The sequence below is a fragment of the Letharia lupina genome (genome assembly GCF_014066315.1).
Source record: "Letharia lupina isolate WasteWater1 chromosome Unknown contig_24, whole genome shotgun sequence".
In the NCBI taxonomy this organism is placed as follows: domain Eukaryota; kingdom Fungi; phylum Ascomycota; class Lecanoromycetes; order Lecanorales; family Parmeliaceae; genus Letharia; species Letharia lupina.
In genome coordinates, this window is record NW_023502993.1 from 59,549 (window position 1) to 475,032 (window position 415,484).

Sequence of the window (415,484 nt, forward strand, 5' to 3'; positions counted from 1 at the left end):
AATTATAAAATTTAATTTTATAATAATTTAAAGATATAGAATCTAAATATTACTTATTAAAGTTCGCTTATTAAATTTACTCGATAGTTTTAAATAAAAAAAATTAATATATATTATTTAAATTTAATAAAACTTTTTTATTTTCTATTATATTACTCGTATTATTTAGAAGTAAGCTATCTCGCTTAATAGCGCCGAGAGAGTAAATTAATTAAACTACTTAGTTCTCCGCGAAAATTATAGTTTGACTGGTTAACTCTCCCGGCGCTATTAAGCGAGGTAGCTCACTTCTGAATAGTACGAGTATGAGATGCCTTAGGGGTACTCATAGGGCTACTAGCGTAGGCTTGGCACCGCACATATCTGTCCTGCAGGCACATAGAATAATCAACAACTTTACACCACACACATATATGAGTCAAACCATAATGATTCCTTAACAATTGGTAGCAACACCTTAAGATTTGTTAAGGAATCATTATGGTTTGACTCATATATGTGTGTGGTGTAAAGTTGTTGCATATATGAGTCAAACCATAATGATTCCTTAACAATTGTCAACGCTCCAAGCCAGCCCTCACATACACTCGTTGGTCATCGAGTACCATTTGACCAAAACCCCACGTCCAAATCGATCCTTTCGATAGGCCTATCGATATCATCATGCCTCATCCTACCCCAAGAGAACAGCAGCAGGAACAGCCAGCCAGCCAATCAGACAATACCCCACTCGCCTCGCTTCAGAAACAAATGACACAAATGATGGAAATGATGAGATCCATGTGTATAAGACTGGAAGCATTGGAAGCTCGATCTAGGCCTACTCAGCCAGCCGCTCAGTCAGCACTACCTACCCTATCAGCTCAGCAATCCACTCAGCAAGTCACTCAGCTAGCCACGCAGTCTGATACTCTACAAGAGGAGGAGCAAGAGGAGGAACTGCAGCAGGCAAATGCGGAGAACACTGCGGAGAAAGCAAGCGACAACAAGGCCACCATCAGCAAGAACACGGCTCAGTTCTCCACAATCCCACGTCATATGCTCTCCACGGTTCCACGTCAAATCGCCACTCAGCAGGCGGAGAACGACACTACAATTTGGCCTGCTATCTCTGCAAGCCTGGGCAATATCACATTGTGGTATATCACTGCAATGACGACACAAGAGGAGGATCTACTGCGACGATCACAGCCAATTGGGCCTCTGCAGGAGGACATCGGACGATGCATATTTGGACGAATTGAAACCGTCTGATGTCTTGCTCTGATAGCTATTTCGAAAGGTTTCACTGCGGCAGGAGAACTCGTGGGATTCACACCACTAACTGGCCTGGTGTCTCCATTCCTTTCCAGCATTTCGAAAACTCACACATGCATGCATACTTTTTGCCATGAGGACAGGGCATTTCTCTGGTTTTTGTGGGCAATTGTCATGAGATGCCTCAGGGATACTCATAGGGCCACTAGCGTAGGCTTGGCACCGCACATATCTGCCCTGCAGGCACATAGAATAATCAACAACTTTTACATCACATACATATATGAGTCAAACCATAATGATTCCTTAATATATTAATTAGGTTTTTTTTAAATTATAGAGTATAGATTAGATATTCTATTAATCTATAAAAATTAAAAATTAATCTTATTATTATTTAGAAAAAAAGAATTTAAAGATCGCTTATTAAAGTTTACTTATTAAATTTACTCGATAGCTTTATTTTAAAAAAATAGATTATAAAATTAATTTATAGACTTAAACTTATTAGTATATACGAGTAAAGGCCTATGAATTAAATTCATAACCATTTTTTTTGATCAGGGCTGTCGAGTAAATTTTAATAAGCGATCTTTAATAAGCGATATCTAAATTTCTTATCTCTAAATATCTATAAGACTAAATTTAGTAATTCTTTTTTTATCTAAAAGTCTATATTACGTTCTATAATTTAAATAAAGAATTTTAAAAATTTAATAGAAAATAAAAAAGTTATTTTAAAATTAAATAATATATATCTAATTAGAGCTATTCGACTGTCGAGCGAACTTTAATAAGCGATATTTAAATTTCTTACGCTTTAATACTTATAAGATTAAACTTAGAAATTCTTTTTTTATCTAAAAGCCTATATTTTATTCTATAATTTAAAAAAGAAATCTTAAAAATTTAATAGAAAATAAAAAAGTTATTCTATATGTTAATAACGTATATCTATTTTTTTAATAAGAAAGCTCGAGAGAGCTAGCGAGCTAACTTAGTCGGTCTAATTAAAGAGCGTAGCGAACTTAAATTTATAATTAACTATATATATAAATTTAAGATTTTATAGCTTAGCTCTATCTTATTTTATTATATATACTAATTACGAGTAAATAAATTAACGTTCGTAATTATTAAAATCTCTTTCTCTACTTTTAATTCTTTAATAATAATATTATTTTCTAATTAAACTTTCTAATTTTTCTTTTAAATTATAAAGCGTAACTTACGTATTTTAATAATTCTAAAACTTTAAAATTTAATCTTATAATTATTTAAAGATAAGAATTTAAAATATTATTTATTAAATTTCTCGATGATCGTAGTCTTAATTAAAAGAATAGATATATATTCTTTAATTTTAGAATAACTTTTTTTTCTATTAAAGTTTCTTAACTATTCTACTAAATTATAAAGAGTAATTTATACTTCTTAATAGTAAAAAGAATATAAAAATTAATCTTATTATTCTTTAAAGATAAAGAATTTAAATATCGCTTATTAAAGTTCGCTTATTAAATTTATTTAATAGCTTCTATTAATAAAATAGATATATATTATTTAAATTTCATATAATCTTTATTAATCTCTATTAAAATTTTATAGTTATTTTTTTTTAAATTATAGAGTTTAATTTATACTATTTAATTTTAAAATTAAGACGAGATAAGAATTTCGAGAAAGCTCGTTTTCTCGCTTCGAAATCTCATCGAAGTTCTCTTATTTTATTATATAGCGTACTCTCTAATTAAGAAATAACTATATTAGAAATTTTTAATTTTAATTTTATTTAAATTAACTAATTAAGTTAATTAAATATATTTATTTATTTATTTATAAAGATAAATATAAGATAGAAAATAAAATAATAAATATAAAATAATAAGACTACTAGCTAAATAAATAAATAAAGTTTAAAGCTATTTATAAAGATAGCGATATACGTAAAGAAAGTATAGATTTTTACTTTAATACGAGTAATTATCTAGAATTTCCTCTATAAGAAAATTACTTACGAAGTAATCTATAATTATTCTTTATAGTTTAAATAAATACGTATATAAATAATTAAATAATTAAATAATAGATTTATTATAATTAAGAAATATAAGTAATTAAGAAGAGAAGAAAAGAAATTTAATAGAGAATTTTTTTATAGAAGATTTTTATATAGATAATTTATTAGAGAAAATAATAATATAATATACTATCAAATCTTTATAATAAGCTTCTAAAAATATTTAAAAATAATTAATAAGAATTAAATAATAATAAATCGATAAAGATATAGATAGAAAAAATCTATTTAATATTAGAAAAAAATCTCTTTTTATAATAAGAGGAATAAGAATAAGAAGTAAAAAATAGAAGGAAGATTGTCTATCTCAGGCTCTTTCAATATGGCAGTCTCGGCTATATTGCTATATGTGTGCTCCGCCCCACTAGCCCCCATTCGAGCTGTGGCGATTTGTATCTCGGCGCTAACCTGTGAGTGGCGGAAATCCCATGCACGCAGCCGCTGTCGTTCAACTCCGCCCGCTTGTGAGGTTTGCTCTCTGATACATACTTTACTTGTTTGTTATCCAGCAGTGCTCGCTAATCCACAGGCTCCGAAAGACTGTTTCATGAGATTCCTAGGCATCTAAGCCTCACTATGTTCTGTAATTGGGCCTTCGTTCATAGCAGCTGCGCCACCCTAATTCAGCCTTGTCTGACATTTTTGCTTGCAATAAATTTCGCGGACCTGGCCCAGCTGGGGAACTCTTTTCATTAGGCATGACTCCAATACCTAATGGTCTTTCGATTGGGGATTACCAGGAACGCTTGAGTCGCTACAAGGACGCTGAAAATGAGAAGAATGCGATGATCAGTGTAAGCTGCCATAAAACCCTGGTTTTCTTTGTTCAGCTTACCAAGTGTGATGGTAGGAGCTCATCGAAAATCTGGACGAAGCTCGATCAGAATACAGACAAACGACTTTAGATCTGGAGAGTGAGCGTGTTGGGCGCCGCAGACTACAAGATCGTGTAGCGGAGCTTGAGACCTTGACGGTAACTTTTTCTCAATACAAAATCAACTTATGCTGACGAATAATCAAGCGTTCGCAGAATGGTCGAGGTTTTGTGGTGGTGTTGATTGATGCCGATGCTGATGATTACATCGTGGGCTGCCTCTTCCTATGTCTCACACGATAATGCTTCAGAGAGAGCCTGGCTAACAGCTTGATTCGATCCAGTTCCAGCAGAGGTTTTTGAACAGGAACGAGGCAGGTGGTAGGGATGCCGCGGATGAGTTGCAAGCCAGAGTCAAGGATTACTTGAGAACAATTCAAATTGATGTTGAGAACACTGACATCGTCGTTCGAGCGTATGCAGATGTTAAGAGTCTGCACGGAGCCTGCATTAAGAACGGTAAGATGAAGAGCGGTGCCAGTCTAAGCCTGTTTGTCCATGGCTTCAACCAGCGCCAAGGTTTGTTTGACTTTGTCGACGTTGGTCCTGGAAAGGAAAGCGCTGATAACAAGCTTCGAGGTATGTGCGCACCAGAAGAATTAGGTGTACGCTGAGCTGATGAAATTTCACAGAGTGTCTCGATTTCTTTATTGGTAATTGGCAATGCAAGCACATCATATTTGGCGCTTGCCACGACTCTGGTTATGCTCCGTACCTCGGCAGGTTTGCGGCCGAAGTTTCCGTCCGTGATCGCATCACCTTGTTGCAAGGTGTTGCTGTCCATCCAAGAATCGCTGCGTTGGGCTTCCGGAGAATTCTCAAGCTTGACCAGGTCTTCAATCCATACATGCTATCCACCGTTCCAGTTTCATCCTCTAAGTCGTCGCCGCCAGCGCGAGCAACTTCGTCGACCTTGCCGACTCGGCCTCTAAAAGCAGCAACGGGTTTCTCCAACGCTGCTGCACTGTCCCACAGGCTTGGGCCTGTCATACGCAACGAAAATAGAAAGCGTATTGACAAGATGTTGGATGTCGACATCACTTCTCCATACCTAGGCATTGTTCGCCAGACAAAGTTGTGTCCATGGTTTTACCTGCGTGGCAGGTGTGAAGGGTGCGATGGAAACCATCGCGTTCCTCCTCTCAATGCTAGAGAGAGTGACTACCTGTGGTATCATGCTCGCTATGGACTTTGCCACAAGATTCGTAAAGGCAAGGACTGCGATGATCCGAGGTGCGTCTACGGACATGAGGAAGGTAATCGGATTGGCTCTGGAAAGGTTTCAGGCTAGTGAAGGCTTCTGCTTCTCGAAGGGTTTACTCGGGCTCTCAATTTTTCAAACAGTTGCCTTGAAGCGGTCCAGAGTGAGGCTATAAACACAGTCTGCGGTTGGTTCAAATGTTAACCGTTCAACTGGTTACTGGATTGGTTCAACTTAGAGTTCAGACTAAACTAACTTATCAAAAATGATAAATCCTGCAGCGATTATTAGAGTAACATAGACCTCTAATAGCTCATAGACGGTTTATGAAAATTGATATTCGATCTGCAAGCATTATTATCCAATTTTCACTATTCTCTTTAATTGATATTCTAATAATAGTATTAGTTTTAGATGTAGATTCCGTCCATCTATAATTGTAATCTATCGATAGTACTAGTACTGCCTTAATACGGTGTGAGCATTTGCAGGCACGCCCGTAAGGTACCTGATGCGCATGCATGGCATGAAAGCGGTCATCCGATCTACGATGATAGGTGTCATATAACTTCCGATCAATACTCTAGCAGCGCGGATTGTCCGCAGATGTAAAGAGCCTTTGGCTACCTTAGTTATTGGGTGTCCGGAACACCGAAAGAGTTGTATTCATCCTTCTTCATACTTGAATGACGGCTCATCTATTTCTCTCGGGGGCTCCCCTTGGTATCATAGCTAACTTATGCATTAACATCTTGACTGGACCATATCGCGAAGAAGACTATTTCTGTATCGTTCACTAGCTGGCCCACCAACGAAAGCCTCCCAACAGCGCTATAGAAAGCAGTTCAGTGGCCCTCTGGTGCCAAGCGGCACATCCACAATCCAGCTCTTAGCGTCATGGACATGAGTCCCTACACACTTGTCGAAGGTGCAAAACGATATGAGAAGGATGATGAGATATGTAGGTCCTACGCTCTACCACAGACGACGCCGACGACAAAGGAGCGGCTAGCTGGACCAGATGGTCTAGCTCGCAACAATGCTCAAAGAAGGTCTCCACCACAGGCCAGACTTTGATCATGATTCCCACGGCGGTTCTGTCTTGATATGAGCCGTCTTCTACACTCTTCATGATTCTCCCATTGAATACTCTTCGAGCCACACGAGAACTTGAAGACGAAGTATCTCGACGCTCGGCAAAAGCTCGAATCAAACAGCTCAAGAGGTGGTTTATATCCAGGAACACTATCGTACCGCAACAACTCCAGATATCCTGGTATTCCACGATGAGCGCTAACTCACGTTTTTGGTAAAATCTGGGTGTCATTGTCGCTAGAGGAGGGGTCGGTCATCGGAGCAGTAATGTTGTAAAATGCTTGTGTTACGGTTTCGGTCCTTAGACGGAGTACCAGTAGATATATGTCTGGGTCATACTATTCTATTACTTACCACCTCTGCCGCTCACACCTCACATCAATAACATTCCGTGCCCATTCCAAGGTTCTGATCAGATCAACACCACTCCTCACGCATCCATAATCTTGATCCGCATGTACTCCACGGCTTTTATTCCAGAAACTCCCAGGCACCACGTATCCCCAACATCCTCCCAGTATTCTGCAGCGTTCTCCGACATCTTCTGGGATACTGGCCAGAATGGGCTGAACGTGACAGGTTCCTTAGCCGAGATCAAGATGTCCCGTGTGAACGATGGCGCTTCTTCGGGGTACTTCTCCGGGTCTTGGTCGTAGAAAGTCACTTGGACCTTGAGCTTTGGGTTACGGACGACGACGCAATCGTGGAAGATTTGCGGAGGACTGTCTGTGCCATAGCCGAGGTAGTCGGATTCCAAGGCCAGTCGTACGCGAGGGAGAATTCCACTCATCTTTTGTTCTGTTGGCGAGTAATGAGGAAAATGATTGTAAGCTGCTTTGCGGATGGGTGGTTTTTGGGGAATCAGATCAATCTAATCTCTGACCGCCTAGCAGGGCTCAGATGAACGTTTCTAAAGGAGGAGACACAGAGCGTGTCGTCAATCATGAGACATGGTCCACATTTATAGGAATGATTTCTCCACTTTTCCAGGGAACGCGACAAATCCACGAAGATTTCAAGTAAATTGAGGAATGTCACGGATCGCTTCTTCTAAATGGAGCCCCGATGTCGAAGATGACTGGTTCTGAGCGTGACTTTATTTTCGCTCTCATAGGTTATCGGGAAACGTCTCCTCGGGTCATATGTCAGGCAAGCCGTGCGTGCGGGAGGTCCGCCGCCCGTGCTCCTTGCCTTCGGCGTCCCCAATAGCTGAACCTCTTCCAATTTTGATCTGTTCCTCGTTTGGAGAGCTTTTACCCAAGCTTGCACATCACCAATACAAACACTGATCATCGCGGAATAGCAATTTCTCAATGGAGAAGGATGTAAACTGTTGCTTGGCTCTAGCGACACCTATCTAGCCTCGTATGTAAAAATAAACGAATCCGTATCGTCTCACTTGCTTTGCACCGCTTGCTACTCCCAGACAACTCCCACCCTGTCATAATGTTGACTATTGTCGGTAACTCAACACTCGCTACCACTAGTACTCATTCGGCCTAGTCATTGGTATATGAAGGCCTTCTCTGTACATAGGATTCTTCTTCCTTAGACATCATTAAGACTACCATATCTAGTGATAAGTCTCATTATAGCAGTAACTGCATACCCAGGTATTACCAACAACTATCATCCATCCCTTGGCAATGTCGTAATGTTGAAAGCCACCCATCTCTCCACCCAGTGCTAATGTTGAATAGAACCAGCTGGTCTGGGAGTTTAGTCCCTATCCCAGATACAGTATCCGACCTTCCTCATCCATTTTTCCCCCCAATAGGCAACATTTTCCCCGGTGTCGTCAGACACAGGGGTCTTGACAAGCCAGCCTTTAGTCGGCAGCTCCATGCCTGGAGTATCCGACCAGGCTGTGCGTGGCTTCCAGGACGCATCAAGATCGCTGGCAACAAAACCGTATCGGTTCGAGCACTTTTCGAAGGGCACAAAGAACTCAGCAAGACGATAACGGGGCTCGCAGTGTTTGTCTATCAGTGCCTGGTATCCCACCTGCCGGTCGTCGTAGATTCGTCGAAGTAGGCCTAAACTCTGGCTCGTGAACCAGACCATGTGGTTGTCGAACTCATCAACCACCTCTTCGTGATCTCTATGTCGATCTCGGCCATGGTTCCTGTCTCCCCCACGCCCATACCAGGATTCATAGGCTTGATCGTAGCGCAAAGTCTTGTATTTGTGGAAGTAGGCATTCCTAGCGGAACCTCGGAGTCAGCATGCCCTGTTCACGGCACAATAATGAGCAATTCAACCAGGTTGGCGACCACAGTAAGGCAAGAGAATCCTTTCTGCTCTCAATATATGCCTGACAACCCAGATGTTGTGTAAATAAAACAACCTTTTGCGTTGAAAGCCACATACCTCACAAGATCATACATGAACTGCGTGATGATAGCCAGCTCGCCTACCTCCCATGGGTTGACGTACTCCTTGAGGAAGATGACCTGGTCCTCGCGGAAGGCTCGTCGTCTGCTGGACTCTGGTATTGGGTTGGAACGGCGCGGGTGCAAACGTGTGTCAAAGTATCTATCGGGTCTTAGGTAGAATAGGGCACAAAAGACCTCATAACGTAGGAGAGCGCGCTTTATTCGGTACATTTCTCGGTCACTCAGAGGAAGAGCGATTTCTTGGGGTGCAGCTTCAGTAGTCGACAGGCCAGGAACTACCCACTCGGTGTCGTCTGGTACGTCAGACCATTCCGTCTGCTGGAGTAAGGGGTGTTCGTTGGGCCACTGCATCACGTCGTAGTAACTGAGTCCCCCTCGTGATGCTACCACCGTTTTGTAGTCGGTGAAGTTTTCCACGCAATTCTTCGGGATCACTTCAGTGAAGACATCGATGGCGCTGAACGTGCGAGCGAGCTTTTTTATTATCTCAAAAGGATTCTTCTAATGAGAGTTCCGAGTCAGCGTGCTCTATTTGTAACACAAATGTGAGTTGTGAAACAAGTTTAGGAAGAACTGTGATAGAAAAATGCCGCTCTGTTATCACTAAATCGAGCGGTAGTACATGATTAAACGAGCCTATTGATGGAGGAAACCCTTCCGTGCCCTGAGCCGTGTTTGGGCTCAGGATGAAGCCTTGGAGTTTAAGGGGATGGTTCCGAAAGTACATACTTTGAGCCGCTCCGTCAACGGCCTCGGCCCCATGCCTAGCCAAGTCTCCATGAGCGCCTTAATCGACTCCAAATTGCTGATCTGCGAGTCATTGATTCCAATGAGGGCAACGGTCAGATACCGGAGCTCTTGAGGCAATCTTCTCAGCATCACCTTGACGATGCCTTGAGAATGTCGTTCGAAAGCACACTTCGCTGTCTTACACGAAGCAACAAAAGAGAACAGCGTAGGGAAGTCTGGACAACTCAGCATCAGCTCGTCGAGAATATCCACGTTTTTCATGATTGCGACGAGGATGCTGTATGGCATAGTAATTTCGAGGTCCTTCTTAATAGCCCTTGGCTGGAGTGCTTTCGAACCGATGGCAGCCACATCTGACCATTGTACATGGATATCAGGACCAGATGTAGGCAATGCTGAAGACATTGCGTTGCGTCGCGTGACACTCTTCTCCTGCGACGTGACAACAGTCGAATTGTAGATTTCAGGTGATGTAGAAGTAGATGGCTGCGATGCTGAGGTGGTAGCGGCGGACGAGCCCACAGCTTTGACATCAGTGTCATGCTCATCTCTGAGGTTTGGCTTGTCATTCTCGGTAGCTGGAGATGTTGTGGGCTTCACATCCAACGAAGCGATTTTTGGAGGTAACGGCTCTCTTGAGCCAAAGGCGCATTCAATAATGGTGCAGCGTTCACACATGGTTGATGTGGTTCGGTGTCGTCGGTAACACAGACATAGAATGTATAGTTCACACGCTCTGAGGACGACGGAAGGCAATGGATAGTGAAGATATAGGTGAAGGAAAGTTGGGTGTCACCAAGTCGTGGATGACCTGAGGAGGGTGTTCAAGGCTCTTGGATCATGGAAGATAGAACTCCAAGAGTTTTTAAATAACACATCCAGCTCATCATTCACCAAGTCGAGTCTCATTCCTGTTCAACCAAGGAGAGAGCAAAAGCTAGCTGTGTTGAAGATCTTCAGCCACTAGTCGCCACAGTGGGACTGGGGGTTAGTGGGTCACATGACATGCCCCTGTTTCATGGCCCTGTCGGTACCCCTGCAAGGGGTAGGAGATAGGTATCTAGTACGAGCTGTATAGCCATCTATTTTATATCAGTACGAGTAAAGGCCTATGAATTAAATTCATAAACATTTTTTGATTAGGGCTGTCGAGTAAATTTGGTAAGCGATCTTTGATGAGCGATATTTGAATTCCTTGCCTTTAAATATCTATAAGACTTAATTTAGTAATTCTTTTTTTATCTAAAAGCCCACATTACGTTATATAATTTAAAAGAAAAATCTCAAAATTTTAATAGAAAACAAAAAAGTTATCCTAAAATCAAATAATGTGCACCTGTTTTTTGATCAGGGCTGTCGAGCGAACTTTGGTAAGCGATATTTGAATTCCTTGCGCTTTGATGATTATAAGACCAAATTCCATAATTTTTTCATTATTGAAAAGCATAAATTGCGGGCTATAATTTAAAAAAATAATCTAAAAATTTTAATAGAAAATAGTAAAGTTATTAAAGGGTTAATTAAAAGTAGAGTAAGAGATTTTGATGGTTGCGAACGCTAATTTATTTACTCGCGATGACTCAGCCGGTCTAATTAAAGAGCATAGCGAACCCGAATTTATAATTAGCTATATATACAAATTTAAGATTTTATAGCTTAGCTCTATCTTATTCTTTTATATATATTAATATACTAATATTAATATATATAAAAGAATAAGATAGAGCTAAGCTATAAAATCTTAGTATATTAATATATATAAAAGAATAAGATAGGGCTAAGCTATAAAACCTTGAATTTGTATATATAGTTAATTATTAATTTATTAGATCTACGCTTTTTAGTTAGATATCGCGGGTAAATAAATTAACATTCGTAATTATTAAAAAAATAAGTATATATTATTAATATATAGAAAAACTTTTTTATTTTCTATTAACTTTTTAAGATTTTAAATTTTAAATTTTAGAGCGCAGTCTACGCTTTCCGAATTTTCAAGAATTTTGAAATTTAATCTTATAATTATTAAAGCGTAAGGAATTCAAATATCGCTTATTAGAGTTCGCTCGACAGCCGAATAGCCCTAATTAAAAAAAAAATAGATATACATTATTTAATTTTAGAATAACTTTTTTATTTTCTATTAAAATTTTAATTTTTTTTATTTAAACTATAGAGTATAATGTGAGCTTTCAAATAAAAAAAAGTATTATTAAATTTAGTCTTATAGATATTTAAAGATAAGGAATTTAGATATCGCTTACTAAAGATCACTCACCAAAATTTACTCGACAGCCTCGATTTAAAAAAAAAAATTATAAATTTAATTTATAGATCTTTACTCGTATAATAGAATAAGATAGAGTTAAACTTAAAAATCTAAAATTTATATATATAGTTAATTATAAATTTAAGGTTACTATACTCTTTAATTAGATCGATTAATTTATCGTAAGTAAATAAATTAGCGTTTATAATTATTTAAAAAAATAGATATACGTTATTAATATATAGAATAACTTTTTTATTTTCTATTAAATTTTTAAGTTTTTTTTTTTAAATTATAGAACGAAATATAAGCTTTTAGATAGAAAATAATTTCTAGATTTAGTCTTATAATTATTAAAGCGTAAGGAATTTAAATATCGCTTATTAAAGTTCGCTCGATAGTCTTAATTAAAAGAAATAATTATGAATTTAATTTATAGACCTTTACTCGTCTATTAATAACTCTTTATTCGATTTCATCTCTTTTAAAGTTATTATATACTTTTTATTTCTATTATTAATTAATATCTTTCTATTATAATCTATAGTTCTTACTTAATATTAATACTTATATATATCTTATTATATATCTATTCGATTATATATCTATCTTATTCTTATTTACTTATATATATAATAAGTTTAAATCTATAAATTAAATTTATAAAAAGTAATTAATTTTTAAATCTAATTTCGAGATTGAATTCGACTCTCGAAGAGTAAAAATACTTTAATTTAAGATTTACTTAGAAGTATAGAATCGAATTTTTTAAATTTTAAATTATTAGAAAGTATAAGTAAAGGCTCATAAATTAAATTTATAAAGTTGAATTTTTCTAAGTTAAATTAAATTTTAGCCCTAGCTCTAAGTTAAATCGAACTCTAATCGCTTACTATACGTTTTTAATCTATATATAAATATATATATATAAAGAGAAGCGCGTTAAGGCTTAATTAGAAAGATATATTAAGTATAAAGAATTAATTTATAATAATTATCTATAAAAAATAGAGAAAGACTATATTCTTATAATAAGAAGTATTAAAATATTAAAAAGAAATAGAGATAATATATTAATTAGTAATATAAATCTTATATTATCTTCTATCGTAGTAAAATCTTTCGAATAATAAAATAGCTATTAGAATAAGATATTAAATAATTTTAATTTATTTAAATATATATTATTTAATATTTCTTTTATAAAGATCTAATTAATTATAATTATTATAGTAAATTCTTTTATTATAATATAATTATAGTAATATATTATATTAATATAATAAAAATAATAGATTAAATTATAGTAGTATTTTTCGCTTATTAAGTAATAATTTAATATAGAATTATAAAGAGTATATAATATAGAATCTTAAAGAGCTAAGCTATATTCTTAATGATAATAGCTTTATTATCGCTTAATTTCTTTATAATATTCTTTATAATATTCTTCGTAATATTCTCTATATTTATCTATTATAATTTCTTCTCTTACTTCTTAATATAGTAGAGATAATAAATTAAATTATAATAATATTCTTTATTTATTAAATAATAATTTAATATAGAATTATAAAAAGTATATAATGTAAGATTTTAAAGAGCTAAGCCGTATTCTTAGTATTAGAAATCTTATTATTACTTAATTTCTTTATAATATTCTTTATATTCGCTTATTATATTAACTTCTCTTATATTAACTAAGTAAATTAATATAAGATTATAAAGAGTAGATCTATTATATTACTACTATTAATAATTATCTCTACTTTATATTTATCTATTATAATTTCTTCTCTTACTTCTTCTTTTATAAAATATTAGATTAAATAATTAGCTAAATAGTTAACTAAGTAAATAATTAAGTAATTAATTAATAATTTAACTAAGTAAATTATTAAGCTAATAAAGTAAATAGTATTAACTAAGCGATTAAGAAATATAATTAAAATAGAATAATAAAGAGTAAATTAAGAAGAAAGATATATTTTAGAAGATAATATTATTAGATTAAAAAGTATTATCGCTAGTTTAAGAGAAGTATATAGAGAAAAAATAATAGCTATAAATTCGTTTAAGCTCTTTTTAAAGGTTTTCTAACGCGTTTATAAGTAGTAATAGATAGCTATTAAACTCGCTTACGGTCTTAATTACTAATAGTAACGAATTTGCCGAGAGATAGTTTAAGAATATTAGTAGAGACTCTAAGATACGAGTAAAAGAAGTATATATATCTAAAGCGTTTAGTAATATTTCCGCGAGAGATATTAAGAACGATTATATTTATATTAATAAATTAATAGAATAGTAAAAAAAGAATAGTTATATAAATAAACGAAAAGATTATTAAGATTATTTAATCTCGAACGCGTTTAATATAACTACTATAATTATTATATTTAAATATTTATTTAATTTATTAATAGTAGATTAAACTTTATAATTTTTATAGCGTTAGAAAGCGTAAAGCGAGCTTTATAATTTAAAGAATTATAAAGTAACTATATATATTATAAGCTAAGTACTTTAAAGTATAAAACTTCTATATATAAATTTTTAATAAGAGAGATATAAGAGAGCTATTAGACTAACTTAGTCGATTTAATTAAAAAGCGTATAGAATTTAAATTAATAATTAATTATATATATAAACTCAAGGTTTTCAAGCTTAGCTCTATCTTATTCTATTATATATATTAATTAAATAATTTTTATAATTAATTAAAGTAATAGTAAAATTTTAATAGAAAAAAGAGAAGTTATATTAATAATAGATTTTTAAAGAGTTAATTAATTCTAAATTAATTTAGATTTAAACAATAAGAAGATAATTTTATTATCTATTATAGTATTTCTATAATAATAATTATTATTATAATTTATAGAATTTTTATTATTTTTATAACTTTTACGATTTTATAATTATTAGAGTTTTAGAATTTTAGAATTTTTTAGCGAGGGAAATTAATAGATTTAAATCGAGAATAGTATAGAATAGTTTCGAATTTTATTAAAATTATTACTACTCGACTATTTAAGCTTATATTAAAGAGTATTTTAAATAGAGTAAATAAGTTTTTAATAAGTAATATTAAAATTTCTTATCTTTAAATATTTATAAGACTAAATTTAATAATTCTTTTTTTATTTAAAAGCTTAAACTACGCTTTATAATTAATAGAAATAATAGAAAAATTTTAATAGAAAAAAGAGAAGTTATATTAGTAATAAGTTTCTTAGAGAGTTAATTAACTTTAAACTAATTTAGATTTAATTAATAAGTTAATTTTAATATCTATTATAGTTTATTTATATTAATTATTATTATTTTTATTTTTATAATTTTTATAATTTTTATTAATTTTACGATTTTTACGATTTTTTAGAGAGAAAGATTTATGAATTTAAACCGAGGACGAAGAGAAATAGTTTCGAAGTTTATTAAAATTATTACTACTCGACTATCTAAGATTATATTAAAGAGTATTTTTAAAAGAGTATATAAGTTTTTAATAAGCGATATTAAAACTCTTTATCTTAAAATATTTATAAAATTAAATTTAATAATTTATTTCTTATCTAAAAACTCATATTATATTCTAAAATTTAAAAAAAAAATCTTAAAATTTTAATAGAAAATAAAAAATTTGTTCTAAAATTAAATAATATATATCTATTTTTTAATTAAGGCTATCGAGCGAACTTTAATAAGCGAACTTTAAATAGACGATACTTAAATTCCTTATTCTTAGATATCTATAAGATTGAATTTAATAATTTATTCTTTATCTAAAAGCCTATATTACGTTCTATTTTTTAAAATAAAAATTTTAAAATTTTATAGAAAATAAAAAAGTTATTCTAAAATTAAATAATATACATCTATTTTTTAATTAAGGCTGTCGAGTGAACTTTAATAAGCGAACTTTAATAAGTAATATTTAAGATTCTTATCATTTAATAATTATAAGATTAAATTTTTTAATTTTTAATTTATTAAAAAGCGTAATCTTCGCTTTATAATTTAAAAAAAAAATTTAAAACTTTAATAGAAATTAGTAAAGTTATTAAAGGATTAAAAATAGAGTAAGAGATTTTAATAGTTACGAACGCTAATTTATTTATTCGCGATAACTTAGCTAATCTAACTAAAAAGCGTAGATCTAATAAATTTATAATTAATTATATATATAAATTTAAGATTTTTAAGCTTAGTTTTATCTTATTCTATTATATATACTAATAATTATTAAAATATAATTCTTATCTAATAAGATCTTTAATACTTACTTCTAATTTAAGAATATTAAATTTATTATCTCTAAAAATATTATTAAGTTTATTAATTAAACTATTAAATTAATCTATTAAATTTAAATACTATTTATCTTATTTTATATTATTATTTTAGATATTATTATAGAAATATTATAATTAATATATAATAAGATTTAGAAACTCGAGAATATAGTAAAGAAACTTAATTAAGATATACGTTATACTCTTAAGTCTCGATCTTAATTCTATTATTATCGTTATCGTTAATATAACTTAATCTTATTCTTTTTAAACTAAGAGAATAAAGAATAGATAAAAATATTATATTTATATAAAGAAGATAATAAGCTCTTTTTTAAACTTTATAAATATTATCGTATAATTAATATTAAGTATTTTAAGTAAATCTTCTTTAAAATCTTTAAGTCGAAGTATATTATTAAATTAGTTTATAGTTATACTACTTAAAATATAAGTATTAAATTTAGAAATAAAAATAAGAATATTTAAAAGTCTATCGATCTTAATTAGCTACTTCGTTAATTCGAGATATATAAATAAATTATTTATTATTATATTTAATCGTCGATAGTACTTTAATTATAGTAGACTCTATTAAATTATTATATTCGTTTATTAGATATATTAATCTATTACTTCTTCGAGTTTATTCTTTAATATTATTATTTCTTTATATTCGCGTATATTATTAATAATTAAAATAATTCTATCGTATAGATTATAAATAATTAAAACTATCTTAATTAATTAGTTTAAAAAAATAAGTTCTTTAAGATTATTAAATATAATATTAAATTCTTTATTAAGCTCTTCTCTTTAGAAGATAATTTTATTTATAATATCTTTAATATAAATTATTATATCCGCGAGTAATATAAATTTAATTATATTTACTTTATATATTAATATAGTTACTCTATCTTTATATACTCGAGAATTTATATTTTATAATTATCTAATAACGTAAATCTCGCGTTATTAGAAACTCGAGTTATTAAATTATAGATATAATTATAAAACTTTCTTTATCTTATTTTAATATTAATATTATTATTATTAATAATAGAAGAGTTTCTTTATATATTATATAATTAATTTAATCTAGATTTATTATAATATAATAGAGCTTATTAATATTAAATAAGTAAGAGATATAATAAAAAAACTATTTAAACTTAATCTATATTAAAGCGCTATTAATAATAATTCGAAAGAGTATAAAAATCGAATATCGAGACTTTTTTATAGTTTATCGTAATATAAATTATTTTTTAACTCTTACTAAATTTAATATTCTAACGATAGATCTTTTAAAATAATTATAATATATCTAATTAATTAAAATAGATATCGACGCGAAGCTCTAATTTATTTAGTTATTATTAAATTTAATTTCGAAGTATAATAGCGATTAGAGAAGTATTTATAATCTCTTATATCTCTATAACTAGTTAGTTTATAACGATATACTATAAAACTAAGATACTTTAAAATATATTATATTAATAAAATCGCGAGATTATACTTATTAAATAAGATTTAAAAGATATATATTAATATATATTAATAGTAGTTTTAAATCGATAACTATTAAATTTCTAATATAACGATTTCTATTAAATAAAACGCTTTCTATTATTCGATTTATATATATTATTATTCTTATTTAATCTATTCGCTAAAGAGATTAATTAGATTATAATTAGAATTCTATATTAAACTATTATATTCTACTATTATAAGTAAAGACCTATGAATTAAATTTATGAAATTGAATTTTTCATTTTTCTAAGTTAAATGAAGTTGGATTTTTTTAAGTTAAATGAAATTTTAGCCTTAGCCCTAAGTTAAATCGAACTCTAATCGCTTATTATACGTTTTTTAATCTACTTTTATTATTATAACATTAATAAAGAAGATAAAAGCTCTAATTTTAAATTAAATTAAACTTTACTTACTTTCTATATAATAAATAACTTACTTCTATTACTATAAATCGCTAATTAATTATATTCTTATCTAAAAAAGTAATATCTACTTAATAATCTTATTCTTAATATATCTTATTAATTAAGTAAATTATCTTCTTAATAGATCGCTTAAAGCTATAATTAATAAGTCGATTTTATTAATAACTCGACTTAAGGTTATATATAATTAACTATAAATAAAGATCTTAAGATATAAATATAGATTAATCTACTATAATAATTAGCTCTAAAATTTATTAATTATTATACTAAAGACTAATTAAATTAAGAATTAAATATATTAAAAGAGAGTATATAAATTATTTAAATTAGACGAAGCTAGAGAGATATATAGTATATAATATTATTTATCGTTATATTCGCCTTTAAGAATATAATAATTAAGTATTTTAAATTTAATATACTTAATTTATAAATATATCTTATTATATAAACTTATACGCTACTTTAAATTTCTTAATAATATTATTATATAATTCTATTTTAATTTTAAATAATAGAGTAAAAGCGAGATTAATTTAAAGATATTTATTATTTTAGTAGATAAAAAAAAGCTATCTTTCTTATTAATAACTTAATCTCTACTATTATAAACGATTTTAGTCTTAAAAAACTTATTAAAAACTTAATTATTAAATTAAATAATATTCTTATTAAGAATATAAAGAATTACTTTAAATATATAGAAATTAGTTATTCGATATAAATTAAGATTATTATAAATAGTATTAATTAGCTAAATAATAAAGTCGTCTAATAATTACTTAATAAATTAATCGATAGCTTCTTATTTTTTAAAGCTTATTAAGATATTATTATCTATATCTAATAGTTTTTAAGCGAATTTCTTTATATTAGTTTAATTTTAATTAATTAAATTAAGATTTTAAAGCTTTATATTTTTTATTAGTTTAAAAATTTAAATATAATTTTAAAGATAGAATACTCTTAATATAGTTTAAGCGATATAATTTAATTTAGTATTCTTAATAATTAAAAGAATTTAATAAAAGTTATTATAAAAGTATATAACTATATTATTAAAAGAAGTAAGATTCTTTTAAATATTTTAGAGTATATAATTAATAATTTTAATATCGTAGCGATTTTATATAAAGATCTTATTTTAGAAAATAAGCTTAATCGCCTTTAAAAATTAAGTTAAATTAGACTTTATTAATATATTATAATTAGATTAAGTAATAATATTAAGAGAGATCTTAAAATAAGAATAAGTAATAATATTATTTTAAAGAAGAATAGAGATAATATTAGATAAAGCTATAGTAATAACTATTTTAGAGTTATTTTATACTTTTTATAATATAATATTCTAAAGTATAATTTTATCGATATCTTTATAGTTATTAAGAAAGAAAAGTTAGCTATTAAAATAAGAGATCGCGTTTTAAATAGCGTTAGCTATAATAATTTAATTATTATTAAAACTTATTTATATTTAATTCTAGATACTAATTCGATAACTATATACTTCGCGTAGAAGTCGATTTTATTTATTAATATAATATTATTTATAGTCTCGCTAAATTATAAATAGACTAAAGTTAATAATAAAATTAATATTCTTTATAAAGCTAATATTTTTTTTTAAGTAAATTTAAATTAAATAAAGATAGAAGTCTTCGACGACGATTTATTTATATTATATATTATTTAATAGAGAAAGAGTATAATACTAAGTCTAAAGAATTTAAATAAAATTATTAAATAATTTAAATAAAGAATAATAAGTATTAGTTAAGAAATATACGTAAAATATAAATAAAAAATTTAATTATTTATAAATAAAAAAAGAATAAATATATCTAGCGCGAAAAGTTTTAATAGCTAAAAAAAGAATATTATATTAAAAAAAGTCGCGATATTTTAAAATTATCGTTAATACGATAATCTTTTTATTTTATAATTTAAAGTACTTTAATTTATTAAAGAAATTATTAAGAAAAAATATATCTAGCGCGAAAAGTTTTAATATATAAAAAAAGAAATACTATATTAAAAAAAGTTATAATATTTTAATACTATTATTAGCGCGATAAGCTATTTATATTATACTTAAAATATTTCTACTTAATAAAGAAAAAATTATTTATATATCTTAATTTATAATTATTCTATAGATTTAGAGAGTTATTAGACTTATATTATAATAGAACTATTATAAAGAGACTTTATAAATAATATTCTTCTTTCTAGATTATTACTTTATTTAATATTTAATCTTATTTAGCGTTATTATAAAATAAGTCTCTTATTATATAAATATTATAATAGAAAAAAAGAATATTATTATTTATTATATATAAGTCTTCGAAAAATATAGAGTTTAATATATTTAGAAGAAGATATTATAGATAGAAGAGCTTTCTAGCGTTTAGATTAATATAATATATTCTTATAATAATATCTCTACGCCTCTAATATAGACTTTATTTAAATATATCTTACTTATTCTTTTTCTAGATATATTATATCGATAAATTAATATAAAAGAAATCTTCTACTTATTTTCTCTATTAATATTATTAATTTAGCTAAAAGAAGATTATTAGCTTAATTTAATATTTATATTCTATATTAACTATATAGAATAGATTATTATTATTATTAAATATTACGCTTTATTAATTTAGAAGATAAATAGATAATTATTTAATAGAAGAATTATAATTATATAATTTAAAGCTAAAAATCCTTTAATAGACTTTCGTAGAGTCTACTTATTATATATTTTAATACTCTTAAATCTTATTTATCTAGTTTAGCTCTATATCGTCTTAATCTATACTACTCTTATACTCTATTTAAAAACTAGTTTAATTACTACTCTTATAAATATATTTAAAAATATATTTATAAATTTTAATATTAATATAGATCTCTATATTAATATAAGCTTTATATTTAATTAATAAATAAAGACTATAGAATATTATCTAGTAATTCTACTTAGATTTATTATTTAATATCTTAATAAATCTATATTAACGATATATAAAATATTTAAAATCTAATTTAAAGACGATATAGTCGCTAAAGTTCTTTAGAAACTATTTATTATATATATTCTTATCTAAGTCTTAATAAGATAAGATAATATCTATTTTATTAATAATATATTAATTATAATTTTTATAAAGTATATATCTAATAATAATTATATAGAGATTAAGAAATAGACTTTAATTAGAGATCTTAATATTAATAGCGATATCGATTTTAGCGACGCTAAAGAATCGATCTTTAGAGTATAAAATAATAAGAATATAAATATATAGTAAACCTTATTTTTGAAATTTAATAGTGTAGATATAGATCGAGTTTCGATCTATTATTTATAAAGTTAATTAGAATTAAAGCTAATTAATATTTTAATTAATTATACTTTACTCTTATAAAGATAAAAAAAAAATTAAATAATATTATAGAGCTAATTAATAGAAATTATAATATATAATAAACTAAATCGTATTAGAAGTATCTTTAAGAGTTATAATCTATATTAATCGCTTAACTAATATATCGCCTAAAAAGCTATCTTATTAAATGAAATAGAGGAGAATTACTATACTATAATAAGAGGTAAGAAGAATAAAAGTATATCTAGTATTTTTCTCTTTAGAATATTATTTATAAAGGTCTTTAGCTTTAATCTAAATATTCTAATAATTAGATTAAATTAATTAATAGCGTATTTACTAAATAAAAGATTTTTAATAATCTTAATCTATTTTAGATTATAGATAAAAGTTATAAAGAGATTTAACTAATCGAACTTAGTAAATAGAATAATAATATTTTAATAAAGTTATTTTATAAATTATAGATCTTCTTGATAGAAGAAAGAGAGAATAATATATTATTTATTAGCTTAATTATCTATAATAACTTTATTAATATAAATATTAACGACTACTTAATAGATATTAACTCGAATAATTTTTTAATTTATTTTTAGTTAATAAAGTTTATTACTTTTAATAGTTATATAGATATTATAGATAAAATACTATAGTAATCTATCGTAATAAAAAAGATAGTTAAATTTATTAAGATAATTCTATATTATATATTTATAAGAAGTTAGCGATTAATAGAATAGAAGAAATAGATAAAATAGATCTATAATATAAAATAAGCGTTACTTATTTAGAATTATCTTATTTAATAGTTTCTCTAATTTATAGAATAACTTTATTATTTCTACTTCGCTAAATAAAAAGACTTTTATTTAATATAATATCTATATTAGATATATTATTATATTATAACTATTTATCGAATAAAAAGATAAGAGAATAGTATAGAGATATATAGATTAAATACTAATAGAAAATATTAAATCTCTTATTACTTTAAGTCTCTATTAATATATTTCTAATCTTAAATATATTTAATAGATTATTAATATTACTCTCTTAAATAATAGCGATCTTATTTAAAATAGAACGATTATAGATATATAGATTATAGTATTATAGATTCTTATAGAGTAGCTTATAATCTTATATATTTAAATTAATCTTTAATCTTTTAAATATCGATTTAAGAGCGTTAATATAGAAATTAATACTTTTAAGATTTATAGCTATTTTATAATAAAGTATCTAATTAATATAATTATAATAGTTATATTTAATAAAGTTAATATAGAAAACGCGATTAAAAGAAAGTTATATCGTATTATAGACTAATTTTAGATATTATTTATAATATAAATTTAGCTAAATATCGATTTTTCGCTCTTTAAAGATACTAGAATAAATATATAAGTAGTAATTACTTTCTAGATTTTATATATATATAAAGCGATTAAATAATTAATAATAATCTATTATAAGATTATAGAGATTATATTATTATACTAAACGCTATAGTAATAAAATTCTTTACTATTATTAATAAGATTTAAAATCTTTAATATTAAAGAGTAAAGGATTTAATTAATAGTATACTCGCTGAGATTAATTAAATCGTTTATACTCGTTTTAACGCCTTTATAATCTTATTTCATATTATCTATCTTATCTATTTTAGATATATTAACTTTAGTCTTTTCGCTATCGTAGTATTACTCGATTATCTTATCTTTTTATAACGTCGTATTATAGCAATTATAAATCTAATCTATAGAACTTAAATTATACTATATAGACTTTATAATATATAAATAACGCGTAATATAGCTAGCGAGCCTTATTAAAGACTAAATAAAATCTATATAAAGACTAAAAGATAGACTAAAAAACGTAGATTATCGAAGAAATTATTATTAAAGAAATCTAATAATAGATCTTATAATAGAGAGTCTTCAATAGTATCTTCCTTTTATTTAAGAGCTTCTTCTTAATAATATTTAAGATTTAATATATATTAAGAGGCTTTAAAATAGAGTAATAAAGAATAAATAGAGAAGAAAGATATATTTTAAAAGGTAATATCGCTAAATTAAAAGATATTATCGCTAGCTTAAGAGGAGTATATAGAAAAGAACGTATTTATTTAAACTCTTTTAAAGAGCTTTCTAGCGCGTTTATAGCTAGTAATAAATAATTATTAAGCTCGCTTATAATCTCGATTATTAATAATAGCGAATTTATTAAGAGATAATTTAGAGATATTAGTAGAGGCTCTAAGAGGCGAATAAAAGAAGTATATATATTTAAAGTATTTAGTAACATTTCCGCGAGGGGTATTAAGAACGATTATATTTATATTAATAAAATTAATAGAATTAATAGAATAATAAAAGAAGAATAATTATATAAATAGATAAAAGGATTATTATCTAATCTTAAACGCGTTTTATATAATTATATTTAAATATTACTTCGCTTTATTAATAGTAGATTAAATTTTATAATTTTTATAGCGTTAGAAAGCGTAAAGCGAGTTTTATAATTGAAGAAATTATAAAGTAACTATATATATCATAAGCTAAGTACTTTAAAGTATAAAATTTTTATATATAAATTTTTAATAAGAGAGCTTAAAAGGGCTAGCGGGCTAATTTAGTCGATTTAATTAAAGAGCGTAATAACTCTAAATTAATAATTAGCTATATATATAAATTTAAGATTTTCTAGCTTAGCTCTATCTTATTCTTTTATATATATTAATAATAATCTTTTTATTATTCTAGCTCTAGAAATCGACGATATAATCTATAACTAGATATATATTAATATATATCTTACGATAAATTATATAATAGATATTCTAGAAATTAAACTCGATAGTAACTTAATATAAACTAGACTTTCTTTAGATAAGCTTAATTAGATAAGAAATATAGTAAATAATCTATTAAAAAAAGTAATAATTCTATATCGAGAACTCGAGTTAGTAATAGTTTTTTTATTTTTTATTATTAAGATTATAATCTTAAAGAAAGTTTTTTTAAAACGTCTTTCTAATACTATTTAAAAATCTATAGTTATTATATAAATAATATCTAATATAGAAATAAATTTCTATAATAATAATTCTTTCTAAAAAATTAGAATAATCTAAAATTACTTTATATCGTTATTAATTATTAAATATAATATATTAAGTAAACTCGATATAGATAATTATATATTAAAGTATCTAGATCTATTATTAATTATTTAGAATATTTTAATCTATAGATAATCGCTTAAGATTCTTATAAGAATATTTAATTTAAAGAAGTAAAGATTATAAATTATATAGTATAAAAGTAATTAAATAAACTCTAGTAATCTTATTTAATTCTTTACTACGATAATAATACTTATATTTATAATCTTTAAAAGTCTTTTCTTTATAAATTAGCTATAATATTATTATAGAAAATAGCTATACTTATAGCTATATATAATTTTTATTTAATTTTTATATAAATATTTATTAAGATTAATTAATTAGCTAATAATCTCTTATACTTTTAATATTAAAAAATTATTAATAGATATTTATAGTTAAGATAGCTAGTTATCTCTTTATCTTATTTAAATATAATTTATCGAAATTATAATATAGTTAAATCTCTCTATTTAAAATCGTTATTCGTTTTCTCTAATAAAGTTTAGCGAATAAGGTTTAAAAGACTTATTTAATATTAATTAAATTCTATAATACTTACTATACGTTATATAACTATTATTTTTTCTTTTTAACTATTATAAACTTATTTATTAATTAAATTATAGCGCTAAATACTAGATAGCTTAAAATTAAAACGATTAAGATATATTTTATCGACGTTTAATTTATATAGATAAATTTAAAAATTAAAAATTTAAAGTTTTTTATAGCCCGTAGCTAAAATAAATAATAGTCGATATTTATTAATTATAAGATAAGATATATATAAGAAAAAGATATCTATATATTAAAAATAGACTTCTTAAAAAATTAATCAATTTACTAAAAAGAGAGTTATTATATATATTATCTTTTATCTAATATTTATAATCTTTTCTAAAATAGATAAGTTTATTTATTTAATATATAATCGATAAGATAAAGAATTTAATAACTAGTTCTTTACTCGTTAATCGATAAAATAAAATAATAACTATCTCGAGTTAACTCTTTTAACTCTAAAAACGAATTTATTTAAATAAGATATTATACTTATTATAGTTGCTATTAATAACGAAGTATATATAATAAAAAAATTAATAAAGCTTTTTTAAAAGTAGTTAACGTTATTTATATCGTCGCTTCTTAAAATAATAAATTAATTTACTAGAGATCTAATTATTCTTATTCTTTATTAAGTTTTAAGATTAATTAATAAGAAAGATTATTTTTTAGATTATTTCTTTTAATATAGAATTGCTAAGTTTATATAAGAGATTAGTCTTAATAATAAAAAGATTTAAATACTAGAAAATTTTTAAATTAACTTCTATTATCTATATATTATAATATATTTAATTAGAATATTTACTATATCTCGATAATATTAATATCTTTTATCTTATTAACTTTAATAATAACGAGTCTCGCTATAAACGTTCTTAATAAAAACGTTATTTAAGTAATTTAAAAGTTTTCTTACGCTAGAATATAAGAAATATATTTATTTAAATCTCTATTTAAACTTATTTAAGCTTATTATTCTTAACGTAAAATAATTTAACTATTATCTGTACTCTATATAGATTTATAAATAAGATAATTAATCGCTATAATAAGATTAAAAGTTAGTAGATTATATAATATATTTCTATTTTATAGCTTTACTAATATCTTTATAAGAAGTAGAAGATAGATATTTAATATAAACTATATAGTTATCTATAATATATCTATTAATAACTCTTTATTTAATTTTATCTCTTTTAAAACTATTATATATTTTTTATTCTATTTATCTATATCTATATATAGCTAGCTATTATTTAATTTTAAATCTATATTATAGATATAGAAGTTTTCTTACGCTGGGGTATAAGATATATATCTGTTTAGGCCTCTATTTAGGCCTATTTAGGCTTACTATCCCCGGCGTAAGACGGCCTAATCACTATCTATACTCTATGTGGGCCCCTATGCGTGCATTGATGCGTGTTTTTCATGAATGAGACAACTAAGAAGCTTTCTGGCGACCTTTGATCACGTGGTTTTAATACGATTAAGCTCTCTACTACCGCTCACCGATGGAGATAACGATTGTGGCATATTGCATCAGATGATTCTCAGATAGGAGAGTACCTATAGACGGGACTTATTTCCTATCTGTCCCATGACAAGGATTTCTACATCCTAGACGCTTGCCTGGCGCTCGGCCATGGTCGGGTGGTTGACTCTTACCAGGTGGCTAAAAGTCGCGCCCCTGCCTGGAAGTGGTACAAAAGAGTGTGAAAATTTGAGTTTTTGAAGCTGCAAGGACTTGGTCAATCAATGGTTAAGACAAACGTGAATAACTATGAAAGACTTCGTTCGCTATGGCTATACACAGCGACCAGCGACATCTAAGAACAAATAGAATCCATACGCTGCGCACATCTCACGACTCTGCAAGATGACGTGGGAGCATCAAGAGCTCACGAATTAACGTGAAGCGGAGCGGGGGAATAAGCACTTCTGACAGCCTCGGCCGGAGATCAAACGTGCTCAAATGAAAGCCGAAGGTCACCGCCGAGGATGGCCAGCAGCTATGTCTAGCGATCCTTAAAAAGCACCGGACTTCAGCTGAGGCAGCTTACCCAGCCCTTCCGCAAGCACATCTTACCCTCTTGACACCGAAACCTCAGATACGCCTGCTAAACCAGCCGCGTCCGGATCGAATTCATAGCGTTGTTTGATCCCGAACACAAGCTTGGCAGTGTATGTAAGAGGATAGGGCGAAAGTCATGCATAGAGGGGTATTTAGGCGGCGAGAAATTCTTAATAGTCCGTCCGGTGCATACCGGGCGCAGCAACAACTTAAGTTGAAAATATCTCTAGCCACACAATCAAGTTCGGACGAACAATTCCCCTTCAATACATGGCTTCGCATCATTTCCTACCATCTCCAAAATTTATGAGGGGATTAATAGGATCGAATGAGCGTCCTGTTATCTGGTCAATGGGACACAGAATTGCAGGAAAGTTCCCTGAAAAGATGTCGAAGATCTCCAGCGAGAAACAGTATAGCGCAATTGCGAATGGAAATGATAAAGACTGCAGCACTTAGCAATAGTCCGGGATTCATAGACCAATGAAGAGCAGGAGCTCAAGTCCGATGACCCAGAAAGTGCAATATTGAACATTTGAATATGGAACCCTTAGAAAAGCTCCTTCTGCAGTGCCCCGACAAAGAGAAAACGTTGCGCTAAGAGCCCAATCGAGATGTGATGAAATGTAGGGAGCGATGGCTTTGGGGGTGGACGACGTTCGGGAACCAGTCCCATGAATGTGGCAAAGGATAGATTACGATCGTGTCAAGGAAAGCAGATGTGCGAGTAAATAACGTCTCGGGTGTGAACTTTGCACCATAAGCCAAAGTCCGGTTCGAGCTTCAGATCCAAAACTTTCGCCGACATGTTCGTTAGCATTATCGTCTGGTCATTCCGCACTTGACTGCACCTTCCCCAACAGTTTCGGTCGGATTATTATCGGCTGCTACTGCGTTCGTGCGTGGTTTAGCAAGAGGCTCTCTAGTCCTGACTTGATAAGAGTGAAAGGATTGGAGAGGTCTACATCAGTCAGCATCAATACATTGAGGATGTTGTCGTTGTTCAAAATAGCAGTGGGTATGCTCCATGACATAGTAATTTTAGGCCCCGTCTTGTAGATGGAGGTGTAGTGGTAGTATGGTCCGTGGCAATTGAGGGTGTCACTTTCTGCAACCTCATGGGCGCCGAGTCACAATTCTCGGAGAATGCGAAGCCATGTTACTGCGTCACTGAAAGGGTGACATCAGGTTCCCTCCTGTGGAACAAACGGTATTAGGTGGTATTTTGCAAGACAGGCCTCAAGATAGCAAAACGGTTCGAGAGCCCAAGGAGTGGCCATGCTAGAAGAGGCACCTACTAGTGAAAAATTAGCACTGCCTGAATCGTTTGATGCAGGATGAAGCACGCCGGTGCTCGATTTGCGTACAACCGGAGCAGAAGAAGGCGGGGTCTGATTTGAGAGTTTCTCACGTACTAGGAGATTGTATACTGACCATTATGTAAAGTCTGATGACAGTCTCTATTGCTATTGGAGATTGACGATAGCGATTATGCAGATGTTCATGTTATATATAAAGTACGAATCTTTTCCGAGCAAAGTATACCGAAAGCAAGAGACGTCCCGTCTCTACGCTATTGTACAATTTCAATTCCAGGTCTGCACAGGACATGTTTGAACCTATACACCGAGGCAAAAGGCAACAGCGCGGAAAAATCATGTTTGGCATGGCGAGTTGCAGCAGCCAGCTAAAGTCAAAGTCCGCAGTGGTCTACATCTTCTAAATAATGCAAGATAGCGTGGGACTTTCTGAAGCCAATGCACCGAGATGAAGCGGGGCGCTAAGAACGTTTTGCAGCTTCGATCGAAAATTGAGTATGTCCAAATAGATGCAAACCTCGACCGCGGAGAATGACCAGCGGCGGTATCTAGAGACCTGCCAAACGCATCAATGAGTCAACATGGGAAGTTTACTGGGATCTTCTGTATGCATCTTATCATTTCGCCACCAACCATCTGTTGAGATGGGGCTTCATTGACAAATCTAAGGATTTAGCGCTGTGAAAGAAACTGGTTGCAAAAGTACGGTCCCCAGATGTTATTTGGGTCAGCAAAGGCGCTTCTGGTCAGTTTTTGAATCTGAACTCGATTACCATTAGTATTCCCCAATATCACTGCCGAAATCGGAGCATACCTCGGCGTCAAATTAAGCGCGGAAAGCGCGCCTTGGCGGGAAGAAGGCTTTCCCCCCCCCCCCACACCGGCAGCGAGTATCAAAAAGTTTCAGAGCGACCAAGACCCGCTGATCCGTGTTATCAGTCGGTTGTACGGCTTGGGACATTATTTTGGGCTTTGCTCAGTCCTCACCAAGTCTGCACTGCTACCATGTCTGCCTCCCTCCCCGGAAACCGTGACCTTCCCGCCTCCCAGTACAACCTCAATACCTACTGGGGCCGAGTACAGCAATCCGCCGAAATAGCGGATCCCAGGTGAGATCTTGCTCGGGACCGCCTCACCAGACTTTTGGTGTGGTAGGTATACCGTAATGGCCTCCAGACCTTCGACAGAGAGGCTAATGGTGGGAGCCCCACAGAACCCTCTTCGTCTCCTCTTCCGGTCTTGAGAATGCAAAAAAACTCGTCTCCTCGTACAAGCAGGGCCAGGCAAACTCGATGACCCCAGAGATATGGAGGGCCAAGAAGATAGTCGACTCTACGCTGCACCCTGGTAGGACGCTACTGTTGCACAACCGTCTTCAACGGCTGACAGCTTAGACACCGGACAGCCCGTCTTCCTCCCCTTCCGCATGTCCTGCTTCGTCATCTCCAACCTGATAGTGACTGCTGGTATGCTCACGCCTGGCCTCCAAGTACAGCTACCCTCAGTCCATCTCCAGAACCTCGCTGACCGATCACAGACAACAGGCACGCTCCTTTGGCAAATAACCAACCAATCTCTCAACGTTGGCATCAACAGCGCCAATGCCAATAAGTCCACTCCCCTCTCGACATCTACAATAGCAAAGTCGTACTTTTTCGCCGTCTCCGCTTCTTGCTCCGTAGCTCTTGGCCTCAACGCAATCGTGCCCCGCCTCAAACGCCTATCACCTACGGCGAAGACCACTCTGACTCGACTAGTGCCCTTTGCGGCTGTCGCTTCAGCTGGCGCCCTTAATGTGTTCCTGATGCGAGGGGAGGAAATCCGCCAAGGGATTGATGTTTTCCCTACCTTGAGCGAGGAAGAGAAAGCGCAGAAAGAGAAGGATGGCTCACAAGTGCGAAGTCTTGGCAAAAGCAAGAAAGCTGCTACACTGGCGGTTGGAGAGACAGCTCTGAGCAGAGTGCTCAACTCCACGCCCATCATGGTGCTGCCGCCTTTGATCTTGGTACGGTTACAGCAGACAGAATGGCTGAAGCGGAGACCGAAGATGACGCTGCCTGTGAATCTAGGTATGCGGCACTGTCTACCGATCAAAACCCTATGACTAATACAGAAACAGGCCTGATCCTCACAACTTCCATCTTTGCCCTCCCTCTCGCTTTGGCCGCTTTCCCCCAAAGACAGGCAGTTTCGGCGAAGTCTCTGGAAGAGCAGTTCTGGGGAAAAGGTGGCAAAGATGGGAAAGTGGAATTCAATCGAGGAATATAGACGGACTTTTCGCCGTCGATGCCATGTACATAGACGCAGGTTGAGCAGATTTACATACAATTTTGGGTGAGATTTCCATTCATACGCCATTTTTGTGATTGAATAACCACTGGAGCCGAGCCAGTCCAGTCAGTCATTCATAAAATTTGAAACGCTTCTGCTGCTCCAGTGCCCTGACCATTTTCCTTCTCGGCGTTTCCAGGCCCCCTCTTTGAGCCGTCTCAAAGGCTCTGTCCTTCCCGTTCCGCAACCTCAAGCTCCGCCTTAGCTTCCGCGTCATCACTCTTCCCACTCGCGTGGTCACACCAAGCCCTTGACAAGATACCCCACGTCCGTCTCATTAGGACTCCACTGGCGTTTCCCTCCACCTCTTTCTCTCCAGCCGTCGCCCCCACTGTTGTCTCAGGTCAGGATCGACCGTCTTCAATAGCAGTGAAGACGCCGCCTGTGAAGATGGCTAGCTCGGTGAAGACGCGTACCTTGGTGAAGAGTGGCAGCTCCGCAAACATGATGAGGAGTTGTAGCTGTGATTCTTTCGGTTGGGGTGGCCTGTGCGAGCTTGGCAAGGGCGAGAGCGGCCAGCGTGAAGGAGTCGGAGAGCTTCATGATAAGGGTAGCTGGTATTCTGGCGATTTGTCCGCGGAAGAAACCAACGGCGTGGACGCGAAGGACCGGTTTGGGAAAAGGATTCGCATGCTCTTGAGCTTGTTGGAAATGGCGAGCGGGGTCTTTGAATGGTTCAGTGCCTAGGGTGTGTACTGATTGAAATCATCTTCTTGGAAAAAGTGCGCTCTCTATCTCAACGACGGTCCCTATCCTTCACATCTTACTAGGAGATGTTTTTGCAATCCATCCTCTGTTGGCTTCGAAGGGGCAGGTGCTCCGCCAAGCTCGAGGTTTACTCCAAGGAAAGCCTAGATCGCTGACAGCAGCGGAGAAACTATCCTCTTTTGTTTGGCTTCCTTTTTCATGTCAAGCCAAGCAATGCCATGCACGCGCAGGAACCAAGATCAAATTGTCATCTCCTACACGGTTCTGGGGAGTGGCGATTTGCTCAAGCTTGCCATACGATGGAGCAAAGATTTGGCGAGAACGAGGTTGAACGAACGAGGTTCTAGGGAGGAAAACAAGTTGCTGTCATCTGCGGACTCAAGGATTTGTGGAGAGGATGGACAACTTTGGTGATACCTCTAACACTGTCTCTGCACCTATGATCAGCATTTACGTCGCGGCGCAACCGGACTTATCACAAGCCCCAGGATTGAATACTTTGCACCCATATTGACTTCGATGCATGCCAGTTCTGCGGCGACATCCCGATTGACAGAGTTAGTGTTATTGTCAAATACAAAGGACCACCGGTTTAAAAGTGGTGATTGACGTTATTACTTGATTTTCTCTAATTCTTATTCCAAAGGTATTCTTCCCAAAGCTGCCAAGATACAGGACCAGAAGCTGATTAGAGAGTCATTCAAGGCTTTCAGGAAGCTTCAGTCTCCTTCCGTTTCATCGCAGCGGCTCCTTTCAATGCTCTATGCGGTCGATTCGGAGTATTACTGAGGATGAATCGCGAAAGTGTGAGCTGTCGAGATGAATCCTTCAAGATGTCGAGAATGTCGTGCAGTCCTTCCGCCTCATTGATACGGGAGATGTTGTTGGATAATCTATCCCAGAAATAGTGGCCCATGTGAATTCTACAGAGGCTTGTCATCTGGGTAAGCCTCCCAGTATAGGAGTCGTGACAGAGATTTGATTACTTGTGTTTGGGAGACATGGCGGGAATGTGGCTTTTCGTCGACCTGTTGGTCCGTCCCTCCGGCACTCTTTCCTCAGTAGTCCTCTTCTCACCTCCATATACCAGAAAAGTGTCGGTTTCAGTATTCTCCGATCTGTACAGGAGATCTCTTTGTCTATCTTATTAGACCAACCGCTCGGAACAGTGTTGTTAGCGACATCGTTTGGACCACCAGATTCAGGGAGAAGAATGAGAGGTGTGACCTTCAGATCCTCGCAAGTGCCAAGGACAAAAAGAATGTTACGAAGATTCGATGGCCCATCAATGTGGAGAACTTGATGAGCAATCTCGTAGAAGAGATAAAATTCCTGCCCACATTTCATCAGAAACTCTGAACTTCCGCTGCTCCCATCGCTCGCAAGGATTGGGACAGGAAGATGTATGCCGTGTTCTCGTCCTGACACCGTTTCTTTGAGGTCTTCTAGCTCTTGTACGTCTTGTAATCAGCGGTGAGGAACTCGCCAAAACCATAGAGGAAGGTATGTAATGTTGCTGATTGTACTGCAGAGCAAATGGTTCGAGGGACCTGGTGTGTAGCTCGTACTGCAGGACGCTTTCCAAGTAATACATTCTGTCACATAGAGGATTTCCTACGCCAAAGGTATCCAGAAGTAGAACTTTCCAAAATCAGAGATGAGATAGCGCCGAGGAGTAGTAGTTGCGTCCGAGACCAGAATTGGTAATGTTGGTGGGTCTAGAGTGTACCCGCAGAATACGTGCCACTGATGCTCTCGAGTGGATGTAGATCATTCGACCAACTCTTAGGTACATGATTCATTTTAACTCATCGGTAGCGAAATCTGTACCCGCTCTATTGTGGTCAGTGTGATCTAATCAAGCTAAATCAAAAGCAGTACTCACAGCTTCTGCAACTCCGTAGGATTTTCGCTCGTCGTCTTGAGAGGTCGACTGCTCCTAGGCCGCCGCACTATGCTCGGAGGATACTACTCGACTCGATGAACTCGAGCTCCCATCCGGCGCAGACGGAGTATCCTTAGTCCCTAGTTTTGGACTGAATATGCCCGAAGACCCACTGGGAATCCCGGGCATGAGACAACCTGGAAGTCGCATCAACGTAGGCGTCATTGTAGAGATGTTTAGTCTTGGGAGTCATATCAGAATGATCGAGGTCGCTAAGGGCTTGCGGCTTTGACAGATCAGATCATGCACGCACGAAGTAAGGGCCATGCTTCCTCCAAATTAATGGCTACTTACCAGTGACATGGCGCTAAAAGTCTCGCGAAATGGCAACAGCTCGTCGAGTGCGCGTCGGATAGCTTTTGGCGGCAAGGGTTCCTCGCGGCTTGAATTTTGTGGTACCTGAAAAATTGGTAGAAATGCAATACCAAGTAGGCTTGGAACCCAAAGAAGCTGAATACCGGCGGCCGTGTCCACCCATGAGAGACAAGACTAGCTTTTCGTGTAGTACAGTGCAACGAGTCACCAAGAACACTTTGTTGGTTCGAGCGTGGGAGGTAGAAGGTAGATCTCACAACGACACCGGCATCTTAGCCCGGGAATTAGGTGGAATGTGTCATTTTGAAGAGGATTTGTTCTTTTGGGTGAAGTGAGAGGGAGATGACTCTGTTCCCAATGGTTCATGATGGCACAATGGCACCAATTACGGCAAAACAAGATGGGGTCATAGCTGTGTCAAAGATGGAAGGCCGAGGGTGCAAATACTTCAGAGTGAAAGGTGCAGTACTGGATGTGTGCCCCGAAGTTGTTGATGTTCATTCATTACCTATTCTTTAGCGATGTGGCCTTTTTTTCCTTCGAAACGAGCTTCCCCTTCTTTCTGAACGCCAGGCTTTTAAAGCGCCTATGTGGCTTCGAATCATTTTCCGGCGCGCTTAGACCCGAGCAGCAGCCCTTTCTACAACCAATGCGAACCGGTAACAGTAACAACTCGAAGCTGCGGGAAGAACGCGGAAGCCTTCGCAACACAGGAACAAGGGCGTTAGAAGATGTGTTGGATATTCCAGCCTCGATCAAGTATTAGGGTCGTCGTGCTTAGCGAACCTGCATCTGCTGTGAGTATCTCAAAGGTTAAGGGAAATGTTGGAGTGGAAAACATTGAGAAACGGAGTATGTAGACAATGTTACTCGAGAACTTCCCGTTTGGACTTTGAGTGGGAGCATTTCCATTATGGCTCGCTTCTTCGCAGCTTAGATAAAGCATTCAAGCCAGAAGACATTTGAACGGGATATTCGAAAACTTGATGGAGTCACGCCGTGCAGCTTTCTTTCAGTGTAGTACTTTCCAACTATCAAAAAGCCATGCTTCCAAGTCTATCGCCTTTTGGCATGCTTTCCCTTGACTACTGTTTTATCGCTCGGTAGCATTAGCAGTCCTCGGGTCCATAGGTCGTGAAGAAATCAATAGCCCAATCCATGTTACGAGCTAGGATAATGAGCGAAGTAAACGTGACGTTTGACACAATTCGTAGCAAAGGGAAGGTAAGACGAGAAACGCTCAACCAAGTTTTATTCCTCTCTTGTATTGTGAGACTCGGCCGCGTAAATGATACTAGATCCACCCTCGAGTTGTGAAACGCCATTGATTTCTTATATGATGTATGGCTTGGGGCTCCTGTCACAGAGAACCCGTGTGTTCTCCGGCTCCTTGCTTCTCTGCATGAGTCACTGCAATAAGTTGGGCCATCGGTTCTCCCAAGTCTAAGTTCTTGGGACGGATCCTTTAAGACCCGAAGGATGCTGTCCATGCCCATCGCTGCGCTCACGCGATGAATATCATTAGATGTCGCATCTCCGAGAATAAAACTCTCCGCCAGACTGGAAGATGAACTTCGATTTACCATCGGCGGAACAAACAGATTAAAGGATAGGTGTTGGAGGCGCTAGCCTGTGCTTTTTCCACGGCATTGCATTGCAAGCATCAGGATTCGACGCCCGCATCCAGCCGCGAGGTATCTCATCATCCGCGATTCTGTATGACTCTCTGCCCGGTAACCACTCGAGAAGCGTAAGCTTCAGCTCTACTGACGCATCTTTTAAGACCGCGAGAACGTCAGGCAAGCCTTCTGTCCCATCGATACGATAGATTGCGTCGGAGGGAGGCTTGCAAAGATAATTAGTGGAGCGTAAGCTGGGTTGGGACTCGAATAGACATGCGGGTGTTCCGTCGAGGTAGCTTTCCGAATAGAGGAGTGTGGTTGGGCAAATGCTGATTCCGTACCCACGGCACCATTTGTAGTCGACAATTTTGGGGTTGACTCGGTTGGTCCACCCTTGGGGTACATCGTTATCAGGGACTCTGTTCGAGCCTCCGTAGTCTGGGAGGAGCTCCAAGTTCTCCAGATTAAGCCCCTGTAGGGCGTTCATAGAAGTGAAGTTCGGAACTCGAAGGATGTCCTGCAGCATCCTTGGCTCATTGATGCGGAGTATGTCAAAAGACGCTTGGTCGTAGATATAGTAGTGCATCCCACACTGGAAGAGTTGGTTGATAAGCAAGGCCAAGGGAAGATCCTCCGAATGTTAGGATTGGCAGAGGAAGTCTCAAGCCGTACTCCTGAGCTGGTACATTCTGACGAAGATCTCTAAGACCTTTGAGGTCGTCGTACCAACCCGCGGGAATCTCGTCGTACGAAAGTTTGAGATGATAGATCTAGACGCTTTGGGCAACGTTTCAGCTCAACTTCTGACCAGTGTGAGTTGTTCGACGCGCTCCTTCAATGTGTCCAAAATATGCTGCAGTACGTTTGGTCGTTCGATCTTGGAGACAGCATCCCAAAGATAGAACCAACAAGAAGTGGAACCCTCGACCAAGTAAAGGGCTGGGCGATCGTGGCCACCTTCACGAAAAAGTAGCAGTGATGGTACAGAGGTTTCAGGGCGACAAAAAAGCTCCTTCTCGCAGACGCCCCGGTTGACATGAATAAACCAACCGGGAGGAACTTCTTCGTCAGGCACCATGTTTGGGCCTCCATATCCCGGAAGCAGATCGCATTTCGCGAACCTGAGACCCTTCCATCGTCGACCGCCTGACGTACGTAGGATTTGACTCAGCTCAGTGAATTCTTCAACTGGATGCATAATGGCGGAGACGTCGAGGAAGATATAGTATCGGTCACCACACCTCATGAGATACTTTGTACCGCCATATCGCCCATCGTTGACAAGGATCGGAATAGAAAGTGTAGACCGTACTCATGGCCATCAACTAGCTCCTTGATATCTTTGAGCTTCTTCGTATCCTGCGACCTGCCTTTTGTAATTTACCGAAACCAGAGTTGGAGACGTGTAATCTGATGCTGAGAGTACCAGCAAGACAATAGTTCGAGGACTCTGGTTCGGAGCCCGAACGAATGCTTGTTAATACACTGCAAGTTTCCCGGCAAGTTGTGAGACTGGGTCACATACAAAAACTCACTCGAGGCTGGAGTCCAGAGATAAAACCTTCCGAAGATCGAGAACAAGTAGCGACCAGCCTGCCCATCCTCTCTAGAAGCTAGTATCGGTAGCACAAACGGTGGTAGACTATAGTCATCGGTAGCCAGAGCACGGTTGACTGGCTCAAGGTCGTTGGGGTCATTGGCCCAACCTTCGGGCACAAGAGCCGGGAGAATTTTGCGATAATCGAATTCGTGCCCGTCCTAGAGTCATTAGCAAGGTCAGTTAGAAGATGACTATTTCTTAAACCCACCACATCAGCGTGTGAGATAATGGAATCATCCTCCTCAGAGCTTGAAACATCCAAATACGGTGGACCATCTTCGGCAGACGATGCTCGACTTGGATTGCTCGAGCTCTCGGTCTATTCTGCTGATTTCTCACAAGCAGGTAGATATTCAGTGGAAGTCGGTGCCCGGCCCTCCGCAGACCCAACAATGGAAGTCGAAGGAACCGATATGGGACAAAGGGCGACTTGATGGTGAACAGATAGCTATTCGATCTCGGAAACCAACTTTAGGGGACTCGGGCCGTATTCGACGTACCTACTTGCCGACCTCGTTTCTCAGCTAGCTAGTGCATCATCTCATACATTCAGAAGGCAACTCACCGGCGCCACGATTCTTCGAACCTAGCGAGATACCAACAGCGAGGTAAGTTTGCGGACAAGATTGGAGATATGGACGGCTCACGAACCGAAAGAAGAAGATGTGCCGGATAGGTGTGCTTGTGCTTGTGCTTGTGTTCGAAACAAGCTGCCGTAAACCTGTAAAAGCTCCCGGTCTACCACGTAAGGCGCGATGATATCCAGCGAAACTCGATACCAGCCCGGTAAGAGATAAGACGATCGTGTGGTAGAGTTGGTAGTGGATCTACCAACAAAAACACTAGGCCAAGTCCACTGCCACCGTCTTCATCCTCACGCTGCATGAAGCGTATGTGGGAAGAAAGCCAAGGATGGAGGTGAATGTGAAAACTACGACATAATGGAGTGGAACGATTTAGTACGCGAATGAGGCATGGTTGTATCATTTGCGGTATGTGTTGCTGGGCGTGAAGGTGCTCGAGAAGTGAAATGATGGAGGCTTTTGTGTTGCCAAAGTGTCATAGAAAGTGAAGGTTCGGTCTCCCACATGACTCATGATTGGCTACGTGCACCAATCACGGCAAGACTATGTGGGCGCTGATGTTGTTGACTTTGATGCGATAGATATGAGGAGTTATGGCAATGGAGGGCACAGTGGTTGGAATTCTCTACAAACACCCTCTATCCTTCCGAGCTTGGCGTTTTACCAAGTCTTATACTCGACAAAGGAATGTACAACATGTGAACAAAGTCCGTCACTTCTTCGTCTTGAAACGAATAATGCACATTTTGATCCCTCAGTTGCGCAAGCAAGACCCAAATACCTTGCTGCCTACGCCATGTTCATGCATGTCGTTACTATCCTGCGCCACCTCATGCAGGCTTTCCATTATGCAGAAAATGCAGCTTGCCCTTTTTGGATAGAAGACGCTTCGTGAGGCAATCCGTCAAGGATCAGTCCTCGCCGCTCTGATAGTACTCAAGATCAATCTCTTCCCTCGCCCTTTCCCGCTGTAACCTAATCCGCGCAGCCTCTGTGCCATCATCCGTAATGGTCTCCTTAAACCAGGGGTGCTTGAGAGCCTGCTTCGCAGTGAGACGCTGCTTTGGGTCATACACGAAGATACGGCGAAGCAGGTCGAGGAATTGCTTGTTGAACGCTGTGTTTGCGGGGATGACCTCCTATAGCTTATTTAGCTGCTACCCTCGGCAAGGCGCGAAGAATTACATACGGGAAGTGTCTTCATCGCCCTGACATACTTTTTCGAAGCCTTCGGAGTCTCCGAGTTTGGGTAGTCAAGTTTCAAACCTCGGGTGAAAAACCTGGGATTGATCAGCATATTTCGTGAATAGAGTAGACACATTACTCACGCTGCAGCTTGGTTGCGATTATTGTTTCGACCAGTGCCCTGGACTTGCCGAACCAGCTTAGGCTCAATCCTGCCGCCGCATACGCTCTCCATCATTGCAAGATGCTCAAGATTATCATGCGTTTGGAAGAGAGCATCACCGGTGAAGAATTCGACGAGGATGCAGCCAATACTCCAAATATCGCACGGATAGCTCCACCCTAGGTTAAGTATGATCTCCGGTGCTCGATAGTGCCTTGTTGAAACGACGGTGGAGTGGTATTCGTCATCAAACGTTGCAGATCCAAAGTCAATGAGTCTGATCTCGGTGTCAAGTAGGACTCGCCGCTGGCGTGCAACGCGCTGTACTGTAGTAGACGAAGAAGGGATGTTGCGGTTATAGGTGAAGGTTTGATATGAGTTGCCGACGAGGAGAATGTTTTCCGGCTTTAGATCGGTGTGTATTAGATTAAGGTCATGCAAGACTGGAGCACAATGTCAGTTGAAACCCAATCAAGGTAGGATAGAGGACATACAAGCAACGCTGGTGAAGAGCTGTCGAGCAAAACTCTGAATCTGACTGCTTGGAAAAGGCACAAAGAGGTTGCCCTTAAGAAAGTCGAAGACGCTCTGGCCCAGAAGATCGGTGACTATGCAGATGTGGTTACGGAAGTCGAAACAGTCCCGTAGATGTATGCATTTATTCCGATTCTGTCGGTCATTGTGGGACAAAGTCTGTAGCACCCGTAGCTCAATACGCGAGGCATCCCGGTATTTCTGCACGGATCGAATGATCTTGATTGCGCACTTCGACCTTGTCCGTCTGTCAAAAGCTTCTACAACTTTGCCGAAGGTGCCCTGGCCCAGAAGTCTGTTCACTTGATCTGCAAACAGTCAGCACTCAGTCCGTCTAATGACAGTCCGCTCTTCGAGAGGCACTCACATCTGTCACCTATGGGCATATCCTCTGTCACTATGTAATGGCCATCATCATCGTCGATCTTCTCGTGAGTAGTCACAGTCTTCTCCAAAAGTCAGCGTCCTGATTCTGGCCTGTATGGTAAATGCCTTACATCTTTGATCGATGGCACATGGACATCTCGAGCCTTGATGGGAGGCTTCGGTGGCGGCACATAGGCACTATATGCGTCTCCTACTACCTCAATCTCCTTCCTCTTTTTCTCATCAGCAATCTGTTGCCGCGTTACGCGTTTCCTCTTCTGCCCCACTACACTGTCCTCGGCATACGCTCCACTGGTCCCATGACTCGAATGTGACCCCAATGATGTAGGTGCTGTAGTCTGTAGCGATGTGGTTCGGTCCGTTGAGATCGTGTTGGACCCACTGTTCCCATTCGAATATGTACGGGCATGGGAAAATGCTTGCTGATCCCTTGCAGCATCGTAGGCGGTTGTGGGACCGGTCCGCCTCTTCTTGTTGGCATGCTCTGCACCTCTCACTGTTGCTTGTGGCTGTTGCTGCTGGGGAACTCGCTCATTCTCTTTCCGTGATGGAGGTTGTGGTGAGTCGTCATCAATGACAATGATCTCTTTAGGTGGTCCGTTCTTGTAAAATTCATGCCAATCTGGACGCCTCTCTCTGTTCCTCGATCCCTGCAACGCTGATGTAGACTGTGAAGTTGTCATATTGCTGGACTGAGGGGGTTGTCTTGAAGCCGAGGTATTGGAGGGCCGTGGAACGGATCCGGGTGTATTGTTGGGAAAGCTGTAAGAAGGAGCTAATCGCGACGAGGATCCGTTCGGCAATGAGTTGTTAGCTGCGTAAGAAGCCGAGTTGGTGCTGTAAGCTGAATGATGACCGAAGTGAGGGCTATGAGGAGGGAGAGTTGCAGTCATTGTAGAAGGCAAAGACATCGCTCATCGTAGGTGAGAAGATCTGATCGAGTGGCCCGATAGTGCTGTTCGGTGTCGGGCGGCAAGAAATGGTGCTGACACCTGGGCTAGAGAGGCTTTGAATCGAAGGCTATGGATTCTCCATGACCGACTCGAGTGTTGAGAGAATCTGGGTGATGTGTTCTCTGCTCTTGGGAATGAGGTGGCCGTGGAAAATGAGCACTTTTAGTGGGTGTTTCGGTCGCGCGTTGGGGGGGAAAGGCGGAGTCTTGGTCAGGCGTTGGATTCCCGAGCCTCTTGGGAGGCAGCAATGGGTGAATGCGAGGGTGTAAAGTAGGACTAGATGTTGGGCAAGATAAATATCAACCTGGATCACAGCTGAGAGCCTGGTAAAGGCAGCGGAATGCTGTGTCGTGGACGTTGAAGATTTGGGGACAGTGCTTGAGAGGTGGTGAGAGGATTTGGAGATGAGAAAGTGCACTAAGCCTATTCGAGAGCTAGAGCAAAACTCGGGAGGAAGAAATGACGACGGTGGTTGTTAGGAAGACTACGGATTCTGTAACTCGCCGAGAAGCGCAACCTCGACTTTTTCTTTTTTTCTTTCTTCATAAGAAGAAATTGTCTTGGGAAAGTCTCTACTATTTACCAGAGCGCTTGAATTATATAGCAGAGCGGGAATTAAATCTCTCCCTTTGACTCCTGGCAATAACAAGTACCTACCTTAATGGCGGATAGAGTGATAGAGTGAAGCTACCTAATCTCAATGACGCGACTACAGCCAATGGCGAATCACGTGAATCTCTCACACAGCACAGCCTCTAGCATACTACGTGCTCTCTGTTCCCAGTGATACATCAATGGATAATAGAAGAATAAAGCAGGGTAGGAAATTTGCACTCGATAAGGCAACAAGAATTCATGGGACCACAGTGGGTACACCACTGCTCCTGCCAAATGCTACTAGAGCGCCAGGATATCGTACGAGAGATGTCAGTCATCATCGTCCCGACTACCGCATCTCAATTCTTGCCCTTTCCCCAAAGTGGAGCTACCGTTTCTACCGCCCTCTCGACTACCGCCTTCACCCTCTCCCGGAGCACATTACTCGCACACTCCACCTCCAGCGTCTCCAACCAGACCTTCACCACTTGCTTGTCCACTTTGATTTGAACGCCAGGCACGGGAATCCCAATACTATGCAACCTCTCGATTTCTTCTGCTTCCTGGTCCTCCGCATCATCTTCATCTGCTTCTTCCTCGGGCTCGTTCTTGATGCCGTCGCCGTCAAGCGCAGGCTTCGGCGGCTTAGGGAGGGTTTTCGGTTTGGCTAGAGGAGTGACTAAGGGACCAAATTGGGCTTCAAGGAACATGCAGAGACGTGAGAATCGCTCTTCCGGTGTGACGTTCGAGTGAAGGTTGCGTTCACCCTGATGGTGGTGGTGTTGATGACTTTTCGAAGATTCTGAGAGACATCAGCAATCTTGCATAAACGCTGTCAGGCCAAGACCTACGCTTGACCGCAGCCGGACTGCTTTCCGCTGTGAATAGTACAGCCAGCACTGCATCGGCAATCCCATCATTGAGCATGTTGCCCTCCCATTCGACCTCTACCTGCCCGTTGTTCTGGTACCGAACAATCACACAGCCCATGACCAGGTACGCAACCGCATGCGGAGAGTATTCAATCTCTTCGTCTGCTATTTCTTCTTCATGGGACACACCGTTGCCGTTGACCTGAGTAGCCCCATTTGACGACGGCTTCTTCTGCGGCTTGATCTCCTCTATGGCACCGAAAGTTCCTTCCAAAGCCCACTTGATCAAGTCGATCCCAGCTGCGCTTAGCGTGATCTTCTGCTTGCACATGATCGTGGTCGTGTTCAATCCGGCATACTCCCTGAGATCTTCAGGCGCCATCAGGGACATCTTGAAATCGTTCTGTACAAGGACACCGGTAATGAGCCTTTCCTCCTCGGGGTCCGAGGATTTGGGCGGAGGAAGCTGAGCAAGTTGTCCAACCACTCTGGCAGTCTTGTCAACTTTGAATGGAATGCGAAGTTCTTCGGTGTTGGCAGGGCTGAAGATTTTGGTTTTGGTTGCTTTGTCGTTGTTGAGCGAAAGAAGCTTGGACTTGAGACGCATCATGTTGTGTTTCTCTCCATGAACGAGTATCTGCAAGGGTCGTCAATACAGTTTATCGATATCGGGTAGATCATGCATACCACAACAGGAGCTGCAACCTCCTCGATAAAACTCTGATTCTCTTGACCATCCACATGAGCTGCAAAGCTGAACTCTTGCACGCTACATCTCCTTGGTATCATTGGCTTTTCGGCCTCACCATTGGCGCCCGGACCTCTTCTCCCCACAGGTGCTGCGCTTCGATTGGTCATGATGGCTGGTATGCTATCCGGCTCATGCGACATCTGTTTTGCCATTGTTCCTTCTACGCTGTATCCAGTGATCACGACCCCATTCCTATCGCTGGGCGCCCATCGTTCAAGAAGCTCTCTGCTGATGCCGCTTTGTAGCATACCCGGACTCGCCAGTACTACACAGCCCCCAACATCATCAAATCGTTCGAGGTTCTTCAAACTGCGAACAAAACGGAAATCCCAAGGTCCACCTCTATCAGTATCACCAGCTTGTTCTGCTTCTGCCATTCTCTCGCGGAAAAGACGCTTGATGTTGTCATTCATGGCGGAAACGTACGTTTGATACACTACCATACATTTCCTGGCAAGATTGGAGGCATAGTAGATAGGTATGCGCTGAAACTCGGCGTGTCGTGACCAGTAGTCGTCCAGAATTAGCAAAAGCTCCTGAGCTCGTCCCAGGGCAAAGACAGGCATCAAGACTCTTCCTCCTCGATTGAGTATACCCGTCACACTTTTCATTAATGCAGTTTCTCGCTCTGCCCGCGGTATGTGTGTAGCAATGCCATATGTGCTTTCTGTGATGAGTACATCGATCTTGATGCCCCTTGGGACTTCCGCGGAAACCAAATGGCGGTCATCTTCTCGCGAATAGTCTCCTGTAAAAAGGATCTTGAGACCAGCTATCTCGATCAAGAACATGGCAGCTCCTAGAACATGGCCGGCAGGATATGGCGTAAACCGAATGGAGGAAACGGTGTGCGTTGTATTGAAGTCCACGGCCTCGATCTGGGAGAAAGTTGAAAGATGATCGGCTTCAGTGTAGAGGGCCGTTCGTTGTTCGGAGGAGGAAGAGAGACTCCTGCAAAGGAGTCAGCTAGGCGATTGCTCCAGAAAGACTCGTGGACGTACTGTACTCGTACACTGTCTTGTATCAGCCACTTGTAAATCGCTTTTGTAGGATGCGTCATGAAGACGCGTCCTCTGAAGTTGGTTTTGGCAAGGACGTAGGGCAACGCCGAGGCATGGTCAAGATGGAAGCTGAAACGCGAGGGTCAGCATCATTATCATTTTGAGGCGTATGTTTAAGATCCAGAAATGGACAGCAACTTTTCAGGCCAGAAGTGCACGGCATAGCAAAGAGCGACTGGTGGGGCATCACTGGCGAGCAGAGGCGGCGGATTGGAGCATGGCCGAGGTGAACGACATTCAATTGATGTTCTGCATACATACTCGTGCTTTGACACTTTTGACGAACAAGTGGCCTGCGCAAAGGGTACGGACTACTATCCGACTCTACGAGCTGGTCATGCCAGCACCAGTAAAGCAAAGGATGCCGCCGGTGTTCCCAAGTCCTGAACACCTCCCCCCAAAATACCCCAATGCCCGTATATTATAAGATAAATCGCTACCGAGAGGAAATAGAGCACTTACTGGCTAACGAGCAGTATGTCGATGGTGCTAAGGTCGAATTCGTCGAAGTAGGGTAAAGCTGCAAGACCTTCTCGGGCAGGGTGTTGTCCAGCGTCGAGCTGTGAGATAGTCTGGTCAGTACAATACGTATAGCGTAGAGAGTAAGACTGCCATAAGCCGTACCATGATGGTCTTGCCCTTGTACTGTATGATATGGCATGATCTGCCCACTTCGTTCCCACCTCCTAGGCAAAGGAACATGAGCTCATCCGCTGGGTCGATAGGTTCTTCGATCACCTCCGCCATTGCTCCAAGCTTCCTCTTGGCAGCCATGCTGAAATGTGATGAAGGAATGCGTCCTTGCTAATGATCGAAATGGCCGCCTGCTGTCTTTGGACACCCGATCATACTGGGAAAGCAGCGGTAGCAGTTGTAGAGATGGCCCTTGTAGCATAGAAAAGAAGCTTGAATGCGCGGATGACGGTAGTGTTGCTCACGGCGATGGATGCAAGTAAGGAACAAGTCAAGCTTGAAGCGAGCTATTTTTGCTTGTGCCAAGACTGGGCACGTGATGACGAAAATTGCGGAGCCGCATTCCTAGCTTCAACAGTGGCATGGTTCTTTCATGGACAATCTATCACTCCATCCTCACAACAACCTTCGTTGCAGCGCTTCAAGTCACGTAAGACTCTTGCGCCTACCACACTCTTTTGGCTCTGGCTAAGTACGCAGATGCGAGGAAACTAGGAGAAAGCTGCGGCAGAGCGCAGAGCAAAGCTCGCGCAGGTGGCCTTGCCCCTCTAGGCGGTCTTGAAGGAGGCCTTGACAATCGAGAGCAGCGCCGAGGGTGCCTTTCCATCATGACGCACCAACAGCAACAGCAGCAGCAGCAATACCCTCCGCGCGTGTTCTCCCCTCCAGGACGGACGGACTCACCTCAGCATGCCCCCCCTTATCCCTTCCCCGCGAACAAACGCCAGCGACTCTCTCCAAATCCTCAGTCGCCATACAATTCGCCAGGTATACAGAACATCGCTCTGCCGAATCAAGTCTTTAGCAGTCCATACTACGGTACTCAGCAAAACGGTGGTCCACCAAATCACACCTACAACACAAATCACAGTTACGGCAACCAGCAAAGTCCCTCATACCCTAGCCAGCAAGGCCCCGCCTACGGCCCGAGTAACACATACGGTTCGGGAAGCCCCTACACGCCGAATAATAACTACAATTCCATGAACCACCCACCCTCTCAGCATTATGCGCCTCCTCCCCATTCTGCCGCCCCCTCGCAGCCCCCACCCACGGGAACAATGGGACCTCCCTCGCGGCCTGCTGCTGACAAGCCTACGGACATCAACGAGCTAGGAGACGTTTTGGCGGGATCTGGTGTCGATCTTAGGGAGGAGGAAGCTGCGTTATTGGCGTACGGTCGGCCAGGCCAACAAAGACAGGATACAGTTTATGGTGGGAGCTCATTCAATTCGTTCGGAGCAAGCTATTCAACATCCGCCGACAACTTCTATTCGTCAAATGTTCCCGGCGATCGAAATAGCTTCTATGGAGCTGGCACCTTCAATCAGCCTGCAGAGCCATATATGTCCGCTGAGGAGATCGCAGCTGCAGATCGAAAGAAGGTCATACGGCGCAAAGCTGAGATCAAATCCTACCACCTTAATGATCCGTTCCTCTGGGGTGGTTCTCTATCAAGACGACTCTTAATACAGGCTCAAACTGTGCAAGTGCAGGTCCCACGGAATGGCCTGTTAAACAATGTCACCGGGCAGATTGTTCCTCATCAGCTTCTTGTCCATGGTCCGGACAAGAATGAGAACCTAAGGATAGTAAAGGGGGAACCTTTGCTAAATACGGAGGGTCCCTACGTTGAGATACTGTCTTTACTTTCCTTGGCTGCAGAGGAGCGAATGCGTGGACTTGTGGAAGACGCTGCAAACCTGGCAAAGGGCAGGAGAATCGGGTCGCATGCCGTAGTTCCGGTTGAGTTGGCTGATTTGGCAACTGGCGAGGGAGCCACTGAGACAGCGAACGGATTGCCAACCCCTAGCAACAGCGCTGTCTCGCCAAAGAGCAATCCGCTCAAGCGTACGACCTATTTGTCCTATTTGCGCAAACTCATACTTACTGCTCAATAGGCTCCTACGCCGAAGTCAATAGACCTTTAACTCCTTCTGCCAGCGAGCCAGCCACGCCTACCACCATCCAATTTGCCAACCCTGTTGTGCACGCTCTTCAAAAGATTACCAAAGACGAGCGAGCTCAAGAAGAGGAACGACTCGCGAAGCGCCGACGTCGCGCAGCTAAAGCTGATAGCAATGGAACAGGTTCTGCTACTGCTGGACTCATCGGCGACGTAGCTCCTGATGTAGATACAAGGAGGGGGAGTAAGAACAAGGAAGCGGCGGCGAAGAAGGTAAACGAGGCGGCGCAGCATGCTGCCACCACCAAGACAATGAACATGGCTTTAGGTTTTGGCAGTAGGGCGACGCCGTCATGGATGAAAAGAGGCACCGATACAACACCTAGCAATCCATATCTACCGAACAAACCCAAGGCAGGTCCTCAGGGCTCCAAAATTGGAGCTTCAGGCGGGAACGGTGCTGGTCTTGGTTTACCGAAAAGTAGGGTATTCGGACAATTCAGGGAAGATAAGGATACTGGTTCTGGCATTCAACTCAGGGACGTTGTGTCTGTTCTTGAGCATGATGGCAAAGAGAAGAAAGCCCTTCAGCGAGCCTACAGCAGGCTCGGAGCAGCGGCTAGGAGATGATGCATCGTGTTTCAATTCTCACAAAAGACACTTTGGCATCTGGTATTACCACTTAGCGAGGCGCTGGAGGCGTTTGGAAATTTTACGTGTCCGCAGGGTGCCGTCTATGGTGTTCATCCAATATCAAGGCATCCATTGAATCATACGCTGTATTACTAGTCATTTTGCATGGTTCTCAGAAGACACAGAACAAGCAGGTAGCCAAATCGAGTTGACGACCTCTTTGAAGGCGACAACAGTCTTACACTTACCGAGGCTCTCTCATTCGATACTCCGCAATGCGTTTGATGCATCAAGCCTAGAATAATCATACCACCGTTATTCCACTTCTAGATCAAAAAGCAGCCAGGTGGCCATACAATGCAACAAATAGCGCTTTACATACAATATTATAAATACGCCCAAGCTGACCCGGACAGAAATCCATGTCGACCTCACCTCCGCTCGCCTCGTCAAAGATGACAAATTGCGCTCCCATCCAATCGTTCCGATGCCCATGCACTGGAATGTGGTACAAGATTCGCCCCTATATACCCCGGAACAAGCTCCCGCCCGGCACCACTTTGAGCCGCAGACACCTAAAGTTTTTACATAAAACAACTTCATGATCGACGACGACAACGGGAAGTCCCTGAGAGGCCCCAAATTGACGTGCGTTGGGTCTGCATGCCTGTAGATCCTGGGCCAAAGGGGGCATGCCTTGTGGTCTATCATTCTGATTGAACGCTTTGTGCCTCATGACTCTCATCATCAACCCTGCCATCAAGCTCCTGCGTTTGTACATATAAAGTGACTGACAGACTCTTCCAAATATTGCAATTGTCAGATCCTATACTGTGATCTTTACAATTCCCTGTCCTACCCTCAAGACTCGGAGTTCTTCGTATGAATGGATGAACACTCATTGGTCGTGTTTGATGGCGGGTCTTTGCTTGTGCTGAACGATGCAGACCGAGCACGCGTGCTTGGCAAGACAATTCAAAGCGTCAACGACTACTTCGACTCTCCCCTTGGAACGATCAGCAATGATACTATACCCGATCTTGGACTCGACCTTGGTTTTGACTTCACACAAAATCAGCCTTTCGAAGTGTACGATCCAGGTGACACGCCATATCAACCACGGCCATGTCGAGCAGAAATCGTGCAAATGGAAGAGGCCTGCGCCTCGGGTGATATGGCTGCTGTCCAGGCTGTGTTCCGTTCGGAATGGGTTGAAAAACCGGCGGACGATCGAATAGACAAAGATCAATTCGCAAGTTCTTTCAAGGTCGCTATAAAAAACGATCATCTGGCTGCCGCGTCCTTCCTCATAAGTGTTGGGGTAATGATGGATTTGGCTCATTTCAAGTGCGCTCTGGAGCTGAAAGCGTATCCATTCCTACAACTCTTCCTGGAGCATGGATTTGATATCAACGAGCAGCTGAGCTGGAGTGAACCTGGGCCGCTGACGTAAGGTCCCTCTGAACCTACCATGGAGACGAAATTGACTAGTTGGGTTTTCTAGGGCAGCATTCCACGATATAGAGCTTACCAAGTGGTGTCTGGCCCGTGGGGCCGATCCAAATGCCGAATGCATGCTGGACAAGACCCCGCTTTCCATCGCCGTTGCCGAGGCCTCATTTCCTATCATCCAGTTACTCTTCGATCATGGTGGCTCAGCCAACCACGGGCAACTGCTGCACTATGCTGCGCGGCGGGTTCTACCTGATCGGCTTAGGGTGCTAGATTTCGTCTTGGAGGAAGTCAACTTGCACAAGGGACCTTCCATCAATGACATCATGTATCAGGATCGGCCGTACTGTTATGGTTTACAAGAATGTATTGGCATAGGGACCCCTCTGCATGAGGCGGCGTCGTGGGGGAAGCTTGACATGGTTGAGGCGCTGGTAGCAAGGGGAGCAGATCCCTGCATTTTAAATTCTAAAGGGGATCTCGCCATCGAGCTAGCGCGATGGTATGGTCACAGGGAAGTGGTTGAATATCTGCTGCCACTGTCGCGTTCTTCCCTAAACTTCGTATTTCAAGCGGGAAGTACTGTTGGACGAGCATGAAGGTGTGGTCAAAGGGGTTAGTTTCGACATTCTTCCCCGACGATTGTTGGAAATTAGGCAGTTGTCGCACTTGAATTCAACGCAGAAGAACATTCAGGAATCAAACTGTGCATCCCCCAGATTTGTAAAGCACTGCTACTGGAACCTGGTGAAGGCAGTTGAAGGTTCTCCGGGCGAATTTGTGTATGTATATTGGAGCACGACCATGTTCATGCTTTCTTCCTCATGTTCTTCGCTTAAGTCATGAGTCAGTCACACATAGCTCTATCGGTCAAATTTTCTTTCGCTGTCGAGTACCTGTCCTTGTAACAGGTCATGAGCCTTATCACTCATGGACCGGATCAGCCATTAGTTAATTATATCATCGCCTCCCTACGACTTATCAAGCATCGAAGATATTTTCGCCCCAGCACGGCGATACGAGCCCACGGCGCTCGACGACCTCCTCCAGATGATTTTCGATAGCTCGAAACCCTCTACAATCAAGACGTCTTGTATTTAATTCGAGCTTCTGAAGCTCAATAACTACCACACCTGGGCACGTGCTCACGAGCGCTTCTTCCGGGGGCAGAAGCCTCTGCAGTCTCGAGTCAGGAAGCGTATTTCGACCAAGGGAGCCTTCAAGAGGATGAAAAGAGACTAACAAACTTGCTGATGGCCGACCAATCAACTGCAACACCGCTTGCCAGTCATGCGAAGGAGTCATACTAGACTCATACGACGGACAAGACGACGTGGAAAGAGACTTGAGATACGCCAAAATGTGACCGAGTTTCCCTAGTTCCTATGTTACAGCGATTTTACGACTATCTCAAAGGCGCCGACGAGTATATTCATGGGATACGTGTCGAGTTGACATAACTACGAGACGACATACAAGACGTTGCCGTCGCAGCTGAGCCGCTGGATGAATGTACGGCAGCTGTGATGAAGAGCGCGAGCCAGGGCGAGGAGTAAAACATGGCCAGTCAACTTGGAGCCGATCAGACGTGCTAACGAAAACCCGGACAATGATGCGCCGTCGGAGTACCGAGCAAGACTCCCACCGCCAGACATCTGCACGACGGTAAGGCTTACGCAAGCCAGAGTGCATTAAGATGAATGCTTCTCACGACCGAGGTGAGCTGCTGCCTGATGCTGTTATGTTAATAGGCCTCTTCCCAAAATCCTCTGGGATTTGTCCCTCAGGTATCGCAAGTTCTCAGCAGCACTACGATTTATCTACCACTTTACGTGTCTCGAATAGCAATCACGCTCGTATGAGTAATCGGTATGCTTACCTCACGACAGATAGGATGATACTTGTCGAGAATGGGGATATAATTTCAAGAAGTACAAGAATCATAGACCATAATGCTATTCTAGTGCTGATGTTAATCGTATAGTATAGCGGTTTCCTATAACGCTATAAATGGCATTGGCCGAATCGGTTAAAGCACTCACTCCTTAAGTTTTCGATGCGGACTGAGCCGAGGCCAAGTCTTCTTCCCATAAATTGGTGTGGCTTCAAGTGACCGTTTCTGACGTACTGGCGAGTAGCCATCAGAAGGAAGGGACGCAGAAAAGATACTGTTGAAGATTCCTCGTTTCCCTAACGGCATGTTCTTCTCCATCCAACCTGCATTGATTCCATTTAGTCTGATACAAGATCCTATACTTAGTCCGTCAGGATGACAATCTTCGCAGCCGCAGTGCTGTCATCCATCTCCGTGTGCGCCTGAACGATCTCATCAAGCTTGAACGTCTTGATAGGAATCTGCATACTACCATCCTTGATCGCGCGTGCCACCGTATTTATGGGCCCGGCGCTGAAAGGATCCGCAAAGCTCGCAAAAGTCGTCAAAAACACGCCACTTGGAATGAGGAAATTCGGATCGAGCTCGGGAAGCACCCATTTATCCCCTAAGATACCGCACGAGCACACGATACCGTTCTTCTTCGTGGCCTTCAGCGAGTCCGCCAGCGTCGCCACGCCCACGAGCTCGAGCACCTTGTCGAATCCCTCGGGGAACCGCTTCCGCGCCTCTTCTGCGATGGTTCCGCTGTCGATAAGGACGTCATCCGCGCCACTCCGACGAAGCAGATCTGCTCTGCTCTCATTACGAGTGGTCGAGACGACAAAAGCGCCATGGTGCTTCGCAATGGCCGCGGCGGCCATGCCCACAGACGACGATCCCCCTCTCACCAGCAACTTCTCCCCTTTCTTCAACAGCAACGACGAGAACAGTGCTCCCCATGCTGTATGCACCATTTCCGGCACCGCGCCCAAGATGTCCCAGCCGATCCCATCCGCATCCACCACCTGAACCTGCTTCGCAGACACACATGTGTATTCCGCATAGCCGCCATCGAAATTTCGCCCCATTCCCCCAACAATGGTGGCGACAATTTCACCTTCCTTGAACTCTCCTCCTGGCGCAGCGGCGACGATACCAGTGGCTTCAATGCCAAGAACGCGGGGGAAGGATACCCCGGGGGAGGCACCTTTGCGGGTGAACATTTCGGATCGGTTGAGGCCGAATGCTTTGATGCGGATTAGGACCCAGCCTTTATCGGGGGTGGGGATGGGACGGTCCTCGAGGATGAGGGCACTAGGTCCACCGGGCTTGTGGACGACCGCCGCGTGCATTGTCTTGGGGGTGGTGTGCGTCATGGTGAGTGGCGGATGGAAAGGTGGAGGTGTTGAAAAACGTCGGAGAGATTGAGAGAAGCGGTTTGGCTTGATGCCTGAGTCGTGGAAGTATTTTGAGAAAACGGTTGCCTCGGAAGAGTATGTACAGACTTGAGGATCTGGGATAGTAGGTTGAACATGGATAGGGTTCAGCTTCGATGGGAAAGCTTACAGAGCACGAAGCGAAGGATCGTTATGCCTGCATCATGACGTGCATCGTACATGCGAAGTAAGTGGGTGCTGCGACCAATCAATGTACAGACTTATATGCCATCAATGTTCGAGCGGCCCCTTTTAAATTCTTCGACCTACATCACTGCTTGTCCATCAATCAGGGCGCCTGTCAGATGTCATGAGCTGAAGGCGTTGTTTTGCAATTTGGAGGTGCGGTGATGAAAGGACCGCAACTTTGCATCGGCGTGAGGGCTGAAGCATCCTGTCCTTCGCATGAGCGGATCAACGATGTATCTGACGATCTGTCACATCTTGATGTCAGGATTGAGCTTTGACGTACAGTTCATGACCCTAGGCTTACCACGTGGTTCAACTTGAAGGCTGGTGTACGGGAGAAACCAATGATTGCTAGACTGAGATCGAAGGCGGTGGCGCTGCTAACGGAGCTGTAGTTGAAGAAAGCGATGGGTTTCCCTGCTGTTGGCATGCAATAGGTGGTTCCACAGGTACTTTCCGTCTTCGAGATAAAGACGATCGGCTGTTATTCCCTATTCTATAGTATGGGGGTGTAGTTAATGATACTGTATTATCGGGGTGTTAAAAGATTTGCTGCAGCACCTGTGTTCTACCCCTTATGGTGGCAATCAGGTGGCAAATGGGGGTATAAGTAGCCTACTCAGCACTCTCATAGCTACCTAATCAATCAATCCTTCATACATTTCCAACATTTTTGAAGCATGTGGGGTAGCTTCAACCCAGGTGCTGCAGCAAATCTCAACACACCCCCATGATGCAGCACCATTGACCACACCCCCATGCTGCAGAATGGCTCTCTAATAACTAGTTGTGACACGAGCACAGACCCGATCTTCCCTTTACGTGTGACACGAGCACGACTTGAGACCTGGTAACTGATATCGAAAGAGTTAAATATCGACTTGCTCAATGAAGAGGTCGGAATTATAGTTGAATTAATTGCCATTGTAGCAGGCTCACTAATGATTTTGATACTAAATACTCTAGCTACTTGAGCTCTGGTATAATTAGTAAAGCTCTAGCCACTTCTTAGGCACTGGCTAAAACAAAGACTAGTAAAGCTTTGGCCACTGCTTAGGCACGGGTATGACTGGTTTATAGTTAAATAACCTCTGCGTGCTCTGATCTCTTACTTGGGTACTAGCCGTAGTAGAATCTATAATGAAATAGTGGTAATCTCTGCGTGCTCTGACCTCTTGCTTGGGTAGTAGTCGTAGTAGAAAATAGTGGAATAGTATTGGAATAGTGGTAATACTGGTAACAGTGAAGAATAGTGATAATAGTGGTAAAGTCGTCGGAGTTGCCACAACTAAGCTGGACTTAATACTTGAAGATTGAATCAATAATTAACAACTGCGTAGTAGCAGCGCGAGGGCCTCATAACCTGTTGGAAAATGTGTATGAAGGATTGATTGATTAGGTAGCTATGAGAGTGCTGAGTGGGCTACTTATACCCCTATTTGCCACCATATAAGGTAGCTTCAACACAGGTGCTGCAGCAAATCTCAACATCTTCCAACTTAGTATACCTCTTCATCAAATCTATGCATTCCAACAATCTACCACCGGTGCGCAATTCTGCTTCTATGTAAGAATGCGGCCGCGAGACAATCATCAAGTTGACCGGGAGACAGCTCTGTAGCTCGTGAAGTTTTGCGAGAAATTCTTGAAGATCTTCATGCAGTAATTCATCAAGGCCGTCCACGACTATGAATATTCTTTCGAATGAAGATCCGCTATGTCGTAGCAATGCGAACACATGCTCAATGGCTGTGCGTGTCGAGGGGTCGTGGCGATCATCAGAAATCTCTCTGAGATTAGCAAGAGAAGGTTTCTGTTGGACAAGCTGTCTTAGTAGACTGAACACCAGATATACTGATGACTGTCTAGACTGTTCATTAAGATTGCAGTAAACATAGGCGACAGCGAAAGCCTCATCAGCAAATTGTTCTTGCAGATGGTCTATTGTGATAGATGTCAATACAGTCTTGCCTAGGATGGGTCAGCTTGAATTCACCAGTGGGCATCCAACAGCTAGCCCTATAAAGCTTGGGAACTAAATACCGAAACCTGGCCCACCACTTAGAAATAGTGTGTCACCAGTCCGACTCTTCCATGTATTCATTTCTGAAGACTTCAAGAGCCAGGCTCCAGTCCCAACTAACAGTTTACTGAAATTATTGTCTTGGTATTCCGCGAAATTTGGTTCTTGCCAACACCAATGAGGCTGATGTGCCGCAAATTCTTGTAGAAGGGAGTATGGCTCCTCCATTGGCTTCTGATCCCCGCACTGCATTAGATGTCTACTCCAATACTTCGAGGCATATGCCTGTGGGTTCTGAGCGCGCCCTTCGTGACGGACTTCCTCAACAAGGCTTTGCGTGTCATCTGTGAGAAGTCTCAGAGACCCAATGGCCGCGGTCTTGTGATTTCTTGGACTTGCAAAATCCATACGAACTTCCTCGAGATACTCTTTGACTGAGAGATGGGCAAACCTAAAGACATTGAGTTCTTCGTCGTGAGTGACGAGATTGGCGGTCAGATCCAGGACCTGTGCTTTTGTCGAGCATTTTCGTCTCGAGCTTGCAGTGACTGCCGCCATCAAGACGTCGATTTCCAGAGATTCCTGACAGCAGAGTAACCACTGTACAATGTTCTCAACTAGGATCTTGGAATTTTCCGCCAATGTTTCGATATTTCTGGAGTAGATATCTCCATAGACTCCGATTAGTGTTGGTGGCAGATGCCCTAGGCGGTCCTCCACATCGTCTTTAGATTTGAGGGTACACAAATATTGCAGCTGCAATTCTACCCATAGGAACCTTTTTGTATACATACTATTAGCGTGATTCTCGTGTTGGTCTAAAAGATTCATAAGACGCCAGGCTGGCAATCTGTTGAGAAGCATGAACGATGCAAGAGCATTTGCTTCGGCAGTCGGGTCTGGAACCTTCGTGAACTTACATGCCTTGAGCCCCTTCGCGAAGCGTCCGCTTGATCTGGTCCTTGAAAGAGTCGGAGACATCTACTGTTGACAAAAGTTTCTTCGGCTTCTCAACGATCGCATCATGTACCATCTTGTTGATATACATCTCAATATCACCTTGATTTTTCGAAGCCTTGATGCTCACATGGGGATATCCGCTGAAGAAATTGGAGAAGTCATGATCATTCCGACTCGACACGAAGATCTTAATTAGCGTCGAGCATTGTTGGAGAATCTCTTCAAGGCCTTTCAGGATCTCTCCTCTCTCGTCTCCGTCGCATTCATCCACAGCATCGAGGAGGATGTAAGTTACCGAACGCTCGCTGGCGATCTCTTTTATCAATCGAACCGCTTCTCCCAGTGGATTGTCGCTTTGTTCATCCCTTTTTCCGTACCAACGGAGAATGGGTTCTGGTAGTTCCGACTCCGAGACTATGAGTTGCCGTATTAGACTACGGAATATCGTTTCAGGCTTCGATTCCAAAGGTCTTTGTTCAACCATGCCACAGTAGGAGTATGTTGGCATAGTTCCTGAGAGGTGTCCATGGCTTTCCTTCATGTCGTGGGCCAAAATGGATCTGACGAGGTCTTAGCTCTTGCAAAAATGACTAGAGCAAAAATTGACATACACGAGCCGGCTTTTTCCCGAGCCTGGTATACCATGCAACCACATCATCTGTGATGAACTGGAGTCCAGCCAGTCATAAAGCTCCGGACTGCGTAGAAGCCATTCACCGGTGCCTTTCAATACTTTCTTGTAGATCTGTGAGTGATGGCTTTGGTGGCGTGTACTAGAAACCCAATCGAGTATCTTATCACGTTGCAAGTCTTTGAGGATGCCGTTGCTTGTTGTACTCACAGTCTGAACGTGAGAGAAGGGCCGTTTCAGGTCTTGTAAAGCTTCAAGCAGCTTGCTTTGGATTGCGTGTGAGTCATCTGCAACTTTGAGTCTCAAGTCTTGTAAAGTTTCAAGTAGAATCGCTTGGGTTGCGTTGCAGTCTCCTGCAAGAGTGATTTTCTGGTCTTCCAAGGCTTCGAGTAGCTTGCTTTGCTTTGCATCTAAGCCCTCTGCAAGGCTGAACTTCACTTCTTGTAAAGATTCCAGTAGCTTGGTTTGCTTCGCATCTGAGTCTTTTAAGTGGCTGGTTTTCAGGGCTTTAAAAGCATGAAACAACCTGCTTTGATTCGTATCTGAAGCTTGTACTTGATCGATCAGGATTGCTGCTAGAATTTGAACGGCGTAGCGCTCAATTTCATGTTGTTGACTTGATATCTCGTGGACCTTCTTTGAGTAGTGGTCACTCGACTTGAAGACGGAGCCGAATGCGCGCTCTGGGCCATGTTAGCAGTGTAATATTAGTAGGCTTTTCTCAAGTCTTTGAGACAATATGAAATTGAGCTGTTGCCTTACCACTGCTCCTCTTACAGTAGAAACGGTATGCCTTTGCAAGAAAGGAAAGAACCGTAACATATAGGCGCACAAGATCTGCTTTCAAAAGATGCACAGCCTCAGCTTTTTGCCCAAGGTAAAGACTTTCTTGAATCTTGCTCCACGCGAGAACACGAGCGACCGTTTCCACACCTTCCAAGATGACGGCGTGTTGCTCGGCATGGTTGAGCGAGGTCTGTAAGATAAAGCGCACAGCTGCCCACGGAAGAGCAGCATGACCAGGATCAAATTGCACAGCCGTGTCTCCAACCTCAACAAACTTCTTAATCCACTTTGCGACTTTTGCAAAGATATCACTAAGTACGACGCGTTCGCCCTTAGGACCTTTGAAGGTAGTTCTTTGATTACGATAGGTATCGCGCTGAGTCTCTATGCTGTGCAGCAATTCGTCCAGCTTGATCGGTGCGATGCCCTTGATTGAGTCTTTGTCTTTTGCGGCGAGTCCGGGATCTGTCAGTGCTTCAGCCCACAGATCGCTACCATTCTGATTCTGATTAGCCATAGCGTCGGAATCGCTCTTCTCTTAGATTGCAGTTAGGAGCAGATGCTAAGCGCCGACTCGCTGAACTCTGAGACAGTCGCTCTACTGTGGACGTTGGATCTGATGATGGCAAGTGACGATCTTCTTCCTTCGTGGCAAGGTGGGGGAGCGGAAAAAGTCCACGTGTAAAGTAGGCACGGAGATAAGGCAAGTCCGTCCAGTACAAGTAAAGTATGGGGGTGGGTGTCTACAACATATTCTATTCTACGCTGCTGTCCCTGTGGTCTTCCTTTCCAATGATCTAGTAGCAGCAATAACATAGAGACTCTACCAAAGTATTATTGTTCTACCAGCCATGACTTGATCTTGCCAAACAAGAGTGACAGTGCGGAGATACCGAAAATTGAAAGGCTACCACACCTCAGGGAAACGCTGCCGCTGGTGCCACAACCGTACCAGCCTAGATGGCTGCATGCAACAATGGAACGTTTGCATTGCTACCTTCTAATTTTTGCAAGTGAAATGAGGCCGAAGATATTCACAGAGAAAATTGTTGGTGATGCTCAGGACGTGACAATGGCATTGACCGAGTGGCAAGACAGTTCTTGGGGGTCCCGGCGATTCGGTTACAGTATCCTAGCTTCAAATTCGAGAAACGCAGTACCTAAGCAAAAGAGCAAATGGCGAATGCGCAAAGCTTAAGGCAAGGTGCTGAGCACAAGGTGCACACCATAAAATCTCGCAGACGGGCCAAAAGCATGCGGTCCAGAGGTCAAATGGACATTTCTCACGTGTGCTGCAGCTTTTCCACTTCTCCGGTCGGATGTCTTCTACGATATGAATGTTGCAGTCAGCTCTGTGAACAATAAGTACAGGCAGGATGCTCTGGGAACCCATTGGGTTCAAAGTAGGAAACTCGCGAATCCTGGGGTATGCGGGCGTCTACGTCCAAATGTCAGCCGAGGGCCTCGTCTGCGTAGTGGTGTCGCTGGATCAATAACCTGAAGCGAGATGTTGTAGTCACCCCTATCGCTGAAGGTGCGTACGACCAGAAGGCGGGCTTTTGTTTCAAGATTTGAAAAGTTAAGACTCAGAATGGGACAAACAACCAGAAATATTGGTGCGGAGCCGCTCGCGAATCGCATCTCTCTTGCCACAATACGGCGGACGAGGGCTGACACTACGACAAAACCAAAACCAATTTTTTTCTTGAGAAAATATTTGAAGAGATTTCGTAGAGAAATATTTTAGGGGATTCTTTATGGGGTATCTAAGGGATTTAAGAGATTATTCGAGAGTATACTTTCGAAGGTATTCGAGAAGAGTAGTTTAGAGAGTACTTAATATACGGAGGTCGGCATTAAAAGTCCTGGACAGCGCTAAAATACTTGGCACTCTTGGCATTCTTGGCATTTTCTATATAGTTACATTTATTTAACGATAATACTTTATATAATTACGTATATACTTATTAGTTCGCTCGACGAAGTCGTATAATTATATATTATCTCTCTTATAATCTTTTCTATACTCGTTATTATTTTTAAAACGTATTACCTTCGTAATATATCTCGATATTCGCTTTATTTACTTTTAAATTCTCTTTTAAATAAGCTTATAATTTTAATAATATAATTATTATCTTTCGACTTTCTTATAAGTTCTTAATATATTTTTTTAAGTAGTATAATATTTTATTTATAATTAATAAGACTTAGTAAGTATTTAAATTTAAGTCTTATTATTATAATTAATATTTTAAGTATTAAATATATTAATAAAAAATAATTAAGATAGAGAATAATAAGAAGATTTCTATTTATTATATTATATAAATAAGACTTATATATTAAAAGTCTTTATACTCTTTCTCTATTTCTTTATACTATAATTAATACTTTAATATTATTACTATTATATATTCTATTAATATCGCTATTATATATATACTTTATATATTTATACTTCGTATATATATACTACGTCGCTATTATATAGAGTATTAATACTTATTAAAATAAAGAATAATAATATTACTTATGAAATTTGAAATTATATTAAGTACTTAGCTCTATCTAAACTCTTATCTTAGTATATCTAGAACTTTTAATATCGATCTTCGTACTAGTAGAGAGTTACTCGAGGAATCACTCGAGAAAATATTTAAAGTGCGAAAAAAGAATTCGCGGGAAGTTCCGCGGAAAGTCCCGTAAATTTTTAAATTTTTTTTTTTTTTTTTTTGCGAAGAACTTCGTAAAATATCCGTTATAAGCACCCGGAAGAGTACTCAGAAGAGTACCCGAGAGAGTACCCCCGGAGAGTACCTCGGAGAATATTTCGAAGAGTACCCCGGAGAGTAGCCCCTAAAGAATATCTCAAAAAGTATCTCTCGAAGAATTGAGAATATTCTAAAAAGAATATTTTGAAGAGAGTTACTAGAAATCGCGAAGAAAGAAATAAAAAGAGAATTCTTTTTTGATTTTATTATAGTATCAGCCGTCGTCCGCCGTAGAAAGATTTAGCAATATGATTTAAAAGAATAATTTAAAACGAAAAGGGTAATAATTTAATAGGCTAATCATATAGAGTAGTTATTAGCCTCGTCGATTACTTATAAATTAAATTACTATTTTATATTATAAAATAATAATTTAATTATAAAGTTATCTTATACGACGTTAGCGTAACTACTTATTTAGATATATAAAATTAAGAGAATATTACGAAGATAGTTAGTAGTAGTAGTAATATAATAGCTCTACTCTCTACGATCTTATATTAATTTACTTAATTAGCTACTTAGCTAGTAACTTAATCTAATATTTTATAAGAGAAGAAATAATATACTATAAAGAGAATTACGAAGATAGTTAGTAGTAGTAGTAATATAATAGATCTATTCTTTACGATCTTATATTAATTTATTTAATTAGCTACTTAGTTAGTTACTTAATCTAATATTCTATAAGAGAAGAAATAATATATTATAAAGAGAATTATAGAGATAATTAGCAGTAGTAATAATATAATAAACTCTCTCTTTACGATCTTATATTAATTTACTTAATTAGCTACTTAGCTAGTTACTTAGCTAATTACTTAATAAGAAAAGAAGTAATATAGTATAGAGAATTTTATAAAGATAGTTAGTAGTAGTAGTAATATAATAAATCTACTCTTTATAATCTTATATTAATTTACTTAGTTATTTACTTAATTAGTTACTTAGCTAGAGTACTTAGTTAAATAAGAGAAGAAATTATCGTAATAAATAAATGCGGAGAATATTACGAAGAAATTAAGCGATAATAAGACTATTATTATTAAGAATACGACTTAGCTCTTCAAGATCTTACGTTATATACTCTTTACGATTCTATATTAAATTATTATATAGTAAGCGAAGAACGATATTATAATTTAATCTACTATCTTCGCGTATTTAGATAATATTATATTATAGTATATTACTATAATAAGTATATAAGAGAAGAATCTACTACGTCGATTATAGTTAATTAAATCTCTATAGATAAGAGTTATCTATCGAACGATATATATTTAAACGAATTAAGATTATTCGATATCTTATCTCGATAACTATTTTAGTTATTTAGATTATCGTAGATATAGAAATATTCTAGTTATTTTAACTACTTAAGCTATCGCAGTCGTAAGAATATCTTAATAATTTTAGCTATTAAAGCTATCGTAGCTATAAGAATATCTTAGCTATCGTAGCTATAAAGAAGTCTTAACTATTTTATCTATTTAGACTATCGCAGCTATAAAGATTTCTTAGCTATTTTACCTAGTTAGACTATTATAGCTATAAAGATATCTTAGTTATTTCAGCTATTTAAGCTATCGCAGCTATAGAGATATCTCAGCTATTTTAGCTAGTTAGACTATCGTAACTATAAAGATATCTTAGTTATTTTAGCTATTTAGACTATCGCAGCCAGAGGGATTTTCAGCCAGTCCAGCTAATTAGGCTATCGTAGCTATGAAAATATTTTAGCTATTTCAACTATTTAAGCTATCGTAGCTATAGGGATATTTTAGCTATTTCAGCTATTTAGACTATCGCAGCTATAGAGATATCTTAGTTACTTTAGCTACCTATTATTACTAGAAAACGTAGTTTACTAGAAAATGCAGTTTTTTAAGTCCGATAAATCCGACGTAATATTAAAATATCTACTTCTTATTAAAATTCTATAATAACTAAATATAATAATAATATATATCTTACGATCTATATAGATATATAGCTACTTTTATAAGTTAAATTTATTATAGTAAATAGGCCTAGCTACTGCGAAGTAAATATTAGTATTAAATATAATATTTACTCGCTAATAGCTAAGCGAGCTTTTTTATTTCTAGCTAATCTATTACTCTCTATTTAAGATCGCTTAGTCTTAAACTCGAATAATAGATAGTAATATATATTAATTACGATATCTATGAGTATAAAGCTTCTATAATTACTATGAAGTTATTATTACTAGTTAAGAAGTAAGCTATAGTTAAGATAGATAGTTTTAAATTCTTTCGTTAATTATTACTTAGCTAATAATAAGCTAATTCATATTATTTAAATTCTAAACTATACTATAGAATATACTCTATAATTTATACTCTTTAGAATATAGATTTCAATTATATTTTAGTAGGAAGTAGGCATTTTAATGTTACGCCGGATTTATCGAATTTAAAAAAACTGCATTTTCTAGTAAACTGCGTTTTCTAGTAATAATAGATAATCGGGCTATCACAGCTATAGGGATATTTCAGCTATCCCAGCTATTTAGACTACCGCAGCCATGGAGATATCTCAGTTACTTTAGCTAATCGGGCTACCGCAGCCATAGGGATATTTCAGCTATTTCAGCTATTTAGGCTACCGCAGCCAGGGAGATGTCTCTGTTACTTCAGCTAATCGGGCTATCGCAGCCATGAAGAGATCTCAACTATTCCAGCTATTTAGGCTACCACAGCCATGGAGATGTCTCAGATATTTCAGCTGTTTAGGCTACCGCAGCCATAAGAATATTTCAGTTATTCTAGCTATTTTAGACTACCGCAGCTATAGAGATATCTTAGTTATTTTAGTTATTTAAACTATTATAGTTATATTTAGCTAATTAAACTCGATTTACTTATACTCTATTAAGAGAACGTATTTATAATATAGTATAATAGCGATTATAGCTTAATAGCTTAGTAATATAACTATAAAGATCGTTATAACGAGAGTTCTATTATTAAAGAAGTTTATAATATATATATATAATAAAAGAAGAAGAATAAGTAAAATTCAAAGAGATCTATAACTCTTCGATAAAGGTTTTATCGAAGTTCGTAATATTATTTAATCGGGTTAGCGATAGAAGAATAGAGCTATTTTCATTTTAAATTATTTCTTTTAAAAAAACTACTAAAGGCTAGTTCGATAACTATATATTTTGAAAATAATCTCTACTTATTTTTAACTTAGCGTTATATATATATAGAATATCGTTCGATTACTATATTTTTAAAATATATTTTTAAAATATTTAAAAATAAGTCTTAAGTCTTATTTTTTAATAAAATAAGATTAAGTACGCTAAAATAATAAATATTTATAATTAATATATATATATTATTAATCTCTTTTTTTAACTTTAAGTTTAATAAGTATAAAGAATAACTTAGACTTTAAAGAAATAGCTATTACTATTATTCTTATTACTTCTTAATATTACTTTTTTTATTTTAATATATAAGAGCGGAGAGCGTTTATTCTTTCTAATTATACTTATATAAAAGAGCTTCTTATTAACTATTCTACGGTTATATAATAGACTTTTTATATATTATCGTATACTCTTAATAAATTATAAAGCTAGTTATTTAATTATACTTAGCTAGTTTTATCTAGAAGTATTAATATAGCGAAGAAACTTACTATATTTATATATTTTATAGATTATAATTTTAGTAATAATAGAATTAATAATCGATTTTAATACTCTAGAAGTATTATATCTCTATATTTTTATAAAGTATTTAACGCTCTTTTTCTTCTTTATAAATATATAGTATAATTATCTAAAGAACCTTATCTTACTTCGCTTAAAATCCTCTTAAATTCTAAATTTATATTCTATTTTAATAATTATTTAAAAGTACTTAATAATATATATATTAATATATATATTTTAATAGAAGAATATATATTATAGCGAAATAGAAAGAGAAAGCTTAGTTAGAATATCTTAGCTATATGTAATTTTAATATATTATTTTATTATATACTTTTAGAATAAAAAGAATTCGCTTATAATGCTAAGGTTCTATAGAACGCTATCTTTAATTAAGAATTTATAATCTCTAAGAATAAATATTATCTCGTCGATACTAGATATTTTAATTATAATTTTCTAATAATATTATATATAGAAGTATAGTATTATTTAAAAGAATAGAAAGAGACTAAGATAAAGTCTAAGAATATAAAAGAACTCTTTAATCTACGATATTCTTAGCTACGAAATATTATAGAAAGAATTTTCGATATATTTAAGAGGCGATTTTTGTTTATAAACTTCTTAATAGAATTTAATATTTTAATTTAGATATAAATATAATTTAGACTAATAGTTCTTTATAACTTTATTACTTTATATTATCTTATAAATAATAAGAATATATATATTATTAAGATATTAGATAGTAATAGCGTAGGCGATATTAAGCTTCTATAGAGTAGCTTTAAAATTAATATAAAGATAAATAATTTAAGAGATTAACTTACGATAAATATATAAAGAAATTATTAAGTATATCTTACTTAATAACTAAGATACTTTATTAAATAGCTATATTTTTTATCTATAACGTATAAAGTTACTTCGCTATTTTAAATATATTCTTCTATCTACTTTTCTTATTTCTTTTCTAAAGTCTATTTTATCTTTCACTTATTAATTTTCTCTTATAATTAATTATTTCTAGTACTTTTAGAAAGAATAGTATATATAAATATTATTTTTTTATTTAAAAATACGATTACGACCTAATAAAGAAAGCTAGAATTCTTTAAATTTATAGTTATTTATAGTAAGACTAAAGCTTTCTTAATTATTATCTAAGATATCTCTTTAATATATTATTTTTCTTCTCTTACACGCTATATATAATCTCTTTCTCTCTATATAATAGAATTTTTTATTCTAACTTCGACTTTATTAATAGCGCTATTTATATATTCTCTTCTAATCTTCTTAATTCTCTTTATAAGAATTATTATCTTAATTACGAAGCTAGTATATCGTTTTTTCGCTACGATCTAAGATATTTATTATTCTTTATTATTTAAATATTTTATATTTTTATATAAGATATTAGTTAAGGCGGAGAAGAGAGATAAGATATTCGTAAGATTAGAATTTATTATAATTCTTAGATTTTATATATAGATTAGACGTAACTTTCTATAGTTATTCTCTCTAGAAATAACTCGTTAAATTCGATAATATAGAGAAGAGACTTAATTCGAAGTTCGCTTACTAATTTATTTTTCTAGAAAGAATTATTTAACTATACTATTCTTATATCTTAACGTTATATCTTTATTTATATTTATTATTAATCTTTATTTATTAAGAGTATTTATATATTATTATCTTATCTCTATTAAATTTAATACTATTATAAATCTTAACGCTACTTACGCTAAGGCGTTAATATTATATATATTATATTAGAGTCTCTTTTAGAATTTAATTTTAATAATATATCTTATATACTTAGAAACTTAGCGAATATAGATCTACTTTATATATCTTAAAGTTTTAATATTTCTTAGAGATTAGTTCTATTATTAAATATATTATTAAACTTTATAACGATATTACGTCTTTTATAGTTTATATTCGCTAACTAATTATTAATAGATTACGTTTTTATAATTCTAATCTCTCTATCTTTTAAAGGAAAAGATCTATTATTATTATAATATTAGATTTATCTCTAGATTATATAATAGAAAATAAAGATAATATCGAGAGTTATTATAGCGTTAATAATAAGTTTAAGAATTTCTTATTAGTAAAAGATCTTATTATAAAATAATATCTTATAATTATTAAAGTCGAAAATTATTATTTAGAATAAGAATAAGAATTAACTACGTTAAAGATTTATAATTATAAGCTTTATAATATTAACTTATTATTTATAATTAATAAAAGTTTATCTATATTAATTATTATCGCGTTTTTAATAAATATATTAAATAAAATAAAAATACTTCGCTTTAAAAAAATATATTCTTATAAGAGTATTAATAAGAGAGAGTATCTACGCTAATTCCGCGAAGTCGAAATTAAGTTTCTTATAAGTTCTAAGTATTTTATTATTAATTAACGAGTAAAGATCTATAAATTAAATTTATAATTTTTTTTTTAATTAGGACTATCGAGTAAATTTGATAAGCGATCTTTAATAAGCGAACTTTAATAAGCGAACTTTGATAAGCGATATTTGAATTCCTTACGCTTTAATAATTATAAGATTAAATTTAGATACTCTTTTTTTATCTAAAAGCCCACAATTCGTTCTACAATTTAAAAAAAAAATCTTTAGAATTTAATAGAAAATAAAAAAGTTATTCTATGTGTTAATAACGTATATCTATTTTTAATAAGAGAGATATGAAAGAGGGAGATTTTAATAGTTGCGAATATTAATTTATTTACTCGCGATAACTTAGTCGGTCTAGTTAAAAAGCGTAGAGGATTCGAATTTATAATTAACTATATATATAAATTTAAGATTTTATAGCTTAATTCTATCTTATTCTTTTATATATACTAATTAAGAATTATTTATTATATATAATTCTTAGAAGATAATCTTAATACTTAATAATATAAATACTATTAAATCTATAGTCTAAAGAATATAACTTTTAAATTCTTTAAGTAATTCTTATTTAATTTAATAGCGAATCTAATAAATTATTATCTTTTTATTTATAAAAAGTAAGAGAAGACTAAATAACGCTTCGATTAGAAGATATTTATTTTTAAAATCTATTTATATTAGGACTAGCATAGGTGCGATACTAGTATAGATGAGATAGAACTAGAATAATAAGGCTATCGAACTATATAGATGAGAAGAAGATATAATATAGTAGAGGATATCTCCGTTAAGGTCCGCTAGTTATAGGGCTAAGTGATATATTAAGAATATACTCGTAATACTACTCTCCTCTCTTAAATAGCTATAACTCTTATAGCTAATAAATCGAAGATATAGATCTATTACTTATCTTATATCTTTAAATATTAATAGTCGATATAGGTTTTAGTTAGAGATAATTAAGATTTCGGAGATATAGCTATATCTTATCTACGTATCGATAAGATTCTTTAAATTCTTCTTCTATCTAGTCTATCTATCGTAGATCTTTAAAAGAAGTAAATAATTTTATTATATATATATGTTTTATACTCGCTGAAAATTTATAAAAATAAAGAATATTTAATATTAGTATATTAGGCTAAATTAGTATCTTTTTTTAACGGCGATAACGATAGTAATATCGCGTCCCGGAGATTTCGCTAGCGCGTCGTTTTACACTTTATTATAATATTAAGAAGCTTTTAATTTAACGAGGATTTATAAAGAATTAAATGAATAATAATCGAAAAATGATTTATTATACGATAATTATCTAATTTCATATTTATAATAAAGAAGAAATTGATAAAATAATATAATTTAATTAATTAAGATCTTTTAAATCGAATTAAGTCGTAGACGCTAAAACTCTAATCTAATATTAAGTGAGTTTCTTTATAGAATATTATATAATCGATATTAATAAAAGCTATTAACGGCGATAGTAAGGTCTATAGATAACGTATTATAACTTCGAAAGCCTTTTAGATATATAATAATAAGGAGAGCCTACTTAATAGACTTAATATAAGGCTATTAATAAGCAATATAGACCTAAGAAATCGATTTTTCAATGTGAAAAAAGAAGGCCATTCTGATATCGGATGATTTTAATTCGTCTAAAAATACGATATTCGAAGTATTATCGAGTCGCTTATAGAAAGCCTTAATAACTAAGCTCGTATGCTTCGTCAAAATCTATATCGAGTTTAAAGTATTTATTATGCTTTTATATATAAGTCTAATTTTTATTCGCAAGATCCTCTATCTTAATAAGATTTAAATTCTCTATATTAAAAGTAAGGCGAGTTATAATCGAATATTTATTCTTCTTTACGTTAGTCTCGACCTTTACTTTTATATATTACTCTATAAATCTTTTAATCTTCTTTTTAATAAATTTCTTAATAGATTATTAATATTTAAGCTATATTTTTATAATATATTTCTTTAATTAAGGCGTAATCTAATCTCTTACTATTAGACGAATTAAGTTATAAAAACGAAATTTCGATTTCTTTCGTATATCGTTTATTAGACTATTATTTCTAAGATCGTTAAGACTATTATTTCTAAAATTATATTCGATATACTTAATAAGATTACTATAGAATTTAAGAAATAATTAACTTTCTTAGCTTATTTTATTATAAGTATATTAATAGATTCCTCTAAGAATAAATAAGAATATCTTATATATATTATTTAAATAATTTAGAAGATTATCGACTATAGAGTATAAGCGATATCGTCGTCTAATAGATATATGCTAATTAGCTTCTCCTTTAAGTCTCGCTATAATATAAATAATTTTAAAGATATTAATAAGAAAATAATTATTATTATAAATAAGCTTATCTTAAATTTTTATTTTTTAATTATCGAATAATATTAAATTAGTATTTATAAAGATAGATAAATCTAATAGTCTTAGACTAAGTAATTATCTAACTAGCTATAAAGAGATTAGTCGATATTAATATACTCTTAATATCTTAAAATCTCATAAAGTAGATAATAATAGAGACGAAGGCGGAGTAGAGATATTAGGCGAGTTTTAGCCTTACGTCTTCTCTTAATTAGTATAAAATAGAGAAGAGAATAAAGCGAAGATATTAGACGGTATTCTATAATATCGCTAATAAAGATTCTTAGTAAATAGAGAATACTATATTCATAGCATATAGAGTAATAGCGAGTTAAGAGATAAATATCTTTTATATAAGTTATTATATATAAAGTAGAGCTAATCGCGATATATAGATAATCGACGATATAATAAAATATATTTTAATATTAATATAGATAAATTTAAGTGAGAATTTAAGAAACTTATAATATATTAAATATAGATGAAAATAGAGCGGAGAAAATAGACGTAAAAATAGCGATTTTAATTAATAATATCTTTATCGAGTGAAATAGAGAGATCTCTAGAACTTCGATACTATAAAGGTATATACGAGTCGAGAAAGATAATAGATCTCTATATTAAGTATTAAAATTTAACTATAACGCTCGAAATAGTATAATTTCTTCGCGGGAGTTTATAACGCTCGTTTCTTAATTAATTAACTTATCGTAAAGTTTATAAATATTCTAAATAGTATTCTTTCGAATAATAGAAAGTTCGTCGAGGGTTTATTAATCGGTGATAAACTTTTTGCGAGGAATAAAGTAGAGAAGGATTTTTTATATTCGATATAGGGGAATCGTTTTTTAATAGTTTAAGCTATCGTTAATGATATAGATTATTTAATATAGATTCTTTCGAATAATATAGATATTTAATAATTTAAATATATAATAGAGCTTCTATATAGTAGAAATACCTAGCGTTTTCTTTATTAAACTCGATCGCTTACTTTAAGCGAAAAGTGAAAACTTTATTAATTCTCTTCGCCGAGAGAGTATATAAAGAAGTCTTATTATAATATTAGAATTAGTATAGATACGATATTAATATAAGTAAGATAGAACTAGAATAATAAGACTATTAAACTATATAGATAAGAAGGAGATATAATATAATAGAAGATGTCTTCGTTAAGGCCCGCTAGCCATAGAGCTAAGTAATATATTAAGAGTACGCTCGTAATAATTTAAAGAAATTAGAGATTTATTTATCTTTATTTTTTTAAGAAATATTAGATTAATTTCTTTTTAATTAAATTTAAATTAAAGCTTAAAAATAAGATTTTAAGTATTAATAATATATTAAAATAATAAAAAGAAATTCTTATCTAAGCTATTATATAAGAAAAGATTTTAAAATATATATACTTTAATAGCGATTCTTATTTAAAATCTTTAAAAGAGTTCGCTAGAAATAAATCTTTAAAGAATTAAATTTTAAAGTCTAAATTAATTTTAAATAGCGGCGCTTATATAGCGTATACTTAAAATAATAATATAAAGTATAAAATTAAATCTTTTAATTATAATTATAAGAAGAATAGTTATTTTTATTATAATAAATAGAATTATTAAATATTTAAATATCTAAATCTTAATAAATTATCTATAATTTATATCGACGTAATATTAATAAAAAAAGATTTAATTTTATAATTATCTTAGAAGCGAGATAAGAATAACGATTAATAGAAATAATTTCTTTTATTTTTATAAAGAAATAGATAAAGCTTTAAAGTAAATAGAGATAACTCGTTACTCTACTCGATATTAAAATATATATTAATTTAATTTTATAAAAATTCGTAATTTAATAGAATTTAAAATTTTATAATATTATTTTATTATAATTAAAAGCGTTAAGTAATTAAAGTATATATTATTATAATACGTATTAGCTAAATTATTAATTAATAGATAATTAAAATTAAAATTAAAAGTATAATATACTCTTTTATATTATTAATTAAAAAGATCTTAATATTATATTAAATATATTTAAATTAAATTAATTATAAATATTATTAAATTTAATAATAAAGTAATAATAATTTAAAATTAACGCTAATAAATTATAAATTAAAAAATTTATTAAATTTATTTAAATTATTAAAGAGAAATTAAATATATTTATAATTATATATATTATAATAGCGTAAAGCGAATTAGAAAATAAATATAATCTAAAACTTTTTTAAAAGTAATTAAAGTTTAATAATATTTTTTTTAATAAAAAAATAAAAATCTTATTTACACTTAAATAGAGAAATTATATTATTAAAATTAAAAGCGATAAAAAATCGCTATATAATTTTTTATATAATTTATTTTAAACGAAGTTAACGAAATTATAACGCTATTTAAAGAATTCTCTTTAGAAAGATTAAATTTATTACTCGACTTTCTTAGCTAAAATATTAATTCTTTTTATTTTTAAAAAGAATAAAGAACTTTATTTTTATATTAATTATCGAGATCTAAACGCGATAATTATTAAAAATTATAAGAGTATAGTTTACTAGTAATTAGCTAGTAAATATAAGTTATAAAAGACGTAATATCGTTATAAAGTTTAATAGTATATTTAATAGTAGAATTAATCTTTAAGAAATATTAAAACTTTAAGATATATAAAGTAAATCTATATTCGCTAAGTCTCTAAGTATATAAAATATATTATTAAAATTAAATTCTAAAAGGAACTCTAATATAATATATACGATATTAACGCCTTAGCGTAAATAGCGCTAAGATCTATAATAGTATTAGATTTAATAATTATCTTCTCTTCTAGATCTTAATCTCTAAGCGCTTAAATAAAAATAAAATACTTATTAAAAAATCTTTAAACTCTAATAAAGAAATAAGAGAAAAAAGTCGATTTATTAAGATTATGATATCGTTTTAATAACGCGATAGAATTAATTCTTACGCGCTATAAGCGCGTTATTAATATATTATATAATAATATTAATACTATTTTTAAGAATAATATTACTTTTATAATATTAATTAATAATAATTTATAATAAATTAACGCGCTTAATATTAGCGTTTTTATAGCGCTAGTTAATAACTCTTATAGCGAATAATATTAGATTTAGAAATTTATAATAAAATCTCGAAAATCTAATAAATAAAAAAAGAGAGAAGAGTTTCTTTATAAATAACGTTATTTTTATAATATATTATATTTATAACGAAATAACGTAGTAATAATTCTTATTATAGAAATTCGAAGAGAGTAATTAATAGAGCGACGCGTTCGCGATAATATCTTTAATTATTAATTAATAATAATAGAAATAATAATAATAATTAGATAACGCGGCGTTATAGATAATAGCGAAATATTATTATATCGCTACTATTTATATTATTAGATATTATTCGCTAATAATAGCGCTACGATAAAGAATATAAAAACTTCTTTTAAATTATTTATTTTTATTCTTTATAACTTTTAATACTTCTTTTATAAATACTTATTTTAGTATTATAATATTAATATTAATATTAATATAAATATAGAATATCTTATTATATTAATAATCTACTTCTCTTTATTATAAATATCTTATTATTATTAATTATATTAATACGTAAACTAATAATTTTATAATACTCTTTTTTAATAATAATAATAACTTTAATAATAAATATATAATCGCTTTATAAACGCGATTATTAACTCTTAACTATCTCTATTATTATCGCTCTATATATATATTTACTAATAAATTCTAATATCTAATTTATTATATAAAACTTATTTTTATTAAGACGACGATTTATATATTTAAGATAAATCTTTTTTCTATAATAACTATAAAATTAAAAAATACGATATTAATCGCTATATTAAAATCTCTTTATATCTTTAAATATAAATAAAAAAATTAATATAACGTTATCGCCGCGTTAAATAATCTTAAAAGTTATTTTATTAATAGATTAAGCTTAATAAAAAGATTATTTAATAATATAAATTATAGAAATATATAATAGCGATAGCTTCGGTTATTTTTATTATAATTATAGATTTTTAAAATTAACTTATAGCGATAAATAAGCGTATAGCGAAGTTAAAGAAAATAAATAAATTATTAAAAAAGAAATTTAAGAGCCTTCGTCGATATATAGCGAATATTAATAAATATTAACTCGAAGATTATACTTTAATTATCTTCTTATTAAAAAATTAAATTAATAAATTTAATTCGAGATTTAACGCTAAGATAGCGAAGAATATTTAAATAATAATCTTTTTTTAATAATAGCGTTAATATAGAGTTCTTAGATAATTCTTTAATAGCTATTCTAAATAAAAATATATTTATATTAATAATATATACTCTAATATAATAAATTCTTTTTATAATAGAGTTTAATAGATAATTAAATAATATAATTATTTTATTAATTTATATTTTAAGAATAATAAATATAGAGAAGTATATATATAGTATAAGTATTATTTAAAAATATATCTAATTTAATTAATAATTATATTTTATTTTATTATCTTCGCTTATTTATTATTAATCTATATAATTAATTAAACTCTTTAATAATAAGAGATTTATTATTTATTATTTAATACTTTCGCTTATTATCTATTTATTTATAAATTTAAATTAACTCGTTAATATTAATAAGTTTATTATCTAATAGCTATTAATTATACTCTTTACTTTAATTAATTTATTTAATTTTATATTAAATATCTTTCTTATACTTAATTTTATTAATAATTTCTTTAATCTTCTAAAGCTTATTATTATTAATAAAATTAAAAATTTATATAAAGATTTTCGCTATATTATTATAATCGCGAAAATAATAAAACTTAAATAACGATATATAAAAGATATTATAGATTTTATATATTAAAAATAAAAGTAAACGATATATCTACGCCTCTATCTTATTTATAATTTAAAATAATTTTATAAATTTATAAAATAACTTTTTATTTAAGCGTTTTTACTTTAAATTCTTAATTATTAATATTATTAAATTATCTATCTTATAGCTTTAAGATTAATATATTTTATTATAATATTTAAATTAAGTTATAATTACGCTATAAAAGCGCTTTACTATCTTATTTCTTAATATTTATAACTTTTTTACTTTATTATTTATATTAAATATCTCTCTCTTAATAAAGTTATTCTTAATCTTTTAATAAATTTTAAAATAATATTTATATATTAAAAAGAATAATATTATTTTAATAGAGAAATACTAATTATTTATATAAGCGAACTTTATTATTAATAATTATTTCGCTTAAATATTTTACTTATTATTAATAAATATATATAAAAAATATTTTAATATCTAATTTTATTACTTAGTTTACTTATTAATTTATAAATAAAAAATATTATTTAAATATTATTTAATTTTAGAATAAAAGTAAATAGCGAATTAAAAGCTATTAATAAATATAAAGCCTCTATTATTAATAATATTATTTAATATATTATAATAATATACTATTTTAAAATAAAATACTTTTATTAATTAAGCGATATCGATTATAATAGATATAAAAATATATTTTATTATTTTTATAAATCGATTTATTATAATTAGAATAATATTATAAATAATATCTTTATATTTACTCGCTAATAAGCTAATAATAAAGTTTATAATTTTTTTTTTATAATTTAATAATATTATGGTTTCAATCGACATTTCTTCTTTAGACTTACGCTAGGCTTTATTTAGACTAGCTTCTTAACGGCTTAATACTCTAATAACTTCGATATATATATTACTTAGTAATCTTTATAGTTAATATTTTATTTATATAATATTATTAATATTATTATTCGATATATAATTTATTCTCTAATATAATATTAACTATTTAATATAGTTATAAGCTAAGCTATTATTATCTATCTACTTACCTATCTATCTATTCTATTCTATAAAGATCTCTTAAATATCGACTACTTAATCGTTTTATTATAAAGGAGATATTCGAATAATTCCCTACTTATCTATCTATCTATCTATCTATCTACTTTATCTCTACGAAAATCTCTCGAATATTAACTACTTAATCGCCTTATTATAAAGAAGATATTCGAACGATTCCCTATCTATCTATCTACTCTACCTTTACGAGAAGATATTTTAACTATCTCTCGCTTATCTTATCTATTACCTATCTATATTAATAAAGAGATCTTTATCTAATTCGTTATAAACTCAAATTAAGAAGAAACTCGTTCTAAATCGTTATTAACGATTTAGTATTATTAGGCCTAGATTTATAGTCTTAATACTACTATTTAGAATCTTAATATAATTATAATACGACTTCGAGAGTTATAGGATCTTTATCGTTTTAATATAAAGACTCTTACTACTATAAATACGGAATTATAGGCTAAAATTTAGGCCTTAATTATTAAAGAAGAAATAATTACTTTAGTAGAGTCTCTAGATTTCGATATAAATAAATAATCAATTAAATTAAAAGTTATCAAGACTGGAATATCTATTCTTACTATTCTTATTATTAGAAATAATAAGAAATACTCTAATATACTCTACTTCTATAGTGAAAAAGAGAAGTAAAACAAGTAACAATTTCATCTGAACTTCAAGTTTCGGTAAAGTATCGTATTATTTCCTAGTGAAAAAGATAAAATAAACTATATTCGGGACTATTGCAAGTTAATTATATTCGATATACTTAAGGTATAAGTAGATTCACTAAGCGAGGATCTCTATAATATTATGAAAGAGATGATTTTAGAGCTTTATAGTATATTTGATAATTACGATAAGCTGGTAAAGAATAACGCCTTACTCTATAACCCGGCGTTTGCTATGAAAAAGAAGAAGGCATTTAACGAGTTCTATACTCGATTTTCAGCTATTATTACGCTATTAGACTATAGCGAAAGTTATAAGATCGCTATACTACGAAGACTTATTACTCTTAAGCTTTAGTTATGAATCGTTGGTATCTCATCATCTTTTTTTCGCTTAGTTATTGAGTATTTGCGGAAGACTGATTAAGACCTTCGTTAATTGGAGGCTATATATGTAAATGTGAAAGAGATTAATGAATAGAAGTTTAAATTAGATCTATAGCGATTACTTTATTCGAAATAGCTAAAGAATTAGCTAAAGAAAGAAGATCGATATTTTAAATGTCTTAGCTATAGTTATCGGTCTAATTAGACTAAGATATATATAGTCTTAAAGATATTATCGTTTAAAGAGGTAAAGGCTATTATAACTAAGGAAAAGGCTATAAAGAAGACTATAAAGAAGTAATAATGATATAGGTCTTGTCTATAGTAGTAGTAATAAATTTCTTCTTTTTTTTCTAATTAGTAATAATCGTTCTATCTAGCCATATGCGACTAGCGTATTTAAATCAGTTTCGATTTAACAAATCATCGGACTTTGCGTTTTTGAACGAATTAGCCTTATTCGATTTCGATTTTTTTATTATACTATCTCTCAGCACCCTATACTATTACTTTAAGTATCTTCTTAAGCTATTACCCCACATTAATATCTCTATTACCTACGTTCGCAGATCTACTATATAAGATTTAACTTAATGCCATAATCGAACACTAAGAGTATCTACGAGAAAAAGTTTAAAGTTGTTATTTTAGAGGGTAGTAATATACTTTAGATTATAAAGATTAATACACTATAAATTATAACGATCGTCTCGCTATTACCACCTCGCCGTCGCCATAATTTAGATTATAGAAATATGGCCATTTAAGAGAGAGGGTAATATTATAATTTCAATCGGTATTCCTTCTCTAGACTTACGCTAGACTTTATTCGGGCTAGCTTCTTAACGGCTTAACACTTTAATAACTTCGACATATATATTACTTAGCAACCTTTATAGTTAATATTTCATTTATATAATACTACTAATATTATTATTCGATATATAATTTATTTTCTAATAAATAATAATAAGAAGCGAGCTTAATTCGCTATATAGACGATATCGCGAAACTTTAATTCGCTAATAAATATTATATATCTTAATATAATTAATAATTTACTTTAAACTTTTATTTTAATAATATTTATAAATAAGTAATTTATATATTTTCGTAATATTAAAGTATTTTAATAATAAATTATTATAATATTTATTAATAAACTCTTTTTTTAAGACTTTATCTTTAGAGATATAAAAGCGATTATTATATCTTAATAATCTCTCGAAATTTAAAACTTATATTTAATTATATATGCGATACTTAATTATTAACTTATTAATATTAATTTAAAAAGAGTTTATCTAATTATTATAAACTTATAAATCTTAAATTAATATTTTTATTAATCTTTAAAATATATTATAAATAATCTCTTATATAATCTTAAACTCTCTTTTAAAAATAATTATTTAAATATTAATAATATAAAATATAGGCGCTATAGCCGCTATAAGCTTTTTTATTTCTTTATAACTACTTATTATTAATTTAAAATATAAATTTATTTTATAATATTAATAAAAGTTTAATATTTAATAGCGAAATTCTTTTATAATTAAAGCGTCGCGATAGTAGATTAATAAAATTTAATTTATCTATTTAATAAAAAATCTTAAAATTATAAATAGCTAACTTTAGCGTCTAACGAATTTATCTAAAATTTAATTTCTTTTATTTTATAAAGCTCTTAAAATTATTATAATTTATTAAAATTTTAATATAAAATATATTATCTTTTAGATAATAATATTATTACTTTATAAATATTATAATAATAAATAATTTTTAATTATAAGTCTTATAATTTTATTTTATAGAAATTATTTTTCTAAATTAAAATATTATTAATTATTAATAACTATTCTTATTTAATTATAAAAGTATAATTTTTATATTAAAATTAAAAATATTAATTTTAAAATATAGCTTTAAATTTAAATTATAATAATATAAAAATAATATAATTATAAAAGTATTTCGAAGTTATTAAAACGCTAGCTTCGCGTTATTTATTTATTTTAATAATTTAAATTTCTTATTATTTTTATTCTCTTTAAGTAAATTAATAAATAGTATTATTATATTAAAATAATTATAAATAAATTATTAATAAAAATTAATAAAGTTTAAAAAGATTTATATATTTTAATAACTTTTTAATTTTAATTTTTTCTTAATAATAATAATATATTTTTAATTTATCGCGATATTTTTAATAAATATAATAAACTTTAAAAATTTAACTTATTTAATATAAAATTAATACTTTTTTAAATTAATATATAATTAAAACTAGTATAAACGTTTAAATATTTATTTAATATATTATTAATACTTCGCTAAATTAATATTATAAATTAAAATATTATTTAAATATATTATATATATTATATTTATTAAACTTATAAAAGTTTTATTAATATATATTTAAAAAGTTATTAATATATTAGCGAGTTTAAAAGATATAATTAAATATTCGAAATAATTATAATAATTATAAAACGCTATTTTCTACTTATTATCTTCTTTAATTTAAATTTAATAATAAATATTTTTAAGATTTAATTTTATAAAGATTTTAAAGTTATATAAGCGATTTAAAATCTTAATAATTAGAGATAACGAATATCGATTTTTAATAGTTATCGCGTTTAGACTTCGATAATTAATATAAAAATAAAGTTTTTTATTCTTTTTAAAAATAAAAAGAATTAATACTTCGATTAAAAAAGTTAAATAATAAATTTAATTTTTTTAAAGAAAATTCTTTAGATAGCGTTATAGCTTCGCTAACTTCGTTTAAAATAAATTATATAAAAGATTATATAACGACTTTTTATCGCTTTTAATTTTAATAATATAATCTCTCTATTTAAATATAAATAAAATTTCTATTTTTTTATTAGAAAAAATATTATTAAACTTTAATAACTTCTAAAAAAATTCTAGATTATATTTATTTTTTAATTTATTTTATATTATTATAATATATATAATCGCGAATATATTTAATTTCTCTTTAATAATTTAAATAAATTTAATTAATTCTTTAATTTATAATTTATTAGTATTAACTTTAAATCGCTATTACTTCGTTATTAAATTTAATAATATTTATAATTAATTTAATTTAAATATATTTAATATAATATTAAGATCTTTTTAATTAATAATATAAAAGAATATATTATACTTTTTATTTTAATTTTAATTATTTATTAATTAATAATTTAATTAATATATATTATAATAATATATATTTTAATTATTTAATACTTTTAATTATAATAAAATAATATTATAAGATTTTAATTTTTATTAAATTATAAATTTTTATAAAATTAAATTAATATATATTTTAATATTAAGTAGAGTAATAAATTATCTCTATTTACTTTAAAGTTTTATTTATCTCTTTATAAGAATAAAAGAAATTATCTTTATTAATTATTATTTTTATTTTACTTCTAAGATAATTATAAAATTAAATCTTTTTTTATTAATATTATATTAATATAAATTATAGATAATTTATTAAGATTTAAATATTTAGATATTTAATAACTTTATTTATTATAATAAAAATAACTATTCTTCTTATAATTAAAATTAAAGAATTTAATTTTATACTTTATATTATTATCTTAGATATATATTATATAAGCGCTATTATTTAAAATTAATTTAGACTTTAAAATTTAATTCTTTAAAGATTTATTTTTAATAAATTCTCTTAAAAATTTCGAATAAGAATTATCGTTAAAGTATATATATTTTAAAATCTTTTTCTATATAATAATTTAAATAAATTTTTTTTTTTATTATTTCGATATACTATTAGTATTTAGAATCTTATTTTTAAACTTTAATTTAAGTTTAGCTAAGAAGAAATTAGCTTAATACTTCTTAAAAAATAAAAATAAATAAATCTCTAGCTTTTTTAGATAAATCTTAAAAATAAATATCTTTTAATCGAAGCGTTATTTAATCTTTTTTTACTTTTTATAAGCGAGGAGATAACAATTTACTAGATTCGCTATTAAATTAAATAAAAACTACTTAAAGAATTTAAAAGTTATATCTTCTAGACTATAAATTTAATAATATCTATATTATTAAATATTAAAATTATCTTCTAAAAATTATATATAATAAATAATTCTTAATTAATTAATAATAAAATACTTAGAATTTATAAAAAACTTAATTTCGACTTCGCGAAATTAGCGTAAATACTCTCTTTTATTAATACTCTTATAAAAATATATTCTTTTAAAATAAATATTTTTATTTTAATTAATATATTCGCTAAAAGCGCGATAATAATTAATATAGATAAGTTTTTATTAATTATAGATAATAAACTAATATTATAAAGCTCGCGATTATAAATCTTTAATATAATTAATTCTTATTCTTATTTTAAATAACGATTTTCGATTCTAATAATTATAAGACGTTATTCTATAATAAGATCTTCTATTAATAAGAAATTCTCGAATTTATTATCGACGCTATAACGACTCTTAATATTACTTTTATTTTTTATTATACGATTTAAAGATAAATCTAATATTATAATAATAATAAGTCTTTTTTTTAAAAGATAAAGAGATTAGAATTATAAAAGCGTAATTTATTAATAGTTAGCTAGCGAATATAGATTATAAAAGACGTAATATCGTTATAAAATTTAATAATATATTTAATAATAGAATTAATTTCTAAGAAATATTAAAACTTCGAGATATATAAAGTAAATCTATATTCGCTAAGTCTCTAAGTATATAAAGTATATTATTAAAATTAGATTCTAAAAGAAATTCTAACGTAATATATACGATATCGACGTCTTAATATAAGTAGCGTTAAGGTCTATAATAGCATTAGATCTAATAAAAATCGATATTCGCTATCTCTAATTATCGAGATTTTAAATCGCTTATATAACTTTAAAATCTTTATAAAGTTAAATTTTAAGAATATCTATTATTAAATTTAAATTAAAAAAGATAATAAATAAAAAATAGCGTTTTATAATTATTATAATTACTTTAAATATTTAATTATATCTTTTAAATTTATTAATATATTAATAATTTTTTAAGTATATATTAATAAAGTTTTTATAAATTTAATAAATATAATATATATAATATATTTAGATAATATTTTAATTTATAATATTAATTTAATAAAGTATTAATAATATATTAAATAAGTATTTAAGCGTTTACGCTAGTTTTAATTATATATTAATTTAAAAAAAAATTAATTCTATATTAAGCGAGTTAAGTCTTTAAAGTTTATTATATTTATTAAAAATATCGCGATAAATTAGAAATATATCGCTATTATTAAGAAATAATTAAAATTAAAAAATTATCGAAATATATAAATCTTTTTAGATTTTATTAATCTTTATTAGCGATTTATCTATAACTATTTTAATATAATAATATTATTTATTAACTTACTTAAATAAAATAAGAATAATAAGAAATTTAAATTATTAAAATAGATAAATAACGCTAAGCTAACGTTTTAATAGCTTTAAAATACTTTTATAATTATACTATTTCTATATTATTATAATTTAAATTTAAAGTTATATTTTAAGATTAATACTTTTAACTTCGATATAAGAATTATACTTTTATAATTAAATAAAAATAATTATTAGCGATTAATAATATTTTAATTTAGAAAAATAATTTCTATAAAGTAAAATTATAAGATCTATAATTAAGAGTTATTTATTATTATAGCGTTTATAAAATAATAGCGTTATTATCTAAAAGATAATATATTTTATATTAAGATTTTAATAAATTATAATAATTTTAAAAGCTTTATAAAATAAAAGAAATTAAATTTTAAATAAATTCGTTAAACGCTAAAATTAACTACTTATAACTTTAAAAATTTTTATTAAATAAATAAATTAAACTCTATTAACTCGCTATCGCGATACTTTAATTATAAAAAAATTTCGCTATTAAATATTAAACTTTTATTAATATTATAAAATAAGTTTATATTTTAAATTAATAATAAATAGTTATAAAGAAATAAGAAGCTTATAATAATTATAGCGCTTATATTTTATATTATTAATATCTAAATAATTATTTCTAAAAGAGAGTTTAAAATTATATAAAAGATTATTTATAATATATTTTAAAGGTTAATAAAAATATTAATTTAAGATTTATAAATTTATAATAATTAAGTAAACTCTTTTCGAATTAATATTAATAAATTAATAATTAAACATCGCGTATATAATTAAATATAGATTTTAGATTTTAAAAGATTATTAAAATATAATAATCGCCTTTATATCTCTAAAAATAAGATTTTAAAAAAAGAGCTTATTAGTAAATATTATAATAATTTTTTATTAAAATATTTTAATACTATAAAGATATATAAATTATTTATTTATAAATATTATTAAAATAGAAGTTTAAAGTAAATTATTAATTATATTAAAATATATAATATTTATTAATAGATTAAAGCTTCGCGATATCGTCTATATAGCGAAATAAGCTCGCTTCTTATCACTCTTAAGCTATAAAAAAAAATCTATTAACTTTATTATTAACTTATTAGCGAGTAAGTATAAGAATATTATTTATAATATTATTCTAATTATAATAGATTAATTTATAAAAATAATAAGATATATTTCTATATTTACTATAATCGATATCGCTTAATTAATAAAAATATTTTATTTTAAAATAGTATATCGCTATAATATATTAAATAATATTATTAATAATAAAAACTTTATATTTATTAATAATTTCTAATTCGCTATTTACTTTTATTTTAAAATTAAGTAATATCTAAATATTATATTTTATTTATAAATTAATAAATAAATTAAGCGATAAAATTAGATATTAAAATACTTTTTATATATATTTACTAATAATAAGTAAAACGTTTAGATAAAATAATTATTAATAATAGAGTTCGCTTATATAAATAATTAATATTTCTTTATTAAAATAATATCGTTTTTTCTAATATATAGATATTATTCTAAAATTTATTAGAAGATTAAAAATAACTTTATTAAGAAGAAGATATTCGCTATAAATAATAGAATAAAGAAGTTATAAATATTAAGAAATAAGATAATAAAATATTTTTATAGCGCGATTACGACTTAATTTAAGTATTATAATAAAATATATTAATTTTAAAATTATAAAATAAATAATTTAATAATATTAGCGATTAAGAATTTAAAATAAAAATATTTAAATAAGAAGTTATTTTATAAATTTATAAAATTATTTTAAATTATAAATAAAATAAGAGCGTAAATATATTATTTACTTTTATTCTCGATATATAAAATTTATAAAAAATTTTATATATCGTTATTTAAGTTTTATTATCTTCGCGATTATAATAATATAGCGAAAGTCTTTATATAAATCTTTAATCTTATTAATAATAATAAATTTTAAAAAATTAAAGAAATTATTAATAAGATTAAGTATAAGAAAGATATTTAATATAAAGTTAAATAAATTAATTAAGATAAAGAGTATAATTAATAATTATTAAATAATAAATTTATTAATATTAATAAATTAATCTAAATTTATAAATAGATAAATAATAAATAAAAGTATTAAGTAATAAATAATAAGTCTCTTATTATTAAAAAGCTCGATTAATTATATAGATTAATAATAAATAAATAAAAATAATAAAATAAGATATAATTATCGATTAGATTAAATATATTTCTAGATAATATTTATATTATACGCGTATTTCTCTATACTTATTATTATTAAAATATAAATTAATAAATTAATTATATTATTTAATTATCTATTAAGCTCTACTATAGAGAGAGTTTATTATATTAAAATATATATTATTAATATAAATATATTTTTATTTAAAGTAATTATTAAAGAATTATCTAAGAATTTTACGCTAGCGCTACTATTAAAAAAAGATTACTATTTAAATATTCTTCGCTATTTTAATATTAGATCTTAAATTAAATTTATTAACTTAATTTTTTAATAAGAAGATAATTAAAATATAATCTTCGAGTTAATACTTATCGATATTTATTATATATCGATAAAGGCTCTTAAACTTCTTCTTTAATAACTTATTTATTCTCTTTAACTTCGCTATATACTTATTTATTACTATAAATTAATTTTAAAAATTTATAATTATAATAGAGATAGTCGAAGTTATCGCTATTATATATCTCTATAATTTATATTATTAAATAATTTTCTTATTAAGCTTAACTTATTAATAAGATAGCTTTTAAGATTATTTAGCGCGGCGATAACATTATATTAATTTTCTTATTTATATTTAAAGATATAGAGAAATTTTAATATAGCGATTAATATCGCGCTTTTCGATCTTATAATTATTATAGAAAAAAGATTTATTTTAAATATATAAATTATCGCCTTAATAAAAATAAGTTCTATATAATAAATTAGATATTAGAATTTATTAGTAAATATATATATAGAGCGATAATAATAGAGATAGTTAAGAGTTAATAATCGCGTTTATAAAACGATTATATATTTACTATTAAAGTTATTATTATTATTAAAAAAAATTATTATAAAATTATTAATTTATATATTAATATAATTAATAATAATAAAATATTTATAATAAAGAGAAGTAGATTATTAATATAATAAGATATATTATATTTATATTAATATTAATATTAATATTATAATATTAGAATAAGTATTTATAAAAAAGACGTTAGAAGTTATAAAGAATAAAAATAAATAATTTAAAAAGAATTTTTATATTCTCTATTATAGCGTTATTATTAATAAATAATATTTAATAATATAGATAATAACGATATAATAATATTTCGCTACTATCTATAGAGCCGCGTTATCTAGCTATTATTATTATTTTTATTATTATTAATTAATAATTAAGAGCGTTATCGCGAATATATTACTTTATTAATTATTCTCTTTAGATCTCTATAATAAAGATTATTATTACGTTATTTCGCTATAAATATAATATATTATAAAAATAACATTACTTATAAAGAAACTCTTCTCCTTTCTTTTATTTATTAAATTTTTAAGATTTTATTATAAATTTTTAAATTTAATATTATTCGCTATAGAAATTATTAACTAGCGTTATAAAAACGCTAATATTAAATATATTAATTTATTATAGATTATTATTAATTAATATTATAAAAACGATATTATTCTTAAAAATAGTATTAATATTATTATATAATATATTAATAACGCGTCTATAACGTATAAGAGTTAATTCTATCGCATTATTAAAACGATATTATAATCTTAATAAATTAACTCTTTTCTCTTATTTCTCTATTAGAATTTAAAGATTTTTTAATAAATATTCTATTTTTACTTAGATATCTAAAAATTAAAACTTAGAAGAAGAGATAATTATTAAATTTAATACTATTATAAACCTTAACACTATTTATATTAAAGCGTCGATATTATATATATTATATTAGAGTTTCTTTTAGAATCTAGTTTTAATAATATATCTTATATATTTAAAGATTTAGCGAATATAAGTTTACTTTATATATCTCGAAGTTTTAATATTTTTTAGAGATTAGTTCTACTATTAAATATATTATTAAATTTCATAACGATACTATATCTTTTATAGTCTATATTCGCTAGCTAATCGCTAGTAGACTACGCTCTTATAATCTCTAATTACTTAATTTATAACGAAGAACTCGCTATAGAATCTATCTAGATTTATAAGCTTATATCTTTCTCTAATATTAAGACTTATTAATATAATACTCTATTAGAGTTATAGTCTAAATAGTAACTAAAATACTCGTTTAAACTTTAAATTTAAAGCTCGTATCTACTCTCTTCTTAAGACGATATTATTATATTATCTCGAAGTATAATATTATCTCTATAAGATAAGTTTAAGATATATTATATAATAAAATATTAATAGAGATATTAATAGAGTTATTAATAGAGATATTAGTAGAAACGAGTAAAGGCCTATAAATTAAATTCATAACCATTTCTTTTAATTAGGGCTGTCGAGTAAATTTTGATAAGCGATATCTGAATTCCTTACTTTTAAATATCTATAAGATCAAATTTAGTAATTCTTTTTTTATCTGAAAGCCCACATTACGTTCTATAATTTAAATAAAAAATCTCGAATATTTAATAGAAAATAAAAAAGTTATTCTATGTGTTAATAACGTACACCTATTATTTTTTAATTAGGGCTATTTAGCTGTCGAGCGAACTTTAATAAGCGATATTTGATTTCCTTACGCTTTGATAATTATAAGACTAAATTTAGAAATTCTTTTTTTATCTAAAAGCCTATATTTCGATCTATAATTTAAAAAAAAATCTTAAAAACTTAATAGAAAATAAAAAAGTTATTCTATATATTAATAACGTATATTTATTTTTTTAATAGTTACGAACGCTAATTTATTTATTCGCGATATCTAATTAAAAAGCGTAGATCTAATAAATTAATAATTAATTATATATATAAATTCAAGATTTTCTAATTTAACTCTATCTTATTCTTTTATATATATTAATATAAATAGAGATATTAATAGAGATATTAATAATAATAACGAGAATAATAGAAGTATTAATAATAGTTAAAGTCTATATAGTAATAGTAGTAGATATCTCTACTATAATAACGTAAAATAGTAGAAATTTAATAGTTACTAATAAAGAAGATAATTTTCTTAATTTTTTACGACGTTTCTAACTTAGCCTTAAAAATAGAGTTATCGAACGAAATCGTATAGATATTTTATATATTTTGAATATAAATTAGTGTTATTTTTAAGCCATATTTTTATTTGCCAAGAGGTGGCGTTATTTAGTGAAAATAAGTAGGGGTTATTTTCAAAATATGTGGTTACCGAACTGGCCCTAAACCTCCCTCGTACACAAGCGCAACTGCGATGAAACAAATATTCTGCGCGTTGAAGTCTTTGGGGCAGAGGGCTCATATCGTACAACCAGATACGCGTCTTGTAGAGCATGTGTTGTGGCGCACGGTTTACCGCTCATTGGGAGTGAAAAAAGATGCCGAACATGGTCTGTTGATGTCTAAGGATGTCTTGCTGTAGAGGCGATACTCGTAGTAGCGTGTCAACATCCGGCTCCCACTTCTTCCAATCATCTTGTACTTTCAGTCATTCAAACGATTGATCCTATGTATCGTATGGGATCTCAGGGAAGTCTGAAGTAATCAATTCGTTCTGAATATTCTCCATTCTCTTTGAGATACAACAAATCTCTTGTATCTATATTGTATTGAACGCGAGCACAGACGAGACCGCAAACGAGAGTTGGATGTAGGCATCATGAGGAAAAAGCGTCCATGACAATATATAATCAGATGAGACACCAAGGCGCTGCCATCAGGAATTCTCTGTTGAGTTGTCTGGCGCCAAGCCAACGCCACCAAACGCCCACTCGCTTCACTCTCCCAAGCAGCCATCCACCATCACCTCCACCACCTTTCTCTCTACCGCTCAACATGTCCCAACACGCACGAATAGAGGAGCTCTCCGACTCCGACTCCGACTCCGACCCCCCGGAGCAGGACCCAGATGACTTCACCGACACCCTCATCCGCCCCGCCAGCATCCCCCCACCCTCTTCTCTCCGCCCTCCGCAACGACAACAACCGCCCCTCCAATCCCGGCAACCTCAAACGCCATCCTTCAATTCCACCTCTCCACCAGAATACAAGCACTACCAATGCCTCTACCCGCTGTACTTCGACGCCAGCAAGACCCGCTCCCAAGGGCGCCGCGTGAGCGCCGAACAGGCCGTCAAAAACCCGTTGGCGAGGGAGATTGTCGACGCGGTACAATTGCTAGGATTGAAGACGGTGTTTGAGCCCGGGAAGACGCATCCGAGGGATTGGGCGAATCCGGGACGGGTGCGGGTGTTGGTGAAGGAGGGGGGAAGGGCGAGGAGTGCGAAGGTGAAGAATAGTATGCTCTTTATTCCCTACACACACCCCAAGTTACCGTGTCTACACGGAGTTTTTGGATATTTACTCGAGGGACTTAATGCACCGGCTGATACCTTGATGGTACAGAACACCACCTCTACACCCTAATCTCCCAGCACCTCAAAGTCCACCCCACAACCGCCGAATCGCCACTCCGCCTAAGAATCCAAGGAATGCCCCCACCGCAACTTCCCATACCACCGCCCGCTGTACCGAAAGGGTGGATAATTAATGACATACTACCGCTACATTCGCCGGCGCTGAGTGGAGGCGGGGTCAGCGAGAATATATTGAAGGACGTGATGCAGGAGATGCAGAATGCGCAGGGAGGAGGGGGCGGAGGAGCGGGTGGGGGCCCAGGAGGACTGGCTGGGATGCTGGGAGGGATGGGAGGAGGGGGGCAGGGGAGCGTGGAGGGGGCGGCGGCTGGGGGAAAGAGGAGAAGAGAGGGAGGGAAGAAGAAATGAGGATAGACGGTTAGAAGGGGGGAATTGCATAACTCTGGCGTTGGACTTCGCTTGTTGAACGCTCAAAAATACACGGCAGCCCCTGGTATTGAGCTTGAACGACGGTTATGGGTATCGACGAAGGAGAAAGCCGCGGAAATATACGGGTACAATATTGCCACCACGTCCCATCCACATACACCAGCCCCAGCAGGATTTGAGCTAAAAGCGCCGCTTTCCAGGCCTCCTTGACGAAGCCCGACTTCTAGCCATCCTCAAAGGCATAGCCTCATCCCACTCCTCGTCAATCTGGTCCCTGCTCTCCCTTCGCTTCTTCGGCCAGTTCCTACAAATGTCGATGTTGGCCCTTGGGAACACCATCTCCAGCAGCTGAAAGAGCAAGTAATCGATGATGACGCAAAGACAAAAGAGCTTGCCGGCCCAGATACCGCAGCCGTAGTATCTCTTCAAGCGATCAATCAACGCAAAGCTCTGCACACCCGCCCTACCTCGAGTGGCAGACCAGCCACCGCCTGAGACGTCGCCGTAGAATTCTTCTTCGCTAATCGCACCTGTGATGCCGTCGTAGACTCGTTCTGTTCGCTCTGCGACATTGGTCCAAGAGTACATTTTCTTGACTTGGTCGTGGAAGCCTTCGGTTCGGATCCTGTTAGCTCTCAAAGCTGAAATTGCTTTGCCTGTAGCAGCTACCAGATCGTCCTCCTCTGGCTTTGCGAAAGTAGTCATATGCGGAGGCAGTACTTCGGGTATGCCCCCTACACGAGTGCACACGACGTACAAGCCACAGCTAGCGGCTTCGACGATGACAGTACCAAAGGCTTCGGTTAGACTAGGATGCAGGTATATATGGCCTCGGACCATGACATCCCGAACCTCTTCATGACGAACAGGTCCGAGTAGCTCGACTCGATCTTGCAGCACTCGTCGTTCGAGCATCTGCTCTAGATCTATAGCTTTGGGTCCAGAACCAGCGATGATAAAGCGTACGTGAGAATCGGCTGCCAGGATTCGAGGAATGGCTGCGATGAGAAGATCAGTGCCTTTGTTGTAGAAGAGCCTAGAAATCACGACAATCGTAATAGTATCCTCAGGACCAAGTCGTTGAGGCGGTGGTGGCGGAGGGCGAGCGTCAAGTTGCGAGATTGGCTGGTGGGTTTTCGCACGATTCTGCAGAGCCAAAGGCTGAAAATTCTCTGCCACGACAGCGTTGGGGATCACTGAGACCATCAGCGGGTCCAATGAAGCTCGCAGAACTGTGTTTTCTTTGCTATCATAATCTCAGCACAAATTATTAAAAGTCCAGTCAATGTTACATACCAAGTGTGGCTGACTCCAATGACATGATCCACATCGCTCAAGGTAAATTTCAGGAGCTTATTCGTCAAGATACTCGCAGCATCCGCGAACCCAAAAAGCGAATGATCGGTAAAGACCGTTCTCAGCCCCATAGTCCTGGCATGTAAAATAGCCTCGTGACATAGACTGCTCAAGCTTGCATGCCCATGCACGATTTCGATCTGCTCTCTCAGGATGATATTCCTGAATATTGGGAAGAAGGAAAAAACAGTCGGGAAAGTAGTTTCTCTATAGATGACAAAGAAAGGTACGTGGTAGACCTTGAGGCCATTCGTAAGATATCGAACACCACTTCGTCCTTCATATGCATGGGTGATGATGACGACTTTATGGCCACGATCGATGAGCTTGGTCGAGAGTTGGTAGATGTGGCTTTCAACGCCGCCGGGTTGGGGGAAAAAGAAGTCGCTGACCATGGCGATATTGTACGTCATTTTGAAGGCTTCCAAGGTTCGGGGTCCAATGGAAACTGGATTGAAGATCGAAAAAATACATCATGAGCATTCGATGGATTTTAATGTTTATGCTTGGTCCTTTACTTCGAGATCTGATATCGAAGGCGCTAGATTAGATGCCGGCGCGTGGCGTTAGGCGCGGCTGTCCAATCCGAGATCTTGATATTCAAATGGATATCCACTTACAGCTGAATCATTCGCAAGCGATACCTCATGGCTTCGCCGTTCTACAACAGATATATCCCACCGCCGCCAAAAGCCCCTCATCATAGCGAGCCATCACGTCCCGCAAAAAAGCGGAAAAAAAGCAAGTCTGCTCCCACTATAATTTTGCAGCAAGCAAAGCCTCAGGAAGAGTCCCAGGAATCTGTCGCCTCGAATGATCACGGTGATGAGGAAGCGCATCTCGGATCTGCCGATACTGAGGGCGTTCATCATCAGATCTCCATACGTGATAGGCACAAGACCGTGTTGGACAAGTACGGTAAGGCCGCCAAAAAATCTGCTGAATTGACGGATGAGAAGACCGTCGCAGCGGAAGATGATGAAGGCGAGAGGCAGAAGGATGCAATGGACGTTGAGTTACACGGCTTGGAGCCATTACCGCAACCTGCTCCCGTGAAAGAAGATCATCCAGTATCTGCATTCTCTGCTCTTCCCGAATGGCTTCAAACCCCAGTATTGGCTTCTTCTGCGAATACTGTACCTTTCAAAACCCTCGCACTCCATGGCGATATGCTTGCTTCACTGGAAAGAAGGGATCACTTAGCCACCTTCGCAATCCAGTCTGCCGTTCTTCCGATGCTTCTTCCTGGACCACAGCAGCATACTGGGGACGTTTGCGTTTCCGCCGCTACTGGGTCCGGGAAGACGCTCGCTTATGTCCTACCAATAGTACAGGACCTACGTGACAAGCCAGTCACCAGATTGAGAGGTCTGATTGTTGTTCCTACTAGGGAGCTTGTCAACCAAGTTAGAGAGTCTCTAGATCTCTGCAGTGCTGGCAGCGGGCTCAAGATTGCGACAGCAGTCGGGAGCAAGTCGCTGAAGGAAGAACAGACAGTGCTCGTTGAAAAAGGTCAGAGGTACGACCCTGAAGCTTACAAAGCGGAGCAAGAGAAAGAGGTTGATGAGGCTGAGGAGCTAATGGACTGGGACTTGGACAAGAGGTTTGGGTCAAAGGATGACCTGGAATCATTCTACAACCACGTTGTCGAATATAACTCAAAGGTTGATATACTCATCTGCACACCTGGTCGGCTAGTTGAACACATCCAATCTACGACTGGCTTTACTCTGGAGCACGTACGGTGGCTCGTCATCGATGAAGCTGATCGACTACTTGATGAAAGTTTCCAACAATGGGTCGATGTTGTGCTGCCTGGTCTGGAGTACTTGCCGCCGCCGGATGCCTTAAATCAGTCGCGATCAGACATCTCTCATATATTTCGACGAAGGGAGGTTCGCAAGATTATTCTGAGCGCAACGATGACAAGGGATATCAGCAAGTTGACGACACTTAAGCTCAGGCGACCTAAGTTGGTTGTTCTTGAAGGTCAAACCCAAAGAATGGCAATAGACGACGGGGACGCAGCCATTGGAGGTGAAGGAGGAAGGGTAGATGTCCCGGCAAGTCTACAAGAGTACGGCGTTCCAATATCGGAACATAACATCCAGGATAAACCGCTGTATCTGATCGAGCTCCTCGAATCGGGCTCTGACCGGCTCATTGGCAAGAATCGCCGGTATTCATCCGTCCCTTCGAAGAGCGCTGAAGTGAATGAGGGCAAGACTTCTACGGACAGCGAGGATCTTTCCCAAGGATCTGATTCATCATCAAAGTCTAACGATCTCTCGAGTCAACTACTTGGGGCCGATAAACCCTTGAACCATGGCACTTTAGTTTTCACTGAAAGCAACGAACAGGCCATTCGACTGGCTCGACTCCTTGCACTTCTCCGTCCATCATGGCAGATCGGTACCCTCACCAAGTCCACAGCTGGGGCATCCGGCCGCAAAACGCTGGCCGCTTTCCGGAAGCGAAAGCTCTCAATACTGATAGCATCTGATCGGGCGTCGCGAGGTCTTGACATACCAGACCTTGCGCAGGTCATCAATTACGATATGCCGAAGAGTGCAACGAGCTACGTGCATCGTGTTGGGCGCACTGCGAGGGCCGGAAAAGCGGGCCAAGCCACAACCCTAGTGTTGCATAACCAAGGAAAGTGGTTCTGGAAGGACAAGTCCGGCATTGCAAAGTCAGAAATTCTGGTCAGAGGCCCAGACAAGCGAGTGATCCGGCGGAATTTGGCCATCGATGTGAATGAGGAGGCGAGGGAGGAGTACGAGAACGCCTTGCGAATGCTCGGGGAAGAAGCCAAAGGATAACGCCATGGAACGGGGTAGATCCATCGCATTGGCGTTCACAGGCAACTTTTATATGTATAATGATACCCAATCAAGCGACTCCAATGCGCATATGCACCGCTCGCGTAGCCATCCCTAGCCTTCTTATGGGCAACATCCCCGATCTTCCCCTGTATACCAACTGGGTATCCCCTCCAACCCCTCCCTACCCTCTAACCTCCACCCTCCTCCACATCGCCACATGCCGAATCCCACACTCATCCCACCTCCCCATCCCCTCATCAGTCCGCCACCCCAAACCCGCATACCACTTCTCCCTGTCCGCCTGCGCATGCGCCAACAACAACCCCCTCCACACCGCCCTCCTGCCCTCCCCATCCCGCCAATCCCTCACCACCTCCCCCTCATGCCCCGCCGCCCACCCCAACGCCTCCTCCACCACCGCCCTCCCATACCCCCTGCCGCGAAACTCCTTCCGGGTCGCCAACCTGCCGATCATCAAATACGGCTCCTGGCCATCCCACAGCCGACTGTCCTCGTAGTTCGGCCCCGCGACCGCCGTCTCGTCGTCGGCGTGCGCTTGGGCCGGGATGAGACGGATTGTAGCCGCCGGGACGGCGTCCGCGGCGTAGAGGACCCAGTGCCAGGAGACGGGGTCGTCGGCGTCGAGGTCTTCGTCGGCGGGGCAGTTTTGCTCGATGGTGAAGACGGCGTCGCGGATGGCGAGGGCGTCGTGGAAGGCGGGCGGGATGGATGGGTCGGTGGGGGAGACGGGGCGGTAGGGGGAGGAGGACCGGGGGATGGATAGGACGGCGGGGCCTGGGGGTGGGAGGAAGGCGATTGTGTAGGGAGGGGTCGGTGAGGACATGTTGGAGATGTGGTCGGTGTGGTGGAGACGATTGGAGGCTATGAGGGAGTAGTGCGGGTCCCGATGCTCCGGTCAAGGGCGAGGTATGAGAGATGCTGCAGAGGATGCTCAAGCGGAGCGCGACTGGGCATTGTTATAAGGGAGAAGGAAGAATGGACTTCGTTATGGTGCTCCGTTCGAGTGACTCATTTGAGTGAGTCATCCGTCTTTAGAAAGATTGTGGAAGCGAGGAGAAGGATTGGGCAAGTCGGTGTCCTCCGTCATACTCGTATCGGTTCAATGATTCTGATAGCGAACATGAGAGAATACATGTAACATTCTTACGGACGAGGAGGGTTGAAGTTGGGAATACGGACACTCGAAGATCTAATTATGGTGTTCGGAAGTGGGCACCAAATGTCCTGCACATGCCAAGACTCCTGCGCTAAAGACTCGGATAATGCCCCGCCTGAAGGGCTGCCTCAGCCTGGACAATGCACTTAAAGCTGCTTCGGAAAAGCGCCCGATCTGAGCTCATTTCGGGCCCATCTGCCCTTAGCAAGCCTAATAGAGGTCCCCGAATTTCAACGTATGCGCCCCCAGGAAAAACTCGCTCATGTCCCCTTACCGCCGGGGCTGTCGCCGACGTTGTCGGCAGCCGCCCCGTATTCCTCACGGGGATGTCACTCTCCTCGCCTGCTTCGTACTCGCATGTGGCCGCGCTCGTACCTGAATCGAGTTGATCATGTTCCGCGCCATGCAAGGAATAGCAGTAGCGCTTTGTCTGCCCCCACATACTCACCAATGCCGTTCCCAGCGGCGAGACACGCAATGTTGGTTTCGCGTGTATGGGGCTCGGGCAACCGTTTGGGTTCTCTTGAGGACTCGTGCTGGGCGGTGTGCTTGTCGATACTATTGGCTGGAGAGCTGTGTGCGCTGAGTCGATCATGGTGTGCCTTCTTGTTGGGACATGGACCATCCCAGCGGACGCGCTGATGCAGCCTTCAACCCTGGAGAGGTTGAAAACGGATATTGATTGGACAGGAGCGATTGTTGCAACAGCATGCTTGGCTTTAATCGCTTATGTGCTGGTGTGAGCCAAGCCCCCGTTTCCCACCCTTTCAAGTCACTAACGGTACTCTGATAGCATCATCTCTACCCGCGCTTCATATGTTGGACATGCCAACGTCATTGCACCACTGACCGTCAGCCTATTACTGATCCCTGTCTTCGTTCTATGGGTTGGCAGGCAGGAACGATTGCAGAAGCCAGCTTTGATACCGAATTCGTTATGGCTAAATATACTATTTACTAGTATATGCCTCATGTCCTTCTCTCATACGCCGTTATGCAAACTATGGAGCTCTTCTGTGGTCTCTTGTAAATTTACCGGCCCAATTTACTTGGGGGGCCACGGGGCTCGCTGACGGCTAACGCAGCTGGCAACAAGTGCAATTGCTTTCGCCGCTTCAGGCATCTATTCGCTTCGTGCCGAGCATGATTCTGGCTGCGATCCTGAACCTCGTCACCGGCCTCATCGTTGACAAATTCCCGGTGGTCTACCTAGTTCTGATCTCGTCGGCTCTCGGTGCAATGGCCCCGTTACTCATGGCCATCAACTCTCCAAGCTGGCCGTACTGGTATGCAGCGTTTCCTGCGCAAATGTTCGAGCCACTCAGTCCCGATGGTGAGTTCGATTACAGTCCGAAGTCCAAGAAGCGTGGATATTTTGCTGATGGCTATTTCCCTTAGTGATATTCACGGTGGGTATCCTTCTCGTCTCGGGAGTATTTCCGGATCGGACACAAGCGCTTGCAGGTGCAGTCTTCAATCCCGTCGGTCAGTTTGGTCAAGCTATTGGACTTGCTCTCATTGGCGTCGTGTCGAACTCGGTAACACACAACTCCAAGTACGCCGACAAAACTTTACCTGATGCACTTTGGACTGGGTACCGTGCTGGCTTCTGGACGTGCACCGGATGGATGGTCCTTTCTTGCTTGATCGGCGCACTCGGCCTTCACAAAAGTGGTAGAGTTGGCCTGAAGAGGGATTGAGCAGTCTCCATGGCGAGAAGAAGATAGATCAGAAGCTGAGGCGTACAAGATAGCAACAACCGAAACCGATGAAAGAGACGAGAATAAAATCTATAACCTAACAACTACAAATTACCCTTGCTTTCTTAATTCTTAAGAAACTAAGAAAGATCCTACGATTTTGGTACCCTCTAGAATCAATAATCCAAATTTCTTATTCCTTAAAGAACTTTATACCTACGACTTCTAATATTCCTTGAAACTTTATAATTTCTACTCAATATATTGAAGATGTAGAGATTAGACTCTTAGAAAACTTAATTTTTAAATATGTTAGAATCGTAAACACAATAAGTCTACAGTGGTGTATAATCAGGAACTTAATTAATGAAGAGATCTATGCTATGGACAGGTGTGACGGTAGACATACCTAATGCCAACGGACCCTTCAGGCGCGCTGGTACAGCTCCCAACCTTCACAACCTCTGTCAGCAACCCGAGTTACCGCTAGGTTAAAAAGCCATGCCCGGGGGTGTCCGCACTTCACGCTGCAGACACCCCTATCTGGGCCCCATACGAGGCCCCCGAAGGAATAGTTCCCAACAACCTCTCCCCGTAAACGTTCCCCGTTCCCCGTGCCCAACGACTGGCACGCCCACATCGAGCAAAGTGCCTCCCGCCGCCCTGAACTCCATCCCGCGAAGATGAGCCTGCGAAATTCGAGCAAAGTGAGCCGAGAGCGTAGAGGGTGAGAATGAACACCATATGCTGTCGAGCGTTCATTCTGTATAGAAATTGCATCCATGAGCCAATAGGTGGACAACTGGTAGATACTTACTCAATGGATACCTTCGCCTCAAAGCGTTGCGTCTGAGTGCGGTTTGCTCATCCAAACCCGATTCGAAAAGTCCTATTTGGCGGAGTTGAGCTGGTCGCGACTTCCCGAGTATCTTGCGCGGATCGATATTGGTCAATTCGCCCCGTTTAGACTATTAGTCCGCATCAGCCATGGTCGACAGAAGGCATTATGGTGGCGATTGCACGGTCGAGCTTTCTGTGTGGTCTATTCGTAGATATTCGATTGTTGCAGATGCAGAGATGGAGACCGTGTTTTACAACATAAAGGGAAAGAGGTCTCAAGCTCAATTAGAACTTCAGTTGAAGAAGGCGGTGTCCGCTATCTTGATGCATTGTCGAACAAGGCTCAGTTTCGAACCTTTGAAGCGACTCCCGAGACCGCTACACGCTAGCTTGACGTAGGAAAATTCTGACCGCTCATCGCTGAAACATCGGATTCAAAACCGCAGCGACCTGCTCATAGACCGTAAACAAGATCCCACCGCTGAAGACCGTCCTCCCCAACCTCATCGTCGTTCCCCGCCAGAAACCCCTCACCCCATCATCCGCCAGCACGCTCCGGAAAGCCTCCACGGTACTCGCCCCCTTCGCGCTCTGCGACCTCGTCTTCAGCGTATCGAACGGCTGCGTAGCATACGTCGTGATCGTTCCGGCCACCGCCCCGTTCGCAAAATTCGTCGCCGTACTCTGCGCAATGTGTTTGCTGTTCTCGTAGTCCTTCAGTATATTATACGACCCCATGCGGAAAGCGGTGGCGCCAGCCTGCTTGAGCGTAGTCCCCGCGAAGCCGCGATAGAGGCCCAAGAAACCGTGTTCGGCGTAAATAACCCTCACGGCATGCGGTGCCGAACGAAACCGTTTGGCCGTCCGGGCATCATCGATCAGCGCCGTCTTGATCCGCTCGGTCGGCGTGACGGCGAAGACGCTCGCCACGATCCCGGCGCTCATCCCCGCCAACAAGTTACGGAGGGGGGACAGCGCGCCCGTGTCGGGATCCTTGAAGGCGCTCTTGATCATGTCGAAGGAGAGGAAGCGGACGCCATCTTTGGCGACGGACCCGACGATGAGCGAGGAGCAGCCTTTGTACAACGCCCTTGCGCCCTCGTTGCGGAATACGTCGGCGACGACGAGGAACGGGTTGCGCGGCCGGGACGCGGAGCCTGCGTCGCGGAGCTGGACTCTGGTTTTGGCGAACTCGAACGGGTAGGTTACTGCTGCTTCGATTCCGCCCGCGATGCCGCCGGAGACGAGCGACACGGCCGCAGGGGTCTTGGAATTGTCCGTCGCTCCTGATTTGGGGCTCATTAGTGAGTTTGAAGCAAGCCTGAGTATTCGGTAGCGTTGAATGCGTTAATTTAATAGCATGACAAGGCCAGCACCGAAAGCTATGATTTAAGGCTGTGCCGAGTACATACAATGACAATGCATGTGAGGGAGGTTGTTGACAAAAGCAAGTGCCGAGGGTGCTTTCTGTTCAAGAAATGTCTTGGCGTTTCGTCATCAGATCGTGGTGTCGCCTCATCTGGGCAGGTTTGCCGAGTCCTCACCGTATGATACATACACGGCAGCTGCGATCATACAGTTAGTAGTCGTTGGTAATTAAGGAGTAAGAAGAATTTGCTCCTGTCCTGATAGAATCTACATCCGATTTGAAAGCCTGTCGAAATGACTATGGGAAATACGATTAAAGTCTCGGCCCAAAAATCCACATCTCGGGACTGGGGGTCAGTAGGTCCCATGATATAGTCGCATATAGCGTACACTGTGCTCATTGCAGGAGATACGCGTCCATATCGAGTAGCGTACATACTCGTCCTATACCAGCGTATGACTCTTTGCTCGATTTTTCTCTAATAGAGCCATAGTATTTTTTTACAGTCATAGCATCCCTTTCATCACATGACATTCTTTCTACAGACACATATCACGAAAATAGCGCGGTGGTTTCCGCACCCTCTGGGAACAGTAGTCGTGATTTGTGCCTGAGTGGCTAGCTACCTGGCAGGATATAGGTGCGACCTCCTAGCTAATGACCAGATTTATACCAAGAGGACGACTCGCTCTTCTTGCTCCGCAGCCTCTTTGAACCAGCCAAAAGGGTCAATGCCCTCGCGAGTCGCATTGTCATTCCAAGTACCGATACGTTCAAATGTATCTGCGTGGCCTTCCACCGGAACCAAAACCAAGCCCTTCAGCATGCAAGATTGAGGTGAGCGATGATCGCACTGGAGGACCGGCAAGAGTACATTGTTTTTGGGTGACCATTGAACGGTGTCATCGATCTGGCAATTGATCCAAGACTTTGAAGGATCACCCCCGCGGGACCTCGCTATTTGAACAATCTTACCTTTAGGGGAACTATGAAAGCTCAAGTCTTCAGTGCTGAGCAAGCGTCCGCGTAGTTTGATATAACCGTCACTGACCTGTCCTGTAGTAACCTCGCCCAACGGAGTAGTCCTGGCCTCTAGGACTTGGCACAACTCGACCCATCTCTCTTCTTCGGGATAGACTTCTGGGAAGATTTCGATTATGCCTTCAACAGAAGCCCAAGACCAGGATGGGGCGCGATATGTCCCCGGTCTGTATGTGGGTTCACCGTTTGCTTGGAGACCGTTGCGAGTTGTCCACATCAGCCCAGATGGTAACTGGTTTCGCCAGAGGCCTGCAAGGTAATCATCGTCCCGGAGCGATTTGTAAATGTTGACGAGGCCTTGAATTGCAATCAGTTTGTCCTGCTCCTCGGTGAGGGTGCAGGTGGTATAACTTTCGACCATTGCACGCCAACTGAAAGAAAAAGTGTCCCTTCGATTGACAGTGTGTCTATGCGGATAAAATAAGCCTTTGTCCCATGGCTGAGAAGTCCGGCGTTGGGTCGGAAAGTTTCCATCTTGATCAACCTTGGCTTCCCAGGAAGGAAATGCCTCGCAGGCTTTGAGTTTGGTACACTCCCAAAAAACCTGATTAGAATGGAATGATATCTGACGTGGGGCAAGCCAGCGCTCCTGGCAGACCCAGCCACGAGAATATAGCGGGCTACCATTTCCCCTATCAGACTTCGAATTAACATAGTCTTGGGTGAAGCAGACGGTTGATCTATATGACAGGCTCGAGGTTTGTTTCTCATCAAGAGTAAATATGCCAAGTCGTTGCGGATCTCTCCCGAAGAACAAACCTCCATCACAATTTATGGCCGCTTCCGCCATAATGTTGCACGCAGAATACCGATAGACCTTGTCCATTAGACGCGATTCTCGTCGCCAGTCCTCCATTGAATCTTGAATGATACACAACGAATCGATCCACAAATAGCTTACTCCCAAACTGCGTGCAACTTGGACGGCATCGTTGAAGCTACGCGGCAGAGCTTCAATGGGGATGCGGTTTCTCATTGAATCAACGTTGGCGTTTGTGAGCTTTGGAGGCCTTGGCCCGTCTCGCTCGCCCCAGCAATGACTCAAAGTCATGTATGACACCGGAGATAGTTCGTTGGACAGTTCTAGACAGCACTTCTTTGATGCGTTCGATTGGCCAATATTGATCAGACGAGTGGGTATCCAACTGGCGTTTTCAAAAGCCGGTATGAATCTCCCCGGAGAGCAATCTGGATGGCCTTCTACACAGTTCCCATACCATTGCTTAATTTGAGCGATGGTATCTGGGGAACCCGTGCTGTCGCCCAACTCATGGACCGCGCTTCCGTCACATGCGGTGCAGGCGGATGTATGCCACCAATCTGTTATGTCACATCATATTAGCTTCAGCCTGATCTAAACCCCCAACTTCCGCCGAGCTTTTCGCCTGATCGACATACCGAGATGTGGATGAAGCTCGAGAATGACGGCGCGATCGTCAGCGTCTCCGAATTGGAAGAGTATGGTTGTAGCTTCGTTCCTGGCGAGTTGCTGAACGCGGTACAAAGAAAATGTCCTTCGGTAACGCAACCACAAGGCAAAAGATCTAGCATTGCGCCAAAAATCGAGCCACCAAAATCGCATTCCTGGTTTGGCTTGCATTCGGATGAATCCGCATATCGGTTGCTGGATTACAGATACAAAGGCTGATATGCTACGCTTCTCACTCTCGTCAAATTGTGCCCAATGCTCACACAGAACGAGGCATATCTGGCAGCCTTGGTCGGCCGCCGCCTGCATATCTTCTGACGAGGAATGATGGCGCCTCATATTATTGACGCTGAAGTAATCCAGCTTCCCATACCATCTCACGGCGTCAAAAGCTACCTGGGTGCCAATGATGGGGGTATGCTGTGGTCGGTTCCAGATTTTGAACATGCCCTGACAGGCATCGCAGAGAACCGTTCCAGAACCTGGATCCGATCGAGTCTTGACATTCTCAAGCAGCGTCTGGAACGTGTGATATACCATTTTCCGTGTATGGTGTTGTAAGAATCCAGTCTCTGTTAACCAATGATATACAATTTCTCTTAAAATCAGATCTCAAGCCTCAATCGACGGCAGAAGTGAACAGACTACGCCGTAGCTGGCCGGAAAGTCGGTAGCTTCCAGCACGATGTATGCTTGACCATTCTTACGACGCTCTTTTCGCACGCAACTGGAGCGAACGATGGTAATGATGTAGCCTTCCCAGATTCTCTCTTCAAGCAAGATGATAGGAGAGCCTGAAAGAAGAGCACGGGAAGACTGCACTGCCTGAAGCGTCTAAGCCTCAATCCTTCAAGCCCAGAAGCGGCTCGGATAATTCCGTGAAGTTCTTGGCGCGCATCGCTGGGTCAACAATTATGTGGCCGGCAGGAGGCCAAGTCATGGAGGACAATTTGCTTATACATACATTCTGCTTCGCATCAAGTCATGGCTCGATAGCATTGATGTAGCAACAATGCCAGCGCGGTATAACATATGTTGTAGACGCCACTCGCGCCCGGCTGCAGGTAGAGCACCCTTGTCCATTTTGAAACCTGAAGTATCATTAGACCAAATACTTACACACCAAATAAACACTTGCTCATAACAATCAGACTCTTCTTCTTCCTCCTCTTCTTCTTCTTGCAGAGTCATAAAAATATTTGCTTTATTGCGAGCGTCAGTTGAAAAGGTCTGTCTGATGAAGTATTGCATACTTCAGTACGAGCCTGCGTACTTTGAGGAACCATTGCTCGGCATCCAGAGGTCGACATTCTTACACCACAGCCATCTCCTGCTGGGTCGTTAGGAACAAGTATCACGTACTCAGGGATGCAAAATCCACAAATCAACCTTACAACCATTGGTGACTCCGGAAAGCCGATTCAATACGACTAATCCACCTCAATCATTCTGCACTCGTCAGCCGGGCAAGACTCTATAGATACTTGTTGCAATAGTACATGTTGCCATCCGCATGCTATTCTTCAGCATCTACTTCATCCCGAAGTCGACACGTCAGCATCCCAAATGGACCTACCGCCAGGCATTGACAAACGAGCTGTTGAGAGTGTCCTTCCACCGCGTGACTCTTACCAAGTCTATGTTGCCTCCAATGTCCACGCAATGGCGCTGAAAAAGAACATTTCATTTTAATTAGGCCCCAGATAGGCATCTAAGACGGAGTCTTACAAGACACAGCGATGCAGCCAGCCGCCGTCGGAGGTACTTGGTATCCCAAGCTCTTTCAGCCTGGTGATGAGCAGAGGACAGTTATCCTTCACTTCCACGGAGGATCGTTCCTCTGGGGCACTGGCCGAGAATCCGACTGTGGGGTTCCTGCATCAACGATCTTGAAGCGTATTCCCGCGACAGCCCTCTTCGTGCAGTATCGCCTTGTTTCGGATCCCGCCTGCACTCCGATAAAACCAAACATTCTTGTGGTCAGGAGAACACTCTATACATTGGGACTCAAGGTTACAAGACCATGTAAGCCCACTATCAAGCACGTCCAATTTCCTCATAAATGCTAAATAGTGCCATAGATACACAATACCCCAAGAAAAACGAACCCTCAAACCGGGAGAACGCACACTGAACCTCGTCTGGTACTGCAACTGTGCCGAGAACGCACTCACAGATATCTTGACGGACGTCGATGGTCACAAACATCGATTTGCTCTTCCACCCGGCAAGATGAGAGACGAGGTGTGGAGCAAGCAGAAGGCAGTTGCAGAGAGAAAATGCTGCCTTCCCCTTTCCTGGAGCTGATCAACAAGATTCAGCAACCATTTGTCACGGTCATAAGCGACACTACCGCAACAAAGGCCTCCTTCTTTGGCGGCCAAGTCCTCCTCGTGGGAGATGAACTAATACATTCTCGGCCCCGCAATGCTCTCGGCGGCAACCAAGCGGCTTTTGGTTGTCTTCATCTGAAAAGAGCTCTACAGGGGCAAATCAGTCTTTCGGAATGCAAAATCCGGGTATCGCAGTATGCTCACCTTAATCAGCTGCAAGCTATCTCTTGTGGAACTCGCTTCCAGGTCGGATGGCTTGCCTGTTTCACGAGCGAGATACATTTTTCGTTCAGAATTGGTGCTTTATCGGTTGACGAGTTGCTGGAGCGGACGCGAGATTTGAGTACGTGAACAAAGTTCTGCGGTGGACAGAAATGCTTCCGCTCAGATGGGATCGAAGTCAGTGATTTCACTACATAGCACCTACTGGGTGTTGGCCGCAACCCGTAGAGTCTCGCCAGGCAGGTTGAGATCGTTATATTACGCCGCCAGTTCTATGCCAGGTTTTCCGAAACACATCCACTCGCAATAGTGGGACTGTGGGTTAGTGGGTCCATTATGAGGCCATAGCGTTGATGGTTTCTTGATCAACCGTTCCATCATTATGCGATATGCGATAGTAGGGAGACAGGTGGCCATGGCGAGTACTATTTGTATGGCCACTGCACCAGTAGTGGGCTCTTCATTCGAATTAGGTATTCTCTTTCAGAGCCATATCATTGTTCTCCCTCCCACCCACACCTATATATAGCTTCATTTTCACTCCAGGGCATGTCGCTCAGACATGGGAGTTTTTCTAGCGCTGGGGGGCCTTTTCTGGGCTATTTACATGTCCAGAAAGGTCTTAGCTGCCCCAGTGTTGGATATGCCCAGTCATATATCTACATATCTACTTGTGCATGCGTCATTTCTGTATGGCCTCATTGTTTGCGAGCACTAATACGCCGCCAATTCTATGCCAGGTTTTCCGAAAGACATCCACCATAGAATTAGTCACGAACCACAGAGGCACAACAATCGGTGATCGGGGAATTTGTCGCGTTGCACTTTAATGTAGCTTTCGCAATTGGATTTCTGCCCGGATTTCTGTCGTGTCAACGCACTATCCCTGTAAGGACTAGTTCAGGGTGATAGCGATACCTCATGGGTTAGGCTACTGGTACCCCTGTCCATGTTGGAATCTATCAATAGACTAAACACCGACCTCCCCAAATTTACCAGGCTCACGTTCTTCTTTTCCCTACCCAGACCTTTTTGCTCTTGATCTCTATGAAGACTTCATCCCTCAATCTGGTTGAATCCAGCGTCAAAGTGTTCTGGACGAGCCAGTAGTCTATCAGCACACAGTTTGACACAGCCTCGAACGAATTCCGAACTATCTGAAAGCATCCGTATTCGGCGTAACGCAAAGTAGTCAGTCTGCCGGTTTTACTCCCTCTTGCTGTTCTTTCTGTCCAGTGCATAGTGCGCTTAGATCCACATCAGCTGAGCAACACCTCCCGGATTACAGTTTCCCTGGATCCTGAGCATGGCGCGATTCCAAGATCTGTCAACTGAGCTTGTGCTTGGAATCCTGGAGAAGGTCTTGCCCGGAGACATCGAATCTGTATCTCTAACTTCAAAAAGCATCTACTGGCTTGCCATTCCGCGGCTCGAAGAGCACCGCAGATTACGAAAGCAATACACTAGTTTTCAAGACTGGGTCGCAAACAACCCTCCCAACTGGCGTGATACTGGTGGGCATCTGGCGGATCTTTTATGCGAGATCATGACTGATGCCAGAATTGGACACTATGTCAAGTTGATGGATTTGAATTTGCGGTACGATAGTCCAAGGAAGGGTTGGAAACCTGATGCGGTCTACGAGAAGCGAATCACCAGGAGTAGAACACGGCTTCAGCAAGACTCGAAGACCAGCATGGAAATCATCGAAGAAGCTATCCGCGCCACTGAGCTCATACCCACAGAGGAAGTCGATGACTGGCTCGATCAAATTCGAAGTGGCAATGAAGACCCACTCGCTGCGCTCCTGCTCCTACATGTGCCCAATCTCCACACGTTGAGATTTATGGACTGCCACACTTATTGGGCCGAGTCATCATACCTTCTCAAGATGATCCAGCGTGTCGGAGAGCAAGGGTCTGCCGTCAAACCATATCTATCGCAATTGAAAAATGTCGCGATAATTTACGGCCAGCGGATCGAAAAGCTTGATTTTGTCAAGGCCTTCATGTCCCTACCCTTTCTTACTTCCATCGAAACCCATTCCCTCACTGTTGACGGTCGAGCGCATGAGGCGAATTCTGCGATACTACCACAGCCCTCGAACGTCAAGGAATTGTCTTTCCGGAGCGGTCTCGTGTCCGAACAGGCGCTTTCCGAGCTCCTGGGAGGAGTGAAGACTCTGAAATCGTTCGCCTACGACTTCACACAATTGTGGCCTGATGAGAATGAGCCCACATTCGACTGCATCACTGTGATGAAATCTCTAGAGGCTAATGCCAGCCACACTCTCGAGCATCTGAGATTGAGCGCCCGAGACATCGACCAGAGCGGACTTGCCCCTCTTCGAGGGTTTCATGCCTTGCGAGGAGTTGAATTCCACACAGGTCCTTGTTGGGCTGTGGAGGCGAGCAACGGCGCAACCCTCATCGGCGCTTTACCCGCCTCCATCGAAAGTCTTGACATGCGCTGGGTCGACGTCACCTCTGACGAGAAACTGAGAGAAGCATTTGTGGGATTGGTGCGGGAGAGCAAGACTCAGCTGCCCCATTTGAGAACTCTGCGTGTGTCTACTGCTCATCATGAGCAGTCAGATACTCTTTTCGATTGCTTAGCTTCCAATGAAACAGCGCAGCTTAACAAAATGTTGTCATTCGATATCCAAGGCCCTTACGACGGCGGAGCGATTCCCGCATGGGTCGATAGAATCTGTACCTGCGGTGAGGATTGCTTTGGGGATGACTCCCATTGATTAGCCCAAAGCGTTGGCCGTCGGTTAAGCATAACGTAAGCTACTGATGCACTGGGTATGTGACATCTGTCTTTTTAGCTTCGAGGACACTACTCCGTTGTTTACTAATCGATTGCAGTTCTGTCGCATATCAGACATTGCAATCACCATTTCTCCATGATCCATGAAGACGTGAGAAAGGCATCTTGTCTCAAAACCTGCGGTCTACCTTGGAGTTGAAGCGTTGAGGGTGAAATCGCAGAGCTCTTCGTTTTCAAAAGGACAACACAATTGCCTGCTATGTCGAAAGTTATAAATGTCCGATTTAAGCAATGCAGACGACTACGGGCCTTGCTGACGGTAGCCCCTTTACATATTAGGCGCCCTAGTCCTGACTGTGTCCCGGGCTGCAGGAAAGCAATGGTGCCACGAAGACCCAAGATCAAGTAATACTAGTATTATTTTCCAAAATAAAGCTAGAGTTATCATAACAATCTGTCACGTAGAGCTCGAAGAAATGTTTGTAACCTTCTGTTGCACGCTTCTTGAATGCAGAGAAAACAATGAAAGAGGGGTATTTCGCACGGGTAAACCTCGGGATTCCGTTCCAGGCTAAAACTAGCGCAACTCCAACGACAGCGACCTCACCTCCGCTCCACCAGCACAGCTACCAACCCACATCCACCCACCGCACTCATCAACCTCCTCGCACTCCGCACTCCCATCAACATGGCAGGCCACAACAACTGTACCACCCCCACATCCCTTCAAAAGCCGCAAGCGCACCGCTAACAGTCCCCTCCGCAGCCCTGGCCATGGACCCCGCGCTGGTCAAATACAACAGTAAGCCTCTCCACCCCCTGCGCTCAACAGCCTCTCAGACGCGGCCCATGAACGTTCCTCCGACTCCCTCTACACCGCCTGAGAAGAAACGACGACGACGAAGAGGGAGCCCACTGACACGATCCCAGACATGTCGGCCAATCGGTGGAAGTACTTCCGCTGGACGCCTCGCACGGCCTGGATCACCTTCGTCTACGTCGTGGCCGTGCCGTCTGTTGTGGGATATGTGGGGTATGTTACGGAGGTGAGTGGCCTGGTCCCGCCCCCGCTCTGAGCAGCGATTTTGGGAGAATGCGTGGTGCGGAATGGTGGAAGAGAGAGAGAGAGAGAGGGCTCTGGGGGGAATGGATCACGTACTCTGGACGATTTGCTGATATCTTGGGTCGCTGTCAGGGCAAGTACGAGCTGAGGGGTAAAAGGAGGGGCGATATCATTCGGGAATTCTAGGCTTGGGGAAGACCGGAGAGCATTGCTGAGGCGTTTGGTCTGTGCGCTCTATATAAGCCATGGGCAATGTGGAAGTGATCGAGGGGAAGAGAGAGCGCGGTGTTTACCCTGCTGAATGCAGCAGCGGGTGTGCAGTGTTAGCCGGGTCCGGGAACGGTGGGGTCAAGTGTCTCCGGCGCATCCTCTATCCCCTGGCCTTTGAGGCTCACGTGGCGAGAAAGAGAGTAGATAGTCCGCGAAAACAATCTTTTCAAAAGTTCCGAGTACTTCTCCAGAGTCTAGACAGCAATGCAGCACGAGCTAGGCCTTTCTTCCACGCTAGTCTGCTGCGCATTCTCCAGATTCAAAGCAATTTTGCTTTACCTCTGACATACTTCAATAACCTTCTCGTGATTGAGGACGGCGAAACCGCCATCTTCAGAAGGGCCACGAGCGTTAAGTCTGAAATTGGCGCCGTTCTCTACACCTTCAAAGTTTCCACCCGAGGAAACAGCCAGAGACGCACGGGGCGCTCGATCGTTCATTGTACCACCGACGGCCCATCTCATCCCTTAATCTCCCAGAGCCGCCCTACCCGAAAACCGAGCGGGGACCCCCCTGAGCGTTTACCTCCAGAAGTACAAAAAGCGTATCGCCATCCCCGAGCAGCCCGAATGCCAGAGCGCGGTGCTGGCAACGGTGGTCCTTGCGCCAGAATCTTCGCCGTCACCGTCTGCTCACAGCCCACAGCCGTGTCGAAAGGCAACTGCCCCAAAGGAATCTTACCTTGATCCGTGCGAGTGGCGCCACGGTCCGAGAGAAAACCTCACCGACTCGACATTTTCTGCCGCAGCCGCATTTGTGGAAAGGCGTTGCGGCAGCCCCGGCATTTGCCCGGTGTGCAAGTCCCGGTCGATGTTCCAACAGTGTGTCGTTGATAGGGACGCCGCGATCCGGCGAACATTGCAGAATTGGGTCGGAAGCACGATTCAGGAGTCGTCCGTTAGCGGTAGAGCCGCCACGCTCAAACAGCAGGTTGATTACTTCGAGTGGTGCGAGAGCGGCGTAAAACCCCATTCTCCGGCTGGAGGCGTTGGGGTCGGCGCCGTGCGCAAGGAGCCAGCGGATCAGCGATTCGTCGTGGACGACTAGCCTTCGTGAGTCGGGTAAGCAAGAGGGTTCTATGTTCGGGGGAGGCTGGTTGATCATTGGTAGCAGCGCGATGGGCAGTAAAGTGTAAGTGGTCTTAGCAGACAACTCCTGGGCTGGAGCTGGTCGTTGCCTTGCGAACCAGGTAGAGTACCTGGTGTGTGATCTGTCAAGGTCGCCGATCAAGTTGGCGTCTTCGAGGTCATGGAGCTCATTACCTTCCTTCGTGGCGTTCATTATAGACAGTGACCCTCCTCTTAGCTCGGGCGCTATCGATGGGGGAAAATCCTCGGGACACATTATCGTAGTAAGGGAGTAGGGGATTCAATTTTGACAGCAGCGGCAATTGCATGTTGGTTCGGAACAGTCTCCGAGGATGAAAGAACCCTTCATTGACCAAGAGTGAAGATGGAGGATGCAGAGTAGCCCCAGCCTCCAGTATTACCGTGCCGATATTCCGATACTTAGATATGAACGCCAAGTAGATCCTTGTTATTCTTTCTACCTAGGAGCCGAACATATTTTGATTTTTCGTGTTATTGCAATTGATCAACGGGTAAAGTGGCACATAACGTGTATAGAAATTTTGAATTAGCTTGGCAACAGAGATGTGCTCCGAGATACCCACGTTGGTGATGCAACACCTGATCTGGGTGATGAGCACTCAACGCTGATGCCTCCGCTCACCTAATCTCCAAGCTGGGCCAACCAGGAGCGCAGTCTCTCGCATAGATTCTCATCGACTCGCGGCCTGATCCTAGCGACGACGAGGAATGGGTGAAATATATCTAGATTCTTGTCAAGACAGTTGGGCAGATAGCGGATCGGAAGGTTAGGTTTTCGAGTTTTCTCCCGGCTCTGTGGGGGAAGTTGCGAGGTGACGTGCGTCTGAAGAGAGCGGATGAAATTCCTATATGTGATCAAGTTGAGATGCTGCTACAATTTAGCCGAGCCCCTTCTTTTGTTCCAGGGACGAGTCATCTCCTAGTCCCGTATATAGCGCAACTGAAACGGTATATCGACGGACTCAGTCATCGACGGTAGGTTTCTGTCTTGCAGATTGTAGACGACTTACTCCATCAGCGGATTCTGGCTCAAGCTAAGGGCAGACCCGTGCCCCGGTTCATCGCGTTTTTCAGCATCTTCAAACGCGTACTTGACTAGTATTGTATACCTCACTCGATATCCCCGAACTCCAATACACGGCTGCTGCCCAACATACTTTGCTCGAGTATTACCAGACAGTTCACCCTTGCAAATTCTCCTGCCGAGATAACCTGGGTCGAATCTGCGCTAGTATTTCGTCCTAGAAAGTACCTTGTTCTGCAAGAGCGGCGCAGAGAGCGATGGACCTGCACGGCAGTATCGCAATTTGTCGATGAGACTCCGGGTGAAAGAATGTTCACTGACACCCGGAGGCTAGGTCTCAAAGCCACAGGCGGCTACTAACTCAGTTACCCCATTGCCAGTCTCGGCGGTCGAGCTAGCTGCAACACAGCAGTCAAGCAGTATCAGGACATCACAGTCGGCGTCCTCTAGCATGTTCTGAAGCCCAGCACATTTTACTTTCGGTGATTCGAGCGCATTAGTGCTATGTAAGGATCGTGAGCCGCTGCATTGTCTAAATGCTGCGTGAAGGCTTTTCCACACTAACCACGACCAAAACACATTGTCTGTCTCCATTCATACCGCCATGTCCTCCATAGTATATTGCCAATAGGTTTTCTTTGCATTCGTGCGTCTCAAGAAAAGCACTGAGACACCGTGCAAGTGGATTGTGTGAACGTCGACTTGGAATTTTGAACTATGCCGCCGTATAATCATAGAGCATTTCGAAAACATATTCGAACTCACCGATGTGTCTGTTCATTCCCAGATCTTCATCTTCCTAACTGAGTAGCGGCACATAAACCTCCTTAGAACGTGACCTTTCATCTCTGGGAAAGGTAGCTGGAGCTGCGTTGGTCAGCGTTTGACCGACCGACTGAATATCTTTCACATGGTAGTCGATCAAGGATATATCGTGGGTCGTTCCTACGATCTGATTGATATTGGTAATAGACGATTTTAAGGCGACAAGGCTAATGGAGTAGATCTCAAAAAGAGAAGGCTCAGCGGGGAGGAGTGGACAGTATCAAGTAGTCGCCGCACGGCGTTGCAAGGTGAGACTGCTCAATGAGGCAGCCGATTAATGATTTCTCAATGCTGAAACCTCAGCCTTTTTATAAAAGATGAAGAAGCGCGACATAGCCTTGCAGACAGACTTGGCCAGCCGGCGCTGATGCTACAGCAACTCAGCTTATCAACAGCACATAAACTTCGCAAACTCTCAAATATAGACACATGGCATTTTGTAATCAGATGCAAGACACCTTTACATCTGGAGTAATCAGATTCTCAGGCCGCGATGAGTCCAGTCGGGGTGAGGTTGGGGCAGAGTTATTCAGGATGGTAAACTATGAAAACTTTTGCAATACAAGATCAAACCTAACAACCTGAACGCAATCCAATATCCTGATTCAAAGCTATGAAACAACTTTTGAATTACCATTCACATTGGTTGAGGCGAGCTATCAGAGGGCCGAGGGGGTCGGGTACAAAAGTCTCTGCCGACTCTCCGGCGCTAGGCAGTGAGAAAGTCGGCAGCAGACTTTTGTACCCGACCCTCGGGCGCCATCTTCTCAATAATGCCAAGAATCCCGGACCTTTCTGCACACGCTAAGAAAAGCGTCTTCTTCACCCGCCAAGACAAAAAGCCATTGAGAGCTCCCAAAATCTCGCTCTCAATCTCACAATCTCTTGTCAAAATCTCTAGCATCTATACCCATTCCCCAACCCCATGTCGCACACCTGAGCAAACAACAATGAAACGGTGACACACACACCCCCAAACCACCAACACCATTCCACCCTCCATCAACCACCCACAATGGCCATGCAAACCGGCCCCGGCGGGAAAGTCGACCGCCAAACCACCACCCCCTTCCACCTCAAGCTCTTCTACCGCACCGGCTCCTTCCACAGGTAAATCTCCCTCCCCCCCCCAAACCCACCCCCCTCCCCCAATCTAACACCCCCACCACGCAGCCTAACCGACTTCCCCACCGCCACCCCCACCGGCCTGCCCCCGCTACCCCCCCACCTCCAAATCTACACCTGGCCCACCTGCACCCTGCGCGAACTGTCCCACCTGCTCGTCACCGCGCTGCCCACCCTGCTCCCGTCGCCCGCGATCGGCACCCGCCTCGCCTACCGGCTCGTGTACCCGGACACGCACAACAACAACCACAACAACAACAACAACGCGACGACGACGACGACGACGATGGCGCCCGGGCGGTATCTGAGCAAAGAGCTCGGGGACGTGGTGGTGGGGGATGACGCCGCGGAAGAAGGGCCAGGGCGGGGAAGGAGGGAGGAAGAAGGAGGAGGAGGAGGAGGAGGGGGAGGGGGGGAGAAAGTGGTACGGGAGGGCGTGATGGCCGGGCGACTGGGCGGGGAGCCGGACAAGACGCTGCAGGAGGCGCGGTTCGTGATTGGGGATTTCATCTCGTGCGCCATCTTCGCGCCGGGCGCGGACGGGAGCGTGGCGCCGGGCCACGGGGCGGGGCGGGGCAGGGGGGGACGGGGGAGTTTGGGGGGAGGGGGGCGGGGAGTTTCGGGGGAGGGGGAGGGGAGGGTTCGGGGGGGGGTTCGGCGGGGCGGGGAGGGTGGGGGATGGCGGGGTGCCGCAGGGGGAGTGGAGGAGGGGGGAGAGGGTGCCGGAGGGGAGGGGGGGGTATGGGAGGGGGAGGGGGAGGGGGTATTGATTGAGTGTGCAGGGTTTTTGGTGCGGGAGGGTGGAGAATGGTGTTGTTGTGCAGACCTCTCGGCTGCGGTGAGATGATGGCTGCGGCTTTCACATGCGGATGCCAGGTGTGGATATCGTACAGGCAGTCGATGTTTATTCCAGATTAGGTCTCTGCAACACGGGCAGATCCTCCGTGATCATCATCGCGTCCGGCCCAACCTCCTTCTCCTGCTCGCCCCTCACGATCCTCTCCACCGTCGTCTCCAAATCCTCATCCACCGGCAGCCCCAGCAGCTCGTTGTCCAGTTCCCTGCCCTGGGCGAAATCGTATTTCCCCCCACCGTAACTCGCCCCCATGATCGCGTGCCCGACGCCACTCCAATCGCCCTTCTCCATCTTCTCCCTGCCAGTCTTACTCTCCTCTTCACACGTCGTATGCTTCACGTTCCATTTCTGACGCGTGACCGTTTGTAGGGCGGAGAGGATCTCGTTCTGGGTGGTGCGGAAGGAGTTGATGAAGACGTATCTGTTTGCTGTTTCGGCGGGTTTGTCAAGGATGGCGGCGGTGGCGAGGCCGGTCGTGGCTAGGAGGGTGAAATTGGTAGGGGTGGTCCCGGCGTCGGATATAGTGGCAGTTTTGGACTTGAGGTCGAAGCCTATGAAACCGTCCTCGAGGCCCCTATACAATCCATGTTAGGAAATATGAAAGCCGTCAAGAGGGATTTAGCATACCAGTCAAAGAACGCCCCAACCACCAACCCCGTCCACGTCAGCCCTTGTCCCTCTTTACTCTCCATGTACTTTCTAATCTCCACCTTCCCCCTATAAATCTCCGCCAGCGGCTCCGTCGTCTGCAACTCGGGCACGTTCGTGCCAAACTCACTCAATATGATCCGCTTCACCCCCGCCTGTATCGCCGCATCGATTATTGTCTTATGCGTAGCGACTTCAGTGATGGGGGCCATATCGACGATTGCATCTTGGTCTTTGAAAGCCGCGACGAGCTCGTCGAAAGGATAGGAGTCGGAGACGCGGTGGATTTTGATGTGGGGTGGGAAGGTGGTTTTGGAGGAGGAGCGGGAGAGGACTTCGATGTCGCCGGCGAAGCGGGGATTGGAGTCAAGGGCGGAGAGGATGGAGGGACCGAGGTTGCCGGAGGCCTACAAGGGTGTCAGAGATTGTCAATAGGGGATGAGGTGCCGCTGTTCACCCCGATAACGATGATGTTCTTGAGAATTGATGCCATTGCTGGAGCTTGGAGTGACTGGCCGCGCCGAATGTGAAGTGAGAATTGTAAAGAACCCTCAAGGCCCTCGAGTCACGAGAAAAAAAGAATGGAAACGCGATGGCGCGGGTAAATGGAAAACAGAGGAGATGGCTCAATCTGCTTGCATAAGATTGAGGACGAAGATGAATTACACAGGCACTTCAGCAAAGAATATGTGTAGAAAGACATTGGAAACAGCAGGGTCAGTCACAGTGGGTCAGTCACAGTGTGGAAAGGTTGCATCGTATCCAGCCTTGAGTCACTAAAGTACTAAGGTAGTAGCAAAACGGGGGGGCGAGACGGGATACTTTTAGTCCAAAGTGTCTTTGTGATAGTGTTGGATATCTGGCGAAAGGTGGCAAGATAGCAAGCGCCAGCAACAATTTCCAACCTTTGACATTCTCAGACTCTCGATAACATCATGTTGTTAATGATAACCCTGAACAAGGTGATGTGAGGGAAAGGCACAGTACTTATGGACGAGGGGAGAAAGGGCCGAACCGTGGATTGCAGTTTGACTGCTGCCTTTTGATTCGATCGCGAAGCGCGACAGCCGACTCAGCTGGTGTCGAATGAGCCGGAAGAGATGGAATTGTTGACATGAGGTCTACTTAAGTACCTTATGCCATCAGACCTTGCATCACTTGTAAGCTTCGCCTTCTGACTTGCTAGCTACCATCCGAACATGAAATGTAGGCTCAACGCAATTTCACATCTGCGACTCCGACATTTGAGAGTGTGTGTGAAGCATAGTATCGACATCGAAAACGGAGGTGTCCAGTCTGTCTTGATTGAACCCGATTCTATGCGCATCCCACTCACCGACATCCGTCCTTGCACCGAGCACCTCTCTGGCCACTCCCCTAAAGCCTACCTTACCATTCAGCTTTACCTATAGCTACAGGCGTAGCTCGGTAACGTATCACTGAGCTCCTATCTCGCAATTGGCACCACAGTCTACCTCCACGATAGTAGAGCCGGGTATGTAGGCCTGGAGTGTCAAATAACCAGCGAGATCTGTAACATACGCCTCTACAAGCGCCCATGAATTCCATATACCTAGCTGTTGTGGCAGCCGCAGTAAGCATGTCATGATTCTGGACGCCGATTGCAGTTTGAGAATGAGTGCAGTTCCAGACGTAAGCGAAGGGTAATAATGAGCTGAGTCGACGACACAATCTGCGTTGTAGGAAGCAGAAATATGTTCCGCGGAAGTCGGAAAGAGAGTCCGTTCATTGCGACCATGTGGGCATACCAGGGTTTGTTGCATCAGATGGCAGACATTTCCTCCCTGTATTGGGACGAGCAGTATCAGCACTCAACAGCCTACGTAGAAACGAGACCATCAAAAGCCAGCCATAGCCAATGCATTTCATTATCACCTAGCATCCATCGATCCAGCAATTTCTCGTCCATGCTCGATATCATACTAATCTCATCTCCCAAACTACAAGCTCTCAGCACTCTCAGGCTCCCTATTCTGCGCCGGCGGCTGAGGGTATTCCTCCCCCTTATCTCCCCTCGTCCCTGCAAACTTCCCCTCTTCCTTCTCGATGGCCCTCTCTTTTGGCTGCGTGTCCTTATCGACCATTTGGTTGCTGCTCCCCACGCTCGCCCCCACGCCCGCCAGCCCGCCTCCATGCTTCTTGTTCGTGTGTTGTCCGTCGTGCCTCAGCTCATTGCTCGTCTGTCCTTGTCCGGGGTGACCCATTCCCGTGTGCACATCACCAGAGGTAGCTCCGCCGAGGGTCGAGGATGCGGTCGTCTTGGTGGATTCTTTGCCGTGATCACGCTCGACCGATGAGTTGTCGGCCTGGCCTGGCACTTCGGATATAGGGTTAGGTTTGAAGGTGCGGTCGGCGGGGGCAGAGCCTGGAGGAAGGGTTTTGGCGCTGAACTCTGGAGCGGCGTCGTTGCCGACTAGGACGCCAGGCTTGTGCTGCAGAGGTTGTCAGAGATGAGGCAAACAATTGGTATGAGATCAGGACTTTCAGACCTTTGGTTCACGCATGGGTTCATCGCGTTCGATGTGAGAGCCGAATTGACCCGGCTGGTTGCTGACTGCATCGGCGTTGCGTGAGGCGGACATGGTTGCCGATTAGTAGGTAGGAGAGAATGGTATATTGAAATTCTCTTTGAGGTCCTATAGTCTGGTTTGAGTCGGAAAAGGGTATATGTCGATGGATTGGTTGGTGAAGAGGTAATGAGTTGTGAATATTGAATGTGAGGGAAATTTGATGTGGTGTGATTGTTTGCTCTCACACGTCATTTCGTAAAACACTACATTACATCATCGACAGGGATGATGCTAAGCGACTCCTACGAGTAAAGTAAACTCAGCCTTGTATTCAGGAACAAATTCCATCCTTCGACCGCGAGTTTACTAAATTTATCTCTCCTCTTTCATCTTCCATCTTTCATCTTTCATCTTTCATCTTTCATCTTTCATCTTTCATCTTTCCCGTCCATTTATATTTCCTTCGCAATTTCTCTTACAACTTTCGCAAGTCGCAATCGTCATGTAAATTAGAAAGTCCCATTGCCGTGATTCGGCCCATTGCTGCATCTTGCATAATTCGCTGATCGGGCCACGTTGTCTCGCGCAGTCATTTCGCATCAGGTCTACGTCTCCGTTTCAGATTCTTGGATCAGATCTTCTAACGCCAGAGACCCGAAAGATTGGCCGTCTCGAAATAGGTAGATATCCAAAATTCGCCCATTCAATCGGCTATTTTACTGTGTACAAAAGCTTCGAATGATCAAGCATCGCTTGGCGCTTGGCCCCTGTCGCGTAGTTTCGCGTTGCCCACGCCTGTCGCATTGTTTCAAAAGCTAACCGCTTAGCATCATGACCCTATTATCGCTTTGTTGTCTCAGAGATAAGCGTATGCGATGCTCGTGTTCGATACATAAATGATGCGTTTCCAGCTGCCAGAAGAAAGAGAAAACAAAAACCAGCAGTCATCAAGCAACAAAAAAATTTAAGCAATTGAATAGTCACCCTCAGCGCTACAACACTACAATAGCACTTCAATACCATCGCTTTCCCCGACTTCCCCATGCCTAAAATTTTATTCCAAGAGCCATCCTACGACATCCGAGCCCCGCGTTCAGCCCGTCGAAAGTCCCACGACTGGGAACGAGAAGTGCGGCGGCAGAACCTCATGGGTTCCCTCTCCAGCTGGCTCAAACAGCACACCGCTCCGAAAAGGTCGAAGAGGAGATCATCGGCCGCCCGACGAGACCTCGTACATTTCTGCCACGAATTCTAGACGGACGTCGACACTTGCGTGCGACAGATGCATCGACTGGTCAGTGAGTGAGGGATTTGGTCGGATCGAGGGGACTTTTCATGACCGGTGCTGGACGCTGGGTGGATGCCGACACAATTGTTCGAGCCGGTCTCGAAAAAGGTCCGCTGTTGGGCGGGCTGAGTATGCGAGTAAGGGGATGATGAAACCAAAGCGACGGATCTTGGGCTATCGCTCGTACGCGACCGTCGCACAACTCATGGACAAAAACCGGACGGGACAAAGATACGACCGAGTGGCATGATAATTGGAGGTGGGGGGGTAAAGGAAGGGGACCGAAAGGAAGGGGACCGAAAGGAACCGAAACAGATCCTATCAGCAGGGTGGACATTCGAGTGGGTCGCTTGGATAGACGAGACGGCAATTGCTGTACTGGTGATGAAATAGATGTATCATATCCTGTACCATCAGATAAGAGCACGAAAAACATTCTTAGAGAAATCGCACTACTTGTCACGCGCGATCTGACCGAATTCCTCCCCCGACCACCCCCCCCCCCTTCTCCTGTAACAAGATATCGCACAAGCGCCCGAACCGACAGCTCCATCCAACCATCCCAAACAACGCCCGTCACAACTCCAGCACCCGCATCGCCAGCTCCAGACACTCCGTCCCGTACCGTGCCCGAAGCACACAGCAGTCCTCTACCCGTCCTCTCTGACCCACCACCTTGATCTGCTCCGTCGCACCATTCTTACGGGCGTAACGAGGTACCGAACTCATGCGACTGTCAGGGCTTTCGAAAGAGCCAGTCCAGTCCATTCGGCACCGATGGGAAAAATCTAGCGACCCCGCCATCCGGGTCGGTCTTCGATTGCTGGACTGCAGCTCGTACCGCCCCAATCGGCAGCACGAGTCTGTACAGACGGCTCACAGGTTCGACGGCTCGGCATGACCGGTCGATCGAGTTTCTGAGCGTCTGTCAGAATATGGTTGTTCGATTTCATTTCATTCCATGCCACTTCCGATTCCGAGTCGGCCCGGACGTCCATTGCGGAAACAGGTATGGGAATTGTTGCGCCAGGGACGCTCCGTGCCCAGATGACGGAAGGCTGGTGGAAGGACGGGAACCTTACCGGTACTGGGCAGCACTTACGAGGAGGTACTGGCACGGGAGACGCTCTCATGGGTTGTTCTGCGGGCTCTGGCCCTACTGGCAGCAGTGTCGAGGAGGTGGGGAGGCAGATGTCTTCCTTACGGTACCTAGTAAGTCCATGCCCTGTTCCTGTGCACGGCAGATCTTGGTCAGGGGGGCCATGGTGGGAGATAGCGAGATTCGTGGGAAAGGGAATCCTGTGTTGAGTCCAAATTCGAGATGCTTCAGTGCTTTCTGGTGAGCTGATGCAGTTGGCCGCGGTGAAGTAAGCTTCCTGAACAAATTGTTTCCCCCCGGGCAGAGGCTTGACACCTTGGAAATGTCTAATTAGTATGTCTGGTAGACGTTGATACGTAAGGAGACAGTTGATCTGAGATGCACGCGTCCTTGCACGTTGGCTGATCCTCTCGGATCGCTGGACACTTACACAAGAAAGAACATGAAAGCCGAGAACAGACGGGAGGCACTTCGCAGACTTATCTTGACTTGAGAGGACCAACGAGCGGAAGGTTATTCCAGCTCTTCATACAATCCAATAGAGTGAGAGTTTTAGAGACGAGAAAGTGCCATCTCAGTGACTGGCTGGAATTCCAATCCTTGGTGGTAACACATTAGCTCAGGTCCATATGTAAAGATCACTATCCTGTTGAGTTGATAGATTGCGCTTGGAGCTCTGGACTATTGCAAGTACCTATTGAGATTCTGGTGTTGGTTCTGCGATCTTGGAGGGATGTCACATTAATGGTAGAAGAGCCTCTAGAGGCAAGACTCGGAGAGCCCCTAGGATCCATGGTTCCCATCCCCACCTACCACGCCTCAAGTGGGACGATGCCACAGAACAGCACAGTCTATGAAGTGGACGTCCAGCTTGATCGGCGCACGTAATTTGTCTATTCGGTACACTGAGCCAACTCCACTGCCCTCAAATTCTGCTGTAGCCGACCTGAGACGCAGATCCAAGAGCTCGATTGGGTGATCTATTGGAATGTCGCATACAAGGCGTGTACTTGCTGGATTTGGAGAAGCGCGAGGACAAAGAGCGCACCGTCTGCAGACATCTGATAGAATGATGCCTGGGACGACGCAGCAAGACTCATCTCTTGGTTGCCTTAAGGGGCACTGCTACTATCGCTGAAGCCTTCCCATTCCTGATCTATCAGCTGGTCCGTTCCGGGACTTTCAACCTGTCTCACAAATCCCGCAACGAAGAACCCTTGGGTACCCTCTTTGGTGCCTTTCTCACAACGAATACAGGCTTCGGCGATCTCTGCCGTGTCAATCTCCTCATCCATAGCAATGTCAATGCATGCCTCTACCTTGCCCCTCATCTTCCACATGTTCATTCCACAAATCTGTTCCTCTCTTCGTAATATTTGCCAGCCTCGTTCTTGGGCAATTGAGGAGCGTAGTGCCTTCATTACCACATGCTCATTCTCTTCTGCGTAGAGGGAGCAGGTGGAATACGTGATCCTGCGAGCTTTTGGAAAGTGGAAGGCGTGCAGGAGGAGCTTAAGCTGGAACGTTGATAATGCAGTAAGTCTAACTGAGAGCTGGTCTGACGGCTTGTCTTCTCGAATTGGAATCTCTTCTGATACATCGTGGACATTCAGGGTTGTGTCGATGGTGGGTCTCCTCTTCCGCTTCTTGGATCGCACAGGAAGTAGATCGCTAGCCTCCTTGCTAGGGAGGATGACATTCGAAGTTTCGTCGCGCCCTACGATTCCACTACCCGAGCAGCTCGGGTCAAGTATAAGTGCACCAATGCTGTCCCAGGGAGTCTTCGCCGGATCAGTCCTCAAAAAGTCTTGCCCCACCTTTGCTATTACATGGTCCTGAGCGCCAGCCGTTTGAAGGAGCGTCAATAAGGTTGAAGCCCGACCCTTATCCCGCTCGTAAGCGTAAATGTTGGGTATTGCTGCAGCTCGACCTCCATCATGTAGGATGGCAGCAAGATGCGTAGTCTTGTTTCCCGGAGCAGCACAAGCGTCCAAGCAACCACCATCTTCAAGTTCAGGGCAGAGTAAATAGGCAGGGAAGCATGAGGCTTTGTCTTGTAGTATGATGTGTCCGTTGAGGTAGGCAGGGGTCTTGGATAGGTCTGTAGCAGGCGGCAAAGCGAGTAGGTTTGGTACGTGCTTGTCGACATGTATGAGCTTCTCCGCGGAAGACGGGTGATATCTCAGCAGTTCTTCCAGAGACTGAACGGTCTTGTAGCCGGCGAATGTAGTTTTTAGTTGCTCATCCAAGTCGGACTTGATCGTATTGACTCGCACCCATCGAGGATGAGGCCACTCCCCAAACCCAGCTTCGCTTTCAAGCCCAGTGGCCACAGCGCTTCCGTTGTATGCCCGCTTTTCTCCGCCGTCCTTTGCTTCTATCCGTTCCCGCAGAGCCTCGATAGACGAAAGTCCCTTTCTTAGCCTGGCTTTGGTGAGCTCTGCATGGAGCCGAGCCTTGTGTCTCTCAACGGCAAGCCGTAGAGGGTGCGATGATGGAGCAGAGATACCTCGCTTAGCAAGAAGGAGATCATGGACCAGTAGGAGAGCAAGGTTTGGTGTCAGCTACAGGATAGGTGCCTCCTTGTCAGTCAGTACCTTCCCAGCTGAAGACAATTTGCTTGTACGTACCTTTCGTTCGAACTGCAGGAGCCGAGATTTTTCAATAACCTCGGATAGTACTGGGCTCCATTTTGATGCCTCGGTCACCAAAGCGAAGATCTGCTTTGGGGGTGACTTGTGGCCTTTGGAGTTGAAGACGCGGGATTTCAATGAGCCTGCTTGATCTGAGTTGGGCAGCAGTAGAGGTGCTGCATCGTAGTACAGTGACATAGTTTCGTTGAAAGTATGGCGACTTCATCGACGGGGAGAATAATTCTGAAGGAATCGCAGGAGTAAGCTCCTGAAGCAGGAACTTTCAAAGTGAAGACCCCTCGGACGTCGATTCTCTTGAAGCCTCTCGGCAAACCTTCCCAAGCTGTACGAGTACGAGTAAGCGGCCGACGCTGGACGACGAGATTTGGCCTCAGTTTATGAATTCCACTTAGAAGTTAGAACCCTCATCATGAACCTGTGACCAAGGGGGCCGTGAAGTGACCCGAAAGTCTAGTCCATCGTGTCTCTCAGTATTGTCTGCGTAGTGCAGAGACTGCCATTCTACATTCAACATCTTACATTGCTCTCGGTCTTGCCTGAACAGCAGAGTGGGCTGCTCAGACTTTCGACATGGAGCGGTCTTATGTTCGGTGTCCGGTGTTTCTATGGGGAGCATGCATGGCTATCGATGCCTGCTACAACGCATTGTCCTGCCCTTCGTGAACTAAGCATGCTGGCCCGTATGGCGAGTTGTTGCAGCTACATGGAGATGAAGCAGGCAGCCTATTCGCGTGGGCCAGAATTGAGGGGAGGTGGGTAATCAGATGGGACGTTGTAAGGCCAAAAGAGCTTTCCATATGTTTGCTTAGATGATGTGAACCTGCTATGCTTTATCTCATTCTAGATGCAACATGTGTAATATTCAGGTAAAGCAATCGCTTGTAAATCTGCGCTGATCGTGAAAAATAAGGCTGAGGATGGAAGAACTGTAGATGTTGCCACCATTTGCAAAGTGAGGTTTGGCAATGTTTTCACCCCAGATCTAACCAACTTTCATCAACAGCACGCTGCAACATCAGGCTCACAGCCCCTACACTGCACCAGTCGCCCCTGTATTCATTACAAGATGATTATGATGATGATTGACACACCCTGAACAAAATTACGTGATCGCACAGCCTACAAACAATTAAATCGCATCTGACGCGTTAAGATCAGTCCAGCTCCATCTTTCAAGCTCATCAATCCCTCACATTCAACAATGATGGCAAGCCTATCAGCCAAAGACATGGGAAAGGATCAAGTGCTGGATGGCTGGTGCCGCAAGATCCCCAAATCTGGGGGTGGGCCTCCTCTGAGCCGCAAACGAGTCACAGAATTTTATCAGACATGCCATCAACTCATCCAGCTTCAAGAAGCACCAATTACCCATGAGGTCATCACTAAACTTGCCTCTGAAGGAGGCCTTACCCGCGTCGCAGAGCTTGTCAAGCTCGCTGAGCTATCTTCAACGTACGTCCCTTTCTGAGCAATGGCATCACCTTGGGTGTCCAGTTTGGGTCTCTGTGGATGATGGGAGACTCCGCCCTTCTCCTTCAATTCCACACTGCCTTGCTAGTTGGTGTCTCACCATGAGGAGCGTTGCTGACCCTTACGTCTGCATAGGCCTAGGGAGACGAACGACATCTTACTGACCATCCTGATACCGTTCCTTGAGGCCATTACCCACAAAGATGTCTTATACTCCATGATGCTCGAGCAGATGGTGGCCAATATATATGTCTTCTTGTATGGAATAGGCGGCCGTCGAGCCACAGCGCTCTTCGGCTTTATAGCAGAGGCCCTTCAAGCCGAGCTAAACACGGGCCCTACGAATGCACTTTACTCGCGCACTCTCACCGTCCTTGCCGCACTTCTCCGAGTCCTGGAGTGCAATCATACTGCGTCTCCCTTAGAAGACCTCCGCTTCGTCGTTGACACCCTTCAAGCCTGCCTCGACGCACTATCGAACACTTTCCAGGGCACTTTGATGGAACAGGCCGCTTCACACCAAATGACGAAGGTGCGGCGTCATCTGGACTATGGAGTGAGCTTGGTACCCTTCCAGCAAACCAACCCACCGGTTCCAAACCTTGCAGCCGCCTTCGAGATTGCGCAAGATGGCCCTGGTGCCCTGTCTTTAGCGGGGCCTAGGCATGACAACGACCATAGCATGATTGAAGATGTCAGAATACTACCAACTCCTCAGGAGATTTACTCACTTCGTACGGAATATCTCCCGACAAAGGACCCCAGCAGGTGGCATCTTCCCGGCATCAAAGGGCTGCTGGACCAGCAATTTCGTCTGTTGCGCGAGGACACTGTGGGTCAGCTCAGAGACTGCGTTCGAACGGTAATGGAGAGCCTGAAGCCTCTCAAGACCAGAGATTTGACGGATACTGACGATGAGATCGGCCTTCGCATTCACAAATACTCCAAAGTTGTCCTTTCCACTGTCGACTACCACAAAAGAGCACAGCTTCGGGTTATGGCCCAGTTTCAACAGCCAGAGCATATGAGCAGACGAACTGCCGCAGACCGTAGGCTATGGTGGGACAGATGCAAGCAACTACAAATTGATGCTCTCGTGTGTCTTGTGGATTCTGAAGGCCATTGCCTTTTCTTCTCCGTTTACGATCGAAAGGGTTTCAGCCAAGCTGGGCAGCTAATCACCACAGAAGCCCGTGGCATTGAAGGCAAATCGCGTGAAGATGAGACGAAAGTACCAAATCTCTGGCATAGTCCCCGGCGTGGAACGGTCACGCTTCGCTTAATTGATATGGGCAACCAAGACTTCAAGCAAATGTTGGGCAGAGATGTTCAGGCGTCGAACGTGGAACAAGTGATCGTCGAGTTTCCAGGGGTGCTTCTTCCATCATTTCAGCCCACGCTCGAGGCCTTACAGCGTATGAGCAGAGATGTCGAAATTCCATTTTCCGACATGCTTCTTCCCAACCAAGAACCAAGCCCAGCTCAGACATCTTGGCCCACCTACGCTACTCAACCTGGTTTTGCTTTCGACTTAAGTCCGATAGTCGCTGCAGGAAAGCCTTTATACTTGCAACAGAACGATAAATTCGACTTCGACAGCCTGAAAGAACGATCTACACTGGACGATGCTCAATGCAAGGCATTGGTGGGGGCACTTTCCAGGAACCTTGCCCTCGTACAAGGCCCACCAGGGACCGGAAAATCGTACATCGCTGTACAGGCCGTCAAAGTACTGTTGGAATGCCGCGAAGAAGCGGAGATAAACCCTATTATTTGCGTGTAAGTGCGGCCGTTTGCTATGATGGTTCCTTCTTGTCAAGCTAAAACGCCACCAGATGCTACACCAATCACGCGTTGGACCAATTTCTCGAGCATCTCGTAGAGGGCGGCACTAAGCAAATCGTTCGTATAGGCTCCAGATCCAATTCTACAATACTCAAGCCTTTCACTCTACGTGAGATCACCACTAAGATGGAGAGAACGAAGACTGAAAACCTCGAAGTCAAGCGTTCCCGGGGAAAATTAGAGAAAGAGGGTAGGCACATTGTGGACTTGTTCCACAAATTGAAGCATGTGTGCACGTTGGGGGGGGTATTGCAGTACCTGGAGGTGGAGAATGCTGACCACTACGACCAACTCAAGGGTACCGAGGATCCAGACGGATTTCAGATTGTTGAACATCAACGTGGTGACCGACTTAAGCAGTGGCTTGAATCTCCAGCTGCTCCTTCGTACGCGGGGCAGCAGCCCCGTTCTCTAGAAGAGCTCGAGGACATCAATATAACGGATATGAGCAACAATGAGCGCAAATTTATCTACGAGCATTGGGTTTCGGATTCTCGGCAAGATCTCACGGAGCAGCTTGACGACAAAATTGGTAGATATGTCAAGATCGAAAAGAACTTACAGAAGTGTATTCAAGAAGTCGATTTGAGATGCTTGAAACAATCCCACGTGATTGGGGTCACAACTTCCGGACTGGCCCGTAATGTTGACCTGCTTCGACGACTGAAACCCAAAGTTCTGATCTGCGAAGAGGCAGGAGAGATACTCGAGGCTCATACTCTTACCGCGTTCCTCCCTTCGATTGAGCATGCGATCCTGATTGGAGACCATGAGCAACTTCGTCCAGGTGTGCAGAATTACGACTTGTCACTCGAAAATCCGCGCGGTGAGAAGTACTCGCTAGATATGTCCACCTTCGAGCGCTTGATTACGAATCCTGACTTGGAGGTCCCTTATGATACCCTCCAGACCCAACGGCGTATGGACCCGTCGATCAGCGACCTGATTCGGAAAACTCTATACCCGTCATTGAAAGATCACGACTCAGTCCTAGCATATCCTCCTGTGACAGGAATTCGAAAACGCCTCTACTGGCTTGATCATCGAGAGCCCGAGACTAGAGAAGACCCCACCCAAGTGCTGCAAAACTCACAATCAAACATGTACGAAGTGGATCTAGTCCAAGCATTAGCAACACATTTTGTCCGTCAAGGTGTCTACAAGAGCAACGATATTGTGATTCTTACTCCCTATGTGCGCCAGCTACTCGAGCTTCGGGACATGCTGTCAAATACCTTCGAGATTGTCATCGGAGATAAAGACCAAGATGAAATTGCCAAAGAAGGCCTTGATGCATCCGACACTGGGCCTATTGTCAGGCATAAAGCCATGCTAAAGCAGATGATGCGCATCTCGACGGTCGACAATTTCCAAGGAGAGGAGTCCAAGATTGTCATCGTATCGCTCGTCCGAAGCAATCGAGAGAAGCGATGTGGATTTCTGCGAACCAGTAATCGGATCAATGTCTTGTTGAGGTGAGTCTCCTAAATCAAGGATCGGATTTTCCGCTGATAGTCTTCGAAGCCGTGCCAAATACGGAATGTACATCATTGGAAACTCGGAGACTTATACCCAAATCCCAATGTGGTCAAAAGTGATCAAGCTACTAAAGGATGCCGGCAACATGGGTCCCAGCCTTCCACTTTGCTGTCCCCAGCATCCAGATACATCTATTAGTGTCTCAACGCCGGATGATTTCCTACGCAAAGCGCCGGAGGGAGGCTGTGCCGTCCAGTGCGGTCTCCAGCTCGACTGTGGCCACCTCTGCACATATAAATGTCATTCCGAAACCCGACATCAATCTGTCATCTGCCGCGAGCCTTGTGAGCGCCTTCATGGTGACTGCGGTCACCTTTGCACCAGGTATGTACATTTTCGAGGACTATCCTCCTTGTCTGTACGCAGTTGTGAGTCGCTTGACGGGGTTTGGGGAGGAAAAAAGCCTTCCAGACCCCAAGTCTGCCCTAAAGCTCAAAATCCTTCTCGAAGAATTTACGCTGATTGTGAAATCCTTCTGCAGAGCATGTGGTGTCGATTGCGACGATTGCCTTGCACTCGTTGAGGATGTACAATTGAACTGCGGTCATACTGCAAGTGAAGTGCCCTGTCATCATATGTCGGACCTTTCCTCAGTTGAATGCCAATTCTATATCGAAAAGGTTTTGCCTAGCTGTGGGCACAAGACCTTCGTCAGGTGTGGTCAGGAAATTTCGAATACACCTACTAAATGCGAAACGCAGTGTGGCGTGGATCTTGCTTGTGGGCACCAATGCTGCAAGCCATGCGGCGTTTGTCATTTGAAGGGCACTGGTCTTGGTATTCATGGCAGCTGCAATGCCCCGTGCGGGCGAGTCAGATCGACCTGCGTTCACCTTTGCGAAGCCACTTGTCATGGAGACTCGCCGTGTCCACCATGCAATTTGCCCTGCTCTATAAGCTGCTCGCATTCGACATGTACGAAGCGGTGCTGCGAGCCATGCGCGCCATGCGCTCAATCTTGCACCGCAGGATGCTACCACCAAGGGTACTGCCAAATGCCATGCGCCGTACCTTGCGACATCTTGCCTTGTTCTCTTCGCTGTGAGGAGGATTTAGCTTGCGGACATCAATGCCCTTCGGTATGCGGAGAGTCATGCCCCAGTACCGCATTTTGCCAGCAGTGTGCATCTACCACCGTCAAGCAAACATATGTCGACTTTGGAAGCTTAGTCGCAGTTGGAACTCTGACATATCAAGGGATCGACTTGGACGAGACACCCGTCATTGTGCCGGCTTGTGGCCATATCATCCTAATGACTACGATGGATCAACTCATGGGTATTTCTGATCATTATGAGGTGTCTAGTAGCGGAGTGCCGGTCGCTTTTCGCTCGGAGTCTCTACCTCTAGCGGTCAAGGAATCGAAAAGCTGTCCTCAATGCCAAGGCCCACTGCGCGATCTCAACCGCTACAATCGTCTCGTTAAACGGCCCACACTCGATGAAAGCACCAAGAAGTTTATTGTTCATTCAAACAAGGTTTTAGTCCCCTTGGCTACCAGACTTCAACAAGAGGAGACTCGCCTCGCCAAGACCAAATCGACGATGAGCGCCGGTACGACAGCTGTTCAATCCAAATTTACCTCTATCGTGCCAACGCTCGTACGGCTTGGCGGTCCCAGAGGTGTGTTGTTCCACAACATCAGCGAGCTATCCGGTCTCGGCTCTCGATGCGGACCTCTGCTTGCATTGCACCATGAGATACTCACCTTCTTGGGGCGAGTCAGAGAAGATGAGCAGCCCTTCGCAGAGATCCAATGGACGGTGGCTCAACGACCCCATGCGATGCATAGAGCTACAGTACTTCAGACAACAAGCAGTCTGCTTACAAAGGGTCTTCTACTACGTTGCGAATACGATATCCTGACCGAGATCATCAAGATTCATAGGGAACAAACCCCTAGGATGGCGACACAGCATCATTGGCTCACATCAAAGCTGTGTCTTGACCTGGACTTCAACCGTCGGGATTGTCGCGATTTGATCAACGAAGCAATCCAGAAAAGCCATCCCATCATAGACATCGAGGCTCGTCTGCTCCTTGCTAAGTTCGTCGCTTTGGAGAGAATAGCGTCAATTGATCCGGACAGAATCGAGGGTCTACTCCCTCAAGCTCGTCGACAGATGGAGATAGCCAAGCATATAGCGAAAAATTCGCCCATCCTCGAACAACCAGATTCACCGGATCTGAAAGTAGAAAACCAAAGACTGGAAAAGGAAATGCAGAAACACAGCATGCGGGAGGGTGAAAACAATGTGAGATGTAAAGTACTAGATTGCACCAAGCTTTTCGCCGGAGCGGTCTTCTGGCGGAAGCATGTTGAGAAGCGCCACCCCCAGTGGTACGAAAAAATGAAAGCGAGCGTAAGCTCCAGTGCTTCCAGCTTACTTGCGGAGGTTGAAGAGATGGAGAAGATGTTGCAGGAGGTTACGGTTTCTATGATTGTGACCAGTGCAGAGAAACAGGCGATGTATCTCGTAATGGCTCAGGACTACGAAGGTGCGGGAAGATGGTATCATTGCTTTAATATGCATGCGGTGAGAATAACCTTCCAAGTCCTAACGCGCAAGCTAACAGTCACTCAGTTCACGATAGAAAATCGCGAGGCGCGCGTGGGCACATTGAAGTGCCCGCAATGTGGGGAACTTGTAGCTGGGCCGTCTCAGGAAGTGGTCGAGGAAGTGCCGAACGCTGTCGATGTTGAACACCAGTCCAGGGATATGATACTGTCGGCGCAATTTGAGCTGCTGGAAATGGGAATGTGATGAGCATGGCTCAGATAGGTTTATACCGGTCTGGAAGGGAGGTCATCCGTGTGCTCGGCTGAGTACCTTGAGTCAGCTTACAATGTCGGTTGCTCGTGTCACGTGCTATCGAATGTAATAATGGTGTGCAGTCAATTTGCCCAAAGAACTAGTAACGAAAAAAGATTTCACTTGTCAAATGACTCAAGCGATCTGCTCCGTGTACCGGAGAGCCTGTGCTGCAGACGACTAAGATTTGAGTGATGAGCGTGATTCAAGTGCCGTTTAGACAGCCGATAGGGCTGCCCTTGCTGGGGTGTCTTCGATGAAGCCCGGATACTGCAATAGGACCATTAGAGCACTCCTGGCTAGCACTCGAGAATGGAGGCGTGGGGAAAGTGTGTGTACGGGGTGGTGGAGCAGACTCCAGGATGGGACAGGCGGACCACGAACTCACATCTACACAACCAAATGGGCAACACCGCTCAGCCTTTGCTCGGATGCATCAAGTTGCACTGGACAAGGGGCTGGGAAGGCTCCAGTCTTTGAGGAGGGTAGATGTTCGAAGTCGGACACGGGGAAGATCTTTCGCTTCTTCGCACTTTTGCAAGGATAGTTTCGTGGACTTTTGTTCATGACTAGGTTCTTCTCGTTTGAAAGAAAAATTTTCTGAGGCCTGACAAGCCCCTGCTTCCAAAAACGACAACAAGCTGGGCTCGGGTGCATCGATAGAGAACTCAACAAAGGAAAGCTCGATGACAGGGGGTCCAATGTACGAGCTGTGTTCTACTTGAGAGTTTGTACAGCTCCTCAGCCAGAACTTTGAGTGTACGCTGATGCGCTGATGGGGTATTCGACATTCCTGGTTGTGGTCGTAAATTCAATTAACAGCTTTTACTTCCTGCTTGTTGGAGCGCACGCGTAGACAGGGGATTCCCTTACGCTGAAGCTGTTTCATTGCAAGCATTTTGATTCTTGTCGTGGATTCAAAATACATACAAATGACTTGGAAAATTAGCTAGAAAGCTGATTGGTAGCGAAATTTCATGACGACGAGTAGAGTACCAGTGAGGGTATAGAGTATGTTGAAGTTGATATTGACGGTGAACGCAACGACGCTGTAAAGTTGGGGCATCAGCGCCCATGTATATAACACAATAGCACACGACCGAGTAAGTGTCTTTCTTTTAGCGAGTGGGCTGTCACAGGTGCCTTTCTGTAGGCCCGCCATGTAAAATATCCCGCGCACTCATTCGTATCGGAAACACAGACAGAATCGCGCCAATCCGAAAGCCAGCATGAAGAGGGGCTGGCCAGGACTGGCAAGCACCAGATCGTTTGATCGACTCCATGATGGCAATGTTATTGGAGATTACATACGGGAGAGAAGACTCCCGGAAGATTATGAAGGCCGTTGAGTGAAAGGAGAGGGCAATGCTTCTATGCAGCATTTTGTTCATCGGAAAGCAGATCTCGACGACTACGAGCCGAAAGAAAAAGTAATACGCCCACCTCCACCAGCCATCGAACCCAATGCGACACTGTGCAGTGCGACCGTGACGGAAAGAATCGCGATACCTCTTCGGATGCGAGTAGTTCACTCAAATTGGTGTTGGGAAGAAGGAAAACTCGAATATCACCCTAGACGAATTCTTCGCATTGGCACCGCCATAGTCATAGTCTCATGAAGGGAAGCGCACACTCTGTTCCAGGGAGCTAGGTCATTATCTGGGCCGAGGTGTTCAGGTCCAACCATGACTGAAAATTTTGCGCGAAGTGAACTCCTCTCGTCTTGCCTAGAAGTTAATTGTTGTGGGCGTCTCTGGGAACCAGAACAGGAAGTCTCACAGGTGCATGTTTCGATCTTATCGGGGTACTTCAAGCTCTAGTGGATGTTCCTCGGCTCTTCGCTCTTACATGGTCCGTATTTTACCCTCTCCCTCTTCTGCCGACATCTCCTACCTTTCTCGTGCGACCGCTACTTCATATCTTCTCTCTCGAGCCTCCAATCCATATTTCTGCCTTTTTTTTAGCTTCTAACTCGGCCTTTTCTTGAAGATAAGGTTGCGTGTCTTCCCAGGACTAGATAGTGGCGTGGGGTTTGCCGTTGGTAGTGACGACATTAGCATTGGCGATGATTTCGATGTTGAAGACGTGTTTACTGACAGAAGGCTCGCTACGATTGCTGGAGCCGCAATGTCAATAATCTTTGCGCCTTCGGCAGTCGTCGAAAATACGTCGCAGCTATCGAAATCTAAGAGAATTTTCATTTGTGATGCAGCGGTTCAATGAAAGAAGATCGGACTCGCCGTAGCTGTTTCCGTGATCGAGTACTGCGGTGAGATCGAGATAGAAGAGCCCGAAGTCGTGACGCATATGTAATTCGATATGAATGCTGACAATATTGAATACGCCGTGAAGACCATACAGACATTCGGCTTCGTCTCTGTTCAATCTTGTCAGCGGAGAGTGCGCTGCGAGCATACATTAGACTCACGATCCATTGGTGTCATCTACTAGAACTTCAGTGTAGGCTGGAACTAGAGTGCAGCCATCGCCTGTGATCCGTGTGTCAGAATTAGTAGCATGTGTTTCATGAAATGATTGTCAACGCACACCCCAGCAGCGGCGTCATCGATTGGCCAGTATCAAGCCCGGCTAATAAAAGGTATCTGCAGTATCAAGCGCGAAGTCGTCACGGATAATGATAAACGGAATTCAGACTGAGAGAGCAACGATTTTCTTGCGACTCCAAGACTTGCGATAGAAGCTCTTGAAGCGTCGTGGTGGGGACCAACGAGGGACCGGAGTGATTGTATCCTGGTTCCACGCTATAGATTTTATTCACTAGCTTGCATCCATGGTGCTGGCAGCTAGGGAAGCCTGCGTTGATTTTCGCTTACGAAGAAGGCCTAGCGTGAATCCTTCGCAGAAGAAGAAGGACCAGCAGTTCTGCTGAGAAGGCCACGGTACGGGGCATTTAGCGGATGTTCTGGGTTGCAAACGTCGTTGGCCCGGATATGACTTCTTCGGTCCAAGGATGGTTGGGGCTTCTCGCTCGTTCCGTTGCTATTCTACCCTAGGCTCTTGTATGCCCTATATCTTGTTCCATCTTCCATCTTCTGCTGGCTTTCAAGCTCTTCACGTACCGTCTCGATGTCCTACCTCATATCTTCCGCCATTAGTGGTCCTGACCCTCTAAATCAGCCTTAATTTGATGTTGTGCTTCTTCGATCAACCGCCAACGCTTTACATTTTTTCTCGATGCAATATCGACCAAGGCCTTCTTGGCATCTTTGGTCAATGAAACCGGAAAGTTCGTTTCAGATTTGACCTAAAAAAAGGGGGAGACAATTTCACACCATATTCCCGCTTCGAACGATACTTAAGTCAAGATTCCTTCTCTCTTTGCACGCAATAACAAAGATGAAGACCACTTCATACTATCGTAGCGAGATGATCGCTGTCTCATACAGGGAGAAAATACAATCTTCGCACGGCTCGTGTGGTGATACCCCTACTCTTTCAACCCGTGGAACCGATCTGGCCTTCCACATGCCACTCACTGGTGATCGCCTAATCGAGGAACCAAGTCACCAAATACTTAAGAACAAATATTGAGAAAGCGAGAAGCATGTATTCTGCACGCAGAGCGAAGACACTCGAAGCGTAAGACGGCGCTCGATCCGTAGCGATCTTGTGCATGTGAAGAAGTCAATCAATGCAGGTTTAAAATGGAACTTTGCGCCAAGACAAATGGGTCCTTTCCGAAAGTCCTGCCCGAAAAAATTGCCCTGCACCTGCCGAAACTATGAGTACAACATATCAGACGCGTTGAAGAAATCACCCCCACTGATATCACATGCAACACACGAATTCCAGCAGATGCGTTTGAGCCAATTGACCACAAAATCGCGGGTTCATGAGCCATTAACACAATACTCTAATGCTAAGTACTTCCTCGTCAACTAGAATATTCCTTTCTTCAACACACTCACCAGCACGACTCATTGACCCCTGACTTTTCCAATTATAATTTCCTCGTTTTCGCGAGTACTAGTGCGGAATAATGAACACTACGCCGATCTGATCCGTCATAACTAACATGTCACATGCTCTACTCATGTCGCCACTGGCACTTTACATCGAGCAAGTCTCCGGTCAGCAGCCAGTGTGTCCATGTCCGGATCCAAGAGTGACTACGTATCCACCTTCGCCTCCAGAGAATCTAATATTTGACTCGCTTCACTCCACACCGATGCTCGACAATACCCGAACAAATCGGATTCTAGTCTACCCCGGATCCTTCAACCCACCCCATCGAGGCCATCTGCACCTCCTCAAGCATGTGTTTCTACGTGGGGTCCATGATCTCAACATCATAGCCGCCATCATTATCCCCGCGAGCGACAAGAGCGTGTCTAAAAAGGTCCAAGCAGCAGATGGGACATTCATGTTCGGTAGAGATGAGAGATGCCTTTTATGGAAGCAAGATCTGTGTTTCCCATCATGGGCGTGGGTGTACGAAAGCAGTACGACCCCATTTACGACCTTCTTGGAGCGACTCATTCTAGTGACCAAGAAAGACGGCTTTTCACTTGAGTTCGTGCCTTTATACGGCGCCGGTATAGGATCGCCTAGCAGCCCTCCTGGCCCCGCGTATGGTTGTAAGACAGTCATCTTGAGTGATGCGGCAAGAGCGGCTGACTTTCAACGCTCCTCGGGCCGCCTGAGAGATTTCTCCGGATGCACCAAGTGGAGAAGGATCCGTGTTGACCAGGACGCACTTCGGCGTCATGCGAGGGCAATGGCACGCTATGCGTTGGAGTACATGAAGACGGTTAGCAGACGAGAAGCCTTGGGCATGTTGAACGATGGTATGTAGGAAAAACGATCCATTCACATTGGCTGTTCAACGCTGAGAAATCCCGGCACAGGTCCTGGTTACGTGGAAAAAGCCACAGAGAAAATTGTTGCCAAAGCAACAGAGGAACTGAAAGCCGTCATAACATGCCGACGAGAAGTGGGAGGCCGGACACTTACTCTGCGCTTTGTGAAATGCGAAGACGTTGACTCCAGGGCCGAATACAACGACATCAGCTCAACGATCTTGCGTAAGGCTATGAGAGAGAAAAAGGGGGTCAAGCTGAAAGAAGCGCTGGATTGGATGGCCCTCAGCCCGCACCTTCTCTGGTGGTACCAAGCTTCTTGGATCGACAAAGCCAGGCTCGGGACGGGCTGTTGCATCAGTTTCCAAGCGTTGACTGAAGAATTCCGGATGCCTGAAGAATCTACGTTCTTTGAAAAACCGCCGTCGCTTGAGGAGCTCGGGCTAGTTGAAGCGGTTCCTTCGTCACTTGAGAAGCCTCCATCGCTTGAAGACACTACGTCGCATGATCTATCTCCATCTTTCGAGGAAACCCAGTCACTTGATGATTCTCATTTGCAAAAGGAGCCTTCGGGTATGACTAATAAGAAGAGGCGTTTTTCAGAGACTGAGCTCGAAACTTGGCGGTGCAGTCTTTGCCGAGGATGGGGAGGCTTTTTGAGAGCGACTCGGTGACATTTGTTGATCGTCGGCTGCTCGGAACACAGATACACCAACAAGGCCTCTCACGATTATCATCTCAGAGGCAGTCACCATTTGCTTGGTCATTTTATGATAGGGGCGAGAGCGCCACGCGTCTTGCGGAACGTCTGGATCAGACGATGTATGCTTCCTAGGATTTTTCACATGCACAGCTTGATGCACGGCGAACTCAGAGGCTTGGTTTTACCAATAGAAAAAACTCATACTTGCTAGAAGATCCACAAACTTTGAGATGGGGAGCCAAAGGCGCAAAAAAGCGTGTCCCAAGCGCCGGAACGAGGCGAGTCTGTGAGATCTTCTGTTTCGCTCGCCCTCTGTCCATACCTCAGTACCAGTTCTATGATATGGTATGGCATGGTTTTGATTCGCGCCTCTACCCAATCTGCGGAGGCTCACTGCAAGTGTGGCCGGCGTAATCGTAATTCAAGGTGTGACGATGCAAAAGTCGACTGATGGAGGTGACAGTACGGCGATAATTGTCTTTGCATTCTCAACGCGTGAAAACTTTGCATAGGGGGGCGAGCTTCATGGAAAGAGACGCGACGGTGGTCGGAGCCGTATTGTGTGTCTGTGTTTATAGTATTGCTACCCGTAGGCACAGAGGGTCGATCTCGGGATGAATATGCCGCATGGACTCTGAGTAGATAGGATTTACTGTTCGATGAACACGTGTAGAATGGAGGGGGAGGAGGAAGAAGAAGAGGAGAAGGATCCTGCATGCGTGGTAGCTGCTGCTATGCTGTAGACACTGTGATGATTTTCATTGCGTTGATGGTTGATGCTACTGTTATTCCTGTGATTGATTCCCCACTGATTGTTCCTCCATAGTCCCGCGATCGCATGGAGAGGAAGAAGCTTGATCTGTACCCACAGCAGGAGGGTTCGTCACTTGTCAATCTTGTGGCACACGTTGTCCGCTCACTGATTACCCGGAGAGACGACGCTGTCTTTTCTTCCGGCCAGGACCAGATTTGATTGGTCGAAACCGACACTTAAGACATGAGAAAACAGAATAACCGCAGCCCAATGGTAGAAAATGTCCAGTACCGAAAATGTGTCCCTCCAGTATCATTTATACCTTAGCCCTCATTACTTTTTGTCGAATGCACAGTCACTTCGGTCCGCACCTCAATCCCATCCCTAGCCCGTCGGCCCGCCGTCTGCATCTCAATGTCTTCTTGGTCATCATTTTTGCGTCCCCGTGAGTCTGTACCCGCGATTCCATGAAGTTGCTGTATACCCGAGAAGCCGTATGCCGCATCAGGTAAAGACATGAAATTGCGCTGACTGTCACTGGGGGTTGTTGGCTGTCCAAGGGGTTGAAAAGTTGCTGAGGGCTGACCTCGTGTCCAAGATCTACCATAGGCTTTGCCTCTGGAGCCCCGTACAGGGGGGTCTGGCTCACCCGAGATAATAAGGGATAGAATTGGTCGAAGAGAGGGCAGACAAGCTGTGACGCTGTTTAGCTCTATCGTGTGTAGCGTGTACATGAACGTCATACCCGCCACGATTGCCATATTGCTCTCGGCAAGACTCCAACTAACCAAACTTGCGGAGTTGTAGTCTACATCCGGGGAAGTGGTATCCAATTTGGCGATAATTGTAAGGCGAACAATCGAGATCACTGTAATACTGATTTTGGGTTAGGAAAATGACTGCCAGAGTTATACTGTATGGGAATCTCACGACTTACAAGCCACCAAGCATGAACGTACCCGCCAATGCGATCTTCTGCGAGGTTGTCGCGTGTAAGCGCCAGATGTACGGAACCGGCAGTAGAAGCAGTGCAAGATCCGTCACGATGTTGGGGACCGAGTTGGCGAGAAAGAAATACTTTGTGTTGAGGCACTTTGCGGGTATATCTTTATTCCAAAATCCCGAGATCGGAGTACATTGAAACACGGTAATCAGTAGCTTGTGATTCTTGGGTCAGCGAAACACCATTCGAACCGATGAAGGCACTTACAACGGCGATCTCCCAGCATATCGTGACAGCTCCCAGTATACAGCACGGAACACGAATTGAGGCTCTGAAGAGCCTCCAATAAAATGCCAAAATGGAACATTTGACGACGCCGATAGTCAGAAAGTAGAGAATTTCTCCTGTGAAAAAATTCCTGCCGAAAGTGGTTATATAATCCTTTGGAAGAATTTCGAAGTGGTGCCCAAACCCTTGGTGGAGCCCTATTGTATGCTTCTTTAGTAATCTGTCAAGACCCCATTGACGAAGACTTTGGCAATCTTACAGACGATTACAACGGTGAAGAAACCAGTAGCGAGCAACTGTCAGAAGAGTCAGCGCCTGGAGGACGATGGGGTCTGTGTGCCTATTGTGATCTCTCACTAGTGCCACAACTGCAGTCCAATCATCCACCCAGATTTCGGCTTTCATCAGCCTTCTCGCCCACAATCGCAACGCTACAGCTACCACCGCCATGACGTATGTGGTTATGGCGGCTGCATAGCATTGGGGTGCTTCGCTCGCGTATATGGAAATGGAAGACATCGCAAAACAAGAAATGAATGACAGGTTGAATTGAAGGAAAAGCAGGAAGGAAAGGAAGGCTGGACATGGTTAGAGAGTCGTCATCGATGAATTCGACTGCAGACTCGTGGCACGTACACATAGCAGGCAAGTAAGATTGTCAAGCTGAATGCAAAGGTGGCATTGACGGCTCGGAGACCATTCCCTCTAAATTATCGAAGAATCGCAACTAGAAGATGGTAGAGGTGGGTGACCAATTTTCAGGTGGGTTGCCGTTTCAACCTAGGTGGCTGACCGTTATTCAGTTGTGTGCGGGATTTTGCTGTGAGTCCTCAAGATTTACCCTGCATGGAGTATGCATCCGCGGGAACACAGATCGTGAGCCGGAAGCCGAGGCTGAGGCTGAGGCTGGGAACAGTCTAGACACCTTGCAAAGGCGCGCAGGACCTGTCAAAGATTTCGCCATAGACGACGAGAGCTCCTGGTGTGCACAACGTATGGCGCAGATCCCTACACGCTTTTAGTAGTAGGATCCGGCAGATCGTATTCCGTGAGCAAGGTATCATCAGCTCCCGCTTACAGTGATGTAGGAACCCGGCTTGAACGGCTTCGAGATGGGACGATGGGGGATCGGCGGTGGCCGAGGTCCCTCAGTCCCTTGACATCTTTCCACCATTACTACTGTATACGTATTTGGCGTCGTGGAGAAGACAAGACACGAAGACAAAATTATTTCTCTTCTGCTAAGCAGTGAGTAGACGAAGTATGTCACAGTGGGCTAATGACATGCAACGAAACCCCGCTGCTGTGGGCTCGAGTCTCGTTCTGCCCTCTCGATACGCCTGCGGGATGATGAAGGAGCAATCACTCGTCATTCTATTTTCGCAGTCGTAATCGTAATAGTCTCCACAACGTGGCAGCAACAAATACGAGCAACATCAAACGTTACATTATACTACGTAATCGGAATTTTCCTCTTCCTCATCCTTCTCCTTCCTACACGCGATTATCGAGCGGTAACTTTAATCTACTTACAGAGCTCATGCAACATATTCCCAATGAAATTAACTTGACGTGCTTACGAATAGCAATACCGCGAACGCCGATGTACTGCACATGCGAACCCTCCAGAGTCGGCGCATCTTTCTAGACCAGACCCCGTTGTGCCATTGTAAAGGTAAAGCTAAGAATTAGGTCACATTGTTCTCAGAATTTGCTGCGTCACGGGCAGAACATTTACATCCAAGGGGTCGTTGATCAATCACGCATCATCAGCGCTCTCTTCGTTTTCCGGGCTTAAAGGTTGATCTCGACCCTATCCGCGCTATAAGAACTCCGCGTACAGAATCCAAATGAGAGCCTTCTCCATCGCTTCTTCAGGCCAGGTCTGCTTTTCAGAAACTACTCGCACAACCTCGCAACTCAAAAATTAGATAGAATCGCAGCAATCCACATTATCGTGGGTGGAGATCTGGGCCTTAGGCGCCGAGATCTCAGAGAGGCTATGCCCACCATCTTTTCGTTGAAACCCTGCACGGGTTTCTTGGGTTTGGTCCCAAGGTATTGGATGGCCAATGAAAGACCGCGGGGCTGAAGCAGCCCCCACAAAAACAGTCTCCGTGAGTGTTTCGTCTTTCGATACTATGGCGATAAGGACGAGCGCGAGACCCTTAAATAATTCAATGCCGTGCAATTACTTTGAGAGAGTTGATGATCGAGCGCAAGCATCCCTGGCGATCAAATCACGAGGGTATGGAAAACGAGGAGGAGAAGATGGCCTTGGCCAAGGCTCTATGTTCCGATACGCGCTCGGCTGCAGCTAAGCTAGGCTGAGTGCGGTAAGCGCGGCTCAGCCTCGTGGGCCGACAAAATAGCTACCTTATTTATCTCTTACTCCTTTCCATCCCACTATCTTGACATCCAGAGGCCGCAGTGCTCTGAAAGCGGCTGGAAGAGTCTGATATAGTTCTAGGCTTTGTGTACAGTCCAGGTGCCATGGATTGGGCTGCATTGGTACGGGGAACTTTATACTTATCCTCTCAGCCACCTTCATCCTTTTATTCCCCTGTGCTGTGAGCATCCAACATCAACCATGGCTCGTCCAAGGAAGATGGCATCCTCAAAAGAAGCTCCCCAGACCCCAATCACGGCCAAAGGGGCTCGACGTCTCAAATCTTGGCATGAAATCCCTTCTTGGCAGCAAGATAACGAGTATATTCTATCAGGCTATCGACAAGCAACTGGATCTTTCAAAAGTTGCTGTGAGAGTTTAGGATATGTCCACAACGAGACTGTCAACATATATTCGCACGTCATTGGCGCAGCCACGTTTCTCACAGCACCAATATACTACTATCGAGCTCTATACCTGCGCTATCCTTTGGCAACTCAAGCTGATGTTTTCGTCTCTTCCACCTTCTTCTATGGCGTTTCGATCTGCTTCATTCTATCTGCAACGTATCACATCATCAGCAACCACAGCCCAGAAGTGCAAAGGTTCGGGAACCAGCTGGATTATCTCGGAATCGTGATCTTAATGTGGGGATCTACCATTCCGAGCATCTACTATGGTTTCTACTGCGATTCTCGACTCCAAAAGATCTACTGGGCCAATGTCTCTACCCTCGCGACCCTTTGTGTAGTCGCAACGCTGCACCCCAGATTCAGACATCCTGACATTCGGCCCTACCGCGCAGCCATGTACGCTGGGCTTGGGCTTTCCGCCGTCGTCTTTGTAATGCACGGTATCTTGCTACATGGCTGGACCGTACAAAATCGGCGCATGAGTCTTGATTGGATGGGCCTTGTGGCTCTGTTCAATCTGATGGGTGCAGTAATCTATGCTGCTCGGGTTCCAGAAAAGTTGAGGCCACTGAGATACGACATCTACGGGAACAGCCACCAAGTGCTACACGTCGCAGTAGTTCTTGCAGGTCTAGCGCATATGTTTGGATTGTCCAGAGCTTTCGATTACCTTCATACACATGGCTCAGTCTGTACATAGCGCAGTTCTTGGATGTATCCTACTCTGCCAAATGTACGAATTCTACAAACAAAGATAAGTATAGCATCGATTTGGAATCCTCCCGACGTCGAACAATCTTCATGGCATAATCATAGTCACGGACGACCCAATCTTGCAATGTAACCATGTCCGCGAACGAGACAGGCCGAGACCAAATAGCAAAATGGTCTAGATGGAGATGCCAACACCAACAGCAGTGCCCAAGGATTGGCCAAACATCACGATACGTCGATCGCGTACTCCAGGCGACGGAATACAGACAAAGTGGATAGCAATTTCCAGCTGCGCAGCAGAGACTTCTGCAAAGAAGGTGCTCTATGTGCGAGCGGGGATGGACGAGCATGTAGGGATTTGCGTGCGTATTGCAGCTCAAACATTTTCTTGGGAAAACGCCGAGCGGCGTGGCGCAGTTCGACCTCTGGGAATACGAGGCTTGCATTTATGAATTGCAAATTAAATAAGAATGCTTGGCAAAGCTGATTTAGTTCCGCCTCCGACTTTTTGTTAGCGTTATTTATAGAAAATTATAGAGAACGTATTTGTCACTCTTATAATAGCCACTATCGTTTACTATCTTAATTAGATATTCGTAATATTAAAGCTAGTAGATATATATACTTTTTCTAATATTTTATCTCTAACTTAAACGTATAATAGCTATATTGTTAGTCCTTACTTCGAACACGATATTATTATTTAAAAAGAATCTCTCTGTACGTCAGCGTATCTAACTCTTACTTAAATTTTATTAGTAATCTAAAGTCGTAGCTACGGATATCTATTTTAGTATATCGACGGTATATTAATAAGAGTAAAAATATGTAATTGATATTAATAACTGTAATAGATTTACGATAGAGTATTTTAAGTAGAGTACTATAGGCTATATATTTAACGGCGAAATTAAGGTATTTAAATAAGATTTAGAGTATTTAATTATAGAGATAATAGAGTAGTTATAATAAAATACTACGTAATATTAATTAAAATCCTTTATCTTCTCTATAATCTTCTCTCTAATTTAATTATTTTAGAGTATAAGTATACTAATAAATCTCTCTTCATTTTAATCGTTTAATAAGAATTAACAATATTTCGAGATATTACAATACTATCGTATTCGTATTTAAGCTATATAGAAGCTTTAAAAATATAAAGTAAGCTAGTATAAAAGTAGCACGTATATTCTCTACAATTTTCTATGAATAGCGTTAATAAAAAGTCGGAGGCGGAGCTAAATTAGCTTTGCTAAGCATTCTTATTTAATTTGTAATTCATAAATGTCGGATTTAAGGAAGAGGCGATCCGTACGCTGCACAAGAGTGGAAGGATTAAGCGGAAGTCTTTCCGCTCATATCATTGTCGAGGGCTTAGCACCGGCTTATGATATGAGTCATAAGGCAAACTTCTGTCCTCCACTCTCAAACTCACCTCCATAGTGCAGACTTTCCAACCTCCATATCGAAGCCGCCCACTCGATCCCAGTCTTGCCTCATCCGACGTCCCACTCGCAGCGAGTGCCGCAATTGAAGCAGTAAACTCGGTCTCGGAATCTTGACTCTCCGTGCCTTGCTTCACATGGCCGATGCTGGGACGTTCCTCTCTCTGCTGTAGAAGATGAGGTTCCACGTCAAAAGACGAAGTTGGGGAAGGTCAGCCTAGCGCACCCCCCAAATCCAATGGATTCTGCGAGCAATTTCGATTGCACGTTCATTGCTATCAGTCTACCTGTTGCCCCGCGCATACAAAACTTATGCCATCACTTAGCCGAGATCATGTCCGCCCCATTTCTAGACTTCAGATATCTCAACATTGCGGTGATATTCTCATCATGCAACACATCACCGTTCCCCCCAAAGCTAAGAGACCCTGAACAGGAAACACGCAGCTCTTTGATCCTGTTGCTCAGATTGCTGAATCTAGTACTGAAGATCCGTTGAACGTCCTTGAGCAAAGTGTCCCACTCTTCGTCGACGGCGACAACGATAGCTTTCTTTACGCCATCATGCGAAAAGAGCAGAGGAAAAGTGAGCTCGTAGTACTCAAGAATAGAATATCTGCCCTGCGAAGTTGCGTAGGAGAGTCTCGAGGCACGTGTTGAATGATTGGGTTTGAGAGAGCCGGAAATGGAAGGATCTGGTCTGTCGATGAGGGTGGATGTCTGGCTGTCCTGACTCATATATGATGGAGGGCGGTCGTCAACTGTATTGGCGGCCATGATGGCTGGAGTGTATGCAGGTAGGGAAGATAGATTCCAGAGCTGGTCGTAGACTGGTATGCAATGGCTCTGGAAAGAGACGAAATAGAATGAAGAGCCATTGACAGGTGCAAAACAGGTGGCTATATAGCTCGGATTGGACACCTGTCTCTTACCCCTTGCAGGGGTCCCGACAAGGCCCTGAAACAGGCTGAAACAGGGGCATATCATGTGACCCACTCACCCCCAGTCCCACTGTGGCGACTGGTTTGACACAGCGAGGCCAGATATCTTGTTAAGCCTGTGAAACATACTTGTACGCAACGAAAAAACGTTTCTCCTAGCTCTTCCTTCGCTTCACTAAAGCCCCTCACTCTGCCCTCAGAGCAGTCTGGGACGCCGAAATATTCTTGTGTTTACACCTTTTTTTGGAACTAAAGGAGCAATGCACAAAACTGGAAAGCCCACTTTGGATTCCGTCTTCCTGTATCATCTCGTATAAATTCTCGACAGCCTCACAAGTTTGCGCGAGGAGCTGCGAGACTCGGAAAAGGAAGCAGCAGAGTACAGACTCAGAGATGAGCAGGCAGTGTCCGAGAGGAGGCAAGGTAAGTCAGTATGAGTTCGGTTGCGTCTCGCTATCCAGATTCGCTCTAAGATCATGCCTGGTGCCAGGTGATCTCCTAGAGAAGAGTAGTTATTCAATCAAGAAAGGAAGCCATTATCGTCGTTTCATTGTCACAGGAAGCTACTATGCAGACTTGTCTTCTTTTTCTTTATAATCAATGTCTTTGTTCAAAATCAATTCATTGTGCCCGTCTCGTCACAGGCCATTTATATGAAGGTCACCGGATGGTATCGCTCCGGCATTTCTTCCAACGCTTGCTTCCAACCCTATCACAACCACGCGCATCGAACATGTCGGATCTTGACCAAGTACCTCAACAGATCTACGGTCTCGATCGGCGCACTTCTAGGGTTCCGGGAAATGCGGTATATAAACCCGTGGCGTCCTACGATCAAATGCTCGCATTTCTAGTCAAAATCCGGAGCACGCTCGCAAAACCCTCTCTCGACAACATGAACTACATTCTCGCCAACCAAGAACCACTCCACGAGGTCCGACTTGCCATGAAACGCCTCTCCGAAAACTTCACCCGGGCGGCACTTGCTTGCGACGACGCAAAGAGGTGCACCGAAGAGGTTGCGCGCAGGTTCCAACAGGCCTGGGACCTTGTTGATGTCAAAGCCAATGCTACTGCAAATCAGTCAAGGTATGTCAACAACATTTCTCAAGAAATAGCAGAAGTATGGCGAACTCACACCAGCGCCCCCAACAAGCACTGGAAAATAGTCTTCGCTTCTCTTGTATACGAGCTCAAGGTAGCTATCGAAAATCGTCAGCGGATGCGCTGGGGTTTGGAACATGCTGAGAAGAGAGCAGAGCAATGGGAAGCTCGGTATATTCTAGCGGTCGACACATGGTGCAACACCTATCAAGACGCCTTGCACTTGGAAGAAGCATTCACAGCCCTCCGGACAGAATTCTTGGCTGGGCAGTCGCTAGCGGAGATCTTTATGCGAGAGACACGAGAAATTGGAGATTGTATCAGTGTTCGTTCGGAGAGCGAGAGAGTCTGCAGGATCGATCAGGCTCTGATACGGGAAGAAGAGAGGGATACCAAAAATTACGGTGTCATGTCTCGGTTTCAGAAGTATTCCCGGGGCGGTTGAGGTCACAGAGCCTCAACAGGTTTGCTTCCTTTCTCACCTGTACGCCCTCAACTGGAGAGCAGATAAGGTAGTTAGACTTGATGCTCTCTTCTTGCCTGCTTGCACGGCTACGATTCATGGTTAAGGTAGTGATGTGGTTTTCCAGAGCCTGGCTCGCGCAAAGAAGCTTCCAAACTGAAAATTTTGGGATAAAACACACTATTGCATGATAATCACTCATCACTCGTAAATGCTTAGTTCGTATTCAACCAGTTTTTCGAGGCTGCCAGCCATTGTCCAGACCCCAGCTTTTCGGCTCGGTCTTCATCCAGCGATATCTTGGCGGATGTGGGTACGTGATAGGATCCGTGATATCCATATACCTGTACCCGTACAAGCGACATTCCACTAGGGAGAAGCTACGCGCTGTACTGGCACCCTACCGGTTATGCCATTGAGCAGAAAGTGCTGTTCTGGAACCTTATCTCCACTACATCTCTCCCATCTCTCATACCCTCCCCCAAAACCATGTTACCGCCCGCCTATCTCCTCCTCCTCCTCCTTCTTCTTCTCGCCACACCCAGCACCACCGGCATCCTCAACATCACAGACCTCCTCCCCTTCACCAAGCCCCTCCCCAACAGCCTGACCCTCAATCCAATCCCCAACCCCTTCCCCGTCCCCAACACCGACATAACCCTCGACTTCGCCACCCCGCCGCACCTCGCACCCCTCCTGCCCCAAACCGACGTCACCGACTGCTTCGCCCTCGCCAAACTGCACTTCGAGACGCTGATCCACGAACACGGGGACGGGCCCATCGCGTACAGCTACGAGATGACGTACGGCCGGGTCACGTTGAAGATGTTTTCGGAAAATGCGCCGATGCGTTGCATCACGTACAGCGAGGCGCTGTCGGTGCTGTTGGGGATATCGTTGAAGATGGCGAGGGAGGGGTTTGAGTTCAGGCGTCTGCATGTGTTGCAGAGTGATGATGGGGAGCTGCTGGGGATGGCGGTGGTGAGGCCGGCTAATCTGTGAGGCGAGGGTGGTACGTTTTGTGAGACAAGGGTCGGCTACGGAGTGTGCGGTCACGAATGCGAAATTGGACTTGTGTTTTCGCGGGCTCAGTGGACATGTTGAGAGAAAGGTGACGGGACAGGAATTGAATTAGGTACATCGATTGACTGATCGAAAAGGTTTGGGGCAGAGGGGGAGTACTCGCCGCTTGCCATCTCTATTGTACCATTGTCTTCATCACCAACTTTCTTTGTACCTGTGCGCTCTCATTCAGTTCTTCTCACCTCCATGCCCATGTAATCTTAGGGAGTGAGGAGGATCTTCCGAGTCCGCTATGAGCGGTGGTTTGTCTGTTTACCTTCATGTGAATTTGTTGAGGAATATGAACTCGCAGAGTTTGTTTTCGAGTCCTTTGTTGTGGTCAGCTGACGCCATTTGTGACTTAGCTTGAGGATGTAGAATGGCAGATTTGTTATGAACATGCTGGCGGAAAATGGCGATTTCGGAAAAGCTTTCGGAGTTTTGAAGTCGAAGATTGAGATGGCACAGGTCAATAGGGGCAGAAATTAGAAGAGGGGCACAGACTAGATACTGCTATCGTTCAAATACTTTCAGATTGTGGCTGAATTTCTGCACAAAGAAGGTCTTACACGGAATACAAAGAAAACATGAATTGAAAGCGCAAACAAAGCTGATCAATACTTTGGCAACTTGCCATAAGGTCCTTTTCTCTTGAACAATCCACGCCAGCCGACAATGACACCCTAGTCAACTTTACTGTATCATTACCTCCCGATCTCATTGGCGCCTTATTCTTTGACGTCGGCGAAAAGTCGCAGGAGCCGTCGGAGGCGTTGTCAAGGTGCAACCACTGACTTGACGGAAATACCACAAATGCGCAGCAACATTTGGGATGTCCAAAGCCGTAGTAACGTCTGTATCGTAGCCGGCCGGTGGCTCAACATCCGTGGTAGCCATGGCTTCCTCATTCCAGTTGTACTCATCAATATCATTGACAGTCACAGAAACATTGTTGCCTGAAGTGATGTACCATTGCGGCCAGACATGGAAATAGCCGAAGGGAGGCAAGCCTTTGAGCGGCAGACCTGGTACAGGATCGTGAATGTGGGATACACGGTAATTATTTCCCATCCCCTGTCTAGAAATGTGCCGAGCGAGGAAGTAGTTTCCGACTCGCGGGGACCTGTCAAAAACTTGCTATTAGCTTTCTCTTGGATTTCACATTGGTCAGTGGAAGTATCTACCCAAAGGTATACAAATCTAATTCGAGATTGTAGGGGGGACCTCGTAGAACGGTCGCTGCTAAAGTAGCAAGGGCACCACCAAGGCTATGCCCAGTAATCATCAGCCGATTTTGAGGATTCTGACGGACAACGGGCAGAAGAGCATTGATGATATCATTGCTGCTCAGTTTCCAGGTGTTCCAGAAGCCGGAATGAGCTAGGCAGACTACAGGGCAAAGACCGGTCGATGTCATTACGAGCTGAGCATCTCTTATGAAGTCCCCAACATCATGTGAGCCTCGGAAAGCGAGGATTGTAAGATGATTGCTATTGTCGGTAGCGATGTAGCCCGTTGAACTCCAACCCAAAAATCCCGGAGGACTAAAATGCATAATGTAAGCAATCTAGCCTGGTCGAATCCGTATTTCGCGCGTGGAAAACACTCACTGAACGAACTCATATTCAGTGATCTGGTCTAGCGGATCCAGGTCAGGGCACACATCGTTGTCACAGGCAAGTCTCCGCCCGCCCTGTGGATAGTTGTTATTGTAGTCGCAGTAACTGGCGGCTGCATACTGCTCGAGGAGAAGGAAGTCGTTCAGTTTCGACTGGGCCACGACTAATATCTCGTGTCAGCAAAGGCAATGTGTAGTATTTGCGACTCCAACCTAGAGCGACCCACTTGAAATATTGGGCGTTCCATCAAGCGGAGCAGGGAATTCTGGCGCTGGATTAAGTATGGTAGGGTCTGTAATCTCGCCATCCGGAGCGAGAAAGCTGGGGGGTATTGCAGGGTCCAGAGTTCCGTCGGGCTCTGTAGTTCCAATGGAATTGACTCCGCATAGTGTTAATGCTAGCACGAGAAGCTGGTTTGATGCTTCTACTTTCATGATTTTCTATTCTCCAGTCTGATTGAGGACTCTTTGGTCGAGGGTCGATTGGACGCTGATGGGAGAAATGTTGATAGAAAACGGATGCCGATGAGAGGTTTTTATACTACTTTCATCCTTTCAAGATCAGCAGTCTTATGTGCTACGTAGTACAACGCTCCCGCATAGACCGCTCCTTCTCTCCCGCCCAGAGACACTCCCGCCCTCAGTCGAGCCGTGGTGGTGGTGGTGATCCATGGCTTCCAGGCTACCCTCGGTGTTCCCGCACAAAGACACTCCTACCATCATTCAAGCCGTGGTGATACATTCCAGCTCACTCTCGAGATTCCCTAGCAGACCTATCGAAGCGTTCAGTATGCATCCGTTGACCTGATACCGTGCTTTGGTATAGGCAGATTCTGTCATAGCTTCCAACAGATAGCCTGGCGGCACGGGAAAGGGAAGTCAGCCGTTCTTGTTTGCCTTTCTAAGCCCCAAAAGTTGAAACTCGGGTGGGCACTGCCTCATCACTTATCAGCGGCATGAACGCGCTAAGAGTAGGCAAGCGGTGAGAACACAATCTTTGAGCCCGAAAACAGGCTGGTCTACACTTCGATTGTCGGTATCAACTTGAGATGATGTGTTCTTCATTGCTAGGGTAATTCAAAGCAGGAGCGTAATGCAAGGATCAAATCCTCTCTTTGGGTATCATTTGAGCAATCTTTGGAGGACTTGAACCGCTTGAACTGCTTATTTCTCTCACGGACAGGAAGTTTGAGACCGCTTTCACTGTCGACCTGTCCACCTTGCCAGATACATAGAATCTCATTGACTGTGTCGCCAAGTCCATGCCAGCGCACTTGATTACGTTAGCAGCTTTCCTGCGACCAATCAGCATCTTACACCAATATCTTCGCTAGCACAACGGGTAGTAGACATGCCGTACTGACATCAAAAGTCTCGGATTGAAACATCGGCAAGAACATTGCGCGGGAAGTCGAGCTGCTTGAGTTACCTTCGATTCACGCTGCGCCCCCACCATATGTTGTAGCCGAAAGGGTCAGATCGAGGGGCCCCCACGGCCACAGCAATGACAACCTGCTGGGACCCTCCGGCATCAACGTTAAGGTGGTCAACCCGGAGACGGCGGGATTGTAAGATGTTCAGACTAAATGACGCAGTCCTCTTGTCTCAGTTCAAGGCTTGCAGGCTGCAGGCACGAAGCAAATCCTTGCGCGGGACCAAGCAGTGTGACTTGCGCACCTGAAACAGATACAAGCGCACGAGTCATGCTCAACGGGACATAAAGCCCAAAGCAACCAGGCTTTTGGTGTAAGACCTGGAAGATCTCGAAGGAGGTCGGTCCAGCTTCTCACGGCCGCTTCCAATTGCCATGTCTTAGCACTTCCTTGCACTTCGGCGACTAATTCTGGAAATCGCAACTGTCACCTGAGACCTGCGACGAAATGGATGTTCCAAGCAGCAGGGTTACAAGTGAGACATTCGTAAGTGCATGCAACATTCTTCATTTTCAGACTCACCCAACTACTCTATGATCTAAATCCGTACAGCGCAAGACGGCCACACCAACAATCAATCTTCCTGTTCATCAGACGCGCCAAGGCTTGGCAATCTGTTCCCTCGTGGGAGATTCGCCCGTTTAGCTGTCAAGCGGAAAAGCTCTACGCGCGAGCTTTGCCATGGCCTTCGAATCGCCGTGGTAGATGCGACCGCTTGGAAGGCGCTTCTGAGGAGTCTGCAATGGCTCTAAACTGCAGCCTTGTGACCTTTGCTGCTTTCAGGATTGACCACAAAAAGGCATCGGATTCCCATAATGCATTGCTTGCTGATATCTGACCAAAACATCCTACACTGACACACACCATGCTGGGCACAACTCTCTCGCAGGTGGCCGCCAGTATTTTTCTCGCAACACAGATATTACATGGAGCGGCATCGTCTTCTCTAGGTCTTGTTGGACAACCTCACATCGGCACTCTCAATGTCACAGAAACGAGTTGCCGCGGTAGCTTCTGGTGCCCCAAATTCAATATTGGTTACAATAGCATCAACATCTACTTTCAAGACTGGATCAACTACACGATGTCCGACTCCGACATCTACGGCCCCAACGTCCAAATCGCATGCGATACAGTCACCATCGTTTTCCCTCCCCTTGGAACCTTTGCGTTTTGTGCCTCCACAGCGGGCGAAAATGTGCCGGCGGCGGGAATCAACGGCTCTTTGATCAAGCAGAAGATGGAGGAGCTGCGAAACTACGGCTGCTTTGCCTGCGGGAGTGTCGCGATTGCAGAGAGTGGCGATCCGGTCGAGAAAGGGGTGTTCAAGATTGACTTCGTTTCGGGTAACAAGGTGAAGTGTGGTAGAGAGGGACAAGTTGTTTGTCCGCCTACAGTGCCGAGCGTGAATCGTGAAGGGCTTGAACAAGGACCGAGACCGGAGCTGGGCACGTTCAATGCTACTATTGATGATGGCGCGATCACTCTTGAGGCGCTCAATATTCAAGATTCTTGAAAGCCTGGACGGTAGCCCACTGAGAAGCCAACGGCAGAACTTTATCCAAGAAGGCGCTGAATACTACTGTTGCAATGATATGAAGAGAACCACACCTTTTAAACAGTGATACTGTACGAAGAGAAATACACATTTATAGCTGCTGTCTTGGAGGCCCATAACCTCGATCCAGTGCGCGTTGTGATTTCTAAAATCATAATACAAACACGAGAAACAGACGCATTGAAAGTTTGTCCTCGCGAAAGTGATCAATTACAATTAACGGGACTGCATTTTCTTAACTCACGTTCATATTTCCATGAGGTTTATTATCGTCATGCTGTCGCTCTTGTGAAGATTTCCCAAAAGAAAACTTGATGAGTAAGATAGAAAAGGCAGCGCTGAAGTCACCTTGCACTCATTCGATACACACACCCATCACCACTTAGTAACCACATCTTTACCTCATCCGAGGATCAGATACCACTAGCGACTCAATGATACCGTCCAGACTGACCCCGCCCTCAACGAGTGTGTTGGACAACAAATGATCCGTGGAACCGAGTATTGCGTCAGCACTCACGTCCGCTACCGCTTCAAGACCCTCGTAAGTAGTATCTTGGCCCCAGTACCAACATGCAATGTAAGTGCAAGTTGCAGCAATGCTCTCCGGGCAACAGTGGGGGGGAATCATGAGAGGAGTGAATCGTTCGGCGAGTCCCAGGGCTAGAATTTTGATTCGGTCATCGGTGAGCGAAAGTCGATTGCAGTGGTCATTGCAGAGACCCTGTACCCCTTGTATACGAGAGCTCACAGCGGCGTCACCGGTGTCTGTAGCCCTTTCGCCGTCATTACTCTCGTCTTCTTCCATCGCGTCGTCATCTTCATGGTCTCCATCTCTGCCGTCATCACTCTCCTCACGGACGTCGGTCTCGAGGGTCTCCCAACTCAAGTGTACACCGAGATCTTCGCGGAAAGATTCACCGACGAGCTGATCGCACTCGTCGCGAACAACTCTGTAAGTGGACCGGATGTCCGCATACTCCGCCCCCATCAGGCTCTGGATTGCTCTTCGAGAAACGGGCTGACCGGCAAGATGAGACGCGATGTATAAGCTCACAGCAGCAACCTCCGATTGCGATATGTACCTCGAGGATTGCGGATAGCTTAGCAACTCGAAGCCTGTATGGATCAAGTTGGCTGCGATGTGCTGTGATAGTTCGTCGACTGGGAAGCTCACCCGGAGTCGGTCACAATACTTCGCGCAAAGCTTTTTCATTGCGAGCACGTCTCGGCTGCTCTGGATTTGGTCGTCAGACATCTCATGGCCGCTTAAAGGCCAAACCAGTATAGCGGGATCCTCTAACAGCTGAAGGATAGCGTCATTGATGAGTTCCTCCCTTCTCCCGTAGATGGCGCTGTAAAGCTCTCGAATGAAGTCCCCGTGGATGTCATAAGCCTCTCGAATGAGATCACCGTCGACATCTCTCACCCCACAAATCTCCCTGGGAGACCTGGGATGGCCTGAAATACACGAGGTTATATAGATGCCCAACGCGACTATGCTATTTTTACAGTATGGATGGACGAATGGGATTGGGACGTCAAGATCCAAGGGGGTTATAACGACTAGACGTGAGACATGATGGCTTATGATCGTGGCGAGATCACTGATCCGTTCGTCCAGGCGAAGCTGAGGGCAGTAGTATTCGCAAAGATTCTTCAAGATTTCCAGGCGACCCTCTTCGTCATCTTGGTCGCCATCTTCTTGGTCTCCATCAGAGTGGCGATCTTCTCTACCTTCCACGATGGCATGCTCGAGATATGGGCGCGGCTGTGCGGGAAAGAACATCTGCCGACAAAGGGGGCAAGAATTGTTTTCTTTGAGCCAGATGGAAATGCAGCCTGAGCCGACAACGTGATTACATGGCAGACGTAGTTGGAGTTCGATGAGACCTGTTTCTCGACTCATCATTCCAGTCTCTTGAAGACATATAACGCAATTCCGATCGTCTGACTGTACGCTATTGGCGGTCTGAAGCAGTGCGTCGAGAAAGGCTTCCGCCATAGTGAAATTTGAGGTTGAGGGTTGTGGATTTCTTTTCCGAGTTTGCTGAAGTTGAAAGATGTGGGATGCGGGTGATGCTGGAAACTTCGAATCAAGACGATATGAAAGGAAAACATAAGGTAGCACCTGCTCGAGGGATACATCACAAAGACGGTCTCTGTGGCTGGAGAATGGTGTTGTGCTTACTTCGAATGTGTGAGCCGCTTTGTTCCTTCGGATCATCTTAACACGGCCTATCTCATTGTTAGCGTTCGTAATCCAAAGAGCTTGACGAGTTCATTTTGTAGCATATGAGAATCTTCCCATCTCCTCTAATCTACGAATATGAAATTCTGAACAACTAACCAAGCAGCTTGTTCGATCAATACTCCGTACATCGACCGCGAAACAGAGATCTCGACATTCCTACCAATTTACCAGTGCAGGAAAATATCCACTCGTTCCATCTTCGCCCTCTTGGAGCAATGATGTTGTACACTAGCCACAGTAATGAATTTCACTTCCACACCTGATACTCCCGATATTGAGCGATTTCTCTTCATCATCGTAAGCCTGTTTTGTTCACTCGAAACAGTTTTCTCACTGTCTTGGCCTCAAAACTTGCTTCGGTCTTTGTTGTCAACATTCCTTGTATGAGAACAAATCTGCCGAGCATGTCATGCATATAACCAAAATCCAGTTCACGGGGCTGGTAGAAACAGCAGAAATCACCATGGGCCGAGCCGCTGGTGTAATAATTGCGACTTATCTCATCGGTGAAGGAATAGCGGACGCACTAGGAGCCGCAGTGGGACCTTTTTTTGTTCTTCTGGATATGGTGGAGGGCCAATGGGCGAGCGCAGCTTTGTGCGCCGTAGGACTCGCGCTCGGTGTGGTGCCAGAATTAGGTTTGCTCACCTTTGAGCGCCTCCATTATTTTCAAGTCACAAAGGTTCAGTATGCAAGCGACGAGTCGGTCGTGGGTAGCAGACCTTACTTTGGTATATAAGCCGTTTATTGATGGCGGAATGACTAGGGAGACACTGCTTGGTCTCAAACTTGTTTTTAGCGGCCGAGGAGATTTTGATGATGGGGAACCGACATCATGTTCTGCTCAACACTGAGGGAACGCACAACAACACTGCGCTACAACTGTACACTGAGGCGTGATGCAGGGCTGACTGCGGCGGACCAAGAGCTATGCTTCCTTCGAAATGGACCATCGTTCATATTGTATCTTTCATACAGTCCACTCAGCTTCATCCCGCTGCAGTTTCATCTTCGAGGTTGACATGTTATGCCAACCATTGAGGGTGTAATTTAATCCTATCTAATAATTCCGTTCACGCTTGGCGTATTCCCAATCTACACCACCAGTACTGACACAAGCCTTTGTATCGCATCCGTTCCTCGGTCAAGGTATGACACAAAACTATGTTCAAAGACTGCACAATGCATTCTCTTTGTGCATGCTACCCCAACACAAAGGTCAAGATTTAATGCGATCTCCAATACATCAAAGGGCTCTTGATCCAGCGTTCTATTGTATATAGTCGCTTCTTCGATCGAGCATCTCTCAACCTTATCATACCCATTGCGACATCCCATCTCCACGAATTTCAAACATCCACTCTCAATCTCTTGCAATGGCCCAGGAATTTCTCGACCAACTTCTTCGGATGGAAAACACCGTAAAAGTCGACGAGCAGGAAACCTGCATGGTGTGTCTTGAATCATATGGAACGCTCAACTCATCTACCGGCGCTATCGAAGTTCAAGTCCGCCTACCATGCAGCCATCTAGTGGGAACCATCTGCATTGCGACATGGCTTCGAGATAACAACAGCTGCCCTGCTTGCCGGGCAACCTTTTTCCCTGCGCAACCGCGGCCGTATCTCGAGTATGGAATCATAAACGACCGACCGTCCGCAAATACTCGGAGGATGGGAGGTCCCGATGAAAGGGTTACGCTTGAGATTTGCGACTGGCTCTGCGAGGAGCTTAACCTTGCCAGCGAAGTGAGTTCGATGGCTCAGTCAATCACTCACCCTTTATCGCGAATGCTCCGGGGACACTTTCACTCACCAGAGTGCAAAGCCGCCGTAAGCGTCTTCATTGCGTGGCTTCTCTTAAATCCAGGCTTTGGGGCTGGTTCGGTCGATATCCTTCTTCCAGACATGACACATAGAACGCGGGTAGGCGAAGAACATATTCGCTCTACATATCGTCACATCTACCCCAACCGAATGGAACTCATTGAATCGGATCTTCTCCCTGGCCTTGCTAGACTTCACATGGAGGGTATTCTAGCATTCTTGCCTTCTCCCAATCCCGAAGACAGTATCGCCAGCAGCGAAGAAGAAGAAAACGACAGAGAAGACGAAATCAGCGAACGTGAATTAGGAGATCTCGCGGAGATCCGTGAGCAGCTTTGTGCAGCAGTAGGAGGAGATGAGGATCTTTCTGAAATCGTCGAAGATCTTGCGGAGCAGATTCTCAATACAATGGACGACGAGTCAGAACTGGCTGATCGCTCTGAACAGCTCCGGGGAGCCGTATGCACGTTCATGGCTTGTCATCTTATGGGCGCCGAGATCTCGTATAGCGACGTTGCGCGTATACACGGCGTGAGTGAGCGTCTTCTTCGCGAAGCTTACGCTTACATCTTTCCTCGACGCAACAACCTCATTGAACCCGAGACAACTGAGACCATGGGTATTGGCAACCTCGAAAGGGTTCTTGGCGCCTTACCAGCTTTGAACTGGCCATTTCTATACTTGTAGGAACTGTGGCTGAGGGCATGATCGATAGAAAATTAGAGTCCGCGAATTGTCATTTGTTACTTCCTATGCTCGCTTCATATTAATAATACAGACAATTTTTATTAAGAGGATCACGACTATTGGCAGAGGTCGAATATGAGAAGTTCTCCAATAAGCAGACGCTATGTGACTCAACAGGCATTTGACAATAGCAGTGATAACTAGCAGCTGCCAGTGAATCCATGTAGAGATCAGTCCTTGATAAATCCCTTCATCTCACAACCAAAACTTTTCATTCTGATAATCAATCCATCCGCACTTCTAAACCTTTAAGAAAGCCATTCCTCACCTCACGCCGCTAGCTTACAAATTTCACTCTTCACCATCCTCCTTCGCTCTTCCACGATCCTAAAGTTCAACATCCTACGCTTTCCATCTCAACAACCCATCCACCTCATCTATAACCGTTTAATCACCAAGAACACCCATCAACCTCTCTTTTGAAAATGCCTAAAGGCCAAAAATTAATCGACTGGACCCCTGAAAATGACGCAAAATTAATGCTCACCATCCTCGTCGTCGAAAACATATATCCCAACTGCGAGAAAGTCGCCGCAGCTTTCGGTGAGCTTTACTATGCTTCACATCCCCCACAGTCTCTCGCACACCAATCTCACCACAGGCGGTGCCGTCAACGCGATGGCCATCTCCAACCGTCTCAGTCGTCTGCGCAAGAAGGCGGCTAAAAAGGGGCTTTTTCCTAAAGAAGGGAACAAAGCGCCCGCGGGGGGGAAAAAAGGGGGCCGTTGGGAAAAAAGGGGGGGGGGGGGGGGGGGGGGGGGGGGGGGGGGGGGGGGGGGGGGAAAAAAAAATTTAATTTTTTTTTTTTTTTTTAAAAAAAAAAAAAAAAAAAAAATAAAAAAAAAAAACGAGGCTTCTGACCGCAAAGGCTCCGACTCCTCTTCTATCCGCAAGACTTCCGCCAAAAGCCAGAAAGTGCTCACCGGTCGCGTGACCAAGGCTCGCACTCCCGGCAAGAAGAACGCTAAGAGCAATGTCATGATTTCTGGTGACGCTGAGGTTGAGGTTGGAGATAATGAGTTTGATGATGTTATAGAATCTAGGGCAGAAGATGGCGATGAGTTTGAGAAGAAAATTGCTCTACGTATCAAGAAGGAGGACGTTGATTAAGCGGTCTACGATGGCCTCGAAGTCTTGCTGTGCGATGAGATGGCTGCAACATGGCACGCACCTACGCAAGTCTTCTTCAGCATTACAGTGATGGGGTGATACTCCAGTCAAGGCACTGACCTAACAGACACTGGAGCGACGGGCACAACTTTTTGCTCGTCTCGTCGTACCACATGCGCGCGTACGTAGATAGCAATTGAGGCATTACAACTATTTCACAAAGCCACGACATCGCTCACCCAGTGCCTTAATAGATTGCACTCGAAGCCATCCCGAAACTCGATTTGCGCCACGATAGCCTTGTCCAGCAAAGTCGGGCGCAACTCTTGTTCGCTGTACGCCGGAAGCTAAAGCAAGATCTGCAAGTTTGTGCTCCGAAGTACTATACCGAGCCAATCAACCATAGATAAGGTACATACGGAGAAAATCCTCAGCAAGCACACTGACAAACTGACCGCCAGTCCCATTTTCGTAAGCAAAGATGCGAAAGGATTGTGCAATCTCCGTATGAGTCACGCATCTGACATAAACGTGACGTGCGAGATTTAAACTGCTCAATGCTACCTAACTTAAACGACACCACTGCCAAATGAACGTTTTCCATGGCTACTACACTTGACAGAAAGCCAAAAATCCGAAGAGATAGATAGAGAGCCATGATATCTCCTATTCCCCGGAACGACAGCGCGATCAGAACACGACGGCTCCTCCTCCGAGCAGCGCAAGAAAGCGACCTCATTCCTCTTCACGAATTATTCAGTGACGAAGATGTCATGAGATACTGGTACCTACATCTCCAACACCCACGAGCCAAGCAGCCCTTGCCCAACTAAGACAGTCCGCAGGTCCTGTGCCCCCCACACCAGTCTACTACAGACCGCGACCTACCTCCACGGAATGCTAGCCTCTCCCGCAAACGGCTCGCTCGACTTCGTCCTCGTCCTCGTCTCACCGTCATCCCCGACGGATCCGGATGCAGACCCACCTCGCGGCAAGGTGATCGGCAAAGCCGGCATCTGGAGCCTCTCGAATTCCGAAATCGGGTTTCTGCTCCACCGCGATGTCTGGGGCGAAGGGTACATGGCCGAAGCTCTCACCGCGCTGTTGGGCCCCAACGGGGTGTTTTGGAAGAGAGGCGTAGAGGGGGTGGTGGCGGATGTGGATCCGAGGAATGAGGGGAGTATGGGGATCCTGAGGCGGTTTGGGTTTGTGGAGACGGGGAGGGAGGATAGGACGTTCGAGACGCATTTGGGGTGGTGTGATAGTGTTTATTTGGAGCTGAGGAGTCGGTTGGCGAAGCAGGAGTCGTGAGATGTGGAGGCTCAAGAGTGGCTGTGTGAGATGAAGGTTTGAGAGGAAGCTAGAGGGCGGTAAGGGAAGACTTACTTCTTCTGAGTCGACTCCAGCGCTCTGCTCGAAAGATCATGTAAGCTGAGGGAATCTGCGTGGCGGCCTCAAGTGCGAGGTTTGGAGGACACTTTTACTGCGATTGGCTAGTGGATTATGGTACAAAGCAGTGAGCCGACCGACGTCTGTGCGTCAAGGAACAAGCTGCAGCGGCCCTGGGTGATATGGAGTGTTCCATAGAGACACCGAAAGGGATGCTTGTACAGCAAGATCCTTCTACTCACAAGGGAAGAATCACGACTTAGGAAAAGCCAACAGGATTGCATCGAATTATCGACGCAGTCGATCTTCTCTGACCAGCAAACCTAGTTTTTCGAATGCCAACGTTCATACCCTCAAGAATTCTTCGACACAGTCAACAAAGCCACCAACGTTCTCAATCATCGGCAAATGTCCCGCACCTTCAACCTCCCGGAACACTGCATTTGTTGCATTCGCTGCGACAAATCCCTTCATGACTTCGCTGCACTTACCGTCCTTGGCACCCACAACAAAAAGGCCCGGCAGCCTGATACCCTTCAGGTTCTCCGTCTCGTCATAGTTGTAGAGAATTTTTGCAGAGCTTTCCATTCCCTTGGCAGACGCGGCAGCTACCATGGAGATGGCCTTCTTCCACTCTGGAGAGCCTCGGCTCTTTGGAGTGAACCACCGCTCTACACACTGCTTACCAAGAGCCTCCATGCCATGATCCTTGGCGAATTGGATGCGTTGATCCCAGGCGGCCTCATTCGCCTTGTCGGAACAAACGGCGAAATCACATGCTATGAATTTCTCCAAGCGATCTGGATATCGGCTGGCAAATGCAACAGTGGTAATTCCCCCCATACTGACGCCAATGAGTGCATGTGCTTTCTGTATGAGTAAGGCTTCCAAAAGAGCTTTGATATCTGATGTGACGACGTCGAGCGTCAACGGTTTGTCACATCCCTCGAAACGATAACCACGGGTGTCTAAAATGTCCACGTCAGCTATTCACGACTGAGGAAATGGAAGAATGGTAAGAGCCTACCGTATCTAAGAAAGCGAAAGTTGGGGAAACGCTGCTTCAGAGGCGCTATGGCTGCATCCCACATGTGCAGGTCACAGTTCAGACCATTGCAGAAGATCAAGACAGGGCTTGAATCATCTACGGATCCTTCGAGGCGATAGTGAAGGCGATAACCATCATGTGGTATATATGTGTCGACAACCTTCTCCGCACTCGGGAGATGCAGAAGATCTCTCGGTGCCGCGCCAAATCTGTAGCAACGCTCAAGCGTCTTCCGTCGAGTATGCGAGCTCAACAAGGAGAAAATCTTGGTCCTCCATGGTGTCGATCTTGCATTTTGTATCTCAGGACTATCATCAAGACCGTTCTCTAGAGTGTAGTCGTGCACTGCAAGGAATTTATTTATGGGTACATGGGTATCCATATCAACCAAGCGGTAACGTCGACTTCTTCTCCAACCGGGGACTTTTGAGAGAAGTTTTATGTGTTCCTAGAGACACGAGAATGTTTAGTAGCTCAAAAGAATAGGGTAGAATCATCTATGTCCATGACGCAGATGCAACTTACCTCCTCATACCATCTATGCAGCCTGACTGAGATGAGCCAGTTGCATTAACACCAGCTAAGAAAAGGCTGCCTTACTCTTCTTCATCAGCCATGTCTTTTAAACTCATCTCAACCCAGACTAGCACAGAAGCATCTTCCGAGAAGCCGCCTTTCGTGGAAATCAACTCTCCGGCTTTCCTCTCTCTGGTGGGTATACCACTAAGCACTCTGACCTCTTTCTCTGAGCGATTGTCACGCAATGCCCTGTAAGACGAATCTGAGAGTATGGAAATACTCGTAAGGTCGTAAAAGGCTAACCAGGCTGTGGTTACGCCGTCTGTTTCTCGGTATCTGGCGCCTGTACTGATGCACGGTACTTGCAACCTCATGGGGCCACTTGGCTATTCAGCGAGACGATGCACCCCGCAACTATCCAATTCGAGACCTACTGCTCGTTGTTATACCACTCATGAAACCTGATGGTGTAAATTATGCATTCCTGCTACGGTCAAGGTTGGAGCGTACTCGTCCTCATCGAGGGATGAATCTGGCTGCATGAACACGGCCAGCATTCCTCTCGAATCCATATCACCCGGCATGATGCTATTGCTAATTACAACAACTGTGTTTATGCGGATTTGCGTGTTCTTGAAGACGTTGAAGAAGAGAAAGAGTGAGCAGGTCTATGCAGTGGAAAGGAAACCTTCGGCCCGACTCCGAGCGCCACATCCCGCTGAAAGCCAATCAATTTATTCCTCCTTCGTCACCATGCATCCTGCCTGCTTCAACTTCGTGCAGCACTAAGTGCAGCATTAGGTTCCCGCAAAAGATACCGTTGTAGGCAACAAGTGCCAAGTGAATGCACACCAGCATGGGGCTCTCATATCTCGAGGTCGCTGCGCCATCATGTTTGGTTCGGACTCCTACATTTTGCCCCATCAGCCATATACTACTGATTTTGGACGCACTGCAGATAAGTTGCAAATATGGGCTACGAGAAAGATGCGGCGCCGGTCTCGCACCAGATAGAAGCGTACCCAGCCGCGTCCAACGAAAATCCTGAAGACCTGGCCGGCCAGCATCTACTGCCAGCCCCAAGCAATGATCCAAAAGGTAAATAGCTCCCTCAAGGGAGATTGAGTTGCTGAAACGAGAACCAGATCCCTTGAACTGGCCAATGGCACTCAAAATTCTGGTACTCATCCAAGTCTCGCTTCTATCTTCCCTAGGCGGAATCAATACAGCCATGATCAACCCAGCCTATGTTCCCATGGCCAAAGAACTCCACATCAGCACCATCAGAGCTAGCTACCAAACTACAGTCTGCATAGCTCTAGCCGGAGTCGCGCCATTTCTCTGGGTGCCACTGTCGAACAAATACGGTCGGCGACCCGTGCTTTTAGGAACTACGCTCTTAGCCTTCGTTTCTATACTCGGTTCCGCTTATGCAAAAACGTTCAACCAACTCATTGCTGCTCGAGTTCTCAATGGTTTGTTTCCTGCCGTTTTTGCGCTGGGGCCTGCTGTCGTTGTGGATATGTTTTTCGTCCATCAGCGAGGCAGAGCAATGGGAGTCTTTACTGTGAGGGAACACCGCTGTAGCCTGAAAATTCTTGCCCGCTGAGATATGTCTAGGTCACTACTGTCAACGGATCTCACATCGCTCCCCTACTGGGTGGCCCTATAGGCCAATATCTCGGTTGGAGATGGTGCTTCAAGTTTGGTGCGATCTGTGACGGTGTCATGTTTTTCATCGTTCTATTCTGTCTACCAGAAACGCTCTATGTTCGACCCGAGGCAGAGTCACAACAACATCATCCCAAACCGAAGTACAGTAAGATAGCCTTCCTCGACGGCCTCAAAATCCGAGACCGAACACCAGATACTCCCCTCCGTTGGAACCACTTCGTTCTCCCCGTATTCAGATTGGCAGGGAAATCCCGCGTCGTCTATCCGGCCCTCTACTATGCGACGCAATACGGTTTTGCGTCCATCCTGCCCGCCGTCACTGTTGCGAGTATCTTCAGCAAAGAGTTCAAATGGGATACTCTCCAGATCGGGCTCGGCTACGGAGGTGCGTTGACCATTGGCGGGTCATTGGGAGAGCTTGCTGCGGGACTGGTCCTCGACTCGATCGTCAAAGCGAAGATGAGGAAGACTGTCCGTTTTCAGCCAGAGATCCGCTTGCAGGCGATATGGCATGGGGAGATTCTCGTGCCTGCCGGTTTGTTGATCTATGGGTTTACAATGCAGGACAAGACATCGTGGGTGGGACCGCTCATGGGAATGGGTAAGCCGCACCTTCAAGCCACCCTTTGAGCTTTCACCCATCTTCAAGGCTAATCTCCCGCAGGCATCGCGGCTTTTGGCCTCCAAGTCATCACCACGACCTGCTACACCTACGCAACAGACTGCCACCGCGAACAGAGCAACGACGTCGCTCAGCTATTCAACTTTATCCGCCAGACCTTCGGCTTCACTTTCGCCTTCTATGCTGTGGATCTGTGCGATACCATTGGATACCAATTCACATTTCTGTTGTTTGCTATCCTTGGAAGCGTCTTGGCTTTCATACCAATTCTAGGTCTTATCGGGAGGGCGAAACGTCAATTGAGGGAAAGGAAGAGCGGCGTAGTCGAGAGGGTAGCGTAAGAAAGACGCATGTTGTCTGGGCGAGCGAATCGCTTTGATTCCCTCAAGGAAGAATGTTTCTTCATGTCATTCAGCTTCCAGAAGAGATATTTTCCGTTCCGAGCTGACGCTGAAAGGGTTCACTTTCGTGGTGTGTAAAGATGATCAATTTTCCTAGCCACGAAAGCTAACCACATAAGGCTAGCCATGATGGCTATGGCTAAAGAGGAAGCCGCAGCTCCCCACAGGGCGGACGAAGTGTGATTGGCTACGCCTAAACAGGAGGTCACCAAACAGCCGAGGTCCAGATGGCCATACGCTAGACTATAAGAGCTACGTCAAGCGCACTGCATCTCTCCGCTTCCACTTTACGTATTCTCTAAGTAAACAATCAATAAGTTGTGTATTACATGATGGCACCAGTCACAAGAGGCAAAGATCAGGAAGCGATGAAACCAGAGCAGAAGGCCAAAATCACGCTGTACTGGTGAGCAGTTCGGGATTTCTATTTGCAACATCTAGTTTGTCCCAATATGAAGAGCGGTCCAGTACTTACTCCTGAGCTTATTTCTCTGCTTTTTCTCCTTTTGTCAAGATCACGAATACATTTCGCTTGCCCGCAACCCTTTTCCCCTTCATTCACCTATCGAGTCCCACCCGTCCTAGCATTCCTGCTCCCAATTCCTCTTTCTTAAAAAACAAACATACACTCTAGAGCTCATCGAAAATCCCTTCGACCCTTCCACTCATCTTCCACTTCACCCCTCATCCCCATCATCATAACCCCCACCACAACCCCCTCCAAACTCACAACCCCCGAACCCCCCTAGGCTCGAAAAATCCCGCTCCCAACGCATCCTCTGGCTCCTCGAAGAGCTCCACCTCACCTACGCCCTCAAGACCTACAAGCGCCAAAACATGCTCGCGCCCCCGGAGCTGCGGTCCGTGCACCCGCTGGGGAAATCCCCCCTCGTGAGCGTCGAGTCCGCCGACGACGACGCGACCCCGACGAAGAAGCCGCTGGTCCTCGCGGAATCCGGCTTCATCGTCGAATACCTCATCGACCACTTCGGGCCCTGGCTCGCGCCGGAGCGGTACGCGGGCGGCGGCGGCGGCGGGAAGAAGGAAGGGGAAGGGGTGGGGGAGGTGGGCGGGGAGACGGAGTCGTGGGTGCGGTATCGGTATTTTATGCATTTTGCCGAGGGGAGCCTGATGCCGTTTTTGTTGATTGCGATGTTGTTGATCAGTGGGTCTATCCTTCCTTCCTTCCATCCATCCATCCATCCATCCATCCTCCCCCTCCCTCCCCCCGGCCCCAACTCATCCACTCACGGCTACGCACGCACACTGACTCCGAAAACCCCTCTCCAGCCATCAAGACCTCCTCCCCCTTCTTCATCCGCCCGCTCGCCCTCCTGATCACCGGCGGCATCGAGTCCAGGTTCCTGACCCCGAACCTGAAGGCCCAATTCGACTTCCTCGAAAGCCAGCTCGCGACTTCGCCCGACGAGGGGGAGTTCCTCTGCGGGGCCGACCTGACGGGTGCGGACATCATGATGAGTTTCCCGCTCGGTACGTAGGGGGCGCGGTCGGCGCGGGTTTTCTTTTCCTGGATTGGATGCTTGGATCGATGTGGCTGGGAGGGTCTGTGCTGTATAGGGATACGTTTCAAGAGCCAGCAATTCTGTTCTTATCATTGTTGTTATTATGAAGCGGTGCTAATTCCGGGGTATCGATCTAGCGGCTGCGAAGTCTAAGGGACTCTTCACGGAGAAAGAGCATCCGAAGCTGTGTGCGTATGTTGACAGACTTGAGGCCAGGGACGGGTATAAGAAGGCTGTGCAGAAGATTGTTGATGTGGAGGGGAGCTATGAAATGTTGTAAGGACAGAGGGCTTCGTTGATGGGGTAGGGGACGTTATTGATAAAGGGTGCTTGGTGATGTCATTTCGCACGTAACTGTTTAGGATGGGAATAATGAGTTGGAGATGTTGATCGGAAACGTTGACTCTTATGATTAATGATATTCGATTGTTCCAGTCTTATCAATGATAAACAATTTCTACACAGACCTTCCCGTCTATTTACAACTTCATCCACAAAGCCATCATTTCTATCCTCCATATCCTGCCCGTCGCCTATCTCCGCCAACACCCATACATCTGCTTTCCTAAGAATAACCCTTGGGCACCTCAGGCGGCGGACCATGCGCCGCCATCATTTCCTCAAAAGCCTGCACGAATTCCCTCGGCGCATCCGGCTTGAAAAACAATTCCAAGTTCCGCCACGTCTCTTCCATCTTCTCGTGGCTCCTCTCTAGCATGGTTGTCTCAAAGTGCTTGATCGCGTCAAAGAGCTCCGTCTTCTCGTCTTCTGCGCTAGCTTTGACAATCGCTTTGCTCAGATCCAAAGCGTCGACCATGGCCAGATTGACCCCTTCGCCTGCGAATGGGGTCATCAGGTGCGCCGCATCGCCCAGCAAAGTGAGACCCTGTCTCGAGGTCCACGAGAAGTCGGTGGGGAGCATGTAGAAAGGGCGGGCCACGATGTCCGGGTTCGCGTGAGTGATTAGACTTTTCAACTCATCATCCCAATCCTTGTACTCCTCTTCCAGCATATACTTCTTGGTTGCGATCGCATCGGACCAATCCACACCCACATCTTTCAACCACGTCTCGGGCTTCTGCAACATGATGTATGTGCGGATCGAGCCGTCGCCATTGCGCTGCCCCACCAAGCCTTTCTTGTCCGAGAATGCGAGATAGACTCCCTGACCCACAAGCTTTGAGATGGCAGGATGCAGGGTGTCGACGGAGCGAATGCGCGTGTCGAGGCAGGAGATTGTAGAATAGTGAGGTTTGGTATCTGAGAGGAGGGGGCGGACTTTGGACCAGGCGCCATCTGCGCCGACCACAAGATCGAAAATTTCCGTCCGGGTGTTAGAAGTGGTTCGGAGATGGATCTCATGCTTGCCGTTGCCATTGCTGCTTGGGGATATCGAGCGCACTTTATGCCCCCACTGTATCGCACCCTCGGGCAACGAATCGAGCAGCAATCCGCGCAGCTGTATACGATCCACTTCCGGCCTATTGCGCCCTTCTATATCGACCTCTTCCATGAATAGCTTTCCGTGTTTGTCGGCCACGCGCATGTCTTCGCCTTCGCTGCGGGCGATTTCCTTCCACTCTGAATAGAGACCAGCTGCTTGGAGTGCGAGTTGTCCGGACTCTTCGTGCAAATCGAGAGAACCACCCTGCTCTCTGCTGTTGCGCGATGGCTCGGCCTCATAGAGCACGAATGGAATGCTGGCGAGGTGAAGGAGACGGGCGAGGACAAGGCCGCCAGGACCAGCACCGACAATGGCGATACGTAGGGTGGTAGTTGTTGTTGTTGTTGTTGATGAGGAGGAGGCCATGGCTTGAGCAGGATCTTTGAGTAAAGCAGAATTGATTGGGAGCTACTTTCTTTGATTGTTTGGAGTAGATAGCAGAGATAGTGATGTTGATTTAAGTATAAGAAAGTTGATACTGGACAATGGAGATAGAACCTACCTTTTATCACGTACTAGTGCTGGCAAGTTCAGTTCCCGTAGTCCAGGCCGGACTTTTGACAACAGTCCGCGAGGAGTCCGCGCCAGCGAGAAGATGACATTGAGGAGACGACAATGATCAGAGACTAAGAACGGACTCCATGGAGGAGCCCATTGCGAAGTCGATGCCACCAATATCTCCTAGTAGATTTCCGTAGATGATGGAGAAGCAAAGGAACTTCAAGGAGACGCTGCAGAGATCTGCGCTCAGTGAAGACAAACGAAATACTGTAGTACCCCAATATCATCCCCTATTGGCTCTAGAGTGATCGCCGCTTTATTGCGCGCAACGCGGGTGAGAGTCACGCTAGTCTGAATGATTCGAGCTGATTACAGGTGACAAAGAAGCCTACTCGGGGGAGTGACATTTTCAATGTGATTTTACACTCAAAAGAGTGACGAATATGGGTATAGGCCTGGAGAATAAGACAAAAATGTTAAAGATTGGAAGCTCAATATTGGTACATCCTGGGGGAAAATGGAGCAGTGGCAGCTTTGGATGGAGCCTCCGGCCCCCCAGTACCACGCGGAGGGAGGACGGCGGGATCTCCGGTACTCTACAGCTAAGGTAAGGTAGTGCTGACATATGGCTAGCGTTTCTTCGCCTTAGCATTGTGTTTCGCATTCGAGTCACTCATTACCCTGACCCATAGACGGACTTTCTTCATCACGGCAACGAAGATGTCAAATCCGATGGACAGGGGCCTATTAGCGACGGCAATACAGAGGTTCAACTCTATAACGACAAGCCATTGTCAAACAGAATTAATTCTTCTTCTTCCCCCATACAGAGACAAAGCTTTTCCAACCTGCAGTCACCATGTCTTGCCCAGATTGCTTCAAGGTTCCCGTCCACGATCATGCCGAAGCAATAGGTCAATTCGAGACTCTCTACGGTTGGAAGACGTACGTTACTGGCGACGCCAATGCTAAATCAGCCATTCTATACCTTCCAGATGCTTTCGGCTTGAAACTCGTCAACAACAAACTCCTCGCCGGCCGCTACGCAGCTGTGGCACCGGGTGCAAAGTACTCATTCCCGGCCTGCTCTGGCAAGGCGGTGCAGAACCATCCACCATGGACGCAGTGGAGACATTCTTAACACCCGGCGGCAGTTTCTTCACCAGACTCTGGTGCTCCTTCCAAACTGGTCCAGTCATCATTTCCTTCTCCACCTTCGGTGCCGCCCCCAAAGCATACCCCGAAGTCTTGATGTACGCCCGTGCCATGCACGCAGACCTAGCACCAGGCGAAAAACTGGGTGTTGCTGGATTCTGCTGGGGAGGGTATGGAAGTACCAACTCGTGCACGGAGAAGGCCACCGAAGGCGGTAGCGAACCGTTGATCGATGCTCAGTTCAACGGCCATCCCAGCCAGCTCAAGACACCTGATATGATAGTTGACGCGATTGCGGCCAAAGTGCCTTAGAGTCGTGCTGTTGCGCAGCTGGATATGAGATTCACCCAGAAAGTTCGCAAGAAGTTGGGGCTGCAGTGCGTGCGAAGGTCGGTCCTGCAGAGGAGAATCACTACGGATTTGTCGTCCATAAAGATTGTATACACGGATTTTGTGTACGAGCAACTCCTGGTACTCCGAATATGGGTGGCTACCATGCTGCAACCAAGCAAGCAATTCATTGGTTCAACAAATACTTGAAATAAAGTCAATTGGAGTACTTGATGGAAACCTCCAAAAGAGCGTGCCCACCAGGCTATCGAACTTGTTGAGCGGGAGGTCTTGCTGGTCCGGAGGACTTGTTGCTTCGAAGGACTTGAATCGTCGAGACTTTGCGCAATTGTGAAAGCCCGCAAAAATTGGAGGAACCCTGGAAAGTAGCGTTGGAATTTGCGGGACTAGAGTCTTTGCAGGGTGACTACTATTACTAGCTAAGATTTCGGTGGTATTTGTTGTAAATCTAGACTTCGTAGTCTGATCACTACTTGGCGGTCACCTTTAACAACATCTCAGCATTCCTATATGCTATGCCTTCCAAGACGTCATCGCCGACCATACCCTCGGCCTTCAAAGCTTTCAAGAACGCCAGCCCGGCTTCGTTCTTACCGAATGGATAGTCAACGCTGAACAGGATCCGGTCAGGCTTACATTGCCTCAACACAGCCGCCATGGGCGCCAAGAAGAACATGCCCGAAGTCGTTATCCAGACATTCTCGTCCCAAACCTGGCGCAGATTCCTATTGAGCTTGAGACCTAGATGTGGCCATTGTCGCATGGTGATGGCCTCGATGCGGTCGAGTTGGAAAGGCAACATCTCCCCAAGATGCCCTAGGACGATCTTGAAGGTAGGATAGCGGTCGAACAGTCCCGCCGCAAACAGCCGCAAGAAATGTACCGCCGTCTCGTTATGCCAGCCCCAGCCATACTCGCTCAATGATTCCGCGACGGCGTCCGGATAGTTGCCGTTGTATAGCAACGGCTTTGTTTGAGGGTTAGGCGCCGGATGGAGGTACACTGGTACGTCATGCTCCGCAGCTGCCTCAAACACCGGCCAGAAGAAGGGATTGTCGTAAAACCGCCCCTCGCAATTGCTGTCAATCAAAGTACCGACGAACCCCAAATCCTCCACGCAGCGGCGGAGCTCTCTGCTTGCAGCCTCGGGATCTGCCATCGGAAGTGTCGCAAATCCTCTGAATCGACCAGGTCGAGCTTCCATGAGATCACTCAGCTCATTGTTCACCTTCGCGCACGTTGCAAGGTCTAAAGCAAGGGAATTCGGTGCGTGGCTGACGATCTGTAAAGACACGCCGCTCTCGTCCATGGCCTTCAGTCGTGTCTCCCCGAGTTCCATGAGAGCGGGAGTTACCATCCCTACCAGACCATTCTCGTCATTGGGGTGCTTAGCATTGTTGGCGACGTAAAAGTCTCGGACAGATTGAGCGAGCCAATGCTCTTCGAGTGCAATGAGCGGGTATGGAAACGCCATGCCTGTATGATGCTTGCTTTGCCAGAATGTCAGATGAAAGATAGGGGCATAGGCCAGCCAAAAATTGCACGTCTGGCTGTCGTTTTGGAACGAGTTGTAGTAAAAAGTCCTGACGCAAAGTAATACATGGGCTTAAATATCAAAATGACATCCTATGTTGGCGGACTTAGGAATCAAGTGCACCGACCGGCGGAGATAGGAATTAAAGAGAACCTCAGAAGATAAGGCGAATTTACGCGTAGACAGCATTTCGTTAACGATAATTATACAAGTAATTACTTCTAGTTCGCTGTTAGTACGCATATGTGCAACACTCTAGCCTCACTCGCCAAGCCAAAAATGGAATTCAATGTGGGGGAAAATCAACCACCAAATCTCGGGACCATTACACATGATTTTGTATTACAATTTAGGGAGAATAGTTTGAATAGCTATCAGAAGCTTCTAGAAAATGAAGCTATACAAAAATCGCTTAATAGTAAGCCCAATTGCCATGTCTAAGCTTAACTACCATGCTGTTAATCGTCCCCTTAGGGCCTGTATATCTCGTAGTCTTTGGGGTATAGAATCTATCTGCTTGTTAATGAACTCTTGACTATTAGTATCTCATCCTTCTTGTAGAAGCTCCTTCAGCGAGTCTTCGTCTTAATGTGGTCGCTTGCTAGTATACTGTTTTGGCCCTTGCCAGCAATTCTCAATAGGGGCGAGATTCGGGGCATTATGACAATTGTAGAAGACTTCCACCTCCATTTTCCGAAATCACTTGGCCACAATGTTGTTCTTTTTGGCCAGATCTCCCCCGGAACCCCGTGACCTGAGGCACCGTCCTGTTTTTAGTAGGAATCTATCCCCTCTTTCAACCCATTTCTTAACCTCTACCTCCAGAATTTGCTTGACATAGACTTTCATTGTGATTGCCCCATTTGTATTACTCGGCACAGTGTATCAAATAATCTTTGGAGTCTTAAAGTTCCACCCAACTGCGGCCCAGCCATGTACACGATATCGAAGTTTTTCTGGAGGTGGATCTCGATGTTGAATATTGTCATGTCGATATCGTATTCTCGTTCCACGTCGACGAATAATAGTCAATTGACCCTCGGGCCCGTAGCCAGCATAGAACTCGTCGCTGTAGCGAATGTCGTGAAAGTCCTCTGAGTTAGGTCGATGTAGTAGTGTTACATCGGCTCAATTGACACGATCAGCTTAAGTTCTTTGATCCATGAATTGCTTCAGAGTAGTCTTGTATTTGCCGTAGTCAAAAGCGTCACACATCGTATCCCGAACGGTCTTTGGGCTCTTGATATCAAGATCCAGCTCCCAAATTATGGCATACCAATTCATGCCTTTGGCCTTCATTCCCAAGTCCGTATCCTCTAACAATTGACTTACCTGAGCAACTTGGGCCCCAGTCATCTTATGCTTCCGACCCCGAGTCTCATTATGGCCTTGATTATGGAATGTACGTGACGGAGCATCAGATTCGATCATTTTGTAACCAGGTCGTTGCTCCACATCAAAGAATTCGAATACATTGCGTGGATCCTCAGGAATGCCCTTTGCGCGTAGGTATTAAACTGCGCCTTGAACTTTGGCCTTCTTGGGTGTATCGTAGACTTTGTTTTTACGTCTAGGCTTCTTTCTAGAACGTTTACGACCCATAGTAGTGGTGTTATGTGGTGGAAAGATAGAAAATATGGAATTTTTGGTGGGGGATTATTTAGCGCCCACATTGAATTCCATTTTTGGCTTGGCTAGCCTCATTACTCACGAAAGTTCGCCACTACATGCGCAGTCGGTAAGTCTTACATATCGGACTTAGAGTTCTTTAACTCCTTTACACTAGATCGACTTTGCAGAATCTCGAGCAACAAAGAACTATAAGTGTAGGTGAGAATCAATGTTTTTTTTAAAGGGGAGAAAATAGAAGTTAGTGGGTGTTGCGCCGGAATCATCGGATTTTAGAGCAGGCATATCCAGGTCGATACGAGTAAAGCGGCGTGCAAGATCCGAATGACTGGGCTGCCAAGACCTCAGCCTTACGAGTACAACGAACAAGGACGTCAAGAATTCCTTGGTCTGAAATTCAAGGTCTTGAATCTCGATGTCGAAAAACACCTTCACCGAACCTGAGTGAAACCGCCCACCAAGTACCTCCACCAAGCACCTCCATCAAACACCACAAACACCGCCCAACCATGGACTTTGCCTCCCTCATGTCCGCCGAGATCTCCAAATCCTCCTCCAAACCCTCATCCTCACCAACCCCCACCCCGACCGAACCCACCAAAAAGTACCTCAAGCGCGCCGAGCTCGAAGCGCAGCGCCAACAAGCCTACGTCGACGAACAAGCCGCCATCCGACGCGACCGCGAATCCAAACTCCTCAAGAAGCGGAAGCTCGACGAAGAAGACGCGGCGCGCAACGCCGAGAGGGACGGGAAGCGGCGGCGCCTCGCCGAGGAGTCACGGATCCGGCGGGAGGAAGAGGAGGCGAAGAGAGAGCGGGCGAGGAGGAAACGGTTGGGGCTGCCCGAACTGCCGGAAAAGACGACGGCGGAGGATGGGACGGCGGTCCGGGGCGGCGAACCGGACATGCCAGACCCGGACCTCGTGGCCAAACTGCGCGCCCTCGCCGAACCCACCCTCCTCTTCGGAGAGACCCACGTCCAGCGCCTGCGCCGCTACCGCAGACTCGTCGCCCCCGGCCCCGCCCCGCCCGCCATGACGAGCGGGCCCATCCCCACCACGCTCTCCCTCCTCCCGGAAGCCGAGATGAAAGTCCCCCCCACGCTCCCCAAGGACGTCGACGGCCGGACCTTCCTCTTCCGGCAACTGGCCTCGTACTTCACCATGGTGCTGACGGAATGGAGCCGGGCGCTCGGGCGACGGGACGGCGGGGTGAAGGAGAGCCAGCAGGGCCGGCAGGCCCACGGCGCCTACGCGCAGTCGCGCGCGAACATGGCGCCGCTGTTCCGGAAGTTCGAGGCCGGGCAGCTCGAGGAGGGGATCCTGGCGCCCATGGTGGAGATCGTGGTGGCGGCGCAGGAGCGGCGCTACGTGGACGCCAACGACGGCTACCTGCGGCTGTCGATCGGCAAGGCGGCGTGGCCGATCGGGGTGACCATGGTCGGCATCCACGAGCGGAGTGCGCGGGAGAAGTTGCACGAGAGCGACGCGGCGGCGCACATCATGAGCGATGAGGTGACGAGGAAGTTTCTGCAGAGTATCAAGCGGTGTTTGAGCTTTGCGCAGACGAGATGGCCGCCGGAGGATTTGATGCAGTTGATGGGTTGATTTGGGCTTGAATTGAGCCTGGATGGGTAAATGATATCCACTACTTAGGTGAACCTGTAGCCTGTCTAGGATCAAAAGCCAGTGCTCAATGCTAAAGACATACTGTCTATAGCCAGTCAACTCCTCCCATATCTAGATCCCCGGGGTATACGTCCGTGCTAATGCGTCATCTCATACAGTTCCCACAGGGACGTCCTCCCACCCTTCAGGGGCTAGGGTCCCATCACCAGAGCCCTGTCGTGGGGACTCCCTCTCATTCCAAACGCCGTTATTGCACAATGGTGCCCAAAAGGCAACCCAGCAGGCGCATAGTCCCATCAACTCACAAACCCTCTTCCCATATTCCTACCCCTCTGCCCACTGACCGCATCCAACTTGACAGCACAAAGCACTATCTCCATGCCACCATCCTCCTCTCCCCGGCTGCCTCTTGAGGAGTACTCCACCCTCGGCTGGACGCGCATTCGCCACTGACCTTTCCTCACTATCCATTCGCCAAAATCATCCAGACTTCCCCTTCTCTTCCGTTTCTTCATCGGAGGGGGCCGCGTACTTGAAGGGCGCATTGTAGGATTAGGCCAGGATTGTCCTGGCGCCAGGCTGGCGGACGAAGGTGTGGGTATTTCTGGATTATATTCAAGCTCTTGTTGGTGATCTAGAGCGCTTTCATCCATTGTGTGTTCTTGGCCATCGAGTATGATGTGTGCGTCTTGCCCGATACGGATTTTGACTCTATCTTCACTCAGGGGCGTGTTTGCTGGACTTGCCGGGGCAGCGGATGCGCCGCCTGAAGACATCATGAGCCCGAGTGGCAAGTTGTGGGGCAGGTTCATTTTATCAGCAACAGTTTGGAAGAGACTAGATATGCGCGCTTTGGTATCACCGTAGAAATCGGCGCGCATGCTGCGGAAATCGATTTTCGTCTCTTGACTTCCTATTTCGACAATGGCTTCGTAGCTTGTCTCGTCGACGAAGGGCCGCATATAATTGACCCAGCCACCCAAGGGTGATTGGTCGGAGGGCGAAGCGTCGTTGACGAAGGAGACACCGGATTTGTGGAGGTCTTCGAGCTGCATTATGATTTCTGATTTGCCTCGTTCGGCATTGTAGCTTATGGAGTGCACAAATAATTTATGCATCAGGCCTTTGAAGCCATAGTACTTACAATCACTGAGGAGCTGTGCGCGGTGCTCCTTGTCGCGGATTGTGAGAGGGTAGCCGCGGGATAGATGGATGAGATCCTCAAAAGCTTTAGGGGAGCGGTTCGGTACGGTTTGCGGTTGTACTGCTGGAGGGCGCATGAGACCTCTGCTTTCGAGGCCTGGAAATGCATCATCGCGCGAGCCGAGGAAGCCTGCAAAGCCGAGGGAGAAGAAGTTGGAGGAGTTGCCGGCACCGGAGAAGGTATCGCGGGGTATCTGGAACTGTTGACCGCCTATTGAGACGAAGATTTCGGCGTCGAAAAGCTGGGATATGAGGCGTTGAAGGCTGTAAAATTGTGCGTCGGCGTAGAGCCTGACATAGTGAGCATTGTCTCTTGGAAGGACGTAGTAGCCTGCAGTCACATTAGTGATATGCTCGGAAAGTGCCATTTTGATTGCTGTACCTTGTAGATGCCGGCATATATCGGCGAAAGTATCCGGATCTCGGTCGATAAACAGCGTCTTTGTTGGTCCATTACCACTTTCATCTAGTCGCAGCTGCTCTTCGAAGTAGTTTGAGAAATACGAGGGCGCTCTAGGGAGTTCAGCTATAGACACCTCCCTATTCCTGAGAAGACGAGCTTACCATCCGAATTGATCGAAGCTCCTGACAGCCTGAACAGCCTCCACCCGATCTGTATAGAAAACGCCTTCGCATGGGGTAATATGGAATGTCCATTTCGCATCAGAAGGTCGCCTGTGCGCATCACGCCCGGCGTCCTAATGGGCCCTTTTCCATTCGAAAGAGAGGAAGCAGCTGAGAGTGTGATCTTCGTCCCTCCCACATTTTCTGCTGTAAAGTTCTCGAATTCGGAGCGCGACGGTCCCGATACGCTAGAGATCATTGAGCCTCCTTGTACATCATCTCCAACCCACATGTCTTGTGCGCGATTGTCCACCGCGAGCTTTTTTGGTGGAGCAGCACGCAAGCGAACCTCCAGCTCTCTCCGCCACTCGAGATAACGATCAGAGGGCGAATGTAACAGGCTTAGCACCGGAAGCCCAACAGCCACGCGGGAAAATTTCGGAAAATGTGCTGGGAGGGAGGCAGCTCCGGCTGACGTGCGGAAAGCAAGGATGTCAAAGGCGTAAGCAGCCAATTTCTGGTAGGCGAACCAAGCGAGGTACTTATGCAGAGATGGAATTGCAAATGAGCGGACGACCAGTGATCGAAAGAGCGCGGAAAAGACGAAGGTGATCTCAACAGGATAGAGGGTGGTTGAGCATGCTGGAAGGTCCGGCAGCAGTGGCCGCTCGCTGTGTCTATGAAGCTCGAGTAGCTGTGACAAGGCTCGTTAGTCGAGACAGAGTAGTCATGTTCTTGATATCACGTTAACTATCCGAGCTGTCAATTGGGTATGTGCACGTAAAAAGCGGTTGTCTCGAGGCGCAACAGATGATAAACGATGGGTTGGCCCTCAACTCTCTACATGCGGGGTCTAAGCGCGGTGGTGGTCTTGGCTCTAAATTGCTTCTCCGCCTCCACCCCCACCTCCACCTCTCCCTTCTTTCCCCATACTTTGCCGTATCAAACTGATATTATTACAAGATCTCTCATCCTACGAGTATGACCGAAGAGGAATGGATGGGTGGCGGACATCTTCATCGTCGTTGAAAGCGGCTTCTTGAACCTAGCAACATCAAGACAGAGCATACATTACAATTGATCTTCAGAGAAGCCAATAGAACTTCCAGAGTCCTGGCTCTCCGAATACAAAGTTACCAATCAATTCCCCCTCGTCTCCACTCCCAGCCCAGTCCCATTCCTCCTCCCTTCAACCACAGCCGTCAAAAGCTTCCCTACCGCCTCTAAATCGCCCAATAAGCCCACATGTCCCCTCTCTGTCCTCACTCTCCCACCCTTTTCACACACGTACCCTGGAGGCAGCATAGCTGCCCGAGCAAGACAGACACCATCGCCACTCGCAAATTGCAAGTCATCATACGCATCCGCGCGTCTAATCCCGTCACGGGAAGCAACGCGAGCAGCCACCACGGTTGGGGTATTGTTGGCGTAGAGAATCGCAAAGGGAGGGTAGCGATTCTTGGAAGTATGGTCCGGATTGTGGGCCATCTCCGACTTAAACGCTACTGTCTGGTCGAGCGTGCGTTGGAGATAGGCGAGAGCGTCAGGGAGAGGAATGGTGCTCTGAGGAGCGTTGCCATTGTTAGGTAGAGAGGAAGATGGTCCCATTTGAGGGTCGAGAGAGCGGGCGGATGAAGCGTTTGCGATGTCGTTGACCTTGGTGGAAGCAGTGTTGGCTGCATCTGCGAGAGGGGATTTGTCGTCTCGTGAACGAGAGACGGATAATTTCCTGCCTGGCAATGCGAGGGAAGGGAAGGAGTTAAGCATGTCAGCCATTGAGCCCAAGAGACCCTTGTTCTCTGGAGGATGTGCAGCAGGCAGCGCAGGAGCTATGCAAGGTGACCAGGCATACTGCTTCCAATGTTCCACGTCAAAGAAGTTTACCGGGTACTCTTCCTTGGTCGCCTTGTTAATAAAGCATTTGCCATCTTCTGGCAGCAAAAGAAAGCTACTTCGAAGTGTAAAATTGACCTGTGCAGTAAGGACGTTTGAACTTAGAAGTACTTCATCTCCGTTCCGTAAAGGCCCAAGAATGTTGACACAGTGTTGTGGAACGCCAGCAAATATCACGCCCCTGAAGAGCTCCGGTCGTTGATTGACTGAATGTCGCGTGATCAGCCCGCCCATGCTGTGTGCGAGGATGTTCGCTCCTCGTTTGTGGTCAGGCACAGCATCCGCATTGGATGGCAGTCTTTCGAGGAATTCGATGAGCCTCCGACTAAGCAGATGTGGGCTTAATCTCCAGTCATAGCCATAGTCATGTACCCGTAAGGTACCATCTTGAGCATGTTTGCAAGCCCGCAATCGCTTCAGAAGGCGTCTCCCCATATCGACAGGACCGATGTGACTCAGCATGCCTGATGCATAGATGTAATCTTTCATGTTCTCTTCGTCTTCTGGCTGGAGTCCCACTTCTAGATCAACCTTGCGAATGTTAAGACCGACTTTGATAGGAACCCATAGCTGACGATTGGGTGGCTTTGCAGATCGCAGTACAGATCCTCGATATCCACCCATAACTACCAGATCCCCTGTCAGATGTTCGAGAGCCTGCTCCAGGTAAGGATGAGTTGATTTTGGCTTTTTATCCATTAGGGTGCCGTTGCCCAACAGTTGTAGGCCTTGAGGCGCTGTATCATGCATTACATGGGCTCTAGCATCCGCAGTTGCTTCTCCATTCGTCATTCGCATTGGTCTTTTGGCTTCACTCTGAGCCCGAGGCCTTGTGAAATCTGGGCGAAAAGAGTCAAGATTAAGGGTAGATACATTCGGCATTCTTGGTAGTCTGATGCTAGAATCCTGAAAGCTGTCTTTTATCGCCTTCATCCTGCTGTTGACCTGATCCTGTACATTCTCCCATCTACTATCGTCGCCAAGCGAGGAACCTATAGAGGTAGCTCTGCGAAGCATTAGAGACTGATCAGAAGTGGACCGATGTAATCGTGACTCTTGGGGGGACAGGGCGATCTTATCAGACGATGCCCTTCGACCCCTCGTACTAGGGGTTGGGCTCCGGCGCGCATTTGATTGCGGTTTCAGGCTTGTGTTTCCATCGGACGCCAAGCTGGGTGCTGTGTCATCTTGTCCCTTCGCAAGGTCACCACTTGGCCGCCTTTCGGGTTGATTCCAAAAGCCGAAGCCTGACTTCATATCAGCAAAGGTACTGGCTCTTTTCTGCCTCGTTGCAGCTCTCTGTATTGGGGAGCGCGACCGGGTATTGCTAAGTATTGAGGAAAGGCTGGGGATCGAGATGTCTCTGAAATTTGGCGTCTTGGGTAGAGATGGGAGATTGAAGCTCGAAAGATAGCGCCTGGCATTCAGATCTGCCAGCATGCTTGTAGGTCCGATTGCCTGGTGATCTTGACCATGTGTCTTCAATTTTTCGAACGGCTGGGGCTCTGCTCTCCATGGTGAAGGAAGGGTGACGGAGTGTTGTCTGTTCGTCGATGTGAAGGGTTCCTCAGAGGAATGACGAGGAGTCGTTGGCTCTTCATTCACACCAGCATCTTCCTGACTATGTCCATTGTCATCGGCAGCGCCGTCGAACATGCCGAGTTTGTCCAAGCCTCCCATGGCCGCAGCTTTTTCCGCAGCGGGTGTCTGAGGAGACAACAGTCTTGTCTGGGCTCTGTTAATGCTGACGCCAACAACTGAATGTGCATCCTCTTCAAGCATTGGAGTGCCGTCTTGTTGCTCATCTGGAGAAGAGCCATCGCGATCAGAAGGAACAATAGACAGGAAACGCGGCTCTGGCATTTCTAGGTGCAACGGCTTGCCCGATGAGGCATTTGAAGTTGCACGGGTCCTTGCGGAGGCATTTTGGGGGGCGGAGGATGTCATGGCCGTTACATTGGCGTAGCAAATCCAGAGGGTACGAGCAATGAGGGCGATAGCAGTGCTGCTTGGTTTCAAAATAGGCGGATGGACTACCGTGAGACTCAATCAGGAAGAAGATCTGTCGACGGCATGGCGCCAAGTATCATGTTACAGTCACATATTCTGTGGTGTAGAAAAGAAGCATCAGTAAGCATCATTCACGCACTGGGGTAGTGTTTGACCCGCTTCAGCCGGGTAAAGTATCTGGCCTCTCATCCTTGGTGAAGTAAAATACAAACGTATTTCGGATGCTGCCTTTTCAATCGCTATTTTTCTCCTGGTCAATCGCAGCATTCCTGGTGCCACTGAAGGGACGCGCTTTCAACTCATTCCGAGAAGTGCATCAAGGCAAGCATCAAGGTCCTTGCCAAGATATCATACACAGCCACCCTAGCCGACGGGCAATTGGTAAGGTATAGCTGAATGAAGTTTAGCATAGCCGTGTTAGTGGCTTGGCCTTCCCGGCTCCCGAGGACCCCCAACGCTGAATCTTCAACCTCCCTTCCTCGACCACTCATCCTTCCATCGACTTCACTGTAGGCTCATGAGGACCTAGATACACCGTATTACTTTCATGCTCCGGTCCAAGAACAGCTTCGACCTTTCATAATAGCACAGCAGTAACAAAGGGTTTGCTCAAACGCTGCCAAATCCATCCATCTGTCTGACCAGCCCAAAGTGAAGAATTTCTTACTCCTGTTCCGGTCCTTGCAACGCTGCACATCCACCCAAGCAGTATCAGCAAAATGTCAGGTCTTGACGTCGAAGCTCTACTAGATTCCACCGCCCATAGAGCTCCTTCTGAATCCAAGGAGCGTCATAGCAAAGACCGCGATGATCGCTACAAGAGTGACCGACACGACCGTGACCGTCATCGCGATGGCAGCCACCGAGACCGAAGCCGCGATAGAGAGCGGCGTCATCGAGATAGAAGCAGAGATAGAGTGAAGAAGGAAAAAGATGTTGACGGAGATGTAGCGATGGAAAGTCCGAGAAGCGAGCGTACAAGCGGACGTGATGGTCATCGAAGCAGACGAGACCGTAGTCGAGACAGTGATAGACGTCACTCACGCCGTCATAGGGACTCCGCCGACGCTGAAGACTACCGTGGCTCTGGAGGAGACTTCTACCGCGGAGGTGGGCGCGCTCGCACTCGATCAAGATCGCCTAATGGGGACAGATACTACCGACCCGGTGGCGATCGACCTCGCCGTGATGACGATGACAGAGTTCGAGACAGAAGCCCTCGTCGTGACCGCAATGCTGAACGAAAGCGTACCCCGAGCCCCAAGCGCAAATCTCCTACACCGCAGCCCACGGAAGATGAGCGTGATAGAAGGACGGTCTTTGTGCAACAGCTGGCTGCGAGATTGAGAACGAAAGAGCTGATTGCATTTTTTGAGAAGGTCGGTCCAGTGAAAGAGGCACAGATCGTCAAGGACAGAGTCAGTGGGAGATCCAAAGGGTAAGCGTCTGAAAACCAACCCCGTATGCAGAGTATTCACTAACACTTGTAGTGTTGGTTATGTTGAATTCAAAAAGGAGGATTCGGTTGCTCTGGCTATCCAGCTTACAGGCCAGAAACTTCTAGGCATTCCCATTATCGCCCAGCTCACCGAGGCCGAGAAAAACCGTCAAGCTCGCAACCCCGAGGCTACCAGCAGCAACCCCAACCAGATCCCGTTTCATAGGCTCTACGTAGGAAACATCCATTTCAGCATTACTGAGAGCGATCTACAGAATGTCTTCGAACCTTTCGGCGAGCTCGAATTCGTTCAACTACAGAAAGAAGAACAAGGGCGGAGCCGAGGCTATGGCTTTGTGCAGTTAGTACTTTCAAGTCCTCATTCGCCGTGTTCACGCTCACCCCTATGCTTTAGATTCCGAGATCCCAATCAGGCCAGAGAAGCCTTGGAGAAGATGAATGGCTTCGATCTTGCTGGGCGGCCCATCAGGGTTGGCCTCGGTAACGATAAGTTCACCCCTGAATCTACCGCAAATCTTCTCCAGCGGTTCCAAGGGCAAGAACACCAACGCAACTATCAGGGATCCGCCTTTTCCGGCCACGGTGGTCGTGGCTCACAAGCAGGTGGCGCAGGTGGCGCCTTCGATCGTGCTGGAGGCCGTGACAATGAAAAAGGTGGAGGAGGCGCTAGTGCCCTTGACGATACAGACGTGGCTGGAGTGAACTTCAACAATTATAGCAGAGATGCATTGATGAGGAAGCTTGCGCGTACAGATGACCCGGCACCCGAATCGAACGGTGCTGACCAGAAGCGCCCGGTCGTCAAGCCAAAGACAGAGAACAAGCCATTGCCTGTCAGCGTCAATCAGGCTAGTAGATGTGTTTTGCTCAGGAACATGTTCAATCCTCAAGAGTACGTCTTAGCTTCCCTAACTCCTATTTTTGCCTCTTCGGTAGACCAAAATTGACAGTCCTACAGGGAAGAAGGTGACACTTGGATCAGAGAGCTCGAAGACGACGTCCGAGCTGAGTGTACCGAAAAATACGGGAAAGTCGTTCACATTTCACTAGATCAGAACACCGCAGGCGACATCTACCTCAAATTCGACCGCGTCCAGGGCGGCGAGAACGCCATCAAAGGCCTGAACGGACGCTTTTTCGGCGGCAGACAGATCTCAGCTCAGCCTGTTGTCGACGCAGTCTATAGCTCGCTGTTCTCGAGAACTTCTGCGCTTTAGGGATGCTGACGGTATAGCTAGTATGCTTGCAGGTGGTCCTTCGGTGGAAAGACTGGTTGAAAGTGGATGTCCAAGGGACGTGGTTGCACTGACTAATGTCTCTAGATTCAAAAACAGCTTTGCATCGATGAGGCAATCTGGCGAACAGGCTAAGTGCGCATTAGGTCTTCTTGCTCATGCAACCTCGTAGGTGGTAGTAATAATGTGAATACAGGACTTCGTTGCTGTATTATCATTGTTCCTTGATAGATTCATATGCTATGATACACTTTCAAGTCCATTTTGTGATGCTTCCCTTGATGAAAAAACGCCGCGATCCCCTTCCCTTTGCTAAACATAGCTTTTCGAGGATGAGAGAACGACAAAGAAAGCATACCTTTCCGCAGCGCCTCTAAGGGAATCAACCTCTTCCTTCGGCTAGCACACAAGGACATGTAAACCCCGTGTGTATCTAGAGAGAAAATATACGTATGTTAAAGGGTGGTCAAAGAGGGCACTCATGCCAAAGCTCGTCGACGGAAAACTGGGCTCTCAACCGCATCAAGCTGCTGCTGTTGCTGAGGCTGCTCAGGTTGCTCTTGATTTTGGCCAACTTTCGGCTTGGGGAAACAGGTCGACAGCCCCCCCCCCCCGCCCCCCCACAACACCCCGGGCGGGCGGCAGTGTTCTTGTGTATCTTGTAAAACTTCTGAACTCCAAGATGATACACTGAAAGGGCTGACAGCCCCAAAGTAACAGATGTCCCAGCATGAAATCTGGGGTAGCTCGACGGTGAGATGACCAAATTGGGTAGAAAGCCTTGCGCAGACACAAGATCATTTTGGTCGAAACCCCTGGTTGCGGAGACTGTGAACGCTGTGCATGCTCAGCAGTGGACGGTCTCCTCAGCCGCTTGCCCCAACCGGAAGCTGCTCGACACTAGGTCTCTGTGGACACTAACCGTTCCTGACCCGGAAATAGAGCTCAGCGTTGTAAGAATTTGGTATTTTTAGTGGCGTCGTATCTTTTATCACTTCTGTATCCAGCAATCTCTCCACGATGGTCTTCCCTATCCCGAGATCCCAGATCTCCTTAGACAATTCTGGAGCGGTTGACAAACGTGAAAGCAGGCACGTCTTGAATACACACAACTCCTACAAGCGGTTATCAATAAAAATCGATGATCAAGAAAGCAACAGCGTCTTGCTAGATTTGAAAGACTTGCTTTTTGGGGAGGAGGTTCAAAGCAGATTCTCTGCTGATTCATGCGTCCTTCGTTCGAATCTTGAACCATGATGGCATTAGAAAAGAGGCTGTGAGGTACTAACGAGCAGTGACAACCATCCGAGAGTGCGCTGCCTGATACCCGAAGAGCATTGAAATCCATCACAACTCATTTATGTCCCCTGCATCGCTCTTCGCTGTCTGTCTTGCAAGGTCTCAGACCTCTCTGAAAAAGGCGGTGAAAAGACCGGCCACCGCAGTAGCAACAACCCCCTAAACGTCTCAATCTTAGAAGGACCGTGTGGAAAAGGCTTGCAGTCACAGAACTAACAGCATCTGCAGGTCTCAGAACTGCACCAGAAGATCCTAAAAGCGCTAGTAACACAATGGTGCAACGACCTTTCAAACATGCTAGACTTTCAAAACCTAGAAGCACGTATTAAAGGGGCTATCGATCAGAGAAAAGGCATCATTGCAGATACCCCAAAGAGCTGTGAGAGCCATGCTAACAGAATTCCAATCCCCGAGAGACGTATAGCGAGGGATGACGACCACCAATGAAGGTAACAAAGGGAACGCAAACAACCACAGTAAAACGCGTCAGCAGGGTTTCCAACCAGGAAAGCAACAACACCTTGCCAAAGATTGGCAGAATCTTGTGGGGAAAAGGGCGTCTATCCAGGAAAGAATACCATCAAGATCACATTGAAAGGTTCGATAACCACCATAGAATGCCTTGAATGACTAGAGGGGTAATATACTGATGTAGGAGAAAAAGGAACATGCCCATTGAGAAGCCATAAGAATCACAAGGGAGGAATTGACGCTCACAAAAAAATACATTGCAAGGGCAAACAGCCAACCAATAGGATACGAAAAGGTTCATAATCGGAACATTAGGGTCTCTTGCATTCTCCATTGTTGAGGATCGTCGCTATACACTGAACGAAAACTGCTTGCTTCACTGATCCCGTCACTTTGGGTTAGCGTCTTTTAGCGTGATAAGTTCGTCTACTTCTTCGCCCACCATCCCGTCTTTCATTCTGACAACAACCTCTTGGTTCCATCCGTCACAACTCATCTTCATCAAGGTAGCAACAGCTACACTACACATCTGGAGTGGCAAGCACTTTGGAAAGGCCAGAAACGTCACAGAGTAAGTCCGTCACGTCCGTGCTTCTTCACCTCACTTGGTGTTGGGCTTTGTGCTCGCCTTCACGTCATCAACGCCGAGCTTCGCACTCTTCTCCCTCTTATCGGTGCCGAGCCTTGTACTGACCTTCACGTCACATAGACTTATCACAGCGATGTCTCAAGAGTCCAACGCCGGTTCGCGTCGTACGGAAGGAGGACTGGCAAATGCGTTGGAAATCCTGACGGTGGGCCATCAGCCCCGTCAATCAGAACATCTGGTCGGTTGTTTTCTTCATCAGTGTACTCGTTTTTGAGTTGCTAACCCGTCGTACAGCGCAGTGATAAGGTGTTACTCGGCGAACTTCAACGTCACATCGGGCGTTTGGAGGAGAAGATCGAGCAAAACAGAGAGCTATTACTGCAGAAGGACCGTGAGATTTCAGACTTGGATCACGCAAACAAGGACGTGCATGATGATCTTGCCCAGCACAAGACAAGACTCCGAAAGGTGGAAACGGAGAAACAACTACTGCTTCATAACATCAGTCACTTGAACCAAGAGATTGATGCGAAGAGTACTGCGTTAAAGAAGTCGAATGACGACTTCGTTAAGGCGCAGAAGACCATCAAGGTCCAAAGTGATCTGATCTCTGGTGCGAAGGACGGACCTAAACCTCACGGCACTCCTCAGCGCTTTGGTCCTCCTGCCGGTGCGTACAGCCAGGTGTACAATCAGCCGCCTCCGGCCTACAATGCTCCCAGCGGTCGCTTCCCTCACGCTCAAGCTGCCACAGCGGCACAACATACAGCTCCTGGCCTGCGTCGTCAGTCATCCAATCATCCGACCTTTCAACCACAACCCTTGTTTGGCACTCCCGCCAATCAACGTCGCCCATCTGTGACTCCGCCAGCGTATAACCCCTATCAAAGCCAGCAAGGCGTGCTCGTCCGACAGGACACCGACCAAGCGTCCGGAGTCGATTTGATTGGAGACTTCACTCCACACTTCCACCTCATCGAAACATGGACGCACAACTACGTCAGCGTCCCCGATCAGCATAAGGACCAGTTCATATCAGACCCTCTACGCAATTGCCTCGCAATAGCCACCGATCCTCGCACAGCCATGAAGCTCATGACCTCCAGCAAGACTCGACCCTTGCTCATCGCGCGCGTTATCAACCAAATTATTGTCGACTTCGCATTCCGTCCTATGCTCCTCCGAGGCTTCTCGCCCTTCTACGACAACAAGATCTCGAGCTTTCGCGGCCAGCTGATGGGCAACATCCCCTCCAACGTCCGTCGTGCGCTCCTCCTCGCTTGCGCCGAGACAGTCGTGGATATGACTCAGGCAGACGGTTTTGAAAATTGGATGGATCGCAACATCACGCCCAAGGTTCACGACATGTGGCACCTACTCCAACCCCTCTTCGCTCACGGCACCCCTCGCGATGCAGCTTGGAACGATCTGAATCGGATCTGGAGAGAGGCCACTCGCATCGGCATCCTGATGCTCTCGAAGCCGTGCATCTACACGCTGGACTTCCCTCCCATGGGCCCGAGCTCTTACTTCAACCCGAGCAACATGTGCAACCGCGACCAAGATTTCACGCAGAATCCTCAGGCCCTTAGCAGCATGGCTGTCTCTGTCCGCCTTGCCATCACGCCCATCATCACCGAGACGGACTTCATGAAAGACGCGATCGAGGCGAAATGTCTGCACCAGGCCATGGTTTTGCTTGCCATCTAGGATGGAGTCAATGACGGATGGATGGCTTGGTCCGTAAGAGAAGGAACCATTGCTCTTAGTGAATATTATGGCGATCGATTCCTTTTTCCGTGTGACTTCTTGCAGTGAGCGGGGAATAGACAACTCCCAACAACAGCATCAGATAGGCTACTCTTGCATATCGAAAACTCAATAGAAGGCGTTTTAACAAACCAGTTCCTCGTAATACGTAACAGTCTTTAGGGAATATCCCCCCTTTTTGGACGATCTGACAGGCAACACCCCATTTCAGATATTCGAGAGAAGCTCTGTATATTCTCAAATATCACCGATTGTGACACCTGTCGAAGAGTTCTCCCTTTGGTTTTAGAGGACTTGACGGCTATAAAACCATGACAGTTAATGCATGATTTTGCTTTCCGATGAGGCTTTCTCGGGGAACGACCCTCAGATATTTGTAAAGATTCAGCTTCCTCTTTCTCCCGGAAAGTGGCAAGTCATGGGCGTAGGAGGTCCACAAGATGGCAAGCGGATAGCTCTCATACCTAGCCAAAAAATAAAGGATAATGATATCCTCACTTGCACCTCTCCAAACGACTGTGATACTTCATGGGGATCCTCCCCTACAATAGCGTTCTCTTCCCTCTCGGATCCATCGCCTCCCGTCTCCTCCACTCTCTACTCTCCTTCGTACCTAAACTCCCGCCACCCCCTTCATTCCTCCTCTCCCAGCCTCCCAGTCTGACTACTAGTGCAGTAGCATTATCGCCATCACTCCCCACCTCCGTCGCAAAGCTCACGACCTCTCTTGCACCCAGCTCTGGGGTCTTTGCTTCTTTGACCAGGTCTACAATCTCCTGATCACCAACCCCGCCAGATACGCCGTCGGAGACCAAAACCATGAAGGCGTATTCAGAAGGTGCGAGGTTGAGGTGGCGGATTTCTGGTTCAGCGGACACGCCCATGCGTTTGGAGCCCATATCGCCGAAGGCGCGGGTGTTCGCGAGACCGGACATGCGTTCTTCGCCGAAGGAATCTGTGACAAAAGAGGCGGCCCAGCGGCGGAGACGTTCGCTTTCGCTTGGGGAGGAAGGGTGGTGATTTGTTGTTAGCGACACGGCTTGCCCGTTGGAGACATGGGAGAGGAGGATTCGTGTGTCGCCACAGTGGGCTGTATAGAGCGTGCTGGGAGTCGAAGGATGCCAAAACGGTGTAGGTGTAGGCGTCGAGATGAGCGCAATAGACGCCGTAGACCCGCCTAGGAATGGTTTCCTGTGCTGCGCGGAAGATGGCGGATGCGACGGTGAGTGTAAATCATCGTTCGCATTGAGCGGGCGATCGGAAGCCACAGGGTCATTATCGTCACTAGATAGGCGTAATTGGGCGAGGAGGAAAGATAAGTCGGTTTGCAGAAAGGCGTGGGTTAGGACCGTTGCGATTGAAGGTTTGGAGTCTGAAGAGAAGGCCGTGGGTTTGAAACGCCGAAAGTAGCCTCCTACAGTCTCTTTCCAGGACTTCATAAGGACGGTCTGGAGCCTGTTGGCTTTGGAGGGGTCGTAGCTGGTAGAGTCCGTGCCTGCCTTATCTTGGACTTCTTTTCGTCGCGATCCTGCTATTTCCTTTGCTCCCTTATCTGCTTCACTTGCCGTGCCATTGAGCGTAGACTCCAGCCCATACTTCTCCGCCGTCTCCTCAATACTCTCATGCAGCCTCTCCCTTAGATATCCACTACATTCCGTTCCCCCATGCCCATCAAAGACCCCGAAGTAGAAGACCTGCGGATCTCCACTCGCACTCTCCGCAGAAGTGCTCTCCCCCTCTCCATTGCCTTTCTCCTGTTCCTTTCTTTGCAGTTCCCTGTACGCCTGCAATGGACTACTCGCCGGCGCCCTAGTCAACGTCCTCGGTGCCCTTTTCGCGAAAGCAGGTATTTCGATGACGCCCGCTTGGTATGTATCTTCATTGTAGGGCCGAGTGCCGCGGGAGACAGAGACACCAAAATGATGCTTTGCGCTTCGTAGCGGTATTCGCACCACTGTAGTATCTCTCGGACTTCCAAGCAAAGGAGCCGGCGAAGGGCCTTCATTTGTATTATGAGGCTTCGAGGCTGAGCGAGGTAATTGGTGATGTGGGCCTGAGGAGGAGCGGGAGTCGGGATGGAGGGAGGAAGAGGGGAGGTGAGTTACGAAATAATCATGGAAGGCGCAGTAGAAGTTTGCATATCTTCTAGGGTTCCGATTTGTAGGCCGGCCTGCTCTAATTGGTAGCAGACCAAGCATTCTTGTCCCATTGCTGCTGCTGTGGCAGAGTAGATGTTGAAAAGCTGGGGAAAGAGTGCCTCCATAGGTACTCTAACTCCACAGTACATTACCTCATTTGGTGAAGCGTACTAGTACCGTACTACGTCTATCCGGCTACCTTAGCCCCAACCTCCAACTTCCTATTGACCCCCACCGTGGGTCCCACGCCATTCCCGTTTTCGTTCCTGTACTTATGTCAAGCGATAATCCTGGTTTTCGCGCCGCCTGTGTCCAGAGGTGATTGCTATTACAACGGTAACCTGTATGTCGAAGTTGGGACCCTCAATCGACACAAGGGTGCAACCGTCAAGAAAATCACCACATTTCTCCGCCCAGATTCAAGACAACCCAATAATGCCTCAATTGACCCGCCAAAAGATTATACCACCCTCAAAGGATAAAGCAAGGGCGAAGATGCGGCTGTTGGAAGCACCGAACTATTCCAGAATGGCTCAATATCGCCAAGATGGAAGCTGAAGAGAGAGTATGCTACGGCGGACAGGAAAGCAGAAGCTCCAATACAAAGCTAGCAGAGCGCCGACCAAGAAGACTGAGCCATTGCAGTTGGCAAGAAACGAAAGCATTCCGAGTCTTCTGGAGACATCAATAATATCAATTTCAACATCAGCTTGGGGAAAGACTTCCAAGGACTCTTGGGCGGTGTCAATCCTTCCGACAGCCAGTCGCCAGCCAAGAAAGCCAAGACAGGACCGTCAAAGCCAACTAAAAGGAAGACTGAGGAATTTGGATCTTCAAAGCCATCAAAGAAGGCTACTGAGCTGGGATTCGAGGAACCGTTGTCCCAAGCAAGAAAGGTACATAGACGGCCTATACAAACAGCGAATTCTGCAAAGCTCTATTAAGCTTGGTTGAAAGATCCCAGCAAAGGTCTACGACCCGTGAATATCGCAGATCTCAGACATTCCAATACACCATCGAGTAGATTCAGTCTAGCAGAAGGAGACCTGCCATACCCGTCTAATACGAACATAGGAGCTGCTGAAGAGATATCACTAGCTGGACAGAAGCCTATCCTCGCGAGAGCCAAGCGAAAATTGAAAGTTGAGGGTACAACGCAAACTGGGAAGGAAGTCGGCGTTGGAAAAGAATTAAATGCCAGAAAGGAAGCCAGGGTGAAGAAAGAGCTCGGTGCTAAGCCTTTATCCAAGATCAAACATGGGCTCGACGCGGACTAAATTCGCACTCCAAATTCACCGTTCCTCGGCCTCATTAACGGCATCTACGACCTCTCCTCGCCCACCGTGGAGCGCGAATGGTCCTGTACGGACCCGACCCTCACCCTATCCCTCGACGGTACCACCATCTAAGGGCGCCTACGACCTGAACACGTTCTCCGGCATCGTGTTCCTTCCTCATCGACCGTGGCAAGCCTCTAAAGAACTTTTACCTGGCGCGGCAAACAAAGATGGAGAGGGCGAGATGAGCTTTGGACACGGCTGTGGACGGGAGAGGTTTTTCTTCGGGGAAGGGAAATATCGAAGGCTGAACTCCTGTGTATGGACGATATTGTTTCAAAGGTGTTACAAGGCCTGAGGGCGGCGCGGCGGCGAGGACGGCGAGGAGTATGAGGGTGGAGTGGGAGGCGTATAACAAGCAGGCTTACGAAGAGGAGAGGAGAGCGAGATGGAGTTGAGTGGAAAGTTAAGTGCTAGGGCTGTCTTGATTAAGCGTGCAAGTAAGGACCTTGATACCTTAGGCTTCAACTCTTGACTCTTGGTCAATCATGTCTGCCTCTGAACATCCCTTTTATTACCCATCTACATTGTCCCAGACGAACTTCCTGGCCTTACTCCTCTGCGAAAATGCAAACATCACTACTCTTCTTCAGAAGCAGACACAATCACCTCTGCTAACTTCCTTCCCTTTCCTTTTCCACCCAGCTTGCCGCTCACCTCAGTAACGAAACCATCAAAAATAAACAGCCTTTGGTCTGCAGAGCAAAGGGAGAATGATAACCGGATGACGCCAGCTATTCCTTTGCAGTGACGTGAGCGAGGCGCTGATGTGGAGATTTTATTATCTGCGGATGGATACAATAAGAACACAGTCTGAGACGGAAAGAGAATGGGTGATGAAGTGACGGGCTTGTAGGATTCTCATTGTTGAAAGGTATCTTCATCCCTTCTTATGCTAATGATGAAGCATCTTACTCAAACGATGGTGAAGTTTTGAACGGTACCACCACGCGCGCTCAAAGACTTCAGGGGCTATCCTGTTCATCTCCAGTCTCTATTTTTCGATATGGGTCGATGACTGCAATTTAGTCTGGGATTACACCACTCCGCAGACCGTCAAAATGCGATCTCGATACGCGGCTCGGATCGTGTTAGATTTTGTCTAGTAAAACTTCAAATGCGTGATTGAGTTAGAGAGCCACATGGTGTAGATGATATATGAGAAATGTCAATCACTGATTGGTCTTTGGATGTTGAAAGTACAGCAATGCACAAGATTCTGGTCTATACTTCACTATGTTGGTCTCCAGGATGACAGAGCTCTCAAGTTGTACAGCGAATGTAGAATATCCTCAGCCGTGACGCCATACGCTTAGATATAAACGCATCGAAATAAATCAAATGACTCAGGTATCTCACACAGCTCGTAGCCAGCTCAATTCTTCTTCTTCCTTGGTAACCCCTGCTCCCTCCTCGTCTTGATGTCCCCCTCAGCAAGCCATTTGCTCGCCTTGACCAACTGCACCACATTCAAAATCTGCTTCGCCGCCATCACGGGGGACGAAATGGCCGCAAATACCCATGGCCAGGTGGAATCCATCTTGTTTGCTCTGGCCAGTTCCATAGCCCATGCGGTGCCCGGCGCTGCAAATAATTTGGAAGCTGGATGAGACGGACTGCCGGGCTGAGAGGAAGAGCCGGGAGATTTGCCGGTGGGGAGGAGAGAGGGAGAGAGGGTGGGCGAGGAGAAAGAGAGGAGGTAGAGGGCTATGAAGAAGAGTTCATTAAGCGCGCAAACTGTGAAAAGCACGTTCTGTTCGTCCGTGGAAATCAGCATGTTAATTGAGAGCAACAGCACCTTGTGCTAACGAGGTGAATATGTACCTTATTCGTATAGTAGAGGTGGAGCAGCTTCGACCGGTTCTCGTCGACCTTCTTGTGACTCATTCCCTTTCCCGCCATCGTTAGCGTAGCATACATATGCATGTAATGGCTAGCCAAATCTAGACTGATGAGCCCCTGGAACAATAGCGCCCATCTCGGCCATGCACTGCTCAAAAACACGAGCAAACACGCAGTTGTGCACCTATCCGTCACCATATCTAACACTGCGCCAAACTGGGTAGATTGCTCAAAGTAGCGTGCCGCGACGCCATCGAGAGCGTCCAAGAGGCAGGATATGCTGTAAAGGAGGGAACAGGTACGTGGATGGAGTGGCATGTAGTAGAGGGAGGCGAGGGCGAGAATAATACGCGAGTAGCCGATTATGTTAGGATAGAATAGGAAAATGTTTTCTGGTTGCTCTGCGATTAAGGAAGAGCGTTTGGAGTTGGCGGAACCGTTGGGTTGGCCGTTTGGGGTGCCAGCCTGCTTCTCCGCCGCTGCTGCTTGCTTGCGAGTTCGGATGTTGGGTGAGCCGTTCATCTTGGGTGTTACTCTGGTTCCGGAGCGCAGAGTAAGATATTGGTAGAGACTCTCAAGAGACAAGGACGTAGGTCACGAAGTGATGGACGTGTCCAGCGACTATCATGGACTGGTAATTGGGCAGTCTAACAGTCGGAGCAGCTCGGGCGCTGCGAGAACAGGCTCGGTGGTATTTGAACCCGAAGACTTGTAGTCACCCCTCCTGCGGCTGGTTTGATTCGAGATGAAAGGGACTTTGCGGAAGCCTAGATCTCTTCTCACGGAGGAGCAGATTGCGGCAGCTCTGCGATAAGACCTGCAGGCATCAAAGACTAGCGAAAACTAAGGGAGGGTTCATGCAGTCTCAGAGGAGTTGTCGACCTCGACACTGCAGTGCTTCCAAGTAGTATCAATGGAGAAAAGCAAGAGCTGGAGCTGAAGCCGTAGAACATCAACACCATTTTTATTAGCCGTCAAATGAAATTGAGCTCGAGGTCCGCTTACGCTTACGACGATTGCTTGGCGTCATAATCACAAATTCCTTAATATCCGCTCAAAGTCCGGCACTAGATTATCCGAGCTTTCCGCCAAGCCCCGCACGAGGATAAATAGAAAAGCGACCCCACCTCAATCAACACTTCCAACCATCTTTCTTCCAAATTTCCAATCGATCAGTCAATTGAGCCTTCAATATCAGAAAGAAGTTGAAGAACATTCCATCTAAACCGTGATATCCGACCCCCGCTCCTACTGCAGGTTCAGCTACTAACATTCCCCCAAAGGTAACTTGGTACTATCCCACCAAAATGGAGAGCGTGGCCCTCAATCGCCTGGTGGCTTCCTCAAATGATCAAGGTATCGTATGCTTCAAAGCATGAACCGGTGTTCGAGCTCATGTCTGTACCATTGGCATCCACCTTCTTCCATTGCGTGAGAAGAGATGTCAATGCTGCAGACCCAGAGTCGTTCTGAAATTAGACGGTCAAAACTTGATTTCTTCTGGATAATACCAGCGAAAGGATCATGCTTCTCCGCCCTGTCAATCAATGACAGAATGTCTAACGGCCCAGCAGAATTATTACAATGGCTCCCCCAATTGCAACCGAAACCCTATCTTCCCTAGGCTCCATGCCTACCAAAGCCATCAATGGCGATGGACACATGAAGCTCAGTGGAGCCAAAACCCTCGAGGACATGGTTGACAAATGGGAGACCTTCAAATTCGATCCCATCCGCGAGAGCCAGGTTTCCCGTGCCATGACTCGCCGCTACTTCCAGGACTTGGACACCTACGCCGAAAGCGACATTGTTATTGTGGGTGCAGGGTCCTGCGGTCTGAGCACTGCGTACATGCTCGGCAAAGCTCGTCCCGACCTCAAGATTGCTATCATCGAAGCTTCCGTTTCTCCTGGTCCGTGGCCATCTCTTTCTCACTTTCCAGTGTCCCGATCTTATCTGACAGTCTACAGGTGGTGGAGCTTGGCTAGGCGGTCAACTCTTTTCCGCAATGGTGATGCGTAAGCCTGCCGATGCTTTCTTGTCCGACCTCGGCGTTCCCTATGAAGAGGAAGGTAACTACGTTGTCGTCAAGCATGCCGCCCTCTTCACCTCCACTCTCCTGTCTAAGGTCCTTTCCTTCCCGAACATCAAGCTCTTCAACGCCACCGCGGTTGAAGATTTGATCACTCGCCCCTCCAACAATGGCGACGGAAGCGTCCGCATTGCCGGTGTGGTTACTAACTGGACGCTCGTGACTATGCACCACGACGATCAGTCCTGCATGGACCCCAACACCATCAACGCCCCCCTCGTCATCAGCACTACTGGTCACGATGGACCTTTCGGCGCCTTCTGCGTCAAGCGTCTCGTCAGTATGAACCAAATTGAGAAACTCGGAGGCATGCGTGGTTTGGACATGAACACGGCCGAGGATGCCATCGTCAAACGCACTCGCGAAGTGGTTCCGGGCCTCATCGTCGGAGGCATGGAGTTGAGCGAGGTTGATGGCGCCAACCGCATGGGTCCTACTTTCGGTGCCATGGCACTCAGTGGTGTCAAAGCTGCTGAGGAGGCATTGAAGGTCTTTGAGCAACGCAAGATAGAAAATGCCGAGTGAAGAACTTGCCTGCAATGAACAGTGGGGAGATGGTGCGGGATAGGTGGGAGAAGAATCCAGGGTCCTTTACTGTTAAGGCACCAGGTGCAAAGTCTCGCGAGGATTCTACACTGTCATTATCAAGATATATAGCTCAAGAATCCACCAATCTGAGATGCGCAGTTCATTTTCGAAGCCGCGTGAACTGTTGAGAGCTTAACCTATGAAGCCTAGCTCAAAATGAATGGTCTTCCAGATTCGATCATTGCGAGAATGAGACGTTGGAAAGGATGAAGTAAAGGATGCCATGATGCCTCCTCGCATGCCGGACCCAAAATACTCTGGCTGGTAATACTTTACTTTAATAAGCTCGTCATGGACCCAAATATAACCAAAAATCCAATTATGTCCAGCCTGGCGGTTAAACTATGCGGATCCCTGAACCTGGCCAATGCGTTGGCGCTTAACAGGCGAAAGTCAATCTCGACCTTTGACTGGCTTAAACCGTCTCTAGTGGGGCGGATGAGCCGATGGTACGGTAGGTGGGAATTTAAAAAGAAATATGACTCCCAACTGAAGGATTACGATTTACGAGACCCTGGGGAATACCTATTAATGAACAGAAGGAGAGGTCGTATATTATTGAGGAGTTCATCCGAGACACTCAGGGGGGTAGATAGTGTCAGAGATAGGCTTTTACTGCATGCTTTACTTTATGCACGTCAATGGGGTGGGCTTCTCTTCTCCGACTTCTGCGTCATTGCCGCGGGACAGGGGCCAAAAATGCGTGGGAATGAATGGTAGCATATTTTGAAGTATGGGTAACTTACCAATTTCCTAAGGTTGTTGTAGAAAAGCAATCAAATCAATCATACTTTAATCATCATCATGATTTCCATGTCCCTTCTCTGTGGAAGGGGTCACTGGTAGTAGCTAAGAATCCAGAAGCTGAGAGGAAGAAGCTTGCACGCGGCCGAGGAGCGACTACCGGTAGCTGCCATACTGTAGGCGAGATTCACATGCCGTCCCGCCTTTTTTCTTTTTTTCAATCTTGATCTGTGGGCCTGTGCCTGTGCCTGGAATGCATGCAACTAAAGTGTGCCCTACAAGGTCCTTCGGGTCTAGGAAGCATTGGCAGTGCTAATGCTGGGGGCCTCCTCCACACTACTTCGCTTACCTCTTCTTCGCTTCTTCTTTCACCATTTGCTCTTCAGCTGAACCACTTGACCAACCTGAGCCTGTCTCCTATCTTCCAACCTATCTTCTATCTTCCAACTGTCCCGTCCCCGCGGCCTCGAAGACTTAGGTACTTCCCCCTTCCCGACCAACCAACTCAGTCTCTCCAAAGAAAGCGGCTTGACCTGACCCTACTCAGAAACCCTCCTCTGGCAGCGTCTTCGACCTTGGTTTACTCAGAGCTACTCGGAGCACCTCTGAACAAGAAGAGAACCCGAAAACTCGTCATACCATTGTCCAAAATTCATCCGAGCTCCTACAAGACTACCTCAAGCCTGCCAGACCTTTCACGGAATTGCCTACCTTCTATATAAGAGTCCTCTTGCTGTCTTAAGACTTCTTCGTCCGCCCGACTCTACTCTCGAACCTATTGTCCGTATACAACACCTTCGAAAGCTACGATTTCAACTTCCAACCTCACCTCTACAATAACTGCACAGCTGCAGTTGGCTTCTTCTACAGCGACTCTGACACCCATTCCATGCTTTGCTATGAGTTTTGAACTACCGCAATACAGGTACGCCTCCACATTCTTATCCTGTGCTGCGTGATCTTGCCCTTTGGTTTAGCTCGTCTGGTTGCTCTTTGGGCCTAGCAGAGGAAAACCCGATTATTGGCCTGGTCACCAGAGCAGAGGCAGGGACGGATGGATACAGATTTGGTACAAGCGTGCAGCTTGGCTGAGCTTCTTTGCACTTGCAAATGCTGACATACTTATGGTCACTAGCTTTAGCCACGCGGGTGAACCTCCAACACCCACCAAAACGCCTACGTCTCCGAACTTCTTCCTGAATTCCTTCCAAACACCAAAACAGGGTACGAGATTCTATGGTCCTCAATCCCCTTGGAGTCCCGCCTTTCACTCGGTGGCGAGTCCTGATCTAAAGACACCGACCCAACTGAGCTTCACGACACCTACCAAAAGCCCTACAAAGATCTCGGAGTTCAAAATACCTTCCACAGGCCAAGACCTCGAGACAGAAATAGCCTCCCATGTACATCATTTGTCACCCAACCCCAGCCTGCCGTTGCCGCCGGTAGAGCCGTCTCGCCAACTATCATCCTCTCCCAACCCTTCTTCGACCTCAGAATCCAAGCGTCGTCGCTTAAACACGGATGAGTTTTCAATAACTCCCCTGAAGACTGGCTTCGACCATTCGGCTGGTACAGCTATGAACTCCGCTGGATCAATGCAGACTCCACCTCCAACGAGTACATCTGCTTCACGACGAAAAGCACAACAAGCTCAAGTAGCTCAACTGGTCAAAGAATCTGCAGAAAAGGGCAGAAGGATGTCATTTCCAAACTTTGGAAAGGGTGAAGGCGCTTATGGCTCAACTTCTCAGGTGGAGGAATCACCGCAACAGTTCCCTGCTCTACAATTCTCCCCAGATGGCTTTGGCTTTCCAATGTCTGGTCCAGCTACGGCGCCTGTATATCCACAGAATAAGCTGTTTTGGGACCCTGAGCAAGGCGACACAATGAACATTGACTTTCCAATGGACGACACCTTTACTGCTTTCGGGATGGGGCTACCAAAAAATTCGGATCCCTTCGTCTCACCATCGGATCATGCAAATGGAATGCAGTTCCCAACCTCGCCAGCCTTCAATCTTATCAATACTAGTCACGAAGATACCGCAACGTTCCCACGTTCATCGTATGCGGAACCGCCCAGTCACACGATCACTTCAGCACGAGGGAAGTTTGCTGGAAATGTCGTCAATCCTAGCTTGCTTTTTAGCTCACCTGGTAAAGCTGCCGACGTTGCAACTATGCCCGTTGTGAGCCAGGCTATACAAGATGATGTGCTTCGGCCGTATGCACATCAAATGCGTGATGCACAGATAGAGCTTGACATGCAACTGGCTCGAAAACCGAAGAGAAAGCGAGCACCTGGGGTTGATGATTCTCCAGCGGTAAAAGCTGCTCTCCTGACGTTACGTGACGATCAGACAGGCCGATCTGGTGTCGAGCGTGATCACATTGACGATGTCATCGAAGCTAGAGCTATTGCTCGTTCCCGAAGTCGAAATTCGTACGGGCATGCGAAGGAGCGTCGAGATATTGGCTCAAGATCCCTCCAACATAGACGAAGCCTGAGCCGCATACGTGATTCTCAACGGAAACGATCCTCGGTCACTCTGACTATTGATGCCAGTGGCAGGGCAAAGACCGTCGTGGCAGATGACACCAAACATGCGTCCAAAAGTGGAATACAGGTGGACAGTGATTCTGAAGACAGTGAGAGCGACTCGTCGTCGTCAAGTGCTGAAATGGTGATGAGCCAGCCCCAGTCCTTCGCTTTCCCTTCTCAAAGGCAAAAGCAGCCAAAGCTTGGACGATTCTTCAATGATCCTCAATCACACTCGCAGCGTTCGTCGTACACGTCAACCCTGGGATCGGTCAGCACAGCCCAGCCGTCATCTACGCGGCGAATGTCCTCCAATCTCCATACACAGCACAGCTCTCAAGCTTACAGTGGCGCCGGCAGGATTGAAGTGGAAAGCGAAGGTGAAACGATCATCGACACTGATGATGATAAAGGTGACGCCCAATCTGAGTTGAAGAAGGTTCTCCAGTCGAGGTCGCAGAAGAAAGTCAGCAAGCACGCAACACGGCCAGGGTCGAGGGATGGTTTTACAGGTCAGCGCCGAGCATACCCCTTGCAAGGCGGCCCTTTACACCAGTATTACACCACTGGGTCCCACACTCCGGGTCATCATGCATACCAGGACCCATACAGCAACATCTCACCCACCACAATCACAGATCCTGACATGTCAACCCCAACCACGGGTCGGGAGAGCAACGGCAGCGGCGACAGTACCCGCTGCGTTTGCCATGTTACCGAGGACTTTGGTGAGGTCATGATACAATGGTGAGTCTCGCGTCTACGTGTTCAAAAGCGCAAGAATGCGCTAACCCTACACAGCGAATCCTGCCGCAAATGGCAACATGTCTCGTGCCTCGGGTTTGACCCAAACAAGCTGCCTTATGTCCATCTCTGTGTCTTCTGCACAGGCTCAACCCCCAATGTTCGCGGAGGACGTGTACGAGAGCCGGCAAGGGCATCGTTTGCGCCACCAAGCTCACCCTTGGCACATAAGCCTCATCGATACAGATGATATATCAGGCTAGTTTCTCGCTTGGCTGTGGATCGTATACGTCTCTCATCTGGGTTTCGAGCAGAGGCAGGGAAACAATTTTGTATAGGTGGCACCTGATTTAGTATATACCCTTTAGAAAAGGCATCTTTGGAGGGCGCCATGCGCGAGGCTGGATATGCAATGTGAATCATGTACAGCTTTGATGTCAATCGTTTATATAGGTATGCTAGCCCGGTCAGGCAACAAACAAGCCGATATGTCCTTATCGCATCCAGGCGCCATGATGAACGGACCCGCTTCAAAGCGTTATCGATTTCAAAAAGGTCTTGTCGTACCAAGAGTATTAATTCCATCAAACCCTTACTATTTACGAGGGCTAAGCCCAACGGCGACGCTTGTATGTCCATTCACGCGTAGACATCAAAGTCTACCTATGCAAAGCGCTCTCACCCCAACCGTGTCCGACGCCGCGCCGTGCCATCTCCGGAGCAGGCCGGGCTCCCCGCCTACAAACAAGCCCGTGGTATCAATGCAATGCAATGCAACGTGACATTTCGTAAAATCCTGTGCGCGTAACAAAAAAAAAGAATGCAGCTAAGTGGCATGCCCATTCGCCTCCTCTTCCGAAGGCTTGACGCCTCCGTGTGCTTCCCAGTTGTCGAGCAAGCGCCCGACCTCTTTGAAGGAGACGGGCTTCGTCATGAAGAGATCCACGCCGCTGGTGAAAGCTTCGCTCTGGTCTCTGCTGGACGCGAGGCCCGTCAGAGCGATGATCAAGGCCGGGGAGGGCCCGTGGCCGTCTTTTCGGTTGTGGCTGCGCGCTTCCTCGATGTCGCGGATGGCTCGGGTGGCTTCGAATCCGTTCAACACGGGCATGCTTATATCTGTCGCCATTTTTTAAATTTCGCCCGAGCCGGAAAGATAGCAGGGGCGAGGACTTACCCATGAAGATGATGTCGTAGCCATGCTCGTGGGATTCGGCGGCCTGCACAGCCAATTGACCGTTCTCGGCCGAGTCGACGAGCTTGTACTTTCTCTTCCGCATGTACGTTTCCAGTAAACGCAGGTTAATTTTATTGTCATCTACTAAAAGCAGTCTTGGAGGACGCTTGTCTGGCTCTTGGAGCTGCGCTTTAGGCGTCTCGTTCGGTGTCTTACCATTGTGAAGAGCCATGTTCGACGCCGTGAGGCTTGAAGAATTCGTTCCGTTCAGTACATGTGCTTTTGCTGCGTCACTCAAAGGCGTCTCTGTTTCAAACGCTGCGGTCTCACCATTCTTGGTAATAGCTGATGAGTCATAGAACGATCGATCAAGCGAATGCGGGAAAGCTGTTCTCACCGCCGGTTCTGTCATTCTCGATATTAGGGGAGGACGTCTTGACTCGCGCCTCGTAAGATCACCCATAGGCCGATCGCGCATTGCGACATTCTCTTTCACAGGCGACCGAGGTGATATGGGATTTGTTTCGGATTGATTTTGCTGACTTTGGTCAGGGAATGGGAAATTCTGACCATCATTCAATGTCCCATGAATGGTGTCATTTGAAGAACCGGTATTCCAGTGGTCGATAGCCATTTGAGCATTGTCTGACTCACTCGCTGTCAAGATCCCGTTAGTCTGGACACGGAGAGGGCGCAGGTCATCTTCAGTCTCAATCGTCAGATGCTCTAAATGTGGTATTGCAGTACCTGCCTCCGACTTCAAAGAACCAGGACCTCCGCTTGAGAATGGTATCACTGGAGTCAGTCCCAGATGGTAATCTCTGGCCTTGTCTAAGCACAGTCGGAGAGCTTTAGCGAGTTTGTGTGGTCCGAACGGTTTTGATACAAATTCCGTGACGGCTGGCATGTTTTGACGAGATGCAGCCTTAGAGCGGGTGGAATTGCTGCATATCACGACAGTTGGCAGGGGTGTAGCATTTTGTGTTACAAGCTCGGCCAGATCTTTCTCGTCGACGACTATAATATCCTTGGACGTCAACTCAGACAAAGATAAGCATGCCCGGAGTCCAAACCAGTCTTCGATACAAGTTTTGATCGTCCGGCCCACCTCTGTCATTTCACTCGAGAACTCTGTGGAGTGAAAAGCGTACAGAGCAATTGTTGTTGCCTGATAATCAGCTTGGAGGATACGCATCGAGTCATCCTGAGAGGTCCCGTCGACCGATACATCTGTACTTGGAGTGGAGACTGGTGTATCAGTCCCTGGCACGCGTGACAGTGGTACGCGAATTGTGATGTCGGTCCCCTTCCCTACTTCGCTTTGGACATCAATTGTACCGCGGAGCATGGTGAGGATCGACTTGACGATGGATAAACCGAGTCCGGTACCACTTGCTAGTACGTCTTCCTGACAGAAAGCTTCAAAAGGTCAGACAGCTCTGACCAGGGATAGGGTTTGGGTCACTCACGATTATACAAACTCGTCCGAAGATATTCTGACGATATGCCACGGCCGGTGTCCATCACCTTGATTTCCAGAATCCTCTCTGTGTCTTCCATTGCATCATGGTTCGAAGGGCTAAGAGCTAGCTTGACAACAATCGATCCTTTTTGCGTATACTTGAGTGCGTTCCCGAAAATGTTCATAATAACCTGAGACGTGTTAGCTTCAGCACAGAACGGAGCAACGTGTCCCTACCCTCTTTAACGCCCCTGGTTGCGTAGTGAATACATAGTTTTCGTGAGCAATGTCCAGTATAACCTCTACCGCCTTCACCGCGCTGACCTTTTTCACGCGGGACTGATTGCCAACATGTATGCCCCGATCAAGAGCTTCAGCTTTAGCTCCGTTAGAGAAGTCGGTCGCTTCAGTCGAACTAATGTCCTGGTAGATCTGGCCTGCGTACACCCCTTCAACGACTTCTTCTGTGACTGCTGCGACATCCACGGTCGCGTAGATGTTCATCATTGGAGGCGCTTCCTTGTCAGCTATTCGGCGGTTTGCCGCTCCTCTTGCCCTCGACCCTGGCTTGCGTACGTTGCGCCAATTCCTCTCGAACGAATTGATTTTGCTGTAATCGAGGATGTGGTTGATGGTGTCCAACAAAGTACGGCCGCATGAGGATATTGTATCGACCAGGCTGCTTTGGAATGCATCTGCTTCGGTGTCGGCCAAGAACTCTGCGCTAGCAAGTATGCCATGCTGAACACTTTTAGCCCATCGTCCACAGTGAGTGTAGCAATAACTTACTAAGGGTGACCGGAACTCATGAGAAATGGATCCTATGAAGTCCGCTTTCTGACGGTCTGCCGCGATCGATGCCAGCCGAGACACTTCTGCCATGACGCTGTTTCCAAAGGCCATGAAGAAACTGAGCTCCGTCTCCCGTGAGAAAATTTGACGACTAGAGGTAGTCCACGCAAAGCCACCAGTAAACCAGCGGCTTGAAGAAGCATCCCATAGACCGGAGAAGATCAACTGGCGAACACCCGGAAAATGTTGCTGAAGAAGCATGGCCTCGACCTGCTTCCTATTGGCTCGAATCTGTCTGCTACCTTCAGACTTGGTTCGCTCCCTAGGAGATAGGGGCTCCTCTTCCGAGGATGATAAGCTACCGTCTCGGTCAAAGGACCACAACTTCCCACGAGGATACCGGGCGAGCAAGCTGTGCAGCAAAGTCTCATCGACGGGTTTGAAGGACTTCGTCTCAGATGGTTGGTTCTCAAGGAATAGATCTGATTCAGGCGTAGAGTAGCTGACAATCTCAGCGGGTCTTTGGGATTTTCGGTCATGGGAATCGCGAGTCTCTGTACCATGCCGCGATGTCGCATCGAAATACACTACGCCTCCTCTTTCGCGGATCTCTAGAGATTCGCAAAGTATGTTTGATGCCCTTGCAAATGTCATCCGATGACCCGTGTCCACATTTCTACTGGTCTTGCCGAAATCTGAGTCCTCTTGAGAAGAGTCTTGATCACTATGGGTCCCATTGTTGCTCATCAATGGTTTGTTCCCGCTATCAGTTCTCTTTTTTGTCAGTCCGCCGTCGCTGTTAGAGCAGTCTTTGTGAGCCATCCCCATCTTATGTGTCAGGTCATCTAGCACTAGCCTGCTCTTTCCCTCCACGAATGCGTTCATACCCAGGGAAAGCCTCATCACCTTCTTACGCTCGTCGGCCTCCATAGTAATCTCCATGTGCTTAATGACCGTCTGCGCAATAGTAGCGAGGAATAGCTCATGATCATTGCTTAATTGAGGCCGTGCCACGTCATCGAGGATGAACAGGGAGCCAATGTTGACCCCCTTGTTCGTAGTCAAAGGTGTTCCCGCATAGAATCTGAAATATGGAGGTCCGGTAACGAATGGTAATCGATTGAATCGCTCGTCTTTCGAGAGGTCTGTGACTGTTAACACAGATGGAGAACAGGCCAAGGAGGGCGGTAATTCAATGGTCTTCTCGCATAGTCTCCCCGACTTGTCGACGGTTCCACATCCGAACCACAGCCCGTCACCCTCTTCTTCCGATTTGCTGTTATTCACGAGGTCCAGTGTCTTGGTAGACTCGGCAACGAAGTACTGCTTCTCTCGGTCGATCACGCTTTAGGGAGAATCAGCTCCACATTCCGCAATCGTCGTGGAAAGCGCACCTGATCATTGCCCTCTTCGCGTGCAGTCGGAGGGCACATAATTGTGCCAGAGCCGTGAGGGTGGTGTTAGGTGAGGAAGCGGCATGGACGCTGAGAGTCTCTTGTTGCTTGGGGGACTCTGGAGGCTGGAAGTAGCGGTAGAGCTCGCGCTCCCTGATGCTGTTGACTTTCGATGGACTCGTCTCCAGACTTGCTACCGTCGCCATCGTTTTTTCCTGCTCTGCTTAGGACAGGGTCATCGAGCAGACGCGCCTTGGTCTCGATTTCCTTCCATGTGAAGATAAATCGGTAGAATTAGGATTCTCCGAATTCGTCAAGTGCGGTACAGGGTAGGTCCGCTCCGCTCCGCTCGGAAGCATCGACGAGCTTCAGTTGTGAGGTCGACACGCTATGGTGGAGGTCCGGTAAGTGCGATAGTGCTCAATTTTGAGACGCCGTTGACCTTGAATTTGGAACTCGCGGATTTCTGGGCGAAGAAGGGTCCTGTCTTGGCACATACAGGTATTGGCACTACTAAACTCCGCATTTTAATCTCCGTCCTCTGTTCAAATTAAAGTCCTACTCTACAGATTACGAACACATTACTTGGCTCATGAGTATTTCCATACCATACTGCACTCAAGCATGAACTCAGTTGGGACGTCGCAGCCGAGAGCTTTATTGAAGCATGCATATGAGAGAGTACGTCAAAAAACTCATGTTTTTCTATCTTGGAGCAGCGAGTACTTAGTAATGTAAAGCTAATGTTTGCGATGGTTCAGTTATCCGATAGTTCAGACCACCCCCCTTCAGGCTACGTCTTTGTTCCCAAAGGAGACGTCTACATCACTCGACACTGGTATAAAAGCTCAAAAGTTTGCACGAATTCCCGTCTAACACTGAACAGTAGGAATTTGACGAGTGTTTCTGGAAGATGGCTATGGATTGTCTATGTAAGATCACCAAAATCACGCGCCATCCACAACTTACCGCTTGCAAGGACGGTAAAACAAACGAAAGACTGGGGATCCACTGCTTCCAGCAGATCGTCGAAGCAGTCAAAGAAGACGCTGCTGGCACTGGTACGTTCATCTGAGGGTCATTCCCCTCTTCCTTGTGCTGGAACCTCAAGCCCGGCACATGTTTCAGAAACTGAATACCTCACTTGCTCACTGTCCCACGTCCCGGCGAACTGGGCTCTCGCTTCCTCGGCAAAGAACACCGGAATCAGGCGTACTCCTCCGTCCTCGCCAAAATTCGGGTGATCGCCCTTCGATGGTGACCCTAGCTTTGCTCCTGGAATGAGAGCCCAGCCAGGACATGGGGGAAATCTTTTAAGCTTGTCACTTAGAAGAGCGAGTACTGAATCCGAGTCCCCAATCAGAAGAAAAACGCCAAAGAGCGGTAGCAGCCAAAGACAGCCGCGACCACGAAAAGGCTCACAAGGTGCTTCTTGAGTTCTTCCCTAATATACCCGAGAGCGCTTGCACAGAGATCCTAGGGCATGGCTTCCAGAAAGGAAGCGGTCGAGTAGGACGATCACAAATCCTAGAAGATCAATTAAAAGTCCACCTGGCTGTCAATGCCCACATCCGACATCGACTGACACAGTACGACTCAATACTAGCAGCCAATAAGGGGCAAGATGCGAAGCTCGCAGCAAGAGAAATGGTGTACGGTGAGGTCCAGGCAATCGCGGACTCGTGGCGCGCGACGAGCTCTCAAACCTGGAATTCGAACTCTCGGACGTCAGTGCCCAGAGGTTCAGCAGCAACACTTGAAGCCAATTGGCAACGGCGTACCCAACAAAGCATCGCACAGACAACTCCTGCCAATGAAGCGCAAGTCCTTGAAGAAGCTCTAGGCGGACTGCATTTGAACGAAAATCAACGCGAGGTAGGGGCACGAACGGAGGCCGCCGAACGACGTGCCCAGAAGGTGGCACAAAAATTGGCCCGCAAAGGCCGTTTCCGGGAGAGTACTCGAGATCTACTCCGTCAATATGAGCTGGATCCAAGCATTGAGATGACCAAGAACAAGAAAAAAGGGGTCCTCCGCCTGCAGATGGAACAGAAGGAGAGGCGCGGAAAGGGCAAGTACGCACAAAAACTGCACGAAAGACAGAACCCAAACCCCACAAACCCAAAGAAGCGAGAAGGATACAGAAGACTGAAGATTACTGCCAATGGTGTGGAATTAGAGCCCAGAGAACTTGACAGATACGTGCCGGATGATGGACCAAGCGATGAGCAACCTCACAAGCCACGTCTCCTAAGAAGCAACTACCGGAAACCTGGTGACACTCCTACAAGTAGTGGCGATCTTGGTGATACGCCTGGCGATGGCGTGCAGTTAGAGGCAAGGGGACATGACAGATACGTGCCAAACTATGGCCCGAATCCGAGCATTGATCCACCTCGCAAGTCACGCTATCCCTTAAGGAGCAGCCACCAAATGTCAGGTGACCTTGATGCCAACAATAATAAGAGGCTAGGTCTCATCGAGAAGACCACAGATGAAGGGAGGCTTTTGGTCGAAGACTCGGAGTGGACGGACATCGACAACATATCCTTGAGGACTGCCGGGGTGCATTTGGCATGATTAGGGACGAGGTTGGAAATGATACCAATCGTCAGGGAAGGCACCGAGCATTTGAAGCAATGATACCCAGGTGGTGGATCGATATGCTTCAAAAGAGACCCATCGATTGAGTGGGCATACTTATCTGTATTTGTACTGTTGATCAAAAGCAATTCCCATAGAACGGAGAGCCTCCCAATATTATGTTACTCTTTTTACCATAGGGATTAAGGTGGGATGAGGAAAGAAGAGAGGTAGACTTAAGCTTCCAACGGCGCTGATGTCAGCACCAATTGGTCTTAGCCGAAGCAGTTGCCGGGATCTCTGATTGGCTACCAAGCTCCTCGCTCCATTTCCAGTATCAAAGCTCATGAGCACCGAGTACAGCTTCAGACTTCTCCATCTTTCACAAGGTCCTAATGGTGCAAACGTTGCCTACGCTTTCTTCCCAAACACGAAGCACAATGGCCTCCGAAAAGCATTCCATCCTCTCTCTACCCTTCTCCACCCGCGCCGAACAGCCCAATACGTCCCCATTAGCGACGTATCTCCTCAGCCTCATCTCCATAAAGCGCTCCAACCTCTGCGTATCCGCAGATGTCCACACTACATATGACCTATTGAGCGTGGCAGAAGAAGTCGGTGACTCTATATGCGTTCTGAAGACCCATGCCGATATCATAGACGATTGGTCGGAGAAGACCATTAGAGGCTTGGGAGAGATATCGAGAAGGAAGCATTTCCTGCTCTTTGAGGATAGGAAGCTTGGAGACATTGGAAGTAGGCAATTCCCCACTCTATACCGCCTATCTCCTCCGTTTGCTTTACTCTCTATGTTTCCTTCAATGGCTGACGCTCTCATTGACGTAGACACGATTCAATCCCAATACACCCGTGGACCCCTTGCAATCTGCACATGGGCTCACCTTACAAACGCCCACCTCCTCCCGGGCCCTTCCATAGTTCCCCTCCTCTATTCCGCCGCCTCTTCCTGTCTTACATCCCTGAACCAATCTGTCGACACTACAATAACAGCCGGCACGCCCCGCCTCTCTCTCGACAGCAGCAATGCCGCAGACTCACCTGACCGACCCTCGAGCATCTTCACTTCTACCTCTGTAACATCTACATCGCCCGCCCCATCCTTCCCCGTCGCGTCGCCCACAAGTCCTAATTCTAGCACGAGCGCAAGTCCACCGCAGACGCTGTTTTCGCACACGAGGAGGAAAGGGAGAGCGGGGAGTCTGACTACGGCTACGACGACCATATCGCAGACCTTTGAGCCTACATCGCCGCGGCACCCTGTGAGTCTGATGCACTCCCTGTCTATGGGCGAAGACTCGGATGAGCCGCAAACCAAGCAGAAGGCGCTGGAAGAGCTTGGGCCCCCACCACACGCTCGTGGTCTCCTCCTGCTTGCGGAGATGAGCTCGGCGGGCAATCTCTTGACGCCAGAGTATACCACTGCATGCATAAAAGCGGCAAGGGAGAACCAAGACTTCGTGCTTGGATTCGTTGCACAACGGTCCCTAAATCAAGAAGCGGATGATGCGTTCCTAACGTTTGCGCCTGGGGTCTCACTGCCGAAAGAGGGAGATGAGCTGGTGAAGGGTGATGGCAAAGGCCAACAGTACAGGGGCCCAAAGCAGGTGGTAGGGAGGGACGGGGTGGATGTTGTGATTGTGGGGAGGGGGGTCCTGGGAGCTATGGATAGGGAAAGAGAGGCGGAAAGGTACAGGAAGGCTGCTTGGGAAGCCTATGAGGGGAGGATCGGGAGGAGGTAGCTGGGGAAAAGAGGTTGGGTCGTCTGTATTGTGGTGAGATGCCATTGAATCACAGTGTGTGACTGATGGTTAACCAGTGTATGTTGCATTTCGCTGAGTACATAAGAGAAAATGCAGTACATGGTCGGGTGACATATCACTGAAAGACGCGATTCGATGGAGCGTGTGGAGAGATCCTGTCGATAATGTATATACCTGTCGACCGACTACCAACATCATAAAAAACGTCGCTCATTGGCTCATTGCTCATAAAACATCAGATCTCCTCATAATCCATCACGCCATGTCCATCCAAAAAACAAAAAAGGTCAATTGCCATACCTATACCTCCACCTCCCCCGCCCACCTCTCGGCGACCTCCGCGTCTCTCGTCCGGCGGTACCTTTCCCTTTGAGCGTTTCTTCTGGAGGGTCATTTGCCGCCTTCGCGACCTTATTCCAGCCCAGAAAGACCACATCGTCTTCACTGGAGCCACCTGCATCCTCTCCAGTTGCCTCCTTCTCGGGGACAGTTGCCGCCTTTTGGGCTACCGAATCGCCCTGTCCATTGCGCTTGGGACATATGCGGGAAGGGTTTGATGCGCTAGGAGCTGGCTTTGCGAGGGAAGTAGCCACTTTTGTGGGGACAACGATGTTTTGTTTGGGCGAGGTTGGCTTGGACGGCATACGGTTATTGGTTTTGTTCTCGCTCATGGTGGCGATGTCAAGGGTGCTTTGACCCATCGCTCGCACCGCTTGGGAGGTAGTATACCCTTCTTTCCCGGGCACGAAGAGGAGCTTCCCGTCGTTGGTGGAGGCGTCAGGAGTAGGTTTGTTGATCTCTGAGACGTCAAAGGCTCTGTCACTACTCTCAGCAACGTCATCCTTGTTCATGGCGGCAGCGGTGACAGAGGCTGTTTCTGGGATAGCAGACCTGTTCATCGGCGTGAGCACGGCTTCGGTATCGCTCGTAGAAGCATTAGAGTTGTGCTCTGCGGGCGTGAGAGCCTCGTCCCCTTTCTCACCAGCAGCGAGAATGTCGTCCTGGTTGGGGCTTGCGGCCGTAGCTGCTACCTCTTCCCGGGCCTTTCTAGCCAATTCCTCCTGCTGCTCTGACGCTCTCCTTGCCTGGTACTTCGGCCTCATCATCGCCGAGACCCTCCGCGTCATCTCATACAGTGTGACCCCTCGTACATCCGCCGCCGAGATCTCAGCGATCTCGCCCCAAGGCATTTCTCCTCTGAAATTCCTGGCCGCATTGGTGAGGTAGAGACTCTGTCCATCGCGTCCGTCGATGAGCTTTTCGGGCAGCTGGATGTGCGGTGGAACAGTCGGCATGAAATGCGCTCCGTGTGCTTGTCGGTCATCGAAGAGCTGCGTCGCTTTCCACAACTCAAGGCCGAATTGGTAGGGAGAGTCGACGTTGAATTTGCCAGGATAGGCGGGTATGCGTCGCTCATCCGTGATGATGTGGTGGCCAAATTCCATGGCAGGTGCCCACGATGGTATACCATCCCCAGGATTGATGAGCAATTCGCGCTTCCGAATCTCACGGCACAGAGATTCAAAGCAAGTGACGTGCCATCGTTCCTCCCCGCGCTCACCTAGACCCCGCTTCCCCTTCTGGTGGTTCCACCCAGAGTAGAGGACCTCGGAAAGACACGCGATTGCTTTGTAACTCAGCGGATTTCTCGACGGGTTGCAGCGCTCGGGTTTCTCGAGGCTCAAAATGAAGTCGCCTGCTTGAAAGACGGCGTCCTCCACTTCATCACCCGGTATCTTCGCAACCATACCATTTTCAAACTTCCCGTGGTACTCGCTAGCGTCGGTGTTGATGTAGAGGGACTTTGGATCTCGCCCGAGTAGGAGTCAAAAAAGCTCCGAGCGCCCAGGGGTAAAACGACGTTGATGGTGGGCATTGGGGAGTAAGAACGTATCTTTATATATGTAGAAAGCCTGGTCACCACATGAAGCGTAAGTATAAGTAGGGGAATGGGAACTCGCAGACAAAGGATGAAGATGAGGAATGCGGGACGTACGAAGAGTTTTCCAACATACCGGAGAAAGAGGATTATAGGGTAGATTTGTTTGTGAAAGACGGTAAGGTTCAGAGGTTGGGGATCTAAATACCCAACGATGCCGAGGGGACATTCACACTTTGACGAAAGCGAATGTTGTATGATTCAATTCAATCCTTCACATAAAGAGCAATGAATGTGGTCTTGAGTGATTGAACTCTCGACTCCTTCATTCAGACTGTACTGTGAGGTAGATGTGACTGGTAAGCGACTGAGTCGCACCCAACCATCTTTTCAACACTTCTGAAGTCGCGACAGAAGATGAAAAGCGATTCATTGATTCCTTTCAAAGCGCAGGATGCTTTACTTCTTCGATACCCATCGTACACAACGCAGTCATGCTAAATGTGCAACTGTATAGCTCCCGTGCACCCTCGGTAATGTCGTGTAAGTCAAAACGTCGCGTATCTGGCTCCTTCATTTGCTCTTGTACCAAGACTACTACCCTTATCATCAGGTAGCGAGTGGTTCGATCCCAGGCATTTGCGGCAGTCCCTCGACTTTTCCTATATTCGCCAAGCCATATTTCCAACTCATTGCTCGCCGCCAACACCGCGATTTGCCATGAAGCTATTATGACTGCTACATTCAAGGTTTGTTCAGGCGTTTTCGAGCGTTGCAGGAAGCAGTTTTTCGAGGCTAGTAGAACCAGCTGTGACGGTATCGAATGGCTTCTTGTCATCTTCAGAGTATTCACCACTCCCTTTGGACTGTTCTCTGGGCCGTATATCGACACTGTCTCCCATGTCTGTCTCTTCGAAAGGGTCGATCGCTTTGCTTCCAGGCTTTCCGCGGCCTTCAAGAACAACATCATCCACGCCATCACTGACCAAATCGCCTTTTTGATTGCCTTTCGGGCTTGTTCGGGCGGATTTTGAAATTGGAGGGCGTACAGTTCCGTGAATAGTAACCCAGGCTGTCATGATACTGAGGGGCCTGTTGCCATCTGCAATGCCCCTTGCAAGATGCTCGTTCGTGGCTGGAACGTCTGTAGCCATCTCGATGCGTTGGATATCATGATGCCTCTGGCCAGTGCTTGGGATTGCTGTAGCGCTTTTTGCCGATAATGTGGCCCCAATCTCATAGTTCTGGCTAAAGAGGAGGGCGTCTGAAGCCACGAGGGAGGACTTTCGTATGATATCGTCCCCAACGACTGGAGCCGTCCTTGGGCTCTTTGGCGCGGGTGTAGGCGTCGAGCACCGCACGATTGGCACCGTTCTAGGTCGAGGCTTGTAGATGATGCTCGCTTCCTCGATCTCTTCCCACTGCCTTTGCCTGTCTGCTCTCTCATTTATCTTGCGATGACACTCGGCTCTTCTTGCATCCGCCGCAGACTTTTCCACGAGCTTTCGGGCAGCGCTTAGTTGGGCTTTTAGCCTCTCATGGGCCACTGCACAAGCATCCAGCTTGCCCAGCACCTCAGTAAGGCTGCAATCAGCCACCTCATCGCTCGAGATCTCGCCAACGGTATTGTCATCGAACAAACCCCTGTATTCTTTGTCTTCTGGCTGAAGGTAGATGGCTCTAGGGTACCGCCCAGGCAGGTGTTGGATCATATCTGTCCGACCAGGGGTCTGTGTCAAGACGTAGTCGGGATTGGCGTCACAACGATTCCATAGCCACCGCGCTTTCCAAAGCTCGATGCCGTAGATCTTGAACGATCTCAATGTGAATTTTCCACCGCGATTCGGGATGACGCGCTGGTCGCCAATGATCCAGTAGGCGATCTCAAAGATTGGATGACCCGGTAGAAATACGGCCTGGGGTTCTTTGCGTTGCAGGCGTCGACGATGCTCTTCAAGCATTTTCTCGAGGCACCCTACGCAGTACCTTTCCTCCCCGTGCTTTCCAAGCCCGTAAAGACCACCACGACCCTTTGGAGTTTGCTTGATCTTTCGGAGATTGGCCGCAGGCTCGTAATGTAGCTGAAAGTGCTTTGGGTCGGAGCACTGGCGAATTTCGAGGTTGACACAATGTGTGCCAGGCGGTATGACCGAGTCAGGGTGAGGGCAATTCATGTAGCGGCAGGTAGAATGTTGTATGCTTCCGGAAGTCGCCGGTACCTCTTGAAGCAAAAGCGCGAAAAATTCTCTTCTATTTCAGTGATGCCGCTTCAAACCGAGCGATTGAGAGGGTTGGTGACCATACAGGAGCTTCGCGAGGGTGTGCTGACACTGCATTTCTCCCTCGTCATCGCGTGCCTGTCGACCGTGCGGTGCCATGGTGCTTGTCTTTCTTGCGGTAGGAGGACTCGCGCAGGAGCCTTGATCCAGAAGACCTCAAGAGCTTGGGTCAAGTTGACATGTCGCGTCGAATCATCTTGGTTTAGGTGTGCCTGTAAGATGAGCGGAGCAAGGTGAAGGCGCCAAAGCCGAGGTAAATATAGAGGAGCTATGCATAAGACGACAGAACTGTGTATGCCAGTATAGGGGAAGACTTTGGTATTTGTGGTTTGAAATGTGCACGGGCGCGAGGCAAGAGACAGCAACGACTGCTTCAAAAAATGTCCGGAACAAGCGGTAGATGCACAACTAGCGCGGCCTTTGGCAACCAATCGGCGGGACTGGTTTTCGTAGCTAGCACAAAGTGACCTCTAAGTAGCACAGGCTTACCAGGGTATTACAAGGCTTTCATTATGTTGGCTTTGACTGTCAAATAGAAAAAGAGGAATGACCAAGATGCAAGGAGGGGAAGAAAAAAAAAAGTTGAAGAAAAGAAAAAAAAGAAAAAAAGTTGAGGATACCCAGACCTGAGTCGAACCGAAGAGCTCTGAAGAACGCGGGCCTACCTATCCCGAAGGACTGGAGGAGATTCCACGCACCATTACACCACGAATCTTCCCAAGCTAGAGTTCCTGAATTAAAAATATTACCTGCTAAAGTGTTTAAATACCAATGCAATTCAACTACAGGTTCATAATCATTCAGAGGCCTTGAGACCTCTAGATTATGCCCTGTATTCAGTCATCGCATGGCTCCAAGTACTTTCTGGTCACATAGAGGTGTGACTTCCCCACAATATGCGATTGTGCCCCTTCCAGCACTGTATGTAACGGAAATGGCAAGAACTACTAATTCAATGCACGACAAAGGGCAGAAAGAGGGAACTTCCCGACTGAACGATGCATGATGAGCTTCGCAAGTATATAGCTTCCATCACTTTCTCACAATATCTCTGGACTGCACGCAGTACCAAGGTGGATACAGGTGTAGCTAATGGCAGCGAAAGCTGGCTCGATGAGTGCTGAGTCGCGTAGGCAACCGGTGGTCAGTATGACCATCTATAAGCAAAGCCTCATATTGGGCCTACAGCCCGCTGCGAGACTTTATAAGCATAACGAGGCCAGATGAGTGATTGAGAGACTCGGGAGATGAGATGAGGATAGATTTGAGGTCTGCTGATCCTGGTGCAGATCTCAGCCTCGCTTGGTTAATCGTATCTACCCCCATTTACGCCATACAACAGACTTTTCGCTTAATTAATCCGCACCCGCGTACAATTTCTATAGTTAATGTATTTAAATCTATATCGTAACGTTAAATCTAATTCAATTATAAGAAATCTTATAAATTAATTCTTTAAGATCTTATTAATAAGTTTTATTTCTTTAGATTTTCTAAAAACTTACGTTAACTTTATTTAAAATTTCGATTTTTTAAAAAAGTATTTATCGATAAATATATAATATTATATAAATTATATAAACTTTATTATATAAACTTTATTAAGACTTTTTTAGAGACTAGCTATATATAATAAGATTTATATAAAAAAGTTTTAAAACTAATAAATATATATAAGTTATTTAATAAGAAATTTTAGTAACTACGCTTTTAAAAATACGAATTTTCGTAATATTTTATAAGAAAATCTTAAAATACTAGACTTCGTTATAGAGATTCTAATATTCTATAATAATTATATATTAATAATAAAATCTAAAAAGTATAAAAATATTATTTAATATTAATTTAATCTTAGCTTAAGTTTAAAATTAATCGATTCTATAGTTAATATATATAATAGAATAAGATAAAACTAAGCTAGAAAATCTTAAATTTATATATATAGCTAATTATAAATTTAAATTCGTTACGCTCTTTAATTAAATCGACTAAGTTAGCTCGCTAGCTCTTTCGAGCTTTCTTATTAAAAATTTAAATATATATTATTTAAATTTAAGATAACTTTTTTATTTTCTATTAAAATTTTAAGATTTTTTTTTAAATTATAGAGCGTAGTTTACGCGTCTTAAAGATTTAAGAATTTTAAAATTTAATCTTATAATTATTATAAGATAAGAGCCTTAATTATCGCTTATTAAAGTTCGCTTATTAAAGATCGCTTATTAAATTTACTCGATAGCTCTAATTAAAAAGAAAATTTATAAATTTAATTTATAAATCTTTACTCGTTATAGATAATAATATAAAATAAATAGATCGTAGTAAATCTATTAAGAGACGCTAGACTCGAATAGATATATATATTAATATAAATTATAATAGTTTCTTTCTTTCTAAATAATTATATTTATATAATTATAGACTAGAGAAATATACTTACTTCTTATTCTATATCTTCGAGCTTTTCTTATTATAATTAAAAAGAATTAAAGAAATTTAATATATATATATTAGAAAAAATTAATTAAGAACTTTTAAAATCTTAGTAAAATCTTTCTTCGACGACGATAGTAATAGCGATATCGTATTTTAGAGATTTATTTAATATCTCGTCGCGAGCGTATAATATTAATCTTAAAAGACTTTAATTTAAAGTAGATTAATAAATAATTAAATAATTGCTAGTTAAATAAATATCTTATTATAAAATAAAGCTATTAAATATTATTTTTAAACGAAGAAGAAATTATTAAGATAAAGTAATATAATTAATTCGAATACTTTTAATACTTTTAAGTCGTAAATATTAAATCGTAAATTAATATTAAATAAGTTTCTTTACGAGATATTATATTATTAACTCTATTAATTTTTTTATTAAAGATTTTATTATAATAAGATAGAAGAGATAAAAGAGATAGAAGAGATAAAAGAGATAGAAGAGATAAGAAGATAGTAGAAGAGAAGATAATAAAAGAAGAGATAAAAGAGATAGAAGAAGAGATAATAATAGTTTTTTTAAGATATAATAAATCGATAAGACTTAAAAAATAATAATTTAAGTTCTTCGATTTTAAGTCTAAATAGAAATAAAAGACTATTATTATTATGTTAATTAGTATATATAAAAGAATAAGATAGAGTTAAGCTAGAAAATCTTAAATTTATATATATAGTTAATTATAAATTCGAGGTTATTACGTCTTTTAGCTAGATCGACTAAGTTAGCCCGATAGCTCTTTTAAGCTTTCTTATTAAAAATTTATATATAGAAGTCTTATACTTTGAAGTACTCAGTTTGCGATATATATAGTTACTTTATAATTTCTCAAATTATAGAGCTCGCTTTACGCTTTCTAACGCTGTAAAAATTATAAAGTTTAATCTACTATTGATGAATTAAATGAATATTTAAATATAGTAATTATAATAGCTATATCAGACGCGTTCGACATCGAATAATAATCCTTCCACCTATTTATGTAATTATTCTTCTTTTACTATTCTATTAATTTTATTAATTCTATTAATATAAATATAATCGTCTTTAATACCCCTCGTCTAAAGATTACTTAATATTTTAGATATATATACCTCTATTACCCGCCTCTTAGAGCCTCTACTAACGCTCTTAGGCCATCTCTCGGCAAATTTATTATTATTAATAATTGAGGCCGTAAGCGAGTTTAATAGCTATTTACTACTGCTTATAAACGCGTTAAAAGGCTCTTAAAGAGCCCGAATGAATACGTTTTTTTCTATATACTCCTCTTAAGCTAGCGATAATATCTTTTAACCTAGCGATGCTATCTCTTAAGACGCGTCTTCCTTCTCTATTTATTCTTTATTATCCTATTTTAAAGCCTCTTAACGCGTGTTAGATTCTAAACATCGTTAAGAAGAAGCTTCTAAAAATATGATAATTATATTAGACGCGTTTGAAATCTATCTCTACTATATTAAGAAGTAAGAGAAGAAACTATAATAGATAAATGCGGAGAATACTGCGGAGAATATTACGGAGAATACTATAGAGAATACTACGGAGAAACTAAGCGATAATAAGATTATTATCGTTAAGAATACGGCTTAGCTCTTCAAGATCTTATATTATATTAGTTATTTACTTAGTTAGTTACTTAGCTAGCTATTTAATCTAATACTCTATAAGAGAAGAAGTAAGAGAAGAAATTATAATAGGTAAATGCGAAGAATACTACGGAGAAATCAAGCGGTAATAAGACTATTATCGTTAAAAACACGGCTTAGCTCTTTAAGATCCCACGTTATATACTCTCTACGATTCTATATCAAATTATTACTTAGTAAGCGAAGAATACTATTATAACTTAGTTTATTATTTCTACTATATTAAAAAGTAAGAGAAGAAACTATAATAGATAAATACGGAGAATATTACGGAGAATACTATAAAGAATACTATGAAGAAATTAAGCGGTAATAAGACTATTATCGTTAAGAACACGGCTTAGCTCTTCAAGATCCCACGTTATATACTCTCTACGATTTTATATTAAATTATTACTTAGTAAGCGGAGAATATTACTATAACTTAGTCTATTATTCTTATTATATTAATATAATATATTACTATAATAACGTTATAAGAGAAGAATCTACTATTATAGTTAATTGGGCCTCTATAGAAGAAATATCGAACGATATATATTTAAATAAATTGAAATCGTTCGATGTCTATAGCTATTTTATTATTCGAAAGATTTCACTACGATAGAAGATATTATAAGATTCACACTACTAATTAATACGTTATCTTTATTTCTTTTCGATATTTCGATACTTCTTATTATAGAAATATAATCTTTCTCTATTTTTTATAGATAATTATTACGAATTAATTCTTTATACTTAATATACCTTTCTAATTAAGCCTTAGCGCGCCTCTCTTCGTATATATATATCTATATATTATATAGATTAAATTAATTTTATAGTAGTGAAAGTAGATCAAAAACGTATAGTAAGCGATTAGAGTTCGATTTAACTTAGAAGAATTCAACTCTATGAATTTAATTTATAGGCCTTTACTTGTTAGTATATATAATAGAATAAGATAGAGCTAAGCTTGAAAACCTTGAATTTATATGTGCAGCCAATTATAAATTTAGGGTTACTACGCTCTTTGGTTAGACCGGCTAAGTCATCGCGGGTAAATAAATTAGCGTCCGCAACTATCAAAAAAATATCGCTCATCAAAGTTCCGGACAGCCCTGATCAAAAAACAGGTACACATTATTCGATTTTAGAATAACTTTTTTGTTTTCTATTAAAATTTTGAGATTTTTTTTTAAACTATAGAACGAAATGTGGGCTTTCAGAGAAAAAAAGAAGTTTTAAATTTAGTCTTATAGTTATTAAAGCGCAAGGAATTCAAATATCGCTCATCAAAGTTCGCTCGACAGCCGGACAGCCCTAATCAGATACACATTATTTGATTTTAGAATAACTTTTTTGTTTTCTATTAAAATTTTGAGATTTTTTTTTTAAATTATAGAATAAAATGTGAGCTTTTAGATTAAAAAAGAATTTCTAAATTTAGTCTTATAGATATTTAAAGGCAACGAATTTAAATATCGCCTATCAAAAGTTCGCTCATCAAATTTACTCGACAGCCCTAATCAAAAAAAATGGTTATTGTCATGAGATGCCTCAGGGATACCCATAGGGCCACTAGCGTAGGCTTGGCACCGCACATATCTGCCTGCAGACCACATAGATAATCAACATCTTTTACTACACACACATATATGATTCAAACCATAATGATTCCTTAACAATTGGTAGCAACACCTGGCCCTACTTCATAGGATATCCAGGCGTCATCAGACGTTTACGCAAAGCCCACATCAACACCTAATAGTGTGACGCTCCAAGCCGGACCTCCAACACACTCGCAGTCATCGAGTACCTTTTGACACCGTCCAAATCGATCCTTTCAATAGGCCTGTCGATATCACAATGAACTCATACGCTGCAAGACTTGCCTCATTCACGTCATGGCCACACGTATATCCAAGTGCCTCTGACGTAGCCCGTGCTGGCTTTCATCGAGAATTCGACCCTACTTTTCCATCTCCGGATCTCACTGTGTGCTCACTATGCGGTCTTGATCCTTGTGACTGGGATAGTGACAATCCATTTGATTTCCACGCTACTCGATCACCGGAGTGTCCATTTGTACGTGCAACACAGCAGAAGAAGAAGCATCGGAATCAGAAGACTCGCCAGCAATACAAGAGGTCTCTAAAAGCCACTCAGTCAGCCACTCAGCCAGAGCACTCAGTTGAACAAGAGGAGGAGTCACTACAACAGGCAAATGCGGAGAACACTGCGGAGAAACCAAGCGACAACAAGGCCACCATCATCAAGAACACGGCTCAGCTCTCCAAGACCCCACGTCATATGCTCTCTACGATTCCACATCAAACCACCACTCAGCAGGAGAACATCACTGCAATTTGGCCTATCATCTCCGCTGCACGATTGTGGCACACAATCACTGAGTTGAGCATACAAGAGAAGGATCTACTACGACGGTCACAGCCAAATCACTATGGCTATGGCAATTGGACCTCTGCAGGCAAGGGTCACATCGGACGATGCATATTTGGACGAATTGAAACCGTCCGATGTCTTGCTTCAACATCCATTTTACTATTCGAAAGGCTTTCACTGCGGCAGGAGAACTTATGGGATTCACACCACTAATTGGCCTGGTGTCTCCATTCCTTTCCGGCATTTCGAAAACTCACTCATTCATGCATGCATACTTCTTGCCATGAGGACATGGCATTTCTCTGTTTTTTGTGGGCAATTGTCATGAGATGCCTCAGGGATACTCATAGGGCCACTAGCGTAGGCTTGGCACCGCACATATCTGCCTGCAGACCACATAGATAATCAACATCTTTTACTACACACACATATATGATTCAAACCATAATGATTCCTTAACAGTTATGAATTTAATTCATAGGCCTTTACTCGTTTATTATATAAATTTAGTAAAAGATGTGTATTTTGATGTTATGTTGGTTTTATTGGACTTAAGAGCGTGCAAATTGGGGTAACGTGCAAATGGGGGTGGAAACGATTATCGGATACTAGGTCTCTTCCACGGCCCTTGAGCTTGTCCATCTGGCTCAGAGCTCGTTTGAGACTGTAGATGAAGTGAGCTCGCCCCTAGGCAGAGAATAACGCCGAGCTGATGTGCAGGGGTAATGACTGGACGTACCTCTCAAGCTCGCGAATAAGCTCCTGGTACTCGGACTGAGTATTCCGAAGAGTGTCAATTGTCTTCACAGTCAGACCACCTACGGCAACGAAGTCGCCAATGCTGAAGCCAAATGACATGCTTGCTGGGATGGCGCATCATTTTTGAAGGGACCGTGGGCGACAATCACTGTTTCGCCTCGAAGGCAGCGACATAACTGTGAGCAAAGAGTCTTCAGACGACCAATCAACTACTCTTACAATGGCTGTCTAGGCAGGTTGAATAGAGAAGGAACCTAGAAGCCTGATGAGGGACATTCAGCCTGAATATTTGCATTGCATCTCGCCAAGACTTGCACAGCCTTGGCGGCGAAAAATACTGCCCCCAAGCTCAGCTGGATCAGCCACCCACCCAAGAAGCGAGGGGAGCACGTCCAGACGCTCGTCCTTGACAATAGTAGAATTACTTGGGTGCTAATAGCGAAAGATATCGAGGAGGAGAATCTCTGGTCTCTACGCTGTACAGACACAATAGGGCCCAAGGAGGATTTCTGCTTCTCTTCACCGAAGGCAACTGAGATATTTCCCACCTGGTGCCACCGTTCAAGTAAATGGGCTGAAAAATTAGCACTAAAACAGAAAGCTCGGAAAGATTCATCGGCTACACTACTTACCATGACTACTTGTAACATGGCATAGCTTAGGATTGTAGTTCATTACCTCTGAGAAGCTCTGGTGGTCTTCAATGCTTCATGAGACGCCCCAGATATGACATCAGACTCTTTCAAACCTCATTCATGGATGTCTAACTCTAGCAGCAGTAATTAAGCTATCCTGATCGAAATCCCACTTCACCATCCCCATCAGAGCCACGGAAGAAAAGGGCGTTCCTCGCCACGTTTTATTATCGCTTTCGAAGAAATCCGGCTCGAAGCTGACCGAAGCATACCCTTGGATCAACTGGCGCCAGTAGCATGCCTCGGCCGCAGGCGTCAAGTATCGGTCCCGTAACGTTCTGACACTGTTGTCTGCAATCATCTTGGCTTTGGCTGGATTAGCGATTAGATCTTGCAACGTCTCTTCAAGATTTGACCAATCGTCGAGCACGGAGACCCAATTCTGCGCTGGCCCTGAATCCACCATTGCACCTGTGTATATCTCCCGCCATGCCAATCTGTGAGACACGAATACCGAGTGACAGTTGTGCTTATACTTGGCTCCACCGCTCCAGGACGCTCCCTTTACATCACCCACAAACATCCATCGACAGAAATCAGCCATGGGGATGATGTGGCTGTCAGGAGTATTGATGGACTCTGTGGCAACGTCTGCCCAGGGTTTGTCTTGCGCAACGCGTAATAGATCATGGCGGCTCTGGTATGGTGGCAAGATTATGCCCCGCCAGAGGAATTTCTGTGTCTTTTTTTCCCACGGCACTTCTTCCTCTATGACCCTCATATCGCGTCGTGATTTGATGTAGGATCCGATCATTGCCTCCGGCCAATCATACATCCCAAAATCCGGCATCAACCACAAGTTCTCCGTATCCGACTCAACGGGTTTTGTATATACCCAAAGGGTATCGTCTCCCTGAGCCATGTCGCCGACGTAAATCCTGAACTCGCAATTCGGAAGTTGAGCTCGGTCGGTATAGGCCATCAGTGCGCGGTTTATCGCATGCAGTGTCGCAAACCCTCGCGACTGATAATCCGCGAGTCCGTCTCCAGATATTATGTACAGTTCCCCTCTGTGTATCATCGCTCTTATTGAGCTTCCGACATGGTCCCCTTCTACAGAGTCAAAGTCTGCTTTTGCGACGTGGTTGAGTTCCCTGCGAGATACCATCTCATCGATATCGGCGTAGAGTTTTGGGAAGGCTGCAGAGCATTGCCGGTCTGAGAGTCCGTAGTCGTCGCCATCTCGTACTGCATCGAATTCCCAGCTGGCAAAGAGGTAACCCCGGAAAGTATTCGCGAATTGCGGGAGGAATTTTTTCCCATATTGCGCTTGGCTGTCCGCGCCGGCTTCGCTCTCTCTAGTTCCTAATCCTGAATAGGATATTAATAGTAGGAAGATCAGCAGACCTGCTGACAGACTGACACAGATGTTGCGATTTCTACCAGTCGTCAACCCGAGCATGACCGCTTTGAAGGATTACCCACAAAGGTGAAAACAGGAAAAGAAAAATAACTCAAGAAGGGTGGTGACATTACGGTTTAAGGGTTGATGTGAGACCCTGCCACCAACATCTCTGATGCACGCGGGGCAGAATACGAGTACTCGTATTCACTAGGATTTGCAATCTCTAAAATTCGATCTTTACAATTTATCGTTCCACAACATTGTAATAAAAAACTTAAAAAAACCCCCTAAAAGACTATAGAATGCGATTTTTAGAGCTCTAAAATTTATAAAAATTAGAGTTATATTAATAAGGTTATATGATATTATAATAGATCTCGATATCTATAAAGATTAATATACTATTATATAAATTTATTAATTTGAATTCAATTATAAAAATTATAATTTTTTAAGAGTCGCATTTTACGCTCTCTCCTCCTTTTTTTCTACTTTTAAATCATATATTTATAGAATAATAAATCATAAATTTTGGAGATTGTAAATCTTAGTGAATACAAGTATGAGTAATGGCAATTCTAGCCGACAGAATACGAACTACGCTATCCCCAGCCTTCCTTTGTGCAATCTCCAAAGCAGAATAATCGCGAACATTAGTTATGGTAAATTGAAAACAGAAGCGCATGTCGCGCAATGAACAAGATCTACTCTACTATGTACCTACATTGTATGAGATCTGAGATTGGCTGCATGATTGTCCGAAGTGTTTATACCGTAAATACAAATTATCCAGACCTGCCTAAAAATAAGTCGCTGCTACGCGTACAGCCCCTGTCTACTAGGCGTATATACCCTTTACGCCCAAATTATGTCTCCGGGATTTAGCCGTCAGCCCTCGGCAAAGGCTAGTCTATGTAAAATTCCAGCGCACCGTAAGAGCGAAGGAGCGAGTGTGTATAGGAGGGGCCCCTGGTGCCTCGAAGGGAGGGAGAATTTTGTTCACTCGTGATCGCTCTATAGATAGCAAGACCACCAGCTTTGGAGCTCTTAAGACTGCGTGTACCTGATATAAAGGGGGGCTGTACGCCTAGTAGACAGGGGCTGTAATCGTATCTACCCCCATTCGCGCCATCTTAAATCCGATAAATCTGACATAGATAGCTACCACTACCATAGCTACTACTACCACTCATTCAAATAGCCTACTACCACAGTCTACCATAATGGCCAATACTACGGTATCATAGTCGCCGTCTATAGGCCTGGCATAGTAGATATTTCTATCCTAGACTCAAATGTAGTCTACTTAAGCCTAATTAAGAAAAAGACTACTACACCTCTCGCATTAGGCCTACTACTACTATTAAATCTCGCTTTATTACAGTAATAATAGCGAGATAGAAGAGATAAAAGAGGTAAGAAAATAGTAGAAGAAGAGGTAGAAGAAGAAGAGGTAATAGAACAAGAGGTAGTAACGGTTTTTTCAAGACATGGTAGGCCGATAAGGCCTAAAAAACGGTGATTTAGGCTCTCTGATATAGAAGCCTTAATAGCAATGACAGATCGATATTATTATGCTATTTTGCTATAACAAATTTGGTGAAAGGTAGGCATTTTGGTGTTGCGTCGGAATTATCGGATTTAAGATGGCGCGAATGGGGGTAGATACGATTACGCGTAGCAGCGACCTAAAAATAAATCTTCAATGCCGAAAGAAGGCATTAGCCAAAGGAGGAGCCAATTGGACGAACTTTGACGCCACCAAACCCAACCAAGACTGGTGGCCTAAGCACGAGGCTTTTGACAAGTGTTCTCCGGGTTACAGCTCGGCAGAGGCGAAAAAAAGTTCGGCAGGGGTGATAAGAAAACGCGAGAAAGTTAATAGACTAATTTAGATAATCTAATTAAAAAGTATAATAACTTTAAATTTATAATTAATAATATATATATAATTAAATCTTTTAAGCTTTATTCTATCTTATTCTTTTATATTTATTAATAAGTTTAAATTTATAAACTTAACTTATAGAAAGTAATAGATAAGTTTTTAATAAGCGTATTTAAATTTCTTATCTTTATATAATAAGACTATTAAAATACGTAAGTTACGCTTTATAATTTCAAAAATATTAAAAGATTATTAAAAATAAAAAAGTTATCTTAAATTTAAATAATATATACTTATTTTTTTAATAAGAAGACTTAAGAGAATTAGTAGATTAAATTAAATAATTTAATTAAAAAGTATAGTAATCTTAAATTTATAATTAATTCTATATATATAAAATTAAGATTTTTTTTAGCTTAGTTCTATCTTATTCTTTTATATATATTAATTAAGAGATATAAAGATATAAGATAGAGTATGAGTTTGTAAGAATTTTATGATTTGGGGTATGGAAATGTAATTCGCCCGATCAAGGAACTTGCAACAATTGGAATCATTTGCTAGATGAAACCGTTGAATTTCGGGCTCGCGCTGTGTGCTATCTACTTTTCTCGATGACTTACGGCCATTCACGCCCACGTTACGATTCCGAAAGTACCCGGTCGCTAATTGAACTCCATATATACTCTCAGCAATCTTCCCGCTCTCTGCATAATCCACCCATCGGTGCTGCTTGGTCACGCTTTCCCGAAGTGTCATACCATCCGCTCTGGCTTCCCTATCGCCTTCTTTGAGCCAGCTACACCGGTTGTCTAATGCCTTGAAGATTTGAACGCAGTCTTTGGCGTGACCGAGGATTGCACGACACTTGGTCCCGTGTGACCTCTGCAGCCTTGTCGTTGGATGAAAAACCGATGGGATCCCGGCTTTCGGCATCGCGGTAAAGTATTTGACTGCTGTCATCAGGAAAAAGCTCACTCGGAAACACTGTTCGAGAATTGCCTCCTTCATCGAGTAGCTTTCTGGCGACAGAGTCGGTCAGAGGAAATGATTGACTATGCGGTTGGGGTACATGAAAGATGGTACCTCCGACTCCGTGACGGTCTACCTGAGGATGGCCTTGAAGTAAAGGCATCTTGCTATCACCAACGATATCAATACTTTTTATGTAGTCTCTTTGTATTGCTAATGAAGCATTTCTCCCCCGTACAAATCGCTTATGTAGAGCAATGAGGCCTCCAGGGACAACCGACCTATGCGAACTTTGCCCGCTTCCTCCGCCTCTCCTCGCTCTCACTTTCCAGGTTTGGAGCTTTGTTGCGAAGACTCGAGCATCTTGGCGATCTCTTCTATGAACTTTGCAGGCAGCTTCAGGTGTCGTCGAGGAAGGGGTTGGACATGCGTTGGCCGTCATTCTAACGGGAGGGGCCGGCAAGTTGTCGTGCTCCCTCGTCTTCGTGACAGGTTCGAAACCCGAACAAGCGTCGTTGCCGCCCTTCTCCGTTTCGTTGTCATGGCTCTCTGGACTTGATTTTGTGGCTTCTGATGCCGGTTTCGCTCCGGAGAGATTCTTATGAGCACGCGGAAGAGGAGCTTTTGGTTTGAATTTTAGCTTGAAAGTGACCCCTGGCGTGGGCTGAGAAGTCAAAGAGGAGGGTTGTGCACCGGCGTTGGGGACTGTGCGGCGGGCACGCTCTTTTTTGAACGTGGCTCTTTTGTAGGCAAGCTTGTCAAGCTTGACGCTCGTTTTCTGCCTTTTCCGAGCTGTACTACGTCCTGAGGCACCGCTCGCTGCCTCACTTCCAACCTCGGAGTCTTGGAAAGTGTGTGTTAGCGCGGGCAAGCAAGAGTGAGAAGCCAACAAAAGCTTACCGTTGTTGTCGTCCTTCACCTCTTCCTCCTTCATGTCCCTTCAGACATGTTTAAATCTCCCCTCCTTTGCCCTGACCCATGAGAGTGGTCATAATGACAGGTTATTTGGGGTAGTGCTGCGTTAACGATGCCGGCCGTCTTCTGGGCGACCAGCATATGACTACCTAGTAACAGTCCATTAAGCTCTGATACGACGCCAAAAGTAGCTAGGCGCCTTCTGAAAGTATGTCGTCGAAGAATGTGGCAAGCTCAGGGAAAGCACGCCAGGAAGGGACGGAACCGATCGGGTCTCCCGGTAGAGCGACTCGACGATGTAGGTGAATGTATGGAGAAAGAGGCTGACGGTGTGTCAAGACAGGATTTTTTTTTGTGTTACTTCGGCTGCTAGTCGAATCAGAGGAGAAGCATGCTGCGGCTATCTCAAAAGAGAATATAAATGGAACTAGTTAACGGGGTACTGGTACTGGAAGTTTGTTCAACAGTACTGAAAGATATGTTATGTATAGATGTTTGTGTATGAAAGAAGAGAAGAGCCGCGAGTTTGGGGTTCTAGATACCCTAGGATGCCAAAGGGAATCAATTCAAATAGGTGAGTGACATCGATGATCACTTTCAAACCTTCGTTTAGACAGAAATGAATGTGTTGAGGGGAGTGAAATTTATCATCAGGAGGCTACTTCCTTCACGTGGTGCATGGCAGTGAGATGAGATGTGAGTTGGATCATTACACGTACTTTTGTGACGCCAGAAATTGCTTCTTAGACAGTAATCTCTGCCTTCATTGATGTTTGTATCCCGGGGTGTATATGACTCGTTGCTCATCAATCGTTCAGTCATAATTGACGTAAAGGACCCTTGTTGCTATACCTCCCATAAAGACAAACGGTAAATACTTCAGACCAATCACTATTCTTCTTCACCCTTCCTCCCTCGCCAGCTTCACAGCTCGCACATCCCACGGACTGCTGTCCCCCTTGCCTATCTCATGGCTCACTCAATCGCTTGACTCCTACCTCTCTTGCTCCACGGTTGGCGCTCCGCTGTTTACCCTTGGCTTTCTGTGGCAAAGCCTCGATGCTGGATTTGGAGCAAATTTCGGAGGTGGAGATGGCTGCACTGCTGCGGTGGCATAAGGGCCTGAGCCAGCTTGGGAGACCAAAGATAGAGGGTCTTCCCTTCCATTCGCAACCTCCAGGAAACGGGCAGAAGTGCGGGCTGGTAGTTGGCGATCGAAAGCTGGTGAGCTGGATAGAGCCGCATCCTGTGTCGTTCTAGCGGTAGAGTTGGGACGTGAGACAGCCTGACAGCCGACTTGTGTTCCGGAAGAATGAGCAGAATCAAAGGGTGATCGTGTGAGGTCGGGAGACGCTGAGCAGGCTTGAGCCGCCTTATTTGTTCTTCTCGTGATATGCGCGAGCACACTACCCGACGCCTGTGGTACGAAGGTATTGGGCCTGGCGGGCTCTTGACTCTGATCTAGATCGCATCTCTTCCTTTTTCCGCTGTTAGCCGGTAGGTCGTTACCCACATAGACGACAGGTACAGCACGCCTGTATCCTTCGAAAAGAGCATGCACGGAGTCGGTCGGCTTCTCTGGCTTCTCTGACACCGCTTCCTCTGCCAGCTCCCCACTCCTTCCAGTCAATTGCTCTTCAGCACATTGACCTTCTTCTTCTGCTCCTGCGTCTGCCTTCCTCTTTCTTTCAGCCATTATAGGCATCCACTTCTCTTCGACCATGCGATCCTCCTTCTTATCCAGCCTCCGGAAAGCCTCGCTCAGCGAGCAACCTCGGACGTCGCAAGCGTTAATCTCGCAGACTTTATTTTCTGCTAAGACTCCTCTCATGTCCCTAGTAACTGTATCAAGATAGAAAGACTCTTCATCATGGCCCAAATACAGGGTAAATGGTCCGTCTGCCGGGTCTTCTGGAAGATCGAAATGCCCTTCGGCTGGGCGGTCACAGAGTTCGTCAAAGGTCTTCACTCCTTGCCACTTTGCGAGGAGGTGCATTTGCGGGGCTCGGAGAGTGTAGTAAATACCGCCGTACTGTGGTATTGTCCGCCTTTCAGGTATGATCCAGTACTGGACTGAGGTGAGGGGATGAACGTAGAGTGTTGAGCCATCTGGCTTGTGCTTCCAAACGTGCTGGCGAAGATCAACAAAGAGAGCCTCCAGGCACTTCAAACACCACCATTCTTGTCCGCTAGCACCGAGTCCACGTCTGCCTTGAGAGCCTTTCTCGGTTTTCCTGACATTTTTGAGAGAATCGATGGCCTCATAGCCAATGACGTTGCTCGCTGGATCACAGTCTCCAAGCTTTTCCAAGCTCGCACGGTATGAGCCAGGAGGTGTGACCTTGTTCGGACAATCAGAGTGGCGGCAGGTGGTATCTTTCAGTCCTCGAGGACGATTGTAGGAGGAGGGTACTTTCTGGATGACGAATCGATAGCATTCTGTTGTCTGTCAGTCCAACTGCTCATTTCCAGTAACGGTGAGTTATCGTGACCTTCGTAGAGCTTTTGTAGGACTCTAAGCTGGTCGCTAGCCCAAGTTTGGTGACGAGCACGACCACGCGGCATGAAGACTGTGCTGCCTTCAAGGAGGCTGCACGGCGCTTGCTTTGATCGGAAGGGGTTGAGACCCCTTCAGATGAAGGGGATTGCCACTAGATGAGCCATGATAAAGCGGGATGACTTGATCTGCTACCGTCAAATGATGGGTTATATCTTAATCGGAAGGGAAACGCAGATGCTAGAAGTGTTAAGGCCGAATACTGCCGGCGGAACCTTTGGGCGTGGATGAGGAAAACAAAGGAGGAAACTTCCGGTGATTGGCCGATTAGTCGAATGCCGGGTCGTCAACCCTCAGAGCTTGAAATACATGCGGGACTGTCTGCCTTGTTGCCATTAGGCTAAGGTAGGGTGTTATTAAGCGTAGAAAAGATCATAGCAAAAAGGTAGCAAGAAAAAATTAAGAGAAAAAAAAATAAAACAAAAAGCAAAAGAAACAACGGCAACTGCAAGGATCGAACTTGCGGGCTATTTAGCAAGGGTTCAGCAATTTACAATTGAAAATCCGGTAATCCCGAGGAATGGTGCACCACTGAGGCCGCTGAATGAAATGGTGATTCGCTAAATCATTTATTGCGTATGCTGAAAAAATGCGAATGTCGGCTACGAAAGCATTTGACTCTAACTTCTCACATCATGCGCACTATGATCTTACGCATGCACGATCGATGTTTTGTAGGGGCAAGCAGCCTGGTGGATGGAGCGATTGCAAGTCCTAGGCGTAGCATCATTACACAGCAGCAGTAAACAAAACAAGATGAAGGAGTGACTGTACGCAATTGTTACATAGGTCGACGAACAGGATTTAGACTGTAATACAAGACCTAGGCTAAAAGCATACTGCTTCGACTTCTCAGTGGGCACTGATGCTGAGTGAAAAGGGTCAAATGTACCACTTGGAAAGCCTTAGAGCGCTATTAGGCCACCAGACTTTCCGCTTGGCTTGTAAAAGACTATTCAACGGGGTTCCATTGTCAAAAAGGTGCAACGAAAGAAAATATGAGGTCAAATTTGAGGTCTGCCGCTCGTCCCGGAGAGTTTTCGCCAAGCCGCGCTTGAAGCGCACTTCTTGACCTCATACTATCAGTACTTTCGGCTTTCTATCATACAATCCAGCGTTTGTCCAACACTCGTCTCTAGCAATTGTCAACAGCCACCAACAGGATGCGCTATGTCCTTCTCCAGGCTTCCCAGCAATGAAACGCTACCATCAGCATCGACCCCATTGTAGACCCTGAAGCTGCCCCACGATAGCTGGTCTCACTCCGCACCGGCCTCTTATCTTGGCCTGGAGAGCCTTGCCCTTGGCTGCAGACTGACTTTGTACATTTTCGTAGTGGATGATCACAATTTCGGGACCCTCTACCTCGTAGGCGCTCATCTATCACCCACATTAGCATGACGACAAAGTCATCTTCTAGCGTCTAGCTACTTACCGGTCTCTCCAGAACCAATATTTTGAGCCGATACTCAGGCTTAACATGTCTCAGAAGCTCTGGAAACCAGTGTGGGACGACCGCCTTTTTCGTAATGGTGAGGGGTGGTGCCTCAGAATCCTTGCCACTCTGCTTTCGTGAATAAAGATCCATTCATCCATCCTTCGAATGATCAAAAGGCAACACTCATAAGACCCCACCTTCGGCGTCTGTACTCCAATGAACCCACCATTTTTGAACGGAGAACCTCGCCTACTATGTTGCTTTTCCTGCTTCCGTAAGTCTGGGGTTGCTCTTGTCAACAGGAGTGATGTAGGTAAGGAGAGCCTTTCCAAGAATCAACCTGTCAGGCTTCGTCATCTCGGCGGAGATATCGATATCCTTCTTTATTTTCGTGGAGACAGTGGAGGTCCGCTCCGGCTTACCCTCCACTGATAGCCGCGGGTACACAAGCCCATTTTCCCGGTATTTTTTAGCCTCGAAGTAGAGTTGGGCGATTTCGTTTGCTTTAATGTCAGTCTCTGCCGTCCCGACGATCTGTTCCCATGACACAAAGGCTCCAATAGCACCAAAAATTTCGGCTCTTACTCGAGGGACCCAATTGTGATAGCCCGTCTGTCTTGCCCAGTCCGGAAAGCTTGGAGAACTGCGCAGAAGAGCTCTTTCTGAAGTCATCCAAGGATCTTCTATGTAAGATCAAGTTCAAAGGGTCATAGGATAATGGGATAAGGGAAAACCAGCGAAAGTAATCACACGTTCCGGTAAAAACCATTTTGTATGTTGTTGTATTGTATGGGAGATTAACGAGTGCTTTCTTGCAGGCTGTTCTCGCACTTCGTGATAGGGATCTGACTCATCGACAGAGCAGGAGCACCAATTTTAACGAAGCGTGATTGCTTTTTCAATACCTGTGGTGTGACCTCCACCTGGAAATATCTTCTCATTAGTATCTCCGGGAAGACGCCGCTCCGAGAGCGGTATCAACCAAGTCCCCCAAAATTTGTGCAGGGTTCTTAGTCTCCATATATTTCCAAGGGGACTTCTTGCATCTGCGAATCCCGAGATCGAGACGAGGTATCCTCAGAATCTGACACAAGAAATCGCACCATCGCCAATCAGTCGCCCCAAAATGGCGCCTGATGCGTGTCGTAGAAGGAAGATGCTTCAGAAGAAGAGTCTTTGGTTTCCAAATTTCCTTGTGTGGGTTCCTCCAGTGACGCGCTCTCAGTGGAGGATTCCTTGTCTTCGCTGAAATATCGCCGACGCCAGTAAAGGTTTGGGTGGCTCAGGCGCCACCGTATTCCTCTTTCTCCAAGGTTTTTGTTGTCTTGTGTCATCAAGTAGTCATTGTTGAGGGCGCCAAATTTGACCGTTGGGTGTCCCTTGTCCTGGCCAATGTCAGTATGAAAATATATCTGAAAGAGTGTCAGTTACCTTTCCCTCGGTCTTCTTAGACATTCCGTTCTCTTCCTCTATCATTTCGAGAAGCTCTCCTATAATTGCTTCTCTAACACCGACGGCGACCTCGATCTCTTCTTGAACTGGTCCTTGTGACTCTTCGGAACTTCCGCTGATAACGATTCCTCCGGTGTGCCAGCTTCTTCCAGATATCTTGCTACATCCAGTCCTCGGTGTTCAGTCACATCGTAGCTTCGGCCTGGCTCTTCCTGATCTTTCGACCCGTAGATGTATATGTAATCTAATGTTGGGAGGTAGGATCCCGAAAGTAAAATGATAGTGTGGGAGAGGAAGAGCTATCAAAAGCTGAGGGTTTAAGATCCGCGGGATACAACTGAGCTTCAGATGTTTTTGGTTGCGTAAACTATTGTGTGAGTGATGTTGATCAGTCGCTAAATACCGCAAATCTCCGAGAGATGAAATGGCAAGACTAGGCGCATTCACGCACCCCGATAGCGCAGCATGTTGTACAGATTTCCGACGTCATGAGGCTTCCGACCAAGTGCTTTTCGAATCTGAAGACGCGCCATCGGCTTCTGACGCGTCGCCATCGACTTCAGGTGAGGAGACATTATGAGATTCTGGAGAGGTGGCATCTACTTCTGGCATGCTAAAGTAGGCTTCTGATAAGGTACCACTGGCCTCGACATGCTACCGTCGGCCTCTGATGAGGTGCCATTGGCTTCGGACATGGCGTCATCTTCTGACCGAATGCTGTCTAATTCCGATGGTGTGTCTTCCATCACGAAGTCCGCTGACAACAAGTTCTCTTCCTGGTCGATTTCAGACTCAGATCGGGTGAGGCGGAATCTGCCCATATCTAACAGTGACTTTTCCCAATGCGGTAGCTCATGTTCCGACTTGGGCGAAGACGCTTGGGATCGGGCCTCGTTCATGGGCCAGATCCCTACCTCAGGAGTGATGTCTGATGCCAAAGTAGAGGCATCGTCTGGCACCGTGGCGGATAACCGTACTACCCGAGCGGGGAACCTCACCCATACCTGACCATTTGGAGGTCCAAGGCGCCAGGGCACCCTGTTCCAAAAGATCAGGGCCAAGTCCCTGTCTTGCGGCGATCGAAATGGCGAGTAAGGTAGTTCGCAGCGTTCCATCTTTGCCCGTTTGCCACTGGCTGATGATCGAAATCGACCATGCGTTGAGCTCGAGCTTGTTGACGCCAGTCACGTGACCTCACTTCTTAACGTGCACACGAAGGGCAAAGGAAGTCAGGGCATTTTTGACTGCAGTGGCAAGGTTGGAGGCGCCTTTGCGAGGAAAGACGCAGTGTGGGCAAGAGAATACTGGCCTCGCTGGTAATTATTTTTATATATAAAAAGCATGATGGTGTCTACACCTGCTTTGAATCTGTTAAAGATAAACCAGCTCGTGGCCTTGACAGAGTTATGGCTGTGAAGGAAAGGGCAAAATAAGGTAATGTTGAGGGAAACATGTCAACACTGAAGACTGTTCTCGACATGCTGGATCCTAGAGCATATAGTGAAGCTCGGTATTGCTGATGGCAGAAGATAGGGTAGCATGATTCGATTTGCCACTACAGGCAAGGTGTAAGATGTAGAAGATACTTACCCCAATTGGTAGTCAGTATGTGTGGTGGGAAGAGGAAGAGGCTGGAAATTCGGGGGTTTAAATCGAAGAGGATGCTCATGGGACATTCTTCGCCGAGCGTGAATTTCGGAGACGAATGAAGGAAATCCCTTGCTGGTTGTCATGGCAGAAAAGGAAGGAGGAGAAGAGTGAATGGGATTGGTGAGTGACTCTGCTAGATGATTCACCAACATCCGTGTTGTGATGTAAGCGGAACAGTGACTGCTAACTTCACAGTGATCTTTGCATGAGCAGCTTGGAAAGTGAGCCAATCAGTGGTTCAGGATAGTTGCGGCCATGTGATTTGATACAACATTTGCTTAAGGTGAAGTCTCGTTTCTGATAGCATGCCGCACGAATTGAATGAGACGGGCGCACTTTCCGATAACGACGACCAATCACACAAGGCCAAGTATCGAAGATAGTAACGGTAATGGGGTATCTCCTACAATACGTTGCTCAACCAAAATCCCATCTCAAAATGCTAAGACCATCAAGGTCAACAATCGAAGAATAAAATCAACTCATAGTCCCTCTCTTCATTGCCCACTGTTGTCGCTCTCACTGCAGAACAGCGGCAGGAAGTCTAGAATAGCCTCACGGCAAGGCCAACGCTATCACCAATGGTCGCGAGAGTCTCGTCCGGGTCAGACCAAGAGTCTAAGGACTCGTCTTCTTCCAAAGGGGGATCGTCGGCGGTCTCCAAGGGGGCTTCTTGCATCGGCGAATCCGGAGATCGAGACGAGGCATCCTCAGCATCTGACACAAGAAATCGCACCATCGGAGTCACCAAATGTAAGGATTCCGCGGAGCTATTTCCAGACTCCGAAGATGAGACTTCCATCTCTGATATCGAGGCTTCGGCCAAGTCCACTTCGGGCTCAGTGGCGCGGAGAGCGGCGTTGCGCTGTCCAATTAAGTAGTCGTCCCACCCATTGCGATTCGGTCGACAGAAATGCCATCTCATGGCCCTCTTTCTGACTGACTTTTTTTCCCTTTTTGCCAAATGGCTGTGTCTGAGCATAGCTTGATCAGCCGATAGAAACCCGAATTCATCGAAGTCAGCCTCATAACCCTTGTCCTGGTCAGTGTTAACACGGACCTGTATGTGACAGTGTGTTATTTACCTCTTCGCCCTCTATCGTCCCCTTCTCTCCCTCCGGTTCTGCTAGCCTATCCACTGCTCTCTGTCCAATAGCGTTTGCAGCTTGTGTAAGCCTCGCTATCCTGTCTGCATTGGCCATCAGCTTCCAGGCTCGCTCTTTCAGAACACTCGTATACGTAAGCACTGTGCTCAGGAGCCGGTTTCTGACATCTTTTGCTGCGACCTCAATGCGCACACCCTTCCACCATCCAGCATGGTTGAAATGTTGAAGGGACAGAATACGGCTAGCCCGACGTCTTTGCACCAGAAGTCCCTCCATTCCACCCCAGCTAGGCCCTTGTCTCCCTTGACCACCAGTATCCATAAGTACTGAATATTGTTAGGGGGACTCCAGCATGTAATGCAACCCAGAAATGCTAGATAATCGTTGCTCTATGCGGATGCGATCTGTGTAACCGAGTTGGTCAATACCCAGGTAATCTGCACAAGTGACATGCATCCATAAACAACTCTTTTCCCCTTTCCCGCGAAGGTTGGCTTCGCCGTCGATCGGCGAGGCACGCATTGTGGCCAGATCTGCCAGCGCATCGTTCGGGACATGCTTCAGGAGGATGTTCGCTAGCGGCTCGATGCTGATACGGTGCTCGTCCGCTTGAAAGGGTTGGTTGAAAGCCGGACAGGACGGACAGGCGCATGTCGCCTGAGGAATGTGTGTCTTATGGCTGATATCTGACGAGGGGTTCTTTTGGAGGAAAACCCAGCCGCCCTCTAATAGGAGTCAATCTTTCTTTCATCGATCCTGCTGCTTAAGGATTGACTTGCCTTCAAGACGTTTTAGCGCGGCGTCCTTTACCAATTCTTTCTGCTGTTCGAGGGCAGCTTGTCCGAATCTCTTGACTGCTGCACGAGTGCCTGTGCAGATTGTTTCAGAGCTAGGTGTATGAACGCGACGCTGTCTGCTGAGGTGCATCGTGGAAGGCATGTTAGGGATATTTAGTACTGATTGATGTATTGGATTTGATGATTCAGTTTTACGATAGGGATTGATGAAGTGGTGGTTGATGACATGAGTAGCTTTGATGCGACGTTGTGATTTCGAGGACCGACTTGTGTTGTCAAATCCACAACGGAAAGAAGTGGGCTAGCGTGCTCACTGCAATGACGCGAAGACCGGGCAATTTGGGTCAAAGAGAGACAAGGATTGCTAAGTCACGCGGTTTTGAACTTAGGTGCAGAGGCTAGGAGGTCAATGGGAAGCTTCCGTGAGGAAGATAAAAGGCTTAGGTGTGGCATGAATCTGATCATGCATGCATATTTGAGGAAGGGGAGCATTCGCCATCATTTTACGCATACACCTTCTCGCGCATTTGTGTTGAACGTTTGGCCTTGTCCGATATGAGACAGCAAACTCCAAGAACTCGTAGTTTCTTCTTGGTTCGATCCAAAAGGCAACTGTTTGAGACGGTAAATGCCCGTTATCTTGGAGATCTCGAACGATAATGTATGGAGGGTATTTCTCTAGATGTCTGGTAGAAGGTCTGAAGAGTAAGACAACCCGCCGTAGGCACAGTATGGAAAAGGCAAAAAGCTCGGAACAATATCCTACGAAAGCCTCGCTTCCAAGGTTTTCATTATCATATGGACCAACTTGGCTATATTCTGGACAACACATAAGTGAAGTAGGATAACCCCATGGGAAGTTCCAGACCACCTAAGGCAACGTGCCCAGCCATTTTCAGGACGGGGTTACAATAAGCAAATGTAAATTAAAGTGGTATGACAGGTATTTTATAATGGCTAGTGGGATCGAACCACAGACCATCACCTGACTGTACGTAGACTCGAACTACCTCTTGCGCCAATGTTACCCTCTGTGCCAAGATAAAAATCCCTCAGAGACCATGATGATTAGTGGAATCGAACCACAGATCATCAATTGAGCAGACTTAAACTGCCGAGTATTGGCCTGGGCCGGCCAAAGGCCCAGGACGATGGAAATTTTCCTAAGATGAATAATAAAGCAAGATAATTCAATCTGCGACACCACAGACCTGTATAACACCTTTCAAAAATGGTAGCACTGTTGGTAGCAATCAATGGTTAGACAGTAGCAGACAAGTACGCTTTCCGACATCATGGGCAGGCGATGCGCACCGTAGCCGGTTCATGACACAGTGTGCGAAGCTTCACACAATGTGAAAGGGCAGCGCAATGGACGATTACGAGCACATCGGACAAGGTACTGCTACGTTCATCGTTGCGAAGCTGGCACAATTTAAGGCAAGGCACACGTAAGAGGCAACTAGCCTTCGCCATAAAAAAGGTCACTGTGCAGTGGTAGTGTGAGCATATGGGCATAATTCATAGACGTCTCAAAGTGCTACCTGGTTTGCTTTGTGTTGAAACTCGCGACAGGGTGAGAAACAAGACCATACCGAGAAGTGAATGATGATGAGGTGTAGTCGGAGGATTGATACTGTTATAGGGCTGAAAGGGATGCTCTCCGTTAGCCCCGGAGATAATTCGGATGATGACAATTTCAGATTTTGGTTTGCCACGCCCCTTCAGCTCTCCTCACAGCCTCCATTGATGCCTTATTCTTCATCATCCTCAACCTGATTCTTCTCCTCTCTTATTCTCTCCCCATCACTGCTCTCATTATGCCTGGCGTACGACTCCCTACGATTCCGACGCACGACGTTGCCTCCCGCAACAGCGAGAGGTCCTGCTATGTAACCGTTGGCGCCAATGTCTACGATGTCACATCCTTTCTCTCCGACCATCCAGGTGGAGGAGACCTGATACTGGAATACGGAGGGAAAGATGTCTCAGAGATAATGGGCGACGAATCATCACATGCACACTCCGAAGCTGCCTACGAAATCCTCAAGGAGAGCTTGATTGGCTTCGTGGCTAATGAGGCCACCATCAAAGCAGTCGTGGAGCACGACCGGCCAGAGGACATTGTGCCTATGCTACCAAATAAAGCAGGAATGGAGGCAATGAAAGCCAATGGCGCTATCGGAGAGGTCGATCAGAGCAAGCCAATCTTCGCAGCCACAGGCCTCTCAGGCGTAGAGGACCTGACGAAGGAAACCGATTTGAATGCGGACTTCAAGACACACAAGTTCCTAGACCTCAACAGGCCTTTACTGATGCAGGTGTGGAATGGTGGCTTCTCGAAAGAATTTTACCTAGAGCAAGTCCATCGGCCTCGTTACTACGTCGGAGGCGACTCGGCTCCTCTATTTGGAAACTTCCTGGAACCGCTGAGCAAGACGGCGTGGTATATCATACCTATCGTGTGGCTGCCACCTGTTGCTTATGGCTCTTTCCTTGCCTACCAAGGTCTACCATCTTTCTTCCAGACCGCAGCTTACTGGCTCATTGGCCTCGGGTTATGGACGTTGGTGGAGTACGGGCTACACCGAGGATTGTTCCATGTCGATAAGTGCGCTTTTGGCTCCTCTAAGAGTACTAACAGTCTACTAACGTTGCGTAGGTATCTACCGGACAATCGCGTTGGTATCACAGCCCATTTCCTCCTTCACGGAATCCATCACTACCTTCCGATGGACAAGTACCGCCTCGTTATGCCTCCTACCCTCTTCGTCGCCCTTGCAACACCTTTCTACAAGCTCGCACATACAGTGTTCTTCTACGATTGGTACGCTGCAGTAGCTGTGTTCTGCGGAGGGATATTCGGCTACATATGTTATGATTTGACCCACTACTTCCTACATCACAAGACGTAAGTTTCATGCTTTCTTTGTGCCCTGTAGCGAACGCTAATCGCCGTTGCAGCCTTCCATCCTACTACAAACAGCTCAAGAAGTATCATCTTCAGCACCACTACGCAGACTACGAGAACGGCTTCGGCGTCACGAGTCGTTTTTGGGACACAGTCTTTGGCACCGAGCTTGCACCGCCGAAGGCCGCAAAGGCCGCCTAGTCTCATATATTTATCCTCCGTCGACATGATACCCGGGAATTGCATAACAAGAAGCATTTGGGCGTTTTGAGCATTGGTGGCGAGTTTGGGCGAGCATTGGTTGGCACTGTGTCGCCGTTTCTTTTGCACATATCTGTATCCTAGATCGAGTGTACAACGGAGTTCTTCACCACAATCCTATGTCTGGCCTGACTTCTGCTACCGAGATTGGAACCACCTTCTACCGTCCTTCTAGAAGAGGAGCTACAGTGCCATTGCCAATGCACCTATGGGCTTAGTACTCTACACTACCAGATCAGCGCTACCCCGTCCCCTCTGTTTGTGCAACACACCACGGTGCTGCATCGTGTCCCGTGGATGTGTCTGCCAGGAGCGGGAACGTTGGTGAAATTCTGGCTGTGGTGGGTGCACATCAATACATCTAGCAGATCGCGGCACGGTAGTCTCCCCGGAGTGCCATTCTCAAGATTGGTTGACGACTCGGCTGTCCCCACCACCACCACGATCCTGATTTCATTGATGGAGCTTACAAATCGCCGGGTGCGCTGGCGACGTCCCTTTGACCGATGTAGTCTCCACTGTCGACGCTGCGCGCCACTCCAGCTTCGCAATGAACAGCAACCCATTGATACTACAGCCAGTGGTGGGAATCTCGGCCCTGTGTTTCTCGGCATTGACTGGGCAGTCTTCTCTCTGTCAACCATGATCGTTGCCCTGCGCCTCTACACCCGGGTGTTCATAACGCGCAATTTTTGGCTGGACGATGCCGCCATAGCCCTTACTCAGGTAATGATGCCTTACTCGCTTTGTCACCAATGTGCTCTTATCAGTTGAGGATAGATGATCACTGCCGTAGGTAAAGGCTTTGTAGTCACTGAAGCCAGCTATGGCCGCGGTCAACACCGAATCGATCTCTCCGTTGAACAGTACAAAACTTCCTTAAATACTACAATCTCGATACTGCTCAGTTCTTTATCGCGCTCGCGACGTGCAAGATATCCATCTGCTTATTCCTGCTACGCCTCTCCCATTTCAACAGACTGAAGCACATTCTCTACGGCCTAATCGGCTTCCTCGTAGTCACCCATCTCACCCTCTTCTTCCTGACCGTCTTCCAATGCAGCCCTGTGGACAAAGTTTTGAACCCGGCCGATCCAGGAAATTGTTTCTCAGAGCAGATGGTCATGAACATACTCATCGCCCAACGCGTCTTCTCCTTCATCACAGACTTCATCTGCGCCGCCTTCCCAATCGTCCTACTGCGGAACCTCAAGATCAAGAAGCAGAGCAAGATCGCTCTGTGCTGTTTAATGGGGCTCGGGATCATCACCGGAGGCATTGCTATCGTTAGGACAGCTACCGCTTGGCAGATCAAGTCCGAAGACTTGTCTTGGGTCGGGGTACCTAATGCCATGACGAGAATCTTCGAGGTCAACATCGGAAACATCGCTGCCTGCGTACCGAGATTGAAAACATTCAGCCGGTACGTGCACGCGCGTATCACGGGGCGAGATCCGCATGAGATGCTGCGTCGCAAAGCGAGCCCTTCCTCTTCGCATCCCAATTGGTACTCGAAGCGATTCTGGTTACGGCGTCCTAGTCCTGCGTATACCAAATCGGAGCGAGAGCTGCGGCAAGTGCCAGCAGAGGCGAGAAGGGCGCTACCGTGTGTAGCTTAGGAGTTAAGCGCGTCGGAGAGAATACTCGGTCTGCCTTTGCAAGGAGTACGAGCGTCTTTCTTCGAAATTAGCTTACCCCACATGCCGGACCGTGATGTCGAAAACGACTCAGAAGCGTCCGGTTTGCGAGGCCAAGAATCCGAAAGGAGTCCGCAGACAGACTTTGGAGAGCTTCGTGATGTGAAAGATATTATACAAATTGGGTATCAAATTCTCTGAAAACGCCTACAATGTTGTAGCAAAAGTGACCACTCAGCGCCCGCTCAAACCCGCTACAAAAATTGGCAACCAAAATGGCAAGTCCGCGGCTATCTCATTACAACAAGACCACAATACCCAGAATCCCAACCACGGCGGCTGCTGCGGCCACACCGGCCGGCTTCTCCGCCTCACTGGTCTTGTTAAATGTCGTCACGAGCGGTGTCACAGACTTCGTCGGCGACCCCGATGCAGTCGTGATAGAAGTGATCGGCGCGGTTGCGGTAGTCTTCGCTGACAGACTTGGCGCTGTGCCATTGCCCGACATTTGCGACGAAATTGTGTTCGCGGGACCTGACACGAAGCCTGAGCTAGCCGTCGCGCTCGGCGCAGGTGTTGGTACCACCGTGGTCTTCAACGAAGTGGTTGTAGGCGCTGCCTGACCGGCAGAATTTATAGACCCGGCGGCGTTATTCTGGCTGACGATCGGCGCAATGTCCTGGATCACGAGACTCGCCTCCGCCTGCAGAAAGCTTGTCGCGATCGGCTGGAGCGACGAAGGAACGGCAGTCACCCATGCCGGTAAAGGTGCCGATGTAGTAGTCATAAAGGCATTGAGGTATTCTTGATATTGGGAATCAACGTCGCCGCTGGGAACGGCGGTTTGTGTTGCTTGCCAGCCGTAGAGGGCATTGAGTTGCGCCGCATCATTGCCGGTCGCGGCCGCAAGGAGAGAGTTGGCGTCGTCGATGAATTTGGAGTAGGGCGAGGAGTCTGCGAGAGCAGTGGCGAGGAGGACTGAGGAGGCTGCCAAGAGCGACGACAGGAACATGGTGATTGTTGGAGAAGGAAAACTGGGGGAGGACGCGTTAAATTTGATGGAGTTTCGCTATCGTGCAACTGAAGCTAGGCCGTTCTAGAAGACAGCTATGCGACAAAATCTGCGACGGTTATATATGCAGGGGAAATTACACGCGCCGCGACGTGGAGATTGTCCAAATTGAAGGTATTCAGAATTCAAAGAAAATGGTATGGCCATGACAAAGGGCGACAAAGCCAACCTCATATACAAACCCGATTCGCTATTTCTAGAACAAACAGCCTTTTGTAACTGTTTCTTTGAAACTCTCAAAACGCAACATTCTGAGGCTTTTCGCAAGAAGTTCTCGCTGCTGCGGATGCATCCTGCGCTAAGCCGCAAGTTGGCTCTCTGAGATGAAACACGTACTGCAGCGAGGCTGTAACGCCAGCGTTCGCCAACTGGCAACAACAAATGAAATCGACCGGGGTGATGATCAGGTGGTTGGCGTAACGTGAGACTTTTTTGCGTAGAGCCTCACCCCTACAGAGGTCTGCACCGAAAGTCCTGCACCCGCCAACACTCTTGCGCTCAGACTTCGGATAACGCCCCACCTAAAGGGCTACCTGGACAATGCGTCTGGAGTTCTTCGGAATCGCACCTAGCCCTAGCCAGGTTTCGGGGCTTAATGCCCCTATTAAGCCAAAAGAAGTACCTAAAGTCCCATCCATGCGCTGTGAGAAGATATTTCTAGGCTTCCCCTCTACAGGGCCGCTTTCCGAAAGTAGGGCTAGGGCTGCACTAGTGCGGGTGCAGGACTTTCGGTGCAGACCTCTATAGACAAAGTGGTCACTTTATTAGTAGCAAAAACTTTTCGTGCCGTACTCTACCCAAGATGGAGATTTGCGTGCGCTTCCAGAAAGACATACATATCTTTCCACTGAGATACTTGGATGGAAAATCTCGCCATCACGGTGAACGCAGATCGATTGAACTCTGCGAGTAGCTGTCGAATCATAGTCAGAGATAGGCTGTGAAAGCTGTACTATGTATCGAGTCCGCAGACCGTTATGGATGAAACCGCCATGGATTGCGATGGCTAGTCTCCGGTATAACTACTTATAGCCTTAGTGTCGTGGGGACGAGCCCGGTGAGCCTGAAAGAAGTCGGACAGTGCACCCGGAACCCCCTGCTGCACTATCCCAATTCGCATTAGTCCCACTAGGCTGACGGAAGACAGGAAGATCAAGGACGTGACAACAACAACGATCCCTCTGTCAATAGAAGGCGCTTCCATTGAATAACGATGGTACTTCAGAGATTTCTCTGTTGTCTCTCAGAAATAGCTGTCTCAAGTGCTAGAGATCTTTTCTTAGGCTCTGGCGGTGCTAAGATTGCTGATGCGAAGAATGATGAACAACGACGTTCACTCGTACAACATTACTAGCAATGATGAAACATGGAATCGCAGCGCCTAGATACTAGTTGCGAAACCTCTAGTTGTACGTGCCTTCTTCCCTTAGCCTAGAATGGTACACTGCGACTGCAAAGGTGCAAATGATCAAAGTCCATTTCGTGCGACATCTTGATTGCCCACTGATACGACTTTCCGTGAATGATCTCATCATCATTAATGATGCAGATTGCTATGGCCATCATGAGGTGTTGCTTACCTTCGTACAGCTTTCCCGGGGACATTCCCTCGAGTGTTTTCTCACAACCTTTGATCCTGCGAGCCAATGTTATGCCGTTTTAGGAGCAGCAATCGTCCTCTTCAAAGCTTGATGTATGGGTACCTGTCTATCTTTGCAACATTGCTACATCTGGAGAGCCATCATCTTCTAGCATGCAAGTCCGAAATGATATCAGCATGCTTTCACCCATCGAAGTGTAGTTGAAAGTCACGTCTTTCGATCTGCACGTTGCACGTGGTGAAGTCCGCCAGGCGGCTCATGCCATAACACTATCGCAGGGAGATCAAACTCAATTCACACTTGCGTCACTGCCACAAGTCTTGCGAAATGGCGGGAAATGTTGGCAATTTTGACACACTCGTGTCATCGCATGCTCCATTCTCCAATGCCCTTTGAGTTTGAGACATACGAACTTCTCAAAAAATCAACCATGATCTAATGAAAGAGGTTGGGTAAGGCATAAGTCAAGAGGCCGCGGCGGCTCTCCTCGAACCCTATGGCTAGGAGATCGATAGGAGATTTCAGTACACGACCCTTTCTCACACTTAAAACGCCCGCTAGAGATCCGGAAAGAGGTCCGCGAAATCTATATAGATTCAACTGGGTCCGAACACCATTATTGAAAGAATGGAACGTGTTATTTGTCCAGGACTGGTCGTCTGGGCTGGATCTGGGACGAAATGGGAAGCAATTTCTGCTTGCAATGAAATGGTTGCCAAGGAGCGTTCTAGTAGACGTGGCGACAGAATATTATGTATAAGCCCAGAGGCGATGTCGTGTCTCCCCCAAGTTTTCTTCTCTTGGGAAACTAGACGAACACACTAGAGTACTTTGACTTCGTTCAGACCTGAAATAAGCCAAGCTCAATATCAAGGAACAGAAGTTGCACGTTCCTCGTTTTTAGCTCCCAGTCCGCATAATCTGCAACAATCTCCTACCAGGCTGGAGCTGCCAGATTCTCGTCTGTATTCTAGGTAATCGTGCCATGCAATTACCTCGTCCCTTAGCTCCAGCGTCCATAAGTGTGTGACATGTATTGAAAAGAAGCTTGCATACCTGAATAACAATAATCACCCAGTATAATGAGATTTCCACATAGCTTAGGCAAAGCATATATCCATGCACGCTAATGAGGCTTACTCAAGAGCTAGGACCTGCGATGCGCCGATGGATGATGATTGATCTCACCTAGAGATCCAAGGGCAGCCTTATATAAAAAAGGAAAAGCCCAACAATCAGGGGCTCTATGTCCAGCTTTGCTATGGGAAAGCCTCAATGGGGGGTCGCGAGGTCGGAGGTTTTAGCAATATGTACAACACAATCATGCTTACTTCCTAGCGACTGGCGTTACTCTTTAATTGCGTCAATAACAAGAGCATTTATTTCCAAGTTGGTACCTCACCCAACGAAAGGATATCCAAAACGTCGGCAAGCACACCCCTAGTCGATTTCAACTAGCGCAGCTCGGCTGCAATGCGCGGCATGCACGTGATCCTCACCAACGGCAAACTTCATTCCAACATTTGATGCACTCTACTGTTGATGTACTCTACAGCTGGTTGGTACTAGAGTTCAGGCTTGGGATAGGGCCTGAATCCTGAAGAGGGTCGTTCCTGAGGCTCTAACGCCCGGCTGTCGCGATCGGCAACAATGTCTATCTTCATCGCCATCTCAGCCTCAGAATCCTATCCGTCCTCCTCCCCCTCCTCGAAACATCCTCCTTCCAGCCGCCGATGCAGGTCACGACAATGCATCTCCGGCACAACCTCTCTATCCTCCTCTTCCTCCTTCCAGCGGCCCTAGGATACGACAATCTGTTCTCCGATGGACAGCTTGGCTTTCTTCTAGGAAGCTCCTTTGGCCTTCCTGGCGCGAATGCGACCTTTGACTACGTTGTAGTTGGGGGTGGCACAGGTGGATTGGCAATAGCCACACGATTGGCGGGAGATCCTAGCGTCAGCGTCGCTGTAATTGAGGCTGGAGGCTTCTACGAGATAGACAATGGAAACCTCAGCGTTACGCCTGGATACGCCAATTTTTATACTGGAGCTGCCCCAACAAACTATCAGCCATTGGTCGATTGGGGTTTTCATACAGTACCACAAGCGGTAGGTTGACTGCAATGAGGAAGAGAAAGGTGATGACAGAAGCTCTTTCGCAGGGAGCAGCCAATCGCAACATCCATTATGCGCGTGGAAAGACTCTAGGTGGTTCTTCTGCTCGAAACTACTTGCTATACCACAATTCAGTCAATACCAATGGCAGTTATGGACCTTGCCAGGCATCTCTGACATTGAACAATCAGACCTACCGTTGGTTCACTGCAAAAATGGGCCGATGAGGTCGGCGATCAAAGCTACACCTGGGATAACTTCCTCCCTTACTACATGAAGTCTTGCAATTATACGGCGCCCAATCAAGCCTTGTATACCAATGCCACGAACACACAAGATCCAAGCAGTTTCGATCCAGCTGGAGGACCTCTTGCTATATCCTTTAGCAACTTTGTCGACCCCTTTGGCACGTGGGCTCAAAAAGGGTTCGAGGCTGTTGGAATGAAGGCGTTAAATGGCTTAAACAGTGGATCTTTGATGGGTTCCGCCTACGCAACGTTGACGATTGACCCACGAAATGCATACCGTTCCTCGTCCGAGTCCAGTTTCTTGCAAGCAGCGTTGCAGAACGGGACCTCGCCCACCGTATACAAAAACAGCTTCGCGCAGCGCATCCTATTCAGCTCTAACAACACGGCCACCGGAGTCTTGCTTACTACAGCTGGACCGTATGGCATACCTGCGGTCAATTACACTCTAAGCGCACGGAAAGAAGTAATAGTGTCTGGCGGTGTCTTCCAATCGCCGCAGCTTCTCATGGTGTCCGGCATCGGCCCTAAGGCTACTCTTTCACAATTCGGCATACCAGTTCCTCAAAGATCTACCGGGTGTCGGCCAAAACATGTGGGATCACACTCTGTTCGGCACAGACTATCGCGTCAATGTGAACACCGCTTCCGCCGCATTAAACAATGCAACCCTCGCTGCTGCTGGAGTCAAACTCTTCCAACAAAACGCAACAGGCCCCCTTTCCATTTTCGGTGCCAGCTACTATGGCTTCGAGGATCTACCCCAACCGTACCGCTCGAACTTAAGTAACGCGTCCCTTTCCGCCCTTGCGGCAAATTTCCCTACAGACTGGCCGGAGCTAGAATGGCTCCCCGTAAGCGCATACCTAGGCTACCAAGAAGACCGGCAAACCGCCGATCCCCGAGATGGCTCCAACTCCGCCACCATCAACACCGCCATCGTCTCGCCTCTCTCGCGAGGGAATGTTAGTCTGCAAAGCGCATCAATGCTCGACCCACCCCTCATCAACCCCAATTGGCTCACGGACCCCACCGACATATCCAGTCTGTGCATCGCCAACGCGAAATATGGTCCTATCTCACCAGTCAAGGCCTGACGAACGGCGTGGAAGCTCTTCCAGGCGCCAACGTCACTTCGGACGCTGATATCTTGGCATACATCCAGAAGAGCATTATCCAAGTTTACCACGCGGCTGCCACATGCAAGATGGGCGTGCGAAACGATTCGATGGCTGTCCTCGACAGCCAAGCGAGAGTCTACGGAACGCAGAATCTAAGAGTGGTCGATGCGAGTTCTTTTCCATTTTTGCCGCCGGGTCATCCACAAAGTACGATATATGCGCTAGCAGAGAAGATTGCAGCAGACATTTCGGGGAACGATACGCCGGGGCCGGCTTATAAGATGGGCCCGGACTACTCTGCGATGCTGGGAGCGCAGGTCAAGACTGTCACGAGTACTAACGATAACGGTGCTGGTACTGCCAGGATTGGCGAAAATGGTATGGTCAGCCTTGCGCTTTTAATGCTGGCGGCCATATTCCCCTATCTTGTTTGATCTCAACTGGCGAACCGCTCATGGCAGTCGGAGATCATAGTTGTATATAATGCCTGTCTACATAACTTTTGAGCTATTCTACGCTCCTTGTTTCATTTCTGTATCTTCCGCTATCTGTGACCTTGTTGAATCCCGACCTCATTTTAACACAATGTCTTTTCATTTCATCGATTAATGATTTATCGGCTACAACACTGGCGTCGGTGCTTTGCTACTAACAATCATCGCTATAGAGGCTTATTTTGTTTTCCGCCTCGGGAATTTATATCACGAGGTTCCTCCCGAACAACGGAAGGTGAAGAGTATCAGATAGCGCACCCGCAAGGGGCGACCTCATTTCCGCTACCTCGCGGTCGGAGCTTGTCATACCGAAGACATCGAGGCATTGCCAAAGATCCCATCCATATCAATAAACTTAGCTTGAGCGCCTTCAAATATCTATCAGTACCGTGGTTGAGATCGACGTTAGCTCGCTGGTCTCATACAACATAGCGAAGTCCATATTCGAAGTTTACGACCTAAGCGCTCAAAGCACGATGCTGGGCAAAGGTTTGGAGGAAGCCGGTCTAGAGGGCCGGGTAGACCTCCGTGTGGGTTCATGATACCCTATAAGAGGCCGGAGTTTTGGTGGGTCTCGATTTCTCATCTCAGCTCCTGGGCATGCTTGCTCTGGGGTTGCGTGGACCCTCACCCGGTAGAAAGCTTATAAGCGCTGGCGCCACCCGAACGCTACAGTAAAGTACTTTACTTTAATCACTCGATATTGTCATTGTCATTGTGGTTTAGACTCGAGACTCCCAAGGTCCGTCCATTGATGTAAGGTATCCACAATGCCTCTGTGTCGCCGTCACGTGTTGGGAAAGCGCACCGACACCTGCAATGGTCTGGACCAGCTGAATGGTTGTGATGACGGAACATGATGTGTTCCTGCGCTGCATCAACTCTCCGGATACTGTAATTATAATAATTATTCAAACAATCATCTCGACTGATACTAGCGCTCTGGCTCATTATCGATTCCAGGCTGGTTGTCTCTTACACGTACGTCGCAATGGCAAGTTACCTTACGCACAGATCCATCTGTGCCGGTCCCGATCGCCCATCTCCCGGTGGCTATTTCGATATCGAGGATCTAAGACAGACAGCTGTTCTTGGCACTCACTCGGTCGCTCGCCAACACACACACACGCCCGGTCATCAGCTGGTCCGATGGCGTTTCAGCCTTATTCTCATGGGGTTTCTATGATCCGACTTCCCATATCTCCATCTCATTATGGGGGAGGGCTGGTCATCCAAAACGGGCTTCAGTGGATGGCCCTGAAGCTTGGCGAAATGGATTGGTATTCTATATTCATGCTCACCGCTTACGTCCGCGGCCGAGCTCTCCATTCCATACACAACACTGAATTTGTGGGATGGCGGATACGGCACCCAGAACTTGTTTCATGTTATTGCCGTTTTCGTGCTTACTGCCCATAAAGAGCGGCTACATGTTAAGTTCGAGCACGAGGCTAAGTGCAACTCACCAATTTGCTTCTTCATGTTGTCTGCGAGCTCAACATACCTCAACGGCGTCTTACCCAGGGTTCATTTCCTTAACAAATCTGTTGGAATGTGGTAGTGAGGCTGAGAGCCTAAGTCATTGAGGAAGCAAGCCTGTATGCCGACAGTTTTTACACAAAAATCGCTGGGATTTCTCAGGTGCTCTAAAAATATCCCATGTTACTCTTGCAAGTGAAACAAATCGTTCGCACCGCTATCCAACTGAAATGACCGTAGCGAACGCCGCTGATCCTTTCTGCGCTGCCTTCGTCTCGTAAATACTGCTTCCTCTATGATGAAAATGGGCCTCTTTCCTTCATCTCGGTGTTGTTGTCGTTTAGTACTCGCCAAATCTGTCGACTGCTTTCGATGCAGCTATGAGTGGCCTAGAGCTCGACAAACGCTTACATCTGCCAGTTCCTTACCCCAAAGAAGAAGAAGAAGAAGAAGAACATAACTAACCGGACCATCCACTATACGACTTGGAAATTTACAGGTATAGGTACTCGGAGCATCAACTAGACACTTCGCAGACATCACGCGCCCCAAGGCCGCCCTCCTCGCAAATCAGGCGTGTACGCGGGCGTCGCTCTACAGCCATTGTTCTGAGCGTCGCACTCGCTTCCGTTGCGATGCTCGCAGTTGTAGCAGCCGGCGTAGGAGGGTCCTTGGCTGTGAAGAAGGGAAACAAGTCCGGAAACCAACTCGAGTGTTTTGACAGAGCTTGTACAGCTGACCATCTCAATAGTACCGGGACGGTATTTCAATCTCCCATTCCACAACGCTTCAATACTTCTTGCCTCACGGCCGACGTAATGATTCCCTCGCCCACTAGCGATTCCACCAAAATCTCTTCAATCTACGTCTCAACCCAAAACAAAATCGAATTCAACAAGCTTCGCAACACCGCTCTACGTGATTACGATAGCCTTGGCGTCTTTGCCTACCTGTTCGAGGACTGCATCGTGTGCAAGTTCCAAGCGCTTTCAGAGTTCGAATAATACATGGTACCGGGCGACTTTTGACGTGAATAGGCTGGAGCCTAATGGCGAAGGGAATTGTGAAGATGTGCATGGAGTTGTCTCGACTGCGACTAATGGTGATAGCAGCCCTGCGTTGGCTTTGGAGCAGGGTTGTGGAAGTAGAGATTCTATTTTCGTGTTTGTTGAAAGATGTCGTGTACCTGAGGCGCAGAATACTTGATTGCTGTTTACACGAGGGGTCTCTTTGCTGGAACCACCTCATGGTTTCTTGCGCCTCTTGGCTGAATCGTCTTGCAAGTCTGCCGAGAATAAACGTCGAAGCTATGAGCGAAATCTGAAAGTCGCATTAGATATACGCATTGTCGGGGAGGTGATATACAGTAATCGTTTATCAGATGTTTTACAATGTCACGAATCCTGTAGTGTACGCCACCTGCGGCGGCCGCGTTGCAAGATTGGCTGCAACTTTCCGGCCCCCAGGCTACTTGCATCTAAGACGCCACAACTTCTCGTTTCGGGAGCGCGAAGCTGCCAAGACAATATTTGACGGAAAATTGAGGCAGTGATGAATGAGAACAAATGAAACGAGACAAGCATAAGTACCCAGGGTTGGCCTTTTCCATTGAACGATAAGATATTCTAAAGCGGAAAGTCTCTGTGTCATACTCCCCCGAAATACTACCGCAGGCCTTCAATCAAGATGCACTTTTTCTCCTTCTCCCTCCTCTCCCTCCTGCCCCTTACAATGGCCCTTCAAACAATCTACCTCGCCACCGATTCCTCCTCCGGCCAACAGTACGTCTTCCGCGTCATTTTCTTCCAAACAACCATTATCTCCACACTCTCATACTCTCAAAACGTGTCTCCTCAGAGTCAACAGTCGACCTCGCAGACGCAAAACTGATCACAGATAACCACTCAGAGGCACATACATCGCCTTCTTCTCCGACAGCGACCCTTGCAATGACGGCACCCGCTTCGGCTTCCTCCCCCAAGGCTTCAACAACTGCAACCAGAACCTCACCATCTTGGGCCACCCGGACATCACATTCACGGGCTGCAAGCCCTACACCGGCTACCCTGGGTCGCTGCCGACGGGCGTGAGCGACGGTGGTACGCCGGCGCTGAAATGTGTGCCTGCTACGAACCCACCGAGCGCGACCAGCGGGCCAAACTCCGAGTATGGGGTGTATGAGATTTGTAATACGAATAATGGGGGATTTGTGGATGTGATTGAATATTGCTCTTAGGACCGAGGGTGGAGGGAGTTGGCTGATGGGAGCTTTTCGAGAGGGTAAGAGAAGGATACAGGGAGCGAGGACTGATGTCTCTTCGTGGTAGCGAGCGTGTGTTTTTTGATAACGAGATAAAAGCCGAGAAACCAAGGCTTCTGTACCCTTTGCTTGGGGGAAAAAAATGAAATGTGTTACATGCCCTACTCGTCCTTCCACAGCATCGTGATCTACCGAGCAGTGGACGCCATTACCACGACCAATGTTCCGGTTCAGTGGAAATCTTACTAGCACGGTTCCCCCTCTCGTGAGTTAGCAAGTAAGAAGGGTAGCTCCTCACGTTGGGTCAAACCATCCTCTCCACCAACTCGCAACCTTTCGTCGGTGTTTAGAACCACCAGCTGGGAGCGTGGAAGCGCCGCCTGCAGCAATTCCCCACAGCCACGAGAAGCAGTCTTACAGAACCAAGGCAAGCGGACCTCATCTATGGACTCTGAGACCTGCGATGATCGCATGCGTCCACGGGTGGGATCGCCAACGCCTAAGATCCCATCGCTGAGTCACCATCAGAAGCCAATCGGTGTAGGTTGGGAAAGATGTGTGTGCTTAAAGAAAACCCTTTGCCAAGATCAGACGTATCTCTAGGTAGGCGAGACTCCTGCCAGGACAGTTGTGCGGCCGAGAGAGAAGGGCTGGAAAACGTCCTTTCGATCTTTGCTTTTCTGGGAGCCAGCGGGTCCTTCAGCCAACGTTCAGGAGCAAATAATGTAGGCGAATGAGAGTTGTCTGTGGCTTGGAATGATGACCATTGCGGGATCGACACCACGGTTTCTTAAGGCAAGGAGTGTCCTGCAACTACTGCCCTTCCCTTTTGGCAACTCTCGTCTCATGCCATTCTGAACCGTAGGGCATAGGCGTAGACCTTCGTGAAGAACAGCGGTTAGCTAGAATAGCCAGAAAAGCGCGAGTCCAGTCATTTCTTCGTTGCTTTGGAACTTCCTGAAATAGAGCCCGTGGACCGTCAGCTGGGTGCCGTAACGCTACCTTCGTACTTTTTCAGAGCTGCCCCAACTGATCACAATCCGTAGATTGTCACTCTTCGGCCGCGTATGGCACGAAGGTTATGGGCCGTTTGCTCGGCAAGGCAGCGACACGTTCATCATGGTGTCTGCTAGTGGGAACATCCTGTGGGCCTGCGATTCCGAGACGTTTCTTCAAACTTTCTAGACGGAGTCATGACTTTGTAAAACCCGTTATCGACAGAGACGAGTCCCACCGATTCAGGAAGATCGCGGCGCCAACCTTTAACGATCGAACTCACGGCTCCACCTGGACCGAATCTCTGGGGCAAGCGGCAGCGCTGCTCAAGCGATGGGACAGTATACAAGCTTCTATCCTGCAGCTAAACGAAGAAGTGACAAGGTTGGCCTTACAGGTGATAGGCTTCGTGTGCTTTGATCGGCGAATGGGATGGACAGAAGCTGTTGGATCTCGACACAATCCGCCTGAGGGACACCGTATGAGCTACTGAGAAGTGATTAGCTTAATGGTCGACAACACCCCAACTCTCTTCATCGTGCCGCCATCTGTTCTCAGTAAGAATGATAAAAATAAAAGGAGCGTTCTCTGCCAACAGAATAGATGCAGACATCTCTTCTAGACGCACACAAGGACGCCAAAGCGTCATATAGCGAGTGGTTAAAATCCATGAAGGAAGTGCAGGACGAGACTTCGCATAGCCTCCAACGACATGGCTCAAGGAGCAAAGGATCCATCCTCGGTGAGTACTGGTTAGTTTGAAGCTCATGTTCTTACCACTGATCGTCTTGGCTGAATCCTTCGTTCAAGCTGGTCAGGCCGCGTCCACGGATTCCGAGAGTCCACAAACCTCTCCAGGTGCAGTGTTCGGAAACATCTTCGTCTTCATCAAGGCTAGGTACGAAACAAGTGCCAACACTCTCAAGGATGCCGTAACCCTTCTCGCCTGCCGTCCCGATATCCAAAAGGCGTTGCGAGCCGATCTCGGCAAGACAAAATCCTCGGTGACCGTCCGTTCAGCCACTGGTCCTTTGGCGCAGATTTACCACAGATTCTTGATGGATACGTGGAGGCCACCGTGGACGAGACTCTGCGCCTCTACACCCTTCTACCAATTTTCCCCAAAACCACAAGAGAGATACCACACTCTTTCTCCATCAGCAGCAGCGGTTACACCATTCCTGCCGACACCCTGATCCTGATGAACACCAGTGCAACACACCGGAATCCGAAATACTGGCCCGCTGCTGTGCCCACTGCTGGCGACGGGCCGCCATATCGCGTGCCATCCTTCGATCGCTCCCATTGACTGAGCAAGGGCAAAGGCACCACCACCTTCAGCCCCACGCCCGGCTCACACGTAGCTTTCTCCGGTGGCCCCCGAGCTTGTATGGGCAAGCGTTTCGCAAAGGCTCAATTCTGCGCGGTGAGCGCGGCCCTTTTCAAGACTACAGTGTGGAATCAGCCATTGATGACGGCCAGGCTGCTGGAGGGCCCCCTGGTGAAGGAGTCCTGATGTGTCTGAAGATAAAAGGGAAAGATACTAGTATGCTTGGTCAAGCGAGCTGAGTAGGAAATCGTGAGTTGAAACAGCCTTCTATTCTGTTAGCAATAACACTCTATCTGGTGCAGGCGCTCGTTGTCTTAAAAAGTAACTAGCACCCCGGTGCTGCCTCTCATTCTGCTATCAGCAGGAGGCTTCAGTGCACGCAATATGGTTGCTCCATCTAATGCCTTCCCTCGTTGTCAAATTCAAAGGATAGAAATTCCGACGTGAGGCAAGGATAAAACCCTTGGTATCCACGGATCCATAGGCAGCCTGGATCAAATACTCTTGACATTGATCCCGGATTATCTTCCTTCATCGGCTTAAGGATTCTGGGAGTGCACTGTCAGGAAGTGAATTTCAAAGTCGCCATCACAGTTGAGTGTACGTATTGATAGCTGACCCTGCGGAATGCGAAACAGACGCCTGGAATGCCTTCCGGGTGACAGGATAGCCCACTTCCCCGGGATAGTAATATTTCTGACTAAAGAGGATCTCTGTGATAGAAAAATGTCTGATCGAGTATTTCTAAAGTATTCACGTGCGGAGCTGGCTGAGAGAGCACTTCAATTCCAAATTGTGAAGTTGTAGAGTTGGCAGGTGTTTCGTTTCTTCTTGTCAACGCCAAGAAAGCAATCATGCTGGACAGGGGTGCAGTTACGGGCTCCATGCTTCACTCAATAGCATGCATGGCACTCGAAGCTCCAAGGGAGACATATTAAGGAGGAACCCGAGTGTCAGTCATTCGCCCTAAGAGTGGTGCGCATCTGTAAGAATGAGAATATCGAGTAGCAGATCAGATGCCTACATAGAAGTGGTACCGTATACGCAAGAAGCATTACCATGAAGTCCGTGATGCAATGTCTACTAAAGAACAAACCGAAAGCCCCTCCGACTGGCCTCTCCTGGTACCCCTTCTCCAACAGCGACAGCGCCTTCGACAGGCTCACCTCGGTCTAGCTTCTTGTTCAGCCCCACAAGAATAAAACGGAGCAGGGTAGCCATGCAGATGGCCATCAAAGCCATCACGCAATTGACGCTCATAGCAACGACTGGTTCGTATTAGTACCCGGTCTTTCCTTAAGATTGTGAGAAACGTACTGTAGCGCGGTCCCGCTGACTCTGGATACATGTAGGAAGCGTAGATTGAGGAGCAGTTGGAGACCGCATTGATGGCTGCGAGAGCAGCGGCACGCTGGAGTAAGTGTCAGTATGGCTTTTCCGAGGGCAGGAAATGTAGACAACCTTCGCAGGAGGACGGGGCAGTGTATTAGAGATCCACCCTAAAGCCACCCCGTAGCCCGTATACACCCCAGCAGGCATGAGCATCATAGCAAAGTATCTTGGCCCAATTGTTGTAGTCGTCGCAGCAATGATAAATGCGATGACGGCGAAATACAGCGGCAACGTGATGTGGAAGTATCTCTCCCCCGTCTTGTCGGCATGCCAGGCGTTGCAGAAGGATGTAACGACAGCCAGTATGTAGGGAGGAACCGTGAGGAGCAAGGAGTCGACGTCTGAGTAGCCCAGGGTCGCAACCACTGTAGGGAAGAGGTTCGTAACAGTCCCTGATGCAACAAAACCAAAAAGTAAAACCATCTGGGAAGGTGTTAGTGTAACAGACAAACACTGCCTGGGCAAGCTCACCAGAATCCACGTCTTGATATCCTGAAATGCGAGATTCATCCCGTGGAAGAATGTCTGTTGACTCGAGTCAATCCAGTCATCTTCCCCGATGTCCTCCTCCAGACGCCAGATGGCCAATTGACGCTCTTCCTCAGTGAGCCAGCTCGTCGTTCGGGGAAAGTTCGGCAGCGCAAAGTATGAGCAAAACGCAAAAAAGATGGTAATAACACCCTCAATGATGAATAGCCAGCGCCAAGCACGGAGACCTCGTGCTCCATCCAAGCCATTCTTAATACCTGCAGCTATCAAGCCAGAAAATGCTCCAGAAAGCAGAGCCCCGGAGTATAGCATAGCTGTCCGAAACCCTAGCTCTTTTCTTGTGTACCAGGAGGACAAGAAGAACAGGCATCCAGGGAAATAGGCAGCCTCCACGAATCCAAGGAAGAACCTGATGGCGATCAAGCCACCGTAGCTTTGAGCTCCTGCTGTAGCAGCGGATATGACACCCCAGATAATCATGACCGTTGGTAGGTATAACGCAGGCTTTCCAATCTTGTTTAGGAACAAATTTGAGGGAATTTGCATGAGCAAATACCCCACGAAGAGAATACTGAGCGCTGTCAGATACTGCGTGCTCGTAAGATCCAATCCTCCCTTAGAGTGTGGATCTTGCAAGCCTGCCAAACGGGCTGATGCGATGTTGTTCCGGTCAAGGTAATTCATGATGTACATGAGAATGAGCATTGGTAGGAGTCTCAAGTCGATCTTTCGGACCAATGCTGTCTCCAGATGCTGTCGCTCTTCCTGTGACAGGTTCTTGACGAGCTCTGGAGGCTCTCTCCTAGTCCCTGTGATTGTTTGGACATCTACGAGCGAGGCATCAGACACATGTTGGGCGAGCTTATTGTCATTTTCGTCGCCGTAACCCTTGGTGTCAGGTGTAGCCATCTCCGTAAGCTACAGTGGTTACAAGGCCTGGTAGAAATGAGAAAGGGCGTGGGAAGGAGAAATTTAATCGTTGGGAAGCAACGGTCTGTTGAAATGCGTCCAGAGGTATCTCCGGCGCTTCATGACGGCATACATGCACCTCCATGCTGGATGACAGAGTAACAGTAGCATTGGCCAGTCAACGACGAGAAATGGAAGGGAGACTTGAGCGAAAAAGGCAACACAGAACGAGAGGCCCGCGGGGGAAAGCTTTAGCGGGAACGCGCCGTAGCCGTGGACTCGTAGCATCTCAAACTCTTCTTCGAACGTGGTCTTCATCATTGCCATCATAGAGGCTATGAACCGTAAGATTTAGCAGGATGCTAGCTGAAAGCCCCCAAAAGTTGGCTACTGAAGAGACAAAACTGCAGTGGAAACGGAAATGATTGAAGTCCTGCAGTCGTCAATCCACGCCTTCTAATGGCTATCGTACCACTGCTCGGTGTCAATCCTCTGGCCATCATCACCGAAGAAGTCGGCAATGTTTTCTCAGCGCCCCCTAAGAGCATACTCATCCGCAGGTTTCAATAACCCCCACCAGATATGGGCCTCCCTGACAAAAATTCACAGACGCTTGCAACGCCCGTGGTGCCTGGGGTTCCGGTGTGGCCGTCGCCTTCAAACAAAAGTACCCTTATGCCTTCCGCAAATATAACGCACACTGCCTCTCGCCACCTACGGGCTCCAAACTCTCCGTCAAACAACACCAAGCCAATCTCGTCGGCACTACCCTTCTTGTCCCCCCTCCCACCGCCACCAAAGAGCGGCAAGCGTCCAAGACGCCTCACTATATAGCCTGCCTTTTCACCTCGCTAGATTACGGGAAAAAGGTCTCGCCAGCTAAGGAAATACTAGAAAACACGCAAAAAGCCCTCGCTGACCTAGCAAATCAAATCGCAGAAATAAGAGGATCGGATGAAGACGGGGGGCAAGAATTGGGAAGTTGCTATGCTGTGCGGATCAACAGCGGACGGTTCGGTGTCGAATGGCAAAAAACAAAGGCAGTGTTGGAGGCTGGGGAGTTGGATATCACGATTGTCAGACCGGAGGGAGAGGAGAACGCGAGTGGGGCAGGTACTACAGCACGCGAAAAGCTTGACCAGCCTCCCATGAGGAACGGTGGAGCAAAGGGTAGCAAGCCTCCCAAGGCAGCTAGACCGAAGGCTGAGAGGCCTCTTGCTAAGCAGATGGTGGTGGTGAAGCGGAAGGTTCAAGCTGATGTTGACGGGGATGACAACAGTGGTCGCGAGAATACGACGGGGAAACAGACCGCACCACTGCAATCGAACATTGCAAAGCGGAGGAAAAGGCTTGGTTCGGACGGGTAGTTACTCATGTCGAGACTTGAGTGTTGCTGTCATGATACCCATGTTGTAACGATCAAGCCACTAGTGCAGATGCCAGAACTCCATCATCTGTTGCATTCACAAGGGTATCTCCCATCCCCAATAGCCAACAAGAAGCCGACGAGCCTTCCTATTCTTCCATCCTTGACCCTTGCCCCAGAGCTCCAACCACAGACTCCAATCCCTCTACCTCGTCCCTCGCCCTTATTTCACCTCCCACAGTTTCCCCATTCTCTCTCCCAACCCCTACATGCCTCCTGACCCCACTTTCAATATACGCCCTCCTCTTCTCTCTCTCCCCATCCCAATCCACTTTACCACCTGGCCCCTCTCTGAGTTCCTGCATCTTCGGCCGCAGTTCCGCCACTAGCTTCTTCAGCGCAGGCAATTGAGATGTAGCGAACTGCGCATTTGTCGTAAGGGGCGTCGTGTCTTTAGACGAGGGCGAGAACGAGAGATTGAGTGACTGAGCCGCAGGGTTGGTGTGGGATGTGAGGAACGCGAGTGAGGGACCATCTGCGGCGGTAGGAGGGGAGAGCAAGGTATTGAGTTGGGAAATGAGCGTTGCGTTCCGGGCGTGTGTAGAGCGGAGCGCGAGGTTCAATTTGCGGGTCTCCTGGAGTTTGCGCCGAAGGAGGAGGATGGATTCCGGCGTTGGGGCGGAAGATGAGATCGGAAGCTGGATGTCCTGTGGAAAAGTGAGTGTTAGCTACATGATTCTGCAGCACCTGGTAGGGTAGGGCTCGAAAAGCGATTGGCATACTTCATAATGCGCCAACCGCATCCACGGCGACAAATCATCGGGAATGGTCAAGATGTTCCTCAAGGTGTAAATCTCGAATTTATCAAACGACTTGTCGACTGTAGATTCCAGTAGCGTCTCAAGCTGATGTACGCCATTCTCGAGCTCGGTTGTCGCTTCAGGGTATTCGAGATTGCCGTCGCCATCAGTGTCAGGTATCGATATGGTGGAGGGGCTCTGGTGGCGCGCAAAGCCCAGCTGCTTCGGGGGTATCGAGAGGAGGCCGTTCTCTAAGGCTTCGATTGCTTGGTAGATGATGGTGTTTACGGCGTTGATTATGTCGTCGATGAGAGACTGGAAGTCGGATTAGCGGGCGTCAAGTGGGTAGTAAGGGGAGCGAAGGTGCACCAGAGGTGTGTATTGGAAGTGCTCGGTGAGCAGCGCGTCAGCTTGTCTATTTGGGTCTGTCATGTTGCTGGTAATTGAGAGATGCTACACGGCGCAAGCTGGGAGACGCGATGCTTGTTTACTGCCGAGGCCGGAGATAGGCGCTAGCCCGAATTGCTAGCTTCCGTAAAAAACTCCCGAACATCTTCCCTCGTTCTCATTCACTTACAGGATATAGACCGTCCACCATGAATTCCGACCCCTCTCTAGATCCTTCGGACGGGAGTTGTCTACTGTATTTCACTGTGCAGGCCTGCGGTCAATGCGATTCCTAAAGCCTGTCCGATCTTTCATGGTGTGTTCATGAAGTAGTGATCAGTATGCAAAGAAAGGAAGACATTGGTCAGATTCTTACATGGCTGTAAGCAGAGCGAGCCTGATATCCACGGACTGAAGATATTATGACACCATACATAGGATCTCAATAGCCGAGATAGGCTCACAATACAAGGCCTCGGTATTGGGAAGCAGGTTCATAGCTTGAATGAAAAGGCTAGATCCAGGATGTATCCCATCGTCTGGCGCCTTAGAGGTAAAATGTCTTGGCAGAACATTAAAATACCATACTTTCGCAGCCCAATAAGTTTCCAATGACAACCTTTACAGTAAAACTTTCAGTTGCGAAGTTCAAGATCTGCTTAAGAAAAATAAATGCGAAACTATAAACTTTTCTATGGGGGTCCTCGTTGTTGAGTTATGGTGAGTTGCAAGACGGGACTTTTTGATGTTCGGTCGGAACCCCTGAATTTTACCCCCTGCCAGACGATGGGATAGTCGATTTCGTGGGCCGGTCAAGAAAAGACTTTCCAAAAGCGAGAATGAGGAGGAACCGTATGTACCACATCTTTGAGGTTTCCAGCTTCTCAGATGGCTCTTTGTAGAATTCATAGAGCTCGCTCATAAAATCGGCCTCGTCAAATATGTGGAACCATTCACATACGTGGAATTTTACCCTATTGGTGAGATAGAGAACGTATGCCATTGAGACCTTCCCCATTCCAGCTCATACGTACTAGCATCGAAGCTGATGGGCACTTCTAGGGATGTTGGCTCGTCCAAGTGGTCTTTAGTTGTGTTGAACACCCATTGCCTGGAGGAGTACGTCGATGAAAGACCGAGTCATCCTAGACACGTACTTAGCCTCAAGAACTCCAGATTAATAAGGGAGATGATTGCATATGCCGGGTCCGCTAGCATCCATCACAAAGGCCGAGTTTTCGCAAATGAGGGGATTGGACAACGGCAATGCTGCCAGCGCAGCTCGGGCGGGAGGTTAACCAGGTAGAAATGGCATGAAGGTAAGCGGGGAAGCGTGGCTCGGAGGTACAAAAGCCTCTGGACTTCCATCTTCAACGACACATTAGAGTCTAAAGGAGGAGGTAGTAGTCGAGGCTCACTTCTTCGAAGTGTTTCGTGGTGCGGGCTTCCCTTTCTGCTTGGCCATTGCTTGCAGGACTCGCTGGGGCTTCTCATAATGATTGTTCGTGATCGTAAGCTTCTGCTTTTCGTCGAATTTCCTGAAGGTATGCAACCTACTATTAGTCGCCCTCTCTGGTCTTAGTAACCTGAGCTTACAGACTTCTCTTGAACAAGTGTCTTCCTCCCTTCAGGCGACGGCTGCATCTCCAATTCTAAGTGGGAGAGAACGACCGGTCTCCGCAACACTACTACGCTCAACAACCCCGAGGATCTCAAAAAGACCTACCAGGCTTCATATCCACTCACTAAAGTGGATAATCCAACACAAACACTCTCGACAGACTTGGAATAAAGTATCCGCGAAGAGATGAGGGAGATTCTACCACAGTTCATTAACCATCCCTTTACGCGAATAAAATTTTGCTAAGTATATTAAGATCACTGATGTAAGTTGGAACTGCATCAAAGTTAGAAAGCTACAGGCTGGAACAGAGCACGAATGGCGAATTCTTCATCTGCCCTCATCCCAAATTCAACAACCTTACCTCTACGCCAGGAGGTTCCCTACATGGATGGAAGTTCTTACCTCTCCTTGGTACACACGTCGTTGACTCCATCTCCGGCAAGCTCGAAGATAAACTCGCCAAGAAGTGATCATGGGATTCCAAGCAGAACAAGTTTGGTTTCAAGACGCCTGGTAAGCCCAGAGAGTCCCAGCGAACCGTGGGTCATCTATCGAAGCTGTAAATTCAGGGTTTAGGCTTCTCTTCATCTGGTGATAGGTCGCATTGTCCAGACTACTGAGCGCACTTTCCTTCAGGAAACCTGTAGAAGAAGAAGAAAAGGTGAAGAAACTAGTTGGTAGAGTGTATCAAGCAAGATGCAATCCAACATAAATGCCCGTCAAGACGCGTATGGTGGGTAGATATCACAGCTCCAGGCCAAGCACTTTGCAGCGGTAATTTCCATACATCCTGCGATACAAAACAGACTTGAAGGCCGCATTCTCTTTAGTGTCATCCTGATCGAGGGTCTCTAAACTCATGCACGAACCATGCGTAGACAGGCGTCGATATTCAGTTAACACTTGACCGAGATGGTCATCGAAGAAGGTCCAAGTATTGGGGGCACAGAACAGAAGGATCTGAGGTTGAGATGTCTGACCACAACTCTTCGAGTGTGATCGTATAATTGGAATCAATTTTCCGGTATCGCGAGAGCAAAGGGTCTAACCTTCGCTCGGCAGGGTCACGAAAGTTCAGGCTTGCGAGATAGTCTGGTAAGATCTTCATATCCTCGAAACTTCCGCGAGGTTGTCACTCACCTAAATGTGCTGAGTGGAGGCCTCACGAAGTATGACTTAGCATTGTCCGAGTGTAGCATCCGGCCGTCGGCTTCGAGAAGACACGGTTGGCCAGCAGTACTCTCATGACGCGGATGATCAGCTACGCACTCGAACCAGTGCTCTCCACAAGCTGCGGAGCTGTCATAGTAGGCGCGTCGATCTCGTCGTATGTATTAAGAGTAGGTACCCATGCGTGCCGCGGCCTGGGCGGCAGCTTGCGCACACGAAGACATGGTAAGGCTGAAAGCTGTTTCATGACGGTTTTGAACGGCAAGAATCAGATTGCGAGCGGCCTGCACGACATTTTGATGAGACTTGGCTGACATGGAATCAATCCAATGAATTGCGCACAACATGATTGATTCTGCCTACGAGATGCTGAATCGAATTTCTAGAGATCAAATATCTGGAGAGAAGATGATGCAATCACTAAGGTATCCCTCACGCAGTGGGCCTTTCGCAAGGGACCAGGATTGTCATCGTGAATTTTTTTGATATTAGAATCTCGTTTGACCTCTTAGGATACTGAGTCTGCTTTGAGCACGGCCTTCAGCTCAGCGACTACTGCATATCCAGCCCTGCCCTACTGTTCGTGCAACAATACTGTCTTACTGTATGAGTCTCCGTCAACGCCAATGGCTGGTATTTTTATTTCAAATGCGCCCCTCCGCATTTACAGCGCTGCCATACAAAGCTGGTGGATCCAACCGGGCGATTCGCGAATCTGTGAAATGAAGCGAGGCAAATAGCTTCATTTCAACAGTACAAGTAAGCTTATAACATACGTGCAGTCAGACGGACGAAACTAAACCGCAGCATCTCGTGCTCTATTGTCAACAACGGCAGCGCAAGATAGCGCCTGAGGGGCGTTCCTTTCCTGGGCAATTTCTGTTTGTGTTGTATGCATTAAAGTTTGCTCACCGCTGCGAGCAAATTGCACGATTTGCGCTCAACCGCTTATATAAGCATATCGTCATATCCCGCCACTACTCGGCTAATCTTATGCATGACTACCTTGGCAGTTGTACGCGTTGCTTTATTCTGCAGATCTCACGAGTCACACGCGTGATTGTTCAATTGTTGAAGTACTGTACATTAAGCAAATCACATTCTGCAGAATTCTTTCAAAGTCGTCGGACTCGTCGGACTCTTATAAGGCCCGGCTCACTCGACTACATGTCAGATAATCCTCCCTGCGCGACGATCCGTTCTCGCCCGGATGCGCGTTCATCGCCTGCAGTCATCATTCCAGCGCGAGATCTCGATGAGATCATGAGTGGATATAAAGCATTTGCAAAAGCGATGTGGTGCAAGGCGGTGTGCCGACAAATGCTTTCCCTGCAGTCATAACCCTCACCTTTTAGCTTGCTGAGGCTGTTACAAATCCTGGTGGTGGTGTGTGCTCCTGTCTCCGGAGCACAAGGAGAGGTTGCCTTCACCTCCACCATCGTAGCGAAAAAGTATATATCGAAGCCGCGTTAATTGCTTGATCATTCTAATATGCGTGTCAGAATTTAATGCTTCCGGGCAGTATGGAAAGATACCTTGGCAAAGGGTGCGTAGAGACCTCCCGCCCGACTACCCAAAATTGGCCCCCATAGCTTTAGACCTGGTTAGTTGGAGACCAGGACCATGAGCTACCAAAACCAGCCCCAACACCATCGACATCGCTCCCCAACGGCCCAGCTCAGACATTCCTGCGACGCCTGCAACATCGCCAAGGTCAAGTGCTCCAAGACAAGACCCAGATGTGCGCGCTGCGAGGCCCGCAACGGAGACTGTGTGTACAGCGTTTCCTTACGCTCCGCAAAGGGAAGAGCGGAGAGTTCCAGGAACGTGGGGAGCAGCAACTTCAATGAAGATCGCAGCGATGGCTCTCAACGCACCGTGCCCCCTACCCCAATGATGTTTCCGACCTCAGTCGTGCCCCATCACATGATGCCGCCTCTGTCTGAAACAGCCTTCGACGCCTCCATCATTGACGGATGGGCCACAAACTTTTCCGACGTCGGCGATCAGGCCAACTTCGCTGACACTGGTGAAGCTGATGACCCAATGATGATTCTGTCCGACGTTTACGCAGAGAACGGCATCAGTCCAGGCCATGGAGACCAGCTTTTCCCAGACCAGCGCTATAAGAACCGTCCTACAGGTCTTGACTCAACCTACACCCATCAATTTAACAATAACTCACCGCCATCCGGCCAGATGTGCTCCTGTCACCAAAGAATCCTCGCTAAATTGTCCGAGTGCTGGCTCTCGAGCCGCGACTCCCACAACCCCTTCGATAAATCACTCTCCGAGAACAAAAACATCATTGCGCTTTGCACATCGACGCTGAACTGCCCCAACCGATCTCACACGGACGACACCATCCTCATGCTTACAATCATTGCCCTCATCAACCAAATGATCACCATCTACGACATCCCTCTCCCCAACAGCTATGGCAAAAATGTCCCCGGCTCCGACGACTCCCCCACAGACTCCCTCAGCGCGGCCTCCACCCCTAGCAACCCATCGAGCGCCAACCGCGAGCTCCAGTCGCAACTGCTACCCCCGCCACAGCGCGTCCGTCTGAGCCTAGGCTCCTACCAGCTCGACCAGCGCGACGAGCAAATCTTGAAGGCCAGTTTGCTGCGCATCGAGCTTGGTAAAATTGGCACCCTGATCGAGCTGTTTGAGAGGCGATTCTGCTCTCCCCACGATTGGGGCAGCGGCAATGGTCAAGGCGGCCGCGGCGAGCCGAAGCCTTTTGGCGAGTTGGTCACGTATCTGAGAAGAAGGCTGAGGGTGAACCACGAGGCACTGAGGTCGTGAGGGTCAGTTTCGGAAACGAAGATTAGGAAGATCCATTTGGGGATATCTTCGGAAGCTGATAGCGTTGAAGATCTGCGGCATCGAGCGAGCGAGAGAGGGCAGGGCTTCATTGTTTTTCCAGTCCAACAGCTCAGCTAGGCGTTGGTGGTCGCCTTCTGTCCTTCCTTGACCACCTCATCAAATTAGAACCATACTATAGAATCAAGTTACAGCCGTCTTCATCTTCTCGGTCTCGATTTCAAAGAACAAGAGAAAAGAAAGAAGAAGAAAAAGAAAGACTAAAGTAGAAAAGATCCCATCCTCATCCTCATGCGCTCCACCCCCCTCTTTCCACAGCCCCCTCTTTTTCGTTTTCAAACACCAACTATCAATAAAGTAACTCTTTCTCCTTAGCCTCTCACGGAGTATGCAAATACTTCCAAGTCAATCGATCGATTCGCATTCACCACACTCTCCCCCTCATCAACATCATCACAATAACCCGCTTCTCCCAAAAAGACAAATCGAAAAAAGGTAAAAGAAAAAAAGAAAAAACGAAAAAAAATGTTTATAAAACCAAGTCTAAATCCGGAAAGCAACTCCATCGCTCTCACATCCCCGGAAAAGCGACCCCTCGCCCGCACGAAATGGTGCGTCGTAACCGGAATCAGCGAGGGCCACTTTCCACGGTGGAAGGAACGATTGGAGCCATCCTTTCGGCCGAGTTTCGAGCGTGGGAGATTGAGATCGAGAGGAGATAGGGTGTGCGGGTTTTAGATCTTTGAATCTGCACGCACGTGCTCGTCTCGATGGATTCTTGGTGTATGTAGGGAGGGAGATTCAGCCTCGTTTGCTCTTGCGGGGAGCGGTGTCGTTGTTTTTACGTCTTGGGTGGGTGGTGGTGGTGATGCTGGCTGGGTCTTTACTCGGGCAATTTTTGACTGAGACGGAGATGGAAAAGGGGGAGTCGAAGAGATTTGATTTGAGGGTATGAGAACGACGGCCTGGGGTAAGGGGAGGGGGGGGGAATCAAGCATTAATAGGGAGGTAGCTTATAGCGACTTTTTCCAAAGCAGTCATCAAAGACCGAACTGGTACCGATTTCGCCGCGTAACATAAACACACGAACTGGGGACTACCGTAGGGTTCAACGCTGTAGCCTAACCCAAGGTAGGTAAGGACCGTAAGGTAGGTATCTTACCACAGTCCCTAGGCCGCCCGAAGAAGCGATCCGTAGCTCTTGGATCGACCCCATCCGGGAATGCTGAGGTAAGTTACCACTCTGCTTGAGCGCTAGCTTTCGGACTCGCATACCTCAATGTACTCTCGACAGGGCCAGATTAGAATCCTAGCCGCAGGGGGGCACGCCTCACTCTCGTATCTGCCAGTTCCCGACACCATTCCTGTTCCCCAGACTGTCAACGACATCAGCTTAACCATAGCATCTCGTGCTCTTTGTCGGTCCTTCCCATGCAGAATGGGCTAGCGTGCTGGCTTGAATCCTCTAATCGCGCTTCCATTGCTGCGTAGTCTATCTCATATATCTGCCTTCGTCTCGCTTCTTGGATGTCTTGTCTTGTCTTCTTCCCAGCCACAGATTAATCGTTTACGGTAAACAGAATGGCCTCCCTAAATGCTATGGCTTCGACAACAACCAAGGAAAGCGGCCTATATCGAGGAAAACCCATCTCCCAGATCCCTCTTTTGATGTCAACAGACCTCCAGCTACCCCGGTTCCGCTGGAGGACGAGGGGGTCACAAAGCGCACGGATGACATTGACGAGAGCAGCGCAGGACCTGGCAACAATAGCATTAGCCCCGATCGAGAGTTCAAGAAGGCAAGCCTGGAATGTATGCCGTCCGCCCTCTAATTCTCTACTCCTTCGGAAGCTCTACCTCCGCTCCCCAGCTTCTAACTAAGAACCATCGAAGCTGACATACAGCAGTAAAACAACGACCACAACAACATCTTGCACGCTATCACGCGCCACCGCATCGCCCGGCCATGTCTCACGCACCAACTCTTCTGCGTCGCTGCATACAAGCAAAAGCGTCCCTGATTGTCTCGGGATGACTCTGGAAGAACAAAGTCCGACCGCAGTGAAAGCCATTGATGCATTGGACAAGTACCGTGGAAGCCACAGAGACGGGCTGCCTTCGATGGCCCGACTGAATTCCGTCTTCATGGCCCCACGGTCGGAAAGAGCTCAGCGCCACGGGGGACTTCGGTAAAGACATCACCCACAAACATGAGCATTTGATCGACCGGGAAGATCTAAGCGATGGAACCGTCGTCGATGTAAATCTTGCATCTTTTCTCCCTTCGCCCATCGGACCCGACCCAATCCATGCATTCCATTTCATCACCTCACCACTCCACCCCCTCTCCCCCCCCCTCCTCTCCAACCAGTCAGCATCTCCGACGGCCACATCTCCCTCCCCATCGCCCGCCCCGCCCCAAATCTACAATCCACGATCCAGGACCTCCGCGACAGACTCCTCCCCTCCCCCTCTCTCGCCGAGCCGATCTCCTCCCAAGCCCACGAAAGGAATAAACCCGCAACCCGTGCACGGCGCGCTATTCATGTTTCGCTCCGATTGCTTTAACAGGTTTGATCGATACGTCGTCAAGTTCCTGCAGAACGTGGGGCGAGAGCGCTGGTGGATGGGGGCGTGCTGCCACGGTCGGGTTGGTTGAGGAGGTGGGGTGGGGTTCATTCGGAGTTTAGTTTGGAGTTTGTGCATGAGGGGCTTGTTCGATAGCGTGCTCGTAGTGGACACGTTTCTCCTTCGACCGTGATCACTTGTGGGAGATGAGCGGCTGTTGTTGTGTTATGAGACTGAGCTAAGCCCGGTCCCGCTGTGGGGATTTGTTCTCTTGTTTTTTTCATGTTCTTCAGAAGGCGTTTTGATATTCTCATAGGGAGCAGATAGGTCTAGCACATGTTTACTACTACTAGCGTGCACCACCATTCACACCATGACTAAAACCCTTTGTCGAGGGTAGGACATCGTTCGTGCTTCAATCTCCCCAAAGCTCTCCCCTCGCTCACGCCCACGGATCCATCACCAACTTATGCCCACTCACACCCCCCTTCATGATCAAATCCAAAACCCCCTGCGCCTCGCCCAACCCCCCCTCCACCGCATGCTGCCTCGTCGGCACCACCAACCCGCTCTCCAATCCCTGGGGCAGATACTCATCGTAGAACCATTCCCTGATCTCGGCATGCTTCGGCTCGTCCAACGCCCAACTGTACGCCGCGAACTTCCTCTCTACGTTCTCCGGGATGGGCTTCTCCGGGCCCTCGAGCGGGATCAGAGTGTTGTATGCCCCGCCGCCCACGGAGGAGAGGTACTCGACGAGGATGTCGGTGCAGGGGGGAAGCCCGATGGTGTCGAAGATTGCGGCATATGGGCCTTGGGTGCGGATGGCGGACACGATTTTCGCCGCCGGCAGGGTGTGGTCGATGATGTGGGCTGGGGCGAGGGAAGCCACGAAGGCATGGTTTGCGGGAGAGGAGGTGGTGACGACGGTGTAGCCGGCCGTGACGGCGTATTTGACGGCAAAGCCGCCGCAGGAGCTCGAGCCGCCGTAGATGAGGACTTTCTTATTGGTATTGGCTGGAGGGGGAGGACCGGAGAGGGGAGGGCGTGAGAGGCCGAGGTGGATGCTCAGGGCGGAGACGACGGCGGCGAGGTTCAGGATTGAAGCCGCGGCAGCGGGGAGGGGGGTCGACGGATGGAGTTTGGAGACGGAGGAACTATCGGCGAGGGCGAATTTCTGGAAAGCGCCGAAGCGGGGGTCGCCTTGGTGGGCGCCGGTACGGATGACGGCAATGTTGTCGCCCGGTTTGAAGACTGTGGTGGAAGGGGGCACAGATTCAATGATGCCGGCGAAGGAAGTACCGAGGATTGATGGGTAAGGGATAGGGTGAGTGCCGAATCTGGAAGATGTGTCAGTTGTATCAAAGCTTATTGGGGCTTTTGAGAAGGCAGAGGGGTAGGAAGTCAGAGAAAGACAGCTCGTGAATGACGTAGAATTGACACGAAGGGAGTTGCGAAGGTGGAGTGGTGCAAGTCCAATTGAAGAGAGCCAATGAAAAAGTGCACAATGGATAGGAAAGAACACGACTCTGTTTACTACTTGAACATAGTACTAATTTTAAGAGAGGGAGTCACGTACTTCTGAATCTTGGCCTCGATGGGACTGAAAGCTATGCATTTGACCTTGACCAGGACCTCGCCTTGGCCAGGCGTAGGAATGTCAGTGCCGTCTTGGAGCACCAAGTCTGCTTCTGCAGCGGGGATCCAGGCAGCTTGATTTGCCATGACGCCAGCAACACTTGCATGTGTCGTGGAGTCTTCTAGGCATAGACGGCTTTCTGGGCTGTGGTGATGGAGTCGAGGCAGGCATGGGAAGGACTTTTCAAAGGATTATAGATGAACTCACAGACATTGCTGATGACAAATGGGATCAGGATCGACGAAACCCGAAGCAGGCGACATATAGATATTCCCTTCATGACTTACTAGTGGGATAGTATCTAGTACCCGGCGGCGTGGAAATCACGATCCTTCGACACCGCTCCACAAGAAGAGCTCTATCGAAGAATCATTTGGTAGTAAACTTCGATTTTGTGATGTTGTTTGCAATCGTGTTCCAGATACTTTCTTCTCAAAAGCGCCGATGATGAAAACATCAGGTACTGAAGTGATATCGATATCAATTTGGCTGTTGCAGCGCCAAGATTTGCTGGCACGCCGCCAGGAACTAAATGCCACCAAATACCAATGCCGGGATAGAAGCTACCAATGCCACCCCAATAGTAACGCCGACAGAGGCCACGGAAACTTAAGACGGGCATCCCTTGACCTAGCTCCCTAAAGTAAAGTAATATAAGGTACCTAGGTACCTTACCTAAGCTCGCGGGTAGCAAAAAAGGCCGTACACCTTTACACTACGAAGGTCTTGATAACTTCGCAACAAATTGATATTTGTTGATAACTTGGATACGAGAACTCTTTAGATTTTCTTTTCTACTCTTTAGACCGCAAAGGTTTTTTCGTTACCATCGTGGCTGATAAGTTGCGACCCTGTTGAATAATTTAGGGTGTTCGGGCTTTTTTGCTACCCGCGAGCTTAGGTAAGGTTAGGTACATGCACTAAGCGATAAGGTAGAGACTAGTGGCGGGGGCTACTGCGCGTGGACTCGATCGGAGGGAATCACGGGATTATTAATGAGTACATTACATGGTAAGGTACTGAGGTACTTTAATGTCCGCTCTTGCTGCACGTCAGACGAATGCCGAAAGAAGCCGAAAGCCGAAAGCCCGAAAGCCCGAAAGCTTTGGCCCTAATTCTTCCCTTTCTCCTCATTCCCATCGCATGCAGCTCCTACGCTAATGCAAGGCTTCACGATACTCCTCCAGAGATGGTCAAGTTTTGTCCTATGCCCAGCTCAGCTTACATCCAAGGGCCGGAAAGAAAGGGAGGATAAGCAAGGGAAGAAGAAGACGAAGAAGAAGAAGAAGACAGCACGACTCACCGCTTATCCATCCCGCATCCTCACTTGCAAGGAATCCCACCACGCGAGCAATGTCCACGGGATACGCCATCCGCCCCATTGGTGTCCTCGATGCAATGAACTTCTCAACGTCGTCCACCGTCCATGACGCGTCGGCCGTGGGAATGTACTTGAATCCCACATCAGCGGCCATGTCCGTCTTGACCCCCCCGGGCGCGATCGAGTTGACCGTGATCCCTCGGGGGCCAAAATCGGGCGCAAAGCATCGAGCGAAAGCTTCGACCGCGCACTTGCTCCCGGCGTAGAGGGCGTGCTGCTTGATAGGGCTGTGCGCCGAAATGGAGGACGTGAGGATCAGACGCCCGTTGTCCGCCAGATGCTCATAGGCGGCTTGGCCAACGAAGAACTGGCCGCGCGTGTTGACGTTGAAAACCTTGTCGAAAGCGTCCGGCGTGACCTGGTCGATAGGGCCAAAATGCTCAACGCCAGAGTTAGAAACGACAATGTCCACCCGGTTGAAGTGCGCTTTGGTCTGTTGGAACAGACTCTTGATGTCCTCGATCTTGGAAACGTCTCCTTGGATGGCGATGGAGTCGCTGCCACCGGCCTTGATTTCGTTTGCCAGTGACTGGGCGATCTCAGCGCTGCTGCGGTAGTTGACAACCACGCTGGCCCCTCTGGCCCCCAGTTCCCGCGCAATGCCTGCCCCTATCCCTCTACCAGCACCAGTCACAATTGCAATTTTGCCGTCAAGGCGCGCACTAGATACGTGTCCGTTCATAATGGGCAAAGGCGTGTCTCGAGGAAGGGAGGTGTGCTTTGCGTGAAGAATTGTGCTCAGAATGATTCCATATTTATACAGCGTAGATACCAAAATCCCTAGTTTTATGCACAGTCTAACGCACGAGCCATTTACCGGCATTCAAATCCCGTAACTCCTGGGTCCGTTGCGGTTCAATCGGTCTTTATATCGCCGAACTGCAGTCTGCTTACGTACATGCGCTCATGATCATACTAATTCTGCATCAGTCGAAGTGGAGCCTCTTTGAGCATGGCTATTTTGTGGGGCCGGTCTCTCCTTCTCTCAGACAATTCGCATCGTACAAAACCTTCGTGTCCGAAGATTTCGACTCCAAGCCATCAGTCCCCCAAAAGAACCCACGTTCGAGGGTCCGTATGGATGCATTGTATGCTTTTCACTCTACGGCCTTGGGCTTAGCATCTTCATGGTATAATAGAATGACTTATCGTCGGCAATACTGTGTTTGGAAGGGCAGAGAGCTAAGACGACAAGGTCAATCTGGGGTAGTGGGATGAGGCTGGCAAGGCTGGTATTATGCAACAGGATTGGGCCCGACTTCGAGCCAGTCATGATCCAAAACTGTCGGTAACTCTCCCTTGCTATTTGCCAAGATCGTACTTATGTTTTACTGTTGTTCCAAGATCCACTATGCGTCGACAAACAATGCCCAGCATGTTGACTCGCCAGCCAATTACTTCATCACCGTGATTGGACACCCGCTGTTGTCGGGAGATGCCAACATCGATTCACAGCACATGCTCGGTGTTTCGAAACGCGAGAAGATTTCGGATACGGAGATCGTCAGCCATCATCAGTCCAGAGTAGCCCACATGCGCTACAATGACGGAAGATAGACGAACGGTTGCCGTAAAAAGCCACGGCCACGTCGTTGTTGCAACATTCTACAAGATAAGCGACGAGCTGAAACAGGCTAAGATCGAGACCAAGGTGCGATGGAGCGAACACGAGTTCGAGAATGATCTCACGGGGTCTGCGGAAAGGTTCGAGTCCGAGCAACCGGGCGCCACCAAGGGAGCGGCAGCGGCCGTCTGGGCTGCAGCACTTCACCGAATCCTCGGCTCGGATTTTCTCGTATCAGATTCAAATTGATACTGCTGGGCCCTCACTGTTTTACCAATCGTGCCAATTTCTATTTATGTTCTACCCTTCTCTGTGACTGTTGCGGCGTCGAACCACCTGAAAACCGTCTCAGCAAGTTTCTACCAATGGATTACGAATCCCTATATGAAGTAGCTGAATATGGTCACGTAAGCATTGTGGCTGACCCGAATGAATCTTGACTCACGAGCGAGATCCTACAATCCCTCGCCATGCCACGTGCGATACGCTGCAGGAAAGTTGAGTATGCGTGACTCTTTAAAAAATCTTTGAATCTTCACTATTGTTCTTTCCTTTTCGCTCTTCAATATTACACGCAAAATTCAAGTGAACAGTTCTTCTTTGATTTTTTTTGAAAAGTCTGAGCTCATGAGGTAAGATTTCATGTCAGTAAGCCTCCCTCCGGAAGGTGTCAGGGTAGTAGAAGAAGGCACGCATCCTTTACGGCTCGTTGAGTCATTTGGCCAGTTGGGGCAAAAATCATGGAAAGGTTTCGTGATAATTTGCTCTGGGCTCATCACGGTGCGCACGACTTAGGAGAGAATGCTGACACCAGGTCGTACACAAGGTGGAAGAAAATAGATTGAAACACAGCCGAAGATCCCACTCAGGAATGCCTCCTACGGCTGCGCTGACGCTGTGCTGTGCCACATACCACCACACCTCAGTACTATTGCAGATTCCGAATCACACCCTGAGTCTCAGGTCAGATACAGCCATCAGTCTCTTACTCATTATCAAGACTACAAGGGTTCTGTCAATCTAGACCACACGGCTAGGCCTATAGGCGAATCTACTGTCTAGGCAGACACAGGAGGCTGTTGTGCTTAGAGGGCGCTTTGGTCAGAGCTCCAGCTTATGGTAGATAGAATGTGGTATAAAAGGTCAGTCCGTACAGTTGTGATGCGAATATTTTCTCTCCAGTATCATTTCTCCTTTGTGTCTCATCTCTCCTTTGTGTATCATATCTCCTTTGTCTAATTCCCATCTTTCAAAGTCACCTTTTTACAATGAAGCTGTACTCAACTTTCGCTACAGGCATTCTTTTGCCATGCTTTGCCCACTTAATAGCAGCTGCTCCGGCACAGAAAAACGCAGCACTAGTTGCTTGCGTCAAGCGCGCCCTGATTGGCGAAAACGTTGAGAGCAGAATCGTCACCCCATCGAACGATACCTACACAGCTGCCTCTTCAGGTGACGTTCTGTACGTCAGACTGTTATAATTGCAAGAAATCCGAATCTGACCAGTACCTAGTTTCGCCGAGTATCCTGCAGTCATCGCATACGCTACGTCCATTGATGAGATTAGCCCTCTCGTCCAATGCGGAACTTCTACTGGCTTCAAAGTTACACCCCGCTCTGGCGGCCATCAGTAAGTGGCAGACCATGTACCGCCTTGCAAAATCTCGAGGGGTTCCTTCAAGCTTGTGAGAAGGTCTTGATGACTGACAAGCCTTAGCTTTGAGAATTGGTCTGCCTTGAATGGAACACTTGTCGTTGATACATCACACATCAACTACGTTAAACCATCCGAGGATTATTCAACAGTTACAGTGGCCGCTGGAGCGAAACTTGGACAAATTTATGAGACAATGGACCCGACTGGCCATACTGTGAACGGCGGTATCTGTCCTACAGTCGCCCTGGGAGGATACTTAGGAGTCGGTGGCTACAGCATGCAGATGAGGCTGCATGGAATGGCCGTCGATCATGTCCAATCAATCAAAGCGGTCCTTGCCGACGGCTCCCTGGTCACAGCGTCTGCGACAGAGAACCCGGATCTTTTTTGGGCCATGCGAGGGGGCGGCATGTATGGATTCGCGGTAGAAGCCACAATCAACACAATCGAAATCCCGAGATCCGCCATGGTCTGGATGAACTTCACCGCACCTACACGCCCCGAAGCTACGCAAAAGTATCTCGACTGGGCGGCCAAGCAAGATCCTTACTTCACCTCCCAGCTCAACCTCTACGGCGACCACGCCCAGATCTCAGGCTGGTACATCGGCAAGACGGCTCAGGAACTGACTACCATCGTCAAAGCCTCCGGTCTGTTGGACGTCCCTGATGTCTTTTATAGGATCTCAGCCAACTGTAGCACCCAGAATTCACGCAATTTCTGGGAAAACACCCAAATCGAATGCACAGACGATGCCACCGCCCATGAGGTCTTCAATACCTGGTACAATGTGGTGCCTGACGACTTTTCCGCCGTCCCGGGTGCGCCAGCGCAGTTTGGCTTCGACGACGTCCCCGTCTTGCCCAACGAGACCAAGGCTACACCATGGCCGCGCGTTGCCATCATCAACAAGACCCTGTTCGTGACCAAGTCGAAGCCACTCACGTCAGAGACGATCCAGTACATCGTCGAAAAGTCGGGCGCCCTGCCCGCAGAGCTCGGCTTTTGGACCGAGATGACGAGTTGGAACATTTCGACCCCGGCAACGAGTGCGTTCGCATGGCAAGCAGAAGCCGAATACCTTTTCCGGTTCGAGGTCACGAGGTCGTCGAACGCGACCCTCGAAGCGATCGGGCAGAACTTCATGGATGATCTGGAGGCCTATCTTGTTCCGAGGATTGGGTACGCCGGGCCCTTTTCTGCCCCCTTTTCTTTCTTTTCCAGCTGCTGACGCACTTCTAGCACGGCCAGCTACGCAGGCTACATGGACGCCCACATCAACTCCAACCCGTACGAAGCCTACTGGGGCGACAACGTTTGCAGGCTTTCGTCGGTCAAGAAGCAATACGACCCCACCAACTTCTTCTCGAATCCCTTCTCCATCCCGCCGACGACGCCCAAAGGCGTCAGTTGTTAAGTGCGCCAACGCTTCATAGACACAAGAACGTTTAGAGCCAGAAGGAAGCAAAGATAAGTCGACATGGAGTTGGTGATTTTCCGGTGCAGGCACCTATCATGTATTTGTTTCGCAGGGTCAGGACTGGACTAGATTGGAGTCGGTGATTTTCCGGTGCAGGCGCCACTCGTGTATTTGTTTCTCAGGGTTGGGACTGTACTATACTGTACACGTAGCATAGAATGCAAATATGTTTTTTGATATACAGGAGCTCAAACGTGTACCTCTAATCCTCCATCGCGTCTCTGAATGCTGCACATAGAAAGCATGGCATGTCCGTTTCTCAATCAATCAGTGAATCAAATGAGCTCACTCCGTCGATATCACCTCATGCAAGTCCTCTCAATGATTCTCATAGCAACAATTCAACTTCCGTGTTTAGAGGGGGATGAAACCGAAAAATAAAAAGACAGAAGCATTGCATTACACCTCATCCAAACCCGCAAGCATCAAACGAACCAATCAGCCCATTACCCCCCCAAGGCAAATACACCCATCCATCCATCCATCCATCCCTTTCACCAAACCACTACCTTCCACGCATCGCATCCCCACCAACCCACCAGCGCGTGTGCCACTCCAAATCCAAAGCAGGAGCTACTCAACCCTACCCCTCGACACCAACCACCCAATCCGCCCACACACAATTTCTTCCATAGCAACATTTCATCGAACCCAACACCGAGGCGATCAATCGTGGCAAATACGTCACACAGCATCAGCACGCTCCCCCCCCTTCTCTCTCTCTACTAATCATCCCATCCCATCCCATCCCATCCCATCTCACCACCTCGGTCCCTCGCACTCAGCCCAAAGCCGCCCGCCCGGCCGGCCGCGCTCGTTCGCTCGTTCGCTCTCCGGCCAAAGTCCGCCCGACGGAACGAAGGTGCTCACGTAAGCTAAAGTAAAGTAGAGTAAAGTAAAGTAAAGTAAAGTGCGGAACCGGAGCAGGAGTCACCGGCCGTGCGTTCGGTAAGGTAAGGTAGGTAGGTGGCTTAGTGGGACCCGCAGACGGACGAAACGAACGGGCGTTGCTGACCTACTTTAGCGTCGCGGCGGGGATTCGGGTAAGCCGCGCGGTTTTAGCTTGGGTGGGTGGGGGTTTATCGGGGTTTGGTGGGGGGCGGTGGGGGGGTTAAAGTAAGTAGGTGGTGGGCGGATAATGACGGGCTTAAGAAAAGGGCAGGAGGTGGTTGGCTTGACAGCCAACACCCCTATTTAACCAAAAAAGGCCCGAGGAAAAAATTAAGTTAGGCACCCTTAAATAGGCGTAACGTCTTCCCCGGTTTCGGGGGATGGGTGCCCGAAACTTTGGGGCGGGTTTCCGGGGCACAAGGCCCCGGAGACGGGCTTCAGGTCCCCGGGTTCGTCAACTCGGTGTACGTTGACGAGGACTGAAGAAGCTGCGAAGGATGTCCTGATGGCGTAGTTGTGCTCTGGTAATATATCCGGGAGTTTGTAGTCAAGAATCTTGTTGTAGGATTCGTTTGCGATTTTGGAAAGTTGTATGTCGCATTGCAAAATCTGATTTCCTGTGTCAAGAGGACGAGAACCCATTGTATCAGGATATGGTTCCCAATGGTCCACCCTCAATTTCTGGATTACTGACTCGGACCAGTCTAATGGACCACTGGTCCGGGCCATATCGAAGTGTTCTCGACATTTAATTCTCATTTTGTCAATTTGAGTCTAGAACCATTTTTTGGTCGAAGATAGGGGCACCTTAATCAACCTCCCAACTGATAAAAAATCTGGTGGGCTTTTTTGAGTGACATATCAGGTAGTTTGACGATCTGAAGCAAAAAAGGCGGTCATACATTTGAGGATAATGAGCGTATTACAAAAACCAACGGGCCTTGAACCACGTGGTCCGGACCAGTCCATACGGTAGACCACGTCAATAGCTTCAGAATTGGACCCGTTCAGGCCTTTGGACCACTAGTCCGGATCGTTCTGAGCCTTGAAACAGCTCCCAAAGTCCCTACAAGTAACACCCCGCCGCACTCCCCCTTACGCTCTCCCACACACCCTCAACCAACTCCACCATCTCCTTCCGCAACGGACCATCCTCCATCGCATCCAAATTTCCTCCAGCCGGTCTACGCCCGACATCCCTAGCCCACAGCGTCCCCGTTCCCGCCATCTAGAATAGAGCGGTAGATAGTCCAGCGCAGGGCGACGGCATGCCCGTCTAGATTCGCGGCCTGGGCCCCTGAGGAGACGGAAGCGGCCGAAGGGAGGAGAGAGGGCTTGAGATGAGTCTCCTTGTAAACGACGCCGAGGCGGGTCTGCGGGTATTTGAGCTAGGGATTTGCGTGAGGGAAAGTAGGAGGAGGAGGAGGGGGTACGTTTGGGTCTCAGCGGGAACCGGAGATGTTGACGGATTCAGGGGGTAACTTTTCCGGAGAAGGGGCCGACCGCTGCGGGACTGAGGAGGGAGGACAGGAGTCCAGGGTCGGAGCCACGTCGGGCATAGAAATGTAAGGTTTACGCTGTGCGGTTCCTTGACGGGGAAGAAGGACATCGTTCACGGGCGGTAACTGACCTGTACACATAGAGTGCGATTCCATACTTCCCCAACACGGGGAACAATGTCACCGCATACTCGCGTCGTACCGCCCCTAACACACACTCGGCTTCACCAGCCCCTCCCGTTCGCAGATCCCCACAATCGCCTCCACTCCATCATCTCCGTAGTCGCTACTGCCAAACCGTACAAACTTTCCCCTTCTCCCCCTCGGCGTCCACGGCCCCGCACGTCTCCTCGAACGGCGTGCCCCGATCCCGCGCGTGCAGGTACTAGTACGCGATGTCGACTTTGTCGACGCCCAATGCCGTCAGCCACGCTGTGGGCGCCGGGAATCCATGATGTGACTTTGGTTGAGATGTCCGCCCATGTGTGTACGGAGAGCGCGCCGAAGAGGGTTTCGGACGTACCGGGGGAGCCGACGGGGTAGGCGCGGGCGGTGTCGAGGTCGGTGATTCGGTACGAGCGGAGGATGGAATGGGCGGGAGGGCGGTTTCCGGTGAGTTGGATTTGGCCTGCGAGGTATCTGTGCCGAAAGAAGTGGTGCCGGAGACTGTTCGGGGCGGGTCGGAGGGAGACATCGGTGAGGATTCAGGCCCGTTTGAGAGCGTGGAATAACTTTTGCATGGGGGGAGAGAGAGAAGACCGAACCTGTGATTGAGCTGATGTATATATACAAGTACATGCAGTGTAAGTACACCGGCCGCTGATTGATTTCTCGGAGACTGGGTCGGTGAAGGCTAACGGGAATGGATGGATCGAATGAGCAGGGAAAACGAGACGCAAAGAGAGAGAGGTTGGTTAGTAACTCGATCCTGCATCGCCCGGTGGAAGCTCGCGCGGAACTGGAGGAGGTAGGTGATGGGAAGGCGTATGGTAACTTGCAAGCCTGGGAATAGTGCGCTGCACTGTTAGAGTAATGTTGGGATGCCGGTGATATACGTAGGACTGGACCAGTACAACTACTAGTACACTGACAATGTAATTTAAGGGTTGTCTGCCTAAAGGGGTACTCTGGTATGGTACAGCCGAGTATCCAATGATGCAAGTGATATGAGGTTCATATTGTACCATTTGCAATAGCGGCTGGCTGCCTAGGTGATAGGTTCAAATGCAACGGGAATCTGACGGTCGGAAAATGGTTCGGACGTAGCTTTGACTCTTGATTGCTAAAACACTTCTTCCTCCTACGCCGATACTCTTTCCCGAACATGCAATCGCCTCCTGCTAATGCCCTAGGTAGACCGCAGTCTCTTTCAATCCACCGTCAAGGCCGGGTCTACCATCCCTCTCTCTCATCCCAGACGGGCAAAAGCAGGGCTGTTTTTCGCGTAGTCCTTCCTGGTTCTATGTTTGCCCGACCAAAGCTTGATTCCGCCGGTTCGGCTTTTTGAGAAAGATGCCTTGTCTTGCAAAAAGAGGCTGGGATCAAGGCTATCATACCAAAGTACCCGAACTCTGGCATCAGACGCATGTTCCGCAACCTTGCCTCCTGGATCACCGCTGGAGCGCCGACCGACGCCACGGTACTCTTGAAACCCTCACCTGGTAGCCGAGTGTACCCAGATTTCTTCTCAACAGACGGGTGAAGCTCTGCGTGCACGGTTTCGGTGGGGTTGTAGTATGCAGTCGCGCCATAAACACGCTTGCCTATGACTTTCTGCTCGCTGAGGAACATAGCCTTGACAATTTGCCAATGTCGTCTTCGGCGTCGAACAGACGAATCGGCGAGTCGTCGGGCAGGGAAAGGGCAAGGCCACGTTTGCCGTTTGGCATCCCCCGAGTGCTCATCCCGAGGAGGTTGGACATGTAGAAGCCTGCGAGGGAAAACGAGGCGGAGATGCCACGGCAGCTGATTTATCCGTCGAGATTTGCTTTGGTTGTCGAAGTGATACACTGCAGGTAGTACACCCTTGGACACTGGACCTCACTTCAGTCCTCACAAAACAGCAAAGGAGCCGCCTTTTCTGCCCGCGGCATCGAAAACGACGATGGTCTGTCAGGCCATGGCTGTGGTGGTGGAGGGTTTGGAATGCTGAATCATGCTGTACACGTTTCGCGGTATCCAGGACTTCCATAAATTTGAGAAGCTGTAAAAAGCCTGGAAGGGGAATGGCTGTGGGTAGAGACAGCTATGTATTGGAAGTGGGAAGCCTTTGTATTACGATTTGCGATGACATTGATGGAAAGCAAGAACTTCTGAGGTACCTTGGGCTCAGCGAGCTCAGCTAGGCTCAAGCAAGCGCTAGGTAGGCAGGCACGCATTTTACGCGAACGAAATGATTTCGAGTTCTTGGCACTACAGTGTACAGAAGCCGTACCTCCAAAAGCCAAAATGGTGAACACTACGAATGTATATGAAAGTCAATACTCTCATTATTGCGATTCTAGTCCGGTCAAGCTTCAGAATTTGGATTACTACTCGTTAAGATATGGATCGTAAGTCGAGAATCCAGAGATGAACTGGAAATGCGTCAGGTTAGCGATAATGAGGCTCAACTTTGATATGTATGTGGAATGGTACCCTCAATAATTACTTACTTATCCTCGGTGTTATTCTGCAAATATATTCGGGCTTTCGCTCTTCGGGCTCGGTCCTTGCCACTTGGCATCGCCTGAGGCGCGGCTGAGGCGTTTGCTGCAGGTGGCGCGTGCACACGCTAAGAGTACTCTAAAAAAGTACTTCACGGGCCATGTCCAGACCTCTTACTTACATTGACCACGGACGCCGGGATTGGCACCGGGATTCATCGTTCAGGCACATTGCGCAGTTGAACCCACGGGAACCGCCCAAGGGTGAGTTTTTGTATGGGGTTTGGAGGGTGTCTTGTGAGAACAGACTGCATGATTTAATGACTGCCTTTTTGCTCTCTATATTTATTCCTGCGCCACCCGCGTCACGCAGAGAAATCGCTTGCTGGGTGAGTGTCGGAAAGTGTCCTCACTGCCTCGATCCTTTCTCCCATGGCTCGCGCTGCGGTCTGCTAGACTCCATTACAGTGTTCTATCCGGACCACCCTTGGCAACTAATGCTTGGTACATTCGCGCTGTCTGTACTCGGCTTCATCTATACACAGCCTCAGTCCTCCATACGGCTAGCCCAGGTTCCGCTCGTCACGCTGGGAGCCGTCTATTATCATGCTACAGCACCAAAATTTCATTCCTGATGGAGTCATCGCAATTGCCCCCAACGATCCTTTCATTGCCCTGTATTTGAATTTTCAGAGTCTACAGCGGTCTCCGCAAATGAAATGCTTGGCACGGTGAAGTTTGCGACCGATGGTGTTCTATGTTTGCACAAAGGCACGATCGCCGCACGATCTGTGTGTGTCTTCGTTACATCTGCTTCGTCCGGAACTTTAAACACCCTCGTTGATGGTACAGCCGAGATCACCACATCCGAGAGCTCAGTCATGACACTGTTTATCATATAGAGTGTTGAAATCACCTTGGAGGGTTTCATAGAAGGGACGTGTTGCACAACTAAATTAGAACGGCCGCCGCAGTGGCAGGACAACGAAGCAGACCGTGGAGGGGGGGTGGAGAGCCCGATAGCCTGGGAGAGAGCGGGCTGATACCTTCCGATCGCGGCTTGGCTCATACGGACGACGCCAGCATGGAGCTATCAGAACATCAGGCCGGATTCGGGGCAGCTGTCCCCCTTCAATCTTGTTGCGTCCATCAGAGTCATGAGGAGCTGAATTGCCCTCGGCACTGATCCAGTAAAGACAAATGCGGAACACCCTCATGGCAAGGGGCTGTATATCTAAGGTTGCACCGAAATTTTGGTATCACAGAAAGTTATATTGAGTCTGATCTAGAAGCTTGGAGTAGCTTGTTATGTTGCGTGTTGGGTCTGTGGACAGCACTTGTCTTGATGCAGTGTTGATTTGTTGCTCGAGTTCTTTCTAGGATTGAATGGGAAATCTTCTTTGTATTCGTGGCGTAAGAAAGAGGGTCGTTGGAAATGTGGTCGCCTGAGAAAATATAAGGGTGCTTTTGAGAGTGCTTTCACGAATCATCTACCCTTCCCTCGCCGATAAAAGAGAGTGAGATTTGTCGAAGACGTTGTCAGGATCATAGCGGATCTTTAGCGAGCGCAATTTGTCAAAGTTGCTGCCGAAGATTCGGCGAGCATTGGTGAGTAGGCCTTAAGATGGAATGATTAGCGCATATCGCGCGCTCTTAGGAGTCACTAGTACTGACCATCATAATTGCCATATTCTCCGATGTGTTCCATCCATGCTGGACTTCCGGCTTCCTCCTTTACACGTTCGAGTTCCATCTCGGCCTTCTTCGCAATTTCCGTGGCCCATAGCCGGATTTTCTGGTCATCCTCGGCATTGTCCCAGAATGGTCCAATCATCATGTTCTGGTGACGCCCCCGGTTCGCGAAAGCCGTGGCATCGTTGGGTATCTTGCACCACGCTTCAGGATGGAGATATTCGAACAGTACAATCGATCTACGGGACCCGGGGACGGTTTGGTGCAATTTTTGCATATCCACGATGAGACTGCGGACATAGTCTGCTGACAGTGGGGGAACGAAGCAGGCACCTTTGGACAGCTTGCGCCCGCCATAAGGGACCGCGTGGTTCATCATACCATTCATCTCGCGATATGGACGCTCTTGGGCTGAGTTTTTGAGCGGCTGCAAATCCAGCAATGGCTTGAAGACGCGTTCCGCGGCGCCTTGGGAGCCATTGTGAAAGACTGTCGCCACGACTGCTGGCTCCGTCATGAATGGAGGTGCTGTAACGCCCAAGACCATGGCTGAGTCCGGATCTGACTTTGTCAAAAGATCATTAGCGAAGTCTATAACTCCACCGAGCTTGGTGCTTGCTGGCCATATCATTTGACCGGACCAAATGTTGTTCTTTTGTTCGTGTGTCTCGAAAACAAACTCGGAGACTACTCCAAAGCAGTGGCCTGCTCCTCGGACTGCCCAGAATAAATCAGGGTTCTCGTTCTCGGAAGCCGTGTTGATGCTGCCGTCACCAAGCACGATCTGTACCTGTAAGAGGCTGTCGATTGTCAGGCCATACCGACCAGAGAGCCATCCATATCCTCCTCCAAGAGTGAGTCCTCCAACTCCCGTATGGTTGACCGTGCCACCGACCATTGCAAGGCCATGATTTGCTGCTGCTTCATCGACATCTTGCCAAATACAGCCGCCTTGCACCTTCGCGATCTTTTTTGATGTATCAATTTCCACTTTCCTCATCTTTGCCAAATCGATTACCAAGCCTCCATCCGTTGAGGCTGCCCCGCTTGATGAATGCTTTCCTCCAGCCACCGCGAACGAAATTGAGTGTTTCCGACTTAGTAGGATTGTACTAGCAATATCCTGCGCCGAACCAACATACACGACGACTCCCTGTGTCTTGGCATCAGCCCGGATACACTTCAGGTTTCTTTCTATCATTGTAGACAGCTCTTACCGCTCTCTTCTCAACCTCATCACTCCACCTTTTGATACTGTCCGAATAACCTTCTGAATCAGGAGTCAAAATTATTGAGTAATCGAGAGTTTCCTTCAACTCTCGCAAGAGACTAGCAAGAGCGTCTGGGCTTGTATGGCCCTGTGAGACCTCATCTTCTCGTTTACTCATTTTCTGACGAAGCAGAGTGTAGCATAGGCCATGGATCGGCTAGGGTCTGTAAACTAGAAACACACTTCCAGATCCGATAGAGCTGAATATGACGAACATGCCATACTATATCATGTTGATTGTCTTTATCTTTCCTGATTCGCTTTTTGCGACCGGTTTTCCCCGTCCTGCACCGGCTTTCGGCAGTCTAGATCCTTTCGGGAAACGAAAACCGGGCCTATCAAGTGACTTCAAGAACAGTAAGCCATAGAACAGTAAGCCATGGGCCGGGAAGCAAAATGTTAGAACCCCGACAGAAAACATGCATCGGACACCCAGAGTCTGGGACAGTGGTTCAAATCACCACGAGCCTCATTGCCACATCACACTGACAAATGATTTGATTTGTGCACCCCACGGACCCCGATGGTACTTTCACGTATCCGGTAGGTCCATGCCGCGATCGGAAGAAAGCTCGCTGTGTAAGCCGTTCTTACCTGTGCAGCCTTTGTAGCTTCAAGATTGTATCGGCAATGATCTGAGCACTATTCGGTAGGCCCATGCCGCAACCAGAAGCAAGCTCGCCGCGTAAGCTGTTCATCGTTTTGCAACCTTTGTAGCTTCAAGATTATATCAGCGGTGGTCTGGGCAACGTCACGAGAATAATCATTCCGTGGCGAAACAACACCGCTGTGGGAAGCCTTGAGATATCGCGATAAGTCTTATCCAACCGCTGGGAGCAGTCATGAATCCTCTCAAACTATCAGCAAGATTGTGGAGTTTTGGCGCTTATTGATGATTACTCCTTGCAACCGAGGGCTATCAAACGTCATCCTGTACGGTCAAGCTCGGTGTTGGCTGTGAAATGACGGTGTGGTCGTGAGATGGCGGTGTAGCTGTGAAATCATCCATGTAGTCCCTGATCGTGCGATATGCTGTACCTATGACTGTACTGGGCAGTTCACAAGCTCGTATTGTTCTATATAATCATTCGATGCCAGCTTATCAAAGACCATATCTCATGCTTCAAAACTAAACCTATGTCTGTTCCCCTCGTCTGTCATTTGTGTCTTCAACTTCTGTGAAACGGTCAATAGCTTCACCATGCCAATTGTACTGTTCTCACATCAGGTGGCCGACGTGCGTGGCCATCTACGCGATATTCACCGAAGCAGGAAATCCACTGTTCTTGTCGAATCGTTCTTGGAGAAGGCCTATGACGCGCTCCGACAAGACGCATGCACCCTTCCTCGCGAGGCTCGAAGCCAAATTCCGGTGTTCAATAGCGTGTTTGATTTGAGCGAACGGCATCATAATGCAAAAGTCCAGAGACGTGAGATCTCTAGTGCGCTTCTATGCATAAGTCAATTGGCACACTTCTTTGGGTAAACTTGATCTATCCATCTTTCCAAGGACTTCTTCGCTTATCGATTGTCTATAGATATTTCGAGCAACATCCGGATCAGTATCCTGTCCCAGGGGATGATGATCTCATAGTCGGCATTGGCCTGGGCCAATTGTCGGCAGCAGCAGTCTCGTGCTCGAAGACCATCGTGGATTTAGTTGGTCCGGCAGTGGAGGCAGTCCGTTTGGCGTTCCAGACAGGAGCTGCAGTAGGAAGATTTTCATCCAATTCTCAACAAACAGACTTTGCTGAAGGACACTGGAGCATGGTTGTCGATGGCGTTGCCGAGGAAATCGAGGAAGAACTACAAGTCTTACAGGACCAAATGGTATGGCCGAACTATTTCTTCCACTATGCTGTCAGCCCAGGTTCAGGTCATAACGAAGGTAAAAGTATTCGGGCTAAGAATCCTACTTCTCAATGGCTGCTATGATCTCCTCGGCTGGCACATTGATGCAGCAACACCCTGCCATAAGTCTAGTACAACAGCTGACCAGCTACAGAACATACCAAAATCAGCTAGAGCGTATATCAGTATGGTCGACAACAATAGTTGCAATATCAGCGGTCCGCCATCACGGCTTCGACAACTCCAGAAACACTCAAAGTTACTTGAGAAGGCTTCTTTTCAAGAGCTTTCGGTTGCTGGCTTCTGGCATGCGCCTCACGTGTACGGAAAAGACCAAGTGTCCGAGATATTGGAGCCCCGCTTGAGTGCTCTCGCTGAGATTGCGCCACCTTGTCGAGCGGTTTTGTCGCCCTCAACTGGTGAACTAATTCAGGATTCGAGCAGCGGGCTTCAGTTTACTCGAGCAGTCGACGACATCCTCAGACGGCCAGTACGGTGGAATGCTCTCCAGCAGACTATAGCCAAACACATCAGTAGTAAATCGGCTGCTGTTGATTCAGTAGTAAGCTACGAAATCAAGCCTGACGTCAACTCGATTTGCTCTACACTACAGGCAGAGACCAACAAGACCGTAGAAGGACGGGATTTATCCAGTTGGTGCTCTCCCGAGGCCAATCCCAAGCCACAAGGACGCGCGATCAATTCCAATATTGCCATCGTAGGCATGTCTGGCCGGTTTCCTGGAGCGACAGACCATGAAATGTTGTGGAAGCTACTTGAGCAGGGCCGGGATATGCACAAAAGAGTTCCCAAAGACCGATTTGATGCTGAAACGCACGTTGACCCTACCGGCAAGAAGGTCAATACTAGTCACACCCCTTACGGCTGTTTCATCGAGGAGCCTGGCCTCTTTGACCCACGCTTTTTCAACATGTCTCCCCGTGAGGCCACCGAAACCGACCCGATGCATCGCTTAGCCCTTGTGACAGCCTACGAAGCTCTGGAGCAAAGTGGTTTTGTTCTCAATTCAACGCCTTCTACCCAGCAAGATCGCGTTGGAACGTTTTACGGGCAGACCAGTGACGACTGGCGCGAGGTGAATGCGGCACAAAAAATTGCAACGTATTTCATCCCCGGTGGCGTCCGCGCATTTGCTCCTGGCCGTATCAGCTACTACTTTGGCTTCCGGGGACCTAGCTACAGTGTCGATACTGCATGTTCCTCCAGTCTCGCTGCGATCCAAATTGCCTGCACTTCTCTCAGAACAGCAGAGTGCGATACTGCGATTGCCGGCGGCGTCAACATCCTGACGGCACCAGATATTTTCGCCGGTTTGAGCAGGGGACAATTTCTTTCCCCAACTGGTTCTTGCAAGACTTGGGACAGCAAGGCGGATGGCTACTGCCGTGCCGATGGCGTGGGCTCCGTCATTCTCAAAAGAGAAGAAGACGCAATCAACGATAAAGATAACATCTTGGGGGTTATTCTCGCCACTGCTACCAATCATTCTGCAGATGCTATTTCTATCACCCACCCACACGCTGGGAATCAGTCCTACCTTTACGAAAGCGTGCTTCATACAGCAGGCATCGACCCTCTTGATGTCAGCTACGTCGAGATGCATGGTACCGGTACTCAAGCGGGTGACAATACCGAAATCAAATCCGTGACCGACGTCTTTGCGCCGGACAATGGCAGTCGCGGTCGAGATCGAGACCAAGCACTGCATATTGGCGCTGTCAAATCCAACGTCGGCCACGGCGAAGCAGCTGCAGGGATCACCGCACTCATCAAAGTTCTCATGATGTTGCAGAAAAACGCCATTCCTCCTCATGTCGGTATCAAAAACACTTTGAACCCAGCATTTCCAAACCTTGAGTCGCGTAACGTTCGGATACCGTTCCAGAAAACCCCATGGCGGCGCATCGGCGAGAAACCGAGAATTGCCTTCTTGAATAACTTCAGTGCGGCCGGAGGAAACACTGCGATGGTCCTTTCGGATCCTCCACAGCGAGACTTGTCTTCGCAAGTGGATCCTCGGTCAATGCTCCCTTTCGTGGTTTCATCGAAATCTATATCGTCATTGCAAAGTAACATCCAGCAGTTGATCTCATACACGCAAGGGGCCTCCGAAGAATCTCTAGCCAGTCTGTCCTATACTCTCACCTCTCGTCGGATACATCACAATTACCGTGTCGGTGTTGCTGCTTCGGATCTCGAAACCCTCAGAAATTCCCTCAATAAAGAAGCCACGAAGGGTAACTTCACTCCTATCTCATCAAAGGCTCCAGCCGTCGCATTTGTGTTCACTGGACAGGGAGCTTTCTACGCCAGTCTCGGAAGAGACCTATTTGAACTGTCGACTGTGTTCCGCTCTGAGATCATGCACCTGAACGAGCTGGCAATGACACAAGAATTTCCCTCTTTTCTGCCCGCAATCGAGGGCAGTGTCGACCAAGAACATCAGCTATCAAACCTAGTCATCCAGCTTGCTTTAGTCAGTGTTCAAATTGCCCTTGTCAGGCTTTGGCAATCATGGGGGATCAAGCCGTCCGTTGTTCTCGGTCATAGTCTTGGCGAGTATTCCGCACTGTACGCCGCTGGTGTGTTATCGAAACACGATGTAATACACCTCGTTGGACATCGAGCCAAGCTTCTACAAGAAAAATGCACCGCTGGCACTCATTGCATGCTAGCAGTCAAGGCTTCAGTGGCCAAGATCAGGACCGCCACCAACGGTCTGCCCTTTGAGATTGCCTGCCTCAACGCTCCAAATGATACCGTCCTCTGCGCGAGTGTCGACGAGATCAACAGCATCTCTCAGGTACTGAATCGCGCAGGCCACAAATGTCTCGTGATGGATCTCCCATACGCTTTCCACTCTGCACAAATCGAGCCGGTCTTAGAGGATTTTGAATCCGTTGCCGGTGGCGCGACGTTCAGCAAGCCAAGGATTCCAGTCATCTCTACACTGCTAGGAGAGGTCGTCGAGACGGAAGGAGTCTTCAACCCTGCTTATCTCTGTCGCCAGGCCAGAGAGCCCGTTGACTTCGCAGAAGCTGTTCGATCGGCTACTGACAGCGGGACTCTCAACCCAAAGACCGTTTTCGTCGAGATAGGCCCCCATCCTATCTGTTCCAACATGGTCAAAGCTTCCTTGGACAACAACCCCTTGACGGTAGCTTCCCTACACAAGGCGGAGAGCCCATGGATGACGCTTTCCAAAAGTCTCTGCTCCCTTCATTGTACAGGCCTTGAGATTGATTGGCGCGAATTCCATGGAGACTTTGAAGCCTGCCACGAACTTCTAAACCTCCCGGTTTACAAGTTTGACAATAAGAACTATTGGATCGACTACGTTAATGACTGGTGCTTGCACAAAACCGAGTCTCGCAATGCCACCCCCACGATTCCGGAACCGTTGAAGGAGATCTCGAAACTATCCACATCTTCGGTTCATCGAGTAGTGTCTCAAGAGTTCGATGGGGATGTAGGAAAAGTCGTAATCCAATCCGAACTTTCTGAACCAGCCTTACGAGCTGCTATATTGGGTCATCTCGTGAATGGAGCAGGGCTTTGCCCATCGGTAATTCCACTCCTTCAGAAATATCTCTTGAAATATACTAACCAATGAATCTTGTTGTAGACCATCTATGCCGATATTGCATTCACTCTTGGCGATTACATTTACAAAGGATTGAGGCCCGACGCAACGGACTTCAATATGAACTGCGGCAATGTGGAAGTCATCAAGCCGTTGATTGTTAAGGATGGGCCCATCAAATCGCAAATCCTGCAGGTCACAATAACTGCGAATCTCAGCAAAAATCTGGCGAATCTTCGCTACGCCACCGTCAACGCACAAGGCGTAGAGACTGTCACCCATGCGACCAGCAAAATCACTTATGAAGATGGGGCGGAGTGGGTGGCTGGATGGGATTCCAAACGCTACCTGATCGAAGGTCGCATTGAGACTCTAAGGGATCGACTAGCCAGCAACAAAGCCGATCAGATCTCTCGAGGCCTTGCCTACAAACTATTCTCTGCCCTCGTACAGTATGATGAGAAGTACCAAGGAATGGAGGAGGTTATCCTTGACAGTAAAAACTTCGAAGCTACCTCACGGGTCAGATTCCAGACTCAAGAAAAAGACGGCACTTTCTTCCTGAGTCCCTTCTGGATCGACAGCCTTTGCCATCTCTCCGGGTTCATACTGAACGGAAGCGATGCCGTCGACTCGAAGAATTTCGTCTATATCTCTCATGGGTGGAAGTCTTTCCGGATCGCTCGTCCTCTGAGCCGAACGAAAACCTACAACTCCTACGTCAAGATGCAAGCTTCGCCAAACAATGTCATGTCCGGGGACGTTTATATCTTCGAGGGGAATACCATCATCGGGGTGGTCGGAGGGCTTAAATTCCAGCGAATTCCGCGCCCAATACTCAACACCTTCCTACCTCCCGCATCATCGGCATCCTCCCAGCCTAAGAAATCGAACCAGCCTCTTGAGCATAGTGCCACGCCAACCAAGGCCGTGAAGGATGTCCCGACCAGGTCGCCCAAGGTTGCCTCGCAGGAGAAGCCCAAACCAGCGAAGCCGATCTCGACTTTGGCACCATCGCCCGCTCCGGCCGCCTCTCCATCAAGTGGAACGATAGTGTCGCAGGTCCTGGGTATCATTTCCGAAGAGTCAGAGTTGCCAATGTCGGAGCTACTCGATGAGTGTGTCTTTGGCGACCTTGGGATCGACTCCTTACTGTCCCTCCAAATCTGCGGCAAGATCCGGGAAACGCTCGACATCGACATTCAGAGTTCGGTGTTCGTCGAGTGCGAAACCGTAGGGGAGCTCCGAACCTACCTGCAAAGATTTGAAGAAGAAGGTGAAGGCTCGATCGCGACTCCGTCCACTTGTTTGTCGGATGATGATGAGGAGGAGGAGGAGGATCACGACTCCGATGGCTCGGCGTCTACGGCCCCTTCGACAAGGTCAAAGAGCTCCAAGAGCGGCGCACCGCAGAAATCGATCAGCACTGAAAGGAGCAGTCGCAAAGAGACCATGCTGCTTTTCCGCACCACGATCGCCGAACAGATGGGCATCGCCCTGGAAGAAGTTGTAGGGTCCAACGATCTGCTGTCCCTCGGCATCGATTCCCTGATGAGTATCTGCATTCTCGGTATCATGCGGGAAGAGACGGATCTCGAGTTACCGTCCGATCTGTTCATCGATCACCCTTCCATTGACGACATCGAAGCATTCCTCGGCTTCAAGGAGCCGGAAGCCCCGGTCGCGGCCAAATCCTCGAAGCGCCAGAAGCACGCGGCGGCCACCGCGACGTCGCCACTCCCTGCCATCCTCTCGCCCCGGGCCGTCTCGATCCTCATGCAGGGCAAACCGAAAACGGCCGAAAAGACGCTCTTCCTCTTCCCCGACGGTTCCGGTTCGGCGACCTCGTACGCCAGCATCCCCGCCATCGGTCCGCGCGTCGCCGTCTACGGACTCAACAGCCCCTTCATGACCAGCCCCACCGACTTCACCAACGGCATCGTCGGCATCGCGTCCATGTTCCTCGCCGAGGTCCGCCGCCGCCAGCCCCACGGGCCTTACCACCTGGGCGGATGGTCCGCCGGCGGCATCATCGCGTACGAAGTCGTACAGCAACTCCTGGCCGACGGCGAGCGCGTCGAGAGCATGGTCTTTTTCGACTCCCCCTGCCCCATCAAACTGGAGGCCCTGCCGTCGCGCCTGCACGCCTTCCTGGCGGACGTGGGCCTGCTGGGCGGGGAGGGCATGGAGCCGCCGGAGTGGCTCCTCCCCCACTTCGAGGCGACCATCCAGGCCCTCGCGGACTACAAGCCCGTCCCCATCGGAGACAAGACGCTGGCGCCGAGGACGCTGGCCATCTGGGCCCGCCGGGGCGTGTGCGGTAACCCTGGCGATCCGCGACCGGAGACGTGGGACGACGATCCGAAGAGCATGAAATGGCTCCTCGAGAACCGGACGGACTTTGGAACCAACGGATGGGATGCGCTGCTGGGCCGGGACGCAATGGAGATGGAGAGTGTGGACGGGAATCACTTTTCTTTGATGAAGGATGGAAAACATGTAAGCATTCTTCACCTCTCCCGTATGCTACAACATGAAAGGAAGCTAATCGCAAAAAAAAAACAGTTGCGCCAGCTCGCGAGCTTTTTGAGGGACTTCCTTTGACAACTTTAGATTCAAGGAGGCTTAGATTGTTAAAAACGGATAGAATGTTCATGTTCATGTTCATGTATATGGAAGCTATTCACAAAAAAAAAACAATTGCACCAGCGCGCAAGCTTTGGGGGGACGTTCTTTGGCATTTTGGGGTTCAAGGAGGCTTAGATGGTTAAACCGGATAGAATGAGAATGTTCATATATAGACATACCATAAATCAGTACAGTACAACAGTATATGACGAACAACAGCATCCAGACGACAAGTGCCCTGATCTCATTGCGTCGCCTCCGAGTCCAGAAATCCATCACTCTAACGTATTTCGTGAAGCTGTGATGAAACACAATTCACCCGCGGCGAGAAGGCCCCGATTTTACGAGATATTTGGTCTCGTCTCATGAGTGACTCGGGCACCTGGACTGAATACCAGCTCTGAGTCGTTGAGGATGAGCGGATTTCGCCGAATGTGAAGATGGACCTTCTCTTATCTGATCCGCCGGACGCCCTCCTTGGATATAGAATGAGCACCCCAATACGGGCCAGGAGTGTCTTATGACACGACGGCAGAGCAAGCCTTCATGGGTCGTAGTCAAGGTTGATCTTGTGATATTCAGGAACTGATGCAGCACCATCTGGACAATCACAAAACCGTGTTCCAACTCAATGGTGCCCTTCCCCCTCAGCTTTGACGGCTGCCTGACCCAGCTTTGATAGAGCGGCCTCCACCCCGGCAAGTAGTTCAGCCGTAGAGTCATACTCCGAGGGAGCTGCGCCTGTGGGACGAGCGTCGAATACTTCCTTGGTGGGGATCACATCGCATTCTCTTTGGTATCACGATCCAGATGATGACTCCTGCCTCTCGTCCTCTCTTCTATCTGTCTTCCTTCACTTTGAGTTCTTTGTACGCCCCTTCATATGAGTATGCACGTTTTTTTCTTGGGTGGCCAACCCGCCAAGTCAGGGTCTATGCAGCCGTTCGGACCGTGGTCACAGCTTCCCAGCATGATGTTAGCTTCCTCAGAAAGATCACGTGGATGTAATACTGACTTGTTGTTGACTCGTCTCATCGGCCTCGAGCTTATTCAATCTATGATCGCAAGGCGTTGAATCGAGGATGTCATCGTCTTCGATGTCGAAGCAATCAAAGATATGGCTGTAATCTTCCTGGAGTGCTGGTAAAGGATTGACAGCGATCTTTGAAAGATGCTTCGTATCTGCTTCATTGAACATCTTTTGCTTTTGAGCCCAATCGATATCCAGAATCGAATGCCTGCAAAGCGACTTCAAAAGTGTCGTGGTCCTGTGTCTCGCAATATCGATGCATTCCGTCCTCAATGTATTTGCCTGACGAAACTAAAAGTTTGCGTTCATCCTCCATCTTTCCACATCGTTCACTGAATACACTCTTGGACCCGCTCGGTACTATTAGCAGATGGCCATTGTCATCCGCGCCATTTGATGCCTTGGGATCGGGTTGTTCAGTGTCAGTCTACGACGACAAGTGTTGCACCTGCTCCAACCCAATGTCATGCCGGAAATGGTTGCTGCATTAGGATGCTGCTGTTGGGGCTCGGTGGCATGCGAGAGGCATCGTTGGCGCCTGGGGTGGGTAGTCAACTCGCATGCTGGAAAGTTGAAAGTGCGGAAGAGATAGCTGGCTCGGCGGATAGATATTGATGCCTGGCGTAGGAACCTCTTCGGGTGACTGTTCGTTGCCAGTATCGTCTTGCGCAACCCTTAATGCACTGTCCTCTCGAGACTCGTAGTGACCGATGCCTTTGTTGAACGCTCCGACATTACTTGTGAATTTTCCTACCGTTCAGCTAGTGAAAGATGACGGGAAAAAGGCCGCCGCAATAAGTAAAGAGCGATGAGACTAATCGATCTACGGGGTCGAGTGCATGTGAGCTGCTTAGACGCCTGCCTGAAGGGCGAAGTTTCTGCAGCCCTCCGAAGTTACACGGGAAGGCTGTCTGTCAGGCGCAACCAATAAGGAGGTTTAGCAACCTGTGCAAATAAAGCAGATGCTGACGTACTACATATTTCCTCTCGAGACGAGTGTGGGTAATTGATCCATCCATCATAAAAGTCCATTCCAATTCAAACGCTTTTTCATCGTGTTTGGCGAGCATGCCTCCGCAACCGCAGCATCGTCATGGACCCTGCCAACATGAGGTCGTAGTACTAACTGAACCGGCCAAGACATGTGTGATGCAGCTCGAAGGGCTGAAGCCGCTCGCCCATCAATAGTGGACATAGCCGTTTGAGAGCCGCGGCGAACGCAGGACTCACCGAAGTCATAACCCGTGTTGACGACAATTTTTAATACTTGGAGAATGGAGGGCAGATGTCTCGAAAGGCCAAAAGACACCGGATAACGGGACCGCCCAAAATGCCAATTGCCTATTCAAACAGCTCTAGGGTCGCATCATAGACGCAAATGATGCCATCAAGCAAAACCTCCGATCTACAGTACTGCGATCTTAGAGGCTATCCATCCAACAGTGGGATCACGTGCAGAGTTCCCGGAAGCTTTGAAAACAACGTCCGCATCGGAAGAGCAACCGGGTGCTTTCGGTCTGCTACCCATCTTCTGGGATGACCTCCCGAGCTTGGCCTACCTACGATATCGAAACAGCTGTGGACAGTAGGACCTTCAACCCCAGGGCTCGATGGTATAAGCGCACGTCCAAGCCTCATGTTTGATGGCGACACGAGCACAGCACTAGGTCGAACGGGACGATGATGTCTCCATTCCCGACCACAGTCGAGTAAGCTATTTTTCAGAAACCTTGAGGCGCTCGACGAGCTCTTGCGGAGTTGGATGATGGCGTCAGAGGACGTGGCGGCGAGATGGTGAAAAGGGCATACGGTAAATAGTACATGTCCCTGGACCGGGTCTGAAGGCGCGGATGCCGATGGAAGGAGCCGGGACTAGAATCTTCTGAAACGTGCGCTTGCGTGCCAAGTGGCGTGGGCTGCTGTGCCGCCATGATAGGTGGATGTGATAAGTTTGTTCGTTTGGGGTAGAATGGATGTTGGTTTGGGATGGAAGATCACCACGGAAGTGTCCAAGCTCGAAGAGGGAATCATGTCATCGGCACGAGATGCCGATGTGGCCTTTGCACTCAACATCAGCATCATATCCCTACCCCCGAACCAGCACAGCCAGCTGCAAACAAGCAAGCACTTCCAAAGGAAGTCCGAGAAGTCGTGCGAACATGCCCCTAGTTTCAACTCTTTTGTATTCATCACGTATTCATAGAGCTTGTTGTGATCAAGCCAGACCAAACCGCGTTGCTGCCTATCCAAGCAGCGGAAGTCGTATCTAACATCCAAGTCCCATACCCCCAGTCCACCCAAGTTGACCCGAACTGCTGATGGTATTGTAAATGCGATGTGTCATCGCCCAAAGAAACCAAAAAAGCTCCTCCTTTTACCCACCTTCTGTGCCTTCTCCGCTCTTCTATCCATCGCATCGTTGCCGTTAGGTAATGTTGGTATAGGTGGTCCCCTTAGGTGTGGACTCGGCGGCCTCGTCGTCGGGTAGAACGAGTATCCGTCCCTCGATGGCGGCTTCGATACTGAGGGTCTCCGACTCTGCGCTCGCGATGCTGCCCGACTGTGCAACGCGGACCTCATGCCACTGATTGATGCAGCGTCCGAGAAATTCTCTTTGTTTGGAGACTTCTGCAAGTTCTCGATCTGCCCAAAGACGGTTGTACCGTTGAAGGCAAAATTCTCTTCTGGTATGGCGACAAATCGCACAACCCCTCTTGTAGCCGCCACCCCAAGCGAGTCGGCCATAAAGGCTTGTATCAAGGCGGCATTGCGTTTATTTGTTGTGGGAAGAACTTGCGAAGGTAGGGCGCTAACTGTGAGAATGTAGGCTTGGTCGAAAGTACCGGCATAGAGGAGGCACTCGGAATGTTTGAGGGTTATGAATATAGAGGAGATAGGTCTTTGGTATCGTTGGGACATATGCTGGGAGAAATCTTGCAAGAAGTGAATTTCGTCGGTGATCTAGAATACACAGAGATTGGTCAGCATCAGCAGGGTGGGAAGCAAGTGGGTGTGCGTACGATGACGTTCGTCTTGATCTCGGCAGTGATCACCGAGTCTTTGCTGATCCGATCTCTTGGGGATAAGTTCGGTTCCCGGTAGGAAAAGACTTCTGTGTAGTACTGGCTCTTGTTTCTTCGAAGTTCATTTTGTTGCTGGTTGCCAGTAATGATCGATGCATAAGTACTTTCTCCCGGCGTCCCCCGATCTATGGGTCTGGCTATTGCCTTCTCCTCCATCAAGTCTGAGGTTGACATAGCGTGCGGCGAACCCTCATCGAAGAAGGAAAAGGCAGATTCGGCAGGTGACACCAGACCCTGGTCACGCTTGGTCACTGTGAATATCTGGCCGGCGGGGGTGGGAAAGTCGTTGGCTGTTGGTGTGGGTACTCGAGGCGACTCGGGTGAGATTGATCTTGACCTTGTGGAGGAAGGCATGCTGCAGCTGCACGACACGGCGAGGGGGAAGTTCGGGTAGGTTTGAGGGGAGATGAGTAATGATTGCAAGAAAGACAGAGGCGATGCAGGGCCAAGAGGGCGTCTAATGAAAGAGTCTCTTAGGACATGGATGTGTTTCGGCTGCAGCGCACGAGCATTTCACACTGCGGACTCGCGAGATTTGGACAAGGTCAAAATGTTGGAAGGCTGTGGGCGAATGATTGGGTTAGATATAGAGGAGAAGAAAGAAAGAAAGAGAGGGGTCGTCAGGCTGGATCTCTGAGATCAACGCGGTCAGTAGTGGCGTAGGTATTATCTACCTTTAGTTTAGAGCAGTGAGGGAAAGAGGAAGGAAGGAAATAGGGAAACAGCAAGCCGGAATAGTAAGATCGTCTTGGTTTTTGGATGATACTCTTTACTCTTTGGGTGTGATGGCTCCTGATGAGGAAGATACGCTATCATCTATCATCTGGGAATCGGCATAATTACCTATACTGTCTGCCCTGCATGAAGGTTGTTTGGGGGTTCATACAGTAGTGGTGGTACTTTAGGTAGAAGAAAGCGCAATTTTGCTCCAGAGGCTTCAGGTAGTGGCGCTCCAATCAGACTAGCTCAGCCAATTAATGCCGGCGCCAAACCGACTCTCCCTCTTTCGCACAGCACACTTCTAGTTCAAGACATCTTCGACAAGAGCGACGCTATGTTTCAAGCTTTCAACGGCTTATTGATCTTCTTCACCTATCTCTTGTCTTTCAACTTTCAACGTCGAGCTAGGAGAGAAATATACGAGATCAACGTCACACAAGCTTCAACCATGACATAAAGCGTAAAAATCTCCGCAATCCTGAGACAAGCCGGCCAGTTCACCAGTCTCTTGACTGCCAAGATCAGGAAGCTACACTCAGGACAGGACATGCGGATCTGTATCAGACAAAGTGAAACTTTGTATGATCTGATCTGGGTTTTGGATCATCGACCCGGCTGCTTTGATTTCCCGGTCCAGCTCGGATGTTGAGAGTCTAATAAGTACATTATCGATGCGAGACACTGGGAGCTGCTAGGCGGAATCAGCGACAGCCAGTAATGGGCTAACTTCCTGCCAACCCAGTGCGTGGCACGACTGATTTGCCGGCGGCAGTGCGACAGGAATGATTGTGAGTAGGCGACAATATAGCTGTAGCTTTAGCTATAGGTGCAATATGGAATGTTTCCTCCGCAAATGCAAAGCTTCTATATGCGTCATTGACCGCCTTGACGTAAAAGCGCGCCTAGACCCTGATGTATGACGATTACTCTCGCCTCCACAAAATAACTTTGATATCTCCTTCAAAAACATACATTATTCTCTACAGCCATCCCACTACGGAGGAGTACTTTGACCGGTACATTACCATCACCCTTTGCAATTCTCTTTCATACTCTTAGAAAAACATGGACGGTGACCACACAGCAAAGTCCTTTGAGCAGGGCGCCAACTCGGCCCTGAAAGAAAATGAGATGAGTACTGGCATTCATGAATCGGTCAAGCAGATTGTGAGTGGCTCCGAATCCTCTTTTGCATCAACTGATAGACTAATGTTTGATGGGATGCAGCCCGCCGCAGGTGATAAGACCACAGGAACTGGAACCTCTATGTTCTCCAAGGATGGGGCGCTAGGATCTATGTTCAACGGCACGAAATCCCCTCCGCCAACTACCAGATGATTCCTAGAATACGCTGACACCGGATACAGCGGATGGAGCAATTGGTGGCACCGCACAGAAAGTTGGTGGCCCACTTGATAAGGAAGGATCCATCGGCCAGCACTTTAATGCCGATGGAAAGATTGGTGGTATGGTGCAGGAGAATCTGGCAAACAAGAAGTAGAACATGCACAACGGAGACTGAGGACAGGCGTTGCATCGATGAATTCGGATGGGAAAGCGTGCCTGTACCTGTACCGAGAAGAGTCCTCTCGTGAGAGGCATAAGCAGAATGTTACAATGAGATCATCGCTCCAAAATTATTGATGCCTTGAACGTGAAATGTAACAAGCATTCATTGTGAACATGGTCTAATAATCTTCACTGGAACAGCAATTTACGGAGGGCGATTTGCCATAAACTGCACGTGTGTAAACACTTCCCCACCGCAGTTTTCCCCCCCTCGGCGACACGACTTCTCAGTCCAACGTTGCTCCTTTTCCAAACACACCCTAGGCTCCAAGTCTCAAATCCCTCAACAACCATGCCACCAACCTCCAACCCAGTAGCCAAACGCGGCCGCCCTGCGTTCAGACCTCCCCGCCCTACCACCAAAGCCACCAAGACCAAGACAACCACACCCCGCCGCAAGTCCGCTCCCGCCAAACACAGCTTCATAGAGTCCGCCGCAGAAGACGACAAAGATGAAGATGATGACGATGACGACGCTGAGCTCGTCTCCTCTCACTCCCACAATGCATCCGCATCAGAAGAACCAGACGCTTTTCCCACAACCACACGTGTAGGCACGCAAGACGCCCCACCAACAATCCCTCCTGCCCTACTCACAAAACTCCTACATTACCACTTCCAAGATGACAAGGTCAGGATAGGGAAAGAGGCGAATGGAGTGGTGGGGAAGTACATGGAAACGTTTGTAAGGGAAGCGATTGCTCGGGCAGCATTCGAGAGGAGCGAGGCGGGTGGGAAGGGTATTGGAGACGACTTTCTGGAGGTCAGTAGATTCATGTCATGCTAGGGGATGCGTGCTGACTTGAGAGATGGGCAGGTTGAGGATTTGGAGAAACTGGCGCCGCAATTGTTGCTGGACTTCTGAGGGCTCTCAGTGCCACGAGTAAGTCTCATAAAGGTCATCAAGAAGGGGAGGGCTGCGATGCTAGAATAGTGGGAGGAACTGAATAAAACTTAGGAGCCATGGGCATGAGATGGACAAGTCGAAGAGATGGCTCTCGGCCAGCCCTTGCGGAGCCACCAGCTCTATAGCTGAGCGGCTTGCCAAACAACGTCTACCCCATAGGTGAGAAAACCTGTGACTATGTGTGAATAAGTCTAGTCTGAGATCTCTCTTCCGGTCTTTCACAGTCCCCTGCTGGCATCGAACGAGTCATGGCTATGGAGTATGTTCAGTTCCAAAGGCACTATACAAACAATATCACTTCAGTCACGCATGAATCTTAACGTTCTTGAATCGACTACTTATAAGGACAGTAAATTGGTCAGAAGTTCTAAACTCTCTAGCCCCTCATCTTGGAGTCCAACAATTGCTTTTCCTCCAGAGGTCGAATTTGAACCGGTCACAGTCACAGCAATTAGACCTCACTCCGAAAATTGGGGAGGCAACCAAAAAAGGCATACCAAGTCGTCAAGTCTAATTGCTTTCATAATCCTGCTTGGGCTGCCACAACTTCTCGGTTCGGCGAACCTTACCTCCTTCTCATATCATCTCCTGGACTCAACTAGCTACACGAAGCCTAAGATTGAGCTGGGAACAGCCATCGAAGACATTAATTGTCTTTTCTGCGCTAAATTATCAGCCTCACTTGCCCTGACCTCGCGGTCGACCTCCCTGGTCATCGTGTTCTAAACGTCCCAGCACAAGGTAAGTTTGCCCTCAAGGTGTGTGGTCATGCTCTGACGGAGCCGCTCTTAGATGGCCACTGAGCTCGTCATCCACTGTGTTGGCCTGGAAGGACTTACCATCACGGTTTCTGGAGCCGACCACAGCATACCAATAATCACAGACGTGCTTCGAGTGACCACGCTCCTCGGAAGCGTTGAATACACTATCCCCCAGCTCCCTGTTACCTACAATACGGCAGATCTCAACGGGAATCTCACTATCCCCGATGGATCAGGAAAGACGCTGTACCGCTGGAGATCACATGCAATCGCGCAGCCGCCGTCGGCAGAACACCAACAGCCCAGAAGTGAGCCTACCTACAACCATGAAAGGCAAAAGCACCCTCCATGCATTTCAGCTCCACCATCCTATCGGACAGCTGGGACACCACCAAATTTGCGCTCTAGTGGAGCTTTGAATGAGCTCAATAATAGCCAGATTGCTTCTTCGGACGCAGACGCCATGGCAGAAAACCCAGATGGTGTGTTACCACTCTCATTTCTTATACAAGGCTTACTGACTTTGCTTAGGACCTGGTCGACTACGTTCAGGGAATGGACGCAAAGTGACTTATCTCGAGTCCAGTCTGTCGCGATCCAACAGTACCAAGGACCATTCTCCTTGGTCCTCTCCAGTACAGAGATTGGAGAGAACATCTAAGCGGAAACCCAATAGAATATTCCAATTCTCAGAAGACAGCGATGCAGAGCCTTCGGGATCAGATATTCCTCTAGGCAGAAAGCGGAGACCTAGACTGAGACCCAAGGTCGCCACTACAGATGATAGCGGTTCGGACCCGTTAGAGTCCGACATCGCTCCACCCAGGAAGCGGAGATCCAAGCGGAGAGAAAGGATCAAGCTTCAAGATTCGAATGATAGGGAGTCGGAAATCTCATTGTCAGATATGACCCGCACCCGAAAGATCTTTCTGCGCCGCCTAATTGACCGCTTGTTGAGAGAGAGCGACGAGGATTCAGAACCCTTTGCCGAGCCTGTTGACGCCGTTGCAGAGGAAGTTCCGACTTACTACGCAGTGATCAAACGACCCATGGATCTGCGCACGTTAAGAGAAAACCTCGGCAAAGGAATTTAACTGCGGAAAGCTTCGAGGCAGCTTTCTACCTCATCATCGAGAATTCAATACTGTTCAACGGAGTGGGGCATAAAGTCTCTCAGGGTGGCTTACGCCTTTTGAAAGCATTCAGGGTTCTAATTGCTTCGCTACCCTGATGTCGCGTCATTGGCTACATGTAGCTGGTTGGGATGTGGCATTGTTCTCACCCCGAAAGCTAGGGTCTTCTCAGAGGCTCCTCATCATTACTGCAGATGCGGCTATGAACAGCAGCATTGAGCATGGAGTCATGCATTCAGTCTATCCCTACTAAGGCTGCGAGCGCAAGTTTAATGATCGTGAAAAACGCTAGGGAACGGAGGAATTGCATGGAATGGATCATTTCCTGGGTCTAAAGCTGCATCTGTATAATATGTCTAGCCGTTGAGTCACGGACAATCAGAGAAGCTCTTTTCTATTGTCAACCTATGCCCATATTGTGACTGCGCACAGTACTTGAAGTGTTCAACAGCCCAAAATAGCATCACATTTAAACGCCGACCCCACCAAGACGCTAAGAGATCGGCAGCTAGAGGATCTGCCCGCAACCCTGTTTTCAACACATCCCCGTCCCCGAGCTCCTCCACTCACCTTTCAGTATTGCATCAGATATCAATCTCTCTAAGCGCTGAGTGGCTTTTGAATTTTGAGGCCTCCGGCTGGTCATGAGACTGTCCAATGGCCACCTTGCTCAGGATCTTGCTGCAGTCGTTGATGTGTCTTAGCCCAGGGGCATGAAAGAGCTCCACCAATCATTCAGATTACGCGCGAGCTTCAATGAGACATCGTAAATGATGCATACTTTATCAAAGGGTCGTCAACTAGGTTGGGCGTCTAGCTGTCGTTTTGCTGCGTTATCACTTGTGCATCATTTGCGGAGAGAGGGATAGATGTCGCCCTGCATGGAGACTCGATATTAATAGGACCCCCACCGTGGACGACCTCCCCTTAAATTCATATGACCTTTGCCGATTCTTCAGAACAAGTTTCAAATCTCCCTTCGCCTTCTCGTGATTCTTCTTGTTGACCTTGTCGCTGGCCTTTCAACATCAACACTTCTCCCAAATATTTGCCATGGCTTTTGGAGCCGTGAAATCTTCTCCAGACCGAAAGCCCCAGATGACTACTAATACATCCCCAACCTTCTCTACTCTTGGCCGTAGCCCAAGCATCGGGCCCCCAGCCTACACCACAGATGACCTTCTTGCAGCAAGATACCAGAACTTTTCCAGATGGGTTCATCTCATCCGAGTCGCGATCGCAGCAATCACTTTGGTTGTTTCGGTCGCCATAATTGCCTGTGCCGGTGCTTCCTTACGGGCTTTCTCGAACTCTCGGCTTGAGCCTGAATGGATACTACCGCTCTGGCCTTTGAATGTCGATTTGCGGCCCAGCCATGCAGTCTTAGGATGCGGCATCGCTGTCGCGCTTTTGAGTCTTGCATATCTCGCTGTTGCTTTCATTCCCATGGTACGTCGCACCATTGCCATCACCGTTGTTCACGATACTGACAACTATCGTATAGCGACAGAGACTCCACAATACAAACCTCGTCTCAACCGTTCTCTCTTTCCTCTGTCTCTGCGCCGCCCTCTTTACCATCGTATTCGCTTCGGTCGTCACCAACAACTTAGCCTACAACACTTATTCCGGAACGCTCAATTCGTGGACTTGCAGATGGCATGGCTTTGATAACGTTGCGCCTTCAAATTTCACGAAAATCTGTAACGACGGGATGGCGGCGTTGGACTTGGTCATAGTCTTGGTCATTGTTGAGGTACTGGCTGTGGGAGCTACGGCTTGGGGATGGTGGGTGGAGATGCAATTGAAGAAGGGCGGCGTGGGGGCAGCCAAGAGCGAGGTTGAGCTGGTGTGAATAACCGCCGGTCAGGCGATTTTCTATTGGTGGGGCGAGCAGCGAGAGGCATGTGCACATCGAAGCTGCTTGGGTGGGCTGTGGTGCCTTTAGTGGAGTTTGGGACGCGGGTATGATGGTTCAACGGCCTTCCTGTATATACTGGATGCCTGGGGTACGCAGATATGGATAGCAGTTGTATTGGAACAAGGTCATGAAATCCAGTCATCTCTCCCTTCAACATCGAGGAGCTACTGGAGGTGTTTAGACTCCAGCCCATGGCTTCTCTCTACAGTTCGATCGACGATAGAGCAAGAATAAAGCTTACTGCCCAACCCCAGCCCTAATAAGCCCTGCCGTACCCCACTATTCATTGGCATGCTCCGTACGCACCCAATCACTTTTCCAAAGGTTGACCAGCCTCTACCTTCCACATTTACGGAACGGCTCGCCATTTCTCGCCACTAGCTGGTCATCCTACACCACAGGTACCGGCTGGAAGACCACACCGTCTCTCTCAATTCGTCCTCAAGCAGAATTCCCGCCTACCCTTTCCACAGCCACCATGCCACCAGCCCTGCCAACCCCCGAAGAAGACGCCTACAACTCCGCCTCCGACTCCGACTTCGATGCCTCACTCTCCCCATCCTCAGGCGACGAAAGTGAGGCTAGCGATGCAGCTACGACTACAGCTCAGAAAGACAAAAAACGGAAAACAGATGCGGATGGAGACGTGGACATGGCGAGTGGGGATGAGGGGATTGTGGCACAGGAGCGCAAGAAGAGGCGGCGGAAGGGAAAAGGGAACGGTAAAGAGAAAGTTGAGGATGGGCATGAGGATGTATTGGATGAGGGCGAGGATGAGAACGGACAGAGGGGAGTGGGTATTAGGGTCAGATTGAGGAGTGGAAGGGGAGGGTATACTGCCCTTTACGATACTGAATTTGCTACAATTGTTGAGAACCGAACCTGGCCCTGACATGTGTCTGACAGAGGTGATGAAACCAAGAAAACCGTCTCCAAATCCTCAGGCGCAACCATCGACCTCGACTCCGTCTGGGCACGCCTGAACAATCCTCAAGCCTCTCGACCACTGACCGATGCTCAGAAGCCTCCAGACGTCAACGCCAACGCAGAGAACATTCCACCATCCTCAGATACCCTCTCGAAAGACACACTCCCCCCATCTCTCCAAGTCTCAAGTCCCGAGCCCACAATCACCATACCGCACACCTACACATTCGCCGGCCAAACCCACACTTCGACCAAAATCGTCCCCGCCGCGTCCAAAGAGGCCCAAGCCTATCTAGCTTCCAAAGATAAACTCTCCATCGCGATCGCCGGTCCACCTCTACGCCGTCCTCTAGCACGAAAGGGGCTGCTGGATCCCAACCCGCAGTGCCTGATCAAGGGCGTCACCCGTCCTCTCCGCTCGGACCTGCCCACCAGCATCGGCGGACAAGGCACGAAGCATCTGAACACCGCGACGAAGGCTAGAGTGTGGGAGCTCGGGAAGAAGAAAGAGGTGAAGCTGAACACGGTCGAGAAGTCAAAGTTGGATTGGGAGGCAGAGGTTGAGAGGCAAGGGCTACGGGAGGAGTTGGAGAAGGCGGAGAAGAGTGGGGGGAGCTATTTGGGTAGGATGGAGTTTCTGGGGAGGGGGGATCAACTGAGGGAGGAGGAGGCGAAGAAGGCCAGGTTGAAGGAGATGGGGATCGCTGGGTGAGATTCGGGGCTAGGGATTAAGGGCATATGAACAGCTTGCGTATGGATCTATATGAGCGAGAGTCTCTGTCTGTGAGGTGCTGCATTTGATACCCCAATGATTGGAGACAAACTCCTAATGACAATCTGCTACACCAGCAGTGGATATGATACATCTTCTGAGTCAACAGTGATGAAGGGCTGAAGTGGAATTGACTGAGCAAGAAGATAGAGCGGTAGCTGGCCAGGATGAGATAAAAACAGCCAGACCTTCCAAAGGTAATGCATTCTGAGATAAAGAGGAAATGAAATAAGATGTAGAACCAAAGCAGTTTTGAAGTCCTCTTCTTGTCGTATGCTTTAGGTTCTTCCAGTCAGTTGTCTGGAAGCCACAATACGCTTACGCGAAACGGGTTAGTGTTTCGGAAAGCACCGATAAGGGGGCATATCAGACACACAGCTGTTGACATCACTGTCATGCCAGAATACCAAGAGAGAGTCATTCCCACCAAACTTTTCAGGGAAGGGTTGGCCAGGGCCAGCATCGGACGCGTGAGTGTGCATGAAGAGTGTAGAAGTGAGGTGAGGGCCACATTGCTCAATCAACTGGGCCTGATGCTCTCGGCATGAGATGGGATCATCTGAGCCCGCCAGCTCGCGGCCCAAATGGAGGCCCCCCCCCTGGCTTCTACTGGGCACCCGGGGAGGGCACAGCATCTCTGGCAGCTGCTTCTCCCACCCCGGCCCCCGGAGTTGTCTTTCGAGTGAGTCTAGAAAGGATTGGCGAGATGGGAGGCTGGCTTTTCTATGGCTTAGCCTTTCTAGTCTTAAGGAGCTAGAACAGATATCTGTTTTCATTAACCTCCTGGAAGGCTCTCGTGTGCAGGGAGCTAGCGTTCTTGCTCTGTATACTTCAACATGGTATGGATCCTTCCAGGTTCCCAGCACTGTCTGCGAAGACCTTTCATCAAGTCTTACTCGGAGCGGGCCAGTTGATCCTTCCTCCTGTGCTGTCCGCACTTGTCGTCCCTGCCTTCCTCGTCAGTATGCTCTATGGATTCATCAGGCAGGAGCATTGACCCAACCACCTCTTCTCTGTTATTTCTGCTTTCAACGTACGCTTTCTTCCTCAGGTATCACTTTTCCATTGGCATATACTTGCCTAGTGCAGTCGTTACTCCAACAGTCTTTCGTTCCGCAGGTCAGGCAGGAGTCGCCTTCGAGAGTATTGACGCTGTTATAGAGCAGCAAACCGGATCAGAGGGCCTGTCATCTTTAGGTGAACGATACGGACTGCCAAGATTAGCAAGTGGCCCATAGTCTTATTGGGGCGAAGCAGTTGCTGACTGCGTTGATGCTCATAGAATCCCAGACGCGAGACTGGTCAAGCTGCCATCGAAAGCTGCCATTCGCTGCACAACATTGACGTCCAGCCCCAGCAACGAAAGCGACTTGCCGAGAGCGTTCTTGTTGGGTCAAGTGGGGGGAAGCTACCCTTCCATTCCATCAGCGGTGGTTGCAGCTCGACGCTGTTTCAGGCTTGAGGTAGAGTCTTGAACACCTGGAGATCGTTGAGCAGCTTCTTGCAATCCCACTCCGAGATCGAGGACAGAAGGTTGAGCTGATAGCAAGTTCTCTGTATCTTGTCACCACTATCGGCCCCCTTGGCTCAGGATAAACCTCTCAAATTGAGAAGTAACGTCGTTTCTTGTCCGTGTGGGGTAGCAGCTTGCTCGGAGGTTGGGACGAGTCACAAGACTTTTAGCGACCAAGCCGCAAGCTTCAGCAGTATTTTTCTCTTCAACTATTGTCAGTGCTGTCAACTTGCATTGTCCATGTTCGAGTCGTCCAGGACATCAGAAGGAGGCGCTTGGTGCCTGTAATAGCTGCAAGCACATCAGCTAGCTTTAGCAAGGTGTGGGGACATCTCAGTGCGGTTCTTTGCCTCCGACACTGCGTCGAACCATATTGTTGTAAGCTAGGTGGAAAGAATCCGTCTCTTTCAAGATTGCCTGACTGCATGTTGAATACTTGGTGTTTGCATTACGAGGCGTTTAAAATATGGTTCCCCATGGACTAGGCAGAACTGGGGGTGGCTCGGCGAAGAAGGATGATATCCCAAACACTCCGACTTTTCTCCCTCATCCAACCATCCTCATCAAATCTGCCATTAGAGGAACGAAGACTCTATCGCACAGATCCTCAGCTGGCGATCTTGCTTTGCCAATCAAGCCGTCTGGCCTTGATCAGGTTTTGAAGCTCATCCACCCTCGTACCTCGAAACTATCAAAGGCTAAGCTCAGAATTGCACCTTCCGGAGCTATCGTCTTCGCCCCTGTGCAGTCTCAGGAGTCCTTAGGGTCCTCGACATTACCAGGTAAAGCTACCCTTCCACCTGCCTTGATAAGAGAAAGCTGATGAACGAGCAAAGCTGAGATTCCGGCCGTACAACCTACAGACTCGAGTACCACAAGACCTCATTCAACGCCTGTGCCAAACCAGGTAAGGACTTCTTTAAAATGGGTGCAATTTGCACTACATACTAATATCCACAGCGCATTCCAGGCATAGCCAGCTCGCTACGATCAAGCTCATTCGAATCCGTTCGAACCTTGCAGTCAAGCGTCCCGCGAACTCGCACAACCGAGTATGAAAGGCAACGTAGATACAATTTTCTAGGCCGCCATCCACCACCAAACCAACGTAGATCGGCTTCTCTACCACGAATTCTCGAAAATCAGCCTCCTACACAATCCTCACCGCGTCAGGGTTTGTTCCTCGGCGGTCCCACGAACCGCCCACGTCCTGGCTACACTAAAATACCTCGTTTCGTTCCTTTGGAAATTCGCCTGAATCTTTCTGTCGCAATGGAAAACAGTCCTGCTTGTGCTGTCTGTGATCAGGCTCACGATGCCGAAGGGCTTGAAGTCGTGCAGTGCAACGACTGTGGCCAGCGCTTTAGCTTGGACTCTTCCCGCTCGACTCGCGGTGGCTCTGAGGTGCCTACTCTTAGGATCAACCTTCTGGACGAGAAAGGAGCCCTTCCCATGTCGGATAGCAAGGGCGTCCTACAGGCCGTTGGGAACAAGTTCAAGTCAGTATTTGGTAAGGGAAAAGAGAACCAGGGACACAACATTGAGAAAGCCGCCTCTAAAGACGGTATTTCCACTAAGTCCTCTTGAGAAATGGCATGTTTCCACTGACGCTTGGTGCCAGCACGGGGATAATGGCGCTGGTAGCAGCGACGCGGATCTTGTGTCGCTACAAGAGGTCAAACAATCCACTCTAGTCTAAAACCATTCATATTCTGGTGACTCATGCCTATGCCGAGTGTTCCAAGTGCTGCTTGGTCCGAGTACCTCAGTATCCTAACAAAAGCTTTTCGGTACTGGATGCAGTTCTCAGCTTGTGACTAAATTCCCATCACATGCTCGCAATATACGGTAATATGCCGAGACAAAAAGGAAACAATACGTATACAAGAAGTGAGTAAATCATCACCCATTACCACATCCAAGTCATTAACATCGTTTCATGCCAACAGTCATAATCATCAGAACTTTCCGACTCATAATCGAGTCCTGTGCCTGGCAACCTCTTTCCACACAGGATTCCTGTGCTTTACTCCAAGCTTCTCTGACTGCTCCACACTCATGCGGCCGCTGAGTATTTCTGTCCATCGAGGATCAAGGTGCTTAATTCCCATAGCCTCTGTCTCCAACATGGTGACCCCTAGCAGCCCTTGCGCTTCTGATTCCTTCATATCTTGTCCCCTCTCCATGGCTTTGTCGAAGGTGAGGGTTCCATCCCACAATGCCCTCCACCTTGGATCAGCCTTCTGGAGTGGATCAGCCTTCTGGAGTGTTTTATCACCTAGTCCTTGCCAATCCGGTACTACGTCTTGGACCTTTGTGTCCCTAGTCTCGAGAATTGAGTAGCCCAGCATTTTCCAAACATGCAGGTGGTCCTTGATTTCGTGATTGACATTCATCTTTCTGTCAAGCAACAATGTCCATCTAGGATCGTACACACTAAGACCCTTTTCGTGTGCCGCTTTCATGGACTTTCTATAGTTCTTACCACCCTTTTCACTGCTGCCATACTTGAAGTGTGTCTTGGTATAATGTGCCTTCAGGTTGTCCGAACGACATATGATCTCCCGAGGCCCGCCAGTCTTGCGGTCTATGCACCCGTCAAATGCGCACGGAAGCATCTCTTTCGGATCGTGTACAGACATCTCATGTCTTCGCAGATGCTCCTGGCGGTTGCACGCATACTTGCAGTGTGGACACTTGTGGGGTTTGTGATTAGGCCGCGGCTCGCGATTGAACATATCCTGGCCCTGTTTCTGCCTCTTGTTGCGTTTGTTGACAGTCTGACAGGCTGCATGGTCGCGTTCCGAATCATCATCGGACGGAAGAGGGTAAATAAAAGCACTCAGTAATCTTTTCGAATTGTGCGATGAGCTATTGAGAGTTTGCCTAATGAGGTCCGCTGTCGCAGCATTTGGCATCAAGCTATCAGTGTCGTATTTTCCCTGCCATACTTCAAATGGTGGTGCTAGCGAAGGGGCATTGGGGCTGGAGTCGCCCGCTGCGTCGTACATTTCTGTGTCTGGCTGCGGGGGCGGACTTTCGAAAATCGTGGGCTGTCCGTAATTGAAAAGGGGTTGATTGAGTTCAAAGGTGTGAGAAGCTCCAGCAGCGATCGGATTGTTGAACTCTGCTTCGAGATCACGGCTCAAAATTGTCGATTCGTCAATCTGCGCAGGTTGTACTGCCCTCCCATATAACCACGGAGAATCAGTTTGAGCTACAATGGTAAAGTCGCCTCCTGGCATACAAGCTGCCGCACCGTCGGTGATCAACGATGCTGTATCTGTGCTTGTGATATATGACCAGAGCGAAGATTCTTGCAAGGGCAACTGATCAGTGACTGCAGCCCTCTCCGGCTTTTGGGGACGATTTGACGGGCTTGAAGAAATGGCAGATAGGTAATACTGACTCTCTGGTAGTAGCGATTGACGGCGTGAATTCGATGCTGACGAGCCCGGGGTTGATGAAGACGGTGTCCCGCATCCTGATTGGGACGCGAAAGAGGACGCTGCTGATGAACCCGAGAAGTAGGTACTCCTCTTCTCGGACAAGGCAAATGATGTACGGCGAGGTGTAGCATCTGTTGGCGATGCTTCCGGAGTCAAGAATCCGAGCTGCGTATACTGAGGGTTGACAAATTGCGCTACGTCGGCCAGGCTGCCGGATGTCCTCTTGCTGCCACGGAGACTAAAGTCATCATCGCAGGGGAGGGGACGCTCCAGGAAAGACATCGGATCTGTAAACGGGGTCAGCGGGTCACCGCACGTACAGAAGCTCCGTCAACTTACCAGAGGTAGTCTCCGAAAGTGGACCAAGAATCTGTTCAAAAATACCAACTTGTCTAGAGCGCGGAAGGATACTGGTACACAAGGATGGACCTTTCGCGATCCTTATAGGCTTCAAGGGTCCCGAGATATTTGAGAGGCGCGAGCAAGGCAGCTGGAATGCTGCTCCAGAGGGTCAATGTTTCAGTGAGCAACTATACGCTAGACCCTGATGGACAGTGGCTAAGCAGGACCTTCGTGAGGGACCTTACTCATCGCAAGAACTGGTACGTACTATCTGATGCATGGGGTGATTACTTACATCTCGTGGGACAGCAGTAGAGTGAAGATATTCGAGTGATCGCAATAACCGACTAATCTGAGCCTACTATCGGCCGTCGAGGCGGTACATTATGAGCTGGTTCTACTACATCAGCTCCACTGTTGCCAACGACTTGTGCTACTGCATATCAGGATACTATGGCAGTGCAATCCAGCCCGTTGCCGGATGATCTGAATTCCTCAAGAAATTGCATCTATTTGATCTGATATTCCCAAAGAGCTCTCCTGCAGGGAGGTGCTGCGCTCGAGCCAATGATCTGATATACCAGATCTTGCTAGCCGCATACATGCAGGGTCTTTTCCCCACAGATTGCGAAACATTTCACTCTCAGGAATGTGGGGCTCGGAAAACAAGACCGACCACTCACGGGCAATATACGACGAAAATCATTCCGCAGAGCCTGGCATAAGCTCCCTGCAAGAGCTCGGCCAATGTTGCCGACTTTGCTCGAGGGTCTCAATCCTTTCACGAATGGCATCAGGAGGTCACGGATTTCTGACAGCTGAACATGCAATTCAGAGCAGAGGCCTTTTTTTCGAGCCCCCCGAGCTAAGAGATCTACCACCTGCATCGCGCCTGCATCGACCCCGCAGCGACGCCTTTCAGCTGACTTTTCCAGCTCTGCGCATTCTTCGATTTCTGGGGAAAAACCCACTCTTTCCGGAACCTCCGGATCGGACGGCCGGTTGACGGTAGCCCTGAACGTGCGTCTTTCTGGGAGAGACAGGCGAGCCGGTGGCGGTCCTAGGTTCCCGAGATGCGTTTTGGCCGGCTTTTGGGGCCAATGAGACACGGGAGCTGTTGCCTGCGGGGCAACACCTGGATCCGTAATTCTCCGATGGCTGGACTGACGGAGGTTCTTGGCTGTGCTTGTGATCGCACAAGCTCTGCTGGGCGCCTCCCCTCTGTCTGCTGCGATTTTGGGTTAGCGAGCATCACGCCATCGCCTCTCAGAAATTGAGGAGGCGGCGTGTAGGCTCCGGTGCATGTCGAGGCTCGGATTTCTAGGTTGATTGCACCCTTGGCACGCTTATGGCCTTCTTGGTGTTGGAGGGCTGGCTGAATGCCTTACGATGGCCCAGCAGTTTCCGATAATAGCGCCGATGATGGAAAGCCTCAGATCGCACAATTGGTCAAAGGCGCGCCGACAGTCCCTCTGATCAGTCGCACAGGGAAGATCCGGCTAAAACCAGATGTCCCGGCTTCGGCCGTCTTCTGGATCGTATATCTGATCAGGCGCGAATGTGTTTCCGTGAATGCTGACCGGCCCCGCTACTTTTGGACGAAGCTGGCTGCGATCACTCATATTGCTCAGTAGGTACCTGATCTGCGTAATGATCCTGAGGGTTTTTTTATAGATCTCTGAGCTTCGAAGTCGGAGTCGGGACCAAGTCTGCCATCACGCAGGACTCGAACATATGACACGGCTGGTTCTCTGTCCGATAGGAGGAGGAGGAATACGGGTATACTGGCGCTAGAGTCTTGGTATGTGGACCGCCTACGGTTCTCATTCGTATCCTCAGGCGTATACGAGTATGACGAGGAGTTGACGGGTTGGTGGCAGTCCATATATCTCTCCGGTAGGCGTTAAATGTGTGGCAGTCTTGGGTGCCAAACTGTTTCGAGATTTGCACAACCGTGGGGAGTTTGGGCAATTGATCGGTAGGAGCGATTCCAATAGAGTGGTTGGCAAACACCATGATATGTTTCTTGTGCCGATGTCGCCAAACTTCAGCGGACTTGTGCCGCTACAACTACCACTTTCTCTGCTGGCGGAGCCTGCTCTACGTCCCATGCTAGATTGTATGGCGTTTACTTTCGAGGGGACGGCCCCGATGCCGAGGGGACCAGTTCGGATCGACATCAATACCGCTCAAAGTGATATTCCGCAAAGATACATCACTCATCCCCAAGAAGGATACCCTCTCCACCCGCCTCATCTTCCTCCTCTCCCAGTCCTTCCTCCAGTCCCTCAAAAACCATCATCTTCTCCCCTTTGGCTTCCGTCTCCTCTTCCACCTGATAACCTTCCTGAACCTCGCACTCCTTCAGATTACTTGCCTTGCCTACTACACACCTTCTTCCTAGAATACAACCCTGCAGTACGGCTTTCTCCCCTACGGTAACACCGTCCATCAGCAAACATCCTGTCAACCTCACCCCCTCCTCGATCACACAATTGGCGCCAATGACAGAGGACTTTATGACAGAATGGGTGGCGACTGTTGTGTTTGGGGCGATGAGGGTTGTTGGGGCATGAATATTGGTGTGCGGTGCGATTAGCGATGGGTCGGTTGAGATCTTCTGGGAGTGGGACAGCGGGCTGGGTCCTGTGGGATATGTGTTTGGTGGGGGGTTTGTTGAGGGTGGGAGGGTAGCGAGGTGGAGGGAGGTGTGCAGGAGGAGGTGAGGCGTGTCAACGCGGCGAATTAGGGGTGAAGAGGTGGTGGCTGTAGTTGTGGGGTGCACGTAAGATAGGAATGGTGGGACTGAGAGGGGTGGTTTTGCTGACTCTCTCTCTTTGAGCGCGCTGACATTCGTACTGCTCATGCTCGCCAGGTCGATTTCGTCTTCGATGTTCCCACTCGCATGGATGCCATTTTCACCATCTCTGCCTTCCCCAGAGGAGTGTGTCGGGTCGAAGACTTCGCGCAGACGAAGCTTCTCGGCTAAACCCTCTTGCCAGCCCGCTTTAGCCCACCAGCCGACGACATCTTCGCTGATACTGTCGAAGTGTTCGTTCCGCTTGATCATGTCAAGGACCCAGTAAGGAAATAAGTAGATGTGTGCATCGCGGTGGGTGGTGAGCATTTTGACCCGGCCATGCTTGCCAATCAGGCCATGGCGGATAGGAAATCCCTTCTTCTCTTCGGTAATATCGCGGAGTGTATCCGTCGTTGTGGCGTAAAGCAGCTTCGAGATGTGTGGTCTCAGGGAGCCTTCTGGTGGAGGCACCGCGGGTTGCTGTAAGGATGTCGTGATCACAAAGTCCGTCTCGGCACCTTTGACGCTGTCCTCACCTTTGGTTTCGAACCATACCCCTAACCCTCCACTCCTTCCACCACCCTCCCCACCTAGCCCCATTTTCGCCCCCCGATACCCCTCAGATTCCAGGCTCGCTCCGCCCAGCCCACCTTGGTGGATCATCCATGCTTCGAGCAATGATTCGCCGGGTAATCCACAGACGAGGTCGCAGGGTAGGACGATGAAGTCGCCGTTGATCGCTGCTTGGATTTCGGGATGGCGGAGGATTTCAGCGGTCGGCGTGTTTTGGGAGAGTGAGGAGGGGGCGAGGAGGTCCGGCTTGGGGAGGGGAAGGGATGTGAGGTGCGGGTTTTGGGCAAGGGCTGTGGTGATGGCCGCGGCTGAAGAAGGCGGGGTGATGAGTTTGATGTCTTTTGGTCCTCGTTAACTTTTGGATCATGGAGGTTGTGCACACAAATAAAACGTTTAGACTTGTTGTAGTTTTGACATTTTCTTTCTTTTCATAGTGGTGGAAATATCGGCAAAAGATAAAGCACAAAGAGCTTCTCTTGGTAGAGATTTGGAGCAAGACAGGCAGTGGAAAATGGAAGCAAACATATGTACAGACAACCAGAATTGAGAAACGTGCGCTTACTCGTAATTCCCATGCGATAGCACCAATCCAACGGGTACCATACCATGGGCCGATTGGCTATGGGAACGAGGGCTTTGGGAAAGTCTTCCGGGCTGGCGGTGAATGTGGTCAGCGACACCCCGGGGCCGCACAAAACTATAGCTTGGAAGCCTGGCGATGGCATGCCTAAAGCGTGAGGCATCCTCCCTCTATTAAATTGTGGTTTTGCTTAAATGGTATGTCGAGGCAGTCGGTCAAAAACTTTGATCTGGAAAAAGGATCTTGTCGATTTGTCATATGATCTTCTTTTCATTGAAGTAAATAAATAAGGGTCATTACCAGAGCGAAAGCATTTTATTACCAGTCCATTGGAGTGAACAAACTATTTATGACTCTGATGGGGGTTGGTACAAATATTTTTGGATATTGCACATCGGTCTTCCTGGGCGACAGGAGGAATCTTCAGCCCCTCCCGCTTTGCCAAGCATCGGGACCAGAGATCCCAGATCCCAGCTCGTCAACAGATACCCGAGCAAGCAAGCGTTTTCGTTGATTCCCTGGCATTATCGTATGGCCACCCCGTGGTCATCCCTCTGTCGCAGTTCTCTTTACAAGTCATAGCTATCATGTCGTACTCATACGAGCGACAACGGCGTCAGACTTATGGGGCCTCGACGCGAAGAACAGCTTGGGGCTACTGGCTTCCACTTGCGGTGACTGTCACAGTCGCAACGGCAGGCCTCGTAGCATGGGTATGGAACGAGAGAAGAGACGACGATGACGATGACTTGGCATACCGTCCACCAGGCCAAGCTGGTCCACCTCCCTCAGGCCCTGACTATACCAACGCTCCCCCTCCGTCTGGCTACGGTCCTCCACCATCCGACTACGGCAACGGCCCTTCACCGGGGTTTCAAGGTCCGCCTCCTGGCTTTGAAGGCCCACCTGCCGCGCAGACTCCTTTCGCGCCCGGCTCTGATGGAAGAGGAGCGGAAGAATCCAGTATCGCCGCGCGGATGTCAGGAGCACTCCGTCGGACACCAAGCCCTCAGCAGATATTCGATGGCGCGCGCCGAAACGTAGTTGCTGGTGTGACGGCCGCTGGAGCTGCAGTTGGCGGCGCACTTTCATCAATTACAGAGGAGGGTAAGGGGGGATACGAAGATCATTCGAGGTGGTCTGAGGAAGCAGAGTCTCAGCATGGAGAACCTTCGCGAAAAGGACCGGAGCTACGGGATCTGGAAGGGTCAACGTCTTCTAGACAGACTACGCTATCCACGATCAAAGCTAGTGGGAAGCGGAAAACCGTTGCAATCGTTGTATCTGCTGAGACCGAATATGAGCACAGCGAAGATGCTGAGTATCACCAGGAGCATGCTGTGAGTATATGCTGATCGGAATGGGGTCAATGTTATGCTGACAATGGACAGTCAATACTCTCACATTTACCCGAGCATGTCGACCCCGATTCCCGCATCTTTGTGCTCATCTACGCCCCAGACCTCAAACAGCATCCTCTCGCAAACCGACAATCGGGACAACCAGACGTCTCACTCGCCTCATCCTACTCCAACATCGGCCAAGAAGATGCACAAAGTCAAGGCGAGAAGTCACCCGATCCCGAATCTGCTGGTGGAAGGTCCCATATGTTCAATACGCTATACACGCAAGCCCAAGCGCTCGTGAATAAAGAGACGGAGATAATGCCATTTACCACGCCTACCGGCTACATCCAAATTCTGAAGCATCTTGCGCCTGAGACTGTCTACCTCCAGGAAACGCTTTCTGAGAGCGGGGATGCGATCGCCCAAATCAAAGACTGGGTTGGACATGATATTGTAATTGTTGTCGGCGAGAGCGGACACGGGGGATTAGTTGACAGCGAGGACGAGCACGAGGAGAAAGAGAAATGGTGGCACAATGACCCCCAAATTGGGCTTGGGAAAGGCGTGGAGATAGTGGACGGACTTCGCGTAGGCGAAGATTGGAGGCGTAGAATCGGAGGACACGATTAGATGAGCGTCAGTATGGGATTGTTGTACATTGGCTTTTATGATTTGAGAACAGGCCTCGACGCCAGGGATTGGACGACTTGGGAGGATATTCCTTTCATGATTGTAGTACTTGGAGTGACCTCTGACGGATATCGATTTGACTGTACAGTAGAGTGAATAATGATAGCCACAATGTTGGAGAGATGAGCTTGCACCAGGTGTCGACAGATTTCTCCACCCCGAGGTTTACCCGGCTACTGCCGGCTTTCTTAAATTTGAGGGGATTTCTATGTACGAAGTCCGGGCCCGTATCGCTGAAGTGCCTTGGCGATGTCGTCAACTAGTAGAAACAGGTGGTAGACGTATTAAATTTGATTTATGGTGATATTCAGAAGGAATATATATGGTAGATTCTCAGTTTTCTCCAAATGCGTGCAGTAGCCGGGTAAACCTCGGGGTGGAGAAATCTGTCGACACCTGGTGTTGTATTGTCATCGTTCCAGCGAGCCAGGCCGCCTACAACACATGCTTTCCAAATAGGCCTAGCGTGGCTTGGCACCTTCTACATTCCTGGGCTTCACAGCTTACTTAGACCTTCATAACCAATATTCCGTTCATACTGTGGATCATATCATTCAGACTTCATCCCAGTCCATGATATGTATTGCCATCATCTATCATCTATGGTTATTCTCATATCAGGTGCATTGTTCCGCAAAAGGACGCTAGCATAACGGTTCCTGACGACGAACGTCAGTGTAACACATCCCCCAGTCCATCAAACCACTCACAACTTGTACTTCTGGTCCGATAGCATTAATAGCTTCGCCAACTTCAGAACACTTTGTCTCAGTCCGGGAGAGTCTGTGCAGCAGCGATTTTGCAGACATCAGAATTTTACCACCAGCCCCCCCCCCCCACGCCTCTCAATGCGACAGGACTTGGGGGCAAGCTCACAGGGCTTGGCTACTTAGGTAGCTTGCGAGAGCTTGACTCTGCGCAGTCTCTCTACATCTCTAATTTCAACGACGGTCACCATCATGGCTACTGCCGTCGCAAGCAAACCCTCGGCGCCCCACCAGAAAATGAAGCGTCCACCTCTCCCCGCTGTCCAAACCAATGGAGTGCAATCTCACCAATCCTCCCTTTCACCCTCTATGAGCACGAAAAGACCACCCTCTGGCTCCAGTTTCAAACAACCTCCTCCCGCGCCGATTGCCAATGGTGTCAATGGTAATGTCAACGCATTGGCGTCGCGCTTGAGCAATCGGAGGAGAGAAACACAGAAGCCGGGAGACTCAAGATCAAATCGGAGTGGGAAGGGACTCGATGGGCAAAGGGTGCCAAAGACGATACCTGCGCCCTACGTCAAAACACAGCCATATATCCTAAAGAAGTATCGGAGCAAACCGCCGTCGCTCATTATACACCTACACCCAACGCACTTCAGGTTCGACCAGCAAGATGGTAGCTTCTCGTACGGCTCGCCAATGAAGTTTATTCTGGAGCATCTAAAGTCGCAGACCGTGCCTCACGATATGGTAGAGGAGCTTCAGGCTGCTGGCGTTAGATTTTACGAAAGCTGTCTCATAGTGCAGGTTCAGGACCACAGAAGCACCTCCTCTTCAAGCGATTCGTCCACATCCACAGCTACCACCAAAACTGACACCAACGTACCTTTCTCGATTCACAACTACAACCAACACCTTACACCCTCACCCTACGTTCCTTACCCGCAGATAGAGGAGGAACCCAAAGCCAACGGCAACGCACCTGTAGCACCAAGCGCAGAGGCATCAGTCTCAAAAGACAAGCAAGCTAGCAAAGGTCCCAAGACTTTTACTGTCGTTCTCTTCCCAACTCCGCTCTCCCTGCAGGAAGAAGTCTATATCCAAGCCAATACCCCAGACCTTCGCAACAACCGTAAACAGTCCGTTCAAGTACCCCGCACGCCAGCTTCTGCAACTATACCACCAACACCGATGTCCGCCGTTCCTCCCACACCGTCTGTTAACGGCCCTCCCAATAAGAAACAAAAGATGATGATCAGCGGGCAGGAGATCCATGAATTTGAGAGCAGGGCGATAACGACAACCGCTCCACCTCTTTTCCTAGATCCCGTCGACAACATTGAAGACGCCCATACACTACTCGGCAATTTGACTGATCCTCGCCATCAGCAAAGCCACCCTGCTCCTAAGACAAGGAAGCGCACTGTTGCTGAACTGGCCGCCGATGAGGCCATAGCAGCACAAGAGCAAGCTTTTATGCTCATTATGGACGAGAGACACAATGTATCAGGCCCGGCTGCTAAGGCAGGGACGACTGATGGAGAAGCGGGCACCGCAACGTTTGAGCCACGCTTTGAGACATGGCAAGCTATCAAGAACATCAGGGTCGAGCACAAGGAGCGAGCTGAGCGAGAGGCTGAGGCCAAGGCACAGCGTGAGGCCCAAGTAGCGATCCAGAAAGCACGGAATGAACAACAGGCGCGAGAACACAGGGAAGATGCCATACGAAGAGGTAAAGAAGCTGAACAGCAGCAAGCACTGGAAATCCAGCGGCAAAATCACCACCTCAAAGAAAAACAAATGAGAGACGCAGCCACAGTGCACCGGATGCAAGAGAACCAGATGAGAGAATCACAAAGACAGGCTTTGGCTACCGGCCAGACTCAATTGAACCACGGTCATCCCATGCCACATGCAGTCTCCCAAGCTCAGCACTCATCGCCGGTAGTGCGCAACTTGACGCCCAATCTGCATTCGTCGCCGCTGGTTGGTCATGTTTCCATGAACCTTACTTCCTCCGCTCAAGGGAATGCCGGCAGTCCAGCACGGCCTCCTTCGGCTATGCAGCATGGACACCCTGGTTCTGGAGGTGTCGCTATGGGCAATCAAAGAAGCCGACAGCCACCCAGTCGCACAACCACGCCACTCATGAATGGTACGCCGGCCATGCCGCATGCTACACCTGTAGTAGGCCACGCAACCCCTCGCGTGAATCAAGGAAGTCCACCAATGGCAACAAATCCTGTAATGAACGGCATGCCAAACCAAGGCTTGAATGGACATCCACAGTACACATCTCAGCAATTGAATGAGATCATGTTACGCCAGCATCATAATCAACGGAGGCAAGCCGAAGTCAACGCCCAATACCAACGAAACATGCAGAATGGCTCTCCCAACCCGCAGATGTCTCCAGATGGGAGGCCACCCATGCAGAACCTCCAACACCTTGCTCATCAAAACCAACAGCAGGTTCGCAACGATTACATGGTGTCGCTACAGAGGCAACAACAACTTCAAATGCACAATGGCAACGTCCCTCATGGCATGCCCAATGGAGCCTCTCCAGCTCAACTTCTTCAACAACCTCGACCTCCACCGCAGAATTCCAATCAGCAGCCTCAACCCCAGCAACGCCCCATGAACGCGCCGCAAACACAGCAATCACAGCAGATGCAGAATTACATCCAAACCTTCTACAACAAGACTTTGCAAAGCCTCGCCGCACGTCACAACAACAACCTCGCCGCGATAACCCCACAAGAGCAAGCACAGGCAAGGCAAACCGCTATTTCAAGGGGACAACAGCATTTCAAGCAGCAACAAGCGCTAGTGCGGCAGCAGCAGCAACAGCAGATTGCAAATATGCAAGCGATGGGGCAAATGCCGCCGGGGGTGACCGGGCAAATGAATGGGATAGGCGCGCACATTGGTGGGCAGCAGATGAGTGAGCAGCAGAGGCAGGCGATGATGCAGATTACACAGATGCCACATATGGGTGGTCATGGCGTGCAGAATGTCAATGGGAGCATGCACTCGCATATGAATGGTGGTGGGATGGGTGGGATGCAGTGAAGGAAATCGAGATCAAGTGCGAGGACGAAGATGCGATATGGGAGGAGGGTTCATTTGAATATTTGAAACTGGATAGCGACTATGTTATAAGGAGTCTGATGGCGGGTACGGTGGAGTCATGCATATGGCGGTTCACGTGGGGATGGCATTGATGGTTTTGCCTTTCCCTGTATTGGCGGCGCTTGGGATTTCGACGATCAGTCTAAAACAGATCATGTGGCATTCGATCATTTCTTGCAGGGCTTGCTGGTTGATTTCGTGGAACTTGGAAGATACCTGGAGAGGACGCTGTCTCCGTTTGTTCATATTGGTAGTCTCAGTGGACTTGTAGTTCACGCTTGTGCAGATTCCCGCAACATGGCTTTGATGATCACACGGAGGAGCAGTAACGACTTACTCGACCTTTAGATCCATGCATGTCTCCAACCCTCTCCGGCGCCTCAATTCATCTTTCTTCATCCCCCATCTTTACAACCCCCCTCTCCTTCAAAATATCCACCAATTCCCAGAACTCCACCCTGTGCCTCGCCCGCAATCTCCCCTGCCCAAACCTCAACAAACCCCCCTCCCACTCCACATCCTCCACCAATTCCCTACACAGTCCCCACTCCCTTGCCCTCACCAATGCCCTCAGCAACCTAGCCAATGCCCTCCACCCGGGACTCTTGCCCTGCTCTGGCATCATTCTTACAAACTTCAACGATTCTTCAAGCTTGTCATTATCAGCGTAGCCTTCGATGAGACGGTCAAAGAAAATGTTGTCTAAATATTTCATCTGGCCCGAGTGAACAATGGACGACCAAAGGGAGGAGATGGCGGGGAGGTCGGGGAGAGGGCGACGGGTGAAGTAGTGTGTTATTAGTATCGTGTAGATGGGGGAGGAAGGGTGGATGTTGCGGGCGGCCATGTGAGCGAGAATGGTGCGCGCGGCTGGGACATTGGGGGTGAAGTTGTAAGATAGCGTTTTATTCTCTGGGGTGAGCAAGCCGTCGAGGAGGGTGCCGTAGATAAACTTGTCTGGCTCGATGCCCTGCCTGCCCATATCTGCGAGGATGGACGTGATGGTACTTTCCTGCGCCTCGGGGGGCAGGGTGTGGAATGTGGATGTTGGGTTTGACACCAGTCCGTTTAGGATTATACTGAAGGTTGCGACGTCGGGGATGCAATTTGCATCGGCCATTTGCTGGAGGTGGGCTTGGAGGGAGGCTTGAGAGCCGTCGCGGACGATGGGCCGGAGCAGGATGTTGAAGGTGACGGTTGAGAGGGAGACTTGATGGAATCGGGCCCAGGCGAGGACGCGAGGGAGTAGAACAGGCATATTGATGTGGATTAGAGCGGATAGAGCGGCATTGATGGGAGCGACGGTGGGCCGCAGGATGGTGTCGTCTTTGGGCTTCTCAGTGCTTTGCTCTTCGTCTGCGGTAATGGTCCCAACCGTCCTGTCGGCTACGGTGTCGGAAGATTTGAGGGGCGGTGCTGATTTCCAGATTCGGCCCAGATGTTCGAGTGCATTTAGTCCTTCTTTCCATTTACGGCAGTCGATAAGACCGTGGATGTAGGTTGTCCAGGCATGGGTGTCTGGTGGCATGCCTGACCGTAGCATGTTGGTCCATATATTCTGGAGAGATTCGACGTCTTTGGCTCGAACGCAGCCTGTGAGCATGGCAGACCAGTGTCTCTGACCTGGTAGATGGCCCGAGTTGATCATGTGATTCCAGACTTCAATTGCGTGGTCGCGACGACGTAGTGCCCAGAAAGTGCGAAGAAAACGGGCATAGAGTTGGTCGGTTGAGTCGGCTTTATCTTCCGACTTACCTGCTTCGAGATACGCTTGGAATTGACGCCATAGTTCTACAGCGCGTTCTGTATCTGTTCGCTTTGAGTACAGAATCTGCTTCGACGCTTTGTCTATCTCTGCAAGGCCTGCACCCAGTCCCTTTTCGCTCCAGTCCACATCCTGCCTCGTTTGAGATGGACCCACGAGATCTTCGAAAATGCTTGATTTTTTGTAATTCTCGGTTGGCTCCAGTATCTCCGTTGGCATTGGCGAGGGAAGAGACTCCCACCCTTCTAGAGCCTTTTCGATGATCTGGGAAGAAACCCCTGCGTGAAGCAGGCACCTGGTGGTGATTGATCGATCTCGTTCCGGGGCTTGGCCGAATCGATTGGATAGACTCAAGATTTGCAATGGGGCTCTCATCCCGGCCGCTTTCAGACACTCGAGTGTCATCGCGGCAGCTACCTTGATTTCAACAGTTGGGTTTTTGGATAGTCGCTTGGGGAAGGAGCTTGAGAAACCCTCTGATGTCGAAGTCTTATTATACCCTTTATTAGAGTCCCCTGAAAGAGGCACCGAAACTACACTAGGATACAACCAATGCTCCCCGATGTACACACTCCATACTCCGAGAATCTCGCCCAATAGAGTACGTGTTCTCTTATCTGATGCCGCTCCGACGGTGTCGTTTGCAGACTGATATCTCAATTGTAGCACGTGTCCAAGTTGACGCCACAATACCAGATGCCACCAGTGTCTCATCGCACCATATTTCACGTATGTTTTAATTGCGTCTGCCGGGGTAAAGTCTTGATGTTCTATCACAAGACGCTGCTTTTGACAGATAGCTACTAGAACATCTCGGAAGGTGCGAAAGTTGGCTGGCGTATCGACCGACGTGGAGCTGAAGAACGATTTATAATCGCCAGTTGCCATAGTGTTCTTGCGAATCTTCTTTCTCTCGCCAAGCAGACATTCGCATTCTTTCCAGATCTCCTGCAATGGCGCGGTTCCTCGAAGCAGCCTGTTGTCTAACTGCCGAAGGCGAACTTCTATAGACCTTTCGATTGCTGAAATTTCGATTGCCGCAGTCTTGGCGGAGTGGACCTTGGGGGTCCGAGAATATCGGGATCTCTCTGTTGTTTGCTCATTTTCGCGATTGGATGCAAAGAGCGTCTCCAGAACTTTGTCGACGCCCTTTGGTTTTCGCTGTTCTTGGTATTTCTGAGCGAACGTCAATCTCTTCTTTCGATGAGGCAATCCGACTGCCGCGGGGTCGCCATTGGCCAACGGCACCTCTTGGGGCGTTATCCTGTTGTCATCGTCGCGGCCAACAAGCTGGCCCAGCGAGACGAAGCCTAAGCTGCGACGCTGGTAATTCCAGCGGAGGAGCTGTCGAGAGCATCGCAGACAAACATGAGGCGCGATCATGAACAAATACGACGGATTCGATGGCAATTGCCTGGAGGAAACACCTGACCGAAGCGGGAGGCCATGCAAAGAATTTTGAAGCTCCGAGAATCTCTTGGCATTTTCGGATATACGAGTACTGGGCGGAGATAAATCGAGAGCTGGAGGAGGGGCGGGTGGCGAATATTTCCACGACGATCAATAGATATGATTGTACATACAGTAGGAACGCCCATTATACACTTATAACCCGTGGTACTCTCTCCTTCCTCTGCTCGCGATGACGACACTCGTCCCCCGCCCGTCCTATACTCAAGACGAATTGAACCGACTCTACCCTCAAAATTTGAAGCTTCAATTGGTGCAAATTGTATGTCCGTCATCCTTCTGCGAGTATTGGGATCGCCGGTCATGTGCAGGAAAAGACTCACATTGAACCACTTGTATCGGCTGACTCCATCCTTCCTTCACAGCTTCTCCGACATGGTACCTGCATTTCCATTTCTCCGCAGGTCAGAATACTCTAAAAGAAAATATCAGGCGAGAGAAGCCCTGTCTCAACACGGTTTCAGAATGTGAGTCCCTGCTGTTAGCTGAAAAGTTTTTTCAATGACGCCCAATCCAGGCAGGGCTGGCTCCTTGTATGCCTTGACCCTTCCACCTGAGGCGATGGAAGACTAATGGTGCGGCCAGACTGGCCCTATTGCAATGCTGCCAAAAGACTATTGAGCGTTGCGATGACAAAGACGGATTGGTCGTCCTGGGACAAGCTTCAATGGCGCAGGCGCCTGGAGACCTTCGGCGACAATGACGCATCAATAGTGGCGTCTGGGCCCAATGGCGAGATTGATACTGTCTGGTGAAATGTCCGAAATACAAAGTAGTCTGAATGGCCACTGATATGGCGCAGCAACCTTGGAGAACTAACAGACAAAGGTCGCGAGACCACCCTAGCGCTCGGCGAACGACTCCGACATCTCTATGTTGATCAGCTAAAGTACATGCCCAAGGTCATCAGCGACGCCGACATGATCTATTTAAGAGCGAGCCCATTGCCAAGGGCTCTGGAGAGCGTCCAGGAAAGCTTTTGGGGCATGTACCCTCTGTCGGCAAGGACATCATCTTTTCCGCCGCCCACTATAATCACTCGTACGCCCCAAGATGAGACGCTTTTTCCGAATGAATCGAGCTGTCGCAGGTTCAGTCAATTATCAAAGGCATTCGCACAGCGGACTGCCGATAGATGGAATGAATCGCAAGAAATTGAGTATCTCAACATTCTGATCGGAAAATGGATGCCAGATAACTCCCGAGTACAAGTCGATTCACACCCTCGGCTCTCAGGGATCATGGACACTATCAATTCGACATTAGGTCATGGCCCTGCAACACGCCTGCCTTCCCCCTTTTACGATCCCAAAGGCCGCGACATTATCGAAAAGATTGGCGTCGAAGAATGGTTTTCCGGCTTCTCGGAAAGTAAAGAGTATCGGCAAGTCGGCATCGGTGCTCTTGCCGGCGACATTGTAGCACGTATGATAGGTAGTGTCGAAAAAAGCGGCAATGACGGCCTTCTCGAAATCGGCGGAGAAGATGGCTCCCTGGGCGCCGGCAGAGGTGGAGAGAAAGACATCAAATTCGGCCTGAGCGGCTGCCACGATACTTCTTTGGCGGCACTGCTAGCCAGCTTGGGATGCTTCGAGGGCGAGAAATGGCCGCCATACACCAGTCATCTGGCTTTGGAGCTTTTCAAAGAGTCGGAATTCGACAGGGAGTCCATCGATGGAGAAAGGCTTGACAGGCCAGCTACTGCCGCCGTCGCACACAAGCAGAAGCAGGGTGCGCTCAGCACTTTCTTTGGTTCTGGAGGGAAGACTAAGATAGCTACTGAGGGCATAGCGCGAAAGACTACAGATGAGCTTAGTGCTACTGAGCGGGAGAAGCTGAAAGGCCATTACGTTCGCATACGGTACAACGATCGACCTGTCGTAGTTCCTGGTTGCAAGCTTCCTGGAAAGCACCTTGATGGTGACGAGAGCTTTTGCACATTGGTATTTACGTCTGCACAGGGGAGTCTACTGCGTCTACTAACATTCTATAGGAGGCTTTTAAGGCCATTGTTGATGGCTTCACGCCCAAGAATTGGAAGCAAGCTTGTATAACAAACATAGATAAATCTGCGTTTCCAGAATCAATAGAGCCTGGTGGATACTAACTGGAAAATTAGACGCTGGATAGTTAATGATTGCTATTGATAATTATCATGTCCATGGTCCCTAATAAATCACATAAGCTTCGTGGGTGTCACTAATGTGCGTAATGCTCGAGTCTCAAGAGCGTTGTTTTCCAATGGTAAACTCGAGGTGGTCTGATGCCGCTAAGAGCTGTAGGAGCTAATTACATCCTCGGAATAATACCAATAGTAAGTGGGATTAACGGCGGAGCCCTCTTGTGCCGCTCAGGTTTCAGATTTGATTCTTTAACAACCTCAACTCTCCCTATCCATCAACGCGGGCTCCCAAGAGACTCTGCTATCCATGGATATACTTATTGAGGCCTCTATTTTTCGCCATTAATCAGAGCACTCATTGATGAATGATGGTATGCATTTGCTCGCAACGGTGAGCAAATTGCCTACATAGCCATAGCTGGTGCGAGGTAGGGCCACACTGAGCTGTGCATGATGCATGGCACGAGTCCCATGTCGTCGGTATCTAATCGTTCCGAAGTGCTCCTGCCCTTCTGTTATGGCCTCGTGCATGCCTCTCACCTACTGTTGCACGGAAACTGTCAGATTATTATGATCTTCGTTCCTTTTCACCTATTCAAAAAAGCGGTTCGCCCGGGTGACGCACAAAAAACCACGAACTGCTGACTAGACGAATAATTCGACGCAGCAAGTGGAGATTTGAATCCTAGAACCGCTGGGAAAGGCTCTGTAACATTAAATTAAGGCGCAATCTCGAACGGAACCTTCCTTACCAGAGTTGGGCGCAGCCTGGTCATCAGGTTGGCGTCGCTCACCTACTATGATCTAAAGCCGATCTCCACCTACTCCACGTACCCTCAATCGCGTATATCTATCTCAGTCCCGCTGCTTTCGGCGTTTCCTATAGTCAGAATGGCAGAAGCCTCACCCTCGCCAACTCCACCACCAAATCCTACCCTCGTCTTGCGTCAGCTGCGTAATCGACAAGCAGCAAGCACGTGTGGATACGCCAATGCCGACGTCTGTACAATCGTCTTTTCCCGTTTCCTTGCACCATCCGTGTCGCTAATACTTTGCACCTTGCAGTGCAGCCATATTTCTGCCCTGACAACAGCGTTTGTGCGTTTGACCGTGCCATGTCGCTTGCCCTCTGCTGTCCCCCGCCGTACATATCTCAGCCTTGCCCAAGATACACCGCGTGTTACGAGTCCAGCGCCATCGCTAGCTCTTGTAGCAGTGGTTGTCTTGCGGATACGGAGAATCTCTTTTGGTATTGCCATCCACTCTCCAAAAAGGTAATGCTAGGACTCTTTCTAGCACTGAATCCGCTGCTGCCCATTGTGTGACGGACTACTACGAAGATGAGGATATTGACCTTACAAGCCGGAACTGTGGTGACACCGCTCGTATACCTTACGTCCTCCATTCCCACTACACGAAAACCGAAGTGCAATTGGCGATTCTTTACTTCAGCTTTTGTAAACGGGTCTACTCCGACTACCCTTGCTTATACGAGTACATACATACACACCTCGTCTAACACAGCTGCCGGGACGCTGCAGATTCTTCTCCCTCTAGCAAATTCTTCGACCACACAGCTTCCAAGCAATGACCGCTGTACTAGCCACTTCGCCGCTGTCCTCGTCGTTGCAATTGCCGTTCCGATCATCCTTGTCGCAATAAGCCTGTTTTCGTTTTGCATGATTCGAAGGCGTCGACCAAGGAAGGAAGAAGTTGCCACTTCAACGCAAGATGCGAGAACGGACGAGGATAAATTCATACAGATGTATCTTCAACAAAAGGCGGAGTTGGACGACGAGCAGCGAAGACATGATCCTGATTCAATTTCCTCATTTCTACTGAGTAGTGTGCAAATCAGCCCATGACCTGACTTACTCGCCACAGCAAGGACGACCGAAACGGGTGCATGTAGTGAGAGACTGGAGATAATAAATCGTCTTAGGTAGCTAGATACTGAGTATGGAAAGATATACGAGTACATCATACATCACAGCATAAGATGTTGAGATCGCGAGATCATACTGCGAGTTAGTTGGCGGGCCGCGTCGGCTAAACCTCGGTCAATTCCACTGTTTACTCTCGGACACTCAGTACATTGCATGATCATTGTTCAACATGTAACAATGGCAACTCAGTATTGTTCCTCATGTGAATTTTTGGTAGTCGATGTCCCCAGAGCCCACATTGCTAACAATTACTAGCCCAGCATTCCGTCGTGTCTCCCAATGGTGTCCTCATCGCAACACTCCAACAGTCCCGCCTGATTGTATCCTCTTCACGCAACGGCGAGGTCATTCGCAAATTTCCTTTGCCTCAGGACTTCGTCTCAAGGTGTCGTTTCCTTCGGTGGTGCGGAACCAATAATCTTGCCAAAGATGCAACGAAAGAGCAAGGAAATGGGCACTGTGAACAGCCAGGGCAGATATTACTTGCAGACGACGATGCGGTCCGGATATACAATGTCAACGATCCAGCATGGCTTGCAGTGATCGATAAAGCTGCTAGCAATTTGGGGAGAATCGCAGAGGTGATTTTCGGACACACAAAGGATGAAATCGTGGTCGTCTCGGACTTTGGCGTCAAGCTTACAATATGGTCTCTTCTCACGAGCCGTGGCGTCGAGATCAGGGATCCAAAGTACTTGGTGAAGTGCTTCCATCACAGGCCGAGGACGGGACACCTAGCAATATTGACGAGGCCTGCTGCGCAGGATGTTCTAATGCTGCTTCAGCCTAAGAGTCACGATTTGGTAAAAAGTGTGGAAATGCCTACAATCGATGCTCAGGAGGTGGCTTGGAGCCCTGATGGGAGTTGGCTTGCTACCAGAGATACTGCAAGTATTGGTTATAAGGTGCTAATTTACACTGCGGACGGACACTTATACAAGACTATTTCGAATAGTTTGAATGGTGTGGACATAAGCTTAGGAGTCAAATGCATGCAATGGAGTCCATCCGCCGGAACTTTGGCAATTGGTGATTATAACGATAGTATCACTATCTTCAGCAAGAACAATGTAAGTCTCTCCACCACTGTGAAGGCGTCTACAGCTTGCTGACTCGGGAACAGTTCTCGCCTATAGCAAATCTCCACCACCCGGCAACGATAATATTGCCCAAAGCTGGCGTCTGGGAAGAACAGGTAAATGCGCTCAAAGAGAGGAGCTATGTCGCCGCACCGCAGCCCGCAAGTCCGCCAACTTCATTATCCTTGGGCAAATCGAACAATCCGTCGTACGGGATCTCTGTGATAGCATTCAACAGCGATGGAACTTTGGTGGCGTCAAGAAATGACGTCGTACCAACCACAGTGTGGATATGGTCGTTGAGTACTGGTACAGTGATTGATGTCCTGATCCATCACTCGCCCGTCAAACAGATCATATGGCACCCTTCACAGTCTGACCTCCTCCTAATCCATTGTGCGATTCCCGAACCTGCAATTCACTTATGGAAGACCACCTGGCATGCACCACGGATCCTGATGCTACCTCTCCTACGGATAGGCGGCAGGCTTGAAGCAAGCTGGCTGAAAAGCTTAAATGACGAATCCTTCAATCTAATAATCAGCTCTGCCCATCAATACACTACAGTCCGCATATCGCCCGATGGTGAAGTGATTGCAGAGTCCGTCCCTCTGGAAGCAGCAGCACTTTCAATCGACACTGGTGCAGACGATATGTTTGACGAAGGAAACTCACTCGATCTATCGCCTATCAAGATTTCGCACTCGACAGTCGAAGTGTCAGGCTATGGAGATGACCATTCTGGGTCCGGCTTTGGTTTCACGGAGGAGATGCTGGACGATACGTTTCACTACCGCAGGCATGTCAAAGCAGTGAATTGATAGAATTACTGATTGCTTGGCAGCGGCAGGATGCTATAAGAGTTTTCTTTCATGATACCTGATACTCCTTTGATATCTCCAGTATTCTAGACGCGATTGATCAATTCCTTCCTGAACATCGGCGTCCAGCTCTCAGGACATGCTCCTGACCGGTCTTGAAGGCGCTTTCATGTATAAATGGATGCTATGATTTGAGTCGGGCGCCGTATGTACACTTGCATCCAATGATCAAATCAAGCTGCGAAATATCATACTCATCAGAGACACATTCCCACGCATTGACGAGCTATATACTATACTTCAAGAATCAACTGAAAGCCACTTTCATCAGTTGTCCTTATGTGCTTGATGCCGACTTCACGTGGTCATTCTCGGTACAGGCAAAATCTTTTCCTTGCCGTCTCTATCTTACTGACCTCTGACCCCGACTCGCCCTATCCTCTCATGCTCTCGCGCCGCGGAAAGCGTGTCTTTTCGCCAACTTTCCAGGATGGTTCTGTGCGTACGTACCCTACATTTTCTGTTTGAGAGAAGGGACTTCCAGTTCCTTCTTGATGGCAGATTGTCCTGATCCTTTGGTATAGGACTTGCTTTGATGGTAGAAGACGATCTCAAGTAATTTCCTTCGCAAACTGTAGAGTTGTTCTAGAAGGAACCCAGTCCTTCCGTAACTTCTTCGACGCAGGTGCTTCGTCTACAGGTGAAAATGCAATCAATGCGGGATGGTCGCAACGTCATGTACGAGGCCCTTCCATATGCAACGATCATTACCATGACAGTCCTAGGTTATGTTTAGAAGGCTTCCAGAATAAGCGCTTGTGGTAAGGAGAAGAGGTGTCGGATCTCATCCTAAATTGACGTACCCATACGTGAACCGAGACATTCACTCCTGAAATATCAACTCGGTAACCTTGGTCACCACTTTACCATTAGCATGGCCCCCATCCAACCTTTCAAATGCCCCCGTGCAGTCCTCGAAATCCCACACACTGTCCACCACCCCCTTACACTGGCCCTCGTCCGGCAGTTTCGATATCCCATCATGAAGAACTCATCCTTCACAACCTTATCCTTCACCCCCCCCCGGCCTCTTCCCTTCAGGCGACTCGAATATACTAACCGAAGTACCCGCATCCTTGACACAAAACCACGCATCCGCCAACGTCTTTCCTCCCAAAGGATCAATCACGACATCCACCAGCCCCTCTCTTCGGGCATATGCCTTCAAGCTCTCACCTTTATAGTTCACAAGCTCTGACACGCCCAAACACATCGTTTTCGCACTGCCAAGCTGCGCCACAACTTCCAACACCACGATCCAGGCCAATTGCACAAGCCGAAAGCCCCGCCTCACCCGCCGCGGCATCAAGCAGAACCCTCTTCCCCAATGGAACCGGAACATCCAGCCCTTCCACACCGGCATGCTCAGACAAGGCCTGCCGAGCCCTTATCGCCGCTTCCACCCACCTCAACTTCTGCGACTTCTGCGCCATCTCCTCCGTCCGCGCGATGGCATAACCGCGACGGTTTCCCGGACGGGACGCGCGCGTGCGAGCGTGGATCATCGCCGGTGCGGAGAGGAGAGGATGGGGGAGCCGTGATGACGGTTCCGGCGAGGTTGTAGCCGGGCGTGGTTTGTTTTTCTCGGATTTTCGGCGGATATGGCGGTGGTCTTGACGTGGATGAGATGGTCGTTTTTGGAGTGGTTGGGTATGGGAACCGGGTGGGAGGGGTGGACGGTGAGGGTTCGGGTAGAGGGTCCAAAGATGAAGGGTTTGGTGGCGAGAGGAGGCTTCGGGATGGGAGATGTCATGGACGATATGCGAGAATCTTGATAGGTTAAGGGAGAGTTCATCACATATCAAAGAGTTCTGGGCTGGATATAAGGAAATGATTCAGGGGAGGCCTTGAGATATTTCAATTGAAGGTAGTTCGATTCCAAAATGTGCAAGCAGGGCCCCAGTAGTATTACTAACCACGGTAGCAAAGTTCCAAGACCTCTCGGCCAGCGTGAAACTAACCCTGAGGAAGCAAGATGATTACAGCGTTCGAGCGCACGTAGCAAAAGTGTCTGCACGTCCTCAGAAATCAATTGCACACTGATGGCAAAAGGCATCCCGAACTTACCCTTCCATGTGATTTTTTGCTTTTTGACATCTCACGTCAATGTTCACTAACTCTGTTGGGACACAAAAGCAACCGTGGCATTGACGATAATCGAGCGGAGTGGTTCACTCCAACCTGCGAGAGTCATCTGTGCTCTTTTGTCCTGACGACAACCGGTGAAATTAAAACCGTCAAACAGAAAGAAGCCATAAGTTCATTGTTCAGTATGCTCTGATAACACATCCTACAAAAAAAGAAGAAAACTTGCTCTATCAAGTGTAAAGCCTATGTTTGCGATGAGATATAACGAACCTCTTTCTTGCGTTGCGGTGAATCTTCCATCTTTGCCTTTCGCAGAAGCGGAATACCTCTACGAAAGGATCGTCGATCAAGACACACAAGCTCATACGATCTTGACCCCAATACCTCTGCCGCTTCTCTCTACCACACTCAAGCCTCCATGGCGAGCTGCGTTAAGCCATCAAAGCAAGCTATCCACGCACTTATGGTGTCACTATTCGAGCTACTGAAGGATCTTGTCCTCAGCTTCATAGGATACTGTGCGCTTGTCATTGCGCTCTGTTGGCTGATTGGAGACATCGTATGGGCATTCTATTCGCCCGGTTGGAACTTCCATCAGAAAAACGACTTTATGGGCTGGCGCTGGCTTATTGTGTTTTGGATGGTCCTCTCACTCTGGGCTGCAAGGTTCGTCCTCCGATGGCGAAAACATCTTGCCTGCACGTGGGGATATCTTGCATGCGTCTTAAGCTGGCTATCCCCGCTATCACCCAAGCCGTATGAGACTTGTCCATGTTGTCAAATAGCCACGCACGAAGAGCTGGCGAGTGACCAAGACGAGCAAGATGACGAATGTGCGGAACAGCGGGGAATCGGGATCTTTCTCTAATTGAGAGAGAGGAGAGAGAGGAGAGAGAGGAAAGCCGTTTCGGACGTGTCGACGGCACGGAGGAGAGGAAGGAGGGGAAGGATTCCGAGTTGATCTGTCGAGATATCAATGTCTGGTATTGTAATAAAGCAAGCACATTTTGTAGGGAATAGATGGAGTAATTGAATTTTGTTCATCAGAGACGACACGACGGAGCTTACCCAGTCCAATTGTGTCCTAAATAGCATATATACCAATTCCGCCTCCCTTACGCACAACAACCCGCGCTCTCTACGCCACCCGAACCAGAGAACCCCTCAACCCCCACCGTCAGAACCCCAAAGCCACCCCACACCTACAACCACACCCCCAAAAGCAAGCGGCAGCCCCACAGTCCCGATAGCGACGTTGCGCGCCAGCGTCCTCTGCTCTTCACCCATCGTGTGGCCTTCCCTTCTCACTCCGTCCCTGAGCATGTCCGGCGTCGTGGCGCTGAGCTCTGTGATGAGATGGCCGAGCGAGGGGCCCGAGAGACGGGGGTTGTGCCTTGCGGAGGCGAGGGTGGTTTCGTCGGCGCGGCGGCGAGAAGTGTAGGCGCGAGCGGTGGTGGGGAGGCGGATGCGGATGGTGGGTTGGCGGAGGAGCTGAGGGTGGAGGGTGTGCCGGCATGCGGACGGGAAGGACATGTTGGTTTGAAGGTGCCAGTTTAATCATAAGATTGTCAATCGCAGATGTCGTGGAATCATGCCAAGCATTTTGCTCAAGCTGACTCAGCAGGTTATGTCTTTGTACAGTACAATCACGTGACTCGAGACGGTAGTGCCTTTCTGCCAGTGGTCCGATCATTTACTGACGAAAAAGACCGTTCGCAGGCAAGAAGAGCTCCAGCAGAGCATCTTTGTACTGAAAGGCCCCTGAAGCACTAATATGTTAGGAAGCTTCGGCCATTCAAGCTCCACTCCATAACAGGCTCTCAGATGTTTAGAAATTCAATGGAATTGGGTGAAGGCTGAGAAAGACTCCATTTTGACTTCATTATGATGCCCATAATAAGCTGTATCTATACCACCTGGCAGCATCACAATAGATATTTAAGCTACATTTCATTAACTAAGCATTCTCCTTGTAATCCTCACCTCTTCCAGCAACCTCTTGCCAGCTTTATCAAGAAACTTCCCAATCCATAGCAACGTCTCTTCCACATATTCCCATCCGTCAAACCAAGTTCACGTCGCAGCCTCAATAGATACGCAACAAACAGTGTACGGTCCATACTGTACTTGACGCTCGCCACACCACCCACGACCAGCAGCCGTAAGATAGGTGACGACGATGTTGGGATGGCTTCGGGTGCCAGGACCACGCTGAGAGAAATCTTGAGCTTCAACGCGAGTATGCTAGAGCTGGTGGCCAAGTACGTGAACTCTTGGAGTATCTCCTTCACGTAGATGATGGCTCCGAACCAGAAAGTATTTCCCAGCTCATCGTTACAATTGATCAGATCACCATCGGAAACATCCTCAACAGGCCCACTCGATAGGAATTTATATTGGATAGAGTATTAAGCTTCAATGAACTCCTTTGGATCCAGTCTCGCATCGCGCGTAAGGAGCGTCCGCTCCATCACGATGGAAAAGTCGCGAGGTTCTATCAATAGGTAAGAACGTCGTGGCAATTGGGTTCGTAATTCCATGTGGGCAGTAGCCGAGACGAGCAGGGTGTCGCAGGCTGGGAGATAAGAATTTGAGTAGATGGCGGGACGGTGGGGCCAGTCGAAGTGGAATAATGGACGGATTACTTGATCGATGGAGTCCAAGAGGTTGGCACTGATGGATTGGTCCGTGCACTGCTCAGAATTTTTGAATGGTAAGAGAAAGGTCGTATTGTTGTTCTCTGGACTTGCTGAGACCTGGCTTCCTCGAGAACTGTTGTAGCACCAGTCATCTGAAATCTTTTACTATTATCCTACGCCAAGAATCAGAGAGACGAAACGTAGACCTAGAGCAGTGACTATAGAGCCAGTGTCGAGCGAGTCGGCTGGACGCTTACGGTATTCGTTGCCGGTCATGGGCAAGCCCGCTGAGAAGAATGGCTTCCTTCTTCGCGTCCGACTTTTGGATAGCAGTCGTGACGCCTTCGTTAAAGACATAGCACAGCCGTGGTCCTGCTGATTTACCACTGTTCGGTAGAAGCTCTTTCGATATTCTGCCACCAGGCTTAAGCTAGGTCGTATATGGAATGAAAAACGTGCCTTATCGAGTGAGGAAGGATATCGCCCTCCGCATCCGCACGAATGCACGATCTTCTGTCAAATGGAAAGAACACCGGCCTTCTAGGATGGCACCTTTATTGGCATCAAGCTGACTTGGATAATATCCTTTGTCCCCAATGATCTAAGTCTACGTCTTCTTGACTCGGCGAGCTTGCGGTGGCCATGATACTCGTCCTCGGCGCAGTAGTAGCTATGGCGAACCATAGTGATTGTGGTGAATGAACACGTACAACATGGCTCAAAGGGTCTTATCAGGTCCAGCACTCACTTCGATGTGACTGGCTCGAGCAATTTTATAACTGCTTCCAGCTTCGAGCGGCGGTGGTTGCTCGGTTGAGTGGTAGACTCTGCGCCAAGACCACTTTTTGCAAGCCCCAGCGGCGTGATACCTTCATTATCCGTAGAATCCGGTGAACAACCGGCGCCAAGGAGCATCTTCACTACCGTCTCATTCGCCATGTATGCAGCCTGGTGCAGAAGCGTCAGGCCTTGGGTGTACCTAAGAGTGTCCGCCGGAACACATTTTCCAGTCTTCAGCAGCATTTCCACTACCTTAGGGTGTCCAACGGCTGTAGCCGCCATTAGAGGCGTCCAGCCATTCTTGTCGGGAGTAGCCACTTGAGCTCCGGCATCAATCAGCACTTTGACGACCAGATGGTTGCCGTGATATGCAGCAAGTGATAGAGGCGTCTCTCCATTGAAGTTGTTCGAATCTATGAATGCTCCTTCATTGATCAAGACCCTGACTACATGTTCATGTCCATAGGTCGCAGCATAAGCCAAAGGCGTCAACAATCTGAAATCCTGTGCTTCCAGAAGAGCTCCAACCCTGATCAGAGAACTCACGACAATTTCGTGCCCGTACTTTGCAGCGGACATTAACGGTGTCATGCCTCCCCAGTCTTCGAACTCTCTCTCAGCCTTTCCTTCAGTTAATTGTCTCACAATCACATCATGACCGAAGGTTGAGGCTAACATCAGCGGAGAAGTCTTTCTCACAGTTGGTTTAAGCTTGAGGTCATGTTTGTTTTCGTGCTGCAGCCACACCTGGTACCATGAATTAAAGCGCCTAGTCTCCATATCGCAGACATAGTACCACAATTCGATCACTTTTCTTTCTTCTCTAGCGAATTTGAAATGATTCTGCCAATACAAAGCTGCATAGATGAGAAAATCATAATTCTTCTCTGGGTTGTATTCATCGCGGGATGTGTCTTCGTCGAATACAGCAAATGAAAGGTAATACAGACATGTACTTGCAAGGACAAGATTGGATTCACTTGGCTCCATAGAGTGTTTCCACACTCCGACCGAGTCAGTACGCTTGATTGCACCAGGGGTCATAGCCCTGGGAAGTAAAAATTCCTTCACTGTTTGATGTAGGAGGTATATTCTTGCATCGAAGATGCTCACAAGGAGCCCACAGAGATTCTTAACATAAGTGCCGAACGAATCTTCTGGATAAAAATCGACTTCCTTCCGAGATGCCTGGCCTTCTTCAATATTGAGGGCCATGTTCATCTCACGCAAATCAAGAGGCCGCACTGCGGCCAAGACTATGTGTAGCAGTTTCCGTGCTTGCTCCGGCTGAGGAGACCGATCCAACATGGCTTCATAAGCTTGATTGATTGTTCTCGGTAGCTCATCAATGAAAGTTCTCATTTTCTTGGGAGTAGCTAGACCGAACCCCTTTTCGACCCTGTCCAACGTTAGATGTAGCCAGAGATAAGTCCGATTCTCGGTTTGTAGAAGGCGGTCCTGTAAAGCAGCGCAAGTTTGGGGGTCCAGCCTTTTCCTGGAGGCGATTTTGGAGACCCTATCCTTGATTACGAGATCGATCTCGTACTTGATCGTGTCGCTTTCGTCCTCTCCGGCCAGTCGTAACGTGTTCTGGTCAAAGGATTCCTCTATGTCATAGTAGGGTCGACTTGTTATCAGGAACTTGAGCCGGCCTTCGAAACTTTCTTGGGAGGCGTAGAGGTCATTCAATGAGCTAATCAAAGTCTCTTTATCCCTTTCTTCACATTCGTCGAGCGCGTCGAAAATGCATACGACTTCACCGGCTTCAGGATGTTGAGCGACTGCTAGCAGCAAATCCCACACCCAGGCAAATGATAAAGTTAATTGGCTTCCATTCTTTTGATAGATACCCACGGCTATCCGTAGTAAAGCACGATTTTGGATGCATAATTGATGTAACAGAGCGCATACAGCATGTGTAGCGCTCCTTTGCTCAGGGCTATCATCCTTGAAGAAGAAGTAAGCCGTGGTCAGCGACAAAGTGCTTTCCAGCTCGCTATCGACGAGCGACTTCGATAGTACGGACTTGCCGCAACCAGGATCTGCGGTCACCCAAAGAAGGTCTGAAGAGTCATTCTCTGCCCACTCATGGAACTTGTCATTGTTCAAGAACCATTGGCAGGTACCAGGCACACGATCGGGGTTTCGGTTTTTACGGTCCTCATACGTTGAGTTGCAGAGCGCCTGAAGGCACAAAGACTCTTCATCCGTCCTGTGCCAGCCTCTTTGTTCTTCAATGGCTTGTTTTAGATCAGCTGCGATCTGGTCGGTCGTGTGTTGTAACTTCCAGTAGTGCTCCTCCTGCGATCGGAAAAGATCGTCCATTCGGCGTTCTTGCTCTCTCCAGGAGGCATCTACTTTTTCGGTACTGACGACATCGGAGATTGCGCTGCAACTGGACTCTGTTGTCTTTATCTCAGCAAGCATCGTAGACCAATCATCCGCTTTCAAGACATCTCTTCCATATCGCACTAGAGCATTTCGTGGAAGTTGGCACACGACCCGAGCTTGGTAAGCTAAGATTTGCGAGTAAAGCTTTGTGACTTGCATCTCGAATGAGCGCTCAAGCTCAGGTTTATCATTGGAGCCAGACGTTGCAGAACGCGTCGATATATGCTGCTGATAAATCCCCTCGATGACGGTGAAGCGAGCTATCAGCGTAGAGATGTAGTCCAAGCCATCAACAAGAGCCTTATTTTGCGATGTAGGGTTGAGCAGCAATGGTAGTAGAAGCGATACACCAGCCCATGCCAGCGCAGCGTGCGGATCTGCGCTGATTGCTGAGGATACGAAACCTTGAGCCCAAATCACAGTCTTCACGACTTTGTCCACTTGGGCTTTGACCTTCACTGTCTCTTTTCCCAGTTGAAGCCTCCATCGAGTGTCTTCGATGACTTTGAGTTTCTTCACTATCAAATCTGACACCTGCCTTCTCCTATCACGACTTCCCCAGTTCACAGATGTTGATGGTGATGCAACTTCGTTGAGCTCGGACAGCAAGATCCTTTCGTATGCTACCAGCAAATGTCTGTTGCTCTTGTCATCACGTAAAAGTCTGTGGGCTCGATCCCAAAGGTCTTTAGGCTGATCTTCCCCTACTAGAGAGTCATAGGGGACACTTTGGAGTTGCTGATCCTCGACTCTGAAATTCTTCGACCTCCACGGAAGATGAGGCATATTTACAGAAGAGATGGCTCAAGCAATGTCTGAAAATGCGAGAGGTTGGCATACAAAAATTATAAAGTGACCATCCAAACTATAAAGGGACCAGCATATTCATCGATTCGCTGAGGTGAATTGGCAGCACTGGTAGATGCAGCCTTCCATATACGTAGCACTCTGTCACAGCCTTGTGAAAAGTCGGCATAGGAGGGGCAGGAAGCGAAGCCTTGGCGGCGAGGATCCTCACCAGCGACCCGTCGACCACGATCAAGACCAATAACCTGCAAGCGAGCCGCCACTTGACCTTAGAAGGCTAGTTCACTTGTAGGCTTCGGTCGATGTCGTTTAGATCAGTAATATGGCTTCTTTCTCCCGGCCCAGTACGGCACGCTTTCGAGCTATTGAAGCCATAAGCACTATCGTCATGCCTGACTGCCAGTTGGTCATCAGTCGACGATTCCGATCTCTATGAAAAGGCTTGACTCGCTCACGCCGTGGCACATATCTATCAATTATCAAATAACACCACGCTTTTGACTTTGCCGCCATGTCAACGTCTGCGCCATCACCCGAGATATCCCTACCCGTTGCTCCACCCCCATGGACCTGCAAAGCGACAGTCTACGTCCTTTCTTTCTACCACTTCGCCTCTTCCGCCCTTCCTCTGGACATTGTCTACGACCCTCTCGAGCTCCATGCAGCGTCATTTAGCTCAGAGAAAGAGACAGGGAAATATACCGGCGGTCTGGGCTTCGCGCAGATCGTCAGATACAGCGAGAGTCCTGTAGGCACGTATGACGAGCTGGCCATACTACCAGGCTTCTTCTCATCCATTGGGCCTGATGGCAAGAAAGGGAAGGATTCGAGGATAACAGGAATCTGGGTCAGCCAAGAGGCAACTCTGATGAATGGGAGGAGGAACTGGAACATTCCAAAGTATGCTACGCGTCTATTCCTTTTACTGTGATAGGTGAACCCCGATTCGAATCTTACCCTCTACAGGCATCTAGCGCGCTTCAGCTTCACCCCTTCAGACCCATCTACGTCCTCCCCAGTCAAAGTCGAAGTCTTTCGGGCGGACCCCAGTTCAACACAACCCTTTTTCTCCGCCACCATCCACCCCATAAGCTACCTCCCCTTCTTTTCAATGTCTAGCACCTGGCTCTCCTACCTCGGTATCTCAACCCACATACTTCAGCCGCCTCTACCTCAGGGTGACCCTTCTGGAGTTGTCGTTAGATCAGAAGATTGGAAAAGGTCGCATCCCAAGCTGAAGACTAGCAGAGCCAAGATGGTGTGGATAGACATGAAGCAGTCGGACGAGGGTTGTAAGGCTGCTGAAACCGCGGTAGGCCAGGGTGAGGGGGATCCGCTATCGACAAAGCATGAGAAGGTCTATGAGAATTGGTGGCCAGGTATGAGAAGGTGGCATTTGGGGCTGATTTGTGAGGATAGTATATTGCAGCTTGGTCAGCCCGAAATATTGAAGGGATGACATTTTCTACTACCGTTTCAGGGTATCCGATAGTCCATTGGCCTCACCTCTGATTGCCATTGGCTCATCGTTTATCTCCGTTGTGAACTCGCTCCTGATGTTCGCGTTTGTTCACTTCCTCACGATTATAATTTTGCAGGGCAATGCCGAAAAATTCAGATCGTCTGTTGACGATCAAAATGTCGAGGTCAACGCCAGCATAAGGCTGTCTGTCTATGGGAAAGACCAAAGTCTAGAAGTGCGCTAAACACACTCTCGGTCTTGAGAGGATCGGGTATCTCTTGAAGTCCTGCGCTACTCGTTGTCTCTGGCAGCTGAACAAACGTTTTACATTTGAGCGTCGACCACAGTCATGCCAACTCCCAGAAATCCAAGTTGATCTCCATACAACTCACCTCAGCTATTTTAGGTTTCACGAAGGAAGTATGGGTCCTTTGTACAGAGATATCGGGCGTATATACAGCTTTGCAAAACATATCACTGACTCAACTCCACTGAACTCGCATACCAGATCAAAAAGCTATCAGACTAAAGTATCATCCGACAAATCCGCGCCCTGTCTGGTGCCAGAATCTTGCACCGGCTCTGGTCTCTGTACCTTGACGAATGCATCATCCCACCGTTTTTCTGTCTTTGTATGAAACGAGTCTTTGTCAATCTGCCCGGCTCCCTCCACAATCGTACCATCCGGTCTCGGAAGAGCGTCTTTGCTCTCCAATTTGATCGAGTCCCTCGGATCACTCTTGAAGATGGAGAGGTGGCGTAGCTGAGGGGTGTGATTGCTCGAAGACCTCCAGCGCTTCGGGAGGATTGCGTTCAAAACAGGTAGAGAAGCGGCTACAATTCCAAAGAATATATCGACGATAATCCAGGCCAGCTCTTGTCGAAAGGTCCAGGAGAAATCGAAGTCGGTATAGGTGCGAGCCTGAACTACCTGTCTCATCACGCTGCCAATGCAAGAAAGCGAGCCGATGGAGAATAGGAAGCCCAGTCTGATCTTCTTCCCGGTGGACATTCTCATCTGGTACAGAACGATCAGTGGTACAGTCAAGAGGGCGAAGTCAAAGGTACTGTGGATGATGGCTAAGCCATATCCTAGCTTATTTCCGTTAAGACACTTGTTACCCGTAGGGTGACGGCCCAAGGCAATGAGGCTGAATTTCAGGTCGACGGGACCGGTGCATTGGAAGAGTTCAGTGAACAGGGCGGTGATCATGAAACCAACAATGAGAGCGAGGAAAACATAGTGGGCGATCATCCATCTGTGGGAGGTGAGGCCTGTCAGGCGGCGATTGAAAAACACAATCGAGACTTTGATCAGGCCAACCGCCATCCAGAAAACCACTATGCCAATGAATCCAAGCTAGAAAAGAACGAAGCGATCAGCTTCAGCTGCTCATGATGATATCCTCCTCATCATCTAGAAGGACAACAAACCTCGTAAAACCAATTGAGCTCTTGATATGTCATATCATAAACATGCTTCCCAGCCCCCCCATAAACCACCTGCCCGATCGCTACGGCCATGTACGCAACTGTGGCCAACGCAGCCGGGACGATGACAAAATCATCATACCCGACCTTCAGATCCCTCCGGAAGTACCTGAGGCCAAGGCGAGCAGCGGTGATCAATATCACCAAGGCCATCGCAACGGCCGTGGAAGCAATCATGCTTGGGCCCCGCGAGACATAGGGAGAGTTTGGCGGCCGTTGAAGGGGTGATGGGAAGCCGTGACTGGGATTCAGCACCCCGTCCGGTATGCCGAGCGAGCGGGCAAAGCCTCGGATTATGAACCAGTCATCTTGGTTGTTGGGAGGTTGGCCGAAGAGTGCAGAACCTGGGGGCATGGTTCGTGTGAGAGGAATGTAGGGTCAAGGGAGGAGAGGATGCGTGAGAGAAGACAAGAGTGGTTCAAGAAGGTATGGATGATTTGGACAGTGAAGAGGGTCGGAGCATGAAGAGGAATTGTATAGAGAGCCACTTGATGCAGTTCGAGGGGGGAAGGTAAGACAACTCGTTATATAACCATGAACGCCTGCCACAAGAGCTTGCGCCATGGTGCACGATGAGGGAATCTGCTTCCCCTTCTTTGAGCTTGAGCGTTGCAATCGCGGTGACAGTTAGTTGACAGGAAGCTTTCGGTAGGAAACCTCAAAAGACTCTAGTCCGACTAATATCTGTGGATCGAATCAATTTCCCAGTTTCCCCAGATTTTCAACTGGCGTCTTCGGGAAATAGAGAAATTGTCTTGGGGGTTGGTTGGTGGGCGGGAAGCCTGGCCGACGGTAGTGTGGTGTTGGGGACATGCGGTGCGGCGTTGGTCCACGCCAGAAGCTTAGCAGTAACGTCAAAGGAAGATTTCCAGGGGTACGGATTGGTGCGCGTCTCGGCAAGGTTTCTAGGAACGCCATGTGCTCTGGGCGTCCAGGGGTTGTAATGCACGCTCACCGTCCCCACGAGAATTCTCCGACAGCACGTGAATCAAAATCCAAGCGAGTGTCGATCGGTTTCTTGGTTTGGGGGGTTCGTGCGCTGATGGGACAACAATATAGCCCCTACGAGTATCCCTGCGATGTGTAACATTCTGGGGTTGCGCCTAGACTTCATAGAATCGCAATTCAATGATAGTAACGAGTGGATTCGTAAGAAAGTTTGTGGGTATCGCGATCGTTTTTGTCCATTGAGAATTTTAATGCTTTGCCGAAGGCATTTCTCGCGGAAAGTCGCCAGGTCATGAAATAGGTACTACAGAGGTCTGCACCGAAAGTCCTGCACCCGCACTAGTGCAGCCCTAACCCTACTTTCGGAAAGCGGCCCTGTAGAGGGGAAGCCTAGAAATATCTTCTCACAGCGCATGGATGGGACTTTAGGTACTTCTTTTGGCTTGATAGGGGCATTAAGCCCCGAAACCTGGCTAGGGCTAGGTGCGATTCCGAAGAACTCCAGACGCATTGTCCAGGTAGCCCTTTAGGTGGGGCGTTATCCGACGTCTGAGCGCAAGAGTCTTGGCGGGTGCAGGACTTTCGGTGCAGACCTCTGTACGATATTAGGCCATTCAGAGCTGCCGTCTGACAATCAAGCACGAACCCATTTGACAACCACAACCCTGTGGGTACATGGGTAACCTGTCCCTGTCGTTCATAATCGACTTTTATCCAGACCCTCAGATCCAGATTATTTCTAGCAGCAGTAAATCAAAACGACGCGCATTGTCATCCATGAGACACCCTGCTCACCACTTCCACCTAATCACGAAGTCACCACACTGTCACCGTGCGCAGCATCCGTCTTTTGACGAATTTGCCAATTCAAAACCCCTGCCCCGACCGGCCTCCCATCAACAGAGACCAGCATATAAGCCTCGGTCCACTGACTACTATGCGATATCACCCACGAAGGCAGTTGCGTAAATAGCTGAATCAGCTGCTGATATTCAAAATAGGGCCCATCAGGCCCTGGATCGTTTATTTCCTTGAAGCTGAGGTATGTATTGAAAGCGCGGCTGTTCACGAAAAAAAGGTCTTGTACGCGCTCATCCTTGGAATACGGAGCTGCTTTGAGTATCCCTGTGAAGAGCGTCATATAGACGTTGGATTCGCCGATTGCGCGGCCGTTGAGCTCAAAGGAAAGAGTTGTGCGACTATTGCCTAGATCGGTAGTCGTAGCATCCGACGAGGTGTTTAGTGAGACGGACAAGCTTCCTTCTTGCACGCCTTGGCCAGTCCCATTGGTCGTGGCATTTCCGATGCTGAGAGCGCCATATGCACCAGTATTGAACCCAACAAATCCTACTAAAGTTCCCTGCCAGTACAACTCATAATTCCTGGACCGGAAGTCATTCGAAGCGACCATCAAATGGACAGCTTTGTAAATCCCCCACACAGCATATTTTCGGATGGCCAGGGCAGATTCAACGACCATTGAAGGTCCGAGGATGTCAATCGAGACATGCTGTAAAGAGCGCCATGTCTGAGATTGCTGTTCTCCATCAAAATCGTCAAGAGCGAGGTTACTGAGGGCGTGGAGGGTCAGCATGAGAGTGTTTTGCCGATTGAGTACGGGTTCATCAAGCGGGAGAGTTGGTTTACTTGTGAAGTCGTTGGGGATGACTGCGGCGAGGGTCGAATTAGGAAGGCTGTTGCCAAAGCTGTCCTCAAGGAGGGTGTCTGCCGGTAAGGTTAGGGGGCTTGGAATAGCTCTGGCTAGGCTCAACAAGCATATGAGTTGAAAAAAGGGCTGTTTGGAGAATTTCCCCATCGTGTGAGCAACTTGGTTGTACTTCGAAGCAATAGATGTGACGGTGGACCAGAGGTGGTGTCTCTACAGGAGAAACAAATTTATGTGAGTGGAGAAATCAAGAAGTCACCAAGTTCACTGTCACTTCGACAGACGCCGTGTAATATGCGAGTAGGCGACATGCGAGGCACACATCCACATGCGCCGGTGGTGCAACTTGGGATTGGAGGCAATTCACATGGACTGTTCCGCAGGAAAACACTACAGTAGAGCAAGCACATTGGCCTGCGCCATCAACTGGGATGGAATCTGTCAGTCCTTTGGAATACTTGACGAGCTGTGCAAGGAGCGCTGGAAGAAGCCCACCTGGGCCGCTCAAATGGCGTATGAGCGGAACAGTAAAGCGAAGGCAAGGTCCGCGGAGACGGGCGAGCTATTCGTACCGACCGACCCACAGCTGAAGGCCAGACACTTCAAAGAGATCGCTTGGACCTCAAAGACTGTGTGAGCTGAATGATGGCAGCGTTTTGACACACGGTCCTCAACGTCAAGTTTTAATCCTCGACGGGTTTAGAAGTGTATGTGAGTATCGATGCTGGAATACTGACTACTGTCGGTGACTCTTCATGCAGCAATGATGAAGATTGGCGATGACTCGTTCTCGGTGAGCTGAAATGCGGTCGGAGACCAGCTTACTGCGCCATCTCATCATGGCCCACACTGCGTGCTGGAGCTGCTTGTTTCGTGATCTACTAACGACTACCAACAATCAGAACACCGGCATTCAGGTCGACTTATGCCGTCTAAGCAAGTTTGAGACTCTTGAAGAAGCTTTTTTATTTACTATGTGGCCGATGTACAGACCCTAATTTGCTGTTGACATCTTTCGATGGCACCAATCTAAATTACGAATACTCTTCAATCTGCGTACTCCCAGATCTGACTGTTCTTTGTGCATGTCATAAGCTCTTCTCAACTTCCAAGAAAAAACAAAGCCACTTTAGAACAAAGGCAGGAGTCTTAATACACATGAACACAATTTTCTTTCAACACGAAAATACTGTACACATAAAGATACATGACGCCAGAAGTCAATGGAGCTGAACAAAGTATTGAGAGGTGTTGAAGAGTCAAGTACAAGAGGCTTTCCGTCCATAAAGGATCCTTCCTTAGTCTATATATCCACGTGCCTACCACCTTCTTCAAATATTTCCGAACTCCACTCATTTCTCTTCACTTGTCAAGTCTTAGAACACTTCATTCCCGTTACTCAACAACAACCAAAGAAATCTCTTTACACGACTCGATTAACCGCAACTGGCTTTCTCACATCAGCATGCCTAAACTCACTCAACTTCTAGGAATGAAGAACCGCGACGAATCTCAAGGCAGATCAGAAAAAGACGCCGACTACCTGGCCCGAGTGGTCCGAGAAAATGCCAAACGACACAACTTCTCAGCTCTCACATTCCGCTTCTGCTACCAACTCGCCCTCGACCTATCCACCGCCGAACTCGCCCGCACGATCGCAGCTTCCGAGTATCCCGGAACCCCGCTCCACCGCTACTCCGAGCTAGAATTATCCGCAGCTTCCGTCTACATGGCCTCGCATGTTCGCGGTGCACCGAAGACTCTGACGGAGGTTGCGCGGTTGACGAAGGTCAGTTCGGATACCATCCACGCGCTGTACACGGAGCTCTATCTCGCACAACAACGACTCAGGGATGCGGACTGGCATGATATATTCGGCGGCCCACGTCATCTCACGGCTGTTGAAATGCGGCGTACTTTGACGTTTCCACCACTCAAGTCTTTCGGGCGTCCAACGTAGGCTTTCGAAGGAACTTGACAGGAAGCCAACAACGAGGGAGCGCGTGATGACTTCTTCAAAGAAGCTGTCGATGGCGGGCGTGAGCGGATGTATTCTAGCATAATGGAACTTGACGGAAGTTTCAGTTGACACTGTGAGAACTATGTTTGAATCTATATGACGAATTCATACCTTTGTCGTAGTCTCTGATAGTGTTGCCAGCAAATATTGAAGTCTACTCTCTCCTGCTTACGAGTCATCAGGCTCTTCACTTCCACAAGTGTGGAACCTGGTTCAAGCATGCATGCCATTTTCTTGATTGATCACTATATTCCAACAACCACTGTACTGGGAAATCTTTGCCAGTCTGTCAGAGACTTGGTGTGCTCTAAGTGCTTTAGCAATCAAGAGCCACGCCCGTCAAGTACAAACAGTCCTAGACCCTTTATCGCTAGCGCCATTAAAGAACCATCACAGTCAGCCGGGCATCAGCCATCAGCCTTTGCTCAATACTGGAACAGATGTCTAGCTCCTCAATTTTCCAAAAAATAATTGCATATCCGTAACGTGATGGAAGATATACGGGTGGTTCAGCTCTGCGGATAGGAGTTACTATTGTCTGATGGCAAGGGTCGTAATCGAAGTGAGGCGTTTGGGAGGGCCCTGGCGTCGGAGCACCGGATGGGAACGGCGCAGTATCACGAATCATAGGCCCTCGCTTTCTTCGAAAAGGTAAACCAAGACTTGCTATCTCACTGAAAACGGAAGCCCGCATCTGCAGATGGAATTCCAGTATGCATAGCCTCGACTAGCGACTTTAGTCTGAATACACCGAAGTGGTTCTCATTGTGCAAACCATTTAGACCACCCCAAGGAAGCCATCTATTCTTAACCTGCCATTCCATTCAGCACTGTTGAATAGTATGAAGTCGACGTCTAGCGAAGCATAGAGCTGACTTTATCAGTCTCCAACTCTCGGAAGAAACTGTTACACTGTCTGAGTTGGCGAAGGCGATGACGAATCGACTGCCCGGGCCGCCTTTTTCGGCTTGTGCTTCAAGCTGTTAGGCTGATCGAAGCATCAAACCTAGATTAAGGGTATTGGGCCTGATTTTTGAAAGGTTTCTTTGCATCTGGTCGGACGTCATCCGTGTAGTCTCTGCAAAACGTGGGAGCGCTACGAAGGATGGCGACGGAGGAGCTGTCCTGTTGGGTTGTATGCTTCTTCATGGATCATGGTGGCTAATCAAGGTCGCTGGGCCCTGGAAAAGTGCGAGAAGTACGACGATTGAGTGCAACTAAGCTTATAATGAGATGTGTGGTGTTGATACGCATGGCACGGTGAGAAATGCTTGACGGTGTTGAAGCGACAACATAAGTTACTACCCAGCCACTGAATTCGGAATATCGAATACTGAACCTCACTGCGGTGCTGAGATAATCGCCCAGATAGCCCATTGGAATTTTCCAGCCTTCAACTTCTTAGCCTAGAAAAGGAGGTTGTACCGCACTATGCACCGAGAGAATTCGTAATCCAGTATACACAGGCGAAGCCAGACGCTAGTTGGCATCCACTGCACAAGTCTATCCTCGAGACCTCGTCTCCATTGCTAGTGAGTGTTATGACCCAAGCTTTCCGACTTTCTTGTGGCTCGGGAACAAGCTCCTTTGCGCTGTGTTGCAGTAACCTCTCACATCCAATATCCTCCTAGTTGCCTTTGCCACGATAGCCTACTGCCGTCAGCATTAAATTTGATGGGCAAGATAATGCCGCCTACTCTTATTTCCCAAGTTTCGAGTCTTCAGTCCGACGGCCGTCGCCTCTGCGTCCGAACGCACAAGTTGCACCCAGCGGCCGTGCTTTTGCACCAAGCCCCACACAGACAGCAGCGAATTTGAACTTTTCAGATTGGTAGTAATCAAACCCCGGCCTTCCAGGACTTCGAGACAAGAACCGTAGCGTGCTTAGTGATTAGGAGCGAAGAGGAGTCGGTATCTGTGCTCGGCGACCAACATCCGTATTCGCTTGATTCGACTATCGACGCCGATGCAGTCTTGGGCGGGGAGTGTCCTTACGGAAGGAGGAAGGTGTTCGACGGAGCAACATCAGAGATGGTTGAGAATCGTTTGGGAGGTAGGTGAGAATCTGCAATCTGAGTTCGATGGGGAGGGCAAGCAGCGGAGAGCGAAGTGTGTCCGACGTCTGCATAATGGCCTTGTGAGGGTATGAAAACTTTCTGACAAGCTCATTGACTCCAGCGGGTAGACCAAATACAAGTGCTTTTGAATCCGATCATGTTTTCACTGGTTTTGTTCTTGACCTCGGCAATTGCTTGCACTGTCTTCTTGACCATGGGTCTTTTCTAATATGATAATGAGACGTTCTCATCAACTCGAACCCGACATCTTGGAAATCGACAGGCTCCAAGCCAAGAAGCGTTTTGGGGCGGACAGTAGTCACAGCCATGAGTAAACTTTGGATTCGCTTGATTTGTCCTGCATACGGATTTCGGATTTTCTCTGATCAGGTGCGGTTTGCAAACGTCATGTATTTGTCGAGCGACATTTTGCGCTCGATGAGAATATGGACGAGAAAGCTATGGACGAGTCGAAAATCTTAGAGAGTGAAAGGAACGTCGGATCTCTCGTGGTCGATCTGAGAGGCTTCCTACGGTAGGACGGAATCCTCCTGTCGAATAGGTGAAATATCGTTGACGAGGCCGTCGCCTGAAAAGAGGTGCATATGTCAATCTCGAGGAATCTGTTTGAGATTATGTTCTTATCGACTCTGCGCCGAAGAGAATATCCTGTCGGGCAGACAGAAGTCTCTGCAGGAAAGCCTTTCACGTGCAGCAATAAAAATTTCAAAGGCGTTGAGCTCAAGCTCTTGTGGCAACTGACTTTCACAGGTTGAATGAATTGTCCGGATTGAGTTCTCTCACGCTGCCCCCCCAGAAACACATAGCCTCCAATGACATCTAGCCAAGTTCGGATATCACCAGAATTGATTGGAGGTCAAAAGAAATGTACCATGAACCGGTATTAAGGTACAATTTAGAGCAGAAGAGGTTGTCTCGGTTCTACTCATGCTTGTAGACTGGGTAAAGGCTCGCTGGTAAGGTCAATTGTATCCAAGGAAAAGAGAACGGAGCAGGGATCTGAAGTAACACGGCTGACTGCTGATTTGAAACGTTGTGTCTACTCTCGATGATCAAAATACAAGTGGCGACAAGTGACCTGGCAACGATAATTTGAAAGTGTGTTGAATTCTTAAGCTTGTAGAGCAGTGAGACAGCATATCGAGGCTTGAAGAGAAAAATGGATAGCATGGCTGGAGTGGAGATCTAGCGACTGTGAATGCAATCTCGAAGATAGCTTAGACTTCGAGAAAATCGAAGGCTGACTTTTAAGCAGATTTGGAAGACGAAAGAATCATGGTTACCAGGATAGAACGGTTGAGGCTCGGGTGCTACGCCAATGCCAATATAATCTTCCTCATTGGCTTCTTCCCCTCAGTCGCCGTAAAACTGCCCAGATGGAGGAGAGGGCGGTGTGTTCCTGGTCTGAAATGCCGGAGACCAGTTCGGAGTAGGTGGAGAAGGTGGAGAAGGCCTACGGGAAAGACTGTGGAAGAAGCTGTAGTCCCTCGATCATCGAGGACGATATTATGACTGGTACTAGAAGGCGTGGTCTGCTTGAGCTGAGGGCTCTTTGCTACTTATGGAAGACTCGTAGGATCTGGTTTTGCGAAAGCTGTAGTGGGCATTTCTTTGACTAGCTTTCGAAAATTTAGCATCATCGATTTCGTTTTGAAGAGATTCAGATGACTCTGCTCTGATTCTGAGCTGTTTTTGGTAAAGCGGACTTGTGACTGCAGCTTGGACACTTGCTCATTCCCTTCTCGGACTTCTGATCCCAGTTGACGATTCTCCTCTCTCGAAGTAATCAGTCGTCTGTCAAGCTCATCCGCCTTACGGCTTTCTCCTCGGACTTCTGATTTCAGCACGAGATTCTACCGTTCCTTAGTGGCGATGTCTTCGAGTTGAGCCTCGAAAGTCTCCGAGTTAGCCAACCTGATCTCCGATTGAATTCCTATTGCCGTCCACAATTCCTGATCCTTCTTCTCTGTCATCTCCCTTTGTATCTCGACGAGCTGTTTTGTTGCTTCCGACCGGTCATTCACTGATTCTTTTAGCCAGATTTGTACATGATTGCCTGCGAGTTCAGATCGATATATTCGAGATTCTCACTTCGCCCAGCTCAATACTCGACCTTCTCTGTTGCAAATTTTTATAGTTCCCTTCAGAGCTCATGATTGTGGCACAAAGGGCAATGACCAGTTATTATCATGGAATACTTCCACCTTACTATTCTGTGAGAGCCCAAAAGGGTATCAAGTGCTTGCAGTTCTCTTGCCTTTTCACAGGCTAAAAAGCCCACAGGGTACGTACGTGGAGACTGAAACTTGTCACCGGCCTTCGTCACCAAGCCAGTTACAGACCAATGCGTAGATTGAGCGACATCATTTTGTTGATGTTGCTACACGCACACTGTTAGTCAAGAACTTCCCGTTCGCGAGCTCTTTTCAGATTAAGCCTCAATTGCTTGATCTCCATGTCAAGGTCGAGTTCTGCGATCGCCAGCCCTGCTGGTCCAAATTTTAGATCTGCAGCAGCCTGCGTATGTGCTTTGACATCCACTTCTCATCTTTTGATCTAGCTCAGTGTGAAGAGAGGCTCGTATCATATGATGAGGAGCGTGTTGTGCTTATACTCCATTTCTGCAGATCGTTGTATCTCTGTGTTGTATCGATTGATGAATACGTCCCAATTATTCTTGGCTTTCTGATGTGAGATAACATATATCTCGACTTTGGCAAAATTGGAGGGAGCACTCTGGATCATGCTTTGATGATATCTTGAACTTGCTTGCGTACTTCAACGATAACTTTCGACAGAGGGGCGACATCGTTTGCTGACCTTTGAAGCATGGTAATATCCTGAAGTACTAGAACACCTTTTTTGTAGCATCTGTTAATTCGTTTCGGGTCGAAAATTGCTTGTTATGTTCGAATTTCCGCCAAATAGCAGCCCGCTTTGCTCCATAGAGACTTCTGAGGTTTGGTTCGAAGATGCTGCACATGCAAATACTTGTCTTGTAGTTCACTGAAAACTTTCGAGGCGTCCCTTCTGATGAAACTATGGATTTCAGGTGAATATTGATTGCTGATAGCTCGAAGTGAGCTTCGAGGTCTCTTCACTGATGTGAAGTTTGGCAGCGGCTCGTCAATGATAGGGTTTTCCTTGGGAGCGTTAGCTAGCTGCACTGCAATGCTATTGTCCGTATACAATGGGGTCTATCATTCTTGATGCGCCATCTTGTGCTGATGAATGATTTGGGGTGAGAAAGGAGGCGGCGAACCCAAGCAAAGAATAAGGCCTGATACTTAATTGAGCAGTTGACCAAATCGTGCTCATTTGGAGGTGCCTAATCTGTGCGTGTAAGGTGCCTAATCTATGCATGTATAGACGAAGGTCTTCCCACTCCATCTCCAAAGTCAGGTACTATCAAAGAGTGGTGGTGGCCTCTTGGGAAAGGGAAACCCTGATTTGAACAGTAGTGTGATCAAAAGCTGGTCGCAAAGCCCAATCACAAAAAGTTTGACCATTCGATTTGTACTTTCGTATTGGCGATGTCTGAACTGTGGAAGTTGGCTTGCATGATGAATTAGGATCTCGCAAGCAGCTCCACTGATCTGCCTTGTATCCTCTTCGGCGATGTAAATCCTTGTCTCTAAGGCATCGGCCCATGGTGAAATGTTGGGAACAAGCCATTCAAGAGTCTTTCACCCTACCGACTAAGATATAGAGACTGGAAGCTGGAGAACATTTTCGAATTTCAAATAGGAATGCTAGCAACTGAGGCAGATTGTACTGAAGCTATAGATTACATGACCTCCAAGATATACCATGGATAATCTCGACTCACCGGAGCATGAAGAGGGGAAGCGGGATCGTGTAACAGCGGCGAAGAACAAACATCCTCTCGACATACAGACAAGACAGGCTTCTGCGGCGAAAAGACCACATGGCAGAAAGCTTACCTTATCACCAGCAAACATCTCCCCAGAAGACCGGGCAGCGAACATTGATGACTCTCTCTGTCAGAGCATCTCCTAATGATGTTTGCCATTAGCTTCGACGTCGTACTCTAGATTCCTCCGTTCTAAGTTGGGGCAGAAGCAAGCTCCTCAGCCCATACTGGCACTATGTCGCATGAGACCTCCATTGTCAGCTTTTTGAGGCATGCATACCACAGCCATATCAGTTGGAAGAAGTCTGCAGATTTTGGCTTGAAAGCTGAGCGTGAGTTAAGATAGATTGATAGATGGTAATGAAGCGTGTGCAATGTGACACAAGGCAATTTCTCTCGCCCCCAGATGGTTGCGACCCCTCGTTCATCCCCAGCGAAGTAATACATGAAAACGAGTTGATTTCCGCGTTCTCATATACAAATGCATCATCATCGTAGTCAACGCACCCTCTGCAACAGCAACCCTGGAGTGATCTTTTTCCGCAGCACAAGTGCAAAGAAGTTAGGATGGGCATATCTATGAACTTTCCTGGGCTCAAAAGCAAAGCATCGCAAACATGAAGGATGCCTTGCAAAGGCCGAGGATTTATCTATATAGTAAGCAGGCTTTCAGTGAAGAAGTGGACACAATCCAGAAGGAATCTCAAGAACGCCCATAACAGCAAACACTGAGAGGTGACAAAGTGCAAAGTATATCATTGCACATCAGAGCAGATGCAATGCTCCGAGCCAAAGCTGCAAGTAATCATCGGCCGGCTGGTACCTTTCATTGTGAGAAAGTTGCGCAACCAGAACAGCATTGGTGACACAACGTAGAAGTCTTGTATGTACAAGCTGTTGAAGCGAAGACATACGTATGTAGGTAATGAGAGATGTGTAAGGTAATTATGGTGCGTTTCGGGAGTGTTCGAGAGAAGGATCCCATCTGTAGCCGAAGGTGAAGAATTCCCTATGAGTGCACGAGTGAGGAGGCAAGAGCCAGGCAGAATCAGCATTTGATGTTCATTGGGTGACCTCTGCGGCTTTGGTTTCGCAAGCAGACGTTCCCAGCATTTTCGTTCTTTCGTAGATCAACAGGAGAGAGGATCTCCAGCTCAGCCCTAGAGCCTCGCGCTAACCTCAATTCACACTAGGGTCGCTTAAGCCCCACACTCGATTTGCATGAGCGAACTTCATCAACGACAATAACTACCATCTTCCAGCAATCGCAATCATGGTAAGCGCGGACTTTTGGAAGGGATGTTGAAGCGAAGAAGCTGACCTCCTACCTAGGCACCCGCAGCAGCATCTGCCGGCAAGAAGCAAAAGAAGAAGTGGTCAAAGGGCAAGGGTACGTTGCGCCTTCATTCCCTCACACTCTCCGTTCTCCAGTCCTTCCACATCATCTCTGCCTGCGCAGAGGCATTGCCTCAGACCTCTCGCTGATCCCGTTGTCGCTCAAAAGTCAAGGACAAGGCCAACCACGCCGTCATCCTCGACAAAGCCACCTCCGACAAACTCTACAAAGACGTCCAATCCTACCGTCTCATCACAGTGGCCACGCTCGTGGACAGACTGAAGATCAATGGCAGTCTCGCAAGGAAGGCGCTGAATGACTTGGAGGAGAAGGGTCAGATCAAAAAGGTGGTTGGACACAGCAAGCTGAGCATCTACAGTGAGTTTTGACCAGGCCGTTTGGGAGTTGGGAGATGGAGGCTAATACCTGGATAGCGAGAGCTGTGACTGCTGCTGAGTAGATGCGAATATGTGGATGAGGGAAGGAAATGTAGGTGGTGGAAGCGCTGAGACTTGTGTACGCCAGGCCATTTTCCAACGGTAGCATCAATGGAGTACTTCTGAGATTCACTCGGGGAGCTTCATGGACATTTCAAAGCTTTTACATGATGTAGCACACAGACGCCGTTATCCGCAGACAATACAGACAGCCCTCATCCCCTTCCCCCCACCTCCTCCGCCGTCCTCCGCGGCCTCCCCTCCCTCGCCTTCTGACACAACTCCTTCACCTCCCCCCATCCTTCCCATCCAGAACCCGGACCTCTATCTACCTTCCCAACCTTAAAGTACTTCCCATCTTTTCCCCCATCAAACATTCTCTCCCAACCCCTCACAGTCTCCTCCACCTTCTTCCTAGCCGTCCTCTTCTCCCTTTCCCTCCGTAGCTTCCTCTCCCTTCTCCCTTCCTTTGTAGGATCATCTCCCGCCTCCCCCTCAAGAGGCATAAACATCTCCTCCACGCCCCTCAAATCTCCGTTCAGATCCGTATCAAAACACCCTGTCACAAACGACCTCGTCGCATCCCTGCCTGCGAAGAACGAGTAGCTACCGCCCGGGCCGTAGAAGTGCGGGGAGGCAGAGACGTCATAGATGGTGCCATTGACAGCAACGAGAATGGGAAGAGTAGGTTCGGTGCCATTGAATATGGATAATTGAGCGTCTGTCAGATCGTAGGGACCGCGCTAGGAGAGGCGGAGTGTTAGCTGCGAGTCTGTCCATGGAAATCGGAGAGAAAGGACCACGAGTAAGGTCTCCTCACCAGCCAGGCTTTTATCCTCGCCGGCCTCGTGATTGCAGGTCTATAGCCCCAGAGTATGGAGTCGCCGGTTATGAAGTAGGACAGCGTGCTGGAGAGGAGGAAAAGCCCGCCGAGGACGCGGAGGATGTCGAGAAGGGAGAGGCGGCTGGGGCCTTCCTCTGGGTCTGATAGGTAGGGTTCGGGCTTGGAGGTGGAATCGGAAGGTCCATCTTCGGCAGTGAAAGGAGCTGCGGAAGGAGAATGGCGGTCTTTGGGTGGTAGGTTGGCGCGTGAGCGCAAAGCGGTCATTGTGGACGAGGTTTACGGTACTCTATCTTTGAAGCTAAGTTTGTGCTAGAGGGCAAACAATAGAGGTGCAGTCCTTTCCAAATCTCACACACGAACACTCTTGCTATCTTTCTTAAGCCAGAATATGAAGCTCTTCTGGACAGTATTTGGCGTTATGTTCTGGCCAACATCCCTTAGATATCGTCCATTGATGTCAGTCGTAGGTAGCTGACATCGGCGAAAAATCAAGGTTCTTTGCCACCATCCTCTATGAGTACTGCAACATTACAAGTTATCGTTGACCTACCTTTTGGACTTGAAGCCCATGTTGACCTCTTCCCGTTCACATGACTTCCTGTAATTTGTTATCTTTTGTGGCTCACAAGCCCAAAACTTTTGCCGCTGCAACTCATTGGTTCCTAATTTTGAAAAAAAAAGTCGGGGCTGTATCCATAATGACGCACCCAACTCGATCCCGAACCAGCTCGATGCGTCGGGTTGGGTACAACTGGGTCAAAGGTATTCAATCTACGGTAAGGCATGCTTCACATAGTGCGGCTTCATGTTAATCAAGATGGCGAAAGCTAGGATCTTTCTACCAAGTACGCTGACGGCTAGCTAAGTTTACATCTTTAAATGTCACTATCGTATAAATGAAGTGTGAACAACTGTGGCTAGAAGCCAGTCAAAGTACATTTGAGATTGTCGGAACGAGTTTCTTGGAGAGCCAATCCATTGGTTGGCTACAGCGCTCACACGGATGCCTCAAAAATAGTATCACATAAGCAAAATCCTTCCTTCTCATTACTCTTGCGAAGGCATTCGATTTTAGTGTATGCAATGAGGTCCTGCTGAGGCGTACTCATTGGCCTGCGACGTAGAGTTGCATGAGACCTATTAATGAAAGCTCTCAACATGGTTCAAACTGTTGCCGAGCAGGTTTCCATCGAGCTTGACGATTAGCCTGGCGACATCCAATTCATCGAACAACATAATCGTTTTACAAGCTCTCAATGCCTTTCAAAATCCTCAGCACAGAAGTCTAGGTACATAATGGAAATGGGTTTGCGGGTTTCGATTTTCATGGGCGCTTCCGAGACTGTATCGACAGCGCACTGACTTCGCGCTTGTGACTCCTAGTAAGGAGACGAATCTCGTGTAGAACTTCGACCTCTATCTTCTGACCATTACCGCCTAGACCGCTTGTCACCATGAGTACTAGTCCACAGCGTCTACACAACGGCATTAGTGAGGTTGGACACTGAGAACAAGTCTTCACAATTACACTTCTCTCTTGGCATTCTATCCACCCGACTGCGTTCGAATGTACGTATTCGACGTTGGATAGAGCGACAACGAAGGTGAGGAAGGTCTCGAACCATGGCTTGTGTCCGGCTTGAAAAAGCTTCCACTTGAGCTGCTTGACCATATCATCATGTTCTCTTCGCAACATCATCCGCATGGCTTCCTCGATTGATGGTCTATGGCCGGGAGCAGTGGTCTATTTCCTACATAACCTGATACTGCATTTACTACCTGATCAATGCCCAGAGTCTCTTGTCCGTTGGGGGTGTGCTCCATCAAGAAACTTCCGGAGTGTCCTGACTAGCTTTCTGATACATTTGCGGCGACAAAAACCTGGGGATTGGCATTAAATGCATAGCTATAGGTCCACCGGGCAGGCTGTGTGGTGACAGGAAAAGCGGGACCACCAGGATGGGCTGCTTACGTTTCGGTCGGAAAGGGGCTTGGCGCACGAGACACGTCCCAGAGAGCGAATGGTATACTCGGGTTGAAACTCATTGGGTATAGACTCCCTTGCCTCAGCGCGTGCTCAGCAAAGACGTGGGCTGAGTGAAGTACCCGTTCATCATATGCTTCCGAGGATCCAAAGGCGTTAGGATGTGCGATGTCGTTCGTAGTCCACACCGGCATCTTCCATGGCCCATTGTTGAATTCTTGGAGGTGTGGGGTGTCCGCAGACAGACGCCCTCGAGGAGGAAAGGTTTCCAAGTATATGGGCGTCGAGTTGCGCTTAGAAACTCAGTCATCCGCGCATGGGTCTCTCTTTGGTACATTCTAGGCACCGTAAGTGGCATCTTCAATTCGTTGACAGAGCCTTGAGAGAAATACATTGGACAGACTCGAAGCAGGCGCAGGCTCCAAAGGAATGCCGCGCACACTTAGGGCAGCCGATTCACACTGGGGAGCCATCGAAGTTGCCAGAATCTCCGGCACTTTCTGAGTCTCCGAAGCCGTTGTTTTTTTGAATGGGAGGGATCGTCGTACTAGCTAGAAGTTCACCTCCATCGTCTACCACTTCTAGACCAAAGTCCTAATCTTCGTCTTGCGGGAACCCCATAGCAACTACCAATCGTCAGCGGCTGAGAAATCAAAGGGCACAACGTTTGCGGTTGTCTTGACGACCATCACTGAAGATGAGGTGGGGAAGAACAGAGGCGATCTGTGGCCACATATGGCCAATGCTTTCGGCTACATGCATTAGCGAAACCTCGGTATCTGGAAGACTTTTCTTGGGGCGGAGGAGAAGGTAGTGTTTGATGAAATGGCATGTAGATGATCGGAAGTAGTTACTAGATTTTGATGCTAGTTGGCCCGGTGGACTGATGCCAGAAAAATACACAGAGACATCTTCAAGGTCTTCATTCTTTCATGGAAAACATGTCTAAAGATAGTGCCTACAACAATCAACAGCCCCATGACAGAGACTCCAATCCCTTGTGCAGATTTGATGTCAATGTGCGCTTGGAGAAACAAGATAGAGTACTTATTATAGAGGTCTACGTGCGAATCAATCAAAGATTTCGGATACTTGGAGATTCCCGCACAACTGGCAGAATGTTGCGTCTCTCTGTCAATTTGACTTCTGTATATGCCTAGAAGAGTATCAACGAGTGGTTGTTCGCGATACGATTACCATGCATCGACGAATTCTGATTTCAATTCATCACCAAGGATGGCGGTTCGTCGCATCTTTTGCACATATGACAGTCACAAGCCCTAGAGAATGACAAAAAAAAAGAGCGATCATAGATATGTTTGAAAGATTTTTAAGGATTGTAGCCTCATTTTACCCAAGGTAAAAGAATATACTAGCATTTTTGGAAAGGTGCACTGGCGAGGGCTATAAACCGCTAGTTACCCAATCTCTGCCTGAAGGTCAGCTCTAGACGAAGAAAAGGCGGAGAGGTAAAAGCGCACATCCAATTAGAAGCTCGGGTTGAAGCCCGACATAGTGCTATATGTCCTCATGCAACAAGCAGCAAGTGCGGCTTCAGAAATTTGTAAGATAGATGTTCTAAGATACTTGCCCTCAAACTCCGGGGACGATACTCCACCCCCCAGCGCCGTCCGGATCCTTAAAATGATTTGTCAACCGCGCGGAAAAACCTTAAGCAACGTATCCTGAAATGCTTGCATGTTTTGGTCGACGAGAACCTTGCCAGACTCAAAATCGGAATTGTTGGAGATGCCGATGAATGACAGATTTCTGCAAACGGTCAGTCTTATCTCCTTCTGAGTCCGTGCTATTAGAGCGCTCACCTGTTGATCTCCTTGAGATACAAATGATAGCCTTTAATGTTGCTGACGAAAGACTCTGCACTTTGAGCTGCCACGGCTTTCGAGGGATCGATCTCCTGCTGATCCTTTCCTCGATCCCAGCCATACACCTCGGACATATCCACGATGATATCGATCAAGTCCGCACAAAGCTCATAAGCTTTCATGTCTATAGGGGTCGTATCTGAAGCAATATAGACTTTGCTGTAGACATCGAACAGGTAGGCCTTTTCGAATCTGCACGATGCCGAAACAGTATTGAGCAGAGCCTCAAACGTCGGAAGCTGAGGTACGAGTCCTTGCATGACTTTGCTGAACGCTTCAAAAATACTGTGATCATAGATCGAAGTGCCGTAATAGGTGATGGGTGGGTTTTCAAGGCCAGCATCGTAGAGGTCATCCGTGATGCGCTGACGTACATCTCGCATTGTGTCGTCGCGAAAGTCTTCGGTGAGGGAGTCAACCTTGTGAATGAAGACTGAGTACTTGATGTCGGGGTAGGAATGCTGTAGATGCAAGATCGTTTCTGTTAGGCGGCTGACTGGCTCCATGTAGTTGTCTATCGCGTCGAGGACCCAGATCATTGCGCCAACGCCGCCGAAGATACTTTCTGCGTCGAATTCTGGATCTAAGTAGTCGATCTGGCCTGGCAGATCCCATACTTGGAAGTCCATGAACGAGCTGAGAATCGTGGTTGGTCAGCGTCCAAAAGCACCTTGAAGCACAACTCACTGCATGGCCTCTTTGCGGATCGTCGTGGTGGTTTCCAGGAATAACGTTTCGTGAGGCGCCATCTTACGAAAAACAACGTTTGATATCGACGACTTCCCACTCCTACGGACAGTGGTCAGTGTATGAGCGAATGTCTGGAAGCAGAGCCAGCATGTACCTCTTCAAGCCCATCAGCAATAAGCGTGGCTTGTGGTCAACATGGAGTAAGTTTCCAGGCTCCAGGCCTCCATTCAATCCATTGACTGCGGTTGTTTCCTCGTGGTCTGCCGAGCTACTGCTTGCCTTCGAGTTATGGTCCGGCTTAGAAGGTTCCTATCCAACATCAAGTATGTTAGCCCTGCTTAGCTACGGGCCCGCAGCAATGATTATAGCTTCTTCCTGTGCTTAGATGACTCAAGATCTACTGATGGAAGATGCTCAATGTGTAATTGAACTGTTTCCTCGCGAGATGGCCGTCGGAGCAATCGCTCGCAGCTGCCCTGTAGAAGTAACCACTGACATGTTCTGCATCTCCATCGGTTCGCGACATTGCGGTTTTTGAAACAGTGTTCTGCCAAGTCTGCACGACGTTCGATTGCAGAACCAGTCCTCCGACGCTTCCCTCATCCTTTTAGCCTAGCGTCAGTCTTTAATGCTGGGAATAGCGGCTCTCCGGGTAAAACTCGGGGTTATCCCGGCGATAGTTCGGCATGCACATCCGAAGAAATCTTGTAAAGATCGTAATCTCCAGCCTCTCTAAGCATTGCAGGGCCGTCTTAAGTTAAGCTAGCTTCGAGACGAATGACACCGAAGGACCTGCTTCTCGCGGGCTGGCGACTGTGATCTGCCAAGTGATGCCGTAGTATCTCACAGTCCTTACTTCTTTGGCTGCGGGTGACAATGTCTCTAAGCGGCACGATGGTCAACTAAAGTACGCAAGTCATGCTAGTCAGCCACGTCCTGGGTGAGAAGCTCTTCATTGAAACCAAAGAATCAGGGCTATGTAGAAGACATCGCGCCTTGGGGATGGTTCTTGCCCGTTCATTGTAATTTCACACGCCTTTATGCTTTCACCCTCAACACCCTACTCCTTCGTCATTACTTTATTTTGATAACGCCTACATTAACTGTACGGAGTCACAACAATTCATAGTTCGAATACTCGTCCGCCATCATTATGGATTTAGATGCGGGGTTGAAAGTGTCCGCCCGCTTGAAAGCTTCAAGGCTCACCGCACTCCCGGTGGAAACATTAGACAAAATCGCCTCATGTGTTCGTTAAACCATGGAGATATCCTTCCAGAACATGGCCTCCAGCTGACAGCAGTCCCAGCTCTACCGGCCTTCCCAACTCAACAGTCTAAGTAGAACCTGCAAACAGCTCAATTCTGCCATGCAGCCCAGGCTCTACAGAGAGCTTTCTATCGTCCTTCCCCGTCATTGGTCATCGGCAATGTTCTTGGAAGCCCTTCTCGATTCTGGTGCTGAAGGGTTGCAGTTCACTAGGAGTATCATCATCTCTATGCAGAATGATGAATTCGGGGCACCATGTGAATCGTACGACCCTGAGGATGACGGCTTGGACTTCGGTGATGGCGGTAACTGGGAGGACCAAGACGATGACTGTGGTCAAAGGCACTACCAACCTAAGGTGCTGAACATTCTCCTACGGCTGCTGATCAGCAAAGTCCCGAACGGGTGCCTACAAACCTTCCGGTGAGTCGTTCGTCCCGCCCAATCTTGGATCACAATAGCGCTCATTCTTACACACGCAGTTGGTGTCACGCTACCAGAATATCGAGAAAGACGCTTGAGCTTGTCGCTAGACGTCACGGTCATTGCCTCACAACCCTTCAAATCTACAACATCTCTCCTTGTACTTCCGAAGTGGACTTTTCCGCACTCACTACACTTGATGCTGGAGGTATGTATCCGTACTTTGCATTGTTTTGGGCGTCAAAGTCTGTGGCCAGCAGCCATAATTCGTTGACTCATTTGAAACTTGGCTGCGAGACATTCCTTGCGCAGTCATATCTTGGCAGGCAAGATTCCTTGACCGCGAGCGAAGCATCGGACTTTACCCAAGACCTGGATGATGGTATACGCAAGAGCCTTCCAACCCAGGGTTCCAGCAAGCTTGACGAACAATCAAGTCTACGGACGTCGATTTTGACTCTTGAATCGCTCCACCTCGTTGGGATTGATTGTGGCATTACCCCCAAGATTGGAGCACCCACAATGTTGGACATTCAAAAGCTCACTTCGCTTTGCTTGGAGTCTTGTTTCAATTTGAGGCAAGGCTTCCCCACGCTATCTCCTCAGCGAATTCCAGATGCGCCACCGCTATTACCTCAGCTTCGTAGCTTCAGACTAAGACAAGAATGCTCCGACGCGTCATTTCAAGACGGCTTAAAGGCCTTCCTGCTTGCCTCAAAAGGGCTTGTACACCTGGCTGTCCTGCTCGAAGGTTCTGGTCCCTTCTTGCCCCCGGATTGCTTCGTTGGCAACCATGGATCAACTCTGCGGACGTTAGTTTGGGACCAAAGACAAGGTGCTCGGACAAAGCTTGATGAATCTACCAATACAGCTACTGCATTTATGATGTCTAGTTCCCTTGACAAGATCGTTGAAAATTGCCCTAATCTACGAGAGCTTGGGTTGGCCGTGGACGCTCTCACCAGTGGAGACCATGCGGTAAGTCAACTATCGCGCTGTTAACAGAAGACAAAGGCTTATTGATTCGCAAGCATCTTTATCAGTTTAGTCGGTTTAAATACCTCAAGACTTTGAATATCCGCAATTTGCCAACCCAGAAAGCAGATGCGGAGACCTCGTCCTTCCCGACATTCCATGCAATGATCGCAATGGACGTTGCCAACGCGCTCTTATCATATGGCTCATGTCTTGAGACCCTTGGACTTGGCTCAACCACGTGGACAGATATTTGGCAAGGACGATCACGTGATTTATCCCATCGTCTGGCGCCTGGGGGGTAACATGTCTGGCAGAACATCAAATATCTGTATGTTCATCACACAACGACTTTTGAACGACAAGAATCACAGACTTATTTTTCTATTATAGAATCTTAGATCTGCTTATAAAGATTAATCGCGACACTAAGTATTTTGTTGTGAAAGCAGGCGTCATTGAATTACACTAACATGCTATGGGGGTGTTTTTTGATGTTCGGTCGGAACCCCTGAATTTTACCCCCTGCCAGACGATGGAATACTGCACCCGTACCGAGATTTACCTTTGCCCTCGAATCTTCCACCTCGACTACCCTGTCAACCTGCGAGGGAAACGCCAGCCTCTGGTAACTCAAATAGCCCAGGGGACAGCCACTGAGGCGAAGGAATACTCTTCGAATCTGCGCATCTTCGAACCGTATTGGCTTGCTTAAACACGCATTGGAGGATTTGCCAGTCGAGGATAGGAGTCCAGAACTTCGGACACATTGTGGCTTCTGAGCACGTTCCATTAGCCTTGCACTGAGCTCCACGAAAGAAATGTTGTGAATATGTTATGGTTTCGGACCCATTTTCCGATATTCAGATGTATGCCTTGCAGAGTCGAATTGCTAGTAGAGTGGTATGTTGCCGTGGAGAAGTGCTATGGCCAAGGGCCCAGATCTGCGGAGCATATTTTTAGCATAGAGCAACGGCATACAATGGCATTGCATATCCTCGCCAGATACTGAAAGTGTGTTACGACCGTGCAGTCTTCATTGCATTCATACATCAAAACTTGCAAGTGATTCATTTGGTCATGCCCAGAGAACCCTTCCAACTTTGAAAGCAGAGTTGGGCATATCGCACAAACTCCATTTTGACATCTAATTCCTGCATCTAAACCTTCATCTCGGACAAGCCATGCTTCCAGATAATAACATATGGTGTAACACCGTCCTCGCGGTAGTTGAGGAACACGACCCTGCGAAGCAACGTTAATATAGATTCGAGGTTGGCAGTCCAATAGATTGGAGGAGACCCCATACATTCCATCGGGATCCATAGACTCGCCGGTGTAGAAGTCCAAGTCGGCAAAATTGGGCACGATATGCTTGGTGTAGTATCCCTGCACGCCCTTCTGGAACCCCTTGATAAAGTCCTCATCCTTGCCAGCTTCCTTAAGTTTCTCAACCACCTTCTTCAAATACCCTGTCCATCGCACACTGAATCAGCATTCCTTGCTCGGGCTGACCACCCCCTCCTACGGTACATCGGAAGCCCAGACGCACCTTTGAGTTGTCCCTGGAAATCCTTCTTCGTTTGAAACGCCCTCTGCCCACTCGACTCATCTCCCAAGTAGTTCAACCTGAACCCATCGACCACATCGATGACCTGTTTGGTCCCCTCCTCGAGCGCCTCCTCTTGTTCTTCGGCAGAAGGGTTTGCGCCAATGTCGATGTTGTCAGCGCCCTTTGTGACCTTTCTGCAGTCGACTTCGTAAACGACGTCGTCAACGTTTTTGAGGTTGTAGGTGTCAGAGATGATTTCGTCACCCGTGACGATGTCCTGTGATGCAGGAAATCAGTCATTGGGCGCTCAAGTTGCGAACTCTCTGGGCAGTCTGCCATGCTGGCAAGCGGGGCTCCATGCGGTGAGGCTACAAACCTTGTAGATAATCATGGTGAGAGCTTCTAGATCGGTGGATGGATAAAGATGTCTATAAGTAATTCGAGAAGAATAGTCCGTAGGGAAGCCCAGAAGGAGTTTTATTAAATTTCGAGCGAGGACAAAAATTCGTTCAGAGATGGGCGATTGAAATCCGTAGTGGGGTGAAAATCGCGGACGCCGGGCATTAGCCGCCAGGAGGGCTTACTCTATCGAGTTAGACAAGGATCCCGGAGAGGCTGAGTAAGGGTGGCAAATTGGTGACGTCCAACCAACCGCAGTCAAAGCACGAAGGTGCATTTCATTGTTACCCGTCTCTACACACTCCTTTGCTCTTCATTCACGCTGTCTTCGCTGCCCTCGCCGTCGGAAATATCACTATACAAATCTCTAATAAATCTTACCATCTCTGAGCTTGATTCCCACTGGGCTTTTGTACTTCCAGGCCGCAAAGGCCCAACACCCGCCGCGTGCCGAGTCAGCAGTACAGCCATTGACCTCAGTGAAAGCCAGATGGCTACAGCATCGGCCATGATTGACTTTTCGAACCTTCCGCCCCTCCCAGAGTACCACCTCACTCCGCTTCCGTCCTTACTTCCTCCAATACCCGACAAGCTCCTCACTCTCCTATTACCAATCTTCGCCTACTGGGGCCTCTCAATGTTCTTCCACTGGATCGACACAAAAGATTATTTTTCACAATACCGATTACACACACCCGCCGAAGTCTCAAAGCGAAATCGGGTCTCAAGATGGGAGGTCATACGGGATGTGCTGATACAGCAGGTCGTTCAGACGGCTGTTGGGTGGGTGCTTGGCATGACGGAACCGGACGACTTTTTTGGGAAGGAGCAGTATGATGTTGCGGTGTGGGCGAGACGAATCAGGATTGCGGAGAAGAGTATTCCAAGATTGCTGGCTACTGTGGGCCTGGACGCTAGGGGGATTGCCAAGAATCTTGGAGCGTCGCATCCAATGCTCGCCGGTGCGCTTCAGGGAGGGCAGTACCCGTCGCTGGAAAATTTGAGCGTTGTTGGCAGTGCTTCAAAAATGGGTACGCCAGGCTTTGCTGGCTGGGAGCTCATGCTTGCTTCTGCCATCTACTGGGTTCTGGTACCCGCCCTCCAATTCGGGCTGGCAATTCTGGTGGTGGATACATGGCAGTACTTCCTGCACCGAGCGATGCATATGAACAAGTGGCTATACAGTACGTTCTTGGAAGCTCTGTTTTGAATTGCAAAATGCTGACCGGTGCAAATAGCCACCTTCCACTCACGCCACCACCGCCTGTATGTACCCTATGCCTACGGTGCCCTGTACAATCACCCATTTGAAGGATTTCTGTTGGACACGCTTGGCGCAAGTATAGCATACAAACTCGCTGGGATGAATACGCGACAAGGAATGGTCTTCTTTGCAGGCTCAACTATTAAGACTGTCGATGATCACTGTGGATACGCTTTGCCCTGGGACCCTCTACAACACATCACGTCAAACAATGCCGGCTACCACGATGTGCACCATCAGAGTTGGGGCATCAAGACGAACTTCTCACAACCATTTTTTACCTTCTGGGACCGACTTCTCGGCACGGTATGGACCGGCGGAGACGTATCTGCCCGCTACGAGCGCTCGCGCCTCGCTGCACAAAAAGCTTTCGATACTGATAAGGAAAAGACCACAGTCACACACTCAAACCCCGCAGACAGCGGCACCCAAGACCCAAAGCCTTACGAAAATGATCTGCGAGACGCTACTGACCTACCATCAATACCCATCAAAAACCGCCAGCCTGAGCCTCCAGCCGGAAAAGCAGAGCTCCAAGCAGCAGGCTCTCGTCAGCAGATCTTAGATGATAAGAAGGACGGCGGGCCGGGTGTCCTAGTCGATGAAGCGTATGAAGAGAAAGAGGCCAGAGGCTTCCTAAGGCGAAGTCCGAGGAAGAGAGCACCTAGTACGCTATCGTCCAAAGACGGCTTCAAAGGATTGAGGGATCGGGTACCGACAAGTATGCATGGAAGGGCGAGGGGCATCATCGGAGTTGATGGGAGCAGGTAGCAATCTTGTTCTAGTACCTCAAATGGTATGCTAATGGAGTGATGTTTAATTGTACAAAACCAACCTTCGTTCTGGGTTTGAGGTTGCATGCGGGCCGGTGTACGATTCGTGTATATTCTCCCAGGAATGGAGTCCTTATTGTCGGGACATGGTGTATAATCTTCTCAAATGAGCGCTCGATTACAGGGCTCTACCCCTTCTGCATTGAAGGGGAGAAACACTTATAATCCAATTACGCCATCTGCCTAGAGTTTGTCATATCTTCATATGCTCCATATCTTCATATGCTCCAGACAATCGCGTAATACAATAGAAATCATAGCGTTCGATCGTCCACGTCTAAAGCACAAAAAAAGATTCTTACGTGTGAATTTATACGAGCCATCTATTGCTGGGAAATGTAACAACGGAAAGTGTGGATAATGCGGGTTCTCACCTGACATCCAGTGTGCTCTATCCATCATCATGAAAACAAGAACCAAATCCCGTCTACATGCCCCCAAATTCCAAAACCCCCGATCAATCCCCACCCACCCGCCCTCTAGATCCACCCCTCAACGGCCCTCAACCCAGGCTCCGAATACCGCTCAAACAGCAACGTCGTCTGCGAATCCGGGCTCCGCCCCACCAAACACTGATAACTCCTCGCCCAATCGCTCGCCCTCTTCGCCCGCTCTCCCTCCCCTCTCCCGCCCCTGTGGGCCAGGTAGCCCCCCATCACGGACGATTTCCTCCTCGCTTCCTGCTCCGCTTTGTTCCCGGAGAGGTCGTCGGCGTCGGGACGGGGGTGGCATGCGGAGTCCGTCGTTGTCGTCGGTGGTCTCAGGTAGCCTTTGATGATACTCTCTTCTTCCATCGCGCGGAGGGTGGTCGAGGAGTCGGATCGGAGGGTTTCGGAACCGGAAGCATCGTCATCATCATCATCATCATCATGGATCTCGTCTGCAGCTCCGCTATACCTTGCCGGTTCTCCCACAGCGCGCGTTTCCTTGTCGTCGCCTTCCTCTTCCTCCTCCGCGATCGCGGCGTCCAACTCCGCCTCATCCGCCCGCTCCATGCGCAGGGCGTCGCAGAAATCGCACCCCTCGCCCGGCTGGTGGCCCAGCACCTGCGGGGGCGCGTCGGGCACTCGTTCGTGCGCGCGAGTTTCCCTCCGCCAGCGCTGCACGCGGACGCGGTCGTGCGCGACGGATTTGCCCTCCGACCTCCATTTGGCTTCCCATTCCCTACCGGGGCAGGGATCGAGCCAGGCCATGCTGGCGGGCCACGGATGGGCGCGGTGTTTTCGGCCCTTGACGGCCAGAGTCAGTGCGTTGACCGCGGCGGGGTTTTGGAAGAAGTGGCTCAGCGTGCAGGCCGGGCAGGTGGGTTCCATGCTGAGGATGCTGCTGGTGTCGGTGGTGCTGGTGAGGATGTCTTGGTAGGGCTGGAGGGTTGAGAGGAGGCGTTCGGTCTTTCTTGAGATGAGTTCCCGGGGAGCTATCCTTAGCTTGTCGAGTTGAGGGCCGATCTCGTGCGTGATGACTTCGGTCAGCTCGTCGATGTATTTCTGCTCGAACCAGAAGTGAGCGTTGCAGAAACAGCTCGGGGTAGGGGAGAATTGGCTTCGACTTAGCGGCACACCTAGGGCGCCTACGACACTGGAAAGCATTGGAGTCTCAACGGGGAGGGAGAGGGTGTGCGTGAGGGCGGCAATTTGGGACGGCTGTAGGGTGGAATGGCTGGGTGGTGGACGCCCCCAGAGGATGCGGCTTGCGGTGGTCAAGAAGTGTGAGGGAGCGCGCTTAGAGGTTGAGCGAAGGAGGCTGGTGGTGGAGGATGCGGGAGTTGATGTTAGTGGACGCAGTGTGGAGGCCGTAGAAGCGGATCGAATAAGCTTGGACGTGGAGGTTGCGGTTGAATCACGTACCGCAGGGTTTTTTGAAGTTCTAGAGGCGACGGTTGGAGGGCGCACAGTGGAACTTAAAGAAGCGGACGAGCTTTCGCGACTTGTGGACGCGGTGGAGGCGGACCGCATCAGTTTGGACATAGAGGTCGCGGAGGTGACGGTCGAAGCACGCACGGTGGAAGGTTTGGAGGTTGAAGCGGACGTGCTTGCCCGACTTGAGGTCGCACGTAGGGTGGAGGAGGACCTAGATTGGGGGGCAGACGATTCATAGATGGATGAGGCGGAACGCAGTGCAGAATGCACGGTTGATGATCCTGAGCTGGTTCGATGGGAGGGCTCATATATGGATGAGCCTGCAACCGAGGGGTTGCGGGAGATGGTGCTGCCGAGACCCATGGTCGCTGGAAAGAGGATGTGAGTGAGTCTCGAAAGAAGAAGACTTACGTGCTTGGGTGAGCTTTCTGACCGAATGGTCTGACTGGCAGAGCTGATTGAGATGAGTGAGTGAGTGAGAGAGAGAGTGAGAGGGGATGTTGCACACAGCGGATGGTTGGAGAGCAATTGGGAAGCAGAGAGGCGTCAAATTTAAGGACTGCTTCCTCGCATCAACTTTCTGGACAATGACATAGTATCTTTGTTCAAGATTCAATGCATTGTCAGTGGCATTTGGCTCGAGGTCCGCCTCCTAGTAGGACAAAGGACCAACGCATTGTTAACAGAGGTATCTGGACAAAGACAATACTGTACGCTCGTTGCGAGCAGAGGCTTGGAGAACGGCAATTGGAACGAGATAGTCGGACAGAGGGAACGCAAGACAATGACTTGTGACATAGCCTGAATCGTCCAGCACAGAACAGCCTGGCTGTCGTGACCGAAAAGTGTCCAGAGTTGTTTGTTTCATCTTTCCCCAATCGAGTCTAATATGTTCTTTTGACTTGAAAGCTCCATCCGTGGGTGGATGAGGCAGATCATTGTACATGCTATCTCTCAACGATGCCAACGACGTTTGCCTCAAAATGTTTCCGCTAAACTCGTTCCACACCTGTATTCATATCGGAGCAGCGACAAATTCTTCAGCTTCATCATACAAGAGCCAAAAATCCCAACTGCGTCTGTGTAATCTACAATCCACGAAGGTGGATCCATTTCGAGCTGGAAACTTATGCTGGTCCTAGCGCAATATTCGAGGTTGAGAATAGCGATTGCTTGTCTTTGAAGTGAAAGGCAACGATGTGATCACTCGAATTGACAGCTTACATGTTTCCAGCATAACGGCTCGAAACCATTAGCATATCCAAACGGCGCTTTAGGTCTTCTTTTCCAGTACCAGAAGGTATGAAAGGGAGACAAAGATGGAAGAATGCACACTTGTGCCGATGGGAGACGAAAGACCGCCCCACGAAGCCTAGCGGGCTCGAAATCTTCGATGGACAGGAGAAGCAGAAGCTACTGATAACAAATATAAGACTTCCAGCAGGCTTAGACCCCGCTCTCTGAAAGACGAGTAAGACGTGCCCTTTTTTGGGCCTTCGAAGCCTTTCCGGGGGCCATGTTGTCTAATGTTGTCCGTTGTTTTCAGGGGTTCATCCTATTGCAATTGGCACAGTCCCTGTTCTTGAACCTATTTTCACCGTTCACCAACGGAAAGCTACAGAAGACGTGCCAGAAAATCATGTCCAAGATCCTCGCTTGTTGCATATCTGTAAAAGTCATACTGGAGGAGCTTTTCATCGAAAAGCTCCTCACGGCACGACAAGTAACCGTCGAGGAGCAAGGTACAACACAACCTCAGCAATTCGTGTGCAGAAGCAGGGATTAATGATGTCCTACGTAGGATGCAATCCTTAACGGAGGTTCAAATCTGAAGCAGAAAAGTTCCGGAAGTAAAAGTACCGGAATGTGCCCAGCTTTAGCAGGCGTATCTCTGTAATGACAGCTCGCACTTGGCGTTGGTGCGGTCGGATCACGAGTATCTAATCGAGTCCTCAGATCGAAGCCGACAGAGACTGATGAGAGGCAGAGACGCAGAGTCTCAACCAGCAAACGGAGAGAGAAATTTTGATCCGCGCATAGTGAAACGACCGTTTAAGTACGAGTACTAGGTACCTAGGTATTCTTGATCTTCATCCCCGCGTAGATATACTCGTGGATTCCAGAAGTGAGTTACTTGATAGAGCGAGGACACCAATAGATATTTCCACTCAGCGGCATGTCGCTTGATCTATTGGTGTCCTCGCTCTATCAAGTAACTCATTTCTGGAATCCACGAGTATTAGCAGGGCCAAGATTGTCTGTGTTGAAATAAGCATTCTTCTTCTTCTTCTTCTTCTTCTTCGTCTTATTATGATTATCTTATTTTGATTATTATTACCGGGTTAATTGTCATATAAAAGACCACATCGTTATAAAGCCCCTTTGCATATAAAATATTATTCAAATTAGTAGTTTTTAGACGTAGGCTATAATTAGATTATAAGATAGAGATCTTAATAGTTTACTAAGTAATAATACTTAATTATACTAGACTCTTAAAGTAAAATTAGAAATATTCTCTTCGTAGCTCTCTTTATAATATTTAAATTTATTAATAATTAATTAAGTAAACTTTTAGTAGTAAGATAAGTAGAATAACTCTATATAGTCGCAGTAGATATAGATTATTTATAATACTCTACGCTTTTAAATTAGATACTATCTCTCTTATAGCGTCTAATTTATCGCTATTATTCTTATTATTTAAATCCTTATTATAGATCTCGCTATCGCTACTATTAATATTCTTTTTATTATTTATTATATATATAGCTTTTAAATCTATATTAAAGTTCTTCTTTCTCTTTTTCTTTATATTAAATATTAAAATATTAAAGATATTCTTCTTTTAATTAATAGATAGATTTAAATACTACTTCTCTATTTAAAATTTAAATAAATCTTTAATACTTATTTTATAATCGTTAGAATTATTAATAATAAGAGCTAATTTAAGCTTTTTATATATATTATAAATTATTTTATTAAGCTCTTTATATAAATTCTCTTAAGTTTAAATCACTTATTTTATAAATGAAACTTAATAATTATTAACGAAATATTTATTATCTTTTTATTTGCTGAAATAATTCTAATAATAAAGATTCTATTATCTTTAAATACGAATTTTTAGAGATTTATTAATAATTATATCGAATATTTAAATATAGTCGATATAGTTTAAGAGAATAAACGAAGATATAACGTTAAGATTCTTTAGAGCTTATTTTATCTTCGATATTTTTTAATCTTTAAAAATATTAAAATTAAGAAGATAAAAATAAGACTTTTTTTAATTAAAGAATATAAATATAATTATATTATATTACTCTCTTAGTTATTTAACTATAATCTCGCTATTATAGTAAATCTTTAAATTTTATTAAACCTTAACCATTGTTAAGGAATAGTCCTAAGTGGAATCATATGCATGAATAATGTGTGTGTGTGGTGTGATAATTCTATGAATGTAGGCCTGCAGTGGAAGAAGTCTCTGCAGTGCCAAGGCACTAAGCCCAATCGGGACGCCTAGTGGAGGAATCCGTAACAACCCTCTTATTATATTATCTTATCTCGTTTTTAATTATAAAGTTTTTAAGATTATTTATTTTTTTAAAGATTAAAAAAGGTCTATAATAAGAAAATTTATTAATTATAACGTAAATTATAATATAATATATATTTTATCTTATTTAAATCTAATTTTCTTGATTTAAATAATTTCTACTCTCTTAAAATCGTAAAACGTTTTAATTAAGAGTTTATAGAGTATAAAGATTTAATTTATATTACTAATATCGTCTAGAAGATAGCGACTTTTATTATATAAAGGTATTTAATTAAGAAAAGACTACGAATTATGTCTATTAGATTAAAATTAAAAACCGATTTATTTATAATAATCTTCGAGAGCTTAAATAGATATATTAATAATTATAATAACTCTTATATAGACTTTTAAAAGAAGATATTAAACTTTTTAAGTTCTTTTTATAGAATAACGAATTAAAATTTTATTTCTTTTTCGAAATATTTAAAATTAATTATTTAAAAAATTAAAACTTATAAAGTTAATTAGCTAATTAATCTTTTTATATACTTAATTAGAAAATATAGCTTTAAAGATCTTCTTAGCTTATTAAATAAATTATTACTTATTAACCCTATTATTATAGTTTTAAATTATCTTAAAAAGCTTTATTAGATAAGCTTTTAATTTAGAATATTTAATTATATAAAAATAATTCTTATAGATACTCTTCTTTATATTCTCGATATTTACTTAATTAATTATCTAGTTCTTAAGTATAAATATAATAATATTAAGATTTTTAATTATAAGATATCTATTAATAAACTTTAACTTAATAATATATATATTTTAAATTATTATAATTATAATATAACTAATAGTAATTAGCTTTTACTATCTAATATATAAAATTTATCTTCTATTCTTCTTTTAATAGTTATCGAATTTATTCTAAAATAACTTATATTTAGATAGAGCGTTAATATAAATAATATACTAAGCTTTAAACTCGTTAAAAAGACGCTCTTTATCGATATAAGAGAGATATATAAGAGACTAATACTTAAAGAATTAAAGTAAATTAAATTTCGATATATAGGCTTTATAAACGCTATAAAGCTTAATAGACTTTAAAATTAATTTAGATCTTAATTATATAGTCGAGCTAGATTTTCTTATAAGTATATTAAATTTATTAAATTTATAGAGGTACTAAATCGATAATTAATTTTAAAATATATATAAGAAAGTTATTAAGAATAAAGAAATAAAAGAATAAAGATAAAGAGAAGATAGAAGATAATTACTTATTTAATTAATAATAAAATAATATATATAATTATTCTAGACGTATATCTTTCTTTTAAAGATATTCTTTTATTTAATAAGATATACTTTATAATTAATTAACTAATTCTAAGGAAACAATAGAAGAAATATACTCTATATATATTTATAGCTTCTATTTTAGTAGAGCGCTTTTTCGAGCTCTTCGATTAATAATAGCGAGCTTAGTAAGATAAGACATTAGCGCCTTAGGCTATACGATACCACAGTGTTATAAGGCCCCTTTATATATAAAATATGGTTCCAAACGATGACCAGATGGACGCTTCGGCTATATGGTAGTATCTTATATACTAATTAATTCGGTATATCGTTGTGGTGAGCCAATAATAAAGTATCGTAGGTACTCGACCGAGTCTCGACGCGCCACGCTAAACTCTTCCGAGACACCGGGACACCGAGAGAGGCAGATCCTTTTACCGACCCGCCAAGTGCGAGGGCTTGGCACGAGAGCGTTGGAGCGATTGGTTGACAGTGGTTCACTGCTGTTGCGTGGTGCAGCTACCGGTAAGGCCGCGTTGCACTGCCCGGAAGATCGTCCACCTAAATTTAGATGCTGCTGCCGTGCCCCCCAGCAATCTCGAGACTTCATCATTGTTCCGCCACATTCATGCTCTCGCTCTTGCTTGATACTCACACTATCCTAAACCTCTTCTCTACTATCCACAGCAGTTTCACCGCATGGTTCCTTAGCTGATAACGGCAATAGTCATCGTTGTTGCGGATGAAAGAGTCGGGAAGATCGGAATAGCCAGGAGAAAGTCAACATAAGCGACCCATCAGGCAACCGTTTGTGAACAAGCAAAACACCAACGACTAGTCATCATTGAGGTCCTGCATCCTCCAACCTCATCTACCTACGACATTCGGAAGGCCGACATAGACGATTGCGTGTTTCGCAAGTCATCACACGATACCATGACTACATTCAAACTGGAACCTTCAACGGAGTCATCTCCAGTAGGCAGTTGCTTCGATCCGGACAGCTTCATCAATTATGACCAGACTGTTGTCCCAACTCCATCCATCTCACCTCTATCCGCTCACTCCAAGTCTGTCAGCACTCCCACGTCGTCAACAAACAATCAGACTTCGCGATATCCAATCCAATCAACCCAACAATTTGCCGGTCCAAGCCATCAATATGAGCAATATAAGCAACAAGCTGGTCTGCCGGTCGGTGCATTGGCCAACACTTTTGCTCTCAATCAGGTGGACCAATTCAGCTATGGCCGGAATCAACAGTTCTATGGCACAATGCAACCATCAGATGGATACTTCGGCATGGACATAAACACCGGCGACGACTACTTGAAATTTGGATCTGCTCTTGGCTTGGGCTCCTCTATCGATATGGATCTCGACTTCAACAACTCTCCGACCAACGACTTGCCTGTGCTGAACTCCAGCTTCGTCGACCCGGCTGCCATCGGTGGACAGGAAAGCACGCCGCAATCCCTTACAACCCAAGCTCATCCAGGTCGCGTCTGGCCAGGTATGCATCAACAGCAAGCGGCTTTAGCAAAGGCTCAAGCCGAAGCTCAGCAGCAACAACAACAGCAACGAACCTTGGCAACACAGAAGCCTTTGCCTTCAACGCACTCTCGTCAAGCCAGCCGCAACGGAAGCACTTCAAAACCTCCTACTGATCCAATCGTCGAAGAGAGCATCTCTCGCCTGCTCAATCAGATGAGACACAGCAGCGTCGCTTCGTCAAACGATGACGATGCTGCCACGCCAACAGGAAATGGTACCCTTTCGAACAGTGCTCGCATGAGAAAAGACGAGGAGGACATGGATGAGGATGAGAGGCTGCTGGCAAGTGAGGAAGGGAAGAAGCTGAGCAGCAAGGAGAGGCGCCAGCTGAGGAACAAGGTCTCCGCGAGGGCTTTCCGTTCGAGACGAAAGGGTATGACTCCTGGTAATCAACGCTATATGAAAGTTTCTGACATCTACATAGAATACATTGGGCAACTAGAAGGAGAGATCGCCGCCAAAGCAAGCGAGGCCGACGAATTGCGAGCGAAGAACGAGGAATTGGTGGCAGAGAACACTCGCTTGACCGACTTGACACGCATGCTTTTGTCGTCGCCAGCTTTCTCCACTTTCTTGAACGACCTGAGTGGCACTGGGGCGCCTGCGTCGATGCCAGAGATTCCACGTCCCCAATCGCAAACTCTAGCTTCTCGACCTCCATCCGCCACTCCTCGCAAAGACGTCAACCCAAACCAGACCACCCCCGGTCCATTACCATCGCAAAACTCAAACACCCACGTTGGTATGACAATGATCCCCGAGGAGAACTCTTTCCAATACAACGGTGCCGAGTCTGCGAACAACGGCTGGACCGACAGTAATGTGGACTTCCGTGGCCTCTACGATGCTCAAGTCTACGCTGTCACTGAACTGCCCCAAGGTCCAGCTGTCGACTCGATGAGCTTCGCAATGCTCCACGGCAAGACATCCAACTTCGTTGGCTCCTACTCTAGCGATGTCTTCAAGGATGAGCCCGCAGAGGTCGAGCCTATGCCGGCATCAGCGGAGAAGATCATAATGCCCGAGGTCATCGAACGCCGCCCGCAAGAGGTCGACATTGACGTCTCTGACCCTGCTTTTGCTCTCTTCATCGACCAACCATGTACCTCTTCGAAGCCAGCTGCGATGAAACCTGAAGATCGCATCTTTGGCGAGATTGAGCTTGAGAAGGCTTTTGGCCGACTTGAACTTGTCATTGCAGAAGATCCCGGCGAGTCTCAAGAAGTCAGTTCAGCGACCATCGAAAGGTTTGAGCGTTTGTGCTCGAGGCTTGATGCAGCTTCGTCAAGGGTAGCTGCCATCACCTCGCACCTGTGATTTCTTTATCATCGGTGTTTCGGGTTGTGGGGGGGGGTTCTCATAGTGTGTATCATGAATGTTACGGCCTTGCTTGTGCTAGATGATGTATCATCTCTCTTTTCTGATTCTGATGGTGGTTATTGATGGCGGACTCAGCTCTGCCATCTCTCAGCGGCCTCTTTTAGTTGTACTTTATATAGACTACAACCAAACAATCATCTATCTCAATCTTCACTTTCCTCCGCTCAGTCTTCGACTTCCCTCGTATTTTTCATCGGTCCATACTTTCCTTGTGTCCGAAACCATTGTTCCAGGCCTTTGTCCACAAACTTACCGCGTAGGTATGACGTTCCTTCGGACATCTCGGCGACACCCGTTGGCATGACCAAAGCCGCAAAGTTTTCCGAAATATTTATGGTTCTCAATGATTCCCATTTGTCTTGATTTCAAAGCTTTCGTGGTAGCCATGCTGGATTTTGGATCCTTGTCTTCCTTTGTAACCAGTCATGGAGTTCTTACTCCCTCGTGCCATTTGCCGGCTGAAGCCCACAAAGCGACCCCGCCTTTTGCCTCGAGGCTTGCCCAAAGAACGTCGAGGCATCGCCTCAGCTGTAACAGCTACACAGCAACCGGTGCCCTTCGATGATATTCCGCCATTCCCACTCCGCACTCCACCACAATCACATCCACTGACTGAATCGCACCCTACGACCCGCAAACAGCCACTCAGAGACGCAAGACCTTTCTCCGACTTCCTGACAGACAACTTCTCGCGCCAACATGACTACCTACGGATCTCTATTACCGAACGCTGCAACCTACGTTGCACATACTGCATGCCTGAAGAAGGGGTGCCGCTCTCCCCGGCTTCACACCTCCTCACGACGCCTGAGATATCCTACCTCTCCGCGCTCTTCGTCTCGCAGGGCGTCACGAAAATACGGTTGACAGGAGGGGAGCCTACGATTCGGAAGGACATAGTGCCGCTCATGCACGAGATCGGGAGTCTACGAAGTAAAGGGCTGAAGGAGCTATGCATCACAACCAACGGCATCGCCCTCCACAGAAAACTAGACTCCATGGCAGAAGCAGGCCTCACAGGCGTCAATCTCTCCCTCGATACCCTCGACCCCTTCCAATTCCAAATCATGACTCGCCGGCAGGGCTTCTCCGCCGTCATCCGCAGCATTGACCGAATACTCGAAATGAACCGCCTCGGCGCGGGCATCAAGCTGAAAATAAATTGCGTCGTCATGCGCGGTATCAACGAGCGCGAGATTATCCCCTTTGTGGAGATGGGACGGGATAAAGATGTTGAGGTTAGATTCATCGAGTATATGCCCTTCGATGGCAACAAGTGGGCGAAGGGGAAGATGTTGAGTTATAAGGAGATGCTGGGCATGATTAGAGAGAAGCACCCGAGCTTGGAGAAGGTGAGAGATGAGATGAATGATACGAGTAAGACTTTTAGAGTACCGGGGTTTAGGGGGCGGATTGGATTTATCACGAGTATGACGCACAACTTTTGTGGGAGCTGTAATCGGTTAAGGATTACGAGTGATGGAAATCTCAAGGTTTGTCTTTTTGGAAACGCCGAAGTCAGCCTCAGGGACCTGCTGCGAAAAGGCAACAATGGGCAACCAATCGATGAGGAAGCGATGGAAGCGATCAAGCAAGTCGAGATGGATAAAAGGCAGGCGCTGCCGGGAGATGTGCAGCCGCTAGGGTATGGTGAAAGAGAAAGACAACTCTTGGGACTGATTGGTATGGCGGTGAAGAGGAAGAAGGAGAAGCATGCTGGCATGGGCGAATTAGAGAATATGAAGAACAGGCCGATGATTCTGATTGGTGGGTAGGCGGATTCTTGTTCTATGAATGTCGAATGTGAGGAGACGAATGTATATCACGACTGGATCTCTCTTCTGCACTTTGCGATACGACTGATGTATGTGACGATTTTCTGCCGCTCTCTTCCCTCTGCGCTAAGATGACATCGTGAAAGTGTGTTTCTGTTAACTGACTTTGGTGGGCTCAGACAATCCACCTGCCGGCGCTTGCCCTACTCCAATGCATCTCTGTTCATGGCCAGCGGCTTTTCTAAACAAAGAAAGGAGGCCAAAGTCTACAACTCTCCGTTTAGCAACTACACCCCTCGCTGTGCCATTACACCTTTGGTTTGGTACATACCAACCCATGACAACCATCCGCGCAATCTCCACCACATCTCCTAAGACACCACCTCCGGAGTTATCTTCAACTTCTTCTGCGAAATTGCCCGCTTCGTCCCTTCCACATCTAACACCCTCGTCCGAAATCCACCTCATATCCACCAGCGCCAAATCCGTCACCCATCGCGTCGCTGTCGCTATCGGCCACGTCCGTTTCTCTAATCATAAACCTTTGGGTTTGATCCGTCAAAATGCCATCAAAAAGGGTGACGTACTAGCTGTCGCCCGCATAGCCGCTGTCCAAGCCGTCAAGAAAACCAGCGATTTCATACCTCTAGCGCATGGCGGCGTGCCTGTTGAAGGGTGCATCGTACGTGTTGAGCCGGTCGGTCATTCCAACTTTGACACACAACCTGACAGTTACACTTCGATATGGGAAGAACAGGGGCTCGAGGAAACATTGCAGCTTTCTGAGCCCATTGGGATTTACGGAGGCGTCCGCATCTCAGTGCAGGTCGAGACGACGGCGAGGACGGGCGTAGAAATGGAAGCGCTTACCGGAGTCATGGGCGCCGCGTTGACAGTTGTGGATATGTGTAAAGGTGTTGACAAGGGATGTGTCATTGATGACGTTAGAGTGGTTGGGAAGAAAGGAGGTAGGAGTGGTGGGTTGGGCATCTGGCGTGAGGGGCCGGACGAGCAATCAGAGGGGTCAAAGGGGGTGAGTGGTAATTTGACAGAGACGGAGAGAGATACAGGAAAGGGGCCAACGCAGTTGGTGGATGAGGGTTTGGAGAGGGTGGAGAAAGAAGGCGTCTTCGAACAAACGGATAGTGAGAGATCGAGAAAGGCGAAGACATGGAAAAGGTGGACGCCAGATGATGGAACCGAATAAGTGTAAAGCAGGCAGTACACGCCGTTGCAGCGAAGTTCTTGCCAAAAGTCTCAATGCCCGCCGCCGCAACTAGCACAGCCTCCGATAATGCCAACAGTCCCTCATCAGGCGGTGCTCTTGAGGAGAACAAGTCTTCCGGACGAGCGGTAAAAGGGAAAGAAAGCGATGGCAGCAGTTCAATATGAGACCCGGACATTACCTCGATGGGCTCGATGGGGTGGGATCAAAGGACGTGATAAGAACCGCGGTGGAAAGCGAGACTATGAAGCTGGGCGGCTGACCGCTCAAGCTTTTGAGCACTTTGCACGGCAGATGGCGCAGAAAGGCAGTACTTTTACTGACCCCTAAGACGAAATGGACTTTAAGAAAACTCCGTGAACAGGATCACTTTTTTCTGACACCGCGCCTGGACTGTAGGACTTCATTCAGAATTATCGCCCCTATACATGACTTTTGCTACCTTCTCTTACCTGTGAGCCAGCAGCAAAAGTGGATCGGAACACGAGACAAAGGTTTGCGTTTTTCGTGGAATGAGCATTTTGGGAATCCATTACATGATCGGGTCATCAGATGTCTCGTGTTGAAGCATTGGTGGACCCCAAGATTAAAGCTCACCACTCAAAGTAAAAACCTGTTATCTGGCTCTATTCTATGGAAAAGAAGCAAACAAACCCCTTGCTCAGGCAATGCTGGCTTTGATCCTCTGGATCGAAGTGAATGCAATAAGCGCGCTTCTGATTGGCGCGGCGTGACGGAATCATTCGCCAAACTGAAGTCTTTTATAAACACTCACTTTTCGAGATTTTACAGAAAATTTCCCACTCAGCCACCACATATGACCTCCAAAACTACAGGATCTTGAAGATAGACCTAGCTAGGCTCCGTCTCAACTCTCCTTCTCGTCAAAGCTCAGCACCCATCCATCTGTCAAGCACACCATTATGGCGGAAGAACGACAATATGGTGTAGTCCAGGTAATCCGCCACCTCACCCATATACAAATCCACATTTACTGTTCCAAGTCTCAGCCCCCTTTAAACTCACGACTAACTCGCCGCCAGCGCTGGACCGAGAAAGGCTTCGGATTCATCTCGCGCCCTGACTTCGGCGACAGCCTCTTCTGCCACAACAGCGAGACCCCCAACCGTGCCGCTCTGGTACCCGGATCTAAAGTCTCCTTCGTCTACGAGAGTGATGAAAAGGGCGGAAAGGCGAAACGAGTTCTGATCGAAGAAGCTGTTGTGGAGAATGATGCAGCCCGCGAGATGGGAACGGTCAAGAGATGGAACGCAGAGAAAGGGTTCGGTTTCATCGGCCGTGCTAACGGCGGAGACGACGCTTTTGTGCACAAGAAGGAGTGCGGAGGCAGAGATCTTGTTGAGGGCCAGGCTGTGTCGTTTGTATTTGAAGAAGGCCCGAAGGGCGCTTCGGCTAAGAATGTTCGCGAAGAGGAGGGCGGTACCGTGACCGAAGAAGTGCGTGAGATGGGAACGATCAAGAGATGGAATGCCGAGAAAGGATTTGGTTTCATTGGTCGTGCTAATGGCGGGGACGATGCCTTCGTGCACCTGAAAGAGTGCGGAGGCAAAGACTTTGTCGTAGGCCAAGCTGTCTCCTTTGCATTTGAGGAGGGCCCGAAGGGTGCTTCAGCCAAGAACGTCCGGGAAGAGGAGGGCAGCATGATGATGGAAGAGGCTGTTGAAGAGGACGAAGGCGAACGCGAGCTTGGCAAGGTCAAGTCTTACAATGAGGAGAAAGGCTTCACGTTCATCGGTCGCTGCTCGGGTGGCGACGATGTCTTTGGCCACAAGCGAGAGTTTGGCAGTGTTGAGCCATACGTCGGGCAGCCAGTCTCATTCATCCTGGAAAATACCGAGAAGGGCGACACTGCTAAGAAAATTCGCAAGGAGGACAGCGTCCCCGAACCCATCCTTTCTGACGAGGGTCGTGAGTTCGGTACTGTCAAGGTATGAAGTTTCCTTTCCATCTTCGACTGAGGCCAACAGCAAAGAGCCATCCTGACGACTTGATAGAATTTCAACATGGAGAAAGGGTTTGGATTTATCGTCAGAAAGAAGGGAGGTGATGATGCGCATATTCACGAGAAGCAGTGCAACGGATTGACTTTGGAGAAGGACATGTGTGTCTCTTTTGTCTGTGAAGACAGTGGAAAAGGACCCGCAGCAAAAGATCTCCGTCAAGAGGACCCGGCACGCGTCGCACGAGTCACTGCCAAGGTGCATTATGGAAAGGTCGAGGTAGGAGCTCCCTCCTGCTCTGAGTACCTTCCTTCAAACTCTCTCTCTCTCCATTTGCTGACTTGTATACACAAGCGCTACTTGGACCCTCCAGACACCAAACCAGACAGCGGCTACGGTTTCATCACCCCACTCAACACGACCAGCTATGGAGCACCTAAGAAATACTACTTCCATATGTCAGAGATCGAGACCCCGGACGAGTACGGCGGAATCGAGCCCGGTACCAGCGTATCCTTCATCATCGCTACAGCTCGATCAGGCAAAGGTGTCCAAGCCGTAGCCGTCACCATTGCAGATCCTCCGAAAGATGACAAGGAAAACGAGAACTCTATCCATGCATCCTTAGGTGCCTTGAAAGTAGCGGAAGCCGACGATACGGGTGATGCTGCTTATGGGGATACCTGGGGAACTGGAGGAAACGATGCCTGGGCTTGAGGCTGAAAGGACGTGTGAAGACTCATGGCTGCTGAAATGTCGTTGGCCATACTGCGAGCCTCTATGATGTTGGCTTCATCAGGTTCTAGCCCGGCTGGACTATAGAGGCTATCTAGCTAGTCACCATACTCCATCCATAACTCTTGACATCAATTCTAGGCCATGTTTCTCTCTTAGAGTCTCGCCTACTGTTTGCGCGCAACTAACATGGAAAGCGTACAGCGTCTCCAATAAATAGACGTCTTCGCTCGCTACCACCTCCCACCTCCACCATCATGAACAAGCACAAACCCTCCACTCTCCCACCGCCATCCCACAAACCACGCCCCGTCCAGTCAGTCCGCCTGGCCACTCGGATCGGAACAGCTCGGCAAACCCCGCGGTACCACCCCCGACCCTCTTGCATTTTCAACGCGAGTATATAGAGGTATAGAGATACAGATAAGTTAAGGTGTGTAAATTCGGGCTTTTTTGTCAAAGGGAAAAGCCCGTACTTGTTGAATGTTTCAACTCGTATGTAGAGTTTGGGTAAAGGTCTGATCGGAAAGCTACCATTCCTCATTTCCTCGGTCCTTTCATCCGACTTCATTGGTGCTCTCATATCTCTCTCTGTTTGTGTCAATCTCTTTCCAGACACCACTATGACATCACAGATGCATGTTGACCCGGCGCATACGCTGCCCTCGTATCTGGCTCAAAGCCAGGTCGGAGCCATCCATGCTACAGTCATAACAGGTAGTGTCCTAATAACCGTTGCCGTTCCCGTGCGTTTCATCTCCAGGTCGGTGGCCAATTCGCCATCGTGGTGGTATGTTCACTGTATGCTCGTTTTGAAGTATCGTCTCAACTGATGCTCGCATCAGGGATGATTGGGCCGTCTTGGTCGCAATTGTGAGCCTTGCTATCATTCCCAGTACTAGAGCGACTCGTCACTGATATCTTCGGTTGGGCCGGAACAGGCATACAAATAGGGGAAATTAAAGACCTTGGCTTCGGTCGCCATATCGAAACCCAACTGAAGACGCCGTGGAAAGTAACTGACCAGCTAAAGGTGAGGACGTCTAACATTGTTAATCAACTCTCGGTCAAAAGTACTGACCACTTACACCAGACCCTCAGGCGACTCAATTGGTCTACTACGTCGCGCTGATCTTTGTAAAATCTTCACTGCTCTTCCTCTACTATCGTATCTTTGGTGTCAACAAACGGTTTCGGATCAGTATGTATATCGTAGCTGTGATCTGCTGGGCGACGTTCTTTGCGATATTCTTGACGAGTGTGTTTCAGTGCACTCCGGTACGCGCGTCGGTGAGTCAATGCTTACTTGCAAGCCCTCTCTACTCCCAATCCAAATAGCTTTTCAGTCGCTCCACAACACCACCCAACATTCAAATCCCTGTATCTATCCTATACAGCTTCATCACCTGCTTTCGAATGCTGATCCGCTGGCCCGCCAACCATCTTCCACTGGGAGCACAACATCCCCGGCGCCCACCACATCGACCTGACCCCCTACGCCTACGGCAACGGCATCACCAACCTCTTGACCGACGTCCTCATCCTCGTGCTCCCCATGCCCAAGGTCTGGCGTCTCACCAACATCACCCTCACCGGAGTCTTCCTCCTCGGCGCCTTCATCTGCGCCATCTCCATCATCCGCATCACGACCATCCAAAGCTTCACCGCCAAAGACCCCCAATGGGCCGGCGCCAGCCTCGGCATCTGGAGCAACCTCGAAACCTGCATCGGCATCGTCTGCGCCTGTCTGCCGACCATTTGGCCGCTATTCGCCTGCGCTCCCCGCCATCGGACCACCGTCCGTCAGTCGAAAGCGTCATCCTCGTCGACCGGCGGCTCGGGATCCGGTGAACTTGTGAATCCGGCGAAGTTGAGGTCTTCGGATGACTCGACGCCGGGAACGACGCCGCCGCATTTTGAACGATCGCGGACACCAGGGTCGGGATGGCCGGCACCTTTTTGCGTGCTTGGGTGGGGATTTGGAGCTCGGGGAGGTGAAGGTGGGGCGGGAGGCTGGAGGGTGGACGGTGGTGAAGAGGGCGAGTGTCGGGGCTGATTTGGATGGTTGAATGGATGGAAAGGTATTGAGGAAGAGACAGGCGTTGGTTCGTTTGCGGCGTCGGAGGGTCTTTGAAAGGATTCTGGGGCGCGTAGCTAGTTAAGGGGCCTCTGTTTACTGTGCCTGTCCATATTAGCCCCCCACCTCAAGACATCACCTTGGGGTCATTTGATGGCACCAGCGTATTGTACTCCCACCGTGCTGTGCAGAAATCGCTTCTGTACGTATGTATGCGTGGAAAGAAACTTTATATCCAACAAACATAAGAGAATGTAGCAAGAATCATGCACAAAGGGCAAAAGTCCCTGTTGAAATCGTAGAAGTCTCCTGTTCAGATGCGGTGCCGGAAAGAATTGACCTGTGCTCGTTAATCTACAAGTGAATTGTTGTGAACGCGTTCAATCTTTTCCCCTTGAAAGCCTTTAACAAGAAGAGCCAGTCTATCCTGATCGATACCCACAAAGCCAATACCCAAAAATCCAGAAAAAGTGAACTTCCTTCTCTTCTCTTCCTAGGATTAAAAGAAAGATTTGGAAATCCCTTCTATATATGCACTCCTTTGCTACATCCATCCTCTTTCTTTCCCTTACCTCGGCAACTCAAGTACCCTACGCGATCAGCATTTAAATCTCAGTCCAAAATATTGCCTACGAAACCACCCATTCGAAACAGCATCCTTGCCCAGTCGAGATGGTCCGTCAAAGTACATGCCTTACTTACACCATCATTGCTTCGCTTGCCTATCAGCACTCTGAACCTATCACGAGAGGGATCTCTAAGGAGAATGGGGGCGAAAGGTACTAGCCATCGCAGAGCAGATATGTCTCGGCCGGTGACATCGCTTCAGCGGTCCCGAAAGCTCCCTCTAAAGCAATAACCGCACTGTTGCAACTGGGAATTGTCGAATCGCGCTCGCGCCAGTGGGTGGGTACTTGGATATTTTTGATATATGTTCAGAGACGGTTTTGGGACGGTATATAAAGGGGGGTTCACGTTTATGATGGAGTGAGTAGCGAAGGTATGGGAAGGGGGTTTGATTTAAATGCGCCAGGGATCAGAGAAGATGGGTTAGATTCGATGCGGTCCGAGCTGTTGACAAGATTGAAATATCCTTCCCTAAGTATAGTACACACATGGAACGAAGTCCTACTACCCTGGGTTTTCTGAACCGGAAAACTTCCTCCCAAAAAAATCCGCCCAGGTTATTGTAGCCCTTAAAACCTCTTGCTTTCCCTTTGTGCCCTTGGTACAATCCCGCTCCCATTGCTGATATAAAGAATTCCCATGATATCCGAGATATATACCCCCTACCCCCCCTACCCCCAACCCTGCCTTCACTGACGGTACGAGATCAATCAGGGTCATCCCCATCATCATCGTCGTCGGCTTCACTATGCCCCTCCTCATCCCACTTGGCTGCGGCCACTTCGAGGACCTGCGACGTGTACTCCAGCTCTGCGATTCTCGGTGTTAGCATTATCTGTTCGGACTGAAAGATCACACGACGTAAAGCCAAGGAAGACAAAGAGAGGAAGAGTTGGGGTTCTGCGATCCAAGATTATGAAAAACATGGGAAAGGAGTTGGTTGCTTGGGGGATAGAAACTTACGGCCCCTATCATCCGGGATATCGTTCAGAGGAGCGACCTCTTGATCAGACGCACCGTCGTCCGTAGGCCCGTTTCGAGCTTTCTTGGAGGACTCCGCCGGAGAATCCTCTGTTGGCTGAGGAGCAGGTGCCGTGCTTGAAGCTGACATCTTCCGATCGTCCTCCGTTTCGCTCACTTTGGCGTCAGCTGTCTGCACCTTTCGCACCCGCCTCACAGGCTTGGCCAGAATCCTCCTCGGTGGGGAAACCTTCGGTGATGCTGAACCGGGCATAGTCTCATCACCCTGGATCGCCTGAGGCTTCTCCGCTTCGTCACCCAATTTCTCGTCATTGCTCGAGTCACGCACAAAATTGCAGCCGCGTTTGCAATTTTGCTCCTTGGACGCACTTTCTTCAGTCTTCACGCCAGCTGGCTTCGAAGGCCCTTTACTTGAAGCCAAGTTCCTTGATGTGGGCGGCGTTGACGATGCTGTCGAGGGAGAAGTAGATGCTGGAGTCGTGATCGATTGGGCCGACTCTGAAGTATCTCCGTCTTCTGTCATCTGTTTCTCTGACGACGACGTTGACGGAGGAGCCAACACTAGAGGCAGGATCGACTGGGTGGAGTCTGTCTTGCCTCGATTTTCCGTCACCAGTCTTCCTGGTGAGGGAGATGGACCCGCCACTCTTTCCGAGATGGGCCTTGACTCTGGCCGCTTTCCCAGACGCGCGCTCCTAAGATCTGCGGCACTGTTCGTAGATGTTAGGTTCTGCGCAACTCCTTGCAGCATGCTGGTGGCTGCATTCCCAGTCGGTGGCGTTGAGACCGGTGCTGCGTGCTGTTGACTCGACTGTTCCAAAGCACCACCGGAGCCGGAGCCCATCTCACCGCTGTTGGCCTCGTTTGTAGACGTTTGTCGAAGCGCGATTTCCGCCTTCTCACGCCTAATCTTGTCCTGGAGTTTCTCCTTGTCGACCATGCCAAGGTTGTACTGAGGCTCGATATGCATAGGGTCTGGAATGCCAGCCTCCTTGGCTTCCAGTTGCGGGTTGTCTTCTTCAAGCTCCATTGGCTCTCCAACCGAGTCGGCCGTTTCGTCGTCGATCTCCATTTCAGCTTCGACATCAGAGCCGATCATGACTTCATCGACTTGATCAGCCTCTTGGTTCTCCGCTGTATCGGCATCGACGAGCTTGACATCGCCGTCTTCATCCTTCTCTTCAACTTCTGGGTCGGTCATGGCTTGGTCCACGTCAACAACGCTGTCTTCCGCAACGTGTTGACTTGGCGAGACTTCCATCGACTCCCCAACTTCCAGACGGTCGACAGCGCTGCCAGTTCCAGTTTGCTGACTGGTCTGAGCCCCCACAGAAACCCGTCCTCGAATGTGCACTTCGGCCTGCTCGACGACTTCCAAGCCAGTCATGCCTCCATCGACATCGACGATACCGTCAGCCACACCTTGTTGGTTCGCCAAGCGTTGGACTGTTTTGGCCCTCTTGGCCATCATCTTCAGACGAAGAGAACGAACCCTACCAAGGACGGACCTCTCTAGACCTGGGGTACGAGACCTCGCGACACAGGGCTTCGCCAGACGCCGGGTTCTCGAATTCCGCGCCCTCCCTGGATCGCGCACGATCGATGTCGTGGTAAACTGGTCTTTGCTTGCAGATACCACTCCAGCGCTGCCGATTTGCTTAGCAGTGGTCTCTGTTGGGGCACTGCCGGCACCTTCTTCGGGCACGGTGTGACCATCAGTGGGCTTTTCAAAAGTATCAGGCTCGAGTTGAAGGACTATCTTCTTCTCTGCCTCGATAGGCGTCTGCACACCGGTATGCTCCTCGACAGACTGGCTACCGACCGGAGCACGCTGATCGTCGTTCGCGTTTTCCAGTCGATTTTCATCCGTGGCTGCAGTCACTTGGCCCGCTTGTCCCATGATAGAAGAGGAAACGACTTCCACCTTTCCAAGGAGCTTCAATGCAGCAGTATTCCGGTAGCTCTTCTGTACCTTGCTGACTGCATTTCGTGGGCGGAGTACCACCGCCATCTGCTTCTTGGAGCTGGAAGCATGCTCAGGGACCTTGCTGCGGGTTGTAGATTGCCCTTGTAGAGCAGGTCGTTGGCAAGGTACCATCGCCAGCGATTCATTCGGTCCTTGCTCAAGGGCTAAGACTGGACGCTGGTGGATACCTCGTGGAGCGTCAGTACGAGTGGTGACCTCCTTAGATATATATTTACCGCTTGGCACGGCAACTGTGATGTCGAATTCGGGTGAATGGACCACCACAGGGCTAAGAATGATGTAGAGGATGAGGAGCCCGAAGAGTAATAATTGCCAGTCGATGAGACCGAACCAGAAGCAGAGTACCAATATTACTGAGAGGTATTGAAATCTCTGTTATGGTTGATCAGCTTTGGTGTTGTGGTGTGAGGTTTTTTGCACTTACACCCCTCAGATCCTGAGCAGGTACTGGTGGCTCGTGCATCTCGGCAAGGTGATCCATGTTTCGCAAATGTGTGTGTAAAGATGTGTGAGAACTGGGATACCTAGGTATCCAGGTATGGTAGAGCAAGATACTCTTGGAACCTGCAGATAGTTCCTATCAGTTTCTGTCAAGGTGTATGAGTCTTCCTTGGATTTCGTCAAGTTTGCATGTATGTGAGAATGTTGGCTGGTGGATGGCGGATGGTGAGTGGTGGAGGGAGTGGAAGATGTAAGAAGGTAGAAGAGAAGGGGAACCTTATAGAAGTTGATGGCGCTAGTACTGCGGTGTTGAGAGTGCTTGAATCACGCATAGTGAATGGAGTTTCGGTTCCGAGGTGCTAGAAGGAAAAGTGTGTTGGGATCGAAGTGTTGACGAATTTTTCAGAAAGGACGATCACAAAGGAATTGTGTACGCACCTCAGTGCTCCTAGCAAAGCAACGAGCGGTTGAGGTCAGTAAGTGCGTCGTTATTGAGCGCGAGCACCCTGATGACGCTACCAGAGTAGAAGCCGGATGGCAGCTGTGTGTGCTTTCAAGTCCAACAGACGTGGCTGTTTCAATGCTGTAGAAGATGGAGCGTGTGGTAATGGGGAAGGTCTGAGATGTTAGGTGATTATGTAGTGGAAAATTCAGCGCTAGTGGGAGCTAAGAGAGTTGTGTTGATTTCTTCGCATTCACCGTAGGATACCGGGGCGGTCAAGGCCCAAATTCGGCATCTTCATCTGCTTATTGTTATTGTTCAGGCATTCATCATTCACTCTGTTTTGCCCCCCACGTTTCCTACCGAATTAGACGCCGCGTATCCTTTTCCCTGAGATAGGAGTACCCTTTGTTCATTCTGCTTTCTCGCAGCACCAACCCTGCCAACACAGTCCCTTCCAGATGCCCACTTCGAAATCAACAACACCTCATTTTAACATGTTCTGATCTGCGCGGGTGCAGCCTAGCGGGGTTGAGGGCTTTGAAGTGTGCAGGAGAACGCTGCCTTGAATGGAATGAATTGGCAATTGTGTTTTGATCCTACGAAAGCCGTAGACCAGGGCAAGCTATCGGCCCAAGATCTGGAGAAAAAAAACACTCCTTCATGCGTCACTTCTCAATCTACTAATGTTAAGACTGTTGACTGTTAAAGAACCCCATGGAGTGAGACATGACGAAGCTGTATAGCAAACCCACAAAGGATTCTAAATTCACGCAGAGGAATCCTCAGCTTCAAAGCTCACCTCCAAAGTAGTTGCCCCTGAAAAGAGTAATATTGGTCCATAGCGGTAGAACCTCCATGAAAAGCATCCCCAAGATGAACAGCAGCTGCATTCGTGGACCCCGAACCTCCCACGTTACTTGCACTCATATGATTCACGAAGCTCTGCAATTGAATGGCGCTCGAACCTACGATGCCGCCATCTGATACAGTTTCTCCTGTTGATCCTTGACCCGGTGCTGCATGCTAGCAAGCGCGTTTTTAATCCGAGCACTTGAGCGGGCAAAAGCTTGAAGAGGTTGAGGGCAGCGAGGAAATCATTCTCTTGCTTTGCAACATTATGCGGGCTTGGGTTTTTAGTCGATACTGTACTCTCGCCGGCACTGCGTCCATAAGTCACGATTTCGCCAATTTAGACTGTGGATTTAAGTCCCCATTCTTTCCGCTGTAAACCCAGTTCTTCCGATTGAGGTTTGAGATTTACTACAGGACATGTAGTCTGTTTTCGTAGCCAAGAAGAAAGTCGAGAATAGGCAGGTAGAGACTTCGGATCTGGATCAGCACACCTAGGCCCTTTCGCGGGCGGCCGGGTTGCCAAATACATTCAGCATTCGTTAGTCGTGATTGCTAGAACCAATACTTACTAAAGGTATAACCTTAAGAGGATCACCCACATGGGAAAGCCGAAGCAACGGCCTGCACTTTATCAGGAATTGTTAGTAAGGCGCGATATGGTTCTCCAGGTACTGGTTGTAGTATTGATAACGCAAAACTCATGCATAGAGGGGGAGATTTCCCCAGCGAAGATTCTAAGTCCTCATGAGTCGACATAAACAGTTGGGTTATTTTGGGTGATATCCACCAAAATACACAACCGAAAAGATGGGAGCTCTTAGGACTGCCACTTTTTCTGGGCATCTGCCTATGCGAATTTGGAACCTTCAGCTTCTGTCTATGCAAGACCTTTGCTACATTACCTTGCTGCTCTAATCTCGCCCATAAGGATCGAAGGGAAACCATGGGACATACTACTTACCCATTACATTATGCGGGGGACACGGCAGGTCAGCTCACAGTTAGCGCATTTTGGGTGTGACGAATCACAAAAGCGTTCATAGCCCAAAACAGCTCTCTGATTTGCTTGAGACCTTCGTTGGTTGCGAGCGTTCGAATTGCCGTACCACAATCGTCCCACAAGACGCATTGGTCTTCCTAGTTATACCCCTTTTGATCGAGATTTGGGATGAGCAGTAGTCAGTACTTACTCCACAATCCTGCGAGACATTCCAAGAAACCGTGGTAAGATTTGAGATAATTTGGGGATCAGCTTCATGTGAGGTCAGCACCCAAAGTCCAGAGAACGCTAGTAGCAGCCCTAACCCTACTTTCGGAAGTTGGCCCTGTGGCGGAAACTGATTTCCGATAACGCACAAATTGAAGTTTACGGGGCTTTTATTGGGCCTGATAGGGGCTTACAGCCCCAAACTGATTTCAGCTTGGGCGCCATTTCGAAGCAGATCTACGGAGTAAGCGGGCACTCAGGACTCGACGTGCAGACCCTCCATGTGGTCAACGTAATACCAACGGACAACCGTATTGTCCGGGCCGTTCGCTACGCTCGGGTTTCTGATTCCGCTTGAACGCTCACTACTCTCGTACCTAGAGCTTTTTTCGTAACATCAAGAATGAGAAAGAACGTATGACTGACAACGGTAAAGTATGCAACTAGAGAACGGGAAGCTTGGTACTATTTTGAGAGACAAAGCGAGGCCTTCACAGGATTTGATACCAGACGCAGCAAGCCGCGCGGAGCTCGAATCAGGCAGTCTGACCAAGGTATCTCCACGATAGGCTAATCAAGGCTTGTTCTCTGTCAAGAACCTCTCTGCAGCACATTGTGACGAGAAGTGGCTGAAATGTTTCATTATCCAGAACTTCACGAAGATGAAAGGTAGTGAGTTCATATACGACAAACACGCGCTTGGATCCCGGTTTCCGCTTTTCGTCGGCCCAAAGTGTTCGCCTGCCGCTGAAACATCAAGTGCAGCGCGGCCTTGGAAGTACCACACTATTCCTGTTTTCCATACCCACCTCTTGAGGAAATGATTGGCTCTGCCGTTTCGTCAACAAATTTGGCAGACGCGTTGCCGTGACAAGTTATGAGGCTGAGTTGACTTGAAGTCCTTGAAATTGTGTGAGAATGGTGGCCAAGAAAATCCAGTTACGGGCAATCTGTACCGCGTCTCACTGTAGACACCCGCTAGCCTTGTGCGGACTTGTATATGAAGTCGGAACGCCGATGATTCTCTACCTATTCAAGTTTCCCTCCGTTGCCGAGCTTTCCCCAAGAACCTCACAAGCTCGCTTTTCTCTTCCAACCGACCTTCCCTACTGCAAATCATAAAGCATCTCGGACTCACATCGCCAAATCCTTCCTATTTCCATTTCCGACGCCACGATATTTGCCCCAACCAGAGCCTCATGGCAACCTTTTCCAGCCTTCCCATCGAGATTCACTACCTGATCATGTCTCGAGTTTCTTTCCGCGACAGAGCTCGCATGGCCCTCGTCAACAACATGTGCAGGATTATTGCCGACGACGAGGAGAGCTATCGGGTCCAATACGTTCGCGACTTTGGGGATCCAGCATTGCACGGCTTCTACACTTTTACCAAGATCAGCGAAGAAGTCAGGTGGAAACTAGCCTACGAGCGCCGCCATTTTGCCGATATGCCTTTGCTCGTTGCGGACCGCCGTTCATGTTATGCTGCAGCATGAAGGAAACAGGCTTGCTGGATAGTTATGGTGGGAGTCGAAGCCGGATATTTAGCAGCCTTTTGCGCCTGGGTACACAATGTGTAGCTAGTCAAAAACTCATACGTCTCGCGAGCATTCAGATTAATGCTTACATCTATGCTATGACCAACTCTCAAATGAATGTCTCCCAAGCGCTCTCTCTCCACTTCCACAATCTTCACACTAGATCCGCACCAGAAATACGTAGCAAATAGGTATGAGAATTGCAACTGAAGTAAAGAACCGCCTCATAAGATTGCTGCGCCTCAGACACTCGAGAAACAGAGCCCATGATGTATGTCGAGTAGCTGAAACCTAACCAGTGCATCCTTATCAATGTCTCAGGTTCCCGTAACCAAGCAGGGTCCGGTGCGCGGACTTCATACATCTCAACGGCGTTTCCGGTCTCAGGCTGTAAGAATGCGTACACCTTACACCGAAATAGGTTCCGCACACTAGCCCCGTCTGCTACGAAAACTTCTACATGAATCGCGTATCTCTGTTGTCCTCAGTGCAAAATCATTGGCAACTTTTGACGATCTTTCTAATGAGCTCAATTATATGATCGTCTCTGAACTCGCTTGGGTCTCCTACAGCGACAGGTTTCGGGAATATCAAACTCCAAAACCCAACAGGAGAAAGCTCTCCTTTTCTTTCTTCGCGCATACTTTTGTGGGTATCCACCAGAATAAATCAGCTCTTCCCGTCAAAACATGTTGAATAAAAACAACTCTATGCATAAAACCACGTGCCTTGCAGCTCGAATGACGAAATCAAGAGAACCTTCGTGAAAACCGGCACCTATTTCTGGTTACGCGCCTGAACCCACTACATCTCAAACTGTGCCCCAAGTTTGTGCCCCAGAACTACGTTTCAAGCTGCGTTTTAAGCTGCGTCTCGGACGGTATGGAGGAGCTAAATTGATAATGGAAGATGGTCCAAACTGCAGCCTCGTCCCCCACCGAGTCGTCTAGCAATTGAGCATTCCCTCATCTTTCCGACAGACATGAGTAATCCCTCCGCTACATCCGAATCGAAACTGCGATGTCGACCGACCCTACTTTGCCCTCATCAATCTTGTCCAGCCAAACTGTTCAACGGTGATGGATTGACTAGTTCTATGGAGCGGTGTTTCCATGTAGAGATAGTAGCAAAGGCCTGTGGCAGAAGAACGCCAGTACTGTTATTGTATTGGAATGTGGTGTGGAAGTTGTTGTATTAAGAAGAAGAAGAATGGCTGTGAAGCCTACTAATAGTAGGTGGCTAGCCCTACAAGGCTGGGAGCATATCAATTTGTCGACTTGTTTGGCCTCAACGGGCCATGCATCAGTCTTGAGCTAGCATACATTGACACCGTCAAATACAGTAAAGACAATTTCTTTTCTGGAACCTGAAACAGCAATACAAGCAGCGCCTAGGGAGGCTCAGGTATCGGCATTCGATTTGGACACCGAGTCATTATCATTTTTGTGAAGGTGAACTCCAACAGCATGTCAAAGGGTTTCCAATGCTTGCTAGAATCCAATTGCGCGTCGGGGCAAAGATCCACCCACGGATACGATATATGATTATGATCCAAGACCACCGAACGTCAATAACCCGCCAATCTCAGCGCACGACATACCATCTCATTTATTCCGCGTATTGTTCTATCACTGCCTGATAAGTTGCAGAGGCTTTGGTTCTTGGGCATGGTGGCTCGTCAAGCATCCTAACGATTTGCAAAATACGGCGGCTCTGGCGGTAAAACCAGCCCTTTTGCCTTTCCATTTGTCTTGGGTCTATGTTTGCGTTTGAAAGGGTTGATACGAGTCGGTGTGATTTGTGGAGGTTGCGTGGCATTGGAATTGAATTTCTGTGCCATGAGTAGAAACGCGGCAATATTACCCAGAGCGTTCAAGTGGAGATCATTTGGCAGTCGCTGAAGCGGGGTCCTCAAGTAGCATAGCGGCAATGAACCAGTGGAGCATAAAAGCAATACTTGAGGGCTCAGCAGTGGTCATGAAATCTACTGTCCATGGTTTAATAAAATCAATTCTCTGATTCCTAATCAACACCCTCCTCATCTCACGCTCTAGCGAGGAGAGACGCCAATGCTATCGCATCGAGATTGGAAAGCCAGAGGCAGCTTGTAAGGTTGTAACCGTGCGTAGATCCTCGGGACTGATATGGCACTGCCCTCGGACCCCCTCCAAGACCTCGCCAAGACCAGAATCTCTGCATCAAAGAGCTGCTCCCGACATGTGTGGAGCTTGCATATGACTGCGAATTGAAGAGCAGAACTTCAAGTTCTACTGGACGTATGCATTCCAGCCTGATTTTATTCGAATTCGAGCTGACAATGCTTGCTTCAGCCCCCGCCCGGGGTCCCGCGGCACCCTGCGCACCCTCACCACACTTACCCCCCAGGGCTTAGCTCGCAAGCGTTAATTTGGGCGCCAAGCCTAAGGCACTGCTGCGTGCGTACTCGGTAGATCATGCACTGAGAGCGCCGAGAAATCAAGGCTGCAGACAACATCCTCATACGTCACCATCTATCTTGCAACATACTGTACCCTTGCACGTATTCCACATGGTCACCAACGCCAAGGCTCATCTCATTTTCTCGGCAGGTTTCAGCTCAACATGAATCTTTTTGCGCGCCCTTGTTTCGGCTCGACGGTGGCGGCTCACTAGTAAGGATCCCCACGTGGCATGAGCTGAATGATCGACCTCTAGTCTGTTGACGTCTCCTTGCACTTTGCTCTGAGGTTGTCAGTCACTTGGTGCTAGGATTTGCGACGGGCAAATGGATACAGAAACTATGTATGTTGAAATGTGTGGCGCAAAGCCAAAGCCATCAAAGATAGCTCCAGAATGGCTCGTGCGTCAGCGTACCCACATAAAATAGAGCTGACTCAGGACACGCTACAAGTAAGGTGCATACTGCATGCTAAATATTCCGAAATTTGGTTGGGATTCTAGACTCCGCGGGGAGAGTCTGCCCGGGCGTTGGGGACAGTATCTAATCCTCATTTCCAGCGTTGTGATTCGTCCAGGGATCCGCTGCACCCTGGATGTCAACCTGAGCGAGCCAAGGGTCAGGTGGCCCGGGAGTCTCCTCAAGAGCCATGTACGTAACGCGAGCATGGGTAACAACGAGGCTTTTAAGGCACCCCTTGTCGATGGTTTACTACATTTACAACCTCTCGCTCCTTCATCTTCCACCAATCTTTTCTCCCGTTTGCGACATCCCGGAACCCCGCCATTCTTGTCTTTAGCCAATAGAGATGTCGCTCCCGAATGTTTCCGATGTCGCTCTCTGGTTCGCCCTGGCTCTGGGGCTTTGGATCTTTTTGAGTAAACTTTACCAGGCCTATGCCTCGCCTCTGAGAGATGTGCAGGGCCCGTGGCTGGCAAGGTTCACTCGGTTCTGGTATGCGAGGTCAACATACTCGAGACAGGGCCACAAGATCAATATGGATTTGCATAAGAAATATGGACCCATCGTTCGCATTGCCCCCAACGAGTATAGTATCGACGATTTGGAAGCCTCCAAGATCATTTATCGCTCTAGGGACCCTTTGGTCAAGGTCTGTCGAGGTGTTTTGCAGAATCCCGAGCGCTCCCCATTGATTGGTCTTTGCAGGCGCCACGATATGCAGGGTGGGGTTTGCCGAATGCAGAACCGAGTACCTTCACCACACTTGACAACGCTCATCACGCGGCACGCATACGCCAGGTGAACTCATTGTATCAGACTAGCGCGCTCGTGAATATCGAATATCAGGTCGATGGTGCGACGAACGAATTTGTGGAGAGACTGTCGGGATTTGCGAAAGAGGGGAAGACAGTCGACATGGGTGATTGGTTGAAGTACTATGCCTTTGATGCTGTTGGGTCACTCTCGGTGAGCAGCGATTTCATGAAATCCTGATGTAACATTCGGATACTGACCAGCTCTGTTCAGTTTGGCAAGCCTTTTGGCTTCCTTCAGAAAGGGACAGATATCGCCGGAATCCTGGAGACCATCCATTCTTATGCATTCTACGGTATGGTTGCGGGAATATACCACGAGTGGCACCCTACCACGTACAGGATATGGCAATGGCTAGCCCCCAAGGAACGCGGTGGAGGCATAGCACACATTATGCAATTCGCAGGCCGAGCCATAGATGACTGGAACCAACGCCTAGAATCAGAGAAAGCGATGGATGAAGAGAAGACTGAAGGTGGTGACCTCTTGTACACTAATCAAACAGGCTCTCTGCTTGCGAAGGTCCGAAGGAACCCCGAGAGTTTCAAGGCTGAGGATATTTTCTATCACATGTCGATGAATGTGCTCGCGGGCGGAGAGACCACGGCTGCCTCGACCGCGAATATTGTTTACTATCTGATCAAGAATCCAAGGGTGCTGAGCAAGCTGCGTGAAGAGTTGCAAGAGGCCTTGGGGAAGAGGGACGAGGCAAGCAAGAGGGTTTCGGTGAAGGAGGCGCAGAATGTCCCTTACTTGCAGGCGGTGATTAAGGAGTCGTTGAGAATATTGCCAAACGGCCTGCACTTGCCGCGTGTGGTGCCTAAAGGAGGCCTTAATTTGGCCGGGCGATTCTTTCCGGAAGGTGTAAGTCACTGTGTCTCCTGCAATTGATGGCCCTAAAACCTTACCATGACGGTTCTTCGCAGACGAAGGTTGGCATTAATCCCTGGGTCGCCCACGCCAACCGATCCGTATATGGAGAGGACGCCGATGTCTTCCGGCCAGAGAGGTGGCTGGAGGAGGGAAGTATGGATGGAGAGAACAAGATGGAGCAGTACTTCTTCACGGTTAGTGCTTTTGATGCTCTCCTCGTCTTCAGCAACCCAGCAATCACAACTACTCGTGGTGCCCAGAATGTGGTATTCCTGGCCCAAATACTTCTCTCAAGCAATGCCCGTTGTCCCACCCTCAGTGGGCGGTCTAATTGGTGTACACTCCCACAGGGGTGCGCCAAGAAAGAAATTACCTTGGCGTCAACAGCACCTACTCTCTTCACTCTCTTGAGAAGAGAAAAGACGCGAGAAGAACGAGACTTGCTAACATGTATGGACGGGAACAGTTCGGCCGCGGCCCTCGTACGTGCCTAGGCAAAAACATATCGCTCATGGAAATGAACAAGCTCATCCCGGAGCTGGTACTGCGCTTCGATATCGAGATGGCGGAGAAAGACGCTGAGTGGACAGTATACAATGATTGGTTCGTCAAGCAGGAAGGATTTCGAGTCAAGGTAAGCAAGAGGCAGGAGACCGGCGTGCTTTTGTGACTGGCACCACGTCTCGGGTTTCGCCAGGTGGATGAGGGGTAGTTGCGTGCATGGTGTAGAGACGACTTGCTGCCTCCCCAGCACAGGTCATTGTTTGCCAGTTGACAAGCTTGTTATCTTCGTCTGCCCACGTGGGCCTCTGATATCAAGTTTAGCCTGATATCCTTGCAACGTTGTCATCGTGAAATACTCGCTCGGTATTGATTCTTCGTTCCGACCTGGGAAGTGCCATCCGAGGTAAACTCCACTGCAACATTATTGTCGTGGAGAGCGCTAATACTTGCTGGTCATCGGTTCTCTTTTCCGCCCTAGCAAGTGCCAGGCGAGGTGACAAACAAAGGTGGCAATCGAAGTGGTACGTGCCTATAACATATTAGCAGAAAAAGTACCAATGGGGAGTGATCTTGCTGTATAGCACCTAAAACCTGAAGGAAACACACTCGAACTCGACAACGTTTCTAGGTATGATATTGTAACCCGGCGCGAAGATCAACAAAGTCGCCACACAGACTTCAATTTTTTCTTTAAACGTTCCCAGGTCCCCGCTCTGCTGGAAAACCGGCCCTAGGATAGATGGGCATTGAACGATTTAACACAGTATGCCACACGAGCTATAAATATGGGTACTCGATCCTCAAGCACCGAATCCTTCAGGATCACGACAAGAAAAATCGAGCGCTCACATCTGAGTACATACTTGAAGAAAATGTGAAGAGAGTAATACTGAATGCCGTCCGGGAGATTGTAGGGTATCATCGAATCCCATTCTGAATTGACCGAGGGTCACCGACTGGTCGCCACAATCTCCGAAGCTAGACAGGTCTGTGTTTCATGCAAGTCAGTTGCAGGCTTTGCAGTAAGTTTTTAGTTCTTCTTTTTTCTTCTAATCCTTTCGTCTACACTTCACCATTTAGGACCTCACCTGCCAATTTTACGCGCCACCATTGGCAAAGCCAGGCTAATGGTACCCACATCAGACGAGCTCGCATATGTTACCGGGCGCAAAGCCCCCACCGCTCGGGGCTCTTTCTAATGGCCTTCCTAATGAGCTCAAGCCAGACACATTTGCCTATGTTGCAGCCGAGGACCCTGGCTTACCTTTGAAGATCTGATGACGCACCCATCATTCTTTCCGGCAGTTCATTTCTCGCTACAACTCCTCTGCCGAAGTGGTCAAAAAGCATGACCGAGCAGCCCACGCCTCCTGAAAAGAAGCTGCCCCCACTCCTCGCTCTCCCTCTTCCGCTCAAACAGCGGGTCTTTGCCTACCTGGACGAGCCTCACAATCTGTCTCTCTTCCTCCTACGCCGAACCCACCCTATACTGCGCAGGTCGATACCTCGTGGCTACTCTTCGACCCGACAGACCAAGAAGTGCCAACTCTGGACCGCTGAACGCGAGCACCCTCATCTCTTTCCGTTCCGATCCTACCCGTGCTACTGCTGCTTGGAGGTTTATCCGGGCAGGTGCTTCGCACGCAGGTTTAGATACGAAGTGGAGTTGGAACGTCGCTGCAGATTCTGCACACGCGTTTGGAACCGTCGCGTTCTGTCTTCAGACCGTCAGGATGACGTCCAATCCCGCGCCCGTATCTGAGCAGTCACTGTTCCTCACTCTGCCTCAAACGACTCAAGATCACATCCGCGAATATCGGCTCCGCAAAAATATCGAAGAAGAGTGGCTATTGTATGAACACGACTTGGAGCTTCGTCTCGCCGCTTCCAATGGCAAGCGCGGGTTTTTGAGGTCATAGCCGTTATTCTCGAAGGCATTAGAAAAGAGCGGCAAGTGTGTGCAGATGCATCGGGCATTGCCGCTTCCTCTTCTCAGACCGAGGGTACAACCTCAATTCTTACACCCACGTCTAAACCGCCACCACTCCTCGCCTTCCCTCCCGAACTTCAGTTGAACATCTTGTGGCACCTAACCGGAATATATTTGCTGTCTCTGGTGATTCTTCGCCGCACCCACCCTTCCTTCCGCAGCCTGGTTCCCCAAGCCCATAGTGTCCTCTAAATTCCGGCTACTTTCGTCTGCTAGCTGACCGCGACCACCCTTACCTCTTTCCATCAGAGCACTACTTGTGCCATTGCTGCTTGGAAGTCTTTGCCAGGGAGGAGTTGGAGGTGTGGTACGAAGCGGGGTGATTCTGGTGTTGACGGGCGGTAACACGAGGTCTCTTATCTGATTACATCAATTGGGCGGACGGTTTTAGCTCAAACACAATGCTTTTGACACAGGCGACAACACAAGCTTATGCATATCACTTTCACAGCGTCCATGTCTTCCAGCCACCAGCTTCCTTCACCATTCTTTTCTCAACGGCATCATCCACAGTTACCATGCAAGTTTCAGAATCAGTCGCCATCACCACGGAAGCGAGTCAAGTACTGCCACCACTTCTCGCCCTCCCCCTAGAACTCAAACAGCAGATCTTCAACCACCTCTCCAACGATGACGAGCAAGGCTTATCTCTTACGATACTCCGCCGCACTCACCCCATATTCCGCCACGTCATCCCTCGCCAGCAGCTCAGTCCGATCACTCCTTACAACCCTCTTGACAAGACCATACCCAGCGAGAATTACAGGACCAGAACCGTCAGACAGTACCAGCTCTCCCTCACCGAACGCAAACACCCATATCTCTTCGCACCCGATCACTATCCGTGCTACTCCTGTTGTGAGGTCCTCGGAGTTGGTCACTTCGAGGATGACGGAATCAGAGATGAGTTTGTCTGCTTGAAGGATCTGGAGAAAATCCCACTCGGATCACCATCTTTACGTCCCCGCATATGCGATCGCTGCTTGGCAGCTGAGATGATCATAGTATCGGGCATGGAAAATGCACAGCGAAGGTCTGGTGCGGGTGATAGTGGTGGCCTCTGAGTCCTGGACAATGATGCATCAGGGAGAGAGCTCCAGGTGGGAAGATTGAGATGACTAAGAGCATGCAAGCTAGATCCATCTAATTACCTTATCCACCACCAATACAAAGCACGCTCTGCGTTTGCTTACCATGTGGGATGGTCCGATAATAACAAGGTCGTTTGATCTTATTGCGGCAAGTGCGCTTTCGTAAGAGTATGTAGCATGAGTCATGCATAGATAGAATTTCAATTCAAAATAGGAGAAGGCTCGCTTCTATTTCACCTACGCACATTTCTGTGGAATCGGACCGTTAAAAGAAGTCCACTCTTCCTATCAAAGCATCCCAAATAGAAAGGATCAAACATTGATGGAAATACGATCCCCTGCAGGTATTTCTAGCGAGAGTCTGTGAAATCTATCCAAATTCCTTAGCAATACGCCCGAACTACATAATCTCTCCAAGTTCTCCCTCGCAGGCAAAACGACGGTTCTCAGGAAAAGTCGGTGAAAACTGTTAGTATTCTCTGGCAGCCATCGGCCTTCTACACCAAGACTGCATTGCGCAAACGTGGCACTGGCAAACGAGAGAGAAGCGCATGCTGAGCGCCGAGAACAACCACCAACACCCAATCCCTCCCGGCTACTCCCTCTGCTACCGCTGCAAAACAGTCCTCCCGGCCTCGAACTTCGACAACTGCGAGAGTACCGATGTTCTTGGGATGGGGGGCGTAAGGCGGGCCGCTGGGGTGCGCTGGCGCCCAATACCGTAAGCGCGATCGGTGCTGGATGGTCCTTGATGTACAAGCGTGGCATGATGCCGTTCTCAAAAATCATAAGCCTGGGGGCCGCTACCGGTAGGAGTAGACGTGGTGGTTGGACTTATGCGGTGGTTGGGGCAGGCAGTGTTAGCTGGTACCACGCCCAGGGGGCTGATGTGGGTGGGTTCTAGCTTGAGATGCTGGGCATTGGAGAGCAGGAACTGAGTTACAGGAATTCGGTAGGAAGCTAGAAATACTCAACGAGGAACTGCAGGTCGCCACTTCGGCTTCAGCTCCCCCATGTTTGTGTTTCACTATCCCCCTCCTTGTCTCTCGTGGCGTGACAAGCCCTTTAACACTTCAAGAATCTCCTTAAGAGTTGAGGACTCATTTAACACTCTAAAGCCTCGCCAGTCTTTCAATCACCAAAGCTTGTGTACGACTCTGCCCGTCTCTCCGTCTTCAACGTCACCCATTGCCTTTGCAACTCCATCTCTCCCTTAACATATTACCTGTTGCTGCGTTGGGAAATTTAGTGGCTTGGCAAAGCATAGACCCACAACTGCTTCGTCCTCCCACCACCAAAGATATTCTCCGCGCCAACACAGATCCACCAAAACCTCCATATCATCACCGACCCAAGCAATCAGCCACTCAAAAACGTCAAGATGCCGATCCTCGCTCTCTTCACCAATCCGACTTTCCATCACATTTCCCTGTCAGTACTACAACTTCCCGTGCCCTCCACCCACGGACTGCAACTGACCTGACCTTCCCCAACAGCCTAGCCTTCCTCCTCGGAGCACAGATCTACCAATCATTCCTCGTCAACATCACCGCCAAAAACGCTCTCACCGAAGCCCACTTCCGTATCCTCCAAGCCGCCATCTGGCCCATGTACTTCAAGATGCACATGATCGTGACTGTGCTGCTGGCATTGACATACCCCGGAGCCGGAAAGGCCGCTCTTGTCCCAGGTTCAGCTTCGATCGTGCAAGGCCAACCGGACAAAGGTGATCGCTTGACCGTGATGCTGTCCTTCACAGCGATGTTCGTCTTCTCGGCGGCGAACGCGTTCGTTTTCGTTCCGAGGGCTACAAGTACTATGTGGAAATTGCACCGTGGTACGTTGACGATGGGCCCCAGTCTCAGATGCATGAAATTATGGAAAATCATGCTGACGGTGAGGATCAGTTCGTGAGGAGAAAGCCCGTGGGAGGACAGGGTCTCAGTGGCAAGGAGATAAGATCAACGTTGGTATGTGATTCGATGTTCAGCCTGGATCGCACGGACTACGGATGGGTTCGCTGATCAAGTTCTAGCATCAGTCGGTGACGGAAACGGTATCCGGAACGATGGTTCTGAGTGGCCGGAACTCAAGAGCTTGTACAACAAGTGGCGTGCTTTTCATGGAGCTTCTTACGCGTGCGCTATGGCGACGCTCGCTACGAGCATTTACTATGCACTGTGTATTGCGGAGAGATATCTATGATAGAAGAAGCTATGTGAGCGGGACATGAGGGGACTCGGGAGCTGCATGCCTGTGTTTGCTCTGTCGGGATGGTTAGGAGCGGCAGGAGAAGAGGAGCGATCATGATAGACGGCGAAGTGCGTTAAGTTGTAGATCATTCTGACTTAGCCGTACTAAGCTTATGCTGGAGATTTTCCCGGATAACGTATGAAAAGAGTGTAGCTTTAGAGACCAGACACATGGACGATGTGGGAGGTGTTATGGGTGGCATGATGTTGTCGTGTTGTCATTGGTGTTGTGAGCAACTCAAAGACTTGAAAGAGCGTATCCATGCATAGAGAAAACTTCAATTCGTGGCAGGAGAAAGCTCCCCCCCCTTTTTATTTACGCAGAGGATATAAGAAACAAAGAGAATGAATCGCATTGAAATGATTTTCTTACAGATCAACGACGACGTTTGGGAATGATCGAATCAACACCCTCGACTTACATCCAATCCTTATCAGCAGCCGTACGCAAGACCTTCCACCGCTACGCCACCCCACTCTAGCCATCCACCACCAGCAAGGATCCCAGCACTTCCAGCATTTTCCTCCCCCAGCTCCTCAAGCCCCGATCGGTACATTTCTGATCATCATCATCATTTTTCCGCCACCGGAACCTCATTCCCAGATGCCCAATCTCTGCACCGATCCGACCCCGACCATGACAAACCCCCAGCCGTCGACAACGCGCCGGCACCGGTAGCAGGGGGGGACCACGCTCGGCGGGATCGGGTCCGGATCGCTTGGGCTCAGCCTGCAGGAGTTTCGCTCCGCGGCCGTATCTGCGCGTCGAGCCATGCGGAGCGGGATGGATCATGGTACGGAAGGTCCGGTGAGTGCGACGGTGGATCGTTGGGGTTGGCTCGGGGCCTGTGGCATCGGAGGGGCAAGGTATGACGGTTTCCTTGACCTCGGACGGGAGAGCAAGGAGAGGTGGGAGGGGCGTCGTTGACGTGGTTTGAGGTATGGCTAGACCGGTCCTGGTGTAGCTTGTGTGGGTTGACGGTCCGCTGTTCTGTTCTTGCGGGTGTGGATTCTATCCTGCGCGCTCGGATGAGGGTGAGGAGAGAAAACGTTTTTGAGACACCAAAAGGCTTTGGAATTGGCAAGAGATGGCGATGGAGTATGCTGCAAGGAGGAGTTTGGGGATTTTCGAATTTTGTTTCATGAAAGTGTTAAGGAAAGTCAGATGACTCGAGCACCGAAGCGAGTTTGAAAATGGCGAAGTGGCCGATGGAGAGATTACATTGAGTCTCAATACGGTCACCTTCGCCGTCGGACTGACAGGTGGGAGCGCTGGAGGCCGTAAACGGATTCGGATTCGTGCATTGGGCTTACCTCCTCTCGCTGTTACCATTCAAGTCTGAGTCTAATTTGTTGTGTAATCTGCGGAGAGCTCGGATTTTGTGATTCTGACAGACTTCTGTGGATTTCAACCAGAATGTGTTGCCGTTCATCACAAAAAAATCTCGAATGAAGCTGTTCAGGACAGGTAAGCAATCTAGTGTCATTAAAAACCGACAACCATTTGAGGTTTGTTTCGTTCCATGTGTCGCAATTTTCTGGCAGCGCATGTACAAGTTAAATGGGTGAGCTGCTCATAGGTCAACCTGTTTGCCGCACCATCGAGGTGTGGGTACGCGGATGGTAGAGCAGTGATGGGAGCATTCCTATGAATATCGAGCCTTTTATGTTTGTGTGAAGATGGGAGGTTACGAACCGATTCGTAGCAGTCGTTTTGCACGGTCCGTATTTTTGGCTGTGTCCCTGAGGACCCCATAAAGCGTGTTGTGGGGAGTGATACAAGCGGACGGATGAGCAGGGCAGCGATAAGAAGTATATACAGGAAAGATGGTGCAGCTATTTACAAATGCGAAAAGAATACCATGAGACAATGAAGGTATGTGCTGTAATAGGAGGGACTCACAAGAACGACGTGACTGTGTACAGAAGCAAAAGGACTGTGCAGGATACAAGCGAATATACACGGCGAAGACAGTGAATATGTGCACGAAATGGATGTACTCACCCACCCACTAGCCCAACGCATCTTCATCACTTGATGCCGTTCCCACCCATCGTACTCCTTCCCCTTCTCATTGCCCTTTTTCCAGGCGGGTTGGGCAGCCCACCACCCATAGCAAGCGGCGCGCTCAACAACGGCGCCGTCTCATTCCTCTGATGCCCACCAGGACTGACAGCAACATGGCTTACAGCTACAACATCGCCATCAGACTGATAGACATCCAGGCTGTTGATCAGCCAGAAAGCGTTTGCGAAAGCAGACGGGTTGTTCTGCACATAATCGTTGCAGGTGTCGGCGAGGGAGGAGCAATAGGAGCTAGTGCCCCAAACAGCTCCGGCCCAGTCGCCGCAGAAGTCTGTGTTGAAGACCTAGGGATTGATCCATTAGTTTCTAAATTGGTAGTGGCGGGATGTAGGGGCCCCCAAGAGCGGAAGGGGATAGACCGTGAAAGCAGATGCAGGTCAGAGAGTGAACGTACAATTTGCATATCCGCAAAATGGCTTGGAATGTCGCAGTCTCCCTGATACTGCGCGACCGGCTCTTTCCAAGACGCTGGGTCGGGGGTCCCTGCTTCGAGGTCTGAGGGCGTTGTGCCGCGTGGGAAGAACCAGATGTTGATGTCGCTACTGGTCCACTCCATGACAATGACACCACCTCCGTTTGAGTTGAAATTGTTACCGTAAGATTGCGTGTTCTGGTTTTGAATATCGCAGCCGGCATTGTTTGATTGATTGGGGGCGTAGACGTAGCAATTCGAGGTTGTCAAAGTACCGGTGAAGGCGCCATCTGTGATGGAGCACCCGTCCGAGGTATGCAGGGTCATAGCATTATTTGCGTTGTCGTTGACGCCTTCGATGATGTCAATTTCGCCGTCGTTAGGCCAATTTGGACCGACCATCCAGAAGGCGGGCCTGGTTGGATATCAGCAATGCTTTCGCTGCGAAGAGGACACAGATATGAGGAAGAACCTACCATGTGCCGCAAATTCCACCCGGCATGTGCGAGGCATCGAGGGCAAACAAGCCATAGTTGTAGGCTGCGTTACTCGTGATACGTACGCTATCTCGGCCGCTACCGGTAGCAACATTAGTGCTATCGACACCCATGTAGACAAGCCCGTTGCTGGTGTTTATGTAGCCATTGTTGGTTGCTGTTGACTGATCGACGTAATTCACGTAGCCAGCAGTAGGGTCGCCCGACTGAAACAAGGAGTGAGTCCAATTGACTGCCGTGCAAATGGTCAGGAATAAGGCAACGTACAGTGAAGAAGCTAAATTGATCAAACCAATTTGCCGACGTGTAGCTCGTTTCCAGAACATAGCCGGCAGCGCAGAGTTCAAGCAGGATTGCTTGAACTAAAAAGGTGGAGCAGTACATTGCGACTTATTCTCCGAAAGGGGTGTTTGCTGGGGTTGACAAGGGCGATAGACGGGGACTTTCGTAGACTTCTGGAAACGAGTCTTGTAGCCGATGTATGTAAGAGCGGCTTGGGTCCAGTGTAGTGGAGATAGTCGGATATCAGTGTTGACGTATTGCGAAAGTGGGTCACCGAAGGTCCAGAATCTCGATGAGAAAGAAGAAGTCATGCAATTGCGCCACGCACGTGCGCTGAGACTCGGTCAAGGCACGTATATACAGGTCTTGTCTTTTTTATGTCTCGTAATGGGATGATCAGAATCCAAGCTGGGGATAACGAAGGATATATAGACGAGTCGCAGTGAGATATTGTGTCCATCTGACCTCCAAGACACGCCTTTTTATGTAATGGACTCCGTCGGCAATACATATTTTACTTACAGCGGCCATCGTTGACATAGTTCAAGACATGTCAAAGCAATGGGATCAACTTGCGACGTATAATGCCAAGCGCGAATGCAAAGTGCAGTCTAAATGAAACAACCTTGAGGATGTTTTAGCTCCGGACAGGGGATGGCTTTCGGCCTTGGTAGATAGCAAAGCCTCGCAATGGTTATGTGATCATTCGCATGACCATTGGGTAGAAGCCGTAGGATTATTAGCAACTGCCAATATGAGCCACAATGCTGAAGGTCTTACAGGGGCTAGGCCTCTGGCCGTGAAGGCCGAGCATAACCTTCAAGAACCATAAGTTGAGCCTAATTGTATCCTCAATAATGACCAACAAAAGCGGTGAGCAGACAGAATCTTTGACGGCACAAAGTCAGAACGGTCTTGGGGGGGCCCAGGTGGCGCTCGATTGTGGGCCTGTAGTAGTGAAGCCATGGGCGTTAATATGCCTCCAGAAGCTGCTGTTGAGTTACGTTGACCATGACATATTAAGCATTTCTCTCTTCCTGGGCCGGTGCACATACTTCCTGTCGAGCAGCGGACTCCGATTGATTTTAGCATCTACCTACCTAAAAGAGTGAGGTGTGAGGTGGTGTGCTGGCGGGAGCATGGTGTTTGAAAAAGACGAACAACGTGCCTCAAGGGTATGCTCGCTAGCATTCCCCACAACTCGGCAGTGACAGCCAACATACCAAGATCATCCTTGGTTTGTTGAGATGCCATATGCATACCACACTCCGGTAGCCGCTGGGCCGATCCGCTAAGGCAAGTGCAACGTCTTTGAGCCCGTTGGAACCCGCAGGTGGCAGATGACGATGCATCTCGACTAGTCGGGAATGACAGAGATTAAAGCTAGGTTGGAGTGAAGTGAGTAGCGCACAGACGTCTAAACAAAGCACACGCTTCTCTGTTCTGAGCAGGGGTATAGGGCGCGGTTTCCATGTCTTCGAGTCCATGAGCAAGAAGAATGAGCCCCAACATAGAGACTTATGGGTGAGAGAGTCGCGGTTGACTCCGGCTGTGGGACGTTACGATGCGGGTTACTTGTTGGCAGTATTGGCCGAGCGACACGTGAAAAAGTGGGGTAGGTGACCCGGTGCGGAGTAAGGATCGTCAGGTCGAAGCGTGCACTAAGTCATCGTAGTATGTGATAGTCGGGAATGCTACTGGGGCGTTTGGGTGTCGAGTGACCATCAGTGGATCATCCTTGCTATACCGGTGAGCAACTAGATGTGAGAGCTGGTCAACTTTTGAAATCTTGAAAAAGAGATGCCAAGCAGAGATGGAGCTACGCCAGACTGGGTTTAGCTTTATCTGTACAGCCGCCGCGACATTACTTTATCGTTCCTGCACATCGGACAAGAATCATCGAAACGCTCCTGCAACAGTCCATTTGACTCGGCACTGCCAGCGGACTCACGGACCTCCATTCAGTCTGCGAGACTTCATCGACTGGACATGTTCTAGTCATCTAGTGTCGAGTCACGCATTGAACGAGCAATGACGAACGCGACCACTTCGCAAACTCTACCCCCAACTCCTCTGCAAGCCACACTTCTGACAAGCAATATGAGCAAGGTGGCTTGAAAATGTAGGGATTCTCGAAGGTTTCATGTTCACCTTCGACATTGTAATACCTTTGGGGAGCCCAAATCCTGCATGTAATCGGCTTATTTGGGGGCTTCCTGCCATGGCGTGTCTTATCTGCTCTCCAGATGATCAAAAACGCCCCCGTCTTTTACTTGGAACACATCTGCGTCTCATCCTTGTAAGAGTCTTGTACCTTTTGTCATTGCCCGCTAGCATAGGAAAAGTGATCTGTTTCCCGCGGTCGTTATTCCTGACCGCTTCTCCTCATGCTTTCGCACAGACCTAGAGTGGCAGTGCGCGAAGTATGGCTGCTTCCACGAAGCTTGGCCCTCTGATACCTTGTACATCATTATCGTTCTTTCAAGTCCGGCATGAACCCTACTCAGATCGACATCGTGCTCCTCACTCTCACACGCACACCTCCCAACAGGTAACTCGAACCGATCCTGCATCACGGATAAGTCTTGGCGTTCAAGAAAAGGGGCACCAGGGGGCCAGGCACAGGGGAAATCCAATGTAGCAAATGTCATACATGAAGAGGATTCTAATTCACAGCGGAAAAAGGCTCTCTTGAATATAAATCGACTCTTCCTGTGGAAGTATCTTAATATAAAAGAAATCAATGGATAAAAAACAAATCCATTGCAGATATTGTAAGGAAAGTTTGTGACGATTATTACGTTTTTAGAATGACAATGCTTAGGAAAGATAAGGTTGTTCACCCTCTATGAATGACGACTTTAATAAAACTCCGTGAGCACCGCACCCGAACTGCAGGACTCCTACAATTCCTCCCCTGCAGCTAAAACAATTGGTTTATAGAAAAACTCTACAAAATGTGTCACTACATATTTTTGGGCACGACGCCAGAATATAAAGACTTCCACCACATCATTAAGAGCCTTTGCCCTTTATGAACAACGATTCTATGAAAATTTGTGTAAAGGGTCACTCTTCCCTGGCGCCGCGCCCGAAATGTAGGACTTGCAAAAGACCATCGAGGGCTGTCGCCCTCTATGCATGACTTGCTACGTTCTCTTATCATCATCTAAAGTCCATCTACCAGTCTCTACAGTAAACCGTGTTGATTCGCGGTGAGAAGTCGATTTGCGTGCTCGACTTGGGAAGGTAGAACACTCTGAGCAGCAGGCAATATGAGGGCCTACAACCACGATATTTGGTATGCATTCCTCAGCTTTCACAGCTTTGCCCTAGTCTCAATCTTTGCATCTGCATTTAGATCTTTAGCTACACCCCTTGAGATCCAGTCACTGATAGCCATGTTGGTGACCATTGGATTGACCCCACTTGCACTGGGAAACACGCTGGCATCAGAGACATACAGTCCCTCGGTGCTCCACACTTTACCCTTTGGATCCACCACACCGGCTCGCTGCGTCGCTGCCATACGGCAAGTTCCCATCTGATGAGCGGAGCCCCATTTACAATCTGGCAAGGCGAGGCCTCTCTTCTGGACCTCCGCGAGCCACGACTGGAATGCAGGGTTGTTAATCCCTTCACCGCTGTCTATGACAGCATCAACCTCAGGTCGGGTAAATGTAGGCATGCCTGCTGTACTCAGAAAGATCTCCTTTGCTCCCTCCAAGTAGAGGATTTTCGCAAGTGCTACTATACCTACCATTGCATGTTTTGCATCCATCGCGGTAGGCGTATATGCGATCCGGCATCGTCCATCTGTCGCGTCAGGATAGACACGTCCGGGAACCTTTTCTCGCACGATAGGAAATTGGCCTGTCATGTAAGGAAACGTTGAGGCTAGCATCTTGAGGTCTAGACCGCCAGTCCATGGCTGATTGGGCAATATCCAAGAAGGTAGCATGGTGATACATTCCAGCTTAACACCATGATGATTGCCATCCAGATTTTGGAACTCGTCTACTAGGTTGGTGAGTATAGCACCTTCCCAAGGCTTGATAGGCTCTTGGTCAGGAAACGTAGCATATATCATGGTAGTTGGATGGAGGTAGAGGTTTCGTCCAATTTGTGGATTCCTAAGACCGCTTCGAAGCAGCAGCAGAGGGCTTTCAAGAGTTCCGGCCGAAACAATAACACGCTTGGCTTTAATGATGACCTCGCGAGCGGTTCTATCAGGACCATTAACGCCGCCGAAGCTGTCTCTTGACTTCCAGAATCCTTTGACGCCGACTGCTGTTCTGTTACCGTTGGTGTTCTGGAACACAACCTTATCAACCTGAAGACCCTCCAAGAACTGCGCACCAGCTTTTTGAGCATCAGGAAGGAACGAGACAACAGGCCCTTGTTTCTCGGCAGCGCCACAGCCAAGGGTACAATAGCCGCAATAATGTTTGTTGCCGCCAGTGTTCTGAGGCACAGCTTTTTGACTATATCCGAGCTTCCTTGCACCGTCGGCCAGAATTTGGTTGTTCTTGTTGTGCTCCACGTGTTTTGTAGAGACACCCATCCGATCACACACCCGATCCAACGAATTTTGAAACTCAGATGATGTGAAGAATGGAAGGCCTGTGTCTGCCCACTCCTTTCGAACAAAAGCTTGGGTCTGCAGTGATGCAGACCAATTGACTGTCCCACCTCCTCCCCAAGACTGGCCTGATATAATGATTATGCTGTTGTCGTCAGACGAGTCCACACCTCCGTTCGCAAAGAGATGGATAGCTCCGTCCTTCTCTGACATCGGCAGATGTTCAGGTCCCCAGTGGTATGCTTTCTCTACCACCATGACTCGGTGACCGGCTTCTGCAAGGTTTTTGGCGCACACAGCGCCTCCGCATCCGCTTCCGACTATGACCACGTCCGTCTCGAAAATCTCGGGTTCAGTGCCGGGAGGCAACTGGAGGAAATCATAGTCGAAGCCTTTGCCAGGCTTTCCGTGAACAGGCGTTCGAGGGAAGCCAAGAATAGGACCTATTGTAGGACTCGTCTTAGTCCACGCTGAAATCAAGAGACCCTCCAGACCTATGGCGCTCTGCTTCAAAGGTGGGAGGTAGGACCTGGCCCAGCCTTGCAAGATTCGCTGTCGAACATTGACGGGCTGGAGATGGAGGGAGGTTGTGTAGCCAGTAGCCAAGAGACAGCCTGCTCGCGTACTTGAGACGGTCAGAGTGCAGTCTACTTTCCTCCTCCGTGTAGAGCTTACTCCAGAGCCGAAAGTATGACCCTGATCCCTTTCCTAGCATCTTCTCTCACATAGTCTCCCAATATCCTCTTTACAAGCTCCCTGAAGCCCGGCACCGAGCTTGCGTTTTCCTGAAGGAATCGTTGTGTGAGGTTGGAGTCTGTTTGAGCAGGCAGGCGCTTGCTGATTGTCTCAACGGCGGAGGTATACTCAGATGCTGCGATGCAGAGGCTACTATTCGAAAGGGTAGATGAGACTTCAATGGATGGGATGATTGCATCTGCGATCGCCATCAAAGTAATCCATTGCGACTCTGTGAGGACTTGACCATCCGGTGGCGGAGGTAGAGGAGTATCGAAGGGGGCAATGAGGTCCAGCTGTGTGCTCGTCATTGTGTTAGATGCCAGTGCTGTATCATGAGCTCTTGGAGAAGGGATTTGACTCCCCTCATGGATGCCTTTCCAGCCGCACGAGGGGTACCATTAGCTCAAGCCATAATCCTGCGGGGAAAACTGGTACGATTGTCATCCCTGTGAAGATCGATCTTGGCAACGCCTGCACGTGACAGTCGGCGCTGAAGGTTGCGACTCCATTTCATTTTGCACCATGAAGATCCAAAGCATCCTCAACGCAAAGCATCTCTAACCAGCCTTTGTGATGTTCGATCAGTATACCGAATTGCTCTGGACATCCAGGCTTTGCCCACCGAGTCTTCAAAGCGTGGGGCCTCAAACATGGTGCAGACACTGGCTCTGAGAACGTCGATCGTTTGAGTATACCACGTTAGGGGAACAAACAGTCTTAGTGAGGCAAGGAACATGGTAGAGCTATGCTAGCTCAACTCGCAAAGATCCCTATGGTCGTGCACGATCATAATGTGCACTGCAGCTTAATTACTTCTGTCTGGGACTGAGGGGCCCACCATACCACCAGACACCTTCAGCACGGCTGAGGCAGCAGGCATGCTCTCAGTCCCATTCCTTATCTACCAGGACATCCCTCCCACTAGTGATATTCGATAGACCCAGTCCAAAATCTCTACATCTCCATTAGCGGGCCAACGTGACTTTCAAGCTTGACTCGCTGATGTCGACTTTCTGGAAGATCTCAGGGAGACACAAGGCGACAGACTCGACGTTGCCGCACAATGAGGTTGCTGCGGCCTCGTCATTCAGAAACACCTTCTCCACGTGCTTGAAGAAATTTTATGAATATGACTCCCCAATCGCAGAGCAAGAACTCATCTTGGCACCATTCATCTTCTCCCTCCTTACAGCTGAAAAATTCGTATTCAAATAATCTCTTACTTTTCCAACACGTACAGTCATTTTCATTCACGGTCTCACGGGAGGTCGCGAGAAGACGTGGTCGGCAGATGGCGCTGTCGATCCATGGCCAAAGGAAATGTTACTTCCAGAACTTGAGCAAGCACGAGTTCTCACGTTTGGATATGATGCCTCGGTTTTCGACTTGAAATGAAAGATTTTCAATAACAGAATCGGCGATCACTCTATGAACCTACTCGCTACTGTAGCCACGTACCTCGAGCACGATGATACCAACAATCGTTCAACTATATTCGCTGCCCATAGTTTAGGAGGTCTCGACTTCCAAGATCTAAGTCCTCGAAGCTTCTTCAAATCAAGCACGTTCATGATTGCAAATGCTCTGCCACGATCCTTATCGATACGTCTGTTACATCATTACATGCCCCAGCCTCCAAACGAGCCAGTCGAAATCTGCGCAGCATTTTGCGATACCTCATAATCCTTGTCCGATCAGCGGGTCCCTCTGCACACTTCAAAAGGTTTGGGGTGTATTGTTTAACTGCGAGTATACAAAGATGAAACAGTGAACCCTATCACCAGGCTCTCTTAGCATCTAAAACCAGCGCCGACCAACATCTCCAGAATGTGCTCGAATGCACGCGGGCCACCCTCTTTCCGGATACACCACGTGCAGGTTCCGGATTGGCTCGGTGGGCCGAGTTGTCAGCCGAATCTCTCGCTCTCATCAAGCAGACAAATCCTCGAATGGTAGAGGTGCTGGAAAGCCTCAGAGGGTTTAGCAGGTATCGAAGAGGATCTTCATACGATGATCAAGGCCCGGCCCTCACAAGGCGAGCGTCGGATAGGAATCACATGTTGCGACGAGGAATTGCCTGGGCCAGGTATAGGCGACGTTGGTCCCTGTTACTCTGGGGATCTTCCCTAGGAGCAAGATTTGTTGCGTCAACTGTTCCTTTCTTGGTCATTGCTCAATGAATCCGAGGCTACCATACGTTCGGATGCCGACGGAACGAACTACAGGTTATCCGAATGAACTCGGCAATCCGCCTTGGATACACTCGTATCAGAATCCACAGTGATTACATAGGTATGACGAAAGTGGTGTCGAAAGATATGTGGCTTTATCGGCGTTGCAGGAGGGCTTCGCAGATGGACGAAAGAGCTAAAGATAATGCCTGGTACTTGACCACCTTCTTATATACAGACATCAGAGGCCATTCCGTATCTGGCGTCTACCTGAGAGCTTGATTTACATATTTTGGTACTACTGACGAGTCCATCTATTGAGAGTGACTCTCGATTGCGGGTAGAACGTTCAGCTGACGCTATTCGAGTCACAGGACAGGGGGAGACAAAGCCTACGTTCATGCTCCCATTCGAAGGCGTTTCTCAATCCGTTGGACGGTGAAGAAATACTCGTCATCGAATATCATCGAGTATCGAAGAAAGAGCAGCGGGTGGCCTCGACGGGAATAGCTGGCGTCGGGTGAGCGAAAGCAAGGGAAGAAAACACCAATCTCTGCTCAGATCCATTAGGAAATCCCAGATAGCCATCGAGCATTGCTACAAGTTCAGAAATCAAGGTGCGAACAGCCATATATTTCGGGTGAACTGCAGCTCGGTCCAGAGGTTCGAGCGAGCATGTGCGGAGATCCCTAGGCGACTTGAGATCCATAAATGCAAAAAAAATCAATGTCAACAAACTCGATATGATTTCTGACTGGCTCAGTGACGAGTCCCTTGAGCCTTGGGTTTTGTTGCCAGACAACGACGATGTACCACTAATGGATGGGAAGAACTCAAAGCTGGTCCTAATCCGAAATTTACCTCAGGACCAGTTAACCGACAGCGAGGTACTGGAGCTAGTGAAGATGCTAGAATGACTCCCAATCGCGATTACTCTGGCTACTTATTGCCTTTGTAAGCCTGAAAAATCCCAGAATGATGATTGCAAAGTACTTGAGGTATTTTTGAGAGAATGAGGAGATTCTGTTGGAGGACATGGGAGACTTGCGCCGCAATCCAAACATGCCATTTTCCGTGATCAAGATTTGGCACGTATCTTTCGGCCAAATCAAGAAGGACCACCCCTGATCAGCTGATCTCTTGTCAGTCATGAGCGTTCTCGATCACCAAGGTCTTCCGGACCATCTCTCTTCTCGATGTGAGAAATGAAGTTGGACTTGGAGCAAGGATGTATGTTTGGCTCGTTGACTTGTCGTTGCTCAACCCCGGTATCGATGGCAATACTTTTAGAATGCGTTCAACCCTTTCCCGAAATAACAAGAGCCGGTTCGTCCCAGTCGATACCAGTAAATTCATGCGCAAACGAAAGCAAAGCAAAGAGACCCTTCCCCCTCTTGCAACCTGAATACTCCGAAATCCCCTCTCTGTACGACTTCTGCTCCATCCCCTCCTACAAGACCCACACAGCACTCACTCTCCTCCTTCACGACCATGGCCGGCTAGATCCAACCGAGCCATCTTTTCCGACGCGACGCAATGCCGCGTCCTGATGCGTCGAGACCGCGAGGGAAGGACCCACACGCACGCGGGTTGCGCTGGTGTTGAAGACCGAGTAGAGTACTCTAGGGCGGTGTGATTTGATCATATGCCCCCCCGCGCGAGGGTGCTTGGAAGGGAGGGTTTGGGAACATGGATGTGAGAGAGGGTTCATTGTTTTTGAACAAGTTTCTCTTTAATTATCTAGAATCCAAGCGTCTCCTTTTTCAAGGCTGGGCCTCTTCTATCCAAGGTTCGACATCTGGCTCTGGCCCCAGTGGCGTGATGGCTTTTGGATTGATATCTCCGTGGCTCTTGCTATAATTTTCCTTGATGTGCTTGAAATTCGTCGTCTCTTTGACACCGGGGACATTCCAGTACATATTCTTCAGCCACCTGTTCAGTCTCGGGTACCCATGCCGTATACTCCTGACCATGAGCTTGAAATGTTGTTGGTATATCGTGTCGAATCGTACCAACGTCGTGTAGAGCTTGATGTCTATCTCTGTAGGCTGCGTCGTGCCGAGCATGTAGGAAGTGGAGGATTCTGCTGCCATTTTCTCGAGCCGGTCCAGCGTTTCGAAGACGATCCTACAGTTCTTCTCGTAATCTTCTTGCGTGTCTGCGAAGCCGGCTTTGTAGACGCCGTTATTGAGATTGGGCATCATCCAACTATTCACTTCATCAATTATTCCTCTCAATTCCGGCGGATAGGTGTCAAGACTTCTTCTTCCGTCGCCCTCCAGCAGGTAGTCGTCAAATGCATGGTTCAGCATGCGCATTATATCCTCGCTCTCATTGTTCACAATTTGATTCGTCTTCTTGTCCCATAGTACCGGCACTGAGTACTTCCCCTTGTATTCCGAGTCCGACCTGAAGTAGACGTCATGAAGATATTTGGAGTGGAAGAGGTGGTCGACTGTGCTGCCAGGGTATTCGTCATCTGTGGCTGGAAAGCGCCAACCGCCATTGTCTTTGGGGTATGGCTTTACGATGCTCATGGGCAACAAGTTTTGCAGCCCCTTTAACTCCCGCGCTATGATAGCTCTTTGCGCAAAGGGGCAGAAGAGGCCGACGTAGAGATGGTAGCGGTCCGGCTCCACCGGGAAGGAAGGAGTGCCAAGCTGGTGGCGCCAGGAGCCATCTGTTGGCGGATGGTTGGGCATGATAGCCGTTGGGAAGGGTCGTGGGAGCGCGAAGCTGGTTGGCAAAAGCTTGGACGCTGCTATGCGTGATTTCAGTGTAATGCTTGTATGGCGCTGCGGAAGGTGGGGCTTTCTTCACGTAGATTTAGCCTACTTCATCTCCATCTTTAGCCTCTCCACTCACGTCTCTGTATGCAGAGGGTCAAGGTGTTTGATAGCTGAAAGCCGTGACGATCAAGGCAGCGGTGAGGACAAGTATGGTGTAGCGCCAGAGGTACCGCAGCATTAGCTCTTGTCGTTATGGTGGTCTGGTAGGTAGACTCGTGGTTGACAGGCGATGAAGCAAGCTACGGGGCTTGGATCCGAAGTGCCCGTCTGTATGTCTGGTAAAGTAAAGTAGGTTGGCAATTCAATTGGATCGACAACGGGATTTGGGGGCACTGGGGGGGAGGAAGTTTTAGGGGGATGACGGCAGAATTGGCAGGGATGCCTTATCTATGCGACAAGCCAGCTGCCATCTAAAAGTCCCTGCATCGGCAAAGTCAATTGAGCAATCAACATGCCAGCAATTGAATAGGTACTTATTTACGTAGAGCTAGATGAGATTAGAGTACTTACCAATGAGGTGAATGCAACGCTCCTACATTATTACTTCTAATTGACTCTGATCGTTCCGACTGGAAGTCGCATATTTAATTCACAAGACCATCTCATGGCCATCGAGGTCTGAGAGATTTTGCGCATGCATACAGCCACTTCGGCTCTGCACCTTGGACAGATGATCCATGAGATCCCTGCTGTAGCCATGCGACAGCTTGCCCGATCTTTCTTCGTCCGATTCTTATGGATTCTTGTCGATTCTTGTCACTCTTGTGCTTTGGGTTCCAAATCAAGAGCCGGCCATTATCTTAGATTGCTTTTTTAGTACCCTTCCATCCCAGCGCTTGCCCGAGATAGGTGCTGGCTCCAAGGGCTAGATGGAGGGACCCGCGAGCGCCGGTGGCTTGATTTCTGTCGTAGCCTGGGGAAGAGAGAAAACCAACTCGTTTTCTTAACTTACCTTTTTTCATTCTTCCTCTTCCCCGTCTCATTGGCTTTGCTTTTTCTGTATATAGACAGACGTTGGTCCCTTCTCCTTTGATTTCTTCTCATTTACTTTTTCTGTACCTTGATGCTATTGATCTCTTGCCACCTTTGCGCTTCGTCGGTTTGCCAATTGCCAGGGCGCAAAGGATCTCCGTTGATTGCAACCCTTGACGGAAATAAACACTCTTTCACTCTCTGACCCACATATTCCTATCATCTATCATAAGAAACAGTCACCGCCCTTACGCCTATCTTTTCGGTCAGATTGCCCTTGCTTGCGGGGCCAGCAATGGGCCTCTCATAGCTCTCATAGCATCCCCAGCTCACATATCTCAATTTACTTGACCACTTATCTTTTCTGCACCTTTATCTCCGACCACCACACCAATTCAATTAATTCCCCTCTACAACAACAAGCCTCGAATCCTCATAATACTTGCCTTCTTCCAACTTCACCACCTCTTCAACAACCTCCACGACTCTCCGGTTCTCCTTATCTCGCATATTGCCCGCTATGGCAACGACTCTACCCACCAGCTTCCCCACCCCTCGACCAGCCGATCAATTCACCACCACCCCGCCAAACTCCCAAGGGTATCAGCAATACCCACAGCAGTACCCGTCACAATTCCCTCCTCAATACCCACCTCAACCTCCACTCCAATCTCCCCTCGGCTACCCTCCTCAATATCCACCAATGGATCCAAATACCCCGCTCAACATGTCGCCTTCCTCACCTCACGCCTCCTCCCAGTTCCCACCCCTCGCAAATCGCCAACTGCGCCCTCCAAAGACCCCCATGTACGTGCCCGCCGCCCTGCGCCCAACCGAACGCCCGCCCCGCGCCTCCCCCATCACACCCCCGCGCTCCGTCCACGGTAGCACCGACAGCCTCGACGGCGCAGAATCCAGGCGGCCGGTGAGTCGGCGCAGTACCACCGACAGCCGCCAACAGGCCTCCCTCGGCCAAGTCTCCGAAGAAGTTCAATCGCCCACGACCGAGCAAGCCTTACTGACCGCCGGTCTCCCCGCAGTCACAGGTCCCCCCACGCGCGGCCATTGGAAACCAGACGCCCATGCCTCGATCTGCGACGCGCCCGTCTGCCAGAAATCCTTCGGACTCTTCGAGCGACGGCATCATTGCAGGCACTGTGGGAACGTGTTTTGCGGGAAGCATTCCGTGTGGCAGATACCCCTGGACCAGGACGGAAACTATCATCCCAACGGGGGACTCTACAGGGGATGCGGACACTGTTGGGGCATGTACGCGAAGTGGAAAGAAGACAGGATCGACGCGGCCGCGAGGGGGGAAAGTCTGGCGCCCGGCACCCCCGCGAAGGCGGTGGCCAAGGGGACGGGCAAAGGTGCGGACGACAAGAGAGGCAGCGTCGCGGCGAGCCTGACGAGGGAATGGAACTGGAGCACCTTCTGAGGGACCGACATCACCCAACGCCATCTGCCATTTGTCCCGCTTAGCTCGCAACAGCTTCGCTCCTCTAGGATCGGGCGTATCACTGGACGCCTCCGCACCGCGGCCCCGCATTCGCCAATCTCAAACGGAGTCGCCAACAGACCGTGTCCATTTCCCTCGCGACCCCTCATGAAACTCCCACACCACGCTCCAACAACCCCCTCCCCCCATCTCTCCAACCACCAGCATACGACACCCTTCCCTTCTCTCCGTCCCTCATCCTATCAACATCAACATCATCCACATCCACATCCCCATCCAGCACGGCGCACGGGCATATACACATATACATGCAATAGATTTTCGATCGATCGATCGATCGCTTGATACCCCCAATACCCCGCTCGCTTTCGGGCTCGTTTTACAATGGAAAGGTCGGGAACGGGCGTTTGCGTTTGCGTTTGGTTGGTTTTATCCGTCTCGTTTTTTTGCGTCGCCTGCGGGCTGTTCGGGTGTGTGTATCTAGCTTTCGTGCTGTGCGGGTGTGTGTGTATCTAGCTTTCGTGCTGTTCGGGTGTGTGTGTATCTAGATTTCCTTCGGGGCGGATGACAGCAACGAGGGTTGTAATCGTGTCACCTACTTTTTGGGCTTTGCGCAACTGATTTGTGAGATTCTCATCTCGCGCTGTGTTACAACATGTGTGAAATTGCACGTGGATGGCAGCCAATGGTAAGAGGAAGATGAACGTGGGAGCGAAACGTGGGAGCGAAACGTGGGAGCGAAGGGTAGGAGACACGATGGCAATGCGGACTGTGACCGGTACCGATACTCTCACAAGATACACAACATAGCTATTCATTGTTCGTAGTATGTAGAGTCTACCTCATGCACTAGGTACCCGTATAGCTGCAGCGCCAGTGCTGAATCCCTCATCTTCTAATCCTCATACATTATATTTTCGTGACAGCGCAAAAAAAGCAGTAGCGTCCAGGGGGTATATGAATGCCGAACGGTCCCCGGAACGCCAGAAGATCCTTCAAAGTATTAGGTTGCCTCCAGAGGCGTCGTTGTATATAGCAGTCGTCAAGTATAATGGCGGTGAATGGGAGGTTGTGGTGGTGGTATGGAGGGCGTTTAGATGATCACTTTGCCGAGATAGCCCAAATCATCGACGAGTTCTCCGAGAGCGGTCATGCGGTGTTCGGACCCGTCATTCCACGAGTGGACGAGATCCTGCTCGCCGCTTTGTTGAGTGAAGGGTGAAGCACCGGCTGTCTTCGTGAATGTGCTGCTGGGAAGCTTCCGGATCGTGAGTACGGAGGCGTGGTCGTGATCGGGAAGACTGTAGCCTTGGAAGCCACCCAGTGTAGTATGCGAGTCCTGCCTATGGTCTCCCTGCGACCGCAGTAGGTGTGGCGGCGCTGGTCTAGAAGAGGGTCTGGCCAACAGGAGATCAAGATCACTGCTAGTTCTCCTGCCCGTTTGCGTGAAAGATTCTGAATCGCGTAGTGGCGGTAGAAAATCGTCTCCAAACTCACTCGTATCAGGAGTTTCGGGCTGAGAGAGATGGCAAGGGGACGTAGGCCCTGAGTGAGTCGAGTTGGAAGCAAGGCAGGGAGAGAAGTTGGCGCTGGTGGCATAGGATGCTAAGGATTCCGCATAGCCATACTTGGGAGAGTGAAAATCAAGCTCAAGCGATCCGAGTGTCTCTGTTGGCGGGACTGCGTTTGAAATAGTGATTTGTTCGTCAAGTGGCATCTTGGTGGGGTCTGCGAGTGTTGCTTGTGCATCTGGCACAAGATTGAGTCCGCCAAGACGATCACTCAGCACCGTGTCATCCTCTTTTTCAACCGCAGTCGGCGCAAAAAACGAAAGCGTGTCTCTGAGCTGCTCAAGCGGGGTGTAGTAGGTTGATAAGAATGAAGTCTCCGAGTTTCGAATTGAGGACGTTGCGTGCCTACCCTCGAGCCCGAGCTCTCTCTCATTCGGAGGAGCCGACTGGCTATGGTCGCTGGATGGAAGCAGCTCCAAAGGACGAACATTGTCTTTTGGTACTGTGAGATTGATCAAGAAGGCCGTAGGCGCTCGATCCGTAGTGCCCGCTGTAGAAGGTAGTCGAGTTGGCGTTTCAAACCCATCTCGAATCTTCGTAGGCGGCAGGCTAGGTGTGCGATCAGGTAGCTCCGTCACTTTCGGGACAAAGTTCGGCGCGTCCTGCTCTGTCGGTTGGCCAGCTCGAGAGAAGACCTTGCGTGGCCATACTAGGTTTGATTTTGTGTTTGAACCCGCAGATCTCGTTTGTCGCATCCGGTGGAAGACCGAGAGCAGAGAACGCTGACTTTCCAGGTTTAGAACGTCGTGGGTCGTCTTTGAGGTTTGCGGCACTACGTCTGCCAGGGTTGAGCCATTGCGAGGTGCTCGAAACATCGGTCTGGTCGTCGCAGGGAGGGGAGGCTTGCGCGCATGGACGGCTGAGGTGGTAGTAGCGCGGCGAACACCTGGGGGGAGGTACTTGTCTTTCGGATCCAAGGTGAAGACCGCGGAGTCAAGAGAGCTCGATGAGACGTTGCGGCTTCCTCCGAAGATCACTTTCCCTTGGACTGGGACATTTAACTCGTTGACCATCTGGCCTGGGAGGAGAGGGCATAGACTCGTCGAAGGTTCCGCAGGATCATGGTAGTCAATATCACCATCAATGACGTACTGTACAGCCAGTCAGCTAGAGTAGTGATCAGTGAGTTTAGTGCACCGATTGTGGTCTTACATAGTACCAGTAAGTGCCTCCCATCTTCAAGCCTCCATCACGACTGGTAGATGAGTGCAGGGTGTCGCCATCGCAGGTGATGTTTTCGAAGGTGTGGCATCCTCGCCATTGACCTGGCCCTGTCTTGCGGTCCCTCTTCAGCTGATATGGTTTCGTGAAATTGTCCCAAGATCCCAAGATCTCGACCGAGAAGGCCGTTGTCGGTACTTGGCTGTCTAGCGTTGAGCTTCCGCATCATGAAGTGGAAGGGATTGCGGGGGGCTTACAGCATGAAAGTGATGAGTGTAGTGGAGGCCATGACGGCTAGACAGAGTAACAGAGGGAGAAAGGAGACATGAATATGTTAGGAAGATATAAATTAAAATCCGAGGATAAGAAGTATAGGACCAGCCTGAAGAATGTGAAGAGCGAAGAAGGCCGTTGAGGGAAAAAGTTGCTCAAATCTAAAGTATACCGGAGTTGAGTGGTGGCGTTCAAAAGAAAGGGAAAGCGCGATCTGATCTTACAAGCTTTTTCCTTTGTCGACGCTCGTTATTTCTAATTCTCGACATCCACCACCACGCGCGACCTTGTGCCAGACACCACGCACTGTGATGCCTCTCGAATCAATGCAAACGTGAAAGACGCTGCCGCCCTTCTTTTGTGGGGATCCAATTGCCAATTGTTTCTTAGCACGATAATGCCTGGGGCAACTCGGCCGACGATAATGTTAATCTCAGTACAAGATTCCCCGATCACCTTGAAGCAGATAGCCGAGCAGAGAGCCCAAGATGATCAAGATGCTCCAAAATCGTCATTCAACCTCCGGGTTCTTGCAGCAATCATTCCTCGGTGGACAGTCCAAAAAGTGAGCAATTACCGATTGGACGAGTCCCTGGCAGTCGCTGCGGGGTTGGGGCCGGTGCTGGTGCTGGAGATCTTTGGGAAGAGCAATTAGTGGGTTCCCAAAACCCAGAGGACCCAGAGGACACAAACCTAGATGTTTATATATTCGGAAGATTGAAATGGGGGTGGGAGAAGAGAAGCTGGGAGCGATGGGGTTTGCGCGCATCTTATGCTTGAGCACCCAGCTTTTTGGGTCAGCCACTGAGGGTCTGGGAGAAACAAAGAGAGCAAAAGAAGGCCAGGAGCTTGACCAGGAAGGTGAAAAGCGGCGCGCTAGGAGCAAATTAATGGGGGCAAATGAATTTCCATTCACGGCGAATCCATTTCCATCTTGAAGCCTAATTGGACCTTCTCCCTCATCACAAAGTCATTCTTGCAATTAACGAACCTCCCCAGACCGAGCAACACCGTTTGTTTCCGCGCCACCCAAAAAGAAGTCGCCACCTTCGCCCCTGCGAATTCATCGGATTTTGGCAAAAAGGCGCATTGCATTGCATTGCATTGCATTATTCATTATTGCATGAGGTTGACTGTGCATGCATGCTGCATGAACGCCAAGACCCGCCAACGCGTGGGAAAGTGGGAGGTTGGGGGATCGCGCGCATCCCTGCCCCTCACCCAACTTCGACCGCTCCCGGGCATCTTCCTAAATCTGGCCAGTCAGGCACTTAGGGTACAGCGCAATCTCAGCCCAAAGCCTGTTTATTGTTTATTGTTTAGGTATTGCGAGACTGTGATCGCCGCATCTGTTCCGGCGTTGAGGCGCATTCCATCGATCCGATCGTCAGGTGCTGCTCATAGAGGAAACCACGGTATTTTGGTATTTTGCCTACCACAGCGGCTGCTTTGAACAAGGAGAGACAAAGCTAGGGTGGTGAGCAGACTTCTTTACCCAATGAAGAGACCCAGTGGTCAACTTCAGGACGCCCTTCACTCTCGCAGACGGTTCTCTTCAGGCTCATCTCGAGAGAGGATTCTTCGATCAGTACGCAAATCGAATGTAACGTTTCTCGCCACACTTCGGTGTGCGAATAGCGGCCGACCTGGCAATAGTCCTCCGGCTCAGAAGTGAGTTGATCCTGTCCTTAGCAAACCACCATCGATATTGTTGCAGAGCAGCCATGACAAGGACGGACATCCCACCCAGAATTTCTCCCTGAACCGACTGAGATGAAAGTTCTTTGGTAATCCTGGTGCTGGTACGCAAGGGGATCCAATGGGAATCCAACGGGGACGGTAGTCCCTTATCTGATGAGGCTGCGAATGCTTTTGTTCCTCGTGACCTAGTGCATGTCTTCGACACGTTGAAGAGAGGTTGAAACAGAGACTTTGTCAAACGATGCGGCTTTTCCCTTGCAGGCGTAGCGTTGTTCCGTATGCACTCTCCTGCATATGTGTCTCGTGAAAATCCTGATTCTCGATTCTTACTTCACCGTCCGCAAAATTCCCATGAGAACGTCCAGTAGTTATACGAAGCTCTACTGTCAGTCTCTCATTCGCTTACCTCATCCTATTGAACGCCGTTGCAAATTGAACGCTACAGCGCTCAGACCTGCCATGGCCCACAAATTCTACTGCATCCCCACCCTTGGCTCACCCAGACGAGCTCAAGCAACAGATCCTAGGCTACCTCTCATACGGACCGGAACCGGCTCCCGCGAATCTCCGTCACGCCCATGAGTCGATCTGCAACATCGATTCAGAGCGTGAAGCTCGTAAGTAGCTTCTCGCTGCCGAGGGCCAGCACGAGGACCTTTCCTCGTACCACCGACACGCATGCCTCAAAATCTCACCTGCACGCTGTTTCGCAGACGGGGTCATACGCCAGGCGCTATTGATGGCGTCAAGTTCAATAACTATTACTACTTGGCTTGCGGTACTCGCGTGAGAGAGTACGGTCCGAGATTGCACGTCATGAGCAAGGGCGAGAGCCACAGTGTCTAATTGTGTGTGCCAAGCTCTTCGTCATGTATGATGATAGTGCAAGGAATAATGCTCTTCATGTCCCGGTGTCACCCTGCATTTGCCACTTCTTACTGAGTTTTGACTGGTGGTGCTAACTTCATGCTACAAAGAGAACGAGTGGCATTCACAGTGATGATTGAGAGCGGTGTGCACAACGCATAGCGGCCAATGGCAATTAGGTTTTGCCTTGCGATGCTACTATTCACAAATTCCGCTATTGTCAGGCACTAAGAATCCTCGGTCTAGGGCCGATCTCGCTCCAACAGCAGAGATGGGAGATCAAATAGGTAGAAGAACTGCCTCGGATAGCCATCATCAGTATCATGCCCTTCGTTTGAAACATGTACGGAGAAATCTTGACCCGCATGTCGCCCATGTTCGAATATGTGGGGGGTGCCACATACAGGGACTACCTTAGTATACGGTAAGTCCGTCCTTCGGTTGCCGTTGCCGCCGGGAAGACAAAGTATGATTGGCTGCATTAGCTTTCCCTTGCAAGCTACCTGACTCTCATCGGCGATAAGAGATATCTACGTTACAATGCAATGCCGGAAGTGACTCCACTGCTACAAGTCTAAAGTACAACCAAAACAAAACTTTCCAAGCGAGAAAATAATGCCAAGGAGCTACGAGTAGGGTTGTAGATGAGAAAGCCCGGTTTTCGAGAGCACGTGCT

The 415,484-nt window shown here is 46.5% G+C and overlaps 122 protein-coding genes across 122 annotated transcripts; 65 read left to right on the plus strand and 57 right to left on the minus strand.

The window, feature by feature from the left end:
• Positions 1-663: 663 nt before the first annotated feature.
• On the plus strand, positions 664-1,254 carry HO133_006252 (uncharacterized protein; the record flags this gene model as incomplete). Its single annotated transcript, XM_037297150.1, has 1 exon — positions 664-1,254. The coding sequence occupies one exon, from the start codon at positions 664-666 to the stop codon at positions 1,252-1,254; it is 591 nt and encodes a 196-aa protein (XP_037147275.1).
• A 2,781-nt stretch (positions 1,255-4,035) lies between these two features.
• HO133_006253 (uncharacterized protein) lies at positions 4,036-5,502 on the plus strand (the record flags this gene model as incomplete). The annotated part of the gene is made up of 5 exons (XM_037297151.1): positions 4,036-4,131; positions 4,188-4,310; positions 4,359-4,421; positions 4,496-4,790; positions 4,844-5,502. 5 exons carry the CDS (start codon positions 4,036-4,038, stop codon positions 5,500-5,502), a joined length of 1,236 nt encoding a protein of 411 aa, XP_037147276.1.
• Positions 5,503-6,937: 1,435 nt separating this feature from the next.
• Positions 6,938-10,331, minus strand: HO133_006254 (uncharacterized protein; the record flags this gene model as incomplete). The annotated part of the gene is made up of 4 exons (XM_037297152.1): positions 6,938-7,378; positions 8,257-8,710; positions 8,878-9,404; positions 9,633-10,331. The coding sequence occupies 4 exons, from the start codon at positions 10,329-10,331 to the stop codon at positions 6,938-6,940; spliced, it is 2,121 nt and encodes a 706-aa protein (XP_037147277.1).
• A 19,419-nt stretch (positions 10,332-29,750) lies between these two features.
• HO133_006255 (uncharacterized protein) lies at positions 29,751-31,013 on the plus strand (the record flags this gene model as incomplete). The annotated part of the gene is made up of 5 exons (XM_037297153.1): positions 29,751-29,854; positions 29,959-30,092; positions 30,140-30,234; positions 30,283-30,814; positions 30,865-31,013. 5 exons carry the CDS (start codon positions 29,751-29,753, stop codon positions 31,011-31,013), a joined length of 1,014 nt encoding a protein of 337 aa, XP_037147278.1.
• A 4,633-nt stretch (positions 31,014-35,646) lies between these two features.
• On the minus strand, positions 35,647-36,864 carry HO133_006256 (uncharacterized protein; the record flags this gene model as incomplete). The annotated part of the gene is made up of 2 exons (XM_037297154.1): positions 35,647-36,258; positions 36,475-36,864. The coding sequence occupies 2 exons, from the start codon at positions 36,862-36,864 to the stop codon at positions 35,647-35,649; spliced, it is 1,002 nt and encodes a 333-aa protein (XP_037147279.1).
• A 44-nt stretch (positions 36,865-36,908) lies between these two features.
• On the minus strand, positions 36,909-38,253 carry HO133_006257 (uncharacterized protein; the record flags this gene model as incomplete). The annotated part of the gene is made up of 4 exons (XM_037297155.1): positions 36,909-37,032; positions 37,192-37,424; positions 37,475-37,542; positions 38,220-38,253. The coding sequence occupies 4 exons, from the start codon at positions 38,251-38,253 to the stop codon at positions 36,909-36,911; spliced, it is 459 nt and encodes a 152-aa protein (XP_037147280.1).
• Positions 38,254-38,761: 508 nt separating this feature from the next.
• On the minus strand, positions 38,762-40,802 carry HO133_006258 (uncharacterized protein; the record flags this gene model as incomplete). Its single annotated transcript, XM_037297156.1, has 6 exons — positions 38,762-38,989; positions 39,040-39,130; positions 39,179-39,641; positions 39,693-40,040; positions 40,100-40,178; positions 40,230-40,802. 6 exons carry the CDS (start codon positions 40,800-40,802, stop codon positions 38,762-38,764), a joined length of 1,782 nt encoding a protein of 593 aa, XP_037147281.1.
• Positions 40,803-42,028: 1,226 nt separating this feature from the next.
• On the minus strand, positions 42,029-45,127 carry HO133_006259 (uncharacterized protein; the record flags this gene model as incomplete). The annotated part of the gene is made up of 6 exons (XM_037297157.1): positions 42,029-42,471; positions 42,521-43,178; positions 43,229-44,243; positions 44,294-44,422; positions 44,816-44,913; positions 44,978-45,127. 6 exons carry the CDS (start codon positions 45,125-45,127, stop codon positions 42,029-42,031), a joined length of 2,493 nt encoding a protein of 830 aa, XP_037147282.1.
• Positions 45,128-45,295: 168 nt separating this feature from the next.
• Positions 45,296-47,582, plus strand: HO133_006260 (uncharacterized protein; the record flags this gene model as incomplete). The annotated part of the gene is made up of 3 exons (XM_037297158.1): positions 45,296-45,476; positions 45,527-46,897; positions 46,948-47,582. The coding sequence occupies 3 exons, from the start codon at positions 45,296-45,298 to the stop codon at positions 47,580-47,582; spliced, it is 2,187 nt and encodes a 728-aa protein (XP_037147283.1).
• An 889-nt stretch (positions 47,583-48,471) lies between these two features.
• Positions 48,472-49,636, plus strand: HO133_006261 (uncharacterized protein; the record flags this gene model as incomplete). Its single annotated transcript, XM_037297159.1, has 2 exons — positions 48,472-49,034; positions 49,090-49,636. The coding sequence occupies 2 exons, from the start codon at positions 48,472-48,474 to the stop codon at positions 49,634-49,636; spliced, it is 1,110 nt and encodes a 369-aa protein (XP_037147284.1).
• A 1,657-nt stretch (positions 49,637-51,293) lies between these two features.
• Positions 51,294-52,531, minus strand: HO133_006262 (uncharacterized protein; the record flags this gene model as incomplete). Its single annotated transcript, XM_037297160.1, has 2 exons — positions 51,294-52,363; positions 52,480-52,531. 2 exons carry the CDS (start codon positions 52,529-52,531, stop codon positions 51,294-51,296), a joined length of 1,122 nt encoding a protein of 373 aa, XP_037147285.1.
• A 1,442-nt stretch (positions 52,532-53,973) lies between these two features.
• Positions 53,974-57,455, minus strand: HO133_006263 (uncharacterized protein; the record flags this gene model as incomplete). The annotated part of the gene is made up of 5 exons (XM_037297161.1): positions 53,974-54,509; positions 54,582-55,339; positions 55,482-56,081; positions 56,133-56,835; positions 56,915-57,455. The coding sequence occupies 5 exons, from the start codon at positions 57,453-57,455 to the stop codon at positions 53,974-53,976; spliced, it is 3,138 nt and encodes a 1,045-aa protein (XP_037147286.1).
• Positions 57,456-86,923: 29,468 nt separating this feature from the next.
• On the plus strand, positions 86,924-87,873 carry HO133_006264 (uncharacterized protein; the record flags this gene model as incomplete). Its single annotated transcript, XM_037297162.1, has 2 exons — positions 86,924-87,386; positions 87,494-87,873. 2 exons carry the CDS (start codon positions 86,924-86,926, stop codon positions 87,871-87,873), a joined length of 843 nt encoding a protein of 280 aa, XP_037147287.1.
• A 201-nt stretch (positions 87,874-88,074) lies between these two features.
• Positions 88,075-89,663, minus strand: HO133_006265 (uncharacterized protein; the record flags this gene model as incomplete). Its single annotated transcript, XM_037297163.1, has 2 exons — positions 88,075-89,140; positions 89,191-89,663. 2 exons carry the CDS (start codon positions 89,661-89,663, stop codon positions 88,075-88,077), a joined length of 1,539 nt encoding a protein of 512 aa, XP_037147288.1.
• A 234-nt stretch (positions 89,664-89,897) lies between these two features.
• HO133_006266 (uncharacterized protein) lies at positions 89,898-92,072 on the plus strand (the record flags this gene model as incomplete). The annotated part of the gene is made up of 1 exon (XM_037297164.1): positions 89,898-92,072. The coding sequence occupies one exon, from the start codon at positions 89,898-89,900 to the stop codon at positions 92,070-92,072; it is 2,175 nt and encodes a 724-aa protein (XP_037147289.1).
• A 184-nt stretch (positions 92,073-92,256) lies between these two features.
• HO133_006267 (uncharacterized protein) lies at positions 92,257-92,919 on the minus strand (the record flags this gene model as incomplete). Its single annotated transcript, XM_037297165.1, has 1 exon — positions 92,257-92,919. One exon carries the CDS (start codon positions 92,917-92,919, stop codon positions 92,257-92,259), a length of 663 nt encoding a protein of 220 aa, XP_037147290.1.
• Positions 92,920-94,395: 1,476 nt separating this feature from the next.
• Positions 94,396-94,952, plus strand: HO133_006268 (uncharacterized protein; the record flags this gene model as incomplete). Its single annotated transcript, XM_037297166.1, has 2 exons — positions 94,396-94,585; positions 94,651-94,952. 2 exons carry the CDS (start codon positions 94,396-94,398, stop codon positions 94,950-94,952), a joined length of 492 nt encoding a protein of 163 aa, XP_037147291.1.
• Positions 94,953-96,206: 1,254 nt separating this feature from the next.
• HO133_006269 (uncharacterized protein) lies at positions 96,207-97,094 on the minus strand (the record flags this gene model as incomplete). Its single annotated transcript, XM_037297167.1, has 1 exon — positions 96,207-97,094. One exon carries the CDS (start codon positions 97,092-97,094, stop codon positions 96,207-96,209), a length of 888 nt encoding a protein of 295 aa, XP_037147292.1.
• A 734-nt stretch (positions 97,095-97,828) lies between these two features.
• Positions 97,829-100,171, minus strand: HO133_006270 (uncharacterized protein; the record flags this gene model as incomplete). The annotated part of the gene is made up of 2 exons (XM_037297168.1): positions 97,829-99,522; positions 99,601-100,171. 2 exons carry the CDS (start codon positions 100,169-100,171, stop codon positions 97,829-97,831), a joined length of 2,265 nt encoding a protein of 754 aa, XP_037147293.1.
• Positions 100,172-103,492: 3,321 nt separating this feature from the next.
• Positions 103,493-105,165, plus strand: HO133_006271 (uncharacterized protein; the record flags this gene model as incomplete). Its single annotated transcript, XM_037297169.1, has 2 exons — positions 103,493-104,906; positions 105,119-105,165. The coding sequence occupies 2 exons, from the start codon at positions 103,493-103,495 to the stop codon at positions 105,163-105,165; spliced, it is 1,461 nt and encodes a 486-aa protein (XP_037147294.1).
• A 567-nt stretch (positions 105,166-105,732) lies between these two features.
• On the plus strand, positions 105,733-106,034 carry HO133_006272 (uncharacterized protein; the record flags this gene model as incomplete). The annotated part of the gene is made up of 2 exons (XM_037297170.1): positions 105,733-105,760; positions 105,889-106,034. 2 exons carry the CDS (start codon positions 105,733-105,735, stop codon positions 106,032-106,034), a joined length of 174 nt encoding a protein of 57 aa, XP_037147295.1.
• Positions 106,035-106,751: 717 nt separating this feature from the next.
• On the minus strand, positions 106,752-107,572 carry HO133_006273 (uncharacterized protein; the record flags this gene model as incomplete). The annotated part of the gene is made up of 2 exons (XM_037297171.1): positions 106,752-106,952; positions 106,973-107,572. The coding sequence occupies 2 exons, from the start codon at positions 107,570-107,572 to the stop codon at positions 106,752-106,754; spliced, it is 801 nt and encodes a 266-aa protein (XP_037147296.1).
• Positions 107,573-110,264: 2,692 nt separating this feature from the next.
• Positions 110,265-111,221, plus strand: HO133_006274 (uncharacterized protein; the record flags this gene model as incomplete). Its single annotated transcript, XM_037297172.1, has 2 exons — positions 110,265-110,359; positions 110,423-111,221. The coding sequence occupies 2 exons, from the start codon at positions 110,265-110,267 to the stop codon at positions 111,219-111,221; spliced, it is 894 nt and encodes a 297-aa protein (XP_037147297.1).
• Positions 111,222-111,278: 57 nt separating this feature from the next.
• On the minus strand, positions 111,279-112,371 carry HO133_006275 (uncharacterized protein; the record flags this gene model as incomplete). The annotated part of the gene is made up of 3 exons (XM_037297173.1): positions 111,279-111,804; positions 111,858-112,285; positions 112,336-112,371. 3 exons carry the CDS (start codon positions 112,369-112,371, stop codon positions 111,279-111,281), a joined length of 990 nt encoding a protein of 329 aa, XP_037147298.1.
• A 1,468-nt stretch (positions 112,372-113,839) lies between these two features.
• HO133_006276 (uncharacterized protein) lies at positions 113,840-114,481 on the minus strand (the record flags this gene model as incomplete). The annotated part of the gene is made up of 2 exons (XM_037297174.1): positions 113,840-114,331; positions 114,389-114,481. 2 exons carry the CDS (start codon positions 114,479-114,481, stop codon positions 113,840-113,842), a joined length of 585 nt encoding a protein of 194 aa, XP_037147299.1.
• A 3,427-nt stretch (positions 114,482-117,908) lies between these two features.
• Positions 117,909-119,627, minus strand: HO133_006277 (uncharacterized protein; the record flags this gene model as incomplete). The annotated part of the gene is made up of 2 exons (XM_037297175.1): positions 117,909-119,360; positions 119,427-119,627. 2 exons carry the CDS (start codon positions 119,625-119,627, stop codon positions 117,909-117,911), a joined length of 1,653 nt encoding a protein of 550 aa, XP_037147300.1.
• A 1,027-nt stretch (positions 119,628-120,654) lies between these two features.
• On the plus strand, positions 120,655-127,069 carry HO133_006278 (uncharacterized protein; the record flags this gene model as incomplete). The annotated part of the gene is made up of 7 exons (XM_037297176.1): positions 120,655-120,902; positions 121,056-122,699; positions 122,756-124,240; positions 124,290-124,307; positions 124,501-124,628; positions 124,936-125,053; positions 125,407-127,069. The coding sequence occupies 7 exons, from the start codon at positions 120,655-120,657 to the stop codon at positions 127,067-127,069; spliced, it is 5,304 nt and encodes a 1,767-aa protein (XP_037147301.1).
• Positions 127,070-131,153: 4,084 nt separating this feature from the next.
• Positions 131,154-132,611, plus strand: HO133_006279 (uncharacterized protein; the record flags this gene model as incomplete). Its single annotated transcript, XM_037297177.1, has 2 exons — positions 131,154-131,925; positions 131,986-132,611. 2 exons carry the CDS (start codon positions 131,154-131,156, stop codon positions 132,609-132,611), a joined length of 1,398 nt encoding a protein of 465 aa, XP_037147302.1.
• A 703-nt stretch (positions 132,612-133,314) lies between these two features.
• HO133_006280 (uncharacterized protein) lies at positions 133,315-133,613 on the plus strand (the record flags this gene model as incomplete). The annotated part of the gene is made up of 2 exons (XM_037297178.1): positions 133,315-133,362; positions 133,467-133,613. The coding sequence occupies 2 exons, from the start codon at positions 133,315-133,317 to the stop codon at positions 133,611-133,613; spliced, it is 195 nt and encodes a 64-aa protein (XP_037147303.1).
• A 104-nt stretch (positions 133,614-133,717) lies between these two features.
• Positions 133,718-135,075, minus strand: HO133_006281 (uncharacterized protein; the record flags this gene model as incomplete). Its single annotated transcript, XM_037297179.1, has 6 exons — positions 133,718-134,088; positions 134,140-134,270; positions 134,332-134,552; positions 134,605-134,822; positions 134,885-134,921; positions 134,983-135,075. The coding sequence occupies 6 exons, from the start codon at positions 135,073-135,075 to the stop codon at positions 133,718-133,720; spliced, it is 1,071 nt and encodes a 356-aa protein (XP_037147304.1).
• A 2,140-nt stretch (positions 135,076-137,215) lies between these two features.
• HO133_006282 (uncharacterized protein) lies at positions 137,216-138,237 on the plus strand (the record flags this gene model as incomplete). The annotated part of the gene is given in 2 exon segments (XM_037297180.1): positions 137,216-138,115; positions 138,133-138,237. 2 exon segments carry the CDS (start codon positions 137,216-137,218, stop codon positions 138,235-138,237), a joined length of 1,005 nt encoding a protein of 334 aa, XP_037147305.1.
• Positions 138,238-139,907: 1,670 nt separating this feature from the next.
• On the minus strand, positions 139,908-140,366 carry HO133_006283 (uncharacterized protein; the record flags this gene model as incomplete). The annotated part of the gene is made up of 1 exon (XM_037297181.1): positions 139,908-140,366. One exon carries the CDS (start codon positions 140,364-140,366, stop codon positions 139,908-139,910), a length of 459 nt encoding a protein of 152 aa, XP_037147306.1.
• An 897-nt stretch (positions 140,367-141,263) lies between these two features.
• On the plus strand, positions 141,264-142,079 carry HO133_006284 (uncharacterized protein; the record flags this gene model as incomplete). The annotated part of the gene is made up of 1 exon (XM_037297182.1): positions 141,264-142,079. One exon carries the CDS (start codon positions 141,264-141,266, stop codon positions 142,077-142,079), a length of 816 nt encoding a protein of 271 aa, XP_037147307.1.
• Positions 142,080-142,586: 507 nt separating this feature from the next.
• Positions 142,587-143,648, plus strand: HO133_006285 (uncharacterized protein; the record flags this gene model as incomplete). The annotated part of the gene is made up of 2 exons (XM_037297183.1): positions 142,587-143,078; positions 143,538-143,648. The coding sequence occupies 2 exons, from the start codon at positions 142,587-142,589 to the stop codon at positions 143,646-143,648; spliced, it is 603 nt and encodes a 200-aa protein (XP_037147308.1).
• Positions 143,649-143,876: 228 nt separating this feature from the next.
• On the minus strand, positions 143,877-145,212 carry HO133_006286 (uncharacterized protein; the record flags this gene model as incomplete). Its single annotated transcript, XM_037297184.1, has 4 exons — positions 143,877-144,282; positions 144,344-144,703; positions 144,770-144,941; positions 145,005-145,212. The coding sequence occupies 4 exons, from the start codon at positions 145,210-145,212 to the stop codon at positions 143,877-143,879; spliced, it is 1,146 nt and encodes a 381-aa protein (XP_037147309.1).
• A 1,863-nt stretch (positions 145,213-147,075) lies between these two features.
• On the plus strand, positions 147,076-147,726 carry HO133_006287 (uncharacterized protein; the record flags this gene model as incomplete). The annotated part of the gene is made up of 1 exon (XM_037297185.1): positions 147,076-147,726. The coding sequence occupies one exon, from the start codon at positions 147,076-147,078 to the stop codon at positions 147,724-147,726; it is 651 nt and encodes a 216-aa protein (XP_037147310.1).
• A 439-nt stretch (positions 147,727-148,165) lies between these two features.
• Positions 148,166-149,773, minus strand: HO133_006288 (uncharacterized protein; the record flags this gene model as incomplete). The annotated part of the gene is made up of 1 exon (XM_037297186.1): positions 148,166-149,773. The coding sequence occupies one exon, from the start codon at positions 149,771-149,773 to the stop codon at positions 148,166-148,168; it is 1,608 nt and encodes a 535-aa protein (XP_037147311.1).
• Positions 149,774-151,398: 1,625 nt separating this feature from the next.
• HO133_006289 (uncharacterized protein) lies at positions 151,399-152,535 on the plus strand (the record flags this gene model as incomplete). The annotated part of the gene is made up of 1 exon (XM_037297187.1): positions 151,399-152,535. One exon carries the CDS (start codon positions 151,399-151,401, stop codon positions 152,533-152,535), a length of 1,137 nt encoding a protein of 378 aa, XP_037147312.1.
• Positions 152,536-153,020: 485 nt separating this feature from the next.
• HO133_006290 (uncharacterized protein) lies at positions 153,021-153,705 on the plus strand (the record flags this gene model as incomplete). The annotated part of the gene is made up of 2 exons (XM_037297188.1): positions 153,021-153,138; positions 153,464-153,705. The coding sequence occupies 2 exons, from the start codon at positions 153,021-153,023 to the stop codon at positions 153,703-153,705; spliced, it is 360 nt and encodes a 119-aa protein (XP_037147313.1).
• A 656-nt stretch (positions 153,706-154,361) lies between these two features.
• Positions 154,362-155,016, plus strand: HO133_006291 (uncharacterized protein; the record flags this gene model as incomplete). Its single annotated transcript, XM_037297189.1, has 2 exons — positions 154,362-154,489; positions 154,572-155,016. The coding sequence occupies 2 exons, from the start codon at positions 154,362-154,364 to the stop codon at positions 155,014-155,016; spliced, it is 573 nt and encodes a 190-aa protein (XP_037147314.1).
• A 423-nt stretch (positions 155,017-155,439) lies between these two features.
• On the minus strand, positions 155,440-157,245 carry HO133_006292 (uncharacterized protein; the record flags this gene model as incomplete). Its single annotated transcript, XM_037297190.1, has 5 exons — positions 155,440-156,062; positions 156,122-156,590; positions 156,668-156,689; positions 156,743-157,009; positions 157,172-157,245. 5 exons carry the CDS (start codon positions 157,243-157,245, stop codon positions 155,440-155,442), a joined length of 1,455 nt encoding a protein of 484 aa, XP_037147315.1.
• Positions 157,246-157,632: 387 nt separating this feature from the next.
• Positions 157,633-161,161, plus strand: HO133_006293 (uncharacterized protein; the record flags this gene model as incomplete). Its single annotated transcript, XM_037297191.1, has 9 exons — positions 157,633-157,759; positions 157,807-158,228; positions 158,282-158,936; positions 159,000-159,294; positions 159,575-159,660; positions 159,716-159,764; positions 160,108-160,371; positions 160,719-160,849; positions 161,019-161,161. The coding sequence occupies 9 exons, from the start codon at positions 157,633-157,635 to the stop codon at positions 161,159-161,161; spliced, it is 2,172 nt and encodes a 723-aa protein (XP_037147316.1).
• A 285-nt stretch (positions 161,162-161,446) lies between these two features.
• On the minus strand, positions 161,447-162,691 carry HO133_006294 (uncharacterized protein; the record flags this gene model as incomplete). Its single annotated transcript, XM_037297192.1, has 1 exon — positions 161,447-162,691. One exon carries the CDS (start codon positions 162,689-162,691, stop codon positions 161,447-161,449), a length of 1,245 nt encoding a protein of 414 aa, XP_037147317.1.
• A 994-nt stretch (positions 162,692-163,685) lies between these two features.
• Positions 163,686-164,293, plus strand: HO133_006295 (uncharacterized protein; the record flags this gene model as incomplete). The annotated part of the gene is made up of 2 exons (XM_037297193.1): positions 163,686-163,894; positions 163,981-164,293. The coding sequence occupies 2 exons, from the start codon at positions 163,686-163,688 to the stop codon at positions 164,291-164,293; spliced, it is 522 nt and encodes a 173-aa protein (XP_037147318.1).
• Positions 164,294-164,801: 508 nt separating this feature from the next.
• HO133_006296 (uncharacterized protein) lies at positions 164,802-165,806 on the minus strand (the record flags this gene model as incomplete). The annotated part of the gene is made up of 1 exon (XM_037297194.1): positions 164,802-165,806. The coding sequence occupies one exon, from the start codon at positions 165,804-165,806 to the stop codon at positions 164,802-164,804; it is 1,005 nt and encodes a 334-aa protein (XP_037147319.1).
• A 1,206-nt stretch (positions 165,807-167,012) lies between these two features.
• HO133_006297 (uncharacterized protein) lies at positions 167,013-167,468 on the minus strand (the record flags this gene model as incomplete). The annotated part of the gene is made up of 2 exons (XM_037297195.1): positions 167,013-167,363; positions 167,385-167,468. The coding sequence occupies 2 exons, from the start codon at positions 167,466-167,468 to the stop codon at positions 167,013-167,015; spliced, it is 435 nt and encodes a 144-aa protein (XP_037147320.1).
• A 536-nt stretch (positions 167,469-168,004) lies between these two features.
• On the plus strand, positions 168,005-169,102 carry HO133_006298 (uncharacterized protein; the record flags this gene model as incomplete). The annotated part of the gene is made up of 1 exon (XM_037297196.1): positions 168,005-169,102. One exon carries the CDS (start codon positions 168,005-168,007, stop codon positions 169,100-169,102), a length of 1,098 nt encoding a protein of 365 aa, XP_037147321.1.
• Positions 169,103-169,419: 317 nt separating this feature from the next.
• Positions 169,420-174,730, minus strand: HO133_006299 (uncharacterized protein; the record flags this gene model as incomplete). The annotated part of the gene is made up of 4 exons (XM_037297197.1): positions 169,420-170,657; positions 170,709-170,837; positions 170,891-171,584; positions 172,052-174,730. 4 exons carry the CDS (start codon positions 174,728-174,730, stop codon positions 169,420-169,422), a joined length of 4,740 nt encoding a protein of 1,579 aa, XP_037147322.1.
• Positions 174,731-175,512: 782 nt separating this feature from the next.
• Positions 175,513-177,469, plus strand: HO133_006300 (uncharacterized protein; the record flags this gene model as incomplete). Its single annotated transcript, XM_037297198.1, has 4 exons — positions 175,513-176,231; positions 176,284-176,592; positions 176,647-177,144; positions 177,211-177,469. 4 exons carry the CDS (start codon positions 175,513-175,515, stop codon positions 177,467-177,469), a joined length of 1,785 nt encoding a protein of 594 aa, XP_037147323.1.
• Positions 177,470-179,979: 2,510 nt separating this feature from the next.
• On the plus strand, positions 179,980-181,556 carry HO133_006301 (uncharacterized protein; the record flags this gene model as incomplete). Its single annotated transcript, XM_037297199.1, has 2 exons — positions 179,980-180,084; positions 180,141-181,556. The coding sequence occupies 2 exons, from the start codon at positions 179,980-179,982 to the stop codon at positions 181,554-181,556; spliced, it is 1,521 nt and encodes a 506-aa protein (XP_037147324.1).
• A 602-nt stretch (positions 181,557-182,158) lies between these two features.
• On the minus strand, positions 182,159-183,814 carry HO133_006302 (uncharacterized protein; the record flags this gene model as incomplete). Its single annotated transcript, XM_037297200.1, has 1 exon — positions 182,159-183,814. The coding sequence occupies one exon, from the start codon at positions 183,812-183,814 to the stop codon at positions 182,159-182,161; it is 1,656 nt and encodes a 551-aa protein (XP_037147325.1).
• Positions 183,815-184,301: 487 nt separating this feature from the next.
• Positions 184,302-185,031, plus strand: HO133_006303 (uncharacterized protein; the record flags this gene model as incomplete). The annotated part of the gene is made up of 4 exons (XM_037297201.1): positions 184,302-184,319; positions 184,408-184,650; positions 184,712-184,734; positions 184,779-185,031. The coding sequence occupies 4 exons, from the start codon at positions 184,302-184,304 to the stop codon at positions 185,029-185,031; spliced, it is 537 nt and encodes a 178-aa protein (XP_037147326.1).
• A 1,435-nt stretch (positions 185,032-186,466) lies between these two features.
• HO133_006304 (uncharacterized protein) lies at positions 186,467-187,455 on the minus strand (the record flags this gene model as incomplete). Its single annotated transcript, XM_037297202.1, has 2 exons — positions 186,467-186,844; positions 186,916-187,455. The coding sequence occupies 2 exons, from the start codon at positions 187,453-187,455 to the stop codon at positions 186,467-186,469; spliced, it is 918 nt and encodes a 305-aa protein (XP_037147327.1).
• A 1,062-nt stretch (positions 187,456-188,517) lies between these two features.
• HO133_006305 (uncharacterized protein) lies at positions 188,518-189,550 on the plus strand (the record flags this gene model as incomplete). The annotated part of the gene is made up of 2 exons (XM_037297203.1): positions 188,518-188,845; positions 188,904-189,550. The coding sequence occupies 2 exons, from the start codon at positions 188,518-188,520 to the stop codon at positions 189,548-189,550; spliced, it is 975 nt and encodes a 324-aa protein (XP_037147328.1).
• A 1,706-nt stretch (positions 189,551-191,256) lies between these two features.
• HO133_006306 (uncharacterized protein) lies at positions 191,257-193,893 on the plus strand (the record flags this gene model as incomplete). Its single annotated transcript, XM_037297204.1, has 3 exons — positions 191,257-191,282; positions 191,493-193,646; positions 193,701-193,893. The coding sequence occupies 3 exons, from the start codon at positions 191,257-191,259 to the stop codon at positions 193,891-193,893; spliced, it is 2,373 nt and encodes a 790-aa protein (XP_037147329.1).
• A 576-nt stretch (positions 193,894-194,469) lies between these two features.
• On the minus strand, positions 194,470-198,671 carry HO133_006307 (uncharacterized protein; the record flags this gene model as incomplete). Its single annotated transcript, XM_037297205.1, has 6 exons — positions 194,470-194,759; positions 194,818-196,236; positions 196,287-196,470; positions 196,517-197,020; positions 197,069-198,416; positions 198,466-198,671. The coding sequence occupies 6 exons, from the start codon at positions 198,669-198,671 to the stop codon at positions 194,470-194,472; spliced, it is 3,951 nt and encodes a 1,316-aa protein (XP_037147330.1).
• A 418-nt stretch (positions 198,672-199,089) lies between these two features.
• Positions 199,090-201,045, plus strand: HO133_006308 (uncharacterized protein; the record flags this gene model as incomplete). The annotated part of the gene is made up of 5 exons (XM_037297206.1): positions 199,090-199,146; positions 199,227-199,303; positions 199,355-199,397; positions 199,445-199,526; positions 199,796-201,045. 5 exons carry the CDS (start codon positions 199,090-199,092, stop codon positions 201,043-201,045), a joined length of 1,509 nt encoding a protein of 502 aa, XP_037147331.1.
• A 398-nt stretch (positions 201,046-201,443) lies between these two features.
• Positions 201,444-202,808, plus strand: HO133_006309 (uncharacterized protein; the record flags this gene model as incomplete). Its single annotated transcript, XM_037297207.1, has 2 exons — positions 201,444-201,804; positions 201,895-202,808. 2 exons carry the CDS (start codon positions 201,444-201,446, stop codon positions 202,806-202,808), a joined length of 1,275 nt encoding a protein of 424 aa, XP_037147332.1.
• Positions 202,809-203,116: 308 nt separating this feature from the next.
• Positions 203,117-204,577, minus strand: HO133_006310 (uncharacterized protein; the record flags this gene model as incomplete). Its single annotated transcript, XM_037297208.1, has 1 exon — positions 203,117-204,577. The coding sequence occupies one exon, from the start codon at positions 204,575-204,577 to the stop codon at positions 203,117-203,119; it is 1,461 nt and encodes a 486-aa protein (XP_037147333.1).
• An 886-nt stretch (positions 204,578-205,463) lies between these two features.
• Positions 205,464-206,882, minus strand: HO133_006311 (uncharacterized protein; the record flags this gene model as incomplete). The annotated part of the gene is made up of 1 exon (XM_037297209.1): positions 205,464-206,882. One exon carries the CDS (start codon positions 206,880-206,882, stop codon positions 205,464-205,466), a length of 1,419 nt encoding a protein of 472 aa, XP_037147334.1.
• A 6,146-nt stretch (positions 206,883-213,028) lies between these two features.
• On the plus strand, positions 213,029-213,740 carry HO133_006312 (uncharacterized protein; the record flags this gene model as incomplete). The annotated part of the gene is made up of 2 exons (XM_037297210.1): positions 213,029-213,038; positions 213,064-213,740. The coding sequence occupies 2 exons, from the start codon at positions 213,029-213,031 to the stop codon at positions 213,738-213,740; spliced, it is 687 nt and encodes a 228-aa protein (XP_037147335.1).
• Positions 213,741-215,039: 1,299 nt separating this feature from the next.
• Positions 215,040-216,383, minus strand: HO133_006313 (uncharacterized protein; the record flags this gene model as incomplete). Its single annotated transcript, XM_037297211.1, has 1 exon — positions 215,040-216,383. The coding sequence occupies one exon, from the start codon at positions 216,381-216,383 to the stop codon at positions 215,040-215,042; it is 1,344 nt and encodes a 447-aa protein (XP_037147336.1).
• A 2,630-nt stretch (positions 216,384-219,013) lies between these two features.
• On the minus strand, positions 219,014-220,120 carry HO133_006314 (uncharacterized protein; the record flags this gene model as incomplete). Its single annotated transcript, XM_037297212.1, has 2 exons — positions 219,014-220,029; positions 220,087-220,120. 2 exons carry the CDS (start codon positions 220,118-220,120, stop codon positions 219,014-219,016), a joined length of 1,050 nt encoding a protein of 349 aa, XP_037147337.1.
• Positions 220,121-221,095: 975 nt separating this feature from the next.
• On the minus strand, positions 221,096-222,666 carry HO133_006315 (uncharacterized protein; the record flags this gene model as incomplete). The annotated part of the gene is made up of 2 exons (XM_037297213.1): positions 221,096-222,540; positions 222,594-222,666. The coding sequence occupies 2 exons, from the start codon at positions 222,664-222,666 to the stop codon at positions 221,096-221,098; spliced, it is 1,518 nt and encodes a 505-aa protein (XP_037147338.1).
• Positions 222,667-225,208: 2,542 nt separating this feature from the next.
• On the minus strand, positions 225,209-226,663 carry HO133_006316 (uncharacterized protein; the record flags this gene model as incomplete). Its single annotated transcript, XM_037297214.1, has 3 exons — positions 225,209-225,481; positions 225,528-225,704; positions 226,187-226,663. The coding sequence occupies 3 exons, from the start codon at positions 226,661-226,663 to the stop codon at positions 225,209-225,211; spliced, it is 927 nt and encodes a 308-aa protein (XP_037147339.1).
• A 1,079-nt stretch (positions 226,664-227,742) lies between these two features.
• On the minus strand, positions 227,743-228,625 carry HO133_006317 (uncharacterized protein; the record flags this gene model as incomplete). Its single annotated transcript, XM_037297215.1, has 2 exons — positions 227,743-228,258; positions 228,284-228,625. The coding sequence occupies 2 exons, from the start codon at positions 228,623-228,625 to the stop codon at positions 227,743-227,745; spliced, it is 858 nt and encodes a 285-aa protein (XP_037147340.1).
• Positions 228,626-230,921: 2,296 nt separating this feature from the next.
• HO133_006318 (uncharacterized protein) lies at positions 230,922-232,213 on the plus strand (the record flags this gene model as incomplete). Its single annotated transcript, XM_037297216.1, has 3 exons — positions 230,922-231,712; positions 231,764-232,012; positions 232,066-232,213. The coding sequence occupies 3 exons, from the start codon at positions 230,922-230,924 to the stop codon at positions 232,211-232,213; spliced, it is 1,188 nt and encodes a 395-aa protein (XP_037147341.1).
• A 702-nt stretch (positions 232,214-232,915) lies between these two features.
• Positions 232,916-233,892, plus strand: HO133_006319 (uncharacterized protein; the record flags this gene model as incomplete). Its single annotated transcript, XM_037297217.1, has 2 exons — positions 232,916-232,999; positions 233,182-233,892. 2 exons carry the CDS (start codon positions 232,916-232,918, stop codon positions 233,890-233,892), a joined length of 795 nt encoding a protein of 264 aa, XP_037147342.1.
• A 316-nt stretch (positions 233,893-234,208) lies between these two features.
• HO133_006320 (uncharacterized protein) lies at positions 234,209-234,922 on the minus strand (the record flags this gene model as incomplete). Its single annotated transcript, XM_037297218.1, has 1 exon — positions 234,209-234,922. The coding sequence occupies one exon, from the start codon at positions 234,920-234,922 to the stop codon at positions 234,209-234,211; it is 714 nt and encodes a 237-aa protein (XP_037147343.1).
• Positions 234,923-238,331: 3,409 nt separating this feature from the next.
• On the plus strand, positions 238,332-240,500 carry HO133_006321 (uncharacterized protein; the record flags this gene model as incomplete). The annotated part of the gene is made up of 4 exons (XM_037297219.1): positions 238,332-238,691; positions 238,926-239,411; positions 239,506-239,989; positions 240,037-240,500. The coding sequence occupies 4 exons, from the start codon at positions 238,332-238,334 to the stop codon at positions 240,498-240,500; spliced, it is 1,794 nt and encodes a 597-aa protein (XP_037147344.1).
• Positions 240,501-243,770: 3,270 nt separating this feature from the next.
• On the plus strand, positions 243,771-244,275 carry HO133_006322 (uncharacterized protein; the record flags this gene model as incomplete). Its single annotated transcript, XM_037297220.1, has 2 exons — positions 243,771-243,820; positions 243,948-244,275. 2 exons carry the CDS (start codon positions 243,771-243,773, stop codon positions 244,273-244,275), a joined length of 378 nt encoding a protein of 125 aa, XP_037147345.1.
• Positions 244,276-246,007: 1,732 nt separating this feature from the next.
• On the plus strand, positions 246,008-246,604 carry HO133_006323 (uncharacterized protein; the record flags this gene model as incomplete). The annotated part of the gene is made up of 3 exons (XM_037297221.1): positions 246,008-246,037; positions 246,114-246,305; positions 246,347-246,604. The coding sequence occupies 3 exons, from the start codon at positions 246,008-246,010 to the stop codon at positions 246,602-246,604; spliced, it is 480 nt and encodes a 159-aa protein (XP_037147346.1).
• A 1,104-nt stretch (positions 246,605-247,708) lies between these two features.
• Positions 247,709-249,415, minus strand: HO133_006324 (uncharacterized protein; the record flags this gene model as incomplete). Its single annotated transcript, XM_037297222.1, has 4 exons — positions 247,709-247,893; positions 247,943-248,036; positions 248,087-248,440; positions 248,489-249,415. The coding sequence occupies 4 exons, from the start codon at positions 249,413-249,415 to the stop codon at positions 247,709-247,711; spliced, it is 1,560 nt and encodes a 519-aa protein (XP_037147347.1).
• A 337-nt stretch (positions 249,416-249,752) lies between these two features.
• Positions 249,753-250,782, plus strand: HO133_006325 (uncharacterized protein; the record flags this gene model as incomplete). Its single annotated transcript, XM_037297223.1, has 2 exons — positions 249,753-249,759; positions 250,025-250,782. The coding sequence occupies 2 exons, from the start codon at positions 249,753-249,755 to the stop codon at positions 250,780-250,782; spliced, it is 765 nt and encodes a 254-aa protein (XP_037147348.1).
• Positions 250,783-250,930: 148 nt separating this feature from the next.
• Positions 250,931-252,013, minus strand: HO133_006326 (uncharacterized protein; the record flags this gene model as incomplete). Its single annotated transcript, XM_037297224.1, has 3 exons — positions 250,931-251,488; positions 251,564-251,896; positions 251,951-252,013. 3 exons carry the CDS (start codon positions 252,011-252,013, stop codon positions 250,931-250,933), a joined length of 954 nt encoding a protein of 317 aa, XP_037147349.1.
• A 4,372-nt stretch (positions 252,014-256,385) lies between these two features.
• Positions 256,386-257,573, plus strand: HO133_006327 (uncharacterized protein; the record flags this gene model as incomplete). Its single annotated transcript, XM_037297225.1, has 1 exon — positions 256,386-257,573. The coding sequence occupies one exon, from the start codon at positions 256,386-256,388 to the stop codon at positions 257,571-257,573; it is 1,188 nt and encodes a 395-aa protein (XP_037147350.1).
• Positions 257,574-258,504: 931 nt separating this feature from the next.
• Positions 258,505-259,423, plus strand: HO133_006328 (uncharacterized protein; the record flags this gene model as incomplete). The annotated part of the gene is made up of 3 exons (XM_037297226.1): positions 258,505-258,540; positions 258,759-258,821; positions 259,172-259,423. The coding sequence occupies 3 exons, from the start codon at positions 258,505-258,507 to the stop codon at positions 259,421-259,423; spliced, it is 351 nt and encodes a 116-aa protein (XP_037147351.1).
• Positions 259,424-260,601: 1,178 nt separating this feature from the next.
• HO133_006329 (uncharacterized protein) lies at positions 260,602-263,861 on the minus strand (the record flags this gene model as incomplete). Its single annotated transcript, XM_037297227.1, has 4 exons — positions 260,602-261,499; positions 261,739-261,942; positions 262,973-263,003; positions 263,102-263,861. 4 exons carry the CDS (start codon positions 263,859-263,861, stop codon positions 260,602-260,604), a joined length of 1,893 nt encoding a protein of 630 aa, XP_037147352.1.
• An 861-nt stretch (positions 263,862-264,722) lies between these two features.
• On the plus strand, positions 264,723-265,131 carry HO133_006330 (uncharacterized protein; the record flags this gene model as incomplete). The annotated part of the gene is made up of 2 exons (XM_037297228.1): positions 264,723-264,974; positions 265,096-265,131. The coding sequence occupies 2 exons, from the start codon at positions 264,723-264,725 to the stop codon at positions 265,129-265,131; spliced, it is 288 nt and encodes a 95-aa protein (XP_037147353.1).
• Positions 265,132-266,011: 880 nt separating this feature from the next.
• HO133_006331 (uncharacterized protein) lies at positions 266,012-267,817 on the plus strand (the record flags this gene model as incomplete). The annotated part of the gene is made up of 4 exons (XM_037297229.1): positions 266,012-266,205; positions 266,257-266,373; positions 266,461-267,582; positions 267,643-267,817. The coding sequence occupies 4 exons, from the start codon at positions 266,012-266,014 to the stop codon at positions 267,815-267,817; spliced, it is 1,608 nt and encodes a 535-aa protein (XP_037147354.1).
• A 6,588-nt stretch (positions 267,818-274,405) lies between these two features.
• Positions 274,406-275,995, minus strand: HO133_006332 (uncharacterized protein; the record flags this gene model as incomplete). Its single annotated transcript, XM_037297230.1, has 3 exons — positions 274,406-274,533; positions 274,590-275,760; positions 275,825-275,995. 3 exons carry the CDS (start codon positions 275,993-275,995, stop codon positions 274,406-274,408), a joined length of 1,470 nt encoding a protein of 489 aa, XP_037147355.1.
• A 1,083-nt stretch (positions 275,996-277,078) lies between these two features.
• HO133_006333 (uncharacterized protein) lies at positions 277,079-283,969 on the plus strand (the record flags this gene model as incomplete). The annotated part of the gene is made up of 5 exons (XM_037297231.1): positions 277,079-277,359; positions 277,416-277,707; positions 277,877-281,314; positions 281,375-283,831; positions 283,946-283,969. The coding sequence occupies 5 exons, from the start codon at positions 277,079-277,081 to the stop codon at positions 283,967-283,969; spliced, it is 6,492 nt and encodes a 2,163-aa protein (XP_037147356.1).
• A 3,361-nt stretch (positions 283,970-287,330) lies between these two features.
• HO133_006334 (uncharacterized protein) lies at positions 287,331-288,427 on the minus strand (the record flags this gene model as incomplete). Its single annotated transcript, XM_037297232.1, has 2 exons — positions 287,331-287,951; positions 288,011-288,427. The coding sequence occupies 2 exons, from the start codon at positions 288,425-288,427 to the stop codon at positions 287,331-287,333; spliced, it is 1,038 nt and encodes a 345-aa protein (XP_037147357.1).
• A 1,431-nt stretch (positions 288,428-289,858) lies between these two features.
• HO133_006335 (uncharacterized protein) lies at positions 289,859-290,294 on the plus strand (the record flags this gene model as incomplete). The annotated part of the gene is made up of 3 exons (XM_037297233.1): positions 289,859-289,960; positions 290,021-290,099; positions 290,161-290,294. The coding sequence occupies 3 exons, from the start codon at positions 289,859-289,861 to the stop codon at positions 290,292-290,294; spliced, it is 315 nt and encodes a 104-aa protein (XP_037147358.1).
• Positions 290,295-290,654: 360 nt separating this feature from the next.
• Positions 290,655-291,227, plus strand: HO133_006336 (uncharacterized protein; the record flags this gene model as incomplete). Its single annotated transcript, XM_037297234.1, has 2 exons — positions 290,655-291,125; positions 291,180-291,227. 2 exons carry the CDS (start codon positions 290,655-290,657, stop codon positions 291,225-291,227), a joined length of 519 nt encoding a protein of 172 aa, XP_037147359.1.
• Positions 291,228-292,061: 834 nt separating this feature from the next.
• Positions 292,062-293,124, plus strand: HO133_006337 (uncharacterized protein; the record flags this gene model as incomplete). Its single annotated transcript, XM_037297235.1, has 2 exons — positions 292,062-292,512; positions 292,562-293,124. The coding sequence occupies 2 exons, from the start codon at positions 292,062-292,064 to the stop codon at positions 293,122-293,124; spliced, it is 1,014 nt and encodes a 337-aa protein (XP_037147360.1).
• A 1,137-nt stretch (positions 293,125-294,261) lies between these two features.
• HO133_006338 (uncharacterized protein) lies at positions 294,262-295,018 on the plus strand (the record flags this gene model as incomplete). Its single annotated transcript, XM_037297236.1, has 2 exons — positions 294,262-294,612; positions 294,668-295,018. 2 exons carry the CDS (start codon positions 294,262-294,264, stop codon positions 295,016-295,018), a joined length of 702 nt encoding a protein of 233 aa, XP_037147361.1.
• Positions 295,019-295,562: 544 nt separating this feature from the next.
• Positions 295,563-296,723, plus strand: HO133_006339 (uncharacterized protein; the record flags this gene model as incomplete). Its single annotated transcript, XM_037297237.1, has 2 exons — positions 295,563-295,915; positions 295,991-296,723. The coding sequence occupies 2 exons, from the start codon at positions 295,563-295,565 to the stop codon at positions 296,721-296,723; spliced, it is 1,086 nt and encodes a 361-aa protein (XP_037147362.1).
• Positions 296,724-298,762: 2,039 nt separating this feature from the next.
• Positions 298,763-299,883, plus strand: HO133_006340 (uncharacterized protein; the record flags this gene model as incomplete). Its single annotated transcript, XM_037297238.1, has 3 exons — positions 298,763-299,078; positions 299,133-299,203; positions 299,257-299,883. 3 exons carry the CDS (start codon positions 298,763-298,765, stop codon positions 299,881-299,883), a joined length of 1,014 nt encoding a protein of 337 aa, XP_037147363.1.
• A 386-nt stretch (positions 299,884-300,269) lies between these two features.
• On the minus strand, positions 300,270-302,027 carry HO133_006341 (uncharacterized protein; the record flags this gene model as incomplete). The annotated part of the gene is made up of 1 exon (XM_037297239.1): positions 300,270-302,027. The coding sequence occupies one exon, from the start codon at positions 302,025-302,027 to the stop codon at positions 300,270-300,272; it is 1,758 nt and encodes a 585-aa protein (XP_037147364.1).
• Positions 302,028-304,302: 2,275 nt separating this feature from the next.
• Positions 304,303-306,185, minus strand: HO133_006342 (uncharacterized protein; the record flags this gene model as incomplete). Its single annotated transcript, XM_037297240.1, has 2 exons — positions 304,303-305,798; positions 306,023-306,185. 2 exons carry the CDS (start codon positions 306,183-306,185, stop codon positions 304,303-304,305), a joined length of 1,659 nt encoding a protein of 552 aa, XP_037147365.1.
• A 442-nt stretch (positions 306,186-306,627) lies between these two features.
• Positions 306,628-308,016, plus strand: HO133_006343 (uncharacterized protein; the record flags this gene model as incomplete). The annotated part of the gene is made up of 2 exons (XM_037297241.1): positions 306,628-307,380; positions 307,432-308,016. 2 exons carry the CDS (start codon positions 306,628-306,630, stop codon positions 308,014-308,016), a joined length of 1,338 nt encoding a protein of 445 aa, XP_037147366.1.
• A 1,019-nt stretch (positions 308,017-309,035) lies between these two features.
• Positions 309,036-311,861, plus strand: HO133_006344 (uncharacterized protein; the record flags this gene model as incomplete). The annotated part of the gene is made up of 1 exon (XM_037297242.1): positions 309,036-311,861. One exon carries the CDS (start codon positions 309,036-309,038, stop codon positions 311,859-311,861), a length of 2,826 nt encoding a protein of 941 aa, XP_037147367.1.
• Positions 311,862-312,306: 445 nt separating this feature from the next.
• On the minus strand, positions 312,307-315,069 carry HO133_006345 (uncharacterized protein; the record flags this gene model as incomplete). Its single annotated transcript, XM_037297243.1, has 1 exon — positions 312,307-315,069. One exon carries the CDS (start codon positions 315,067-315,069, stop codon positions 312,307-312,309), a length of 2,763 nt encoding a protein of 920 aa, XP_037147368.1.
• Positions 315,070-315,785: 716 nt separating this feature from the next.
• HO133_006346 (uncharacterized protein) lies at positions 315,786-317,263 on the plus strand (the record flags this gene model as incomplete). The annotated part of the gene is made up of 3 exons (XM_037297244.1): positions 315,786-315,907; positions 315,959-317,099; positions 317,150-317,263. The coding sequence occupies 3 exons, from the start codon at positions 315,786-315,788 to the stop codon at positions 317,261-317,263; spliced, it is 1,377 nt and encodes a 458-aa protein (XP_037147369.1).
• A 1,694-nt stretch (positions 317,264-318,957) lies between these two features.
• HO133_006347 (uncharacterized protein) lies at positions 318,958-321,124 on the plus strand (the record flags this gene model as incomplete). The annotated part of the gene is made up of 3 exons (XM_037297245.1): positions 318,958-319,123; positions 319,480-320,294; positions 320,348-321,124. 3 exons carry the CDS (start codon positions 318,958-318,960, stop codon positions 321,122-321,124), a joined length of 1,758 nt encoding a protein of 585 aa, XP_037147370.1.
• Positions 321,125-326,164: 5,040 nt separating this feature from the next.
• HO133_006348 (uncharacterized protein) lies at positions 326,165-326,595 on the minus strand (the record flags this gene model as incomplete). Its single annotated transcript, XM_037297246.1, has 2 exons — positions 326,165-326,324; positions 326,561-326,595. The coding sequence occupies 2 exons, from the start codon at positions 326,593-326,595 to the stop codon at positions 326,165-326,167; spliced, it is 195 nt and encodes a 64-aa protein (XP_037147371.1).
• A 60-nt stretch (positions 326,596-326,655) lies between these two features.
• On the minus strand, positions 326,656-329,868 carry HO133_006349 (uncharacterized protein; the record flags this gene model as incomplete). The annotated part of the gene is made up of 1 exon (XM_037297247.1): positions 326,656-329,868. The coding sequence occupies one exon, from the start codon at positions 329,866-329,868 to the stop codon at positions 326,656-326,658; it is 3,213 nt and encodes a 1,070-aa protein (XP_037147372.1).
• A 532-nt stretch (positions 329,869-330,400) lies between these two features.
• On the plus strand, positions 330,401-331,595 carry HO133_006350 (uncharacterized protein; the record flags this gene model as incomplete). Its single annotated transcript, XM_037297248.1, has 3 exons — positions 330,401-330,789; positions 330,856-331,278; positions 331,370-331,595. The coding sequence occupies 3 exons, from the start codon at positions 330,401-330,403 to the stop codon at positions 331,593-331,595; spliced, it is 1,038 nt and encodes a 345-aa protein (XP_037147373.1).
• Positions 331,596-331,871: 276 nt separating this feature from the next.
• On the minus strand, positions 331,872-333,196 carry HO133_006351 (uncharacterized protein; the record flags this gene model as incomplete). Its single annotated transcript, XM_037297249.1, has 2 exons — positions 331,872-332,711; positions 332,786-333,196. 2 exons carry the CDS (start codon positions 333,194-333,196, stop codon positions 331,872-331,874), a joined length of 1,251 nt encoding a protein of 416 aa, XP_037147374.1.
• A 1,402-nt stretch (positions 333,197-334,598) lies between these two features.
• On the minus strand, positions 334,599-335,606 carry HO133_006352 (uncharacterized protein; the record flags this gene model as incomplete). The annotated part of the gene is made up of 1 exon (XM_037297250.1): positions 334,599-335,606. One exon carries the CDS (start codon positions 335,604-335,606, stop codon positions 334,599-334,601), a length of 1,008 nt encoding a protein of 335 aa, XP_037147375.1.
• A 1,315-nt stretch (positions 335,607-336,921) lies between these two features.
• On the plus strand, positions 336,922-337,416 carry HO133_006353 (uncharacterized protein; the record flags this gene model as incomplete). Its single annotated transcript, XM_037297251.1, has 1 exon — positions 336,922-337,416. One exon carries the CDS (start codon positions 336,922-336,924, stop codon positions 337,414-337,416), a length of 495 nt encoding a protein of 164 aa, XP_037147376.1.
• A 7,285-nt stretch (positions 337,417-344,701) lies between these two features.
• HO133_006354 (uncharacterized protein) lies at positions 344,702-345,224 on the plus strand (the record flags this gene model as incomplete). The annotated part of the gene is made up of 4 exons (XM_037297252.1): positions 344,702-344,704; positions 344,761-344,818; positions 344,933-345,142; positions 345,199-345,224. 4 exons carry the CDS (start codon positions 344,702-344,704, stop codon positions 345,222-345,224), a joined length of 297 nt encoding a protein of 98 aa, XP_037147377.1.
• A 192-nt stretch (positions 345,225-345,416) lies between these two features.
• On the minus strand, positions 345,417-346,309 carry HO133_006355 (uncharacterized protein; the record flags this gene model as incomplete). Its single annotated transcript, XM_037297253.1, has 2 exons — positions 345,417-345,944; positions 346,022-346,309. 2 exons carry the CDS (start codon positions 346,307-346,309, stop codon positions 345,417-345,419), a joined length of 816 nt encoding a protein of 271 aa, XP_037147378.1.
• Positions 346,310-349,681: 3,372 nt separating this feature from the next.
• On the minus strand, positions 349,682-351,131 carry HO133_006356 (uncharacterized protein; the record flags this gene model as incomplete). Its single annotated transcript, XM_037297254.1, has 5 exons — positions 349,682-349,799; positions 349,853-350,551; positions 350,603-350,704; positions 350,760-350,914; positions 351,102-351,131. The coding sequence occupies 5 exons, from the start codon at positions 351,129-351,131 to the stop codon at positions 349,682-349,684; spliced, it is 1,104 nt and encodes a 367-aa protein (XP_037147379.1).
• A 627-nt stretch (positions 351,132-351,758) lies between these two features.
• On the plus strand, positions 351,759-353,577 carry HO133_006357 (uncharacterized protein; the record flags this gene model as incomplete). The annotated part of the gene is made up of 4 exons (XM_037297255.1): positions 351,759-351,854; positions 351,915-352,297; positions 352,357-353,275; positions 353,329-353,577. 4 exons carry the CDS (start codon positions 351,759-351,761, stop codon positions 353,575-353,577), a joined length of 1,647 nt encoding a protein of 548 aa, XP_037147380.1.
• An 855-nt stretch (positions 353,578-354,432) lies between these two features.
• HO133_006358 (uncharacterized protein) lies at positions 354,433-355,215 on the minus strand (the record flags this gene model as incomplete). The annotated part of the gene is made up of 4 exons (XM_037297256.1): positions 354,433-354,517; positions 354,582-354,744; positions 354,825-355,101; positions 355,201-355,215. The coding sequence occupies 4 exons, from the start codon at positions 355,213-355,215 to the stop codon at positions 354,433-354,435; spliced, it is 540 nt and encodes a 179-aa protein (XP_037147381.1).
• Positions 355,216-355,713: 498 nt separating this feature from the next.
• Positions 355,714-357,258, plus strand: HO133_006359 (uncharacterized protein; the record flags this gene model as incomplete). The annotated part of the gene is made up of 2 exons (XM_037297257.1): positions 355,714-356,407; positions 356,462-357,258. 2 exons carry the CDS (start codon positions 355,714-355,716, stop codon positions 357,256-357,258), a joined length of 1,491 nt encoding a protein of 496 aa, XP_037147382.1.
• Positions 357,259-357,799: 541 nt separating this feature from the next.
• HO133_006360 (uncharacterized protein) lies at positions 357,800-359,287 on the minus strand (the record flags this gene model as incomplete). The annotated part of the gene is made up of 2 exons (XM_037297258.1): positions 357,800-358,963; positions 359,168-359,287. The coding sequence occupies 2 exons, from the start codon at positions 359,285-359,287 to the stop codon at positions 357,800-357,802; spliced, it is 1,284 nt and encodes a 427-aa protein (XP_037147383.1).
• Positions 359,288-364,976: 5,689 nt separating this feature from the next.
• On the plus strand, positions 364,977-366,911 carry HO133_006361 (uncharacterized protein; the record flags this gene model as incomplete). Its single annotated transcript, XM_037297259.1, has 2 exons — positions 364,977-365,967; positions 366,019-366,911. 2 exons carry the CDS (start codon positions 364,977-364,979, stop codon positions 366,909-366,911), a joined length of 1,884 nt encoding a protein of 627 aa, XP_037147384.1.
• Positions 366,912-367,399: 488 nt separating this feature from the next.
• HO133_006362 (uncharacterized protein) lies at positions 367,400-369,956 on the plus strand (the record flags this gene model as incomplete). Its single annotated transcript, XM_037297260.1, has 2 exons — positions 367,400-368,741; positions 368,929-369,956. 2 exons carry the CDS (start codon positions 367,400-367,402, stop codon positions 369,954-369,956), a joined length of 2,370 nt encoding a protein of 789 aa, XP_037147385.1.
• A 941-nt stretch (positions 369,957-370,897) lies between these two features.
• HO133_006363 (uncharacterized protein) lies at positions 370,898-372,652 on the plus strand (the record flags this gene model as incomplete). The annotated part of the gene is made up of 4 exons (XM_037297261.1): positions 370,898-370,930; positions 371,018-371,923; positions 371,990-372,214; positions 372,290-372,652. 4 exons carry the CDS (start codon positions 370,898-370,900, stop codon positions 372,650-372,652), a joined length of 1,527 nt encoding a protein of 508 aa, XP_037147386.1.
• A 3,428-nt stretch (positions 372,653-376,080) lies between these two features.
• HO133_006364 (uncharacterized protein) lies at positions 376,081-378,823 on the minus strand (the record flags this gene model as incomplete). The annotated part of the gene is made up of 3 exons (XM_037297262.1): positions 376,081-376,184; positions 376,338-378,714; positions 378,767-378,823. The coding sequence occupies 3 exons, from the start codon at positions 378,821-378,823 to the stop codon at positions 376,081-376,083; spliced, it is 2,538 nt and encodes an 845-aa protein (XP_037147387.1).
• A 3,708-nt stretch (positions 378,824-382,531) lies between these two features.
• HO133_006365 (uncharacterized protein) lies at positions 382,532-383,095 on the plus strand (the record flags this gene model as incomplete). The annotated part of the gene is made up of 2 exons (XM_037297263.1): positions 382,532-382,760; positions 383,043-383,095. The coding sequence occupies 2 exons, from the start codon at positions 382,532-382,534 to the stop codon at positions 383,093-383,095; spliced, it is 282 nt and encodes a 93-aa protein (XP_037147388.1).
• Positions 383,096-386,070: 2,975 nt separating this feature from the next.
• HO133_006366 (uncharacterized protein) lies at positions 386,071-388,080 on the plus strand (the record flags this gene model as incomplete). Its single annotated transcript, XM_037297264.1, has 5 exons — positions 386,071-386,373; positions 386,430-386,690; positions 386,751-387,401; positions 387,464-387,728; positions 387,761-388,080. 5 exons carry the CDS (start codon positions 386,071-386,073, stop codon positions 388,078-388,080), a joined length of 1,800 nt encoding a protein of 599 aa, XP_037147389.1.
• A 2,342-nt stretch (positions 388,081-390,422) lies between these two features.
• Positions 390,423-390,968, plus strand: HO133_006367 (uncharacterized protein; the record flags this gene model as incomplete). The annotated part of the gene is made up of 1 exon (XM_037297265.1): positions 390,423-390,968. One exon carries the CDS (start codon positions 390,423-390,425, stop codon positions 390,966-390,968), a length of 546 nt encoding a protein of 181 aa, XP_037147390.1.
• A 1,557-nt stretch (positions 390,969-392,525) lies between these two features.
• Positions 392,526-392,884, minus strand: HO133_006368 (uncharacterized protein; the record flags this gene model as incomplete). The annotated part of the gene is made up of 2 exons (XM_037297266.1): positions 392,526-392,631; positions 392,655-392,884. The coding sequence occupies 2 exons, from the start codon at positions 392,882-392,884 to the stop codon at positions 392,526-392,528; spliced, it is 336 nt and encodes a 111-aa protein (XP_037147391.1).
• A 2,394-nt stretch (positions 392,885-395,278) lies between these two features.
• Positions 395,279-396,626, minus strand: HO133_006369 (uncharacterized protein; the record flags this gene model as incomplete). Its single annotated transcript, XM_037297267.1, has 4 exons — positions 395,279-395,617; positions 395,728-396,160; positions 396,222-396,448; positions 396,510-396,626. The coding sequence occupies 4 exons, from the start codon at positions 396,624-396,626 to the stop codon at positions 395,279-395,281; spliced, it is 1,116 nt and encodes a 371-aa protein (XP_037147392.1).
• A 3,217-nt stretch (positions 396,627-399,843) lies between these two features.
• Positions 399,844-402,152, minus strand: HO133_006370 (uncharacterized protein; the record flags this gene model as incomplete). Its single annotated transcript, XM_037297268.1, has 2 exons — positions 399,844-401,731; positions 401,782-402,152. 2 exons carry the CDS (start codon positions 402,150-402,152, stop codon positions 399,844-399,846), a joined length of 2,259 nt encoding a protein of 752 aa, XP_037147393.1.
• Positions 402,153-405,778: 3,626 nt separating this feature from the next.
• Positions 405,779-406,717, minus strand: HO133_006371 (uncharacterized protein; the record flags this gene model as incomplete). The annotated part of the gene is made up of 1 exon (XM_037297269.1): positions 405,779-406,717. One exon carries the CDS (start codon positions 406,715-406,717, stop codon positions 405,779-405,781), a length of 939 nt encoding a protein of 312 aa, XP_037147394.1.
• Positions 406,718-408,296: 1,579 nt separating this feature from the next.
• HO133_006372 (uncharacterized protein) lies at positions 408,297-409,214 on the plus strand (the record flags this gene model as incomplete). The annotated part of the gene is made up of 1 exon (XM_037297270.1): positions 408,297-409,214. One exon carries the CDS (start codon positions 408,297-408,299, stop codon positions 409,212-409,214), a length of 918 nt encoding a protein of 305 aa, XP_037147395.1.
• A 1,114-nt stretch (positions 409,215-410,328) lies between these two features.
• HO133_006373 (uncharacterized protein) lies at positions 410,329-412,256 on the minus strand (the record flags this gene model as incomplete). The annotated part of the gene is made up of 3 exons (XM_037297271.1): positions 410,329-411,897; positions 411,959-412,169; positions 412,225-412,256. The coding sequence occupies 3 exons, from the start codon at positions 412,254-412,256 to the stop codon at positions 410,329-410,331; spliced, it is 1,812 nt and encodes a 603-aa protein (XP_037147396.1).
• Positions 412,257-415,484: the final 3,228 nt, after the last annotated feature.